Source organism: Schistocerca piceifrons, chromosome 11 (genome assembly GCF_021461385.2).
Source record: "Schistocerca piceifrons isolate TAMUIC-IGC-003096 chromosome 11, iqSchPice1.1, whole genome shotgun sequence".
Lineage (NCBI taxonomy): Eukaryota > Metazoa > Arthropoda > Insecta > Orthoptera > Acrididae > Schistocerca > Schistocerca piceifrons.
This window is the reverse complement of record NC_060148.1, coordinates 80,517,619-81,094,334: the sequence shown is the minus strand read 5'-3', so window position 1 is coordinate 81,094,334 and position 576,716 is coordinate 80,517,619. Positions and strand designations below refer to the sequence as shown.

The 576,716-nt window shown below is 45.4% G+C and overlaps 2 non-coding genes across 2 annotated transcripts; both read left to right on the top strand.

The window, feature by feature from the left end:
* Positions 1–320,427: 320,427 nt before the first annotated feature.
* On the top strand, positions 320,428–320,502 carry Trnas-cga. Its single transcript has one exon. It is a non-coding gene; the product is annotated as a tRNA-Ser (tRNA).
* Positions 320,503–523,287: 202,785 nt separating this feature from the next.
* On the top strand, positions 523,288–523,361 carry Trnas-cga. The gene has a single exon. It is a non-coding gene; the product is annotated as a tRNA-Ser (tRNA).
* The last annotated feature ends 53,355 nt before the right edge of the window (positions 523,362–576,716 follow it).

Here is a 576,716-nt window from a genome sequence, read left to right as displayed (position 1 = left end):
AGTAGGCATCGACCTGATATTTAACTTTTCAATGTGGTTTCGGGATGTAAATTTCCTTGGGTACCAGTACTTTGTCATCTCATGTCTGGTTCTTTGTTATGGCATTATGCCATACGTGCCATAAGATGAAAACGTACACTTGAAATGCAGTGAACAGTTGAAACTAGCCAATAGTTTGAAATTAAACCCTTTGTTTCAAATATATTGACTGCCTCAGCGGAAAAGATTAATAAAAGAAAATTTCTTCAGGAAACCGATAAAAACAACTTCTTTGTTCTGCATTGCAATTAATGCTTGACTGTCAGAAAGGTGGAAATAAAATAAAATCTGAAACTAATAAAGTATTTTAGCCTTCCGTAATTATGTGAATGTATTTTAATTCACATGATAGATCCCGGCCAAAGAAATCAATTTTGTTTTCATTTGACATGAGTGCAGTAGACAAAGCGGAAACAGCAAAATCACTAAATGTAAACACGGGTCACGTGGAGACTACCCGCTTCCCTATAATAACTCAGACTGCTCTGTGCATCAGACCCGTATCTACGATGTTTCCGAACCGGGGCAATAGTAGATAGTGGCGTCCCTCGAGCGTTTGAGAAAGGACGTCAAAAATTTAAAAAAAATCGAATTTTCCAAAATACGTTCATTTTGTAGCGAACATCTTTCTTAAGACTCTGATACATGAAACATACGCGTCAGAGGAATTGTAAGACATGTTATTTGATCTTAAGTGTGCCAAAGTACGGCGGCACGCATCTTCACACAGCATTCTTCTATCGCACGTCACTGTATCTGTTTCGTTCTTTGTAGTTTTTTAGTTTGATGCTTATTTCGTGAGATATTTGGCCCAGTCACTATTAATGGACCACCCTGTATATGAATGATAGGGTTTGTAATATGACAGGTGACCACAAAATATTTATGTTTGCTGATGACACTATCTTCATAGTCAAGGATTTTTAATACAACCTTGGGAATGTATGAAGTAGTTAAGTTTAACTCATAAGTTCGTGGCTTGCAGAGGAGAAATTCATGCTAAATCGCAGTAAGTCCTAGTTTTTAGAGAGTCTAATGCACAGTTAAACTAGAACTGACGTTTTTATTACACCGAATTGGCATATGATTGGTGCTTCTGAATAACTGAAATTCGTGGGTGTTCAGGTAGATGGTACGATGTAATGGGAAGCTCACGTTCAGGATCTTGTTCAACAGCTGAGTGCTGCTGTATTTACCATTAGAAGTGGTAGTTCAATATGATAATGTCCGCCCCGATAGCTGAATGGTCAGGTTGACATACTGCCGTCCTAAGAGGCCCGGGTTCGATTCCCGGCTGGGTCGTAGATTTTCCCCACTCAGGGACTGGGTGTTGTGTTGTCTTCATCATCATTTGATCCCCATCCGGCGCGCAGGTCGCCTAATGTGGCGTCTAATGTAGTAAGACCTGCACCAAGGCGGCCGGACCTGCCCCGTAAGGGGCCTCCCGGCCAATGACGCCAAACGCTCATTTCACAACATGATACTGTACTTCGTTTGTTGTTACTGTTTCCTTGGAAGTCGTTAGATAGGCAACCTACAGCTAGGACAGTGCACGCGAACCACGAACCCCGTCAGTCAATTACTGAACAGCCGAAGAAACTGGTTCAAATGGTTCATATGGCTCTGAGCACTATGCGACTTTAAGTTCTGAGGTCATCAGTCGCCTAGAACTTAGAATTAAACCTAACTAACCTAAGGACATCACACACATCCATGCCCGATGCAGGATTCGAACCTGCGACCGGAGCGGTCGCTCGGCTACAGATTGTAGCGCCTAGAACCGCACGGCCACTCCGGCCGGCTAAGAAACTGGTACATCTGCCTATGTTGTGTAGGGTACCCGCGAGCACGCAGAAGTGCCGCAACACGACGTGGCATGGACCCGACTAATGTCTGAAGGAGTGGAGGGAACTAACACCATGAATCCTGCACGGCTGTCCATAAATCCATAATAGCACGACGGCGTGGAGATCTCTTCTGAACAGCACATTGCAAGGCATCGCCGATATGCTCAATTATGTTCAGGTCTGGGGAGTTTGGTGGCCAGCGGAAGTGTTTAAACTGAGAACAGTGTTCCTGGAGCGACTCTGCAGCAATTATGGACGTGTGGGGTGTCGCATTGTCCTGCTGGAATTGGCCAAGTTCGTCGGAATGCACAGTGGGCACGAATGGATGCAGGTGATCAGACAGGGAGCTTACTTACGTGTCACCTGTCAGAGTCGTATTCAGACGAATCAGGAGTCCCATATCACTCCAACTGCACACGCCCCACATCATTACAGACGCTCCATCAGCTTGAACAGGCCCCTGCTGACATGCAAGGATTCACGAGGTTGTCTCCGCACCCGTACACATCCATCCACTTGATACAATTTGAAACGAGATTCGTCCGACCAGGCAACATGTTTCCAGTCATCAACAGTCCTATGTCGGTGTTGACGGGCCCAGGTGAGGCGTAAAGTTTTGTGTCGTGCAGTCATCAAGGGTACCCAGTGGGGCATCGGCTCCAAAAGCCCATCTCGATCATGTTTCGTTGAACGGTTCGTACGCTGACACTTGCTGACGGCCCAGCATTGTAATCCGCTGCAATTTGCGGAAGGGTTGCACTTGTGTCATCATCAACGATTCTCTTCAGTCGTCGTTGGTCCCGTTCTTACAGGATCTCTTTCTGGCCGCAGCGATGTCGGAGATGATGTTTCATCGGATTCCTGATATTCACGGTACACTCCTGAAATGGTCGTACGGGAAAATTCTAACTTCATCGTTACCTCTAAGATGCTGTGTCACATCGCTGGTGCGCCGTTTATAACAGCACGTTCAAACCGACTGATATCTTGATAACCAGCCAGTGTAGCAGCAGTAACCAATCTAACAACTGCGCCACAGACATTTGTTGTCTTATATATACATATGAAGATGGTATCTGTTCTTTCGGACATGTCCGAAACGACAGATATCATCGGTGACCATGCAGCTCGTTAGAATGAAATTACAATAACATGAATACCCCTAGCTGCATACAGGCGTTGATGTAAGTCAACGGGGACAGTTGGGAACGTGTGCCACGAGCGGGACTCGAACCCGGGAAATCCTGCTTACATGGCAGGCGCGCTATCCATCTGAGGACACAGGGGATAGTGCGACTAGAGGGACTTATCTCTGACACGCCTCCCGTGAGACCCACATTCCCGACTTATTGCCCCGCACTATATTCATAGTGCCCCCGCCCATTATACTCATTACTCGCGCCTTTTTTTGCACTCTTTGTGCATCCGCACAGAAGGAGATGGTCAACTTCAAAGGACCACCCAATATATATATATATATATATATATATATATATATATATATATATATATATATATATATATATAGGGTGGCCCTTTGATAGTGACCGTGCCAAATATCTCACGAAATAAGCATCAAACGAAAAAACTACAAAGAACGAAATTCGTCTAGCTTGAAGGGGGAAACCAGATGGCGCTATGGTTGGCCCGCTAGATGGCGCTGCCATAGGTCAAACGGATATCAACTGCGTTTTTTTAAACAGGAACCCCCATTTTTTATTACAGATTCGCGTAGTAAGTACAGAAATATGAATGTTTTGGACCACTTTCTTCGCTTTGTGATAGATGGCGGTGTAATAGTCACAAACGTATAAGTACGTGGTACCACGTAACATTCCGCCAGTGCGGACGGTATTTGCTTCGTGATACATTACGCGTGTTAAAGTGGACTGTTTACCAATTGCGAAAAAGGTCGATATCATGTTGATGTATGGTTATTGTGATCAAAACACCCAACGGGCGTGTGCTATCCATGCTGCTCGGTATCCTAGACGACATCATCCAAGTGTGCCGGACCGTTCGCCGATGATTTCCTACGTAATATTCTACCGATGTTACTACGCGATGTTTCACTGCATGACAGAATGGCGATGTACTTCCAAGATGATGGATGTCCGGCACATAGCTCGCGTGCGGTTGAAGCGGTATTGAATAGCATATTTCGTGACAGGTGGATTGGTCATCGAAGCACCATACCGTGGCCCGCACGTTCACCGGATCTGACGTCGCCGGATTTCTTTCTGTGGGGAAAGTTGAAGGATATTTGCTATCGAGATCCACCGACAACGCCTGACAACATGCGTCAGCGCATTGTCAATCCACGGGCGAACATTACGGAAGCCGAACTACTCGCTGTTGAGAGGAATGTCGTTACAGGTATTGCCAAATGCATTGAGATTGACGGACATCATTTTGAGCATTTATTGCATTAATGTGGTATTTACACGTAATCACGCTGTAACAGCCTGCGTTCTCAGAAATGATAAGTTCACAATGGTACATGTATCACATTGGAACAACCGAAATAAAATGTTCAAACGTACCTACATTCTGTATTTTAATTTTAAGTACCTGCCTGTTGCCAACAGTTCGTGTAAAATTGTGAGCCATATGCCTGCGACTATTACAGAGGCATGTATCACAAAGCGAAAAAAGTGGTCCAACTAAAACATTCATATTTCATTACATACTACACGAATATGTAATAAAATGGGGGTTCGTATTTAAAAAAACGCAGTTGATATCCGTTTGACCTATGGCAGCACCATATAGCGGGCCAACCATAGCGCCATCTGGTTTCCCCCTTCAAGCTAGACGAATTTCGTTCTTTGTAGGTTTTTCGTTTGACGCTTATTTCGTGAGATATTTGGCCCGGTCACGATCGATGGACCACCCTGTATATACCTGAAGATGGTATCTGTTGTTTCTGACATGTTCGAATGAGTATAATGGGCAGGGGCGCTATGAATATATTGTGGGACTATAAGTTAGGAATGTGGGTCCGACGGGAAGCGTGCCAGACATACGTCCCTGCAGTCGCACTATCCTCTGTGTCCTATATGGCTCAGATGGGAGTCGGCACGGTAGCTCAGAAGTGTTCGGTCAGAGAGCTGGTTGGCCTCTGTAATAAAAAAAGTGAAAACTGAGTGGAGAGATCAACAAACGAACTTGAACGGATGTCATGTGACGTCCGCAACAACCAAACCAGTGTGCGATTTGCAGGGGGATGGGTTGGATTTCCCCCCCCTCTGCATCAGACCATCCCCTCCTCTGGTTTTAGTTTATGCATCCCAACCTGGGATGTTTATTTCCCATGCACTTATCTGCCAGGATGTTTCATTCTTGTTATATTTTGGTATTTTTATTGGCCATACAATATAATAATTATAAAATGGCTGTAATTAAAGTATATCTGCTGTCATCATTTACAGGTAGTATTACCATATATGTACCCAAAAAGTAAAAATTAATTATTGCCATTTATAAATAACATCTGACCCATTTTAGTCGCTATGAGTCTGTTGCTCTTCTCAGTGCATGTTTGACCTGCTTTCGAATATATCCTTTTTCAGGGCATTGCTGTTGCTGTGATACATAACACTTTTACACCCAACTGATACAGAGTTCTCCACTGTAATTTCCTTGTTTCCCACCAGTTTAAGGGATCGCTGTTTCTAGGCAAATATCCCTTGTCCCTTGTCCAAGTTGACAATTGCTGCGCTTTCTGGGCCGTGACATGGTTGAAGGTGATCAATAGTCTCATCAGGACCTTGTTCAAAGACTTAATACTGCCAGTTTTACTATTCGAACGGTATCAAAAGTGAGTGATCATTCGATACGAAAATTAGTCTACTTCGGTTATTTCCATTCGCTTATGCTGCATGGTATAATATTTTGGGGTAACTCTTCCCATTCTAGAAGGATATTTTTGGCTCAGAAACGGGCGGTTCGGCCAATAAGTGGTGTGAGTTCACGAACCTCTTGTAGACCTCTGTTCACGAGTCTGGGTATTTTGACATTGGCCTCTCAGTATGTATACTCCTTATTGTCGTTTGTTGTTACCAATATTAGTTTATTCCCAAGAACTAGCAGCTTTCACTCGGTTAATACTCGGCAGAAATCAAACCTCCATTTGGATCGGACTTCCTTAACTCTTGTGCAAAAAGGTGTGCAGTATACTGCTGCGTCCATTTTTCAATAAGCTGCCACACGAATTCAAAAATCTTAGCAGTAATCCACGCGCTTTCAAATCGAAACTGAAGAGTTTCCTCATGGGTCACTCCCTCTACTCTGTCGAGGAGTTCCTTCAAAAATTAAGCTGATTCTCATTGTAATGCTGATAGCGTTTGCGTAAACTTATGGACTGATTTTCTTTCAGGTTCGTGAACATTTATTTTTATCTGTTACTACTTTTATGTTGTAAGTTCATGTACTGACACGTTCCATGACCTTGGAGATTAGCTCCTACGGAACTTGAGATGTAAACAAATAAATAAAGCCGGCCGCGGTGGCCGTGCGGTTCTAGGCGCTCCAGTCCGGAGCCGCGCTGCTGCTACGGTCACAGGTTCGAATCCTGCCTCGGGCATGGGTGTGTGTGATGTCCTTAGGTTAGTTAGGTCTAAGTAGTTCTAGGGGACTGATGACCACAGCAGTTGAGTCCCATAGTGCTCAGAGCCATTTGAACCATTTTTAAATAAATAAACACTGAAAGTTTTAATACAGTCTTACTATTAATATGTTTGCTTATTAATTTTGAAAAACTGTTATGTAGTAGGTAAGCATTTCAAAACATTTAGAAGTAAATGACAAGACGACGCACGCCACATTTCCGTAGCATGCCGCAGTGTTGGAAGACATCGTCCCGGCGTAAACGAGGCTTTAGAGCCAGGTCAGTATTGTATGGTGGATGTGATGTGTTGCGTACGAAACTAAAACCTGCCATCAGATCCAAACGTCGTGGAAAACTGTGAATAGGTGTCATCCTGCACCAAGATAACGCTGGCCCACATTCTGCCAAACGGACAGCCGACGCAATAAAGGAGTTGAGATTCGAGGTGCTGGAACATCCACCACACAGTACAGACCTGGCTCCAAGCGATTTTCACGTGTTTGGACCCTTAAGGGAAGCAATACAGGGGAGAAGATTTGAAAGTGATGAAGACGTCATTGCTGCGCTGCAAAATTGGTTACAGATGCAACCCAAAAACGTATTTTCTGATGAAATAAAAAAAAACTCGTAAAACGTCGGGAAAACTGCATTGAAGTCCAGGGAGGTTACGTAGAAAAATAACGCATGTATCAGTTTTCTGTCATCAGAATAAGTACAGCTTTTCACAAATATGTCTTTACTTTTTGAATTCCCCTCGTATACGTGAATGTAGATGATTTTGTAAATAAGCTTTACCTATAATGTACTTTTAAAGATATAACCAGGGATGGCTTTTCTAATAGTGCATACGCGTGAATAGTAAGTTTCGACACTAACATCTATTTATAACTAACTGTTTAACCATGTGTAACGCCATGGTCCAAGCTAGTAACATATATAGTTGTACTAACCCTCTAAGACATCCTCCCCCCCCCCCCCCCACTGCTAAAGCACAAATCGCACACTGGACCAAACACAACGAACAAAATGAAAAAAGAAAGATGGATAGGGCGTCTACCATGTAAGCAGGAGATCCTGGGTTCGAGTCCCGGTCAGGGCAACACATTTCCAACTGTCCCCGTTCACTTACATCAACGCCTGTATGCAGCTAGGGGTATTAATTTCACTGTAACTTGCCTTATTTAGGCGCTGCCGACCGCAGCGCCGTATTCTGGCTGTTTACATACCTCTGTATTTGAATACGCATGCCTATACCGGTTTCTGTGACACTTCTGCATCTACATTTATACTGCGCAAGCCACCCAACGGTGTGTGGCGGAGAGCACTTTACGTGCCACTGTCATTACCTCCCTTTTCTGTTCCAGTCGCGTATGGTTCGCGGGAAGAACGACTGTCTGAAAGCCTCCGTGCGCGCTCTAATCTCTCTAATTTTACATTCGTGATCTCCTCGGGAGGTATAAGTAGGGGGAAGCAATATATTAGCTACCTCATCCAGCAACGCACCCTCTCGAAACCTGGCGAGAAAGCTACACCGCGATGCAGAGCGCCTCTCTTGCAGAGTCTGCCACTTGAGTTTATTAAACATCTCCGCAACGCTATCACGCTTACCAAATAACCCTGTGACGAAACGCGCCGCTCTTCTTTGAATCTTCTCTATCTCCTCTGCAACCCCACCTGGTACGGATCCCACACTGATGAGCAATACTCAAGTGTAGGTCGAACGAGAGTTTTGTAAACCACCTCCTTTGTTGATGGACTACGTTTTCTAAGGACTCTCCCAATGAATCTGGCACCCGAATTACCAACAATTAATTTTATATGATCATTCCACTTCAGATCCTTCCGCACGCATACTCCCAGATATTTTACAGAAGTAACTGCTACCAGTGTTTTTTCCGCTATCATATAATCATACAATAAAGGATCCTTCTTTCTATGTATTCGCAATACATTACATTTGTCTATGTTAAGGGTCAGTTGCCACTCCCTGCACGCCGGCCGCGGTGGTCTAGCGGTTCTAGGCGCTCAGTCCGGAACCGCGCGACTGATACGGTCGCAGGTTCGAATCCTGCCTCGGGCATGGATGTGTGTGATGTCCTTAGGTTAGTTAGGTTTAAGTAGTTCTAAGTTCTAGGGGACTGATGACCACAGATGTTAAGTCCCATAGTGCTCAGAGCCATTTGAACTCACTGCAGCAAGTGCCTATCCGCTGCAGATCTTCCTGCATTTCGCTGCAATTTTCTAATGCTGCAACTTCTCTGTATACTACAGCACCATCCGCGAAAAGCCGCACGGAACTTCCGACACTATCTACTAGGTCATTTATATATATTGTGAAAAGCAATGGTCCCATAACACTCCCCTGTGGCACGCCAGAGGTTACTTTAACGTCTGCAGACGTCTCTCCATTGATAACAACATGCTGTGTTCTGTTTGCTAAAAGCTCTTCAATCCAGCCACACAGCTGGTCTGATATTCCGTAGGCTCGTACTTTATCAGGCGACAGTGCGGAACTGTATCGAACGCCTTCCGGAAGTCAAGGAAAATAGCATCTACCTGGGGGCCTGTATCTAATATTTTCTAGGTCTGATGAACAAATAAAGCGAGTTGGGTCTCACACGATACTGAACGCCTTCGGTGTAGTAACGCGCGAGATGTGTACTGCAGCACAGGGGTGCGCAGAGTGTGGGTGTACAGTGGACGGCGCCCCCGCAGTTGCAGGCAGGCAGGCAGGCTGCATCCATGGTGGCGCCTCCCGTTGCAGTTTTCTCTCTCTCTCTGCCTTTTTCTCCCACTTTTTATTGAGCTGCTGCGCGCCGTGGCTACCTTCCATTGCAGAGGCCCGGCTTTGTGGCCGCCCGCCCATTGTGCCGCGGGGCCTGAATAGCGCGGCCTACGTCACGGCCGCGTTATCTGCGGGCGCCTGCGTGTGAGTGCGACCTGACGGCATGAATGGGTCCCCCCAGCCGGTATCTGCCAGCGCCCCGCCTCGCAGCTGCTATCCCTGCTGCGTGTCACCTCTTCTGCGCCCGCCCTGTACACTGTCTCGTCTGATTCAAAAATTCCTACAGACCTGAGATATTACAATAGTTCAAATGGCTCTGAGCACTATGAGACTTAACTCCTGAGGTCATCAGTCCCCTAGAACTTAGAACTACTTAAAGCTAACTAACCTAAGGACATCACACACATCCATGCCCGAGGCAGCACTCGAACCCGCGACCGCAGCGGTCGCGCGGTTCCAGACTGAAGTGCCTAGAACCGCTCGGCCACCCCGGCCGGCATCCTCATTTGCAGATAAGCCCCGAAAATAACATCCAGCCGTAGCGAAATTGTCAACATTGCTTCAAATTGGGCCGTAAGTCTATTCAGTGTAGGCCATACAGCAATAATACACGTGCTAAATACCCCTCACATCAAAACTGGGAACCAAATACGCCGATTACGTGAGGACAGAGACACGAACGGGGGTGTGCTCAGCGACGCAAAGTGTTTTGAGGACGAAAATGGCGGCTCGGCTTATCAGGCCGATCCAAGTAGGAGAAAGCGGCCATCCACTAGCCGGGGAGATAGTTACTATTACGTACCTGGCATCGATGATATCCCGCAAGTTTAAATCTTTGTCCCTTTTTTGTATGATACATAGTTATCAAACTTTAAACGCGTTGTTCTCAAAACCATGTTTTTCGGCATGGTTATCATCGCCCACGATACAATTTTCATCCAATTTTAATGATTTTTGGTCTCCCTTCAAGCCAACTGAATTCTTTTCACTTCATCGTAGCCCGTTTTTTACGTTCATATTTACTACTGTTTTTCGGCCAAAAAAGAGGAGTCCAAAAATGGCGAATTTTTCTGATATCTTAAATTTCGACTCCTCCCCCCGCCCTCGTTTTCTTTTGTAAATCCCTACAATGAATTAAAATGAGACCTGTCAGAGTTACAGAGACAGCCGTCGATCTTCCAGAGCTGTCTCGAGAAAATCCCGATAACACACTGAGGATACAATTATTTTTCATCAAAAATATATCACTAAAATATATAAGATATAAGAAACTATCAGCCTCGATTGCGGTAGTACCTAGCTCTCAGCCCAATTAATTGACCGTACTTCAGAAGATATATCTGATTCTACAATATGTATACGAGGCCATGGTCTAGAAGTACAACTAAAACACCTGAATTGGCGTAGTCACATTTTAAAAATGCGGTACATAGGTAATAAGACACCACTAAGACTTAATCTCCGGCGAACGCCTAGTCTCCATGGACCCCATGCGGTGGGCCTCAGGAGGTCACGTGAAACTATTCAGGCTGTTTTACTTTTATTTCTAGACCATGTCCTCATAGACATATTATAGAATCAGGTATATCGTCTAAACAAGGCTCAATTACTTGGGCTGAAACCTAGGTAATGGTTGGTTTCATTAAATCCATCGAGGCTGATACTTTCTTTCATATTAGATTATCACGGGCTGCAATGTTGAAAGTACTAAAATCGCTAAAATATTCCATGTACCCTATGTGATCAAAAGTATCCGGACACCTGCCTGAAAATGGCTTACAAGTTCGTGGCGCCCTCCATCGGAAATGCTGGAATTCAAATGTTCAAATGTGTGTGAAGTCTTATGGGACTTAACTGCAAAGGTCATCAGTCCCTAAGCTTACACACTACTTAACCTAAATTATCCTAAGGGCAAACACACACACCCATGCCCGAGGGAGGACTCGAACCTCCGCCGGGACCAGCCGCACAGTCCATGACTGCAACGCCCAGACCGCTCGGCTAATCCCGCGCAGCATGCTGGAATTGAATATGGTGTTGGCCCACCCTTAGCCTTGATGACAGCTTCCACTCTCGCAGGCATACGTTCAATGAGGTGCTGGAAGGTTTCTTGGGGAATAACAGCCCATTCTTCTCGGAGTGCTGCACTGAGGAGAGGTATCGATGTCGGTCGGTGAGGCCTGGCACGAAGACGGCATTCCAAAACATCCCAAAGGTGTTCTCTAGGATTCAGGTCAGGACTCTGTGCAGACCAGTCCATTACACGGGTGTTATTGAAATGTAACCACTCCGCCACAGGCAGTGCATTATGAACAGGTGCTCGATCGTGTTGAAATGTGCAGTCGCCATCCCCAAATTCTGTGCAACAGTGGGAAACGAGAAGTTGCTTAAAACATGAATGTATGCCTGTGATAGTGCCACGCAAAACAACAAGGGGTGCAAACCCCCTGCATGAAAAACCCGACCAGACCGTAACACGACTGCCTCCGATTTTTTCTGTTGGCACTACACACGCTGGCAGATGACCTTCACAGAGCATTCGCCATACCCACGCCCTGCCATCGGATCGCCACATTGTTTACCGTGATTCGTCACTCTACACAACGTTTTTCCACTGTTCAATCGTCCAATATTTACGCTCCCTACACCAAGCGAGGCGTCGTTTGTCATTTACCGGCGTGATGTGTGGCTTTTGAGCAGCCGCTCGACCATGAAATCCATGTTTTCTCACCTCCCACCTAACTGTCACAGTACTTGCAGTGGATCATGATGCAATTTGTAATTCCTGTGTCACGGCCTGAATAGATGTCTGCCTGTTACGCATTACGACCCTCTTCAACTGTCGGCGGTCTCTGTCAGTCAACAGACGAGGTCGGCCTGTAAGCTTTTGTGGTGTACATGTCCCTTCACGTTTCCACTTCACTATGACATCGGAAACAGCGGACCTAGGGATGTTTGCGAGTGTGGAAATCTTGCGTACAGACGTATATGACACAAGTGACACCCAATCACCTCACCACGTTCGAAGTCCGTGAGGAGCGCCCCATTCTGGTCTCACACGATGTCTAATGATTATCGAGGTCGCTGATATGGCGTACGTGGCAGTAGGTGGAAGCACAATACACCGAATATGAAAAACGAATGTTTTTGGGAGTGTCCGGATACTTTTGATCACATAGTACAGTCAATCCCATCGGGTGGATGAACCGCGGTGAAAATTGCTGTTTTGAAGAGCGCGCCACAGCGGGTAGTGTGAAGTAGAGATGGGGGATCCGCTCCTGAACTGATTCATAGAGTTGAATCTTTCAAAGGAGTGAACAATCAGTGATTCAGAAAAAAAGAACGGTAGCTCCAAACGTTTCCCACAGCAGAGAGAGAGAGAGAGAGAGAGAAAGAGAGAGAGAGAGAGAGAGAGAGAGAGACGGAGCTGGGCCTCTGCTGGTTAGGGCACAGTGCACGCCACACAACACAGCCATCGCCGGCCTCTGCCCTGCTTCTGCCTTGGCTGCCTGCACTGTGCAGTGCCCCATTGGATTTTGTGTTTCACACATGCCGTGCCGTCTCTGTGCTTCCTCTGCCGCGTGCAGTGTCTGGCGCAGCTTAACTTAGCATAGCACTCCGTCGGCCATCGTTTCAGTCGCACGTCCTGCCCTCTGGGCAGTTGATGCGAGCAACAGGACAGAGAGCCTCCTAGCGGAGAACATAAGAACTACTTGCAACAACCTGCTCGCAAGAGAACGGACGATTTGTCTCGGAGCAGGTGACTGGTGGCCGTTCACCGCTCCCCCCACCCTCGGAACTCGCCCACTCAACGCTCACCCCACCGTTCTCGACTCTGCCAGAGCGTTGAGCAAAGCAACTCAGGTGTCACTCTGGTCTCTGCGGTCTTAGCTCACGCAGTAATACAGCTCGCGGCTCGACCTGCTTGACTCAGCGCCTCTGCATCGGAGTTCGTCTCTACTGGATATTGTTCTTCGTACTAATACCGATATGTATATTACATAATTATGTTATGTATACATCACTGTTTTTATTTTATTTTTATTTGTTTAAACTGATCAGATTAGGTTCCTGATGGCTCCTCTTACTATAGGATTTTTTATTATGGTCATTCGAATTTACACTTTAATTACGAGCGAACCGATAAACGTATAGCAAAAGTGATACACCAATTTTTCCTTGTTTTATTCTGCGGAAGGCTATATGCAGCACTTTGGTCTTACAGTCAAATTTATATATTTTTTTCCTATTGTAGTACGGATTTTGCGATTTTAGGCGTCTTTGGAAGGAAACGTTCACTTTAAAAATATTTGGCTTGCGATGTATTTGTACGAGGTTAATGAAAGTTTAATACATTATAGCCAAATATATTGTTAATATAAATCTCAAGTTACAACATTTTCCGATAACCCAAAAAACCATGATGGTGCAAACTTAATCAATAATCAAAAACTTTGTCACATCGTGGAAATTTCAATAAACAATACAAAATTCTTACTCATTATCTGTGTTACTTCAAAATAGGATCAAATAAGATCAAAATACAGGTATAGTACTGGAATAAACCAAGTTTAAAGGGCAATGTGCCTTCCATTTATTTTCTGTTGTGAATGAGTGGTGAGTCATGAAAAAGAGCTAGTTCATTTCAGGGAGTGAACAGTTCTGATCCGATCTCAGAAAAGGTTTTGCCCATCTCTAGTGTGAAGCAGTCGCCCTGCGTTCCTGCCGGTGGCGCCGCTGTGGCAATCGCAGCTTTGGTGTCTCCCTCTGGTGGGAAAGTGGAAAGGTTGGCTGTTCACGTGCATTTAAGGGGTGCTGTGAGCTCGCCCGGGGGTCAGTCTCTCCTTTCGAGCTTGCTATTCTGTCTCTCGTCCGCATTTGTTAGGCAGTTAGTGTCTGTCGTTCGGATCAACCTTTAAAACGGGCAAAATGAGAGTTTTTCCACTCCGGCAGTAAGAGAGCGAGAGGTCGCCCGGTCGGAGCTGAGTTCCTGCATCTGAGTTTGCGCGTTAAGTCGCCAGTCTGCTCGAGTTTGCTCAGGCTATGGTCATTGGCGGTTGGATCGATCGGTTGGTCGGTCGCGCACTGAGACACGAGATGCCTTGTCCGCCTGGAGCGTCGGTGCATGTGGGGTCGCCATGTGAGTCCAGTGGGCCGCGCCGTATAGCGAGGGGTAGTGGCTTCGCGGCCGACACGAGAGCAACAGGAGTCAACCCACGACGTCGGTCTGGCCGGCGCGAGCTGCGACGCCGTGAGACGGGAGATCGGCGCGCCTTCCTGCGTCCGCTGAAGCGGCTGGCAGCGGACGGTCCGGGAGAGCGTTTTGGGGGTGCTGGGCCAGGTCTTCACCGGAAATCGCAGTTTATTAGAAGTTAAGTGATTGGAGATATGTTGTTTCATTTACTTGTTAAATTCTACTTGTGTTCTTGGTGAGGTCACCAGCCGCTTTGTTTTGGGGTCGTCCCACCATTCTTCTCCGTTTGCCCACCCGCGGGAAAGTGGTTGTTTATGAATTAGGTGGTCCGTTTTTCCCTTGTGGAGTAGGGGCGGGTTAGAGGAACCTGCGGTTCGGGTTGTTCGGTAATCTCCCTGTCAATCTACCGTACGTTAGTAGCTGCCTCTGTCATGTTTGTCGGATTTCGTGTGTTAACGAATTTATTGCTTGGAGTGTAACGGCCTAATACCAGAAATATGTTTCGATCTTTGAAAACTTTGATATTATTGCCTATGATCTTGAGAGGCGGTATCTGTGTACTGTAGAGCATCTAAACTATTGTTTGGCCAACGTTGTAGAATTTTATATAAGATTGCATTTCATGGGCTTTTATTTAAATGATCAGTTTAGTATATAAAGTTGCCACCCTTTCACCGCAAGACTTTTCTTAGAAGTTAAAATCACGTTGCACCTTCGGTGGCAAGGTTAATATTTTAATTGTTAGTGTTTTGTACCATGTCCATCCCTCCTACGGGGGGTGCATAGTTTGTATGCTTGTGTACATTGTTAAGACTCTTAGTTTAAAGTTATCTGGTGTGTTGCAGATTTGCGCCAGTGTGTGGTCTTTCAGAGGTTGTTGTGAGCGGTCGTGACTACGGTCCTGTCATAAGGGAGGGGGAAGGTTCTCAGCCCGAAAGCTCATACGCTCAAAAATTTGTTTCTTTCTGTTGTTGTTGTTGTGGTCTTCAGTCCTGAGACTGGTTTGACGCAGCTCTCCATGCTACTCTATCTTGTGCAAGCTTCTTCATCTCCCAGTACCTACTGCAACCTACACCCTTCTGAATCTGCTTAGTGTATTCATCTCTTGGTCTCCCTCTACGATTATTACCCTCCACGCTGCCCTCCAATGCTAAACTGGTGATCCCTTGATGCCTCAGAACATGTCCTACCAACCGATCCCTTCTTCTGGTCAAGTTGTGCCACAAACTTCTCTTCTCCCCAATCCTATTCAATACCTCCTCATTAGTTATGTGATCTACCCATCTAATCTTCAGCATTCCTCTGTATCACCACATTTCGAAAGCTTCTATTCTCTTCTTGTCCAAACTATTTATCGTCCGTGTTTCACTTCCATACATGGCTACACTCCATACGAATACTTTCAGAAATGACTTCCTGACACTTAAATCAATACTGGATGTTAACAAATTTCTCTTCTTCAGAAACGCCTTCCTTGCCATTGCCAGTCTACATTTTATATCCTCTCTACTTCGACCATCATCAGTAGTTTTGCCCCCCAAATAGCAAAACTCCTTTACTACTTTAAGTGCCTCATTTCCTAATCTAATTCCCTCAGCATCACCCGACTTAATTCGACTACATTCCATTATCCTCGTTTTGCTTTTGTTGATGTTCATCTTATATCCTCCTTTAAAGACACTGTCCATTCCATTCAACTGCTCTTCCAAGTCCTTTGCTGTCTCTGACAGAATTACAATGTCATCGGCGAACCTCAAAGTTTTTATTTCTTCTCCATGAATTTTAATTTTAATTTTAATTTTCTTTCTGCCTCTGAATAAATTGTAACTTGACATTTAGAGGGTGCTTTCTGATTATAATTTTAAATCTGTTTCTTGTACAAAATGCTTTTAGGCACTATTAAAGTCAATAAAATTCCCATTTGTTAAAAGGAATTTGGTTATGATTTCGTTAGTTACTCCCTGGCAACTACTTCCACACTTACAGAGTGTGATTAAATGTGTTAATGTTCTTGATGAATCGCTACTAAATAAAATAAATTCTTAAGAATATTCTTTGAAAATAAATCACGGTTCACTGGGCACCTTTGGCACGTTAGTTGTCAGCAGAGAGTTCGCCAGCTCGGTCGTTGCGAAACCGGCGCGCGCCCCACTGCGTTGCCACACTGAGTTATGGGCGTGCCGCGTGGGCGTGGCGTGGCTTTGATTGACAGGTCGGGGGCCGTGAACCGCTCGGCATATGACGGGGCAGTAGTTGGGCACGGCACAGCTCCGTTTCGCGGACACCGCCGGCCGTTGCGCAACCGGGCGTGGGCTAGGTCCACAGCCTTGGTTCGCTTCGCGGAACGTCCGCACGCCAGCCACCACCTCGCCAGTCTCTGCCGGCGCACTCCAGAGATTTCGTCACGGCAAAAGAGAGAGAGAGAGAGAGAGAAACAGACAGGCGGCCCTTATCTTTGTAGGGCACGGCCGTAATCCGCTCGCCGTGCGCCTATGTTGCGGCAGTCCGCTGCTTCACGCTCGTAAAATGCGAAGATTTGCTGCGGCGGTACACACACACACTAGAATGGTACTCGTACAGTTTTAATTCTCACCTCGAAAATATCAGGCTGTGGCCGTGACGGAAGCCGTGCAGGAAACCAACCAGAAACTGCGAAAGAGAATTAAAGTTCAGCGAGAATAAAAGAGAAACTCCGAGGTTTGCCGGTGACGTTGCAGTTCTGTCAGGGGCAGCGAAAAACTTGGGAGAGCTACTGAATAGAGCAAAAAGGTGGGACTTTGAGGAGATGGGACCTGGAAAACTGAAAGAACCAGAGGTTGTAGAGAGAAGTTCAGGGAGAGCAATAGGGAACGATTGACGAGAATGGGGAAAGAAATACAGTAGAAGAAGAATGGGTACAAATGAAATAGTGAAGGTGGCAGAAGATCAAGAAGGTAAAAAGACGAGGGCTAATAGAAATCCTTGACTAACGGCAGAGATATTGAATTTAACTGATGAAAGGAGAAAGTATAAAAATGCAGTAAATGAAGCAGCAAAAACGCTGCAAGGTGAACGTCAAGAAAGTTAAAACACGGCTAGTGCAACGTAGTCGAGTCAAATCAGACGATACTTACGGTATAAGATTACGAAATGAAACGCTGAAAGTAGCAGATGAGATTAATTACTGGAGCAGCAAAATACTGATAATGGCCGAAGTAGTGATGATATAAAATGCAGAGTAGAAATACCATGAAAAGGATTTCTGAGAAAGAGGAATCTACTATCTAATACATGAGGGCGGGCGAGAAAAGTAATGCCTCCAAATTTTTTATGTGAAAACTCTCAGAGCTTTTTAAATAGAACAGACTTTATGACACAAGACATTTTTATTATTTTTCGACTGTGACTGTCTCAAGGTTTTTTTAAATTCCCGTTGCCCGTACCTCTGTCATAATCATCTGCATGCATGTCGGTTGCCTCTTCCCGGAATAGCTCCTTTACGCCTCACCTGGGTCCTTCAACACCGACGTTGGGCTGTTGATGACTGGAAACCTGTTTCCTTGTCGAACGAGTCTCGTTTCAAATACACTACTGGCCATTAAAATTGCTACACCAAGAAGAAATTCAGATGATAAACGGGTATTCATTGGACAAATATATTATACTAGAACTGAAATGTCCTTACATTTTCACGCAATTCGGGTGCATAGATCCTGAGAAATCAGTACCCAGAACAACCACCTCTGGCCGTAATAACGGCCTTGATACGCCTGGGCATTGAGTCAACAGAGCTCGAATGGCGTGTACAGGTACAGCTGCCCATGCAGCTTCAACACAATACCACAGTTCATCAAGAGTAGTGACTGGCGTGTTGTGACGAGCCAGTTGCTCGGCTACCATTGACCACACGGTTTCAGTTGGTGAGAGATCTGGAGAATGTGCTGGCCAGGGCAGCAGTCAAACATTTTCTGTATCCAGAAAGGCCCGTACAGGACCTGCAACATGCGGTCGTGCATTATCCTGCTGAAATGTAGGGTTTCACAGGGATCGAATGAAGGGTAGAGCCATGGGTCGTAACACATCTGAAATGTAACGTCCACTGTTCAAAGTGCCGTCAATGCGAACAAGAGGTGACCGAGACGTGTAACCAATGGCACCCCATACAATCACGCCGGGTGATACGCCAGTATGGCGATGACGAACACACGCTTCCGATGTGCGTTCACCGCGATGTCGCCAAACACGGATGCGACCATCGTGATGCTGTAAACAGAACCTGGATTCATCCGAAAAAATGACGTTTTGCCATTCGCGCACCCACGTTCTTCGTCGAGAACACCATCGTAGGCGCTCCTGTCTGTGATGCAGCGTCAAGGGTAACCGCAGCCATGGTCTCCGAGCTGATAGTCCATGCTGCTGCAAATGTCGTCGAACTGTTCGTGCAGATGGTTGTTGTCTTGCAAACGTCCCCATCTGTTGACTCAGGGATCGAGACGTGGCTGCACGATCCGCTACAGCCATGCGGATAAGATGCCTGTCATCTCGACTGCCAGTGATACGAGGCCGTTGGGATCCAGCACAGCGTTCCGTATTACCCTCCTCAACCCACCGATTCCATATTCTGCTAACAGTCATTGGACTTCTACCAACGCGAGCAGCAATGTCGCGATACGATAAACCGCAATAGCGATAGGCTACAATCCGACGTTTATCAAAGTCGGAAACGTGTTGGTACGCATTTCTCCTCTTTACACGAGGCATCACAACAACGTGTCACCAGGCGACGCCGGTCAACTGCTGTTTGTGTACGAGAAATCGGTTGGAAACTTTCCTCATGTCAGCACGCTGTAGGAGTCCCCACCGGCGCCAACCTTGTGTGAATGCTCTGAAAAGCTAGTCATTTGCATATCCTGTCAGTTAAATTCACGTCTGTAGCACGTCATCTTCGTGGTGTAGCAATGTTAATGGCCAGTAGTGTAGTATCGAGCGGATGGACGTGTACGGGTATGGAGACAACCTCATGAATCTATGGACCCTGCACGTCAGCAGGGGACTGTTCAAGCAGGTGAAGGTTCTGTAATGGTGTGGACCGTGTGCAGTTGGAGTGTTATGGGATCCCTGATACGTCTAGATACGACTCTGACAGGTGACACGTACGTAAGCATCCTGTCTGATCATCTGCATCTATTCGTGTCCATTGTCCATTCCGACGGACTTGGGCAATTTCAGCAAGGCAATTCGATACCTCACATGTCCAGAATTTCTACAGACTGGCTCCAAGAACACTCTTCTGAGTTTAAACACTTTCGCTGGCCACCAAACTCTCCATACGTGAACGTTATCGAGCATGTCTCCGGTGCCTTGTAACATGGTGTTCTCCACCCCTCGTACTCTTACTGATTTATGGACTGCCCTTGAGGAATGACGGTGTGAAATCCCTCCAGTACTACTTCTGACATTAGTCGAGTCCATGCGGCACTTCTGTGTGCTCGCGGGGGCCCCATACGATATTAGGCAAGAGTACCAGTTTCTTGGGCTCTTCAGTGTATAAGCTACGGTGACGTAATAAATTACTATACAGTATAGTAAGCTGTGTGACAATTTTAAGCCTCGAAAGACAACAACGTAGCACTGATGGGTTACTTTCGTTATCTTGCGTTGTCTTCCGTTCCCTTTTAGATTAAACGTGTACTTGTTCCATAGATCATGAATACGACACTTCGTAATGATGTGGAACGTGTCACGTTAATAAAAGGTGTCTATACAAGATATTACATTACACAAAACATTACATGACACTCAATATTTATAATTTTTTGTGGGGTTTGGGGAAATTACCCACTTACTATATTCAAAAATTCATCTAATGAGTAGGAGTTGCCATTAAGAAATTTTCTTAATTTCCTTTTAAATGCTATATGGCTATCTGTCAGACTTTTGATGCTACTAGGTAAGTGACCAAAGACTTTTGTGGCAGCATAATTTACCTCCCTTCTGAGCCAAATTTAGATTTAACCTTGAGTAGTGAAGATCATCCTTTCTCCTAGTATTGTAGCCGTGTACACTGCTATTACTTTTGAATTCGTTCGGATTGTTGATATTCATAAGTGAATACTGTATATATATTGTGAGGCTACAGTGAAGATCCCTAGCTCTTTAAATAAGTGTCTGCAGGATGATCTTGGATGAGCTCCAGCAATTATTCTGATTACACGCTTTTGTGCAATGAACACTATTTTAGTGAATGATGAGTTACCGCAGAATATGATGCCATACGAAAGCAGAGAATGAAAATAGGCGTGGTAAGCTAATTTACTCAGATGTATATTGCCAAAATTTGCAATGACCCTAGTAGCATAAGTAGCTGAACTGAAAAGTTTCAGCAGATCTTCAGTGTGTTTTTTCCAGTTCAACCCCTCATCAATGCATACACTTAGAAATTTTGAATATTCTACCTTAGCTACCAATCTCTGATCGAAGTCTATATTTGTTAATGGTGTTTACTGTGTGGAACTGTATATACTGTGTTTTGTCAAAGTTTAATGAAAGCCCATTTGCAGAGAACCGCTTAATGATTTTCTGAAAAACATTGTTTACAATTTCACCTGTTAATCCTTGTGTCTTGGGTGTGACAGCCACACTTGTATCATCGGCAAAAAGTACCAGCTTTGCATCTTCGTGAATATAGAATGGCACAGGTAGAAGCGAATTAGTGTGAACTCTGCAGAACAATGGGGGGCTATAAAGTACGAGGTCCCACAGGGTTCAGTCTTAGGTCCTTTACTGTTGTTGATATACATTAAAGACTTACCATTCCGCATTGATGAAGATGCAAAGTTAGTTCTTTTTGCTGATGATACAAGTATAGTAATAACATCCAAAAACCAAGAACTAAGTGATGTAATTGTAAATGATGTTTTTGTCAAAATTAATAAGTGGTTCCCAGCAAACGGACACTCTTTAAATTTTGATAAAACACAGTATATACAGTTCCGTACAGTAAATGGCACAACTCCAGTAATAAATGTAGACTTTGAACAGAAGTCTGTAGCTAAGATAGAATTTTCAAAATTTTTAGGTGTGTCCATTGATGAGAGGTTAAATTGGAAGCAACACATTGATGGTCTTGTGAAACGTCTGAGTTCAGCTACGTATGCTATTAGGGTTATTGCAAATTTTGGTGATAAGAATCGCAGTAAATTAGCTTACTATGCCTACTTTCATTCACTGCTTTCGTATGGCATCATATTCTGGGGTAATTCATCGTTGAGTAGAAAAGTATTCATTGCTCAAAAACGTGTAATCGGAATAATTGCTGGAGCCCACCCACGGTCATCCTGCAGACATCTATTTAAGGATCTAGGGATCCTCACAGTAACCTCTCACAGTATATATATTCAATTATGAAATTTGTTGTTAATAATCCAACCCAGTTCAAAAGTAATAGCAGTGTGCATAGCTATAACACCAGGAGAAAGGATGATCTTCACTATGCAGGGTTAAATCTGACTTTGGCACGGAAAGGGGTAAATTATGCTGCCACAAAAGTCTTTGGTCACCTACCAAACAGCATCAAAAGCCTGACAGATAGTCAATTAACATTTAAAAGAATTTCTAGATGACAACTCCTACTCATTGGGTGAATTTTTAGATATAAATTAAGGGAAAAAAAAACAACAACAACAACAACTTAAACATTAGTGTCATGCAATATTTTGTGTAATGTAATATCTTGTACAGACATCTTTTATTAACCTGACACGTTCCACATCATTACGAAGTGTCGTAATGATCTATGGAACAAGTATTAATCTAATCTAATCAATGTGCGGATGCTCGTTCGCTTGTGTTCGCTTGCCTTGGCCCCTATGTAAACCACGCCTTAGAGATATTTAACATCTGGAAATGCGTTTCAGGAACTTGTGGATTTGTTTGTGGGTCACGTAATGCCCTTGTGGGTGCGGTTGGTAGCTGTGCGGATAGCATTTGTTTTAAACGCGCAGGCTAGCCTCAACAGTCCATGCTTTTTTTTTTTTTTTTTTTTTTTTTTAAGACTAGTTCCACTCAGCAGGAAATTAGTTCCGCCGTGGGACTAATTGCAGCGCCAGCTCGGCGTATTCTCGCCATTTCCAACGGCAGCGCGAATTAGCAGGAGCTAATTATCGCACTGTAATTCACTTGGCAGCGCGGGTTTCCTCTGCAAACCAACCCCGCGGCTGTTGCTAGCGCACTACAAATCACTAGGATACACGGAAGCGGCCAACAGTCGCACACATCACACTCCGGCGTGGCTTACACCCTTCGGCGATAAGATCCATTTATCGGCGACTTTGGACATTACGTTCGCACACTAATAGAGGAGGGATACGAAACGAAATATCTATGCAAAGTCGCAACGAACTCGCACGGTTTTAACGGCACAAGGACCCGATACAGTTCCGTACTGTCGCCTGATAAACAAAGTAAGAGCCTACGGAATATCAGACCAGCTGTGTGGCTGGATTGAAGAGTTTTTAGCAAACAGAACACAGCATGTTGTTGTCAATGGAGAGACGTCTACAGACGTTAAAGTAACCTCTGGCGTGCCACAGGGGAGTGTTATGGGACCATTGCTTTTCACAGTATATATAAATGACCTAGTAGATAGTGTCGGAAGTTCCATGCGGCTTTTCGCGGATGATGCTGTAGTATACAGAGAAGTTGCAGCATTAGAAAATTGTAGTGAAATGCAGGAAGATCTGCAGCGGATAGGCACTTGGTGCAGGGAGTGGCAACTGACCCTTAACATAGACAGATGTAATGTATTCCGAATACATAGAAAGAAGCATCCTTCACCGTATGATTATATGATAGCGGAACAAACACTGGTAGCAGTTACTTCTGTAAAATATCTGAGAGTATGCGTGCGGAACGATCTGAAGTGGAATGATAATATAAAATTAATTGTTGGTAATTCGCGTGCCAGGTTGAGTTCCATAGGAAGAGTCCTTAGAAAATGTAGTCCATCAACAAAGGAGGTGGCTTACAAAACACTCGTTCGACCTATACTCGAGTATTGCTCATCAGTGTGGGATCCGTACCAAGTCGGGTTAACGGAGGAGATAGAGAAGATCCAAAGAAGAGCGGCGCGTTTCGTCACAGGGTTATTTGGTAACCGTGATAGCGTTACGGAGATGTTTAGCAAACTCAAGTGGCAGACTCTGCAAGAGAGGCGCTCTGCATCGCGGTGTAGCTTGCTCGCCAGGTTTCGAGAGGGTGCGTTTCTGGATGAGGTATCGAATATATTGCTTCCCCCTACTTATGCCTCTCGAGGAGATCACGAATGTAAAATTAGAGAGATTAGAGCGCGCACGGAGGCTTTCAGACAGTCGTTCTTCCCGCGAACCATACGCGACTGGAACAGAAAAGGGAGGTAATGAGAATGGCTCGTAAAGTGCCCTCCGCCACACACCGTTGGGTGGCTTGCGGAGTATAAATGTAAATGTAGATGTAGATGTAGATGTAGATGTACAAGAGCAACAGTGAGAGCTTTTCTCCTTCCTAGACACCAGAAGGGATACAGGTTTTAATGTGACTTAACACGCCTCAACTCAGCGAAGTGTGACATTTATGTACTTAACAAGTTATTACATTACAATGTTCTGTTATTTTATCGAGTCGACAGGAGATGGTAGCCGGGTAATATCTACGAGGCGCATTCAGCAAGTATTACAACACTTTTTTTCTGAAAGTAGTTTAGTTTTATTCATGACACCAGTGCAGTATTGAGCAGTGGATGGCTCTTGTTATGCTTTGCATTAAATCTTGGTTGCTATTCTGTGATTAGTTTCCCACGGTTATCGCGATTATGCTCTTGTCTCTCTCTCCGCGAGTGGCAGCAGCAGCAGCGTTTATCTATATTCGCACCCTTGTACTGTCTTTGGCCTGACGCTTAAACACTACTGGCCATTAAAATTGCTACACCACGAAGATGACGTGCTACAGACGCGAAATTTAACCGACAGGAAGAAGATGCTGTGATGTGCAAATGATTAGCTTTTCAGAGCATTCACACAAGGTTGGCGCCGGTGGCGACAGCTACAACGTGCTGACATGAGGAAAGTTTCCAACCGATTTCTCATACCCAAACAACAGTTGACCGGCGTTGCCTGGTCAAACATTGTTGTGATGCTTCGTGTAAGGTGGAGAAATGCGTACCATCACGTTTCCGACTTTGATAAAGGTCAGATTGCAGCTTATTGCGATTGTGGTTTATCGTATCGCGACATTGCTGCTCGCGTTGATCGAGATCCAATGACTGTTAGCAGAATATGGAATCGGTGGGTTCAGGAGGGTAATACGGAACGCCGTGCTGGATCCCAACGGCCTCGTATCACTAGCAGTCGACATGACAGGCGTTTTATCCGCATGGCTGTAACGGATCGTGCAGCCACGTCTCGATCCCTGAGTCAACAGATAGGTACGTTTGTGTTTACAGCATCATGATGGTCGCATCCGTGTTGGCGACATCGCGGTGAACGCACATTGGAAGCGTGTATTCGTCATCGCCATACTGGCGTATCACCCGGCGTGATGGTGTGGGGTGCCATTGGTTACACGTCTCGGTCACCTCTTGTTCGCATTGACGGCACTCTGAACAGTGGACGTTACATTTCAGATGTGCTACGACCCGTGATTCTACCCTTCATTCGATCCCTGCGAATCCCTACATTTCAGCAGGATAATGCACGACCGCATGTTGCAGGTCCTGTACGGGCCTTTCTGCATACAGAAAATGTTTGACTGCTGCCCTGGCCATCACATTCTCCAGATCTCTCACCAACTGGAAACGTCTGGTCAATGGTGGCCGAGCAACTGGCTCGTCACAATACACCAGTCACTACTCTTGATGAACTGTGGTATCGTGTTGAAGCTGCATGGGCAGCTGTACCTGTACACGCCATCCGAGCTCTGTTTGACTCAATGCCCAGGCGTATCGAGGCCGTTATTACGGCCAGAGGTGGTTGTTCTGGGTACTGATTTCTGAGGATCTATGCACCCAAATTGCGTGAAAATGTAATCACATGTCAGTTCTAGTATAATATATTTGTCCAATGAATACCCGTTTATCATTTGCATTTCTTCTTGGTGTAGCAATTTTAATGGCCAGTAGTGCATATACCGCCTGCTTCTGAACCTGTGCACAAGCCGTGCAGAGTGAACGCTCGTATTGCCTGCCGGCCATAGCGTTGTTGCTTCCAAATACTGCTGTGGGCCTTAATACTGTTCTCTAAAGTTAAGTGCAGTTTGGGAATCATTCTGAGTCGTTATGTCCGTTAGTTAAGTGAGGCCACTTTGTTAATATTAGCGTTTCTGTATGTTATTTTATTGGTTATCACTAGCCATTCTTACTGAACAATTATATGAATCATATGTGTATCTTTAATGAACGTGCGCCAGTTTTGCAACCTTGGTTGGCCCACTTTGCATTTTTAGTATAAGCATGTTTCACTGTGGACCTTTATGTGGGCAGTTCAGTTTTATTAAGCTTTAAGATCTTCGCTTTTTTTTTTTTTTTTTATCAAGTTGTGGTATTATGTGGCTGTGTAACTTTGGGTTGGAAATGTATAGTGTTAGTAGCGTTTTGAGATATGGTTAAACAAGAACGATTGTTTATCATTGATTATTCACCGTGCCTACTATCCAAGCTCTTGGTTGCGGATGCAAAATATGATTCTTATTCGTGTTTGTGTAACTGAATTAAAGCTAAAATTAGTATATTGCATCAGTAAGAGGGCAAATGTCCGAATTGAAGGTTATAATAAAGTCCGTTTTGAGTCAAATTGAAATTGTAAAACAATAACAAGCTCGTCCATCACCAGCGATCCCGGGCCCCTATTTTCTTTAAATAACTGTGGTGAGACTGTAATTTTGATTTTCTGAAGAACTGAGCAGTACCACGGTTCATCCTTCTTGGTATTGCGAGTTTTTTTCCGTCGACGTGTAACATTAGTTTGGTTTGTGCGGAACCTTAAGTGCGTGTGCGCTATTCGCAAGTGGCGTTGTTGTTGTTGTTGTTGTTCAAATGTTCATATGTGTGTCAAATCTGATGGGACTTAACTGCTAAGGTCATCAGTCCCTAAGCTTACACACTACTTAACCTAATTTATCCTAAGGACAAACACACACACCCATGCACGAGGGAGGACTCGAACCTCCGCCGTGATCAGCAGCACACTCCGTGACTGCAGCGCCCCGCTGCTACGGTCGCAGGTTCGAATCCTGCCTCGGGCATGGATGTGTGTGATGTCCTTAGGTTGGTTAGTTTTAAGTAGTTCTAAGTTCTAGGGGACTTATAACCACAGCAGTTGAGTCCGATAGTGCTCAGAGCCATTTTTTTGCAGCGCCCCAGACCGCTCGGCTAATCCCGCGCGGTTGTTGTTGTTGTTGTTCTTGTTCTCATCAGCCTCAAAACTGGTTTGACGCAGCTCTCCATTCTGCCCTATCCCGTGGGATCCTCTTCACCTCCAAATAACTACCGCAGCCTTCACCCTACTGAACGTGCTTACTGTATTGGTCTCCGTCTACAATTATTATCTCCAACATTTCTCGCCATTACAGAATTTCCGATTCCTTCGTGGCTCAGACATCGTCCTACCAACTGCCCCCTTCTTTTATTCAAGTTGTGGCAATTTTTTTCCCTCTCCGATTAGATTCAATATCACCTCATTGCCTGTCCAGTCTCCCCACATAACACGTTTCTTGTAGTGGCCATTTTCTCAGCAGCTGTCTATAAATTGCAGTTGTTTCGAAGAAAATGCCTTTTTTTTGCATGCTGCACATCGAAATTTTTATTTTTATTTATGCACCCAGACGCGTTTCGCCTTTTTTACAAGGCACCTTCAGTGGGTGTCCTGAAATATTGCATGATTTGTCTATTTTTACTCATAGGTTTTGGTTTCACACCTAGGTTATAGATTTAAAAACAGTTCCTTAACTTTTTTTATGAAATGGAAAGGTACTTACAGGTAACTTCTAATTCAATGCGTCTAAACAAAATGCTTTTTCTCATCTGGTAACCAGATGGACATCTTACTGTTCACTTTCAGTTCATTCTTTACGTTACACATCACTGTAACTGCCATCTTTTTCATACAGAGTTTCATTTATTTTTCTAAGTGTTGCCAACATTCTCAGTTTTCTGCATTCAATTGTTTTGGTAAATATGTGTGTGTGTGTTAGAGAGTGAGAGAGATTTTTTAATAAAATAAAAATTATTTACTTTATTTTCATTACTATTTTTATTCATTTATTTATTCTTAACAATAATAATTATTATTATTATTATATTTTCCTCTATATACTTATGAGAGGAATCAGTTGTGTAATCATTTGTTGGGATTTCTGTCTGTTATATGATCAGTGTAAACAGTGAGTTGTTTGTCATATTTACTTGGTCATTTAGTAGTTGTTTCTTTTCAGGCTTTGTTTTGTATATATGATAATTTTCCTGTAGTGTTAGGAGATATCTTTCATTATTTATTCTAATTATTTCCATATCATTATCTCTTGTAGTAGATTTGTGGTTATTTTCTCTCAAATGTTCTGCAAAACTTGAGTGGACCATTCCATATTTCCATGCTACCCACATAATTTTCAACATACACCTATAGGACCACGTTTCAGTGGCCTCCATTTTTTATCTCGACTGCTTAACGTCCTAGTTCCAATTCTGTACAGACAGTTACCTTCAGAAAAGACTTCCTGACGCTTAACAAATCTCTCTTTTTCAAAAAAGGCTGCAATTAATGTTCTCTCTACTTCAGCCGTCATCCGTTATTTTGCTGCCCAAATAGCAAAACTCATGTACTACTTTCAGTGGTCTCATTATGTTATCAAGTTCTCCCGGAATTGCCTGACTGATTTCGACTACATTGCGTAACACATGTTTCACTTTTGTGGATATTCATGTTACAATCTCTTTTCAAGACGCTGGTCACTCCGTTCAACTGCTCGTCCAAGGTCTTTGCCACACAATAGAGAGATTAGAGAAAGGAAAGCAGAGGTCGAGCTCCTTTGATTTGTATGAAATCAAGCAGCTGCTTACTACTACGGCTCGAAATGGACTTTCCGACGAAACGGAACTAATATAACTGAGTAAACGGAAACTTCTACGAAAGGTAACGGTAACGAAACAAGTTGTGATAAATCTTCAGTTAAAAACTTACGACTTAAGCTTTTAAATTTGTTACTGTTCACATGTGCAAAGTTCAGTGTTCACATGTTCAAAGTTCAGATGACAACGAAACTACATTCTTTTGTAAATATCGGTTTTGCCCTTGGAGCAATTTATTAAAACCCAGCTTATACAAATTTAATTAGACCCACACATGTTTCACTCTAACAATTATGTAATATGAATCATATTCGTTTAATAAATGACGATTTATAGTTGTCTGCAAAAATTGTTTTGCTCAAGCTTTGTCCCAAATATGAGCTGTTTTTCAGACTTTCCGTTATGTAACTGTTGGTGTGGAATATTTTTTTCATCATTTTCTTCCATCAGCGAGTAAGACAATAAAGTGTGATCACTAATTAGAGAAATGTGCGCCTGCTTGCACGAACTGTGAAGGACTGAGCTGCAAGCTTCTTGCACGTGGCGCCATAAGGCAGTGTGCCCCAATAAAATATCGAATTTTAACTTCTTTTTTCCATACGCCAGCCGCTGTGCCCAAGCGGTTTTACGTCCTTCAATCCGGAACCGTGCTGCTGCTACGGTCGCAGGTTTGAATCATCCTGCCTCGGGCATGGAAGTTTGTGATGTCCTTAGGTTAGTTAGGTTTAAGTAATTCTAAGTTCTAGGGGACTGATGACCTCAGAAGTCAAGTCCCATAGTGCTCAGAGCCATTTCAACCAATGCTTCCAACTTTAAAAACGATGTCGATATCTTAGCTGCGTTTACGCAGCAACGAATCAGTTACAATTAACCAAACGCAAAATAGTCAGTGACCACATTTTTTTTACTGCAAATCCTTGAAATTTTATGTTAAAGTGTATTTGGAAATTATGTATCAGAGTAACTATGAACTTTATCGAAAAAAAAAACAGACAGTTCATCATCGAACTGTGATATGAACTATAAGAAATTAATGAAATTAATTATTTGCGCCAATTAGTTTCCTCAGAACCGAATGAGAGGTATTGTATACAGTAGTGAAGGAAACGTGCAAATGTGAAATCAGCCGTTTTTAGTCTTCTAGTGGAAAACAAGAAACCCCTCCCAAAAAAAAAAAAAAATAGCTCCAGTGGTTGACACAGCTTTGCTTCATTTATATTCAGTAGTTTTTACGGTTTAAGGAGCTTTTATTGTTCACAGCAAGAAAATCGGAAAACTCATTTTTCTCACGTACATCTAACAGCCGCTCGCTACTTTCCTGCGTGGTCTTTTCTCTTATTGCTGCACATTGTATATTCCTAAATTTTACAGTACATCAAACAAGTTTACTTATAGGTATGCCAAGCAGCTAAAATGCGCAATTAACAAAATAAACAAAACCTATCCGTTGGCCTTGAGCTTCAGACACAGCTGTTGACTAGGTTACAATATGGCAGACTTCGCGCATGCGCACTAGATTTTGGCGCATGGATTGCAGCCTAGTTTCCGCTCTGTATATTCCCTGCTCCGTATGTTTGCCGCCTCTGACAGGGTGACGTCATTGATGAACCTCAAATTTTTATTTCTTCTATCTAAACTTCATATCCCCTTTCCAAACTTGTCCTTGCTTTCCTTCACAGTTTGCTCAAGGTACAGACTGAATAACATCTGCGGTGGGCCACAAACCTGTTTCCCTCCCTTCTCGACCACTGCTTTTCCCTCGTATCCTGCGACTCTTAAGGCCCCCGTAAACGATCAAACAATTTGTCAAATATTACTATATTTGCCAAATATTTGACCGTTTAAGGCGCTGTTAGACATGTTTGTCAAGCGCAGAGTTTGTTTGAAATGTTTGCTAAAATTCTTGATTGAAGGAAAATTTGACAAGATGGCGAGCGTTGTTGGCGTTGATGTTTCGCATTATGTTGTTGTTGTTGTGGTCTGTTGTTGTAGTCCTGAGTCTGGTTTGATGCAGCTCTCCACGCTACTCTATCCTGTTCAAGCTTCTTCGTCTCCCAGTACCTACTGCAACCTACATCCTTCTGAATCTGTTTTGTTTATTCATCTCTTTGCCTCCCTCTACGATTTTTACCCTCCACGCTGCCCTCCAATGCTAAATTGGTGATCCCTTGATGCCTCAGAACATGTCCTACCAACCGGTCCCTGCTTCTTGTCAAGTTGTGCCACAAACTCCTCTTCTCCCCAATCCTATTCAATACCTCCTCATTAGTTATGTGTTCTACCCATTTAATCTTCAGTATCCTTCTGTAGCACCACATTTCGAAAGCTTCTCTTCTCTTCTTGTCCAACCTATTTATCCTCCATGTTTCACTTCCATAGATGGCTACACTCCATACAAATACTTTCAGAAACGACTTCCTGACACTTAAATCTATACTCGATGTTAACAAATTTCTCTTCTTCAGAAACGCTTTTCTTGCCATTGCCAGTCTACTTTTTATATCCTCTCTACTTCGACCGTCATCAGTTATTTTGCTCCCCAAATAGCAAAACTCCTTTACTACTTTAACCGTCTCATTTCCTAATCTAATTCCCGCAGCATCACCCGATTTAATTAGACTACATTGCATTATCCTCATTTTGCTTTTGTTGATGTGTATCTTATATCTGTCCATTCTGTTCAGCTGCTCTTCCAGGTCCTTTGCTATCTCTGACAGAATTACAATGTCACCGGCCAACCTCAAAGTTTTTAATAGGCCTACTTCTCCATGGATTTTAATTCTAACTTCGAATTTTTCTTTTGTTTCCTTTACTGCTTACTCAGTATACAGATTGGATAACATCAGGGAGAGGCTACAACCCTGTCTCACTCCCTTCCCAACCACTGCTTCCCTTTCAAGGCCCCTCGACTCTTTATAACTGCTATCTCGTTTCAGTACAAATTGTAAATAGCCTTTCGCTCCCTGTATTTTACCCCTGCCACCTTCAGAATTTGAAAGAGAGTATTCCAGTCAACATTGTCAAAAGCTTTCTCTAAGTCTACAAATGCTAGAAACGTAGGTTTGCCTTTCCTTAATCTTTCTTCTAAGATAAGTCGTAAGGTTAGTATTGCCTCACGTGTTACAACATTTCTACGGAATCCAAACTGATCTTCCCCGAGGTCGGCTTCTACCAATTTTTCCATTCGTCTGTAAATAATTCGCGTTAGTATTTTGCAGCTGTGACTTATTAAACTGATAGTTGGGTAATTTTCGCATCTGTCAACACCTGCTTTCTTTGGGATTGGAATTATTATATTCTTCTCGAAGTCTGAGGGTATTTCGCCTGTCTCGTACATCTTGCTCACCAGATGGTAGTTTTGTCAGGACTGGCTCTCCCAAGGCCGTCAGTAGTTCTAATGGAATGTTGTCTACTCCCGGAGCCTTGTTTCGACTCAGGCTGGGGAAAATGCAACATCTTTCCACTCTAGTAATTGCCAGTGCCATCTCATTTCTTGAGTCGAAACAAGAAATAAGATAGCACTGGCAATTACTAGAGTGGAAAGATGTTGCATCTTTCCCAGCCATGTGTTACACTGGATCACGTTGAGACGAAAGGCAATATTCTACGCTCTACATACAAGCGCGAGAGCAAAATAAAATAACAAATTTAAAAAATAGAAATTGTCCGAGTCTTGCAAGGGTGTTCCAGACTACATGTTGTGTTATTTTAACCCTAGATTAATAAACTTGCATAAAATTTACGATTGCAGCATGGTACAAAACAGGTCATTTTGTACTTAGTTTGGTAAGTAACACACCACTCATTTAAATACTTGTAATTAACTAATGCATAACCTATAAATTATGACTTCTCTTGAATAAAATATGGTCTAATAGCAACGCGAGGCAACGAGCTTGTCACAGTGGATACACCGGTTCCCGTCAGATCACCGAAATTAAGCGCTGTCGGGCGTGGCCGGTACTTGGATGGGTGACCATCCGGGCCGCCATGCGCTGTTGCCATTTTTCGGGGTGCACTCAGCCTCTTGATGCCAACTGAGGGGCTACTGGACCGAATAGTAGCGGCTTCGGTCAAGAACACCAACATAACGACCGGGAGAGCGGTGTGCTGACCACACGGCCCTCCTATCCGCACCCTCAGCTCAGGATGACACGGCGGTCGGATGGTCCCGATGGGCAACTTGTGGCCTGCAGACGGAGTGCTTTAATAGCAACGCAACATTTCCTCCCCTTTACCGTTCTCCGGTTATCGAACTGTCATTAGAGGACCAAGTGGAAGAGAATAAATTTCACATACTTGTGTGCTCCTTTCGCAGCAGGTTGATGTAATCATCAAGTTCTGCTTTGTATCTGTAGCCATTTCCAACTGTTCAAAATACAGCATATACCAAAAGAGTCTGCCTCAAAAGTGAGGTTAGACTGACGAACGTCGTTGGTACGTGAACGGATGTGTTTGACAAATCCGTGACTATACCTCTAAGAGCGCGTTTGACAAATAAGCCGGATCGTTTACGAAGGCCTTTTATAACGTCACTCTGGCCTCTGTACAGGTTGAAACTTAACTTATCCCTCCTCTATTTCACTCTTTCCAATAACAGTATTTTAGAAAGATAAAAATAGATATTTTCGATGATTCGTCCCTCAGGAGCGCGTAAATTTAGGTAAATTACATATTCAACTTCAAGACCATTTGCCATATGACTCCTAAAGTTACAAATCTTTTCCATCTGTTTACTGGACTTTAAACAAACAAAATTTTTGTTTACCTTAAAGCAGCAAATAATTAACGATCAGGAAGCGAAGTCTCAGTATGGAAACCTGGATCGACGAACCATGTGACGGACGTTTAAAAAATCCCAAACGGGTGATGGTAATCGTAAATACACTTTAAAATATAACACTTGTGCCAAGATGCTGGTTTCAAGTTGTTATGCTCATACAGGCCTCCTAATCTGAATGTACTTCTGATTTTTGTTAAGTGTTACTGCGTACTGAAATGTGTATAGAAGATCGTTAGCACTGATACCTTATCTACAGTGATAGTGTAATTTAATAAGATAACGCTCTAGATCCACTCATCTGATCAGATACATCGTCAACACATTACAGACGCAGGCAGAAACACGTAGATAATAGGCAACCGTCAACGTGATAAAACGCGAGCCACTGCCCAGGTTCAGATACGGTTTTCGTCAATGTCGACAGGGGCAGACTCTTTGAAATACTTAACTTATGAGGAGTAAAATACAGTGAGCGAAAGGTTTTCTAAAACTAGTGCAGAAACAGACGGTAGTTATAAGAGTCGAACGGTAATAAAAAGAGAAGCAGTAGTTGAGAAGCTAGTGAGGCAGGTAATTAAGCTACCTCTCATCTGTACACTCAGCGAGAATTTGAAAAAAAGGTAGGGACGATGAGGAATTAGTACAAAGAATTAGAGTGTACGTAGAAGAAGAAAAAAACTGTGTGTGTCAGATGGTGAAAGAGTTTGAAGAACGGCTGAAAGAAAAGGAATGAAACTTTTTAAGATGAACATCAACAGAAGTAAGACAATGGTAATTGCAAATGGAAGGTATAGGATGTAAATGACGTATAATGAGGGAATTATAATAGGATAGATTAAAAGTAGTAAACAAGTTTTCTTATCCTTAACAAAATAACCGACGATGGGTGAAGCAGAGATGATGTAAGGTGAAGAATGGCGATTGTAAGATTAGTATTTCTGAAGAGGATAACTTCGTAAAGTTCGATACAATATGAATCAAAGTATCCGGACACCCCCAAAAACGTATGTTTTTCATATGAGGTGCATCGAGCTGCCACCTACTGCCAGTTACTCCATATCAGCGACCTCAGTAGTCATTAGAAATCGTGAGAGAACAGAATGGGGCGGCCCGCGGAACTCACGAACTTCGAACGTGGTCAGCTGATTGGGTGTCAATTGTGTCATACGTCTGTACGCGAGATTTCCACACTTCTAAACATCCCTAGGTCCACTGTGCCTGATGTGAAAGTGAAGTGGAAACGTGGAGGGACACGTACAGCACAAAAGCGTACAGGCCGACCTCGTCTGTTGACTGACAGGGACTGCCGACAGTTGAAGAGGATCGTAATGTGCGATAGGCAGACTTCTATCCAGACCATCACACAGGAATTCCAAACTGTATCAGGATCCACTACAATTACGAGGTGCATTCAAGTTCTAAGGCCTCCGATTTTTTTTCTCCGGACTGGAGAGAGTTAGAAACATGCGCATTGTTTTAAAATGAGGCCGCGTTCATTGTCAATACGTCACAGAGATGGCAGCACCGTACGACAGGTGGAATTTTACCGCCAGCGGCGAGAATGAGAACTCTTTTAATTACTTAAAACGGCGACGTTTTCCTTACTTGAACAGCGTGCAATCATTTGTTTTCTGAATTTGCGTGGTGTGAAACCAATTGAAATTCATCGACAGTTGAAGGAGACATGTGATGGAGTTGTGGATGTGTCGGTAGTGTGTTCGTGGGTGCGAAAGTTTAACGAAGGCAGAATATCGTGTGACGACAAACCGAAACAACCTCGGGCTCGCACAAGCTGGTCTGACGACACGATCGAGAAAGTGGAGAGAATTGTTTTGGGGGATCGCCGAATGACTGTTGAACAGATCGCCTCCAGAGTTGGCATTTCTGTGGGTTCTGTGCAGACAATCCTGCATGACGACCTGAAAATGCGAAAAGTGTCATCCAGCTGGGTGCCACGAATGCTGATGGACGACCACACGGCTGCCCGTGAGGCTTGTTGCCGAGCAATGTTGACGCGCAACGACAGCACGAATGGGACTTTCTTTTCGTCGGTTGTGACAATGGATGAGACGTGGATGCCATTTTTCAATCCAGAAACAAAGCGCCAGTTAACTGAATGGAAGCACACAGATTCACCGCCACCAAAAAAAGTTTCGGGTAACCGCCAGTGCTGAAAAAATGATGGTGGCCGTGTTCTGGGACAGCGAGGGCGTAATCCTTACCCATTGCGTTCCAAAGGGCACTACGGTAACAGGTGCATCCTACGAAAATGTTTTGAAGAACAAATTCCTTCCTGCACTGCAACAAAAACGTCCGGGAAGGGCTGCGCGTGTGCTGTTTCACCGAGACAACGCACCCGCACATCGAGCTAACGTTACGCAACAGTTTCTTCTTGATAACAACTTTGAAGTGATTCCTCGTGCTCCCTACTCACCTGACCTGGCTCCTAGTGACTTTTGGCTTTTTCCAACAATGAAAGACACTCTCCGTGGCCGCACATTCACCAGCCGTGCTGCTATTGCCTCAGCGATTTTCCAGTGGTCAAAACAGACTCCTAAAGAAGCCTTCGCCGCTGCCATGGAATCATGGTGTCAGCGTTGTGAAAAATGTGTATGTCTGCAGGGCGATTACGTCGAGAAGTAACGCCAGTTTCATCGATTTCGGGTGAGTAGTTAATTCGAAAAAAAATCGGAGGCCTTTGAAACTTGAATGCTCCTCGTACTATGACATAGGCGCGAGATGAGAAAACTTCGATTTCATGGTCGAGCGGCTGCTCGTAAGCCATACATCACGCCGGTAAATGCCAAACGACGCCTCGCTTGGTGTAAGAAGCGTAAACATAGGGCGACTGAACAGTGGAAAAACTTTGTGTGGAGCAACAAATCACGGTAAACAATGTGGCGATCCGAAGGCAGGGTATGGGTACGGCGAATCCCCGGTAAACTTCATCTGCCAGCGTGTGTAGTGCCAACAGTAAAAATCGGAGGCGGTGTTGTTACGGTGTGGTCGTGTTTTTCACGGAGGGAGCTTGCACCCTTTGTTGTTTTGCGTGGCACTACAATGATATTTTAAGCACATTGCTTGCCACTGTTGAACAGCAAGTCTGGGATGGAGATTGCATCTTTCAACACGATCGAGCACCTGTTCATAATACACGGCCTGTGGCGGAGTGGTTACACGGCAATAACATCCCTGTAACGGACTGGCCTGCACAGAGTCCTGACGTGAATCCTACTGAACACCTTTGGGATGTTTTGGAACGCCGACTTCGTTCCAGGCCTCACCGACCGACTTCGATACCTCTCCTCAGTGCAGCACTCCGTGAAGAATGGGCTGCCATTTGCCAAGAAACCTTCCAGCACCTGACTGAACGTATCCCTGCGAAAGTGGAAGCTGTCATCAAGGCTAAGTGTGGGCCAACACCATACTGAATTCAAGCATTACCGATGGAGGACGCCACGAACTTTTAAGTCATTTTCAGCCAGGTGTCCGGATACTTTTGATCACATAGTGTACCAGCCTTCGCTCCAGACGTTGTTCTGCGGACGATACCACAGAAAAACTGAATGAATAACAATGTATTTTACAAGATTCAATCTTGTAGTGTACCATTAAAACAATTCTTGCATATTTCAACACTAGTATGGATCAGTTTGGATATAAACATAATTATGACATTTTGTAGGTGGCTTATTTTGTATATTATAAGTAGGTAACGCGCCATCTGGACCAGTGCCACAAGTAAATATCTCCTTTTTCCTTTCAATAAAAATAAATCAATTTTGAAAGGAAAAGCAGACCACACCTTTAAGTACTGATATTCTCACACTAAATACGCACATCAGATAAGAACTATTTCAAACACTTTGTATAGTCTGAAGCTTTAAAATTACGAGAAATTTTCAAACGCGTTTCTTTTAGCAACAGCTGTTTCAGGAAATCTAGTTGTTGTACTAAGGTGACGATATGTTGTAAGACGTCAATAATATTGGCGGGTAATCCTGTGGATCACTTCTGCTGCCCTTGTAGGAGGGTGTGACCTGTACACACGCTCCTTCTGTTCCTGGAATCTAAGATTATAGTCGAAATCCCAGCCGCAAATTCGGTGTAGAATAGGGTAAGGATTCCATCAGGCCCTGGAGCATTGTTCCAGTCTTGGAGAGGAGGTCGCAACGTTGCGATCACGGGTTGACTTCAAACTTTGTACTCCCTTAGCAGTCATTAAAACAACGTAATATGCAAATAATAAGGTGCACTACTCAGGCAATGCTGAGAAAATCGCAAGAGTAGTTTCACGCGTCTATTATGTGACTGACATAATCTGTGCGCAGGGGCCGGACTTATACGAGGACGGTCTCGTAAGTACCCGGCCCGAGACATTTTTCAACATCGACTGACATCTATGAAGGATACGTTTAAAGTTTGAAGACGCCGCATTGTTTAGTATTTGTTTGGTAGCCATCAATAATGAATGTTGTGAGTGAACTTGCGAAAATGGAGTAAACTGGTCATCTTTATGTGACACAATATTTTATTTTTTTTTTTTTGAAAAGCCTCAGCGCTGGCTGAGCTAGATTCTACATTCGGAAAGCCTGTTCCTTCGTTGACAACAGTAAAATATTGGGTAGCTGAGTTTAAACGAGGCCGTACGAGCTGACAAGACGAGCATAGCAGTGGTAGACCAGATGAGGTGACGACTCCAGAAATAGTGAAGAAAATCCACAATGCGGTACTGGATGTTCGTCGACTGAAAGTACGCGAGTTAGCAGACATAGTAGGCATCTCAAAAATCTGAAAATCTGGACGTGAGCAAGGTTTGTGACGCATTTGCTCACACTCTAAGAAAAACAGTGTAGTGAAGGTGTTTCAATTGAGTGTTTAGCGAAGTTGCGCAATAACAAAGCTGAATTTTTGCGCCGTTTCATAACCATGGATAAAACATAGGACCACTACTTCACTCCCTAGACAAAGGAAGAATTAAAACAATGGACACAAACTGGAGAGCTTACTCCAAAGAAGGCGAAGACCGTTTCATCTGCAGGCAACGTCATGGCGTCGGTTTTTTCGAGATGCGCGTGAGATGATTTTCATTGACTACTTTGAAAAAGGAAAAACTATCAACGGCGAGTATTATGCCAACGTATTGCAACATTTGGGCGAAGAAACCAAGCAAAAACGCCCGCATTTCGCCACGAAGAAAGTGTTGTTTCTTCACGACAATGCACCAGTATCACAAGTCCGTTATGGCAATTTCCAAAATCAATGAATTAAAGTTTGATTTGCTACCGCATGCACCCTATTCGCCGCCAGATTTGGCCCCCTCGGATTATTTTGTGTTCCCAAACTTGAAAAAAATGGCTCGGTGGTCGAAGATTTTCAACAAATGAAGGCGTGAGTTCGGCAGTTAATGGCTATTTTGAGGAGTTACAGTTCTCATTGTGAAAAGGGTATCGAAGTTATTGAACATCGCTGGGAAAAGTGTATGGAGCTGAAAGGACATTGCGTTGAAAAATAAATACATTTTTACCAAAATTTTTGTGTTTTCTTTGTTGGGGCGGGTACTTACGGGACCACCCTCGTAAGAGTTCGTGGAGGTAAAGTGGTTTGTGTTCGAGCTACGTAAAATAAACGTGTAGGTGGCGACAGTTCGACTCTCGCTCGAACCTTCATTTTTGTGGTACAAGTGTAAATTCTGTAATATTAAAAACATTTTGCACGTACACTATTCGTTCGTGCTACATTATGAAATTGACTGCCAAATGGGGCCTGTCTCCGTGTAAGCAGCTCGAAGTGTAAATGTGCGTAGTAAGTTCCGGGTACCTTACGAGATTACACGTATAATGGGGGGTTTCGCAGATCTCTGCAGGTACGCATTTTCAGGAAAACTGTATGTGATTCTTCATTTACATGTCGACAGTTATAAATATGTTTTTTCTAACAAATAAATTTAATTAAAAATGGCAAGTGGTCAAGTAAAATGAAGTTCACTAAAACTTCAAGCATATGCACGTCGTTTTTTTTTTTTTTTTTTTAAATTATATAACTTGTCAAACGTCATCTAAATTGAATAATATGACCATTGATGAAAAAAGTAGATTAAAAATTAAGTATGAGCGGGAGTCGAACGGTCGCCTCATACACGTTTGTCTGCGATAGCATGAACACTAAGCACTTACTTGACCACATACGCATAGATACTAAACCAGTTACATAACAGACGCAAAAACTTCTATCGCGCGATTCTATCAGAATTGCCAGAATAGTACGCATTACTCTCTGCACATTGTGTTGTCTTAATGGCCCACTAAAGGTGTATAGAGTCTGACGTAAATCCGTGATCCCAACATCGCATCCTCCCATTGCTAGTGATTTGACGTGTTTCTGAATAGCAGTATTACCTGTCACTCATCTTTGCAGCGCTTCGAAGAATAACTTGGGGTGATTACACGACACCCGTATTTTCATTTGTAAAGGAATACGAGTGAAACGTCGCAAAACCAAAAGTTGGGGTAAATACACGACACCCGTATTTTCATTTGTAAAGCAATACGAGTGAAACGTCGCAAAAGCAAGAATGTTAATGAAAGTAAATTAAATAAAAAATAGTTGTGTGGTTGAGCGATGCCAACGGCTTGCTGCAGACTCTTCTTCGATGCGCGCGAAGTTCTCTCAGCACATCGTCAATTCAGAGCTCGTCTTCTCGAAGTTCTGCTTGCGCAGTGTTACCGATCAATTACTTGACCATTGTCACGGAATTTTCCGTCATCTGGGTTTGTTCTCCCGAAGGAAGCTTCATCTGGTTGCCGCGGTTTCCCGAGCGTGAGTTGCGTCTTCTGTAGCGCTGGGGTCGACGATTCGCCGAAGTTCTCTGCACAGCCATCTTTGGTAGAGTCCACAGGTCGACGAAGGCACCGCGGACGCTCCTGAGCTCACGAAGCGGCCGAACCTGCAGTTGTACCGCAGATCTCTCCCACACAACGGCCTCCCAGTAGCTTGGATTACAGGAGCGCGCCAACACTCCCAGCCGAGATGTGTGCGCTTCTGAGGGGATGACCTGACCTTGCCGCTTCTCCAAGCGTCCAGCACCCCTCTCTCCCTCGATGTTTTTCATGACGCTGATGTCATTTTAATCATTTTTAACCGCTCGGGATCCACTCAACAAGCCACTGTCACCAGGTAAAACTCGCATTGTTTTGAAGTTATCAAAATATAAAGCAAAATTTAAAAAAAAAATTATAAAGTGTACAAAACTAGGGCTGTCAACGTTTCATCGATCAGACAATATATTCATGTTGTAATCTACTACTCCACAGAAAGTACAAAACATGTTTCTCTCAGTACGTAATCCTCTTTCTGTTCCGTTTTGCTATTTCCGTTATTGCCAGGCAGCTACATAACACGGCGGGAGCAAGACGCGACGGTTGGGGCTTGCCGAGTTTACATTTTCGGCGGGCAGATGGCGCGCGCGTCGCCACGCCACTAACCGGAGCCCTTTTCGTTCGTTCACAAAAAAAGGCACTGTTGTTGGAACCTTCGGGAAGGCCTGCACACATTGCCATTTTCTCTTCAACTCTGCGCTAGCGCTTACATTTGCATGAACACAGGCACACACGCGTATTCATGCATGCTCAGCTTCTTCGAAATGGAGAACACGCTTCTTAACGCATTGCATCTCGGCTTAGGTGGGAATCTCTTGTCGCTGTTTCGCAGACGACATCCAGCTGGAGCTTACGTTTGTTTCGATGCGTGATGTGCTGAGGATAAATTTCAGTACGTTTTCAGTGCAGTAATGTCTATTAACTAGAAAGAAAGCACGCAAAAATTTATGGATGATTACAGAGAAAAGTCATATAGAATGCCGCTTCTAAAGATTAATTGAACAAAAATTTCAGATGTGGTGTGCTGAGCGTTAACTTTTCAGTGTCCGGTCATATTACTGAAAATAAAAAGGTAAGTGCTATTTTGTTGGTAACTGAAATTCTGATACCGTGTCTGTGTGCAAAATACAGGTCGATTCTTGCAGAGAAGGAAACAGCAAGTAGCCAGCTTTAATAAAGCCATTTATTCATACAAATAGCACCGTTACCGGTTTCAGACTGACAGGTTAATCGTCACACAGTTGTTCACGCTGAAATAACGTTCTGTTGTTGTTGTTGTTGTTGTTGTTGTTGTTTACATTAGGTTCCACTTTTCATTCCCTTTTGTGACGAAAATTCCTTGCCTTTCAACCAAAGCACGTCCTATTTATTTTTAAATGTACCTAATAACAATTGAAGACAATGTAAAACTGTTTCAATTTTAAGCTATTTACGTCGAAAATCCCGCGTTATTACGTTGAAATGTTGACTGCTTGTGTCCATGCAGCAGTGAAGAGTATATGAAGCACTTTTTCGATATACAGAGCCGGACAAAAGTATTCAGACACTGCGAGTAATCAGAGAAGTAAACCTTAAATATGTGTTTTTAGCTCAAAACATGTATTTTATTCTTTACAAATGTGTAATACCTATTTCAATCTGAAGCACGCCTTAAGAAAAAAAGAAGAAAAAAGAAAATCTAAATATACAATGGGCAAAAGTATTCAGACAGTCGGCAGTCAGTACTTGATAATGCGTCCCTTTCTCTGTGTTACAGCCCTTAGTCTTTGTGGCATGGAGTAAAGAACCTTTTTCGTAAATACGAACCGATGTTCACCCCCTCTTCTTCAATTAATGCACGCAAACGTGTCAAACTGCTCACATGCCGTTTGTGTAGTCTCGTTTTCAGGTCATTCCAGATGATTTCGATGGGGCTGAGGTCCGGAGACTGCGGTGGGGAAATGAGGTGATGAGGCGTGTTGTATGGGATACTCAGGTTGACAGTTTCCGCCGTACGCTTAGGATCATTGTCTTGTTGGAAATAAAATTCACCTCCAAGAGCCGGCCGGCGTGGGCGAGGAGTTCTAGGCGCTAGAGTCTGGAGCCGCGCTGCCGCTAAGGTGGCAGGTTCGAATCCTGCCTCGGGCATGGATGTGTGTGATGTCCTTAGGTTAGGTAGGTTTAAGTAGTTCTGAGTTCTAGGGGAGTGATGACCTCAACAGTTAAGCCCTATAGTGCTCAGAGCCATTTGAACCAATCACCTCCAAGATCCAGCTTCGCAACACTTATCGTCAGCTTTTCTTTGAATATATCGATACAAATTTGTCCATGGTGCCTTCAATAAATGGCTCGAAGCACTATGGGACTTAGCATATGAGGTCATCAGTCCGCTAGACTTAGAACTACTTAAACCTAACTAACCTAAGTGAAAGTGAAGAAGAATTAAATGATCTGCTGAACGGAATGAACAGTCTAATGAGTACACAGTATGGTTTGAGAGTAAATCGGAGGAAGACGAAGGTAATGAGAAGTAGTAGAAATGAGAACAGCGAGAAACTTAACATCAGGATTGATGGTCACGAAGTCAATGAAGTTAAGGAATTCCGCTACCTAGGCAGTAAAATAACCAATGACGGATGGAGCAAGGAGGACATCAAAAGCAGACTCGCTATGGCAAAAAAGGCATTTCTGGCCAAGAGAAGTCTACTAATATCAAATACCGGCCTTAATTTGAGGAAGAAATTTCTGAGGATGTACGTCTGGAGTACAGCATTGTATGGTAGTGAAACATGGACTATGGGAAAACCGGAACAGAAGAGAATCGAAGCATTTGAGATGTGGTGCTATAGACGAATGTTGAAAATTAGGTGGACTGATAAGGTAAGGACTGAGGTGGTTCTACGCAGAATCGGAGAGGAAAGGAATATGTGGAAAGCACTGATAAGGAGAAGGGACGGGATGATAGGGCATCTGATAAGACATGAGGGAATGACTTCCATGGTACTAGAGGGAGCTGTAGAGGGCAAAAACTGTAGAGGAAGACAGAGATTGGAATACGTCAAGCAAATAATTGAGGACGTAGGTTGCACTCCGTAGCAGCCGCGTGGTTTCGGACTGAAGCGCCTAGAGCCGCTCGGCCACAGCGGCCGGCTGCCTTCAATAAAGACAAGCTCGCCAACACCTCTGGAAGACAAGCATCCCCACACCACCACACTGCCGCCTCCATGTTTGATGGTTGTTTGCACGTTTTTGAACTCCCACTCTGAGTTGGCTTGACGCCACACTAAACTGCGGCCATCCACGTGGCTCAAAGTAAATTTGCGTTCATCACTCCACAGAATCTCATCCCGAAAGGCCACATCGTTGCCGACAAATTCTTCTGCAGAAGCCATCCGCTTTTTTGCGTTACACTTACTGACGAACGGTTAGCGCCTTGGCACTCTGGCATTGTACCCAGCCAGCACTGTTCAGGCATGTGAGCCCTATTCGAACACTAATAACTAAGTACCGACGCCTTCTGCCAGTTCTGCAGCTATAGCAGGGGGAGTTGCCGCGGGTCGTTTGTCACCAGCCGAACTATCTCCCTCTCGTGTCCGTTCGTGAGTTTCTGAGGACGCCCCTGTCGTGGACTACTGACGAAAGTTTTTCCTTCTTTCCATTTCTGGACAGTACTAAATGCAGTTTTTCGGTTTCGGTTGACCACCTTCCTTATTTCTGCCACATGATTTCCCTTACTACGCAGCCGCACATTAAGCCTTCGCTCTTGCACTGTCGTTTCCCTACCTTTACAGCGCGTGGCGCTGCGTTGGCCTCTTCTGACGCGACCTGTGCTTTCCTGCACCAACAGTAAGAGACGGCTGCCTTGCGTACTCTGCTTGCTGCCAACACCGACTCAAAAGAAGGCCTCGGTGCTTGTTGGTGACGTCACGTCAGCTAGGGACGGCGAACGCCAGGTCCGTTGCAGGCAGAAACGTAATGGTGGTGTCTCCCTCTCTGACACAGGAAAATGTGAAACTATTGGCGGTAGCTGACCAACACACATTGTTCTGAGAGATTTCTGCCATCAATTAATTGTGCAATTCATTACACTTCTTAACAAATAGTGTACTCCTGAACTTACATTTCCACCTGTTTTAAGGATTTACATACAAAAACAACTTCATGGTCCAGCAGCAACAGAATTCGTGCTTCTTTACCTTATTTGTAAATCTGAGGAAGTTACGTTTGTACTGGGTCGCTTTTACAAGAAACTGTGAACATATTGGAGCCCTTATTTAGGTATCTTGGTTGACTATGGGGTGAGGAGCACTGGATGTTAATGAAATATCTTCCAATTGTACAGGTTGGGGGAGGGGGTGGGGGACAGAAGAAGAGGCAAAAGAGATATACTTGTTTTATTAAATAAAATTTTTTTATCTTATAAAGTTTCTCCTTTCAGTTGCAAGAGGGGGAATATTTATCTTTTCTAATGTGCATGTTTAAAAAAGTTTAAGGTCAGCAGTATTTTCGATGTATGAAGCTATTTTGTTTCCTGTTTAGGATTCCTTTCGCTGAAAACTACTCTAATCTAATGACTGGCAACAGTTGGACATTTACACATGTAAATTAGTTCACATTTCCAGTGACGATGTCAAACGAAAATAAATAAATAAATAAAAGAAACGAGTTAATTGTAAGGGGGTTGGGGTAAGTTTCGATAACAAAACGGATCAAGTCAATATAGTTACTTGAATGTAAAATTTCCGAAGCTTGCAATGGGGCAAAGCGTCTTCTCATATTGATCTACGTTTGTTTCGACAGGATTCAGTAATAGAGAACTACGATCTTCATTTGTAGCTTTACGATAGTAAGAAAATCTTTTATCTAAATAAAACTGCAGAATCCAAAACAATACCAAACTGTTTGTCCCAAAATAAGAGATTCTATAGTGATAAGCAGGTCCAGGCGTTTCTGCCGTGCCTAGCTGACGAGACGTCACCAACAAGCGCCGAGGCCTTGCTTTGAGTCGGTGTTGTTGCTGTCGCCGAGTTGTGCCTTCAGACTGCGGTTACCTTGTCAAATGGGGCGGTGTCTGATTACTTTTGTCCCGCTTGGAACATACACACAGAGCTAATCGTTCCTGGTAAGGTTACGGTCACATTCGCATAGTCGACGTCTATCGAAAATATTCCCTGAATTATGACACACACGCAGTTACACATCCCGTCTATTCATCAGTCACAATTGACCGCGAGATACGCATGTGACCTGAGTATGAATACTTTTGTCCGCCTCTGTACACCTTCTGGGCTACTTCCTCATCTTTCGTCATTTACTTTCTTCAGCTGTTCGTTCGGAACGAATTTAATTTCTCCCGGTCACGACGAGAACTGGCGTGTATTGCTATGTTTCCCCCGTGCGCAGTACAATATAATGAACAAGAGTAGGTATTCTTAAAGTATCTTTCACTAAACTGCGCAAACCGTCAATACCTTTTCCAGACGGTGGATACTGTAGTGCAGTACTCAGTATTACGCAATAAATATTACACATACCACATTTTCACTGTACTATATATTGCACAATATATTGAACAAGTGTAAATATTCCTAAAGCGCAACAGTCTCATCCATTATATGGCGTAAACCGTCAACACCGATTTCCGACTGTCAATACTAACGTAAAGTACACAAACTGCGCAATAAATATTGAAAATGTGAGGGTGCCCTAAATGCGAAGAATGCGGCCTGACTGGTAAAATACGAAATCTTAGCTTCTTTTTACATACACACATTTATTTATGTTTTTTTTTCCTTCTGTAACGTGTAATTTTTCAATATTGAAACTAGAACAACATTTTCCTTCTTTCTATCGCCATGCAACTGTAACAATAATAGTTATGACTACGCCGGCCAGTGTGACCGTACGGTTCTAGGCGCCTCAGTCTCGAACTGCGTGACCGCTACGGTCGCAGGTTCGAATCCTGCCTCGGGCATGGATGTGTGTGATGTCCTTAGGTTAGTTAGGCTTAAGTAGTTCTGAGTTATAGGGGACTGATGACCACAGATGTTAAGTCCCATAGATAGTGCTCAGAGCCATTTGAACCATTTTTAGTTATGACTAGTAACAATAAGTTAGTTCCCTTACTTGAGCATTAGCTCTTTTACCGATTGTAGTCGTCGTTTAGTATATTCACAGAAGTAATTCATCAACGTAGCTCATACTCGACACCCTTCAGCTTGGTAGAATCGCCATGTTTGAGGCAATTGAGTAATGTTTTGTGGTAAACTCACGTCGTGGACAACTTCATAAAAAGGTCGTCCTCTTGTTCTAAATTGGCACGCCTGCGGAGATTCTTTAGACAGAATAGATGGGAAAAACTGTTCTTTCACAGATCAGATCACAACTGGTTCAAATGGCTCTGAGCACTATGGGACTTAACATCTGAGGTCATCAGTCCTCTAGAACTACTTAAACCTAACTAAGCTATGGCCATTACACACATCCATGCCCCAGGCAGGATTCGAACCTGCGACCGTAGCAGTCGCGCGGTTCCGGACTGAAGCGCCTAGACCCGCTCGGCCACCACGGCCGGCTCACAACTGGCCACTCACTGGTAGAACTAGTTCTTTTTCATGACTTACAACGCACTTATAAAATAAATAAAAGGAAGGCACATTGCATTTCAATTCATGTCACTAAACCTGTGTTTTTATTTGTTTGAGTCCTATTTTCAAACAACATATAAAGAGGAGTAATAATTTTGTGTTAGGTATTTTTGAGCTATAAAGGTTTAAACAAGGTCTGTTCCAAAATTATAAATATTGCAGGAAAATCGTAAATTTTTTTATCAAGTGCAAATATTTTAAGAATTAAAAATTATTCTTGTTATATTTTGGTATTTTTATTGGACATACAATACAATAATTATAAAATGGCTGTAATTAAAGTATATCTGCTGTCGTCATTTACAGGTAGTATTACCATATATGTACCCAAAAAGGAAAAATTAAACGGCATTGCCATTTATAAATAAAATCTGAACCATTTTAGTCGCTCTTCTCAGTGCATGTTTACCTGCTTTCGAATATATCCTTTCTCAGGGCATTGCTGTTGCTGTGATACATAACACTTTTACACCCAACTGATACAGAGTTGTCCACTGTAATTTCCTTGTTTCCCACCAGTTTAAGGGGTCGCTGTTTCTAGGCAAATATCCCTCCGCTAAGAATTTGTCCAAGTCGACAATTGCTGCGCTTTCTGGGCCGTGACTTGGTTGAAGGTGATCAATAGTCTCATCAGGATCTTTTTCAAAGACTTAATACTGCCATTTTTACTATTCGAACGGTATCAAAAGTGAGTGATACTTCGACACGTATATTAGTCTACTTTGCTTATTTTCATTCACTTATGTCGTACGGTATTATGTTTTGGGGTAACTCTTCCCATTCTAGAGGGATATTTTTGGCTCAGAAACGGCCGGTTCGGCCAATAAGTGGTGTGAGTTCACGAACCTCTTGTAGACCTCTGTTCACGAGTCTGGGTATTTTGGCATTCGCCTCTCAATATGTATATTCCTTATTGTCGTTTCTTGTTACCAATATTAGTTTATTCCCAAGAATAAGCAGCTTTCACTCGGTTAATACTCGGCAGAAATCAAACCTCCATTTGGATCGGACTTCCTTAACTCTTGTGCAGAAAGGTGTGCAGTATACTGCTGCATCCATTTTTCAATAAGCTGCCACTCGAATTCAAAAATCTTAGCAGTAATCCACGCGCTTTCAAATCGAAACTGAAGAATTTCCTCATGGGTCACTCCTATTCTGTCGAGGAGTTCCTTGAAAAAAATGAATGGTTCAAATGGCTCTGAGCACTATGGGACATAACATCTAAGGTCATCAGTCCCCTAGAACTTAGAACTACTTAAACCTAACTAACCTAAGGACATCACACACATCCATGCCCGAGGCAGGACTCGAACCTGCGACCGTAGCGGTCGCGCGGTTCCTGACTGTAGCGCCTAGAAACGATCGGCCACCTCGGCCGGCCCTTGAAAAATTAAGCTCATTCTTATTGTATTGCTGAGAGCGTTTACTTAAACTTATGGACTGGCTTTTTTTCGGGTTCATGAACATTTATTTTTATCTGTTATTACTTTTATGTTGTAAGTTCATGTACTGACACGTTCCATGACGTTGGAGATTTGATCCTCAATTTGGTCCTACGGAACTTGACGTGTAAATAAAATAAATAAAATAATCAGACTCCTCTCAGGTTCAAGAGGTCTAATGCGTGACAGTAGTAACTGGTTGAGAAATGAGCTGTGTTTTGTTCTTTTTGAACAATCAACACTGTGAGATCTGTGTAGCGTAGACCGAGGCCCACGCTTGGGTGAAAGATGACGGTTTGGTCGTGAACTGAAGACGCGGTATCGTAGGCTTCGATTAACCCTGTAGCGGCTAGTGACTGCTGGTCTCCGCACTGTCTTTTTTTCCCGCCCGCCAGCCAGGTGTCGCCAGCTCCGACTGCGCCACACCGCCGGAGACAGAAGCACCCACCACCACTCACCGGGCTCTTCCGCCCGCACCCACGCAACGTGTGTAATTCATTCTCTCAATTTCCTTACTCGCACTGTACCACGTCGTTTCCCCGCTCTGCCGCTGCGCGGCGCTGGTGCGCTCTCGCCCACGGCCGCTCGGCCGCTTCCGGCCCCGCTCGCCTATTTTCGGAATCCGAGCCCGTGACGTCACGCACTTCCCAGAAGCGCAGCTGCGGCGCGGCGCGCCATCTGGTGTGCCGGCCACGCTCGGATGCAGGGGCGCAATCTGCGCTGATAAAAGCCGCCGCCGCGCCTACACCTGCTCTTGATTTACGGGCCGCGCCTACACACTGAGACCGCCGATGGTACAGCCCTGGTACAGCCCACGCAGATTACGCCGGTCTATGCGCACTGACCAGTCTTCGTCCAAAGCGCCGAGCGAGTTCATTCGTTTGTTCGGAAGGGGAGGCTGGCAGTGTCTGAAACCTTTCGGCCGGTCGGCGATGACAGAATCGAAGCGCACGCCATGCAATTTTTAGCCCATCATTTCGCTAATGCCTTACTTATTGTGATATTGTTGGATGTGAGGTCCGCCAGTTATGCAATACGCCCTTCTTTCTCACTACCCAAACATGTTTCGGCAACACTGTACCATCATCAGTAGGTTTTCGTTTTTATTCATTCTTTACATTTGGTGTGCATGAATTTTCTGGATCACTTGTGTGTTAATTGCTACAGCTAGCTTGCCATATTCGTGTGGCAAGCACTTCCATTCTCCGCATCATGCTGAGGTGTTGTGATGCACACGTAACCATAACAAGTATTTTCCACAAATATCGTAGTGAAACAATGTTCACTTCACTAAAACACAGTGTGATTGTGGTTTGTTGTGTGTCCCAGCTGTCAGTGTTCATGAACATTGATTTTTGGTGCGCTCCGAAGTGACTTTCGACATTATAAAAGATGTCAGAAATCCGATATCTTGATATTTTAAACGTAGCGCTGTCGGCCATTGATATATCGAGAAAAAATATCCAAATATCGAAGGAAAATATATCGTCGTACCGGGCAATACCAACCTTACGACTTATCTTAGAAGAAAGGTTAAGAAAAGGCAAACCTACGTTTCTAGCATTTGTAGACTTAGAGAAAGCTTTTGACAACGTTAACTGGAATACTCTCTTTCAACTTCTGAAGGTGGCAGGGGTGAAATACAGGGAGCGAAAGGCTATTTACAATTTGTACAGAAACCAGATGGCAGTTATAAGAGTCGAGGGGCATGAAAGGGAAGCAGTGGTTGGGAAAGGAGTGAGACAGGGTTGTAGCCTCTCCCCGATGTTATTCAATCTGTATATTGAGCAAGCAGTAAAGAAAACAAAAGAAAAATTCGGAGTAGGTATTAAAATTCATGGAGAAGAACTAAAATCTTTGAGGTTCGCCGATGACATTGTAATTCTGTCAGAGACAGCAAAGGACCTGCAAGAGCGGTTGAACGGAATGGACAGTGTCTTGAAAGGAGGATATAAGATGAACATCAACAAAAGCAAAACGAGGATTATGGAATGTAGTCAAATTAAATCGGGTGATGCTGAGGGGATTAGATTAGGAAATGAGACACTTAAAGTAGTAAAGGAGTTTTGCTATTTAGGGAGTAAAATAACTGATGATGTTCGAAGTCGAGAGGATATAAAATGTAGACTGGCAATGGGAAGGAAATCGTTTCTGAAGAAGATAAATTTGTTAACATCGAGTATAGATTTAAGTGTCAGGAAGTCATTTCTGAAAGTATTTGAATGGAGTGTAGCCATGTATGGAAGTGAAACATGGACGATAACCAGTTTGGACAAGAAGAGAATAGAAGCTTTCGAAATGTGGTGCTACAGAAGAATGCTGAAAATAAGGTGGGTAGATCGAAGGGATCGGTTGGTAGGATATGTTTTGAGGCATCAAGGGATCACAAAGTTAGCATTGGACGGCAGCGTGGAGGGTAAAAATCGTAGAGGGAGACCAAGAGATCAATACACTAAGCAGATTCAGAAGGATGTAGGTTGCAGTAGGTACTGGGAGATGAAGAAGCTTGCACAGGATAGAGTAGCATGGAGAGCTGCATCAAACCAGTCTCAGGACTGAAGACCACAACAACAACAACAACAACAACAACAACAACCGGGCTATAAAAATATAAGCAGCATATGGTAAATATACTGCCGGTTTCAGAGCTATATTTAATGTTGAGTGGAACACTCTCTCTCAAATTTCTAGGGCAGCAGGGATCCAAAAAAGAGAAAGAAAAGCTATTTACAATTTGTACAGAAACCAGATGGCAGTTATAATAGTCGAGGGGTATGAAAAGGAAGCAGTGGTTGAGAAGTGAGTGAGACAGGGTTGTAGCTTATCCCCGATGCTATTCAATCTGTATATTGAGCAAGCAGTAAAGGAAAGAAAAGAAAATTAGAAAGAAATAAGAATTTTGAGGTTTGCCAATGACACGGTAATTCAGTTACAGACACCAAAGAATTTGCAAGAACGGTTGAACGGAATGAACAGTGTCTTGAAAGGAGGATATAAGATGAACATCAACGAAAGGAAAACGAGGATAATGGAATGTAGTTGAATTATATCAGGTGATGCTGAAGGAACTAGTTTAGGAAATGAGACACTTAAAGTAGTAGATGACTTTTGCTATTTGCGGAACAAAATAACTGATGGTCGAAGCAGAGAGGATATATAATGTAGACTGGCAATGGCAAGGAAAGCGTTTCTGAAGAAGAGAAATTTGTTAACATCGAGTATAGATTTAAGTGTCAGGAAATATTTTCTGAAAGTATTTGTATGGAGTGTAGCCAAGTATGTAAATGAAACGTGAATAATAAACCGTTAAGACAAGAAGAGAATAAAGCATTTGAAATGTAGTGCTGCAGAAGAATGCTGACGATTAGATGGGTAGATCACATAACTAATGAGGAGGTACTGATAAGAGTTGGGAGACAAGACATTAGTGGTCTTCGTTTTTCGGACGTTTCGAAATGGATGAATTTTATAGACGGACGAGGCACAATTTTACTCTGCACGGTCGCATGTGAGATTCTACTAAGAAAAATACTGTGCAGGAACATCCACTGCATACAGATTACGTGATTGTGTGGCCTGGTTTCACAAACTCTTCCATTCTACGCCCGATTTTCTCCAAGGAGATGACACTCAACGGGCCCGTTAGGTATACAGTGACATCCGGACGTTAGAAGAACCTCCTTGTGCAAACAGGTGATTCAAACTTGGCAAGAGCGCAAGAGCACTATTTCGATGCAAGATGTCATGTATAAGGTGAAAGATTTTCTTCGAGAAACCTTCAGCAAGGACGCCACCATTTCTACGCAGTTACAAGATGTGTGACTGTCCAGATCCACTGGCCTGACGTATCTGGAGTCTTCCTGATCTGAAGAATATCATATGACGACATGTCGCTACAGCTACAGCCGGATATGCTTCGAGAAACTGTCGACCGTGCCGTGTAACGGATGCAGGATCTTGCTGAGTCAGGAGACAATGTTGAACACATGTTGTAACTTGTGACCATATATGTGCGAGGACCACCATTATCATGTGTTTGGATCGTTCCTACACTTTTCCGGCGCCCACACCAGAGTCTGACTACTTACAGCGCCATATTTTCACCAGGTGGCAGACAGTGGAACTATTATTTTTTCCAGCATACTCCGCGAGCTTACCGATTTCTGAACATACCTACCATATTTCATCGCCTTGCGATGTATACAACCCGCACTGCAGCACTCACTCTATATCACAGTGCGAAACAAGCGACTGCCAACAACATTTGCTTGGCAACGGTTATACACTACTGGCCATTAAAATTACTACACCACCGACAAGAAGAAGATGCTGTGAAATGCAAATGATTAGCTTTTCAGAGGATTCACACAGGGTTGGCTTCGGTGGCGACACCTACAACATGAGGAAAGTTTCCACCCGATTTCTCATACACAAACAGCAGTTGACCGGTGTTGCCTGGTGAAACGTTGTTGTGATGCCTCGTGTAAGGAGGAGAAATGCGTACCATCGCGTTTCCAAATTTGATAAAGGTCGGATTGTAGCCTGTGGCGACTGCGGTTTATCGTATCGCGACATTGCTGCTCACGTTGGTCGACATCCAACGACTGTTAGCGGAACATGGAATCGGTGGGTTCAGGAGGATAATACGGAACGCCGTGCTGAATCCCAACGGCCTCGTATCACTAACAGTCGAGATGACAGCCATCTTATCCGCACGGCTGTAACGGATCTTGCAGCCACGTCTCGATCCCTGTGTCAAGAGATGGGGACGTTTGCAAGACGACAACCATCTGCACGAACATTTCGACGACGTTTACAGCAGCACGGACTATCAGCTTGGAGACCGTGGCTGCGGTTACCCTCGACGCTGCACCACAGACTGCGATCGTGTACTCGACGACGAACCTGGGTACACGAATGGCAAAACGTCATTTTTTTCGGATGAATCCAGGTTCTCTCTACAGCATCACGATGGTCGCATATGTGTTTGTCGATATCGCGGTGAACGCACACTGGAAGCGTGTATTCGTCATCGCCATACTGGCGTATCACCCGGCGTGATGGTATGGGGTGCCATTGGTTACACGTCTCGGTCACCTCCTGTTCGCATTGACGTTACATTTCGGATGTGTTACGACCGGTGGCTCTACCATTGATTCGATTCCTGCGAAACTCTACATTTCAGCAGGATAATGCACGACCGCATGTTGCAGGTCCTGTAGGGGCTTCGACTGCTGCCCTGGCCAGCACATTCTCCGGATCTCTCACCAATTGAAAACGTCTGGTCAATGGCGGCCGAGCAACTGGCTCGTCACAATACACCAGTCACTACTCTTGATGAACTGTGGTATCGTGTTGAAGATGCATGGGCAGCTGTACCTGTACACGCCATCCGTGCTCTGTCTGACTCAATGCCCAGGCGTATGAAGGCCGTTATTACGGCCAGAGGTGGTTGTTATGGGTAGTGATTTGTCCGGATCTATGCACCCAAATTGCGTGAAAATGTAATCACATGTCAGTTGTAGTATAATATATTTGTCCAATGAATACTCGTTTATCATCTGCATTTCTTCTTGGTGTAGCAATTTTAATGGCCAATAGTGTATGTGCAAGGACCACCATTATCATGTGTTTGGATCGTTCCTCCACTTTTCCTGCGCCCACACCAGAGTCTGACTGCTTACAGCGCCATATTTTCACCAGGTGGCAGACAGTGGAACTACTTTTTTTTTTCTGCATACTCTGCGAGCGCACCGATTTCTGAACATACCTACGATGTTTCATCGTCCTGCCATCGCACTGCAGCACTCGCGGAATAATGTCCGCCATTTACAATGCGAAACAAGCGACTGCCAACAACATTTACATGGGAATGCTTATAGGTGGAGCCGATATAACCAGCTGCACAGATGCAGTACCCTATCAGTCTAAATCAGGGCATCTAGCCTCACTTTGTATCCCTAGACAGCGTTAAACTTCTCGCTACTCTACAGATAAATATTATAGCCCTGTAGCAATACAGGTAAGTGCGACAATTATCGCACAATAGCTAATGCCAACGCATCCAAGTTACAGGATGTCAAATTAAACACATTTCCCCGTTAATTTTCAACCTTATTTTATTGGGGAACCAGTTTCAGGGTTAGTGTTAGATCTAACAGTAAGCAGGTGATGGATGAATTGGTCACTGTAAAAAATATCTACTACCACCAGTATTGCTGGCCCCTGTTTTGATTACAAGCGAGGTAGATTATTCCTAGATGTCTGTCAGCGGCCTGAAGGTGGCGTAGTAAAACGCTGAAACTGATTTACCAATAAAACGTTGAAAATTGACGTCTGAAAGGTGTTTAATTTGACATCTGCTGTCGAAGAGCCGAGTCGCGCAACCATCGCCAAAAAGATGGACATACAGAGACATCCAAGTTATTGTCAAGAGAAAACGCGTAAGAGTGGAAAAAAGTGGAGCATCTGCTGCACAAAGGTCGGTTTGTACTTTGAAAAGTTAAAAGACACCAGATAGGAATTTCTAACTTCGCGACTGATAATGGATGTAAGATTTCACAAAAATCGACACACGCTCACACCACTTTTAGATCTGGCAAAAGTGTTCCGCAGTGTAAAATGGACCAATATGTTGGAAACGCTCAGGAAATTAGGTGTAACCTATAGGAAATACGGGTAATACACCACACCAACAACGAAAAACGAAGTGGTCGGATTAAAAAGTCAGAGGTGTAGTGCTTCGCCCCTATTGTTGTATCTATACGCCGAAGAAGAATGGTGCAAATTAAACAAACGTTCAAGAGTGGGATTAAAAGTGAAGCTCATATCATTAACGTCGATATGGAACTAAATTTTGGAACATGTGTTCGAACATTATGAATTACCTCGAAGAGAACAGTCTATTGACACACAGTGTAAAAGGCGGATTTAGAAAACATCGTTCATATGAAACGCAACTAGCTCTTTACTAACACAATGTGTTGAGTGCTATTGATAGGGGCGTCAAATTGATTCCGCATTTCTAGGTTTCGAGAAGGCTTTTGATACTGTACAGAGGTCACAGTCCAAAGTAATTGACGGAAAGTCATCGAGTAAAACAGAAGTGATTTCTAGCGTTCCCCAAGGTACTGTTATAGGCCCTCTACTGTTCCTTATCTATATAAGCGATTTAGGAGACAATTTGATCAGCCCTCTTTGCTTGTTTGCAGACGATGCTGTCCTTTTAGATTTAGGAAAGGTATCAGTATGGTGTGAAAACTGGCAATTTATCCTAAATAACCAATAGTGTAAGATCATCCAATGAGTGCTAAAAGGAATCCGTTAAACTTCGGTTAAGTCAATCAAATCTAGAGCCCGTAAATTCAACTAAATACCTAGGAATTACAATTAAGAAGAAGTTAATTTGGAGAGAACACACAGAAAATGTTATGGGGAAGGCAAACCATAGCCTGGGTTTTATGGTAGAACGCTTAACAACTGTAACAGATCTACTAAACAGACAGCCTACACTACGCTTGTCCGTCCTCTTTTGGAGTACCGTCGCAAGGTGTGAGATCCTTACCGGATAGGATTAACGGAGAACATGGAGATAGTTCAAAGAAGGGCAGCACGTTTTGTATTGTCGCGAAATAGGGGGGAGAGTGTCACTGAAATGATACAGGATTTGGGGTGGACATCATGAAAACAAATGCAGAATGTTCTCACGAAATTTCAATCATTAACTTTCTCCTCGGAATGAGAAAACATTTTGTTGACACCGTACTATATTGGGTTGGTTGGTTGGTTGGTTGGTTGGTTTGGGGAAGGAGACCAGACAGCGAGGTCATCGGTCTCATCGGATTAGGGAAGGACGGGGAAGGAAGTCGGCCGTGCCCGTTGAAAAGAACCATCCCGGCATTTGCCTGGAGCGATTTAGGGAAATCACGGAAAACCTAAATCAGGATGGCCGGACGCGGGATTGAACCGTCGTCCTCCCGAATGCGAACTACATTGCGAGAAACGGTGATCATACAGGGTGTTTCAAAAATGACCGGTATATTTGAAACGGCATTAAAAACTAAACGAGCAGCGATAGAAATACACCGTTTGTTGCAATATGCTTGGGACAACAGTACATTTTCAGGCGGACAAACTTTCGAAATTACAGTAGTTACTATTTTCAACAACAGATGGCGCTGCAAGTGATGTGAAAGATATAGAAGACAACGCAGTCTGTGGGTGCGCCATTCTGTACGTCGTCTTTCTGCTGTAAGCGTGTGCTGTTCACAACGTGCAAGTGTGCTGTAGACAACATGGTTTATTCCTTAGAACAGAGGATTTTTCTGGTGTTGGAATTCCACCGCCTAGAACACAGTGTTGTTGCAACAAGACGAAGTTTTCAACGGAGGTTTAATGTAACCAAAGGACCGAAAAGCGATACAATAATGGATCTGAAAAATTTCAAAGGACTGGGAACGTGACGGATGAACTTGCTGGAAAGGTAGGGCGACCGCGTACGGCAACCACAGAGGGCAACGCGCAGCTAGTGCAGCAGGTGATCCGACAGCGGCCTCGGGTTTCCGTTCGCTGTGTTGCAGCTGCGGTCCAAATGACGCCAACGTCCACGTATCGTCTCGTGCGCCAGAGTTTACACCTCTATCCGTACAAAATTCAAACGCGGCAACCCCTCAGCGCCGCTACCGTTGCTGCACGAGAGACATTCGCTAACGATATAGTGCACAGGATTGATGACGGCGATATGCATGTGGGCAGCATTTGGTTTACTGACGAAGCTTATTTTTACCTGGACGGCTTCGTCAATAAACAGAACTGGCGCATATGGGGAACCGAAAAGCCCCATGTTGCAGTCCCATCGTCCCTGCATCCTCAAAAAGTACTGGTCTGGGCCGCCATTTCTTCCAAAGGAATCATTGGCCCATTTTTCAGATCCGAAACGATTACTGCATCACGGAATGCGGTCCCCAAAGTGCTCCTCCAGGACATCAAACACTCTCCTCCTTCGATGGGTCGAGCTCCGTCTTCCAACCACATCGAGTCGAGATGGGGGTCACTTCGAACAATGGGGACGACATCGTCTTCCAAAACCTTCGCCGGCCGGGGTAGCCGAGCGGTTCTAGGCGCTACAGTCTGGAACCGCGCGACCACTACGGTCGCAGGTTCGAATCCTGCCTCGGCCATGGATGTGTATGATGTCCTTAGGTTAGTTAGGTGTAAGTAATTCTAAGTTCTATGGGACTGATGACCTCAGAAGTTAAGTCCCATAGTGCTCAAAGCCATTTTTTGAACCAAAACCTTCACGTACCGTTCGGTAGTCACCGTGCCATTACGGAATGCCGCACCGATTATTCCGTGACTAGACATCGCATACCACGCAGTCACCCGTCGAGGATGAAGAGACTTCTCGATCGCGAAATGCGGATTCACAGCCCCCCAAAATGCGCCAATTTTGCTTCTTGAAGAACCCATCAAATTGAAAGTGGGCTTCGTCGCTAAACCGCACCACGTGATATGGATAGTAATTCTCATCCTGCCCCGCGGCCCACCGTGCATTTAGAACATTCTAACACAAACCGTTCAGAAGTTATCACGATTTCATTTCACGTTGTTGTTGTTGTGGTCTTCAGCCCTCAAATTGGTTTGATGCAGCTCTCCATGCTACTCTGTCCTGTGCAACCTTCTTCGTCTCCCAGTACCTACTGCAGCCTGCATCCTTCTGAATCTGCTTGGTGTATTCATCTCCTCCACGCTGCCCTCCAATACCAAATTGGTGATTCCTTTATGCCTCAGAACATGTCCTACCAACCGATCCCTTCTTCTAGTCAAGTTGTGCCACAAATTTCTCTTCTCTCCAATTCTACTCAATACCTCCTCCTTAGTTATGTGATCTACCCATCTAATCTTCAGCATCCTTCCGTAGCACCACATTTCGAAAGCTTCTATTCTCTTCTTGTGGAAATTATTTATTGTCCATGTTTCACGTCCATTCCTAGCTACACTGTATACAAATACTTTCAGAAAAGACTTCCTGACATTTAAATCTATACTCGATGTTAACAAATTTCTCTTCTTCAGAAATGCTTTCCTTGCCATTGCCAGTCTATATTTTACATCCTCTCTACTTCGACCATCAGTTATTTTGCTTCCTAAGTAGCAAAACTCCTTTACTACTTTAAGTGCCTCATTTCCTAATCTAATTCCCTCAGCATCACCCGACTTAATTCGACTACATTCCATTATCCTCGTTTTGCTTTCGTTGATGTTCATCTTATATCCTCCTTTCAAGACGCTGTCCATTCCGTTCAATAGCTCTTCTAAGTCCTTTGCTGTCTCTGACAGAATTACAATGTCATCGGCGAACCTCAAAGTTTTTATTTCTTCTCCATGGATTTTAATACCTACTCCGAATTTTTCTTTTGTTTCCTTCACTGCTTGGTCAATATACAGATTGAATAACATCGGGGACGGGCTACAACCCTGTCTCACCCTTAGCCTTGATGACAGCTTCCACTCTCGCAGGCATACATTCGATCAGATGGTGAATGATATGGTGAATGGTTTCTTGGGGAATGGCAGCCCATTCTTCACGGAGTGCTGCATTGAGAAGAGGTATCGATGTCTGTCGGTGAGGCCTGGCACGAAGTCGGCGTTCCAAAACATCCCAAAGATGTTCTATAGGATTAAGGCCAGGACTCTGTGCAGGCCAGTCCATTACAGGGATGTTATTGTCGTGTAACCACTGCGCCACATGCCGTGCATTATCAACAGGTGCTCGATCCTGTTGGAAGATGCAATCGCCATCCCCGAATTGCTCTTCAACAGTGGGAAGCAAGAAGGTGCTTAAAACATGAATGTAGACGTGTGCTGTTATAGTGTCACGCAAAACAAGGGGTGCAAGCCCCCTCCACGAAAAACACGACCACACCGTAACACCACAGCCTCCGAATTCACTGTTGGCACTACACACGCTGCCAGATGACGTTCACCGGGCAATCGCCATACCCACACCCTGCAGTCGGATCGCCACATTGTGTACCGTGATTCGTCACTCCACACAACGTTTTCCCACTGTTCAGTCGTCCAATGTTTACTCTCCTTACACCAAGTGAGGCGTCGTTTGGCAATTACCGGCGTGATGTGTGGCTTATGAGCAGCCGCTCGACAATCAAATTCAAGTTTTCTCACCTCTCGCCTGACTGTCATAGTACTTGCAGTGGATCCTGATGCAGTTTTGAATTGCTGTGTGATGGTCTGGATAGATGTCTTCCTTTTACACAGTACGACCCTCTTCAACTGTCGGCAGTCCCTTGTCAGACAACGGACGAGGTCGGCCTGTACGCTTTTGTGCTGTACGTGTCCCTTCACGTTTCCACTTCACTATCACATCGGAAGCAGTGGACGTAGGGATGTTTAGGAGTGTGGAAATCTCGCGTACAGACGTATGACACGAGTGACACCCAGTCAGCTGACCACGTCCGAAGTCCGTGAGTTCTCCGGAGCGCCCCATTCTGCTCTCTCACGATGTCTAATGACTACTGAGGTCGCTGATATGGAGTACCTGGCAGTAGGTGGCTGCATAATGCACCTAATACGAAAAACCCTCATTTTTGGGGGTGTCCGGATACTTTTGATCACATAGTGTAGGTGCTGTTCAAACGGCCTCTGAGCCGGACTAAAGTAAGGCTTAGATCCAATAGGAACCGAGCACCAAGACATCCTTCGCCTAAGCGCGTTTATGCACGCGGTCCTCAAACATATTTGCTACGGCTGTTCGTCGCAAGAGCGATTTGCTGACATTTAAGTATGAACAACCAATTGTAGTGCCCAAGACAGGAATGGTTCAAATGGCTCAAAGCCCTACGGAACTTAACATCTGAGGTCATCAGTCCCCTGGACTCAGAACTACTTAAACCTAACTAACCTATGGACATGACACACATCCATGCCCGAGGCAGGATTCGAACCCGCGACCGTGGCAGCAGCGCGGTTCCGGACTGAAGCGTTTAGGACCGCTCGGTCACAGCGGCCGCCCTCAAACAGGAGGAAAGTGTTTTGTCATATTCGATACATGGCCCAACTCAGTCATGAAGTATCTGATACGGAGTCTAATTTGTTACGAGCACGTCAGCGCTGCAATGGCGACTTGTGGTTGACTGGAGAATTTTGCTCGGTCCCACGTGCACCAACCCTGATCTCACGCTGTACTTCTCCACCCTGAACGTCTCTCCACACATATGCAGCGGTCACCCTCATCCCCCCCCCCCCCATTTCCTTGCACGCTGTGGTGTAGACGTGGGCAGTTATCGGCTGCGGTTAAAAGCCAATTTGTAAGTGGCCCGCCGAAGAAGCCGCCGCCCGCTGATTGTGGGGGAACGTCTCCAGCACCTGACGCGAACACCTGTTGCGCCGCCATTTTGCCCTCCACTCGTAGCCCCTCTGCTCGTTATGTCGCTTGGCTCACAAGACTGCCGGGGGGGCTTCGACTGATCAACAAGCCGGTCTTCCACGCAGCTTGCACGCTCTTCGACACGTCTCTCTTTCACCCATTCTTAATTTTTTTTTTATATATTTCGCGGTAGTCAGTCTTCCGAGTGATGCACGTGGCCCGCCGTCGACGCCTTCATCTCATAGTAGCAATTGCACCCTACACCTTCAACTATTTGCGCATGTGTTTCAATCTCTTATCTTCCCGTACAGTTTTTTTTTTTTTTTTTTTTTTTTTTTTTTTTTTTTTTTTTTTTTTTTTTTGCCGGCCGAAGTGGCCGTGCGGTTAAAGGCGCTGCAGTCTGGAACCGCAAGACCGCTACGGTCGCAGGTTCGAATCCTGCCTCGGGCATGGATGTTTGTGATGTCCTTAGGTTAGTTAGGTTTAACTAGTTCTAAGTTCTAGGGGGCTAATGACCTCAGCAGTTGAGTCCCATAGTGCTCAGAGCCATTTGAAACATTTTGAACCGTACAGTTTTTGGCTTCTACTGCTCCGTCTAGTATCGTGGAAGTTATTCCCTGTTGTCTTAACACATATCCTATAATCTTTTTATATACATACAGTCACCATAATATATATGTATATATATATATATATATATATATATATCTTATAATGTTTCCCTGAGACATTTAAGTCTCTTTATTATCTACGATTATAATCGAAGTAGACGAAGTGATTTAAAATTTGGGCTGTGGCCGAGACTCGAAACGGGGTCTTCTTGCTTGCTAGGAAAAAACACTAACCATTACACTAACGCAGCACGATGGTCATCATTGTTCTACGAAATACCTAAGGTGAGTGCCTTCCCCAACACAAACTTCAATTCATTTTCCCTTATATATTCTCACTGGTTGTATATATATATATATATATATATATATATATATATATATATAAAGGGAAGCAGTTAGATGAGGAATACACGCTTCCAATGTGCGTTCACCGCGATGTCGCCAAACACGGATGCGACCATCGTCATGCTGTAAACAGAACCTGAATTCATCCGAAAAAATGACGTTTTGCCATCATTCGTGCACCCAGGTTCGTCGTCCAGTACACCATCGGAGCCGCTCCTGCCTGTGATGCAGCGTGAAGGGTAACCGCAGCCACGGTCCCCGAGCTGCAAAGGTCGTCGAACTGTTCGTGCAGATGGTTGTTGTCTTGCAAACGTCCGCATCTGTTGACTCAAGGATCGAGATGTGGCTGCACGATCCGTTACAGCCGTGCGGATAAGATGCCTGTCATCTCGAGTGCTAGTGATACGAGGCCGTTGGGATCCAGCACGGCGTTCCGTATTACCCTCCTGAACCTACCGATTCCATATTCTTCTAACAGTCATTGGATCTCGACCAACGCGAGCAGCAATGTCGCGATACGATAAACCGCAATCGCGATAGGGTAGAATCCTACCTTTATCAAAGTCGGAAACGTGATGGTACGCATTTCTCCTCCTTACACGAGGCATCACAATGACGTTTCAACGGGTAACACCAGTCAACTGCTGTTTGTGTATGAGAATTCGGTTGGAAACTTTCCTCATGTAAGCACGTTGTAGGTGTGGCCACCTCTGCTCTGAATAGCTAATCATTTGCATATCACAGCACCTTCTTCCTGTCGGTTAAATTCACGTCTGTAGCACGTCATCTTCGTGGTGTAGCAATTTTAATGGCCAGTAGTGTATTTAATTGTTTGATGTAAGAGTGACTGAGCCTTTGTTGAAATATTGGATGGAGGTGCGTGTGTCTCAACTCCGTCGTTCAGGTAACTGTAAAATCAGTTCCACTCTCGCAAGAGATAAGGCGCACGGGACAGCTGTGAGCTAATGGCCTATGCTTTATGTAAGCGCCGGCCGCCTTGTGTCGTTTCAGTGGTGAATGTCGGACACATCTCATTTGCCTCAGAGCTGTTTACGTAAGGTGCCCTGTGACATGCTGTGTGTGTGTGTGTGTGTGTGTGTGTGTGTGTGCTTTTGAGCAGTGGCACGTTTGAACCTCCACCAGCCCAGCATGTTGTTCCGGCCCAGCGGTCAAACGAATGCCACTGTGCTCTCGGACGCGTCACAAATATTTCGCGGTTGTCCGTCCGATTCTGAAGCGCGATGTGTGGAACAGACGCACCTGTTAGATTTACCTCGTCAAAATGAAATGCCTCGGCGGTGTTGTCACCTCCGGAATTTTGACGAAGTGGTGCTCTTGTTGCTTGTCTGCCATAGAGCAAATACGCACAATATGTCCGTAAAAGTAGGAGATCAGGTATTTGTGTTTATGGCTCTGACATGTACACTCGTACTCATAAATTAAGGATAATTGTACAATGTGATGCCACAGAACGTGGCACTACACAAAACTGGCGCTAATAGCATAGCCACATAGGGAACACACACGACACAGATATATACGAGGGGCATGCAGAAAGTAAGCTCCGATCGGTCGCGAAATGGAAACGACTATGAAAATCCGATAAAGCTTTGCACAGATGTGTTGGGTAGTGTCTCTAGTATAACCCCAGTTACCATCACGTCGCTCTTCTCATTTCTGAGCTCGCAGTGAGTGCGTAAAGATGTCTAGAAAATTGTGTCTGCCGCCAAGTACGAGGGCCTGGTGAGAAATTTCGCCTGAAGCTATGCAGCTAACATTACATAACTGTCGTGCTGTTTCTTCTTCAAGGCAATTCTCAGCCGCATTCTGCAGGGGCAATGAAGATGCTCCTGCATCGTTTTCAAATGGAAATGTTAGATTACCCACAATACAGTCCGCAACTGTCTCCCCCTGAGTTTCATCTCTGGTCACATGAACCGCTGTCTTTGAAGACAACGTTTTGGCACAGCCAACGAGCTGTAGGCCAGCGTGGAGCATTGGCGGAAAGCACTGGCGGCTGCCTTCTATGACGAGGCTATTGAAAAGTTGGTACAACGCTATGACAAAAGTCTAAGTCAGAACGGCGACTACGTAGAGAAGTAGCTGAAAGGTGTAGCTAATTGTTACAAGTAAAACATTTCTGATGTTCACTGTGGTTTCAATTTGGCAATCAATCGGAGCTTACTTTCTGAACAGGCCTCATAAGTCCACGGTATTGGTGATGAGCTGAGAAAACCGTCCCGAAACACGTTTGCTACAAAACGCCACTGTTTCCTGCACATGTACTCCGACATCAATATGGGATATGATCACCGTGCACATGTACACAGGCTGCACAACGGGTAGGCATACTCTGGATCAGGTGGTCGAGCAGCTGCTGGGGTATAGCCTCCCATTCTTGCACCAGTGCCTGTCGGAGCTCCTGAAGCGTCGTAGGGGTTTGAAGACGTGCAGCGATACGTCGACCGAGAGCATCCCAGACGTGCTCGATGGGTTTCAGGTCTGGAAGGAAAAGTGGTCCAATTATGCGGTCTCCGAGCAGTCCTGCCCAGAGGCTGAAAGAATAACGCTGCTCATGTCGTGATACGTGTGTTGCATTACGGTTCACATGGGCCCAAATATGTTACGGTAGTTAAAAATGCCTTCACACGTAAATCAAGTCTCATCTGTGAACAGGATACTGCTTACAAACAGGGGATTCTGGCTACACTGCTGTTGCACCCATTGGAAGAAATTCTCTCTAGGAGGGAAGTCTACATCGCCGAGCCTCGCACTCGCTGGAGAGCTCAGCGAGAACGATTCGCACAATGAGGAAAAATTGTTTGAAGCAGGACAAAGGGCATTAGATACGTTTTTGAATGGGTTACAGGGTGAAGTCGGTCGTGCAGTCAGATTGGCACGCTGTGAGACATTTGAAGAAGCCATACAGACGGCAGTTCGATTTGTGGAAGAGCTACGGAGACCTCAAATGGACCGCAAACCAGATCGGCGTGTGTTCGAAGCTTATTCAGGAACCAGTTATCGTGGGAACGGGCAACGGGCGGCCAATACTCGTGGGAAGAAGATTCGGTTGTGGGGCGGCTGGTGGAATTTATGTTATTATATTTAAGTGTTTTGTGATGTAGAAAAGATGCAAAATTCCACCCGATGCACCAATTGAGGGGCGGCGGGTGGAATTTTATGTTGTTAAATTTATTGTAGTGTAGAGTGTTTTGTAATGTAGAAAAGATGCATTTCCCGGCCGATTAGCAACATATGTGGGGCGGCGGGTGAAATAATTGTTATTACAAATGTTCCTATTATTTATGCTGTCTCTTGCTGTTCTCAACACTGGCTCTCTAACTACAATATTGGCAACCAGAAAGTGATTAGCAAAACGTGAAGCCTGTAATTAGAATTCCTAGTGCCCACTTCATCTGAGAAATACACTTATAGCTACAGCTTATAGCTCTGAGGAATTAGGAGATTGTCTGGGATTCATAATCAAAAAACGATTCTCTATAAAATGTTCACTATATTCTGAAAGTCACAGACCAAAAAGAAACCAGACAATCCAACTACCAGAGCAGTTCAGAGTCTAATGCGCTGATGCCACTATAACTGTTCAAATTAAATGTTTAAGTGAATGCTGGCCATAATTTGGTGATAATGTTCATCAAACGCCACGCTAATAATGGTAGAATGTCTGTCCTGTGGCGACACGTGAAAATACGACATACGCAAACTAAAGATAGATCATTAACGTCATCCGAAAATTAACACTTCACTCGAAAACGATATCATGGTTACGCGTATCCCGAGTAACTTATTACGGTATCTGAGGCTGTTTGTAGCAATGATACCGACGCGACGCGACTCCCGGCACAGATGGTGTGCTATTCAGCGTCTGGAGAGAACTGGGGCCTTACTCTCTCGCGCAGCGTTCTGCATATAAAGCCGCGGTGCGGACGGCTAAGGGAACGCCTGATCAAATCGGCTCTCCCGACTAGCCGCTGGGCTAGTAATGCACCACTTTAAGTTATCGAATAAATCATTGCTTCCTTTGCTGATGGCCGATGAAGCTCTCAATTTAAATGTGCAATCAGCACACAGGTAAGTAATCATAATAAAAGTCTGACGTGGCTAAGTCAATTATTTTGGGCGAGAGAATTAATTTAATTACACCACACGCAGTAGACGAGCTCTGAACTTGCCCTTTGGAGATACGCTATCGCTATAGTTTTATAGTTATTCAATTGAACCTTCTCACATCTTTATGATTACAGCGGATCTCCCTTCCACTTAAATTTAAACGTCCTAGCTTTATTTATTCGCCTACTTAATCTATCTTGCTTCCATAATTTTTAAGACAAAAAGCAGAAAATCATGAATTTCAACTAAAATTTTAATTTGTGAGATCCAAAATACTGTTTCTACTAAATTATTATGAAAAAGGAATCTAAATATAAATTTTTAAGTTTCTAGCTCTTTTCTGTTGCGCCAATGATTTTTACAGAAAAACGTCCAAATTTCGAAAATGGTTAAAGTTATTGAACTGATATTCAATACATATTGATTTAGTATTACTCCTGACATGCTAGAACCGTTTCAGGTTTTTTACTTGATTTTTAAAGTATTGCGCAACATTTATGACGTCGGAGCTAGTTACAGCGGACTAGGCTGGCACACAATGGAAAGACTGATGAGATTTTTATAAGGCGTGAGTAGGCTGCTTCCCTACACGGTGTTTCGTTTGTGGAAGGGAAGGCCACATAGCGCGGAACTGTAGAGGAAGGAATGTAAGCAGTACGTTAAACGACAAGGGGGAAGGGAGGGCCACCACTACTTCCCCCCCCCCCCCCCCCCCCCCCAAAGAAGCAATAGCTACTGCGAGCTCCACGAATGACAGTTCTGAAGGCCTGCTTGTTAACGCAATTTACCGTGGACAGAATGTCCGTTTTCTAGTTGATACAGGGGCTCAAATTTCTCTAACGTGGTGCCATGCAGTTAAAGAGAGAAGCTGGAGGCAGCCGAGCTGTACCATTAAAGGGTTAAATGGCAACCAGGTGCACAATTACGGAGAAGTTGTGATTAACTTCGTGATAGGCCAAGATGAATATGAGGCAGGAATGCAAGTGATGAGAAGTAGAGAGAAACGCTGCGAAGGTATACTAGGCTTGGATTTCCTGTCAGCTAACCACGCTCAGATCTGTGTAGCAAAGAGAGAAATCCGATTCGGTCACAATGATTATGGATGCAATGAGAACTCTAAGAGTCAGACTCAAAAGAATGTTAGTGACGCTGAGGTAATGCGCAAACCCAGTAGCGGCACAACTATGCCGTTCCCAGTCGACGTACATTTGACTGAAAGTGAGTGCATCCCCCCTCCCCCTCCCCGGAACAGGAAAAACACTGTATATCGGCGTGAAGATACCGAGGTGCCGAGGAAGTAATTTGTTGTTAACAGAGCCATCAGTAAACGGTGATTTGCTAGACCAGAAGCATTGTTATGTAGCAAGAACTGTCAAGTGTTATTCAGGACGAACCAAATGGGAATTACCACGCGGAACTACTGTGGCGACAGTATCGAACCTAGATCCACAAGACGTGACTGAAATCCCTACCAAGGAGAAAGATGTACAAGTAGCAACTTATGTCTACATCTACATCTACATGACTACTCTGCAATTCACATTTAAGTGCTTGGCAGAGGGTTCGTCGAACCACAATCATACCATCTCTCTACCATTCCACTCCCGAACAGCGCGCGGGAAAGACGAACACCTAAACCTTTCTGTTCGAGCTCTGATTTCTCTTATTTCATTTTGATGATCATTCCTACCTATGTAGGTTGGGCTCAACAAAATATTTTCGCATTCGGAAGAGAAAGTTGGTGACTGAAATTTCGTAAGTAGATCTCGCCGCGACGAAAAACGTCGTTGCTTTAATGACTTCCATCCCAATTCGCGTATCATATCTGCCACACTCTCTCCCCTATTACGTGATAATACAAAACGAGCTGCCCTTTTTTGCACCCTTTCGATGTCCTCCGTCAATCCCACCTCTTAAGGATCCCACACCGCGCAGCAATATTCTAACAGAGGACGAACGAGTGTAGTGTAAGCTGTCTCTTTAGTGGACTTGTTGCATCTTCTAAGTGTCCTGCCAATGAAACGCAACCTTTGGCTCGCCTTCCCCACAATATTATCTATGTGGTCTTTCCAACTGAAATTGTTCGTAATTTTAACACTCAGGTACTTAGTTGAATTGACAGTCTTGAGAATTGTACTATTTATCGAGTAATCGAATTCCAACGTATTTCTTTTGGAACTCATGTGGATCACCTCACACTTTTCGTTATTTAGCGTCAACTGCCACCTGCCACACCATACAGCAATCTGTTCTAAATCGCTTTGCAACTGATACTGGTCTTCGGATGACCTTGCTAGATGGTAAATTACAGCATCATCTGCGAACAACCTAAGAGAACTGCTCAGATTGTCACCCAGGTCATTTACATAGATCAGGAACAGCAGAGGTCCCAGGACGCTTCCCTGGGGAACACCTGATATCACTTCAGTTTCACTCGATGATTTCCCGTCTATTACTAAGAACTGCGACCTTCCTGACAGGAAATCACGAATCCAGTCGCACAACTGAGACGATACCCCATAGGCCCGCAGCTTGATTAGAAGTCGCTTGTGAGGAATGGTGCCAAAAGCTTTCCGGAAATCTAGAAATACGGAATCAACCTGAGATCCCCTGTCGATAACGGCCATTACTTCGTGCGAATAAAGAGCTAGCTGCGTTGCACAAGAACGATGTTTTCTGAAACCATGCTGATTACGTATCAATAGATCGTTCCCTTCGAGGTGATTCATAATGTTTGAATACAGTATATGCTCCAAAACCCTACTGCAAACCGACGTCAATCACATAGGTCTGTAGTTCGATGGATTACTCCTACTACCCTTCTTAAACACTGGTGCGACCTGCGCAATTTTCCATTCTGTAGGTACAGATCTATCGGTGAGCGAGCGGTTGTATATGATTGCTAAGTAGGGAGCTATTGTATCAGCGTAATCTGAAAGGAACCTAATCGGTATACAATCTGGACCTGAAGACTTGCCCGTATGTCAATACAGGAGAGGCAACTGTCGAAGCACTTCGATCAATCGAACAAGAGCTGGTTACTAAATTAAAACATTTATCGCCGGAGGTTCGGGAAATAATTTTACCAGTGCTACTTAGCTACTCGGATCTCTTCCGTGAGCGGAATAATCGTCCAGCAACTCCATTAGTTCAACACAGAATACATACCGGAGGAGTAGCACCCATCGCTCAACGACCATACAGAATTCCTTATAGCCAACAAGCCTTAGTCGGCGAGATGGTTAATGAACAACTGGAAGCCGGGTTTATTGAACATAGAGCCGTCTGATCCAGCCTGGGCCTCCCCCATCGTGATCGTCAAAAGGAAATCGCCTACAGGAGAACAGAAGTACCGATTCTCTGTTGATTACCGGAAGCTGAATACTCTTCGCCACATACCGTCAGGTGGCTTGCGGAGTATGGATGTAGATGTAGATGATATGGAATAGAGTACTTGCCGATGTAAAATACGCCACACACCGCTACGATTCAGGATACGCTCTTAGGGAGCAATCCTCCTGGTTGTAGTACTGGGACGTTTGTGTACAATCTGTAACACGATTAACATCGGGTGTTACGGACCTGCTTCGACCTTCTCGTACACGGTGTGTGAAACTCCCGGTTTCTCTAAGACGCTGGCGTAGCCGGCCTGTCGGGCTGCCTGCGGAGAGGAATGGCTTCTTGATGCAATCGTGCAACCTCAAGGGCACTGCCATTCGCTTTGCCATACATGAAGTGCATGTCAGCGTGCACTTCAGTGGTGTAACCCCTGTCCGCGGTGCCCTCCGTTCGTGACTGATTACGAGGCCGATACGGCACCGTGCACGAAGGGGGGAAAGGAAGTAGTTGCGCATGCGCAGAGATGGATCGTCGATCCCAAACCAACGTAAATACCGCTGTATACAGGGTGAGTCACCTAACGTTACCGCTGGATGTATTTCGTAAAAAACATCAAATACTGACGAACCGATTCCACAGACCGAACGTGAGGAGAGGGGCTAGTGTAATTGGTTAATACCAACCATACAAAAATGCACGGAAGTATGTTTTTTAACACAAACCTACGTTTTTTTAAATGGAACCCCGTTAGTTTTGTTAGCACATCTGAACATGTAAACAAATACGTAATCAGTGCCGTTTGTTGCATTGTAAAATGTTAATTACATCCGGAGATATTGTAACCTAAAGTTGACGCTTGAGTACCACTCCTCCGCTGTGTATCGGAGAGCACTGCAACATACATCGCGTTTCTACAGAATGATCTGCCAACGTTGCTCGAAAATGTCCCACTGGAAATGCGCCGACGTATGTGGTATCAGCATGATGGTGCACCTGCACATTCCGCAGTTAACACTAGGCTGACCCTTGACAGGATGTTCGACGGGCGTTTCATAGGACGTGGAGGACGCATAAATTAGCCAGCCCGTTCTCCTGATCTTACACCTCTGGACTTCTTTCTGTGGGGTACGTTAAAGGAGAATGTGTACCGTGATGTGCCTACAACCACAGAGGATATGAAACAACGCATTGTGGCAGCCTGCGGCGACATTACACCAGATGTACTGCGGCGTGTAGGACATTCATTACGCCAGAGATTGCAATTGTGTGCAGCAAATGATGGCCACCACACTGAACACCTATTGGCCTGACATGTCGGGATACACTCTATTCCACTCCGTAATTGAAAACGGAAACCACGTGTGTACGTGTACCTCACCCCTCATGGTAATGTACATGTGCGTCAGTGAAAAAGACCAATAAAGAGGTGTTAGCATGTGGACGTAATGTGCTGTTCCAGTCTCTTCTGTACCTAAGGTCCATCACCGTTCCCTTTGGATCCCTACGTAATTCGGTGCTCTCCGATACACACGATCGAACAGCGGAGGAGTGGTACTCAAGCGTCAACTTTAGGTTACAATATTTCCGGATGTAATTAACATTTTACAATGCAACAAACGGCACTGATTACGTATTTGTTTATATGTTCAGATGTGCTATCAAAACTAACGTGGTTCCATTTAAAAAAACGTAGGTTTGTGTTAAAAAACATACTTCCGTGCATTTTTGTATGGTTGGTATTAAACAATTACACTAGCCCCTCTCCTCACGTTCGGTCTGTGGAATCGATTCGTCAGTATCTCATGTGGTTTACGAAATATATGGTTCCCGACTCGAATTAACGCGATACCTCGGCAACGGCTGATTAGTTGACTCATGTTCATTGGAGCTTTATCGCTACTTTTCGGCCGGCCCTGTGGCCCAGCGGTTCTAAGCGCTGCAGTCCGGAACCGCGGGACTGCTACGGTCGCAGGTTCGAATCCTACTTTGGGCATGTATGTGTGTGATGTCCTTAGGTTGGTTAGGTTTAAGTAGTTCTAAGTTCTAGGGGACTGATTACGTCAGATGTTGAGTCTCATAGTGCTCAGAGCCACTTGAACCATTTTTTGCTACTTTTGGCCTGTTCTTTACACGTGTGAATTATTGACAATCACCAAAGAAAGACGCTCTATAGACCGTGTCTGTGACACGGAGACGCTGAGCATGTAGGCTTAACTACAAAGAGACTGGCTAAAAGGATCTCGGATGTTGTGTGTTAAAAGAGAGCGAATATACAGAATGAGATTTTCACTCTGAAGCGGAGTGTGCGCTGATATGAAACTTCCTGGCAGATTAAAACTGTGTGCCGAATCGAGACTCGAACTCGGGACCTTTGCCTTTCGCGGGCAAATGCTCTACTAACTTTTTGCCGGCCGCGGTGGTCTAGCGGTTCTAGGCGCTCAGTCCGGAACCGCGCGACTGCTACGGTCGCAGGTTCGAATCCTGCCTCGGGCATGGATGTGTGTGATGTCCTTAGGTTAGTTAGGTTTAGGTAGTTCTAGGTTCTAGGGGACTGATGACCACAGATGTTAAGTCCCATAGTGCTCAGAGCCATTTGAACCATTTGAACTAACTTTTTTTTTCTTTTTTCTTTTTGCATTTTGTTCGTTATTGTTCGTTGTATTTTATCATAGCGGACCTCACATGGCATCCGTTGTAGTTCGTTTTTGATCCCTTCACTCAGTTTTTTTATTTCAGTCAGCTCTCAATCGAGCCACCCAAGCACGACTCACGCCCCGTCCTCACAGCTTTACTTCTGCCACTACCTCGTCTCCACACTATGGCTAAGCCATTTCTCCGAAATATTCTTTCCTCCAGGAGTGCTAGTTCTGCAAGGTTCGCAGGAGAGCTTGTGTCAAGTTTGGAAGGTAGGAGACGAGGTACTGGCAGAAGTAAAGCTGTGAGGACCGGGCGTGAGTCGTGCTTGGGTAGCTCAGATGGTAGAGCACTTTCCCGCCAAAGGCAAAGGTTCCGAGTTCGAGTCTCGGTCCAGCACACGGTTTTAATCTGCCAGGAAGTTTCGTGAGCGAATATGTTAGCACGCAAAAATTTTTGATGAAGAAGAGAACCACATTCGCCTTCTTGTACACCGACAGGAGGACCTTACTGCTGGTAATTGTAAAGGCATTTTGTACACGGAAGTGCGAAAGAAATTGGCATAGGCACGCGTATTCAAATGGAGAGATATGTAAACGGACAGATACGGCGCTGCGGTCGGCAACGATTATGTAAAACAACAAGTGTCTGGCGCAGTTGTTAGATCGGCTACTGCTCCTATAATGGCAGGTTATCAAGATTTAAGTGAGTTTGAACGTGATGTCATAGTCGGCTGCCGGCCGCGGTGGCCGTGCGGTTCTAGGCGCTGCAGTCCGGAACCGCGGGACTGCTACGGTCGCAGGTTCGAATCCTGCCTCGGGCATGGATGTGTGTGATGTCCTTAGGTTACTTAGGTTTAAGTAGTTCCAAGTCTAGGGGACTGATGACAGTGCTCAGAGCCATTTTTTCATAGTCGGCTGACGACGGATGGGACACAGCATCTCCGAGGTAGCGATGAAGTTGGCATTTTCCCATACGACCATATCACGAGTGTAACGTGAATATCAGAAATTCGGTGAAACATCAAACCTCGGACATCGCTGCGGCCGTTAAAAGATCCTGCAAGAACGGGACCAACGACGACTGAAGAGAATCGTTCAACGAGACAGAAGTGCAACCCTTCTGTAAATTGCTGCAGATTTCAATGCTGAGCCAAGAACAAGTGGCAGCGAGTAAACCATTCCACGATACGGGCTTCTGTAGCCGAAGGCCCATTCGTGTACCCTTGATGCCTGCACGACACAAAGCTTTCCGCCTCGCCTGGGTCCTTCAACACCGAGATTGGACTGTTGATTATTGGATACATGTTGCCTGGTCGGACGAGTCTAATTTCAATTGTATCGAATGGATGGACGTATACGGGTATGGACGCAGCCTTACGAATCCATGGAGCCCGCATGTGAGCGGGGTACTGTTCAAGCTGGTGGAAGCTGTGTAACGGTGTGGGGCGTGTGCAGTTGGAGTGATATGGGACCCCTGACACATCTAGATACGACTCTGACAGGTGTCACGTACGTTAGTCTGACCACCTGCATCTATTCGTGTCCACTGTGTATGGGGACGGCCTCATGAATCTGTGGAACCCGCATGTGAGCGGGGGACTGTTCAAGCTGGTGGAAGCTGTGTAATGGTGTGGGGCGTGTGCAGTTGGAGTGATATGGGACCCCTGACACATCTAGATACGACTCTGACAGGTGTCACGTACGTAAGTCTGACCACCTGCATCTATTCGTGTCCACTGTGTATGGGGACGGCCTCATGAATCTGTGGACCCCGCATGTGAGCGGGGGACTGTTCAAGCTGGTGGAAGCTGTGTAATGGTGTGGGGCGTGTGCAGTTGGAGTGATATGGGACCCCTGACACATCTAGATACGACTCTGACAGGTGTCACGTACGTAAGTCTGACCACCTGCATCTATTCGTGTCCACTGTGTATGGGGACGGCCTCATGAATCTGTGGACCCCGCATGTGAGCGGGGGACTGTTCAAGCTGGTGGAAGCTGTTTAATGGTGTGGGGCGTGTGCAGTTGGAGTGATATGGGACCCCTGACACATCTAGATACGACTCTGACAGGTGTCCCGTACGTAAGTCTGACCACCTGCATCTATTCGTGTCCACTGTGTATGGGGACGGCCTCATGAATCTGTGGACCCCGCATGTGAGCGGGGGACTGTTCAAGCTGGTGGAAGCTGTGTAATGGTGTGGGGCGTGTGCAGTTGGAGTGATATGGGACCGATGACACATCTAGATATGACTCTGACAGGTGTCACGTACGTAAGTCTGACCACCTGTATCTATTCGTGTCCACTGTGTATGGGGACGGCCTCATGAATCTGTGGACCCCGCATGTGAGCGGGGGACTGTTCAAGCTGGTGGAAGCTGTTTAATGGTGTGGGGCGTGTGCAGTTGGAGTGATATGGGACCCCTGACACATCTAGATACGACTCTGACAGGTGTCACGTACGTAAGTCTGACCACCTGCATCTATTCGTGTCCACTGTGTATGGGGACGGCCTCATGAATCTGTGGAACCCGCATGTGAGCGGGGGACTGTTCAAGCTGGTGGAAGCTGTGTAATGGTGTGGGGTGTGTGCAGTTGGAGTGATATGGGACCGATGACACATCTAGATACGACTCTGACAGGTGTCACGTACGTAAGTCTGACCACCTGTATCTATTCGTGTCCACTGTGTATGGGGACGGCCTCATGAATCTGTGGACCCCGCATGTGAGCGGGGGACTGTTCAAGCTGGTGGAAGCTGTTTAATGGTGTGGGGCGTGTGCAGTTGGAGTGATATGGGACCGATGACACATCTAGATACGACTCTGACAGGTGACACGTAAGCATCCTGTAAGATCACCTGCATCCATTGGTGGTGATTGTGCATTTCGGCGGAGTTGAGCAGTTCGAACAGGACAGGGTGACACCCCACACGTCCAGCAATGCTCCAGAGTGGCTCCAGGAACATTCTGAGATTAAACACTTCCTCTGACCACCAGACTCTCCAGACATGAACATTATTGAGTATATACGGGATGCCTTGCATCGTGCTGTTCAGAACAGATCTGTACCCCCTAGTATTCTTACGTATTTATGGAGAGCCCTGAAGTATTACCGAGCAGGCTGGCGCAGTGGTTAGCACACTGGACTCGCATCTGGGAGGAAGACGGTTCAAACCCGCGTCCGGCCACCCTGATTTAGACCTGAGTTTCTCCTGGTGTATACAACTTCAGCCAGGTAGCACTTACCAGCGACCGCCGGTATTTCGGAGGGAGAACACCCGGCCATTTTCAAGGCAAACTGCAACAGGCGACATACATGCAAATTTAAAATGTCGATTCTCGGACTGATACAGGAAAGATAACACACACACTGAACACTTGTGCCACCAAAAACGACCAGAGATATCGATAGTGAAACTACGAACACGCAGGTGAGGTAGCATTGACTCTGTACCTCTGTATACGAGTTCAAACAAAAACCTCTGCTCGCTAATTTAATCTCAACTGCCTCCTTAATTACACTGTCCCAATAGCTGGACGTGCATGCCAGTAGCTCGGTGTTATTACACTACTGGCCATTAAAATTGCTATACCACGGAGACGAAGAGCTACAGAACGAAGATGCTGTGGTATGCAAATGATTAGCTTTTCAGAGCATTCACACAAGGTTGGCGCCGATGGCGACACCTACAACGTGCTGACATGAGGAAAGTTTCCAACCGATTTCTCATACACAATCACTCAATAGAGGAAAGTCCACTGGACCTGACGGGATACCAATTCGATTCTACACAGAGTACGCGAAAGAACTTGCCCCCCTTCTAACAGCCGTGTACGGCAAGTCTCTAGAGGAACGGAGGGTTCCAAATGACTGGAAAAGAGCACAGGCAGTCCCAGTCTTCAAGAAGGGTCGTCGAGCAGATGCGCTAAACTATAGACCTATATCTCTGACGTCGATCTGTTGTAGAATTTTAGAACATGTTTTTTGCTCGAGTATCACGTCGTTTTTGGAAACCCAGAATCTACTATGTAGGAATCAACATGGATTCCGGAAACAGCGATCGTGTGAGACCCAACTCGCTTTATTTGTTCATGAGACCCAGAAAATATTAGATACAGGCTCCCAGGTAGATGCTATTTTTCTTGACTTCCGGAAGGCGTTCGATACAGTTCCGCACTGTCGCCTGATAAACAAAGTAAGAGCCTACGGAATATCAGACCAGCTGTGTGGCTGCATTGAAGAGTTTTTAGCAAACAGAACACAGCATGTTGTTCTCAATGGGGAGACGTCTACAGACGTTAAAGTAACCTCTGGCGTGCCACAGGGGAGTGTTATGGGACCACTGCTTTTCACAATATATATAAATGACCTAGTAGATAGTGTCGGAAGTTCCATGCGGCTTTTCGCGGATGATGCTGTAGCATACAGAGAAGTTGCAGCATTAGAAAACTGTAGCGAAATGCAGGAAGATCTGCAGCGGATAGGCACTTGGTGCAGGGAGTGGCAACTGACCCTTAACATAGACAAATGTAATGTATTACGAATACATAGAAAGAAGGATCCTTTATTGTATATTTATATGATAGCGGAACAAACACTGGTAGCAGTTACTTCTGTAAAATATCTGGGAGTATGGGTGCGGAACGATTTGAAGTGGAATGATCATATAAAATTAATTGTTGGTAAGGCGGGTACCAGGTTGAGATTCATTGGGAGAGTGCTTAGAAAATGTAGTCCATCAACAAAGGAGGTAGCTTACAAAACACTCGTTCGACCTATACTTGAGTATCGCTCATCAGTGTGGGATCCGTACCAGGTCGGGTTAACGGAGGAGATAGAGAAGATCCAAAGAAGAGCGGCGCGTTTCGTCACAGGGTTATTTGGTAACCGTGATAGCGTTACGGAGATGTTTAGCAAACTCGAGTGGCAGACTCTGCAAGAGAGGCGCTCTGCATCGCGGTGTAGCTTGCTCGCCAGGTTTCGAGAGGGTGCGTTTCTGGATGAGGTATCGAATATATTGCTTCCCCCTACTTATACCTCCCGAGGAGATCACGAATGTAAAATTAGAGAGACTGGAGTGCGCACGGAGGCTTTCAGACAGTCGTTCTTCCCGCGAACCATACGCGACCGGAACAGGAAGGGGAGGTAATGACAGTGGCAACGTCAAGTGCCCTCCGCCACACACCGTTGGGTGGCTTGCGGAGTATAAATGTAGATGTAAATGTAGATGTAGATGTAGACACAAACAGCAGCTGACCGGCGTTGCCTGGTGAAACGTTGTTGTGATGCCTCGTGTAATGAGGAGAAACGCGTACTGTCACGAAGCCGACTATGGTAAAGGTCGGATTGCAGCCTATCGCCGCTGCGTTTTATCCTATCGCGACACTGCTGCTCGCGTTGGTCGAGATCCAATGAATGTTAGCAGAATACGGAATCGGTGGATACAGGAAGGTAATACGGAACGCCGTGCTGGATCCCGACAGCCTCGTATCACTAGCAGTCGAGATGACAGGCATCTTATCCGCACGGCTGTAACGGATCGTGCAGCGATGTCTCGATCCCTGAGTCAACACATGGGGACGTTTGCAAGACGACAACCATCTGCACGAACAGTTCGACGACGTTTGCAGCAGCACGGATATCAGCTTGGAGACCATGGCTGCGGTTACCCTTGACACTGCATCACAGACAGGAGCGCCTGTGATGGTGTACTCGACGACGAACCTGGCTGCACATATGGCAAAACGTCATTTTTTCGGATGAATCCAGGTTCTGTTTACAGCATCACGATGGTCGCATCCGTGTTAGGCTTCGTCGCGGAGAACGCACATTGGTAGCGTGTATTCGTCATCGCCATACTGGCGTATCACCCGGCGTGATGGTATGGGGTGTAATCGGTTACACGTCTCGGTCACCTCTTGTTCGCATTGACTGCACTTTGAAACAGTGGACGTTACATTTCAGATGTGTTACGACCCGTGGCTCTACCCTTCATTCGATTCCTGCGAAACCCTACGTTTCAGCAGGATAATGCACGACCGCATATTGCAGGTCTTGTATGGGCTTTTCTGGATACAGAAAATGTTCGACTGCTGCCCTGGCCAGCACATTCTCCAGATCTCTCACCAATTAAAAACGTCTGGTCAATAGTGGCCGAGCAACTGTCTCGTCACAATACGCCAGTCACTACTCTTGATGAACTGTGGTATCGTGTTGAAGCTGCATGGGCCGCTGTACCTGTACACGCCATCCAAGCTCTGTTTGACTGAATGCCCAGGCGTATCATGGCCGTTATTACGGATAGATGTGGTTGTTCCGGGTACTGATTTCTCAGGATCTATGCACTCAAAATTGCGTGAAAATGTAATCACATGTCAGTTCTAGTATATTATATTTGTCCAATGAATACCCGTTTATCATCTGCATTTCTTCTTGGTGTAGCAATTATAACGGCCAGTTTCTTTGGCTCTTCAGTGTAAATCAGACACTATATAGGTGAGCTTAGAACCTGGGGCTGGTCAGGCTGTACGGGAACAGGATGGAGGCTGACGGCCAGCAGGCCGCTGTATGCTTTCTGTCGAGCTGAGCAAACTGAGCGAGAATTGGCGTCGCGAACTGCCAGGCCTGCGTCAGCCCCTATTCTTGCCAAGGGCGGCCGTCGCTCTGCGCATCATTAATCATCGTCTGAGGAGGGAAGGCGGGCGGCTGTCTGTCGACCGCGCCCAGGCCGGCCGGAGTAAGGCTGAAGGCTGGCTACAGACTGTGGCAACAGGTTCCAGCTGGGTGGGACCTCGCCCGGGCACACGCTATAAAGACCTGTCGTGGTAAACTCATGCAGACAAGCTCCACACACAGTGAGATAATCTATGGCCGATCTCCCACTAATATCTAACGATGCCGAATGTTCTAGGAATGCAGCGGATGCAGCAAACTCGGATACATCGCCATCGCCTGCCACGGTAATGATGCCCATACTAACAAACCAGCCGGCGGGCGTGGCCAAGCGGTTCTAGGCGCTTCAGTCTGGAACCGTTCGACCGATACAGTCGCAGGTTCGAATCCTGCTTCGGGCATGGATGTGTGTGACGTCCTTAGGTTAGTTAGGTTTAAGTAGTTCTAATTTCTAGGGGACCGATGACGTCAGATGTTAGGTCCCATTGTGCTCAGAGCCATTTGAACCATTTGAACTAACAAACCCAACCTCGCATTAACTATCGCAACTACACTACTGGCAATGAAAATTGCTACACCACGAAGAAATGCAGATGATAAACAGGTAATCAATGGACAAATATTTTATACTAGAACAGACATGTGATTACATTATCACGCACTTTGGGTGCATAGATCCTGAGAAATCAATACCAAGAACAACCATCTCAGGCCGTAATATCGGCCTTCATACGCCTGGACATTGAGTCAAACAGAGCGCGGATGGCGTGCACAGGTACAGCTGCCCATGCAGCTTCAACACGACACCACAGTTCATCAAGACTACTGACTGGCGTATTGTGACGAGCCAGTTGCTCGGCCACCATTGACCAGACGTTTTCTATTGGTGAGAGATCTGGAGAATGCGCTGGCCAGGGCAGCAGTCGAACGTTTTCTGTATCCAGAAAGGCCCGTACAGTACCTGCAACATGCGGTCGTGCATTATCCTGCTGAAATGTGGGGTTTCGCAGGGATCGAATAAAGGGAAGAGTCACGGGTCGTAATACACCTGCAATGTAACGTCCACTGTTCAAAGTGCCGTCAATGTGAACAAGAGGTGACCGAGACGTGTAACCAATGGCACCCAATACCATCACACCGGGTGATACGCCAGTATGGCGATGACGAATACACGCCCCAATGTGCGTTCACTGCGATGTCGCCAAACACGGATGCGACCATCACGATGCTGTAAACAGAACCTCGATGAATCCGAAAACATGACGTTTTGCCATTCGCGCACCCAGGTTCGCCGTCGAGTACACCATCGCAGGCGCTCCTGTCTGTGATGTAGCGTCAAGAGTAACCGCAGCCACGGTCTCCGAGCTGATAGTCCATGCTGCTGCAAACGTCGTCGAACTGTTCGTGCAGATGGTTGTTGTCTTGCAAACGTCCCCATCTGTCGACTCAGGGATCGAGACGTGGCTGCACGATCCGTTACAGCCGTGCGGATAAGATGCCTGTCATCTCGACTGCTAGTGATACGAGGCCGTTGGGATCCAGCACGGCGTTCCGTATTACCCTCCTCAACCCACCGATTCCATATTCTGCTAACAGTCATTGGATCTCGACCAACGCGAGCAGTAGTGTCGCGATACTATAAACCGCCAATTGCGATAGGCTACAATCCGACCTTTACGAAAGTCGGAAACATGATGGTACGCATTTCTCCTTACACGAGGCATCACAACAACGTTTCACCAGGCAACGTCGGTCAACTGCTGTTTGTGTATGAGAAATGGGGTGGAAACTTTCATGTCAGCACCTTGTAGGTGTCGTCACCGGCGCCAACCTTGTGTGAATGCTCTGAAATGCTAACCATTTGCATACCACACCATCTTCTTCCTGTCGGTTAAATGTCGCGTCTGTTGCACGCCATCTTCGTGGTGCAGCAATTTTAATGGCCAGTAGTGCAGTAAGCCGCTAGTGCCGTTACTACCCATCCCACTGTCGCAGAGGTTTTTTTTCCCACGGCACGAGCCTTGGCACTTATTTCACTCTGCTCTTCAAATTGCTACCCTCATTCGCCTTTCGTCCAGTATCTATCACCCGATGGACCGTGTTAATGCGTAGTCTTACCCAGACGCACAGGTAACATCACAGCCCAGCATCCTGTGATACACCTGTTAGATAACTAACATGTTGACGGAGGTGACAGTAGAAAAAAAAATGGCTCTGAGCACTATGGGACTTTATTTCTGATGTCATCAGTCCTGTAGATCTTAAAACTACTTAAACCTAACTAACCTAAGGACATCACACACATCCATGCCCGAGGCAGGATTCGAACCTGCGACCGCAGCGGTCGAGCGGTTCCAGACTGTAGCGCCTAGAACCGCTCGGCCGGTGACAGTAGAACTTTTGGTTTGGTCACCACGTTGGTGCGGTGTGTGCAGGGTCCCATCTCTCTCTCCGCGGATTGTAAAGCCCGGTCCACACACAACGATCTGTCTGCGCAGACATCGGCGCAGATGTCTGTACATGCAAAAGATCGCTGCAAATGTGGTGTGTTCACACGACACAAACCCCAATCTACTACTCGCCCGCCATCTGTCGGTGTAGAAAAGAAATATCAGTGGCAAGCGACTACGCTCTCCGTAAACGTCAAAAATTTAATTCAGTTATTTTGAAATGTAGAAATGGAGGAAGTTTTGTTGTGGTCTGTGTTCGCAACTTGTGTTGCAAAAAACATTCAGACCAACCACAGGAAACAGAGAAAGCGGTAAAAATGGTGTAGACAGTGGCTGCTAAAGCGAAAGCAGTTTTCTCACGTAAATTTACTGCGAGAGTTGCAGGGTGAACCTAACGACTGTCGAAATTATTGGCGGATGGATGTCGAAACTTATAATTATCTCTTAAAGCTTGTAACCCCTCATATCATGAGAAAAAAAATACTTCATGAAAATGGCAATTTCTCCTCATGAACGGCTGGCAGTAACGTTAAGATTTGTAGCAACAGGAAGGAGCTACAATGATTTGGAATTTTCAACGGCAATATCGAAACAAGCGTTGAGTGAAATAATACCCAACACATGTGAAGCTATTTACGCTGTCCTGTAGGATGAGTTCATGAAGGCGAGTCAAGTAAATTAAGTCTGCAAAGTTACAGATAATATTTTTAATGTTGTAGACGTGTTTGAAACACAGTAGGCTTATATTATTAGAGATTATATACCTACATGGCCAACGAGCTATGGTTTACTTTGTTTCTGAGTAGGCATTTTCAGTTCGCTACTGTGTAGAAGCAACCTGTTACAAACTTTTGTTACAGGATGCAAAACTCCACTTTGATTTCTAGACAGAGTTCGCAGCGAATTTTTTTATTACTGTTTCTCTGTTTGCCGTGGCGGCAACTGCCGGCAATTTTTCAATTACAGCATTGTATGCTGCTGTCTTTTTGTCTCCGTCACTATATTCTTTACTTTTAATCTTCCACAAACATGGGTGGTTTATATATATTTCAATGAATTCACTTACAAACTCTCGAGAACACTGACGAGTATCAGCCATTTTAACGCCCTGTGCGCACAAATACAAACACTAGACTGAGCAAACAGCTGTTTGGCGCCAGATTTGCGGCGGTCTGCTGTCCACACGCTCCAACTTGTCTGCGCAGATGTGGTTTGAACCCACAGATTTGAGAGGTTTCGCTCAAACCTCCAACTCCAACTTCCATGTTTGCACACACACCTTATGTTGGTGCAAAACTCCTGTCCACACGCAACGATCTGTCTGCGCAGATCTGATGTGCGCAGACATTTGCGGAGACAGGTCGTTGCGTGTGGACGGGCCTTTAAGACACCGGGCTGCCAGCCTGCGACACGGCTATTCTCGCGCTCTCGAGAGTGGCCACTGCGTGTGGCGACAGACGTCTCGAGGCCACGGGCGACAAACAAGTGTCCGACGGAAATACCGGCAGCAGCTCGGCACTAGACGTAAACTAAAAGTAAGACAGAGGGGTATTTCAGGGTGACTAGCTCGACCTACCGCTACCAGACACTGGTTCCGGCTCGCGACGCAACGACGTTGCGGTGTGCGGCGCAATACTGCGGGCAAACAGAGCACTGGAAATACGTATTTCGCCGCTACGGGGTCAGTCTTAAGTGTGCATACAAACAACGGCCGAGTTAAACATTACTCTTACACAGTATAATTACCTAATAAACGCGGAAGTTGATGAATGAGTGTGTGTGTGTGGGGGGGGGGGGGGGGGGGGGTGGCGGTCTTATTCCTTTACGCGCAAACGACTTGACACATTTCGATGAAATTTGGAATGGAAATAGCTTGTACTCTGAATTAACGCACAGGATACCTGGCATACACTATGTGATCCAAAGTATCCGGACATCTGGCTGAAAATGACTTACAAGTTCGTGCCGCCCTACATCCGTAATGGTGGAATTTAACATGGTGTTGGCCAATCCTTAGCCTTGATGACAGCTTTCACTCTCGCAGGCATACGTTCAATCACGTTCAAATGGTTGAAATGGCTCTGGGTTGGTTGGTTGGTTGTTTGGTTGTTTGGGGGAAGAGAAAATGGTTCAAATGGCTCTGAGCACTATGGGACTTAACATCTGAGGTCATCAGTCCCCTAGAACTTAGAACTGCTTAAACCTAACTAACCTAAGGACATCACACACATCATGTGTGTGTGTGTGTGTGAAATCTTATGGGACTTAACTGCTAAGGTCATCAGTCCCTAAGCTTACACACTACTTAACCTAATTTATCCTAAGGACAAACACACACACCCATGCCCGAGGGAGGACTCGAACCTCCGCCGGGACCAGCCGCACAGTCCATGACTGCAACGCCTTTGACCGCTCGGCTAATCCCGCGCGGCATCACACACATCCATCCCCGAGGCAGGATTCGAACCTGCGAACGTAGCGGTCGCGCGGTTCCAGACAGAAGCGCCTGGAACCGCTCGGCCACACCGGCCACCTGTTCAATCAGGTGCTGGAAGGTTTCTTGCGGAATGCCAGCCCATTCTTCACCGAGTGCTGCGCTGAAGAGAGGTATTGATGTCGCTCGGTTCGGCCCGGCATTAAGTCAACGTTCCAAAACATCTCAAAGGTTTTCTACAGGATAAAAGTCAGGACTCCCTTGAGGACAGTCCATTACAGGCATGTTATTGTCGGGCAACCACTCCGCCACAGGCCGTGCATTATGAACAGGTGCTCGATCGTGTTGAAAGGTACAACAGCCCGAATTGCTCTCCAAGAGTGGGAAGCAAGAAGGTCCTTAAAAGATGAATGTAGGCCTGTGCTGTGATAATGCCACGCAAAACAACAGTGGGTGCAGGCCCTCTCCATGAAAAACACGGCCACACCATAACATTACCGACTCGGAGTTTTAGTGTTGGCAGTACACACGATGGCAGATGACTTTCAGCGGGCATTCGAAACACCCACACCTTGCCATCGCATCGCAACATTGTGTACCGTGATTCGTCACTCCACACAACGTTTTTCCACTTTTCAATCGTCCAATGTTTACGCTTCTTACACCAAGTGAGGCGTGGTTTGGCATTTACCGGCGTGTTGGGTGGCTTATGAGCAGCCGCTCGACCATAAAATCCAAGTTTTCTCACCTCCCGCCTAACTGTCATAATACTTGCAGTGGAATGTGATGCAGTTTCGAATTGCTGTGTGATCGTCTCGATAGATGTCTGCCTATTACGATCCTCTGCAACTGTCAGTCAACAGACGAGGTCGGCCTGTACGCTTTTGTGCTGTACGTGCCCCTTCACGTTTCCACTTCACTATCACATAGGAAACAGTGGACCTAGCAGTGTGCAAATCTCGCCTACAGATGTATGACACAAGTGATACCCAATCACCTGAACACGTTCGAAGTCAGTGAGTTCTCCGGAGCGCCCCATTCTGCTGTCTCACGATGTCTAATGACTACTGATATGGAGTACCTGGCAGTAGGTACTCGATATCAGCGACTTCAGCCAGCCGCTTTGTCCGAGCGGTTCTAGGCGCTACATCTGGAACCGCGCGACCGCTACGGCCGCAGGTTCGAATCCTGCCTCGGGCATGGATGTGTGTGATGTCGTTAGGTTAGTTAGGTTTAAGTAGTTCTAAGTTGTAGGGGACTGATGACCTCAGAAGTTAAGTGCCATAGTGTTCAGAGCCATTGGAACCATTTGAACATCACACACATCCATGCCCGAGGCAGGATGCGAACCTGCGACCGTAGCAGCAGCGACGTTCTCGATGAAGCACCTAGAACCGCTCGACCACAGCGGCCGGCTCGTTCACTGGGACCCAAGTGGCTCACGCCGCTAGACTTCAGAGAGATAACTTCCGTGTTTGCGGTGGATAGGGAGTTTCGGATTTAATATTTTTTTTTTTATAAATTGCTGTTTGACAGAGGGTTAACACAGCGGGCTGCAGCTTGTCTCAGAAATAAGTAAAATAAATACCGAAAATCAAATTTTTTTCTGCCCTGCAAGCGTTAGATGGGCAACCAGCAGGTACCACTGTGCGCCGTTTTGGCGGCTTAGTAATACACATGTTCCAAGACAAACATTCTGAAGGAGTACGCCTGGTCTGTTTAAAAATAAGTTACGGCGTAGCGTAGTAATGCCCTGACAAACGCCTCCCTTGCAGCGTCTGCCATGTGAGTTGGGTGAGCATCTACGTTATGCTTTCGCGCTTACTGCATCAACATGTGAAGGAACGTCCGTGCGTATTCTCCACTTTCTCTGCCAATCCTACCCGCTAGGATTAGCAGTACTCTCCTCAATTATTTGCAAGTTGTATTCCAGTCGTTGTCTTCTTCTACAGTTTTTAGCCTCTACAGCTCCTTCCAGTATTAAAACCTGGTTCGTCGGTCCTCAGAGAGAGCACAGGATAAGGTTAGGATTGTGGATGGGGCCGTAGACAGTTACTGTGAGTTGCACTATCAAACACACAACTTAATTTTTCTCTAAAAACCACTTGTTTACACATTGCTTTAAAGGATCACAACTAGACAGTTCGACTGAAGGCATAGTTAAAGAAAACTTGAGATGCTTTCAGGGCTGAAGGCCCAAAACCACACCAAAAACTCCTGAAGGCCTGGGTTAGAAATCAAAAGCAATTAAAAATAGAAGGTAAAAAAAACATGCAACTGAAAACAATTAGCGGCTGAAGGCCTTCATTACGCGTCTAAAAGACAACTATAATTGAAACACATTAATAAACATTTTTTTCTAACCAAGAAATTTCTTGTTAAACTTACAACAGAACGTCCGGAAGCCCAATTAAAGAAATATTAACTTATTGCACGGCTGAAGGCCACAAACAAATTTGAAACAATGGCTGAGGGCCTGAACAACAACTCAGGCAAACAATTTAAAATAAACCCCGTCCTTCTTATAAAAAAAATTCCTTTAAAGAATGTACACGGCTGAAGGCCTTATTAAAAGGGATTCATGTAAATTCTCGGCTGAAGGCCACACATAAATAGAACAACTAACGGCTTAGGGCCTGGATTACAAACAATTTCAGATAGAACAAATTTTAAGGAAAATATTTTTTTTAAAATAAAATCAATCTTTAAAAATTTTAACGCGGCTGAAGGCCTTTGTGTAAAATTTAAAAGAGAACTGAATCAATACACGGCCGAACACCTCGCACAACACTTCAAACTAAAATGAAAATCACAATATAAAACAAACAGAACAAGTGGTACTCAGCAGTGTTCCAATGGTCGGCCTGAGAAGGTAGCTCAAACGTGAGGTGAGGTGAGGCAGGTGGCCCAGAGTTGAAGTTAAATCAGCGGATGGCAACCTAAACTAGGGACAGCCAAGGTTTAAAATGGTTCAAATGGCTCTGAGCATATGGGACTTAACTTCTGAGGTCATCAGTCCCCTAGAACTTAGAACTACTTAAACCTAACTAATCTAAGGACATCCACACACATCCATGGCCGAGGCAGGATTCAAACCTGCGACCGTAGCGGTCGCGCGGTTCCAGACTGTAGCACCTAAAACAACTCGGCCTCCCCGGCTGGCACGGCCCAAGGACCGACCAACAATTTGACCAATTCCCTTCCGTCCAACCAACAGCACAACGATGGAAGATATCGGCTGAGGACGAGGATACGAACAGCACTACATCTTCAGAAATTGGCGTCTAAAAACAGCCAAGGGAACAATAACCACTCTAACGAAAATACGAACCAAACAAAAGGCTGCCGAACTACACGCCATGCCGGACAGCATCAACACAACGAGGAAAGGCACACTCCCGGAAAACTACACTAACGACCAGGGCGGGTAACTGTGGCGTTAACGGCCACAGGGAAGAAAATACTGCTGGTGCACTTCACTGGCAAGTTACAGTCAATTTAATAATTAATCACAATACAAGAAGATGGCTGCAAGGTTTCGCCGACCCCAACACATCATACGATGTTGCTACCAGACGGCCGGTGTGGCCAAGCGGTTCTAGGAGCTTCAGTCTGGAACCACGCGACCGCTCCAGTCGCAGATTCGAATCGTGCCTCGGGCATGGATGTGTGTGATGTCCTTAGGTTAGTTACGTTTAAGTAGTTCTAAGTTCTAGGGGATTTATGACCTCAGCAGTTAAGTCTCATAGTGCTCAGAGCCATTTGAACCATTTGATGCTGCTAGCCCGAACAGCCCAGAGAGCAACAAAATGGCTCTGAGCGCTATGCGACTTAACTTCTGAGGTCATCAGTCGCCTAGTTAGGTTTAATTAGAACTAATTAAACCTAACTAACCTAAGGACATCACACACATCCATGCCCGAGGCAGAATTCGAACCTGCGACCGTAGCGGTCACTCGGCTCCAGACTGTAGCGCCTAGAACCGCACGGCCGCTCTGGCTGGCCAGGGGAGCAACAACCCGCAAATCGAAGAGATGTCATAATAGCTGAGGCTTCGTAACAGGTTACCTGATCACTCAACTTCAGTGACCAGGTTCGGTGAGGAACGAACTTTGTCGCTCTTGCAGCTAGCGCCTCGCAGTTCGTAGTAATAGACGGCAAATCATCGAGTAAAACTGAAGCGGTATCAGGTGTTCCCCAGGGAAGCGTCCTGGGACCTCTGCTGTTCCTGATCTATATAAATGACCTGGGTGACAATCTGAGCAGTTCTCTTAGGTTGTTCGCAGATGATGCTGTAATTTACCGTCTAGTAAGGTCATCCGAAGACCAGTGTCAGTTGCAAAGCCATTTAGAAAATATTGCTGTATGGTGTGGCAGGTGGCAGTTGACGCTAAATAACGAAAAGTGTGAGGTGATCCACATGAGTTCCAAAAGAAATACGTTGGAATTCGATTACTCGATAAATAGCACAATTCTCGAGGCTGTAAATTCAACTAAGTACCTGGGTGTTAAAATTACGAACAACTTCAGTTGGAAAGACCACATAGATAATACTGTGGGGAAGGCGAGCCAAAGGTTGCGTTTCATTGGCAGGACACTTAGAAGATGCAACAAGTCCACTAAAGAGACAGCTTACACTACACTCGTTCGTCCTCTGTTAGAATATTGCTGCGCGGTGTGGGATCCTTAAGAGGTGGGATTGACGGAGGACATCGAAAGGGTGCAAAAAAGGGCAGCTCGTTTTGTATTATCACGTAATAGGGGAGAGAGTGTGGCAGATATGATACGCGAATTGGGATGGAAGTCATTAAAGCAAAGACGTTTTTCGTCGCGGCGAGATCTACTTACGAAATTTCAGTCACCAACTTTCTCTTCCGAATGCGAAAATATTTTGTTGAGCCCAACCTACCTAGGTAGGAATGATCATCAAAATAAAATAAGAGAAATCAGAGCTCGAACAGAAAGGTTTAGGTGTTCGTTTTTCCCGCGCGCTGTTCGGGAGTGGAATGGTAGAGAGATAGTATGATTGTGGTTCGACGAACCCTCTGCCAAGCACTTAAATGTGAATTGCAGAGTAGTCATGTAGATGTAGATGTAGATCCGACAGCGTGTGCACACCACCAGCAGTCCCGGCCAGGCCCCGCACCGGGGAGACTTCATCGCTACCACAACCCAACTGACTTACCACCACACACACCACCACCGCCTCGAAATACTGGCGGTCACACCAAATATAGTACGACAGTACTAGTATCGATAAGCGCTGCTGCTGCCACTCAAGGAGGCAAGCCAGCAACTTTGTTATGCCAGGAAGAGAGGAAGATACAAGGCACCACTCGATGTCACAAAATGCCAAAGAACAAACGGCATGAACGTAAGCGGCACAGGCTCAAGTATCATGGAAGTCCTATCATGTCTTATCCGTATGTTACTCTCCTCATCGTTCTTGCAAGAATCTCATTTTTTATCTTATCAGTCCATTTTACTTTTCAACATCCTTCTATACCACACATCTGCAATGCTATTCTTTTCTGTTTCGGTTTTCTCACAATCCATGATTCACTGCCACACAATGCTCTACTCCGAGCTTACATTCTCAGAAATTTTTTCTTCAAATTAAGACGGATGTTTCATACTTGTAGAATTCTTTTGGGCAGCAATCCCCTTGCCGATTGTGCTACTCTGCTTCTCAAGTCCTCCTTGTTCCGACCGTCATTCTTTATTTTCCTTGATACATAGCTCAGTTCCTTCGTCTAATATGTGGGGTCCAGTTTCGATTTTAACTTCATCACTAATCTAATTTCTACAACTATTATTTCATTACCAGAATGAGATTTTCACTCTGCAGCGGAGTGTGCGCTGATATGAAACTTCCTGGCAGATTAAAACTGTGTGCCGGATCGAGACTCGAACTTTCATTACTTTCTACGGTTTACAGTCAATATTCTGTACTCACTCAACTTTTCGTTTCAACACGTCCTGTAATTCTCGTTCACTTTGACTTAGGATAACAATGTCATCAGTGATTTTTTTCGTTGATATTCTTACGCCCTGGCTTTTTAATCCGACTCTTGAACCTTTCTTTTATTTATATCGTAGTTTCTTCGACTTACAGACTGAACAGCAGTGGCGAAGACTACATTCCTGTCTTACACCCTTACCATTCCCTCTCTCCATATACCTCACATGTATACCTTTATGGATACAGAAAATGTTCGATCGCTGCCCTGGCCATCACATTCTCCAGATCTCTCACCAACTGAAAACGTCTGGTCAATGGTGGCCGAGCAACTGGCTCGTCACAATACGCCAGTCACTACTCCCGATGAACTGTGGTATCGTGTTGAAGCTGCACGGGCAGCTGTACCTGTCTGTACACGCCATCCAAGATCTGTTTGACTCAATGCCCAGGCGTATCAAGGCCGTTATTAAGGCCAGAGGTAGTTGTTCTGGGTACTAATTTCTCAGGAATTTGCACCCAAATTGCGTGAAAGTGTAATCACGTGTCAGTTCTAGTATATTTGTCCAATGAATACCCGTTTATCATCTGCATCATGGTGTAGCAATTTTAATGGCCAGTAGTGTAAAATATCGACATATCGATATACGTTCCAGAAAAATATGGATAAGTAGCGGCTATATTTTATCCTCGATATATTGATGTCAAAAGGGCACTATCGAGTGCCGATATTTTTATTTTATATTTTTTCACGATTTTTGATTAATATTTGAAGTAGAATGTATTCTTATAATATATTCTTGGTGTAGCAATTTCAATGGATATATATATATATATATATATATATATATATATATATATATATATTATTTGGAATTTTAACTACGTGTCTTCACTCTCTCGAATTTTATTTTGTTGATTTTTAAGATTTCTTGTTTGAAGAATTGGATTTTTAAACTCGCGGTTGTGAAGGTTCGGTTATGTACCGTTTTGGTTTAAATGTGTTATTAAATTACAATAAATAACAATTCTGAAGTGAAACTGACCGCCACCTTATTTGGCCCAGTCCACAATCCTAATCACCTGTTCTGCCCTGCGTTTCAATATGTATGATGTATGAGAAAGCCAGACGACTGTTTTTATGATTTTGAACTTTTAATTATGCGTAAGCATTTTGGCAACACATCATGATCAGCATGTAAGAAGTGATAAGACCTCGGAAGAAGGCCCATTTATATGACTACTACCCTCTGTAATTGGTGGCTGTTTTTATTCTATACAGGGTGGTACATTGATCGTGACGGGGCCAAATATCTCACGAAATAAGCACCAAACGAAAAAAAGTACAAAGAACGAAACTCGTCGAGTTTGAAGGGATATCCTGGACGACATCATCCAAGTGTCCGGACCGTTCGCCGGATAGTTACGTTATTTAAGGAAACAGGAAGTGTTCAGCCACGCATGAAACGTCAACCACGACCTGCAACACATGATGATGACCAAGTAGGTGTTTTGGCTCCTGTCGCGGCTAATCCGCACATCAGTAGCAGACAAATTGCGCGTGAATCGGGAATCTCAAAAACGTCGGTGTTGAGAATGCTACATCAACATTTTGCACCAGGAATTGTATGGCGACGACTTTGAACGTCGTGTACAGTTCTGCCACTGGGCACATGAGAAATTACGAGACGATGACATATTTTTTGCACGTGTTCTATTTACGACGAAGCGGAGCGTAAAGCGGCACAATACGCACTACTGGGTAACGGAAAATCCACGATGGCTGCGACAAGTGGAACATCAGCAACCTTGGTGGGTTAATGTATGGTGCGGCATTATGGGAGGAGGGATAATTGGCCCCCATTTTATCGATGGCAATCTAAATGGTGCAATGTATGCCGATTTCCTACATAATGTTCTACCGATGTTACTACGCGATGTTTCACTGCAAGACAGAATGGCGATGTACGTCCAACATGATGGATGTCCGGCACACAGCTCGCGTGCGGTTGAAGCGGTATTGAGTACCATATATCATGACAAGTGGATTGGTCGTCGAAGCACCATACCGTGGCCCGCACGTTCACCGGATCTGACGTCCCCGGGTTTCTTTCTTTGGGGAAAGTTGAAGGATATTTGCCATCGTGATCCACCGACAACGCCTGACAACATGCGTCAGCGCATTGTCAATGCATGTGCGAACATTACGGAAGGCGAACTACTCGCTGCTGAGAGGAATGTCGTTTACACGTATTGCCAAATGCACTGAGGTTGAGTGACATCATTTTGAGCATTTATTACATTAGTGTGGTATTTACATGTGATTAATCTGTAACAGCATGCGTTCTCAGAAACGATAAGTTCAGAAAGGTACATGTATCAAACAACCGAAATAAAATGTTCAAACGTACCTACGTTCTGTACTGTAATTTAAAAAGCTACCTGTTACCAACTGTTCGTCTAAAATTGTGAGCCATGTGTTTGTGACTATCACAAAGCGAAAAAAGTGGTCCAACAAAAACATTGATAGTTATCTACATACTACACGAATATGTAATAAAAAATGGGGATCCTAGTTTTAAAAAATCGCAGTTGATATCCGTTTGACCTATGGCAGCGCCATCTAGCGGGCCAACCATAGCGCCATCTGGTATCCCCCTTCAAGCTGCACAATTTTCGTTCTTTTTTTTTCCGTTTGACGCTTATTTTGTGTGATACTTGGCCCGATCACGATCAATGGACCACCCTGTATGTTTCACCAATTATTATCACAACCGAGTGTTTATCGTCAGGGAAAGTAGCTTATAGGCGGAGTGACAATTGAATCTTGATGTCTTTGCATCACACTTCGTCCTGTACGTCAGAGAGACGAACAGAGCGGTCACAGTACGGAATGCGGGCGTTCGCGGCACCGTCCCAATGCACACACTGCGGACGGCTGAGCCAGTTACGAGCGAGGTGCCCAGCGGACTGGCACAGGTCTCAAAGCGACGAGTTCATAGCGTAATGGCCTCCCGGACGCCTGACAGCCCAGACAGGAAAACCTCATTCCGCACGCAGAGCAAACACAAACACCGAAGCGCCGCTAATGAGAGAGCACGTCAGTTAATAACTAGCGAGCCGGCGTTGGCACTATCCCACACACACACACACACACACACACACACACACTGACACACACACACACACACACACACACACTACCGCTACCTTGCGTGTGCACCGCTAGCCGACCAATTAGCCTGCACGTAGTTCATTCAGCACATTTCTTCTCATGGCTGGCGTAATTAGCAGCATTAAGTAGCATCTAGCTACATCAGTCCTCGTTAGTTCTTTCAGTCTCACATTAAAAAGGCCACATCGTTTCTCCATCATGAAGTACATCACCCGGGCGTCTCAGTCATTCATCAGTTCTGCCGCCTTCTTCCACTATATGTTTACTACAAGACACATAAGGACCAAAGAACGTAACGCCGAGACGACTGCATTGTGAGATAAAATGTGAATGTCGTGTGGCTAGGGTCTCCCGTCGGGTAGACCGTTCGCCAGGTGCAAGTCTTTCTATTTGACGCCACTTCGGCGACTTGCGCGTCTATGTGGATGAAATGATGATGATTAGGACAACACAGCACCCAGTCCCTGAGTGGAGAAAATGTCTGACCCAGCCTGGAATCGAACCCGGGCCCTTGGGATTGACACTGTCCGGCCGACTTTTAACGTCGTGTACAGTTCTGCCACTGGGCACATGAGAAATTACGGGACGATGACAGATTTCTTGCACGTGTTCTATTTAGCGACGAGGCGTCATTCACCAACGGCGGTATCGTAAACCAGCATAATATGCGCTACTGGCCAAGAGAAAATCCACGATGGCTGCGACAAGTGGAACATCAGCTACCCGGGCCGGACTGTACTGTGAGACGATGATGATGTTTGGTTTGTGAGGCGCTCAACTCCCCGGTTATCAGCGCCCGTACAAAGTCCCGACCTTTGCTCAGTCCAATATCGCCACTTTCACGAATGATGACGACGAGGACAACACACACACACACAGCCAGTCATCTCGAGGCAGGTGAAAATCCCGGATCCAGCCGGGAATCGAACCCGGGGCCGCGTGCTCGGGAAGCGAGAACGCGACCGCGAGACCACGAGCTCCGGACCACTGTCAGAAGAGAGAACGTGTTCCAGGTCCCGTGCATACGCAGTTCTGCTGCGCTACGGATGACGGATGCATCACAGTGCGCGATAAAGCGCGGCAACTGCAAACGTACTCCACAGGCAGTACCGTTGTCGTGGACAGAACGTCTAAATTGCACACAGGTTGATCCCGAACCTCGAGCGACATACGAGGTGTGGCTAGAAAAAAAACCGGACTAGTACTGGTGAAACAATAAAACGAATGCAATAAGGCTGAAAGTCGCGTGGCCTGTCACGTGACTCTCGCTCCGCCTACTGCTCGAGTTTCATCTGCCTCCTGCACTCGGTCTGCCCGTGGCGTCTGTTTTAAGTAGTTGACGTTTTGTCTGTGCGTCGGAAAATGTTGAGTGTACAGAAAGAACAGCGTGTTAACATCAAATTTTGTTTCAAACTAGGAAAATCTGCAAGTGAAACGTTTGTAATGTTACAACAAGTGTACGGCGATGATTGTTTATCGCGAACACAAGTGTTTGAGTGGTTTAAACGATTTAAAGATGGCCGCGAAGACACCAGTGATGACACTCGCACTGGCAGACCATTGTCAGCAAAAACTGATGCAAAAATTGAAAAAAATCGGTAAACTTGTTCGACAAGATCGCCGTTTAACAATCAGAGCAGTGTCTGAGTTAACAGGAGTTGACAAGCAAAGTGTTAGGCAGATTCTTCATGAAAGTTTCAACATGAACAAAGTGTATTCAAAAATGGTTCCAAAGTGTCTCACAATTGAACAGAAGGAACGCCGAAGAATGATTTGTTCTGACATCCTGGAAAACATTGAAAGTGATCCCACCTTCTTACAAAATGTTATTACTTGCGATGAATCGTGGTTTTTTACTTACGATCCCGAAACTAAACGCCAATCGATGCATCGAAAAACTCCTGGTTCTCCACGACAAAAAAAAAAGCACGAATGTCAAAATCGAAATTCAAGGCAATGATGATTGTTTTTTTTTTTGACATCAAAGGGATTGTGCACATTGATTGGGTACCAGAGGGACAAACAGTGAATCAGCATTACTACATTAGCGTCCTGGCTACCCTACGTCAGCGAGTACGGAGAAAACGGAACGATTTGTGGAGAAAAAAGTCATGGATCCTTCACCAAGACAGTGCCCCAGCTCACAGTGCGTTGTCAGTGAAGACGTTTTTGGCAAAACAACATTCCCATCTTAGATCATCCACCCTACTCACCTGATTTGGCCCCCTGTGACTTTTTTCTTTTCCCTAAAGTCAAGTCAGCTTTGAAAGGAACTAGATTTGAGACTGTTGAAGCAGTAAAAGAAAAAGCGACGGAAGTAATGTATGGACTTAGCGAAAATGATCTGCAGCATTGCTATGAACAGTGGAAAATTCGTATGGAGCGGTGTAGAGACCGAGGAGGAGAGTACATTGAAGGAGATAACATGAAATTGTAAATAATTGTAAATAAATGTTTTTTCCAGCATCAGTCCGGTTTTTTTCTAGCCGCACCTCGTACACTGATCAGCAAGAAGATTATGACCAGCGATCTATTACCGACATAAACCCGTGCAGGGGATAGCAGTCCCACCAGGCTAGGAATGACTGCCAGTCAGATTCACGCACAGTTCATGTACACTGAAGCGCCAAAGAAATTGGTTTAGGCAAGCGTATTCTAATAGAGAGATATGTAAACACGCAGAATACGACGCCGCGGTCGGCAACGCCTATGTAAGATAACAAGAGTCTGACGCAGGTGTTAGATCGGTTTCTGCTGCACTGACAAGTCCTCAAGATTTAAGTGAGTGTTATAGTCGGCCCACGAGCGATGGGACACAGCATCTCCGAGGTAGCGACGTCGGGATTTCCCCGTACGACTACTTCACGAGTGTACCGTGAATATCGGGAATCCGGTAAAACACCAAATCTCCGACATCGCTGCGGCCCGAAGAAGATCCTGCAAGAGCGGGACCACCGACGACTGAAGAAAATCGTTCAACGTGACAAGTGCAAAACATCCGCAACTTGCTGCTGGACCATCCACAACTTTCAGCGTGCGAACCATTCAACATCATCGATACGGGCTTTAGGAGCCGAAGATCCACTCGTGTACCCTTGATAACAGCACGATACGAAGCTGTGAAAGGATATCAATGATACGATTCCTGATGACATTGCTATCCTGAGTGAAAGTGAAGAAGAATTAAATGATCTGCTGAACGGAATGAACAGTCTAATGAGTACACAGTATGGTTTGAGAGTAAATCGGAGAAAGACGAAGGTAATGAGAAGTAGTAGAAATGAGAACAGCGAGAAACTTAACATCAGGATTGATGGTCAAGAAGTCAATGAAGTTAAGGAATTCTGCTACCTAGGCAGTAAAATAACCAATGACGGACGGAGCAAGGAGGACATCAAAAGCAGACTCGCTATGGCAAAAAAGGCATTTCTGGCCAAGAGAAGTCTACTAATATCAAATACCGGCCTTAATTTGAGGAAGAAATTTCTGAGGATGTACGTCTGGAGTACAGCATTGTATGGTAGTGAAACATGGACTGTGGGAAAACCGGAACAGAAGAGAATCGAAGCATTTGAGATGTGGTGCTATAGACGAATGTTGAAAATTAGGTGGACTGATAAGGTAAGGAATGAGGAGGTTCTACGCAGAATCGGAGAGGAAAGGAATATGTGGAAAGCACTGATAAGGAGAAGGGACGGGATGATAGGACATCTGCTAAGACATGAGGGAATGACTTCCATGGTACTAGAGGGAGCTGTAGAGGGCAAAAACTGTAGAGGAAGACAGATATTGGAATACGTCAAGCAAATAATTGAGGACGTAGGTTGCAAGTGCTACTCTGAGATGAAGAGGTTAGCACAGGAAAGGAATTCGTGGCGGGCCGCATCAAACCAGTCAGTAAACTGATGACCAAAAAAAAAAAAAAAAAACGAAGCTTTACGCCTCGCATGGGCCCGTCAACACCGAAATTGGACTGTTGATGACTGGAAACACGTTGCCTGGTCAGATGAGTGTCCTTTCAAATTGTATGGCGCGGAGGGATGTGTACCGGTATGGACAAAACGTCACGAATCCATGGACCCTGCATGTCAGCAGGGGACTGCGCAAGCTGTTGGAGGCTCTGTAATGGTATGGGGCGTGCGCAGTGGAGTGATATGGGACCTTTGACGCGTCTAGATACGACTACGGCACGTGACAGGTACGTAAGCATCCTGTCTGATCACCTGGATCCATTCGTGTGCATTGTGCAATCCCGACGGACTTTGGCAGTTCCAGCAGGACAATGCGACACTGCACACGTCCGGAATTGCTGCAGAGTTACGCGCTCTATATAAACAGGACCCTCACAGCCTGTTGTAGACTCACCCCAGATGATGATGCCCGCAGCTGGTAACGAAACGTCAGGGAGAAGTATTTCTACTATTGGACCACGGCCTCTTAGCCCGGACGTTTTAATTACTGAAGACGCCGGCCGTGAAAGCCTGCTACACGCTATGATTATTGAGCATGTCTGGGATGCCTCGCAACGTTGTGTTCAGGAGACATCTCCACCCCCTCTTACGGATTTCTGGATAGCCCTGTAGGATTCAGGGTGACAATTCCCTCCAACACTACTCCATCCACCAGCCGAGTGAGACAGTAGACGAATCGTGTTGCGGCACTTCTGTCTGGTCGCGCGGGCCCTAGACGATATTTGGCAGCTGTATCAGCTCGTTTCGCTCTTTAGTGTAGTGTGAGTGAGTGTGCTGTCCGTGTGTAGAATGGATAAGGTGCGTGTTCTATCTGAGTTTGACAGAGGGCAAATTGTGATGGCCCAAAGGCCCGGCAATAGCATTTCGGAAACTGCGCGACCTGTCGGGTGTTGGAGGACTGCTGCCGCGAGTGTCTTCAACACGCGGCGAAACCGATCTGAAACCACTCCCAGATGGCGAGGATTTGGGTGGCCACCCTGAGCCGTAGTTGTGTCCGGCTCTTCGAAAAGCGCACCAGGCGGAGTGCTTTCGCTTCGCGTCCAGTGTTTCCGGTGGCGCTTTCGCTTTGGCGCCTTCGACCATAAATATAATGGACTGGCCCTGACATCATTTTCGCGGCTCCACCACCTCTGGGCTGAAGTCACGTGAATGTTGGCAAAACATGGTTGTTTCGTGTTGCGCTTATGGCTGTACTCAGCGTTTTGTCGGGGGGGAATGGCGTTACATTTCATGTGTGTTTCTATGATAGTGCAGATGCGTTTATTGAAATCTGCTGAAGTGACTTTTATATATTTTTTTTTTTTTGCACTTGAAATAGAGTATCACGTAAGTTGAAGTGCTGAAAGTGATGCCTGTAAAGTCAGACTCATATTACATTTTGGAAAGTATCTGTGATAATTCGGTTACAGAAGGAAGTATAACTGTTTCTCGTTCCTACTCATAGGTTCCCTAAGGATGAAAAAAACTGAAGGCAGCTTTGGATACAGGCCCTGAAACGGAAAAATCTTCAGTCTCACCTTTCATTTAAAATATTTTTTTAAAACTGATGGTTTAAACTTTTTTAAAAATAGTGGGAACTGAACCTTTGAAGTGCACCTAAAACTGATACTCTAAAATGGACCTGCTCCTAAAGTCGACAATTTTGGCACTTATAATTTTCATAATTCCCATATCCTATTTTCTTTTATAAGTGACTAGAGCTCAAAACGCGGCGAATCCAATGTTTAAAGTTTTGACACGAGCCCACTCTCACTGTTTACAAGAATTTTAACGACATTTTACTATAACTGATAGTTTATAGTAATTTCGTCCCGCTGCCCACCAGAGGGGCGTTCGATGTATTTGTTAGATTTTATAAATGGTACCGTGAACAAATGAAGGTCAGATGTAGTTCTGACGTAATTTTTCGCAAATAAAAAAGTAATTTTTGTTGGAAGCGTTTGGCAGTCAGTTGAGAAATGTGGAGAAAATACGATACAAACATAGGATTGCAGACCGCTGATTTGAAATCTCGCCACGTTTTTGCCAACAGTCCCGCGGTTTATGTTGGAGCCCTATAGCTTCTGCACAGCAAGGCCGGTCTACTAGTATCTATGGTCGAAGTTTGGCGCGCTGTTTGGATCGCTACCGCTCTCTGGAGGGAGGTGGAGCAAGTGTTCGGTCACGTGACGATCGGGTAACACGTGACCGAGAGAGGTGGTGGCGCGAGTGGGGCCCTGCTCTTGGGGGTCATCAAATGCTTTGGCCGGCCTCTTGGCTGTCAGGGGCTAAGTATGCCTCACCCGCACATACGTGACTTAACGAAGCTTACAAGGGAACCTCCCCATCGCACCCCCTTCAGATCTAGTTATAAGTTGGCACAGTGGATAGGCCTTGAAAAACTGAACACAGATCAATTGAGAAAACAGGAAGAAGTTGTGTAGAACTGTAAAAAAATAAACAAAATATACAAACTGAGTAGTTCAAGGGAAGATAAGCAACAACAAAAACGGCAGAAGCGCAGGAGCGCCGTGGTCTCGTGGTAACGTGAGCAGCTGCGGAATGAAAGGTCCTAGGTTCAAATCTTCCAACAAGTGTAAATTTTAATTTTTTATTTTCAGTTTATGTGACAAACTCTTATGTTTTCATCACTTTTTTGGGAGTGATTATCACATCCACAAGAAAACCTAAATCGGGCAAGGTAGAAGAATCTTTTTACCCATTCGCCAAGTGTATAAGTTAGGTGGGTCGACAACATATTCCTGTCATGTGAAGCACATGCCGTCACCAGTGTCGTATAGAATATATCAGATGTGTTTTCCTGTGGAGGAATCGGTTGACCTATGACCTTAAGATCAAATGTTTTCTGTTCCCATTGGAGAGGCACGTCCTTTCGTCTACTAATCGCACGGTTTTACAGTGCGGTCGCAAAACACAGACACTAAACTTATTACAGTGAACAGAGATGTCAATGAACGAACGGACAGATAATAATTATGCAAAAATAAAGAAAGTAAAATTTTCAGTCGAGGGAAGATTTGAACCAAGGACCTCTAATTCTGCAGCTGCTCACGCTACCACGGAACCACGGTGCTGCTAAGCTCACGTTGTCCATTATGTTTCTTATGTGGCCCATGGACTACTCAGTTTGTATGTTTTGCTTATTTTTTCACAGTTCCACACAACTTCTTCCTGTTTTCTCAATTGATCTGTGTTCAGTTTATCAAGGCCTATCCACTGTGCCAACTTATAACTAAATCTGTGGGGGGTGCGATGGGGAGGTTCCCTTGTTAGAAGCCGCGGTGCAGGAGATCAGCGCGTGGGACCGTATGTCTTCTTATCGGCCGTTGAAACCACTGACAGCGGTTGGCTCTGACGAGCATAAGCAAGTGCGACGTGTTCCCGGCGCTGTGGTGGAGTGTCAGAAGTTGAGTACTGTTTTTATGTAAGGGGTTTTTCAAGTTCTAGTTAAGTGTACGAGTTTCTTCACCAGTCGTTTTGTTGGGGTTGTCCCACCACAGATTTCGTTTGCCTGTCAGCGGGAATGTGGTAATTGCTTCTTGGTCGGGCCGTTTCTTTCACACCTCGAGTGGGTGATTTAGGGTCGGTGTCGCGTGTCCCTGTGGTTCGGAGTCTGTGCAGGCACCGCCCTCGCTACATCTCCTGGTTTTGGGTGACTCGGGGAGGCGGTGGCTTGTAATGCAAGTTTTGGGGCTGACTTGCTATGGCCCTGTAGACCACCAATAACTATTGTGATTTCGGCCCCTTTACACGTGTCACTCCCTCACCAAGGAAAATTTTTTTTAGCGAAATGCCTTTAATGTGAAGGTTTGTGTGCTGGCTTACTCACATTTTAACTTGTAACAAATGACACATGTAATATTTAACTGGCGAGAGACAACTATTTTAGCTGTAGTACAAACTACCTAATTAAAGGTGTTTTTTTTTAAGGAATTGTTCTCTTATAGATATAACAAGTTTAAAATCTTATTATCGGGAAGTTGTTAACGTCATACCTTCCAATATCCTTTACATAGAGAAAATTTGCCAGCTATTTAAATGAGTTTTTTTTTAACTGTTGTCTTAACACTACTGGCTAATAAAATTGCTACACCAAGAAGATATGCAGATGGTAAACGGGTATTCATTGGACAAATATATTATACTAGAACTGACATGTGATTACATTTTCACGCAATTTGGGTGCATAGATCCTGAGAAATCAGTACCCAGAACAACCACCTCTGGCCGTAATAACGGCCGTGATACGCCTGGGCATTGAGTCAAACAGAGCTTGGATGGCGTGTAAAGCTACAGCTGCCCATGCAGCTTCAACACGATACCGCAGCTCATCAAGAGAAGCGACTGGCGTATTGTGACGAGCCAGTAGCTCGGCCACCATTGACCAGACGTTTTCAATTGGTGAGAGATCTGGAGAATGTGTTGGCCAGGGCAGCAGTCGAACATTTTCTGTATCCAGAAAGGCCCGTACAGGACCTGCAACATGCGGTCGTGCATTATCCTGCTGAAATGTAGGGTTTCGGAGGCATCGAATGAAGGGTAGAGCCACGGGTCGTAACACATCTGAAATGTAACGTCCACTGTTCAAAGTGCCGTCAGTGCGAACAAGAGGTGACCCAGACGTGTAACCAATGGCACCCCATACTGTCGGGTGATACGCCAGTATGGCGATGACGAATACACGCTTCCTATGTGCGTCCACCGCGACGTCGCCAAACACGGATGCGACCACCATGATGCTGTAAACAGAACCTGGATTCATCCGAGAAAATGACGTTTTGCCGTTCGTGCACCCAGGTTCATGGTTGAGTATCGCAGGCGCTCCTGTCTGTGATGCAGCGTCAAGGGTAACCGCAGCCACGGTCTGCGAGCTGATAGTCCATGCTGCTGCAAATGTCGTCGAACTGTTCCTGCAGCTGGTTGTTGTCTTGCAAACGTCCCCATCTGTTGACTCAGGGATCGCGCGTTTCTGCACGATCCGTTACAGCCGTGCAGGTAAGATGCCTGTCATCTCGACTGCTAGTGATACGAGGCTTTTGGGATCCAGCACGGCGTTCCGTATTACCCTCCTGAACCCACCGATTCCATATTCTGCTAACAGTCATTGGATCTCGACCAACGCGAGCAGCAATGTCGCGATAGGATAAACCGTAATCGCGATAGGCTACAATCCGACCTTTATCAAAGTCCAAAACGTGATGGTACGCATTTCTCCTCCTTACACGAGACATCACAACAACATTTCACCAGGCAACGCCGGTCAACTCCTGTTTGTGTATGAGAAATCGGTTGGAAACTTTCCCCATGTCAGCACGTTGTAGGTGTCGCCACCGGCGCCAACCTTGTGTGAATGCTCTGAAAGGCTAATCATTTGCATATCACAGCATCTTCTTCCTGTCGGTTAAATTTCGCGTCTGTAGCACGTCATCTTCGTGGTGTAGCAATTTTAATGGCCAGTAGTGTAGATTATTGCAATCTTGCCCCATGTGAGAACTTGCATGCTGTGCTCTTTGTTCTTTCCCACGCCCCACGGCCTCTCTCTGACTCTGCCCGCCGACGTGTCTCTCTCTCTCTCTCTTCTCTCTCTCTCTCTCTCTCTCTCCCTCTCCCTCTCTCACCCCTCTGCTGCCTCGTGCCGCTGTATCGGTTTGGCAGCCTGCCTGACCCACTAACCTCGCCCCTGCCGAAAAACTCGACTCCCCGCTTTTGCATGCCGCACGCTACATCTCCATCCCAAAACCTGCCGCTCTATTTACATCTACAGCTCAGACTAAATAAAGAAAACCCACCGCGCTAACCATAAGTACAGCGGTGCGCACAGCTTAAGAACGAAAACAGCTTTCCCTCGATGTGTCACTGCGAGGTAGGATAGCTCGATTAACTTCTGAACGGTTTGCGATAGGACGTTCAAACTGCACGGATGGCCGTGGGGCATGATGGGAATTAGTATGTGCATGCGCACGCTCCTTGTAGTCGTCGGGCATTTACACGTGATACAGCGTGCCTGAGGGTATAGCCTTTGTAAACTCCTACTATGCGAACAATAACAGCCCAAACGTGACCCATACGAAATTTGCGACCGAGTTCAAACTGAAGATAAATGGCTCAAATGGCTCTGAGCACTATGGGGCTTAACTTCTGAGGTCATCAGTCCCCTAGAACTACTTAAACCTCAGGACACAACACACATGCATGCCCGAGGCAGGATTCGAACCTTCGACCAGTCGCGCGGTTCCAGACTGTAGCGCCTAGAACCGCTCGGCCACCCCGGCCGGCAAACTGAAGATAACCGGTCCAAGTTTGAGATAACGGGTAGTGTTCGTGGTTACAGTGTTGTCAATGTCGGTCTCCAAAAGGGGCGAAAACGCCTGAAAACGTTGGAAAGAAACGCGCTTCGTTTCAAAGTACTGCGACAAATTGTTGAACACCTAAACCTCCTCCGGTACAAAATTCAAACCCATCATCCATCAAGCCCCAGGGCCATGGAACAGCGCTAGTGCTTCGTCAAAATTATTGCCCACAGAACTGACGACTTTGATGTGAATGGTATGGTCTAGCGATAAAGCCCACTTTCATTTGGATGGGTTCGTGAATGAACAAAATTGGCGCATTTGGGGGACTGAGAACCCGCATTTCGCAAGCGAGAAGTCTCTTCAGCCGGCGGCTGTGGCCGAGCGGTTCTAGGCGCTTCAGTCCGGTTCGAATCCTACCTCGAGCATGGATGTATGTGATGTCCTTAGGTTAGTTAGGTTTACGTAGTTCTAAGTTGGGCCGCGGTAAAATTTGGTGTTTTGAAGAGCGCGCCGCAGCGCGTAGTGTGAAGCAGTGGCCCTCCGTTTCTGGCGGTGGCGCCGCTGTGGCAATCGCAGCTTTGGTGTCTCCCTCTGGTGGGAAAGGGGAAAGGTTGCCTGTTCACGTGCATTTAAGGGGCGCCATGAGCTCGCTACTTGCAGGCGATCATTGTAGGCAAAACCACCCCTTCCTTCCGCCTCCTTGATTTCTATCTCACCGTCTATGGCCGTCCCATCGCCCTCACTCCCACCCTTAAGTACCTTGGCGTCACCCTCGACCGTCGCCTCTCCTGGACTCCCCATCTCCAGACAATCCAAGCCAAGGCACGTTCCCGACTCCGTCTCCTCGAGCTCCTTTCCGGCCGTACGTGGGGTCTGGACCCCTCCAGCATCCTCCACACCTATAACTCCCTCATCCGCCCTATCCTTTGTTATGCCCATCCAGCATGGATCTCCGCTCCCCCTACCTTTTATAAATCCCTCCAAATCCTTGAACGCCATGCTCTCCGCCTCGCCTATCGCATCCGTCTCCCCTCCCCCACGCGGATCCTGTATGATCTCATCCCCTTCCCCCACCTCCTCCTTTTCCTTGAAAGGATACGGATCCTGTACACCTCCCGTAAACTCGATCCTCCTCACCCGCTCGTATCCTCGATCCTCTCCCACCCCCGCCCGCTGCCGCGCCTGTATTCCCATGTCCCGCCCGGTCTCCATCTCTCCACCCTCCTTACCCTCTCCTAAGGTGGCTTCCGCCAGCTCCCCCTCCCTGATGACGCCCTCCTCCCCTCCATCTACCCCTCCTACCAACTTTGATCCTCCCGCCCTCCTCTTGTGCTTGCTCCTCTGGGCACCCTCCCTCCCTTCTCTCCCTTTTTCCCTCCCTCCCCCTTTTCTCCCCCCTCCTCCCCTGGGCCTCCCCTCCGCTGTCCCTCTCCTCCTGCCCCCGTCTCCTCCACCATTGGCGTCCTTTTTCTCCCCTCTCCCCCACCTCACCCCTGTTTCCCCCCTTGGCAGGTCACCGGATTCGCACACGCTACGTGGACATTCGCGCGCCGGAGATCGCCGCCATCAGTGTTTCGTGTGTGCCGTCGTGTTTAGTGTTCAGTGTTCACCGCCCAACTCCCTCGTTCACCAGAGCCATTGTCATCTTCAGTGTTTGTGCGTCGTCTCATTAGTTAGCAGTGTGGATTATCGACGAGTGTGAACGGCTCCGTTTTGTATCTATGTGTCTCCTGTTTTATTGCCTACCGTTCTGTAACTTCTGTGTCTTCTCCTGTTTTTTGCTGCTTGTTTATTCTATGGCTGAAGAGCAGCGTAGTGTGCTGCTGACAGCCTGCCTATTGTACAGGCTTTAAAATAACAATAAAGTAAAAAAAAAAAAAATTCGCTACTTGCTCAGTCTGGGTCAGTCTCTCGTCCCCAGCTTGCTAGTCTGTCTCTCTTCCGCATTAGTGTCTGTCTGTCGTTCGGATCAACCTTTAAAGCCGGCAAAATGAGAGTCTTTCCATTCCGCCAGTAAGGGAACTCAGCGAGTGGTCGCCCTGTCGGGGCTTAGTTCCTGTATCTCAGTCTGCGCGTTAAGCCACCAGTCTGCTCGAGTTTGCTCAGGCTATGGTCATTGGCGGCTGGAAGGATCGGTTGGTCGGTCGCGCACTGAGACACGAGATGCCTTGTCCGCCTCGAGCGTCGGCGCATGTGAGGTCGCCATGTGAGTCCAGTGGACCGCGCCGTATAGCGAGGGGTAGTGGCTTCGCGGCCGACACGAGAGCAGCAGGAGTCAACCCACGACGTCGGTCTGGACGGCGCGAGCTGCGACGCCGTGAGACGGGAGATCGGCGCGCCTTCCTGCGTCCGCTGAAGCGGCTGGCAGCGGACGGTCCGGGAGAGCGTTTTGGGGGTGCTGCGCCAGGTCTTCGGCAGATATCGCAGTTTATTAGAAGTTAAGTGACTGGTGATATGCTGTTCATTTACTTGTTAAATTCTACTTGTTTTCTTGGTCAGTCTCTCGTCCCCAGCTTGCTCGTCTGTCTTCCGTTCGCATTTGTTATGCAGTTAGTGTCTGTTATGCAGTTAGTGTCTGTCTGTCGGTCTGCCTTACGTTAGTAGCTGCCTCTGTCATCTTTGTCGGATTCGGTGTTAACGAATTTATAGAATTAACGTAAATGCCGAATTCCTGAAATATGTTTTTTTCTTGCCTATCATCTTGCGAGGCGGTGTATGTGTAATGTAGAGCTTGTTGTACATTTTGTGTAAGTCTGAATTTCATGGGTTTTATTTAAATAATTTTTATGAAGTTGTCACTCCACCACCGTAAGAGCCCTTTTGAAGACAAATTGCACTTTCGGTGGCAAATAATTTCTTAGTGTGAGTGTTTGTGCCATTTCCATCCCTCTTACGGGGTGCATAGTTAATATCTTTGTGTGAGTTGTTAAAATTTTAAGTTTAAAGTAATCTGGTGTGTTGCAGATTTGCACCAGTGTAGTCTTTCAGAGGTCGTTGTGAGCGGCCGTGACTGTGGGGTACCCAGAGGCCACTGGCATGGGCCTTGGCCTGAAGCACTATGGGACTTGACATCTGAGGTCATCGGTCCCCTAGACTTAGAACTACGTAAACTAACCTAAGGACATCACACACATCCATGACCGAGGCAGGATTCGAACCTGCGACTGTAGCAGCACGGCGGTTCCGGAATGAAGCGCCTGGAACCAAAAAACACTTCTGAGCTGAAAACAAGTCATTCCGGAGGTCATCGACAGCATCTGCGTATCGACACTTCAGGGGGTCATGCAGAATTTCGGTATTCATTTGCGAGACATCACCGCCAATAATGGCAGGTATATCAAACAAGTCACAACCGAAATCCGAATATCTGTAGCGGCGTTTACATGTTGAATAAACTGTAGGCACGCCGCAGATTGTAACTAATCTACGTTTCTTTTTCATACAGTTCAGTAATTGTCACCCTATGTATACAGGATGGTCCATTGATCGTGACTGGGCCAAATATCTCACGAAATAAGCGTCAAACGAAAAACTACAAAGAACGAAACTTGTCTAGCTTGAACGGGGAAAGAAGGTGGCGCTATGGTTGGCCCGCTAGATGGCGCTGCCATAGATCAAACGGATATAAACTGCGTTTTTTTTAAATAGGAACCCCCATTTTTATTATATATTCGTGTAGTACGTAAAGAAATACGAATGTTTTAGTCGGACCACTTTTTTCGCTTTGTGATAGATGGCGCTGTAATAGTCACAAACGTATGGCTCAGAATTTTAGATGTATTCTTCGTAACAGGTTGGTTTTCTACATTAAAATATAGAAGTACATCTGAATATTTTATTTCGGTTGTTCCAATGTGATACATTTACCTTTGTGGACTTATCATTTCTGAGAACGCATGGTGTTACAGCGTGATTACCTGTAAATACCAAATTAATGCAATAAATGCTCAAAATGATGTCCGTCAACCTCAATGCATTTGGCAATACGTGTAAAGACATTCCTCTCGACAGCGAGTGGTTCGCCTTCCGTAATGTTCGCACATGCATTGACAATGCGCTGACGCATGTTGTCAGGCGTTGTCGGTGGATCACGATAGCAAATATCCTTCAACTTTCCCCACAGAGAGAAATCCGGGGACGTCAGATCCGGTGAACGTGCGGGCCACGGTATGGTGCTTCGACGACCAATCCACCTGCCATGAAATATGCTATTCAATACCGCTTCAACCGCACGCGAGCTGTGTGCCGGACATTCACCATGTTGGAAGTACATCGCCATTCTGTCATGCAGTGAAACATCTTGTAGTGAGATCGGTAGAACATTACGTAGGAAGTCAGTATACATTGCACCATTTAGATTGCCATCGATAAAATATTGGCCAATTATCCTTCCTCCCATAATGCCGCACCATACATTAACCCACCAAGGTCGCTGATGTTCCACTTGTCGCAGCCATCGTGGATTTTCCGTTGCCCAATAGTGCATATTATGCAGCTTTACGTTACCGCTGTTGGTGAATGACGCTTCGTCGCTAAATAGAACGCGTGCAAAAAAATCTGTCATCGTCCCGTAATTTCTCTTGTGCCCAGTGGCAGAACTGTACACGACGTTCAAAGTCGTTGCCATGCAATTCCTGGTGCACAGAAATATGGTACGGGTGCAGTCGATGTTGATGTAGCATTCTCAACACCGACGTTTTTGAGATTCCCTGTTCTCGCGCAATTTGTCTGCTACTGATGTGCGGATTAGCCGCGATAGCAAGTAAAACACGTACTTGGGCATCATCATTTGTTGCAGGTCGTGGTTGACGTTTCACATCTGGCTGAACACTTCCTGTTTCCTTAAATAACGTAACTATCCGGCGAACGGTCCGGACACTTGGATGATGTCGTCCAGGATACCGAGCAGCATACATAGCACACGCCTGTTGGGCATTTTGATCACAATAGCCATACATCTACACGATATCGACCTTTTCCGCAATTGGTAAATGGTACATTTTAACACGGGTAATGTATCACGAAGCAAATACCGTCCGCACTGGCGGAATGTTACGTGATACCACGTACTTATACGTTTGTGACTATTACAGCGTCATCTATCACAAAGCCAACAAAATGGTCCAACTAAAACATTCATATTTCTTTACGTACTACACGAATATGTAATAAAAACGGGGTTTCCTATTTAAAAAAACGCAGTTGATATCCATTTGACCTATGGCAGTGCCATTTAGCGGGCCAACCATAGCGCCATCTGGTTTCGCCCTTCAAGCTAGACAAGTTTCGTTCTTTGTTGTTTTTTCGTTTCACGCTTATTTCGTGAGATATTTGGTCCGGTCACTATCAGTGGACCACCCTATATACGCTTCGTGATGTTGCAGTTTTCATGGCCACTAGTTACCAGTGAATATAGGCCTAGTCCCGACAGAACCCAATACGTCTGCTACTGTGCTGTGCTGTGCTGTGCGGGGGAGTTATCGACGTGTTACCTGGCCGTGTGTGCTGCCGCCGAGCCAAACACGCATTAGCAAATGAGGGCTCGTGTACGCCGATCGATCCCCTCTCACACCACTGCACGCACGAACTATACGACAATCGCCTTTCAAACACCGCCGGCTCACTACTCTTTAAAAGAACAGAATGTGTCTGGGAAGACAAGCGCACGCTGTGACACGATTACTGTTATAAGACAAATGACAAGGAAAAAAGAGAAAGTTTAATACGGAAACGCGTTTTGGTTCTGTAGACTACTAGAAAGCTTTCGACAGGGTCGGACGCCATATTTTACGAACTCTTTTCCGACCATGAGAGTACCTGATACGAGTTATTGAAATCCTAATTGGAGAAACAACAACTATATTAAACACGGGTACAAACGAGACAGCAAACAGAACTGTTCACACAGGTGTGATAGCGGGGTGAAACTCATCAACCGCTCGATTTAACGCCGACCTCCGATTCTTTAAAGAACAAAACTTCCTCGCATAAAACGGCTTCAAACATCTGATATACGAGGGCTATCCACAAAGTACATTACGTTTTGGAATTAAAAATAAATAAAGTATTGGAATTTTTTTAAATTATATACAGATGAAAGCCACACTTAAATACTACTTTTCTACATAGTTGCCATTTAAATTAACGCACTTATCGTAGCGATGGCTGAACTTGGAAATTCCTTCGTCGTAAAATTCGGCCGCCTGCGCCTTCAACCACGTGGTTACCTCTTCTTTTGGGACAGAAAAGGTGTGATTTTTGTGGATTTCCTGGAAAGAGGCACAACAATAAACCCTCAAAGGTATTGCCAAACTCTGCACAACCTCAGAAGAGCAATACAAAACAAGCGCAGGGGAAAGTTGGGCTCAAAGATCTTGCCGATTCACGACAACGCCCGGGCCCACACGGCAAATGCCAGTCGTGAAGTTCTCGAATCTTTTAAGTGGGAGTTGTTTTCTCATCCGCCGTACAGTCCCGACCTGGCGACCGAGCGACTTCCACTTATTCCCAGCAATGAAGAAGTGGTTGGCTGTGCTGCGTTTTGATGACGACGCACAGCTTCAAGAAGAGGTAACCACGTGGTTGAAGGCGCAGGCGGCCGAATTTTACGACGAAGGAATTTCCGAGCTCGTCCATCGCTACAATAAGTGCGTTAATTTAAATGGCAACTATGTAGAAAAGTAGTATTTAAGTGTGGCTTTCATCTGTATATAATAAAAAAAATTCCAATACTTTATTTATTTTTAATTCCAAAACGTAATGTACTTTGTGGATAGCCCTCGTATATCACTGAATTGCTAAAACAGTTTAAAGTTCGTTGGAAGTCGCTAAGTTGTTTCATTTTCAAATACTGGACGAATATAGTCGACATCTACATCGATACCCTGCAAATCACACTTATGCGCCTGGCAGAGGGTTCATCGAACCACCTTCATAATAATTCTCTATTATTCCAATCTCGAACGAACACTCATATCCTTCCGTGGGAGTGGTGATTTTTCTTATTTTGTTATGATAATCGTTTGTCCCTATGTAAGTCAGCGGCAACAAAATATTTTCACGTTCGGAGGACAAACTTGGAAATTGAAATTTTTTGAGAAGATCCCGCCGCAATGAAAAACGCTTCTCTATGAATGATGTCCACGGCAAAGCCTGTATTATGTCAGCGACACACTCTCCCATATTTCGCGATAATACAAAACGTGCTGCCCTTCTTTGAACTTTTTCGATGTACTCCGTCAGTCCTATCTGGTAAGGATCCCACACCGCGCAGCAGTATTCTAAAAGAGGATGTACAAGCATGGTGTAGGCTGTTAGTGTAGGTCTGTTACATTTTCTAAGTGTCCTGCCAATAAAACGCAGTCTTTGGTTAGCCTTCTTCACACCATTTTCTATGTGCTCTTTGCAATTTAAGTTGTTCAAGAGCAAAGAAGCATAATTGTTGAAGCTGTAGCTTCAATAAACAAGGACTTCATGATGCTTGTGTGGAATGAAATGGACTACCGACTCCATCTTTCTCGAGCAACGCAAGGTGCCCATGTTGTATGTGTGATATTGTGTGTCTGCGAACATAAAATTTTGAATCTTCTTCTGTCCAATGACATTACGATGTGTTACTCTTTTTCACAATATATATATACACACACACACACACACAGATTATATATATATATATATATATATATATATATATATATATATATATATATATATATATATATATATATATATATATATATATATATATTACACCATGAATAGACGTTAGTTTTCAACATGTTGGCAACATGTAAGTAAACAAACCAAACGGGAGGAAACACACAGTGTACTCACAATATTTACGTCTTGAAATGCACACTTTTCGAACAAATATCTATAACTACACTACTGGCCAATAAAATTGCTACACCACGAAGATGACGTGCTACTGACCCGAAATTTAACCGACAGGAAGAAGGTGCTGTGATATGCAAATGATTAGCTTTTCAGACCATTCGCACAAGGTTGGCGCCGGTAGCGACACCTACAACGTGCTGACAGCACAATTTCTCACACACAAACAGCATCTAACCGGCGTTGCCTGCTGAAACGTTGTTGTGTTGCCTCGTGTAAGGAGGAGAAATGCGTACCATCACGTTTCCGACTTTGATAAAGGTCGGATTGTAGCCTATCGCGATTGCGGTTTATCGTATCGCGACATTGCTGCTCGCGTTGGTCGAGATCCAGTGACTGTTGGCAGAATAAGGAATCGGTGGGTTCTGGATGGTAATACGGAACGCCGTGCTGGATCCCAAGGGCCTCGTATCACTAGCAGTCGAGATGGCAGGCATCCTATCCGCACGGCTGTAACTGATCGTGCAGCCACGTCTCGATCCCTGATTCAACAGATGAGGACGTTTGCAAGACAACAACCACCTGCACGAACAGTTCGACGACGTTTGCAGCAGCATGGACTATCAGCTCGGAGTCCGTGGCTGCGGTTACCCTGGACGCTGCATCTCAGACAGGAGTGTCCGCGATTGTGTACTCGACGACGAACCTGTATGCACGAATGGCAAAACGTCATTTTTTTCGGATGAATCAAGGTTCTGTTTACAGCATCACGACGGTCGCATACGTGTTCGGTGCCGGCCGCGGTGGTCTCGCGGTTCTAGGCGCGCTGTCCGGAACCGTGCGACTGCTACGGTCGCAGGTTCGAATCCTGCCTCGGGCGTCGATGTGTGTGATGTCCTTAGGTTAGTTAGGTTTAAGTAGTTCTAAGTTCTAGGGGACTGATGACCACAGCAGTTGAGTCCCATAGTGCTCAGAGCCATCTTAACCATTTTGAACCGTGTTTGGCGACATCGCGGTGAACGCACATTGGAAGCGTGTATTTGTCATTGCCATGCTGGCGTACCACCCGGCGTGATGGTATGGGGTGCCATTGGTTACACGTCTCGGTCACCTCTTGTTCGCACTGACGGCACTTTGAACAGTGTACGTTACATTTCAGATGTGTTACGACCCGTGGCTCTACCCTTCATTCGATCCCTGCGAAACCCGACATTTCAGCAGGATAATGCACGACCGCATGTTGCAGGTCCTGTACGGGCCTTTCTGGATACAGAAAATGTTTGACTGCTGTCCTGGCCAGCACATTCTCCAGATCTCTCACCAACTGGAAACGTCTGGTGAATGGTGCCCGAGCAACTGGCTCGTCACAATACGCCAGTCGCTACTCTTGATGAACTGTGGTATCGTGTTGAAGCTGCATGGGCAGCTGTACCTGTACACGCCATCCGAGCTCTGTTTGACTCAATGCCCAGGCGTACCAAGGCCGTTATTACGGCGAGAGGTGGTTGTTCTGGGTACTGATTTCTCAGGATCTATGCACCTAAATTGCGTGAAAATGTAACCACATGTCAGTTCTAGTATAATAAATTTGTCCAATGAATACCCGTTTATCATCTGCATTTCTTCTCGGTGTAGCAATTTTAATGTCCAGTTGTGTAGTTCAAATGTATGTGAATTGCTAAGGGACCAAACTGCTTAGGTAACTTACACTAACGTTTGCTAAGAACAACACACACACACAGACACACACACACACACACACACACACACGCACACACACGCCAAAGGGAGGACTCGAAGCTCCGACGGGAGTGGTCGCGCAATCCGTGACATGGCACCTCAAACCCTGCGGCTATCAATAGTGGCAAAAGAATAATAGTGCACCAGAAAAATAAGAGTAAACATGGTTATCATGTGAAGGAAAGAGTTCGGAATATGATAATGTTCGTACGTTTCGGACATGAAGTGGTGGTGTGAGGTCCAGATCTGATGAGTGCAAACGCAGATGCCAACAAATTGCAAGTAATTACTTACTTATATATAAAACGCGACGTGAGCTGTTTCATAGTGTAAAAATCACACATATGAAAGAAAACAGTATTGTTCCAGATCCCACTGAAGATGCGTTAGAGTAAAAAAATGGCGAAAGGTATCTGGGAGAAGTAAATTATAGTTGCACAAGACAAGGTGGTTTTTATTTACAATCAGTGCTTTTTTTCTAAAAAAAAAAAGCAGTTTGAGGGTACTCCGACATTGGATATAATGCCGCGAAAATTACTTATAACTAACTGCTTTTAGACATGACATCATCATCATCACCATGGTAGCTGGACCCTAGAGACGTCTATCGGTGGCTCGGCGTTTGAGCGTACGCATATCAGTTTAGCACTACAATCGCCCACTGTTAGCGGGCGAGGGCACTACATGCTTGTCGAACTGCCTGCCAGCGATTCAGCTGTCGAGAACGGTTGCCGCAGCTTTGAAATGCTTGAAACAGTCAATGATATCGCTTTTCCCACCAAAAACTGCACTGGCATCGTTCGTATTGCAATTACCAACGCGAAAAAATGAAAAAAAAAATTTACGTTGGTGAAATAAATCTTTGGCAGTCTTCCAAGTTCTCAACATCGTAAAAAAATTACTCTGTCGACGAAAAAGTTTAGAGGTACGCATCCCCCAGCGTTCCCCCAGAAAAACAGCACTGTTCACAATATAAAAAAGTTTTGTGCCTGCTGCCAAGGATGGCCACGCAAACAAGCTTGGTAGTTAACTGCAGGCCGGCCGTCGTGACCGAGCGGTTCTAGGCGCTATAGTCTGGAACCGCGCAGGTTCGACTCCTGCCTCGGGCATGGATGTATGTGTGTCCTTAGGTTAGTTAGGTTTAAGTAATTCTAAGTTCTAGGGGACTGATGACCTCAGAAGTTAAGTCCCATAGTGCTCAGAGCCTCAGAACAATTTTTTTAGTTAACTACAAACACCACAGGGAGAGCGGGGTCTCCTAAGACGACCTATGAGGTGGCTAAGCTGAGATCGGAATAGGCAAGGTGTGTACTGGTTTACGCGAAGAAGTAGAGGTAGAGAGTGAAGGATTTTGTTGTTGTTGTTGTCTTCAGTCCTGAGACTGGTTTGATGCAGCTCTCCATGCTACTCTATCCTGTGCAAGCTTCTTCATCTCCCAGTACCTACTGCAACCTACATCCTTCTGACTCTGCTTAGTGTATTCATCTCTTGGTCTCCCTCTACGATTTTTACCCTCGACGCTGCCCTCCAGTAGTAAATTGGTCATCCCTAGATGCCTCAGAACATGTCCTACCAACCGATCCCTTCTTCTAGTCAAGTTGTGCCACAGACTCCTCTTCTCCCCAATTCTATTCAATACCTCCTCATTAGTTATGTCATCAACCCATGTAATCTTCAGCATTCTTCTGTAGCAACACATTTCGAATGCTTCTATTCTCTTCTTGTCCGAACTATTTATCGTCCACGTTTCACTTCCATACATGGCTACACCCCATACAAATAATTTCAGAAACGACTTCCCGACACTTAAATCAATACTTGATGTTAACAAATTTCTCTTCTTCAGAAACACTTTCCTTGCCATTGCCAGTCTACATTTTATATCCTCTCCGACCATCATCAGTTATTTTGCTCCCCAAATAGCAAAACTCCTTTACTACTTGAAGTGTCTCATTTCCTAATCTAATTCCCTCGGCATCACCCGATTTAATTCGACTACATTCCATTATCCTCGTTTTGCTTTTGTTGATGTTCATTTAATACCCTCCTTTGAAGACACTGGCAACGGCCTTGCCGCAGTGGATATAGAGGTTTCCGTGAGATCGCCGAAGTTAAGCAGTGCCGGGCGTGGCCGGCGCTTCGATGGGTGACCATCCAGCCGCCATGCGCTGTTGCCAATTTTCGGGGTGCACTCAGCCTCGTGATGCCAATTGAGGAGCTACTCAGCCGAATAGTAGCGGCTCCGGGCAAGAATACCATCATAACGATCGGGAGAGCGGTGTGCTGACCACACGCCCCTCCTATCCGCATCCTCACCTGAGGATGACACGGCGGTCGGATGGTCCCGATGGGCCACTTGTGGCCTGAAGACGGAGTGCCTTTTCAAGACACTTTCCATTCCGTTCAACTGCTCTCCCAAGTCCCTTGCTGTCTCTGACAGAATTACGATGTCATCGGCGAACCTCAAAGTTTTTATTTCTTCTCCATGGATTTTAATGCCTACTCCGAATTTTTCTTTTGCTTCCTTTACTGCTTGCCCAATATACAGATTGAATAGCATCGGGGAGAGGCTACAACCGTGTCTCACTCCCTTCCCAACCACTGCTTCCCTTTCATGTCCGTCGACTCTTAAGAGAAGGATAATCTACTGAAAGACGGCTGAAAACTGCGGTTTAAGAGGCAAGCGCCGCAGGGAGGTTGGCAGCGCGCGCCTTTCGGCGGCGCGCCGGCTGAGGTTGGCAGGCCTGGACAGCCCGCCACTGGCGAATGGCGCGCCGCGTATCGACCGGTGTCGCCACGCCCACGGCGCGTTCGATGAAAGAGCGCCGGTTGGCGGAGCCGGTGGGGGGGAGGGGAGGGGGGGGGAGTGTGTTTTGGCGCGCCACAGCCGCCGCCGCCGCCGTGTAGTACTACGCCGCTACTACGGCGCCGTGACGTCACGGCCGCGGCAGAGGTTGGATCAATACGCGACACAACATAACCCAGTTCTGGCGGCTGCCCGGGCCAAGGGGAAGTAACAGGGACGCGCTCTGCGGCCCGGCAGGAAGCAGCCGAGCCACGCACAGCTAACTCCTCCTACACTCACTCAGCAAGACGAGGCACGCTTTGTTCAGGACTGTTACTGACGGGCAGTAATACGTCATCATCAGTCACCGTATACACTGCCTAACAAAAATGAGTGAGCACACAGAAGGAGACGAGCAAACGAAACTTTACGGGTTCACAGTGTACGTGACCTGATGCTATTTCTGTGATTACAAAATCGAGTGAACAACTTTGTTGTTGTTGTTGTTGTTGTTGTTGTGGTCATCAGTCCGAAGACTGGTTTGATGCAGCTACTCTATCCTGCGCCCCCGAGTAACTACTGCAACACACATACCTCTGAATCTGCTTAGAGTATTCATCTCTTGGTCTCTTTCTACCTCTGTGGTTACCCCCACACGCTCCCCTCCAGAACTTATCATCCCTTGATGTCTCAGAATATGCCCTACCAACTCTTCATTTGCAAAGGTTGTACCACAAATTTATCTTTCCCCAATTTTATTGAGTACCTCCTAATTGTCTGCCCCTCGTGGTCTCGCGGTAGCGTTCTCGCTTCCCGAGCCTGGGGTCCTGGGTTCGATTCCCGGCGGGGTCAGGGATTTTTCCTGCCTCGAGATGACTGGGTGTTGTTGTGTCGTCTTCATAATCATCATTCATCCCCATTACGGTCGGAGGAAGGCAACGGCAAACCACCTCCATTAGGACCTTGCCTAGTAAGGCGGTGCCGGTCTCCCGCATCGTTCCCCTATGCTCTGTAAAGAAGCATGGGACTTCATTTCCATTTCATTTTTCCACCTCCTAATTACACTAATGGCCATTAAAATTGCTACACCAAGAAGAAATGCATTAGATAAATATATTATACTAGAAATGACATGTGATTGCATTTTCACGCAATTTGGGTGCATAGATCCTGAGGAAGCAGTACCCAGAACAACCACCTCTGGCCGTAATAACGGCCTTGAGACGCCTGAGCATTGAGTTGAGAGGCACCCACATGCCTTGCTCATACTGTGGCATCAAGCAGTCAGGCCTGCAAGATGAGTGGTCTGCCAAGCGAGTGGATTCATTCTTATTTATCGAGTAACATGAACTCTCGAACTCACAATTAAGTCACTAATCAACCTCCTGTATGAATAATACGCAACGGAAACGCACATCTGACTATCAGTAATTTATAGAACTCTGACTGTTCACTACGCACTGGCAATACCACATTTTCTTTTTTCTTTTATTTAACGGCTTTTATCAACACGTGGCCACCACACTGAACATGAATGGCGCACACATTCTAAATTCGGGACATCATGACAACATACAATTCGAAGGAAAAGTCCACAAATCTTTTTCTTTTCAATATCGTATTTATTCCGATAAATTCTATACCCTAAACACACAAATTCTATAACCTACAACAATAACACATGAGAAATTCCGCCCAGTGGACATGGATTTACATTGGTGATTCTCTATCCTGTGGTCTCGTAATTATTTAACGCTACAGTGCACTTTCTGGATAGGATGGTGGATCTTTTATTATATCTCACACTTCGACTCTCACAACCATCATCACGGAACTTTCCTCCAGACTGAGCAGTACAAAAGGAACACGCATAACCCACTACCTCTGTAACTACCTAGCTACTCTTCCATGCAAACCACACATACCCAAATTACATGACATACCCCACACTACAACAAGGAATACAGCACAATAAATAGTCACATCACTATCACTTTCAGCTTTCCCACTTCAATTAGTATTTATCCCAGTTTCACACGACACTCCCCCACTTTGTAATTCTTCTTTCCTACTATGAACTCTAGAGATATATGCACGTCTTCCTGTGCAATGCAAGCCAAGTGGCGTTGCTGGATAGACGGCTGACTCACCTTGCTTCTCTCTCAGAGTATTATAGTTTGAATCAAGCGTCACACGGAAACATAACATGCAAAGTAATATTAAGAACACATTCATCACACACGCGAGTCCTCAGCTGATACCATGGACGAGTACTTCTCTTTATCCTTTGTCTCATACACGGATAGAGACTCACACAGTACTCACCACGTGGAAGTACTCGCCTCTAATTTCAAATTCTGCACACGCTATTTCTTAAATATTTCAACTTATAGTACACACGCTAGTAATTCAGCTTAACTTAAGCACACGGAAGTATTTCAACTTATTGCTACACGTGGTTTCATTATGACCGTTGGTCACTTCCGAAGATTACTACGAGCCCATTAATATTACCTGCCTGACATTTAATTCTCCCCACAAAAGTTCCTGAAATAGAGAAATTATTATTTCAAACTACTCTTAAATATTCCACATGCATACCATGTCTCCACTCTTTTGTCTTTATGGAGCACACCTAAGACAGGTCTTACCAACACTAGATCCAGCGGCAGAGAGCTGAAACATGGCCGTTCTTCAGGTCCTCTCGCACCTCTGCTCAAGTGGGGGAGCACCTTGCTACCATATTGGTCAGCCAAATTTCAGGCGCTCAAAGCTCAGGTAAATTTCTTCTCTTTGGTCCCACTAAAGGTGGCCAAACGATCGTCTCAAAGATGATCATATATTCACATTCACTATCTGCGGTTAGCAGACGACCAACATTCATCCATTTCACAGATCTCACCAAACTGGATGTAGGGATTTATTTTGTGGGAGTGCACATGTGATCAATTAAATAAATAAATTGTCATTCTTTCCCACACTGGTATCCGGCTTCACTGTATTAATTAAAATTGAGTTATTATTAGAAAAAATATGTTGTTCTGACAAAAATAATGAAGTATGCTGTACCTATTTTCAATGGCGGGCGGTACTGTACCCTTTCAGAGTCAACCAGAGCTCGGATGGCGTGTACAGGTACAGCTGCCCATGCAGCTTCAACACGATACCACAGTTCATCAAGAGTAGTGACTGGCGTATTGTGACGAGCCACTTGCTCGGCCACCATTGACCAGACTTTTTCAATTGGTGAGAGATCTGGAGAATGTGCCGGCCAGGGCAGCAGTCGAACATTTTGTGTATCCACAAAGGCCCGTACAGGACCTGCAACATGCGGTCGTGCATTATCCTGCTGAAATGGAGGGTTTCGCAGGGATCGAATGAAGGGTAGAGCCACGGGTCGTAACACATCTGAAATGTAACGTCCACTGTTCACAGTGCCGTCAATGCGAACAAGAGGTGACCGAGACGTGTAACCAATGGCACCCCATACCATCACGCCGGGTGATACGCCAGTATGGCGATGACGAATACACGCCTCCAATGTGCGTTCACCGCGATGTCGCCAAACACGGATGCGACCATCGTGATGCTGTAAACAGAACCTGGATTCATCTGAAAAAAATGACGTTTTGCCATTCGTGCACCCAGGTTCGTCGTGGAGTACACCATCGCAGGCGCTCCTGTCTCTGTGATGCAGCGCCAAGCGTAACCGCAGCCACGGTCTCCGAGCTGATAGTCCGTGTTGCTGCAAACGTCGTCCAACTGTTGGTGCAGATGGTTGTTGTCTTGCAAACGTCCGCATCTGTTGCTCAGGGATTGAGACGTGGCTGCACGATCCGTTACAGCCATGCGGATAAAATGCCTGTCATGTCGACTGCTAGTGATACGAGGCCGTTGGGATCCAGCACGGCGTTCCGTATTACCCTTCTGAACCCACCGATTCCATATTCTGCTAACAGTCATTGGATCTCGACCAACGCGAGCAGCAATGTCGCGATACGATAAACCGCAATCGCGATAGGCTACAATCCGACCTTTATCAAAGTCGGAAACGTGATGGTACACATTTCTCCTCCATACAGGAGGCATCATAACAACGTGTCACCAGGCAACGCCGGTCAACTGCTGTTTGTGTATGAGAAATCGGTTGGAAACTTTCCTCATGTCAACACGTTGTGTGAATGTTCTGAAAAGCTAACCATTTGCATATCACAGCATCTTCTTCCTGTCGGTTGAATTTCGCGTCTGCAGCACGTCATCTTCGTGGTTTAGCAATTTTAATGGCCAGTAGTGTAGTTACGAGATCTGCCCATCTAATTTTCAGCATTCTTCTGTAGCACCACATTTCGGAAGCTTCTATTCTCTTCTTCTCTAAACTATTTATCGTCCATGTTCCACTTCCATACATGGCTACACTCCATTCAAATACTTTCAGAAAGGACTTCCCGACTCTTAAATCTATACTCAACGTTAACAAGTTTCTCTTCCTGTGGAACACTTTTCTTGCTATTGCCAGTCTATATTTTGTATCTTCCGTACTACGACCATCATCAGTTATTTTGCTTTCCAAATAGCAAAACTGATTTACTATTTTAAGTGTCTCATTTCCTAAACTAAAGCCCTCAGCATCGCCTTATTTAACTCGACATTCCATTATCCTCGTTTTCTTTTTGTTCATGTTCATCTTATACCCTGCTTTCAAGACACTATCCATTCCGTTCAACTGCTCTTCCAAGTCCTTTGATGCCTCTGCCAAAACTGCAATGCCATCGGCAAACCTCAAGCTTTTATTTCTTGTCTCTTGACTTTAATTCCAGCTCCAAAGTTTTCTTTTGTTTCCTTTACTGCTTGCTCAATATACAGATTGCATAACATCGAGGATAGGCTACAACCCCGTCTCACTCGCTTCCAAACCGCTGCTTCCCTTTCATGCCCCTCCACTCTTATAACTGTCCTCTGGTTTCTGTACAAATTGTAAATAGCCTTTTGCTCCCTGTATTTCACCACTGCCGCCTTTAGAATTTGAAAGACAGTATTCCAGTCAACATTGTCAAAACTTTCTCTAAGTCTACAAATATTATAAACGTAGGTTTGCCATTCCTTAATCTATCTTCGATGAGCTGTCGTAGGTACAGTATTGCCTCGCGCGTTCCTACATTTCTCCGGAATCTGAACTGATCTTCCCAGGAGTCGGCTTCTAACAGTTTTTCCGTTCTTCTGTAAATGATCCATGTTAGTATTTTGGAACCGTGACTTATTAAACTGATAGTTCCGTAATTTACATACCTGTCAGCACCTTCTTTCTTTGGAACTGTGCTTATTATATTCTTCTTGAAGTCTTGGGTATTTCGCCTGTCTCATACATCTTGTTCACCAGATGGCAAAGTTTTGTCATGTCTGGCTCCCCCAAGCCTTTCAGTAGTTCTAATGGAATGTTGTCTACTGCTGGTGCCATGTTTTGACTTCGGTCTTTCAGTGCTGTGTCAAACTCTTCACGCAGTATCATATCCTCCTCCTCATCTACCATTTCCATAATATTGCCCACAAATACATCGCCCTTGTATAGACCCTCTATATACTTCCACCTTTCTGCTTTCCCTTCTTTGCTTAGAACTGGGTTTCCATCTGAGCTCTTGATATTCATGCACGTGGTTCTCTTTTATCCAAAGGTCTCGTTAATTTTCCTGTAGGCAGAATCTATCTTGTCCCTAGATATCTGCGTCTACATCCTTACATTAGTCCTCTAGCCATTCCTGTTCAGCCATTTTGCACTTCCTGTCAATCTCATTTTTTAGACGTTTGCATTCCCTTTCGCCTGCTTCATTTATTATGTTTTTATATTTTCTCCTTTCATTGATTAAATTCAATATTTCTTGTGCTACACTAGGAACTCTACTAGCCCTCCTATTTTTACCTATATTTGATCCCCTTCTGCCTTCACTATTTCATCTCCCAAAGCTGCCCATTCTTATGTTGTACTTCTTTCCCCTGTTCTTTTCAATAGTTCCCTAATGCTCCGACAAACCCTCTACAACCTCTGGTAGTTCCAGTTTATCTAGGTCGCATCTCCTTAAATTCCTGCCTTTATTTATTATTGTATTATCCTGTTGAAAAATGCCATTACAATACTGTCGAGTGAGGTATAACTAACGAGGACGCAAGATGATCGTAAAACGCCGTTGGGGCAACAGAGTTCCCTACGTGACTACCAGCTGTGCACACCGGATGGGTCCCTACACCATGACGCCAAGACTTCAAAAATGGCTCTGAGCACTATGGGACTTAACTTCTGAGGTCATCAGTCCCCTAGAACTTAGAACTACTTAAAGCTAACTAACCTAAGGACATCACACACATCCATGCCCGAGGCAGGATTCGAACCTGCGACCGTAGCGGTCGCGCGGTTCCAGACTGTAGCGCCTAGAACCGCTCGGCCAAGACTAAAGGGGCGAAATAATGCTGCGCGAAGTCCGACGCCAAGAGCTGTATAATATTATTGCACAGTAGTTTATGACCGGTAGGCGTCAGTTACAATTCTACCTACGTAGCAAACATGGCATTGCTAAAAAAAAAAAAATTACGCAACAATGTACGAAAATGTGAGTTGCGGCTGTACTTACATGCTAACAGAGCCACACCCACACGACTACTGACATTTTTTGAGGAGGACGAGGAATTTTACAACGAACTGGCGAACTTCGTTACACGTTACACACTTTCCACAATGCTGGAAGGGGTCTATAAACCTGAGAACAGCAAGATGCATTACTGTAGAGGGTCAGTAGGCAGTACTGTTACGTCTTTTCGCAACAAATAATTCAAGCTTGCGAAACGAACAGAGAAGAAGATGCAGTGTTATTTCCCTGCACTTGAACATTTTGATCTTTCTACAGTTAATTGTTGAATAAGTATTAAATATGCTAGGCTGAATGCACTTCAATAGATGGTTCCCTTTCATCCGTGTTTCCTGATGTGTTCACATACATGTGGAGTTGCTCTATCAGTTCTTGATGCATTTTCGTTCTGTCCTTGCAACTACAGAAGATACGTGTTTTTTGTTTCACCCTACGCGTTTCGCTGTATTGAGGTACAGGTCGGCCGCTGTGGCCAAGCGTTTGTAGGCGCTTCAGTCAGGAACCGCGCCGCTGCTACGGTCGGAAGTTCGAATCCTGCGTGGGGCATGGATGTGTGTGATGTCCTTAGGTTAGTTAGGTTTAAGTAGTTCTACGTCTAGGGGACTGATGACATCAGATGTTAAGTCCCATAGTACTCAGAGCCATTTTTGACGTAAAGTGTTCTCGGTGGTCTGTACTTGAATGAAGGGAAAGGTGTCTGGTGCAATGACAAAGCGGATATACTCCCAAGAACTGTAAAATAACTACGGACAGTATGGCCACACAAATGAAGCAGTATCAACTATTTACGCGCGCCCCAAATCACGAAGTCCCGGCAGAGTTGCCGTGTATTGCGCAATATCACCCTAACACGGTGCAATATATTTCGCAACACAATAAGCGGACGTCAATATTTCTAAAACGCTGCACTCTACTTCAACATACTGCGCAAACCGTCAATAACGCTCTAAGAAAAAAATTCAAATGGCTCTGAGCACTATGGGACTTAACTGCTGAGGTCATCAGTCGCCTAGAACTTACAAGGGAACCTCCCCATCGCACCCCCCTCAGATTTAGTTATAAGTTGGCACAGTGGATAGGCCTTGAAAAACTGAACACAGATCGATCAAGAAAACAGGAAGAGGTTGTGTGGAACTATGAAAAAATAACCAAAATATACAAACTGAGTAGTCCATGTGCAAGATAGGCAATATCAAGGCACATCTGGACAGAGGAGCGCCGTGATCCCATGGTTTGCGTGAGCAGCTGCGGTACGAGAGGTCCTTGGTTCAAGCCTTCCCTCGGGTGAAAATTTTAACTTTTTATTTTCGGTTTACATGACGAACTCTTATGTTTTCATCACTTTTTTGGATGTGACTATCACATCCACAAGAAAACCTAAATCGGGCAAGGTAGAAGAACCTTTTTACCCATTCGCGAAGTGTATAAGTTAGGTGGGTCGACAACATATTCCTGTCATGTGACGCACATGCCGTCACCAGTGTCGTATAGAATATATCAGGCGTGTTTTCATGTGGAGGAATCGGTTGACCTATGACCTTGCGATCAAATGTTTTCGGTTCCCATTGGAGAGGCACGTCCTTTCGCCTACTAATCGCACGGTACTGCGGTGCGGTCGCAAAACACAGACACTAAACTTATTACAGTGAACAGAGACGTCAATGAACGAACGGACAGATCATAACTTTGCGAAAATAAAGAAAGTAAAATTTTCACTTGAGGGAAGACTTGAACCAAGGACCATTCGTTCTGCACCTGCTCACGCTACCCACTGGACCACGTCGCTCCTGATCATTTTGTACTAGATGTTGCATATCTTGCACATGGGCTATTCAGTTTGTATATTTTGCTTATTTTTTTCATAGTTCCACACAACTTCTTCCTGTTTTCTCGATTGATCTGTGTTCAGTTTTTCAAGGCCTATCCACTGTGCCATCTTATAACTAAATGTGAGGGGGGTGGGATGGGGAGGTTCCCTTGTTAGAAGTACGTAAACGTAACTAACCTAAGGACATCACACACATCCGTGCCCGAGGCAGGATTCTAACCTGCGACCGTAGCGGTTCAACGCTCTAAGACCACCAATATTGTTGTGCACTATTCACTACTGTGCAATAAATATTGACCTTGTGATGAGCCCTTAACACCGCTGTCTGCCTCGTGTCCTACTGAACAAGCGCTTATACTTCTTATGGGGCTGCATTTTAGAGCCCATGTTTGCTACAATTTGGTGCGACGATTGATCGTTCCTATCACATCCCTGAGTACTGTTGGCTGCTGGGAAACCTTGTATTTTGGGTTTACTTATACACTACGTGTATACTCAAAATGATTCGCAAGTTCGTGGCGCCCTCCATTCGTAATTATGGAATTCAGTATGGTGTTGGCCCAGTTTTATCCTTGATGACAGATTAGACTCCCGCAGGCATACGTTCAATGAGGTGCTGGAAGGTTTCTTGGGGAATGGCAGCCCATTCTCCACGGAGTGCTGCACTGAGGAGAAGGTATCGATGTCGGTCGGTGAGGCCTGGCACGAAGTCGGCGTTCCAAAACATTTCAAAGGTGTTAACGGCCGCTGTGGTCCAGCGGTTACAGGCGCTTCAGTCCAGAACCGCGCTGCTGCTACGGTCGCAGCTTCGAATCCAGCCTCGGTCATGGATGTGTGTGGTGTCCTTAGGTTGGTTAGGTTTCAGTAGTTGTATGTCTAGGGGACTGATGACCTCAGATGTTAAGTCCCATAGCGCTTAGAGTCATCTGAGCCATTTGAACCAAAGGTGTTCTATAGGATTCAGGTCAGGACTCTGTGCAGGCCAGTCCATTACAGGGATGTTATTGTCGTGTAACCACTCCGCCACAGGCCGTGCATTATGAACAGGTCCTCAATCGTATTGAAAGATGCAATCGCTATCCCCGAATTTCTCTTCAACAGTGGGAAGCAAGGAAGTGCTTAAAACATCAATGCAGGCCTGTGCTATGATAGTGCCACGCAAAGCAACATGGGGCGCAAACCCCCACCATTAAAAAACACGAGCAACCGTAACACCACCGCCTCCGCGTTTTACTATTGGCACTATACACGCTGGCAGATGACGTTCACCGGGCATTCACCATACCCACATCTGCCATCGAGTCGCCACATTGTGTACCGTGATTCGTCACTCCACACAACGTTTTTCCACTGTTCAATCGTCCAATGTTTACGCTCCTTGCACCGAGCGAGGCGTCGTTCGGCATTTAGCGGCGTGATGTGTGGCTTGTGAGCAGCCGCTCGACCGTGAAATCCAAGTTTTCTCACCTCCCACCTAACTGTCATAGTACTTGCAGTGGATCTTGATGTGCTCTGGAATTCGTGTGTGACGGTCTGGATAGATGTCTGCCTATTACACATTACGACCCTCTTCAACTGTCGGCAGTCTCTGTCAGTCAACAGACGACGTCGGCCAGTACGCTTTTGTGCTGTACGTGTCCCTTCACGTTTCCACTTCACTATCACATCGGAAACAGTGGACCTAGGGATGTTTAGGAGTGTGGAAATCTCGCGTACAGACGTATGACACAAGTGACACCCAATCAGCTGACCACGTTCGAAGTCCGTTGAGTTCCGTGGAACGCCCCATTCTGCTCTCTCACGGTGTCTAATGACTACTGACAAGGGAACCTCCCCATCGCACCTCCCTCAGATTTAGTTATAAGTTGGCACAGTGGATAGGCCTTGAAAAACTGAACACAGATCAATCGAGAAAACAGGAAGAAGTTGTGTGGAACTATCAAAAAATGAGCAAAATATACAGAATGAGTAGTCCATGCGCAGATAGGTGGCAACATCAAGGATACTCTGAATGTAAGAGCGCCGTGGTCCCGTGGTTAGCGTGTGCAGCTGCGAAACGAGAGGTCCTTGGTTCAAGTCTTACAGAAGAATCCTCAACACCATCCGTGCCTGTATACGTCAGCACAATCTCCGTACTCTTGATGAGATACAAAGAGTGGCTCTCGTCAACATCTATTTGTCCTCTAAATTAAATTACGTGGCTCAAGCCCTGCCAATGCCGAGGGAAGTGGCGAACAGGATTTTGGCTGCTTTTGGCCATTTCGTCAGCCGCGGCCACATCTTCAAAGTCAAGTACCAAACATTGACTCTACCGACTGGGAATGGTGGATTGAATCTCACAGACGTGTACAATAAAGCACAAGCATTGTACGTCTGTAAAACATATAAACTGTGGAAGCGGTCAGTCGACAGTGTCACCGCATTCTTGTTAAATGAAATAGCGCCGGTCAGCCAGGACGCCCCAATAGACGTTCACCACATCCCAAATGAACTTTACCACCTAAAACATTTCTTCGTAGAATATAGCTACATTGGACTGGGAACACCCGAGAAAGATGTCATCGAAGTCAAGAAAATATACCAAAACTTAATGAACTTTCAGACCAAGAACATCATAGAACAAAAATACGTCGGTCACTCTTGGCATGATATCTGGAGGAACATACACCACCCATATTTACCAACAAAAGTGCGGTCATTGTGGTACTACTTTGTGAATAGGAAATTTCCAACGAACTCCAGACTACATTCCATTCACCTGGCTGATTCCCCTTTGTGTACCATTTGCAACCTGATTGATACAGATGAACATCAATTTGTCTGTGGAAATGCGAATAATATATGGTTGTCAATCAGAAAAAAATTAGCAACTATGCAGAGAAAACCGCCGTATTTGATAACGCCAGCGTGCCTTTTATACCCGGAAGAGGAGTTATACCCCACCTGGAAGAAAAATGCCGTCAACTGGTTGAAGGGACACGCGGTATTTTACCTGCTGTCCAGTAAAGAAAGGAGCGAAGAAGATTTTTGGACGTACATTTCCGACCAGCATCACAAGCTACTACGCATGAATAATTATTATGATACATACGCCAACTTCCTCAGAAGAACAGTCATGTGAACTCCATTTTCGATGATGCGATTCAGAACATGAAGAAACGAGAGACAATTTGATCTTTGAAAAACAAATACGATCAAGTGACGAACATCACTATCTGGTTTAGACTTAGATTTTTTTCTAAAATGCCAAGGAACCTTTGTTTTATTACTTTTAAATGTCAGTTGAAAAGTATGTACTACTGTAGAATGTTATGACTAATAAAAAAAAAAAAAAAAAAAAAAAAAAAAACGAGAGGTCCTTGGTTCAAGTCTCCCCTCAAGTGAAAAATTTTTCTTTATTTTCCCAAAATTATGACCTGTCCATTCGTTCATTGACGTCTCTGTTCACTGTAATAAGTTTAGTGTCTGTGTTTTGCGACCGCACCGCAAAACAGTGCGATTAGTAGACGAAAGGACGTGCCTCTCCAATGGGAACCGAAAACTTTTGATCGCAAGGTCATAGGTCAACAGATTCCTACACAGGAAAACACGTCTGATATATTCTATACGACACTGGTGACGGCATGTGCGTGACATGACAGGAATATGTTGTCGACCCACCTAACTTGTACACTTGGCGAATGGGTAAAAAGATTCTTCTACCTTGCCCGATTTAGGTTTTCTTGTGGATGTTAGAATCACTCCCAAAAAAGTGATGAAAACATAAGAGTTTGTCACATAAACTGCAACAAATGAATCCAACAGTTTCACAGTCGCACAATTTTCCCTGTGCTCTGTCAAAACATGTTTTTAACGTTTTCAAATTTTTCCGTGTGTAGACCGTCAAATCCTGCATATGTCCAAGCAAATCTGAACATGCCCTGGAATTTTGGAGAGCGAATTTGATTATGTGTGAGTGCCTGAATTTTGATAATTGTCTGAAAATAAAAATAAAATTTTACGCTCGAAGGAAGACTTGAACCAAGGACCTCTCGTTCCGCAGCTGCACACGCTAACCACGGCGCTCCTGGCCTCACATAACCCTTAAGTTGCCTATCTTCGCATGGACTACTCAGTTTGTATATTTTGCTTTTTTTCATAGTTCCACACAACTTCTTCCTGTTTTCTCGATTGATCTGTGTTTAGTTTTTCAAGGCCTATCCACTGTGCCAACTTATAACTAAATCTGAGGGGGGTGCGATGGGGAGGTTCCCTTGTGACGTCGCTGCTATGGAGTACCTGGCAGTAGGTGGCAGCACAATGCACCTAATATGAAAAAGGTATTTTTTTTTGGGGGGGGGGGGTGTACGGATACTTTTCATCACATAGTGTACGTACGATTCCATAATTCTAAAATTTCAAACGGCTGCTTTTGAAACACATACCTCTAGAATTTCACGGCGAATCTGTGTGCAATTTAGACGTTGTGCCCAGAAGAATACTACCGCCCCACGTTCTTCGTCTTTGGAGTATGTTCCGAGCTATCGCACCGTTTGACTGAGACAGAGCCGCAATTACTCTCTCCCGACGATACATACGGCACTATTGTTGCGCGATGCTCTTAAGGGGCTCCGGAAAGGCTCAAAATCATGAAAAGTTCAATTTTTACTTTTTTGCGTTTTTGCGTTTTCTGAATCTGCAGACTATTACCTTTTAATAGATATATAATTTATTCAATTCCGAAGACTACAACTATTTTTAAATTTTTTTTGAAATGTGTTCTACATGGGCGTGACCCACTGTGGCGCTGTTAAACTGCTGTCAAATGGTGTTATTATTAACGTCCGTGTTCATCAGGTACATTTTAGTGATGTGAGATAAAGTATGTGTTGTGGCTAACCTGTGATGGTTCAATAGATATCGCTGGTGTGATTGTCGATTGTTTCATGTTTATTTACTCTGTCGTTATCTCGAAAATATTCGTAATTAATTCTGTTTCTTGAGTCTGTTTTGTTGAAATATAATAATGAGTAAAAGTAAAGTTATTAGAAATCCTCTGAAGGCTTTTAAGAAAAGGAGAAATGTTGGAAAGCCAATGGTATGTGTTATTACTGTAAACAATAAAGACGATAACCAAGTGAGTGAACCTAACCTCTCAAGTACACCTGCCCATAGCAGTCAAAGTGGGAAAGAAAATACTTCACAGAAGAAGCTTGGTTCAATGAGTGAAAACTATGAATGTTTTATGGGCGAATCGGATGTGAATGAAATATTTGATATGTCGGTTCTCAAAGGAATTTTTTCAAACTGCGTAAGATGTATTCGTTGTAGTGAAGTTGGCCTGGAACTCTCCATAATAAAGCACGTAGGACTTGCTAGTGAAATACAACTGAAATGTGATAAGTTTTCATACATGACCACCTTTTGGAACAGTGTTGCAGTAACTGCAACTGAAGAAAATGGTAGCAAAATCTACGAACACAACAACGAGCGATGCTTGCTTTAGACAAGGAACGCCTTCGGGCTGCAGACAGGGCTGTAAAGAGTCTAGAAATACAAGCAAGAGTAAACAGGAGGAGGAACAAGAGGAAGCTGGAGGAGGAGTTTGCAGAGGATGAAGATAATCCATCCTATGGACCTGGAATGCACCAAAAAGTTAATCCAATCTTTGTCGCTCGATTCCCAAAACTTTTATTTTCTCACACTAATTACATGTTTTCTAAGGATCTTCCAAACATATTTGTTTCAAACTTTCAGTAAATGTTACACAGTACCTTCTGCATAATTTAACACAGCCTTTTTCCAAAAAAAACTGTATATTTTTGAATATATAAATAAAAAATTGCAAAAAAATGTTGTGAATTTTCATTACAATTGAAAAAAAAATCATCTTTAATAACTGAACTAAAATTTTGTAAAATCCCTGTGTTAAGTTGTAGTCCATATTCCAATAAATAATCTGTAAAAAGTTCAACTTCCTACCTCAAATACTTTGTGAGGAAAGATGTAATTTATAAGCGTTATTTTAACATTGCAAGTATAGGGCGTTCCGGAGCCCCTTAAGCGTCGAGCAACACGTGTCTGACTTAACTTACCGCAGTCCCATCGTACAAGGCGGCGAGCGCTCCAGCGTTGCTTGTAAACACGTTGCACCGTCTGAGTAGATACCCCGAGAAATCGGACAACTTGGGTGCCCTTTTCTCAACTTGTCGGGCGGCGAATAAGTTGTAAAAATAAATTGCTGTATAAATGCTTGCATGTTGAATCAGTTTCAGGCTTTTAGAATGTTGTTAATGCTGTCTTTCGCCGTTCTCAACACTGGCTCTCTATTTACTTTTTAGCACCCAGAAAGTGATTCAACAAAACGTGAAGCCTGTAATTAGAGTTCCTAGTGCCCACTTCATCTGAGAATACCATTATAGCTGCAGCTTATAGCTCTGAGGAATTAGGAGATTGTCCCAGATTTCTAATCAAAAACGATTTTCCAAAATAGTTTAGTATATTCTGAAATTCACTGATAAAAAACACAAGTATCCCTACAACCTAACTAACAGAGCAGTTCAGAGTCTAATGCGCTGATGCAACTATAAATGTCCGAATTAAATGTTAAAAAGAATGCTCGCCATAATTTGATGAGAGTATTTCATCAAACGCCACGCTAAATAATTGGTAGAATGTCTGTCCCGCGACGGCACGTGAAAATACGACAATACGCAAACTGAAGCTAGATAATGAAAATCATCCCAGAATTAACCCTTCACTTGAAATGATTTCATGGTTCCGCGTATCTCTAGTAACTTAATACGGCACCCGAGGCTGTTTGTAGCATTGATACCGATGCGACGCGACTCCTGACACAGATGGCGTGTCATTCAGCGTCTGGAGAGAACTGGGGCCTTTCTTCCTCGCGCAGCGTTCTTATATATAAAGCCGCGGTGCGGACGGCTAAGGGAACGCCTGATCAAATCGGCTCTCCCGACTAGCCGCTGGGCTAGTAACGCACCACTTCAAGTTACATAATAATTTATAGCTTCTTTTGCTGATGGCCGATGAAGCTCTTAATTTAAACGTGCATTCAGCACGCAGGTAAGTATTGATAATAAAATTTTGACGTGGCTAAGTTAAATATTTTGGGCGAGAGAATTAATTTAATTACACTGCACGCAGTAGATGAGCTCTGAACTGGCCCTTTTGAGATCCGCTATCGCTATAATTATATAGGTATTCAAAAGAAACTTTTCACATCTTCATAGTCATAGCGGACCTCCAACCTATTTAAATCTAAACATCCTAGCCTTATTTATTAGCCTACTTAATCAATCTTGCTTCCTACAGTTTTGAGACGAAAACCAGAAAATCATGAATTTCCACTAAAATCTTAGTTTGTGAAATCCAAAGTACTGTTTTTATTAAATCATTATGAAAGATGAATCTAAATATAAATTTTGAAGTCTCTAGCTCTTTTCTGTTGCGCCAATGATTTTTTCAGAAAAACGTCCAAATTTCGAAAATTGCTAAAGTTATCGAATTGATATTTAACACACATTAATTTAGTATTATTCCTGACATGCTAGAAAAGTTTTAGGTCATTTGCTTGATTTTTAAGGTATTGCGCAACATTTATGACGTCAGAGCTAGTTACAGCAGACTGGCTGGCACACAATGGAAACTGATGTGAATTTACTACAGCGTGAGTAGGCTGCTTCCCTACAAACTGAGAGCTATGGACCAAGGGTGTAAGTAGGCTGTTTGGGTTTTTGTGTTGGTTACGCCACGTAGCGCTCTGTATGAATATCACTGGCTGTGCTGTGTGCAGTCTGTGGCTGGTTGGCATTGTTGGAATATTCGCTATTGTAGTGTTGGGCAGCTGGATGTGAACAACGCGTAGCGTTGACCAGTTCACTTTTGAAAACTATTAAGGTAAATACATTGTTTGTTCCTCATGAAAATCTTTCATTTGCTAACTATGCCAATCAGTAGTTAGTGCCTTCAGTAGTTAGAATCCTTTATTTAACTGGCAGTAGTGGTGCTCGCTGTATTGCAGTAGTTCGAGTAACGAAGATTTTTGTGAGGTAAGTGATTCATGAAAGGTATAGGTTATTGTTAAGGCCATTCTTTTGTAGGGATTACTGAAAGTCAGATTGCGTTAGGCTAACAAAAATATTGGGTGTCAGTTTAGTGTTGATCAGAGTAAGTAAAGAGAGAAATGTCTGAGTACGTTCAGTTTTCCTCATCTGTTTGAAAATCAAATAACGTAGAGGTTTTCCAGCACTGCCATTTATAATTTTCCAAAGGCGACGTTTCAAGGGCAGCAGGCAGATTCCATATTTCTAGATTTCCGGAAGGCATTTGACACGGCATCCCGTTACAGGCGCTTAAAGAAGGTACGAGCATATGGAACAGGTCGACAGATATGTGAGACTCTCGAAGACTTCTTAAGGGGATTAGGACGTCAAACGGGCCGAATTGGTGCAGGAGAGGCATACAGGAGATTTTAATTTCCACTGTCTATACTTTTACAAATAAAGTCATAAAAACTTTGTCAGCATGAGCATGAAGGATTTAGGATTCAGGCTCATACCAGTGAAAGCTCAAAAACATAGATGGTAGAGCACTTGCCCGCGAAAGGCAAAGGTCCCGAGTTCGAGTCTCGATGCGGCACACAGTTTTACTCTGCCAGGAAGTTTCATATCAGCGCACACTCCGCTGCAGAGTGAAAATCACATTCTGCAAACGTCCCCCAGGCTGTGGCTAAGCCATGTCTCCGCAGTATCCTTTCTTTCAGGAGTGCTAGTTCTGCAAGGTTCGGAGGAGAGCTTCTGTGAAGTTTGGAAGGTAGGATACGAGGTAATGGCAGAAGTAAAGCTGTGAGGACGGGGCGTGAGTTGTGCCTGGGTAGCTCACATGGTAGAGTACTTGCCCGCGGAAGGTAAATGTCCCGAGTTCGAGTCTCGGTCTGGCACACAGTTTTAATCTGCCAGGAAGTTTCATAACAAAATAAATTTTTTTACATGTGAAATTTCATCATTTTTTTTTTTCAAATTACTATTGGCTGCATTTGTTGCTATAGGTATACTTTTCTTCGTAAGTAAGAGAGATTCTTCGACGAATTTTGCACAACATACAAACCATAATTGCAGGTGTATGGAACTCTAGAATTTATTTAATTTATGAAAAAATGAATGAGCTGCTACATTTTAAACTTAATTTTATGAGAACTTATAACATTGCGGCGCGTCAGCAAACGTGAATAATTTAATGATTATAAAGAATCCGCCTCGATTGCAAATTGAAACCGGATGTTGACTTTAGCAAGTAACCCTGTAGACTGTGCTATACTCCATGTCTTCCAAGTCAAGATATTAGCATCAGGGAAAGCTTCAAGGCCACCATAGTCTACATGAGTCTCAGCACACGGCCCACCGAACGTTGGCTGGAGTGAGGAAGGACGCTTCTGACGTTTGAGCTGAGTACACACGTACCGTTTTATTTTACATTTCATGCGAGACTTTTGCCCTTTTGGGCGTTCTGTATTAACGTTGGACCATGCATCTTTAAGCAATTTGTAGTTTTAGTGTGTTTTGAAGAAGGCGTGGTTATCCGTGCCGAAACCTGGGTCAACATCCGGTTTCTATTTGCAATCGACGCGGGTGTCGGAGAGGTGGTCCAACGGGCTATTGACTTGCTCAATTTGTGAAGCTCTTTCTGTTGAGTAATTCACCCAATGTTTCTGAAATTGTAATCATTCGTTTGTCTGTACATTTACGCCACATCTACCGATTTCCGTCCCATTCTATCAGAACGTGGTGCGTCGTGTTTTTCTTTCCCCCTTGGATTTTTTTTTTCCACGGACTGCACAACACTTCAAAGCGGGCAGTGTGCTCTTTTTAGCGGGGGAGGTTGTAGGATGGGAGGAATATCCTGTCCAGCGGGCTTAATTATAATCAGTTAAGCGAGTGGGGAGCGACAGCATACATGCAAAAGGGTGTTAGAATTGTCTGCGTGGGCTTATTCGCAGGTAGGATCAGAGTGTTCACAGGCAGACACTGACGGACGAAAAAAAAAGGCAGTGTGTTCCACAAACATTTTTTGGCTCTACAATGAGGAGCACGATACGCGCTTACTAGAGTTTCGGTTTTTTCTTTTTTTCGCCTCCGGTAAGCTTCTGCTGTCCTATGCAGGAATTACACCGGATGATTAAAGCGCGCACTGGTCTTTGCCCGATAAACACAACAAAAACAACGACGGTGCGTGAAAGAGAGGAAGAGAGAGAGAGACACAGCGACGAGAGTAAAAAACGAAAGAGATAAAGAGGGAAGGGTTTCCCTTTCGACTTTCATTGTGGGTACGCGAGAGGCTAAGCGGACGTGTTTACAGCACAGTGCTGTCGCCGCGAATGCCGTATTCCGTTTCCGACAACAGCACCCTCTGCCGCGGAACGCCAGGGGCAAAGTAAAAAAAGCTGCCTGTTCGGCACAACGTATATCGCGTGGGGCACACAGTGCGGGAAATCCCCGCCAGTCAGCACCAGTTCGCGCTTCAAATTCTCTCTCTCTCTCTCTCTCTCTCTCTCTCTCTCTCTCTCTCTCACTCCTGATGACGTTACTTATGCTAATAAGGGAACCTCGCCATCGCACCCCCCTCAGATTTAGTTATAAGTTGGCACAGTGGATAGGCCTTGAAAAACTGAACACAGATCAATCCAGAAAGTAGGAAAAAGTTGTGTGGAACTATGAAAAAATGAGCAAAATATACAAACTGGGTCGTCCATGAGCAAGATATGCATATTAAGGGCAGTGTAAGACGAGGAGCGCCGTGGTCCCGTGGTTAGTGTGAACAGCTGCGGAACGAGAGGTCCTGAGTTCAAGTCTTCCCTCGACCAAAAATTTTAACTTTTTATTTTCAGTTTATGTGACAAACTCTTATGTTTTCATCAATTTTTTGGAGTGATTATCGCATCCACAAGAACACCTGAATCGGGCAAGGTAGAAGAAAGTTTTTACCCATTCGCCAAGTGTACAAGTTAGGTGAGTCGACAACATATTCCTGTCATGTGACGCACATGCCGTCGCCAGTGTCGTATAGAATATATCAGACGTGTTTTCCTGTGGAGGAATCGGTTGACCTATGACCTTGCGATCAAATGTTTTCGGTTCCCATTGGAGAGGCACGTCCTTTCGTCAACTAATCGCACGGTTTTGCGGTGCGGTCGCAAAACCCAGACACTAAACTTATTACAGTGAACAGAGACGTCAATGAACGAACGGACAGATCATAACTTTGCGAAAATATAGAAAGCAAAATTTTCAGTCGTGGGCAGATTTGAACTAAAGACCTCTCGATCCGCAGCTGTACACGCTAACCACGTGACAACGGCGCTCCTCGCCTCGCATTGCTCCTAATATTGCCTCTCTTTTACATGGACGACCCAGTTTGTATATTTTGCTTATTGTTTTATAGTTCCACACAACTTCTTCCTGTTTTCTCGATTGATCTGTGTTCAGTTTTTCAAGGCCTATCCACTGTGCAAACTTATAACTAAATCTGAGGGGGGTGCGATGGGGATGTTCCCTTGTAAGAACCAACAAATTTGCGTCTGTTCTTTCTCACTGCATCCCTCCTTGACCCAGAATGGACGCTGGGTTTATTTATTTATTTTTAAACACGTTGTATAATCTTCTTTCCAACATGTACGAGTAGGGTAAAATTCCAACAGACTGAGAAAAACATTATGATCCCCATTCCAAAGAAGACAAATGCTACAAGATGTGAAAATTATAGGACGCTCAGCCTAGTTACTCACGCCTCTAAAATAGTAACCTCAATTATCCTAAAACGCATAGAACAAAAAGCCGAAGCTACTTTCTCCGAAGACCAGTTTGGATTCCGGGGTTTGGAATCAGAGAAGCAATATTTGCTTTAAAACAAATAATAGAGAAACGACTATATAATAACCTGACAACATACATAGCTTTCGTAGATGTAGAGAAAGCCTTTGATAATGTTGAATGGGGTAAGACGTTTGAGGTACTCAAAAGAATAGACTATAAAGATAAAAAAATGATATGGAACCTGTACCAAAACGAGACAGCAGTTATCCGTGGACGGACAAAACAAGAAGATGTGAAGGTAGGGAAAGGTCTCCGACAAGGTTGCGCACTATCCCCTGTTATCTTTAACCTATACATTGAAGAGGCGCTGAAAGAAATAAGGGAAAATTCACAGACAGGTGTAGTAATTCATGGCCAACGAATAGATATGATAATATATGCCGATGAAAGTGAAGAAGATCTTGCAGTACTACTGAATAGAAAGGATAATGTTATGGGGGAAGAATACAATATGAGAATTAATAAAGCAAAAACAAAAGTAATGGGATGCGACAAAAAAGATCAGGTGAAAGTGCAAGTTCATGTAGGCAATGAACTGCTTGAACAAGTTGATAAATTTACTTATCTGGGCAGTAATATTACCAGGGATGGAAGGAGAAAGGCAGAAGTGAGAAGTAGAATTGCTCAAGCAAAGGCTACTTTTAACAAGAAGAATAACATCTTAACATCTAAGAGCATCAGCCTTGAAATGAGGAAAAGATTTTTGAAATAATATGTGTGGAGTGCGGCATGCTATTGGCATGAAACATGGACTTTCGGGATAGTGGAAGACCAGAAGCTAAATTCTTTTGAAATGTGGTGCTATAGATGCATCCTCAAAATAAAATGTATCGACAAGGTCACAAGCGTTAAGGTTCTGGAAAGAGCAGGTGTGAAGAGAAGCTTCTGGAGTTTCATTGTTGAAAGAAGAGTGCAATTTACAGGCCATCTATTAAGACATAAAGGACTCCTGAACACAATCAGAGGGATATGTCGAGGGAGAAAGACCAAGAGGAAAACGACGGCAGAGGTACTTGGATCAAATCGTGAAACATGTGGGATGTAACACATATAAAGAAATGAAGAGAAAAGCTGAAAGACGCACAGAATGGAGACAAGCTGCCATTGTAGCTGCTGCAAACCAATCCTTGGATTGACCACTACAGAAGAAGAAACACGTGAGAAATTACGAAAGCAGTCGCTGATACGAGGGGGTATCCAAAGGTTCCCGACGACGCTACTTGAGAAAAACAGTGCATCGCCTAGAAGGCGTGACCGACTATCGCTGTAACTTCGTACAAGTACTCACCATCAGCGGCTGGGTAAATGATTATAGAGTTGCAATTCCCACCAGAGTGCATTAGTGTTGCTACTGTTCAACGTTTTTCCCACACCTGGTAAGCTGTACAAATCTTAGATGGTGGGTGGGCAAGCACTTTTCCAATCCACTAAGCCTGCACTTGAAAATCTTCAGAATTCAGTGTACTTCATACTGCATGCATTATTTACAAACTGGCTTCTATGTAATGAGAAGAGAAGCGTAGTTTCTGACACTGGCTCCATTTCCCTTGCTAATGACGTTCAGCCACGTCACTGGCCTATGTACCGGGTGATCAAAAAGTCAGTATAAATTTGAAAACCACGGAATAATGTAGATAGAGAGGTAGAAATTGACACACATGCTTGGAATGACATGGGGTTTTATTAGAACAAAAAAAAAACAAAGTTCACAAAATGTCCGGCAGATGGCGCTGGACAGCAAAACGTCATTGACTGCGCATGACAATCGTGTATAAGAGGAGCTATAATGAGAGAGAGAATCAGGTTCGCCAGCAGTCGCAGCATGTTGACATTACCTGAAAAGGCGCCTTAGTGAAGTTGTATTATCAGAATGGGAAATCTGTTAGTTCAGCGTTACGATCCTATCGCCATAGGACGGGGATTCCAACGGGTAAAGGTCCGTTGACAAATGCAGCAGTGGCGAGAATGATTTCGAAGTTCGAAGCCACGGGTTGTTTAGGCGATAGACCCCGTAGTGGCCGACCGAGCACAAGGCGTAATGCTGCTGAGACAGTTCAGGAAGAAATGGAGACTGCAGTGGGTTCGTCTATGCACGGGGAAGTTAGCGCTCGTGCAGTCCCACGTCGCACTGGCATTCCATACACTACTGTTTGGTTGGCACTGATGTGTACCCTCCGATGCTATCCGTACAAAATCCATCGGCATCATGAACTGTTGCCTGGCGATTTAGTGAAGCCGAGGGCATTTGCGATGTGGGCGTTTCTAAAGATGGCGGAAGACGATGATTTTGAGTAACGTGTTGTGGACCGACGAAGCTCATTTCACGCTCCGAGGGCCTGTCAACGCTCACAACTGCAGAATTTGGCCTACCGAAAATCCTAGAACTGTCGTGGAAACTCCTTTGCACGACGAAAAAGTCACGGTATGGGTTGGATTCACCACATCTACCGTTATCGGGCCTTTTATCTTCGAGGAAATGCGTGATTCTGGTTTTGTAACTGCTACCGTGACGGGTGAGAGGTACGCCGATATGTTACAGAATCGCATCATCGCCAGCCTGGCTGATAAACACCTGCTGGAACGTACGATGTTTATGCAGGATGGCGCTCCACCCCATATTGTTAGACGCGTGAAAGATCTCTTGCGCACGTCGTTTGGTGATGATCGTGTGCTCAGCCGCCACTTTCGTCACGCTTGGCCTCCCAGGTCCCCAGACCTCAGTCCGTGCGATTATTGGCTTTGGGGTTACCTGAAGTCGCAAGTGTATCGTGATCGACCGACATCTCTAGGGATGCTGAAAGGCAACATCCGACGGCAATGCCTCACCATAACTCCGGACATGCTTTACAGTGCTGTTCACATTATTCCTCGACTCAGCTATTGTTGAGGAATGATGGTGGACATAATGGCCATTTCCTGTAGATAACATCACCTTTGCTTTGTCTTACTTTGTTATGCTAATTATTGCTATTCTGATCAGATGAAGCGCCATCTGTCGGACTATTTTTGAACTTTTGTATTTTTTTGGTTCTTCTAATAAAACCCCATGTCATTCCAAGCATGTGTGTCAATTTTACCTGTGTATCTACATTATTCCGTGATTTATTAAGTTTTCAAATTTACTCTGACTTTTTGATCACCCGGTACAGTACGTATTGTACCGGGGACTCAGAAACGACGGAGATGCTTCGTCCCGCCGTAGGCCTCAGTGGATCACAACCCCAGAGCAGTCCACCCACTGGTGACTGCTGACAGACGCATCACAGTGAACGAATTGTCACGCTACATTGGGATAGGGGAAGGAAGCGTTTGCAGACTATGAAAGTGTTGGCGTTAAAAAAGGTTTGTGCCAGGTGGGTTCCCAAGATGTTGACAGTGGCTCATAAAGAAACAAGGAAAACGATATGCGGCGAACTTTTGGAAAAATACGAGAATGGTGGAGATGAATTTCTTGGAAGAATTTTGACAGGTGATGAAATATGGCTCTATCATTTTTCACTAGAGACGCAAAGGCAATCAGTGGAGTGGCATCCTGCAAATACGCCCCAGAAAAAAACATTCAAAACCACTCCTTCTGCTGGAATAGTTATGGCTACAGTGTTTTTCGATTCCGAAGGACTCTTGCTGTGGACATCGTGCCAAGTGGAACCTCCGTAAATTCTGACGGATATGTGACGACACTGAAGAAACTTCAAGCTCGACTGAGTCGTGTTCGACCACATCTGCAAGAGCAGGATGTTTTGCTGTTGCACGACATTGCACGGCCACATGTCAGTCAAAAAACCGTGGAAGCGATCACAAAACTCGGATGGACAACACTGAAACACCCGCCTTACAGTCCTGACCTGGCTCCATGTGACTGTCACCTCTTTGGGAAACTGAAAGACTCTTCGTGGAACAAGGTTTGAAGATGACTCCCTTGTGCACGCTGCCAAACAGTGGCTGCAACAATTTTACCGTGCGGGTATATAGGTGCTGGTTCCAAAATGGCATAAGGCAGTTGAGAGGGATGGAAATTATGTGGAGAAATGAAAAAATTGTTCCGAAAGGATGTAGAATAAAAGATGGATTTAAAAAAAAATAGAGAGTGACCCTCGTATGTTGAACACATATGTGGAGACTGTTTGCGCAGCAATCGCCTCGGGAAGCAGCGCGTTTTTTTTTTTTAGTGCTTAGAGCCATGTGAACCATTTAAAATATCGTTTGTTGCTTTTGTCCTTGTTTCATACTAGGTTCCTCCATTAATTATACGAGGAATCAACGGTGCCAGTACTGGAATGAAAATGACAAAATTGCCACTCATGCTGCTGATATTTAGCATTCGCAGGCACTAACTATCGTTCCATCAGCACTGTATAGGCGGTCAGCGTATACTAAACAGAATATATGCAGAAGATTATGTAAATCAGAAAATTCGCTTAACTAAACTCTAACAGCCATTACAATGAAATGAACACCCTTAGCTGCTTACAGGCATTGACATACGTCAACGGGGACAGATGAAAATGTGTGCCCCAACCGGGACACGAACCCGAGATCTCCTGCTTACATGGCAGACGCTCTACCCATTTTTTTTTCGAACTCGGGACTTTTGCCTTTCGTGGGCAAGTGCTCAACCAACCATTTTTTTGTATTTTTCCGGGACCTTTGCCTTTCGTGGGCAAGTGCTCTTCCAACTTTTTTTCTTTTTTTTTTTAATGTCAGACTTACAACCTTTGCTGACATACATTTTGTTGTACTACCTCATAAATAGTGTCTACAATGTCCAAATGTTGACAAATAGTGGCTAATTAGAAAATTAAGTAAGGAAATGAATAAAACTGAAAATGCCCAAATTAAAGACATGAAAACATCGCGGATAGTACAAATACAAAAGAAACATGCTCCTCTAGCAATGAAATGAAATTCGTGTCGGGGGCGACACCTGCTCACGACCCGACGTTCGATAGAGGAAGAGATCCATCTATCGACGCGTTCTCCAGACGTTGGTGTAACACTGGGTCGTCTTCTCGAAATTAACTAAGGCTCCGTAAAGTGTGATCGATTTCTATCTCGGCTTCTTCGTCTATCTCATCTCCCACCCGTCACACCCCATCTGGCTGGCGGGTCGGTAAATGTAAGTCGCAAGTAATTAGCGAAGTCTTGCCTATATTTCTTATGCTGTTGCAGCTTCGTGTGTCCATCCACGAGAAAATGCCAAAAATCCAGTTTGTGAAACATCCTGGCAGATTAAAACTGTGTGCCGGATCCAGACTCGAACTCGGGACCTTTGCCATGCGCGGGCAAGTGCTCTACCAACTGAGTTACCCAAGCGCGACTCACGCCCGGTCCTCACAGCTTTACTTCCGCCAGTACCTCGTCTCCTACCTTGCAAACTTCACAGTAGTTCTTCTGTGAAGCTTGCACAACTAGCACCTCTGAAAGAAAGGATATTGCGGAGACATGGCTTAGCCACAACCTGGGGGATGTTTCCAGAATGAGATTTTCACTCTGCAACAGAGTGTGCGCTGATATGACACTTCTTGGCAAATTAAAACTGTGTGTCAGACCGAGACTCGAACTCGGGACCATTGCCTTTCGCGGGCAAGTGCTCTACCAACTGAGCTACCCAAGCACGCCTCACGCCCCCTCCTCATAGCTGTACTTCTGCCAGTACCTAGAGCGCTTGCCCGCAAAAGGCAAAGGTCCCGAGTTCGAGTCTCGGTCCGGCACACAGTTTTAATCTGCCAGAAAGTTTCATATCAGCGCACACTCCGCTGCAGAGTGAAAATCTCATTCTGGAAAAATCCATTTTGTCCTTTTCCGATTCGTTATAGACGTAGCGAACAACGATTCCCCGTACCCAAGTCACTGCATTGGTTTTTTTGGAACGGAAAATAAGATTCTTCGGGGGAAAAAAAGTGTGTCTGATAAAATTGTGTGAGGGGCGGAGCGTAACAGGAACGCCAATATCTGTCGTGCCAAGTGCCACACCAGAGCCGCCCCACTACATGCTAAACGATGCTCATCAGTGTGCACTGTTGCGCAGCCTAAACACAGTGGAGTGTCTGCCAAATGAACCGCGCGTCAGACCGCGCGGCTAGCCGGGCGGGTGCTTGCAGTTAGAGATGGGTAGCTCGCGAACGAATGGGTGCAAAGGAACGGTTCACCAAGATGAACGAAAGGACCGAGGAATGAATTCCAACGAACGATCGGTTCATAGTTCACTTCGGTCGTGGCGGTCTACTTATAGTTCCTGGGAATGAGGAACGATCAGTTCATAGTTCACTTCGGTCACGGCCGTCTACTTATAGTTCCTGGGAATGAGGAACGATCGGTTCATACTTCACTTCGGTCATGGCGGTCTACTTATAGTTCCCGGGAACAAGGAATGATCGGTTAATAGTTCACTTCAGTCGCGGTGGTCTACTTATAGTTCCCGGGAACGAGGAACGATCGGTTCATAGTTCACTTCGGTCGCGGCGGTCTACTTATAGTTTCCGGGAATGAGGAACGATCGGTTCATAGTTCACTTTGGTCGTGGTGGTCTACTTATAGTTCCCGGGAACGATGAATGATCGGTTCGTAGTTCACTTTGGTTGCGGCGGTCTACTTATAGTTCCCGGGAACGAGGAACGATCGGTTCATAGTTCACTTCGGTCACGGCGGTCTACTTATAGTTCCGAGAACGAGGAGTGATCGGTTCATAGTTCACTAGTTAACTTCGGTCGCGGCAGTCACTTCGGCAGTTCTCGTTCCAGCCTCGTTCACGTGCTCGTCTCAGTCTCGGTCTCCCTCGGCCGCTCTCGTCGTTCTTCGCATGACCACCTGTCTCAGTTCCACTGCCGACTGCCCCTAGTTAGTTCAGCATCCAGTTGTTCGTTTCGTTCACTGCGTTCGCCTATTTTACATGTGTTCCCAAGTGTTCTTCCACTTGGCTCTGGCTATTCAGCGTCCACAACCGGTAATCAAAAAGTATTTTATAGTTACGTAAATTACATAAAAATTACGTTGTATGTAATAGGTACGTCTTTTCAGGCAACAAAAGGGCATATCAGCTCACTTCACTATATTGATGAACAGCAGAAGACATACTTTTAAAAAGGCAAGTTTTTTTGTTATTCATATATTTTTTGGTTTTATCGACTTGATTTAGCAACTAACTTTCAATAATTTGCTTAATTTTTAGTGTAAGAAAATTCATATAAAACGATTTTCGCGTATCTTTCATATACAATACATTACATTTAGGAAGGCTCTTATTATTTTTATGTTCGGTTGTTTCCAATTTCCATTATCTGCTAGTTTAGTTTCCATGAAAAAAAAAGTGGGTTGTGGGTCATTTTGGCTCAGTAGGAAAAGCGGTGCCTCTCCATTTTAAAAGACAAAGATTGCCATAAAATCGTATTTACTTATCATCTCAAAAACATTTGTTCAGAAGCAGCTTTCAAACCAAAAACTTTATTACTGCGAACTTTATTATTATTATTATTATTATTGCTGCATTAACTTTAATAATGCAACATAAAAACCTAATTTTTACTAAGCATCTGACGCAAGTATGATGAGAAAACCACATTTTATTTTATGCTTCCATAAAGTCTCTACTTCGCCTACGAACTCAAGAGACAATGTGAAGTATATATAGGGTGTAATAGATTATTGTTTACAGCGTAGCATAGCTATGTACTGGAAGTCGAAACGAAGAATTTTATACAAGACACTTGTGGTCTATTAAGTTGGGAAACAGCCACCAACAGGTTTACAATACTACATGTGCTATAGCCCATGCGCGTCGCGTCAGATTTTGATGTTCTCTTCTCCAGCTCTCTACACATCGTCATCGATTGTTTCGCCATTGTTGCTTGCATTAGCTTGTTATTTCTTCACTGCCTAATTATTACATGTTTGTCTGTTTGTTGCATCTGCTCGTAACGGGCAACACATCGTCCGTAACTGGCGAGCAGGCTGTACTCGGGGCCGGTTTTCCGTGTGCCACCCCATGTTATTTTCCTGCGATCAGCCACACAAGTCTACGGCTGGCTAAACGAGACGTTCTGCAGAATTACAGAAATTACTTCTAAAAGTGTGTAAGAATTCTGTAATGAATAAAAACTCTATACTCCAGGGGGTAGGCAAGTGCCCCCTATTGGTGCCCTCCATCCTTCAGTCACCTACACTACTAGTTTTCAGTTTTTCATAAGAACTATATACCAAGCACAAATGAACGGTGAACGAGTAAAAATGAACGGTTCCCAAAAAAGAACGATCAGCAGTGAACTAGTTCCCAAGTATGAACGAGTTTGCCCCCTCTTGGTGCCCTCCATCATTCAGTCACCTACACTACTAGTTTTTAGTTTTTCTTAAGAACCATATACCAAGCACAAATGAACGGTGAATGAGTAAAAATGAACGGTTGCCAAAAAAGAACGATCAGCAGTGAACTAGTTCCCAAGGATGAACGAGTTTGCCCATCTCAGTAAGTATACTAAATGGTGGGTACTCACAGGTGGAGGCTCCGCTGGAACTGCCCTCGCTGCAGTTGCGCTGCCGCTGGTAGCCCGACGCCCCGAAGATGGGGAACCCGCACGTGATGTCCATGGCCGACATGGCTGCCACGGCAGGGACTTCCGCGGGCGGAGGTTGGCAGCGCTCACTGTCGTCGGCGGCCGCTGGCCTTCGAGGGTCCAGGGACTGGAGGCTCAACTTCACCCCCGTATTGGGGCCGAGGTTAGCACTTTGCGTCTACTTAAAGCCCACTGCCCCGGTACCTACTCACCCAGAAACACGCACTATCGCACTTACCGCCTCTCTGTACTTCGTTGAATTTGATGTCTATTGGATACACTGCACTCCGGTGATTCCCCTCGCAATGCTGCCAACTTTGAATCAATAAATAACCCTGAAGGTCCACCCAAACAGTGTTGCCAATTACGAAGCAACAAATTTCAACTATATTATTGCCCTACCAGTGCTACCAACTAAAAAGCAATAAATATTAGCCAGGTAATTGGCTCACCAATGCAGCCACCTTCGAAGCAATAAATATCAATTTTCACTCTCAATATCAACCAACTGTCAAGCAGTTCACCTTGACACTCTTCAGTTACACAGCAGCACACTTTTGAGTTTGCTATCGATCTGACGTCCACTGTGTCACCAGGCAAATTAATCGCAAACTACTCCTCCCCTCCGGTGATTCCCCTCGCAATGCTGCCTACTTTGAAACAATAAATAACCCTGAAGGTTCACCCTACCAGTGTTGCCAATTACGAAGCACCAAATTTAAACTATATTATCACCTAACCAGTGCTACCAACCACGAAGCAATAAATATTAGCCAGGTAATTGCCTGACCAATGCAGCCACCTTCGAAGCAATAAATATCAATTTTCACTTTCGATATCTACCAATTGCCAGGCAGTTCACCTTGACACTCTTAAGTCATAAGACAGCACACTGCACTCGTTTCAGTTCGCTATCGCTATCACGTCCACTGTGTCAACCGGCAAATTAGTCGCAAATAGCTCCTCCCCTCACCACAAAGACAAGCAATGTGGGACCGAAGCGACAGCTCATCTGGAGAGCCCGTCAGATGGTACAATGAACCTTGCCCACTGATGACTGCCGTGAGTAATAGTAATGCTAAGTTTAATTGGCCTAACTATTCGTAACGAAGAGACTACGACGACTGATATGAACTCGATGCGGAATAATATTGTTCTGTGCTAAATTTGTTAGTCCTAAGGCAGCCACAGTCGTCAACTGCAGAAAGCGAAAACCATTCCCGAGATCGCTGTCTTCAGTACCGTCGGGTCAGTCCTGGCTTCGGAGGTTCTGGAGGCAAAGTGCTTATTCCTTCCAGGCGCACTTATGATGCACACGGAGGCAAGTTCCGAGCTGATACCGGCTTCTCTCCAGGTTCTTTCTTCTCCCTGTAACAAAGGAAAGTCATGTCACGAGGCGAACAAACAGTGCAATAGCTACTACTAACAATCCAGATTGAAATTTTCACTCTGCAGCGGAGTGTGCGCTGATTTGAAAATTCCTGACAGATTAAAACTGTGTGCCGGACCGAGACTCAAACTCGGGACCTTGCCTTTCGCAGTTTGCTATGCCAACCTTTTTTTTTTGTTTTCGTAATTGTTCGTTGTATTTCGTCAGTTTAATTCCTTGGAAGTGAAACATGGACGATAACTAGTTTGGACAAGAAGAGAATAGAAGCTTTCGAAATGTGGTGCTACAGAAGAATGCTGAAGATAAGGTGGGTAGATCACGTAACTAATGAGGAGGTATTGAATAGGATTGGGGAGAAGAGAAGTTTGTGGCACAACTTGACTGGAAGAAGGGATCGGTTGGTAGGACATGTTTTGAGGCATCAAGGGATCACAAATTTAGCATTGGAGGGCAGCGTGGAGGGTAAAAATCGTAGAAGGAGACCAAGAGATGAATACACCAAGCAGATTCAGAAGGATGTAGGTTGCAGTAGGTACTGGGAGATGAAGAAGCTTGCACAGGATAGAGTAGCATGGAGAGCTGCATCAAACCAGTCTCAGGACTGAAGACCACAACAACAAAACAAAAACAAAAAAACAAATTCGTTGATGATCCCTGCACTCAGTGTTTGAGGTCAACTACCTCTCTGACCGATCACGCTGAGCTACCCGTGCCGACACCAACCGAGCTACGCAAGCACGACTCACGAACCGTCCACACAGCTTTCAGGAGTGCTAGTTCTGCAAATTTCGCAGGAGAGCTTCTGCGAAGTTTTGAAGGCACGAGACGAGGTACTGGCGGAAGTAAAGCTGTGAAGACGGGTCCGGAATCGTGCTTGGGTAGCTCAGTTGGTAGAGCCCACCGAACTGATCCATCCCAACATCACTTACTTCCCTCTTACTCGGCCGGCCGGGGTGGCCGAGCGGTTCTAGGAGCTACAGTCTGGAAACGCGCGACTGCTACGGTCGCAGGTTCGAATCCTGCCTCGGGCATGGATGTGTGTGATGTTCTTAGGTTAGTTAGGTTTAAGCAGTTCTAAGTTCTAGGGGACTGATGACCTCAGAAGGTAAGTCTCATAGTGCTCAGAGCCATTTGAACCATTTGAACCTGCTACTCGTCATCACGCCACGGTGTGAGTTAAAGGTATGACATACTTTTTTTAGTGAGAGCGTTACACGGGTGTTAGATTCTCGGCATTATTTAATGAGCAACTGCACGGTTTTACGCCGCAAAGCGTCGTATGGTTCGCTTTTTGCGAATGACTTGGAGTCGTTGTTTACACGTCTTCCAGACCATTGGGGTGTACTGGGTGTGAGAAGAGACTTAGATATAGCACATGATGGACTGATAAGAGACATAAACGGTAATTATGGGGTGCTTCACCCTCGCTGAACGAGAAGCTGTCTGGCGGCTGTGGACACCCGCGAAAGAAAATAAAAAATAAATGAATAAAAAAAGAATTACAAATCATAACATACCAAGAAAATTAAAAATAAATAAAATATAATGAAAGTATTATATTTTATTTTCTGTTAGTAAATGACTTGGAAGAGCAGTTGAACGTAATGGACGGTGTCTTGATAGGAGGATATAAGACGAACATCAACAAAAGCAAAACGAGGATAATGGAATATAGTTGAATTCTGTCAGGTGATGCTGAAGGAACTAGATTGGGAAATGAGATACTTTAAGTAGTAGATGAGTGTTACTATTTGGGGAACAAAATAACTGATGGTGGTGGAAGCAGAGAGGATATAAAATGTAGACTGGCAATGGCAAAGAAAGAGTTTCTGAAGAAGACGAATTGCTAACATCGAGCATAGATTTAAGTGTCAGGAAGTTTTTTCTGAAAGTGTTTGTATGCAGTGTAGCCATGCATGGAAGTGAAACGTGGACGATAAATAGTTCAGACAAAAAGAAAATAGAAGCTTTCGAAAAGTGGTAATACAGAAAGATGCTGAAGATTAGATGGGTAGATCACATAACTAATAAGGAGCTATTGAATAGAATTGGGGAGAAGAGGAGTTTGTGGCACAACTTGACAAGAAGAAGGGACCGGTTGGTAGTAAACGTTCCGAGATATCGAGGGATCACCAGTTTAGTATTGGAGGGCAGCGTGGAGGGTAAAAATCGTAGAGGGAGACCAAGAGATGAATACACTAAACAGTTTCAGAAGGATGTAGGCTGCAGTAAGTACTGGGAGATGAAGAAGCTTGCACAGGATAGAGTAGCATGGAGAGCTCCATCAAACCTGTCTCAGGACTGAAGCCCACAACAAAAAACAACATAATAAAAGTATTGTACCCTTTCCTTTATCTTTTTTCTTTTTTTAAAATAAAACGTTCAGAGGCGTATTTAACTTTTGTATGTGGTCGGAGCCTGAAGTGATGGCAAACAACCGTCCTAGTTAGCTTTTAGAGTGAAAGTGGCGGGAGCACTAGCTTTATTTTTGTTTTTAGATTAGACAGATTTGTGAGGGTAGTTTGAGTTATAGGGGCCAATGCCTGAAGTGTAAGAGGTCTTACGAATAGAAATATATAAATAAGTAAAAAACAACAAAAAAGAAAAAAAAGTTGTTAGAGCACTTGCCCGCGAGAGGCAAAGGTCCTGAGTTCGAGTCTCAGTCCGGCTCACAGTTTTAATCTACCAGGAAGTTTCACCACTATTACTGTTGATTCATTTTTGTCATTTTGAGGGTACTGAAGGGCGATCTGTTTTAACTGCTAAAAACCATTCAGCAGCCAAGATCACGTAAAATATTTCTTTGTTTAAGACATCTGGTTTCAACAGACTTCGCTGTCATCTTCGGGTCTTATAAATCTTTTTACTGTAAAATGTGCTCATTTTACGCTGAACCTCTATGTTTTTAAACGTTTTAGCGGCGACAAACCTTTTATGATGTGCTGATATCACACCCTAGCGCGAGGTTCAGCGTAAAATGAACACGTTTTACAACGAAAAGGTTTTTAAGACCCGAAGATGACAGCAAATTGTGTCGATACCGGTTGTCGTAGAAAAAGAAATATTTTATGCGATCTTGGGTGTTGAATGGTTTTTCGCACTATTGCTATTGTTATTTAAAGTAAACAACTTCACCAGATTTACATGGAATGTAGAACAGTTGTGAGGTAGACTAATGAATAGTGACTGTATATCGAGATATTTATGCAGGGTGATTCACGAAGATACGCAAATATTTCAATATGTTATTCTACAAGTAAAACCAAAGAAATTTTTTATATAAACATGGGTCCGAAGATGTTTAGTTACGTTAAAGAGTTACGGCTAATAAAATCTCGCAGGCCATGGGACAGGACCTCCCTTCTATACTGCCCACGTCGTGTTGTGCCGACTCCACTGTACCCTGAATGGATTTTTAAGTTTGTTTTATACACCCGACTTCTAATTTCACCACACAAGTCGCAAGGGTTGAGCAGTTATTGCCCCATGACGACACGCAATACAGTTTGTTAAAGCGGAGTTCGCCGTTATTAATTATGTTTTTAGATTTAATTTTATTACAATTTGTACAGAAACCAGATGGCAGTTATAAGAGTCGAGGGGCATGAAAGGGAAGCAGTGGTTGGGAAGGGAGTGAGACAGGGTTGTAGCCTCTCCCCGATGTTATTCAATCTGTATATTGAGCAAGCAGTGAAGGAAACGAAAGAAAAATTCGGAGTAGGTATTAAAATTCATGGAGAAGAAGTAAAAACTTCGAGGTTCGCCGATGACATTGTACTTCTGTCAGAGACAGCAAAGGACTTGGAAGAGCAGTTGAATGGAATGGACAGTGTCTTGAAAGGAGGATATAAGATGAACATCAACAACAGCAAAACGAGGATAATGGAATGTAGTCGAATTAAATCGGGTGATGCTGAGGGAATTAGATTAGGAAATGAGACACTTAAAGGAGTTTTGCTATTTGGGGAGCAAAATAACTGATGATGGTCGAAGTAGAGAGGATATAAAATGTAGACTGGCAATGGCAAGGAAAGCGTTTCTGAAGAAGAGAAATTTGTTAACATCGAGCATAGATTTAAGTATCAGGAAGTCGTTTCTGAAAGTATTTGTATGGAGTGTAGCCATGTATGGAAGTGAAACATGGACAATAAATAGTTTGGACAAGAAGAGAATAGAAACTTTCGAAATGTGGTGCTACAGAAGAATGTTGAAGATTAGGTGGGTAGATTACATTACTAATGAGGAGGTATTGAATAGGATTGGGGAGAAGAGAAGTTTGTGGCACAACTTGACTAGAAGAAGGGATCGGTTGGTAGGACATGTCCTGAGGCATCAAGGGATCACAAATTTAGCATTGGAGGGCAGCGTGGAGGGTAAAAATCGTAGAGGGAGACCAAGAGATGAATACACTAAGCAGATTCAGAAGGATGTAAGCTGCAGTAGGTAATGGGAGATGAAGAAGCTTGCACAGGATAGAGTAGCATGGAGAGCTGCATCAAACCAGTGTGAGGACTGAAGACCACAACAACAACAACAACAACAACAACTCGTACAGTACAGCGCGTCGTCAAAATAAGTATGAAATGCTAATGTCTTTGCAATACATAATTTTTTTTTTTTTTTGGGTAGGGTTTAAGGGCGCTCAACTGCTGAGGTCATTAGCGCCCAGTCACTGGTGTTAGAGCAGATGGAATCTGCTAAAACTCAAGGGGATGGGGGGACATCAGAAGGACCTGACAAAGATGCAGATAAAATAAGTAAAAAGGTTAAATGTCTTTGGACAAGCCAGTTAAAGTTATAAAACGCAGAATACGAGCAGCTGCTCGAGCGTCATCAGCTAAAACATCCAGTAAAGTAGATGGCAGGGACAGGATAACACGAAATTGACTAAAACGGGGACACGACAATAAAACATGGCGCACTGTTAATGCCTGACCACAAGGGCACTGCGGGGCTGGGTCACCGGAGAGCAGGTAGCGGTGGCTAAACCGGCAATGCCCAATCCGCAACCTGGTCAGAAGGACCTCCTCTCGCCGAGATGGTCGGGAGGAGGTTGTCCAAGCAGTTGGGAACGGTTTTACTGCCCGGAGCTTGTTTCCTTGGAGGGATGACCAAGCATCCCACCACAACGACACAAGCCTCTTACATACATCCCCACGAACGTCAGATGACGGGACACAATGGGAGGCTGGCCGAGGCAGGAGGACTGCAGCCTTGGCTGCAGCATCTGCAGCCTCATTCCCAGGCACTCCTACATGTCCGGGAACCCACAGAAAGCTGACAGAACCACCATTATCAGCGAAAGAATGGAGGGACTGCTGTACCCGTTGAATCAAGGGATGGACCGGATTGGGAGCTCCAAGGCTCTGAAGAGCACTGAGTGAGTCAGAGCAGAGTACATACGATGAATGGCGGTGGCGGCGGGCACACTGAACGGCCTGATGGAGAGCAAAAAGCTCGGCCGTAAAGCTCGAACATTGGTCGAGGAGCCGGTATTTAAAGGTGGCGGCCCCGACGACAAAGGCACAGCCGACACCGTCGTCAGTTTTGGAGCCATCGGTGTAAATAAAGGTGTGACCGGCAAGTCGAGCACGAAGTTCGACAAACCGTGAGCAATACACTGCAGCCGGAGTACCCTCCTTCGGGAGTGAGCTGAGGTCGAGATAAATAGGAACCGGAGCCTGGAGCCAAGGTGGTGTCGGGCTCTCACCCTCTCTGAAGGTGGTAGGGAGGGCAAAATCCAATTGTCGAAGCAGGCGACGGAAGCGGACTCCGGGGGGCAGCATGGCAGACACATACAAACCGTACTGACGGTCGAGAGAATCGGCGAAGAAGGACTCGTAAGTGGGGTGGTCGGGCATAGACAACAGCCGGCAGGCATACCGACACAGCAGTACGTCGCGCCGGTAGGTCAATGGTAACTCGGCAGCTTCAGCATAAAGACTCTCGACAGGACTAGTGTAGAAGGCTCCGGTCGCAAGACGTATCCCCCGATGGTGGATGGAGTTGAGCCGGCGTAAGAGGGATGGCCGAGCGGACGAGTAGACGAAGCTCCCATAATCCAGCTTCGATCGGACTATGGACCAATACAAGCGAAGCAGGACAGTGCGATCCGCTCCCCAAGATGAACCGCTAAGAACTCTGAGGACATTAAGGGAACGTGTACAACGGGCCGCCAAATAAGAGACATGTGGAGACCAACACAGTTTCCTGTCCAACGTGAGCCCTAGAAACTTAGTTGTGTCCACGAATGGGAGAACAACGGGACCGAGATGTAAGGATGGCGGAAGGAACGCTTTATATCGCCAAAAGTTAGTACAAACCGTCTTCTCTTCAGAGAACCGGAAGCCATTTGCCACGCTCCAAGAGTAGAGGCTGTCTAGACAACGCTGAAGGCAGCGCTCCAGGAGGCATGTTCTCTGGGCACTGCAGTAGATCGCGAAGTCATCGACAAAGAGAGAGCCTGAGACATTAGGTGGAATGCAATCCATAATTGGATTGATCGCGATGGCAAAAAGGGCTACGCTCAAGACGGAGCCCTGAGGCACTCCGTTCTCCTGGAGGAAGACGTCGGACAATACAGAACCCACACGTACCCTAAACTTTCGCTCCGTTAAAAAGGAATCAATAAAAAGGGGCAGGCGACCGCGTAGGCCCCACCTGTGCATAGTGCGGAGGATACCTCCTCTCCAACAGGTATCATAAGCCTTCTCCAAGTCGAAGAACACGGCTACCGTTTGGCGCCTTCGCAAAAAGTTGTTCATGATGAATGTCGACAAGGTCACAAGGTGGTCAACGGCGGAGCGGCGGCGACGAAAGCCGCATTGGACATTAGTAAGTAGTCGTCGAGATTCAAGAATCCAGACTAACCGAGCATTAATCATGCGCTCCATCACCTTACAGACACAGCTTGTAAGAGAAATGGGGCGGTAACTAGAAGGAAGGTGTCTATCCTTCCCGGGTTTGGGTATAGGAACAACAACGGCGTCACGCCAACGCATGGGGACTTGACCTTCGGTCCAGACGCGATTGTAGGTACGAAGAAGGAAGCTTTTGCCCGCCGGAGAAAGGTGTGCCAGCATCTGAACGTGAATGGCATCTGGCCCCGGAGCAGAGGACTGGGACAGTGCAAGCGCACGTTCGAGTTCCCACATAGTAAAGGGGGCATTATAAGTTTCCAGATTCAGCGAGTGGAAGGAAGGTCGCCGAGCCTCTTCTGCCTCTTTCCTGGGAAGGAAGGCAGGATGGTAATGGGCGGAGCTTGAAACCTCCGCGAAAAAGCGGCCAAAGGCGTTGGAGACAGCCACAGCATCAACAAGGACCTCATTACCTGACGTCAGGCCAGGTACTGAGGAGTGGGCCTTAATGCCCGACAGCCGGCGCAGGCTACCCCAAACGACGGAAGAGGGAGTAAAACTGTTAAAGGAGCTGGTGAAAGAGGCCCAACAAGCTTTTTTGCTGTCTTTGATGACTCTACGGCTTTGCGCTCGGAGTCGTTTGTATTCAATACAATTCGCCAACGTAGGATGGCGGCGAAAGGTGCGTAAAGCACGTCGTCGAGCACGGATAGCGTCCCTAGAAGCCTCGTTCCACCAGGGGACGGAAACGCGACGTGAAGAAGAAGTAGTACGAGGAATGGAACGTTCGGCAGCATTGATGATAACAGCCGTGAGGTATTCGACCTGACTGTCACAACTGAGAAAATTGTGGTCCGGAAAGGTCGCCAGGGAGGAGTAAAGTCCCCAGTCAGCTTTCAGTATGTTCCAGCTCGAAGGACGTGGGGATGGGATGTGGTGCAGGAGACGAACGACACAGGGGAAGTGGTCGCTCGAATAGGTGTCAGAAAGGACATACCACTCGAACCGACGGGCAAGAGTGGTAGAACAGATCGAGAGATCCAAGTGGGAGTAGGTATGAGTAGAGTCCGAGAGGAAAGTCGGTGCGCCAGTATTGAGGCAGACAAGATTGAGATGGTTGAAGACATCCGCCAAGAGTGAGCCTCTTGGACAGGATGCAGGAGAGCCCCAAAGGGGATGATGGGCATTGAAGTCGCCAAACAATAAGAACGGCGGGGGAAGCTGAACGAGCAGGTGCATCATGTCAGCCCGACTAACAGCAGATGACGGTGGAGTGTAGATGGTACAAACTGAAGAAGTAAAAGCAGAAAGAGTAATGCGGACAGCTATTGCTTGGAGTGGGGTGGTCGATGGGATGGGATGGTAATAAACATCGTCCCGAACGAGCAACATGACCCCACCATGAGCTGGGATACCGTCCACAGGGGTGAGGTCATACCGCTCCGAGGTATAGTGGGTAAAGGCAATACGGTCAGTCGGGCGCAACTTGGTTTCCTGGAGACCAAGGACGAGCGGACAGTGCAGGCGGAGGAGCAGTTGTAATTCCTCCCGATTAGATCGAATACCTCTTATGTTCCAATGAATCAACGCCATCGCTAGTCAAAAGGTTGGGGGAACGAGACGGGGGAAGAGCTGGTCACCTCGACGGCCGCGGAGGGCCAGGTTGCGAGGGAACAACGCTACAACCGACGGGTGGCGGATCCGGTTCCATCGACTCGTCGCCAGCCGCGGCCGCTGTCCCTGGTTGTGTAGGAGGGGCCGCATCATTTGCCGACGAAAGGCCGGCGGAGCGCCTGGCAGCAGAGCATCCCGGCGAAACTGAGGACGGCCGGGAGCAGCGACTCACGGATGGAGCGTCAGACGAAACGCGCCGGGGTGGAGAAGGGGATAGAGACTTCTTCTTGGAGGCCTTCTTGGAAGGCCGAGGAGGCACAGGGATGGTGGGCTGGACCCGAAGAAGGTCCTCACGCGCGGGGTCCGTTTTGGAACGCCGGACCTGGGAAGCTGGGGTCCGGAACGTTGCCCCGATGGACGCCTGAGAAGAGGATCGCTTCTCAGGTGGCGTGGGGGGAGGAGGAGGAGGAGGAGGAAGGGTGGCCCCTGGGGCAGAGGGGGTGGGGGCCACGGGGGAAGAGGATTTGGAAGGGAGGGATTTGGGAGGCGGAGGCAGAGCCCCCTGATGGGCGGAGGAGGCGGAGGGGGGACAGGATAGGGGTGAGGATACCGCGGAAGGAGTGGACACAACTGAGGCGAACCAAGTGGTCAATGACACGGGATGGAGGCGGTCGTACTTCTTCCGGGCCTCAGAATAAGAGAGCCGATCCAAAGTTTTGATTTCTTGTATCTTCTTCTCCTTCTGATATGCGGGGCAGTCTGAGGATCTAGGCGAGTGGACGCCAGGACAATTAACGCACCGAGGTGGCGGGGTGCATGTATGTTCCTCACGAAGAGGACGTCCACAATCGCCACAAAGGGGCTCAGCCTCACACCGTGATGACATGTGCCCAAAGCGCAAACACCTAAAACAGCGCATAGAAGGCGGGACGTAAGGTCGCACGTCACACCGGTAGCACATCACCTTTACCTTCTCCGGGAGAACGTCCCCCTCGAAGGCGAGGATAAAGGCCCCGGTGTCGATGCGACGGTCTTTGGGGCCGCGCTGGACTCGCCGGACGAAATGCACGCCTCGGCGCTCCAGGTTGGCCCTGAGCTCCTCATCAGATTGTAGCAGGAGGTCACGATGAAATATAACCCCCTGCGTCCTATTTAGTGCCAGATGTGGGACAATGGATACTGGGATGTCCCCTAGGCGGTCGCACGCCTGGAGCGCCGCCGACTGTGTGGTGGAGGTGGTCTTGAGAAGAACGGACCCCGAACGCATCTTGCTGAGAGCCTCGATTTCCCCGAAGACGTCCTCAATGTGCTGAACAAAGAACATGGGCTTGGAGGTGGCGAACGTCCCCCCATCGGTTCGAGAACAGACCAAATAGCGGGGGAAGTACTTCGCCCCAAGCCGGCGGGCCTGTCCCTCCTCCCATGGAGTGGCCAAGGGGGAAAGGGCAGGAGAACCAGAACTAGAAACGGTACCTTTTCTTTTGAAAGACTCGGCCGCAGAGCGACCTGATACATGTTGACGTTTCATCTGCGAAACGTCCGCCCCGATACCACCCACTCCGACCAGGGGCTCTCCCCACGGGCGCCACCCAGCCGCAGCAAGGGCCACCTGGCAGGATGACCATTGCCGGGAGTCCTGATGCCCCAAGGAGACGGGCATCTACTCCTTGGCCGACGTGGGGAGGGTGCAGCTCAGGTATCGGCAGTACGATCCCTGTGTTGTCAGGGGGCTACAACCTAGAGGGTACATCACGACCCCACCACAACGGGCTGGCTACCGTGCTGGATTTCTGGTGCCATGGAAAGTCCATCATGATCGCTGGTGCAGATGGAGATGCACTATGGGCGTAACTTGGACAACCCATCACGCGTTGAGGCCCAATTTGAGGAATAGTGGGTATGGTTACAACGCCAGTGCAATGCTGAGTGCCAAGGTCTTAGTGCACTTAGGACCAGTGGTACACCATGTAAGGTGTCCTTCCCCAAAAGGCTCGTACTCCTGTAGAATTTTGAAAAATGGAGGTCAAACCCCAAGGGGGACCATCACATAGAAGGCCGAAACGGTTGAAACTCCTTTTAGTCGCCTCTTACGACAGGCCGGAATACCTCGGGCCTATTCTTACCCCGGACCCGCAGGGGGGCAATACATAATGTCGACTATTGAGTTAAAGTTCGTACCAATTTTTCCATTTTAGAGAAAAGAAACCTTAAGCGCTCCTGGTTCTATAGTCTCAATATCAAATGTTCACTAATTTCAATTTACTTCCTATCTCAGTTCAGTATTTAACACAAATTATATATAAATGTCATTTCAGAGATATTACGTCGGTTCCACACTAACGGAATAATTGTCATTTAACATCACTTTAATTAATAATCCTTTTTCTTATGACGTAAATGCTAATGAATGATCACTATGTAGGAGGAAAGAGGGATTGACCCTAATCATCAGATAATAGCTTTTAATGAGCCCGCAATCTCTTAATTAAATAAAAAGTCACACTCGAGGATGACATGAGAACAACTTCCGTTACGTCCGTTTTCACGTATCTGTCAAAACTAATCCTGTCGCTCACAATTCAAATTAACACTGACGTCAACCCCTTTTGTCAGAACATCGGATCGTAACTATTATGTGAAAGTTTATTCTAGTCCCCGAATTAATTCCTTTCAGATACGTGCACGACCGAACAGCAGAACGGAACACAAACGACTCGTTTTAACAACCCAACAGCGCAATGACGTTACATTACGACAATGTCCGCCCAATGAACATCTCTTTGACTTTATCGTTTCTACTTTGCTCCCATCATCATCATCATTTAAGACTGATTATGCCTTTCAGCGTTCAGTCTGGAGCATAGCCCCCCTTATAAAATTCCTCCATGATCCCCTATTCAGTGCTAACATTGGTGCCTCTTCTGATGTTAAACCTATTACTTCAAAATCATTTTTAACCGAATCCAGGTACCTTCTCCTCGGTCTGCCCCAACTCCTCCTACCCTCTACTGCTGAATCCATGAGTCTCTTGGGTAACCTTGCTTCTCCCATGCGTGTAACATGACCCCACCATCTAAGCCTGTTCGCCCTGACTGCTACGTCTATAGAGTTCATTCCCAGTTTTTCTTTGATTTCCTCATTGTGGACACCCTCCTGCCATTGTTCCCATCTACTAGTACCTGCAATCATCCTAGCTACTTTCATATCCGTAACCTCAACCTTATTGATAAGGTAACCTGAATCCACCCAGCTTTCGCTCCCATACAACAAAGTTGGTCGAATGATTGAACGGTGCACAGATAACTTAGTCTCGGTACTGACTTCCTTCTTGCAGAAGAGAGTAGATCGTAGCTGAGCGCTCACTGCATTAGCTTTGCTACACCTCGCTTCCAGTTCTTTCACTATGTTGCCATCCTGTGAGAATATGCATCCTAAGTACTTGAAACCGTCCACCTGTTCTAACTTTGTTCCTCCTATTTGGCATTCAATCCGTTTATATTTCTTTCCCACTGACATTACTTTCGTTTTAGAGATGCTAATCTTCATATCATAGTCCTTACATTTCTGATCTAGCTCTGAAATATTACTCTGCAAACTCAATCGAATCTGCCATCACAACTAAGTCATCTGCATATGCGAGACTGCTTATTTTGTGTTCACATATCTTAATCTCACCCTCTACTTTGCTAAATTAAATTATTCCTATTTACAATTTATTCAGCTATTTAACGAAAACATCTAACAAAAAAAAAATTTATCCCAGCGTAAAAGATCCGTTATACCTCCCAATACCGTATCAGTACTGCTCCATCGTATCGTAGTGTACGTCTCTGAATAGCGCTGATTAACTAATGGGTCTGTCGTTGATTCATAGCACGTTCTGTCACGGAACAGTGTAAATACGATACAAAAGGGCCACCTTATGAATAAGCAAAGTAAACAAAACCTGAATCATGGTTCAAATAGCTCTGACAAGGGAACCTCCCCATCGCACTCCCCTCAGATTTAGTTATAAGTTGACACAGTGGATAGGCCTTGAAAAACTGAACACAGATCAGTCGAGAAAACAGGAAGAAGTTGTGTGGCACTATGAAAAAATAAGCAAAATATACAAACTGAGTAGAGCATGTGCAAGATATACAACATTAAGGATAGCGTGAGCTCAGCAGTGCCGTGGTCCCGTGGTTAGCGTGAGCAGCTGCGGAACGAGAGGTCCTTGTTACAAGTCCTCCCTCATGTGAAAATTTTAATTTCTTTATTTTCGCAAAGTTATGATCTGTCCGTTCGTTGATTGACGTCTCTATTCATTGCAATAAGGTTAGTGTCTGTGTTTTGCGACCGCACCGCAAAACCGTGCGATTAGTAGACGAAAGGACGTGCCTCTCCAATGGGAACCGGAAACATTTGATCGCAAGGTCATAAGTCAACAGATTCCTCCACAGGAAAACACGTCTGATGTATTCTATACGACACTGGTGACAGCATGTGGGTCACATGACAGGAATATGTTGTTGACCCAACTAACTTGTACACTTGGCGAATGGGTAAAAAGATTCTTCTACCTTGCCCGATTTAGGTTTTCTTGTGCATGTGATAATCACTCCCAAAAAGCGATGACAACGTAAGATTTTGTCACAGACTGAAAATAAAAAATTACAGTTTTCCGAAGTCTTGAACCAAGGACCTCTCGTTCCGCAGCTGCTCACGCTAACCACGGGACCACGGCGCTCCTGAGAGCGCGCCATCCTTGATGTTGCCTATCTTGCACATGGACTACTCAGTTTGTATATTTTGTTATTTTTTCATAGTCCCACACAACTTCTTCCTGTTTTCTCGATTCATATATGTTCAGTTTTTCTAGGCCTATCCACTGTGCCAACTTATAACTAAATCTGAGAGGGGTGCGATGGGGAGGTTCCCTTGTGAGCACTATGGGACTTAACATCTGAGGTCATCAGTCCCCTAGAACTTAGAACTACTTAAACCTAACTAACCTAACGACATCACACACATCTATGCCCGAGGCAGGATTCGAACCTGCGACCGTAGCAGCCGCGTGGCTCCGGACTGAAGCGCCTAGAAGCGTTCGGCCACAGCGGCCGCCAAATAAGGAATGCACATGTAAATAAACGGCACAGTACGTGTAAACTTGTACGCATGTTAGTTGTAAATAAGCTCGAAAACAGTAATGCTAGTCGAAGTTACTTCCATATTTCCCGACTCCACCTTTCTATGTCCCGAAACATTTTCGCACACTCTAACGGAAAAACCTATATACGGTGTGCATCATAATTAATGGGGCAAACGCATGTAGTTGAAAGTACACGATACTAGAAGCATAAAGGTCTGAGTCAACATAGGGTCGAAAATGCATACCTGAAGGGCTACGAGCAATTTTTCTTCGATACTGCGAAGCAAATCTCTTCTACCGCAAACTCTTTGCTTTCCATTTTTGGGAAGTGATAATATGAACCAAAACAAGAAAAAAATGTCCAGTAAACATGTGCTCTACAATGCATACCTCAAAAGTTATGAGCACTTGTTCACTAGAAGAGTTGTGTTCCAAAGTACCACAGATGAACAACTCCTCATACCTCTTAAGCTATACATTGTAGAGCACATGTCTATTGGACATCTTTTCTTGTTTTGGTCTATACTGCCACTTCCCAAAATATGGAAAGCAAAGAGCTAGCAGTGGAAGAGATTTGCTTCACAGTATCGAAAAAAAATTGCTCGTACCCCTTCAGGTATGCATTTTCGACCCTATGTTTACTGAGACTTTTTTGCTTCTAGTATCGTAGTATCGTGTACAAGAAAAGTTCTGTTTGTGCTCAGCTTATAGTGCACATCAAGTTAGAGTATCAATAAAATCAGAGAAACATCACACGCCAGAACGAAGGTGTTTATGTAAGTAATTTACCAAACATACATCTCACTGAAAGCCATATCAATAATCATAAATAAGTTTTTTTTAGTAATGTGTTTGTGGCCCTATACAAATATTAAGGGTTGCAAAGATTTCTTATTTCTTTTTATCCTATGTCAAAGTGCTGCTCTCTCTCTCTCTCTCTCTCTCTCTCTCAACCACCATTCTACGACAAGTTCTTGCTATATCATATATGGCACCTTCCTGATTTATATACATATATATAATCATATACCGGGTGATCAAAAAGTCAGTATAAATTTGAAAGCTGAATAAATCACGGAATAATGTAGATAGATAGGTACGAATTGACACACATTCTTGGAATGAGATGGGGTTTTATTAGAACCAAAAAAATACAAACGTTCGAAAAATGTCCGACACATGGCGCTTCATCTGGTCAGAATAGCAATAATTAGCATAACAAAGTAAGACAAAGCAAATATGATGTTCTTTACAGGAAATGCTCAATATGTCCACCATCATTCCTCAACAATAGCTGTAGTCGAGGAATAATGTGAACAGCACTGTAAAGCATGTTCGGAGTTATGGTGAGGCATTGCCGTCGGATGTTGCCTTTCAGCATCCCTAGAGATGTCGGTCGATCACGATACACTTGCGACTTCAGGTAACCCCAAAGCCAATAATCGCACGGACTGAGGTCTGGGGACCTGGGAGGCCAAGCATGACGAAAGTGGCGGCTGAGCAGACGATCATCACCAAACGACGCGCGCAAGAGATCTTTCACCCGTCTAGCAATATGGGGTGGAGCGCCATCCTGCATAAACATCGTACGTTCCAGCAGGTGTTTATCAGCCAGGCTGGGGATGATGCGACTCTGTAACATCGGCGTACCTCTCACCCGTCACGGTAGCAGTTACAAAACCAGAATCACGCATTTCCTCGAAGAGAAAAGGTCCGATAACGGTAGATGTGGTAAATCCAACCCCTACCGTGACTTTCTCGTCGTGCAATGGAGTTTCCACGACAGTTCTAGGATTTTCGGTAGCCCAAATTGCCGGACGATGTGGCCGTGCGGTTTTAGGCGCTTCAGTCTGGAACTGCGTAACCGCTACGGTCGCAGGTTCGATTCCTGCCTGGGGCATGGATGTGTGTGTTGTCCTTAGGTTAGTTAGGTTTAAGTAGTTCTAAGTTCTAGGGGACTGATGACCTCAAAAGTCCCATAGTGCTCAGAGCCATTTTTGAACATTTCACGATGCCGATTGATTTTGTACGGATAGCATCAGAGGGTACGCCCAAGTGCCAACCAAACAGTAGTGTATGGAATGCCGGTGCGACGTGCGACTGCACGAGCGCTGACTTCCCCGTGCATAGACGAACCCGCTACAGTCTCCATCTCTTCCTGAACTGTCTCAGCAGCCTTACGCCTTGTGCTCGGTCGGCCACTACGGGGTCTATCGTCTAAGTAACCCGTGGCTTCGAACTTCGAAATCATTCTCGCCACAGCTGCATTTGTCAACGGACCTTTACCCGTTCGAATCCCCTTCCTATGGCGATAGGATCATAACGCTGAACTAGCACATTCCCCATTCTGATAATACAGCTTCACTAAAAGCGTCTTTTCAGATAACGTCAGCATGCTGCGATTGCTGGCGCACCTGATTCTCTCTCTCATTACAGCTCCTTCTATACACGATTGTCATGCGCAATCACTGACGTTTTGCTGTACAGCGCCATCTGTCGGACATTTTGTGAACTTTTTTTTTTTTTTTTGTTCCAATAAAACCCTATGTCCAGAATGAGATTTTCACTCTGCAGCGGAGTGTGCGCTGATATGAAACTTCCTGGCAGATTAAAACTCTGTGCCCGACCGAGACTCGAACTCGGGACCTTTGCCTTTCGCGGGCAAGTGCTCTACCAACTGAGCTACCGAAGCACGACTCACGCCCGGTACCCACAGCTTAACTTCTGCCAGTATCTCGTCTCCTACCTTCCAAACTTTACAGAAGTTCTTCTGGTTCGCAGAAGAACTTCTGTAAAGTTTGGAAGGTAGGAGACGAGATACTGGCAGAAGTAAAGCTGTGGGTACCGGGCGTGAGTCGTGCTTCGGTAGCTCGGTGGTAGAGCACTTGCCCGCGAAAGGCAAAGGTCCCGAGTTCGAGTCTCGGTCGGGCACAGAGTTTTAATCTGCCAGGAAGTTTCATATCAGCGCACACTCCGCTGCAGAGTGAAAATCTCATTCTGGACATAGGGTTTTATTGGAACAAAAAAAAAAAAAAAAAAAAAGTTCACAAAATGTCCGACAGATGGCGCTGTACAGCAAAACGTCAGTGATTGCGCATGACAATCGTGTATAGAAGGAGCTGTAATGAGAGAGAGAATCGTATACTCCTGTATACGATGAATACCATTCCATCAGATGTAAACAGTCAACTGTAAACTTATAGAAGTATTTAATTTCATATTTTAAACATAGCTGCACAACAGCAACGCTTCCACGTAATAAAATTATAACCAGCCGACCAGTTGCAATGGATAAAGAAATTCTTTACCTAGGTTTCCGACAAATATAAATTTGACTTCTTCAGAAGGTAGCCTAAGGACAATGAAAATCATGGCTTAAATTAGAAAAGTATGAAACTTAAGCCAAGAATAAATTTTAACACAAATTAGAGAGCTCTTGCATTACAGAGATACGATAACGACGACTGGTACTTACAATTTTACATTAGTAAGGACTAATGTACCATCGCCGTTTTTACAATTGTCGGCATAGATCCATTTGTCAAAATTGAAATAGAACCCCAGAATTAGGGTTTGTCACGTAAATATAACATAGTTTGTAACCTCCCCAGAGAAATTTGAAAGACAATATTTAAATGTTAACGAGAATAGAACCTAGCGTAACCTCCCAGCAAATAAAATAATTTATTGACAATGACAATTAAATGACAACTAGCAATCTGAGCCATGTGTAAGCTCCCCACAAAAATGAAAGTCAATTCAATAAAAATGAAATCTCAGTGACAATGAAAACGCAAATAGACCGAAATGTCGATCTTAGGCCCTGTTCTTACCTCAGTAAAATTTCATCTGCTCTTATTTTTCGCCATAGCTTGGAGGAACTGCATCGCAAAAATTCTTTGAATTTAAATAAATTTTTTTTAAGGAAATGCATGGGAAACTTTCTTTCAATAAAATGTTTGTTTTGTTAAAATGCTTGGTTTGAAAAAAAAATTATTATTGGGGCGATTCTTGAACAAATTAATTACACTTAATTTTGTGGCGGCGTTCGTAGCGACAAACAATTCGCTGTAGAAACGGCTTACGAAGTCACCGCCACACTTTTAATGGCGGGCCGACCGGTCCGCTGGAACAGTGAACAGAAAGATGAAAACCCAAACACTCTGATTAAATAAAAGTCGGTACTTATCTTTATTAATGAAGATACATAAACACAGTAGTGAACTCCGTGTCTACAGAAATCTGTCTAGTTCGAGTCGGAGCGGCTAGGTCAGCGTCGGCTGACGACAGACAACAACTCCGCTGCGATGAACACACAACTGACTAGCAAGTACACAATTCGGTGGCGAGTATACAACTGAGCGGCGAATACAGAACTGTCCTAGCGCTCGCGACTCCAGCGCTTAAGAAACCAGAAGCCAGCGGTGGCGCGCGCAGACTTGCGGCGATTTCCTGTCTCGCTGGGGCTGCTTATGCGGACGGCGTCCGGACTTTGATGCTGCCAACCTTTTGGCAGCGGGCTCGGGTGGCATTGCTGGCTAGGATATAACACTTAAGATGCATTACATTATCAGATGAGCACAATGCTGCTTCATTACCTTATTTAAAAAATATACCTCGTCCTGAATCTTGACCAGAGTGCCATGTCGACGCCCGCCGACTCCTCACACACAACTGCGACTGTCTCTCGTGCGCGCTACGTACAACTGAACTCTCTCGCAACTCGACCGCAACTGCACCTGCCGACTCCCTACATGCAACTGAACGCTCGCGCGCTCAAGCGCAGACTAGCAACGATAAATAACTCACTGGTCAGAGATTCCGTCATGCCTCGCCATCGCTGTACTAAATACACTCCTGGAAATTGAAATAAGAACACCGTGATTTCATTGTCCCAGGAAGGGGAAACTTTATTGACACATTCCTGGGGTCAGATACATCACATGATCACACTGACAGAACCACAGGCACATAGACACAGGCAACAGAGCATGCACAATGTCGGCACTAGTACAGTGTATATCCACCTTTCGCAGCAATGCAGGCTGCTATTCTCCCATGGAGACGATCGTAGAGATGCTGGATGTAGTCCTGTGGAACGGCTTGCCATGCCATTTCCACCTGGCGCCTCAGTTGGACCAGCGTTCGTGCTGGACGTGCAGACCGCGTGAGACGACGCTTCATCCAGTCCCAAACATGCTCAATGCGGGACAGATCCGGAGATCTTGCTGGCCAGGGTAGTTGACTTACACCTTCTAGAGCACGTTGGGTGGCACGGGATACATGCGGACGTGCATTGTCCTATTGGAACAGCAAGTTCCCTTGCCGGTCTAGGAATGGTAGAACGATGGGTTCGATGACGGTTTGGATGTACCGTGCACTATTCAGTGTCCCCTCGACGATCACCAGTGGTGTACGGCCTGTGTAGGAGATCGCTCCCCACACCATGATGCCGGGTGTTGGCCCTGTGTGCCTCGGTCGTATGCAGTCCTGATTGTGGCGCTCACCTGCACGGCGCCAAACACGCATACGACCATCATTGGCACCAAGGCAGAAGCGACTCTCATCGCTGAAGACGACACGTCTCCATTCGTCCCTCCATTCACGCCTGTCGCGACACCACTGGAGGCGGGCTGCACGATGTTGGGGCGTGAGCGGAAGACGGCCTAACGGTGTGCGGGACCGTAGCCCAGCTTCATGGAGACGGTTGCGAATGGTCCTCGCCGATACCCCAGGAGCAACAGTGTCCCTAATTTGCTGGGAAGTGGCGGTGCGGTCCCCTACGGCACTGCGTAGGATCCTACGGTCTTGGCGTGCATCCGTGCGTCGCTGCGGTCCGGTCCCAGGTCGACGGGCACGTGCACCTTCCGCCGACCACTGGCGACAACATCGATGTACTGTGGAGACCTCACGCCCCACGTGTTGAGCAATTCGGCGGTACGTCCACCCGGCCTCCCGCATGCCCACTATACGCCCTCGCTCAAAGTCCGTCTACTGCACATACGGTTCACGTCCACGCTGTCGCGGCATGCTACCAGTGTTAAAGACTGCGATGGAGCTCCGTATGCCACGGCAAATTGGCTGACACTGACGGCGGCGGTGCACAAATGCTGCGCAGCTAGCGCCATTCGACGGCCAACACCGCGGTTCCTGGTGTGTCCGCTGTGCCGTGCGTGTGATCATTGCTTGTACAGCCCTCTCGCAGTGTCCGGAGCAAGTATGGTGGGTCTGACACACCGGTGTCAATGTGTTTTTTTTTCCATTTCCAGGAGTGTACATACGCGTTTCAAGTTCATGGATCTTGCAGAGCTCACAACCGACTGAGTGTAATCGGCGAGCGTGGTTACTCTGAGACCAGGGCGGGTGGCGCTCGTGCCGAGAAACATGTGCCAATTGGCGTACAAAGGCAACGTGTAGATTATCAGAATTAATAACGTCATTAGGTAAAGTACCATTAAAAACGAAGGAAATTAATACTCCCGTTATAACAGTATGGGAGCATTGGTACAAATAATGTAGTTTATCCATTGCAACTGGTCGGCTGGTTATAATTTAATTTTATATACAAATTTTTCTATTATGCCTTACAATCCCTTTTGGAAATTTATTTGTCGTCCCAAAAAATTCTTAGACTTTCTTTTGCTTATCTGTTATGAAAGTATTAATAAACACAATATACTGAACATTATTTCGGTTTGCATGCAGTGTAAGTAACGTAAAAATAGAAAATAAATAAGAGTTTCCGCGTACGGACTCGACCCCGCGACCCTTTGATTATTCTCCTGCTCTCCCTTCGCTTCGCCAACCGCTGCCTGCTAAACATAACTGGCTCATGGCTCCCTAGCGCTCTAGCGCTCCACACGTGAGTGGAACGGGAAAAAGCTCTGATAATTTGAAAAATTGGAAGCATCCTCTGCCATGCACTTTACTGCCAACATGAGTAACGTAGAAGTAAATATCCTCTGAGTAGTGAAGCAACTTAAATCACTTAATAAAAGCAAGTCTTCTGGTCCAGGCTGTATACCAATTAGGTTCCTTTCGGAGTATGCTGATGAAACATGTGCCAATTGGCGTACAAAGGCAACGTGTAGATTATCAGAATTAATAACGTCATTAGGTAAAGTACCAATAAAAAGGAAGGAAATTAATACTCCCGTTATAACAGTATGGGAGCATTGGTACAAATAATGTAGTTTATCCATTGCTACTGGTCGGCTGGTTATAATTTAATTTTATATACAAACTTTTCTAGTACGCCCTACAATCCCTTTTTGGAAATTTATTTGTCGTCCCAAAAAATTCTTAGACTTTCTTTTGCTTATCTGTTATGAAAGTATTAATAAACACAATATACTGAACATTATTTCGGTTTGTTTGCAGTGTAAGTAACGTAAAAATAGAAAATAAATAAGAGTTTCCGCGTACGGACTCGACCCCGCGACCCTTTGATTATTCTCCTGCTCTCCCTTCGCTTCGCCAACCGCTGCCTGCTAAACATAACTGGCTCATGGCTCCCTAGCGCTCCACACATGAGTGGAACGGGAAAAAGCTCTGATAATTTGAAAAATTGGAAGCATCCTCTGCCATGCACTTTGCTGCCAACATGAGTAACGTAGAAGTAAATATCCTCTGAGTAGTGAAGCAACTTAAATCACTTAATAAATATTCAAGAAAGGTAGTAGGAGTAATACACTAAATTACCGGCCCATATCGTTAACGTCGATATGCAGCAGGATTTTAGAATATATATTGTGTTCGAATATTATGATTTACCTCATAGAAAACTGTCTATTGACACACAGTCAACATGGGTTTAGAAAACATCGTTCCTGTGAAACACAACTAGCTCTTTATTCACATGAAGTGTTGTGTGCTATTGACAAGGGATTTCAGATCGATTCCGTATTTCTGGATTTCCGGAAGGCTTTTGACACGGTACCACACAAGTTGCTCGTAGTAAAATTGCGTGCTTATGGAATATCGTCTCAGTTGTGTGACCGGATTTGTGATTTCCTGTCAGAGAGGTCACAGTTCGTAGTAATTGACGGAAAGTCATAGAGTAAAACAGAAGTGATTTCTGGCGTTCCCCAAGGTAGTGCTATAGGCCCTTTGCTGTTCCTTATCTATATAAACGATTTGGGAGACAATCTGAGCAGCCGTCTTTGGTTGTTTGCATATGACGCTGTTGTTTATCGACTAATAAATTCATCAGAAGATCAAAACGATTTAGAAAAGATATCTGAATGGTGCGAAAAGTGACAGTTGACCCTGAATAACGAAAAGTATGAGGTCATCCACATGAGTGTTAAAAGGAACTGAAACTTCGGTTACACGATACACCAGTCTAATTTAAAAGCAGTAAATTCAGTTAAATACCTAGGTATTACAATTACGAACAACTTAAATTGGAAGGAACAGACAGAAAATGTTGTGGGGGAAGGCTAACCGGAGACTGCGTTTTATTGGTAGGATACTTAGAAAATGTAACAGACCTACTAAGGAGACTGCCTACACTACGCTTGTCCGTCCTCTTTTAGAATACTGCTGCGCAGTGTGGGATCCTTACCAGATAGGACTGACGGAGTACATCGAAAAAGTTCAAAGAAAGGCAGCACGTTCTGTATTCTCGCGAAATATGGGAGAGAGTGTCACAGAAATGATGCAGGATTTGGGCTGGAAATCGTTAAAAGAGAGGCCTTTTTCCTTGCGACGGAGTCTTCTCACGAAATTCCAATCACCAACTTTCTCCTCTGAATGCGAAAATATTTTGTTGACACCTACCTAGATAGGGAGGAACGATCACCACGATAAAATAAGGTAGATCGGAACTCGTACGGAAAGATATAGGTGTTCGATTCTCGGCTAGGTCGGAGATTTAATAGTGCGACACAAAATAATACCGTCACCCCACTGAGAAAAAGTGTAAATGATACAAGAAAAGTTCTGTTTGTGCTCAGCTTATAGTGCACATCAAGGTAGAGTATCAACAAAATCAGAGAAACATCACATGCCACAACGAAGGTGTTTATGTAAGTAATTTACCAAACATACATCTCACTGAAAGCCATATCAATAATCATAAATAAGTTTTCTTTCCGCGCGTTATACGAGATTGGCATAATAGGAAATTGTGAAGGTGGTTCGATGAACGCTCTGCCTGGCACTTAAATGTCATTTGCAGAGCATCCATGTGGATGTAGATGTACAGTGGTTTTCACAGCAAAGGCCGAGTTAGTCACCTTTGAAGCGATTTCTATGGCTATAAGCAGTTTAAATCTGTCTGTCGCTGGAGGTGGACGTAACATCACGTTACGCCACAGTAACTGGTTGGTTAGCTGACTTGGCCGACGGGAACCCAACAGCAAGGTCATGGTCCCATCGGCTTAAGGAAGGATTGGGGCCGGCCTGGATGTCCGAGCGGTTCTAGGCGCTAGTCTGGAATATGTGTGATGTCCTTAGGTTAGTTAGGTTTAAGTAGTTCTAGGCGACTGATGACCTTAGAAGTTGAGTCCCATAGTGCTCAGATCCATTTGAACCATTTGAAGGATTGGGGAAGGAAGTAAATCAGGATGATCGCACGCGGGTTTGAACCGTCGTCCTTCCGAATGAGAGCCCAGGGTGCTAACCACTGCACCATCTCGCTCGGCGCTACAGTAATTCTCGCAGTCTGTAGAACTGTGTCAAATGTTACCGAACCGAGTCATCTCGCGCGCGCCCGCAAACAGTGAACAGTAAATTTGCGGAGATAAGGCGGGGACTTTGCACCGCTGCCTTTGACAGATTTATACAGACCAGTAAATTAGTTTTTCGACTACACTAGCCTTGAGAACGCGAGTTAACATTGCGATACTCGGCGACGAAACAACGTACGACAGTAAGATGTATACCAGCACGCACGGAACGCACCCCAATTGTCGAACCTTGTTTCATAATCGAGTATCTACAGGGTGTATCAAAAACAATCTTCCGTTCTGGCACGCCTATATTTGTGAAACTAATAAACACACACTCTTGCTGATAAATTAAGGATAATGCCGATACACGGTGAAACAGCGCTCTGGTGGGCGGTTTTCGCACGGTGGCCCTGGCAGAAGTCCACAAACGCAGGGCTGTGTTGGTGCATGTCAGAGTACGGTGCAGCGAGTAAGTGTGCAGACGTTTTCAGACGTGCTAATGATGACTTTGTTGGAAAATGGCTCAAAGAACACATATTGATGACGTTATGAGGGGTAGAATACTAGGGCGACTGGAGGCTGGCCAAACACAGCAGGTCGTAGCACGGGCCCTCCGTGTGCCACAAAGTGTGAGCTCAAGATTATGGCAACGACTCCAGCAGACAGGAAACGTGTCCAGGCGCTACAGTACGGGACGTCCACAGTGTACAACACCACAAGAAGACCGATATCTCACCATCAGTGCCCGCAGACGGCCACGGAGTACTGCAGGTAGCCTCGCTCGGGACCTTACCGCAGCCACTGGAACAGTTGTCTCCAGACACACAGTCTACAGACGACTGCACAGACACGGTTTATGTGCCCGGAGACCTGCAAGGTGCATTCCACAGAGCCCGTAAAGCCTGGTATCAAGAACACAGTACATGGCCATTGGAACAGTGGTCCCAGGTTATGTTTTCGGACAAGTCCAGGTATAGTATGAACAGTGATTCTCGCCGGGTTTTCATCTGGCGTGAACCAGGAACCAGATGTTGTTGTTGTTGTGGTCTTCAGTCCTGAGACTGGTTTGATGCAGCTCTCCATGCTACTCTATCCCGTGCAAGCTTTTTCATCTCCCAGTACCTACTGCAACCTACATCCTTCTGAATCTGCTTAGTGTATTCATCTCTTGGTCTCCCTCTACGATTTTTACCCTCCACGCTACCCTCCAATACTAAATTGGTGATCCCTTGATGCCTCAGAACATGTCCTACCAACCGATCCCTTCTTCTGGTCAAGTTGTGCCACAAACTTCTCTTCTCCCCAATCCTATTCAATACTTCCTCATTAGTTATGTGATCTACCCATCTAATCTTCAGCATTCTTCTGTAGCACCACATTTCGAAAGCTTCTATTCTCTTCTTGTCCAAACTATTTATCGTCCATGTTTCACTTCCATACATGGCTACACTCCATACGAATACTTTCAGAAATGACTTCCTGACACTTAAATCAATACTGGATGTTAACAAATTTCTCTTCTTCAGAAACGCTTTCCTTGCCATTGCCAGCCTACATTTTATATCCTCTCTACTTCGACCATCATCAGTTATTTTGCTCCCCAAATAGCAAAACTCTTTTACTACTTTAAGTGCCTCATTTCCTAATTTAATTCCCTCAGCATCACCCGACTTAATTAGACTACATTCCATTATCCTTGTTTTGCTTTTGTTGATGTTCATCTTATATCCTCCTTTCAAGACACTGTCCATTCCATTCAACTGCTCTTCCAAGTCCTTTGCTGTCTCTGACAGAATTACAATGTCATCGGCGAACCTCAAAGTTTTTATTTCTTCTCCATGAATTTTAATACCTACTCCGAATTTTTCTTTTGTTTCCTTTACTGCTTGTTCAATATACAGATTGAACAACATCTGGGAGAGGCTACAACCCCGTCTTACTCCCTTCCCAACCACTGCTTCCCTTTCATGTCCCTCGACTCTTGTAACTGCCATCTGGTTTCTGTACAAATTGTAAATAGCCTTTCGCTCCCTGTATTTTACCCCTGCCACCTTTAGAATTTGAAAGAGAGTATTCCAGTCAACATTGTCAAAAGCTTTCTCTAAGTCTACAAATGCTAGAAACGTAGGTTTGCCTTTCCTTAATCTTTCTTCTAAGATAAGTCGTAAGGTCAGTATTGCCTCACGTGTTCCAGTGTTTCTACGGAATCCAAACTGATCTTCCCCGAGGTTGGCTTCTACTAGTTTTTCCATTCGTCTGTAAAGAATTCGTGTTAGTATTTTGCAGCTGTGACTTATTAAGCTGATAGTTCGGTAATTTTCACATCTGTCAACACCTGCTTTCTTTGGGATTGGAATTATTATATTCTTCTTGAAGTCTGAGGGTATTTCGCCTGTTTCATACATCTTGCTCACCAGATGGTAGAGTTTTGTCAGGACTGGCTCTCCCACGGCCGTCAGTAGTTCCAATGGAATATTGTCTACTCCGGGGGCCTTCTTTCGACTCAGGTCTTTCAGTGCTCTGTCAAACTCTTCACGCAGTATCATATCTTCCATTTCATCTTCATCTACATCCTCTTCCATTTCCATAATATTGTCCTCAAGTACATCGCCCTTGTATAGGCCCTCTATATACTCCTTCCACCTTTCTGCTTTTCCTTCTTTGCTTAGAACTAGGTTTCCATCTGAGCTCTTGGTATTCATACAAGTCGTTCTCTTATCTCCAAAGGTCTCTTTAATTTTCCTGTAGGCGGTATCTATCTTACCCCTAGTGAGATAGGCCTCTACATCCTTACATTTGTCCTCTAGCCATCCCTGCTTAGCCATTTTGCACTTCCTGTCGATCTCATTTTTGAGACGTTTGTATTCCTTTTTGCCTGTTTCACTTACTGCATTTTTATATTTTCTCCTTGAATCAATCAAATTCAATATTTCTTCTGTTACCCAAGGATTTCTACTAGCCCTCGTCTTTTTACCTACTTGATCCTCTGCTGCCTTCACTACTTCATCCCTCAAAGCTACCCATTCTTCTTCTACTGTATTTATTTCCCCCATTCCTGTCAATTGCTCCCTTATGCTCTCCCTGAATCTCTGTACAACCTCTCGTTCTTTTAGTTTATCCAGGTCCCATCTCCTTAAATTCCCACCTTTTTGCAGTTTCTTCAGTTTTAATCTACAGGTCATAACCAATAGATTGTGGTCAGAGTCCACATATGCCCCTGGAAATGTCTTACAATTTAAAACCTGGTTCCTAAATCTCTGTCTTACCATTATATAATCTATCTGATACCTTTTAGTATCTCCAGGGTTCTTCCATGTATACAACCTTCTTTCATGATTCTTAAACCAAGTGTTAGTTATGATTATGTTGTGCTCTGTGCAAAATTCTACCAGGCGGCTTCCTCTTTCATTTCTGTCCCCCAATCCATATTCACCTACTATGTTTCCTTCTCTCCCTTTTCCTACACTCGAATTCCAGTCACCCATGACTATTAAATTTTCGTCTCCCTTCACAATCTGAATAATTTCTTTTATTTCATCATACATTTCTTCAATTTCTTCGTCATCTGCAGAGCTAGTTGGCATATAAACTTGTACTACTGTAATATTGTTGAAAGGGACCTGGGACCTGTATGGTGGTCTTGGTTTGATGGTGTGGGGTGGGATTAAGATTGGTGCACGCACACCTCTTGACAGAGGAACTGAAACAGGTCAGGTGTATCGGGACGACATTTTGCAACAGTATGCCTGCCTTTTCAGGGGTGCAGTGGGTGGGTTTCCACCAGACCGTATCGTTTAGTTGGCACGGTTGCGTTGTTTGTCTTTTTCTCTTGACTGGCGCCACTCGGTTTCGTAAGCGCTGACTGTCCGCCAGTGGCAGCAGCGGCGCTTATCGATATGTAGTTCTGCTTTGGGGCGACCTCATGCTTCTTCCGTGTGGTGTGAGTGTGGAGTTCGGTTGGGGACGCAGGAGGAGCGAGGTCCGCGCCGGGACAGCTGGCGGCGTGCTGGACCGAAGGGCTGTGATCACGGGGCTGCACGGCCTCGTCGAAACCCGATCCTGCATGTCTGAGTGCAGTGCTATTCGGGTAGAGAAACCTCCACTATTGTGGAATCTCTCCAGTGCCTTGAGTTCGTGTTGCTGCTCGCAGAGCCGCCGAGGCGAAGAGCAGCGATTGGAGTACCTGGGGAAGGCGGATCTGATTAGCCTTCCTGAGCTTCTAATTACTATTTTCAGCTTCTTACATTGTTAATTTCAACCAGCGTTATTTTCCTGCCTGGTGGCCGCTAACGCCCCAGTTATCTGTCCTGGGGTTCGGTGTATGTAACGGCAGCGTACATCTCCTACCTTAGTGGTAGTCATTCCTTCTTGTTCCGGGCGCTCTAAGCACAGTATTCTCCGCGCGGAACCCAGACCGCCGGTTCCGGCTTTGGCTTAATTTTACATCTTGTGTTTGTTTTGCTGGATGTCACGTAGCCTCACCAAGTTATTATTTGTCGCTCGATAGACTGCCACTACTCTAAGTTACCATCTTGTGATCTGAATGCAACTCTTGGCTCCCTTTCTCTCTCCAGTGCCTTGAGTTCGTGTTGCTGCTCGCAGAGCCGCCGAGGCGAAAAGCAGCGATTGGAGTACCTAGGGAAGGCGGATCTGATTAGCCTTCCTGAGCTTCTAATTACTATTTTCAGCTTCTTACATTGTTAATTTCAACCAGCGTTATTTTCCTGCCTGGTGGCCGCTAACGCCCCAGTTATCTGTCCTGGGGTTCGGTGTATGTAACGGCAGCGTACATCTCCTACCTTAGTGGTAGTCATTCCTTCTTGTTCCGGGCGCTCTAAGCACAGTATTCTCCGCGCGGAACCCAGACCGCCGGTTCCGGCTTTGGCTTAATTTTACATCTTGTGTTTGTTTTGCTGGATGTCACGTAGCCTCACCAAGTTATTATTTGTCGCTCGATAGACTGCCACTACTCTAAGTTACCATCTTGTGATCTGAATGCAACTCTTGGCTCCCTTTCTCTCTCCAGTGCCTTGAGTTCGTGTTGCTGCTCGCAGAGCCGCCGAGGCGAAGAGCAGCGATTGGAGTACCTAGGGAAGGCGGATCTGATTAGCCTTCCTGAGCTTCTAATTACTATTTTCAGCTTCTTACATTGTTAATTTCAACCAGCGTTATTTTCCTGCCTGGTGGCCGCTAACGCCCCAGTTATCTGTCCTGGGGTTCGGTGTATGTAACGGCAGCGTACATCTCCTACCTTAGTGGTAGTCATTCCTTCTTGTTCCGGGCGCTCTAAGCACAGTATTCTCCGCGCGGAACCCAGACCGCCGGTTCCGGCTTTGGCTTAATTTTACATCTTGTGTTTGTTTTGCTGGATGTCACGTAGCCTCACCAAGTTATTATTTGTCGCTCGATAGACTGCCACTACTCTAAGTTACCATCTTGTGATCTGAATGCAACTCTTGGCTCCCTTTCTCTCTCCAGTGCCTTGAGTTCGTGTTGCTGCTCGCAGAGCCGCCGAGGCGAAAAGCAGCGATTGGAGTACCTAGGGAAGGCGGATCTGATTAGCCTTCCTGAGCTTCTAATTACTATTTTCAGCTTCTTACATTGTTAATTTCAACCAGCGTTATTTTCCTGCCTGGTGGCCGCTAACGCCCCAGTTATCTGCCCTGGGGTTCGGTGTATGTAACGGCAGCGTACATCTCCTACCTTAGTGGTAGTCATTCCTTCTTGTTCCGGGCGCTCTAAGCACAGTATTCTCCGCGCGGAACCCAGACCGCCGGTTCCGGCTTTGGCTTAATTTTACATCTTGTGTTTGTTTTGCTGGATGTCACGTAGCCTCACCAAGTTATTATTTGTCGCTCGATAGACTGCCACTACTCTAAGTTACCATCTTGTGATCTGAATGCAACTCTTGGCTCCCTTTCTCTCTCCAGTGCCTTGAGTTCGTGTTGCTGCTCGCAGAGCCGCCGAGGCGAAAAGCAGCGATTGGAGTACCTAGGGAAGGCGGATCTGATTAGCCTTCCTGAGCTTCTAATTACTATTTTCAGCTTCTTACATTGTTAATTTCAACCAGCGTTATTTTCCTGCCTGGTGGCCGCTAACGCCCCAGTTATCTGCCCTGGGGTTCGGTGTATGTAACGGCAGCGTACATCTCCTACCTTAGTGGTAGTCATTCCTTCTTGTTCCGGGCGCTCTAAGCACAGTATTCTCCGCGCGGAACCCAGACCGCCGGTTCCGGCTTTGGCTTAATTTTACATCTTGTGTTTGTTTTGCTGGATGTCACGTAGCCTCACCAAGTTATTATTTGTCGCTCGATAGACTGCCACTACTCTAAGTTACCATCTTGTGATCTGAATGCAACTCTTGGCTCCCTTTCTCTCTCCAGTGCCTTGAGTTCGTGTTGCTGCTCGCAGAGCCGCCGAGGCGAAAAGCAGCGATTGGAGTACCTAGGGAAGGCGGATCTGATTAGCCTTCCTGAGCTTCTAATTACTATTTTCAGCTTCTTACATTGTTAATTTCAACCAGCGTTATTTTCCTGCCTGGTGGCCGCTAACGCCCCAGTTATCTGCCCTGGGGTTCGGTGTATGTAACGGCAGCGTACATCTCCTACCTTAGTGGTAGTCATTCCTTCTTGTTCCGGGCGCTCTAAGCACAGTATTCTCCGCGCGGAACCCAGACCGCCGGTTCCGGCTTTGGCTTAATTTTACATCTTGTGTTTGTTTTGCTGGATGTCACGTAGCCTCACCAAGTTATTATTTGTCGCTCGATAGACTGCCACTACTCTAAGTTACCATCTTGTGATCTGAATGCAACTCTTGGCTCCCTTTCTCTCTCCAGTGCCTTGAGTTCGTGTTGCTGCTCGCAGAGCCGCCGAGGCGAAAAGCAGCGATTGGAGTACCTAGGGAAGGCGGATCTGATTAGCCTTCCTGAGCTTCTAATTACTATTTTCAGCTTCTTACATTGTTAATTTCAACCAGCGTTATTTTCCTGCCTGGTGGCCGCTAACGCCCCAGTTATCTGCCCTGGGGTTCGGTGTATGTAACGGCAGCGTACATCTCCTACCTTAGTGGTAGTCATTCCTTCTTGTTCCGGGCGCTCTAAGCACAGTATTCTCCGCGCGGAACCCAGACCGCCGGTTCCGGCTTTGGCTTAATTTTACATCTTGTGTTTGTTTTGCTGGATGTCACGTAGCCTCACCAAGTTATTATTTGTCGCTCGATAGACTGCCACTACTCTAAGTTACCATCTTGTGATCTGAATGCAACTCTTGGCTCCCTTTCTCTCTCCAGTGCCTTGAGTTCGTGTTGCTGCTCGCAGAGCCGCCGAGGCGAAAAGCAGCGATTGGAGTACCTAGGGAAGGCGGATCTGATTAGCCTTCCTGAGCTTCTAATTACTATTTTCAGCTTCTTACATTGTTAATTTCAACCAGCGTTATTTTCCTGCCTGGTGGCCGCTAACGCCCCAGTTATCTGCCCTGGGGTTCGGTGTATGTAACGGCAGCGTACATCTCCTACCTTAGTGGTAGTCATTCCTTCTTGTTCCGGGCGCTCTAAGCACAGTATTCTCCGCGCGGAACCCAGACCGCCGGTTCCGGCTTTGGCTTAATTTTACATCTTGTGTTTGTTTTGCTGGATGTCACGTAGCCTCACCAAGTTATTATTTGTCGCTCGATAGACTGCCACTACTCTAAGTTACCATCTTGTGATCTGAATGCAACTCTTGGCTCCCTTTCTCTCTCCAGTGCCTTGAGTTCGTGTTGCTGCTCGCAGAGCCGCCGAGGCGAAGAGCAGCGATTGGAGTACCTAGGGAAGGCGGATCTGATTAGCCTTCCTGAGCTTCTAATTACTATTTTCAGCTTCTTACATTGTTAATTTCAACCAGCGTTATTTTCCTGCCTGGTGGCCGCTAACGCCCCAGTTATCTGTCCTGGGGTTCGGTGTATGTAACGGCAGCGTACATCTCCTACCTTAGTGGTAGTCATTCCTTCTTGTTCCGGGCGCTCTAAGCACAGTATTCTCCGCGCGGAACCCAGACCGCCGGTTCCGGCTTTGGCTTAATTTTACATCTTGTGTTTGTTTTGCTGGATGTCACGTAGCCTCACCAAGTTATTATTTGTCGCTCGATAGACTGCCACTACTCTAAGTTACCATCTTGTGATCTGAATGCAACTCTTGGCTCCCTTTCTCTCTCCAGTGCCTTGAGTTCGTGTTGCTGCTCGCAGAGCCGCCGAGGCGAAGAGCAGCGATTGGAGTACCTAGGGAAGGCGGATCTGATTAGCCTTCCTGAGCTTCTAATTACTATTTTCAGCTTCTTACATTGTTAATTTCAACCAGCGTTATTTTCCTGCCTGGTGGCCGCTAACGCCCCAGTTATCTGTCCTGGGGTTCGGTGTATGTAACGGCAGCGTACATCTCCTACCTTAGTGGTAGTCATTCCTTCTTGTTCCGGGCGCTCTAAGCACAGTATTCTCCGCGCGGAACCCAGACCGCCGGTTCCGGCTTTGGCTTAATTTTACATCTTGTGTTTGTTTTGCTGGATGTCACGTAGCCTCACCAAGTTATTATTTGTCGCTCGATAGACTGCCACTACTCTAAGTTACCATCTTGTGATCTGAATGCAACTCTTGGCTCCCTTTCTCTCTCCAGTGCCTTGAGTTCGTGTTGCTGCTCGCAGAGCCGCCGAGGCGAAAAGCAGCGATTGGAGTACCTAGGGAAGGCGGATCTGATTAGCCTTCCTGAGCTTCTAATTACTATTTTCAGCTTCTTACATTGTTAATTTCAACCAGCGTTATTTTCCTGCCTGGTGGCCGCTAACGCCCCAGTTATCTGTCCTGGGGTTCGGTGTATGTAACGGCAGCGTACATCTCCTACCTTAGTGGTAGTCATTCCTTCTTGTTCCGGGCGCTCTAAGCACAGTATTCTCCGCGCGGAACCCAGACCGCCGGTTCCGGCTTTGGCTTAATTTTACATCTTGTGTTTGTTTTGCTGGATGTCACGTAGCCTCACCAAGTTATTATTTGTCGCTCGATAGACTGCCACTACTCTAAGTTACCATCTTGTGATCTGAATGCAACTCTTGGCTCCCTTTCTCTCTCCAGTGCCTTGAGTTCGTGTTGCTGCTCGCAGAGCCGCCGAGGCGAAGAGCAGCGATTGGAGTACCTAGGGAAGGCGGATCTGATTAGCCTTCCTGAGCTTCTAATTACTATTTTCAGCTTCTTACATTGTTAATTTCAACCAGCGTTATTTTCCTGCCTGGTGGCCGCTAACGCCCCAGTTATCTGTCCTGGGGTTCGGTGTATGTAACGGCAGCGTACATCTCCTACCTTAGTGGTAGTCATTCCTTCTTGTTCCGGGCGCTCTAAGCACAGTATTCTCCGCGCGGAACCCAGACCGCCGGTTCCGGCTTTGGCTTAATTTTACATCTTGTGTTTGTTTTGCTGGATGTCACGTAGCCTCACTAACTTATCATTTGTCGCTCGATAGACTGCCACTAGTCCAAGTTACCATCTTGTGATCTGAATGCAACTCTTGGCTCCCTTTCTCTTCGCTCGCGAAAGTGTATTTAGTGTGACCAACACAGCGGTCGGTTCCTGGAGCACCGTCTGTCACTGCCCCTTGTGTTTTATTTTACTATTGTACTATTTAGTTACCATCATTTGTCTCACCTCTTTGGTGATCTGTTGTTTGTTTTTTAAAATTAACTTTTGCTATGCCATTCGCCGTTTGACAGTACATTTGTTAAAATTTTTTAATAATTGCCATTTTGGCGTTAAAGGCCTTCAGCCGTGATTGTGGTAACTTGCTTTACAATTCTGATTGTGACCACATTGGTTTGTTTTAAAAACTTACACTACTGGCCATTAAAATTCCTACACCGCGCAGATGACGTGCTACAAACGCCAAATTTAACCGAGAGGAAGACGATGCTGTGATATGCAAATGATTAGCTTTTCAGACCATTCACACAAGGTTGGCGCCGGTGGCGACACCTACAACGTGCTGACATGAGCAAAGTTTCCAACCGATTTCTCATACACAAACAGCAGTTGACTGGCATTGCCTGGTGAAACGTTGTGATGCCCCGTATAAGGAAGAGAAATGCGTACCATCACGTTTCCGACTTTGATAAAGATCGGATTGTAGCCCATCGCGATTGCGGTTTATCGTATCGCGACATTGCTGCTCGCGTTGGTCGTCATCCAATGACTCTTAGCGGAATATGGAATCGGTGGGTTCAGGAGGGTAATACGGAACGCCGCGCTGGATCCCAACGGCCTCGTACCACTAGCAGTTGAGATGACAGGCATCTTATCCGCATGGCTGTAACGGATCGTGCAGCCACGTCTCGATCCCTGAGTCAACAGATGGGGACGTTTGCAAGACAACAACCATCCGCATGAACAGTTCGACACCGTTTGCAGCAGCATGGACTATCAGCTTGGAGACCGTGGCTGCGGTTACCCTTGACGCTGCATCACAGACAGGAGCGCCTGCGATGGTGTACTCGACGACGAACCTGGCTGCACGAATGACAAAACGTCATTTTTTCGGATGAATCCAGGTTCTCTTTACAGCATCACGATGGTCGCATCCGTGTTTGGCGACATCGCGGTGAACGCACATTGGAAGCGTGTATTCGCCATCGCCATACTGGCGTATCACCCGGCGTGATGGTATGGGGTGCCATTGGTTACACGTCTCGGTTACCTCTTGTTCGCATTGACGGCACTTTGATCAGTGGACGTTACATTTCAGATGTGTTACGAGCCGTGGCTCTATCCTTCATTCGATCCCTGCGAAACCCCACATTTCAGCAGGATAATGCACGACCGCATGTTGCAAGTCCTGTACGGGCCTTTCTGGATACAGAAAATGTTCGACTGCTGCCCTGGGCAGCACATTCTGCAGATCTCTCACCAACTGAAAACGTCTGGTCAATGGTGGCCGAGCAACTGGCTCGTCACAATACGCCAGTCACTACTCTTGGTGAACTGTGGTATCGTGTTGAAGATGCATGGGCAGCTGTACCTGTACACGCCATCCGAGCTCTGTTTGACTCAATTGCCAGGCGTACCAAGGCGATTATTACGGCCATATGTGGTTGTTCTGGGTACTGATTTCTCAGGATCTATGCACCAAAATTGCGTGAAAAATCTAGTATAATATATTTGTGCAATGAATACCCGTTTATCACCTGCATTTCTTCTTGGTGTAGCAATTTTAATGGCTAGTAGTGTATTTGTTGTCCCTATTTTATGTATTTGTTAACTTCTAAATAATTGCCATTTTTCACGTTAAAGGCCTTCAGCCGTGATTGTTTCCTTAATTACCAGGTTTCACACTCAGTGGCTATCCTATCTGTATTTGGACCTACCGCGCTAATCATTTACATTCCCACCAATGGCGTGCGTGTGTTCGAAGTCACATTGATATCCTACCGTGTCTCTTCTGTTCTTCACTTTTCATTATCAGGCAGTGAGACGCACCCTGAGGGGTGAATGCGGATCATTGTGGTTGAGCGCTGGATGCTGGCATAGGCGCAACAGTGGTGAGTAGCCAGTGGCCACTGGGCTGTCGAGATAGCGGCGCGGCGCAACACGAAACAGATGGACACAGTGCCAGGTCAGTAGCGGGAACTGTGCGCTAAAAAAACTCTTCCTGCTGTGCTGGAAGTCGGGCTTCTGCGTCGTGTCGGAACACCAGCCACGGAGCACTGCAAGCGGCAGCGAGGCCTCTCCGTTCTCCTCTGTCTGTTCACACTGGTAGCGCGTGCAGAGTGGGCAGAAAGAACAAAAGAAACACCTAACTACTACAGAGCGAGAGAGATAAGGGGGGGGGGGGGCAGAGAGAGGGAGTGAGAGAGGGGAGTGGGAGCGTGAATGAGGGGAGGGGGTTGAAATTAAAGAATAAAAGTTTAATTTCTTGCTTTCTGCTGAGGTCGTGGTGATGAGAGATGGAGAACAAGCTAGGATTGTGGAAGAGTACGGTAGAGGCAGAACTATAAGAAGCGAGGGAGACAGGATAGGTGGAAGATAAAGAGGATGAAGTGTGGAAGGGGGACAGGAAACGAACAATGGAGACAGAGAGTGTAGAATGAATGTAGAGAGACTGCATAGGGCTTCAAGGAGAAAGAAATGGGAGAAGGAGAGGGGGAAAAGGAGGGAAGCAAAGTGTGAGGGAAAAAGGAAGGAAGTAGGGGGGAAAGTAGGGAGGAAGGAGGAAACAGAGCTGAAATGAGAAAGAAAGAGGTGGATGGAGCAAAAGGAGGAGAGCAATGGAAAGTGAAAACACGGAAAAAGTGTGAAGGGAGGAAAGGTGGAGGGAAATGGAAATGAGGGAGATGAGGGTGGATGGAGAAACGGAGAGACAGAGGGTGGAGGAAGGGAGAAAAGGAAAGAGGGAGAAAGTAGGGAGCAAGGAAAGGAAGAAAAGAGGTTGAGAAGATGACAGGAGGAAAGGAGGGCGAAGATTGGAAGGAGGGAAATAAGCATGGATGGAGATAAGGAGGGAAGCACAAAGGAGAGATCGAGATAGAAAAGGACCCTTGGAGGACGGGCGAGAAAGAAGGACTGAGAAAAGTATTCAATTTTCAGGTAAGAAATATAAAAGAAAGATATAGAGGAACACAAGTAATATACAATATGAATAATAGCCAATAGGGAACAATAAACAGTGGAAGACTAAGAACAAAGTGCTCGGATTAAAACAGCGATCTAGTCTTTCCCCATTACTGTTCAATCTATACACTGAAGAAGCAATGACAGAGATAATAAGAAGGTTAAAGAGTGGGATTAAAATTCAAGGTGAAAGGGTATCAATGATAAGATTCGCTGATGACACTGCTATCCTGAGTGAAAGTGAAGAAGAATGACAGGATCTGATGAATGGAATGAATAATGAGAACGGAAAATGGAATGAGAGTAAGACAAAGAAAGACAAAAGTAATTATAACTAGCAGAAATGAGTACAGCGAGAAACTTAACGTCAGGATTGACAGTCAAAAAGTAGATGGAGTTAAGGAATTACGTCCTAGGCAGCACAATAATCAATGACGGACCGAGGAAGGAGGACATTAAAAGCAGACTGTTGATGTTTGTTGTTGTTGTGGTCTTCAGTCCATGAGACTGGTTTGATGCAGCTCTCCATGCTACTCTATCCTGTGCAAGCTTCTTCATCTCCCAGTACCTACTGCAGCCTACATCCTTCTGAATCTGCATAGTGTATTCATCTCTTAGTCTCCCTCTACGATTTTTACCCTCCACGCTGCCTTCCAATACTAAATTGGTGATCTCTTGATGCCTTAGAACATGTACTGCCAACCGATCCCTTCCTCTAGTCACGTTGCGCCACACATTCCTCTTTTCCCCAATTCTGTTTAGTACCTCCTCATTAGTTATGTAGTCTACCCATCTAACCTTCAGCATTCTTCTGTAGCACCACATTTCGAAAGCTTCTAATCTCTTCTTGTCTAATCTATTTATCGTCCACGTTCCACTTCCATACATGGCTACACTCCATACAAATACTTTCAGAAACGACTTCCTGACGCTTAAATCTATACTCGATGTTAACAAATTTCTCTCCTTCAGAAACGCTTTCCTTGCCATTGCCAGTCTACATTTTATATCCTCTCTACTTCGACCCTCATCAGTTATTTTGCTCCCCAAATAGCAAAACTCCTTTACTACTTTAAGTGTCTTATTTCCTAATGTAATTCCCTCAGCATCGCCCGATTTAATTCGTCTACATTCCTTTATCCTCGTCTTGCTTTAGTTGATGTTCATCTTATACCCTCCTTTGAAGACACTGTCCATTCTGTTCAACTGCTCTTACAGATCCTTTCCTGTCTCTGACAGAACTGCAATGTCATAGGCAAGCGACAATTTATTTCTTCTCCATGTATTTTAATTCCTACTTTAAGTAGACTACGGCCTTGCCGCAGTGAATACACCGGTTCCCGTGAGATTACAGAAGTTAAGCGCTGTCGAGCGTGGTCGGCACTTGGATGGCTGACCATCCAGGCCGCGATGCGCTGTTGCCATTTTTCGGGGTGCAATCCGCCTCGTAATGCAAATTGAGGAGCTACTCGACCGAATGGTAGAGGCTTCGGTCAAGAATACTTTTGTGGACTGGCAAGACAGCCAATCCACTAGGACGGGAGGCTGAAAGGCACGCGTTTAAGCTCACGCGGGCTGGCGTGAGGTCTGGAACAGGACACGGAAATGAACTAGCAAAAACAGGACGTAGCTGTGGAATACTTAACTTTAATCCATAATTTGTGAACATCGGCCTGACGGTACATGCATCACAAGATAAATAGCAAATGATAATGGCGCCTTGCTAGGTCGTAGCAAATGACGTAGCTGAAGGCTATGCTAACTATCGTCTCGGCAAATGAGAGCGTAATTTGTCAGTGAACCATTGCTAGCAAAGTCGGCTGTACAACTGGGGCGAGTGCTATGAAGTCTCTCTAGACCTGCCGTGTGGTGGCGCTCGGTCTGCAATCACTGACAGTGGCGACACGCGGGTCCGACGTATACTAACGGACCGCGGCCGATTTAAAGGCTACCACCTAGCAAGCGTGGTGTCTGGCGGTGACACCACAAATACCATCATAACGACCGGGAGAGCGGTGTGCTGACCCCACGCCCCTCCTTCCGCATCCTCCTCTGAGGATGACACGGCGGTCGGATGGTCCCGGTAGGCCACTCGTGGCCTCAAGACGGAGTGCTTTACTTTAAGCAGACTAGCACTGAAAAAAAGGGCATTCCTGGCCAAAAGAAGGCTACTCTCATCAAACATAGGCCTTTATTTCGGGAAGAAATTTGTGAGAATGTACGTCTGAAGCACAGCTTTGTATCGTAGTGAAACATGGAGTATGGGAAAACCAGATCAGAAGGCAATCGAAGCATTTGAGACGTGGTGCTAGAGACGAATGTTGAAAATTAGGTGGACTGATAAGGTAAGGAATGAGCAGGTTCTGCGTAGAACAGGAGAGGAAAGGAAGAAGGGACAGAATCTACATCTACATACATACTTCGCAATCCACCATACGGTGCGTGGCGGAGGGTACCTCGTACCACAACTAGCATCTTCTCCCCCTGTTCCACTCCCAAGCAGAATGAGGGAAAAATGACTGCCTATATGCCTCTGTACGAGCCCTAATCTCTCTTATCTTTGTGGTCTTTCCGCGAAATATAAGTTGGCGGCAGTAAAATTGTACTGCAGTCAGCCACAAATGCTGGTTCTCTAAATTTCCTCAGTAGCGATTCACGAAAAGAACGCCTCCTTTCCTCCAGAGATTCCCACCCGAGTTCCTGAAGCATTTCCGTAACACTCGCGTTATGATCAAACCTACCAGTAACAAATCTAGCAGCCGACCTCAGAATTGCTTCTATGTCCTCGCTCAATTCGACCTGATAGGGATCCCAAACGCTCGAGCAGTACTCAAGAATAGGTCGTATTAGTGTTTTATAAGCGGTCTCCTTTACAGATGAACCACATCTCCCCAAAATTCTACCAATTAACCGAAGACGACTATCCGCCTTCCCCACAATTGCCATTACATGCTTGTCCCACTTCATATCGCTCTGCAATGTTACGCCCAAATATTTAATCGACGTGACTGTGTCAAGCGCTACACTACTAATAGAGTATTCAAACATTACGGGATTTTTTTTTCCCTATTCATCTGCATTAATTTACATTTATCTATATTTAGAGTTAGCTGCCATTCTTTACACCAATCACAAATCCTGTCCACGTCATCTCGTATCCTCCTACAGTCACTCAACGACGACACCTTCCCGTACACCACAGCATCATCAGCAAACAGCCGCACATTGCTATCCACTCTATCCAAAAGATCATTTATGTAGATAGAAAACAACAGCGGACCTACCACACTTCCCTGGGGCACTCCAGATGATACCCTCACCTCCGATGATAGAACATTTGTTAATATATCTGGTAATGACTTCCATGGTACCAGAAGGAGCTGCAGAGGGCAAAAAGTGTAGAGGAGGACAGAGATTGGAATGTCTATTATAATTATCCGCGCTGTTACGCCGTGGTCGGTTGATGAATTCTGTGTCGATTCCCAACGTTTCGTCTCCGACTGCGGGAGGCATCTTCAAGGGGGTCCGTAGCTCAATGGAAGGTCCAACACACCCACTGGCTCGCTACTGACTGCCGCTAAATTCCGTGTCCGCGCGCCCCCGCGTGACGTCACGTGTTTTGAAAACGTCAGTGCAATTGGCCGCTGTCCGCTGCCGTCCATCGCCGTTGCCATCACCCAGTAGTGGACGAGTGGTACACATCTTCTTCAACACCGGCATCCATATACCGTTTAATTTGACGCCCTCCTCCTTTGGGTTGAAATTATTTGGGTGTTTAGCGATTTCGATTGCCTCCCTGTAGAGCCTTTCGTAATATCCGCTTGTGGCCGTTAGTATTTGCGTCTCCTCGAAACGAATATTGTCGTTCCCTGGCTGGAAAGCATGCTCCGCAACAGCTGATCGTTCCGTTTCTCCTCTTCTACAATTGCCCCTGTGCTCTTACAAACGTTTAGAAACCGTTCTTTTAGTGGTACCCACATAAACATCACCACAGTCGAATGGGATCCTATACACTCCAGCTTTCTCCAATGGTTTGCGAGCGTCCTTGGCAGGCTTAAGGTATTCCTGTATCTTCCTGGTGGGCTTGTAAATTACGGTAATATTCCGATTCGTCAAGATCCTCCCTATTCTTTGCGTTACATTTTTAACAAACGGCAGGAAAACCTTAGATTTTGCAGTAGCCTGTACGTCAGTATGATTTCTGCGTGGCTGTCTCAACGCACGTTTTATTTCGGCGGACGAATATCCGTTCTTCATTAGTGCATTGTGGAGATGTTCCATCTCTGCGTCGAGCAACTCAGGTTCACAAATGTTCCTAGCTCTGTCCGCTAACGTCTTGAGGAGGGCGTGAAATTAAACGGTATATGGATGCCGGTGTTGAAGAATATGCGTACCAGCCGTCCACTACTGGGTGATGGCAACGGCGATCGACGGCAGGGGACAGCGGCCAATTGCACTGACGTTTCCAAAACACGTGACGTCACGCCGCGGCGCGGGGGCGCGCGGACACGGAATTTAGCGGCAGTCAGTAGCGAGCCAGTGTGTGTGTTGGACCTTCCATCAAGCTACGGACCCCCTTGAAGATGTCTCCCGCAGTCGGAGACGAAACGTTGGGTATCGACACAGAATTCATCAACCGACCACGGCATAACAGCCCGGATAATTATAATCGACATGATATTTCCGGCCGTGAAAGTCTACATTTTAGTATTAGAGATTGGAATACACCCAGCAAATAACTGAGGACGTAGGTTGCAAGTGCTACTGTGAGATGAAGAGGTTGGCACGGGAGAGGAATTCGTGTCGGGCCGCATCAAACCAGTCAGAATACTGAAGACTCCAAATAAAGAAAGTTTATAATACTACGCTGTCACATATTAAACCCTACTGAATCGGATGGAGGAAGTCCTGGGTTAGGAATAGCAGGCTATTCTTGTCCAGCTGCGCATTTAACTGCATTCGCGACACATACGACGCAAAGTCAAAATTCCGAAATAAAAGAAGGTAAGACGAAAGAGAATAACGAAGAAGAACGACGGACGTAATAAAAAATGTGGTATAGCTCTTCACAGAAAAAGCAGCTCTCGAAGGGAAACCCTTCTGTGGACGGAACTCTCTGTAAACTGCGTTTCGTTGCATGTATGTTGGGCTGCGCAGTGATGCTGCATGCTAAAGCGCGCGTCATTTACGACGGCGGCCGAGTTTAGGTTCGTTCTGCGCACCTGACGTCACAAAACACAGTCAGCCAATGAACAGAGAACGACGTTGCCAGAGCTCGACTGCAGTGCAGAGCACGGACGACTGTCTTCAGTTTTAGAAACGTTCAGTCATAAATAAAGTAACTGAACAAAAGCAATGTCTTGATAGCAGACTTCCTTTTATAGAAAGTTTGGAAAAAGCATTCTTTATACCAATTGCTTCATATTCTATTAATTAATTAAACGAAACAAGCAATAAGCCTCCTAATTCAGGCGATAGCAAGGAAAGGTGTTTGTATCATTCTCACTAACCGCTTTTTCGCAATAAAGAACAGCGGTAATTGTTTATTTCCTATTGTACTTCGACGAAACGTGAATAATTCATAGTCATACCAACAGTGTTTGTCGGTATTTTGCGTGATATTTTAAAATCCTGCGGTAGATCCATTAGACAACGAGGTGCGTTAGCGTAATGGTTAAAGCATGTGACTGCTAAACGAAAGGTTTCGAGTTCAAACCTTGTTCAGTGCTTAATATTTTCTTTATTTAAAAACAATATCGAAATGTCTTACTTCACGAATTTTATTCGTTTGAATGTAATTTTTTGAAATTTCTAGTGGCAACTAAAATCGACCATACGGAAAGTATACGCTGTGGACTTTTACCTCTGCAAACTCTTCAAAATTTCGTGCAATGGTTTACTACATCTAATGCTGCACAATAACTGCGTTGAACATCTTGAAACAAAATTAAGTCATTTATGGGGGGGAAGGTATCAGTCAAGAAGACGTGTAAAAATCAATTTTTTTGGGCCAAATAGTTTTTGTGAAATCGAATGATAAGTGTGTCAAAGCAGTCGAAACACCATGTGTCTGCACAGGCGAGCAGTGAAGTGATGACGAAATCGCGCACAGCGCGGAATGCGGGGAGCACGTCTCTGTAGCAGCGAAAGGGTTAATGCGGCCGTGGTGACTTTACTTCATAAACTGCGCGCTCCCCCCTAAACGTAAGTTTGCGAACTATACTATACTATGGCGCTGCTTCTCTTGGTGCGTGCAACTGGCAACGCAGCAATCTCCCTCGTCTGGGCTGGCATGCGCGAGCCGCCAAGATAAAAGAATTCAACTATAGTCGCACATATTGGCAAGTGGGGGCGGCTCAGCTGGCTACTGCTACGAGGCCGGCGCGCCGTTCTCGGCCACTGTTAGCAATTTCGCCCGCTATTTACCCCGCGGAGCGTGCCAATTCTTCGCAACAGCGGCTGCGACGCCACTGCTCTAAATTCTTCAGCCGAGGGTCCGAGCAGCAACAGCCCGCAACACCCAGACGTAGCGGATCGGAAAACTATGTGATGGGGTGCTTCGATTACGCGGAAAAGCAATTCGCTTGAACGCAACATCCTGGTGGACTTTGCTACGTGCATCATCAGGGCAACTTCTGTAGTAGAACTATTGATATTTTTAAAAACATGCTCGGAGCTGCCACTATCCAGCACAACGCAACTCAGTACTGAACACCTTACAAAGGAACCTCCCCATCGCACCGCCCTCGGATTTAGTTATAAGTTGGCACAGTGGACAGGCCTAGAAAAACTGAACACAAATCAATCGAGATAACAGGAAGAAGTTGTATGGAACTATGAACAAAATTAGTAAAATATACAAACTGAGTAGTCCATGCGCAAGATAGGCAACATCAAGGATAATGTGAGCTCAGGAGCGCCGTGGTCCCGCGGTTAGCGTGAGCAGCTGCCGAACGAGAAGTCCTTGGTTCAAGTCTTCCCTCGACTGAAAATTTTATTTTCTTTACTTTCGCAAAGTTATGATCTGTCCGTTCGTTCATTGACGTCTCTGTTCACAGTAATAAGTTTAGTGTCTGTGTTTTGCGACCGCACCGCAAAACCGTGCGATTAGTAGACGAAAGGACGTGCCTCTCCAATGGGAACCGAAAACATTTGATCGCAACGTCATAGGTCAACCGATTCCTCCACAGGAAAACACGTCTGATATATTCTATACGACACTGGTGACGGCATGTGCGTCACGTGACACGAATATGTTGTTGACCCACCTAACTTGTACACTTGGCGAATTGGTATAAACGTTCATCTACCTTGCCCGATTTAGGTTTTCTTGTGGATGTGATAATCACTCCCAAAAAAGTGATGAAAACATAAGAGTTTGTCACATAATCTGCAGCAAACGAATGCAACAGTTTCACAATCGCACAGTTTTTCCTGTGCTCTGTCAAAACATATGTTTTTAACGTTTTCAAATTTTTCCGTCAATTCCTGCATACGTCCAAGCAATTCTGAACATGTCCTGGAATTTGTCACATAATCTGCAGCAAACGAATGCAACAGTTTCACAATCGCACAGTTTTTCCTGTGCTCTGTCAAAACATATGTTTTTAACGTTTTCAAATTTTTCCGTCAATTCCTGCATACGTCCAAGCAATTCTGAACATGTCCTGGAATTTTGGAGCGCGAAGATGACTATGTGTGAGTGCCTGAACTTTGATAATTGTCTGAAAACAAAAAAGTAAACTTTTGACTCGAGGGAAGATTTGAACCAAGGACCTCTCATTCCGCAAATACACACGCTAACCGCGGGACCACGGCGCTCCTGAGCTCACATTCTCCTTGAAGTTGCCGATCTTGCGAATGGACTACTCAGTTTGTATATTTTGCTTATTTTTTTTTTCATAGTTCCACACAACTTCTTCCTATTTTCTCGATTGATCTGTGTTCAGTTTTTCAAGGCCTATCCACTGTGCCAGCTTATAACTAATTCTGTGGGAGGTGCGATGGGGAGGTTCCCTTCTTAGAGCCAGGTCGATCTGTAACAGCGAGAGTTTGCCGCGTGAGTTAGCACATCTATGGATTTAAGGTGCTGCCATACACCGAGGATATCTACTGGGCGGTTATAATTAAACTTTCCCTATTTAACACGTTATAACATGCAAACAGCTACCGTGAGAATAACAAACATGGTAGCATTAATGTCCAGAGTATGGGGTGCATGGTTTCCATGCGTCACAGCGCCATCGTCCAGTTCCAACTATGGCCACCAGGTGCAGTGATCACTCGTCGTGATTTAGGATAGGCGCAAAGTGAGACGCGTATAGCACATGTGACGTGACACTGGACTACAGCGCGACACGCACGTGCCGCACGAGTTGCGGGTGTCCAGCGTATATTGCGATGCGTATACCACCACACTCCGCACGCGCCGGCTGGCGACGCTCTGCGCTGACTGAACCGAAGCGCGCGCAACCTCTTATCTTTCTCCAACGATTATACAGAAACTATTCACTGAAAATATTTGATTTTTGCCTTACTTGTAGCGTTATATGTCAGCTTCCTGGCGAAGTGCCCATCACCTCGCTAATGACCATTCTTATTGTGATGTACACATTTCAGTAAGACACTACGCAAAACTCAAAAAGTTTGCAACGAAAATTTGGGGTCGCTATGATTTTGCGTTTGTTGCGTATTACACCGTATGGTGCTGCGTATGAAATTTAGCTAACATGCAGAATTTTTGTTTAGTCTTGGGAGGAGGTCTCTATCTGCCTCCGATGTCGAGAAAATGGAACCCATGTAGCGCGCTCTCTTCCGATCCCACGCCCGCGAGAATGAAATACTCGCAACATTTCTCGTATCTCCTAAACCGCTCGAGACATCGAAACGAAAGTTTGGCGAATGATAGCACACAAGGAGGAGAGTGTTTTGCCAATTCTTAAACACACGGAACTTTCTTATCTATGGCGATATATCACTACTTATACTTGTTTTTTTATTTACTTCACTCCAGTGACTAATTTTTTAAGAGCTATCGACAGCTAGCGAAAAATGAGCTTACTAGTATGAAAATAAACATGAAATTTCTTCTTTTATGTTATTGCAAAGCGAGACTATGAGGTTTTTCCTAAGCTATTGAGCTCTGTGATTGACAATTACTTGTTTTATGAGGCACTCCGTTTCGGGATTCTCTCTCAATAGCTGTGAGATGAGTTTGGCAAGTTACATTGTGACAAAGCACGTACAATTAAACCAGTCACCAAGAGAAATGTGGCCGTTACTCATAAATGGTGATGCTTCTTCGAATGAGAAAAGGTTCACAACTCACACAAAAACAGATTGCCAATTCTATTGGAATTTTGGTGGAATCCCCGTAACCCATCGTATTTTTAACACTGAGCGACTGGAATGGAAACTTACCAAAGGATTTTATTCCTTCTCTTGATCTGAGCAGTATTAAAATAATGTCGAGCGTTCCTTCACGCGGAATGATAGGCACATGCCAGATACTGTTTACTCACCTAGGGCTTGCCAAACTGACAATGCGTGATCGCGAATAAAATAGTGTTTATTGAGAAACATGAACAATTGATCTGTCGCACAACACAATGGTGAGTCTATTGTCAGCAGCGGAGGATAATGCGCGCGACAGGGATGCACGAGCTAGCCATGTGTGCCTTGTGAGATGGAGTTCGAAAAACATTGTCATGAAAGTAGATCTGCCTTTGTCAGCAGCACATTTCAACAAATTAAATATATCTAATCATAACACTCTTTTAGGATATTCCTACTTTCGTAATAATACCGACCATTTTCTTCATTTCTGTAGCTTGTTGATGTATAATTAGTTTATTAATGCTGATAATGTCCATGCAACAATTGAAATGCTTTTTCTCATCACGGCGAACCAATTAAAACATTGTTATTTGTGACTGCTTTTCGACACTTTCTAGCTTGCAGTCGAAATGTAGTACAGTGTGTCGTATTAGATAATTACATCCATATCCAAGTAATCACAGGGAGACTTCTGTACTTCAGATCTCCGACGCTATTCACCAGGAGGACAAAGGGATCACACATGTGGAGATTATCACACATGTGCAGATTATCCCTTTCCAAATTTTTGTAACAGGTCGTACAGATACGCCAGCATACTAGGCGGCGAGAAGATAACCTTGTTTTACTTTCCTGCCTTGCTTCTTAATGACATGATGTTATAATATTCCTTGCTTCCTTATTGACTACCCTCTGTCCCTTGTTGAGATCTGAAAACATCGCTAAGGCATATGATACAATTCCAGAGGCCAGCAGTTACTGAAGTATGCATTTTTCTTGACAGAAGAAAAACAAAACAAAACTGTACAGATATAAATAACAGAAAAGTATAATGTACCTACGAAGAGAGCTGGAGCGCTTAAAATGCGAAAAACGAAACACTACCCAAAGGCAATAAAATTTAGTAGACAGTAACACAAAATTTATCGTACGGGCAGTACTACCACTGCTCATATGCGCCGTTCCGATGTGAGCATACTGCCGGGCTACTTTTCCGCTCCCCGCCTCAAATTTCCCACGGTGCTAGCGAGGCAAGAGCGGCGCGAGAAACTGTGCCGCAACCGCAACGCCGCGCGACCTGGCGCAGGCGCGTGTCGCGTCCCAGTCGCGTCGCGTCGCAGTTTGCGCCGCGGTCCCATTTGACCTGTGAAGCTACCAAAACGGGCGCTGCGCTGCGTCGCGCCACACGCGCTATACCCGTTTCACAAGGGGAGGCCGCCAATTGTGAAATTCAGATTCGATTCATACTGCGCATAATAAAAGCTCATGGCCAGAGGTGTAATGTGGCGAAGCACCAAGATGCACTTCTCACCCGTTGTCGAGAAAATCGACAGTTAAAGGAAACCGTTGCGGTGGAATACTCTCGACGAATAGTAATTTTCTACAGCGTCGTGGCGCAGCGGTAAGCGCGCGGGTTCGTAATCGGAAGGTCGCTGGATCGAATCTCGCGCCATGCAATTTTTTTTATTATTAGTTTTTTGTAATTCATATGTATATATATATATAAAGTATTAATGAATTGCTTATGAATGTTGGTGAAGGCGGATCGGTCTCCAATTGTACCGCCTACATTTTTCCGTTTTTTTTTAACAGGCTGTACCAAAGCTCTCCCGTCCGCACTGATTCTCGACAATGTTATAAGTTGTGCTAGGGACCGCATCTGCCTTCTTTCGAAGTTAGCAGGCAACTACGCTGTTATGCGGCGGCTCGTTTCGGCCCATTCAGCATCTGTCATTCAAGTGTAACGAGCGAGTAACGGAGTTTATATTTCATACCTGCCACAGCAAATTTGTGTTCGTGGTGTCTCTATTCTAATTCGAACGTTTGACTTACGCTATACGTATTCGTTTCGGAATATCGTTTCTACGTCTTCCGCTAACTATACGTGGTTAACATTATGAAGACAATAACATTTGTGAAATACAACTTTGTTTGCGGAAAACATAATGATGTTCGAAGTCGCCAGTTTTTCCACCACAAACGACTTCCAACAACTTATTATATGCGTAATTGTTGCAACTGATTGCCGGGAATTATATATATATATATATATATATATACTCCTGGAAATGGAAAAAAGAACACATTGACACCGGTGTGTCAGACCCACCATACTTGCTCCGGACACTGCGAGAGGGCTGTACAAGCAATGATCACACGCACGGCACAGCGGACACACCAGGAACCGCGGTGTTGGCCGTCGAATGGCGCTAGCTGCGCAGCATTTGTGCACCGCCGCCGTCAGTGTCAGCCAGTTTGCCGTGGCATACGGAGCTCCATCGCAGTCTTTAACACTGGTAGCATGCCGCGACAGCGTGGACGTGAACCGTATGTGCAGTTGACGGACTTTGAGCGAGGGCGTATAGTGGGCATGCGGGAGGCCGGGTGGACGTACCGCCGAATTGCTCAACACGTGGGGCGTGAGGTCTCCACAGTACATCGATGTTGTCGCCAGTGGTCGGCGGAAGGTGCACGTGCCCGTCGACCTGGGACCGGACCGCAGCGACGCACGGATGCACGCCAAGACCGTAGGATCCTACGCAGTGCCGTAGGGGACCGCACCGCCACTTCCCAGCAAATTAGGGACACTGTTGCTCCTGGGGTATCGGCGAGGACCATTCGCAACCGTCTCCATGAAGCTGGGCTACGGTCCCGCACACCGTTAGGCCGTCTTCCGCTCACGCCCCAATATCGTGCAGCCCGCCTCCAGTGGTGTCGCGACAGGCGTGAATGGAGGGACGAATGGAGACGTGTCGTCTTCAGCGATGAGAGTCGCTTCTGCCTTGGTGCCAATGATGGTCGTATGCGTGTTTGGCGCCGTGCAGGTGAGCGCCACAATCAGGACTGCATACGACCGAGGCACACAGGGCCAACACCCGGCATCATGGTGTGGGGAGCGATCTCCTACACTGGCCGTACACCACTGGTGATCGTCGAGGGGACACTGAATAGTGCACGGTACATCCAAACCGTCATCGAACCCATCGTTCTACCATTCCTAGACCGGCAAGGGAACTTGCTGTTCCAACAGGACATTGCACGTCCGCATGTATCCCGTGCCACCCAACGTGCTCTAGAAGGCGTAAGTCAACTACCCTGGCCAGCAAGATCTCCGGATCTGTCCCCCATTGAGCATGTTTGGGACTGGATGAAGCGTCGTCTCACGCGGTCTGCACGTCCAGCACGAACGCTGGTCCAACTGAGGCGCCAGGTGGAAATGGCATGGCTAGCCGTTCCACAGGACTACATCCAGCATCTCTACGATCGTCTCCATGGGAGAATAGCAGCCTGCATTGCTGCGAAAGGTGGATATACACTGTACTAGTGCCGACATTGTGCATGCTCTGTTGCCTGTGTCTATGTGCCTGTGGTTCTGTCAGTGTGATCATGTGATGTATCTGACCCCAGGAATGTGTCAATAAAGTTTCCCCTTCCTGGGACAATGAATTCGCGGTGTTCTTATTTCAATTTCCAGGAGTATATATATATATATATATATATATATATATATATATATATATATATATATATATATATTTGAATTATAGAAAACAAATACTAAAAAAAAAGGTTACATAGCGCGAGATTCTATCCGGCGACCTTCGGATTAGAACCCAAGCGCTTACAGCTGCGCCACGACGCTGTAGAGAATTATTAATCGTAGAGAGTATTTCACCGCAACGGTTTCTTTTAACTGTCGATTTTCTCGACAACGGCTGAGAAGTGCATCTTGGTGCTTTGCCACATTACACCTCTGTCCATGAGCTTTTATTATGCGCAGTATGAATCGAATCTGAATTTCACAATTGGCGGCCTCCTCTTGTCAGTTTGCGCCTAGCCTCGCCCACACACCTGTCCACTCGCAGTGCACTTGTCAACGTGTCAACATGAGCTTGGACAAAAGGAGAAGGCATTATTGGTGGCGCTCTGTTACCAAAACAACAGTAATGCTGCAGCTGCACTTCGAGAATATCGCCACGTGAAAGCATTACAGAAGGGTTCTCTGTCTCCACCTGCTGTGCGGAGCATGACGAAGAAGTTCGAATCAATTGGATAATTAGGCGTCGCTCCGCTTGGTTGCACCACAGGTGGTTGATTAAATCGCTGTTGCTGTGGCAGACAACACTGCTCGCCGTTCCTGTTCGTCAGGCAGTGCGCGTGCTGTGTCACGACAGTTGAACATCCCGTGGTCCACTGTACGGAAGGTGCTTCGAACCCTTCTCAAATGGTACATGTACAAGATCCACACCGTACAGCAGCTAGCACCACAGGACACACAACGACGTCTTGTCTTCCCTCTCCACTTTCTCGCAAGGACTGAAGTTGACGAGGGCTGGCCCTGGATCTTCCTATGGACAGACGAGGCTCATTTTTCTCTGACGGTTGAGGTGAACACTCTGAATTGTCGAGTGTGGGGATCTTCACCTCCAGTCACTGTACACAAACCTCCTCAGTGTGGTGAACAAGTCACCGCACGGTGTGACTTCACGGCTACATTCATCATTGACCCATTCATTTTTGGACAGTCTGGCGCTCAAGGGTCAAAGACGTGCAGTATCACTGGCGATATGTTTCGCCAGCACATCATACCTGCCGTACGGGAGAGAGGCACATTGAAGTCAAGAGTTTTCATGGAAGATGGGGCGCTACCATACATCGCTCGTGAAGTTCACCTACTTCTCCGGAACACATTTGGAAAGAATTATCAGCCGAGCATTTCCAAATGCTTGGCCGGCACGATCACCTCACCTGACTCCCTGTAGTTTCTGGTTGTGGGGCTACCTCAAGGACAGGGTTAACCAAATGGTTCAAATGCCTCTTAGCACTATGCGACTTAACTTCTGAGGTCATCAGTCGCCTAGAACTTAGAACTACTTAAACCTAACTAACCTAAGGACATCACAAACATCCATGCCCGAGGTGGATTCGAACCTGCGACCGTAGCGGTCGCTCGGTTCCAGACTGTAGCGCCTATAACCGCACGGCCACACCGGCCGCCTGGGTTTACCAGAGGAACACTAACACATGTGCTGCTCTGAAGCGCAGGATATCAAGGGAGGTACATCTACATCTACATGCATGGCGGAGGGTACCTCGTACCACAATTAGCATCTGCTCTCCCCGTTCCAATCCCAAACAGAACGAGGGAAAAATGACTGCCTATATGCCTCTGTACGAGCCCTAATCTCTCTTATCTTCTACATCTACATCCATACTCCGCAAGCCACCTGACGGTGTGTGGCGCAGGGTACCTTGAGTACCTCTATCGGTTCTCCCTTCTATTCCAGTCTCGTACTGTTCGTGGAAAGAAGGAATGTCGGTATGCTTCTGTGTGGGCTCTAATCTCTCTGATTTTATCCTCATGGTCTCTTCGCGAGATGTACGTAGGAGGGAGCAATATACTGCTTGACTCTTCGGTGAAGGTATGCTCTCGATACTTCACCAAAAGTCCGTACCGAGCTACTGAGCATCTCTTACACTGGAGTTTATCTATCATCTTCGTAACGCTTTCGCGGATGCTAAACGATCCTGTAACGAAGCGCGCCGCTCTCTGTTGAATCTTCTCTATCAACCCTATCTGGTATTCAAGCAGTGGGCGAACAAGCGTACTGTAACCTACTTCTGTTGTTTTCGGACTGCATTTCCTTAGGATTCTTCCAATGAATCTCAGTCTGCTGAGCAGTATTCAAGCAGTGGGCGAACAAGCGTACTGTAACCTACTTCTGTTGTTTTCGGACTGCATTTCCTTAGGATTCTTCCAATGAATCTCAGTCTGGCATCTGCTTTACCGACGATCAACTTTATATGATCATTCCATTTTAAATCAGTTCTAATGCGTACTTCCAGATAATTTATGGAATTAACTGATTCCAGTTGCTGACCCGCTACTTTGTAGCTAAGTGATAAGGGATCTATCTTTCTATGTATTCGCAGCACATTACACTTGTCTACATTGAGATTCAATTGCCATTCCCTGCACCATGCGTCAATTCGCTGCAGATCCTCCTGCATTTCAGTACAATATTCCATTGTTACAACCTCTCGAAACACCACAGCATCATCTGCAAAAAGCCTCAGTGAACTTCCGATGTCATCCACAAGGTCATCTATGTACATTGTGAATAGCAACGGTCCTATGACACTCCCATGCGGCACGCCTGAAATCACTCTTACTTCGGAGGATTCAAACATTACGGGGTTCTTTTTCCTATAAATATGCATTAATTTACATTTGTCTCCATTTAGAGTGGTCTTTCCGAGAAATATAAGTTGGCTGCAGTAAAATTGTACTCCAGTCAGCCTCAAATGCTGGTTCTCTAAATTTCCTCAGTAGCGATTCACGAAAAGAGCGCCTCGTTTCCTCCAGAGACTCCCAGAGTTCCTGAAGCATTTCCGTAACACTCGCGTGTTGATCAGACCTACCAGTAACAAATCTAGTAGCCCTCCTCTGAATTGTTTCTATGTCCTGCCTCAATTCGGCCAGATACGGATCCCAAACGCTCGAGCAGTACTCAAGAATAGGTCATATTAGTGTTTCATAAGCGGTCTCCTTTACAGATGAACCACATCTTCCCAAAATTCTACCAATTAACCGAAGACGACTATCCGCCTTCCCCACAATTGCCATTACATGCTTGTCCCACTTCATATCGCTCTGCAATGTTACGTCGAAATATTTAATCGACGTGACTGTGTCAAGCGCTACACTACTAATAGAATATTCAAACATTACGGGATTTTTTTCCCTATTCATCGGCATTAATTTACATTTATCTATATTTAGAGTTAGCTGCCATTCTTTATACCAATCACAAATCCTGTCCAAGTCATCTTGTATCCTCCTACAGTCACTCAACGACGACACCTTCCCGTACACCACAGCATCATCAGCAAACAGCCGCACATTGCCATCCACCCTATCCAAAAGATCATTTATGTAGATAGAAAACAACAGCGGACCTACCACACTTCCCTGGGGCACTCCAGATGATACCCTCACCTCCGATGAACACTCACCATCGAGGACAACGTACTGGGTTCTGTTACTTAAGAAGTCTTCGAGCCACTCACATACTTGGGAACCAATCCCATATGCTCGTACCTTAGTTACGAGTCTGCAGTGGGGCACCGAGTCAAACGCTTTCCGGAAGTCAAGGAATACGGCATCCGTCTGATACCCTTCATCCACGGTTCGCGAGATATCACGTGAAAAACGGGCGAGTTGCGTTTCGCAGGAGCGATGCTTTCTAAAGCCGTCCTGATGCATGGACAGCAACTTCTCTGTCTCAAGGAAATTGATACCTACAGAAGTGGTTCCTTCTGCTGTGCAGAAGGCAATGCTGCGCTTTCAGACGCTTCTGGACACTGATGGGCGCCATATCAAGCCCATTTTCTAGCAGTAATGGTACCGGCATGTAATGGTATGAAGTACCGTTGCAGCAGATTAAAACTGTTTCAATTGAGCTAATTCTGCATTATTTCTCCCCCTCCCCCCCCCCCCCCCCATCACCTTCACATTAATGCTAACAAGTTTAGTACTCGTACGGAGATTGGTTTCCTTTTATAACGTGTTAATAGGGAAAGTTTTATTATAACTACCCGGCATGTGGTGGCCGAGCAGTTCTAGGCGCTACAGTCTGGAACCGCGCGACCGTTACGGTTCGAATCCTGCCTCGGGCATGGATGTGTGTGATGTCCTTAGGTTAGTTAGGTTTAAGTAGTTCTAAGTTCTAGGGGACTGATGGCCTTAGAAGTAAAGTCCCATAGTGCTCCGAGCCATTGTTGTTGTTGTTGTTGTGGTCTTCAGTCCTGAGACTGGTTTGATGCAGCTCTCCATGCTAATCTATCCTCTACAAGCTTCTTCGTCTCCCAGTACCTACTGCAACCTACATCCTTCTGACTCTGCTCGCTGTATTCATCTCTAGGCCTCCCTCTACGATTTTTACCCTCCACGCTACCCTCCAGTGCTAAATTGGTGATCCCTTGATGCCTCAGAACATGTCCTACCAACCGATCCCTTCTTTTGGTCAAGTTGCGCCACAAACTTCTCTTCTCCCCAATCCTATTCAATACTTCCTCATTAGTTATGTGATCTACCCATCTAATCTTCAGCATTCTTCTGTAGCACCACATTTCGAAAGCTTCTATTCTCTTCTTGTCCAAACTATTTATCGTCCATGTTTCACTTCCATACATGGCTACACTCCATACAAATACTTTCAGAAATGACTTTCTGAGACTTAAATCTATACTCGATGTTAACAAATTTCTCTTCTTCAGAATCGCTTTCCTTGCCATTGCCAGTCTACATTTTATATCCTCTCTACTTCGACCATCATCAGTTATTTTGCTCCCCAAATAGCAAACCTCCTTTACTACTTTAAGTGTCTCATTTCCTAATCTAATTCCCTCAGCATCACCCGACTTAATTAGACTACATTCCATTATCCTTGTTTTGCTTTTGTTCATGTTCATCTTATACCCTCCTTTCAAGACACTGTCCATTCCATTCAACTGCTCTTCCAAGTCCTTTGCTGTCTTTGACAGAATTACAACGTCATCGGCGAACCTCAAAGTTTTTATTTCTTCTCCGTGAATTTTAATACCTACTCCGAATTTTTCTTTTGTTTCCTTTACTGCTTGCTCAATATACAGATTGAACAACATCTGGGAGAGGCTACAACCCTGTCTTACTCCCTTCCCAACCGCTGCTTCCCTTTCATGTCCCTCGACTCTTATAACTGCCATCTGGTTTCTGTACAAATTGTAAATAGCCTTTCGCTCCCTGTATTTTACCCCTGCCACCTTTAGAATTTGAAAGAGAGTATTCCAGTCAACATTGTCAAAAGCTTTCTCTAAGTCTACAAATGCTAGAAATGTACGTTTGCCTTTCCTTAATCTTTCTTCTAAGATAAGTCGTTTTTATTATAACTACCCGCTAGTTCTAAGTTCCTCGTGTTGGCAAGTTGTTCTAGATTCTAATTCTGGAATACCTACTTCGTCCTCTTTGTTGAACGAGTTCTGAATAACTGTGTTTAGTAACTCTGCCTTAGTGGCCTTTTCATCATGAGAGACATAACGTCATCGCGCAGTGATGCTATTGATTGCGCCTTGGTGCTGGTGTACTTCAGATATGACTAGAATGTCGTTGGGTTTTCTGCCAGATTTCGAGAAAGCGTTTCGTTGAGGGAACTATTAAAAGCATCCCGCTAGAAGTCCGAGCTATATTTACGACTGTCAGCTGTAAACTCGCCAGCGAAGATTGTTTTTCCGACACTTGTTCGCCTCCCGGGAGTTGCGCAGCGCGTGCACGTCGCGGCCGCTTCCACCGCCGGGCCGTATCGCGCCGGCTGCTGGCTCGGATGGGGGCAGGATGGAGCGCGTGACGTCACATGACGTGACGGAACACACGTAGCCAGGCTGGATGCAGCTGGCCGCCGACTTCCCGGAAAGCGGCGACACGGTGTCGCCGATTACGCCCACGCCTCTGCACTCCGCCCGCAACAGCGGCCAAGGTCGCCACCCACACACAAAAGACACCGCTGCTGCAGACTGCTGAGCGCACTTTGCAGGGTCGGTTATTCTGTAACCTGGGTCGTACCTGGGGACTGCTGACGAGAATAGGACGATGTAACATTATCTGATTGCCGTACCATTTTAAATGATTCTCTAACCGAGCAGTCGCTCGGCAACAGCTGCAGTTAGCAAATATCGTCATATGACGCGACATCTTTATTGTGGAAGCGCCGTCAGAGATAACATCTACATTTAAACTCCGCCAGCCACCCAACGGTGCGTGGCGGAGGGCACTTTACGTGCCACTGTCATTACCTCCCTTTCCTGTTCCAGTCGCGTATGGTTCGCGGGAAGAACGACTGTCTGAAAGCCTCCGTGCGCGCTCTAATCTCTCTAATTTTACATTCGTGATCTCCTCGTGAGGTGTAAGTAGGGGGAAGCAATATATTCGATACCTCATCCAGAAACGCACCCTCTCAAAATCTGGACAGCAAGCTACACCGTGATGCAGAGCGCCTCTCTTGCAGAGTCTGCCACTCGAGTTTGCCAAACGTCTCCGTAACGCTATCACGCTTACCAAGCAACCCTGTGACGAAACGCGCCGCTCTTCTTTGAATCTTCTCTATCTCCTATGTCAACCCGACCTGGTACGGATCCCACACTGATGAGCAATACTCAAGTATAGGTCGAACGAGTGTTTTGTAAGCCACCTCCTTTGTCCTTGAACTACATTTTCTAAGGACTCTCCCAATGAATCCTGGCACCCGCCTTCCCAACAATTAATTTTATATGATCATTCCACTTCAAATCGTTCCGTACGCATACTCTCAGATATTTTACAGAAGTAACTGCTACCAGTGTTTGTTCCGCTATCACATAATCGTAGAATAAAGGATCCTTCTTTCGATGTATTCGCAATACATTACATCTGTCTATGTTAAGGGTCAGTTGCCACTCCCTGCGCCAAGTGCCTATCCTCTGCAGATCTTCCTGCATTTCGCTGCAGATGAATTGACTTTGAAAGCCGCTGCGCGAAAGGTGGACAAAAGAAGAACATTTTGATGTACGAGATATTCTCGATGAACAGTTACTCATTCTTCTGTCTCTCGCAATGGTTGTCGGACACGCATGTCTTGCCACCTTATTGTTTAAAAAGTATTATTCTTGTGGAACGTGAAAAAGCCATACTGCATAGCAGTTGATTCACGTCAGAAGCTGTATTTTGCGACGTGTATCCGGAAATGTTAAAAGATGAAAGTTCGTTATACACTCCTGGAAATGGAAAAAAGAACACATTGACACCGGTGTGTCAGACCCACCATACTTGCTCCGGACACTGCGAGAGGGCTGTACAAGCAATGATCACACGCACGGCACAGCGGACACACCAGGAACCGCGGTGTTGGCCGTCGAATGGCGCTAGCTGCGCAGCATTTGTGCACCGCCGCCGTCAGTGTCAGCCAGTTTGCAGTGGCATACGGAGCTCCATCGCAGTCTTTAACACTGGTAGCATGCCGCGACAGCGTGGACGTGAACCGTATGTGCAGTTGACGGACTTTGAGCGAGGGCGTATAGTGCGCATGTGGGAGGCCGGGTGGACGTACCGCCGAATTGCTCAACACGTGGGGCGTGAGGTCTCCACAGTACATCGATGTTGTCGCCAGTGGTCGGCGGAAGGTGCACGTGCCCGTCGACCTGGGACCGGACCGCAGCGACGCACGGATGCACGCCAAGACCGTAGGATCCTACGCAGTGCCGTAGGGGACCGCACCGCCACTTCCCAGCAAATTAGGGACACTGTTGCTCCTGGGGTATCGGCGAGGACCATTCGCAACCGTCTCCATGAAGCTGGGCTACGGTCCCGCACACCGTTAGGCCGTCTTCCGCTCACGCCCCAACATCGTGCAGCCCGCCTCCAGTGGTGTCGCGACAGGGGTGAATGGAGGGACGAATGGAGACGTGTCGTCTTCAGCGATGAGAGTCGCTTCTGCCTTGGTGCCAATGATGGTCGTATGCGTGTTTGGCGCCGTGCAGGTGAGCGCCACAATCAGGACTGCATACGACCGAGGCACACAGGGCCAACACCCGGCATCATGGTGTGGGGAGCGATCTCCTACGCTGGCCGTACACCACTGGTGATCGCCGAGGGGACACTGAATAGTGCACGGTACATCCAAACCGTCATCGAACCCATCGTTCTACCATTCCTAGACCGGCAAGGGAACTTGCTGTTCCAACAGGACAATGCACGTCCGCATGTATCCCGTGCCACCCAACGTGCTCTAGAAGGTGTAAGTCAACTACCCTGGCCAGCGAGATCTCCGGATCTGTCCCCCATTGAGCATGTTTGGGACTGGATGAAGCGTCGTCTCACGCGGTCTGCACGTCCAGCACGAACGCTGGTCCAACTGAGGCGCCAGGTGGAAATGGCATGGCAAGCCGTTCCACAGGACTACATCCAGCATCTCTACGATCGTCTCCATGGGAGAATAGCAGCCTGCATTGCTGCGAAAGGTGGATATACACTGTACTAGTGCCGACATTGTGCATGCTCTGTTGCCTGTGTCTATGTGCCTGTGGTTCTGTCAGTGTGATCATGTGATGTATCTGACCCCAGGAATGTGTCAATAAAGTTTCCCCTTCCTGGGACAATGAATTCACGGTGTTCTTATTTCAATTTCCAGGAGTGTATATCGACTGCCATAAATTGAAAGTTAAATGGAACATGTGTATGGACTTCAAAAATGTTCAAATGTGTGTGAAATCTTATGGGACTTAACTGCGAAGGTCATCAGTCCCTAAGATTAGACACTACTTAACCTAAACTACCATAAGGACAAACACACACACACACCCATGCCCGAGGGAGGACTCGAACCTCCGCCGGGACCAGCCGCACAGTCTATGACTGCAGCGCCTAGACCGCTCGCCTAGTCCCGCGCCGCTAACCGAGCAGTGGCTCGGCAACAGCTACAGTTAGTAAATAACGTCCTGTGACGTGACGTGTTTATTGTGGAAGCGCCGTCAGAGATAGAGTGAGCTATCGACTTTGAAAGCCGCTGGACAAAAGAAGAACATTTTTACACATTCTTTTGATGCACGAGATATTCTCGATGAACAGTTACTCACTCTTCTGTCTCTCGCAATGGTTGTCGGACACGCATGTCTTGCCACCTTATTGTTTAAAAAGTATTATTCTAGTGGAACGTGAAAATGTCAGAGACAGCAAAGGACTTGGAAGGGCAATTGAAAGGAATGGACAGTTTCTTGAAAGGAGGATATGAGATAAACATCAACAAAAGCAAAACGAGGATAATGGAATGTAGTAAAATTAAGTCGTGTGATGCTGAGGGAATTAGATCAGGAAATAAGACACTTAAAGTAGTAAAGGAGTTTTGTTATTTGGGAGCAAAATAACTGATGATGGTCGAAGTACAGGGGATATAAAATGTAGACTGGCAATGGAAAGAAAGCGTTTCTGAAGAAGAGAAATTTGTTAACATCGAGTATAGATTTTAGTGTCTGGAAGTCGTTTCTGAAAGTATTTGTATGGAGTGTAGCCATGTGTGGAAGTGAAACATGGACGATAAATAGTTTGGACAAGAAGAGAATAGAAGCTTTCGAAATGTGGTGCTACAGTAGAACGCTGAAGATTAGATGGGTAAATCACATAACTAATGGGGAGGTATTGAACAGGATTGGGGAGGAGTTTGTGACACAACTTGACTAGAAGAAGGGACCGGTTGGTAGGACACGTTCTGAGGCATCAAGGGATCACAAAGTTAGCATTGGAGGGCACCGTGGAAGGTAAAAATCGTAGAGGGAGACCAAGAGATGAATATGCTAAGCAGATTCAGAAGGATGTAGTTTGCAGTAGGTACTGGGAGATGAAGAAGCTTGCACAGGATAGATTAGCATGGAGAGCTGCATCAAACCAGTCTCAGGACTGAAGACCACAACAACAACAACAACAACAACGTGAAAGTGCATAGCAGCAGATTCATGTGAGAAGCTATGTTGTGCGACGTGTATCTGGAAACGTTAAAAGATATAATTTCGTTATATATCGACTGACATAAATTCAAAGTTAAATGGAACTTGTGTATGGACCAATTATTTAGTATAGAACCTATGTCTCACTACTTCATGACCATACGTATTTAATTTTCTTTTATGTTCCTGCAAATTTTGACGGTTCACAGTCACAATTTGTTTCGTCGAGCCGGCCGGAGTGACCGAGCGGTTCTAGGCGCTAGAGTCTGGAACCGCGCGACCGCTACGTTCGCAGGTTCGAATCCTGCCTCGGGCACGGATGTGTGTGATGTCGTTAGGTTAGTTAGGTTTAAGTAGTTCTAAGTTCTAGGGGACTGATGACCTCAGATGTTAAGTCTCATAGGGCTCAGAGCCATCTGAACCACTTTTTTGTTTCGTCGAAATCGGACGGAAGTTGCATACGGCGAAATAGTTTCTCCGCACCTATTCTACTGGTAAATGCATGACAAACTTCGGTCCCTTAGGAAATTCATGTTGAGCTATCCAAAAACAATTATATTTCAATATAGTAAATGTATTCAAAACCACTACAATAACTAGTTATGTCTATTGGCCCAAAAACAATATACAGGGCTATTACAAATGATTGAAGCGATTTCATAAATTCACTGTAGCTCCATTCATTGACATATGGTCACGACACACTACAGATACGTAGAAAAACTCATAAGAGTTTTGTTCGGCTGAAGCCGCACTTCAGGTTTCTGCCGCCAGAGCGCTCGAGAGCGCAGCGAGAGAAAATGGCGACAGGAGCCGAGGAAGCGTATGTCGTGCTTGAAATGCACTCACATCAGTCAGCCATAACAGTGCAACGACACTTCAGGACGAAGTTAAACAAAGATCCACCAACTGCTAACTCCATTCGGCGATGGTATGCGCAGTTTAAAGCTTCTGGATGCCTCTGTAAGGGGAAATCAACGGGTCGGCCTGCAGTGAGCGAAGAAACGGTTGAACGCGTGCGGGCAAGTTTCACGCGTAGCCCGCGGAAGTCGACGAATAAAGCGAGCAGGGAGCTAAACGTACCACAGCCGACGGTCTGGAAAATCTTACGGAAAAGGCTAAAGCAGAAGCCTTGCCGTTTACAATTGCTACAAGCCCTGACACCCGATGACAAAGTCAAACGCTTTGAATTTTCGGCGCGGATGCAACAGCTCATGGAAGAGGATGCGTTCAGTGCGAAACTTGGTTTCAGTGATGAAGCAACATTTTATCTTATTGGTGAAGTGAACAGACACAATGTGCGAATCTGGGCGGTAGAGAATCCTCACGCATTCGTGCAGCCAATTCGCAATTCACCAAAAGTTAACGTGTTGTGTTCAATCTCACGGTTTAAAGTTTACGGCCCCTTTTTCTTCTGCTAAAAAAACGTTACAGGACACGTGTATCTGGACATGATGGAAAATTGGCTCGTGCCACAACTGGAGACCGACAGCGCCGACTTCATCTTTCAACAGGATGGTGCTCCACCACACTTCGATCATGATGTTCGGCATTTCTTAAATAGGAGATTGGAAAACCGATGGATCGGTCGTGGTGGAGATCACGATCAGCAATTCATGTCATGGCCTCCACACTCTCCCGACTTAACCCCATGCGATTTCTTTCTGTGGGGTTATGTGAAAGATTCAGTGTTTAAACCTCCTCTACCAAGAAACGTGCCAGAACTGCGAGCTCGCATCAACGATACTTTCGAACTCATTGATGGGCACATGCTGCGCCGAGTGTGGGAGGAACTTGATTATCGGCTTGATGTCTGCCGAATCACTAAAGGGACACATATCGAACATTTGTGAATGCCTAAAAAAACTTTTTGAGTTTTTGTATGTGTGTGGCAAAGCATTGTGAAAATATCTCAAATAATAAAGTTATTGTAGAGCTGTGAAATCGCTTCAATCATTTGTAATAACCCTGTATATCATTATGTGCTTTTTTCTGCACATACATTTCCATTGCAAATTATAGCTGTATGTTAACGCACAAATGTAAATATATTGGTATAACGACATGGGCGCTTAAAACTACAACGCCAGGGAGGACAGGAATTAATGTACGTAAACAGCATAGTAACAAGGCTACGTCATTAAAGTTGTGCGAGAATGATCTTGCACAGCTGAATGACGCAACATGAAGGAATTATCCGAATGCGACGGAGATCAGTAGATAATGATACCCACTCAAGCACCAATGAAACTGGTATAAGCATGCGTATTCAAATATAGAGATGTGGAAACAGGCAGAATACGGCGGTGAGGTCGGCAACGCCTATATAAGACAACAAGTGTGTGGCACAGTTGTTAGATCGGTTACTGCTGCTACAATGGCAGGTTATCAAGATTTAAGTGAGTTTGAACGTGGTGTTACAGTCGGCGCACGAGCGATGGGACACAGCATCTCCGAGGTAGTGATGAAGTGGGGATTTTCCAGTACGACCATTTCACGAGTGTACCGTGAATATCAGGAATACGGTAATAGCCGCGCGGGATTAGCCGAGCGGTCTCAGGCGCTGCAGTCATGGACTGTGCGGCTGGTCCCGGCGGAGGTTCGAGTCCTCCCTCGGGCATGGATGTGTATGTTTGTTTAGGTTAATTAGTGTGTAAGCTTAGGGACTGATGACCTTAGCAGTTAAGTCCCACAAGATTTCATACACATTTGAACATTTTGAGTCCGGTAATACACCAAATCGCTGTGGCCGGAAAAAAATCCTGCAAGAACGGCACCAACGAAGACTGAACAGAATGGTTCAACGTGAGAGGAGTGCAACCCTACCGCTAATTGCTGCAGGTTTCAATGCTTGGCCATCAACAAGGGTCAGCGTGCGAACCATTCGACGAAACATCATCGATATGGGCTTCCGGAGCCGAAGGCCCACTCGTGTACCGTCGATGACTGCACGACACAAAACGCGGTTGATGACTTGGAACATGTTGCCTGGTCGAGCGAGTCTCCTTTCAAATTATATCGACCGGATGGACGTGTACGGGTACGGAGACAACCTCATGAACCCATGGACCCTGCATGTCAACAGGGGACTGTTCAAGCTGCTGGAGGCCCTGTAATGGCGTGGGGCGTGTGCAGTTGGAGTGATAGGTCTAGAATCTGAGCAGCCCTTTCGGTTGTTCGCAGACGACACTGTTGTTTATCGACTAATAAAATCATCAGAAGATCAAAACAAACCGTAAAACGATTTCGAAAAGATATCTGAATGGTGCGAAAAGTGGCAGTTGACCCTAAATCACGAGAAGTGTGAGGTCATCCACATGAGTGCTAAAAGGAACTCGTTAAACTTCGGTTACACGACAAATCAGTCTAATCTAAAACACGTAGATTCAACTAAATACCTAGGTATTACAATTACGAACAAATTAAATTGGAAGGAACACATAGAAAATGTTGTGGGGAAGGCTAACCAAAGATTGCGTTTTACTGGCAGGACACCTAGGAAATGTAACAGTCCTACTAAGGAGACTGCCTACACTACGCTTGTCCGTCCTCTTTCAGAATACTGCTGCGCGGTGTGGGATCCTTACCAGGTAGGACTGGCGGAGTACATCGAAAAAGTTCAAAGAAAGGCAGGACGTTTTGTATTATCGCCCAATATGGGAGAGAGTGTCACAGAAATCATACAGGATTTTGGCTGGACATCATTAAAAGAAAGGCGTTTTTCGTTGCGACGGAATCTTCTCACGGAATTCCAATCACCAACCTTCTCCTCCGAATGCGAAAATATTTTGTTGTCACCGACCTACATAGGGCAGAACGATCACAAAGATAAAATAAGGGAAATCAGAGCTCGTGCGGACAGATTTAGGTGTTTATTCTTTCCGCGCGCTATACGAGATTGGAATAATAGAGAATTGTGAAGGTGGTTCGATGAACCCTCTGCTAGGCACTTAAATGTGATTTGCAGAATATCCATATAGCTGTAGATGTAGATACGATTCTCACAGATGACACGTACGTAAGCATCCTGTCTGATCAAGTGCATCCGTTCATGCCCATTGTTCATTTTGACGGACTTTGGCAGTTCTAGCAGGACAATGCGACAACCCACACTGTTGAATTGCTACAGAGTGGCTCCAGGAACACTCTTCTGAGTTTAAATACTTCCGCTGGCCACCAAACTTCCCAGACATGAACATTATTGAGCATATCTGGGATGCCTTGCAACGTCCTGTTGAGAAGGGTTTTCCACCTGCTCTTACGGATTTATGGACAGCCCTGCAAGATTCATGGTGTCAGTTCCCCGCAACTATACTTCAGACATTAGTCGAGTGCATGCCACGTCGTGTTGCAGCACTTCTGCGTTCTTGCAATGGGCCCTACACGAAATTAGGAAGGTGTACCAGTTTATTTGGCTCTTCAGTGCGGAGAAAAATAAGATCACAATTTCACAAAAATTGAATGATTTATTCAAAAGAAAGAGCTTCAGAAATTGAGCAAGAGTGTAGCGCGTTTGCCCATCTCTCGCCCTAAGCAAGCAGCTAGTCGGCTTGGCATTGACTGATATGGTCTGCGACATCGGGCCAAATTATGTCCAATTGGAGCGTTAGATCCTGAAAACTCCGAAATGGTTAGAGGGCCCGTCCATGATGCTACATTCTGAACTGGAGAGAGAGATCAGGCGACCTTGCTGGCCAAGGCATCGTTTGGCAAGCATGAAGACACGGACAAGATACTCTCCTCGTGTGGGGGCCGGCGTTATCTTGCTGAAATTTTAGCCCTAGATGGCTTTCCATGAAGGGCAACAAAACTGGGCGTAGAATATCGTCGACGTACCTCTGTGCTGCTAGAGTGCCGTGGATGACTTCCAGAGAGGTTCTGTTATGAAATGAAATGGTCCGTCGTTAGGTTTCGTCACATATCGGATTTGTCCGAAACACTTCACGTCGACTTCCCTTGTTTTCTTTCCCGAACACCAGAGACCTACCAGTTGTAGCGTCAAAATTGCGTGGAGAAGCTAAACGTTGCAGTTTCTGGTGGCAGCACCGAGCGCCGATTACCTCAGCATTTCCCCTCACACAGACCCATCCACCGCAAAGACCAATGTTGTCAGTCAAAAAAAAAAAAGGTTCAAATGTGTGTGAAATCTTACTGGGACTTAACTGCTAAGGTCATCAGTCCCTAAGCTTACACACAACTTAACCTAAATTATCCTAAGGACAAACACACACACCCATGCCCGAAGGAGGACTCGAACCTCTGCCGGGATCAGCCGCACAGTCCATGACTGCAGCGCCTCAGACCGCTCGGCGAATCCCGTGCGGCTCAGATTTTTCCTCGTCATTTTCAGCAACTCTTTTTGAAGAATACTGACGTGAAGAAACAGTAGTCGAGTTAAAAGCAATTTTTTAACCGAACTGGTGTGCTATTTCTTCACATCGGAAATATTGTTATTCCACTCACACCGATAACGCCCAGTTCTCCTTTCTGTCACCTATACTTGCTTCGCACAGTCAAAGACAAAGATTGGACGTGACGAAAACTTAAAGTGGGTAAGTTGTCAAACTTGGAGCAGGAGAGGCACCACAGGACATTTTTTATTTATTTATTTATTTATTTAACCTGGCAAGATGAGGGCCATCAGGCCCTCTCTTACATCTAACCAGGCATTCTACTTATTTTACATTCATACGTTTTAGTAGGCATGTTAAACTACATCTAGTACAAAAAGTGAAATAAACAATTAGAAAGGTACACCTGGAAAAATGCATACATATGGAGTTTATATTCGTAGATCATAAGTACTGTTATAATAAGACATTATTGAAGAGACAGATTTTAGATAGGAGTGCTGGCAGCAGGGAGTATGAGGGAGACTCATGGTGAAGGGAGGAGAAGAATAGAGAGACATGATGAAACATAATTAAGGAAATATAAAGGAAAAGTAGATTGCCTGGCTAATAGAGATATATGAAGGGAAAGGCATCTCAGGAGCAAGATAGGAGACACTAGCTTTGCTATTTGACAGATGAGAGGATTGGCCTGGTACATTAATTTTGTGGAGAACTTTAATTTGCACTGTCTATACTTTTACAAATAAATTCATGAAACTTTGTCAGCATGAGCAGAAATGATTCAGGATTCACACGCATATCAGTGAAAGTTCAAAAACATAAGAAAAAAGTTTTTACCATGTGAAATTTCGTCATTTTTTCACTTTGTATTGACTTTTTTATAGGTAAACTTTTCTTCGTAAGTAAGAGAAATTCTTAGATGAATTTTGCACAACATACAAACCATACTTAAGATGTATTTCTTGCCGGTCGCGGTGGCCTAGCGGTTCTAGGCGCTTCAGTCGGGAACCACGCTGCTGCTACGGTCGCAGGTTCGAATCCTGCCTCGGGCATAGCTGTGTGTGATATCCTTAGGTTAGTTAGGTTTAAGTAGTACTAAGTCTAGGGGACTGATGACCTCAGATGTTAAGTCCCATAGTGCTCAGAGCCATTTTTTAGTTATGTCTTGATGCAGTAATTTACCACAGCCGTATGTATTGTAGAAATTTATTTGATGAACTTCTTATGTGCTACCAGTTTAGGCATTACATTGATGCTATCTTCAGGCCCCACACGTCACAGTCGTAAAATCACTATACACGGAAGGAGCCATATAACTGGATCGGTGAATCAAATCGTGGCCAGGCCAGCAAGAACTGTTGCAAAACGATTTGATTCAAGGATCAAGTTACATGGCTCCTTTCGTGTATAGCGATTTTACGACTGTGACGTGTGGGGCCTGAAGATGGCATCAATGTAATGCCGAAACTCGTAGCACATAAGAAGTCCATAAAATAAATTCCTACAATACATACGGCTTTGGTAAATTATTGCATGCAGAAATACATGCCAGCCATTGTCCCATGGTCCGTAATGGATCAACGTAGATTAAAGATACTTAGTGGTGAATGAAACTCTAGAGTTTATTTAATTTATGAAAAAATGAACGAGCTGTTATATTTTAAATTTCATGTTTAGGAAAGAAACTCAAATTTTATAGTTAATTGTCTGTGTTTTTACCACAGTTTTTAATAGATATGGAAAACTCTAGAATTTTGCATCGAGGAGTTCGTGTTTAATAAGCAGCGCATCCGGAAAAAATATGAAATAAAACAAAAATGTCAGCATTCGACACTGCCTTTTCGAAATCGATGTATCGTCGGGACGTGTATCGCTGACGTACAGGGTGAAAAGTATTTAAACCGACAAACTCTGGGAGGTTGTAGGGGACATCGAAACAAATATTTTTCCCTAATGTCATTTTTTCCGATGAGGATTATTTAAACCGGTGGGGGCCGTATTACGCTCTTCAGTTGTAGGCAACTGCTGTCCACCAGTGTATCAGTGGATTGTCTCTGTTTACTAATGGAGCGATACACCTGGAGTGAGTACACTGATATGGTTCGTGCTGTACTACGTAGCGCACCACAACGGACGAGCTGCACAGCGGGTTTGTCAACAACAATATCCTAATCGACGTATCCCGCATCGTACGACCTCTGCTGTTGTGTACCAACGTCTGCGTGAGACCGGGTCATTTAGCGGATTACCTGGACAGGGACGCCGTCGCACGGTAAGAACGCTGCAGTTTGAGGAAGCTGTCTTGCAGCATGTGGAGCGGGATCCTTCAATCAGCATTCGTGCAATTGCACGTAACATGGGGACGAATCAGACGAATGTAAGAACAGTCCTTCGAGAGCAGTTGTTACTTCCATTTCACTTACAACGTGGATTGGCAGAGGTGGTCTTGTATCATGGCCTGCTCGATCCCCAGATATGTCCCCTCTGGACTTTCTTGTGTGGGGACAGATGAGCAACCTTGTTTACGCAACTCCTGTTGCATCAGAAGAGCATCTGGTTGCCCGGATAGTAGCAGCGGCAGGAACAATTCAGGATACTCCTGGGCTTTTTGCCCGTGTCAGACAGAACATGATCCGACAGTGTAACCTTTGTTTACGTGTCAATGGAGGCATTTTTGAAAATCTACTGTAATTGAAATTGGGTTGTGTTAATGTGTTGTCTCTTGGTCATAAAAAAAATGGAAAAGTGTTTGTCGGTTTAATTAATTTGCCGCGAAAGCAATATTCCTCTACCGCTTTGAATACTCCTCATAGGAAATAATGACATTAGGGAAAAATATTTGTTTTGATGTCCCCTACAACCTCCCAGAGTTTGTAGGTTTAAATACCTGTATATCGATAACACTTCGAAGAAATATAGATGTTGTTGTTGTTGTTGTTGTGGTCTTCAGTCCTGAGACTGGTTTGATGCAGCTCTCCATGCTACTCTATCCTGTGCTAGCTTCTTCATCTCCCAGTACCTACTGCAGGCTACATCCTTCTGAATCTGCTTAGTGTATTCATCTCTTGGTCTCCCTCTACGATTTTTACCGTCCACGCTGCCCCCCAATACTAAATTGGTGATCCCTTGATGCCTCAGAACAAGTCCTACCTACCGATCCCGTCTTCTGGTCAAGTTGTGCCACAAACTTCTCTTCGCCCCAATCCTGTTCAATACTTCCTCATTAGTTATGTGATCTACCCATCTAATCTTCAGCATTCTTCTGTAGCACCACATTTCGAAAGCTTCTATTGTCTTCTTGTCCAAACTATTTATCGTCCATGTTTCACTGCCATACATGGCTACACTCCATTAAAATACTTTCAGAAATGACTTCCTGACACTTAAATCTATACTCGATGTTAACAAATTTCTCTTCTTCAGAAAAGCTTTCCTTGCCATTGCCAATCTACATTTTATATCCTCTCTACTTCGACCATCATCAGTTATTTTGCTCCCCAAATAGCAAAATTCCTTTACTACTTTAAGTGTCTCATTTCCTGATCTAATTCCCTCAGCATCACCCGACTTAATTCGACTACATTCCATTATCCTCGTTTTGCTTTTGTTGATGTTCATCTTATATCCTCCTTTCAAGACACTGTCCATTCCTTTGAACTGCTCTTCCAAGTCCTTTGCTGTCTCTGACAGAATTACAATGTCATCGGCGAACCTCAAAGTTTTTATTTCTTCTCCATGGATTTTAATGCCTACTCCGAATTTTTCTTTTGTTTCCTTTACTCCTTGCTCAATATACAGATTGAACAACATCGGGGAGAGGCTACAGCCCTGTCTTACTCCCTTCCCAACCACTGCTTCCCTTTCATGTCCCTCGACTCTTATAACTGCCATCTGGTTTCTGTACAAATTGTAAATAGCCTTTCGCTCCCTGTATTTTACCCCTGCCACCTTTAGAATTTGAAAGAGAGTATTCCAGTCAACATTGTTAAAAGCTTTCTCTAAGTCTACAAATGCTAGAAACGTAGGTTTGCCTTTGCTTAATCTTTCTTCTAAGATAAGTCGTAAGGTCAGTATTGCCTCACGTGTTGCAGTGTTTTTACGGAATCCAAACTGATCTTCCCCGAGGTTGGCTTCTACTAGTTTTTCCATTCGTCTGTAAAGAATTCGTGTTAGTATTTTGCAGCTGTGACTTATTAAACTGATAGTTCGGTAATTTTCACATCTGTCAACACCTGCTTTCTTTGGGATTGGAATTATTATATTCTTCTTGAAGTCTGAGGGTATTTCGCCTGTTTGATACATCTTGCTCACCAGATGGTAGAGTTTGGTCAGGACTGGCTCTCGCAAGGCCGTCAGTAGTTCCAATGGAATGTTGTCTACTCCAGGGGCCTTGTTTCGACTGAGGTCTTTCAGTGCTCTGTCAAACTCTTCACGCAGTATCGTATCTCCCATTTCATCTTCATCTACATCCTCTTCCATTTCCATAATATTGTCCTCAAGCACATCGCCCTTGTATAGACCCTCTATATACTCCTTCCACTTTTCTGGTTTCCCTTCTTTGCTTAGAACTGGGTTTGCTTCTGAGCTCTTGATATTCATATAGAAATATAGATATGTCGATAATTTATCAACAGCCCTAAGGGTAGAAAGGATGATGGTATTGATATTAGTGACAAATATAATGAGGAGTAAGACACGGAGGAAGTGCTGCAGCTGGATAACACGTGGAATAGCGAGGGCCTACACGTCTGACTAGACATGATTTGCTTAACCGCAGCGCGGTGGTTGGGGGGTAGGGGGTGGGGGGGGGGGGGGAGAGGTGACGAGCAGCCGCGAAGCTTCGCTGCACCACAGGTTATTTACTCGGAGAGGCTGTGTTCTACGGTGTGGGGCGATAATCCACGGAAGATGGCAGGTGTTTCCCACGGCCGAGGCCGGGACGTCGCTCGTTTATTATTGATCGACAGGTCGCGAGCTGCCTCTACCTAGCAGCTGTGCCTGACCGGTAAGGCGACTACGCAGCGGACTGGGCTCACACCTGCTCGCAGACCCACCTACCGCGCAGTCCCCCATGTTCCTGTACAGCAGGCTGTTCCAGCTTGGGCTCCGTTGTGAGCTGCGGAGCGCTCCCTGCTCCAGGGAGCCGTGTCGCTCGCTGTGACCATTCCAGTGGGCCGGCACGTGGCGTGGCTGGCTGAGGCAGGCCGCAAGGCAAGCGTTTTGACGTGCCAGCTGCGTCTTACAAGATCGACAAGCTCACACTCTTAGCTGCTAAGACGTGGTGACGTGCTACACCAGGAAATACGATCTTCAGGAAATAAATAAGAAACAAATGTTCTACAAGAAATTGCATACTAAATTTATTGGGCCTCTGTAGCTTCACATTTTCTTTTCATTGCAAGATCGGAAATATCAGGCGTCAAAGTGTTCGCAGCGTTAATGCGGAGGATGTCCTTCATTGTTGCATCCTGAAGAAGCGATCGTTCCTTACTTTATAACCGTTTTCATTGCTCAGAAAAGCTGCTCACATCAAAACGTAGATCCGAACATGCGCATGATCTGAGCGGCATTGTTGTGAAGTTTGGGAAATGTTTTTTTCTGTAATGAACACTACCATCGTGACAAATACAACGTGTTGTAGTACCTCTCTTTCAACAAAGTTGAATTTTGCAAATCAGTAATCTCCAATTGAAGCGACGATGACAAGTCATCGGTGGAAACTGAAAAAGGAGTGCTGAACACCTTAAGTTCCATTTCCAAACTAGTCAGGTCTCGGAATCGTGTTTCAAACGACGTGATGAGCGGCTTTAACTTTGCTCGGTAATCGCCGAAAGTAGTACCTTCAGGTAGTTTTAAAGAAGCAAGACGATTGAAGAACGTTAAGATGTCCATTACTCGTCTGCCTCTCAAATAAACGTAACTTTTCCATGAACACTTTGATCTGGTCGTGCATGTCAACGATTAGGTGCCCTTTGCCCTGCAATGACAGATTTAAATTATTGAGATGCATAGTTATGTCAGCTAGGAACGCCAGGTCTGATATCCATTTTATATCTTTCAGACAACGCATTTCTTCCCCTTTCATTTCGAGAAAATGGGTATTTCCTCACTACTGGCAAAGAAAACACCAAGAACTTTTCCACGACTCAGCCAACTAACTGTACTGTGGTAAGATATATCCCCATACTCCGCTTCCGCATCTTTCAGGAATCCTTTGACGCCGCACAAAATTCACACACTTCACGACATCTTTCATTACGCCACCTAGCTCTACTGTTTCAGCACACAGTGCCTCTTGGTGCATTACAGAACACGAACTATGTTGCATGTTTTGATACCCTCCGTATTACGAATCCGTTTTTAAACATACGTCTACTGGTATGTCGTTCTTAAGCCCGGCTACCAGTTCTCTGCGTGTAACGCCTTCTACCTGACTGTATTTAATTCTGTATATTGTACCTCTTCGCAGAATTAAATACTTTATGACATACGAGACACTGCGGACGACCATGCCTCTCAATGAATAGAAAGGTATCCTCCAGTAGAGGTACAGGGCTGCCGCGGCTAGTCATAGCTGTCATTGAGCACGGATTATTACGGCTGCATGCGGCCAGGGGGCAGTGGGTTCGCTTTCCCCCACCACGCGGGCTCCGAGCTGCCGCAGTGAGCGCTCCGGAGCGCTCCGGCTCCCTGGAGCTCGGTTGGAACAGCCAGCCGTACAGCCTCTCAGTCCCTGCACAGTTCTCGCATTGCGCTGCCACACAGCACGTATCCTTGGTTAATCTCCGTCTTTCCACCTACGTTTTACGATCCAGTCGCATGGACTGCGATCCGAGACGCTGTCAGTTCAGCGTAGCCCGAACGATTTAATAATCATCACGACCAAAAGCACAGTCTAATATAACAGTCGCGACACTCACTGCTGTAAAAATTGTTGCCGTTTGACAGGTGGAGCGACACTAGCGCTCCAAGCGGCAGGTAAGGTGAACGTCAGATGCGGCGTAAGCATAATGTTTGTTTGCATCCATTTCCTACGGTATTTCCGAATTATTCGAGTTAGTTTCTTGCCTCCAAGAGTTTGTGTAGTATCAGAAGGCATATATGTTTCTAAAAATGATTGTAAAATAAGCGCAAGTATGGACAAAAACCATGAATATAGTGGCAAGCTACAACACATTCGTGAAGAAACACTTGTGACATTGGACAGAATTGCAGCTTACCACGTCGATATCAAAAGAATATAAACACACAGAATCACACGTAAGAAGCACAGACATGTACCTCTACATGCAAAAGCGATGGACAGCTCGTTTATCGTTCTGTAGGCCTACTGTGTGTGTGTCACTGTCGCCTGTTGCCACAAGTACGACCTTAATCTTTACATTATTCTAAGTGGGACAAGCAACTAACAAATAGTGGGAGAAATATGCTGAAAACATTATAATGAGCTGATTATATTACATTTCACGTAAAACCAAATATTTGAATAATTTTCAAACAATCTGTCTGTAGGCACTTTCCTTGTCCCATAGTTTCGCTCGAAGTCTAGCGATCTGCACATTCTGACACTACACACGCTTTTGTAAGACACGAACAGCTGCACTTAATCTAACCACTTCATCGTCAAAGCACGTCTGTGTTGATGATTCTCACGAATCTGGCACTAATACATGGAGAGTTGAACTGGCTGCTTCTGTGTCATAGGACTGTTTTACAGCTTTAGATCGACTGTCTAACCTTTGTGGCAGTTTCCTCTTCATCGTCAGTTGAGGTGGCTTATTTGGAATGTCAAACAGTGTGAGTACTGCATTCCACACGAGTTTGTTATTGTCTGCGTTCATGAACTGGTTTTGTTCGAAATGTAGCGAACAAAACCTAATATTATTATACAAGTAAACCGGGTCTTTTTTCATAAGGTCTTCTCGTCTGCTATTAACTAGCCATTTTTTGCTCCTAAAACGAAACATTCATCATTTATACACATACAGTTTGCAAGTGAATCCTGACGATACACTTTAGTAACATGATGGTATATACCTCTCAGGAGCCTTAGGAAACCTGAAAAAGACAGCTGTGGTGTCTTCTTCCTATTGCTGCTGCAATTTATTGCGCTTCAAACGCTGCCGATGGTAAAAACCATTGTGTAAATCAAAATAAACAGTCACTATTCGATTTCACGATCGCGCCGAACTCACAGTTCAACCTACCGGCCGCTTGGGGCGCTGCTGGCGCTGAAGGCAACAAAATCCAGGCGAAGTGTCGCGACTGTTATGTTAGACTGTGACCAAAAGTAAAGTTGCGTAATTCGTACTTAATCTGTTTGTACGTACGTGGCTGCGGTCCTGATACACAGTTAAAGTTCTCTGCGCCACATTACGGTAGCAGCCCGCTACAGGTGCCAAAACAAAATGACGCAATCCACTGATCGTCCATTTTTAACGCGATTTTTTATTCTGAAACCAGGTTGGTTTTATTCAGAATTCCGATACACCATATTATTCCCTACTCTTCTGGCTGCAGAACCCTATTTCTCAGCATAATCTCCGTTCAATGCGACGGACTTACATAACCTTCCCGGGGTCGGGTCTCTATATCCACACGGTTCTACAAGGTGTTACAAAAAGGTACGGCCAGACTTTCAGGAAACATTCCTCACGCACAAATAAAGAAAATAAGTTATGTGGACATGTGTCCGGAAACGCTTACTTTCCATGTTAGAGCTCATTTTATTACTTCTCTTCCAATCACATTAATGATGGAATGGAAACACACAGCAACAGGACGTACCAGCGTGACTTCAAACACTTTGTTACAGGAAATGTTCAAAATGTCCTCCGTTAGCGAGGATACGTGCATCCACCCTCCGTCGCATGGAATCCCTGATGCGCTGATGCAGCCCTGGAGAATGGCGTATTGTATCACAGCCGTCCACAATACGAGCACGAAGAGTCTCTACATTTGGTACCGCGGTTGCGTAGACGAGAGCTTTCAAATGCCCCCGTAAATGAAAGTCAAGAGGGTTGAGGTCAGGAGAGCGTGGAGGCCATGGAATTGGTCCACCTCTACCAATCCATCGGTCACCGAATCTGTTGTTGAGAAGCGTACGAATACTTCGACTGAAATGTGCAGGAGCTCCATCGTGCATGAACCACATGTTGTGTCGTACTTGTAAAGGTACGTCTTCTAGCAGCACAGGTAGAGTATCCCGTATGAAATCGTGATAACGTGCTCCATTGAGCGTAGGTGGAAGAACGTGGGGCCCAATCGAGACATCACCAACAATGCCTGCCCAAACGTTCACAGAAAATCTGTGTTGATGACGTGATTGCACAATTGCGTGCGGATTCTCGTCAGCCCACACATGTTGATTGTGGAAATTTACAATTTGATCACGTTGGAATGAAGCCTCATCCGTAAAGAGAAAATTTGCACTGAAATGAGGATTGACACATTGTCGGATAAACCATTCGCAGAAGTGTACCCGTGGAGGCCAATCAGCTGCTGATAGTGCCTGCACACGCTGTACACGGTACGGAAACAACTGGTTCTCCCGTAGCACTCTCCATACAGTGACGTGGTCAACGTTACCTTGTACAGCACCAACTTCTCTGACGCTGGCATTAGGGTTATCGTCAACTGCACAAAGAATTGCCTCGTCCATTGCAGGTGTCCTCGTCGTTCTAGGTCTTCCCCAGTCGCGAGTCACAGGCTGGAATGTTCCGTGCTCCCTAAGACGCCGATCAATTGCTTCGAACGTCTTCCTGTCGGGACACCTTCGTTCTGGAAATCTGTCTCGATACAAACGTACCGCGCCACGGCTATTGCCCCGTGCTAATCCGTACATCAATCGGGCATCCGCCAACTCCGCATTTGTAAACATTGCACTGACTGCAAAACCACGTTCGTGATGAACACTAACCTGTTGATGCTACGTACTGATGTGCTTGATGCTAGTACTGTGGAGCAATGAGTCGCATGTCAACACACGCAACGAAGTCAACATTACCTTCCTTCAATTGGGCCAACTGGCGGTGAATCGAGGAAGTACAGTACATACTGACGAAACTAAAATGAGCTCTAACATGTAAATTAAGCGTTTCCGGACACATGTTCACATAACATCTTTTCTTTATTTGCATGTGAGGAATGTTTCCTGAAAGTTTGGCCGTATCTTTTTGTAACACCTTGTATATAAGTGTAGAGCGCTTCCATTTGTTCCTCAAGTGTAAACACATTGCCGGCCGGAGTGGCCGAGTGGTTCTAGACGCTACAGTCTGGAACCTTGCGACCGCTACGGTCGCAGGCTCGAATCCTGCCTCGGGCATGAAAGTGTGTGATGTCCTTAGGTTAGTTAGGTTTACGTAGTCCTAAGTTCTAGGGGACTGATGACCTCAGAAGTTAAGTCCCACAGTGCTCAGAGCCATTTTTTGTAAACACATAACTCATCGTAAGCGTAGGCTTCCGCGGCCGTTGTCTTCTTCAATAAAATTCTTCAGGGTATCAGACCGCATCGTCATAATTTAAAATGCGCCAACGTTTCGGCCAGCGTTGCAGCTAGCCTTCATCAGGGCCTTACGTTATCTGCTAAATGAACACACTTGATTCCTTAAATAGCTGGATGAGAAAACCGTGTCGTTACTTGATTGGCTGTAAAAGGAGGAGGAGGAGGGGTGAAAGGTATGCTTTATTGGTGTTTCCTTTATTATCTGTTATTGGCTGAAATAGCTGTTTTCTATTGGTCTTTATATTAATCCACCCCATTGGAGGAGACGGACGAATAGCGAACAGGTGATGGCTGTGACGTCACACTGTTTCCATGCTGTCCAGAAGCCGGCTGCGGCGTGCCATCGCTTTGTGTGCTCGCGACCACTACTGCGGCTCTCCGCGTGTCTGCTATTGCAGGCAGCCAAGACCTCGGAAGCTTGTACCCGTCCTCACCCCTATCGCCTATCGCAGCAGAAATTTTCATGGAGGCATTTGAGGAAACAGCCCTCCAGTCCGCACCATTACGCCCAAATTGTTGGCTTCGCTATGTCGATGATACTTTCGTCATCTGGCCCCACGGAGAAGAGGAGTTACAGAACTTCCACAAGCACCTTAACCAACAGCATAGGAAAATTCAGTTTACAATGGAAACAGAGAAGAATGGGGTGCTGCCTTTTCTCGACGTGGAAGTTTATCGAAAACCTGATGGTAAACTTGGCCACAAAGTGTACAGGAAACCAACCAATACGGACAGATACCTTTACGCCTCTTCCCACCATCACCCCACGCAGAAGAAGTCCGCCCTGCACACGCTAACGAAGAGAGCGTACAGGATAAGCGACGAAGAACATCTGAAGACAGAACTTGAACGCCTCAGGTCCATCTTCGGAACTAATGGCTATGGGAAGCAGATGATAGACAGCACCATGTCGACAAGGGAGAAGACTAATGGGGAAGAGGAGAAGGAGGCACAGAGCATTGCTGTGTTACCATATGTACAAGGGGTCACCGAACGTATTGGCAAAATTCTACGAAAAGCCGACATCAAACCAATTTTCCGAAGCAGAAACAAAATATCAGACATGCTCGGTTCTACCAAGGATGCAGTTGACAAACTACACACAGCTGGCGTGTATGAAATTGGTTGTGCGTGTGGATTAGTCTACATAGGTGAGACGGGACGTCCGATTAGCACAAGGCTCTCGGAACATGAAAGATATATCCGCCTGAAACAACACACTAAGTCAGCAGTGGCGGAACACCGAGACGAGTGCGGGAAACCAATATTTTTTCAAGAAGCCCGCGTCCTGGCGAAACAGCCTCTCACTTTCAAAAGAAAGATTAGAGAGGCGATAGAAATAGCCAAAAGACCCGCCAACATGAATAGAGAGGACGGGTACAAGCTTCCGAGGTCTTGGCTGCCTGCAATAGCAGACACGCGGAGAGCCGCAGTAGTGGTCGCGAGCACACAAAGCAATGGCACGCCGCAGCCGGCTTCTGGACAGCATGGAAACAGTGTGACGTCACAGCCATCACCTGTTCGCTATTCGTCCGTCTCCTCCAATGGGGTGGATTAATATAAAGACCAATAGAAAACAGCTATTTCAGCCAATGACAGATAATAAAGGAAACACCAATAAAGCATACCTTTCACCCCTCCTCCTCCTCCTTTTACAGCCAATCAAGTAACGACACGGTTTTCTCGTGCAGCTATGTAAGGAATCAAGTGTGTTCATTTAGCAGTTAACGTAAGGCCCTGATGAAGGCTAGCTGCAACGCTGGCCGAAACGTTGGCGCATTTTAAATTATGACGATGCGGTCTGATACCCTGAAGAATTTCATTGAAGACATTGCTCATTGGTGTCATTACTGTGCCATCATCTACACTACTGGCCATTAAAATTGCTTCCTCACGAAGACGACGTGCTACAGACGTGAAATTTAACCGACAGGAAGAAGATGCTGTGATATGCAAATGATTAGCTTTTCAGAGCATTCACACAAGGTTGGCGCCGGTGGCGACACCTACAACGTGCTGACATGAGGAATGTTTCCAAGCGATTTCTCATACGCAAACAGCAGCTGACCGGTGATGCCTGGTGAAACGTTGTTGTGATATCTCGTGTAAGGAGGAAGAATGCGTACCGTCACGTTTCCGGCTTTGATAAAGGTCGGATTGTAGCCTATCGCGATTGCGGTTTATCCTATCGCGACATTGCTGCTCGCGTTGGTCGAGATCCAATGACTGCTAGCAGAATATGGGATCAATGGGTTCAGGAGGGTAATACGGAACGCCGTGTTGGATCCCAACGGCCACGTATCACTAGCAGTCGAGATGACAGCCATCTTATCCGCATGGCTGTAACGGATCGTGCAGCCACGTGTCGATCCCCGAGTCAAGAGATGGGGACGTTTGCAAGACGACAACCATCTGCACGAACAGTTCGACGACTTTTGCAGCAGCACGGACTATCAGCTCGGAGACCGTGGCTGCGGTTACCCTTGACGCTGCATCACAGACAGGAGCGCCTGCGATGGTGTACTCGACGACGAACCTGCGTGCACGAATGGCAAAACGTCGTTTTTTTCCGATTAATCCAGGTTCTGTTTACGGCATCGTGATGGTCGCATCCGTGTTTGGCGACGTAGTGGTGAACGCACATTGGAAGCGTGTATTCGTCGTAACATTCTGGCGTATCACCCGGCGTGATGGTATGGGGTGCCATTTGGTACACCTCTCGGTCACCTCTTGTTCGCATTGACGGCACTTTGAACAGTGGACGTTACATTTCAGATGTGTTACGACCCGTGGCTCTACCCTTCATTCGATTCCTGCGAAACCTTACATTTCAGCAGGACAATGCACGACCGCAGGATAATGCATGTTGCAGGTCCTGTACGGGCCTTTCTGGATACAGAAAATGTTCGACTGCTGCCCTGGCCAGCACTTTCTCCAGATCTCTCACCAACTGAAAACGTCTGGTCAATGGTGGCCGAGCAACTGGCTCGTCACAACACGCCAGTCACTACTCTTGATGAACTGTGGTATCGTGTTGAAGCTGAATGGGCAGCTGTACCTGCACACGCCATCCGAGCTCTGTTTGTCTCAATGTCCAGGCGTATGAAGGCCGTTATTACGACCAGAGGTGGTTGTTCTGGGCACTGATTTCTCTGGATCTATGCACCCAAACTGCATGAAAATGTAATCACATGTCAGTTCTAGTATAATATATTTGTCCCACGAATACCCGTTTATCATCTGCATTTCTTGTTGGTGTAGCAATTTTAATGGCCAGTGATGTATTTTGGGGCGATGAACACGCTTAGGTTGTTTCTTCCTTCAGTTTGCTACGGCTAACACAATACATTTAAGAGTTCGTCGTTGCACCACAAACAGGAGTACACAAAGTCCGTCGCCATGACTTTACTGCTAAGTGTGCGGCTCTGAATTTTTTCTTCGTAGCAGAGGCGGTGTAACAACTCTCCTTGAATGGCCGTTCTGTTTCCGGTGATGAAATCATGTTTCATGGCCTGTGACGAAGTTCCACAAAAAACTGTCTCACGGCCAGCCTCGTAATGCGCAAGGAATTCCGCACAAATGGTCTTTATGGTCTTCCGTCAGGCGGCGAGAAACACAGAGGGCACAAACCTTTGAGTAGCCCAACTGCAGCACTACCAACAGAGAGGTCCAGCTGAGCAGCGAGGTCCGTCCATCACCTCGAGTGAGAGTGTCCACACGTCTCAACACTGCAGGAGCCATAGCCGTGTGCGGCGGCCGTCACCCCGTAAATCGGACAGGTTCACGCGGCCTTGCGACAATGGGAGACGCCTCGCACAACGAGTCTGCGTGCTTTTGTTCATTGCCACGTTTCCGTAAGCACTGTGCAAGCGCCTGCAAATACCTGTTACTACAAGCGACTCCGAACATCTGTGATGCTCTGGTTTTCCGCTAAAAGAAAGTCAATGACAGCTCTGTGCTTGGAACAGGTCTCAGTCACAGAAGCCATTTGAAGGCTACGTAAAGCGCCGCCACCTATCGCAAATTCGTAAAACTATAGAGGCTGAAGCGGCAATATTACGCAACAAACTGCCCATTCTTTCAGTTGGCCAAAAACAAATAAAAGTATTGCGTTACATATTGAACGCCCCTCCCAGTTTCACACTAACCTAACTGAAAATGGTAAGTAAAGGATGTGTACTTGTCAAACACACTTGTGGACTGCTATTGCGATTCGTCGTAGCCGCATCGAGTATTGCGAAAGTAAGGTGTGCGAAGGCGGGAATACGAAGTTTGTGGGCTTGGGAGTGTCGTTTATTTTTATCAAGTGATCGGTACATATAGGCTGAGACAAGTCGCATTTTTCAATAACGTTTACACAGCAGCTGATGGCCTGTATGTAGAGATGTGATTCATCCCACATATTAGAGGCATGGGGCAGCACCTTCCAAAATTATTTCGTACCTCCGAGACTTGTTCGAAACATCCTGCTGCATATCAAATGGGTCAAATGGCTCTGACCACTATGGGACTTAACATCTGAGGTTATCAGTCCCCTAGAACTTAGAACTACTTAAACCTAACTAACCTAAGGAGATCACACACATCCATTACCGAGGCAGGATTCGAACCTGCGATCGTAGCGGTCGCGCAGTTCCAGACTATAGCGCCTAGAGCTGCTCGGCCACTTCGGCCAGCTGCTGCATATCGACGTTAATGATATGGGTCTGTAATTTAGTGGATTGCTCCTACTACCATTCTTGAATACTTGTGTGACCTCTGCAACTTTCCAGTCTTTGGGTACGGATCTTTAGTAGAGCGAACGGTTATACATACATGAGAAAAAGTTTTGCATGACCACGGTTCCGAGAGTTCCGGAACCTATACAGAAAATTGGAATGGAGATCAACATAAACATCATTTCCGCCCTTTTTATTGTTCATGAAAACCACACATTGCATGTTGTACCACCATACAGAGAATCGTTCAGAAGTGGTGGTCCAGATTGCTGTACACACCGGTACCTCTCACCCCCACTAGCACGTCCTCTTGCATTGATAGATGCCTGTATTCGCCGTGGCATACTATCCACAAGTTCATCAAGGCAGGCACTGTTGGTCCAGATTAACCCACTCCTCAACGGCGATTCGGTGTACATCCCTGTGGTTGGTGTGTCACATCGATCCCAAACAGCCCTTTTCGACCTATCGCAGGCGTGTCAAATGGTTCAAATGGCTATGAGCACTATGAGACTTAACATCTATGGTCTTCAGTCCCCTAGAACTTAGAACTACTTAAACCTAACTAACCTAATGACATCACACACATCCAAGCCTGAGGCAGGATTCGAACCTGAGATCGTAGCGGTCGCGCGGTTCCAGACTGAAGCGGCTAGAACCGCTCGGCCAGTCCGGCCGGCGTGGGCGGATTTAGTGACATCTCTGGTCATCTGGAGTAGAGGAACTTTGTCTGTGATACAATATCCACAGTTGAATATCTTCAGGAGTTGTGGGAACCGGGGTGATGCAAAACTTTTTTTGGTGTGTTTAATCATCAAGTGCTCAAAGACGGCCCACATAGGCTGAAACAAGTCAATAATGTTTAAACGGCAGCTGATGGTGTGTATGTAGACATATGATTCAATAAACATATTAGAGGTACATAGCACCACCTTCCAAAACTTTTTTTAACATCAAGAAATAAATAAACACTTCACTCGCTGGGCGTATACCCGAAGTTACGTATACATCTTATGAAGTTTTAGGTTGGACTGCAGTACCAAATGTTACACTGAAAACGAACCCTGTCCTTTCCTTTTGTGTTATCCCACTATGTGTTTGTGTACCCTTGAGTATTTGTTTTCTTCCTGTCTCTGTGTAGTTTCATAGAATTTTTTCTTCTTTTAATATTAAGCTACATTCACTATGATGAGGAATACTGTTATCCTCGAATATAATTGGCATTAATAATATGTTATTTACTTTGTAAAGATGTTTAGACATTATTTACTCTGTTTTGTGTTAATGCTAATGTGTGAAGTTGATGTTTCAAAAGTTATTGTGATCTTTTATGTATGTACTCATGTCATAATTCCTGTAACACTGATGTATATGTTTATTTCCATTCTTTTGTAACGCCTGTTTTACTACAAATGTTATCTGTATTGTTATGTTCTTTAATGATGTATTTTGTACCTTTGTTATTGTATTCTTCTGTTATAAAATTGTAATTGTCACCAGTTCATGATATTATTAACTTGTAAGTTCCATTTCACTGCACACGTTTCTGTTGGTCATAGTATATGGACAATATGTGAGAAGTAGGGACTGATAGTGTTTGCACGTGTGTTGGTAATTCAGCAAGGGACTGGATAACAGCATTGCTGGTTCTAAGGACAATTAAAAGAAAAACTTTCTGAGTGCACAAGTGGTGGTTTATGGACTTGCTATATTCTCTGCAAGAATCTTCGATGGTGATTGTGCACCTGCACAGTCGCAACGGATGGCTGCTGGCCGTCTCTACCAGGACTACAGTGGGTCTGCACCTCTGGTGGCCCACCAATACCATTATCTCTACAAGGACTACAGTGGGTCTGCATCTATGATGACCTACCAACGCCATTATTTCTACAAGGACTGCAGTGGGTCTGCACCTCTGGTGGCCCACCAATACCACAATCTCTACCAGGACTCCAGTGGGTCTGCTCTGTGATGACCTACCTACCAATATTCTTCCAAACTTCGAATGACTCTGCTGTGGGTTTGCTCTGTTGTGGCCCATTACCTGTCTGCATGTCGAGAGTCAGCACTGTCTTTCCGTTGGAAGGTCAACACTACTTCTTCAAGACTGCATGGAAATCCACTACTTCTATGTGCATTTTCTTTTACTGCTTGGACTTTGAGAAAACCTCTGCATTTTTACTGTGATGAACAATGTGGACTGTCTTTATGGACTGTGAGAAATTTTGATCTTTTGACCAACATAATATTAATAAGTGTGTGCATTTTATATCTTTGTTACTGTAATTGTGAAAAATTTTTGTCAAATCTGTATTGGCCAGTGCCCAACACCATTTGTAAAAATTTTTGTGGGGAGCATGGGGGCTATGTAAGTAGGCTGTTTATGTTTTCTCTATGTAAGTAGGCTGTTTATGTTTTCTTATTGGCAATGTTACGTAGCGCTCAATATGAAAATCACTGGCTGTGCTGTGGGCAGTCTGTGTCTGCTTTGCATTGTTGTAATACTCGCCATTGTAGTGTTAGGCAGCTGGCTGTGAACAGCGCGTAGCGTTGCGCAGTTGGAGGTGAGCCGCCAGCAGTGGTGGATGTGGGGAGAGAGATGGCGGAGTTTTGTAATTTGTCATGAACTGCTATATTTATATATGATGATATCAAGGTAAATACATTGTTTGTTCTCTATTAATATCTTTCATTTGCTAACTATCCCTATCAGTAGTTAGTGCCTTTAGTAGTTTGAATCTTTTATTTAGCTGGCAGTAGTGGCGCTTGCTGTATTGCAGTAGCTTGAGCAGCGAAGATTTTTGTGAGGTAAGTGATTTGTGAAAGGTATAGTTTAATGTTAGTCAGGGCCATTCTTTTGTAGGGAATTTTGAAAGTCAGATTGCGTTGCGCTAACAAAGTATTGTGTGTCAGGTTAAGCACAGTCCTATATAAATTGTTCAAAGGGGATGTTTCAATCTGACAGTTTCATGTCAGTGAGAAGCCCGAAATGGAAACTTCCTGGTAACAACTCGAGTTCAGTTCTTCGCGTAGTATTCAAGGAAGAGATAGGTCCCAGCTAGTTATAACGCCTCGTAAGCACGACGACGGGAAGAAGAGAAAAAGTTAGGCTCGCATATGGAGGAGGACGACGACGTACACGCAGCTCTGCATTTACAGACGTGACCGCCTCCACGGCTGACGCAGTTCCTGCTGTGACTCGTCCGTCCGCCGCCGCCCCCCCCCCCCCCCCCCCCCACACACACACAGACTTCCCAGCTTACTAAATACGCGACGTAACGATACCAACTGGCCAGTCACGCGGATTTCCTGCGATGTGTGCATCACTCAACAGTTCGCGAGAATTGCAACACTGAAGAGGTTGGCAAGGACGAATATCGTCCACAACGTGACCTGCGCAAAACCGTCCAAACATTAGCTGGCCACACACGCGAGCGTGCTCCGGCACATTCCTACGCACCCAGCCGACACACTACAACGAGACGACCAACCCTCCGACAAGAAGACAAGAAGAAGCAGTCAATGGCCACATGGTAACTGCTGCATTACCCCCATCGCCGGACACTGAAGGCGCGAGCGTGCTCTGCGGACAATCTCACACGGCAGTCGCTTGGCTCCGTAATAACGTGCAGGCCCCGCCCGTCGGCTTCAGACTCCGAGATCTCCACCAGCGGACGCGTCCCTGCCTTTGTGGCGCAAGTACACTCCTGGAAATTGAAATAAGAACACCGTGAATTCATTGTCCCAGGAAGGGGAAACTTTATTGACACATTCCTGGGGTCAGATACATCACATGATCACACTGACAGAACCACAGGCACATAGACACAGGCAACAGAGCATGCACAATGTCGGCACTAGTACAGTGTATATCCACCTTTCGCAGCAATGCAGGCTGCTATTCTCCCATGGAGACGATCGTAGAGATGCTGGATGTAGTCCTGTGGAACGGCTAGCCATTCCATTTCCACCTGGCGCCTCAGTTGGACCAGCGTTCGTGCTGGACGTGCAGACCGCGTGAGACGACGCTTCATCCAGTCCCAAACATGCTCAATGGGGGACAGATCCGGAGATCTTGCTGGCCAGGGTAGTTGACTTACACCTTCTAGAGCACGTTGGGTGGCACGGGATACATGCGGACGTGCATTGTCCTGTTGGAACAGCAAGTTCCCTTGCCGGTCTAGGAATGGTAGAACGATGGGTTCGATGACGGTTTGGATGTACCGTGCACTATTCAGTGTCCCCTCGACGATCACCAGTGGTGTACGGCCAGTGTAGGAGATCGCTCCCCACACCATGATGCCGGGTGTTGGCCCTGTGTGCCTCGGTCGTATGCAGTCCTGATTGTGGCGCTCACCTGCACGGCGCCAAACACGCATACGACCATCATTGGCACCAAGGCAGAAGCGACTCTCATCGCTGAAGACGACACGTCTCCATTCGTCCCTCCATTCACGCCTGTCGCGACACCACTGGAGGCGGGCTGCACGATGTTGGGGCGTGAGCGGAAGACGGCCTAACGGTGTGCGGGACCGTAGCCCAGCTTCATGGAGACGGTTGCGAATGGTCCTCGCCGATACCCCAGGAGCAACAGTGTCCCTAATTTGCTGGGAAGTGGCGGTGCGGTCCCCTACGGCACTGCGTAGGATCCTACGGTCTTGGCGTGCATCCGTGCGTCGCTGCGGTCCGGTCCCAGGTCGACGGGCACGTGCACCTTCCGCCGACCACTGGCGACAACATCGATGTACTGTGGAGACCTCACGCCCCACGTGTTGAGCAATTCGGCGTTACGTCCACCCGGCCTCCCGCATGCCCACTATACGCCCTCGCTCAAAGTCCGTCAACTGCACATACGGTTCACGTCCACGCTGTCGCGGCATGCTACCAGTGTTAAAGTCTGCGATGGAGCTCCGTATGCCACGGCAAACTGGCTGACACTGACGGCGGCGGTGCACAAATGCTGCGCAGCTAGCGCCATTCGACGGCCAACACCGCGGTTCCTGGTGTGTCCGCTGTGCCGTGCGTGTGATCATTGCTTGTACAGCCCTCTCGCAGTGTCCGGAGCAAGTATGGTGGGTCTGACACACCGGTGTCAATGTGTTCTTTTTTCCATTTCCAGGAGTGTAAATCGGCAGACTCCCGCGATTTATCCGTGGATCCAGAACTACGCTGCGTGTCCGAGAGCGGCGGTTTTCAGGAACTGCGACCACACTTTGCCGAAACCACGTAGAACAGTGCGGCGTTTTTAAGACAATTTTTATTGAAGAGGTCGAAAAAAAAAACCCAGGAAGAACTTATCCAACAAGGAGCGTATCCCTCCTAAAGTTGGAGATGGCACGCTTGGTTCGGCATTCGCTGAACACTTGGTGCAAACGGCTCACGCACTCAACCCTCCGAATAATACTCAGCTCTTGCATTCCCAAGTGAAGGGTGCGAGGTTGGATATTTTGGAAGAAATGCAAATTTTTAAAATTTACTATATGACAAAAATAACCTTCTTAACGACCAGCTGCAGCAGCGAAAGAAAAACTTTTTTGAAGGTTTTCAACCGTTATTCCATGCGCCATAACTTTAGGAAGTAATCACTATACACTTGACAACATGTTTTTAGCACTCCCGTTCGCTGAATAGCTGGGATTATCTGCTATTTCAAACCCATAGTTATCTTCATGCGGTCAAGTACGATAATTAGCCCAAATATGCTAGGTTGGCTTAAAATACACTACTGTCCATTGCAATTGCTACACCCAGAAGAGATGCAGATGATAAACGAATATTCATTGGACAAACATATTATACCAGAACTGACATGTGATTAGATTTTCGCGCAATTTCGGTGCATAGATCCTGGGAAATCAGTACCCAGAACAACCATCTCTGGCCGCAATAATGGCCTTCATACGCCTGGGCATTCAGTCAAACAGAGCTCGGATGCCGGCTACAGGTACAGCTGCCCGTGCAGCTTCAACACGATACCACAGTTCATCAAGAGTAGTGACTGGCGTATTGTGACGAGCCAGTTGGTCGGCCACCAGTGACCAGACGTTTTCAGTTGGTGAGAGATCTGGAGAATGTGCTGGCCAGGGCACCAGTCGAACATTTTCTGTATCCAGAAAGACCCATACAGGACCTGCAACATGCGGTCGTGCATTATCCTGCTGAAATGTAGGGTTTCGCAGGGATCGAATGAAGGGTACAGCCACGGCTCGTAACACATCTGAAATGTAACGCCCACTGTTCAAACTGCCGTCAATGCGAACAAGAGGTGACCGAGATGTGTAACCAATGGCACCCCATACCATCACGCCGGGTGATATGCCGGTATAGCGATGACGAATACACGCTTTCAATGTGCGTTCACCGCGATGTCGCCAAACACGGATGCGACCATCGTCATGCTGTCAACAGAACCTGTATTCATCCCAAAAAATGACGTTTTGCCATTCGTGCACCCAGGTTCGTCGTCGAGTGCACCATCGCAGGCGCTCCCGTCTGTGATGCAGCGTCAAGCGTAACCGCAGCCACGGTATCAGAGCTGATAGTCCGTGCTGCTACAAACGTCGTCGAACTGTTCGCGCAGATGGTTGACGTCTTATAAACGTCCGCATCTGTCGACTCAGGGATCGAGACGTGGCTGCACGATCCGTTACAGCCTTGCGGATAAGATGCGTGTCATCTCGACTGCTAGTGATACGAGGCCGTTGGGATCCGGCACGGCGTTCCGTATTACCCTCCTGAACCCACCGATTCCACATTCTGCTAACGGTCATCGGATATCAACCAACGCGAGCAGCGATGTCGCGATACAATAAACCGCAATCGCGATAGGCTACAATCCGACCTTTATCAAAGTCGGAAACGTGATGGTACGCATTTCTCCTCCTTACACGAGGCATCACAACAACGTTTCACCAGGCAACGCCGTTCAACTGCTGTTTGTGTATGAGAAATCGGTTGTAAACTTTCCTCATGTCAGCACGTTGTAGGTGTCGCCACCGGCGCCAACCTTGTGTGAATGCCCTGAAAAGCTAATGGTTTGCATATCGCAGAATCTTCTTCCTGTCGGTTAATTTTCGCGTCTGTAGCACGTCATCTTCGTGGTGTAACTATTTTAATGGCCAGTAGTGTAGTAAACGCATTGCTCCCTTCACTTTTCACGTCTAACAAATTATTAGAAATGTTAAGACAGTCGATACAGCTTCGTTGCTTACAGGATAACGCATAGGTCAATTTCGTTAGCCGCACATGGTTATTCATAAAGTTTTAAGTTTAGGAGAACATGTTGGTACCAGTGTTAACAAGTACGCATGACACACTATCACGCATGCGCTCTCGAGGCTGTGGACAGTACCAGTACAACGTCCGTTGCTGCCGTACTGCGGTCGCGAAGTGGGACCGTGGCTGTTTCCCAGTTATTGCAACGTGACAATGTATTTCTGTACTATAGTTTTTAGTTTTTGACGTTGTCCATTATGGAGAAATCGTAGTTCCTTATAATCTGAAGAAGGTTGAAGTATCCCAACTGAAAGCCAGGTAAATCTAGGTAAACATTGCCGGCTGGTCCCGGCGGAGGTTCGAGTCCTCCCTCGGCATGGGTCTGTGTGTTCGTCCTTAGGATAATTTAGGTTATGTAGTGTGTAAGCTTAGGGGCTGATGACCTTAGCAGTCCCATAAGATTTCACACACATTTGAACATTTTTTGTAAGCATTGCAACTGTGGCTGTTGTTGATTTAAAATTAATGTTTATGTTTATCTCTATTCCAATTTTCTGTACAGATTCCGGAACTCTCGCAACCGAGGTGATGCAAAACTTTTTTTGGTGTGTGTAATAAGGCATTTTTATAAATATAGAAACCTACGTCAAGGGTTAAGTAAACCTTTGGTTTGCAGCTCGTTGGCTTATTTTCTCCAACCTGTCCAAATTTATACAGTTGCTGAATCGCAGCCAAGTTTGCGATTTTGACATTTGTTATTGTGGCAAACGTCTGTGTTTTGAAACTTCCTTGTATCGTCAAGATGAAGTTAGTACGGACGATAGTAGGAAGAAAACTGTGGCAAACGCGAGGGGTCTGTGCGCTATGGAGTCACATATTGCTCGAAAGGCCACTTTCCGGCCGTATGGGTCTTATGCATAATCACGGCCACTCCTGTGAAAATCGTGACAGTTCGATGTTCTAGGAAGACAATCCTGTGTAAAACACAGTAACTGACAGCAAAGTGCCCAATCTATCACAAAGCGAAAAAAGTGGTCCAACTAAAACATTCATATTTTTTTATGTACAACACGAATATGTAATAAAAATGGGGGGTTCGTATTTACAAGGGAACCTCCCCATCGCACTCCCCTCAGATTTAGTTAGAAGTTGGCAAGGTGGATAGGCCTTGAAAAACTGAACACAGATCAATCGAGAAAACAGGAAGAAGTTGTGTGGAGCTATGAAAAAAATAAGCAAAATATACAAACTGAGTAGTCCATGTGGCAACATAGGCAATATCAAGGACTTCTGAGATCAGGAGCGCCGTGGTCCCGTGGTTAGCGTGAGTAGCTGCGGACCGAGAGGTCCTTGGTTCGAGACTACCTTCTAGTGAAGAGTTTAATTTTTTATTTTCAGACAATTATTATGTGTCCGTCCGTCCGTCCGTCCGATGTGAGGTAACTGCGCCGTAGTATGGGGACGCTACACCTAAACCGAAAAATTTGAAAACTTTAAAAACATATGTTTTGACCGAGCACCGGGAAAACTGTGCGACTGTGAAACTGTTGCATTCATTTGTTGCAGTTTATGTGACAAACTCTTTATGTTTTCATCACTTTTTTTGGGAGTGATTATGACATCCACAAGAAAACCTAAATCGGGCAAGGTAGAAGAATCTTTTAACCCATTCGTCAAGTGTACACGTTAGGTGGGTCGACAACATATTCCTGTCATGTGACGCACATGCCGTCACCAATGTCGTATAGAATATATCAGACGTGTTTTCCTGTGGAGGAATCGGTTGACCTATGACCTTGCGATCAAATGTTTTCGGTTCCCATTGTAGAGGCACGTCCTTTCCTCTACTAATCGCACGGTTTTGCGGTGCGGTCACAAAACACATACACAAACTTATTGCTATGAACAGAGACGTCAATGAACGAACGGACAGATCATAACTTTGCGAAAATAAAGAAAGTAAAATTTTCACTCGAGGGAAGACTTGAACCGAGGACCTCTCGTTCCGCAGCTGCTCACGCTAACCACGCGACCACGGCGCTCCTTGATGTTGCATATCTTGCGCATGGACTACTCAGTTTGTATATTTTATTAATTTTTTTCACGGTTCCACACAACTTCTTCCTGTTTTCTCGATTGATCTGTGTTCAGTTTTTCAAGGCCTATCCACTGTGCCAACTAAATCTGAGGGGGGTGCGATGGGGAGGTTCCCTTGTCAGTGAACGAATTGTCACGCTAGGTGGGGTATAGGGGAAGGAAGTGTTTGCAGAATACTGAAAGTGTTGGCGTTAAAAAGGTGTGTGCCAGGTGGTTTCCCAGGATGTTGACCGAGCGAGGTGGCGCAGTGGTTAGCACACCGGACTCGCATTCGGTAGGACGACGGTTCAATCCCACGTCCGGCCATCCTGATTTAGGCTTTCTGTCATTTCTCTAGATCACTCCAGGCGAATGCCGGGATGGTTCCTTTCAAAGGGCACGGCCGCCTTCCTTCCCCATCCTTCCCTAATCCGAGCTTGTGCTCCGTCTCTAATGACCTCGTTGTCGACGGGACGTTAAACACTAATATCCTCCTCCTCCCAGGATGTTGACAGTGGCTCACAAAGAAACAAGGAAAACGGTGTGCAGCGAACTTTTGGAACAGTACGAGAATGGTGGAGATGAATTTCTTGGAAGAATTGTGACAGGTGATGAAACGTGGCTCCATCATTTTTCACCAGAGACGAAGAGGCAATCAATGGAATGGCATCGTGCAAATACACACAAGGAAAAAAAAAAATAATCAAAACCACACCTTCTGGTCGAAAAGTTATGGCTACGGTGTGTTTCGATTCTGGAGGACTCTTGCTTGTGGACAGCATGCCAAGTGGAACCATCATAAATTCTGACGCATATGTGACGACACTGAAGAAACTTCAAGCACGACTTCGTCGTGTTCGACCACATCGGCAAAAGTAGGATGTTTTGCTGTTGCGCGACAATGCACGGCTACATGTCAGTCAAAAAACCGTGGAAGCGATCACAAAACTCGGATGGACAACACTGAAACACCCGCCTTACAGTCTTGACCTGGCTCCATGTGACTATCATCTCTTTGGGAAACTGAAAGACTCTCTTCGTGGAACAAGGTTTGAAGGTGATGACTGCCTTGTGCACGCTGCATCTGTAGTTCAGTTGCAGTGCAAAGTAGAGTTCATTTCTATGCCATTTCCTGTCATTTTCAACTTGTGCTGTTAACTGTGGCTACATCGTACACCGCGTACTTTACCGCTTCTGTAATGTTGGGAAGTTCCGTCGGCGGAGTTGTGGTCCGCCGTGTTATCACAGGCAGCGTACGTGAGGCGGGGCACGCCCACGCCCCACGGCCCAGTATCGACGCCTGGCTGCCGCCTGTTTGGACACGGCGACCCGGACACCCCCCGCGTGTTTACCAACAAAGGGCGGGGCGGCCGCTGCGTCGCTTCTGCCGCCTGGCTCCGACGCGGGCCGCCCGTTTCAAGCCTAGTTCACTCCGGAAAGAAAGAAAGCGAACAGAAGCAAATGCGGATCCACACACAGTTCGCCCGCGCTAACTGGCTGGTTCAAATGGCTCTGAGCACTATGGGACTCAACTGCTGAGGTCATTAGTCCCCTACAACTTAGAACTAGTTAAACCTAACTAACCTAAGGACATCACAAACATCCATGCCCGAGGCAGGATTCGAACCTGCGACCGTAGCGGTCTTGCGGTTCCAGACTGCAGCGCCTTTAACTGCACGGCCACTTCGGCCGGCGGCGCTAACTCTATTCGTTTGTATCAAGACCGTTCAATATGTACTGCGAAACTATTTTTATTTTCTTTTGTGAACGTAGGTCGGTTTCATTCAGGATACCAACACACCATATCATTCCCCACTCTTCTGGCTACAAAACCCTGCTTTTCAACATCATATCTGTTCAATGCGACGGCCTTACGGCACCTTACTGAGACGACGAGTATGCACAGATGGTACCATTCCCTAGATTGTCTGATGATGCCTAGAACAGCCGAAATGCGTCACATTTGAAAATTAAAAATCCTGTCTTGTGCAACCAGAACTGTTCTTTTTTTCTCTATCCTAATAAATTTTTTTTAGCACTGAAAGAGCTGACAAGAAACAAGGCCCCGGAAGTAGACAACAGCCGGCCGCGGTGGTCTCGCAGTTCTAGGCGCTCAGTCCGGAACCGCGCGGCTGCTACGGTCGCAGGTTCGAATCCTGCCTCGGGCATGGATGTGTGTGATGTCCTTAGGTTAGTTGGGTTTAAGTAGTTCTAAGTTCTAGGGGACTGATGACCAAAGATGTTAAGTCCCATAGTGCTCAGAGTCATTTTTTGAGTAGACAACATTCCATCAGAACTACTGACGGCCTTGGGAGAGCCAGTCATGACAAAACTATACCATCTGGTGAGCAAGATGTATGACACACGCGAAATACCCTCAGACTTCAAGAAGAATATAATAATCCCAATCCCAAAGAAAGCAGGTGTTGACAGATGTGAAAATTACCGAACTATCAGTTTAATAAGTCACAGCTGCAAAACACTAACGCAATTTCTTTACAGACGAATGGAAAAACTGGTAGAAGCCGACGACGGGGAAGATCAGTTTGGATTCGTAGAAATGTTGGGACACGTGAGGCAATACTGGCCTTACGACTTATCTTAGAAGAAAGATTAACGAAAGACAAACCTACGTTTCTAGCATTTGTAGACTTAGAGAAAGCTTTTGACAAAGTTGACTGGAATACTCTCTTTCAAATTCTGAAGGTGGCAGGGGTAAAATACGGGGAGCGAAATGCTATTTACAATTTGTACAGAAACCAGATGGCAGTTATAAGAGTCGAGGGACACGAAAGCGAAGCAGTGGTTGGGAAGGGAGTGAGACAGGGTTGTAACCTCTCCTCAATGCTATTCAATCTGTATATTCAGCAAGCAGTAAAGCAAACAAAAGAAAAATTCGGAGTAGGTATTAAAATCTATGGAGAAGACATAAAAACTTTGAGGTTTGCCGATGAAATTGTAATTCTGTCAGAGATAGCAAAGGATCTGCAAGAGCAGCCGAACGGAATGGACAATATATTGAAACGAGGATATAAGATAAACATCAACAAAAGCAAAACGAGGATAATGGAATGTAGTCGAATTAAGTCGGGTGATGCTGAGGGACTTAGATTAGGAAATGAGAGACTTAAAGTAGTAAAGGAGTTTTGCTATTAGGGAAGCAAAATAACTGATGATGGTCGAAGTAGAGAGGATATACAGTAAAATGTAGACTGGCAATGGCAAGGATACAGTTTCTGAAGAAGAGAAATTTGTTAACATAGAGTATTGATTTTGCAAAAACAGACATAATGTCTTATGGGATAACAGCAATCAGTGATTTTGTAATGTTACTTTAAATCCGTCTTGATTGCAATTTTTTTTTTTTTTATTATTCATATGACCGGTTTCGGTTCATTCAGAACCATCTTCAGATCTGATATTTAAGTTACAGGAGTAACCCGTCCAATTCAGCAACTTTCACATGCTACGTCACATGTGACGTAGCATGTGAAAGTTGCTGAATTGGACGGGTTACTCCTGTAACTTAAATATCAGATCTGAAGATGGTTCTGAATGAACCGAAACCGGTCATATGAATAATAAAAAAAAAAAATTGCAATCAAGACGGATTTAAAGTAACATTATAGAGTATTGATTTAAGTGTCAGGAAGTCGTTTCTGAAAATATTTGTATCGAGTGTAGCCAGGTACGGAAGTGAAATGTGGACGATAAATAGTTTGGACAAGAAGAGAATAGAAGCTTTCGAAATGTGGTGCTACAGAAGAATGCTGATGATCAGATGGGTAGATCATATAACTAATGAGGAGGTATTGAATAGAATTGGGGAGAAGAGGAGTTTGTGGCACAACTTGACGAGAAGAAGGGACCGGTTGGTAGGACATGTTCTGAGGCATCAAGGGATCACCAATTTAGTATTGGAGGGAAACGCGGAGGGTAAAAATCGTAGAGGGAGACCAAGAGATGAATACACTAAGCAAATTCAGAAGGATGTAGGTTGCAGTAAGTACTGGGAGATGAAGAAGCTTGCACAGGATAGAGTAGCATGGAGAGCTGCATCAAACCAGTCTCAGGACTGAAGACCACAACAACAACAACTGAAAAATTTTGAGAAAAATGTGAAAGAGGTTTTTCTGTGGTTACGTAAATTTCATATCAAAAGTAATAATAGAGACACATATCAAATTTTTAAAAGGTAATTAGTATTGTCATAATGTCGTAAAAAACCATGTTATTAGCAGTATTTTCGTGGCACTTATTCACTTGCCGCGAAAAACAAGTTTTCCAACGCAACGCAGTCTGGGAAATCCTGCACTAGAGGGAGGGGAAAAAGAGACACGAGATAACGACCACACCCTACGATCGCTGCGTTATTGAGGATACAACACTATAGAGTTGGAGCCGTGACGGAAAACTCTGGCATTCAGACAGGGACTATTTTGCATCTCCTGCACGCTCGTTACGCCGAAGTAAGCAAAATTGCGTATGAAATGAAAAACATCATTCGTAGGTAAGGGGAGAACGCGAGGCCGTAGTGCACGTAACAATGAAGTGCAGCTCCAGCTTTTCACAGCATTGTTCCAAAATTTTGCACGTACACTATGTGATCAAAAGTATTCGGACACCTGGCTGAAAATGGCGCCCTCCATCGGTAATGCTGGAATTCAGTATGGTGTTGGCCCACCCTTAGCCTTGATGACAGCTTCCAGTCCCGCAGGCATACGTTCAGTCAAGTGTTGGAAGGTTTTTTGGGGAATGGCAGCCCATTCTACATGGGGTGCTGCACTGAAGAGAGGTATCGATGTCCGTCGGTGGAGGCCTGGCAAAAAGTCGACGTTCCAAAACATTCCAAAGCTGTTCTGTAGGATTCAGGTCTGAACTCTGTGCAGGCCAGTCCATTACAGGGATGTTATTGTCGTGTAACCACTCCGCCACAGGCCGTGCATTATGAACAGGTACCCGATCATGTTCAAAGATGTAATCGCCATCCCCGAATTGCTCTCCAACAGTGGGAAGCAATTAAGTGCTTAAAATATGAATGTAGGCCTGTGCTGTGATAGTGCCACACCAAACAACAAGGGGTGGAAGCCCTCTTCATGAAAAACACAACCACACCATAACATCACCGACTCGGAGTTATAGTGTTGGCACTACACACGCTGGTAGATGACGTTCACCGGGCATTCGCCATACCCACATCCTGCCATTGGATCGCCACATTGCGTACCGTGATTCTTCACTCGACACAACGTTTTTCCACTGTTCAGTCATCCAATGTTTACGCTCATCACCAAGCGAGGCGTCGTTTGGCATTTGCCGGCGCAATGTGTGTCTTATGAGCAGCTGCTCGACCTTGTAATCCAAGTTGTATCATCTCCCGCCTACCTCTCACAGTACTTGGAGTGGATGCTGATGCAGTTTGGAATTCCTGTGTGATGGTCTGTATAGATATCTGCGTATTACACGTTACGACGCTCTTCAACTGTCGGCGGTCTCTGTCAATCAGACGAGGTCGGCCTCTATGCTTTTGTGCTGTACCCGTCCCTTTACATTTCCACTTCACTGTCACATCGGAAGCAGTGGACCTAGGGATGTTTAGGAGTGTGAAAATATCGCGTACAGACGTATGACACAAGTGACACCCAATCACCATACCACATTCCAAGTCCGTGTGTTTCGCGGAGCGCCCCAGTCTGCTCTCTGAGGATGTCTAATGGCTACTGACGTCACTGATATGGAGTACCTGGCAGTAGGTGGCAGCACAATGCACGTAACATGAAAAACGTATGTTTTTGAGAGTGTCCGGATACTTTTCATCAGATAGTGTATGTTGGTTGGCGCTTTTCGCTAGATTCTCATCACGACTGAAGAGGAAATTTGAAAGATGAACACTAATTACCGACGACCAACATAATGTGAAGAAAGGCTGCAATTCTACTGGTTTCCAGAATGAGATTTTCACTCTGCAGCGGAGTGTGCGCTGCTATGAAACTTCCTGGCAGATTAAAACTGTGTGCCGGACCGAGACTCGAACTCGGGACTTTTGCCTTTCGCGGGCAAGTGCTCTACCATCTGAGCCACCCAAGCACGACTCACGCCCCGTCCTCACAGCTTTACTTCCGCCAGAGACGAGGTACTGGCGGAAGTAAAGCTGTGATGTCGTGCATGGGTGCTCAGATGGTAGATCACTTGCCCGCGAAAGGCAAAAGTCCCGACTTGAAGCCTTGGTCCGGCACACAGTTTTTGTAGTGTCTAGACAAGACAGCCTAGACACAATGAGAGGAAGCCGAAAGGCACGCGCCAAGCTCACGCAGAATAGAGATAGGTCTGCAACAGGATACGTAATGAATGCTATAAAGAAAAGTACGTAGGTCCTGCAATACTTAACTTTAATCCATCCTTTTGGTACATCGCTCTTGACGATACAAGTGAGACTCCATAGATACATGCAATGTTAGTAATGGCGCCTTGCTAGGTCGTAGCCATTGACTTAGCTGAAGGCTATTCTATCTGCTCTGCAAATGAGCGAGGCTTCGTCAGTGTGCATCGCTAGCTACGTCGTCCGTACAACTGGGGCTAGTGCCAGTACGTCTCTCTAGACCTGCCGTGTGGTGGCGCTCGGTCTGCGATCACTGACAGTGGCGACACGCGGGTCCGACATGTACTAATGGACCGCGGCCGATTTAAAGCTACCACCTAGCAGGTGTGGTGTCTGGCGGTGACACCACAGTTTTAATCTGCCTGGAAGTTTCATTCACAACTGGTGTTAGTTTCGCATTCCAGTAAGTGATGTATATGAGGTAGGTCCTGCAGTGCCATATGCGAAGCACACGAAGGATTTCAGTTAAGTAGGTGTAAGGAAGCTAAAGTCAATAAAATACGGTTAGTGAAATGTAAAATAAACACACCGGCGCGTGACACAGGCTACTTGATAAAATAAGCCGTATAGTTTGTTAGAGAGCAGACGGCGTGGTCCTGGATGGACCATTTTTATTTATCATCAAAAATCTCTAACTATACAGTAATGCACAGCTATGTACAAAGGTGTGCTGAAAAGTAAAGCCTCTGAGTTTTTTTATGTGATAACTCTTAAAGCTTTGTAAGTCAAACGAACATAAGTAACATTGTAAATCTTTATTCTTCATGTGTAGATACATGCAGCTTTCTGCCGCTACAGGGCTCCGGATTGCAGCGTGCAACGTTACGGTGTGTAAGGTAACTACGTCGGTGCGTGAGAAACAGCATGCTGTAATAGAGTTTCGAATTCAAACAATTTTTGCCGGCCGCTGTGGCCGTGCGGTTCTAGGCGCTACAGTCCGGAGCCGCGCTGCTGCTACGGTCGCATGTTCGATTCCTGCCTCGGGCATGGATGTGTGTGATGTCCTTAGGTTGGTTAGGTTTAAGTAGTTCTAAGTTCTAGGGGCCTGATTACCATAGATGTTAAGTCCCATAGTGCTCAGAGCCATTTGAACGACTTTTTCAAACAATTTTTCCCCTCAAAGAACACCCTCTCTTTCAACATGACAACGCTACACGGAAGCTGCGACATCTGCAGCAATCCAACACATCGGTTTTATCCTCCATACTGTCCCGACATGACTCCATTCGATTTCCGTCTGTTCCAAAAACTTTGATGGTGACGAAGCGGTGCAGGCACAGGCGAGGTTGTGGCTCCGTCAACAAAATTAAACAGGCCACAGTGTTGTGAGAAATGCTCAAAATGGTTCAAATGGCTCTGAGCACTATGGGACTTAACTTCTGAGGTCATCAGTCCCCTAGAACTTAGAACTACTTAAACCTAACTAACCTAAGGACGACACACACATCCATGCCTGCTCTGCCACCTCGGCCGGCTGAGAAATGCGTTCGTTGCCAGGGTGACTGTGCTGAGAAATAAAAATTTACACTTGAAGAAAAAAGATGTAGAGTGTTAATTGCGTTTGTTTCATTTACAAAGCTTTGAGAGATTTTGTTACCGCGTTAAGTCAAGCGCCGGCACGTCAGCAGGAACGATAGAGCATAGAGGTCAAGAGGTCAGCCAATCGCATGCTGACCGACCCCTTTCTAGGACGACAACGCGATAGCTGCTGGCTCTATGTGACGAGCTGCGCCCAACTAGTCGCTAACCCTCCCACTCCCCCCCCCCCCCCAAATTCTATAAGTCCCTCCAGATCCTTGAGCGCCATGCACTTCGCTCTGCCTTCCGTATACTCCTCTCATCCCCCACGCGGGTCCTCTATGACCTCATTCCTTTCCCTCATCTGCTCCTATTCCTCGAACATATCCGCATCCTCTACACCTCCCGCCGCCTCGATCCCCCTCACCCCCTGGTTGCTCCTCTCCTCTCCCATCCCCGCCCCCTGCCACGCCTTCACTGTTGTGTCCCCCCTACCCTCCATCTCTACACCCTACATCTCCTTTTCCAAGGTGGCTTCCGTCAACTCCACCTCCCGGATGATGCCCTCTCTCCCTCCATTTATCCCTCCTATCAACTCTGATCCTCACCTCCCCTTCCCTTCCTCTGTCCTTTTCCTGGGCTCCCTCTCCCCCCCTTCCATCCTGTTTTTTCCCCAGCTACCCTCTCTCTCCCTTCTCTCCCCTGCGTCCTTTTGCATTCCCCTCATCTGCCTTCCCCCACTCCCTCTCGCTGCCCTGCCTCCCCTTCTAAGTCCTCTCCCTCCGTCACTTCTCCCCACCCCACTTCGTTTATCCTCTCCTCCCCCCTTATTTTCCCCTCATCTGTCCAGGTCCCCCCCCCATCTGCCCTTGCCTGTGGTGTCTCATCTTCGTGGCAACTTTTTAGTGCAGTGTTCTAAGCGAGTGATAAGTGTTGTGTGTGTTTTCCGAAGTTTGCGAACAGAAACCAGACTGTCGCCGCGCTTTTTAATTGTCTGTCTACTATTTTACCTGTCTGCTTCCTGTGTATTTTATTAGCATCACCAACCCTTTGTTTTGTATTTTAACTTCCACAATTTTGCGCCATTTACAATTTAAGTCACCGTTTTTATTGCCTGCTTTTATTATTTATTATCTTCTTTCTGTTTTAAAAATTCTGTAGCCTGCAGATTGGCATACTAAGCTGCTGCCAGCCCGCCCCCTTCAGGGGGGAATCGAAACTCAATAAAGGAAAAAAAATTGTTTGTCTAACGATCTGACCAAGCAGGTTTCCTAGACACCCAAATTTGACAACTAGGCAGGGGTTAACAGTTTTCACATAGATAATTCGAAGGCATCAGTTTTCAGCACGCCCTTGTAATTGCAAATACCATGAACGTAAGCGATGACAATGATCAAATCTTCCGTACATTTTCAATTTTGATCAGCATAATAGATAAATACGGGCACTTGTTTATTTTTTACGATATTTATTGTGCTTTGGTTTTTTAATAAAAAGAATTACGAAGCTTGTGCTTATTCACTCTTTCCGCGCCGGCCGGAGTGGCCGAGCGGTTCTAGGCGCTACAGTCTGGAATCGCGCGATCGCAACGGTCGCAGGTTCAAATCCTGCTTCGGGCATGGATGTGTGTGATGTGCTTAGGTTGATTAGGTATAAGTAGTTCTAAGTTCTAGGGGACTGATGACCTCAGCAGTTAAGTCCCATAGTGCTCAGAGCCATTTGAACCATTTTTAACTCTTTCCGCACCTGTCGGATGCATCTAATGAATTTATCATCCTTTCGGCGATTTTCTGCCAACCATAACATTTCCTACGGCATTTTTTCTGTGTATCTCTTTCACGGCAGAAGCACGTATTGTATCTACTGTCTTCTACCAGGAACACTATATTCCCTTCACACAGGTACTTCGTTCATCCAACTGATGTCAACAACAGAAGCAGACAACACCAACATACGACAGATTTCCGTGCTGATAGCGCCGAAGTGCATACGATTCGACCTTCCTTCGTCGCTTCGCTATAAGATCGACAACCAGTGAAACACGAACGAACACAGGCGAATGCGAACCGAACACGACCGAAAAGCTTTTGTTCACGCACGCTCCTAGCGTTCACACCAGACAGAATTCGCGTTCGCTTGTGTTCGCTTCGGTGGAAAGGGGGCTTCAGATGCTAATGAACATCGATACCCCTGTCTTTGGAACGTGTCTGAAATCCGAGCTATTTGGCTATCAAATTGATAACACCCAATTCGTAAACAATAAACGCAGGTGAGTGCATTACAAAAAGAACGAAAAGAGATCGGTATTTGTACCTACTGGAAACTGCATTTCTATTTCACACACTCGTTTCGTTTCGTTTACTTAACTCATCGCTACTGGTAGCATCTTTTGTTTCATTTTCCGTTACACCTGTAAGTTTAAGAAACATTCATCTGTAAGTGAAAACCAGACGAAACATGCAACCAAAGTTGACGATTTAACTGAATGAAACGAAACGCGTGTGTAAAATAAATATGTAGCTTTTAGTAGTTGAAATGACGGATTTTAAATACTTTAAATAATTGCAAAGAAACTACGGACACTGGCCGCACAAATGATGAATAAATAAATTTATTTTCCTCCGCAAAGTTCTTATGAGTTGATGAATCTATCATCTTCCACCACCATGGAAGTCGCAATGTGAGTAGCGGCTGGTAATTTCAGCAAGGGCAGTAGTAAAGTAACAATTTGCAGAATCAGAACGAAAGACATGCAAACAGTTAAGTAGTATCCAGAACGAGATTTACACTCTACAGCGGAGTGTGCGCTGATATGAAACCTCCTGGCAGATTTAAAACTGTGTGCCGGACCGAGACTCGAACTCGTGACTTTTGCCATTCGCGGGCAAGTGCTCTACCAACTGAGCTACCCAAATCTGCCAGGAAGTTTCATATCAGCGCACACTCCGCTGCAGAGTGAAAATCTCATTCTGGATACATCCCCTAGGCTGTGGCTAAGCCATGTCTCCTCGATATCCTTTCTTTCAGGAGTGCTAGTTCTGCAAGGTTCGCAGGAGAGCTTCTGTTAAGTTTGGAATGTAGGAGACGAGGTACTGGCAGAAGTGAAGCTGTGAGGACGGGGCGTGAGTCGTGCTTGGGTAGCTCAGTTGGTAGAGCACTTGCCCGCGAAAGGCAAAGGTCCCAAGTTCGAGTCTCGGTCCGGCACACAGTTTTAATCTGCCAGGAAGTTTCAGTTAAGTAGTAGTAAGAATGGACGACCGAGAGAAACTTGGAATTGTAATGGGTGCAAGATAGGCTTGTGGTATTTCTCCCTGAACTGTTCAACCCGTACACCGATCAGCCTATGACGGAAACACAAGAAAGTTTCAGGAGTGATATTAGATTTCCGGCAGAAAGAATAACAACAATAATATTCGCAGACCACATTACTATTCGCAGAGAATAAGAGCGAGAAATGTAGGTTGTACTGAATGGAATGAACGGTGTCATGATCACAGAATACGGATTTAGAGCAAACCGAAGAAAGATGGAAGTAATGACGAATAGTGGAAATGAGATTAACGATTAATTTAAAATCCGAAATGGGATAGACGAAGTAATAGAATCCTGCTTACCTTGGAAGCAAAGCAATACCTGCGGGACATGAAACAAGGAGAAAATAAGAACTCGAATATCACAGACAAAGAGGGCATTTCTGGCCGTTACAGGTCTGCTAGTATCAAACGATGGCCTCAAATTGAGGAAGACGTTTCTGAGAATGTACGTTTGGATGGAGCACAGCATGAACTTTAGGAAAAAAAGGAAGAGAAGAGAATGAAGCGTTTGAGATGCGATTTATACAAGGAATTTTGAACATTTGATGGATTGGTAGAAGATTCTTTGCAGAATCGGCGAGCAGAGGAAGACATGGAAAGAATGACAAGACTCAAATGTCTCGAGGAAATTTTGATTATAACAGATCTATAGATTACCCACGCTGAGGTACAGGCAGGATTTCCCCATTACGTCCAATGCTGGGGTGCTATTTTGATACAAGAGAACCTTGGCAATAGTGACGATGTAAGGAGGGGAAAATAAGTTAAGATTTACTAAAGACAGCCTTCCGAAATGCCTTCACAAAAGAAGACGAAGTAAATATTCCAGAAATCGAATCGAAAACAGCTGCCAACATGAGTAACGTAGGAGTAAAGATCCTCGGAGTAGTGAAGCAACTCAAATCACACAATAAAAGTGAGTCTTCTGGTCCAGGCTGTATACCAATTCGGTTCCTTTCGGAGTATGCTGATGCATTCGCTCCATACTTAACAATCATATACAACCGTTCGCTCGACGAAAGATCCGTACCCAAAGACTGGAAAGTTGCACAGGTCACACCAATATTCAAGAAACGTAGTAGGAGTAATCCACTAAATTACAGGCCCATTTCGTTAACGTCGATATGCAGCAGGATTTTAGAACATATATTGTGTTCGAACATTATGAATTACCTCGAAGGAAACGGTCTATTGACACACAATCAACATAGGTTTAGAAAACATCGTTCCTGTGAAACACAACTAGCTCTTTATTCACATGAAGTGTTGAGTGCTATTAACAACGGATTTCAAATCGATTCCGTATTTCTGGATTTCGGGAAGGTTTTTGACACTCTACCACACAAGCGGCTCGTAGGAAAATTGCGTGCCTATGGATATCGTCTCAGTTATGTGACTGGATTTGCGATTTCCTGTCAGAGACGTCACAGTTCGTAGTAATTGACGGAAAGTCATCGAGTAAAACAAGTGATTGCAGGCGTTCCCCAAGGTTGTGTTATAGGCCCTTTCCTGTTCCTTATCTACATAAACGATTTGGGAGACAATCTGAGCAGCCGTCTTCGGTTGTTTGCAGATGACGCTGTCGTTTATCGACTAATAAAGTCAGCAGAAGATCAAAAGAAACTGCAAAACGATTTAGAAAAAATATCTGAATGGTGTGAAAAATGGCAGTTGACCCTAAATAACGGAAAGTGTGACGTCATCCACATGTGTGCGAAAAGGAACTCGTTAAACTTCGGTTACACGATAAATCAGTCTAATCTAAAACACGTAGATTCAACTAAATACCTAGGTATTACAATTACGTACAACTTAAATTATAAAGAACACATAGAAAATGTTGTGGGGAAGGCTAATCAAAGACTGCGTTTTATTGGCAGGACACTTAGAAAATGTAACAGACCTACCAAGGAGACTGCCTACACTACGCTTGTCCGTCCTCTTTTAGAATACTGCTGCGCGGTGTGGAATCCTTACCAGGTAGGACTGATGGAATACATCGAAAAAGTTCAAAGAAAGGCAGCACGTTTTGTATTATTGCGAAATATGGTAGAGAATGTCACAGAAATGATACAGGATTTGGGCTGGAAATCATTAAAGAAAAGGCGTTTTTCTTTGCGACGGAATCTTCTCACGAAATTCCAATCACCAACTTTCTCCTCCGAATGCGAAAATATTTTGTTGACACCGACCTACATAGAGAGGAACGATCACCAAGATAAAATAAGGGAAATCAGTGTTCGTACGGAAAGATATAGGTGTTCATTCTTTCCGCGTGCTATACAAGGTTGGAATAACAGAGAATTGTGAAGGTGGTTCGATGAACCCTCTGCCAGGCACTTAAATGTGATTTACAGAGTGTCCATGTAGATGTAGATGAAGTTTGTGTTATGGAGGGCATTGCACTATGGCAGGCTGTGCAGGAACGTAAACTATAGTGTTGTGGTGGTGTAATTGTTAGCATTCCTCCCTAGAAAGCAAGAAGTCATCGGTTCGAGTCCTGGTCATGGCAAAAACTTTAATTCATTTCTTCAGCTTCCAGCATTATCGTAGATAACGATGAGACTCAATGTCTCGTGGAAAATTTAATTAAATCACATCTATTGATCAGATCTATTGACAAGAAGGAAAGGCATAACAGGACATGTGTTACGACGTCAGAAAATAGCTTTCAAGGTACTAGAGGGAGCTGTAGACGGTAAGGACTGTAGAGGAAGACACAGATTGGGATACATCCAGCAGATAATTGAGGAGGTGGGAGACAAGTGCTACTCTGAGATAAAGAAGTTGGCTTTGGCGGGCTACATACAAAAGAAGCAGATACTTACGAAAGGGTAGCTCAGAAATAGCCACGACCCCTCCCACTAATCAAAGGTCAGGCTTCCGGTACGAATATTTATCGAGGACACGAACTCTGAGTAAAGGCCGCCAAACAAAAGGAATAATTTATGAGCAGGCGGTATCGCGACAGCACGAACGGCTATTTGCGTCAACGGGAACGGCCATGGCTGGAAGTGCAGATGTCGGGGCAAATTAGAGTCGCCGATGCTATCAGTATTGCCCGCTAACGGTGACAGGTGTGAGCATTACCGAAACATCACTTTAGCACGTCATGGCAGCACAATACTGACACGAATTATTAAGAGATACGTAGAAATCCTACTGTAGGAGGGATTAATGCCGCTTTCGGAGCAATGTAGGATTACGTGAGACAACACTGACCCCTGTGGTGATAACAGGGCCTAAAACACATCACCAAGGCCTTATCCGCATAAACTACACAGACCTATTGCACAGTATGTTACGAATATTCTTGGTTTATTAGTGTACAACTGTTGTTGTTGTTGTGGTCTTCAGTCCAGGGACTGGTGTGATGCAGCTCTCCATGCTACTCTATCCTGTGCAAGCTTCTTCATCTCCCAGTACCTACTGCAACCTACATACCTCTGAAACTACTTAGTGTATTCATATCTAGGTCTCCCTCTACCATTTTTACCCTCCACGCTGCCCTCCAATACTAAATTGGTGATCCCTTGATGCCCCTGAGCATGTCCTACTAGCCGATCCCTTCTTCTGGTCAAGTTGTGCCACAATTTTCTCTTCTCCATAATTCTATTCAATACCTCCTCATTAGTTATGGAATCTACTCATCTAATCTTCAGCATTCTTCTGTAGCACCACATTTCGAAAGTTTCTATTCTCTTCTTGTCCAAACCATTTATCGTCCATCTTTCTCTTCCATACATGGCTACACTCCATATAAATGCTTTCAGAAACGACTTCCTAAGACCTAAATCTATACTCGATGTTAGCAAATTTCTCTTCTTCAGAAACGCTTTCCTTGTCATTGCCAGTCTACATTTTATATCCTTTCTACGTCGACCATCATCAGTTATTTTGCTCCCAAATAGCAAAACTCATTTACTATTTTAAGCGTCTCATTTCCTAATATAATTCCCGCAGCATCACCCGATTTAATTCGAACTACATTCCATTATCCTCGTTATGCTTTTCTTGATGTTCATCTTATATCCTCAAGAAACTGTCCATTCCGTTCAGCTGCTCTTCCAGGTCCTTTTGTGTCTCTGACAGAATTACAACGTGATTGGCGAACGTCAAAGTTTTTACTTCTTCTCCATGAATTTTAATACCTACTCCGAATTTTTCTTTTGCTTCCTTTACATCGGGGAGAGGCTACAACCCTGTCTCACTCCTTTCCCAACCACTGCTTCCCTTTCATGCCCCTCGACTCTTATAACTGCCATCTGGTTTCTGTACAAATTGTAAATAGCCTTTCGCTGCCTGTATTTTACCCCTGCCACCTTCAGAATTTGAAAGAGAGTATTCCAGTCAACGTCGTCAAAAGCTTTCTCTAAGTCTACAAATGCTAGAAACGTAAGTTTGCCTTCCCTTAATCTGTTTTCTAAGATAAGTCGTAGGATCAGTATTGCCTCACGTGTTCCAACATTTCTACGGAATCCAAACTGATCTTCCCCAAGGTCAGCTTCTACCGGTTTTTCCATTCGTCGGTAAAGAATCCGAGTTAGTATTTTGCGACCGTGGCTTATTAAACTGATACTTCGGTAATTTTCACATCTGTCAACCCCTGCTTTCTTTGGGATTGGAATTATTATATTCTTCTTGAAGTCTGAAGGTATTTCGTCTGTCTCATACATCTTGCTCACCAGATGGTAGAGTTTTGTCAGGATTGGCTCTCCCAAGGCCGTCAGTAGTTCTAATGGAATGTTGTCTACTCCCGGGGCCTTGTTTCGACTTCGGTCTTTCAGTGCTCTGTCAAACTCTTCACGCAGTATCATATCTCCTATTTCATCATAATCTACATTCTCTTCCATTTCTATAACGTTGTCCTCAAGAACATCATCCTTGTACAGACCCTCTATATACTCCTTCCACCTTTCTGCTTTCGGGAGCTTTCCCTTCTTTGCTTAGAACTGGGTTTCCATCTGAGCTCTTGATATTCATGCACGTGGTTCTCTTTTCTCCAAAGGTCTCTTTAATTTTCCTGTAGGCAGTATCTATCTTACCCCTAGCGATATGCGCCTCTACATGCTTACATTTGTTCTCTAGCCATCCCTGCTTAGCCATTTTGCACTTCCTGTAGATCTCATTTTTGAGATTTGTTTAATATCTACCAGTAACTCCCCACCCTCCACTCTTCAAAGAGTCATGTGTACTGCCGGCACAATATGTTGCCAGTACATTTGGTAGGAAACAAGAAATTAAAACGCCATGGCTGATGCTCAAGTCTACTGCATGAACAGCGAAACTGTAGTAAAAGATAAAATTTCTTTTTTCATTTTTTTGTGTGGGGAGTGATATGTGTTTCTAGTGACAGTAAGTTTCGTAAAGGTTTGAAATTATATGTAAAGTTTGTTGGAAGCAACCAAGCGTTCTCATTCCCAAACCGTCGGCGAATAAAGTCTGGGTAAATTGCGCGTCGTGGCCTACGCTGCCTTAAGACATGTACATGGTTTATAACTACAGGGCTATTACAAATGATAGAAGCGATTTCATAAATTCACTGTAGCTCCATTCATTGACATATGGTCACGACACACTACAGATACGTAGAAAAACTCATAAAGTTTTGTTCGGCTGAAGCCGCACTTCAGGTTTCTGCCGCCAGAGCGCTCGAGAGCGCAGCGAGAGAAAATGGCGACAGGAGCCGAGGAAGCGTATGTCGTGCTTGAAATGCACTCACATCAGTCAGTCATAACAGTGCAACGACACTTCAGGACGAAGTTCAACAAAGATCCACCAACTGCTAACTCCATTCGGCGATGGTATGCGCAGTTTAAAGCTTCTGGATGCCTCTGTAAGGGGAAATCAACGGGTCGGCCTGCAGTGAGCGAAGAAAAGGTTGAACGCGTGCGGGCAAGTTTCACGCGTAGCCCGCGGAAGTCGACGAATAAAGCAAGCAGGGAGCTAAACGTACCACAGCAGACGGTTTGGAATATCTTACGGAAAAGGCTAAAGCAGAAGCCTTACCGTTTACAATTGCTACAAGCCCTGACACCCGATGGCAAAGTCAAACGCTTTGAATTTTCGGCGCGATTGCAACAACTCATGGAAGAAGATGCGTTCAGTGCGAAACTTGTTTTCAGTGATGAAGCAACATTTTTTCTTAATGGTGAAGTGAACAGACACAATGTGCGAATCTGGGCGGTAGAGAATCCACACGCATTCGTGCAGCAAATTCGCAATTCACCAAAAGTTAACGTGTTTTGTGCAATCTCACGGCTTAAAGTTTACGTCCCCTTTTTCTTCTGCGAAAAAAACGTTACAGGACACGTGTATCTGGACATGCTGGAAAATTGGCTCGTGCCACAACTGGAGACCGACAGCGCCGACTTCATCTTTCAACAGGATGGTGCTCCACCGCACTTCCCTCATGATGTTCGGCATTTCTTAAACAGGAGATTGGAAAACCGATGGATCGGTCGTGGTGGAGATCACGATCAGCAATTCATGTCATGGCCTCCACGCTCTCCCGACTTAACCCCATGCGATTTCTTTCTGTGGGGTTATGTGAAAGATTTAGTGTTTAAACCTCCTCTACCAAGAAACGTGCCAGAACTGCGAGCTCGCATCAACGATGCCTTCGAACTCATTGATGGGGACATGCTGCGCCGAGTGTGGGAGGAACTTGATTATCGGCTTGATGTCTGCCGAATCACTAAAGGGGCACAAATCGAACATTTGTGAATGCCTAAAAAAACTTTTTGAGTTTTTGTATGTGTGTGCAAAGCATTGTGAAAATATCTCAAATAATAAAGTTATTGTAGAGCTGTGAAATCGCTTCAATCATTTGTAATAACCCTGTACATGCTGGCCGTTGTGGCCGAGCGGTTCTAGGCGCTACAGTCTGGAACCACGCGACCGCTACGGTCGCTGGTTCGAATCCTGCCTCGGGCGTGGATGTGTGTGATGTCTTTAGGTTAGTTAGGTTTAAGTAGTTCTAAGTTCTAGGGGACTGATGACCACAGAAGTAAAGTCCCATAGTGCTAAAAGCCATTTAGAATTACATACAAGCGTCATACAGTAATTAACGAGACAAATATGTCTGGGTGGAAAACTGTTAGTAGGGCAAGTTCGGTACTTTTATGGGTTCAAGTTGGCATCACTGGCATGAGCCTTGATCAGCTGATGTATCAACATTGTTTTCTTTATAACCTCAAAAATACGTTTCAAGATGGGGAGTTCGCTTGAAACGTCCACATCAGTTATTCCTTTTTTACTTGCTGAAGGCGAGAAACCAGTGAATATATACTGCAGAGTGTCTGAAGTTTATGATGCAGGTTGTATGAATAGCGCAAATTTTTACAAATAGGTAGAGTGACAAATGATCACGACTCAGCGACTGACGAACACCGTTCTGGCCGACCAGTTGCAGTTTCAACTTCCTTATTTGAAAGCCAAATTGATGACGTTATTCGTGCCGACCACCGTGTGACTGTGGAAATGATAGTTGACAAGTTAGTACTGGTACAGCTCATACCATTATCTGTAGCAAACTGAGTACCGCAAAAACATGTGCAAGATGGGTCCCAAAGGAGTTGACGCAGCTACACAAGGTTCAAATGAGGTTATCAGTCCCCTAGAACTTAGAACTACTTAAACCTAACTAACCTAAGGACATCACACACATCCATGCCCGAGGCAGGATTCGAACCTGCGACCGTAGCGGTCACGCGGTTCCAGGCTGAAGCGCCTAGAACCGCACGGCCACACCGGCCGGCAGCTACACAAGGAAATAAGGTTGAGAGTGTGCACAGAGCTAAAGGAACGATATGAAAGAGAAGGTGAGCACTTCCTCAACATAATTTTAACTTGTGATGAAACTTGGGTCCACTATTATGTGCCAGAAACTAGAAGACAAAGCATGGAACACCAACTCACCTGTCAAGAAAAAATTCAAAACCCAAGCCTCAGCAGGAAAACTAATGTTGACAGTGTTTTGGGATGCTGAAGGCCCATTTTTTTGTGATTATTTCGAAGAGCACCGTACAGTGAACAGCCAGTACTACTAGGATGTGATTTCAAACAAGGTGAAGCCAGCCATGAGAGACAGACGTCGTGGATCTCAGAGGAGAGGTGTGATTCTCCAGCAAGACAACGCACGTCCGCATATTGCTCAACCAACCCGTGAAACAGTCGACAAAGTGGGCTGGGAAGTACTGCCTCGTCCCCCTTACAGTCCTGATTCAGCACCTAGTGATTTCCATTTGTTTGGTGCACTGAAGGAGGCATTATGTGGGAAGAGCTTCCGGGACAACGAGGACGTGGAAAAGATTGTGGGAAATTGGTTCAAACATCAAGATAAAGAATTCTTTGCACCCGGAACAAAAAAGTTTGTAGCCCATTGGAACAAGTGGATAAATATTCAAGGGGATTACGTTAAAAAGAAGAATAAGTACTGTTTCGTACGCTTTTTCCTCCAGTCCAATTTGTCTCTTTAATTATAGAATGACCCTCGTATAATACTTGACTCATTGGGTCAATCTTTAACGTAAATGTATACCTCCTAATGAGTGGATTATTACATTATCAGTTTTTTTAAAATCGTTCGTTAATTCTACTAGCGGAAGAATGCTACCATCGGAGTACAAAAAAAGCTATCTAAAAGACACTAACCGAAAAGTGGTTTATTCCCAAACATTTCGGCATGCGAACATACGAGGTGTGGCTAGAAAAAAACCGGACTAGTACTGATGAAACAATAAAACGAATGCAATAGGGCTGAAAGTCGCGTGGCCTGTCACGTGACTCTCGCTCCGCCTACTGCTCGAGTTTCATCTGCCTCCTGCACTCAGTCTGCCCGTGGCGTCTGTTTTAAGTAGTTGACGTTTTGTCTGTGCGTCGGAAAATGTTGAGTGTACAGAAAGAACAGCGTGTTAACATCAAATTTTGTTTCAAACTAGGAAAATCTGCAAGTGAAACGTTTGTAATGTTACAACAAGTGTACGGCGATGACTGTTTATCGCGAACACAAGTGTTTGAGTGGTTTAAACGATTTAAAGATGGCCGCGAAGACACCAGTGATGACACTCGCACTGGCAGACCATTGTCAGCAAAAACTGATGCAGACATTGAAAAAATCGGTAAACTTGTTCGACAAGATCGCCGTTTAACAATCAGAGCAGTGTCTGAGTTAACAGGAGTTTCCAGGATGTCAGAACAAATCATTCTTCGGCGTTCGTTCTGTTCAATTGTGAGACACTTTGGAACCATTTTTGAACACACTTTGTTCATGTTGAAACTTTCATGAAGAATCTGCCTAACACTTTCCTTGTCAACTCCTGTTAACTCAGACACTGCTCTGATTGTTAAACGGCGATCTTGTCGAACAAGTTTACCGATTTTTTCAATGTTTGCATCAGTTTTTGCTGACAATGGTCTGCCAGTGCGAGTGTCATCACTGGTGTCTTCGCGGCCATCTTTAAATCGTTTAAACCAATCAAACACTTGTGTTCGCGATAAACAATCATCGCCGTACACTTGTTGTAACATTACAAACGTTTCACTTGCAGATTTTCCTAGTTTGAAACAAAATTTGATGTTAACACGCTGTTCTTTCTGTACACTCAACATTTTCCGACGCACAGACAAAACGTCAACTACTTAAAACAGACGCCACGGGCAGACTGAGTGCAGGAGGCAGATGAAACTCGAGCAGTAGGCGGAGCGAGAGTCACGTGACAGGCCACGCGACTTTCAGCCTTATTGCATTCGTTTTATTGTTTCATCAGTACTAGTCCGGTTTTTTTCTAGCCACACCTCGTATTCCCATTCTTTTTAACATGCAACTCACCTCTCAATCCCACAAGCTCTCCTAATTCCGTCACACTCACCAGTCCACCGCTATAAGTCGCTCATACCAGCCCTGGACGAATCCCGCCTCCAATGACCTCGCCTTCAACGGGTCGCACACCTATAATCTTCCTTTAGATCACATGACTCATGCTGGAATTTTACTGCTTGTTTAGCGAAAACGTAGCAAGCAATAAGCTGTTCTCCTCTCTAATTTGCTGGGTGCATCAACTACGAATAAACGTTTAGAGTTTGTTGGAAGTCTCCAAGCGCCCTAATTCTCAAATACGAGGTCTGCTCAAAAACTCCGGAACTTTGTCCACAATATTTTCCTACGCTTACCTATTAGTTACTGTGCATGGTCTCCGAAATGTTCTCCTCTGCAACTGATACACCGCTTCCAACGCCCTTTCTATTCCGGAAGCGCCGGCCGCTGCGACCGAGCGGTTCTAGGCGCTTCAGTCCGGAACCGCGCTGCTACTACGGTCGCGTGTTCGACTCCTGCCTCGGGCATGGATGTGAGTGATGTCCTTAGGTTAGTTAGGTTTTAGTAGTTCTAAGTTCGACGGGACTGATGACCTCAGATGTTAAGTCCCATAGTGCTCAGAGCCATTTGGACCATCTATTCCGTTAGCAGTCTGGGTACGCCTCTTTCTGCATCACGCGAAGCGCCGTCTGCGAATTTTCTTTTATCTCGTCTATTCTCGCAACTGCGACCTTTCAACGGGGTTTTCAGCTTCGGAAAAAAAACCGGTGAGGCAAGGTGGTCTTGACAGTACGCAGGATGAGAAAGCACAGTGATTTCCTTTTTTGCGCAATAACAAATATCGTGTGACTAGGGTCTCCCGTCGGGTAGACCGTTTAGCCGGGTGGAAGTCTTTCGATGTGACGCCACTTCGGCGACTTGCGCGTCGATGGGGATAAAATGATGATGATTAGGAATGATAATGATACAGGGAGCGAAAGGCTATTTACAATTTGTTCAGAAACTCGATGGCAGTTATAAGAGTCAAGGGCATGAAAGGGAAGAAGTGACTGGGAAGGGAGTGAGACAGGGTTGTAGCCTCTCACCGATGTTATTCAATCTGTATATTGAGCAAGCAGTAAAGGAAACGAAAGAAAAATTTGGAGTAGGTATTAAAATCCACGGAGAAGAAATAAAAACTTTGAGGTTCACCGATGACATTGTAATTCTGTCAGAGACAGCAAAGGACTTGGAAGAGCAGTGGAATGGAATGGACGGTGTCTTGAAAGGAGGATATAAGATGAATATCAGCAAAAGCAAAACGAGGATAATGTAGTCGAAATAAGTCGGGTGATGCTGAGGGAATTAGACTAGGAAATGAGACACTTAAGGTAGTAAAGGAGATTTACTATTTGGGCAGAAAAATAACAGATGATGGTCGAAGTAGAGAGGATATCAAATGTAGACTGGCAAGGGCAAGGAACGCGTTTCTGAAGAAGAGAAATTTGTTAACATCGAATATAGATTTAAGTGTCAGGAAGTCGTTTCTTGAAAGTATTTGTATGGAGTGTAAAATGGTTCATATGGCTCTGAGCACTATGGGACTTAACATCTGTGGTAATCGGTCCCCTAGAACTTAGAACTACGTAAACCTAACTAACCGAAGGACATCACACACATCCATGCCCGAGGCAGGATTCGAACCTGCGACCGTAGCAGTCGTGCGGTCCCGGACTGAGCGCTTAGAACCGCTAGACCACCGCGGCCGGCGTATGGAGTGTAGCCATGTATGGAAGTGAAACATGGACAATAAATAGTCTGGACAAGAAGAGAATAGAACCTTTCGAAATGTGGTGCTACAGAAGGATGTTGAAGATTAGGTGGGTAAATCACGTAAGTAATGAGGAGGTACTGAATAGGATTGGGGAGAAGAGTAGCTCGTGGCATAACTTGAGAAGAAGAAGGGATCGGTTGGTAGGACGTGTTCTGAGGCATCAAGGGATCACCAATTTAGCATTGGTGGGCAGCGTGGAGGGTACAAATCGTAGAGGGAGACCAAGAGATGAATACACTAAGCAGATGCAGAAGGATGTACGCTGCAGTAGATACTGGGAGATGAAGAAGCTTGCACAGGATAGAGTAGCATGGAGAGCTGCATCAAACCAGTCTCAGGACTGAAGACCACAACAACAGGATAACACAACACCCAGTCCCTGAGCGGAGAAAAGCTCCGAACAAGCCCGGAATCGAACCCGGGCCCTTAGGATTGACGTTCCGTCTCGCTGACCACTCAGCTACCGGGGACGGACTTTTGTGCGATAGTCACGCAGCAACAGGGATGAACGTGCGGATGCATTATTGTGATGCAAGAGCCAGGAGTTGTACCGCCACATTTCAGGCCGTTTCCTTCCCACATTTTGTCGCAGGCGTCGCAAAACGTTCCGATAGTACGGTTGATTAATAGGTGGCCCTGTGTGGCAGGAATTCATGATGAACTGATCCTTCAAAGAAAACTATCAGCGTGGCTTTGAGATGTGGCCTGACTTGACGAGCTTTTTTTGGTCTAGGAGTACTTTTCCCGTTGTGAAGATTGAACTTCGGTCAGAACATCGTAACTGTAGACGCACGTCTCATCACCAGTTACGGTTCTCTTAAGGAACATCTTGTTATCATCTGCGCGATCCAAAAGCGAGGCGGTCTTTCTGGTCCTGACTCACGAACCGTGGGACGAACTTCGCGGCAATACGATGCATTCGAAGATGCTGTCTCAGGATTTCATGACATGATCCAACTGCAATGTAACATTCTGCTGCAATCTCTCGGACCGTCAGATTGCCAAACACAATGTCGTTGACGTTTCTGACAAAAACGTCTGTAGGCACGAGGGTCATCCTTAAGGTCGGACCGGCCATTTTTAAGTGAATGTCAATGTCAGTGGGGTTGGGGTTGGGTTGTTTGGGGAAGGAGACCAGACAGCAAGGTCATCGGTCTCATCGGATTAGGGTAGGACGGGGGTAGTAAGCCGGCCGTGCCCTTTCAAAGGAACCATCCCGGCATTCGCCTGGAGTGATTTAGGGAACTAACGGAAAACCTAAATCAGGATGGCCGGACGAGGGATTGAACCGTCGTCCTCACGAATGCGAGTCCAGTGTGCTAACCACTGCGCCACCTCGCTCGGTCATTTTGAAGTACGAGTACGGTTTAAGCTCTGCGTCATTTGGCGTGTGTCTGTAAAGGTTTTCTTGAGTTTCGCGCAAAATACAGACACGTCGCTCCTCTAACACTGTCATCTAGGAAATTCGGAAACTGTGCGACACAACGTTCTACTCAATACAGCACTGAACAATAAATAACAGACATACGGCAATGAAAGTTCCGGCAGTTACACACTGAACACAGGCGTGTGCAGGGATGCCAACTGCTATCTACTTCGACCATCGTCAGTTAATTTGCTCCCCAAATAGCAAAACTAATTTTCTACTCTAAGTGTCTCATTTCCTAATCTAATTCCCTCAGCATCACCCGACTTAATTCGACTACATTCCATTATCCTCGTTTTGCTTTTGTTGATGTTCATATTATACCCTCCTTTCAAGACGCTGTCCATTCCGTCCAACTGCTCTTCCAAGTCCTTTGCTGTATCTGACAGAATTATAATGTCATCGGCGAACCTCAATGTTTTTATTTCTTCTCCGTGGATTTTAATACCTACTCCGAACATTTTTGTTTCCTTCACTGCTTGCTCAACATACAGATTCAATAACATCGGGGACAGGCTACAACCCTGTCTCACTCCCTTCCCAACCACTGCTTCCCTTTCATGCCCCTCGACTCTTATAACTGCCATCTAGTTTCTGTACAAACTGTAAATAGCCTTTCGCTCCCTGTATTTTATTCCTGCTACCTTCAGAATTTGAAAGAGAGTATTCCAGTCAACATTGTCAAAAGGTTTCTCTAAGTCTACAAATGCCAGAAACGTAGGTTTGCCTTTTCTTAATCTTTCTTCTAAGATAAGTCGTAGGGTCAGTATTGCCTCATGTGTTCCAACATTTCTACGGAATCCATATAGTTCAATAATTGTTACCCTGTTCGTCTCTGTTGACAACAACGCGCTCTTGTCTGTTCGCAGTTCCTTGAGGTGTGAAAGTTTCCCAGCGGCTTTCATCTGAGGTGCGACAGCGTGCCGTAAGCTGGTGCGCAAGTTTTCCTCCCGGGAGACGTTAACGAACGGCAACAAACTGGTTAGGAGCGGCGAGTACAAAGGGAATCAGCTAGCGCCAGCTCTCCGGTTGCATGCGGCAGCATCTGTGCGATACGAACACACACACACTGACTGTGCCATCCGCAAACACGTCAGCTTCAGAGCGCAGGCAATGTATTGCGAAAGTATGGAACGTATTAGCGCTCGCCGTGTTATTATGGGGCACGTATAATTACGAAACACAAAACAACAGTTCAAATAAAAGAATTTCTTTGTGTCAGGCTGTAATGGTACTTGAATTACGTAACCATTACGGCACCTCAACCCTAACCTCTCGATACCGTCATATTCTACTGTGTTTTTGTAAACTAGTAGACATATTTCTGAGACAAGTTCAGATTTGATTTCTTTAATGTAGAGATACTTTGATACATCGATATGTTTATGTTGCAATGATATTATTCTTATGTGAATTCTTTCTTTTGTCACTATCATCTTTGTCGTAATTGTAACTCTGTGATTTTTGGGCGCGTAAGCGATTATAAGTTAGTTAGTTGTTAGAGAGTCGGACCTTGAGAAAGTCGAGTCTTGGACGTCATGTTGGAAAGACGCGTATTGTAGTCAGCTTAGGCCGGCCGTGGTGGCCGAGCGGTTCTAGGCGCTGCAGTCTGGAACCGCGCGACCGCTACGGTCGCAGGTTCGAATCCTGCCTCGGGCATGGATGTGTGTGATGTCCTTAGGTTAGTTACGTTTGAGTAGTTCTAAGTTCTAGGGGACTGATGACCTTAGAAGTTAAGTCCCATAGTGCTCAGAGCCATTTGAACAATTTTTTGTAGTCAGCTTATAAAATGTGAACTGCAACAGTGAGGAAGATGTTTTCAAGTATGTTTTGTATTGTGAAGTGATGTTTTGTGTGTTACGCGATATTTCAACAAAAGCAATAAAAAAGAAGTGTAACTTAAATTCGGAGTGCTGATTACTTTTTTACATCACCATTGTCCTGCAAAAGTGTAATCTTCAAGAATGGTTTGTGAAGCGCATCAACAAATTTTTGAATATAGCAGAATAAAACCTAGGCCTCTTTGCATCCGAGCTTGGAATCATCACCACCTAGATTTTCGACGACTGAGCCACGAGTTCACAACGAGACCAGCGTGCGTAACACGAAAAGATGGGTGCCTAGTTTATTCATTATTATATGAAATGACTTTATTAACTGTGCTCTAATGAACCTGCCACATAATTACTTTGTTGTTGCCCGAAAATGCAGTGTATAGCAGCGTGAGCAACACCACAAACATTAAATTTTGAGCCGGCCGCATTGGGCGAGCGGTTAAAGGCGCTACAGTCTGGAACCGCACGACCGCTACGGTCGCAGGTTCGAATCCTGCCTCGGGCATGGATGTGTGTGATGTCCTTAGGTTAGTTAGGTTTAAGTAGTTCTAAGTTCTAGGGGACTTATGACCACAGCAGTTGAGTCCCATAGTGCTCAGAGCCATTTGAACCATTAAATTTTGACCTTTGTTGTGGTAGGGTTGTTAGAAGGCACTTTTGATTTTCTTCCACAGCGCGTTTCGAGAGTTTATATTCCCACATCTTCAGGTGGAAAACAGCAAATATCTTGTTACATTTGTACCAGCTGGATGCAGATAGTTGTTCGTTTTCGTTTCATTTTGCAACAAAAACAGGCATTTGTTACCGTCATATGGCACTACGATTGTACATTTGAAATGGTGGAGTTACCTACAAGCTGTTTCAATGTACATAACCCAGTAGTTCGTCATAAACAAATATTTTCTTTTACTTGATATTTCACACAGAAACGTGAACCATTAATATAAATACACCATACGTTTGTAGCGATGTAAAGATAAGGTACACTATGTGATCAATGGCAATGGCAAGGAAAGCGTTTCTGAAGAAGAGAAATTTGTTAACATCGAGTATAGATTTAAATGGCAGGAAGTCGTTTCTGAAAGTATTTGTATGGAGTGTAGCCATGTGTGGAAGTGAAACGTGGACGATAAATAGTTTGGACAAGAAGAGAATAGAAGCTTTCGAAATGTGGTGCTACAGAAGAATGCTGAAGATTAGATGAGTAGATTGCATAACTAATGAGGAGGTACTGAATAGAATTATGGAGAAGAGAAAATTGTGGCACACTTTGACCAGAAGAAGGGATCGGTTGGTAGGACACGTTCTGAGGCATCAAGGGATCACCAATTTAGTACTGGAAGGCAGCGTGGAGGGTAAAAACCGTAGAGGGAGACGAAGAGATGAATACACTAAGCAGATTCAGAAGGATGTAGGTTGCAGTAGGTACTGCGAGATGAAGAAGCTTGCACAGGATAGAGTAGCATGGAGAGCTGCATCAAACCAGTCTCAGGACTGAAGACCACAACAACAACATATGATCAAAAGTATCCGGACACCCCCAGAAACGTATCTTTTTCATATTAGGTGCACTGTGCTGCCACCTACTGCCATTTATTTGATATCAGCGACCTCAGTAGTCATTAGACATCCTGAGAGAGCAGAATGGGGCGTTCCACAGAACTCACGGAATGTAGTCTGGTGATTGGGTGTCACTTGTGTCATACGTCTGTACTCTTAAACATCCCTAGGTCCACTGTTTTCGATGTGATAGCGAAGCGAAAACGTGTAGGGACACGCACAGGACGAAAGTGTACATGCCGACCTCGTCTGTTGACTGACACAGACCGCCGACAGTTGAAGAGGGTCGTAATGTGTAACAGACAGACATCTATCCAGACCGTCACACAGGAATTCCAAACTGCATCAGGAGCCACTGCAAGTACTATGACAGTTAGGCGGGAGGTGAGGAAACTTGGATTTCATGGTCGAGCGGCTGCTCGTAAGCCACACTTCACGCCGGTAAATGCTAAACCACGCCGCGCTCGGTGTAAACAGCGCAAACGTTGGACGAATGAACAGTGGAAAAACGCTGTGTGGAGCGACGAATCACGGTACACAATGTGGCGATGCGATGGCAGGGTGTGGCTATGGCGAATGCTCTGTGAAGGTCATCTGCCAGCGTGTGTAGTGCCAACAGTAAAATTCGGAGGCGGTGGTGTTAGGGTGTGGCCGTGTTTTTCATGGAGGGGGCTTGCATCCCATGTTGTTTTGCGTGGCACTACCACAGCACAGGCCTACATTGATGTTTTAAGCACCTCCTTGCTTCCCAATGCTGAAGAGCAATTCGGGGATGGCAAGCACCTGTTCATAATGCATGGCGTGTGGCTACACGACAATAACATCCCTGTAATGGACTGGCGTGCACAGAGTCCTGACATGAATCCTACAGAACACCTTTGGGATGTTTTGGAACGCCGACTTGGTGCCAGGCCTCACCGACCGACATCGATGCCTCTCCTCAGTGCAGCACTCCGTGAAGAATGGGCTGCCATTCCCCAAGAAACCTTCCAGCACCTGACTGAACGTATGCCTGCGAAAGTGGAAGCTGTCACCAACGCTAAGGGTGATGCAACACGAACTTGTAATACATTTTCAGCCAGGTGACCGGGTACTTTTAATCACATAGCTGGTTTACATTGTGGATCCGAGTTACATATAGTGCCGCGACACATATAGTCCAACACAGAGTCTAACATAAAGAGTTGCGACACTGCGTCTCCTTTTTGTTACCCACAGCTACGGCAGCGCCCCAAGCAGCCAGCAACTACCACTTCTGAATGCATCATTTGAGTGCGAATACTAATCTTTATATTGATTTGTATCATAGCTTTTGCAATAGGGAGTCTATGTCGTGCCATAAAAATCGACAATAACTATAAAATGACACCGCGTTTGTCTTTCTTTAGTTTTCTAAGTACGATGGAAGGTACAAAAGAGTACATTGCAGGCCAGTTTATGTACAGTTCTTTCGCAACGTACGAATAATGTAGTTTTCCTTTAATAACATAAAAGCTAGTAAACACCGGAACACCTGACCTTTTCCACAAAAGTGTTGTATATCTACCCAACAAAGCGGAGTTCCACTCGCTACATTTTCTGACAAATCAGTGAATTTGGAATGTATAAAAGCTACACTACCGGCCATTAAAATTGCTGCACCAAGAAGAAATGCAGATGATAAACGAGTATTCATTGGACAAATATATTATACTAGAACTGACATGTGATTACATTTTCACGCAATTTGGGTGCACAGATCCTGAGAAATCAGTACCGAGAACCACTACCCCTGGCCGTAATAACGGCCTTGATACGCCTGGGCATTGAGTCAAACAGAGCTCGTATGGCGTGTACAGGTACAGCTGCCCATGCAGGTTCAACACGGTACCACAGTTCATCAAGAGTAGTGACTGGCGTATTGTGACGAGCCAGTTGCTCGGCCACCATTGACCAGACGTTTTCAATTGGTGAGAGATCTGGAGAATGTGCTGGCCAGGGCAGCAGTCGAACATTTTCTGTAACCAGAAAGGCCTGTAAAGGACCTGCAACATGCGCTCGTGCATTATCCTGCTGAAATGTAGGGTTTCGCTGGGATCGAATGAAGGGTAGAGCCACGGGTCGTAACACATCTGAAATGTAACGTCCACTGTTCAAAGTGCCGTCAATGCGAACAAGAGGTGACGGAGACGTGTAACCGATGGCACCCCATACCATCACGCCGGGTGATACGCCAGTATGGCGATGACGAATACACTCTTCCAATGTGCGTTCACCGCGATGTGGCCAAACACGGATGCGACCATCGTGATGCTGTAAACAGAACCTGGATTCATCCGAAAAAATGGCGTTTTGCCATTTGTGCACCCAGGTTCGTCGTTGAGTACACCATAGCGGGCGCTCCTGTCTGTGATGCAGCGTCAAGGGTAACCGCAACCACGGTCTCCGAGCTGATATTCCGAGCTGCTGCAGACGTCGTCGAACTGTTCGTGCAGATGGTTGTTGTCTTGCAAACGTCCCCATCTGTTGACGTGGCTGCACGATCCGTTACAGCCGTGCGGATAAGATGCCTGCCATCTCGACTGCTAGTGATACAAGGCTGTTGGGATCCAGCACGGCCTTCCGTATTACCCTCCTGAACCCACCGATTCCATATTCTGCTAACAGTTATTGGATCTCGACCAACGCGAGCAGCAATGTCGCGATACGGTAAACCGCAATCGCGATAGGCTACAATCCGCCCTTTATCAAAGTCGGAAACATGATGGTACGCATTTCTCCTCCTTACACGAGGCATCACAACAACGTTTCACCAGGCAACGCCGGTCAACTGCTGTTTGTGTATGATAAGTCGGGTGGAAAGTTTCCTCATGTCAGAACGTTGTAGGTGTCGCCACCGGCACCTACCTTGTGTGAATGCTCTGAAAAGCTAATCATTTGCATATCAAAGCATCTTCTTCGTGTCGGTTAAATTTCGCGTCTGTAGCACGTCATCTTCGTGGTGTAGCAATTTTAATGGCCAGTAGTGTAAATGTAGTGTGACTAGGGCCTCCCGTCGGGTAGACCGTTCGCCTGGTGCAGGTCTTTCGATTTGACGGCACTTCGGCGACTTGCGCGTCGATGGGGATGAATTGATGATGATTAGGACAGCACAACAGCCAGTCCCTGAGCGGAGAAAATCTCCGACCCAGCCGGGAATCGAACCCAGGCCCTTTGAATTGACGTTCTGTCACGCTGACCACTCAGCTACCGGGGGTGGACCGTGGTATGTGGGATGGTTATTAGAAATAATGCTGAGGATTTGTTGAAAATGAAGCAGGCAGTACCGGCTACCTTCTTCTACAGACTGTCAACTGATGAAAAACCAGTACACCACCTTTGCCCTGCTGGACCTCATCCATGGTGCAATTACCCAATGCCCAGTACTCAAACAGTTCATACGGCCATAAACATTGCATCCCAGCAGCAGTCATGGATATCATAAAACCTATTTACAGAGACTTGGCAAATCCTGAATTACTGAAGAAGTGTCTGCATGGTCAGACTCAAAATCGCAATCAGTCGTTCAGTAATCTTATATGGACTCGCTTACCAAAAAATGTTTTTGGTGGAATGAAGACGCTAAAGTGGAGGGTCAGTGACGCTGTTATTGATTTTAATGATGGCAACATTGGTAGGCTGGTTCAAATTGCTCTGAGCACTATGGCATTTAATTTCTGAGGTCATCAGTCCCCTAGAACTTAGAACTACTTAAACCTAACTAACCGAAGGACATCACACACATCCATGCCCGAGGCAGGATTCGAACCTGCGACCGGTGCGGTCGCGCGGCTCCAGACTGAAGCGCCTAGAACCGCACGGCCTCAATGGCCGGCTATGAAGGAGCAAGTGGTGGTATGGAAGCCTCTGCAGTTACTGAAATTTCGATCTGTGAACGAAAGGGGAGTGTGTTACAAGAGTTCTTAGGTGAAGGGGACTCAAAAGCATATAACAGAGCAGTTGCCGCTCAGCCTTATGGTGAGAATATTATCACAAAACTGGAATGTGTTGGGTCATATCCAGATGAGGATGGGCACCAGGCTGAGGAAGCTGAGACAAAGTTTGAGAGACACGATACTTTCTGATGGTAAAACCGCCGGCCGGGGTGACCGAGCGGTTCAAGGCGCTTCTGGAACCACGCGATCGCAACGATCGCAGGCTCGAATTCTGCCTCGGGCATGGATGTGTGTGATGTCCTTAGGTTAGTTAGGTTTAAGTAGTTCTCAGTTCTAGGGGACTGATGACCTCAGAAGTTAAGTCCTATAGTGCTCAGAGCCATTTGAAATATGGTAAAACCATAAGAGGCAGGCGGACAGACAAAATGATTGATAAACTGCAGCAGTATTATGGGATGGCCACTAGAAATAATACTGAGGATTTGTTGAAAATGAAGCAGGCAGTATGGGTTACTTTGTTCCACAGACTGTCAACTGATGAAAAACCAGTACATTACCTCTGCCCTGCTGGACCTCATCCATGGTGCAATTACCCAATGCCCAGTACTCAAACAGTTCATACGGCCATAAACATTCCACCCCAACAGCAGTCATGGATATCATAAAACCTATTTACTGAGACTTGGCAAATCCTGAATTACTGAAGAAGTGTCTGCATGGTCAGACTCAAAATCGCAATCAGTCGTTCAATAATCTTATATGGACTCACTTACCAAAAAATGTTTTTGGTGGAATGAAGACACTAAAGTGGAGTGTCAGTGACGCTGTTATTGCTTTTAATGGTGGCAACATTGGTAGGGTAAAAGTGCTACAGCATATTCGGGAATTAGCACTCCGTCTTCAGGCCACAAGTGGCCCATCGGGACCATCCGACCGCCGTGTCATCCTCAGTGGAGGATGCGGATAGGAGGGGCGTGTGGTCAGCACACCGCTCTCCCAGTCGTTATGATTATTTTCTTTGAACGGAGCCGCTACTGTTCGGTCGAGTAGCTCCTCAATTGGCATCACGAGGCTGAGTGCACCCCGAAAAATGACAATAGAGCGTGGCGGCTGGATGGTCACCCATCCAAGTACCGGCCACGCCCGACAGCGCTTAACCTCGGTGTATCCACTGCGGCAAGGCCGTTGCCTATATATGGGAATTAATCCTGGAGTAAACGGATGGACAAGGTTCGCACTGATAAAGCAGAGTATGCAGCACAGTTGGCCACTAAGGAGTCCTGAAAGAAGAAAACACTTGCAAAAAGATCAAGAGGATGATATACTGTATGGTGTAGGGTGCTTATCAGTGACTAAAAATAAAAAAAATTAGGCGTATATTAAGTGAGTTACAGTCTTTCGAAAATATAGAAGCCGTTCCTGAAAATTTACATTTTCTGTTGCATTTTTCCCTAAATCTTACAAACCACTTCGAGTAGAGTATTCCGATTTTCAGGGAGTAATAACATACATATTCAGAGTCTACTGAACTAAAAGAAGAACATAATTTTATGGATAATTAAAATTATTTAGGATAACGTACAACAGAAGTATACAAAGTTTTAACTGTGTAATTAAAATGTTTTACTTCCGAAAGCAGTGACTGATCGTACGGATTTACTGCAAACTTGGTACACTCGTAGTGCTCCACTAGGACAACAAAATGTGTAAGCAGTAGCGCGTACTTCTCAAGAGTTACTGTCAAAATCGTAAGATAATTTCGGTCGTCGAATATTTTCCTGTGCGTGGCCATTTTTACCACGAAGCGGCGGAGCCGAGTGGTTGACGTTCAAGCCCCGTAATCACTGGATCGAATCCCGTTTGTCTGTTTTTTTTCTTTATTTTCAACACCGTTATTTTCTTTATTATTACAATTGATATAATGGGGAAAATACGTGTAATCGGATGAACTTTTATTAAATTTACAATGTTATTTGGCAGTCTACTAATTTTTATTATCACAAATAGTCTAATATTCATAACTATCGACTAGTAAACGACCAAACGCATATAGTGATACAGAAAATGTATGCTTGTCCGTGTCTTCAAAACTGTTCGTATTTAGTCGAAAGAGAACCAGAAATTGCTTCTCGGAAGACCCTATTAAAATACACTCGATAGTGCATAAGCAATTATCAGCGCCGATTTTTAAGGAAATACTGCGTTATGCGTGGTTTGCTTCCGGATTATCGTCTGAAAGAGAGGTTTTTGAAAATGTTAACGAGCTTTGTTTTTTCCACGAAAAACTTCAAAAGACCTTGCGTATGCGGAAACGTAGCAGCTGGTGCCGTTTAATTTCATGTTTTCCATGTTTTTACGAAAAATAGCATCCTGCAACTTGTACTCGTAATGTCGAAAGCGACGATTAATTGTACATCTTGTCTGTGCCGGTCAAAACTTGAAGGTAAAAAGTCGTTTCGGCCTCCTTCCAGGTATAAGAGATGTCTCAAATCACGGACAAGCAAACATTTTCAGTATCACTATATGCGTTTCGTCGTTTACTAGTCGACAGTTATGAATATTTACATTATTTGTGATAATAAAAATTAGTAGACTGCCAAATAACATTGTAAATTTAATAAACGTTCACCCGATTACACGTATTTTCCCCATTATATCAGTTGTAATATAAATAGTAAAGAAAATGACTGTGTTGAAAATAAAAAAAAAATACTGACCAACGAAACTCGATCCGGCGATCCAGCAGCTTGAACGGCAACCCGATTTTTTTAAAAAAAAAAAAAAAAAACAGTTTGTTCTATATTGTCCGTTGAATTTGTTCAGGGCGGACGTCCTATGACACCCGTTCTGATCGTCCGCTGATCCATCGCTCAGTTATTTTTGTTTCAAAGGGTAACGAACGCTATGACTGGACACGCTGAGCTACCCTGCCGGCACCAATCGGCTGCAGCCGCTTCTCGGTAAAAATGGCCACACACAGATTTACATATTTGACGACCGAAATTACCTTGCGATTTTCTCAGTAACGCTTGAGAAGTACGCGCTACTGCTTACGCATTTTGTTGTCCTCATGGAGTACTACGAGTGTGCCAAGTTTGCAGTAAATTCGTACCAAGTTTACCGTAAATTCGCGTTCCAAACGTCGTGGCCGCCCCTTATGAGAACACACAGTTTAATGTCCTGTACAAGTTTCATGTCAATGGACGCAGTGGTCCCTGAAATACAGGGAAGCCAAGCTACTAAATTTAACATTGTCGGAATAGGGCGTTCCAACTCGCTTTAATGACAAGTTCTTGTCCGCCGTCTTGAAATTTGACGAGAAATACAACGACGGTGTAATACCTCTTTTTAGCGAGGAATTAGACGAATATTTGATCACACTTCTCGGCCAAAAAAATGTGATAGTGTAATACCGCTGTTGCTATTCCGAACGTAAAGACACACGACTAAAGCAAGCCAGAATGACATTCCAACGGACCGACACATGACACGAAGCTCAATGAAGCGGTGCATTTTTAAACTCTGCTGAAGCGTCCAGCGCAGTCCATAACATTAACTCTGGATATGGCGGAAGCGACTGGCTGTCACAGCAGCTGCACAATGAAAGCGCCCCACCACGATACGCAGCGCTCAATTGGAAGCCGGGTTACTCGCTGAAAATGCCAGCAGCCACTTTTTTGCACATCGTCTGCAGTGACGTAGTCGAAAGCATCTCTTAACAATCCACTGGTCTGCGTGTATATTTCCGTCTTTCACCAATATTTGTCAATGGCGAATAGAATGGAGCCGACGTCAGTATGTGTAGAAAAATGACGACTACGTGTGTGTGTGTGTGTGTGTGTGTGTGTGTGTGTGTGTGTGTGTGTAGACACGTCTGCAGATTTATTCCATTAGCAAATTCATTTCAACGCACTTTTCATGAAGGGGACGATATTTATTCACTATTACAGCGATGAAAAAAAATGGTTCAAATAGCTCTGAGCACTATGGGACTCAACTGCTGTGGTCATAAGTCCCCTAGAACTTAGAACTACTTAAACCTAACTAACCTAAGGACATCACACACATCCATGCCCGAGGCAGGATTCGAACCTGCGACCGTAGCGGTCGAGCGGTTCCAGACTGTAGCGCCTTTAACCGCTCCGCCACTCCGGTCGGCACAGCGATGAAAATTCCTAACCTAAACACAGAGTAAATTTTCCGGGCGAGTATGGCCTACGTTTCTAGCATTTGTAGACTTACAGAAAGCTTTTGACAATGTTGACTGGAATACTCACTTTCATATTCTGAAGGTGGGTGGAGTAAAATACAGGGAGCGAAAGGCTATTTACAATTTGTACAGAAACCAGATGGCAGTTATAAGGGTGGAGGGACATGAAAGGGAAGCAGTGGTTGGGAAGGGAGTGAGACAGGGCTGTAGCCTATCCCCGATGTTATTCAATCTGTATATTGAGCAAGCAGTAAAGGAAACAAAAGATAAATTCGGAGTAGGTATTAAAATCCATGGGGAAGAAATAAAAACTTTTGAGTTTCGCCGATGACATTGTAATTCTGTCAGAGACAGCAAAGGACTTGGAAGAGCAGTTGAACGGAATGGACAGTGTCTTGAAAGGAGGGTATAAGATGAACATCAACAAAACGAGGATAATGGAATGTAGTCGAATTAAATCAGGTGATGCTAAGGGAATTAGATTAGGAAATGAGACACTTAAAGTAGTAAAGGAGTTTTGCTATTAGGGGAGCAACATAACTTATGATGGTCGAAGTAGAGAGGATATAAAGTGTAGACTGGCAGTGGCAAGGAAAGCGTTTGTGAAGAAGAGAAATTTGTTAACATCGAGTATAGATTTAAGTGTCAGGAAGTCGTTTCTGAAAGTATTTGTATGGAGTGTAGCCATGTATGGAAGTGAAATATGGACGATAAATAGTTTGGACAAGAAGAGAATAGAAGCTTTCGAAATGTGGTGCAACAGAAGAATGCTGAAGATTAGATGGGTAGATCACATAACTAATGAAGGAGGTGTTGAATAGAATTGGGGAGAAGAGGAGTTTGTGGCACAACTTGACTAGAAGAAGGGATCGGTTGGTAGGAAATGTTCTGAGGTATCAATTTAGTATTGGAGGGCAGCGTGGAGAGTAAAAATCGTAGAGGGAGACCAAGAGATGAATACACTAAGCAGATTCAGAAGGATGTAGCCTGCAGTAGGTACTGGGAGATGAAGAAGCTTGCACAGGATAGAGTAGCATGGAGAGATGCATCAAACCAGTCTCAGGACTGAAGACCGCAAGAATATCTAAGTATTGATTTACTATTAGATATTCTGTACATCAACAAGGTGGCAGCGCGCTTATCCCCCTTAGAGCAAGAATTGAAATGAAAACGATACGCGTTCACGCTTTGCGATATCGGCACTCGAAATTGCCCTTTTGATATCGAAATATCGAGGATGAAATATAGCCGCTATCTATCCATACTTCTTGTGGAAAGTACAGGGTGATTCAAAAAGAATACCACAACTTTAGGAATTTAAAACTCTGCAACGACAAAACGCAGAGCTAAGCACTATCTGTCGGCGAATTAAGGGAGCTATAAAGTTTCATTTAGTTGTACATTTGTTCGCTTGAGGCGCTATTGACTACGCGTCAGCGTCAGTTGATGCTAAGATGGCGACCGCTCAACAGAAAGCTTTTTGTGTTATTGAGTACGGCAGAAGTGAATCGACGACAGTTGTTCAGCGTGCATTTCGAACGAAGTATGGTGTTAAACGTCCTGATAGGTGGTGTATTAAACGTTGGTATAAACAGTTTACAGATAATGGGTGTTTCTGCAAAGGGAAAAGGCAGCCCGTGACAGAGCACTTCATCACTGGCCTCCAAGAAGCCCTGATCTTACCCCCTGCGATTTTTTCTTATGGCGGTATGTTAAGGATATGGTGTTTCGGCCACCTCTCCCAGCCACCATTGATGATTTGAAACGAGAAATAACAGCAGCTATCCGAACTGTTACGCCTGATATGCTACAGAGAGTGTGGAACGAGTAGGAGTATCGGGTTGATATTGCTCGAGTGTCTGGAGGGGGCCATATTGAACATCTCTGAACTTGTTTCTGAGTGAAAAAAAACCTTTTTAAATACTCTTTGTAATGATGTATAACAGAAGGTTATATTATGTTTCTTTCATTAAATACACATTTTTAAAGTTGTGGTATTCTTTTTGAATCACCCTGTATATCGATATTTTATGAACAGCCCTAGTGTCGAGTGTGGCAAGCACGGTGAAGCGGTCTTCCCTTGTAGCAGGCTACAGGAGTCGTAACTGTTCTAGCGGTTCCGGCAGGTTTCTGGGCTGCGGGCCCAAGCACTTCAGCGATCGTGCTAGCTGTGGGCTGTGCGAGGACGCGGCCCTGCTATCAGAGGGGGCAGTTTTATGGCCCGTGGGGCGTGTTTGCCGGCGGAAACAAACAGCGCGACGTAGCCCGGCCGTCGAGCACTGGAGAGGAGGGGAGAGGCCAGCCAGAGCCAGGTCTGCTTAGCCGTCCGCGCATCGCCGCCAAACCAGCCCTATATACCACCAGCACCTACACTTCCGGCCAGTAAAATTGCAACGCCGTGTCTCATCGCCACAAAAATGGTTCAAATGGCTCTGAGCACTATGCGACTTAACTTCTGAGGTCATCAGTCGCCTAGAACTTAGAACTAATTAAACCTAACTAACCTAAGGACATCACACACACCCATGCCCGAGGCAGGATTCGAACCTGCGTCCGTAGCAGTCCCGCGGTTCCGGACTGCGCGCCTAGAACCACTAGACCATCGCGGCCGGCTCATCACCACAAGATGGTACTAACGTAGCAACTGCACCCTAAAATTCTCTACCCATGCGCCAGGATTTTCAAAAAACTACTTAAACCTAACTAACCTACAGACATCACATACATCCGTGCCCGAGGCAGGATTCGAACCTGCGACCGTAGCGGTCGCGCGGTTCTAGACTGTAGAGCCTAGAACCGCACGGCCACTCCGGCCGGCACTCCTGGTACACAATACTTTTTCTTTTTTATAAATAACTTATCAAATAATGTAATGCCATACTGTTCACTCAGTCATTGCACACACTATACACGCCGGCCGAAGTGGCCGTGCGGTTAAAGGCGCTGCAGTCTGGAACCGCAAGACCGCTACGGTCGCAGGTTCGCATCCTGCCTCGGGCATGGGTGTGTGTGATGTCCTTAGTTTAGTTAGGTTTAAGTAGTTCTAAGTTCTAGGGGACTGATGACCACAGCTGTTAAGTCCCATAGTGCTCAGAGCCATTTGAACCATTTGAATATAGTTCTCTTATAGGAAAACAGCGATCTGTAATTATTATAAATAAACTGGAAGCAGTCTTGATCGAATAACGTTTTTTTAATGTGGTGACCGGTTTCGATCTTTTTATAATATCATCTTCAGACCACGAATGTCTGCCGGAGGCGGTGGCGCATGGCAACCATCTTGCTTGTGGCTGGTAGTGTATGATGTGAAGATACAAAATGATCGAAACCGGTGACCACATTAAAAACGTTATGCGATCAAGACTGCTTCCAGTTTATTTACACTACTGGCCATTAACATTGCTACACCACGAAGATGACGTGCTACAGACGCCAGATTTAACCGACAGGAAGAAGATGCTGTGATACGCACATGATTAGCTTTTCAGAGCATTCACACAAGGTTGGCGCCGGTGGCGACACTTACAACGTGCTGACTTGAGGAAACTTTCCGACAGATTTCTCATACACGAACAGCAGTTGACAGTCGTTGCCTGGTGAAACGTTGTTGTGGTACCTCGTGTAAGGAGGAGAAATGCGTACCATCACGTTTCCGACTTTAATAAAGGTCGGATTGCAGCCTATCACGACATTGCTGCTCGCGTTGGTCGAGATACAATGACTGTTAGCAGAATATGGAATCGATGGGTTCAGGAGGGTAATACGGAGCGCCGTGCTGGATCCCAACGGCCTCGTATCACTAGCAGTCGAGATGACAGGCATCTTATCCGCACGGCTGTAACGGATCGTGCAGCCACGTCTCGATCCCTGAGTCAACAGATGGGGACGTTTGCAAGACGACAACCATCTGCACGAACAGTTCGACGACGTTTGCAACAGCGTGGACAATCAGCTCGGAGACCGTGGCTGCGGTTACCCTTGACGCTGCATCACAGACAGGAGCGCCTGCGATGGTGTACTCGACGACGAATCTGGGTGCACGAATGCCAAAACCTCATTTTTTCGGATGAATCTGGGCTCTGTTTACAGCACCACTATGGTCGCATCCGTGTTTGGAGACATCGCAGTGAACGCACATTGGAAGCCGGCCGGAGTGGCCAAGCGGTTAAAGGCGCTTCAGTCTGAAACCGCGTGACTGCTACGGTCGCAGGTTCGAATCCTGCCTCGGGCATGGATATGTGTGATGTCCTTAGGTTAGTTAGGTTTAAGTAGTTCTAAGTTCTAGGGGACTCTGACCATAGCTGTTTAGTGCTCAGAGCCATTTTTTGAGGTCCCAAAATCTCGTCGCGATACCTGACAGCAGTTAAACGTTGACGAATCAACCGTACAGTTTCATGACGAAAGGTTCGAGTGGCCAACATAATCCGTGCCCACACCATTAGTTATCCTCCTCGACCTCGGGCTCTTCCCACAATGTTAGAGAAATCGTGTTCCATGTTCCCTCCAGATGTTAATCTATCAACAATCACTCTCCAGATTAAATCGGGACTCATCTGTGGAGAGAACATTGGCTCACTGTTCGACCGCCCAGGTGGCACCACTCTAGACATTCCTTTCCGTGAAGACGCACCAGAGATACACATACTCTAAAGTCACTCTGCCGAAGCCTGAAGGATTTACTACCTTCAGATAAAGTCCGTTTTTGCCCTATGTGGGTGGTCTTTCCTCGAGAAACACTGTGTTAGGGTGCTCTTTCGGCCTCCCAAAGAAGATTGCAGCTTTACTCGGCTCTGTAAAGGACGATTTATTACTTCGTAAGGCGGATGGGTATCAGATTCCTTGCGGAAATTGTGAGAAGTCATACACAGGTCAAACAGCAAGCACCATTCATATGAGATGTGCGGAACGTCGAAGACAAACACATTTATCATAGCCAGATAAGTCAGCTGTGTTCGAACATTGTCTTGATACAGGGCTTTCCATGAACTACAGTGATGTCAACTTTTCAGCCTCCACCTCTTCCTTTTGGGATTATGTCTTCAACGAAGCTAGAGAGACTAGATTAGCTAATAATTTAATAAATAGAGATGATCGTTGATCTGGTCTTCAGTCCTGAGACTGGTTTGGTGCAGCTCTCCATGCTACTCAATCCTGTGCAAGCTTCTTCATCTCCCAGTACTTACTGCAACCTACATCCTTCTGAATCTGCTTAGTGTATTCATCTCTTGGTCTACCTCTACGATTTTTACCCTCCACGCTGCCCTCCAGTACTAAATTTGTGATCCCTTGATGCCTCAGAACATGTCCTACCAGCCGATCCCTTCTTCTAGTCAAGTTGTGCCACCAGCTCCTCTTCTCCCCAATTCTATTCAATACCTCCTCATTATTTATGTGAACTATCCATGTAATCTTTAGCATTTTTCTGTAGCACCAGATTTCGAAAGCTTCTATTCTCTTCTTGTCTACACTGTTTATCGTCCACGTTTCACTTCCATACATGGCTATACTCCATACAAATACTTTCAGAAACGACTTCCTGACACTTCAATCTATACTCGATGTTAACAAATTTCTCATCTACAGAAAAGCTTTCCTTGCCATTGCCAGTCTACATTTTATATCCTCTCTACTTGCTCCCCAAATCGCAAAACTCCTTTACTACTTTAAGTGTCTCATTTCCTAATCTAATTCCCTCAGCAACGCCCGACTTAATTCGACTAAATTCCATTAACCTCGTTTTGCTTTTGTTGATGTTCATCTTATATCCTCCTTTCACGACACTGTCCATTCCGTTCAACTGCTCTTCACAAGTCCTTTGCAGTCGCTGACAGAATTACAATGTCATCGGCGAACCTCAAAGTTTTTATTTCTTCTCCATGGATTTTAATACCTACTCCGAATTTTTCTTTTGTTTCCTTTACTGCTTGCTCAATGTACCGATTGAATAACATCGGGGAGAGGCTACAACCCTGTCTCTCTCTATCTCTCTCCCCAACCACTGCTTCCCCTTCAAGCCACTCGACTCTTATAACTGCCTTCTGGTTTCTGAACAAATTGTAAATAGCCTTTATCTCCCTGTATTTTATCCCTGCCACCTTCACAATTTTAAAGAGAGTATTCCAGTCAACATTGCCAAAAGTTTTCTCTGAGTCTACAAAACGTAGGTTTGAATGGTTTTAATTTGGACAAAGCATGGAACAGGCTCTCGCAGTAATTAAACTGCAGAGAAGTCATCATAGTGTCACCGACGCCGAACATATCTCGATAAGGGAATCGAATGTCTGTCCGCATTCGCCACAGGTGGCGCGTGTGTAAGAGAATTTCTTTGCCGCCGACCAGCATCTGTGACCCGCATGCGCAGTACCGCCGCGGTGGAACATACAAGGCCGCGCTTGGCATCTTGTCGTCAGTCTTGTGACTCACTCTGAGAATGGCCGGACGATACGCGGCCGAAATATCAGTGGAAGAAATTTTATTTGCGCGGCTACATGCCTGAAATTTAATGAACTATTCATTACGCCGCGGATAATTTATAAACAGTCAGCATTACTGTTAATAAACTATGTGATCAAAAGTACCCGCACACATGACTGAAAATGACTTACAACTTCGTGGCGCCCTCCGTCGGTAATGCTGGAATTCAATATGGTGTTGGCCCACCCTTAGCCTTGATGACAGCTTCCACTCTCGCGGGCATACGTTCAATCAGGTGCTGGAAGGTTTCTTGGGGAATGGCAGCCCATTCTTCACGGAGTGCTGCACGGAGGAGAGCTATCGATGTCGGTCGGTGAGGCCTGGCACGAAGTCGGCGTTTCAAAACATCCCAAAGATGTTCTATAGGATTCAGTTCAGGACTCTGTGCAGGCCAGTCTATTATAGGGATGTTATTGTCGTGTAACCACTCCGCCACAGGCCGTGCATTATGAAAAGGTGCTCGATCGTATTGAAAGATGCAGTCGCCATCCCCGAATTGCTCTTAAACAGTGCCATAGAAGAAGGTGCTTAAAACGTCAATGTAGGCCTGTGCTGTGGTAGTGCCACGCAAAACATCAAGGGGTGCTAGTCCCATCCATGAAAAACATGACCACACCATAACACCAACGCGTCCGAATTTTACTGTTGGCACTACACACACTGCAGATGACGTTCACCGGGCATTCGCCGTACCCACACCCTGCCATCGCATCGTCACATTGTGCACCGAGATTTGTCACTACATACAACGTTTTTCCACTGTTCAATCGTCCAATGTTTACACTTCTTATACCAAGCGAGGCGTCGTTTGGCATTTACCGGCGTGATGTGTGGCTTATGAGCAGCTGCTGAAGAATGAAATCCGAGTTTTCTCACCTCGCGCCTATCTGTCACAGTACTTGCAGTGGATCCTGATGCAGTTTGGAATTCCTGTGTGATGTTCCGGATAGATGTCTGCCTATTATACGTTACGACCCTCTTCAACTGTCGGCGATGTCTGTCAGTCAACAGACGAGGTCGGCCTGTACGCTTTTGTGCTGTACGTGTCCCTTCAGGTTTCCACTTCACTATCGCATCGGAAACAGTGGACCTAGGGATGTTTAGGAGTGTGGAAATCTCGCGTACAGACGTATGACACAAGTGACACCCAATCACCTGACCACGTTCAAAGTCCGTGAGTTCCGCGGAGCGCCCCATTCTGCTCTCTCACGATGTCTAATGACTACTGAGGTCGCTGATATGGAGTAACTGGCAGTAGGTGGCAGCACGATGCACCTAGTATGAAAAACGTATGATATTGGGGGTGCCCGAATACTTTTGATCACATAGTACCTGAAATGTGGTATTGTCAGCGCACTCTTGAGACTGTGGAACTCGAAATATCGAATCCCCTGACGATATCTGGATTGGTGTGTGCCATGGGTCTAGCTAGCCTCGCTTTGGAGCTTACTGCAGCCATTGGAACGGTTGTCTCCAGACACTCAGATTCGAAATGGTTCAAATGGCTCTGAGCACTACGGGACTTTACTGCTGTGGTCATCAGTCCCCTAGAAATTAGGACTACTTAAACCTAACTAACCTAAGGACATCACACACATCCATGCCCGAGGCAGGATTCGAACCTGCGACCGTAGCGGTCACGCGGTTCCAGACTGTAGGGCCTAGAACCGCACGGCCAGACTGGCCGGCCCAGACACACAGTCTACAGACGACTGAACTGACACGGTTTATTCGGCCGGACACCTGCAAGGAGCATTCCACTGACCCCTGGTCACAGTAGAGCCCGTAAAGCCTGGTGTCAAGAACACAGTACACGGTCATTGGAACAGTGGTCCCAGGTTATGTTCACGGACGGGTCCAGGTATAGTCAGAACAGTGATTCTCGCCGGGTTTTCATCTGGGGTGAAACAGGATCCACATACCAACCCCTTTATGTCCTTGAAAGGGACCTGTATGGAGGTCGTAGTTTGCTGTGTGGGTTGGGATCGTGATTGGTGCACGTACATCCCTGCATGTCTTTGACAGAGGAATGTAACAGGTCAGGTGTATCGGGACGTCATTTTGCACCTGTATGTCCGCCTTTTCAGTGGTGCAGTGGGCCCCACCTTCCTCCTAATGGATGATGACGCACGGCCCCACCGAGCTGCCATCATGGAGGAGTACCTTGAAACAGAAGATGTCAGGCGAAAGGAGTGGCCTGCCTGTTCTCCAGACCTAAACCCCATCGAGCACGTCTGGGATGCTCTCGGTCGACGTATCGCTGCACGTCTTCAAACTCCTACGAGACTTCAGGAGCTCCGACGGGCACTGGTGCGAGAATGGGAGGCTATACCCCAGCAGCTGCTCGACCACCTGATCCAGAGTATGCCAACCCGTTGTGCGGCCTGTGTACGTGTGCGTGGTGATCACATCCCATCTTGATGTCGGGGTACATGCGCAGGAAACAGTGGCGTTTTGTAGCACACGTGTTTCGGGACAGTTTTCTCAACTTATCACCAATACCGTGGACTTACCGATGTGTGTCGTGTGTGTCCCCTATGTACCTATGCTATCAGCACCGGTTTTGTCTACTGCCATCTTGTGTGGCCCCACATTCTGGAAGTATCCTTAATCTATGAGCATGAGTGTACATGACTGAGCCATGCACACAAATACACTACGGCCCCTGGAGCAGAGCTGTGCGGCCAGAGGTGGTGCTCCTCGAGAGAGCAGGGCGTGTGGCGTGACGCAGCAGCCGGCATCCTCCCACGCCTCGCCTTGTCGCGGCTGCCGCTGATTGGCGGACAATAAGACGGCTCGAGCTGCAGTCTGCTGCGAGCGCTGTGTCGAGGGCCGTGGCGGAAGGCGGGGGACGAAGGCCGGCAGACATTCAGCAGGTGGCGTAGCATCTCCAATACCCGCGTGCAACTCTCCTCACGCATCTACACTGTCGCACGGAAGATTTTGACCATCAGTCATTTTGAGGAAAAAATGCAAACTCGAACCAGAAATGTTGCAAATACACTACTGGCCATTAAAATTGCTACACCACGAAGGTGGCGTGCTACAGACGCGAAATTTAACCGACAGGAAGATGATGCTGTGATATGCAAATGATTAGCTTTTCAGAGCATTCACACAAGGTTGGCGCCGGTGGCGACACCTACAACGTGCTGACACGAGGAAAGTTTCCAACGGTATTCTCATACACAAACAGCAGTTGACCGGCGTTGCCTGGTGAAACATTGTTGTGATACCTCGTGTAAGGAGGAGAAATGCGTACCATCACGTTTCCGACTTTGATAAAGGTCGGATTGTAGCCTATCGCGATTGCGATTTATCGTATCGCGACATTGCTGCTCGCGTTGGTCGAGGTCCAATGAATGTTAGCAGAATATGGAATCTGTGGGTTCAGGAGGGCAATACGGAACGCCGTGCTGGATCCCAACGGCCTCGTACCACTAGCAGTCGAGATGACAGCCATCTTATCCGCATGGCTGTAACGGATCGTGCAGCCACGTCTCGATTCCCGAGTCAACAGATGGGGACGTTTGCAAGACAACAACCATATGCACGAACAGTTTGACGACGTTTGCAGCAGCGCGGACTATCAGCTCGGAGACCGTGGCTGCGGTTACCCTTGACGCTGCATCACAGACAGGAGCGCCTGCGATGGTGCACTCGACGACGAACCTGGGTGCACGAATGCCAAAACCTCATTTTGTTTTCGGATGAATCCAGGTTCTGTTTACAGCATCACGATGGTCGCATCCGCGTTTGGCGACATAGTGGTAAACGCCCATTTGAAGCGTGTATTCGTCATCGCCATACTGGCGTATCACCCGGCGTCATGGTATGGAGTGCCATTGGTTACACGTTCTCGGTCATCTCTTGTACGCATTGGCGGCACTTTGAACAGTGGACGTTACATTTGAGATGTGTTACGACCTGTGGCTCTACCCCTCATTCGATCCCTGCGAAACCCTACATTTCAGCAGGATAATGCACGACCGCATGCTGCAGGTCCTGTACGGGCCTTTCTGGATACAGAAAATTTTCGACTGCTGCCCTGGCCAGCACATTCTCCAGATCTCTCACCAATTGAAAACGTCTGGTCAATGGTGGCCGAGCAACTGGCTCGTCACAATACGCCAGTCACTACTCTTGATGAACTGTGGTATCGTGTTGAAGCTGCATGGGCAGCTGTACCTGTACACGCCATTGAGCTCTGTATGACTCATTGCCCAGGCGTATCAAGGCCGTTATTACGGCGTGAGGTGATTGTTGTGGGTACCGATTTCTCAGGATCTATGCACCCAAATTGCGTGAACATGTAATCACATGTCAGTTCTAGTATAATATATTTGTTCAATGAAAACCCGTTTATCATCTGCATTTCTTCTTGGTGTAGCAATTTTAATGGTCAGTAGTGTATCTGTCAAGTTCCACTGCTGCGCTACTTTACGATCGTGTATTCGAATCATTATCGTATCAACTCCAGTGCCTTGTTGGCGATGTCCTTGAATCGATTTCAATATGTCATCTCCTACTTTTGGCCATATTGTATTCAAATAATACAAAACCAACATCCCTTATTTAGGTTTCATTTTTAGCCTACCAGTTTCGCCTATACTCGAAACTGGTAGCCTAAAAATAAAAAATTTCGACTTTACTCGAAACTGGTAGCCTAAAAATAAAACCTAAATAAAGGCTATTGGTTTTGTATTATTGGAAATTGACCAGTCGTAGTGCCACAGTCCTGACAGAATATTGAGCTACATTCATTTTGCATTCAGTCCTCTAGTTGCAAAATCAGTCTTCTGCATTTCTTCTGTTCTTCTTCACTACCCCTTAAATCGCGAATGGTGTTTTTATATTGCTGGAAGGCCGAAATGCCGCTCAACTGCTATGTTTCCAAGTTCTTCTGCGTATTCTGTTACTTTCAGTTTACAGCCCGGATGATATGAATTCCTTTCTTCCGCTATGAAACCAGCTACAAAGAAGCCGGCCGGCGTGGCCGATCGGTTCTAGGCACTCCAGTCCGGAACCGCGCTACTGCTACAGTCGCAGGTTCGAATCCTGCCTCGAGCATAGATGTGTGTGATGTTCTTAGGTTAGCTAGGTTTAAGTAGTTCTAAGTCTAGGGGACTAATGACCTCATATGTTAAGTCCCATAGTGCTTACAGCCATCTGAACCAGTTTTGAATCAGCTACTAACAAAAATATTGGAGTGTTACCGTTTGCGCAGATCACTTTCATTTGAAGTTCACTCGCACCATAGACTGCAGGCTAGACATTATGTTCTTGGTCTGTGACGGCGGGACGGGGGGGGGGGGGGAGTGGGGGGGAGTGCTAGCAAGCTTGTGAATCCCCGCAACTCAGTAGTTTCGTCGCTTTGGCGCACTGCTGCCAGTACAATCCAATGTTGCCAAACAGAGGTTTCCCGCGGCATCCTCTGTATGGCTATTTTTAAGAAGGAGGGAATTTTAAACCAAACGCTAGACATTTTCATATTAACTTCGAGTATAAGACCCACCCTAATTTTAGTGGATATTTTTCGAAGAAAAGTGTCTGTCTTATAGTCCGCAAAATACGGTAGTCACCATCAGGAAATTAAAAAAAAGGATACCTCTCAGCGCGACCTACGAGGGAGCTACAACCATCGACTTCAATTGCAAAATGATTTAGACACAATCTGTTGAGCAAGATCTATGAGGCAGGCGATATACCCTTAGGCTTCAAGAAAAATATAATAATTCCAATCCCAAAGAAAGCAGGTGTTGACAGATGTGAAAATTACCGAACTATTAGTTTAACAAGCCACGGCTGAAAATACCAACACGGATTCTTTACAGACGAATGGAAAAACTAGTAGAAGCCAACCTCGGGGAAGATCAGTTTGGATTCCGTACAAATGTTGGAACACGTGAGGCAATACTGACCCTACGACCTTTCTTAGAAAATATATTAAGCAAAGCCAGACCTACGTTTCTAGCATTTGTAGACTTGGAGAAAGCTTTTGACAATGTTGACTGGAATACTCTCTTTCAAATTATGAACGTGGCAGGGGTAAAATACAGGGAGCGAAAGGCTATTCACAATTTGTACAGAAACCTGATAGCAGTTAAAAGAGTCAAGGGGCATGAAAGGGAAGCAGTGGTTGGGAAGCGAGTGATACAGTTATTCAATCTGTATATTGAGCAAGCAGTAAAGGAAACAAAAGAAAAATTTGGAGTAGGAATTAAAATCCATGGAGAAGAAATAAAAACTTTGGGCTTTGCCGATGACATTGTAATTCTATCAGAGACAGCAAAGGACCTAGAAGGACAGCTGAACGGAGTGGACAGTGTCTTGAAAGGAGGATATAAGATAAACATCAACAAAAGCAAAACGAGGGTAATGGAATGTAGTCGAATTAAGTCGGGTGATGCTGAGGGAATTAGATTAGGAAATGAGACAATTAAAGTAGTAAAGGAGTTTTGCTATTTGGGGAGCAAACTAACTGGTGATGGTCGAAGTAGAGAGGATATAAAATGTAGACTGCCAATGTCAAGGAAAGCGTTTCTGAAGAAGAGAAATTTGTTAACATCGAGTATTGTCGTTTCTGAAAGTATTTGTATGGAGTGTGGCCATGTATGGAAGTGAAACGTGGGCGATAAGTAGTGTAGACAAGAAGAGAATAGAAGCTTTCGAAATGTGGTGCTACAGAAGAATGCTGACGATTAGATGGGTAGATCGCATAGGTTATGAGGAGGTATTGAATAGAATTGGGGAGGAGTTTGTGGCACAACTTGACTAGAACAAGAGATCGGTTGGTAGGACATATTCTAAGACATTAAGGGATCACCAATTTAGTATTGGAGGGCAGCGTGGAGGGTAAAAATCGTAGAGGGAGACCAAGAGATGAATACACTAAGCAGATTCAGAAGGATGTAGGTTGCAGTAAGTACTGAGAGATGAAAAAGATTGCACAGGATAGAGTAGCATGGAGAGCTGTATCACACCAGTCTCTGGACTGAAGACCACAACAACGACAACAACAACATCTTTACGGTGTGAAAAGTGGCAATTCACTGTAAATACTGAAAAGTGTGACGTCATCTACACTAATACTAAAAGGAATCCGTTATATCTCGGTTGTGGAAAATCACACAAATCTATAGGCTGTTAATTGAACTACATACCTAGGAATTACGTTTACGAACAAAATTAAGTGGAAGGATCATACAGATAATGTGGTGGGGAAGGCGAAACAAAGACTGAGTTTGACTGGCAGAACGCTTAGAAGACACCATGCGTCTATCAGATATTGCCTCACCACACACCATCGTCCTCTGCTAGAGAACTGCTGTGCTGTATGGAATCCTTACCAGGTAGGACGACAGAGGGCATCAAAAAAGTTCAAAGAAGTTCAGCTCGTTTAGGCCGCGCGGCGTAGCCGCGTGGCCTACGGCGCCTTGCACGGTCCGCGCGGCTGTCCTCGTCGGAGGTTCGAGTCCTCCCTCAGGCATGGGTGTGTGTGTGTGTGTCCCTAGCGTAAGTTAGTTTAAGTTAGATTAAATAGTGTGTAAGTTTAGAGACCGATGACCTCAGCAGTTTGGTCCCATAAGCCCTTACCACAAATTTCCATTTTTTTTAGCTTGTTTTGTATTATCGCGAAATAGTGGAAAGAGAATGAAGGACATGACAAGCGAGTTGGGATGGCATTCATTAAAACAAAGGCGTTCTTCGTTGCGGCGAGATTTTTTGACGAAATTTCAATCTCCGACGTTCTCCTAAGAAAGCGAAGATATTTTTTGACACCTATCTACAATGGGAGAAATGATCATCGTAATACAAGCAGACAAACCAGAGCTCGCATGGAATGACTGAAGTGTTCGTTTTTCCTGCGCGTTGTCTTAGAATAGAACAGTAGAGAAACCGAGTTGAAAGTGATTGGATGGACCATCTGTCAGGCAATTAATTATGAGATGCAGAGTGGTCACGTGAATGCAAATGACGTCGTCAACACGTTTAGCACTGATCTTAGATATTATAGGGTTATCTATCCTTGTTATGGGTCATTATACCACATTCATCACAGATAAAAAGAGCTGCATTTGAGTATATCAAGAACAGGAATCTCTTAAAACTTATGGTGCATTCTTCTCTTCTGTCTGTAATAAAGCAGGAATTTTCTTATACAATGCCGCTCTTACAAAAAGAATTCCTAATTTTGCGAGCGCACATTTATGAGGCAGGCTAAAAGGAATACAAATGTCTCAAAAATGAGGCGGACAGGAAGTGCAAAATGGGTAACCAAGGACGGCTAGAGAACAAATGTAAAAATGTGGAGACATATATCTCTAGGGCTAAGGTAGAAACTGCCTACAGGAAAATTAAAGAGACCTTTGGAAAAAAGAGAACCTTCTGTATGAATATCAAGAGCCCAGGTGGAGAACCAGTCCTAAGCAAAGAAGGGAAAGCAGAAAGGTGGAAGGAGTATATAGACCGTCTATACAAGGGCGATGTACTTGAGGGCAATATTATGGAAATGGAGGAGGACGCAGATGAAGAAGAAATGGGAGATATGATACTGCCTGAAGAATTTGACAGAGCACTGAAAGACAGAAAAACGCGCCCCGGGAGTAGACAACATTCCATTACAACTACTGATAGCCTTGAGAGAGACAGTCATGACAAAACTCTTCCATCTGGTGAGCAAGATGTACGAGACAGGCGAAAATCCTCAGATTTTAACAAGAATATAAGAATTCCAATCCCAAAGAAAGGAGGTGTCGACATGTGTGAAAATGATGGAACTATCAGTTTAAAAAGTCGTGGCTGCAAAATACTAACATGAATTTTTTACAGACGAATGTAAAAACTAGTAGAAGGTCACTTTCGATTCTGCAGAAATGTTGGAACACACGAGGCAACACTGACCCTAAGACTTATCTTAGAAGATAGATAAGGAAAGGCAAACCTATGTTTCTAGCATTTCTGGTCTTAGAAAAAGGTTTTGACAATGTTGACTGGAATACTCTCTTTCAAATTCTGAAGGTGGCACAAGTAAAATACAGGGAGCGAAAGGCTATTTACAATTTGTACAGAAACCAGATGGCAGTTATAAGAGTCGAGGGACATGAAAGGGAAGCAGAGGTTGGGAAGGGAGTGAGACAGGGTTGTAGCCTCTCCCCAATGTTATTCAATCTGTATATTGAGCAAGCAGTAAAGGAAACAAAAGAAAAATTCGGAGTAGGTATTAAAATCCACGGAGAAGAAATAAAAACTTTGAGGTTCGACGATGACATTGTAATTCTGTCAGAGATAGCAAAGGACTTGGAAGAGCAGTTGAACAGAATGGACAGTGTCTTGAGAGGAGGATATAAGATGAACATCAACAAAAGCAAAACGAGGATAATGGAATGTAGTAGAATTAAGTCGGGTGATGCTGAGGGAATCAGATTAGGAAATGACACACTTAAAGTAGTAAAGGAGTTTTGCTATTTGGGGAGCGAAATAAGTGATGATGGTCGAAGTAGAGAGGATATAAAATGTAGACTGGCAATGGCAAGGAAAGCGTTTCTAAAGAGAAATTTATTAACATCGAGTATGGATTTAAGTGTCAGGAAGTCGTTTGTGAAAGCATTTTTGTGGAGTGTAGCCATGTATGGAAGTGAAACATCGACGATAAATAGTTTGGACAGGAAAAGGCTAGAAGCCTTCGAAATGTGGTGCTACAGAAGAATGGTGAAGATTAGACGGCTAGATCACGTAACTAATGAGGAGGTACTGAACAGAATTGGGGAGAAGAGGACTTTGTAGCACAACCTACGAGAAGGGATCGTTTTGTAGGACACGTTCTGAGGCACCAAGGGATCACCAGTGTAGTACTAGAAGGAAGCGCGGCGGGTAAAAATCGTACTGAGAGATCAAGAGATGAATACATTTAGCAGATGTAGAAGGATGTAGGTTTCAGTAGGTACTGGGAGATGAAGTTTGCACAGGATAGAGTAGCATGGACATGGAGAGCTGCATCGAACCAGTCTCTGGACTAAAGACCACAACAACAACAACGTTTATGAGATGCAGCAATGTTTGGGGAAACTGTTTTGGACGCTAGATAATTCATGCTGAGCAGCAATTCGGACGTCGTTTCTAACTTAAGCTTATCAGATAAAGTGGGGCCCTGAGACAAGCCATGCCTACACACTGTAAACACTTGTCAATACATCCCGCATACTGCCCGGGCTATCATGACGCACAAGTCTTATTCCAAACACACTTTCTGACCGTGTTAGAATAACACGAAGAGTTTGCGCGCTGTGCTGACGTGAGTTTACATCGCTGGAATGAGGAAAAGAGCTTCGCTATTAGCAAAACAAGCACACTTTTAGCGCGACGTCTATACGCAGTTTTAAATGAATTCTTAGAACTGGCGTGTTCCGCTTGCATCATGTAGGGTGTTTGGATCGTCAGATTTCTGTGTGGATGAAGATAAAAATTAAAAAATGTTACACCCACATCTACAGTTACACTCCGTAAGCCTGTTGCTGAGTAGTCCTGGTTTTCCTTACCCCCCATTCGCCAATAGTGCGTGTGAAAAATTAAAGAGTAAATGTGGCATGCCGAAAGTGCCAATAAATTGACATTTTCGTTTTTTTAAGTTAATCGCTGAATGTGCCGTGGCTAGTAACTTGTACTTCAAAATACCTCAACTAGATTTAGTAGTGTGTAAGCTCATTTGTTCGTGGCATGAGCAATGCTAATCGCGTCGTAAATATGTGATCATCTGTTCCTCGACCGCTGTCCGAAGCAATAGTACATCGTATTCAATTTCAGTTATTTTTCGGTGTGAACCTTTTGAAGCCAGTGCTTTGTGATGGGAGGAAAAGGTAAAATTATAGTCGTAAAAAAGACAGAATTTGTATTTGTTGCGATGAATGTCAGGTTGTTCTAAATTTGGAAAAATGAAAATTATTGCAGATGAGCCGGAAAAACAGTCATGTAATTTTCTTGATGCTTGGGCCTGCAGGACATTGTAAGTAAGTTTCCAGTATCCCTCCTCAAAACATTTATTGATTATCACGACAGATGTTTTGGAAGATTTTCGTTTCCAAGTACGTCTACGTTGTCCAGACGTACAGATACCATCTGGTGTGACTATATCTGATGATGGTTCAAATGGTTCAAATGGCTCTGAGCACTATGGGACTTAACATCTGAGGTCATCAGTCCCCTAGAACTTAGAACTACTTAAACCTAACTAACCTAAGGGCATCACACACATCCATGCCCGAGGCAGGATTCGAACCTGCGACCGTAGCGGTCGCGCGGTTCCAGACTGAAGCGCCTAGAACCGCTCGGCCACAGTGGCCGGCTATCTGCTGGCTGTCGTTATATTTCACGTGAAATTTACAATATTCAGACCATACGTGTCAAAAATTACACTTACAAGGGAACCTCCCCATCGCACCCCCCTCAGATTTAGTTATAAGTTGGCACAGTGGATAGGCCTTGAAAAACTGAACAAAGATCAATCGAGAAAACAGGAAGAAGTTGTGTGGAACTATGAAAAAATGAGTAAAATATATAAACTGATTAGTCTATGTGGAAGATAGGCAACATCAAGGACAATCTAATGACAGGAGCATCGTGGTCCCCGTGGTTAGTGTGAGCGGCTGCGGAACGAGAGGTCCTTGGTTCAAGTCTTCCCTCGAGCGAGAAGTTTAATTTTTTTTATTTTCAGTTTATGTGACAAACTATTATGTTTTCATCAGTTTTTTGCGAGTGATTATCACATCCGCAAGAAAACCTAAATCGGGCAAGGTAGAAGAATGTTTTTACCCATGTGCCAAGTGTACGAGTTAGGTGGGTCGGCAACAAATTCCTGTCATGTGACGCACATGCCGTCACCAGTGTCGTATAGAATATATCAGACGTGTTTTCCTGTGGAGGAATCGTTTGACCTTTGTTTTCGGTTCCCATTGGAGAGGCACGTCCTTTCGTCTATTAATCGCACGGTTTTGCGGTGCGGTCGCAAAACACAGACACTAAACTTATTGCAGTGAACAGAGACGTCAATGAACGAACGGACAGATCATAACTTTGCGAAAATAAACAAAGTAAATTTTTCACTCGAGGGAAGTCTTGAACCTAGGACCTCTCGCTCCGTAGCAGCTCACTGACTGTGACAAGAGAGCGGTGTTAATTGCTTTATTTTGCATTCTCTTGTCTTAAAAAATCGATACATATAATCTAAGTTAACTAAATTAAATATTGTCTGTGCTCTAGTGCAAATGGTTCCTTAAAGTGCCCCCCAAATTGCGAAGGCAAAGATGTACCACCTGCAGCTGAGCAATTTGTTGACGTATTTTCTTTATGTGCCATGTCATGAATCATAAGTTATTACGTATCATGTTTCACAGATTCAACATACATAAAATGTCATAAATATATACAAATACCTAAATAATATTTACATACAAGTTAAATGAAAGTGAAAAGAAAAAATAAAAACGTTTGGTTCCCCGAGGAATTGAACCCGCAAACGTCGGTTTCAAAGTCTAGTACGCTAGGACGTAGCTATACACTCTCGAGTCAATGAAATGTACCATAATACATATAGATTGAGTATAACATTCATTTCACAGTTCGTATTCACTTGTGCTTAGTCACTTAGTAAAAAATTGTTGGGCATATAGTCCATTGTTCTCTTTCATTTCAAAATGTTATTACACATGTTCATTCAATAAATAAGATTAATTAATGTTTTTGTGCATATTCAGAGATATGTGAACGTATTCTGTGTAGAATGTCACTTGTTAGAAATTGTTTATACTGTGCTAAGGTCTTTGCACTTTAAAATAAATATCACGTGTCACACGTTTTGTTTACGATGAGACGAAAGTTCTTGAAGAAAAAAGTAGTTCAATAATCCCGCAATGAAGCGTGCTTTGGAAGACGTAGTTAAAATGTGGTTTCGTCTTGGTAGGAATACATGGTGTCAGTGGTTCCATACTGACCAGTCCGTGTTACATCTACTCAATAACCTCCATATTTCGTCTTCCGAAAGGCGTATGTCGTCTCCTGGATATTGTGTCGCCGTTTCGTCGAAAAGTGTGCCGTGGTTTTGCGACTCACGTCACCTATAGTGTCCCATCATGAGCGCAGTGAACCGTTTTTTAAAAATTTGCACAGAACTTGTTCATACATTGTTCGTTGCAAAACAAAATGTTCGTTCACAACAGAGAGCACAAAACATAACAAATATCACTTCACATTGAGTACAGTTTTCTGTTACATATTTACATAGATATAAAAAATTTTCTGTGAATCATGAATCTATACATTTACATTACATTGTTTGGTAATACATACACATATTTTACATTTTCCAATTGCATTAAACTAGATATTTACAAATACATATGGGTCAGACGTAGAAAAAATTATCTTACAGGTTCAGTGTTTTTTAAGTAAAATTTTCCTTTTAAGTATATTTTCCTTTTCATCAGTACTACACAATAAGTGTTCTTCCTCATTAAATGTTTCCTGCAACATAAACTGTCATAGTAGGTTAAAAACATCGTGGAGATGATCTGTCCTGAAAAGTCATGATTACAATAAGACACGACACGTCACATCCACAATTAATTCCAAATTAGCACATGCAAATCAAGTGTCTTTCATGCTAATTAATATGTCAGGTTCAGGTCAGAAATTGTCTCCTATCATTTAGTCTGTCAGCTTGTCTGCAGGGTATTAATAAATATAATCAGTAGCTGTGCTTTGCATGAAAATTGTTAGTTCTTCCTGTGTCTTATCTTCTTGCTGCTGCTGTTATTGCTGGTGCTGTAAAATGTAGATACTTAAGATTATAGTTTATATCTTCTTCTTCTTCCAGCTTGAAGTACCAGATGTGACTTACCTTGTTTTTGTATCAGCATACTCTGCTAAGGGCTAAAAGTGCTAGGTAATGTATCCAGTTTGTGTGCTGTGTTGAGGTATAAGTTCTCATGAATCTATTTAATTCTCTAAAAATTCTCTCACAAGGGTTGGCTGATGCACGAAACTTTGGAATAAAGATACTCTTAATGTTATTGTCCTTTAGAAATTTTCTCCAGGTGAATCCTGCATAATACGTGGCATTATCAGATAGAATGGCTTTAGGTTTTCCACAGTACGGCATGTAATCAACTGTGAATCTTCTGATGGTGTTTGCTGTGGCTGACTTAATGGCAAAAGTTTGATGTGCTTAGAAAATATGTCATAAAATGGTAGAATGTATTTACAACCACCGATGCTAGTTGGATGAGGTCCGCTAACATCTGTACAAAGTATCTCTCTAGGTCCAGTAGGTAAGATAGAGTGCAAATCTGTTTTGGTGCATTGATTTTGTGGCTTGGATTTTTGACATATGACGGGACCGCGGCGCTACTGCGCTTCCGCTCTCCTTGATGTTGCACATGGACTACTCAGTTTATATATTTTTCTTATTTTTTCATAGTTCCACACAACTTCTTCCTGTTTTCTCGACTGATCTTTGTTCAGTTTTTCAAGGCCTATCCACTGAGCCAACTTATAACTAAATCTGAGGGGGGGGGTGCGATGGGGAGGTTCCCTTGTTAGTATCTACAATATTATATCAAAACATTGCGCTACACTGTATAAACAGCACAAAATCAACGTGAAATCGATATTTCAGAATTTAACGTGAAATATAACGAGAACAGTAGCACACACAGTCACACCAGATGTTATATATACACTCCTGGAAATGGAAAAAAGAACACATTGACACCGGTGTGTCAGACCCACCATACTTGCTCCGGACACTGCGAGAGGGCTGTACAAGCAATGATCACACGCACGGCACAGCGGACACACCAGGAACCGCGGTGTTGGCCGTCGAATGGCGCTAGCTGCGCAGCATTTGTGCACCGCCGCCGTCAGTGTCTGCCAGTTTGCCGTGGCATACGGAGCTCCATCGCAGTCTTTAACACTGGTAGCATGCCGCGACAGCGTGGACGTGAACCGTATGTGCAGTTGACGGACTTTGAGCGAGGGCGTATAGTGGGCATGCGGGAGGCCGGGTGGACGTACCGCCGAATTGCTCAACACGTGGGGCGTGAGGTCTCCACAGTACATCGATGTTGTCGCCAGTGGTCGGCGGAAGGTGCACGTGCCCGTCGACCTGGGACCGGACCGCAGCGACGCACGGATGCACGCCAAGACCGTAGGATCCTACGCAGTGCCGTAGGGGACCGCACCGCCACTTCCCAGCAAATTAGGGACACTGTTGCTCCTGGGGTATCGGCGAGGACCATTCGCAACCGTCTCCATGAAGCTGGGCTACGGTCCCGCACACCGTTAGGCCGTCTTCCGCTCACGCCCCAACATCGTGCAGCCCGCCTCCAGTGGTGTCGCGACAGGCGTGAATGGAGGGACGAATGGAGACGTGTCGTCTTCAGCGATGAGAGTCGCTTCTGCCTTGGTGCCAATGATGGTCGTATGCGTGTTTGGCGCCGTGCAGGTGAGCGCCACAATCAGGACTGCATACGACCGAGGCACACAGGGCCAACACCCGGCATCATGGTGTGGGGAGCGATCTCCTACACTGGCCGTACACCACTGGTGATCGTCGAGGGGACACTGAATAGTGCACGGTACATCCAAACCGTCATCGAACCCATCGTTCTACCATTCCTAGACCGGCAAGGGAACTTGCTGTTCCAACAGGACAATGCACGTCCGCATGTATCCCGTGCCACCCAACGTGCTCTAGAAGGTGTAAGTCAACTACCCTGGCCAGCAAGATCTCCGGATCTGTCCCCCATTGAGCATGTTTGGGACTGGATGAAGCGTCGTCTCACGCGGTCTGCACGTCCAGCACGAACGCTGGTCCAACTGAGGCGCCAGGTGGAAATGGCATGGCAAGCCGTTCCACAGGACTACATCCAGCATCTCTACGATCGTCTCCATGGGAGAATAGCAGCCTGCATTGCTGCGAAAGGTGGATATACACTGTACTAGTGCCGACATTGTGCATGCTCTGTTGCCTGTGTCTATGTGCCTGTGGCTCTGTCAGTGTGATCATGTGATGCATCTGACCCCAGGAATGTGTCAATAAAGTTTCCCCTTCCTGCGACAATGAATTCACGGTGTTCTTATTTCAATTTCCAGGAGTGTATGTCAGGACAACGTAAACAGGCAGAATAGGGCGCTGCGGTCGGCAACGCCTATGTAAGACAACAAGTGTCTGGTGCAGTTGTTAGATCGGTTACTGCTGCTACACTGGCAGGTTGTCAAGAGTTACGTGAGTTTGAACGTGGTGTTATAGTCGGCGCTCGAGCGATGGAACACAGCGTCTCTGACATAGCGATGAAGTGGGGATTTTCCCGTACGACCATTTCACGAGTGGAGCGTGAATATAGGGTACCCGGTAAAACGTCAAATATCCGACATTGCTGAGGCCTGGTAAATGACCCTGGAAGAAGGGACCAACGACGGCTGAAGAGAATCGTTCAAAGTCACAGAAGTGCAACTCTCCCGCAAATTGCTGTAGATATCAATGCTGGGCCATCAACAAGTGTCGGCCTGCGAACCATTCAAACGAAACATCGTCGATATGGGCTTTCGGAGCCGAAGGCACACTCTTGCGCCCTCGATGACTGCACGACACAAAGCTTTACGCCTCGCGTGGGCCCGTCAACACCAGCATTGGACTGTTGATGGCTGGAAACGTGTTGCCTGGTCGGACGAGTCCAACACCGACTCAAAGGAAGGCCTCGGCACTTGTTGGTGACGTCACGTCAGCTAGGCACGGCGAACGCCAGGTCTCTTGCAGGCAGAAACGTAATGGTGGTTGTCTCCCTCTCTGACACAGGAAAATGCGAAACTATTGGCGGTAGTTGACCAACCCACACATTGTTCTGAGAGATTTCTGCAATCAATTAATTGTGCAATTCATTACACTTCTTAACAAATAGTGTACTCCTGAACTTAAATTGCCACCTGTTTTAAGGATTGACATACAAACACAACTTCATGGTGCAGCAGCAACAGAATTCGTGCTTCTTTACCTTATTTGTAAATCTGAGGAAGTTACGTTTGTACTGGGTTGCTTTTGCAAGAAACTGTGAACATATTGGTGCTCCTCTTTAGGTATCTCGGTTGACTATGGGGTGAGGAGCACTGAATGTTAATGAAATATCTTAAGATTGTACACGTTGGGGGACGGGGTGGGGGACAGAAGAAGAGGCAAAAGAGAGATACTTGTTTTATCAAATGAATTTTTTATATCTTTATGTTTCTCCTTTCAGTTGCAAGAGCGGAATATTTATCTTTTCTAATGTGCATGTTTAAAAAAGTTTAAGCTCAGCAGTATTTTCGATGTATGAAGCTATTTTGTTTCCTGTTTAGAACTCCTTTCGTTGAAAATGACTGTAATCTAATGACTGGCAACAGTTGGACATTTACACATGTAAATTAGTTCACATTTCCAGTGCCGATGTCAAACGAAAATAAATAAATATAAATAAATAACAGGGGGTTGGGGTAAGTGTCGATAGCAAAATGGATCAAGTAAATATAGTTACTCGAATGTAAAATTTCCGAAGCTTGCAATGGGGCAAAGCACCTTCTCATATTGATTTACGTTTGTTTCGACAGGATTCAGTAATACAAAAGTATGATCTTCATTTGTAGCTTTACGATAGTAAGAAAATCTTTCATCTAAATAAAACTGCGGAATCCAAAACAATACCAAACATCTTGTCCAGAGATAAGAGATTTATAGTGATAAGCACGCCCAGGCGTTTCTGCCTCCAACAGACCTGGCGTTCGCCGTGCCTAGCTGATGTGACGTCACCAACAAACGGCGACGCCTAGCTTTGAGTCGGTGTTGACGAGTCTCGTTTCAAATTGTATCAGTGTGTACGGGTTTGGAGATAACCTCACGAATCCATGGACGCTGCATGTCAGCAGGGGGCTGTTCAAGCTGTTGGAGGCTCTGTAATGGCGTGGGGCGTGTGCAGTTGGAGTGATATGGGACCCCTGATATGTCTAGATACGACTCTTGACATGTGACACGTACGTAAGCATCCTGTCTGATCACCTGCATCCATTCATGTCCATTGTGCCTTCCGACAGACTCGGCAATTCCAGCAGCACAATGAAATACTCCACACGCCCAGAATTACTACAGAGTGGCTCTTCCGAGTTTAAACACTTTCGCTGGCCACCAAACTCCCCAGACATTAACATTATTGAACATATCTGGGATGCCTTGGGACATGCTGTTCAGAAGAGATCTCCACCCCCTCGTACTCTTACAGATTAATGGACAGATCTGCAGGATTCGTGGTGTTAGTTGCCTCCAGCACTACTTCAGACATTAGTCGAGTCCATGCCACGTCGTGTTGCGGCACTTCTGCGTGCTCGCGACGGCACTACACGATATTAGGCAGGTGTACCAGTTTCTTTGGCCCTTCATCCTATTTTTCTCGGCATGGATAAATTTCTGATTACTCCTTTATATACAGCGAAGCACATCAAGATGCAAATTTAAGATGCGAAACCTGTCGTGTTCTCCAATAAAGAACTGTAACAGTCGCAGCGGTCGTATTTGCTCGAGAGAAAGGGTGCTGCAGCTTGTGTTTAATCCCGTACGGCTCCTTAGTCTAGCTTCGCAGAAGTCTGGTTCCCTTGAAATGTCAGCCATTGCCCGCACGTGTGGGCACTAAAAGCGCCTGACGCCATTCCGTCCTGGGAGTAGTAAATCCGACCCGTGCGGTAGCGCCGTAAAGGAGCGCTTGCTCAATTGTCTGGCTCCCGAATATTGCGAAAAGCGCCGACCGCCCACATTCCCCGCCACAGAATTCAAAGTTAGCGACTCATCCTCTCTACACTCACTGCGCTCAACAAAAGTCAGCACTCGTCCTTCAGTTTCCTTATAGCCCGATCAAGGAAAAGGCGTATCAGTCCGGAACCGCGCTGCTGCTACGGTCGCAGGTTCGAATCCTGACTCGGGCATGGATGTGTGTGATGTCCTTAGGTTACTTAGGTTTAAGTACTACGTTCTAGGGGACTGATGAAAATGGCTCTGAGCAGTATGGGACTTAACTGCTGACTTAACTTCTGAGGTCATCAGTCCCCTAGAACTTAGAACTACTTTAACCTAACTAACCTAACGACATCACATACATCCATGCCCGAGGCAGGATTCGAACCTGCGACTGTACCAGTCGCGCGGTTCCAAACTGTAGCGCCTACAGCCGCTCGGCCGCTCAGGCCGGTGGGACTGATGACCTCAGATATTAAGTCCCATAGTGTTTAGAGCTATTTCAACGACTTGAGTGTCCGCCCCGGTAGCTGAGTGGTCAGCGTGACAGACTGTCAATCCAAAGGGCCCGGGTCCGATTCCCGGCTGGGTCGGAGATTTTCTCCGCTCAGGGACTGGGTGTTGTGTTGTCCTAATCATCATCATTTCATCCCCATCGACGCGCAGGTCGCCGAAGTGGCGTCAAATCGAAAGACCTGCACCAGGCGAACGGTCTACCCGACGGGAGGCCCTAGCCACACGACATTTCATTTCATTTCAACGACTTGAGTCACTCCTAGCCTTGATCACAGCTTCCACTCTCGCAGACATACATTCAGTCAGGTGCTGGAAGGTTTCTTGGGGGATGGCAGCCCATTCTTCACGGAGTGCTGCACTGAGGAGAGGTATCGATGTCGGTCGGTGATGCCTGGCACGAAGTCTGCGTTCCGAAACATCCCAAAGGTGTTGTATAGGTTTCAGATCAGGACTCTGTGCACGCCAATGCGTTACGGGGATGTTATTGTCGTGTAACCACTCCGGCACAGGACGTGCACTATGAACAGGTTGAAACACTCGCCATCCTCCAATTCCTCTTCAACAGTCTGAAGCAAGAAGGTGCTTAAAACATCAATGTAGGCCTGTGCTGTGATAGTGCCACGTAAAACAACAAGGGGTGCAAGCCCCCTCCATGAAAAACACGACCACACCATAACACCACCGCGTCCGAATTTTACTGTTGGCGCTACACACGCCGGCAGATGACGTTCAACGGGCATTCGCCATACCTCTCACCCTGCCATCGGGTCGCCACATTGTGTACCGTGATTCGTCACTCCACACAACGTTTCTCGACTGTTCAGTAGTCCAATGTTTACGCTGCTTACATCGAGCGTGGCGTCGTTTGGCATTTACTGGCCTGATGTGTGGCTTATGAGCAGCCGCTTGACCGTGAAATCCAGGTTTTCTCGCCTAACTGTGGCAGTATTGCCGTGGATCGTGATGCAGTTTGGAATTCCCGTGTGGTGGTTTGGATAGATGTCTGCCTATTACACATTACGACCCTCTTCAACTGTCGGTGGTCTCTGTCAGTCAACAGACGAGGTTGGCCTGTACGCTTTTGTGCTGTACGTGTCGCTTCACGTTTCCACTTCACTATCACATCGGAAACAGTGGAGATAGGGATGTTTATGAGTATGGAAATCTCTCGTACTGACGTGCGACACAAGTGACACCCAATCACCTGACCACGTTCGAAGTCCGTGAGTTCCACGGAGCGCCCCATTCTGCTCTCTCACGATGTCTAATGACTGCTGAGGTCGCTGATATGGAGTACCTGGCAGTAGGTGGCAGCACGATGCACCTAATACGAAAAACGTATGTTTTTGAGGGTGTCCGGATACTTTTCATCAGATAGTGTCCGTCACTAGGGTACGCAGTTCAGGAGATGCGTAAAAAGCTGCCTTTTTCAGGTTACCTTCCATTCAGAAGGCTGTTCCACTCAGCGGCTGTTATATTGACTTGTATGATAGTGTATTGAGAATTGCTAGTTTCTAGTTGAAATTTAGATCTGCCAATAAAATTTAAAACGGACGACTGATAGCTGAACTCTATTATTTACAAGCTGCCTTTTCTTGGAATGGAGTGCAAGTTGCGCAGACTGTACTGATTTATGTGAGTTCCAATTTGGTACTGGAGGGCAGCGTGAAGGGTAAAAATCGTAGAGGGAGACCAAGAGATGAATACACTAAGCAGATTCAGAAGGATGTAGGCTGCAGTAGGTACTGGGAGATGAAGAAGCTTGTACAGGATAGAGTAGCATGGAGAGCTGCAGCAAACCAGTCTCTGGACTGAAGGCCACAACAACAACAACAACGATTCCTTTAAAAAAAAAAAATAGTCCGTGGTGGGTTTACCGGTTGAATTCTAAAGAGAGTTTATGCGAAAGCTCATCTACTGTGGACCCACAACAAGGTATGCACTTACTGTACGTACGGCTGATTCACGCTACCAGCAGCTGCGAGCCGTACTGTCGCCTGCCTGCTCTTTGCAGGCGGCGAGGAAAGGGAAACGGCGACAATGTGCGCCGTATGTTTTGTGTGGCAACCGTGACCTGTATACACGTACACCGGCCGCTGGTACAATTTCCGACCGTGTGAGAGCGACACAACAATAGCCTTACATACATGGCGCCACTGTCACTTTCACTGACTGCAAACCTTGTCTGTTGACTGTAGCGCTAGGACCGCTAGGCCACTCCGGCCAGCACACTATGCGATTGTAGAGATGTAAAGATAAGGTACACTATGTGATGAAAAGTATCCTGACACCGCCAAGAACATACACTCCTGGAAATTGAAATAAGAACACCGTGAATTCATTGTCCCAGGAAGGGGAAACTTTATTGACACATTCCTGGGGTCAGATACATCACATGATCACACTGACAGAACCACAGGCACATAGACACAGGCAACAGAGCATGCACAATGTCGGCACTAGTACAGTGTATATCCACCTTTAGCAGCAATGCAGGCTGCTATTCTCCCATGGAGACGATCGTAGAGATGCTGGATGTAGTCCTGTGGAACGGCTTGCCATGCCATTTCCACCTGGCGCCTCAGTTGGACCAGCGTTCGTGCTGGACGTGCAGACCGCGTGAGACGACGCTTCATCCAGTCCCAAACATGCTCAATGGGGGACAGATCCGGAGATCTTGCTGGCCAGGGTAGTTGACTTACACCTTCTAGAGCACGTTGGGTGGCACGGGATACATGCGGACGTGCATTGTCCTGTTGGAACAGCAAGTTCCCTTGGCGGTCTAGGAATGGTAGAACGATGGGTTCGATGACGGTTTGGATGTACCGTGCACTATTCAGTGTCCCCTCGACGATCACCAGTGGTGTACGGCCAGTGTAGGAGATCGCTCCCCACACCACGATGCCGGGTGTTGGCCCTGTGTGCCTCGGTCGTATGCAGTCCTGATTGTGGCGCTCACCTGCACGGCGCCAAACACGCATACGACCATCATTGGCACCAAGGCAGAAGCGACTCTCATCGCTGAAGACGACACGTCTCCATTCGTCCCTCTATTCACGCCTGTCGCGACACCACTGGAGGCGGGCTGCACGATGTTGGGGCGTGAGCGGAAGACGGCCTAACGGTGTGCGGGACCGTAGCCCAGCTTCATGGAGACGGTTGCGAATGGTCCTCGCCGATACCCCAGGAGCAACAGTGTCCCTAATTTGCTGGGAAGTGGCGGTGCGGTCCCCTACGGCACTGCGTAGGATCCTACGGTCTTGGCGTGCATCCGTGCGTCGCTGCGGTCCGGTCCCAGGTCGACGGGCACGTGCACCTTCCGCCGACCACTGGCGACAACATCGATGTACTGTGGAGACCTCACGCCCCACGTGTTGAGCAATTCGGCGGTACGTCCACCCGGCCTCCCGCATGCCCACTATACGCCCTCGCTCAAAGTCCGTCAACTGCACATACGGTTCACGTCCACGCTGTCGCGGCATGCTACCCGTGTTAAAGACTGCGATGGAGCTCCGTATGCCACGGCAAACTGGCTGACACTGACGGCGGCGGTGCACAAATGCTGCGCAGCTAGCGCCATTCGACGGCCAACACCGCGGTTCCTGGTGTGTCCACTGTGCCATGCGTGTGATCATTGCTTGTACAGCCCTCTCGCAGTGTCCGGAGCAAGTATGGTGGGTCTGACACACCGGTGTCAATGTGTTCTTTTTTCCATTTCCAGGAGTGTATCTTTTTCATATCAGGTGCATTGTGCTGCCACCTACTGCCAGGTACTCCATATCAGCGACCTCAGTAGTCATTAGACATCGTGAGAGAGCAGAATGGGGCGTTCCGCAGAACTCATGGACTTCGAATGTAGTCAGGTGATTGGGTGTCACTTGTGTCATACGTCTGTAAGTGAGATGTCGTAGTGAAGTGGAAACGTGAAGGGACACGTACAGTGCAAAAGCGTACAGGCCGACCTCGTCTGTTGACTGACGGAGACCGCCGACAGTTGGAGAGGGTCGTAATGTGTAACAGACAGACATCTATCCAGACCGTCACACAGGAATTCCAAACTGCATCAGTATCCACTGCAAGTACTATGACAGTTCGGCGCGAGGTGATAAAACTTGGATTTCACGGTCAAGCGGCTGCTCGTAAGCCACACATCATGCCGGTAAATGCCAAACAACGCCTCCTCTAGTGTAAGAAGCGTAAACATTGGACTATTGAACAGTGGAAAAACGTTGTATGGAGTGACGAATCACGGTACACAATGTGACGATCCGACGGCAGTGTGTGGGTATGGCGAATGCCCGGTGAACGTCATCTGCAGTGTGTGTACTGCCAACAGTAAAATTCGGACGCGGTGGTGTTATGGTGTGGTCGTGTTTTTCATGGAGGGGGCTTGCACCCCTTGTTGTTTTGCGTAGCACTATCACAGCACAGGTCTACAGTGACGTTTTAAGCACCTTCTTCCTTGCCACTGTTTAAGAGCAATTCGGGGATGGCGACTGCATCTTTAAACACGATCGAGCACCTGTTCATAATGGACGGCCTGTGGCTGAGTGGTTACACGTCAATAACATACACGTTATGGACTGGCCTGGACAGAGTCCTGACCTGAATCTCATAGGACGCCTTTGGTATGTTTCGCAACGGCGACTTCGTGCCAGGCCTCACCGACCGACATCGATACCTCTGGTCAGTGAAGAATGGGCTGCCATTCCCCAGCAGCTGATTAAACGTATGCCTGCGAGAGTGGAACCTGTCATCAAGGCTAAGGGTGGGCCAAGACCATATTGAATTCCAGCATTACCGACGGAGGGCGCCACGAACTTTCAGCCAGGTGTCCGGATACTTTTGATCACGTAGTGTATATGCTCCACCACGGCGGTACTGCGCATGCGGGTCACAGACGCTGGTCGGCTACACACGCGCTGCCTGTGGCGGAGGCTTGAGACATTGGATTCGCTTATCGATGCATATTCGGCGGCGGTGACACCATGACAACTTCTCTGCACTTTAGCCGGCCGAAGTGGCCGTGCGGTTAAAGGCGCTGCAGTCTGGAACCGCAGGACCGCTACGGTCGCAGGTTCGAATCCTGCCTCGGGCATGGATGTTTGTGATGTCCTTAGGTTAGTTAGGTTTAACTAGTTCTAAGTTCTAGCGGACTAATGACCTCAGCAGTTGAGTCCCATAGTGCTCAGAGCCATTTGAACCATTTTTTTCTCTGCACTTTAATTACACCAAGAGCCGGGTTCCACGCTTTGTCCGAATTAATACCATTATCTCTATTTAGCTAATCTAATCTCTCTAGCTTCCTTGAAGACACAATCCGAAAAGGAAGAGGTGGATTTGAAATCTTCACATCACTGCAGTTCATGGAAAGCCCTGTATCAAGACAACGTTCTAACACAGCTGACATATCTGGCTGTGATAAACGTGTATGCTTCGATATTCCAGGCCTCTCTCATGAACGGTGCGTGTTGTTTAACCTGTGTATGACTTCTCACAATTTCCGCAAGGAGTCTGAGACACACCCGCCTCACGAAGCAATAAACCATTCTTTACAGAGCCGAGCAAAGCTCCAATCTTCAGGAAGATCAGTTGAACACTATGCGCTTCAGTCTGGAACCGCGCGACCGCTACGGTCGCAGGTTCGAATCCTGCCTCGGGCATGGGTGTGTGTGATGTCCTTAGGTTAGTTAGGTTTAACTAGTTCTAAGTTCTAGCGGACTAATGACCTCAGCAGTTGAGTCCCATAGTGCTCAGAGCCATTTGAACCATTTTTTTCTCTGCACTTTAATTACACCAAGAGCCGGGTTCCACGCTTTGTCCGAATTAATACCATTATCTCTATTTAGCTAATCTAATCTCTCTAGCTTCCTTGAAGACACAATCCGAAAAGGAAGAGGTGGATTTGAAATCTTCACATCACTGCAGTTCATGGAAAGCCCTGTATCAAGACAACGTTCTAACACAGCTGACATATCTGGCTGTGATAAACGTGTATGCTTCGATATTCCAGGCCTCTCTCATGAACGGTGCGTGTTGTTTAACCTGTGTATGACTTCTCACAATTTCCGCAAGGAGTCTGAGACACACCCGCCTCACGAAGCAATAAACCATTCTTTACAGAGCCGAGCAAAGCTCCAATCTTCAGGAAGATCAGTTGAACACTATGCGCTTCAGTCTGGAACCGCGCGACCGCTACGGTCGCAGGTTCGAATCCTGCCTCGGGCATGGGTGTGTGTGATGTCCTTAGGTTAGTTAGGTTTAACTAGTTCTAAGTTCTAGCGGACTAATGACCTCAGCAGTTGAGTCCCATAGTGCTCAGAGCCATTTGAACCATTTTTTTCTCTGCACTTTAATTACACCAAGAGCCGGGTTCCACGCTTTGTCCGAATTAATACCATTATCTCTATTTAGCTAATCTAATCTCTCTAGCTTCCTTGAAGACACAATCCGAAAAGGAAGAGGTGGATTTGAAATCTTCACATCACTGCAGTTCATGGAAAGCCCTGTATCAAGACAACGTTCTAACACAGCTGACATATCTGGCTGTGATAAACGTGTATGCTTCGATATTCCAGGCCTCTCTCATGAACGGTGCGTGTTGTTTAACCTGTGTATGACTTCTCACAATTTCCGCAAGGAGTCTGAGACACACCCGCCTCACGAAGCAATAAACCATTCTTTACAGAGCCGAGCAAAGCTCCAATCTTCAGGAAGATCAGTTGAACACTATGCGCTTCAGTCTGGAACCGCGCGACCGCTACGGTCGCAGGTTCGAATCCTGCCTCGGGCATGGATGTGTGTGCTATCCTTAGGTTAGTTAGGTTTAAGTAGTTCTAAGTTCTATGGGGCTGATGACCTCAGATGTTAAGTCCCATACTGCTCAGAGCCATTTGAACCATTTGAACGCTGTGTTTGTCGAGGCAAAATCGCACACATAGGGCAAATACGGACTTTATCAGAAGGTAGTAGTAATTTCTTCTGGCTCCGGCTGAGTGACTTTTACTATATGTGTACCTCTGGCGCGTCTTCACAGAAGAGAACGTCTAGAGTGGCAACGAACTTGTCAGTCCATTTTCAGCCAGGTGTCCGGATACTTTTGATCACATGCTGTAGACCAGGGATTCCGAGAGTGGTCGATATCGACCCCTTGGGGTCGATATCGGTTTCCTAGGGGTCGACATAAACGAAAACTGATTTTGGGGGTCGACGAGGTCTAAAAATCGACCCCTATTAAATTAACACAAGTTCTTATTTAAAACTTTCAAGATAGGTAGGTACTGTATTGAAACTTCCTGACAGATTAAAACTGTGTGCCCGACCGAGACTCGAACTCGGGACCTTTGCCTTTCGCGGGCAAGTGCTCTACCAACTGAGCTACCGAAGCACGACTCACGCCCGGTACTCACAGCTTTACTTCTGCCAGTACATCGTCTCCTACCTTCCAAACTTTACAGAAGCTCTCCTGCGAACCTTGCAGAACTAGCACTCCTGAAAGAAAGGATATTGCGGAGACATGGCTTAGCCACAGCCTGGGGGATGTTTCCAGAATGAGATTTTCACTCTGCAGCGGAATGTGCGCTGATATGAAACTTCCTGGCAGATTAAAACTGTGTGCCCGACCGAGACTCGAACTCGGGACCTTTGCCTTTCGCGGGCAAGTGCTCTACTGGCAGAAGTAAAGCTGTGAGTACCGGGCGTGAGTCGTGCTTCGGTAGCTCAGTTGGTAGAGCACTTGCCCGCGAAAGGCAAAGGTCCCGAGTTCGAGTCTCGGTCGGGCACACAGTTTTAATCTGCCAGGAAGTTTCATATCAGCGCACACTCCGCTGCAGAGTGAAAATGTCATTCAGGTACTGTATTGTTTATGTTGTGTTACGTGTACTAAGAATAATTAATATTTTTGTAGGAAATAGCATTGTTGTAGTAATGTAAAGTCTTAAGTTCCTACAAGATGAGAAACTCGGCAAGTCTGTGTGGACAAGTTTGTGCAAGATAATGAGTTCGAGCGTACGTCTTGCAGGCGCGTTTTGACTTGCTCTCTATTTGACGCTTACGCGATTTAACACGAACGAATTCATGATCAAGTCCAAACATGTTGCTGATATTTTACTATTCAACGAGCTTGCACTTAGGTTGAAAGTTCATTTGCGTTTTGAAATTCGTTGGAGCTTGAACGATAATAACTCATTATGAATAAGGGGGTTGATCTTAAATGTAAGTAATTTCCCGAACATTGGACCACAGCTATCATCCACCCATTACACAAAAAGGGAGATAAGAGCAACCCAGACAACTACAGAGGAATCTCTCTCCTAGATTGCACATATAAAATTCTATCCAAGATCCTATATGAAACAATCAAGGAGCAATTAGAACAGGAGTTAGGGGAATATCAGGGAGGTTTCAGACCATGGAGAAGCTGTGCAGAGCAGATAATTAGTTTAAAATTGACTATGGCATACTACAAGAAACGGAACAAACCTCTGGCCATAACATTTGTAGATTTTAAGAAGGCATACGACTGTCTCCACAGACCTTCAGTATTAAAAATTTTAAGAAATCTAGGACTCCATCCAAAACTAATTAAAAAATACAACTCACTCTAACCAACACCAAATCAAAAGTGAAGTTTAGACGAGAAATTTCGGAACCATTCCTCATAAAAACAGGCTCAAGACAAGGTGACTGCCTATCACCATTACTTTTCAACTGTGCACTGGAATACAGAATGAGAGAATGGTACAAGGACAATCCAAAGAGGATACGAATTGGAGGTGCAAAAGATGATATTAGCTTAAACTGCTTGGGATTCGCTGATGATCTTGCTCTCCTAGCCAACACCGTTCAAGAAGCCAGGCAACAAGTGAAATCACTACAAGAAATAGCAGAGAAAGTAGGCCTTAGAATATCATTTGAAAAAATGGAGATTATGCTAACTGATCCACCACTAGCAAACAAAATTACAATAGGAGAACAGGAAATCAAAACTGTTGATAAATTTAAATATTTAGGCGAAATACACTCCTGGAAATGGAAAAAAGAACACATTGACACCGGTGTGTCAGACCCACCATACTTGCTCCGGACACTGCGAGAGGGCTGTACAAGCAATGATCACACGCACGGCACAGCGGACACACCAGGAACCGCGGTGTTGGCCGTCGAATGGCGCTAGCTGCGCAGCATTTGTGCACCGCCGCCGTCAGTGTCAGCCAGTTTGCCGTGGCATACGGAGCTCCATCGCAGTCTTTAACACTGGTAGCATGCCGCGACAGCGTGGACGTGAACCGTATGTGCAGTTGACGGACTTTGAGCGAGGGCGTATAGTGGGCATGCGGGAGGCCGGGTGGACGTACCGCCGAATTGCTCAACACGTGGGGCGTGAGGTCTCCACAGTACATCGATGTTGTCGCCAGTGGTCGGCGGAAGGTGCACGTGCCCGTCGACCTGGGACCGGACCGCAGCGACGCACGGATGCACGCCGAGACCGTAGGATCCTACGCAGTGCCGTAGGGGACCGCACCGCCACTTCCCAGCAAATTAGGGACACTGTTGCTCCTGGGGTATCGGCGAGGACCATTCGCAACCGTCTCCATGAAGCTGGGCTACGGTCCCGCACACCGTTAGGCCGTCTTCCGCTCACGCCCCAACATCGTGCAGCCCGCCTCCAGTGGTGTCGCGACAGGCGTGAATGGAGGGACGAATGGAGACGTGTCGTCTTCAGCGATGAGAGTCGCTTCTGCCTTGGTGCCAATGATGGTCGTATGCGTGTTTGGCGCCGTGCAGGTGAGCGCCACAATCAGGACCGCATACGACCGAGGCACACAGGGCCAACATCCGGCATCGTGGTGTGGGGAGCGATCTCCTACACTGGCCGTACACCACTGGTGATCGTCGAGGGGACACTGAATAGTGCACGGTACATCCAAACCGTCATCGAACCCATCGTTCAACCATTCCTAGACCGGCAAGGGAACTTGCTGTTCCAACAGGACAATGCACGTCCGCATGTATCCCGTGCCACCCAACGTGCTCTAGAAGGTGTAAGTCAACTACCCTGGCCAGCAAGATCTCCGGATCTGTCCCCCATTGAGCATGTTTGGGACTGGATGAAGCGTCGTCTCACGCGGTCTGCACGTCCAGCACGAACGCTGGTCCAACTGAGGCGCCAGGTGGAAATGGCATGGCAAGCCGTTCCACAGGACTACATCCAGCATCTCTACGATCGTCTCCATGGGAGAATAGCAGCCTGCATTGCTGCGAAAGGTGGATATACACTGTACTAGTGCCGACATTGTGCATGCTCTGTTGCCTCTGTCTATGTGCCTGTGGTTCTGTCAGTGTGATCATGTGATGTATCTGACCCCAGGAATGTGTCAATAAAGTTTCCCCTTCCTGGGACAATGAATTCACGGTGTTCTTATTTCAATTTCCAGGAGTGTAATAACATAGAATCTAAATGAGAAGCCATCATGGCAAAATAGAATAAAGACACTGAACTATGCAAATTACATTACCAAAACTACATACAACAAAAAAAGCCTATCTATAGATGCAAAATTAAAACACTATAAAACAGTTACACAACCAGAAATAACATATGCAGCTGAAACTATCTTCAAAACAACTAATACAGCAGAAATTGACAGAATACTAAAAATAGAAAGAAGAATAATTAGGACATGTATAAATAAACAGTATAAAATAAATGGACATTGGAGAATAGCATCAAATGAAACAGTATATAAGAAAATAGAACCAGTCATGAGCACAATCAGGAAGAAACGCATCTCATTCTTTGGACATCTGATGAGAACTCCAGAAAACAGAATTAGTAAAAAAATAATACAAAAATTGTGGAATAGCAAGAGCGACATTAAATGGATCACAGAAATTAAGGAAGATATAAAAGAACTTCAAATTACAATAGGTGACCTAAAAAACAAGACAGAGAAAACCAGAATACGGCAAGACCCGCAAACCAGACTACAAATGAAAATCAATAAAAGGAGTACAGGAAGAGTGGTCTCAAATGAAGAAAGAAAGAAAATATCTGAAAGAATGAAGAAATATTGGGCAGACAGAAGAGCAAAACATCTTTCATATAAGAATAGCCTCTAATAATTATATTACCTAAATATATTAAGTTATTGTCGAACCAAATTGTATCCATGTGTAACAACTTGTTTAGAACTTTGTATATTTGACTACAGTGGTCCAATGAAGGCCATAAAATAAATAATAATAATTTGGCCATGGGGGTGTGAGGTAACAATTCATTTAGGAAAAGGGGTCACTTGTCCAAAATAGTTTGGGGATCCCTGCTGTAGACAGGGACTGCAGCAAGACAAAGGCGTATGAACGTATGAAACTGGAAATCGAGTTCGCTAGCGCTGGATGAAGGTCTCGAAAGCGGTAGAGGACTTTCTGTCTCTGCCAGTGTGACCGGTGCGTAGGCGGCTCACAGACGGAGCAGGCTGAGCCGCAGGGGGGGGGGGGGGGCGGGAGGGGGGCGCAGTGGCGTGCGTGGGTGACTGGCGGCTCTTCCGCGCGCCTCGTGAATATTTCATGCGGCCGACTGCCTTTTATCGCCCGTTTCTCCTCCCGCGGCAGCAGCTAGTGCGGCCCTAGCCAGTCAGAGTGGGAGCAGCGGGCCGTCTCTCTGGCGTCCACCTGCCAGTGTGTCCTGCACCAGTGCACTGGCCGAAGAGAAAAGTGAAGCCGAACCACCCAGGCGACACGGCCGCATGTCAGAACCCGCACACACAGTACACACACACACCAAAGTATGTTTTGCATCACCCCGGTTCCCAGAACTCCTGAAGATACACGTCGACTGTGGATGTTCTATCATAGACGCACTCCCTTTGATTGTTCAGCGATGTCAGTAAACCCGCCCAAAGACATAGACAACCATGCATCAGCAGCGGCTGTTAGACGGAGGCGGTCTGACAGCCGACCAGTTCGAGTCATTCCACCAGGAAGGAGGTACACGGCTCGTGTTGTCTGTAGTTCAACCGTGCCTAGACGGTCAATACCGCGGTTCGATTGCATCCGCACTGTGCCACGAAGGGTTCTCAACAACAGAAGTGGCCGGGCGTCTCGGAGTGAACCAAAGCGATGTTGTTCGTTTTGTGACGGCTCCAAAACCCAAGGTCCTCGGCGGTACTTTTGGGGCAGCCACCACAAATTGTATAAAGCGTGGGTAGCGACCAGGATGTAGCTATCTCTGTTGCCCGAAAAATAAGTAATGACAAGAATGAAGAGATAACTTATATTTATTTCTGACGAAACGTGCCCCAGCAATACAAGTCCAAGTAATATCCGAGAGTGCAATTTTATAATATGATGACATGTTGGAGACCGTGGCTGTTTCTGAAGACAAATGTTGATTGTTTTAGGACAGCAACCAGCCACAAATTTTCTTTGAGTTCCTTTATTCAAAGGAAACCGTTACCGGTTTCGAATCGTTGTGATTCATCATCAGACGGTTTACACGCTTTCTTTCTTACATTTGGTGTGTTTTTATAGATTAACTGTCTTAAAATATAAATCAAACATAATTATAAACACGCCACACACAGATGGTTGCGTTACAGATTTTCGTTGCATCTGACTTACGTGAAACGTCGGTTTCGAGTCATTGTTTTCATAACGTTCGTCCAATCGATGTGAATGCATTCCCACTGCATCCTCGGTGTTGCACACGTAATAGTTCTCACTGTACACTTTAGATTTGTCGCTGAGATCGTTTCAACCACGCACCACATGTTTTGATACATACAAAGAGCTTACAAAAATATGAGTGTCACAGATGCTATGATATATCGTAACATTTGACGATGATGTCCTATGTTTGGAAAGGATCATATATTCTTTTACAAAACTGTAATGCCGTTTCCATTAGTACAGAGAGATTGAATTTTTTTAAATCTGATATTGCTAATTTAATTATAAAGTTTTTTATATATATTTAGAACTGTATAGGTAAAATTGTGTATCAAATGGTTCAAATGGCTCTGAGCACTATGGGACTCAACTGCTGAGGTCATTAGTCCCGTAGAACTTAGAACTAGTTAAACCTAACTAACTTAAGGACATCACAAACATCCATGCCCGAGGCAGGATTCGAACCTGCGACCGTAGCGGTCTTGCGGTTCCAGACCGCAGCGCCTTTAACCGCACGGCCACTTCGGCCGGCCAATAGCGTATCATTACCCACCTTGTCCACCAAATCATTTATGTATACAGAGATCAACAGCGGTCCTACCACACTTCCCTGGGGCAGTCCTGATGATACCTCTGTCTCTGATGAACACTCGCCGTCGGGGACAACATACTGGTTTCTGTTATTCAAGAAGTCTTCGAGCCACTCACATATCTCTGAACTTATTCCATATGCTCGTACCTTCGTTTAACACCCTGCAATGGGGCAGCGTGTGGAACATTTTCCGAAAATCTAGAAATATGGGATATGTCAGATGATCTTCACCTATAGTTCTCAGTATATCATGTGAGACAACGGCAAGGTGAGCATTCTCAAACTATGTTGATTCGTGGACATAAGCGTCTCAAGAAAGTTTATTACACTACTGGCCATTAAAATTGCTACACCACGGAGATGACGTGCTACAGACGCGAAATTTAACCGACAGGAAGAAGATGCTGTTATATGGAAATGATTAGCTTTTCAGAGCATTCACACAAGGTTGGCACCGGTGGCGACACCTACAACGTGCTGACATGAGGAAAGTTTCCAAACGATTTTTCATACACAAACAGCAGTTGACCGGCGTTGCCTGGTGACACGTTGTTGTGATGCCTCGTGTAAGGAGGAGAAATGCGTACCATCACGTTTCCGACTTTGATAAAGGTCGGATTGTAGCCTATCGCGATTGCGGTTTATCGTATTGCGACATTGCTGCTCGCGTTGGTCCAGATCCAATCACTGTTAGCAGAGTCTGGAATTGGTGGGTTCAGGAGGGTAATACGGAACGCCGCGCTGGATCCCAACGGCGTCGTATCACTAGCAGTCGAGATGACAGGCATCTTATCCGCACGGCTGTAACGGATCGTGCAGCCACGTCTCGATCCCTGAGTCAACAGATGGGGACGTCTGCACGAACAGTTCGACGACGTTTGCAGCAGCACGGACTATCAGCTCGGAGACCGTGGCTGCGGTTACCCTTGACGTTGCATCACAGACAGGAGCGCCTGCGATGGTGTACTCGACGACGAACCTGGGTGCACGAAAGGCAGAACGTTCGGATGAATCCAAGTTCTGTTTACAGCATCATGATGGTCGCATCAACGTTTGGCGACGTAGCGGTGAACGCACATTAGAAGCGTGTATACGTCATCGCCATACTGGCGTATCACCCGGCGTGATGGTATGAGGTGCCATCGGTTACACGTCTCGGTCATCTCTTGTTTGCATTGACGGCACTTTGAACAGTGGACGTTACATTTCAGATGTGTTACGACCCGTGGCTCTACCCTTCATTCGATCCCTGCGAAACCCTACAATTCAGCAGGATAATGCACGACCGCATGTTCATGTTCTGTACAGGCCTTTCTGGATACAGAAAATGTTCGACTGCTGCCCTGGCCAGCACATTCTCCAGATCTCTCGCCAATTGAAAACGTCTGGTCAATGGTGGCCGAGCAACTGGCTCGTCACAATACGCCAGTCTCTACTCTCGATGAACTGTGGTATCATGTTGAAGCTGCATGGGCAGCTGTACCTGTACACGCCGTCCGAGCTCTGTTTGACTCAATGCCCAGGCGTATCAAGGCCGTTATTACGACCAGAGGTGGTTGTTCTGGGTACTGATTTCTCAGGATCTATGCACCCAAATTGCGTGAAAATGTAATCACATGTCAGTTCTAGTATAATATATTTGTCCAATGAATACCCGTTTATCATCTGCATGTCTTGTGTAGCAATTTGAATGGCCAGTAGTGTACATTCGAACTGGGAATATGTTTGAGGATTCTTCACCAAACTGAAGTTGGGGATGAAGCGTAATCGTATGAGACAGCGTTATCAGCACCTCTTCCAACTACATAAAGTTTTTAGAGATATATGCAATGCATCGTGCATGGTACAGAGAACTTTCTCAGACAGGTGAAAATCGGAAATTCTTAAACCACATCATAAGAAATGTGACAAGACGGAAATAAAATATCTCCTTCCTTATACCTTTTTTTCAAAATATTCGAAAAAGTAATGAAATCATGAGTAGTCGTACACTTCAGTGGGAATAGTTTATTTAGCACATCACAGTTTGGATTCAAGAAAGGCTGCTAGAGTGAGAATGCTGTTTACGCATTCACTCATCAAACAGTACGAGCCTTAAGAAGTAAAATTGCCAGTTGGTATTTTCTGTGATATCTGCATGGACTCCAATTGCGTAGATCATGTTCGTCTCTTACTAAAACTCAAGTTTTATGGAACTGATGGCTTTAGACACAACTTATTTGAATTATACTTAATAAACAGAATGCAAAAGGTTGTGCTGAATAATTCTATATCAGAAAGGAAATTTTAGTAACTGGGGGAAATCAGAAATGCAGTCCCACAGGGTTCAATTTTGGGTCCACTCCTATTCCTTATACATTTGAATGAGTTTTCATTTAACAGGCAACAAGCAAAATTGGTACTTTTTGAACACGAAACTAGTGCTATAATAAAACCCATTAGAGAGACAACAGAAGAAGAGCGGGTATATTATATTTTCCAAAGAATTATTAAATCGATTTTTTGGGCAAAATAATCTTTGGTATTGGGATGCGTCACAATGAACTATTATGAACTATCAAAACAACTGAATTGCAGACATTTCTAACAACTTGCTGCGATCCTCTTCAGGATCGTTCACTTACGAATTTGTCTGAAAATGGGCTGTTCCTAAATTTTGTAAACACACACACACACACACACACACACACACACACACTGGATTCAGTTGTGTACAACAAACAGAGTCATACCAACAATTGATGTAGCATACGAGCAGGATCAATAAAAACGGTAGAATGCTCCAAATTTTTGGATGAGCATACTGATGAAAACTGTTACTGGAAGAAGCAAGTTACTGAGCTTCTCAAACAGTTAGGTTCAGCTACATTTGCTATTCGTATAATTGCTAATATTGAAAACAAACAAATCAATCTCCTGACATATTTTCCATATTCCCAGTCAGTAATGTCTTACGGAATAATTTTGTGGTGTAACTCACCTCTCAGAAAGAAACGATTCGTTACACAGTACGTCATGTACGTAAACTCCTCAACAGGATAGCCAATTTAACTGCGCCTTCACAATACATACAGTATATTCGCTAACAAATACGCCATAACTAATCCATCATAATTTGAGACCAGCAGTGATGTCCATACCTACAACACTAGAGGGAAAGGTGACATTCATTACCCATTGTTACAGCTGTCAGTAGCTCAGAGACGAGGTCAATAAGCAGCAAGAAAAATTTTTGATCATTTGCCCAATAACAGACAGGTAGCGAAGCAAATTTTAAATAGGTATACTTGAAAAGAGAGACAGCATTGGTCGTATATTTTTGTTTATTATCGCAAAATCGATTTTGTCACTGAGTGACCATCTTCAGCCGTAAGCTTATTGACACCAGTGCTTACTAATTTAAGTTATATAATACAGCACTGAAGATGGTCACTCAGTGACAGAAAATCGATTTTGCGATAATAAACAAAAATATACGACCAATGCTGTCTCTCTTTTCAAGTATACCGATTATCTGGTCGTAGTGCACAGGACACTATGGAGTCGCCAATCAACAAATTTTAAATGTAATTGAAAATTATTTCTCTTGGACAATTCCTGTATTCCATTGACGAATTTGTATTTTGCGTAATTTAGTCATATGACGGTTGGCAGCCATGGTCTTTAATGTTTGTCATCTGCGCTCCTTCCCATTAGTAGCCTGATAGCTTTTGTGTGGTGAGCTTTCTTGTTCATTTTCGTAATGGAGCGGATGACATCTGAGCAAAGTGTCCAAGAGATGAAAAGTTATTACAAAAACAGTGAACGTCCCACGGCAATAGTTCGTCAGTTGCGTGTGACTCTCGGACGTAATGCTGCGCCAACCGAATCATCAGTTCGGAAGTTGATCCGAAAGTCTGTGACCACGGGTTCTGTTTCAAACGTTAAGAAGACAGGACGACCGCGTTCTGTTCGAACACAAGAAAACATTGCTGTTATGGGTGACAATATGACCGCGAGCCACAGAAAATCGATTCCTTGACGAGCACAACAATTGAATGTATCACCAAGTTCACTGCATCAAATCCTTTTAAAAGGTCTGAAAACGCATGCGTACAAGATTCAACTTGCACAAGAACTGAAGCCTGCAGGTCGTGCAAAGAGACATCGACTTGCTCAGTGGGTCTTTGGTTCGACAAGCGGGGATGGTTTCAACAAGATGTCACAGACCCCTTCTCTGTTGGTCCATCATGGACAGGGGACATCAGCTGGTTAAGTAATTATTCATATCAATGATGTTCTCCAACAGCCGTGTACCTAAGATGTTATTTCATTTTATTTTGACGACAAGCAGTCTGCGCATTCCTCTATGCCGTCATGAGGTCCCATATGCATCTCACACAAATAAACGATAATGCCATAAGTGGCATGTATCCCTGGATTTCGTGAATTCAAACCGCTTCGCAGGTGCTTCACTCGAAGACTTGGTAGTAACATGTTTGTATGTCCTACAGCATTTCAATATTCGTCCATACTTCCCGGTCACCCTCAAGTAAATAGGTTAAAAAAACTGTAGTTGCATGAGTGGGTACTAAAAATAATGTGTTCGTTAATGTTAACACTAATCATGGAAAGATGGTCTGTAAACTGACTCGTTCCACATCATTTCGATTAAAGAATCACTCAACTGATCTATGCAGCATGTAGCTGACTACCTAAATAACGAGACAGGTCCAAACAAATTAGAATTATCTTCAGCTGCTGACGGGCGTTGATATACAGAGTGCTCCATTTATCGTGACCGGGCCAAATATCTCACGAAATAAGCGTAGAACGAAAAAACTACAAAGAACGAAACTTGTCTAGCTTGAAGGGGCAAACCAGATGGCGCTATGGTTGGCCCCCTAGATGGCGCTGCCATAGGTCAAACGGATATCAACTGCGTTTTTTAAAATAGGAACCCCCATTTTTTATTACATGTTCGTGTAGTACGTAAAGAAACATGAATGTTTTACTTGGACCACTTTTTTCGCTTTGTGATAGATGGCGCTGTAATAGTCACGAACATATGGCTCACAATTTTAGACGAACAGCTGGTAACAGGTAGGTTTTTTAAATTAAAATATAGAACGTAGGTACGTTTGAACATTTTATTTCAGTTGTTCCAATGTGATACATGTACCTCTGTGAACTTATTATTTCTGAGAACGCATGCTGTTACAGCGTGATTACCTGTAAATACCACATTATTGTAATAAATGCTCAAAATGATGTCAACCTCAATGCATTTGGCAATAGGTGTAACGACATTCCTCTCAACAGCGAGTAGTTGGCCTTCCGTAATGTTCGCACATGCATTGACAATGCACTGACGCATGTTGTCAGGCGTTGTCGCTGGATCACGATAGCAAATATCCTTCAACTTTCCCCACAGAAAGAAATCCGGGGACGTCAAATCCGGTGAACGTGCGGGCCACGGTATGGTGCTTCGACGACCAATCCACCTGTCATGAAATATGCTATTCAATACCGCTTCAACCGCACGCGAGCTATGTGCCGGACATCCATCATGTTGGAAGTACATCGCCATTCTGTCATGCAGTGAAACATCTTGTAGTAACATCGGTAGAACATGACGTAGGAAATCGGCATACATTGCACCATTTAGATTGCCATCGATAAAATGGGGGCCAATTATCCTTCCTCCCATAATGCCGCACCATACATTAACATGCCAATGTCGCTGATGTTCAACTTGTCGTAGCGATCTTGGATTTTCCGTTGCCCAGTGGTGCATATTATGCCGGTTTACGTTACCGCTGTTGGTAAGTGACGCTTCGTCGCTAAATAGAACGCGTGCAAATAATCTGTCATCGCTCCGTAATTTCTCTTGTGCCTAGTGGCAGAACTGTACACGACGTTCAAAGTCGTCGCCATGCAATTCCTGGTGCATAGAAACATGGTACGGGTGCAATCGATGTTGATGTAGCATTCTCGCGACATTTGTCCGCTACTGGTGCGCGGATTAGCCGCGACAGCAGCTAAATGACCTACTCGGGCATCATCATTTGTTGCAGGTCGTGATTGACGTTTCACATGTGGCTGAACACTTCCTATTTTCTTAAATAACGTAACTATCCGGTGAACGATCCGGACACTTGGATGGTGTCGTTCAGGATACCGAGCAGCATACATAGTACACGCCCGTTAGGCATTTTCATCACAATAGCCATACATCAATACGATGTCGACCTTTTCCGCAATTGGTAAAAGGTCCATTTTAACACGGGTAATGTATCACGAAGCAAATACGGTCCGCACTGGCGGAATGTTACGTGATACCACGTACTTATACGTTTGTGACTATTACAGCGTCATCTGTGACAAAGCGAAAAAAGTGGTCCAACTAAGACATTCATTTTTCTTTACGTACTACACGTATATGTAATAAAAAATTGGGGTTCCTATTTAAAAAAAAAAAAAAAACACAGTTGACGTCCGTTAGACCTATGGCAGCGCCATCCAGCCGGCCAACCATAGCGCCATCTGGTTTTCCCCTTCAAGCTAGACGAGTTTCGTTCTTTGTAGTTTTTTCGTTTGACGCTTATTTCGTGAGATATTTGGCCTGGTCACTATCAATGGACCACCCTGTATGGATATGGTGTCTGTTCTTTTGGACATGGCCCTGCAAGTATAGGTTGCAATGGGGCCCGGCTGGTCGAAGCGTGCGATGTCTAGATTTCGCGATGCCTGCGGGCAGCGAGCTAGACCCGTACTGTCTCCACGAGACGGATCGATTGTCATCAATTCTGCACGTTGCCGCCGGTGCCCGTCCAGGTGACGCTGCGAAGAGCCGATGCGGTGTTAGCCGCGGTCTCGTCGCGGTAGGGCCGGCACGAAACCGGGCGGTTAAAACCGATACCGGTATTTTAGTTCTGAAGAACCGGTGGTTTACGGTATTTCTTTGGTTTCTGTTGTAACAGGTTTTTCCATTTCATACCAACAACCAAGTAAACAACCGGCAATGTGCCTTGCCATAGCAGCAATGCTAATTTTTTTGGTTTTTAAATAAAATTTTTTTTTTTTTTTTGAAGGCGGGTAATGTTTATTCGTAAAATTTCCATTGCTCCCAAATACTGAATTATTATAGAAAATTAGAAAGGAGATTAGTGATTTTTTTTAATACTGACGCTGAGAGTAAGAAATGAGCAACAAATGTATGGCATAAGAATTGGTACAGCACTATCCTGATACTTCACGAGGGGGTGCCCAAAGAACCGGAATTATTTTTTAAAAGCTGTTGTTGTTGTTGTGTTCTTCAGTCCTGAAACTGGTTTGATGCAGCTCTCCACGCTACTCTATCCTGTGCAAGCTTCTTCATCTCCCAGTACCTACTGCAGCCTACATCCTTCTGAATCTGCTTAGTGTATTCATCTCTTGGTCTCCCTCTACGATGTGTGTCAATTTCTACCTCTCTATCTACATTATTCCACGGTTTATTAAGTTTTCAAATTTATACTGACTTTTTGATCACACGGTAGATATTGGCCACTGATGCCTCATGTAGGCTATAGGAATAGTGTTAACCCCTCAGCATCTGCTAAGGCCTGAATATGACGCACTGAGGTATCGAAACAGATAACCATACAATAAATCACAGGGTCGGCTGTAAGTGTTTCATAGTCTTACGTAAGTGAACGAGCCAAGTCCCTCAGACCTCCAATCAAGAGAATGGATATACAAAAACTTCAGATACATAAATGTCGTGCGGCTTGCAGTGACAAGATGTGGGATGTGATGGCACTGCGGCGGCTTACGTGTCAGATAAAGCCTCCTTGTCCACCAGAAAGATTTCCACATTGGAGCTTGTCATTGGCAGTGTAGGATAGGGTGTGTATGTGTTTGAGTGAACCGGGGGGCGGGGGAGTAGGAGTAGGTTTCTTTTTGGCCGCACGACAGCAAGCTCTTCAGCGCCCGCTCAGTAACAGATTGAGACGGGTGTCAAGAAAATACTCAGAACAGTAAGATAAAACAGAACGTAAAACACAGGTAGCAAGGTTCGCAGGAGAGCCTCTGCAAAGTTTGGAAGGTAGGAGGCGAGGTACTGGCAGAAGTAAAGCTGTGAGGACCGGGCGTGAGTCGTGCTTGGGTAGCTCAGTTGGTAGAGCACTTGCCCGCGAAAGACAAAGGTCCCGAGTTCGAGTATCGGTCCGGAACACAGTTTTAATCTGCCAGGAAGATTCATATCAGCGCACACTCCGCTGCAGAGTGAAAATCTCATTCTGGATACATCCCCCAGGGGTGGCTAAGCCATGTCTCCGCAATATCCTTTCTTTCGGGAGTTCTGCAATTCTGCAAGGTTCGCAGGAGAGCTTCTGTAAATTTTGGAAGGTTGGAGACGAGGTACTGGCAGAATGAAACTTATGAGGACGGGGCGTGAGTCGTGCTTGGGTAGCTCAGTTGGTAGAGCACTTGCCCGCGAAAGGCAAACGTCCCGAGTTCGAGTCTCGGTCCGGCACACAGTTTTAATCTGCCAGGAAGTTTCATATCAGCGCACACTCCGCTGCAGAGTGAAAATCTCATTCTGGATACATCCCCCAGGCTGTGGCTAAGCCATGTCTCCGCAATATGCTTTCTTTCGGGAGTTCTGCAATTCTGCAAGGTTCCCAGGAGAGCTTCTGTAAAGTTTGGAAGGTTGGAGACGAGGTACTGACAGAATGAAAGTTATGAGGACGGGGCGTGAGTCGTGCTTGGGTAGCTCAGTTGGTAGAGCACTTGCCCGCGAAAGGCAAACGTCCCGAGTTCGAGTCTCGGTCCGGAACACAGTTTTAATCTGCCAGGAAGTTTCATATCAGCGCACACTCCGCTGCAGAGTGAAAATCTCATTCTGGAAACATCCCCGAGGCTGTGGCTAAGCCATGTCTCCGCAATATCCTTTCTTTCGGGAGTTCTGCAATTCTGCAAGGTTCGCAGGAGAGCTTCTGTAAAGTTTGGAAGGTTGGAGACGAGGTACTGGCAGAATGAAAGTTATGAGGACGGGGCGTGAGTCGTGCTTGGGTAGCTCAGTTGGTAGAGCACTTGCCCGCGAAAGGCAAACGTCCCGAGTTCGAGTCTCGGTCCGGAACACAGTTTTAATCTGCCAGGAAGTTTCATATCAGCGCAAACTCCGCTGCAGAGTGAAAATCTCATTCTGGAAACATCCCCCAGGCTGTGGCTAAGCCATGTCTCCGCAATATCCTTTCTTTCGGGAGTTCTGCAATTCTGCAAGGTTCGCAGGAGAGCTTCTGTAAAGTTTGGAAGGTTGGAGACGAGGTACTGACAGAATGAAAGTTATGAGGACGGGGCGTGAGTCGTGCTTGGGTAGCTCAGTTGGTAGAGCACTTGCCCGCGAAAGGCAAACGTCCCGAGTTCGAGTCTCGGTCCGGAACACAGTTTTAATCTGCCAGGAAGTTTCATATCAGCGCACACTCCGCTGCAGAGTGAAAATCTCATTCTGGAAACATCCCCGAGGCTGTGGCTAAGCCATGTCTCCGCAATATCCTTTCTTTCGGGAGTTCTGCAATTCTGCAAGGTTCCCAGGAGAGCTTCTGTAAAGTTTGGAAGGTTGGAGACGAGGTACTGACAGAATGAAAGTTATGAGGACGGGGCGTGAGTCGTGCTTGGGTAGCTCAGTTGGTAGAGCACTTGCCCGCGAAAGGCAAACGTCCCGAGTTCGAGTCTCGGTCCGGAACACAGTTTTAATCTGCCAGGAAGTTTCATATCAGCGCAAACTCCGCTGCAGAGTGAAAATCTCACTCTGGAAACATCCCCCAGGCTGTGGCTAAGCCATGTCTCCGCAATATCCTTTCTTTCGGGAGTTCTGCAATTCTGCAAGGTTCGCAGGAGAGCTTCTGTAAAGTTTGGAAGGTTGGAGACGAGGTACTGGCAGAAGTAAAGCTGTGAGGACGGGGCGTGAGTCGTGCTTGGGTATCTCAGATGGTAGAGCACTTGCCCGCGAAAGGCAAAGGTGCCGAGTTCGAGTCTCGGTCCGGCACACAGTTTTAATCTGCCAGGAAGTTTCATATCAGCGCACACTCCGCTGCAGAGTGAAAATCTCATTCTGGATACATCCCCCAGGCTGTGGCTAAGCCATGTCTCCGCCATATCCTTTCTTTCGGGAGTTCTGCAATTCTGCAAGGTTCGCAGGAGAGCTTCTGTAAAGTTTGGAAGGTTGGAGACGAGGTACTGGCAGAATGAAATTTATGAGGACGGGGCGTGAGTCGTGCTTGGGTAGCTCAATTGGTAGAGCACTTGCCCGCGAAAGGCAAAGGTCCCGAGTTCGAGTCTCGGTCCGGCACACAGTTTTAATCTGCCAGGAAGTTTCATATCAGCGCACACTCCGCTGCAGAGTGAAAATCTCATTCTGGATACATCCCCCAGGCTGTGGCTAAGCCATGTCTCCGCCATATCCTTTCTTTCGGGAGTTCTGCAATTCTGCAAGGTTCGCAGGAGAGCTTCTGTAGAGTTTGGAAGGTTGGAGACGAGGTACTGGCAGAATGAAAGTTATGAGGACGGGGCGTGAGTCGTGCTTGGGTAGCTCAGTTGGTAGAGCACTTTCCCGCGAAAGGCAAAGGTCCCGAGTTCGAGTCTCGGTCCGGCACACAGTTTTAATCTGCCAGGAAGTTTCATATCAGCGCACACTCCGCTGCAGAGTGAAAATCTCACTCTGGAAACATCCCCCAGGCTGTGGCTAAGCCATGTCTCCGCAATATCCTTTCTTTCGGGAGTTCTGCAATTCTGCAAGGTTCGCAGGAGAGCTTCTGTAAAGTTTGGAAGGTTGGAGACGAGGTACTGGCAGAATGAAATTTATGAGGACGGGGCGTGAGTCGTGCTTGGGTAGCTCAGTTGGTAGAGCACTTTCCCGCGAAAGGCAAAGGTCCCGAGTTCGAGTCTCGGTCCGGCACACAGTTTTAATCTGCCAGGAAGTTTCATATCAGCGCACACTCCGCTGCAGAGTGAAAATCTCATTCTGGATACATCCCCCAGGCTGTGGCTAAGCCATGTCTCCGCCATATCCTTTCTTTCGGGAGTTCTGCAATTCTGCAAGGTTCGCAGGAGAGCTTCTGTAAAGTTTGGAAGGTTGGAGACGAGGTACTGGCAGAATGAAAGTTATGAGGACGGGGCGTGAGTCGTGCTTGGGTAGCTCAGTTGGTAGAGCACTTTCCCGCGAAAGGCAAAGGTCCCGAGTTCGAGTCTCGGTCCGGCACACAGTTTTAATCTGCCAGGAAGTTTCATATCAGCGCACACTCCGCTGCAGAGTGAAAATCTCATTCTGGATACATCCCCCAGGCTGTGGCTAAGCCATGTCTCCGCCATATCCTTTCTTTCGGGAGTTCTGCAATTCTGCAAGGTTCGCAGGAGAGCTTCTGTAAAGTTTGGAAGGTTGGAGACGAGGTACTGGCAGAATGAAAGTTATGAGGACGGGGCGTGAGTCGTGCTTGGGTAGCTCAGTTGGTAGAGCACTTGCCCGCGAAAGGCAAAGGTCCCGAGTTCGAGTCTCGGTCCGGAACACAGTTTTAATCTGCCAGGAAGTTTCACAGGTAACAAGGTTTGAAAAACATGTGCCTACCCACACCGAAGCGTGGGACGAAGCACACAGGAAGAAAGTGTTAGAGGGAGCTAAAACAATGTAGCAGATGGAAGTGGCTGGCTGGCCGCAAGGAAAAAATGGAGGAGCCAGCCACTCTGCAATACACTGAAACCTCCAGCCTAGAAGTTTGGGCCAGACTCCAGACACATTACAAAACTATGAAACCCTAGACACACAGGTCTCATCATTAGCTAAAACACAGGGCAGATCCCCATCAGCTTGTGCTTCTGCCCTCACATCACGGTATAAAATGCAGCCTGTTAAAATGTGCCGGACTGAGATGTGCACAGCACAGAACGGGGGATCCAGCCGCAGTAATAGAAACCTTATGTGTGAGAAGACGCGTGAGGGAACCCCACGGCCGAGTTGTTGACTTCGCCAACCGCAGTTTGTTGGCCGTCACCGCCAGCCATTCTCCCTCCCACAAACTCCGTGCACTTTCTGTGGAGCGCAGAAATGACAGACTGCAAGGGAATAGGACAACGAACCACATCCTGCTCTCTGCGGGCCTCCTTGGCAGCCCGATCGGCCTGATCATTGCCCCACATTCCTACATGACCAGCCACCCAGCAGAAGTAATTGTGTAAAATCCGCCTCGATTGCACAAACTACCTGGTGTTTACCTAGGTTTCAGCGTGGGTAACCACGCCTTCTTCAGAATAAATACGAGGGCTAACCACAAAGTACATTACGTTTTGGAATTAAAAACAAATAAAGTATTGGAATTTTTTTTATTATCTACAGATGAAAGCCACACTTAAATACTACTTTTCTACATAGTTGCTATTTAAACTAAGGCACTTACCGTAGCGATGAACGAGCTTGGAAATTCCTTCGTCGTAAAATTCGGCCGCCTGTGCTTTCAACCACGTGGTTACCTCTTCTTTTGGGACAGAAAAGGTGTGATTTTTGTGGATTTCCTGGAAAGAGGCACTACAATAAACTCTCAAAGGTATTGCCAAACTCTGCACAACCTCAGAAGAGCAATACAAAACAAGCGCAGGGGAAAGTTGGGTTCAAAGATCTTGCCGATTCACGACAACGGCCGGGCCCACACGGCAAATGCCACTCGTGAAGTTCTCGAATCTTTTAAGTGGGAGTTGTTTCCTCATCCGCCGTACAGTCCCGACCTGGCACCGAGCGACTTCCACTTATTCCCAGCAATGAAGAAGTGGTTGGCTGTGCAGCGTTTTGATGACGACGCACAGCTTCAAGAAGAGGTAACCACTTGGTTGAAGGCGCACGCGGCCGAATTTTACGACGAAGGAATTTCCGAGCTCGTCCATCGCTACGATACGTGCCTTAGCTTAAATGGCAACTATGTAGAAAAGTAGTATTTAAGTATGGCTTTCATCTGTAGATAATAAAAAAAATTTCCAGTACTTCATTTATTTTTAATTCCAAAACGTAATGTACTTTGTGGATAGCCCTCGTATAAAACATCTTGCCTAAATAGGCATAGCCAAAGGCTAAAATCAGCGCCTACACCGGCAAGAACCCATAATTTTTTTTTTGCAAATGAACTGTACATATGTACCAAGTCAATAATGTTACTTATCTCAACCGTGTGTGTGCTGCCTCGCCCCAGCCAACGTACGATGGTCACAGGCTCTCCACCGAACTCTGGGGTCTTGCCGCTGCAGGTGCTGATTTTAGCCTCTGACTATGCCTATTTAGGCAAGCTGTTTTAATTTGGCCGGCCGAGGTGGCCGAGCGGTTCTAGGCGCTACAGTGTAGAACCGCGTGACCGGTACGGTCGCAGGTTCGAATCCTGCCTCGGGTATGGATGTGTGTGATGTCCTTAGGTTAATTAGGTTTAAATAGTTCTAAGTTCCAGGGGACTGATGACCTAAGAAGTTAAGTCCCATAGTGCTCAGAGCCATTTTTTTTTTATATTTGTTCTGAAGAAGGCGTGGTTACCCACGCTGAAACCTAGGTAAACACCATGTAGTTTCTGCAATCGAGGCGGATTTTTCATAATTATTTCGATACTTACGCGCTGCAATGCTGAAAGTACCCAGCAGAAGGACAGCTCCTTACTCCGCCGGTGGAGCAGGTAGAGTTGATCAACGCCTCAGTTGGGTACAGATTCTGCAGTGATTGTAAGGCACTAAGAGAATCGGAGCAGTGGAGAAATGGATTGCCTCGAACACGATTCATCAACTCCAGACCTTCAGGATCGCGTGGAGCTCCGCTGCGAATACGGTATATTCATCAGGGAGGCGAATCCGGGTAACATGATCAGGGAACACTACAGAACAGCCAAGGAAATTCTCCTGTTTGGAGCCATCAGTGTAAACGACGGTAAAACCGTGATGCGCATCTAAAATGTTAAAAAACTGAGATTGGAATGTAAAATCTGGTGTACTATCTTTCTTAAAAGTTGTTGTTGTGGTCTTCAGTCCAGAGACTGGTTTGATGCAGCTCTCCATGCCACTCTATCCTGTGCAAGTTTCTTCATCTCCCAGTACCTACTACAACCTACATCCTTCTGAATCTGCTTAGTGTATTCATCTCTTGGTCTCCCTTTACGATTTTTACCCTCCACGCTGTCTTCCAATACTAAATTGGTGATCCCTTGATGCCTCAGAACATGTCCTACTAACCGATCCCTTCTTCTTGTCAAGTTGTGCCACAAACTCCTCTTCTTCCCAATTCTATTCAACACCTCCTCATTAGTTATGTGATCTACCCATCTAATCCTCAGTATTCTTCTCTAGCACCACATTTCTAAAGCTTCTATTCTGTTCTTGTCCAAACTATTTATCGTCCACGTTTCACTTCTATACATGGCTACCTCCCATACAAATACTTTCAGAAACGACTTCCTGACACTTAAATCTATACTCGATGTTAACAAATTTTTCTTCTTCATAAACGATTTCCTTGCCATTGCCAGTCTACATTTTATATCCTCTCTACTTCGACCATCATCAGTTATTTTACTCCCTAAATAGCAAAACTCCTTTACTACTTTAAGTGTCTCATTTCGTAATCTAATTCCCTCAGCATCACCCGAATTAATTTGACTACATTCCATTATCCTTGTTTTGCTTTTGTTGATGTTCATCTTACATCCTCCTTTCAAGACACTGTCCATTCCGTTCAACAGCTCTTCCAAGTCCTTTGCTGTCTTTGACAGAATTACAATGTCATCGGCGAATCTCAAAGTTTTTACTTCTTCTCCATGAATTTTAATACCTACTCCGAATTTTTTTTTTTCCTTTACTGCTTGCTCAATATACAGATTGAATAACATCGGGGAGGGGCTACAAACCTGTCTCACTCCCTTTCCAATCACTGCTTCCCCTTCATGCCCCTCGACTCTTATAACTGCCATCTGGTTTCTGTACAAATTGTAAATAGCCTTTCGCTCCCTGCATTTTACCCCTGCCACCTTTAGAATTTGAAAGAGAGTATTCCAGTCAACATTGTCAAAAGCTTTCTCTAAGTATACAAATGCCAGAAACGTAGGTTTGCCTTTCTTTAATCTTTCTTCTAAGATAAGGCGTAAGGTCTGTATTGCCTCACGTGTTCCAACACTTCTACGGAATGCAAACTGATCTTCCCCGAGGTCGACTTCTAGTCAAATCTATAATAAGTCAGGGTCTGCGGAGGAGCCAAGGTGGAGATATGCTCCAACTGCGACGTAAAACATGAAGATCAGCCATATCCATCGCAGAGAGGCAATCCTGTGCGCGAATCCCATAGGGCCGCGTCGCACGTTGCCGGTTATGAAATAGCCTTGCCGGAGGAAGCTGAGCAACGGTATGGGGGGAGGAGGGGGGGGGCGGGTGATAAGACTCAAGGACTGTCTTGTTGGAGAGATAAATCACTCCCGTGTCACGCTACCCGCTCAAGTACGCCCCAGCTATTAGCGCTCCTTTGCGCACAAGATGACCGCCCCGCCAACTCAACCCACTTCGAGTCACGCTGATAAGCGAGCCGCTCGCACAGTGCCTGACGTACTAAAAATACACGCGCGCCACAGATATCTGGCCTTGCGTCACACATCTGGCAGCACGGGGGTCGAGCCCCGTGTGTAATTAACAACCGCTCTTGCAGGACTGCGGGTCAAGCAGGGCCCAGTCGCACATCGGCGGTGGGTGCGGTGCCAACGCGAACGGAAGTGGCGGGACAACACTGAAAAACTTGCCAGTTCCACACTCTCACACGTACCAATAATACGGAGAGAGGATCGGACAGAAAACTGAAGACCTCTCATATAACGACCACTTTGGCTTCAGTCTTTGTTGATCCATTATGGACCATTGCACAACGGCTGGCATGTACACTACTGGCCATTAAAATTTCTACATCAAGACGAAATGCAGATGATAAACTGGTATTCATTGGACAAATATATTATACTAGAACTGACATGTGATTACATTTCCACTCAATTTGGGTGCATAGATCCTGAGAAATCAGTACCCAGAACAACCACCTCTGGCCGTAATAACAGCCTCGATAGGCCTGGGACTTGAGTCAAACAGACCTTGGATAGCGTGTACAGGTACAGCTGCCCGTGCAGCTTCAACACGATACCACAGTTCATCAAGAGTAGTGACTGGCGTATCGTGACGAGCCAGTTGCTCGGCCACCATTGACCAGACGTTTTCAGTTGGTGAGAGATCTGGAGATCTGGCCAGGGCAGCAGTCGAACATTTTCTGTATCCAGAAAGGCCCGTACAGGACCTGCAACATGCGGTCGTGCATTATCCTACTGAAATGTAGGGTTTCGCAGGGATCAAATGGAGGGTACAGCCACGGGTTGCAACACATCTGAAATGTAACGTCCACTGTTCAAAGTGCCGTCAATGCCAACAAGAGGCGACCGAGACGTGTAATCATTGGCACCCCATACCATCACGCCGGGTGATACGCCAGTATGGCGATGACGAATACACGCTTACAATGTCCGTTCACCGCGATGTCGCCAAACACAGATGCGACCATCATGATGCTGTAAACAGAAACTAGATTCATCCGAAAAAATGACGTTTTGCCATTCGTGCAGCCAGGTTCGTCGTCGAGTACACCATCGCAGGCGCTCCTGTCTGTGATGGAGCGTCAAGGGTAACCGCAGCCACGGTCTCCGAACTGATAGTCCGTGCTGCTGCAAACGTCGTCGAACTGTTCGTGCAGATGGTTGTTGTCTTGCAAACGTCCCCATCTGTGGACTCACGAATCGAGACGTGGCTGCACGATCCGTTACAGCCATGCGGATAAGATGCCTGTCATCTCGACTGCTAGTGATGCGAGGCCTTTGGGATCCAACACGGCGTTCCGTATTACCCTCCTGAACCCACCGATTCCATATTCTGCTAACAGTCATTGGATCTCGACCAACGCGAGCAGCAATGTCGCGATACGATAAACCGCAGTCGCGATAGGTCACAATCCGACCTTTATCAAAGTCGGAAACGTGATGGTACGCATTTCTCCTCCTTACAGGAGACATCACAACAACGTTTCAACAGGCAACGCCGGTCAACTGCTGTTTGTGTATGAGAAATCGGTTGGAAACTTTCGTCATGTCAGCATGTTGTAGGTGTCGCCACCGGCGCCAACCTTGTGTGAATGCTCTGAAAAGCTAATCATTTGCATATCACAGCATCTTCTTCCTGTCGGTTAAATTTCGCGTGTGTAGCACGTCATGTTCGTGGTGTAGCAATTTTAATGGACAGTAGACCTCCATTAGGACCTTGCCTAGTAAAGCGGTGCGGGTCTCCCGCATCGTTCCCCTACGGTCTGTATAGAAGCATGGGACTTCATTTCCATTTTTTTCAGTGTATTTATTATGTAGAATAAGGAACATGTGTTACCAGCCACTGAAGGTAAAAGAAGCGGCAACTGCCTTTCATATAATTGAATACACGGAACACACCTTCCGGATACAGTTTCTGGCTTCGCGTTTGCTGCGGTCAACATCGGTCACTGGCTGGATGTTGGCCGTTGATGGGAGCGGTCCCAGTCGGGCGCCTCCCCATTGTGGATGCGAGTGTGCCGCACGCAACTCGCGTGTTCTGTAGCGTTCCCCGCAGGAAGAGGCCGCCCTGCCGCGGGTTGCGTCAGCGCACAGTGGAACAGCCGCTGGCGAAGCTTCGTTACCTGCCACGGGCGGGCGCACGTTTCGCTTATGTAATGGGATTCGAATGCCGGACATCTGCCACGCTTGCCCCTTCGCCAGGTAGCTTGGGCAGCGACCCCTCAGGTAAGGGACGCCCTTCCTCGTACTACTTCTGTCCGCTTTCAAACCGCCGCCTTCACATCTTACTCGGTACAACCAGTAAGTAAGGGACCTTCTTGGGGAAATACAGAGCTTCTTCTCCGAAATCGAAACATTTATAACTTTTGGGAAACGAAAGCAATACCGACGATTGTTTCAGCCATATTAGTCTATTTCTTTGTGCTTGCCATTCGTGTGAATCAAGGAAGTCGAGTGAGTGTCAAAAATGGACGAAAAAGAATTTCGTGTGGTGATCAAACATTACTTTATGAAAGGCAAAACGCCTCACGAGACTAAAGAGAAGCTTGATAAACATTACGGCGACCCTACACCTTCGAACAGAACAGTTTATCAGTGGTTTCAAAATTTTCGGAGTGGCCATATGGCCACAAGTGATGCTGAAATTTCTGGACGCAATGTGGAGGTTACGACTCCAGAAATCATTGATAAAATCCATGATATGGTGATGGATGACAGAAGAGTGAACGTGCGTGAGATTGATAGTGCTGTGGGCATCTCCAACGAACGGGTACATAATATTTTGCAGAAACATTTGGACACAAGAAAGCTATCAGCAAGATGGGTTCCGCGATTGCTCACGCTTGACCAAAAACGGAATCAAGTGAAGTGTTGCAAGGAAGGTTTGCAGTTGTTCAGGAAGAATTCTCAGGACTTTAAGCGTCATTTCGTCACTGTGGATGAAACATGGATACATTACTACACTCCTGAGACCAAACAACAATCTAAACAATGGGTTACCGAGGGAGAATCTGCACAAAAAAAAAAGGCGCCGATTAATGGAAATAGGATTTCAACTCGTTTCACTTCCCATCCCCCCCTATTCTCCAGACTTGGCTCCCTCGGACTACTATTTGTTCCCCAATTTGAAGAAATGGTTGGCGGGACAAAGATTTTATTCACACGAGGAGGTGATTGCAGCAACCAATAGCTATTTTGCAGCTTGGACAATTCCTATTATTCGGATAGGATCAACAATTTAGAACAGCGTTGGACGAAGTGTATACGTCTAAAAGGAGACTACGTCGAAAGATAAAAAAGGTTTACCCCATTCACGTGAGTAGTTATTATTTTTGCACGCAGTTTTCAAACGCCCCTCGTAAACATAGGTCCGCAAATGTTTACTTTCGTAGTTATGGCAAGTAAAAGATTTTGCCTGAACTTTCGCAGCTTCGCTAATATGAAGCGACCGCACAATTGTACGAAATTAAAGTAAAGCACGATTTCCATTTAGTTTGTTGATATTGGTCTGGTGAATCTAATAAAACATGTCCAAGACGTGTATCTGCAGTAGTTTTCCAGAACATCCAGAGAAGCAAAGATTATAATACAAGTAAATTTGTTTAGTTTCCGTTATGAAGGTAGAAACGTTTATCTCATTTTTGGCGACTGTTAGTGAGTTGTTTCAGTCGTTTCCTTACCTTGAAAGGAGTTAGTTTTCCCCGTGACGAAACGCGCCGCTCTTCGTTGGATCTCCTCTATCAGTTCTAGCTGATAGAGATCCCACATAGGTGAACAATACTCAAGAATCGGGCGAATAATCGCCTTATAAGCCAGTTCTTTCGTGAATGAGTTACGTTTCCTAAAGATTCTTCCGACGAATCTGAGTCTGGTGTCTGCTCTTCCCACTATCTGTTTTATACGGTCATTCCACTTGATATCGCTCTGGATAGTTACGCCTTCATATTTTACGGCAGACGCTGTTTCCAGGTGTTTGTCATCAACAGTGTAGCTGTACAGTAGTGGATTTCTTTTGGTATGTATGCGCAATATGTTACATTTATTTATGTTCAGGGTCAACTGCTAGAGCCTGCACCAATCATCAAAACTCTGCAGGTCGTTCTGCAAATTCTTACTATCTTCTGGTATTGCTACTATGCTATACACAACACCATCATCTGCGAAGAGCCTTAAAGAGCATCCGACGCTTTCTACTACATCATTTATGCAGGGTGTTACAAAAAGGTACGGCCAAACTTTCAGGAAACATTCCTCACACACAAATAAAGAAAATATGTTATGTGGACATGTGTCCGAAAACGCTTAATTTCCATGTTAGAGCTCATTTTAGTTTCGTCAATATGTACTGTACTTCCTCGATTCACCGCCAGTCGGCCCAATTGAAGGAAGGTAATGTTGACGTTGGTGCTTGTGTTGACATGCGACTCATTGCTCTACAGTACTAGCATCAAGCACATCAGTACGTAGCATCAACGGATTAGTGTTCATCACGAACGTGGTTTTGCAGTCAGTGCAATGTTTACAAATGCGGAGTTGGCAGATGCCCATTTGATGTGTGGATTAGCACGGGGCAATAGCCGTGGCGCGGTAAGTTTTTATCGAGACAAATTTCCAGAACGAAGGTGTCCCGACAGGAAGACCTTCTAAGCAATTGATCGGCGTCTTAGGGAGCACGGAACATTCCAGCCTTTGACTCGCGACTGGGGAAGACCTAGAACGACGAGGACACCTGCAATGGACGAGGCAATTCTTCGTGCAGTTGACGACAACCCTAATGTCAGCGTCAGAGAAGTTGCTGCTGCACAAGGTAACGTTGACCACGTCACTGTACGGAGAGTGCTACGGGAGAACCAGTTGTTTCCGTACCGTGTACAGCGTGTGCAGGCACTATCAGCAGCTGATTGGCCTCCAGGGGTACACTTCTGCGAATGGTTGATCCGACAATGTGTCAATCCTCATTTCAGTGCAAATATTCTCTTTACGGATGAAGCTTCATGGCAACGTGATCAAATTGCAAATTTTCACAATCAGCGTGTGTGGGCTGACGAGAATCCGCACGAAATTGTGCAAGCACATCATCAACACATTTTCTGTGAACGTTTGGGCAGGCATTGTTGGTGATGTCTCGATTAGGCCCCATGTTCTTCCACCTACGTTCAATGGAGCACGTTATCACGATTTCATACGGGATACTCTACCTGTTCTCCTAGAGCATGCGCCTTTACAAGTACGACACAACATGTGGTTCATGCACGATGGAGCTCCTGCACATTTCAGTCGAAGTGTTCGTACGCTTCTCAACAACAGATTCGGTGACCGATGGATTGGTAGAGGCCGACCAATTCCGTGGCCTCCACGCTCTCCTGACCTCAACCCTCTTGACTTTCATTTGTGGGGGCATTTGAAAGCTCTTGTCTACGCAACCCCGGTACCAAATGTAGAGACTCTTCGTGCTCGTATTGTGGACGGCTGTGATACAATACGCCATTCTCCAGGGCTGCATCAGCGCATCAGGGACTCCGTGCGACGGAGGGTGGATGCATGTATCCTCGCTAGCGAGGACATTTTGAACATTTCCTGTAACAAAGTGTTTGAAGTCACGCTGGTACGTTCTGTTGCTGTGTGTTTCCATTCCATGATTAATGTGATTTGAAGAGAAGTAATAAAATGATCTCTAACATGGAAAGTAAGCGTTTCCGGACAGATGTCCACATAACATATTTTCTTTCTTTGTGTGTGAGGAATGTTTCCTGAAAGTTTGGCCGCACCTTTTTGTAACACCCTGTATATATTGTGAACAGGAACGGTCCTACACACTTCCCTGTGGTACTCCGTATATTAACTTCACATCTGTCGATTTTGTTCTGTTAAGAGCGAGGTGTTGAGTTCTATCTGCAAGAAAGCCGCGAATCCAATCGCAGGTCTGCTCCGATACTCCGTAAGCTCGTATTTTTTTCGTTAAACGGCACTGCGGGACGGCGTCAAGTGCCTTACTGAAATCAAGGAACACGGCATCTACCTGAGTGCCGTTGTCCACTGGTCCTGCGGATCTCATGGAGGAACTGAGCGAGCTGAGTTTCGCAGGGTCTCTGTTTGCGAAATCCGCGTTGACTTTTATAGAGGAGATGTCGATTTTTCCAAAAACGTCATAATTCTTGAGAATAAAACATGTTCCATAATTCTACAACAGATTGATGTCAACGATGTGTGTCTATAATTTTGTGCATCTGTCTTAGGGCCTTTCTTAAAAACGGGAAAGACCTGCGCTTTTCTCCAGTCGTTAAGTACCTTTCATTTCTCAAGTGATCTAAGATTAATTACTGCTAGAAGGGAGCAAGTTCTTTCGCACAAAAAATGGTTCAAATGGCTCTGAGCACTATGGGACTTAACATCTGAGGTCATCAGTCCCCTAGAACTTAGAACTACTTAAACCTAACTAACCTAATGACATCACACACATCCATGCCCGAGGCAGGATTCGAACCTGCGACCGTAGCGGTCGCGCGGTTCCGGACTGAAGCGCCTAGAACCGCTCGATCACAGCGGCCGGCTCTTTCGCACAGTCTTTATAGAATCTTACAGTTATCTCATCTGGCCCTTGTGGTGTCACCGCCAGACACCACACTTGCTAGGTGGTAGCCTTTAAATCGGCCGCGGTCCGTTAGTATACGCCGGATCCGCGTGTCGCCACTGTCAGTGATTGCAGACCGAGCGCCACCACACGGCAGGTCTAGAGAGACGTACTGGCACTCGCCCCAGTTGTACGGACGACTTTGCAAGGAACGGTTCACTGACAACTACGCTCTCATTTGCCCAGACGATAGTTAGCATAGCCTTCAGCTACATTTGCTACGACCTAGCAAGGCGCCGTATTCAATTGATATTGAGATTCTATTAATGTATCATCAAGAGCGATGTTCTACAAATGTGGATTAAAGTTAAGTATTCCAGAAGCTACGTACTTTTCTTTATAGCATTCATTACGTATCCTGTTTCAGACCTCACGCCAGCCTGCGTGAGTTTAAGCGCGTGCCTTTCGGCTTCCTCTCATTGTGTCTAGGCTGCCTTGTCTAGACACAACAGCCCTGAAGCCTTTCCGCTACTAAGCGATTGCAGCTGATTATCCGCGATTGGTTATCTCAATATCTGCCATTTCGACGTTCGTACGACGATTGAAAAGAGGGACAGTATTACGATCTTCCGCGGTGAAACAACTTCGGAAGACCGAATTCAGTATTTCGGCCTTCTCTCTGTCACCTTCTGTTTCGGTGGCGGTCTGGTCGCTGAGGGAATGAATAGATGATTTTGACCCACTTGCTGATTTTTACATACGACCAAACCCTCTTGGGTTTTTTTAAAAATGGTTCAAATGGCTCTCAGCACTATGGGACTTAACATCTATGGTCATCAGTCCCCTAGAACTTAGAACTACTTAAACCTAACTAACCTAAGGACAGCACACAACACCCAGCCATCACGAGGCAGAGAAAATCCCTGACCCCGCCGGGAATCGAACCCGGGAACCCGGGCGTGGGAAGCGAGAACGCTACCGCACGACCACGAGATGCGGGCTGGGTTTTTTTTACTCAGGCCGGTTGACAACGTGTTACTTTCAAAATCATTGCACGCTTCTCTCATTGCTCTCATTACGCTCATTTTCGCTTCGTTCAGCTTGTGTTACTATGTTACATTTTGTCACGTTTTTATCTTTTTTTCAGATTGGAAACATCTTTTGTAGCACAAATTTCGTGGTGTTAAATTATCGTTTGGAGTTACGATTTTGAAAGTTGGTAGCCCATACGAGTGGTCATGGGGAAATGTTCATTCGGTCGCCATGCTCCATCTGGCCGATATCTGGTGTTATTCCACACACATTTACTGCAACACGCCACTTGCACTATTCATTTTGCATCAACATGCGGTGTTTAGAGAGTGAAGTGATGCCAACTGTCACTGTGTCTTTACCTTTCGTGTTTTGTTTGTGTTGCGCCTATGGATGGTATTTTTCATTTGTTTTGTGTGTGTGTGTGTGCGTGTGTGTGTGAGCGCGTGTTATAGACATATACAGGGTGTTACAAAAAGGTACGGTCAAACTTTCAGGAAACATTCCTCACACACAAAGAAAGAAAATATGTTATGTGGATATGTGTCCGGAAACACTTACATTCCATGTTAGAGCTCATTTTATTACTTCTCTTCAAATCACATTAATCATGGAATGGAAACACACAGCAACAGAACGTACCAGCGTGACTTCAAACACTTTGTGACAGGAAATGTTCAAAATGTCCTCCGTTAGCGAGGATACATGCATCCACCCTCCGTCGCATGGAATCCCTGACGCGCTGATGCAGCCCTGGAGAATGGCGTATTGTATCACAGCCGCCCACAATACGAGCACGAAGAGTCTCTACATTTGGTACCGAGGTTGCGTAGACAAGAGCTTTCAAATGCCCCTATAAATGAAAGTCAAGAGGGTTGAGGTCAGGAGAGCGTGGAGGCCACGGAATTGGTCCGCCTCTACCAATCCATCGGTCACCGAATCTGTTGAGAAGCGTACGAACACTTCGACTGAACTCTGCAGGAGCTCCATCGTGCACGAACCACATGTTGTGTCGTACTTGTAAAGGCACATGTTCTAGCAGCACAGGTAGACTATCACGTATGAAATCATGATAACGTGCTCCATTGAGCGTAGGTGGAAGAACATGGGGCCCAATCAAGACATCACCAACAATGCCTGCCCAAACGTTCACGTTGATGCTACGTACTGGTGTGCTCGATGCTAGTACTGTACAGCAATGAGTCGCATGTCAACACAAGCACCGAAGTCAACATTACCTTCCTTCAATTGGGCCAACTGGCGGTGAATCGAGGAAGTACAGTACATACTGACGAAACTAAAATGAGCTCTAACACACACACACACACACACACACACATATATATATATATATATATGGAACGATTTGAAGTGGAATGATCATATAGAACTAATTGTTTGTAAGGCGGGTGAAAGGTTGAGATTCATTGGGAGAGTCCTTAGAGAATGTAGTCCATCAACAAAGGAGGTGGCTTACAAAACACTCGTTCGACCTATACTTGAGTATCGCTCATCAGTGTGGGATCTGTACCAGGTCGGGTTGACGGAGGAGACAGAGAAGATCCAAAGAAGAGCGGCGCGTTTCGTCACAGGGTTATTTGGTAACCGTGATAGCGTTACGGAGATGTTTAATAAACTCGAGTGGCAGACTCTGCAAGAGAGGCGCTCTGCATCGCGGTGTAGCTTGCTGTCCAGGTTTCGAGAGGGTGCGTTTCAGTATGAGATATCGGATATATTGCTTCCCCCTACTTATACCTCCAGAGGAGATCACGAATGTAAAATTAGAGAGATTAGAGCGCGCACGGAGGCTTTCAGACAGTCGTTCTTCCCGCGAACCCTATATATATATATATATATATATATATATATATGTTGGTTGATTCGGGGGAGGGGACCAAATGGCGAGGTCGTAGTCCCATCGGATTAGGGAAGGATAGGGAAGGAGGTCGGCGTGCCCTTTCAAAGGAAACATTCCAGCACTTAATTGAAGCGATTTAGGGAAATCGTGGGAAACCTAAATCATGATGGCCGGACGCGGGTTTGAGCTGTCGTCATCCCGAATGCGAGTCCAGTGTGCTAACTACTGCGCCACATCGCTCGGTAAGAAATCAGTGGACATTTGTGTGTAATTATGACTACTCCGCAACAGAAAGCGCAGTGTGTTATTTGGCCTGTGAAAACTGAGTCAGTTATAACAGTGCAACGTAATTTTAAGCGTCAGTATGGTGGTGAACTACCTATTGCAAAAACTATCCGTTACTGCCTAAAATCTTTCAAGGGAACTGCTTTCCACGAAACTGGATGGGCAGAGCTGGCCCAATACATTGGACACCACGAAGCCCAGACTTAAACCCAACCCACTAGACTTTTTCTTTTGGCGCCACATAAAAGAGGTTGTGTACAGTGAAAAGATCAGAGACATCAATCATTTACGGGAAAGAATCGTCGCAGCGGTAGGGACGGTAACACCTGAAATGTCGGTGAATACGTGCCGAGAAGTGAAATATTGTCTCGACGTGTACACGGCAACAAATGGATCCCACGTTGAAGTCTACTAACATTAAACAACACTTGAAGGAATTCTCTTTCATGGTATGTACTCATTGATGTAATTTTTCATTAATTTCCCCATTTAATTTATACTAGTTCTTTTTCAAACAATATATATATACACTCCTGGAAATGGAAAAAAGAACACATTGACACCGGTGTGTCAGACCCACCATACTTGCTCCGGACACTGCGAGAGGGCTGTACAAGCAATGATCACACGCACGGCACAGCGGACACACCAGGAACCGCGGTGTTGGCCGTCGAATGGCGCTAGCTGCGCAGCATTTGTGCACCGCCACCGTCAGTGTCAGCCAGTTTGCCGTGGCATACGGAGCTCCATCGCAGTCTTTAACACTGGTAGCATGCCGCGACAGCGTGGACGTGAACCGTATGTGCAGTTGACGGACTTTGAGCGAGGGCGTATAGTGGGAATGCGGGAGGCCGGGTGGACGTACCGCCGAATTGCTCAACACGTGGGGCGTGAGGTCTCCACAGTACATCGATGTTGTCGCCAGTGGTCGGCGGAAGGTGCACGTGCCCGTCGACCTGGGACCGGACCGCAGCGACGCACGGATGCACGCCAAGACCGTAGGATCCTACGCAGTGCCGTAGGGGACCGCACCGCCACTTCCCAGCAAATTAGGGACACTGTTGCTCCTGGGGTATCGGCGAGGACCATTCGCAACCGTCTCCATGAAGCTGGGCTACGGTCCCGCACACCGTTAGGCCGTCTTCCGCTCACGCCCCAACATCGTGCAGCCCGCCTCCAGTGGTGTCGCGACAGGCGCGAATGGAGGGACGAATGGAGACGTGTCGTCTTCAGCGATGAGAGTCGCTTCTGCCTTGGTGCCAATGACGGTCGTATGCGTGTTTGGCGCCGTGCAGGTGAGCGCCACAATCAGGACTGCATACGACCGAGGCACACAGGGCCAACACCCGGCATCATGGTGTGGGGAGCGATCTCCTACACTGGCCGTACACCACTGGTGATCGTCGAGGGGACACTGAATAGTGCACGGTACATCCAAACCGTCATCGAACCCATCGTTCTACCATTCCTAGACCGGCAAGGGAACTTGCTGTTCCAACAGGACAATGCACGTCCGCATGTATCCCGTGCCACCCAACGTGCTCTAGAAGGTGTAAGTCAACTACCCTGGCCAGCAAGATCTCCGGATCTGTCCCCCATTGAGCATGTTTGGGACTGGATGAAGCGTCGTCTCACGCGGTCTGCACGTCCAGCACGAACGCTGGTCCAACTGAGGCGCCAGGTGGAAATGGCATGGCAAGCCGTTCCACAGGACTACATCCAGCATCTCTACGATCGTCTCCATGGGAGAATAGCAGCCTGCATTGCTGCGAAAGGTGGATATACACTGTACTAGTGCCGACATTGTGCATGCTCTGTTGCCTGTGTCTATGTGCCTGTGGTTCTGTCAGTGTGATCATGTGATGTATCTGACCCCAGGAATGTGTCAATAAAGTTTCCCCTTCCTGGGACAATGAATTCACGGTGTTCTTATTTCAGTTTCCAGGAGTGTATATACTAGTGGCCATTAAAACTGCTACACCACGAAGATGACGTGCTACAGACGCGAAATTTAACCGACAGGAAGAAGATGCTGTGATATGCAAATGATTAGCTTTTCAGAGTATTCACACAAGGTTGGCGCTGGCGGCGGTGGCGACATCTACAACGAGCGGACATGAGGAAATTTTCCAACTGATTTCTCATACACAAACAGCAGTTGACCGGCGTTGCCTGGTGAAACGTTGTTGTGATGTCTCCTGTAAGGAGGAGGAATGCGTACCATCAAGTTTCCGACTTTGATAAAGGTCGGATTGTAGGCTATCGCGATTGCGGTTTATCGTATCGCGACATTGCCGCTCGCGTTATTCGAGATCTACATCTACATTTATACTCCGCAAGCCACCCAACGGTGTGTGGCGGAGGGCACTTTACGTGCCACTGTCATTACCTCCCTTTCCTGTTCCAGTCGCGTATGGTTCGCGGGAAGAACGACTGTCTGAAAGCCTCCGTGCGCGCTCGAATCTCTCTAATTTTACATTCGTGATCTCCTCGGGAGGTATAAGTAGGGGGAAGCAATATATTCGATACCTCATCCAGAAACGCACCCTCTCGAAACCTGGACAGCAAGCTACACCGCGATGCAGAGCGCCTCTCTTGCAGAGTCTGCCACTTGAGTTTGCTAAACATCTCCGTAACGCTATCACGCTTACCAAATAACCCTGTGACGAAACGCGCTGCTCTTCTTTGGATCTTCTCTATCTCCTCCGTCAGACCGATCTGGTACGGATCCCACACTGATGAGCAATACTCAAGTATAGGTCAAACGAGCGTTTTGTAAGCCACCTCCTTTGTTGATGGACTACATTTTCTAAGCACTCTCCCAATGAATCTCAACCTGATACCCGCCTTACCAACAATTAATTTTATATGATCATTCCACTTCAAATCGTTCCGCACGCATACTCCCAGATATTTTGCAGAAGTAACTGCTACTAGTGTTTGTTCCGCTATCATATAATCATACAATAAAGGATGCTTCTTTCTATGTATTCGCAATACATTACATTTGTCTATGTTAAGGGTCAGTTGCCACTCCCTGCACCATGTGCCTATCCGCTGCAGATCTTCCTGCATTTCGCTACAATTTTCTAATGCTGCAACTTCTCTGTATACTACAGCATCATCCACGAAAAGCCGCATGGAACTTCCGACACTATCTACTAGGTCATTTATATATATTGTGAAAAGCAATGGTCCCATAACACTCCCCTGTGGCACGCCAGAGGTTACTTTAACGTCTGTAGACGTCTCTCCATTGATAACAACATGCTGTGTTCTGTTTGCTAAACACTCTTCAATCCAGCCACACAGCTGTTCTGATATTCCGTAGGCTCTTACTTTGTTTATCAGGCGACAGTGCGGAACTGTATCGAACGCCTTCCGGAAGTCAAGAAAAATAGCATCTACCTGGGAGCCTGTATCTAATATTTTCTGGGTCTGATGAACAAATAAAGCGAGTTGGGTCTCACACGATCGCTGTTTCTGGAATCCATGTTGATTCCTACATAGTAGATTCTGGGTTTCCAAAAACGACATGATACGCGAGCAAAAAACATTTTCTAAAATTCTACAACAAATCGACGTCAGAGATATAGGTCTATAGTTTTGCGCATCTGCTCGACGACCCTTCTTGAAGATTGGGACTACCTGTGCTCTTTTCCAATCATTTGGAACCCTCCGTTCCTCTAGAGACTTGCGGTACACGACTGTTAGAAGGGGGTCAAGCTCTTTCGCGCACTCTGTGTAGAATCGAATTGGTATCCCATCAGGTCCAGTGGACTTTCCTCTATTGAGTGATTCCAGTTGCTTTTCTATTCCTTGGACACTTATTTCGATGTTAGCCATTTTTTCGTTTGTGCGAGGATTTAGAGAAGGAACTGCAGTGCGGTCTCCCTCTGTGAAACAGCTTTGGAAAAAGGTGTTTAGTATTTCAGCTTTACGCGTGTCATCCTCTGTTTCAATGCCATCATCATCCCGGAGTGTCTGGATATGCTGTTTCGAGCCACTTACTGATTTAACGTAAGACCAGAACTTCCTAGGGTTTTCTGTCAAGTCGGTACATAGAATTTTACTTTCGAATTCACTGAACGCTTCACGCATAGCCCCCCTTACGCTAACTTTGACATCGTTTAGCTTCTGTTTGTCTGAGAGGTTTTGGCTGCGTTTAAACTTGGAGTGAAGCTCTCTTTGCTTTCGCAGTAGTTTCCGAACTTTGTTGTTGTACCACGGTGGGTTTTTCCCGTCCCTCACAGTTTTACTCGGCACGTACCTGTCTAAAACGCATTTTACGATTGCCTTGAACTTTTTCCATAAACACTCAACATTGTCAGTGTCGGAACAGAAATTTTCGTTTTGATCTGTTAGGTAGTCTGAAATCTGCCTTCTATTACTGTTGCTAAACAGATAAACCTTCCTCCCTGTTTTTTATATTCCTATTAACTTCCATATTCAGGGATGCTGCAACGGCCTTATGATCACTGATTCCCTGTTCTGCACATACAGAGTCGAAAAGTTCGGGTCTGTTTGTTATCAGTAGGTCCAAGATGGTTATCTCCACGAGTAAGCGAGTGTAAGCAGAATATGGAATCCGTGGGCTCAGATGGGTAATACGGAACGCCATGCTGGATCCCAACGGCCTTGTATCACTAGCAGTCGAGATGACGGGCATCTTATCCGCATGGCTGTAACGGATCGTGCAGTCACGTCTCGATCCCTGAGGCAACAGATGGGGACGTTTGCAAGACCACAACCATCTCCAAGGACAGTTCACCGACGTTTGCAGCAGCATGGACTATCAGCTCGGAAACCATGGCTGTGGTTACCCTTGACGCTGCATCACAGACACATAACGACGAACCTAGGTGCACAAATGGCAAAACGTCATTTTTTGGATGAATCCAGGTTCTGTTTACAGCATCATGATGGTCGCATCCGTGTTTGGCGATATTCGTCATCGCCATACTGGCGTATCATCCGGCGTGATGGTATGGGGTGCCATTGGTTACACGTCTCGGTCATCTCTTGTTCGCATTGACGGCACTCTGAACAGTGGACGTTACATTTCAGATGTGTTACGACCCGTGGCTCTACCCTTCATTCGATCCCTGCGAAACACTACATTTCAGCAGGATAATGCACGACCGCATGTTGCAGGCCCTGTACGGGCCTTTCTGGATACAGAAAATGTTCGACCGCTGCCCTGGCCATCACATTGTCCAGATCTCTCACCAATTGAAAACGTCTGTCGATGGTGGCCGAGCAACTGGCTCGTCACAATACGCCAGTCACTACTCCTGATGAACTGTGGTATCGTGTTGAAGCTGCATGGTGAGTTGTACCTGTACACGCCATCCGAGCTCTGTTTGACTCAATGGCCAGGCGCGTCAAGGCCGTTATTACGGCCAGAGGTGGTTGTTCTGGGTACTGATTTCTCAGGATCTATGCACCGAAATTGCGTGAAAATGTAATCACATGTTCTAGTATAATATATTTGTCCAATGAATCCCCCTTTATCATCTGCATTTCTTCTTGGTATAGCAATTTTAATGGCCAGCAATATATATATATATATATATATATATATATATATATATATATATATATATAGAGAGAGAGAGAGAGAGAGAGAGAGAGAGAGAGAGAGAGAGAGAGAGAAAGAGAGGGGGGGGAAGAGAGAAAGATTCGTTAATTATTTACTCTGGTTATATTTAAGATTTCAGCTTGTTATTGTTTTCGTGGCTAACATGATAAGGGAGTTATTGCTTGTACTGATTTGGTCATTGATTGCTTTCTTTTTCATTGCAAGCGGTCTTTGTATGTCAAAGTTTTCTCGTAATGGCAGGAGTTTTTTTGTTGTGATTGTTGACTCTAATATTTTCTATGACTTGTTCCATGTTGGATGGTTCACGTCCATGTTTTATCAGGTGTTCGGCAGAGGCAAAATGACTTCCAGCTTTTTACAAGTTCTTTACACCTAGTTTTGAAGCAACTGAGGTAGGACGACGGAAAACGAAAATCAGAGAAAAAATTGACTGACTGACGTAAGAGCGCGCAGACAATGAGTTATGAAAGTCGTTTCCTGGAAGCGGCGTTACGAAACTACACTGCCTTAAAGGGAAAAAAAGAGACCTCAGTCACCTAGACGACACAGTCGGTCGTCAATGTAATTCTATACACGTGCACATCATCAGCACGTGTGTAAATGATTACAGCTGCAATTTTCTGTGACAGGTAGGATGGCCAATGGAATGCATTAGTGCTGTCCCTGTTAAAATAGTATTGTAACCAGGTTCATTCGGGTATATTAGGGGCGTGAACAAGCGTCAGATGTCGAATGATTACGGAGATGTCGCGTACTCGTGTGAGACAGCGGTATCAGCAACTGGCAGAGTTTGAAAGGGAACTCATTGGGGGTGTCCATTTGGCCGGCTGCTCGAATCTTCCAATATCCACGTTTGTGGAGCATTGAGATGTGACAGTGGTCCCATGCTTGGAAACGTGGGGACAAGCGTAAAGCTGTCGGCACACGGACCGTGCATCGGAACGTTGAGCGTTGAGCGTGTCGAGTATCTGACGTCATAGCGTGGAATAGCACGTTCGGGAGTCTTTCCGAACGTGCAGAGCGATATCTGGCGTGTCAGATATTGTGAGCGTGCGTCTGAGCGTTGACCAATGAGATGGCTGAACGTCACCTACGTCACACGCACGCCGTCTCCCTTTAGCACAGAGTTGTGAGGCGCCATATTTGCATTCATTTCAAGCTTATATGCATACATGCCGTTTCTGAGCACCAGCAAATTGAGAATCACTGCAAAACCCGTTGTTAACTGCGTGATTCGTTCCAATAAAGTAATGAGAAACATCATATTCATAGCGAAAGGATTATTGTAACTTGCGTATTATGAGAGTAGGCTATTTGAAGGCAGCGACACACTGAAGATCCACCCAAAACGCTTTGTTCTTGGTACACTTGGTTATAACAAAATTTCAATTAGTAACATATCTACGATAAGGTTTTTTGCAAGGGGTAACATACTATGATTACGGCACGGTAGCTCAGCGTGTTCAGTCAGAGGGTTACGTGCCCTCTGTAATAAAAAAAACTGAGTCCAAGGATCAACAAACGAACTTTACCGGATGTCATGTGACGTCCGCAACGACCAAACACAACGATCAACAACGAATAAACTGAAAAAAAAAAAGTTCCGTCACTGGCTTGTGTTGAGTTGTTTGTAGGGGTGTACGTTCGCGTCTTGACACCCTAAATTTTATTTCCTAGCATTCGCATTTCTTTTAGGTTCTGATACTTTGTTATTAGCCTAGTTCAATATATGGTTCAAATGGCTCTGAGCACTATGCGACTTAACTTCTGAGGTCATCAGTCCCCTAGAGGTTAGAACTACTTAAACCTAACTAACCTAAGGACATCACACACATCCATGCCCGAGGCAGGATTCGAACCGGCGACCGTAGCGGTCACGCGGTTCCAGACTGAAGCGCCTAGAACCGCACGGCCACGCCGGCCGGCGAACGCACAGAGTTGCGAGGCGCCATATTGGCATCCATTTCAAACCTGTATGTATACACGCCGTTTCTGAGCACCAGCAAATTGAGAATCACTGGAAAACCCGTTGTTAACTGTGTGACTCGTTCCAATAAAGTAATGAGAAACATCATATTCGTGACAAAAGAATTATTGTAACTTGCGCATTATGAGAGCAGGCTATTTGAAGGCAGCGACACACTGAAGATCCACCCAAAACGCATTGTTCTTGGTACAATTTGTTATAATTAAATTTCAGTTAGTAACATAAATATCTACGATTAACGTTTTTAGAAGGGGTAAAACAATGTGATTAAGTACGCGGAGCCTGTTGTTGGTTTAGCGTAATGAGTCTATATTGGGGCGGTGGTTCGCGTCTTACACTTCCAATTTTTTTCCCCTAACAATCGCGTTTTTATTACGTTCTGATACTTTATTACTAGTTTAATATAAGTATATGCTATAATATTTGATGTTATGTAAATATAAGTTCACCTTTTTCTGAGGGGTGGCTTTGTTCGATTGGCTTAATTTACAGGACAGCTTGCGCTACTTGTATAAAGATATTTTGCTCATTTTTCTTTTACGCTTCGTAATCCACATATTGCGAAGATTCTGCTACTGGGTAGGAACAGTGATCAAGTAAGACTGACCTTGAGGTTTTACTAAAATGTGGGAATGATGAAATAATGTTTGTCTTATGCGGAGAAGTATTCCAAATTTGCACCGCACTGTTTGTAATGGAACTTTTATAAGCCTGTGTCATCATTGATTGGATACGGTACTTTCCTTTTCGTGGACGATGGAGCAAATGTACGTTTTAATAGAGCTAACGTGGGAATTTTGCGCGCGCCCGTTGAGTAAACAGTGTGATTTAAGAACTAGAAACATCCCTCAACTGCCGCTGGAGTGCGTTGCGATCGCGTATACCACGTTGGGTCCCACGTACCGTGTGCACGAGTCGCATCGTTCCTGAGCGTTCAGCAGCACGTCGAACCTGCCACGCTCAGCGTTAACGTTCGACAGCGCGGTCCGTGTGACGACGGCTTGAGTCATCATTATTGCGTTCCACCACATCATAACAGCACAACCGCAGCGTAACACACAGTCTGGAGAGAAGGGATGACACACAAACTACTAAAAACAATCCCATACCGAACAACTGTAACTCTCATCAATACCATGATAAATAATAGACATATCCGCGTTTAGTTGGGAGAAAATGTGAGCGAGGAGGGGGTAATTAAGTAATGGTGTGCCACAGGGTTCCGTCTTAGCCCTCCTATTATTCCGCCAATATACCTCAGACCTCTCCAATAACAGGTCAACAAAATTCTAGTACACGGACGATATTGCTCTCGCATGCACAACCGAAGATCTCGGAGAAGCGAAGACAATTGTCACAGAAGATCTAGCTGCTATGAGCTCATATTTCACAAAGTGGCGACTTAAAACCAATAGAAGTACAACTGAACTGTGTCAATTCCATCTGAACATGCTAACACGGAGCTCAGGATCAAACTTAACGTGAACACTCCTTGCCATAACAAGTACTCAAAGTACCTTGGTGTCACCCCCGACGGCATCCTTTCATATAAAGAGCATCTTGAAAATACCGCTGCCAAGATAATGGTTCAAATGGTTCTAACAAGGGAACCTCCCCATCGCACCCCCCTCAGATTTAGTTATAAGTTGGCATAGTGGATAGGCCTTGAAAAACTGAATACAGATCAATCGAGAAAACAGGAAGAAGTTGTGTGAAACTATGAAAAAAATAAGCAAAATATACAAACTGAGTAGTCCATGCGCAACATCAGGGAGAATGTGAGCTCAGGAGCGCCGTGGTCCCGTGGTTAGCGTGAGCACCTGCGGAACGGCAGGTCCTTGGTTCAAATCTTCCCTCGAGTGAAAAGATTATTTTCTTTATTTTCGCAAAGTTACGATCTGTCCGTTCGTTCATTGACGTCTCTGTTCACTGCAATAAGTTTAGTGTCTGTGTTTTGCGACCGTGCGATTAGTAGACGAAAGGACGTGCCTCTCCAATGGGAACCGAAAACATTTAATCGCAAGTTCATAGGTCAACCGATTCTTCCACCAGGAAAACACGTCTGATATATTCTATACGACACTATTGACGACATGTGCGTCACATGACAGGAATATGTTGTCGACTCACCTAATTTGTACGCTTGGCGAATGGGTAAAAAGATTCTTCTACCTTGCCCGATTTTGGTTTTCTTGTGGATGTGATAATCATTCCCAAAAAAGTGATGAAAACATAAGAGTTTGTCACATAAACTGCAACAAATGAATGCAACAGTTTCACAGTCGCACAGTTTTCCCTGTGCTCTGTCAAAACATACGTTTTTAACGTTTTCAATTTTTTCCGTGTGTAGACCGTCAAATACTGCATATGTCCAAGCAAATCTGAACATGTCCTGGAATTTTGGAGAGCGAAGTTGATTATGTGTGAGTGCCTCAACTGTTATAATTGACACACGATCACGTAAACAATACTGCTCTGTGTACCTGTGCAAAATCATAGAAACTTTTCACGAAGTATTTCACTTGCCGAAAACCAAACACATCTAACGGTTGCACAAGAGGTGTACAACCTGGAGGAATGGTAATCACGTCTACTCCCACACTAAAAATGTACAATGCCTGATCCTTATGTCCAGTATAGCTGTCAAGGAGATAATAATTGTCAGAAAATAAAAAAAATTAAACTTTTCACCAGAGGGAAAACTTGAACCAAGGACTTCTCCTTCCGCAGCTGCTCACGCTAACCACGGGCCCACGGCGGTCTTGAGCTCATTCTATACTGAATCTTGCATACCTAGCGCCTGGACTACTCAGTTTGTATATTTTGCTTATTTTTTCATAGTTCCACACAACTTCTTCGTGTTTTCTCGATTGATCTGTGTTTTTTCAAGGCCTATCCACTGTGCCAACTTATAACTAAATCTGAGGCGGGTGCGATGGGGAGGTTCCCTTGTAAGCACTATGGGACTTAACATCTGAGGTCATCAGTCCCCTAGAACGTAGAACTACTTAAACCTAACTAACCTAAGGACATCACACACACCCATGGTCGAAGCAGGATTCGAACCTGCGACCGTAGCAGTCGCGCGGTTCCAGACTGAAGCGCCTAGAACTGCTCGGCCACCGCGGCCTGCTGAATGCAGTCAGATGCCGATTCTAGGGCCCCGGTTATGATTTTTTCTCTGTGGCAACTTGAATTTTCCAGCCGCTTTTTATTTTAGGCAACTTATCGCGGTGGTTCCCCCGAGACAAACTGTAAGAACTAAAATTATTAATAAGATTTCGCGTTTTGTGTTGAAGAAGAATCTGTGTAACTTTTAAATAAATGCAGGACTGTTTAGTTAAAAGCGTGGCGACACGAAATCAATCCATCAAGAAGAGTAGGGGCCGACTGCTTAAAGCACTTGACCTTAGATTAACACAAAAAATCACTTCAGATCAAGCTTAAATCGGAAGACAAGCTCGTATAATCGTTAATCCCAGATTATACCGCCGTGAAGTAAGATCTACTTTGCCCGGCGAAAATTCACAGGTCAGAGTCGGCTTCAAATGCAATCGCCGGTTTACAACGTAGTGACACAACAAAACAACACTTCTGTTTTATGCCAATACAAACTGAAATAATAAAAAAAGTTGTTATTGACATTTAAATATCAGACTGCTCCACTCTAACAACTGCTGAAGCTCGGAATATTTTTCGATCTGTAAGGTTAGGTTCAAGATATTATCAGTAGACCCTATGCACACTATGTCATCAACAGTATCCGGACACACCCAAAAATATAATTTTTTTCATATTAGGTGCACTGTGCTGCCATCTACTGCCAGCGACATAGTCATTAGACATCGTGAGGGAGCAGAATGGGGCGCTCCGCGAAACTCGTGGACTTCAAATGTGGTCAGGTGATTGGGTGTCACTTGTGTCATACGTCTGTACGCGAGATTTCCACACTCCTAAACATCCCTAGGTCCACTGTTTCCGATGTGATAGTGAAGTGGAAACGTGGAGGGACACGTACAGCACAAAAGCGTACTGGCCGACGTCGCCTGTTGACTGACAGAGACCGCCGACAGTTGAACAGGGTCGTAATGTGCAATAGGCAGACATCTATCCAGACCGTCACACAGGTCCAAAAATGGTTCAAATGGCTCTCAGCACTATGGGACTTCTTTGGTTATCAGTCCCCTAGAACTTGGAACTACTTAAACCTACCTAACCTGAGGACGTCACATACATCCATGCCCGAGGCAGGATTGGAACCTGCGACCGTAGCCGTCGCGCGGTTCCAGACTGTAGCGCCTAGAACCGCTCGGCCACCACGGCCGGTCATCACACAGGAATTCCAAACTTCATCAGGATCCACTGCAAGTACTATGACAGTTAGGAGGGGTGGTGAGAAAACTTGGATTTGATGGTCGAGCGGCTGCTCATAAGCCACACATCACGCCGGTAAATGCCAAACGACGCCTCGCTTGGTGTAAGGAGCGTAAACATTGGACGACTGAACAGTGGCAGGGTGTGGGTAGCCCGATGAACGTCATCTGCCAATGTGTGGAGGGCGAACAGTAAAATTTGGAAGCGGTGTTGTAATGGTGTAGTCGTGTTTTTCATAGAGAGGGCTTGCACACCTTGTTGTTTTGCGTGGCACTATTACATCACAGCCCTACACTGATGTTGTAAGCACCTTCATTCTTGCCACTGTTGAAAAGCAATTCGGGGATGGCGATTGCATCTTTCATAACGACCCAGCAGCATCTGTTCATAATGCACGGCCTGTGGCGGAGTGGTTACACGACAATGTAATCCTATAGAACATCTTTGGGATGTTTTGGAACGCCGACCTCGTGCCAGGCCTCACCGACCGACATCGATACCTCTCCTCAGTGCAGCACTCGGTGAGGAATGGGCTGCCATTCCCCAAGAAACCTTCCAGCACCTGACTGAACGTTTGCCTGCGAGAGTGGAAGCTGTCATCAAGGCAAAGAGTAGGCCAACACCATATTGAATTCCAGCATTACCGATGGAGGAGGGGGGGCAGGGGCGCAACGAACTTGTAAGTCATTTTCAGCCTGGTGTCCGGATATTTTTGACCACACAGTGTAATGGATGCAGATAATAACTGATCTCACGGAGAGACGTCCCGTAACTCATGTAATTAGCTTAAAGAGAGGCCCAAAGAAACTGGTATAGGCATGCGTTTTGAGGTAAGGAGATACGTAAACAGGCAGAATACGGCGCTGCGGTAGGCAACGCCTGTATGAGACAACAGGTTTCTGGTGCAGTACTTAGATCAGTTACTGCTGCTATAACAGCAAGTTATCAAGATTTAAGTGACTTTGAACATGGTGTTAAAGTCGGCGCACAAGCGGTGGGGCACGGCATCTCCGGGGTAGCGATCAAGTGGGGTATTTTCCCGTACAACCATTTCACGAGTATACGAGGTGCATTCAAGTTCTAAGGCCTCCGATTTTTTTTTCTAATTAACTACTCACCCGAAATCGATGAAGCTGGCATAACTTCTCGACGTAATCGCCCTGCAGACGTACACATTTTTCACAACGCTGACGCCATGATTCCGTGCCAGCGGCGAAGGCTTCTTTAGGAGTCTGTTTTGACCACTGGAAAATCGCTGAGGCAATAGCAGCACGGCTGGTGAATGTGCGGCCACGGAGAGTGTCTTTCCTTGTTGGAAAAAGCCAAAAGTCACTAGGAGCCAGGTCAGGTGAGTAGGGAGCACGAGGAATCACTTCAAAGTTGTTATCACGAAGAAACTGTTGCGTAATGTTAGCTCGATGTGCGGGTGCGTTGTCTCGGTGAAACAGCACACGCGCAGCCCTTCCCGGACGTTTTCGTTGCAGTGCAGGAAGGAATTTGTTCTTCAAAACAGTTTTGTAGGATGCACCTGTTACCATAGTGACCTTTGGAACGCAATGGGTAAGGATTACGCCCTCGCAGTCCCAGAACATGAACACCATCATTTTTTCAGCACTGGCGGTTACTCGAAATTTTTTTGGTGGTGGTGAATCTGTGTGCTTCCATTGAGCTGACTGGCGCTTTGTTTCTGGATTGAAAAATGGCATACACGTCTCATCCATTGTCACAACCGACGAAAAGAAAGTCCCATTCGTGCTGTCATTGCGCGTCAACATTGCTCGGCAACGTGCCACACGGGCAGCCGTGTGGTCGTCCGTCAGCATTCATGGCACCCACCTGGATGACACTTTTCGCATTTTCAGGTCGTCGTGCAGGATTGTGTGCACAGAACCCACACAAATGCCAACTCTGGAGGCGGTCTGTTCGACAGTCATTCGGTGATCCCCCAAAACAATTATCTCCACTTTCTCGATCGTGTTGTCAGACCGGCTTGTTCGAGCCTGAGGTTGTTTCGGTTTGTTGTCACACGATGTTCCGCCTTCATTAAACTGTCGCACCCACGAATGCACTTTCGACACATCCTTAACTCCGTCACCACATGTCTCCTTCAACTGTCGATGAATTTCAATTGGTTTCACACCACGCAAATTCAGAAAACGAATGATTGCACGCTGTTCAAGTAAGGAAAACGTCGCCATTTTAAGTATTTAAAACAGTTCTCATTCTTGCCGCTGGCGGTAAAATTCCATCTGCCATACGGTGCTGCCATATCTGGGACGTATTGACAATGAACGCGGCCTCATTTTAAAACAATGCGCATGTTACTATCTCTTTCCAGTCCGGAGAAAAAAAATCGGAGGCCTTAGAACTTGAATGCACCTCGTACGTTGAATATCAGAATTCCGGTAAAACAGCAAAGCTCCGACATCGTTGCGGCCGGAAAAAGACCCTGCAAGGACGGGACCAATGACCAATTTGAGAAAATTGCTGCAGATATCAATGCTGGGCCATCGACAAGTGTCAGTGTGCAAACCATTGAAGGAAACATTATAGACATGGGTTTTTAGAGCCGAGACACCACTCGTGTAGCCTTGATAATTGCACAACACAAAGCTTTATCCTCCCCAGGGCCCGTAAATACCGACATTGGACTGTTGATGACTGGAATCATGTTGCCTGGTCGGACGAGTCTCGTTTCAAATTGTATCGAGCGGATGGACGTGTACGGGTACGGAGACAACCTCGTGAATCCTTGTATGTCAGCAGGGTCCTGTTCAAGCTGATGGAGCGTCTGTAATGATGTGGGGCGTGTGCAGTTGGAGTGATACGGGGCCCCTGATATGTCTAGATACGACTCTGGCAGTTGACACGTACATAAGCATCCTGTCTGATCACCTGCATCCATTCATGTCTATTGTTCATTCCGACGGACTTGCGAAATTCGAGCAGGACAATTCGACATCACAAACGTCCAGAATTACTACAGAGTGGTTCTGGGAACACTCTTCTGAGTTTAAACGCTTCGGATGGCCACCAAACTCCCCAACATAAACATTATTGCAACGTCCTGTTGAGAAGAGACCTTGACCGCTTCGCACTCCTACAGATCTGTGGACAGCCCTGCAGCATTCATGGTGTGAGCTCCCTCCAGCACTTCTTCAGACATTAGTCGAGTCCATGCGGCGTCGTGTTGCGGCACTTGTGCGTGCTCGCGGGGGCCCTACACGATAGTAGGCAGGTGTACCAGTTTCTTTGGCTCTTCATTGTAAGTGTAGTGTGATGCCCTCACATTAGCGAAGCGTGACATGGCCTCGGTATTGTTAACGTGAGACCTAGGGCCATGGCACTCTACACCTACACTGTGCTCGGATTGTGAGAAAGCTAGGATATTAGTTTTACTGGAATGTTGACACCAAGTTCGCAGTTACTTCGAGACGTCCGCCGTCGACGCACCTCACCCCATATTTAATGGGCTACAGTTTGGAAAACGCTTCATCACGACGTGGTATCGTCTCGTCAACGACAAATATACTATTTGACAAAAACTGCACCGCATCGCTCTAGTGAGCTCACCCTCAAGTGGAATGTCCGTTTTACACCCTTGGGACAGCAGCTTAAGTTTGGACCTTTGTGCGGCTTTCTACCTCCGAGTACCCCCACACCACATCTCCCCTACCATGCTATCAGCCGGGCACTGTGGCCGAGCAGTTCTAGGCATTTCAGTCCAGAACCGCGCTGCTGCTACGGTCCCAGGTTCAAATGGTTCAAATGGCTCTGAGCACTATGGGACTTAACTTCTGAGGTCATCAGTCCCCTAGAACTTACAAGTACTTAAACGCAACTAACCTAAGGACATCACACACATCCATGCTCGAGGCAGGATTCGAACCTGCGACCGCAGCGGCCGCGCGGTTCCAGACTGTAGCGCCGAGAACCGCTCGGCCACACCGGCCGGCGTCCCAGGTTTGAGTCCTGCCTCAGGCATGGATGTGTGCGATGTCCTTAGGTTTAAGTAGTTCTACGTCTAGGGGACTCATGACTTCACATGTTAAGTCCCCTAGTGTTGAGAGCCATTTTTGAACCATGCTATTATATGCTGGGGCAACTTACTTTCCACTGTCAAAAGTGGCACGGTATACATGGATCAGTGGCATGGCTGTCAAGTACCTCTTCTGGGACGACATCGTCGATGCAGCAGATTCCTGGATACGTCACCAAGTTCAACACCACACCCTGAGCCGACATCGACACTATCGCGAGCTATTTACAGAATATGTTTGCCTAGCAGTCCCAGGGTGTATACGCGGACAAACAAACAAAAATTCCCGGATTTCTCCTGGATTTCCCGATTAAAAATACATTTTCTCCTGGGTGAAAACATAGTTTTTCCCTGTTAACTGACAGTACATTTTCTCTCGGAACTGTATAACTTATCCATCCTTTGAATGGTTATGAATTTATACACGTGCATAGAATTTCCCGGCGCTTTGGAAAACAAAACACAGGGGGAAAAAAACGTTTTGGAAAGATCTTTGATGTGCAGTAACATGTACGCTGCATATTTTCGTATTACGAAAGTATAAATCCGAATTCCATCAAACAGTGCATGTTACTTTCCGAAGCATTGAAATCGAGATTGCGATTCACTTTTGTAAGCCAGTCATAGCTCATGTCACGTGATTTTCACCAGACGATGATAGCAGGTATTCAGAGCTTATGACACGTGATGAAGTCAGCCAATAGCAACATCACTGTTAAGCAGTGCGAACACATGAACAGAGAAAGTTAATGGTTTAAATTAATGTACATACTCCTGCTACAAGTAAAGTAAAGCTTTCATTTATAATATTGTCTATAACAGGGCTGCCCAACCTGTGGCTCTTTCTAGGGGGTCCGCGGTCACCTTTCACCAAACCGTGTAAAATAATGAGTAAAATTATTGAATAAAAATGTGAAAATCAAATTCATCACTATTTTTTTTTCGTGTGAAAAACATGTGTACTTTCACTTTAGGTCGTGTCCCCAAGCAGCCTTTGCGGTTCCTAAGTGAGATCGTATACACAGTTTAGTGCCGGAGAATGCGGCTTCTCTGATCGACTGTTTAGCATAATTAAATGTTAAACTTGCCTTGTCAGTGCACTACCTGTTTCATAAGTCGATTTTCGACCGGTTTATTACTTCTAACATGGATCGGTGGCTGAAATCAGGATCATTGAAGAAGGCTGCAGTTTCTCCATCGCCTTCACAACAAGGGAAATTTCCAGTTGAAATGAATGGACGACCAAAGGAAGACTTTACATATATTTGAACATTTCACGAAAAACCACACACACACACACACACATGACTGTTACGAAATATACATGCTCCTTACATAACAGTAGCCAAACAGTGGAAGTGAACAGACCATAAGCGACAGCATGTCAACAGCGAACAGTTTGGACGTGACGTTGATTGCTCTTGGAGGAAGGAAGTTCCATCGCGTGAAATTTCAATAATAATTTTAATCAGGCTATAGTGTGTTGAACAAAGGGAGTAAATCCACTAGTAAGTGTCTGGAGACTGGATACAGTGGGAATTCAAATTGTTTTCATTCATCTCTAAACCAAAGCCTATTGATACTTCGGGGAGGGAGGGGGGGGGGGGGGAGGTCATTGTGAACATGACACCTGCCGGCCGGTGTGGCCGTGCGGTTCTAGGCGCTTCAGTCTGGAACCGCGTGACCGCTACGGTCGCAGGTTCGAATCCTGCCTCGGGCTTGGATGTGTGTGATGTCCTTAGGTTAGTTAGGTTTAATTAGTTCTAAGTTCTAGGCGACTGATGACCTCAGAAGTTAAGTCGCATAGTGCTCAGAGCCATTTTTTGAACATGACCATTAAGAAGCTTTCAGTTCCCACGGGTTTCGCTTTGAAATTTGAAGTTACTGTACTCTTGACTGGCTTGGGGTCCGCCATGGATTTTCGACTGAAGAAGAGGTCCGCCAGCTGAAAAGGTTGGGAAGCCCTGGTCTATAAGATTAATACGCTGGAAGAGAAGCTAAGCTTTCACATATAATGTTGGTCTTTTACGTGTGTATTACGATATATCACACAAATGTGCCATTAAAATTTTCAATAACGATATAAATGTCTGTTCTTCTGGGCTCGAAATTCGTCTAAATGGCTCGTCATTGAAGAGTTTATTTTTAAATGAGAGTCAAACGCTATTTGATTTACGAAATTCATCGTACATTCTAGCACATAGTTCAACTTGGGTAAAAGGAAATTTACTTTGAAAGTAACGCTTTTCAAATTACCATTCGCAATATTTTCCCGCGACCTGTTAGAAATAGGTTCGTTTCTGCATTTGGCAGAGAGCGCCAGATTACAGGCGTCACCGCGCATGCGCAGCTACGATGTCGTAGCGAGCCTTATGTTAGTAAGTGTAAAACATTAAAAGGTCATAAAAGAAACAAGACATTCGAACCTGCGGCTGCTTACACAGCCAACAGTCACATTTCTGTAGCCAGAAGCGGGAGAAGGTACTACTCAACTGCGCATGCGCACGATTCCGCTTGTAACTACTAAAACAAATCTAATGTAAAAAGTTGTGACGTCACGCTCATCGGAGGCAATTTGTTGTTACGAATCATTGCATATTCTTCCTAAAGCCTTTGACAAATTTTGCTGTGGCAGCCCCTTTATGAGCACTTTGTTTTGTTGATGTATATGCCACATTTACTTTGCAGTTTAAGTTTTATTTTCGTTTTTCACTCGTTCATGTTTTATTGCTGAAGTATTATTCTGCAGTAGCGGCATACAGTAATATTCTTTGTTAGAGAATCGGTTCTTACCAGTCAAAAATACAAAAATTTAACTGAAAACAATGGACAATTCCCAGAATTCTAAAATATTCCCGGGTTTTTCCCAGTTTTGTCCCGGATGAAAAAGTTCCCGGATCTCCCGGTTCGCATACACCCTGAGTCCAGGAGCTGCAATGTACGAGGTGCATTAAAGTTCTAAGGCCTCCGATTTTTTTTCTCCGGACTGGAAAGAGACAGAAACATGAGCATTGTTTCAAAATGAGGCCGCATTCATTGTCAATACGTCCCAGATATGGCAGCACCGTACGGCAGATGGAATTTTACCGCCAGCGGTGAGAATGAGAACTGTTTAAATACTTAAAATGGCGACGTTTTCCTTACTTGAACAACGTGCAATCATTCGTTTTCTGAATTTGCGTGGTGTGAAACCAATTGAAATTCATCGACAGTTGAAGGAGACATGTGGTGATGGAGTTATGGATGTGTCGGAAGTGCGTTCGTGGGTGCGACAGTTTAATGAAGGCAGAACATCGTGTGACAACAAACCGAAACGACCTCGGGCTCGCACAAGTCTGTCTGACGACACGATCGAGAAAGTGGAGAGAATTGTTTTGGGGGATCGCCGAATGACTGTCGAACAGATCGCCTCCAGAGTTGGCATTTCTGTGGGTTCTGTGCACACAATCCTGCACGACGACCTGAAAATGCGAAAAGTGTCATCCAGGTGGGTGCCACGAATGCTGACGGACGACCACACGGCTACCCGTGTGGCATGTTGCCGAGCAATGTTGACGCGCAACGACAGCACGAATGGGACTTTCTTTTCGTCGGTTGTGACAATGGATGAGACGTGTATGCCATTTTTCAATCCAGAAACAAAGCGCCAGTCAGCTCAATGGAAGCACACAGATTCACCACCACCAAAAAAATTTCGGGTAACCGCCAGTGCTGAAAAAATGATGGTGTTCTGGGACAGCGAGGGCGTAATCCTTACCCATTGCGTTCCAAAGGGCACTACGGCACCAGGTGCATCCTACGAAAATGTTTTGAAGAACAAATTCCTTCCTGCACTGCAACAAAAACGTCCGGGAGGGCTGCGCGTGTGCTGTTTCACCGAGACAACGCACCCGCACATCGAGCTAACATTACGCAACAGTTTCTTCGTGATAACAACTTTGAAGTGATTCCTCGTGCTTGCTACTCACCTGACCTGGCTCCTAGTGACTTTTGGCTTTTTCCAACAATGAAAGACACTCTCCGTGGCCGCACATTCACCAGCCGTGCTGCTATTGCCTCAGCGATTTTCCAGTGGTCAAAACAGACTCCTAAAGAAGCCTTCGCCGCAGCCACGGAATCATGGCGTCAGCGTTGTGAAAAATGTGTACGTCTGCAGGGCGATTACGTCGAGAAGTAACGCCAGTTTCATCGATTTCGTGTGAGTAGTTAATTAGAAAAAAATCGGAGGCGTTAGAACTTGAATGCACCTCAGTCAGGCATAAACAGTACAGTGTCCGACGAGGTACGTCCGCTTCACAGAACTCCACTCTCATCTAGAAAGGGTGTCGTGTGGATTGCCAACCTTTAGACTTAATTATAGTGCGTCGCTGTTTAGAACACAGTCGCTCGCTAATAGCTGTAGATAAAGACGAGCATTTTTCTACGGGAATTATCCAGATAGCGTTGTCGAAATCTTCAGGCTGTACGATTCGCCGCTTATCGGCTGCAGATAAAACGCTGGCACATCGTAAAATGAAAACGGTAGTGGGCACACGTCGTTAGGAAAGCAACTGCTATTGCGATGTCAGATAATTACGGCCGTGGCGCAAAACCTGATAAGTAGCTGGTGAACAGTATTCAGCTACACTGTAGACAAGGGCTAGTGCTGAAGTTCTCAAAGTGCTCGCTCCACATCCCCATGTTGTTCCAGCCAGTCTCGAAAGGATAGCATTGCGGGATTTTAGTTTTTACTTTGTGTCTATCCTTTCGAAACTGGCTGGAACAACATGGGGATGTGGAGCGAGCACTTTGAGAACTTCACCACTAGCCCTTGTCTACAGTGTAGCTGAATACTGTTCACCAGTCTGGAGGAGAAGTGCACACGTATCTAAAGTGGATGTCCAGCTGAGGGAGACAATGCGAATAGTCTCGGGAACACTCAGGGCCACCCCCTGTGCATGGCTTCCTCTACTAGCGAACATAGAGCCTCCAGAAATCAGGCGATCACAGCTAGCCCTAAAAACCTACAGGAAAATTATAGACAACCCGGACCTCCCTGACACCGACAAACAGGCTTAAATCCAGATCACCTTTTTTGGAAAATCGTTGAAGAACTACAAACCTTTGAGCCGAGAACGGCCTGGAACGAAGTATGGTCGGCAAGTGAATTTAAGAACAAAAATTTAGTACACGATCCGAACAAGAAGATTGATGGCTTCAACCTACCAAGAAGAGTGTGGACAGCTCTAAACCGGGTCAGAACGAGTGTTGGGAGATGTAAAGACCTGATGAACAAGTGGGGCCTGGCAGACAGCGCTGTATGTGAGTGCGGTGAAATACAGGCAATGGACCATCTACTCGTGTGCAAAGTGTATGGCTGTGGTGGTGAACTCATGGACATACACAGACTCAGTGACTCAGCCATAGAGTGGCTCAAAAACATATCTAATATAGTGTAGAATTATATTGTTTTCTTTTTTAGTATATAGTGATAAGACATGCTAGGGTTGGGTTGTTTGGGGGAGCAGACCAGACAGCGAGGTCATCGGTCTCATCGGATTAGGAAAGGATGGGGAAGGAAGTCGGCCGTGCCCTTTCAAAGGAACCATCCCGGCATTTGCCTGGAGCGATTTAGGGAAATCACGGAAAAACTAAATCAGAATGGCCGGACGCGGGATTGGACCGTCGTCCTCCCGAATGCGAGTCCAGTGTGCTAGCCACTGCGCCACCTCGCTCGGTAGTGATAAGAATATTGTAAATTATGCCTCTGTGATGCCGAACGAGTAATAATAATAATGGTAAGTAGCCGTTCCCGCATCGCTCGGTGCTCCTCGGCTGACGCGCGCAGCCGGTCCTAGGGCCAGTTCTGTGCAATGACAGAACATTATGGCCACCTACGTAACAGCCGCCATGTCCGCCTTCAGTGCGGATAACAGCAGCGATCCGAGTGGCATGGAAGCAATGAGTCTTTGGTAGTTCGCTGTAGCGAGTGCGCACCACTTCTGCACACGCAAGGCACCTGTTGTTGTTGATCTTGTGGTCTTCAGTCCTCACACTGGTTTGATGCAGCTCTCCATGCTACTCTATCCTGTGCAAGCGTCTTCATCTCCCAGTACCTACTGCAGCCTACATCCTTCTGAATCTGCTTAGTGTATTCATCTCTTGGTCTCCCTCTACGATTTTTACCCTCCACGCTGCCCTCCAGTACTAAATTTGTGATCCCTTGATGCCTCGGAACATGTCCTACCAACCGATCCCTTCTTCTAGTCAAGTTGTGCCACAAACTCCACTTCTCCCCAATCCTATTCAACACCTCCTCGTTAGTTACGTGATCTACCCATCTAATCTTCAGCATTCTTCTGTAGCACCACATTTCGAAAGCCTCTATTCTCTTCTTGTCCAAACTATTTATCGTCCACGTTTCACTTCCATACATGGCTACACTCCATACAAATACTTTCAGCAACCACTTCCTGACACTTAAATCTATACTCGATGTCAACAAATTTCTTCAAAAACGCTTTACTTGCCATTGCCAGTACATTTTATAGCCTCTCTACTTCGAGCATCATCAGTTATTTTGCTCCCCAAATAGCAAAACTCCTTCACTACTTTAAGTGTCTCATTTCCTAATCTAATTCCCTCAGCACCGCCCGACTTAATTCGACTACATTTCATTATCCTCGTTTTGCTTTTGTTGATGTTTATCTTATATCCTCGTTTCAAGATTGCGTAGTATCGAGGATAGGCTACAACCTTGTCTGACTCCCTTCCCAACCACTGCTTCCCTTTCATGCCCCTTGACTCTTATAACTGCCATCTGGATTCTGTACAAATTGTAAATAGCCTTTCTCTCCCTGTATTGTACCCCCGCCACCTTTAGAATTTGAAAGAGAGTATTCCAGTCAACATTGGCCATCTGCAGGAACAGTTCGACGACATTTGCACCAGCACGGACTACCAGCTCGGAGACCGTGGCTGCGGTTACCCTTGACGCTGCATCAGAGACAGGAGCGCCTGCGATGGTGTACTCGACGACGCACCTGCGCGCACGAATAGCAAAACGTCGTTTTTTCCGATGAATCCAGGTTCTGTTTACAGCATCACGATGGTCGCATCCGTATTTGGCGACATCGCGGTGAACGCACATTCGAAGCGTGTATTCGTCGTCCCATTCTGGCGTATCACCCAGCGTGATGGTATGGGGTGCCATTTGCTACACCTCTCGGTCACCTCTTAATCTCATTGACGGCACTTTGAACAGTGGACGTTACATTTCAGATGTGTTACGACCCGTGGCTTTAGGCTTCATTCGATCCCAGCGAAACCCTACATTTCAGCAGGATAATGGGCGACCGCATCTTGCAGGTCCTGTACGGGCCTTTCTGGATACAGAAAATGTTCTACTGCTGCCCTGGCCAGCACATTCTCCAGATCTCTCGCCAATTGAAAACGTCGGTCAATGGTGGCCGTGCAACTGGCTCGTCACAATACGCCAGTCACTACTCTCCATGAACTGTGGTATCGTGTTGAAGCTGTATGGGCAGCTGTACCTGTACACGCCATCCGAGCTCTGTTTGACTCAATGCCGAGCCGTATCAAGGCCGTTATTACGGCCATATGTGGTTGTTCTGGGTACTCATTTCTCAGGATCTATGCACCCAAATTGCGTGAAAATGTAAACACATGCAGTTCTAGTGTAATATATTTGTCCAATGAATACCCGTTTATCATCTGCATTTCTTCTTGGTGTAGCAATTTTAATGGCCAGTAGTGTACTTATAAAAAAATAAGAGACCTTCCTTTTGGGATTATTCTCGTAGATTCCACCTCTCCGTGAAACGCTGCATGGAGGCGATCATCAGAATAGCGTTAAGCTCTGTTCATGGGCATTAAGACAGTACATTTCACAAGGGAACCTCGCCATCGCACCCCCCTCAGATTTAGTTATAAGTTGGCACAGTGGATAGGCCTTGAAAAACGGAACACAGATCAATCGAGAAAACAGGAAGAAGTTGTGTGGAACTATGAAAAAGTAAGCAAAATGTACAAACTGAGTAGTCCATGCGAAGATAGGCAACATCAAGGATAATCTAAACTCAGGAGCGCCGTGGTCCCGTGGTTAGCGTGCGCAGCTGCAGGACGAGAGGTTCTTGGTTCAAGTCTCCCCTCAAGTGAAAAGTTTTTCTTTATTTTCGCAAAGTTATGATCTGTACATTCGTTCATTGACGTTTCTATTCACTGTAATAAGATTAGTGTCTGTGTTTTGCGACCGCACCGCAAAACCGTGCGAATAGTAGACGAAAGGACGTGCCTTTCCAACGGGAACCGAAAACATTTGATCGCAAGGTCATAGGTCAACCGATTCCTCCACAGGAAAACACGTCTGATATATTCTATACGACACTGGTGACGGCATGTGCGTCACATGACAACAATATGTTGTCGACCCACCTAACTTGCGCACTTGGCGAATTGGTATAAACGTTCATCTACCTTGTCCGATTTAGGTTTTCTTGCGGATTTGAGAATTACTCCCAAAAAAGGGATGAAAACATAAGAGTTTGTCATATAAACTGCAACAAATGAATCCAACAGTTTCACAGTCGGCACACTTCTCCCTGTGCTCTGTCAAAACATATGTTTTTAACGTTTTCAAATTTTTCGCTTTAGGTGCAGCGTCCCCATACTACGGCGCAGTTACCTCACGTCGGACGGACGGACAGACGGTCAGATAATAATTGTCAGAAAATAAAAAATTAAACTTTTCACTAGAAGGTAGTCTTGAACCAAGGACCTCTCGTTCCGCAGCTACTCACGCTAACCACGGCGCTCCTTCAAATAGATGGAACTTGATATTGCATATCATGCACATGGACTACTCAGTTTGTATATTTTGCTTATTTTTTTCATAGTTCCACACAACTTCTTGCTGTTTTCTCGATTGATCTGTGTTCAGTTTTTCAAGGCCTATCCACTGTGCCAACTTATAACTAAATCTGAGGGGGGCGCGATAGGGATGTTCCCTTGTCAGATCTACCAAGCATCTTGTTTAGTGATGAACCCACATTCACTGAATTATGGGCACGCAGACCGCCGAAAGATGTCCTATTGGTATGTCAGCCATCCCCATTCGGTTCGTCACGTGGAACGTCAGCGTCTTTGCAGTGCAAACGTGTGTTGTGGGACAGTGAACCATCAGTTCATAGGTCCGTGTCCCACAGATGGAACACCGATTGCGCACAAGTACCGCAGCCTCATAACAGACTACCTGTCCGCCCCCGGTAGCTGAGTGGTCAGCGCGTCAGAATGTCAATTCCCGGCTGGGTCGGAGATTTTCTCCGCTCAGGGACTGGGTGCTGTGTTGTCATAATGAACATCATTTCATCCCCATCGGCGCGCAAATCGCCGAAGTGCGTAAAATGGAATGCTCTGTAGGAATCAGCACCGGTTTCGAAAAAGACGATCGTGTGAATCCCAGCTCGCGCTATTCGTCCACGAGGGCAATAGACACGGGTTCCCAGGTAGATCCCGTGTTTCTTGACTTCCGCAAGGCGTTCGATACAGTTCCTTACAGTCGTTTAATGAACAAAGTAAGAGCATATGGACTATCAGACCAATTGTGTGATTGGATTGAAGAGTTCCTAGATAACAGGACGCAGCATGTCATTCTCAATGGGGAGAAGTCTTCCGAAGTAAGAGTGATTTCAGGTGTGCCGCAGGGGAGTGTCGTAGGACCGTTGCTATTCACAATATACATAAATGACCTTGTGGATGACATCGGAAGTTCACTGAGGCTTTTTGCGGATGATGCTGTGGTATATCGAGAGGTTGTAACAATGGAAAACTGTACTGAAATGCAGGAGGATCTGCAACGAATTGACGCATGGTGCAGGGAATGGCAACTGAATCTCAATGTAGACAAGTGTAATGTGCTGCGAATACACAGAAAGAAAGATCCTTTATCATTTAGCTACAATGCAGCAGGCCAGCAACTGGAAGCAGTTAATTCCATAAATCATATGGGAGTAGCCATTAGGAGTGATTTAAAATGGAATGATCATATAAAGTTGATCGTCGGTAAAGCAGATGCCAGACTGAGATTCATTGGAAGAATCCTAAGGAAATGCAGTCCGAAAACAAAGGAAGTAGGTTACAGTACGCTTGTTCGCCCACTGCTTGAAAACTGCTCAGCAGTGTGGGATCCGTACCAGATAGGGTTGATAGAAGAGATAGAGAAGATCCAACGGAGAGCAGCGCGCTTCGTTACAGTATCATTTAGTAATCGCGAAAGCATTACGGAGATGACAGATAAACTCCAGTGGAAGACTCTGCAGGAGAGACGCTCAGTAGCTCGGTACGGGCTTTTGTTGAAGTTTCGAGAACATACCTTCATCGAGGAGACAAGCAGTGTATTGCTCCCTCCTACGTATATCTCGCGAAGAGACGATGAGGATAAAATCAGAGAGATTAGAGCCCACACAGAGGCATACGGACAATCTTCCATTCCAAGAACAGTACGAGACTGGACTAGTAGGGAAAACCGATAGAGGTACTCAAAGTACCCTCCACCACACACCGTCAGGTGGCTTATGGAGTATGGATGTAGATGTAGACTTGCACCTGGCGAACGGCCTACCCGACGAGGTGTATTGTGCTGCCACCTACTGCAGGTACTCCATACCAGCGACCTCAGTAGTCATTAGACATCGTGAGAGAGCAGAATGGGGCGCTCCGCAGAACTCACTGACTTCGAACGTGTTCAGGTGATTGGATGTCGCTTGTGTCATCCGCCTGTACGCGAGATTTCCACACTCCTAAACATCCCTAGGTCCACTGTTTCCGATGTGATAGTGAAGTGGAAACGTGAAGGGACACGTACAGCACAAAAGCGTACAGGCCGACCTCGTCTGTTGACTCACAGAGATAAAAATGGTTCAAATGGATCTGAGCACTATGGGACTTAACATCTGTGGTCATCAGTCCCCTAGAACTTAGAACTACTTAAACCTAACTAACCTAAGGACATCACACACATCCATGCTGCTAGCACATGTGGAGCAGTCGTTCCATATCTGACTGGATGCGTGTATTGACGCTGCCGGTTGTCATTATGAACACAACCTGTGATGGTCAATTGTCTCGCAACTGGTCAGAATCCATAGAGCTAGTGTATGCATTTGCATTGTTCTTTAGTGTGTGCTAGCGTAACTACTGTGTGCCGCTGTGGGAACTTTTCAAAATACGATACATCGTAAACGACGCAGTACTAGCTAGAATCGTGCAACAAACATCACTGACATTCTAATTTACCCTAAAGTATTATTACAATCTATTTACTGGCTAACAATACCAGCCCCTGAATGCCAACTCATTCTGTGAAAACCGCACATCAATAGCACTTTCCATTTCCGCAATATTTGCGGTGCATGTTTTAGGTGATTCGCCCTGCATATACAGGGTGGTCCATTGATAGTGACCGGACCAAATAACTCACGAAATAGGCGTCAAACGAAAAAACTCCAAAGAACGAAACTCGTCTAGCTTGAAGGGGGAAACCAGATGGCGCTATGGTTGGCCCGTTAGATGGCGCTGCCATAGGTCAAACGGATATCAACTGCGTTTTTTAAAAATAGGAACCCCATTTTTTATTATATATTCGTGTTGTACGTAACGAAATATGAATGTTTTAGTTGGACCACTTTTTTCGCTTTGTGACAGATGACGCTGTAATAGTCACAAACGTATAAGCACGTGGTATCACGTAACATTCCGCCAGTTCGGTCGGTATTTGCTTCGTGATACATTACCCTTGTTAAAATGGACCGTTTACCAATTGCGGAAAAAGTCGATATCGTGTTGATGTATGGCTTGTGTGATCCAAATGCCCAACGGGCGTGTGCTATGTATGCTGCTCGGTATCCTGGACGACATCATCCAAGTGTCTGGACCGTTCGCCGGATAGTTACGTCATTTAAGGAAACAGGAAGTGTTCAGCCACATGCGAAACGTCAACCACGACCTGCAACAAATGATGATGCCCAAGTACGTGTTTTAGCTGCTGCCGCGGCTAATCAGCACGTCAGTAGCAGACAAATTGCGCGAGAATCGGGAATCTCAAAAACGTCGGTGTTGAGAATGCTACATCAACATCGATTGGACGCGTACCTTATCGCTATGCGCCAAGAATTGCATGGTGACGACTTTGAACGTCGTGTAGCCACTGGGCACAAGAGAAATTACGGGACGATGACAGATTTTTTGCACGCTTTCTATTTAGCTACGAAGCGTCATTCACCAACAGCGGTAACTTAAACCGGCATAACATGCACTTTTTGGTAACGGAAAATCCACGATAGCTGCGACAAGTGCAACATCAGCGACCTTGGCGCGGCATTATGGGAGGAAGGATGTTATGTTTGTGACTATTACAGCGCCATCTATCACAAAGCAAAAAAGGTGGTCCAACTAAAACATCCATATTTCTTTTCATACTACACGAATATGTTTTTAAAAAATGGGGTTCCTATTAAAAAAAAAAAAACTCAGTTGATATCCGTTTGACCTATGGCAGCGCCATCTAGTCGGCCAACCATAGCGCCATCTGGTTTCCCCCTTCAAGCTAGACGAGTTTCGTTCTTTGTAGTTTTTTCGTTTGATGCTTATTTCGTGAGATATTTGACCGGTCACGATCAATAGACCACCCTGTATATTTTGATGACATTACAATACAGCCTCGAAAGAAATTGTAAGTATGCAGTTTTGTGCGTGTTCACAATCAGTTATCGACAATCGCAACGACGAAAGCCCATTTATAAACACGCCGGCCGATAAGATCCTGAATCCTTATCTGCCGACTCCAACCTTGTCGCGTTGCTTGCCATCATCATTAGCCACGATGATAAGCGGACAAATTATTACCGCGTGGCACTTGGGGAAGAACTTGGCTGGCGTGACTGACTTCCAGTTGAAACTAACAGATACGACCAGGTCTCGCACACGGTGCTTAAGACATGAAGACACAGTTCTGCTCCGGTACGGAGACAGCACAGCAAAGGACTTCGAAGAGCAGTTGAACGAAATGGACAGTGTCTTGAAAGGAGGATATAAGATGAACATCAACAAAACCAAAACGAGGATAATCGAATGTAGTCGAATTAAGTCTGGTGATGCTGCGGGAATTAGATTAGGAAATGAGACACTTAAAGTAGTAAAGGAGTTTTCCTATTTGGGGAGCCAAATAACTGATGATGGTCGAAGCAGAGAGGATATAAAATGTAGAACGGCAATGGCAAGGAAAGCGTTTCTGAAGAAGCGAAATTTGTTAACATCGAGTATAGATTTAGGTGTCAGGAAGTCGTTTCTGAAAGTATTTATATGGAGTGTAACCACATATGGAAATGAAACGTGGACGATAAATAGTTTGGACAAGAAGAGAATAGAAGCTTTCGAAGTGTGGTGCTACTGAAGAATGCTGAAGATTAGATGGGTAGATCACATAACTAATGAGGAGGTATTGAATAGAATTGGGGAGGAGTTTGTGGCACAACTTGACAAGAAGAAGGGACCGGTTGGTAGGACATGTTCTGAGGCATCAAGGGATCACAAAGTTAGCATTGGAGGGAAGCGTGGAGGGTAAAAATCGTAGATGGAGACCAAGAGATGAATACACTAAGCAGATTCAGAAGGATGTAGGCTGCAGTAGGTACTGGGAGATGAAGAAGCTTGCACAGGATAGAGTAGCACGGAGAGCTGCATCAAACCAGTCTCAGGACTCAAGACCACAACAACAACAACACGAACAACACACTCATCACGGTGTGCGAGGGAAATGAGACGGCAACTGGAAACGTACTCCGAAATTGATGAAAGGGTGACCGTGCGATTCTTGTGGGCAAAACGATCATACTGACCACAGATTCACTGTGAAATTCTGGCGGTAACCGAACTAGGGTTTTGATAAAATATCGATATTATGTCCGAAACGTATCGGTGTAGTAGGCGATATCGAGTGCTGATTTTTTTATTTTGCGAGGGTCTTTCAATAACTAAAGAGACAAATTGGTCTGGAAAAAAAGCGTTTATTTTTACAAAACAATACTTTTTCTACTTTTCAACACAATCCCCTTTTAACATTTATGCATTTGTTCCAATGGGCTACAAGGAACTCTTTATCTTGATGTTTGAACCAACTCCCCACAAACTTTATCACGTCCTCGATGTGCTTCAACCTCTTCCCACGTAATGCCTCCTTCAGTGCACCAAACAAATGGAAATCACTAGGGGCTAAATCAGGACTGTAAGAGGGATGAGGCAGTACTTCCCAGCCCATTCTGTCGACGGTTTCACGGGTTAGTTGAGCAATATGCGGACGTGCGTTGTCTTGCTGGAGAATCACACCTCTCCTCTGAGATCCACGACATCTCTCTCTCATGGCTGGCTTCACCTTGTTTAAAAGCAAATCCGAGTAATATTGGCTGTTCATTGTACGATGCTCTTCCAGATAATCACAAAAAACTGGACCTTCAGCATCCCAAAACATCGTCAACAAGACTTTTCCTGCTGAGACGTGGGTTTTGAATTTTTTTCTTGACAGGTGAGTTGGTGTGCTTGCACTCCATGCTTTGTCTTCTAGTTTCTGGCTCATCACAGTGAACCCGAGTTTCATCATCAAGTTAAAATTTAGTAGAGGAAGTGCCCACCTTGTCTTTCATAAGGTTCCTTTAGCACTGTGCACACTCTCAACCTTATTTGCTTGTGTAGCTGCCGGCCGGTGTGGCCGTGCGGTTCTAGGCGTTTCAGCCTGGAACCGCGTGACCGCTACGGTCGCAGGTTCGAATCCTGCCTCGGGCATGGATGTGTGTGATGTCCTTAGGTTAGTTAGGTTTAAGTAGTTCTTCTAAGTTCTAGGGGACTGATAACCTCATTTGAACCTTGTGTAGCTGCGTCAACTCCTTTGGGACCCATCTTGCACATGTTTTGCGGTACTTCCGCTTGTTAGAGATAATGTTATGAACTGTACCAGTACTAACTTGTACCTTATCAACTATCATTTCCACAGTCATCAATTTGAATTGTGTCATCAATTTGACTTTCAAGTGAGGGAGATGAAAATGCAATCGGTCGGCCAGAACGGTGTTCGTCAGACACTGAGTCGCGACCATTTTTGAACTGCTCTACCCATTTGTAAAAATTTGCGCGATTCATACAACCTTCACCATAAACTTAAGACATTCTACTGTGTATATTCACTGGTTTCTCGCCTTCAGCAAGTAAAAAACGAATAACAGAACGATGTTGACCTTACGTGGACGTATCAAGCGGACCCGCCATCTTGAAATGTATTTTTCAATTTATAAACAAAAAAATATTGATACATCAGCTGATCAGGGCTCGTCCTAGTGATGCCACAGTAAAGTCATAGACGTACCAAACTTGCCTTACTAACAGTTATTTCCCCCAGACCAATCTGTCTCTTTAATTATTGAATGACCCTCGTACATAATATTTCTTTCGCAATTTTCGGTCAATATTTCTTCTCTTGATATTGTTATACAACATTGTTTTACTTTCACTAATAATTTTTTTGAGCTTTCATCACGTCACATTCTTTCTCTTTGACTGTGTCAAGTAAGTGCAGGTTGCACAAAGAAGAAGTCTGATTGCACTTGTGTGTGTGGGGGGGGGGGGGGGGGGGGGAAGGAAAGTACCGTGTCCAATCAATAAGGACACAGGCTTATAAAAGTTCCATTGCAAACTGTGCGGTACAAATTTGGGATACTTCTCCGCATAAGACAAACATTATTTCATCATTCCCACATTTTAGTAAAACCTCAAGGTCAGTCTTAGTTCATCACTGTTCCTACCCAGTAGCAGAATCTTCGCCATATGTGGATTACGAAGCGTAAAAGAAAAATGAGCAAAATATCTTTATACAAGTAGCGCAAGCTGTCCTGTAAATTAAGCCAATCGAACAAAGCCACCCCTCAGAAAAAGGTGAACTTATATTTACATAACATCAAATATTATAGCATATACTTATATTAAACTAGTAATAAAGTATCAGAACGTAATAAAAACGCGATTGTTAGCGGAAAAAAAATTGGAAGTGTTAAGACGCGAACCACCGCCCCAATATAGACTCATTACGCTAAACCAACAACAGGCTCCGCGTACTTAATAGCATTGTTTTACCCCTTCTAAAAACGTTAATCGTAGATATTTATGTTACTAACTGAAATTTAATTATAACAAATTGTACCAAGAACAATGCGTTTTGGGTGGATCTTCAGTGTGTCACTGCCATCAAACAGCCTACTCTCGTAATACGCAAGTTACAATAATTCTTTTGTCACGGATATGATGTTTCTCATTACTTTATTGGAACGAGTCACACAGTTAACAACGGGTTTTCCAGTGATTCTCAATTTGCTGGTGCTCGGAAACGGCGTGTATACATACAGGTTTGAAATGGATGCCAATATGGCGCCTCACAACTCTGTGCTGAAGGGAGACGGCGTGCGCCGGCCGCTGTGGCCGTGCGGTTCTAGGCGCTTCAGTCTCGAACCGCGTGACCGCTACGGTCGCCGGTTCGAATCCTGCCTCGGGCATGGATGTGTGTGATGTCCTTAGGTTAGTTAGGTTTAAGTAGTTCTAACAAGGGAACCTCGCCATCGCACCCCCCTCAGATTTAGTTATAAGTTGGCACAGTGGATAGGCCTTGAAAAACTGAACACAGTTCAATCGAGAACTACTCAGTTTGTATATTTTTGCTTATTTTTTCATAGTTCCACACAACTTCTTCCTGTTTTCTCAATTGACCTGTGTTCAGTTTTTCAAGGCCTATCCACTGTGCCAACTTATAACTAAATTTGAGGGGGGTGCGATGGGGAGGCTCCCTTGTAACTTCTAGGGGACTGATGACCACAGACGTTAAGCCCCATAGTGCTCAGAGCCATTTGAACCATTTGAGACGGCGTGCGTGTGACGCAGGTGGCATTGTGCCATCTCATTGGTCGCGCCCAGACGCTGAAATCGGTGTTTTTTTTTAAATATCCACACATCGCTTTCCCGATATTTTGAAAAATATCAACAGTCTTACGCTCAAGGCGAAAAATGGTGGTAAACGCCTTTTTTGAGTACGCTCAGGGCCGCCCACGAACTAAATTATGTCTCCACAATCCCCGTAAGGGATATCGTTAACCACAACTAACGCAAAAGAAGCCAACCGATTTCCTCTAACTGCCTAAGCAGGACGAAGTGTGTTGTATTCAGACTTTGACCCTGTACAGTAGGATATATTTATAGGCCCGTATGTCGATATAGGCCCGTATGTCGATATTTTTCCTGACATTAGTCAGGAAGAATCAATACGCAAAGAAGTGGGATACGGAAGTACTAAGGAATGACGAGATACGTTTGAAGTTCTCTAACGCTATAGATACAGCAATAAGGAATAGCGCAGTAGGCAGTACAGTTGAAGAGGAATGGGCATCTCTAAAAAGGGCCATCACAGAAGTTGGGAAGGAAAACATAGGTACAAAGAAGGTAGCTGCGAAGAAACCATGGGTAACAGAAGAAATACTTCAGTTGATTGGTGAAAGGAGGAAGTACAAACATGTTCCGGGAAAATCAGGAATACAGAAGTACAAGTCGCTGAGGAATGAAATAAATAGGAAGTGCAGGGAAGCTAAGACAAAATGGCTGCAGAAAAAATGTGAAGACATCGAAAAAGATATGATTGTCGGAAGGACAGACTCAGCATACAGGAAAGTCAAAACAACCTTTGGTGACATTAAAAGCAACGGTGGTAACATTAAGAGTTCAACGGGAATTCCACTGTTAAATGCAGAGGAGAGAGTAGATAGGTGGAAAGAATACATTGAAAGCCTCTATGAGGGTGAAGATTTGTCTGATGTGATAGAAGAAGAAACAGAAGAAGATTTAGAAGAGATAGGGGATCCAGTATTAGAATCGGAATTTAAAAGAGCTTTGGAGGACTTACGGTCAAATAAGGCAGAAGGGACAGATAATATTCCATCAGAATTTCTAAAATCATTGGGGGAAGTGGCAACAAAACGACTATTCACGTTGGTGTGTAGAATATATGAGTCTGGCGACATACCATCCGAGTTTCGGAAAAGCATCATCCACACAATTCCGAAGACAGCAAGAGCTGACAAGTGGGAGAATTATGCATCGAAGCTGCTTACAAGAATAATACACAGAAGAATGGAAAAGAAAATTGAGAATGCGCTAGGTGACGATCAGTTTGGCTTTAGGAAAAGTAAAGGGGCGAGAGAGGCAATTCTGACGTTACGGCTAATAATGGAAGCAAGGCTAAAGAAAAATCAAGACACTTTCATAGGATTTGTCGACCTGGAAAAAGCGTTCGACAATATAAAATGGTGCAAGGTGTTCGAGATTCCGAAAAAAGTAGGGCTAAGCTATAGGGAGAGACGGGTCATATACAATATGTACAACAACCAAGAGGGAATAATAAGAGTGGACGATCAAGAACGAAGTGCTCGTATTAAGAAGGGTGTAAGACAAGGCTGTAGCCTTTCGCCCCTACTCTTCAATCCGTACATCGAGGAAGCAGTGATGGAAATAAAAGAAAGGTTCAGGACTGGAATTAAAATACAAGGTGAAAGGATATCAATGATACGATTCGCTGATGACATTGCTATCCTGAGTGAAAGTGAAGAAGAATTAAATGATCTGCTGAACGGAATGAACAGTCTAATGAGTACACAGCATGGTTTGAGAGGAAATCGGAGAAAGACGAATGTAATGAGAAGTAGTAGAAATGAGAACAGCGAGAAACTTAACATCAGGATTGATGGTCACGAAGTCAATGAAGTTAAGGAACTAGTCAGTAAAATAACCAATGACGGATGGAGCAAGGAGGACATCAAAAGCAGACTCGCCATGGCAAAAAAGGCATTTCTGGCCAAGAGAAGTCTACTAATATCAAATACTCGCCTTAATTTGAGGAAGAAATTTCTGAGGATGTACGTCTGGAGTACAGTATTGTATGTTAGTGAAACATGGACTGTGGGAAAACCGGAACAGAAGAGAATCGAAGCATTTGAGATGTGGTGCTATAGACGAATGTTGAAAATTAGGTGGACTGATAAGGTAAGGAATGAGGAAGTTCTACGCAGAATCGGAGAGGAAAGGAATATGTGGAAAACACTGATAAGGAGAAGGGACAGGATGGTAGGACATCTGCTAAGACACGAGGGAATGACTTCCATGGTACTAGAGGGAGCTGTAGAGGGAAAAACTGTAGAGGAAGACAGAGATTGGAATACGTCAAGCAAATAATTGAGGACGTAGGTTGCAAGTGCAACTCTGAGATGAAGAGGTTAGCACAGGAAAGGAATTCGTGGCGGCCGCATCAAACCAGTCAGGAGACTGATGGAGAAAAAAAAAAAAAAAAAAAAAGAAAGAAAAAGAAAAAGAATGTCGATATTTTTCCCGTCGGTATATGGTTAGTCCTTTTCGATATATCGACGGCCTATGACGATATATCCTTTAAATATAGATATATCGGATTCCCGATAATTTTTAAAATATCAACAGTCCTAACGCGGCCCACATGCAGGTTCGCGTCCAGCCGTAGTAAAATGGTGGCAACACTCTGGCCAAGGCAGCACAGACGAGGGTGACAGCAGATCTGCAAGGAAGGCCATCGACATCGCTGACAGAGAAATATATCGAGGTCACCGTGGACTTGATTCACAGCGATTGATAAATGGCCAAGGAGCGGATTTCTAATGTCGAGGAATTGAACACAACGCTGCGACCGTCTCTTATAGAGGACTTGGTGACAGATGAAATGCAGTGTCATGTATTTATCCGTGTCACTTTGTAGAGCAGCATACAATAAAAGTTACTGGAGCTGCCATATTGATGAGTAACTTACTTCTTGAAGACCCCTCTTACATTGCTCCTATAATAAGGCTAATGAATGCGACTGGTCACATCTACTGAGTACTTCTATTGATAATCAAAAGGAGCTGTTTCAGTTACAGAATACCTCAGTTTCATGTTCAGTTGAATCCGACGTGGGCGCGAATTCTTGGATGACGTTGTCATTAATCGAAAGATTACAAGTACTTTCATTCCAATTAATCCGTAGCGAGGAGGTCCTCTGGGATATAAAATATGTCAGAAATACAATAATACATGACAAATTTTTACAACTAAAACAAATAAGCTACTCTAATTTCCACAGGTCTACATCTACATCTACATTTATACTCCACAAGCCACCCAACGGTGTGTGGCGGAGGGCACTTTACGTGCTACTGTCATTACCTCCCTTTCCTGTTCCAGTCGCGTATGGTTCGCGGGAAGAACGACTGTCTGAAAGCCTCCGTGCGCGCTCTAATCTCTCTAATTTTACATTCGTCATCTCCTCGGGAGGTATAAGTAGGGTGAAGCAATATATTAGATACCTCATCCAGAAACGCACCCTCTCGAAACCTGGACAGCAAACTACACCACGATGCAGAGCGCCTCTCTTGCAGAGTCTGCCACTCGAGTTTGCTAAACATCTCCGTAACGCTATCACGCTTACCGAATAACCCTGTGACGAAACGCGCCGCTCTTCTTTGGATCTTCTCTATCTCCTCTGCCAACCCAACCTGGTACGGATCCCACACTGATAAGCAATACTCAAGTATAGGCCGAACGATTGTCTTGTAAGCCACCTCCTTTGTTGATGGACTACATTTTCTAAGGACTCTTCCAATGAATCTCAACCTGGTACCCGCCTCACCAACAATTAATTTTATATGACCATTCCACTTCAAATCGTTCCGCACGCACACTCCCAGATACTTTACAGAAGTAACTGCTACCAGTGTTTGTTCCGCTATCGTATAATCCCAAGTGGAGTTTTTATTTATTTATTTTTAATGAACACTGTATGAAAGGATCATTTTACAACACTCATTCACTTAGATCAAATTAATGCACTGAATTTAAAATTAAAAGAACGTTTTTTTTATTTATAAGGTAATAAACATACGTATAATAGAACTACTACAATACCTATTTACAATGAACACATTACTGCACTGAAATGGTGCAGAAGTTAGATTTCAGTTGATTCTACTGAGAAATTTATCAACGGAGTAGGACTTCGCCATCAATAAATCCTTCAAGCTTTTCTTAAACTGAATTTCATTGGTTGTTAACCTTTTATGCCTGCTGGCAAGTTATTGAAAATGTGTGTTCCTGAATAATACACACCTTTTTGTACAAGAGTAAATGACTTTAAATCTTGTGAAGATTATTCTTATTTCTAGTATTGATTCCATGAATTGAGCTATTGGTTTGAAAAAGTGATATATTTTTAATGACAATTAAGGAAGCAGTAGTTAGTATCCCTAGTTCCCTAAACAGGCTTCTGCAGGATGTTCTTGAGTTCACACCACATATAAATCTTTGTGCACGTTTCCGTGCCCAGAAAACTTTAGCTTGGCTTGATGAATTACCCCAAAAAATAATCCCATATGACGTTATGGAATGAAAGTAAGCATAGTATGCGAGCTTTTTCATTTTTATATCCCCTATGTCTGACACAATTCGCATTGCAAATAGATATTTGTTTAGACGCTTCAGCAGTTCTATGGTGTGCTCCTCCGAGTTGAATTTATTATCAAGTTGTAATCCCAACAATTTAACACCGTCTACTTCTTCTATGTGCTTGTCATCGTATGTTAGGCATATACTCGTGGGACACCCCTTATAACTTCTGGACTGCATGTAATGTTGGCTAGGAAGCAGTGATTAATGTCCATAAATATTTTATCAGCCGATCTTTCTAAGACTACACTATCATCGGCAAACAAAACAAACTTGGCATCTGATAATGTTACTGATGAGAGGGCCCTAAGAGGGTAATGGCGTTCAGTTTAAGTAAAGGCGATCAGTCTGAATATGGGAAGAAATTTATTACGGACTAAGATAATTTTTGCGTGACGAATATTGCTACGCCTTTTCTGTGTCTCTTATCTTTGTTCGCTGAATAATATTGTCCCTCCCCGAACCTCACACGTTCCAGGATGTGGCCATCATATCTCTGCTAGTCCTATAGTGTCTGCCTTCAGGTACTGTTAGCTAAATTCCCAGCCTCATGGAACCTGTGTGCGTTCCAAGTACCAATCCTTACTTTGTTTCGGAGATTCATCTTCCTTAGCATCATTTAACGGAGTTCCCTTCTCAGATCCGATTGAGGAACAATTTATTTTGTCAAGCGCTGAAATTCGATGCTGACAGTAAAAACTATGAACAAGTTGTAGGCATTAAAGATGCGGTTACATCGAACAATCATTAAAATCCCATTGACGGCAAGGAAAATAAATGAAGATATCTCTAGAATAGTAAAAAGAGACCGGAAATTCCTAAGCACAATGAAACGTAAGAAAACAGCTTACTTAGGTCAAGTGATCCGAAATGAAAGGTTTCATTTTCTTCAATTGAGAACCGAGGGGGAGACTGAAGGCAAGTTGGACAGTAATATGCGGTTGTTTGCTGATGATGCCGTGGTGTACGGTAAGGCGTCGAAGTAGAGTGAGTGTAGGAAGATACAAGCCGACTTCACAAAATTTCCAGTTGGTGTGATGAATGGCAGCTAGCCCAAAATCTGGAAAAACGTACGTTAATGAGGATTAGTAGGAACGACAAACCGCTGATGTTTGGTTACAGTATTACTAACGTCCTGTTAGACGCAGTCGTTTAAATATCTGGACACAACGTTTGCAAAGCGATATGAAATGGAAAAGTTAGATGTGTGTTAGGGATGGCGAATGGTCGACTTTGGTATATTGGGAGAATTTTAGGAAAGAGTGGTTCACCTGTGAAGGAGACTGCATATAGGATACTGGCGCGACCTATTCTTGAGTACTGCTCGAGTGTTTGGGATCCGTATCAGGTCGGATTGAAGGAAGACATCGAAGAAATTCAGAGACAGGTGCTAAATTTGTTTCGGAAAACATGTAAGTGTTACGGAGTTGGTTCGGGAACTCAAATGGGAATCCCTGCAGGCAAGGCGGTATTCTTTTCGAGAAACACTGCCGAGAAAATTTAGAGAACCGGCATTTGCAGCTGACTGCCGAAGGATTCTACTGCCGTCAACATACAGGGTGATAGTAACCGGACCAAATACCTCACGAAATAAGCATCAAACGAAAAAACTACAAAGAACGAAACTCGTCTAGCTTGAAGGGGGAAACCAGATGGCGCTATGGTTGGCCCGCTAGATGGCGCTGCCATAGGTCAAACGGATATCAACTGCGTTTTTTAAATAGGCACCCCTATTTTTTATTCCATATTCGTGTAGTACGCAAAGAAATATGAAAGTTTTACTTGGACCACTTTTTTCGCTTTCCGATAGATGGCGCTGTAATAGTCACAAACGTATAAGTACGTGGTATCAAGTAAAATTCCGCCAGTGCGAACGGTATTTACTTCGTGATACATTACCCGTGTTAAAATGGACCGTTTACCAACTGCGGAAAAGGTCGATATCGTGTTGATGTATGGCTATTGTGATCAAAATGCTCAACGGGCGTGTGCTATGTATGCTGCTCGGTATTCTGGACGACATCATCCAAGTGTCCGGACCGTTCGCCGGATAGTTACGTTATTTAAGGAAAGAGGAAGTGTTGAGCTACATGTGAAACGTCAACCACGACCTGCAACAAATGATGATGCCCAAGTAGGTGTTTTAGCTACTGTCGCGGCTAATCCGCACATCAGTAGCAGACAAACTGCACGAGAATAGGGAACATCAGCGACCTTGGCGGGTTAATGTATGGTGCGGCATTATGGGAGGAAGAATAATTGGCTCCCATTTTATCGATGGAAATCTAAATTGTGCAATGTATGCCGATTTCCTACGTAATGTTCTACCGATGTTACTACAAGATGTTTCACTGCATGACAGAATGGCGATGTACTGCCAACTTGATGGATGTCCGGCACATAGCTCGCGTGCGGTTGAAGCGGTATTGAATAGCATATCTCATGACAGGTGGATTGGTCATCGAAGCACCATACCATGGCCCGCACGTTCACCGGATCTGACGTCCCTCGATTTCTTTCTGTGGGGAAAGTTGAAGGATATTTGCTATCGTGATCCACCGACAACGCCTGACAACATACGTCAGCGCATTTTCAATGCATGTGCGAACATTACGGAAGGCGAACTACTCGCTGTTGAGAGGAATGTCGTTATACGTATTGCCAAATGCATTGAGATTGACGGACATAATTTTGAGCATTTATTGCAATAATGTGGTATTTACAGGTAATCACACTGTAACAGCATGCGTTCTCAGAAATGATAAGTTCACAAAGGTACACGTATCACATTGCATTGGAACAATCGAAATAAAATGTTCAAACGTACCTACGTTTTGTATTTTAATTTAGAGAACCTACCTGTTAGGAGCTATACGTCTAAAATTGTGAGCCATATGTTTGTGACTATTACAGCGCCATCTATCACAAAGCGAAAAAAGTGGTCCAACTAAAACATTCATATTACTTTGCCTACTACACGAATATGTATTAAAAAGTGGGGGTCCCTATTTAAAAAAACACAGTTGATATTCGTTTGACCTATGGCAGCGCCATATAGCGGGCCAACCATAGCGCCATCTGGTTTCCCCCCTTAAAGCTAGATTAGTTTCGCTCTTTGTAGTTTTTCGTTTCACGCTTATTTCGTGAGATATTTGGCCCGGTCACGATCAATGGACCACCCTGTACATTGGGCGCAAGGAGACGGAGATAAGATTCGATGAATTAGCCATACAGACAGTCGTTTTTCGCTCGCTCTATTTGTGAGTGGAAGAGAAAGGGAAATGTCTAGTAGTGTTACAGGGCATCCACTGCCCCGTACCGTACGGTGGCTTGCAGAGTATCTATGTACACGTGGATGTAGAGGAATTGATAGGAGGAAATGCCAAGGCTTCGCAACGTCAGATAGTGGACAGGAATAACAAGTGCAGGGGACGTCATCCATACCGGAAGAGATAGAGAAGACTGACCAAATGTGACCGCAAACATGAAGAAGCAGCAGAGGAAGAAGATTGATTACCGCGACAAGGCCGGCCGCTGTGGCCGAGTGGTTCTAGGCTCTTCAGTGCGGAACCGCTCTGCTGCTACGGTCACAGGTTCGAATCCTGCCTCGGGCATGCATGTGTCTGATGGCCTTATGTTAGTTAGGTTTAAGTAGTTCTAAGTCTAGGGGACTGATGACCTCAGAAGTTAAGTCTCACAGTGCTTAGAGCCATTATTTTTATTTTTTATTTTTTTTTACCGTGACAATAAAAATGGTTCAAATGGCACTGAGCACTATGGGACTTAACTTCTGAGGTCATCAGTCCCCTAGAACTACTTAAACCTAACTAACCTAAGGAAATCACACACCTCCATGCCTGAGGCAGGATTCGAACCTGCGACCGTAGCGGTCGCGCGATTCCAGACTGTAGTGCCTAGAACCGCTCGGCCACCCGGGCCGGCTTACCGTGACAAGCACGGATAAGACCTAGCGTAAAACGTCCGAAATCTGTCCGCGGGAAGTAAAACCAACGAATGCGATCCATATACATATTATCGGTATTGCTGGCTCCATATATCGCTTCCGATGTGATCTAACGTCGGCGGAGGACGCCTTCAGCACAGTAGCTTATCTCTCTTCTGGGCGACAGCTGCTAGGGTCGAGCAAGGACAGATACGCGACTGCGTCAGCCGAGAGTTATCACAACATTTTCCACTCCCTCGTCTTCTCCTATCTGATCGGGTTGCACCAGCCCCTCTTACAACGGCCGCATTACGAACACCGGTCCCCTAATTACGTTCACACCGCACTACGTGTGTCATACACTGAAGAGCCGAAGTTACACACCTGCCTAATATCGTGAAGGACCTCCGCTAGCACGCTGAAGTTCCGCAACACGACGTGGCTTGGACTCGAGTAATGTCTGAAGTAGTGCTGGAGGGAATTGGCACCATGAATCCTGCAGAGCTATCCATAAATCAATTGAAGTACGAGGGGGTGGAGATCTCTTCTGAACAGCACGTCGCAAGGCATCCCAGATATGCTCAGTAATGTCCATGTCTGGGGAGTTTAGTGATCAATGGAAGTTTTTAACCTCAGACGATTGTTCCTGGAGCCACCATGTAGCAAATCTCGACGTGTGGGGTGTCGCATTGTCCTGTTGGAATTACGCGAGTCTGTCGGAATGCACAATGGACATGAATGGATGCAGGTGATCCGACAGGATGCTTACATACGTGTCACCTGTCAGAGTCGTATCTAGATGTATCAGGAGTCCCATATCACTCCAACTGCAAACGCCCCACACCAGTTTGAACAGTCCCCTGCTGACATGCAGGGTCCACAGATTCATGAGATCGTCCCCATAGCGGGTGTGTGTGTGTGTGTATTGAAACGGATACCTAGTAACGACGGAGAGGCTTTGTAACCCTCAATGGTTCACAACCCCACGCCACAGCAGTCCACCCACCCCACCGCCGCTTCACACCGAACTGAGGGTTACTGTGGGATTCTGCCCCAGTGCATACCCCCCCCCCCCCTGGGGGACGTTTCATACCAGACGAGTGTAGCCCCATATGTTTACATGGTAGAGTAATTATGGTGTAGATGTACATAGAGACAGTGTTTGCGCAGCAAATCCTGCAGATGTCAATGCTGGGCCACCAAAAAGTGTCATCCTGCGAACCACTCAAAGAAACATTATCGATATGGGCGTACAGAGATGAAGGTCTACTAGTGTACCCTTGATGACTGCATGACACAAAGCTTTATCCTCGCCTAGGCCCGTCAACACCGACAATTGTCTGTTGATGACTGGAAACTTAATGCATGCTCGGACGAGTCTCATTTCAAATTGCATTGAGCGGATGGACGTGTACGGAGATAACCTCATGAATCCATGCCATGGACCATGCATGTCAGCAGGGGACTGTCCAAGATGGTGGAGGCTCTGTAATGGTGTGGGGCGTGTGCAGTTGGAGTGATACGGGACACCTGATACGTCTAGATACGACTCTGACAGGTGTCACGTACGTAAGCAACCTGTCCGATCACCTGTATCCATTCATGTCCATTGTGCATTCCGAAGGATTTGGGCAGTTCCAGCAGGATAATGTAACACGCCACTCGTCCCAAAACTGATTCAGAGTGTCTTTGGGAACACTTTTCCGAGTTTAATTACTTCCGCTGGCCACCAAACTCCCCAGACAACGTTATTGAACATATCTGGGATGCCTTGGGACATGCTGTTCAGAGGAGATCTCCAGACATAGGTTCAAATTGCTCTGAGCACCCTGTGACTTAACTTCTGAGGTCATCAGTCGCCTAGAACTTAGAACTAATTAAACCTAACTAACCTAAGGACATCACACACATCCACGCCCGCGGCAGGATTCGAACCTGCGACCGTAGCGGTCGCTCGGCTCCAGACTGTAGCGCCTACAACCACACGGCCACTCCGGCCGGCCCTTCTGAAATTAATCGAGCCCATGCCACGTCGTGTTGCGGCAATTCTGCGTGCTCGCGAGTGTCTTACATGATATTTGGCAGGTGTACTAATTTCTTTGGCTCTTCATTGCAGAATGGGTGTGGTCTTCCAGCTGTAGTACAATAACTCTGCCGTGTAAAACTGAATGGAGAACGAGCGAGCTATCACGTTTTTTTTTTTTCACAGACAAATGGTAAACTACTGTTGCGATTCCGTCATGCATCAGGGGAGGGGGCATCCTTCTGGGAATTGGGGACACGTGACTGGTAAGTACACTGCTTCCATGTTGGCGTTGGGGATAAAAAAAATAATAAAAATAAAAAAAAAGGTTCAAATGGTTCTGAGCACTATGCGACTTATACTTCTGAGGTCATCAGTCGCCTAGAACTTAGAACTAATTAAACCTAACTAACCTAAGGACATCACACACATCCATGCCCGAGGCAGGATTCGAACCTGCGACCGTAGCGGTCGCGCGGTGCTATGTCCTTAGGTTCGTTAGGTTTAAGTAGTTCTAAGTCTACGGGACTGATGACCTCAGATGTTAAGTCCCATAGTGCTTAGAGCCATTTGAAGAGTACGAGAAAGATGGAAGGCATTATTTTGGCACTGTAGAGTAAATCCTTCCGGTCAAAGAAAACCATCATAACGACCGGGAGAGCGGTGTGCTGACCACACGCCCCTCCTATCCTCATCCTCAAATGAGGATGACACGGCAGTCGGATGGTCCCGATGGGCCACTTGTGGCCTGCACAGGGAGTGTAGAGTAAAACTTGATATCCATCTTGACTGCATATCAGAGCCGAAACCGCAGCTGCACCAACGAATCAAATAATTTCGCGTGAACAGACTGATTACGAAGTGAACCTGTGGCATGTAATGATTGCTAAAGCTGTAGTATTTCTCGTCTCGGTCGCCAGTATTAAATCTGCAGGTTACTGGACTGCTAGAGATTTGAAAGCATTATGTAATGAATAAAAACGTCGGAGGAGAAATATCTGAGCCATTTACGATTAAAACAGGGTTAAGACAGAGAGAGGGTTTATCGCAATTAGATTCCAACTGTGCTCTGGAGTACATGATGAGGGAATGGTACGAGGAAAATCCTAACATACAAGAACTGGAACCAAGGAAGAACAAATAAATTCAAATCGCTTGGGATTCGTAGATGATTTAAGAAGTCAGAAATCAAATAACAAGCCTACAAAATATAGCATAAAATACAAGACTCTAGAAATCATTCGAAAAGACTGAGATAACAGTAACAGGTACACTAGTAATTGACCACATAACCGTGAATAACAGAAACTTAAAAACAAAAGATTTAAAAATCAAAGAGAAATTATAACACAAAACTTGGACGAGAAACCTTCATGTCAAGAAAAAGCTCAAAAATTAACATGGTCTACATATAATAAAAACTTTACAACAAAAAAACTAAAGTAACATATTTCACAATAGTGCTTCAGCCAGAGGTGACACACGGAAGTGAAACTTATTTTAAAAGTCATCCAGAAAAAAAACTGACAATATCTTATAATTAGAACATGCATACATTAGAAAAACCACAAAGGTGAACAATGGTGGATGGTGCCAAATAGCTGTGGGCGAACTGGGACCCATTACAGATACCATACGGAAAAAATGGATTTCTTTTTTGTATAACATTATGAGGACACCAGAAACCAGATTACCAAGAAAAAATACGGAGAAAGTTTGGAACATGCAAGTGGGATGGATAAAGGAAATATGGGAGGATACGAAACAGTTAGAATTAACCCTGGGCGATTTACACAACAAAACAGAAATTTTAAAGAAACTGGAAAACGTAAAAATAAGATTTACACAAAGAATAGACAAACGATAAATAAAAAAAGGGTAGCCCTTTGGGTACACTGACTAAATGATTCTTCTAATAAATACCAAATTAAGGTATTTGCTCATTCAATAGGTTATCTGTTTATACTTTCAGTAGGTGATCTGTTTATACATGCTTATAGGTTATCCAAGTCGGCGATCGCGATTCTTAAATTGATGTATTTGTTCTCTATTTTCTATGTAGATAACCTGAAGATGCCTAAATAAGGCGAAACGCGTCGTTGATAAATAAAAAAAAAACTAAAATTGCAACCAAGACTGTTTTTAACCTATACTGTTAAGCACTGTATGCCACATATGGATTGGAAGAAAAAAGGAAGTTACAGAGGAGGAACGACAGGAAACATGAGGACGAATGACAAGACTGGCTAATTCGGAAAGGAAAGCTACCGAAGAAGACGACCAGAAAATGATCGACTGGAGTGGTCGAATGACGCCGTAAAACAGAATAAGAATAAGAAAAGCCTATACCCAGGTACCAAGAGGGGGCGAGTGCCCTGTCTTGCCCTGCACGCGGCGCCAGATACGCAAAGAATCCGAAATGTGAATGGCGGCAGCGGCGTACTCACACTTCGTGAACATCTGCGCCGATTGCACGGAGTCAGCCCGGCGAAGAGGACGAACGAGCCGCAAGAGTCACGCACCGCTGGCGGACCGTTAACAACGGCGCAACAATCGCGCTTCCACTGTTTTGCTTCTGCCGTCCGCGCCCTTCCTGTCTCTCTTCCTCTCCTCCTCCTCTTCTTCTTCCTCCTCCTCCACTTCCGCCGGCTAGGCGAAATCTGCCCTCCTCCTCCACTGACGGACGTCACGAGGGCGAACGAACTTTCCCGACGCCGCTAGCACCCGCAGTATCTGCGCATCAGACTAAGAGCCACACTACACTCGGGGGCGAACAGGTGCAAAAGGGTACACCCACAGCCTGTACATCCGCTGTCAACAAAGTGCCACTACTTCAGAATGTAAACGCGTAGGAAATCCGTTACACAGATTCTCTTACACACACACGGACGTGCAGTTGCAACAATCCAACACACGCACTTTTCTCAAATACCTTACTGCAACTGGATGACAGATCACTCCCTGGTTGACGTCTCGAAAAAAATAACGAGAGAGCACACACCGCGCAAAAACGACCTCACCGAACTGCGAAAGTCGTTGTGACGCGAGCGACACCGGCAGCGTAAACGCAGTACTACAGCAGCCACGCGTCGGTTTGGCCACGCAACATCCCGGCAAGATGACGTCGGCAAAACGGAGAACGCACAAACTGCCGCGCCACGCTCAGCGGTTACCCGACGCGAACGCCACGCCGTCCCGTGACAGACTGAAAGCGGCGCGCAGTTCCGTGACCCAGCTCGCCGGCGCGCCATTGGCTGCCGCGGGCAGTGACGTCAGGCCGTGACGTCCCCTCCCGCCTGCGCTCTACGGCGCTGCGCGTTTGTCAACTTTGCGCACTCCGGCCGTTGGCTCTTCCTACCGCGCGTGGCTTTTGTTTTTTTCCCCTCTGTCATGACTGTTACGTGACGCAGCGCACGGGCGCACTCCTGCCAACTGATTATTAGCCGCGCGATCAATATCTATCAAATATACATTTCAGGAGAGCTCCGAGACGACGCTACTACGGCGCAACGCAATAATAATAATTCCGAAGCTACCGCAATCCAAACGCTTCATGCAACGTTCTCGGCGCACGAATGTACAATCAGAAACTTCGAGAATTAATTGCACTCGAAGTCTAATTTTTACTTCGGTATTGAGCCATACACGGAGGAGAGAACGACAGAGTGCACCAATGTTTATATCCCACGAATCATACTAAAGTGAGTGGCAGAGGGTGCTTAAAAATATCCCGTGTCTTAACTACTTCTCCTAGCCTATTTCACGAACCCCCCCCCATAAACCATGAACCTTCTGTTGGTGGGGAGGGTTGCGTGCCTCAGCGATACAGATAGCCGTACCGTAGGTGCAACCACAACGGAGAGATATCTGTTGAGAGGCCGGACAAACGTGTGGTTCTAATACGAATTCTTTACAGACGAATGGAAAAACTGGTAGAAGCCGACCACGAGGAAGATCAGTTTGGATTCCGTAGAAATGTTGCAACACGTGAGGCAATACTGACCTTACGACGTATCTTAGAAGAAAGATTAAGGAAAGGCAAACCTACGTTTCTAGCATTTGTAGACTTAGAGAAAGCTTTTGACAATGTTGACTGGAATACTCTCTTTCAAATTCTAAAGGTGGCAGGGGTAAAATACAGGGAGCGAAAGGCTATTTACAATTTGTACAGAAACCAGATGGCAGTTATAAGAGTCGAGGGGCATGAAAGGGAAGCAGTGGTTGGGAAGGGAGTGAGACAGGGTTGTAGCCTCTCCCCGATGCTATTCAATCTTTTCAATGCTGAAGATCAGATGGGTAGATCACATAACTAATGAGGAGGTATTGAATATAACTGGGGAGGATTTTGTGGCACAACTTGACTTGAAGGGATCGGTTGGTAGGACCTGTTCTGAGGCATCAAGAGATCACCAGTTTAGTATTGGAGGGCAGCGTGGAGGGTAAAAATCGTAGAGTGGACCAAGGGATGAATACACTAAGCAGATTCAGAAGGATGTAGGTTGCAGTAGGTACTGGGAGATGAAGAAGTTTGCACAGAATAGAGTAGCATGGAGAGCTGCATCAAACCAGTCTCAGGACTGAAGACCACAACAACAACAACAACATTTCACGAAAGGGGCATGGAGCGATTATTCAAAGAAATGTAAATATCAAGCGGCCCATAGTTAATGTCATTGGACACAGTTTCCGTTCGCGAAATAAAACTGGACATGTACAGATCAGAGGTTATACGGAAAGGCAGCACAGTCGTACTGAGGTGAATATAAAATTTTAAAATATTCGGCGCAGTGTTAGTAAACCAACGGTCAATAACAAGGGAAAAAAAACTATTTTTCCGTCTGTAGCCGTAATTGCGCAATGTTTCGTCAGTTCGTCACGAGATACGGTGAGCTCGTTTGTCACATTTATTGTTGCAGAGGATGAAGATACCGGTTCAGTTGTTTATTTATAACACGACCGATTTCGGGCTCTTATATTCCCATCGTCATGTGTTGTACCGAAACCAGAGAAGAGCTCGGAGCTAAAACTATCGGGTGATTTGAAAACTTAATAAACCGCGGAATAATGTAGATAGAGAGGTAAAAATTGACACACATGCTTGGAATGACATGGGGTTTTATTAAAACAAAAAAGAAAAAAGTTCACAGAATGTCCGACAGATGGCGCTGGACAGCAAAACGTCAGTGACTGCGCATGACAATCGTGTATAGGAGGAGCTGTAATGAGAGAGAGAATCTGATGCGTCAGCAGTCGCAGCATGTTGACGTTATCTGAAAACACGCTTTTAGTGAAGCTGTATTATCAGAATGGGGATGTGGTAGTTCAGCGTTACGATCCTATCGCCATAGGAAGGGGATTCGAACGGGTAAAGGTCCGTTGACAAATGCAGCTGTGGCGAGAATGATTTAGAAGTTCGAAGCCACGGGTTGTTTAGACGATAGACCCTGTACTGGCCGACCGAGCACAAGGCGTAATGCTGCTGAGACAGTTCAGGAAGAAATGGAGACTGTAGCGGGTTCGTCGATGCACGGGGAAGTCAGCGCTCGTGCAGTCGCACGTCGCACCGGCATTCCATACACTACTGTTTGGTTGGCACTGAGGCGTACCCTGCGATGCTGTCCTTACAAAACCCATCGGCATCATGAACTGTTACCTGGCGATTTAGTGAAGTGGAAGGCATTTGCGGTGTGGGCGTCTCAAAAGATGGCTGGAGATGACGATTGGTTGAGTAACGTGTTGTGGACCGACGAAGCTCATTTCACGCTCCGAGGGTCTGTCGACGCCCACAACTACAGAATTTGGGCTGTCGAAAATCCTAGAACTGTCGTGGAAACTCCACTGCACGACGCGAAAGTCACGTTATGGGTTGGATTTACCACATCTACCGTTATCGGGCCTTTTTTCTTCGAGGAAATGCGTGATTCTGGTTTTCTACCTGCTACCGTGACGGGTGAGAGGTACGCCGATATGTCACAGAATCGCATCATCCCCAGCCTGGCTGATAAACACCTGCTGGAACGTACGATGTTTATGCAGACGGCGCTCCACCCCATATTGCTAGACGCGTGAAAGATCTCTTGCGCGCGTCGTTTGGTGATGATCGTGTGCTCAGCCGCCAGTTTCGTCACGCTTGGCCTCCCAGGTCCCCAGTCCTCAGTCCGTGCGATTATTTGCTTTGGGGTTACTTGAAGTCGCAAGTGTATCGTGATCGACCGACATCTCTAGGGATGCTGAAAGGCAACATCCGACGGCAATGCGTCACCATAACTCCCGACATGCTGTACAGTGCTGTTCGCAACATTATTCCTCGACTACAGGTATTGTTGAGGAATGAGGGTGGACATATTGAGCATTTCCGGTAAAGAACATCATCTTTGCTTTGTCTTACTTTGTTATGCTAATTATTGCTGTTCTGATCAGATGAAGCGCCATCTGTCGGACATTTTTTGAACTTTTGTATTTTTTTTGTTCTAATAAAACCCCATGTCTTTCCAAGCATGTGTGTCAATGTGTACCTCTCTACCTACATTATTCCGTGTTTTATTGAGTTTTCAAATTTAACTGACTTTTTGATCACCCGGTAGGTTTTACACTCTTCGTGCAGATGAAAAAGAAAAAAGAAGGTGCATATAACATTTTAGAAACCGGCGGTCGGGCCAGGTGCTGTAAAACATAAGACAATGACAAATTGACTCCAGACAATACTACGGACGCTGCCTTTGTTCTGTGACCTCGAGCGCCGCGGTGGACGAGCGCAGAGCACGGAGTAGCGTATAGGAAGGGGGAAACAAACTAGCGAACCAGAGTGGGCAAGGTTGTGGGATCTGTTGACAGGAAGAAGAACGCGGGACGAGCCATCCATAATTTGAATTAGTGATGTTACTTTCAAAATGAAAAAAAAACACTACACAAAAAGTTACATGAAAGACATTAAAAGAACATTATGAATGGTAAAGGAACATTTTGAACAGCAGCGGTACAGAACTGTAGTAAAACTATCGGGAAGCCGGCGACATAAAATTTATGTACAAACAGTAAAACACAAAGAAAATTTTGCCCTTTCCACGAGTGGCACGAAAGTTTTTAATTTAGTGGCTATATATATATGGCGACTTGGAACTATGCGCCACAGTCATGAGTTAAAAGAACATTCACATTATCATATTACTGGTATTTTAAAAAAAGTAATGTATTATACTTACCATTTTTGCTGGTGGCAAAGCTTCTGAAATGGTAAAATATGCATAGAAAATTTTTGCTTGTGGATAATGAAATTATACAGGGTGGTACATTGATAGTGAATGGGCCAAATATCTCACGAAATAAGCATCAAACGAAAAAACTACAAAGAACGACACTCGTCTAGCTTGAAGGGGGAAACCAGATGGCGCTATGACTGGTCCGCTAGATGGCGCTGCCATAGGTAACACGGATATCAACTGCGTTTTTTAAAATAGGAACCCTCATTCTTTATTACATATTCGTGTAGTACGTAAAGAAATATGAATGTTTTAGTTGGACCACTTTTTTCGCTTTGTGATACATGGCGCTGTAATAGTCACAGACATATGGCTAACAATTTTAGACGAACAGCTGCTAACAGGTAGGTTTTTTAAATTAAAATACAGAACGTAGGTACGTTTCAACATTTTATTTCGGTTTATTCCAATGTGATAGATGTACCTTTGTGAACTTATCATTTCTGAGAACGCATGCTGTTACAGCGTGATTGCCTGTAAATACTACATTAATGCAATAAATCCTCGATATGATGACTGTCAACCCCAATGCATTTGGCAATACGTGTAACGACATTCCTCTCAACAGCGAGTAGTTCGCCTTCCGTAATGTTCGCACACGCATTGACAAAGCGCTGAGGCATGTTGTCGGGCGTTGTCGGTGGATCACGATAGCAAATATCCTTCAACTTTCCCCACAGAAAGAAATCCGGGGACGTCAGATCCGGTGAACGTGCGGGCCACGGTATGGTGCTTCGACGACCAATCCACCTGTCATGAAATATGCTATTCAATACCGCTTCAACCGCATGCGAGCTATGTGCCGGACATCCATCATGTTCGAAGTACATTGCCATTCTGTCATGCAGTGAAACATCTTGTAGTAACATCGGTAGAACATTACATAGGAAATCGGCATACATTGCACCATTTAGATTGCCATCGATAAAATGGGGGCCAATTATCCTTCCCCCCCATTATGCCGCACCATACATTAACCCGCCAAGGACGCTGATGCTGCACTTGTCGCAGCCAACGTGTATTTTCCGTTGCCCAATAGTGCATATTATGCCGGTTTACGTTACCACTGCTGGTGAATGACGCTTCGTCGCTAAATAGAACGCGTGCAAAAAATCTGTCATCTTCCCATAATTTCTCTTGTGCCCAGTGGCAGAACTGTACACGTCGTTGAATGTCGTCGCCATGCAATTCCTGATGCATACAAATATGGTACGGATGCAATCGATGTTGATGTAGCATTCTCAACACCGACGTTTTCGAGATTCCCGATTCTCGCGCAGTTTGTCTGCTACTGACGTGCTGATTAGCCGCGACAGCAGCTAAAACACGTACTTGGGCATCATCATTTGTTGCAGGTCGTGGTTGACGTTTCACATGTGGCTGAAAACTTCCTGTTTCCTTAAATAACGTAACTATGAGGCGAACGGTCCAGACACTTGGATGATGTCGTCCAGGATACCGAGCAGCATACATAGCACACGCCCGTTGGGCATTTTGATCACAATAGCCATACATCAACAGGATGTCGACCTTTCCCGCAGTTAGTAAACGGTCTATTTTAACACGGGCAATGTATCACGAAGCAAATACCGTCCGCACTGGCGGAATGTTACGTGATAGCACGTAGTTATACTTTTGTGACTATTACAGCGCCATCTATCACAAAGCGAAAAAAGTGGTCCAAGTAAAACACTCGTATTTCTTTACGTACTACACGAATATGTAATAAAAATGGTGGTTACTATTAAAAAAAAACGCAGTTGATATCCGTTTGAGCTATGGCAACACCATCTAGAGGACCAACCATAGCGCCATCTGGTTTCCCCCTTCAAGCTAGACGAGTTTCGTTCTTTGTAGTTTTTTCGTTTGACGCTTATTTCGTGAGATATTTGGTCCGGTCACTATCAATGGACCACCCTGTATGTGGCAACTTGGAACTGTGCGCCACAGTCATGAGTTAAAAGAACATATAGGGGAAGGCGTGGCAAGAAGGGGTGGTGGGGTAAGGCGGGGAAGGGCTATAAGCTACAGTTAGAGTGCTGCCATCTGTGGATAGCTACGTCAACATCATCAATACACAGGTCCCAGTGTGTTGACATTGGTGAAAGTTTCGCGGCGATTTCTGCGAGCTTTGCAAGGTAAGTACAATTGTTACACTGATTTGCAATGTTTCACCCCTTTCGAGGTCCTAAGACATGTGTTTCGTGAACATTTAGCCAGACTGTATATATAGCACTGAATAGTACGTCTTATTAACAGTAAACTGCTGTGTCAGTAGTCATTGTTCACTAGTGTTCATGTAGGCGTAACATAGCCTGACAGCATGGTAGGGGTCAAGACGGGGTAGGGCAAGATGGGGAGCTTCCCCGTGTGGCCCCTACTATTTGTCCAACCATTACGTTCTTACCGTCTCATGTGTTTACCACACTGCGGGTTTTGAACACGTACGTTATACGTTGAATACAGTTATAAATAGAATGGTATCCGTTATTCCAACGTTTCCTAATTCATTACAAAGTATGCCTTAGGCTATATGGTTTATTTATTTATTTACATGTCAAGTTCCGTAGGACCAAATTGAGGAGAAAATCTCCAAGGTCATGGAACGTGTCATTACATGAACTTAGAACATAAAAGCAATAACAGATAAAAATAAATGTTCATGAACCTGAAAGAAAATCAGCCCATAAGTTTAAGCAAACGCTGTCAGCATTACAATGAGAATCAGCTTAATTTTTGAAGGAACTCCTCGACAGAGTAGAGGGAGTGACCCGTGAGGAAACTCTTCAGTTTCGATTTGAAAGCGCGTGGATTACTGCTAAGATTTTTGAATTCGAGTGGCAGCTTATTGGAAATGGATGCAGCAGTATACTGCACACCTTTCTGCACAAGAGTTAACGAAGTCCGATCCAAATGGAGGTTTGATTTCTGCCGAGTATTGACCGAGTGAAAGCTGCTTACTGTTGAAAATAAACTAATATTGGTAACAAGAAACGACGATAAGGAATATACATATTGAGAGGCCAATGTCAAAATACCCAGACTCGTGAACAGATGTCGATAAGAGGTTCGTGAACTTACACTACTTATTGCCCGAACCGGCCGTTTCTGAGCCAAAAATATGGTGAATAAAAATACATAAAACGTGCGAAGTCAGCATTCTTGCTATGCTTTAACGACTGACTATTGGAAATACGGTATTTACTCTATAACATAGATTACCAGGAATGATCTGACTCAATAGTACGTTCCACGTGTTTTATTTCAGATGGTTCGCAAGTATCAGCGATAAACGTCTAGGCAAGATTGGTCATTGGAGTCAATGGAAGGTGCTGTAAATGCTGTTATTGAAGGTCATATGGGTTCTTTCAGGGTTGGTCGACAGTTCAACGTGCCACAGACAACGATTGAACGACATGTGGCAAAGAAACGTGCTAATCCTGGCTATACAGTTGTGAAACGCTTAGGACCAATCACTAGTGTGTTTACCCCAGAACAAGAGGCAGAACTTAAAGACTACTTAGCACAGATGGAAGGACAGTATTTTGGCCTAACACTTGAAGAACTTTGTGAACTTGCTTTTTCAGCTAGCTGAACGAAACAACATCAAACATACATTTAATACTGCAGCCAAATCTGCTGGAAGAGATTGGTTAAATGGGTTTCTTGCACGAAATCCTACCTTAACAATACGAAAACCAGAGGCCACATCAATCGCACGTGCAATGGGGTTTAATCGAGTTGCTGTAGATAGGTTTTTCGATCCGTTAGAAAGTCAATTAGAAACATTCAAGTTTACGGGAGACAGAATTTTCAATTGCGATGAGACTGGTTTAACAGTCATTCCAAAGGTCACACAAAGGAGGTTGCTTTGAAAGGGCGCAAACAGGTGGGAGCAGTTACTTCAGCAGAAAGAGGCCAGACTGTGCCTGCAGGAATCTGTGTTTCAGCGTCGGGGTGCTACGTACCACCTATGTTAATTTATCCTCGAAAACGATTGGAACAAGCGTCTGAGACCGGCCTGCCCCCTGGTGCCTCGGCAGAAGTCCAAGAAACTGGTTGGATGACGAAAGAACTTCAAAAAAATGGTTCAAATGGTTCTGAGCACTATGGGACTTAACATCTGTGGTCATCAGTCCCCTAGAACTTAGAACTACTTAAACCTAACTAACCTAAGGACATCACACACATCCATGCCCGAGGCAGGATTCGAACCTGCGACCGTAGCAGTCGCGCGGCTCCGGACTCCGCGCCTAGAACCGCTAAACCACCGCGGCCGGCGAAGAAAGAACTATTTTTTGACTTGGTTTAAGAAGTTTACTACATTTCCTGGAGCGTCAAAGTAAAGACCAATACTTCTCATATTGGGCGGCCACAAAACGCACACCAAGAATTTAGAACTGATAGATGTGACCCGCGAAAATGGGGTTGTCTTCCTGTGTTTGCCACCACACTGCTCACACCGTCTTTAACCATTGGACGTGGCATTTAAGAAACCTCTCAGTAAATTTTACGAAGACGAGGTAAGATCGTGCTTCGCACCCATCCTGGAAAAGTTGTTACGCTGCATCAGATCGCAAGTTTATTCGGCAAAGCCTTCATTCATTCAGCTAAAATGTCCACAGCAGTGAACGGGTTTCGGAAAACAGGCATTTGGCCTGTAAACACGATTTTCAAGAAAGTGATTACCTTCCCTGTTCAACTACAGACATTCATCAAGCTCACACGTCTGAAGTTACAGAAACGGAAGACCAAATACCAGAAATGTTGTCTAGACGTAAAACACCTGAACAATTAACAACTGACGATCAAGCATCTGATTCGTCTTTCAGGTTACCAGCCTTGAAATGGTGTTAGCTATTCCAAAGGTGGATAAAAATAAAAAAAACGAAACCATATAACTGGCGTGGAAAACCCGTTGTTTTAACTGAATCTCCTTATAGGAGTGAACTATCTGAAGAAATTAAACGAAAAGGAGTCTCCAAACGTGCTGCATGTAAACGAAAACTCTTCTCAAAGACGTTTAATAAGCCTGGGATACCACCAAAAGGACATAATGACAACGAAAAGGTGACGAACATTACTGACTTCTTAACCAGTCCTTCTTGCTCAAGGGATAATAAACTGAGGTCGAATGACAACGAGGAAGAGAGTTAAGAATGTTTATACCGCTATGACTTCTCTGAAGGAGGCTGGATACGGTGTATTAACTGCGGGCGCTGGGCCCACGACACTTGGGCAGGGACAGAAAGTGATGATGACGAGGCTATCCACACTTGTGTACTATGTGAAAGTAAGAGGCCTAAATAAAACGTAATACCTGAGTCTACAATTCGCAGAACCATGTTTCGAAACCTTATCGTCACATGATTTCGTTATTCCAGTCCTTATTTAAGCTTTAGAGATGAATTCATGCTAGTTCCCCATCTTATCCCGCATATGGGGCAAGACGGGGAATTGGTAGTTTATATTTCAAATCGAGATATTTCTAACTACACTCCTGGAAATTGAAATAAGAACACCGTGAATTCATTGTCCCAGGAAGGGGAAACTTTATTGACACATTACTGGGGTCAGATACATCACATGATCACACTGACAGAACCACAGGCACATAGACACAGGCAACAGAGCATGCACAATGTCGGCACTAGTACAGTGTATATCCACCTTTCGCAGCAATGCAGGCTGCTATTCTCTCATGGAGACGATCGTAGAGATGCTGGATGTAGCCCTGTGGAACGGCTTGCCATGCCATTTCCACCTGGCGCCTCAGTTGGACCAGCGTTCGTGCTGGACGTGCAGACCGCGTGAGACGACGCTTCATCCAGTCCCAAACATGCTCAATGGCGGACACATCCGGAGATCTTGCTGGCCAGGGTAGTTGACTTACACCTTCTAGAGCACGTTGGGTGGCACGGGATACATGCGGACGTGCATTGTCCTGTTGGAACAGCAAGTTCCCTTGCCGGTCTAGGAATGGTAGAACGATGGGTTCGATGACGGTTTGGATGTACCGTGCACTATTCAGTGTCACCTCGACGATCACCAGTGGTGTACGGCCAGTGTAGGAGATCGCTCCCCACACCATGATGCCGGGTGTTGGCCCTGTGTGCCTCGGTCGTATGCAGTCCTGATTGTGGCGCTCACCTGCACGGCGCCAAACACGCATACGACCATCATTGGCACCAAGGCAGAAGCGACTCTCATCGCTGAAGACGACACGTCTCCATTCGTCCCTCCATTCACGCCTGTCGCGACACCACTGGAGGCGGGCTGCACGATGTTGGGGCGTGAGCGGAAGACGGCCTAACGGTGTGCGGGACCGTAGCCCAGCTTCGTGGAGACGGTTGCGAATGGTCCTCGCCGATACCCCAGGAGCAACAGTGTCCCTAATTTGCTGGGAAGTGGCGGTGCGGTCCCCTACGGCACTGCGTAGGAGCCTACGGTCTTGGCGTGCATCCGTGCGTCGCTGCGGTCCGGTCCCAGGTCGACGGGCACGTGCACCTTCCGCCGACCACTGGCGACAACATCGATGTACTGTGGAGACCTCACGCCCCACGTGTTGAGCAATTCGGCGGTACGTCCACCCGGCCTCCCACATGCGCACTATACGCCCTCGCTCAAAGTCCGTCAACTGCACATACGGTTCACGTCCACGCTGTCGCGGCATGCTACCAGTGTTAAAGACTGCGATGGAGCTCCGTATGCCACGGCAAACTGGCTGACACTGACGGCGGCGGTGCACAAATGCTGCGCAGCTAGCGCCATTCGACGGCCAACACCGCGGTTCCTGGTGTGTCCGCTGTGCCGTGCGTGTGATCATTGCTTGTACAGCCCTCTCGCAGTGTCCGGAGCAAGTATGGTGGGTCTGACACACCGGTGTCAATGTGTTCTTTTTTCCATTTCCAGGAGTGTATATGTAATGTGGATGCCTTGGGCAGATGGAGGGAATATTTTGAAGAGTTGCTCAATGTAGGTGAGAATACGATCAGTAATGTTTCAGATTTCGACGTAGAATGGGATAGGAATGATGATGGAAATAGGATCACATTTGAGGAAGTGGAGAAAATGGTCAATAGATTGCAGTGCAATAAAGCAGCTGGGGTGGATGAAATTAAGTCGGAACTCATCAAATACAGCGGAATGTCAGGTCTGAAATGGCTACACAGGATAATTGAAATGGCCTGGGAGTCGGGACAGGTTCCATCAGACTGGACAAAAGCAGTAATCACAACAATCTTTAAACATGGAAACAGAAAAGATTGTATCAACTACAGAGGTATCTCTTTAATCAGCGTTGTGGGTAAAATCTTCTCACGTATTGTTGAAAGGAAAGTGCGAGTATTAGTTGAGGACCAATTGGATGAAAATCAGTGTGGGTTTAGGCCTCTTAGAGGTTGTCAGGACCAGATCTTTAGCTTACGACAAATAATGGAGAAGTGTTATGAGTGGAACGGGGAATTGTATCTATGGTTTATAGATCTAGAAAAGTCATGTGACCGGGTTCCTAGGAGGAAGTTTTTGTCTGTTATACGAGATTATGGAATAGGAGGCAAACTTTTTCAAGCAATTAAAGGTCTTTACATGGATAGTGAGGCAGCAGTTAGAGTTGACGGTAAATTGAGTTCATGGTTCAGAGTAGTTTCAGGGGTAACACAAGGCTGCAACCTGTCTCCACTGTTGTTCATATTATTTCTGGATCATATGTTGAAAACGATAGACTGGCTGGGTGAGATTAAGATGTGTGAACACAAAATAAGCAGTCTTGCATATGCGGATGACTTAGTTGTGATGGCAGATTCGATTGAAAGTTTGCAAAGTAATACTTCAGAGCGAGATCAGAAATGTAAACACTGTGGTACGAAGATTAGCGTCTCCAAAACGAAAGTAATGTCTGTGGGAAGGAAATATAAACGGATTGAGTGCCAAATAGGAGGAACAAAGTTAGAACAGGTGGACGGTTTCAAGTACTTAGGATGCATATTCTCACAGGATGGCAACATAGTGAAAGAACTGGAAGCGAGGTGTAGCAAAGCTAATGCAGTGAGCGCTCAGCTACGATCTACTCTCTTCTGCGAGCAGGAAGTCAGTACCAAGACTAAGTTATCTGTGCACCGTTCAATCTGTCGACCAACGTTGTTGTATGGGAGCGAAAGCTGGGTGGATTCAGGTTACCTTATCAATAAGGTTGAGGTTACGGATATGAAAGTAGCTAGGATGATTGCAGGTACTAGTAGATGGGAACAATGGCAGGAGGGTGTCCACAATGAGGAAATCAAAGAAAAACTGGGAATGAACTCTATAGATGTAGCAGTCAGGGCGAACAGGCTTAGATGGTGTGGTCATGTTAGACGCATGGGAGAAGCGAGGTTACCCAAGAGACTCATGGGTTCAGCAGTAGAGGGTAGGAGGAGTCGGGGCAGACAGAGGAGAAGGTACCTGGATTCGGTTAAGAATGATTTTGAAGTAATAGGTTTAACATCAGAAGAGGCACCAATGTTAGCACTGAATAGGGGATCGTGGAGGAATTTTATAAGGGGGGCTATGCTCCAGACTGAACGCTGAAAGGCATAATCAGTCTTAAATGATGATGATGATGATGATGTAACAAGTTTGCAGGTTTCTTTGGATGCTAATGGGTAAGTAAACAAATGATAATCAAACCTACCTGAATTTGTTTATTTTTGTCCCTTTTGTAAGGGTTTAAAGTTAGCTTCCCCATCTTGCCCCGCCTTCCCCTACATTATAATATTTCTGGTATTTAAAAAAAAAGTAATGTAATATTATACTTACCACCTTTGCTGGTGGCAAAGCATCGGAAGTGGTAAAATGATGCATAGAACTTTTACTTGTGGGTAATGAAATTATATAGTCCGCCAACCAGCATCAGGTTCCCATCAGATTGACGATAACGTTGACCGACAGCTGATGGAAAAAGCCGGTAAAAGAGATCTCAGGAACGCTGAAATAAACGCTTGGTAAAGTAATAGCCAATTGAACACTAGAAGCGTTTAGTTGTGGCCACCAAACAATTCGTCGGAAACTCTCCTCCGCTGCAGCCCGAAAAAGTTCTAAAATGCAGCGTAATAATTTGAGGTGTGGAATTAATGGAAAAGGAAAGTAGGTTCTTAATTGAAACACGGCTATTTTACTTAAATTAGTGTAATTATTTAACCAGAAGTTATAGATACGAGTCATCACCATCATCTTGGACAGTTTCCAGCCACTGGCTGGGTCTGTCGGGAACACAAGCCTCTCCATCGTGTTCTGTCTTTCCACCATTCCCCCTCTTCCACCTTCGTCCAGTTCTCTCCTCTTCTCGTCACACATTCCTTCACTCCCTTCACCCATCTATCTCTTGGTCTTCCCCTGGGCCTCTTCCCCTCCGGTTGCAGATCAAACATCCTCTTTGGAATTCTTCCCTCATCCATTCTCTTCATGTGTCCATACCACTGCAGTCTTGATTTTTCTATCCTGTCCTGTACTGGTTCCTCCTTTAGTCTTTCCCTCACATACACATTTCGCAATCTGTCTCGTCTTGTTACACTCAACCTGCTCCTCTGGAACTTCATTTCACTAGCCTGTATTCTACTTTTGTCGCTTTTGTGCATTACCCATGTCTCACTTCCGTATGCCAATATGGGGACAAAGTAGGTTCGGTATATAATTCCCTTGGACTTCTGTGGCACCTCCTTGCTCCAAATAAGCCCCCTAATGCATTTGAAGAACTGCCCTGCTTTTCTGCACCTTTCATTTATTTCCATTGCGTTTCCCCCCTTACTTTCAATCATGCTTCCCAGGTACTTGAAGTTCTCTACCACTTGTAGTTTTTCCCCTCCACAAGATATATCCACATTTGGCCTATTCTTCTTCCTTGTTGTGACAATTATTTCACTTTTCTTTGCAGAGAAATGCATTCCATATTGTGCTGCCGTTGCCTCCCATACATCTAACTGCTCTTGCACCTCCTTCTCGCAATTTCCCCATAACATCAGGTCATCGGCAAAAAGTACTGCTTTCATTTTATGATCTCCAATTGCATCTGATACTTGCTGTAGGATTTCATCCATAACAATAATAAACAATAAAGGCGAAAGTGCACTTCCCTAACGGGGCTCTGGTGAAGCTGCGATAGGCCTAGCAAGCCAGTAGTGGATAAATCAACTGCTTTCAAAAAGGGCACATAGATACGAGTGCGACTCTTAAATTCTGTGAAACAGCCGTCGATAACAAAGGAGAGAGAGAGAGAGAGAGAGAGAGAGTGTGAGCTCACAGCTGCTGCTTTTATATAATCCAAAAACATATTACAGCGTCTGCCTTCAGCTTGCTTTACAGTTGCGATACATAAGAACTTCTCTGGAACATTCCTTATTGGAACAGCAAAAAAATACATTCCTAACATTAAACTGTGACCTTTTCAGCTTACTTTAAGAGTTATTTACACAGAGAAAATTAATTCTTAATGTATTTTAATCTTAATTAAAAGATTGGGGCATATTCTATCAATTATTCAAAAAAAGCAACATTTCAAACATGTGCCACTCCTATTTAAAACCATCTGGCTGCTGAACAAAATGGAAGGCATCAAAACCTTACACTACACACTGCCAAAAACTACTTCGCCAATTAACAGCTAGTAGCAATAACACTAAAGGGACTAAAGGGATCAATTTAAAACATACTAACCAAATGTAATATTATACTTACCACTTTTGCTGTTGGCAAAGCATCTGAAACGGTAAAATGGTGCATAGAAAATTTTTACTTGTTCATGATGAAATTATATCGTCCGCCAATCAGCAACCAGCATTTCATTTATTTCGCAGTATTGACGCTCGCTGTATTGCAGTAGTTTGCGTAATGTAGATTTTTGTGAGGTAAGTGCTTAATGACCTGCAACAAATTTTAGATCATGAAAGACAGGTACATTTTAAATTATTGAGGACACAGATAATGACACACGTAGTCATAGGATAAAAAATTAAAAAGTACACAAAATTCTATTAAAAGAGGGTATTTTGAGGCTGTGAAAAATAAAGTGGGTGGACGTTGCAGACTTCACTATAGGAGACGGGCATATGTCATACATTCGCTAAACCTAATTAAGGGTCAACAAAATACGAGGTGCATTCAAGTTCTAAGGCCTCCGATTTTTTTTCTCCGGACTGGAAAGAGATAGAAACATGCACATTGTTTTAAAATGAGGCCGCGTTCATTGTCAATACGTCCCAGAGATGGCAGCACCGTACGGCAGATGGAATTTAACCGCCAGCGGTGAGAATGAGAAATGTTTTAAATACTTAAAATGGCGACGTTTTCCTTACTTGAACAGCGTGCAATCATTCGTTTTCTGAATTTGCGTGGTGTGAAACCAATTGAAATTCATCGACAGTCGAAGGACACATGTGGTGACGGAGTTACGGATGTGTCGAAATTGCGTTCGTGAGTGGCCTTAGAACTTGAATGCACCTCGTAATGGCGAGAAAAACTGACCCATTTAAGAAGTATACATGTGTAACGTACAATAATCGGAAAGGAGAAAGAGAAGGAAATGAGGGTGGACGCTGCTTAGAAGAAGAAAAGTTATAGGGCAGTTTGCTCATTCAAAATGCCCCACGGATCATCTAATTTCTGTTTCTTCTAAAATGTTTAAAACTGAACCCTTACATTGAATATGTAAAATGCTGCAGTTCATGTTTATATCTGAAGTGGAATGATTATGATCCTTTCGTTGGTTAGTGAGAGCGGATTTAGAACTGCTGAGGTCCAGATGCTCTGTGAACGGTGTGTCAAAGGAGCGGCCAGTTTGGCCTATGTAGGCAGATGGACGCTCACTACACTGGATGCGATACACACCCGATTGTGCGTAGCGATTGTCTTCTCTGGTTTCGTTGTGGTTCAATAGGTTCTCGACGTTATTGGGGGTGTAGAAAACGCCACTGTTTGCTGCGCATGTACCCGACATCAGTATGGGATATGATCACCGTGCACACGTACACAGGCCGCACAACGGGTTGGTATACTCTGGATCAGGTGGGCGAGCAGCTGCTGGGGTATAGCGTCCCATTGTTGCACCAGTGCCTGTCGGAGCTCCTGAAGTGTCGTAGGGGTTTGAAGACGTGCAGCGATACGTCGACCGAGAGCATCCCAGATGTGCTCGGTGGGGTTTAAGTCTGGAGAACAGGCAGGCCAGTCCATTCTCCTGATATCTTCTGTTTCTAGGTACTCCTCCACAATGGCAGCTCGGTGGGGCCGTGCGTTATCATCCATCAGGAGGAAGGTGGGACCCACTGCACCCCTGAAAAGGCGGAAATACTGGTGCAAAATGACGCCCCGTTACACCTGACCTGTTACAGTTCCTCTGTCAAAGTCATGCATGGGTGTACGTACACCAATCATAATCACACCCCGCAACATCAAACCACGACCTCCATACAGGTCCCTTTCAAGGACATTAAGCGGGTTGTATCTGGTTCCTGGTTCACGCCAGATGAAAACCCAGGGAGAATCACTGTTCAGACTATACCTGGAGTCGTCCGTGAACATAACCTGGGACCACTGTTCCAATGTGCTGTGTTCTTGACACCAGGCTTTACAGGTTCTCCTGTGACCAGGGGTCAGTGGAATGCACCTTGCAGGTCTCCGGGCGAATAAACCGCGTCTTTTGAGTCGACTGTGTGTCTGGAGAGAACTGTTCCAGTGGCTGCGGTAAGGTCCCGAGCGAGGCTGCCTGCAGCACTCCGTGGCCGTCTGCGGGCACTGATGGTGAGATATCGGTCTTCTTGTGGTGTCGTACACTGTGGACGTCCCGTACTGTAGCGCCTGGACACGTTTCCTGTCTGCTGGAGTCGTTGCCATAGTCGTGAGATCACACTTTGTGGCACACAGAGGGCCCATGCTACGACCTGCTGTGTTTGACCAGCCTCCAGTCGCCCCAGTATACTACACCTCATAGCCTCATCAATGTATGTTCTTTGAGCCATTTTCAACACACAGTCACCATTAGCACGTCTGGAAACGTCTGCACACTTACTCGCTGCACCGTACTCTGACATGCACCAACACACCTCTGCGTATGTGGACTGCTGCCAGCCCCACCGTGCGACGACCGCAGGTCAAATGCACCGCACGGTCATACCCCGAGGTGATTTAAACCCGCAAACCGCCCACCAGAGTGTAGTTTCACCATGTATCAGCATTATCCTTCATTTATGAGCATGAGTGTAGTGGTAGATATAGTAGTCGGGTACTGATTGTCAGAAGCGGCTTTAGACTGCATTTGCTGGTGAAGAACATCACCAACATTGGCTGGTATCCATGAGAATGTGGCATAAATTTAATACACTGAAGCGCCAGACAAACTGGTGCAGGGAACCATAAACAGGCAGAATACGGCGCTGCAATCGGCAACGTCTATATAAGACGACCAGTGTCTGGCGCAGTTGTTAGATCGCTTACTGCTGCTACAACGACAGGTTCTCAACATATAAGTGAGTTTGAACGTGGTGTTACAGTTGGCGCACGAGCGTTGGGACACAGCATCTCCGAGGAGCAATGAAGTGGGGATTTTCCCATACGACCAATTCACCGGTGTATCGTGAATACCAGGAATCCGGTAAAACGTCAACTCTCCGACATCACTGCGGTCGGAAAACGATCCTGCAAGAACGGGACCAATGACGAATGAAGAGAATCGTTCAACGTGACAGAAGTGCAATCCTTCCGCAAGTTGCTGCAGATTTCATTGCTAGGCCATCAACAAGTATAAGCGTGCGAACTATTCAACGAAACATCACCGATATCGACTTTCAGAGCCTCAGGCCCTCTTGTTTACCCTTGATGACTGCACGACACACAACCTTGCGCTTCGCCTGGGCCCGTCAACACCGACATTGGACTGTCGATCACTAGAAACATGTTGCCTGGTCGGACGAGTGTCGTTTCAAATTGGATCTAGCGGATGGACGTGTAGGGGTATGGAGACAAACTCGTGAATCCATTGACATCTGCATGTCATCAGGGGACTGTTCAAGCTGGTGAAAGCTCTGTAATGGTGTGTGACTTGTGCACCTGGAGTGCTATGGGACCCCTGATACGGCTAGATACGACTCTGACAGATGACACGTACGTAAATGTCATGTCTGATCACCCGCATCCATTCTTGTCTATTGTGCATCCCGACGGACTTGGGCAATTCCAGCAGGAGAATGCACTATCCCACACGCCCAGCATTGCTACAGAGTGGTTCCAGGAACGCTCTTTTGTGTTTAATCACTTCTTTTGGCCACCAAACTCCCCAGGCTTGAAGATTGGCTTGGCTTGGGACGTGCTGTTCAGAAGAGATGTCCACCCCCTCGTCCTGTTACGGATTTATCGGATTTATGGACAGCCCTGCAGGATTCATGGTGTCGGTTCCCTCCAGCACTACTTCAGACAATAGTCGAGTACATGCCACGTCGTGTTGCGGCACTTGTGCGTGTTCGCGGGGGCCCTACACGACATTGTGCTGGTGTACCAGTTTCTTTGGCCGTCCAATGTAATATCCAACACACGCTGGTGGTTTTGTTGTGAAACAGGAACTCTAGTCGCGCGTCAGAGCATCGCATGAAAAGCAGCCATTTTTTGCTTCTTTGGATGAACTGAAGAGCAATGAATAATAGAATTAGTCGTGGTTGGTTTTCTAAATACACTCCTGGAAATGGGAAAAAGAACACATTGACACCGGTGTGTCAGACCCACCATACTTGCTCCTGACACTGCGAGAGGGCTGTACATGCAATGATGACACGCACGGCACAGCGGACACACCAGGAACCGCGGTGTTGGCCGTCGAATGGCGCTAGCTGCGCAGCATTTGTGCACCGCCGCCGTCAGTGTCAGCCAGTTTGGCGTGGCATACGGAGCTCCATCGCAGTCTTTAACACTGGTAGCATGCCGCGACAGCGTGGACGTGAACCGTATGTGCAGTTGACGGACTTTGAGCGAGGGCGTATAGTGGGCATGCGGGAGGCCGGGTGGACGTACCGCCGAATTGCTCAACACGTGGGGCGTGAGGTCTCCACAGTACATCGATGTTGTCGCCAGTGGTCGGCGGAAGGTGCACGTGCCCGTCGACCTGGGACCGGACCGCAGCGACGCACGGATGCACGCCAAGACCGTAGGATCCTACGCAGTGCCGTAGGGGACCGCACCGCCACTTCCCAGCAAATTAGGGACACTGTTGCTCCTGGGGTATCGGCGAGGACCATTCGCAACCGTCTCCATGAAGCTGGGATACGGTCCCGCACACCGTTAGGCCGTCTTCCGCTCACGCCCCAACATCGTGCAGCCCGCCTCCAGTGGTGTCGCGACAGGCGTGAATGGAGGGACGAATGGAGACGTGTCGTCTTCAGCGATGAGAGTCGCTTCTGCCTTGGTGCCCATGATGGTCGTATGCGTGTTTGGCGCCGTGCAGGTGAGCGCCACAATCAGGACTGCATACGACCGAGGCACACAGGGCCAACACCCGGCATCATGGTGTGGGGAGCGATCTCCTACACTGGCCGTACACCACTGGTGATCGTCGAGGGGACACTGAATAGTGCGCGGTACATCCAAACCGTCATCGAACCCATCGTTCTACCATTCCTAGACCGGCAAGGGAACTTGCTGTTCCAACAGGACAATGCACGTCCGCATGTATCCCGTGCCACCCAACGTGCTCTAGAAGGTGTAAGTCAACTACCCTGGCCAGCAAGATCTCCGGATCTGTCCCCCATTGAGCATGTTTGGGACTGGATGAAGCGTCGTCTCACGCGGTCTGCACGTCCAGCACGAACACTGGTCCAACTGAGGCGCCAGGTGGAAATGGCATGGCAAGCCGTTCCACAGGACTACATCCAGCATCTCTACGATCGTCTCCATGGGAGAATAGCAGCCTGCATTGCTGCGAAAGGTGGATATACACTGTACTAGTGCCGACATTGTGCATGCTCTGTTGCCTGTGTCTATGTGCCTGTGGTTCTGTCAGTGTGATCATGTGATGTATCTGACCCCAGGAATGTGTCAATAAAGTTTCCCCTCCCTGGGACAATGAATTCACGGTGTTCTTATTTCAATTTCCAGGAGTGTATATTAAAGTGAACTCTAATGTACTGTCGAAATTGGAGTGTAAAGCCAGCGTGGTATTCTATCGTACTCTGAATCTTGACATGCTATCTATATCCGGATCCCGCTCCAGCTACTGCGGGATCTGGGTGCTGACGAGTCCTCTCCATTTGGTCCTCCCACCACTTTTCTTCCTCCACTTACTGCCAGGTCACACCTCTCCTTTCCACAGATATTCTCACTCCCATTTTCCACCGTGTTCTTGAGCGCCCTCTAGGTCTTTTTCCATCCATCTTTAGTTCTTCCATAATTTTGGGGAGTCTCTGTCCATGCATCCTCTTAACATGCCCATACCATCTTAATCTCTTTTTTCCAATTTCTTCTCTCATACTTTCTTGTTTAAGGTCCTTTCTGATCTCTACATTCCTTACTCTGTCCATTCTAGTTTTTCCCTTAACTCCTCTGAGAAATTTCATTTCTTCTGCTTGCAGTCTGCTCCAGTCCCTTTCTGTCATTTTCCATGTTCCTCCACCATAGGTGACAATAGGGAAGTAATAATTCTTATATATAAGGAGTTTTGCTTTTTCTGAAACTTCCTTATTCCAAATCAGATGTTTTCTTGTTTGGTAGAAATTGCCTCCCTTCTGTAACCTATTAATTTCGTTGGTTATTCTTCCATCCCTAGATGTTGCACTCCCTAAATAAGTGGAACTATCTCCTACTTTGAGGGATTCTCCATTCAAGGTAATATTTCCGTTGATCCCTTTCTCTCTTCCAAACACCATTACTTCACTCTTATCTTTATTTTTAATCCATACCTTTTCATTATTTTCTTCCACGCATCAAGTTCTGTAGTTAAAACCTCTTCTAATTTAATTGATTGTACCGTACATTTTCCGGATGTTGTTATTTTGATGACATTCATGAATAGATTTGTTCTAGGAATTATTTCTTTTTCTTCCGCTTAATCTTGTTTGCCAGCGTTTGAGCCTTCCGATAAGCAATTCTATTTCAGGATTCTTATTTGTTTGCAGCCCCCCATGAACCATGGACCTTGCCGTTGGTGGGGAGGCTTGCGTGCCTCAGCGATACAGATTGCCGTACCGTAGGTGCAACCACAACGGAGGGGTATCTGTTGAGAGGCCAGACAAACGTCTGGTTCCTGAAGAGGGGCAGCAGCCTTTTCAGTAGTTGCAAGGGCAACAGTCTGGATGATTGACTGATCTGGTCTTGTAACAATAACCAAAACGGCCTTGCTGTGCTGGTACTGCGAACGGCTGAAAGCAAGGGGAAACTACAGCCGTAATTTTTCCCGAGGACATGCAGCTTTACTGTATGATTACATGATGATGGCGTCCTCTTGGGTAAAATATTCCGGAGGTAAAATAGTCCCCCATTCGGATCTCCGGGCGGGGACTACTCAAGAGGATGTCGTTATCAGGAGAAAGAAAACTGGCGTTCTACGGATCGGAGCGTGGAATGTCAGATCCCTTAATCGGGCAGGTAGGTTAGAAAATTTAAAAAGGGAAATGGATAGGTTGAAGTTAGATATAGTGGGAATTAGTGAAGTTCGGTGGCAGGAGGAACAAGACTTTTGGTCAGGTGAATACAGGGTTATAAACACAAAATCAAATAGGGGTAATGCAGGAGTAGGTTTAATAATGAATAGGAAAATAGGAATGCGGGTAAGCTACTACAAACAGCATAGTGAACGCATTATTGTGGCCAAGATAGATACGAAGCCCACACCTACTACAGTAGTACAAGTTTATATGCCAACTAGCTCTGCAGATGACGAAGAAATTGAAGAAATGTATGATGAAATAAAAGAAATTATTCAGATTGTGAAGGGAGACGAAAATTTAATAGTCATGGGTGACTGGAATTCGAGTGTAGGAAAAGGGAGAGAAGGAAACATAGTAGGTGAATATGGATTGGGGGACAGAAATGAAAGAGGAAGCCGCCTGGTAGAATTTTGCACAGAGCACAACATAATCATAACTAACACTTGGTTTAAGAATCATGAAAGAAGGTTGTATACATGGAAGAAGCCTGGAGATACTAAAAGGTATCAGATAGATTATATAATGGTAAGACAGAGATTTAGGAACCAGGTTTTAAATTGTAAGACATTTCCAGGGGCAGATGTGGACTCTGACCACAATCTATTGGTTATGACCTGTAGATTAAAACTGAAGAAACTGCAAAAAGGTGGGAATTTAAGGAGATGGGACCTGGATAAACTAAAAGAACCAGAGGTTGTACAGAGATTCAGGGAGAGCATAAGGGAGCAATTGACAAGAATGGGGGAAATAAATACAGTAGAAGAAGAATGGGTAGCTTTGAGGGATGAAGTAGTGAAGGCAGCAGAGGATCAAGTAGGTAAAAAGACGAGGGCTAGTAGAAATCCTTGGGTAACAGAAGAAATATTGAATTTGATTGATGCAAGGAGAAAATATAAAAATGCAGTAAGTGAAACAGGCAAAAAGGAATACAAACGTCTCAAAAATGAGATCGACAGGAAGTGCAAAATGGCTAAGCAGGGATGGCTAGAGGACAAATGTAAGGATGTAGAGGCCTATCTCACTAGGGGTAAGATAGATACCGCCTACAGGAAAATTAAAGAGACCTTTGGAGAAAGGAGGAACACTTGCATGAATATCAAGAGCTCAGATGGAAACCCAGTTCTAAGCAAAGAAGGGAAAGCAGAAAGGTGGAAGGAGTACATAGAGGGTCTATACAAGGGCGATGTACTTGAGGACAATATTATGGAAATGGAAGAGGATGTAGATGAAGACGAAATGGGAGATACGATACTGCGTGAAGAGTTTGACAGAGCACTGAAAGACCTGAGTCGAAACAAGGCCCCCGGAGTAGACAATATTCCATTGGAACTACTGACGGCCGTGGGAGAGCCAGTCCTGACAAAACTCTACCATCTGGTGAGCAAGATGTATGAAACAGGCGAAATACCCTCAGACTTCAAGAAGAATATAATAATTCCAATCCCAAAGAAAGCAGGTGTTGACAGATGTGAAAATTACCGAACTATCAGCTTAATAAGTCACAGCTGCAAAATACTAACACGAATTCTTTACAGACGAATGGAAAAACTAGTAGAAGCCAACCTCGGGGAAGATCAGTTTGGATTCCGTAGAAACACTGGAACACGTGAGGCAATACTGACCTTACGACTTATCTTAGAAGAAAGATAAAGGAAAGGCAAACCTACGTTTCTAGCATTTGGAGACTTAGAGAAAGCTTTTGACAATGTTGACTGGAATACTCTCTCTCAAATTCTAAAGGTGGCAGGGGTAAAATACAGGGGGCGAAAGGCTATTTACAATTTGTACAGAAACCAGATGGCAGTTATAAGAGTCGAGGGGCATGAAAGGGAAGCAGTAGTTGGGAAGGGAGTAAGACGGGGTTGTAGCCTCTCCCCGATGTTGTTCAATCTGTATATTGAGAAAGCAGTAAAGGAAACAAAAGAAAAATTCGGAGTAGGTATTAAAATTCATGGAGAAGAAATAAAAACTTTGAGGTTCGCCGATGACATTGTAATTCTGTCAGAGACAGCAAAGGACTTGGAAGAGCAGTTGAATGGAATGGACAGTGTCTTGAAAGGAGGATATAAGATGAACATCAACAAAAGCAAAACAAGGATAATGGAATGTAGTCTAATTAAGTCGGATGATGCTGAGGGAATTAGATTAGGAAATGAGGCACTTAAAGTAGTAAAGGAGTTTTGCTATTTGGGGAGCAAAATAACTGATGATGGTCGAAGTAGAGAGGATATAAAATGTAGGCTGGCAATGGCAAGGAAAGCGTTTCTGAAGAAGAGAAATTTGTTAACATCCAGTATTGATTTAAGTGTCAGGAAGTCGTTTCTGAAAGTATTCGTATGGAGTGTAGCCATGTATGGAAGTGAAACATGGACGATAAATAGTTTGGACAAGAAGAGAATAGAAGCTTTCGAAATGTGGTGCTACAGAAGAATGCTGAAGATAAGGTGGGTAGATCACGTAACTAATGAGGAGGTATTGAATAGGATTGGGGAGAAGAGAAGTTTGTGGCACAACTTGACTAGAAGAAGGGATCGGTTGGTAGGGCATGTTTTGAGGCATCAAGGGATCACAAATTTAGCATTGGAGGGCAGCATGGAGGGTAAAAATCGTAGAGGGAGACCAAGAGATGAATACACTAAGCAGATTCAGAAGGATGTAGGTTGCAGTAGGTACTGGGAGATGAAGAAGCTTGCACAGGATAGAGTAGCATGGAGAGCTGCATCAAACCAGTCTCAGGACTGAAGACCACAACAACAACAATATATATTGACGAAAAGCACTCTGATCATTACAATATCTCCATTAGAACAACATCTGCTGTCTATCCCATCAAACAACTGCATAAAACATGGAACAAGCACTCTCCACTACGACTTCTCGACAAGAACTTTTCACTACAACATCTCAGCAAGCACTGACTACTACAAGTTCTCGACAAGCACTGCCCACCGCAACTTCTTAATAATCACTGCCAGTGGAGGCGGCGGAACAATACTCTCTAGCGCGATCTCTGGCGCTGTGGCTCAGTGTAGCCACCTTTCAGTACATATGGCACTTTCGATGTCCATCGCAAGAAATCGCATCCAACGATCGCACGAAACAAAACTCGGAGTTACCGTGCAGCCCTGTTCTGCATCGCTCTGCTCAGCCCGCAGTCTAAACGGGCACCTCGCTATGCTACTGTTCTCATACTTAAAAGGGTTAATTGAAAGCAGATTTTCACTGGTTTACTGTTTTATTTAATAAGTAATGCTGCATGTTTTCTCGGATTGTACACGTGCATTCTTGTATTTAAAATGTTTATTAAAAGCAGTTTTTCACTGGTTTACTGTTTTATTTAATAAGAAGTGCTGTATGTTGTCTCGAGTCTAGTATGACTAGTATGACCCCCCCCCCCCCCCCCCCTCCCTCAGTTCAGATCCTGGGAACGCCCTTGGGCGTTACTGAAAAGGGAACCTCCCCATCACACCTCCCTCAGATTTAATTATAAGTTGGCATAGTGGATGGGCCTTGAAAAACTCAACACAGATCAATAGACAAAACAGGAAGAAGTTGTGTGGAACTATGAAAAAAACAAGCAAAATATACAAATTGAGTAGTCCATGCGCAAGATAGGCAACATCAAGGAGAGTATTAGCTCAGGAGCACCGTGGTCCCGTGGTTAGCGTGAGGAGCTTCAGACCGAAAGGTCCTTGATTCAAGCTTTCCCTCGAGGGAATAGTTTTAAGTTCTTCATTTTCGCAAAGTTATGGTCTGTTGATTGACGTCTGTGTTCACTGTAATAAGTTTAGTGTCTGTGTTTTGCGACCGCACCGCAAAACCGTGTGATTAGTAGACGAAAGGACGTGCCTCTCCAGTGGGAACCGAAAACACTTTACCGCAAGGTCATAGGTCAACCGATTCCTCCGCAGGAAAACACGTCTAATATGTTCTATACAACACTGGTGATGGCATGTGCGTCACATGACAGGAATGACAGGAATATGTTGTCGACCTAATTTGTACAACTTGGCGAATGGGTAAAAAGATTCTTCTGCCTTGCCCGATTTAGGTTTTCTTGTGGATGTGATAATCACTCCCAAAAAAGTGATGAAAACATAAGAGTTTGTAACATAAACTGTAACAAATGAATGCAACAGTTTCACAGTCGCACAGTTTTCCCCGTGGTTTGTCAAAACATATGTTTTTAACGGCCGGCCGCAGTGGCCGTGCGGTTCTAGGCGCTGCAGTCTGTAACCGCGAGACCGCTTCGGTCGTAGGTTCGAATCCTGCCTCGGGCAATGTCCTTAGGTTAGTTAGTTTTAACTAACTCTAAGTTCTAGGGGACTAACGACTTCAGAAGTTGAGTCCCATAGTGCTCAGAGCCATTTGAACCATTTTTTTTGTTTTTAACGTTTTCAAATTTTTCCGTGTGTAGACCGTCAAATCCTTCATATGTCCAAGCAAATCTGAACATGTCCTGGAATTTTGGAGAGCGAAGTTGATTATGTGTGAATGTCCGAACTTTGATAATTGTCTGAAAATAAAAAATCAAACATTTCACTCGAGGGCAGACTTGAACCAAGGACCTCTCGTGCCGCAGCTGCTCACGCTAACCACGTGACCACGGCGCTCCTGAGCTCAGACTTTCATTGATGTTGATCTTGCGCATGGGCTACTCAGCTTGTATATTTTGCTTATTTTTTCTTAGTTCCACACAACTTCTTCCTGTTTTCTCGAGCGATCTGTGTTCAGTTTTTCAAGGCCTATCCACTGTGCCAACTTGTAACTAAATCTGAGGGGGGTGCGATGGGGAGGTTCCCTTGTGAGTCGCTATTTTTCCCGACCATCATCGGCGCTAGTTGCGCGTATCCATATATCCCCTCTGGTAGGATCCTAGCTCGGCGCCGGCCGAAGTGGCCGTGCGGTTAAAGGCGCTGCAGTCTGGAACCGCAAGACCGCTACTGTCGCAGGTTCGAATCCTGCCTCGGGCATGGATGTTTGTGATGTCCTTAGGTTAGTCAGGTTTAACTAGTTCTACGTTCTAGGGGACTAATGACCTCAGCAGTTGAGTCCCATAGTGCTCAGAGCCATTTTGAACCTAGCTCGGCTACTATTACTTCCCGGTTGCCATCTGTCGTGGAGTTAGTCGGAACGTGCGAGGGGGAGAGTTGACGGCGGCAGTTCGGATGGTTGAGTTGGGCGCTGGCAGTCAGTTGCATCGCGTCTGGAGCCAACACCGACTCAAAGGAAGGCCTCGGCGCTTGTTGGTGACGTCACGTCAGCTAGGCACGGCCAACGCCAGGTCTGTTGCAGGCATACTCGTAATGGTGGTGTCTCCCTCTCTGACACGGGAAAATGTGGGTACTATTGGCGGTAGTTGACCAACACACATTGTTCCGAGAGATTTCTGCAATCAATTAATTGTGCAATTCATTACACTTCTTAACAAAGAGTGTACTCCTGAACTTAAATTTCCACCTGTTTTAAGGATTGACATACAAACACAACTTCATGGTGCAGCACCAACAGAATTCGTGCTTCTTTACCTTATTTGTAAATCTGAGGAAGTTACGTTTGTACTGGGTTGCTTTTACAAGAAACTGTGAACATATTGGTGCTCTTCTTTAGGTATCTTGATTGACTATGGGGTGAGGAGCACTGAATGTTAATGAAATATCTTGCGATTGTACACGCTGGAGGAGGGGGTGGGGGACAGAAGAGGAGGCAAAAGAGAAATACTTGTTTTATCAAATAAAATTTTTTTATCTTATAAAGTTTCTCCTTTCAGTAGCAAGAGGGGAATATTTATCTTTTCTAATGTGCATGTTTAAAAAAGTTTAAGCTCAGCAGTATTTTTTATGTGTGAAGCTATTTTGTTTCCTGTTTAGAATCCCTTTCGTTGAAAACGACTGTAATCTAATGAGTGGCAACTGTTGGACATTTACACATGTACGTTAGTTCACATTTCCAGTGACGATATCAAACGAAAATAAATGGTTCAAATGGCTCTGAGCACTATGGGACTCAACTGCTGAGGTCATTAGTCCCCTAGAACTTAGAACTAGTTAAACCTAACTAACCTAAGGACATCACAAACATCCATGCCCGAGGCAGGATTCGAACCTGCGACCGTAGCGGTCTTGCGGTTCCAGGCTGCAGCGCCTTTAACCGCACGGCCACTTCGCGAAAATAAATAAAAGAAACGAGTTCATCGTAAGGGGGTTGGGGTAAGTTTCGATAGCAAAATGCATCAAGTAAATATAGTTACTTGAATGTAAAATTTCGGAAGCTCGCAATGGGGCAAAGCATCTTCTCATATTGATCTACGTTCGTTTCGACAGGATTCAGTAATACAGAAGTATGATCTTCATTTGTAGCTTTACGATAGTAAGAAAATCTTTCATCTAAATAAAACTGCAGAATCCAAAACAATAGCAAACATTTTGTCCAGAGATAAGGGATATATAGTGATAAGCACGCCCCGGCGTTTCTGCCTGCAACAAACCTGGCGTTCGCCGTGCCTAGCCGACGTGACGTCACCAACAAGCGCCGCGGCCTTCCTTTGAGTCGGTGTTGGTCTGGAGCGCAGCCCGGGCCAGCCAGTCGCCGGCTTGCAGCAGCTGTGTGCCGGCACCCTCGGGATAACAAGGCCGCCCAGTAGTGTTAGTGACGTCACACTAAGCGTCCCATAGCCGAGGCAGCAGTCTACGGACACCTCCTTACAGACGTGCCTGGTGCTAACGATCTTGCGTCCGTCATACAGAAAGGAGCGAATTCGAACCAAAGACCAAATTATATATATTCTTGTAAACAGCATAAAGGTTCATAACGAAATACCGATTACATGTACGGGCAGGAATAGGTTTAATCGATTGAGGAACTTTGCCACTATTTTATTATTGTCAGAACACTATTTAGCTTTAAAACTCGCGTACAGGTGGTGACAAATGCCAAAGCAGGACTTGACATTTTCAAGCTATTACACTGAAAGTAAATTATCTTAAACACTGTCATACATAGCAAAACCCTCACACCTTTCGTTTACAATAAGGTAACAAGAGTTCGCTTTATCTCATAAAACACATGACTATTGTGAATTTACCCGTATGTTCATGGTGACAGCTCTTTTCAAGAATTTTTACAAGTGTATCCCCAGTAATAAAGAATGGAAACAAAAGATAGGTATCAAATATTCTCCTTTTAACATAGACATCACTGAACACAAGATTCTGTCTTGCACTGTGATACTAAGGGACTGCTCTTTCCTTTAAGAAAAGCCTGGCAATTTGAAGCTCACTCTGCTATTGAAGATACACTTCTTGAAACAAGCCGGCCGCGGTGGCCGTGCGGTTCTGGGGCTGCAGTCCGGAACCGCGGGACTGCTACGGTCGCAGGTTCGAATCCTGCCTCGGGCATGGGTGTGTGTGATGTCCTTAGGTTAGTTAGGTTTAAGTAGTTCTAAGTTCTAGGGGACTTATGACCTAAGATGTTGAGTCCCATAGTGCTCAGAGCCATTTGAACCATTTTTTTCTTGAAACAATATTAAAAATATTATGAAAGGTAAGGAAATGAAAAACAACCAAGTGCATTACATGTAAGAAAGTGAGCAAAAGGCTGAGATTCTCTTTACTTACCATTATCAATCTCCCTACAGCTTATTTCCTTTTCCACGTAAAAATCACCAACTGCAAGTCTCATTATTGCTGTCTGTTACTAACAAAGTGCTTTTCTATTTAGAAAACCTGACAATTTGATGTTCATTCTGGCACTGAAGATAAACACTTTTCAGAGGAGTTCTAGAACCTATTCCTGCCCGTATATGTAATCGGTATTTCGTTATGAACCTTTATGCTGTTTACAAGAATATACACTCCTGGAAATTGAAATAAGAACACCGTGAATTCATTGTCCCAGGAAGGGGAAACTTTATTGACACATTCCTGGGGTCAGATACATCACATGATCACACTGACAGAACCACAGGCACATAGACACAGGCAACAGAGCATGCACAATGTCGGCACTAGTACAGTGTATATTCACCTTTCGCAGCAATGCAGGCTGCTATTCTCCCATGGAGACGATCGTAGAGATGCTGGATGTAGTCCTGTGGAACGGCTTGCCATGCCATTTCCACCTGGCGCCTCAGTTGGACCAGCGTTCGTGCTGGACGTGCAGACCGCGTGAGACGACGCTTCATCCAGTCCCAAACATGCTCAATGGGGGACAGATCTGGAGATCTTGCTGGCCAGGGTAGTTGACTTACACCTTCTAGAGCACGTTGGGTGGCACGGGATACATGCGGACGTGCATTGTCCTGTTGGAACAGCAAGTTCCCTTGCCGGTCTAGGAATGGTAGAACGATGGGTTCGATGACGGTTTGGATGTACCGTGCACTATTCAGTGTCCCCTCGACGATCACCAGTGGTGTACGGCCAGTGTAGGAGATCGCTCCCCACACCATGATGCCGGGTGTTGGCCCTGTGTGCCTCGGTCGTATGCAGACCTGATTGTGGCGCTCACCTGCACGGCGCCAAACACGCATACGACCATCATTGGCACCAAGGCAGAAGCGACTCTCATCGCTGAAGACGACACGTCTCCATTCGTCCCTCCATTCACGCCTGTCGCGACACCACTGGAGGCGGACTGCACGATGTTGGGGCGTGAGCAGAAGACGGCCTAACGGTGTGCGGGACCGTAGCCCAGCTTCATGGAGACGGTTGCGAATGGTCCTCGCCGATACCCCAGGAGCAACAGTGTCCCTAATTTGCTGGGAAGTGGCGGTGCGGTCCCCTACGGCACTGCGTAGGATCCTACGGTCTTGGCGTGCATCCGTGCGTCGCTGCGGTCCGGTCCCAGGTCGACGGGCACGTGCACCTTCCGCCGACCACTGGCGACAACATCGATGTACTGTGGAGACCTCACGCCCCACGTGTTGAGCAATTCGGCGGTACGTCCACCCGGCCTCCCACATGCGCACTATACGCCCTCGCTCAAAGTCCGTCAACTGCACATACGGTTCACGTCCACGCTGTCGCGGCATGCTACCAGTGTTAAAGACTGCGATGGAGCTCCGTATGCCACGGCAAACTGGCTGACACTGACGGCGGCGGTGCACAAATGCTGCGCAGCTAGCGACATTCGACGGCCAACACCGCGGTTCCTGGTGTGTCCGCTGTGCCGTGCGTGTTATCATTGCTTGTACAGCCCTCTCGCAGTGTCCGGAGCAAGTATGGTGGGTCTGACACACCGGTGTCAATGTGTTCTTTTTTCCATTTCCAGGAGTGTATATAATTTGGTCTTTGGTTCGAATTATAGTTGGCTCCTCTCTGTATGACGGACAGAAGATGGTTAGCACCAGGCGCGTCTGTACGGAGGTGTCCGTGGACTGCTGCCTCGGCTATGGGCCGCTTAGTGTGACGTCACTAACACTGCTGGGCGGCCTTGTTATCCCGGGGGTGTCGAGTGAACCCTGCGTGGACATCGCCCGCCCGACCGTTGCCGCCACGCATCACTCAAGCCGGGCCTGACTTTGGTGGATTGTTGGTCGGTCGGTCGGTTCGTCCGAGGACATCTCCGTGTAGGGTAGTCGACTGGGCAGCTGACGGTCTGTGCGCAGTGCCGGAGTGTGTCTGCAGCTGTCCGATCGCTACGAGTACGTCGCTCGGCGACCCGGGACGTGAAGGTTGAGTGGTTTTGAGCATTACGTCGTTGCTTCCGGCGTTCCTGTTGTGATGATTTCCTGTGAGCGACAACGAGTGAAGGGTTCGAGAGAGCCGCTCTCAGGTGGAAGTGATCAAATTAATTTATCCACCAGTGGAATTTTCTGCCTTGTGGCCGTTAGTGATCTGGTTACCTGCCCTGGCCGCTAACGTAGTTTTTAAGCAGTGTCTTTTCCTCACCTGCTGTTACTGCCCAACATGGTGTGTAGTTTTGGCAGCTCAGTTCACATACGCGTTTGTTTGGGGATGTTGTTGTGGTCTTCAGTCCTGAGACAATGTATTTAGCAGATTTTTCCTTAATCAGGTGACATCCAGTTCCAAAAATTATTGGTTTGATGCAGCTCTCCCTTCTGCTCTATCCTGTGCAAGCTTCTTCATCTCCCACTACTTACTGCAACCTACATCCATCTGAATCTGCGTAGTGTATTCATCTCTTGGTCTCCCTCTACGATTTTTACTCTCCACGCTGCCCTCCAACAGTAAATTGGTGATCCATTGATGCCTCAGAACATGTCCTACCAACCGATCCCTTCTTTTAGTCAAGTTGTGCCATAAATTCCTCTTCTCTCCAATTCTATTCAATACCCCCTCACTAGTTATGTGATCTACCCTTCTAATCTTCAACATTCTTCTGTAGCATTACATTGCGAAGGCTTCTATTCTCTTCTTTTCTAAACTATTTATCGTCCATGTTTTACTTTCATGCATGGCTACACTCCATACAAATACTTTCAGAAACGACTTCCTGACACTTAAATCTATACTCGATGTTAACAAATTTCTCTTCTTCAGAAACACTTTCCTTGCCATTGCCAGTCTACATTTTATATCCTCTCTACTTCTACCATCAGAAAGTTATTTTGCTCCCCAAATAGCAAAACTCCTTTACTACTTTAAGCGTCTCATTTCCTAAGCTAATTCTCGCATCATCACCCGGCTTAATTAGACTACATTCCATTATCCTTGTTTTGCTTCTGTTGATGTTCATCTTATATCCTCCTTTCAAGACACTGTCCATTCCATTCAACTGCTCTTCCAAGCCCTTTGCTGTCTCTGACAGAATTACAATGTCATCGGCGAACCTCAAAGTTTTTATTTCTTCTCCATGAATTTTAATACCTACTCCGAATTTTTCTTTTGTTTCCTTTACTGCTTGCTCAATACACAGATTGAATAACATCGGGGAGAGGCTACAACCCTGTCTCACTCCTTTCCCAACCACTGCTTCCCTTTCATGCCCCTCGACTCTTTTAACTGCCATCTGATTTCTGTACAAATTGTAAAAAGCCTTTCGCTTCCTGTATTTGACCCCTGCCACCTTCAGAATTTGAAAGAGAGTATTCCAGTCAACATTGTCAAAAGCTTTCTCTAAGTCTACAAATGCTAGGAATGTAGGTGTGTCTTTCCTTAATCTTTCTTCTAAGATAAGTCGTAAGGTCAGTATTGCCTCACGTGTTCCAGTGTTTCTACAGAATCCAAACTGATCTTCCCCGAGGTCGGCTTCTACCAGTTTTTCAATTGGTCTCTAAAGAATTCGCGTTAATATTTTGCACCTGTGACTTATTAAACTGATAGGTCGGTAATTTTCACATCTGTTAACACCTGCTTTCTTTGGGATTGGAATTATTATATTCTTCTTGAAGTCTGAGGGTATTTCGCCTGTCTCACACATCTTGCTCACCAGATGGTAGAGTTTTGTTCTCCCAAGGCTGTCAGTAGTTCTAATGGAATGTTGTCTACTCCTTGGGCCTTTTTTTTTACTTAGGTCTTTCAGTGCTCTGTCAAACTCTTCACGCAGTATCATATCTCCCATTTCATCTTCATCTACATTCTCTTCCATTTCCATAATATTGTCCTGAAGAACATCGCCCTTGTATAGACCCTCTATATACTCCTTCCACCTTTCTTCTTTCCCTTCTTTGCTTAGAACTGGGCTTCCAACCATATAATCGTCAATAATTCCACCAGTTCCAAAAATTATATAATCAGATGGTTCAGATGCCTCTGACCACTATGGGACTTAAAATCTGAGGCTATCAGTCCCCTAGAACTTAGAACTACTTGAAGACCGATGACCTCGTAGTCTGGTCACTGCTCCCGCCTTTAAACCAACCAACCAACTACTTAAACCTTACTAACCTAACGACATCACACACATCCATGCCCAATGCAGGATTCGAACCTGCGACCGCAGCAATCGCGCGGTTGCAGACTGAAGCGCCTAGAACCGCTCGGCCACTACGGCCGGCATTATATATCGTCTGTAAGTCCACTAGTCAAGCATTAGCAAATACATCCATCATCATTTACAGTGTATGTCCTACCTACCAGTACCAAGTCTCCATGACGGACACACGTCCAAACCGTTCGCTCGCTAATCGCCGACTGCTACCTGCTAGCTAGCTGCAAGTCCGTCCAACCACAGATTCTCTTACCGAGGGAGCAGAGCGCAGTCAGTGATATTTACACAGACCGTAGCGCTGCCAACACACAAACATATAAACGGGCTACTTACAGAACTTCTGACAGTCTTGGGAGAGCCAGCCACGACAAAACTCTACCATATGGTGAGCAGTATGTGTGAGACAGGTGAAGTACCATCAGATTTCAAGAGGAATATAATAATTCCAATCCCAAAGAAACCAGGTGTTGACAGGTGTGAAAATCACCGAACTATCAGTTTAATATGTCATGGTTGCAAAATACTGGATGATGAAAAAGTCAGTATAAATTTGAAAACTTAACAAACCACGGAATAATGCAGATACACAGGTAAAAATTGACACACATGCTTGGAATGACTTGGGGTTTTATTAGAACAAAGAAAACAAAGTTCACAAAATGTCCGAGAGATGGCGCTGGACAGTAAAACGTCAGTGACTGCGCATGGCAATCGTGTATAAATGGAGCTGTAATAAGAGAGAGAATCAGGTTCGCCAGCAGTCGCAGCATGTTGACATTACGTGAAAAGGCGCTTTTAGAGAAGCTGTGTTATCAGAATGGGGATGTGCTAGTTCAACGTGACGATCTATCGCCATAGGAAGGGGATTCGAACGGGTAAAGGTCCCGAAGACTTCCGGCATAAGAAGTCAGCCTCATTCTGCCAACGGCCTTGTCAAAGAGGGCGGAGGAGCGGATAGAGGTTCAGGGCACTCTCTTGTCCTAGGGGTGGGAAATTGCCCCTAAAGGCGGAAGAATCAGCAATGATCAACGACATGAGGATGCAGAAGGCAATGGAAACCACTGCATTAAAGACACGTAACGTGTATCCACAGGACATGTGGCCTGTAATTGCAGAAGTGTCATGATGATCTCTCCAGTGGCAAAAGATTCCGGTATAGTCCCCCATTCGGATCTCCGGGAGGGGACTGCCGAGGGGGAGGTTACCATGAGAAAAAGATTGAATAATCAACGAAAGGATAACGTTCTACGAGTCGGGGCGTGGAATGTCCGAAGCTTGAACGTGGTAGGGAAACTAGAAAATCCGAAAAGGGAAATGCAAGGGCTCAATCTAGATATAGTAGGGGTCAGTGAAGTGAAGTGGAAGGAAGACAAGGATTTCTGGTCAGATGAGTATCGGGTAATATCAACAGCAGCAGAAAATGGTATAACAGGTGTAGGATTCGTTATGAATAGGAAGGTAGGGCAGAGGGTGTGTTACTGTGAACAGTTCAGTGACCGGGTTGTTCTAATCAGAATCGACAGCAGACCAACACCGACAACGATAGTTCAGGTATACATGCCGACGTCCTAAGCTGAAGATGAACAGATAGAGAAAGTGTATGAGGATATTGAAAGGGTAATGCAGTATGTAAAGGGGGACGAAAATCTAATAGTCATGGGCGACTGGAATGCAGTTGTAGGGGAAGGAGTAGAAGAAAAGGTTACAGGAGAATATGGGCTTGGGACAAGGAATGAAAGAGGAGAAAGACTAATTGAGTTCTATAACAAGTTTCAGCTAGTAATAGCGAATACCCTGTTCAAGAATCACAAGAGGAGGAGGTATACTTGGAAAAGGCCGGGAGATACGGGAAGATTTCAATTAGATTACATCGTGGTCAGACAGAGATTCCGAAATCAGATACTGGATTGTAAGGCGTACCCAGGAGCAGATATAGACTCAGGTCACAATATAGTTGTGATGAAGAGTAGGCTGAAGTTCAAGACATCAGTCAGGAAGAATCAATACGCAGAGAGGTGGGATACGGAAGTACTAAGGAATGACGAGATACGTTTGAAGTTCTCTAACGCTATAGATACAGCAATAAGGAATAGCGCAGTAGGCAGTACAGTTGAAGAGGAATGACATCTCTAAAAAGGGCCATCACAGAAGTTGGGAAGGAAAACATAGGTACAAAGAAGGTAGCTGCGAAGAAACCATGGGTAACAGAAGAAATACTTCAGTTGATTAATGAAAGGAGGAAGTACAAACATGTTCCGGGAAAATCAGGAATACAGAAATACAAGTCGCTGAGGAATGAAATAAATACGAAGTGCAGGGAAGCTAAGACGAAATGGCTGCAGGAAAAATGTAAAGACATCGAAAAAGATATGATTGTCGGAAGGACAGACTCAGCATACAGGAAAGTCAAAACAACCTTTGGTGACATTAAAAGCAACGGTGGTAACATTAAGAGAGCAACGGGAATTCCACTGTTAAATGCAGAGGAGAAAGAAGATAGGTGGAAAGAATACATTGAAAGCCTCTATGAGGGTGAAGATTTGTCTGATAGAAGAAGAAACAGGAGTCGATTTAGAAGAGATAGGGGATCCAGTATTAGAATCGGAATTTAAAAGAGCTTTGGAGGACTTAGGTGAAATAAGCAGAAGGGATAGATAACATTCCATCAGAATTTCTAAAATCATTGGGGGAAGTGGCAACAAAACGACTATTCACGTTGGTGTGTAGAATATATGAGTCTGGCGATATACCATCAGACTTTCGGAAAAGCATCATCCACACAATTCCGAAGACGGCAAGAGCTGACAAGTGGGAGAATTATCGCACAATTAGCTTAACAGCTCATGCATCGAAGCTGCTTACAAGAATAATATACAGAAGAATGGAAAAGAAATTGAGAATGCGCTAGGTGACGATCAGTTTGGCTTTAGGAAAAGTAAAGGGACGAGAGAGGCAATTCTGACGTTACGGCTAATAATGGAAGCAAGGCTAAAGAAAAATCAAGACACTTTCATAGGATTTGTCGACCTGGAAAAAGCGTTCGACAATATAAAATGTTGCAAGCTGTTCGAGATTCTGAAAAAAGTAGGGGTAAGCTATAGGGAGAGACGGGTCATATACAATATGTACAACAACCAAGAGGGAATAATAAGAGTGGACGATCAAGAACGAAGTGCTCGTATTAAGAAGGGTGTAAGACAAGGCTGTAGCCTTTCGCCCCTACTCTTCAATCTGTACATCGAGGAAGTAATGATGGAAAAAAAAGGTTCAGGAGTGGAATTAAAATACAAGGTGAAAGGATATCAATGATACGATTCGCTGATGACATTGCTATCCTGAGTGAAAGTGAAGAAGAATTAAATGATCTGCTGAACGGAATGAACAGTCTAATGACTACACAGTATGGTTTGAGAGTAAATCAGAGTAAGACGAAGGTAATGAGAAGTAGTAGAAATGAGAACAGCGAGAAACTTAACATCAGGATTGATGGTCACGAAGTCAGTGAAGTTAAGGAATTCTGCTACCTAGGCAGTAAAATAACCAATGACGGACGGAGCAAGGAGGTCATCAAAAGCAGACTCGCTATGGCAAAAAAGGCATTTCTGGCCAAGAGAAGTCTACTAATATCAAATACCGGCCTTAATTTGAGGAAGAAATTTCTGAGGATGTACGTCTGGAGTACAACATTGTATGGTAGTGAAACATGGACTGTGGGAAAACCGGAAAAGAAGAAAATCGAAGCATTTGAGATGTGGTGCTATAGACGAATGTTGAAAATTAGGTGGACTGATAAGGTAAGGAATGAGGAGGTTCTACGCAGAATCGGAGAGGAAAGGAATATGTGGAAAACACTGATAAGGAGAAGGGACAGGATGATAGGACATCTGCTAAGACATGAGGGAATGACTTCCATGGTACTAGAGGGAGCTGTAGAGGGAAAAAACTGTAGAGGAAGACAGAGATTGGAATACGTCAAGCAAATAATTGAGGACGTAGGTTGCAAGTGCTACTCTGAGATGAAGAGGTTAGCACAGGAAAGGAATTCGTGGCGGTCCGCATCAAACCAGTCAGTAGACTGATGACAAAAAAAAGGTCGATATTTTTCCCGTCGGTATATGGTTAGTCCTTTTCGATATATCGACGGCCTATGGTCCGTTGACAAGTGCAGCTGTGGCGAGAATGATTTCGAAGTTCGAAGCCACGGGTTGTTTAGACGATAGACCCCGTAGTGGCCGACCGAGCACAAGGCGTAATGCTGCTGAGACAGTTCAGGAAGAAATGGAGTCTGCAGCGGGTTCGTCTTTGCACGGGGAAGTCAGCGCTCGCACCGGCATTCCATACACTACTGTTTGGTTGGCACTTAGGCGTACAATCCGATGCTGTCCTTACAAAATCCATCGGCATCGTGAACTGTTACCTGGCGATTTAGTGAAGCGGAGGGCATTTGCGGTGTGGGCGTTTCAAAAGATGGCGGAAGATGACGATTGGTTGAGTAACGTGTTGTGGACCGACGAAGCTCATTACACGCTCCGAGGGTCTGTCAACGCCCACAACTGCAGAATTTGGGCTACCCAAAACCCTAGAACTGTCGTGGAAACTCCACTGCACGACAAGAAAGTCACGGTATGGGTTGGATTTACCACGTCTACCGTTATCGGGCCTTTCTTCTTCGAGGAAATGCGTGATTCTGGTTTTGTAACCGCTACCGTGACGGGTGAGAGGTACGCCGATATGTTACAGGATCACATCATCCCCAGCCTGGCTGATAAACACCTGCTGGAACGTACGACGTTTATGCAGGACGGCGCTCCACCCAATATTGCTAGACGCTTGAAAGATCTCTTGCGCGCGTCGTCTGGTGATGATCGTGTGCTCAGCCCTCACTTTCGTCATGCTTGGCCTCCCAGGTCCCCAGACCTCAGTCCGTGCGATTATTGGCTTTGGGGTTACCTGAAGTCGCAAGTGTATCGTGATTGACCGTCATCTCTAGGGAGGCTCAAAGACAACATCCGACGGCAATGCGTCACCATAACTCCGGACATGCTTTACAGTGCTGTTCGCAACATTATTCCTCGACCACAGCTATCGTCGAGAAATGATGGTGGACGTATTGAGCATTTCCTGAAAAGAACATCATCTTGGATTTGACTTACTTTGTTATGCTAATTATTGCTATTCTGATGAGATGAAGCACCATCTGTCGGACATTTTTTGAACTTTTGTATTTTTTTCGTTCTAATAAACCCCATGCCATTCCAAGCATGTGTGTCAAATTGTACCTGTCTATCTACATTATTCCGTGATTTATTCAGTTTTCAAATTTATACTGACTTTTTGAACACCCGGTACTAATACGAATGCTTACAGATGAATGGAGAAACTGCTAGAAGCCGTCCTCGGGGAAGATTGGTTAGGATTCCATAGAAATGTTGGAACACTTGAAGCAATATTGATCCTACTACTTATCTTAGATGATAGATTAAGGAAAATCAAACTATGTTTCTAGCATTTGTTGACTTAGAGAAGGCTTTTGACAATCTTGGCTGGAATACTCTCTTTCAAATTCTAAAGGTGGCAGGGGTAAAATACAGGGAGCGAAAGGCTATTTACAGTTTGTACAGAAACCAGATGGCAGTTATAAGAGTTGGGGGGCACGAAAGGGAAGCAGTGATTGAAAAGGGAGTGAGTCAGGGCTGTAGTCTATCCCCGTTGTTATTAAATCTGTAGATTGGGCAAGCAGTAAAGGAAATAAGAACAAATTCGGAGTAGGAATTAAAATCCGTGGAGAAGAAATAAAAACTTCGAGGTCTGCCGATGACATTGTAATTCTGGCAGGGACAGTAAAGGACTTGGAAGAGCAGTTGAACGGAATGGACAGTGTCTTGAAAGAAGGATATAAGGTGAACATTAACAAAAGCAAAACGAGGGTAATGGAATGTAGACGAATTAAATTTGGTAATGCTGAGGGAATTAAATCAGGAAATAAGACACTTAAGGTAGTAGATGAGTTCTCCTATTTGGGGAGCAAAATAACTGATCATGGTTGAAGTAGAGAGAATATGAAATGTAGACTGGCAGTGCCAAGGAAAGTGATTCTGAAGAAGAGAAATTTGTTAACATCGAGCGTAGATTTAGGTGTCAGGAAGTCTCTTCTGAAAGTATTTCTGTGGAGTGTAGCCATGTATGGAATTGAAACATGGACGATAAATACTTTCCATGAGAAGAAAATAGAAGCTTTCGAAATGTGGTGCTGCAGAAGAATGCTGAAGATTAGATGGATAGATCACATAACTAATGAGGAGGTATTGAATATAACTGGGGAGAAGAGGAGTTTGTGGCACAACTTGACAAGAAGAAGGGATCGGTTGGTAGGGCATGTTCTGAGGCATCAAGGGATGACCAATTTAGTATTGCAGGGCAGCGTGGAGGGTAAAAATCGTAGAGGGAGACCAAAAGATGACTACACTAAGCAGATTCAGAAGGATGTAGGTTGCAGTAAGGACTGGGAGATGAAGAAGCTTGCACAGGATAGAGTAGCATGGAGTGCTGCATCAAACCAGTCTCAGGACTGAAGACCACAACAACAATAACACACATTTATGTCTCCGGCTTCCAGTTAGTTTTACCACAGATCTGTACTGCCTCTGTTCAGTATGTTCCTTTACCAACCATAATGTACTTTTAACGTTTTTCATGTAGCGTCCTGCGTAATGTATTTTTTATTTTATTTTGAACAACCGCGGTGCTAGGTGACGCAGCACAAAGTGTAAGTTTCCCAGTGTGGACTGCATTTTTCTTTACACGGGCAATCGTGCCTAGTCTGGCGTCACTTTGCCATTGACTTACGTTTTATAGCTCCTAACCCGTTTCTAAAATGTTGTACGAAATTTCTTATTTTTTTGCTTTTTTATTTGGACTACTGCGTGTAAAAAGTATTATTATATCCAGTCTCTTGTCTGTTTTCTTTATGACACCTGATGACGGGCATATAATATCCCGAAACCGATCGTGTTTTAAGTAAAAAGAACCTTACAACTGAAGCGGTATTTTCAGCCGCTGTTGTAATGCTCAGTTGCGGATGTTCCTCCGACAAGACTGTGTGTATATTTACTATCGCTATTTTGGTCCGCCTGCTTAGTTGGGTGGTAACGTCCTTGCCTTCCATGCACCGGGCCCGGGTTCAGTTCCCGGCCGTGTTGGAAATTTTTGTCCGCTCGTGGGCAGGGTGTTATGTTGTCGTCAAAGTCATCACCGGCACGCATGTTGCCATACGGTCCTTTCCATCGTTATTTTGTTGATTCGACGATGAGAGAAAAAATAAAAGGAATGAATATTCATTGTAGAATATCCCAGAACTGTGTACGAATTTGCCAGCTGTGTGATTTGTCAAAGAGAGTGAGTATAAAAAGTCAGGAGAAAAATAACAGAAGTGAAGTAACAGTAATCAAAGACTCAAGGTTCAAATGGTTCAAATGGCTCTGAGCACTGCGGGACTTAACTTCTGAGGTCATCAGTCCCCTAGAACTTAGAACTACTTAAACCTAACTAACCTAAGGACATCCCACACATCCATTTCCGAGGCAGCATTCGAACCTGCGACCGTAGTGGTCGCGCTGTTCCAGACTGTAGCGCCTAGAACCGCTCCGCCACAGCGGCCGGGCCTCTTCGTTAGTACATTATACTTTTCTGTTCTTTATATCAATATAGTTCTGTTTTGAACACTATTAACGTAAATGCATTGTTTGTTCTCTATTAAAATCTTTCATTTGCTAACTATGCCTATCAGTAGTTAGTGCCTTGAGTAGATAGAATCTTTTATTTAGCTGGCAGTATTGGCGCTCGCTGTATTGCAGTAGTTCGAGTAACGAAGATTTTTGTGAGGTAAGTGATTCATGAATGGTATAGGTTATTTATTGTTAATCAGGGCTTTTGTTTTGTAGTGATTGTTGAAAGTCAGATTGAGTTGTGCTAAAAATATTTAGTGTCAGTTTAGTGTTGATCAGAATAAGTAAAGAGAGAAATGTCTGAGTACGTTCAGTTTTGCTCAGCTGTTTCAGTATCAAATAACGTAAGAGATTTACCAGCACTGTCGTTGTTAATATTTCTAAGGGGACATTTCAATGTCAACCCTCAAAAAACGAAAACAATGATAATCAGTAAAAACAGTGTCCTTGCATGCCATATTAAGATAGGCCAAAATCACATAGGGCAAGTACATAATACACGTACGTTAGCACTACAATAAATGACCTGTGGGATCTTTCAGATGAGGTGAGAACTCGAACTGGAAAAGCCAGGGCTGTCTTCAGTAAGATGAGTAACGTTTTCAAGAGTCATGGCTCAGCAAAGACGACGAAGATCAGCCTTCTACGCTGCTACGTATTTTCCACCCTCTTCTATGGCATTGAAACATGGACTCTTGACATAATCGTCGGGTAAGCGGCTGCAGGCTTTTGAGATGTGTCTGTACAGGAGAATGTTGAGAATACTGTAGACAGCGGATGTCACAAATGTCGAGGTTCTACGAAGAATGAAGAAAGAGGAAGAAGTACTGGAAGATCCAGTACCTGCCACACATCATGCGGAACAACGATACCATCTCCTCCAGATCATCCTGCAAGGAAAAATACCAGGGAAGAGAAGCGATGGTTGGAGGAGAATATCCTGGCTTAAGGACATCAGAACGTGGACCTCTAAAACATCTACAGAGCTATTCAGAGCTGCAAGTGACAGGAAAAGCTGTGCCAAGGTGGCTGCCAACATCCCCAAGAATGGCTAAGTTTCACGGAAGCTCTAAATTTAATGCGGACGTCAATGCGAGATGCTTTTCATAGTTTTCACAATGAAAAATTGTCTTAAAATATGGTAAAAAACCCAAAGAGATTCTGGTCGTTTGTAAAGTAGACCAGTGGCAAAAACCAGTCAATACCGTCACTGCGCGATAGCGATGGAAATGTTACCGATTGTGGTGCCACTGAAGCGGAGTTACTAAATACAACTTGCCGGCCGCGGCGGCCAAGCGGTTCTAGGCGCTACAGTCTGGAACCGCGCGACTGCTACGGTCGCAGGTTCGAATCCTGCCTCGGGCATGGATGTGTGTGATGTCCTTAGGTTAGTTAGGTTTAAGTAGTTGTAAGTTCTAGGGGACTGATGACCTCAGATGTTAAGTCCCATAGGACTCAGAGCCATTTAAACTAAATACAGCTTCCCGTAATTCCTTCACGAAAGAAGACGAAGTAAATATTCCAGAATTCGAAACCAGCACAGCTGTTAGCATGAGTGGCATAAAAGTAGATATCTTAGGTGTTACAAAATAACTCACATCACTTAAGAAAGGCAAGTCTTCCGGTCCAGACGGTATACCAATCAGGTTCCTTTCAGAGTACGCAGACACAATAGCGCCTTCCTAAGCAATCACATACAACAGCTCACTTGACGAAGGGTCTGTTCCTAAAGACTGGAAAGTAGCACAGGTCACAGTGATGTTCAAGAAAGCAAATAGGAGTAACCCATTGAATTACAGACCCATATCACTGGCCTCAAGTTGCAGTAGGATTTTGGAGCATATACTGTACTCGAACATCATGAATCACCTTGAAGAAAATGACTTATTGATACATAACCAACACGGATTCTGAAAATATCGTTCTTGTGCAACGCAGCTAGCTCTTTATTCCCATGTAGTAATGAGTGCTGTCGATAAGGGATATAAGATCGATTCCATATTCCTAGATTTCCAGAAGGGTTTTGATTCCGTTCCTCACAAGCGACTATTAATCAAATTGCGTGCATATGGAGTACCGTCTCAGTTGCGTGACTGGATTCGCGATTTCCTCTCAGAAAGGTCACAGTTCGTAGTGATAGACAGTAAATAATCGAATAGAACAGAAGTAATATCTGGCGTTCGGCAAGGTAGTTTCATAGGCCCTCTGCTGTTCCTGATTTATATAAATGATCTAGGTGATAATCTGAGCAGACCTCTTAGATTGTTTGCAGATGACGCTGTAATTTAGCGTCTAGTAAAATCATCAGACGACCAATTCCAATTACAAAATGATCTACAGAGAATTTCTGTATGGTGCGAGAAGTGGCAGTTGGCACTAAACAAATAAAAGTACAAGCTCATCCACATGGGTACTAAAAGAAATCCGATAAATTTTGGGTATACGATAAATCTTACAAATCTAAGGGCTGTCAAATCTACTGAATGCCTAGGAATTACAGTTACGAGCAGCTTAAATTGGAAAGACCACATAGATATTATGTTGGGGAAGGCGAAACAATGACTGCGCTTTGGTGACAGAACACTTAGAAGATGCGACAAACCCACCAGAGAGACAGCCTACATTACACTTACTTGTCCGTCCTCTGTTGGAATATTGCAGCGCGGTATGGGATCCTTACCAGGTAGGATTGACGGAGGACATCGATGAAGTGCAAAGGAGGTCAGCTCGTTGCGTGTTATCGCGCAATAGGGGTGAGAGTGTCACTGATATGATACGCGAGTTGGAGTGGCAGTCACAGAAACAAAGGCAGTTTTCTTTGCGGCGAGATCTGTTTACGAAATTTCAATCCCCAACTTTCTCTTGCGAAAGCGAAAATGTTCTGTTGACACCAACCTATGTAGGGAGAAATGATCATCGTAATAAAGTAAGAGAAATCAGAGCTCGAACAGAAAGATTTAGATATTCCTTTTTCCCAAGCGCCATTCGAGAGTGGAATGGTAGAAAAGTAGTATGAAAATGAAATGATAATAAAATGGACATCCTGGAAATGGAAAAAAGAACACATTGACACCGGTGTGTCAGACCCACCATACTTGCTCCGGACACTGCGAGAGGGCTGTACAAGCAATGATCACACGCACGGCACAGCGGACACACCAGGAACCGCGGTGTTGGCCGTCGAATGGCGCTAGCTGTGCAGCATTTGTGCACCGCCGCCGTCAGTGTCAGTCAGTTTGCCGTGGCATACGGAGCTCCATCGCAGTCTTTAACACTGGTAGCATGCCGCGACAGCGTGGACGTGAACCGTATGTGCAGTTGACGGACTTTGAGCGAGGGCGTATAGTGGGCATGCGGGAGGCCGGGTGGACGTACCGCCGAATTGCTCAACACGTGGGGCGTGAGGTCTCCACAGTACATCGATGTTGTCGCCAGTGGTCGGCGGAAGGTGCACGTGCCCGTCGACCTGGGACCGGACCGCGGCGACGCACGGATGCACGCCAAGACCGTAGGATCCTACGCAGTGCCGTAGGGGACCGCACCGCCACTTCCCAGCAAATTAGGGACACTGTTGCTCCTGGGGTATCGGCGAGGACCATTCGCAACCGTCTCCATGAAGCTGGGCTACGGTCCCGCACACCGTTAGGCCGTCTTCCGCTCACGCCCCAACATCGTGCGGCCCGCCTCCAGTGGTGTCGCGACAGGCGTGAATGGAGAGACGAATGGAGACGTGTCGTCTTCAGCGATGAGAGTCGCTTCTGCCTTGGTGCCAATGATGGTCGTATACGTGTTTGGCGCCGTGCAGGTGAGCGCCACAATCAGGACTGCATACGACCGAGGCATACAGGGCCAACACCCGGCATCATGGTGTGGGGAGCGATCTCCTACAATGGCCGTACACCACTGGTGATCGTCGAGGGGACACTGAATAGTGCACGGTACATCCAAACCGTCATCGAACCCATCGTTCTACCATTCCTAGACCGGCAAGGGAACTTGCTGTTCCAACAGGACAATGCACGTCCGCATGTATCCCGTGCCACCCAACGTGCTCTAGAAGGTGTAAGTCAACTACCCTGGCCAGCAAGATCTCCGGATCTGTCCCCCATTGAGCATGTTTGGGATTGGATGAAGCGTCGTCTCACGCGGTCTGCACGTCCAGCACGAACGCTGGTCCAACTGAGGCGCCAGGTGGAAATGGCATGGCAAGCCGTTCCACAGGACTACATCCAGCATCTCTACGATCGTCTCCATGGGAGAATAGCAGCCTGCATTGCTGCGAAAGGTGGATATACACTGTACTAGTGCCGACATTGTGCATGCTCTGTTGCCTGTGTCTATGTGCCTGTGGTTCTGTCAGTGTGATCATGTGATGTATCTGACCCCAGGAATGTGTCAATAAAGTTTCCCCTTCCTGGGACAATGAATTCACGGTGTTCTTATTTCAATTTCCAGGAGTGTACTTCATTGGGGACACGTTGAAAATGTCTGCCCCGACCGGGACTCGAACCCGAGACCTCCTGCTTACGTGGCAGACGCTCTATCTACCTTTTTTTTTTTTTTTTTTAAAAAAAAATCTCATTTTGTTCGTTTTCGTTAGTTGCATCTGGTCAGGGCGGACGTCGTAAGGCATCCGTTTCAAGTTTGTCGTTGATCCATTAACTCAGTTTTTTTTATTACGGAGGGCAGGTCACCCTCAGATCGAACATCTACCTGATCCACCGAGGACACAGAGGATAGCGCGCCTGCAGGGACTTATCCCTTGCACGCTCCCCGTGAGACCCACATTCCCAACGTGTCCACACCACTACATTCGTAGTGCGCCTAATAGATGTTTGCCCATCATACTCATTACTCGTGGCAGATTAATCTACCAAGTCCCGTACGAGTTTGGGCATAGCGTGTGCGTTCGCACAAGAAGGTCAATGGCCAGGAAGCCATATTTCAACTATATATCACGGTAGTATCTGTTCCCGAAAGAATAGCTACCGTTGATGACCGTGCAGCTTTGCTAGAATGAAATGAGTCCAGGTCGGGGCACACATTTTCAACATGACCCCAGTGAAGTATATCAACGCCTGTTTGCAGCTAGGGTGTCCATTTAATTATCATTTCATTTCTAGCAAAGCTGCATGGTCATCAACGGTAACTGTTCTTTCGGGAACAGATACTACCGTCATATATAGTACGAAAATGGTTCGATGAACCCTCTTCCAAGCACGTAAGTGCGAATTTGAGAATAACCACGAAAATGTAGATGTTGATCCGGAACTGGACACAATGGGAAGGACCAGGCCCCTTTGTTTTTTTTTCTTTTATCACTCTTTTATTACATCAGAGAAATACACCTTTTAAGACAAAATTTAACTACATGAAATATTGCTCACAGTAAAGGTAAACATAAACAGTGACAAAACGTAGTTCTCTTAAGGGTTTCTGCTAGCAAAAAATTTTAAGGAGGCAATGTAAGGTTTATTACAGTTCAGCTCAAACACGTAGCTAGTGATTGATTCACTACACAGACGCTTCAGCAATTTCGGTAACAAATCAATAGCTGAATTTGTACTCACAGTAACCAACTAATCGACAGCCTTGCCATTGAATAAGTAGTAGGCCATTTGGAACGCATTAGCAACACCCCGCAACTGCGGCAGTTAATACCAACAGTCTTTAAATGACTTGCTCCCCATTATATAAACACAGTAATTAGATGAATAACAAATCAAACACACTACGCTCCACTCAAACTCTTCAGTGGAAGCCGAGCCAAAATGAAAATTCCATTAACTGACTGGCACTGAAGTCACACTAAAGCTCTTCTCTGTGTTCCCAGACACACATGGGGCAAACTTATACAAGACAAGATTTTGAAGGGAGCACATGAGTAAAACCGGTAGTGGAGCTAACTCGTAACTCGTGCCACTGAAAACTAACAAGGGAACATCCCCATCGCACCCCCCCCCCCCCCTCCCGCCCCAGATTTAGTTATAAGTTGGCACAGTGGATAGGCCTTGAAAAACTGAACACAGATCGATGGAGAAAACAGGAAGAAGTTGTGTGGAACTATGATAAAAATTAGCAAAATATACAAACTGAGTAGTCTACACATCGCATAGGCAACATCAAGGATAGTGTGAGCTAAGGAGCGTCGTGGTCCCGTGCCGAGGAACCTTTGCTTTATTACTTTTAAATGTCAGTTGAAAAATATGTACTACTGTGGAATGTTATCACCAATAAAAAAAAAAAAAGTGGTAGCGTGAGCAGGTGCCGAACGAAAGGTCCTTGGTTCAAGTCTTCCCTTGATTGAAAATTTTATTTTCTTTATTTTTGCATAGTTATTATAACACCGCCGCAAGCCGGTCCCAAGCCCGGGCCCATCTAAAAACAAGAGGATGGGGAAGTGTGGAGGGGGAGGAGTAACAACCTCGTAAAAAAACCAGGGTCCGTCCGGCTCCAGATGGTAGCACCCTGTCATAGGGCCCCTGCCTAGGGTTACTAGGTGAAACCCAGCCAACGGTCTCAATGGCGGAAGAGGAACAATTTCCCAACGGCAGAGAGAGCGGAAGAGCTAACTCCAGGGCTTACTACCTTGGTTTTAATTTCGGATTCGGGGCAACCCGATCCCCCAATTCATTATCCAACAATTACTGCAAAGCATGATGGGAACGTCGTCAAAGATAGACACTACTCCAAGAGGTAGACCGAATGGCAAATCCTCCGTTGTTCGTAGAAACAATGCAAAGGGGTCAAAGGATTTTGGAGGACCCCAACCAACATGTATGCAGCCCTCAACACTGAAATTTAAGAAAGCAACTATGTTTGCAACCCTAAATGTAAACTCTCTAATTAAAGTAGGAAAACTGAAATTATTGATTGAAAAGCTGAACCAGAAAGAAATTTTAATATGTGCATTACAAGAAACAAGGTTTATAGATGAAACTGCTTTAGATTTTGAAAACTATCGTTTATTTAAAGGAAAACCAGGTAAAATCTTAATGAAACAAATGCCATACCTGGGAACAGCATTTCTGGTACATCACTCAATTTTAGATTCAGTTACTAACTTCTACTCGAGTTCTGAGATACTATCCATTCTTGAGATTAAATGTAAAAACAAAGGATACTCTATAATCAACTGTCATGCACCCATAAACCAGGACAACAAAAATAACCCGGAGAAAGTTGAAGAATTTTGGGAGATACTTGAAATGGAACTGGATAGATGCTCAAAGAAGAACATAAAAATGTTAGTAGGCGATTTTAACGCACAAATAGGAAGGGAGAAAAAATACCATGGAACAGTAGGCCTCTTCCCAGGTCACAAAAGAACTTCAAAAAATGGAGAATGGCTTATAGAGGTATGTAGGCATTTCAACTTGAAAATAATGACAACACATTTCAAAAAGCTGAGCCGAAAAACTAAAACATGGAGATCACCAAATCCACTTCTCGGAGAATTCCAAATTGACCATGTGGCTATCTCACTTCATTGTCAAGAAGAAATTCAAAACACTAAAGTGCTGAAAAGCCTTGATGTTGATTCAGACCACTATTTGACTACGATTAAATTCAGACCACTCCCATTTCGAAAAGAGAAGAAAACCTTTTACAAAATTCCAAAATATAACACAGAAACTTTAAAAATGAAGAAATTAAACAACGGTTTCAAAGAGCATTGCACAAAGATAGCGATGGCATATCCACAATAAATAAGGAAGCGGGATGGGAGGAGATCAAAAACGAAATAGTTGAAATAGCAAAAGAAAATTGTCTCGTGAAAAGAGTAAGAAGACATCCATGGTGGGACAATGAATGTGATGAGAACCTGGAGAAGAGACAGAAATTGTGGCAGAAATGGAACTCCACAAAAGATCCTCAAGATCTTGACAATTTTAAAATCCAGAGAAGAGAAACAGCTAAGCTTTTCCGTAATAAAAAAAGAAGACAATTTCAGGATAACCTAGAACAGATTGAGGAAGACTTTAAAAGAAATAATTCTAGAGATTTCTACAAAACTTTTAGAAAACAGCTAACCAAATACCAATCCCCAAATTTATGTTTTAAAGATGAAGAGAACAAGCTAGGTTTGACAAACAAGACTAATTGTGAAATATTAGCAAAATATTTCGAGAATCTACTAAATTGTGAACCACCCAAAGATAAAATGAGTTTTGAAAACCACCGAAATACTAATACCGAGTCAAAACCTCCAGACGCTGAAGAAATAAAACACATAATACACAGTCTAAAAAACAATAAAGCCCCAGGTGAAGACTCCATAGTACCAGAAATCCTAAAAATAATGGATACCAACCTCCCACAAGTTTTGGAACATATGTTTAAGAAGATCTGGGACGAAGAAAGAATTCCTGAAGACTGGCAGTGTGCCCTGATACACCCACTACACAAAAAGGGGGATAAGATGAATGTTAATAATTATAGAGGGATCTCGCTACTACCAGTAGGATACAAAATTTTGTCAAGGAAATTACTTCAAATCGTGGAGCCAGTTCTGGATAATAAAATAGGTGAATATCAAGCAGGTTTTAGACAAGGTAGATCCTGTGTTGAACAAATATTTAACCTGAAAACACTAATTCGTTACAGAATCTCAAGAGGCCAGAGATTTGCAATAGTATTTGTAGATTTCAAAAAAGCATACGACTCGGTAGATAGAGAAACATTACTGAAAGTATTGGAAGAATTTGGGGTCGATAAGAAAACAATTCAAATTATCAAACAGACGCTAACAAACAGTAAGGCCAAAGTTAAATTTATGGGTGAAATTTCAAGGAAGTTCGAAATTAAAACAGGTGTTAGACAAGGTGATGGTTTATCCCCAATCCTCTTCAACTGCGTACTGGAAAAGATATTGAGAATATGGAAAGAAGAACTCAAAGGCACCAAGAATGACATCAGAATTGGAACAAAAAAAGAAAAAATAGAAGTGGACTGTTTAGCTTTTGCAGACGATCTGGCAATAGTTACAGAAAACGAAGAAATAGCTCAGAACTACCTGGAGAAACTACAAGAAGTTTCGGCCAGAGCTGGACTGCAGATTTCATTTGAAAAAACCGTGTATATGTCTAATCATAGAAATAACAAGAAAAATCTTATTACTAAATACGGCAATATTAAGAGAGTAGAAAAATTTAAGTATTTAGGTGAAATAATTCAAGTGAATGGTTTAGACAAGAGTGCAAACCAGGCGAGAGCAAGGAAAATGGAATTTGCTTTTCAAAAAACCAAAGACATATATAACAAAAAAAACATTTCGATTCAAGCTAAATTAAGACATTATAAAACTGTCATTAGACCAGAATGCCTGTATGCATCGGAGTGCCTAACTCTTAACAAAAAGGGGGAAATAGAAAACATGGAAAAGAAAGAAAGGAAAATTTTGAGAAAAATATTAGGACCGAGAAAGATTGGAGAAGAGTACAAGCTAAAGAGTAATAAGGAAATATACAAAACTATTGAGAAAGTGAGTGAGGCAATGCGTAAACGCAGACTAACGTTTTATGGTCACCTGTCGAGGATGGATGGAAACAGACTAACAAGAAAAGTGTTTGAACATAGTAACAGGAACGAAAAAACCAACAATAAATGGATACAGATGGTGAAAAAGGATTTGGCTTATTTTAATGTCACCCGTGAGTCAATCAGGGACAGGGAAAAGTTTAGACAAATAGTGAACGAAATTAAGTGTTTTCCAGAAGAAACGAAACTAAAGAATAATAACAGGAAATGGTCGGAAGAGCGGAGGAGGAACCACTCGAAAATGATGAGGAAGTATTGGGAAGAGAGAAAAAAAGATCAAAAAGCCGGGCAAGTGAATTGTTGAACGTGGTCCAAAGATGGCCGAAATCGAAAGAAGAAGAAGAAGAAGAAGCATAGTTATTATCTGTCCGTTCGTTAATTGACGTTTCTGTTCACTGTAATAAGTTTAGTGTCTGTGTTTTGCGACCGCATCGCAAAACCGTGCGATTAGTAGACGAAAGGACGTGCCTCTCCAATGGGAACCGAAAACATTTGATCGCAAGGTCATAGGTCAACCGATTCCTCCACAGGAAAACACATCTGATATATTCTATACGACACTGGTGACGGCATGTGCGTCACATGACAGGAATATGTTGTCGACCCACCTAACTTCTACACTTGGCGAATGGGTAAAAAGATTCTTCTACCTTGCCCGATTTAGGTTTGCTTGTGGATGTGATAATCACTCCCAAAAAAGTGATGAAAACATAAGGTTTGTCACATAAACTGAAAATAAAAACTTAAACTTTTCACTCGATGTAAGATTTGAACCAAGGACCTTTCGTTCCGCAGCTGCTCACGTTACCACGAGACCACGCCGCTCCTACAGTTCTACTGTCCTTGACGTTGCCTATCTTCTCATGAACTACTCAGTTTGTATATTTTGCTTATTTTTTCACAGTTCCACACAACTTCTTCCTGTTTTCTCAATTGGTCTGTTTTCAGTTTTTCAAGGCCTATTCACTGTGCCAACTTATAACTAAATCTGAGGGGGGTGCGATGGGGAGGTTCCCCTGTAAGGTACTAGACCGGGGCACAAGGTGGTATACAGTGAGGTTGCCTTTGTGCTATACTGCGCTCCAAAATATTAATTCAATTGGCCAATTCAAAATCAAGTACACATAAACCAGCATTAATTAACGAGGAGTGACATCAGGTCGCTCGAAGGGATGACAACACTTAAGTGAAAAGACGAGTGCCGGAGGCGGCAGTAACATCAAACAGCTTCTCCGAGTTGTAACCAGGAGTCACTTCCCGCTATACAAGTAAACACTTAACCGAGCTCAAGGAAGGGACCTCAAAGAGAAAATTCAAATAAAACCCCCAAAGGATTATAAAGGACAGGGAAGCCCAACTATTTAAATTTAAAGGAATTAACTCTCCCCAAAGGCAGTGTAAACGCTAAGGCCACACTTAAGAGGCCACCAAAATTGGTTACAAACGGTCTTACACATTTGCTCCTTTTCTTTAAAAGAAAGACAAGGCTGCTTAACTTCTGCTGGACGTCCGGTATGGCTCGTGTAGGATACACCAGGCAGCAACTCAAGCTAGGCGGTCGCAAGGCACGGCGAGCAAAATCAGGAGAGCAGACAGGCAGGCAGCCAACACACATCCTCCATCCTGAACCGGCAGACCGCGTACAACCCACTCCACATATACGTGGTTGCTTCCCATACTCGTACCTCGCGGCGTCTCAGCAGGCAGCCCGAGCAAACGTCAACTGCCCCTCGCCCCGCGAATGCGGAGAACAACAAGGCAAGCAAAGATAAGAAACATCGCAGGACCGATAATGGACATCCAAGAGACTGGGCCGGCCGCGGTGGTCTAGCGGTTCTAGGCGCGCAGTCCGGAACCGCGCGACCGCTACGGTCGCAGGTTCGAATCCTGCCTCGGGCATGGATGTGTGTGATGTCCTTAGGTTAGTTAGGTTTAAGTAGTTCTAAGTTCTAGGGGACTGATGACCACAGTAGTTAAGTCCCATAGTGCTCAGAGCCATTTGAACCAAGAGACTGGCGCGCCAGTAACGAGCGCCACGGCTCAAGCATGGCTCTGTATTTTTCGCTATCCACCGCCATCGTTAATTGAAGTTTCCACTATTTGCTGGAAGAATGGTGTAAGGCTCCCTTGAAAACCATACAGGACCCGAGTTTATCCATTGCGAGACGAGTAGAAGCTGTTTTGAATGCCGCCGGTTTCCTACATCGTATTACGAACGGGAAAGTGCTGTGTTTTTCGTGCTTCCATATTTTTGTCCACCGCCTGTACGTCTCTGCTGGACCCACTCGCCACGAATGCAGCCGGGTGGCTTCTGCGGTTTCGTTTGGAAACCTTTACCTGTTTACAGGAGGCGAGGGACGAGTTGACCCTGCCGTAAGCAAGGCCCCCTCTGCTGTACACACACATCCCTAATGGCCTATTAATCGCCTCGTAATGGCACTAATGGCACCCCAGACGCGTCCAACCAACAAATTACACCTTACACTCGCTGTAAGATATCGCTATATGTAAACAATGGCGTATTCCGTTTCATGCTGGACGCGTAAGTACACAATCGCCGCCTCCGGAGCGGGAAGGTAGTTCTGCCGTATGCTCACTTCGGTAGAGCGCAAATGGGCAGCGGAAGTATAGCCCATCCGAAAAATCAGCCTTACGGTATAATGAGTTTTATTGTCACCGACTGGCGTTTCGTTTTTCGCCGTTTAAGGGGGGAGGGGGAGGGGGGTAGGACGTCAAACTGGCCGACTTCGAGCAGGAGAGGCATCACAGGATATTTTAATTTCCAGTGTCTATACTTTTACAAATGAATTCATAGAAATTTGTCAGCCGGCCGAAGTGGCCGTGCGGTTAAAGGCGCTGCAGTCTGGAACCGCAAGACCGCTACGGTCGCAGGTTCGAATCCTCCCTCGGGCATGGATGTTTGTGATGTCCATAGGTTAGTTAGGTTTAACTAGTTCTAAGTTCTAGGGGACTAATGACCTCAGCAGTTGAGTCCCATAGTGCTCAGAGCCATTTGAACCATTTTGAAAACTTTGTCAGCATCACCAGGAAGGATTCAGGATTCACACTCATTGCAGTGGAAGATCGAAAACATAACAAAATAATTTTTTTTACGTGCGAAATTACGTCATTCTTTCACTTACTAATGGCTGCATTTGTTGCTATAGGTACACTTTTCTTCATAAGTTAGAGAGATTCTTCGATGAATTTTGCACGGCATACAAACCATACTTGCAGGTGTAGGAAACTCTAGAATTTATTTAATTTATGAAAAAACGAATGAGCTGTTATATTTTAAACTTCATGTTTAGAAAAAACACAAATTTTCTAGTTAATTACCTCGATTTTTACCATAGTTTTTAATAGATTTGCAAAATTGTAGAGTTTCATACACCTTTGACTATGGTTTCTATGCTGTGAAAAATTCATCGAAGAATATCTCTTAGTTATGAAGAAAAGTGTACCTATAACAATAAATGCTGCCATTAGTAAGTGAAAAAAAATGATGAAATTTCACATGTAAAAAACATTTATTTTGTTACAAACTTCCAGCCGGCCGGGGTGGCCGTGCGGTTCTAGGCGCTACAGTCTGGAACCGCGTGACCGCTACGGTCGCAGGTTCGAATTCTGCCTCGGGCATGGATGTGTGTGATGTCCTTAGGTTAGTTAGGTTTAAGTAGTTCTAAGTTCTAGGGGACTGATGACCGCAGAAGTTAAGTCCCATAGTGCTCAGAGCCTTTTGAACTTGTTACAAACTTCCATTGCTGTGAGTGTAAGTTCTGAAACCTTTCTGGTCATGCTGACAAAGTTTTATGAATTTATTTGTAAAAGTATAGACAGTGGAAATTAAAATGTCCTGTGATGCCTCTCTTGCTCAATGTCAACCCGTTTGACGTCCTACCCCCCTTAAGCCCTCCATATCTTTTCGTTAGCTCATAGTACTTTTCAGTTAAATGTATCTGTATACTTTTTTTGTTTCGTTTATTCTTTGTCAAAAGCAATGCACAGTTCAATAACCGGTGAACCATTAGCTACTGGAAATATATCTTCTACCTTAACATTGCTTTCAGATCGTAAGAAGGTACAGACATCGCGAGCGTAGTGAATAAGGAAGTATGGAATACACTACTGGCCATTAAAATTGCTACACCACGAAGATGACGTGTTCAGAAGCGAAATTTAACCGACAGGAAGAAGATGCTGTGATATGCAAATGATTAGCTTTTCAGAGCATTCACACGAGGCTGGCGCCGGTGGCGACACCTACAACGTGCTGACATGAGGAAAGTTTCCAACCGATTTCTCATAACAAACAGCAGCTGACCGGCGTTGCCTGGTGAAACGTTGTTGTCATGCCTCGTGTAAGGAGGAGGAATGCGTACCATCACGTTTCCGACATTGATAAATGTCGGATTGTAGCCTATCGCGATTGCGGTTTATCGTATCGCGACATTGCTGCTCGCGTTGGTCTAGATCCAATGACTGTTAGCAGAATATGGAATCGGTGGGTTCAGGAGGGTAATACGGAACGCTGTGCTGGATCCCAACGGCCTCGTATCACTAGCAGTCGAGATGACAGGCATTTTATCCTCGTGGCTGTAACGGATCGTGCAGCCACGTCTCGATCCCTGAGTCAACAGATGGGGACGTTTGCAAGTCAACAACCATCTACACGAACATCTCGACGACGTTTGCAGCAGCACGGACTATCAGCTCGGAGACCGTGGCTGCGGTTACCCTTGACGCTACATCACAGACAGGAGCGCCTGCGATGGTGTACTCGACGATGAACCTGGGTGCATGAACGGCAAAACGTCATTTTTTCGGATAAATCCAGGTTCTGTTTACAGCATCACGATGGTCGCATCCGTGTTTGGCGACATCGCGGTGAACGCACATTTGAAGCGTGTATTCATTCGCATTGACGGCACTTTGAACAGTGGACGTTACATTTCAGATGTGTTACGACCCGTGGCTCTACTCTTCATTCGATCCCTGCAAAACCCTACACTTCAGCAGGATAATGCACGACCGCATGTTGCAGGTCCTGTAAGGGCCTTTCTGGATACAGAAAATATTCGATTGCTGCCCTGGCCAGTACATTCTCCAGACATCTCAGCAATTGAAAATGTCGGGTACATGGTGGCCGAGCAACTGGCTCGTCGCAATACGCCAGTAACTACTCTTGATGAACTGTGGTATCGTATTGATGCTGCATGGGCAGCTGTACCTGTACACGCCATCCGAGCTCTGTTTGACTCAATGCCCAGGCGTATGCAAGCCGTTATTACGGCCTGAGGTGGTTTTTCTGGGTACTGATATCTCAGGATCTATGCACCCAAATTACGTGAAAATGTAGTCACATGTCTGTTCTAGTGTAATATATTTGTCCAATGAATACCCGTTTATCATCTGCATTTCTTCTTGGTGTAGCAATTATAATGGCCAGTAGTGTATTATAAAATCATGTGATCTAGAAGCGAGGCTGGAAAGTATAACAAGGTAATCTATTTGCTGCTTGTTGCGCTGACGTGTCTCTACGATCTGTTACAAAAAGTCGGAAAGGAGTAGTTTGTGCAGGTATGACCCCTTTGTGCTTCTGGTAAAAAAGCGTCCGAGATATTTAGTACATAAGTTTCACTATCGTTATGTGGATGTGCGTCTAATAAGAGACATTACAGGGTAGTACAAAAAGGTACGGCCAAACTTTCAGGAAACATTCCTCACACACAAATAAAGAAAAGATGTTATGTGGACATGTGTCCGGAAACGCTTAATTTACATGTTAGAGCTCATTTTAGTTTCGTCAGTATGTACTGTACGTCCTCGATTCACCGCCAGTTGGCCCAACTGAAGGAAGGTAATGTTGACTTCGGTGCTTGTGTTGACATGCGACTCATTGCTCTACAGTACTAGCATCAAGCACATCAGTACGTAGCATCGACAGGTTAGTGTTCATCACGAACGTGGTTTTGCAGTCAGTGCAATGTTTACAAATGCGGAGTTGGCAGATGCCCATTTGATGTATGGATTAGCACGGGGCAATAGCCGTGGCGCGGTACGTTTGTATCGAGACAGATTTCCAGAACGAAGGTGTCCCGACAGGAAGACGTTCGAAGCAATTGATCGGCGTCTTAGGGAGCACGGAACATTCCAGCCTATGACTCGCGACTGGGGAAGACCTAGAACGACGAGGACACCTGCAACGGATGAGGCAATTCTTTGTGCAGTTGACGATAACCCTAATGTCAGCGTCAGAGAAGTTGCTAACGGAGGACATTTTGAACATTTGCTGTAACAAAGTGTTTGAAGTCACGCTGGTACGTTCTGTTGCTGTGTGTTTCCATTCCATGATTAATGTGATTTGAAGAGAAGTAATAAAATGAGCTCTAACATGGAAAGTAAGCGTTTCCGGACACATGTCCACATAACATATTATCTTTCTTTGTGTGTGAGGAATGTTTCCTGAAAGTTTGGCCGTACCTTTTTGTAACACCCTGTATGAACGATTTGGGAGACAATCTGAGCAGCTGCCTTCGATTACTTGCAGATCACGCTGTTTATCGACTAATAAAGTCATCAGAAGATCAAAACAAACTGCAAAACGATTTAGAAAAGATATCTGACTGGTTCGAAAATTGGCAATTGACCTTAAATAACGAAAAGTATGAGGTCATCCACATGAGTGCTGAAAGGAGCCCTTTATACTTCGGTTACACGATAAATCAGTCAAATCGAAAGGCTTTAAATTTAGCTAAATACCTAGGAATTACAATTACGAACAACTTAAATTGGAAGGAACACATATAAAATGATGTGGGTAAGGTTAACCAAAGACTGCGTTTTATTTGCAGGACACCTGGAAAATGTAACAGGACTACTAAGGAGACTGCCTACACTACGCTTGCCCGTCCTCTTTTAGAATACTGCTGCGCGGTGTGGGATCCTTACCAGGTAGGACTGACGGAGTACATCGAAAAAGTTCAAAGAGGGGTAGCACGTTTTGTATAATCGCGAAATATGGGAGAGAGTGTCACTGAAATGATGCAGGATTTGGGCTGGACATCATTGAAAGAAAGGCGTTCTTCGTTGCGATGGAATTTTCTCACGAAATTCCAATCACCATCTTTCTCCTCCGAATGCGTAAATATTTTGTTGACACCGACATACATGGGAGAAACGATCACCACGATAAAATAAGGCAAATCAGAGCTCGTACGGAAAGATATAGGCGTTTGTTCTTTCCGCGCACTATACGAGATTGGAATAATGGAGAATTGTGAAGGTGGTTCCATGAACCCTCTGCCAGGCCTTAAATGTGATTTGCAGAGTATCCATGCAGAACTGTAGAAGTACTTCTTCGTGAAGTTGTGATAAAAATCCTCCCTTTCAAACTGCTTGTCTCTGTTAAAGCTGCGAGGCAGTATAAATTTTTGTGAAATCGTAAGCCAACTTTTTAAAATCAACCTTAACATTGCAATTCTATCAGAGACAGCAAAGGACTTCGAAGAGCAGTTGAATGGAATGGACAGTGTCTTGAAAGGAGGGTATAAGATGAACATCAACAAAAGCAAAACGAGGATAATGGAATGTAGTCGAATTAAGTCGGGTGATGCTGAGGGAATTAGAATAGGAAATGAGACACTTAATAAGGAATAGGAGTTTGTTCAATCCCTTGGAACTACTGACGGCCTTGGGAGAGCCAGTCCTGACGAAACTCTACCATCTGGTGAGCAAGATGTATGAGACAGGTGGAATATCCTCGGACTTAAAGAAGAATACAATAATTCCAATCCCAAAGAAAGCAGGTGTTGACAGATGTGAAAATTACCGAACTATCAGTTTAATAAGTCACTGCTGAAAAATACTAACGCGAAATCTTTACAGACGAATGGAAAAACTGGTAGAAGCCGACCTCGGCGAAGATCAGTTTGGATTCCGTAGAAATGTTGGAACACGTGAGGCAATACTGACCCTACGACTTATCTTAGAAAATAGATTAAGGAAAGGCAAACCTACATTTCTAGTATTTGTAGACTTAGAGAAAGCTTTTGACAATGTTGACTGGAATACTCTCTTTCAAATTCTAAAGGTCGCAGGGGTAAAATACAAGGAGCGAAAGGCTATTTACAATTTATACAGAAACCAGATGGCAGTTGTAAGAGTCGAGGGACATGAAAGGGAAGCAGTGGTTGGGAAGGGAGTGAGACAGGGTTGTAGCCTCTCCCCGATGTTATTCAATCTGTATACTAAGTAAGCAATAAAGGAAACAAAAGAAAAATTCGGAGTAGGTATTAAAATCCATGGAGAAGAAATAAAAACTTTGAGGTTTGCTGATGACATTGCAATTCTGTCAGAGACAGCAAAGGACTTCGAAGAGCAGTTGAACGGAATGGACAGTGTCTTGAAAGGAGGGTATAAGATGAACATCAACAAAAGCAAAACGAGGATAATGGAATGTAGTCGAATTAAGTCGGGTGATGCTGAGGGAATTAGAATAGGAAATGAGACACTTAAAGTAGTAAAGGAATTTTGCTATTTGGGGAGCAAAATAACTGATGATGGTCGAAGTAGGGAGCATATAAAATGTAGACTGGCAGTGGGAAGGAAAGCGTTTCTGAAGAAGGGATATGCTGAAGATTAGGTGGGTAGATCACATAACTAATGAGGAGGTATTGAATAGAATTGGGGAGAAGAGGAGTTTGTGGCACAACTTGACAAGAAGAAGGGACCGGTTGGTAGGACATGTTCTGAGGCATCAGGGGATCACCAATTTAGCGTCGGAGGACAGCGTGGAGGGTAAAAATTGTAGAGGGAGACCAAGAGATGAATACACTAAGAAGATTCAGAAGGATGTAGGTTGCAGTAGTTACTGGGAGATGAAGAAGCTTGCACAGGTTAGAGTAGCATGGAGAGCTGCATCAAACCAGTCTCAGGACTGAAGACAACAACAACAGGAGTTTGTCATGTGTGCTACATACATTTCTTCGTAACTTTTTGCAAATGTTTGTTTGAAAAAAATCTGAGATGTAGATGCCTACTGATCCCATACAGTGCTTTTAATCTCCTTTGAAGACAAAGTCTTCAAAGCTGGATTCTGTCAGTTAACCTATAGTTCATGACAATCTGTCTACATACGCCTCAGAACCTCAGAAAGTGACAGTGAACACTCCACTTCGGTAGATCGCCTCGTACAAGCAAACCACGACACAAACAACATTGAGGCTGATCAGAAGATGCTCAGAGAAATCAACAGTCTCTGTCAGAGACTCACAATAGAGTAGATCTGTCACATATAGAACGTAACGATAAAAGGAAAGAAAGTCTTGAATGAAAGTATTACACTGTGCATAAACACTGTTTGAGACACCCAATCAACTATACAAAGCAACCTGCCACATAATACATAATAATCGAGCATTCTAAAACATCCAAAAACATCCGTTTTCTCACCCCTCTCCCACTCCCACCTCCTTTCCAGTTCTTCCACTCCCTCCCTCCCTCTCTCTCCCCTTCTCATTTCACACACACACACACACACACACACACACACACACACACCACAGCATGTAACATCACATCCCCTCCCCCCCCCCCCCCCCCCCGTAGACACACCGCTTTAATTCTCAAGAAACATTCAAAATTAGCAACATGTTAAACAAAAAAATGGTTCAAATGACTCTGAGCTCTATGGGACTTAACTTCTAAGGTCATCAGTCCCCTAGAACTTAGAACTACTTAAACCTAACTAACCGAAGGACAACACACACGTCCATGCCCGAGGTGGGATTCGAACCTTCGACCGTAGCGGTCGCGAAGTTGCAAACTGTAGCGCCTAGCACCGCTCGGCCACCCTGGCCGGCCACGTTTAGCATAAGGCATACAATGAACAAGTGAGTAGCGACATCATAGCACCTCTCAATGAGCTTGGGGACAGAACTGTACGCTTATATCACATTTTGTGGAAAATATATGTGAAGTTGTGAGCGAACTTTTATAAGTAACAGCGTGGAGCAAGCGTACTCAGCAACAGTTGAAGGAAATATCCACCACCGGCCAGAGTGGCAAAGCGGTTCTTGGTGCTTCAGCCTGGAACCGCGCGACCGCTACGGTCGCAGATTCGAATCGTGCCTCGGGCATGGATGTGTGTGATGGCGTTAGGTTAGTTAGGTTTAAGTAGTTCTAAGTTCCAGGGGACTGATGACCTCAGAAGTTAAGTCCCATAGTGCTCAGAGCCATTTGAACCATTTTAGATATCCACCAGAGGTACAAAACAGGACGGAAAATGCAAATACAGTGAACTCACGTAATCACTACCCACGGAATAGTACTTCAGAAACGCACAAAGAATTTTCCTCATGACTAGTTTCTAGATGACATGCAGTAAAAAACGACAAAAATGGGCATAAAAACCCATCTATAATAACGCAGTTTCACTAGCAATGCAATTTTCAGGTGAGCAATCGAAACAGGCCAAACAAAATGCACGTGTTATAATTTTAGACCAACAATGGATAAATAATTACAAACTTTATATTATACTTTACAGAAATAAAATTTGACGCGCGGAAGATGACACACAGGTCTCGAAACATGGCTCAAATGGCTCTAAGCTCTATGAGACTTAACATATGAGGTCATCAGTACCCTAGAGTTAGAACTACTTAAACCTGACTAACCTAAGGACGTCACACGCATCCATGCCCGAGGCAGGAATCGAACCTGCGACCGTAGCAGCAGCCCGGTTCCGGACCGAAGCGCCTGAAACCGCTCCACCGGCCTCGAAGCATGTCTGGGTAAATAATAAGAACTAAATACTGCCTGCATAAGGCGCTTTTTCAAAACAACCCAAAATTTTAAATCACAGACACGGAAAAGAGTTCAGAGGAGCTCCAAACCTGAGCAAGATTATTCCTTTGCAGTGTTGTTTTAGAAACAGTTGAACAATCGTCAGGAGCACTTTCCGTCGTTTCGCGTTCCAACATTTTTGAAACTACTAGGTTCATTTGAGTCATAGACTACTCCGCTCAAACCTTATGGACAGGCTTATTCTTCAACCTTGGCATCGTAGCTTAAAAACAAAACAAAAAACACCTTAATGGCGCTTAACATCCGACTTTGATATTACCCTAACTACCCAACTCTCACTGCACATTAAAACAAGGCAAAAATAGAATTACAAAGGAGTTTATGACAGACAACTTAAATATTAATATTGGTAAGATATTATTTCTTCTTACCTTTAAATGTGACCAGATGAATGTACTTTCGTCCAGCCACAACTGTGGCTTCTTTGATTGTTCTGGGAGAATGCTCATAAAACTAGAACACGTGAAATGTTAAATCACTTTGTTGCGTAAGTGAATAAAAGATGTACTTAACTTTGACACCCTTCTTTGCCACAGCACTGCTTGATACCAGAATCTTAAACAGAAACTGTAAATCTGAAGAGCTTGAAAAAATCAGCCAACCAGTTTTAAAACAAAGGTTTATTAGCCCTTGACATACGTTTGATATTTCTAAAAATATCTTACATCACATGCTGGTACATTAGATTAGCGGAAGCCAAGTGGCTCTTGTTATACAGGGTGTCCCAGCTATCTTGCCCACCCAAAATATCTCTGGAACAATAACAGCTATTGGAAAACGACTTTCACCGGTATCAATGTAGGGGTGGGGCTCATGAATGTACATATTTGGAAACATTCTAAAACGAAAGCATATGTGTTTTTTAACACAAACTTATGTTTTTTTTAAATGGACCTCCTATATTTTTTCTTGAGCAATCCATAGCATGGCAAAGCACATACACAATGGCGTTGATTGCACCGCAATATTCCCATTACATCCCGAGATACTGAGACGCGAAGTTGACGCTTGAAACACCCGACATGCGCTGCTAGCGCATGTCCTGAGGCTCAGGCGTGAACCCCATGCTGCCCGTAATCGCGATGTGATTGACATGCGTAATCACACCTCCATACTTATCAAGAGGTCCGAAACGAATAATACGGTCTGCTACCATCCTGTATTATCGCCGTACATTCCAGCAGGTATTTACCCCATAGGCTAGGGGTGATGCAGTTCTGTAACATATCTGTGTACCGCAACGTTAGTCACAAAGTTAACTTCGCTTATCGTTAATCCGTTACTAAAAAGGTAATGCCGTTCCACGTTAAAACTTTACTTCACTGTAGATCTACCGCAAGTGACAGTTAATCATTCACTCGTAATAGTAAAATTCATGTTGATGGTTTTAGTGAAACGAGCAAGTGGACTAAAAGTTTTACCGTTGTTTAGGTAAAAATGTTTTGATTTGGGAAGTTCAGGTAGGACATACAAGATGAATATAAACATGTTTATCCAATTAGTTTTATTATCACATAATTATCAATGTTATGTTTATCTAATGCGTTAAATGACAAATTGTTGCAAACAAATGTTTCTTAACATCACTGGGTAAAATGGCCCTTTGTAGAAACTTCCACTGTGATACGAGCACTACATACTAAACATAGCGTTCACATCTCATGCTCAAAGTGATGCCCATTGGCTTGCATACATAGGGTCACTCTGCGGATGAAGGATGCCCTACTTCTTGCTACTATTTCCTCTTTGATGGCTGTACAAGCATCAATAGTGCGTTGCTTCATGTCCTCTGGTGTTGTTGGTTCGTGTTGGTAAACAGCATCCTTTACTGCTCCCCAAAGAAAATAATCCAGCGGCGTAAGATCCGGAGATCGGGCAGGCCATCTAACTGGGCCACCTCGTCCAATCCACCTACCAGGGAACTTACGGTTCAGAAGCCGTTGTGCTCGTAAGGCGTTATGTGCAGGGCGTCCGTCATGCTGATACCACATGACCATTCTCCGGTTCAGAGGTACGGTGTCCAAGAGAACAGGAAGATTGTGTCGTATAAATCTGGAGTATTGTCTGCCATTTTGGATGCCATTTATAAAGAAAGGTCCGATAATGGTATCTCCAATAATCCCACACCAAACATTAACTTTCCACGGACGTTGATGCTCTACCTGACGGAGCCATTTTGGATTGTCTGCGGACCAATAATGCATATTCCTCATATTGACAATTCCTTTGTTGGAGAATGATGCCCCGTCGGTAAAGAGAACATCTGCAAAAAAATTTGGATTTTTCAGAAGTTTTTGCTGAGCCCACCGACAAAATGTTATTGCGGAAGTCATTTCCATGAAGATCCTGGTGTAAATGAACATGGTAAGGATGAAATTTATGACGTTTAAGAATACGCTGTGCACTTGATTTCGACGCACCAACTTCAAGTTCAATTTGACTTGTGCTAATTTGAGGATTCACAGCTATGGTAGCGAGCACAGCAACTTCAGCACGTTCATCTGTGCGTGTTCCAGGACGATGTCGAGGTCTTGGATTTAAGCTTCCCGTTTCACGTAGACGAGATGTGAGATGACCAAACATCCGGCGCGAAGGCGATGGCTTGTCAGGGAATCGTCGTCTGTACAGTCGTTCTGCGTGAACAGCATTTCGTCCACCTACAACAGGGTACAGTACAGGTATGTAGAGTAGGGTCTACCCTACAGACATATTAACTTAATAATCATAATGTTTGGTAACAGTACTATCAACAAACAAGCAATCTCATAACGTATTTCCCGTCAACGTACATTCTCCATAGATCAGCAGCATTCCTACCTTATCATCATGTGTGTACATTATACTGTACAGTATAAATTCCGCAACACAACGTTTATTCACAATGTGTACTACCTCCGTGCCGTCACTAGATTACTCTGAAGCACGACTACACTGGCAAGCGGTGTACTGCACGCCAAAACAACAACAAATGGGATGCTCGGTGGGTGGTGGAGTACAGGAGTTTGCATGAGTCGCAAATCATAAACAGGGCGAAGTGGTAACTGTGGCAGTAGTGGGAACTACGTTGGACACTTGACTAGGTAGAGCCAGACCCTGCGCGACAGCCACAATGGGTCATATAACGCATTAGATAAACCTTATTTTGGGTGTGCAGGATAAATAAGACAACCTGACGGGTGTACACCGATCGGTACCGGTTCATATTGTGTACGCAGATACGTGAAACGTGCAGGAGGGAAACCATTATGTGCTTATGAGAGTTGATGGCAGCAGACCGTATTATTCGTTTCGGACCTATTGATAAGTATGGAGGTGTGATTACACATGTCGATCACATCGCGATTACGGGCAGCATGGGGTTCACGCCTGAGCCTCAGGACGTGCGCTAGCAGCGCATGTCGGGTGTTTCAAGCGTCAACTTCGCGTCTCAATATCTCGGGATGTAATGGGAATATTGCGATGCAATCAACGCCATTGTGTATGTGCTTTGTCATGTTATGGATTGCTGAAGAAAAAAAATAGGAGGTCCATTTAAAAAAAAACATAAGTTTGTGTTAAAAAACATATGCTTTCGATTTAGAATGTTTCCAAATATGTGCATTCATGGGCCCCAGCCCTACATTGATACCGGTGGAAGTCGTTTTCCAATAGCTGTTATTGTTCCAGAGATATTTTGGGTGGACAAGATAGCTGGGACACCCTGTATATAAAATTGACAAAACAAGAACTATCCCAACCCATGGATTTAGATAGCCAGATTCCATTTAGCGTGCTTCAGAGTGAATGCTGACTAGTAAATGGCCATATGTAGAGGCTCTTGTCAACATAAAATTGTAACAGATTCCAATTGTAACGAGTTCCATTTATCGTACCTCAGAGTGAATTCTCATTAGCAGATGGCCACATGTAGAGCCTCCACCTGTGGCCATTTACTAGTGAGAATTCACTCTGAAGTACGCTAAATGGAATCTGGCTATCTAAAGCCATGCCTTCGGATAATTCTTGTTTTGTCAGTTTTACATATGACAAGAACCGCCTGGCTTCAACCAATCTAATGTACCAACACGTGATGTTGCAAGGCCAACTCCTTCTCAAGATGATATTTTTAGAAATATCGAAACGTAGGTCAAGGGCTGACAAACCTTAGTTTTGCAACTGATTGGCTTATCTTTTCAACCTGTACTGCTTGATACTTTAAACTATCACTATGTAAGCATCAGTTGAGTCGCAGTTTAACAAGCTGACCTGTTGCAGTACAATGTTCGACATTTACACCAGTAAAAGTTCATCTGAAACTTTTAACTGTTGTGTAAAACTTTGTACAAAAAGGTAAGGAGAGCTGACCTACGGAGTGGTGTGGCAACTGTTGTCGTAGTAAAACTGGATGGGAGTTGAAAATGTTATGTTATGTTAACAGAGGACCTAGAAACGACAGAGAGGTTCCGTCCCTGCCGCAGCCGCAGTGGTCCACAACCCCACGATGACTACCGCAGTCCACTTCACCCCTCCGCCGCCCCACACCGAACCCAGCGTTATTGTGCGGTTCGGCCCCAGTGGATCCCCAGGCAACGCCTCACACCAGACGAGTGTAACCCCTGTGTTTGCGTGGTAGAGTAATGGCAGTGTTCGCGTACGTGGAGAACTTGTTTCTGCAGCAATCGCCGACATAGTGTAACTGAGACATAATAAGGGGAACCAGCCGACATTCGCTGAGGCAGATGGAAAACCGCCTAAAAACCAACCACAGACTGGCCGGCTCACCGGACCTCAACAGAAATCCGCAGGGTGGATTCGTGCCGGGGACCAGGCGCTCCCTTCCCGCCCAGAAAGCCGTGCGTTAGACCGCATGGCCAACCGGGTAGGCACTGAAAAGGTTAGTGAACGACTAGGACAGCAAATGGAAGACATTTTTAGCTTGTCTTTCTGCAAGCTTCTTAAGACTTATGGAGCAAGAAGTAAGTTCGGCTGTGAATGTCAACACAGAAAAGACTCTCTGTACCGAGCATGTACGACAGTGACGGAGTTGTGACTAGGAGGTACCACTGTAGCATTCTGTAGTGAAGAGGTTCCGAGTGCGAGTCGGTTGTCCGGTTGTCCTGGATTGAGGTAGCAGGTGGCACGCATTGTACAGGGCCACTGGGGGCGTGGCTCAGTGGTCGCCCACCATTGGAACTGCCAGATCCTATACGACCGCTATCGATGTCTGGCAAAAACCTGCAAGCCCACTGCCAACTTGACAACGCTGGTAGGATAACATTGGTATGTGATACCACATTAACAACTAGTCTAGTCTACACTTTGAAATAGACAGCTGTAGCTGAGGTCTAAAAACGTGGGCTGAGCTCTTGCGCTCTCGACACTATATTGACTTTGGTGTGAGGGCGCTGGTGTTGCTGAGAGCTGGAGTCTGCCGGATCCTGCACGACTGCAATCGGTATCTTGCCAAAACCTGCAAGTCTGCTGCCAGCTGGGAGACACTGGTAGGGTAACATTGGTATGTTATATCGCATTAGCAAATAGCCGATTCTACACTGTCGCATGGACAACTGTAGCTGAGGTCTACAATAGGGTGCTGAGCTCTCGTGCACTCGACATTGTATTGACCTCAGTATGAGGGCGCTGCTGTTGCTGAGAGCCGGGCTCTGGAGGATCCTGCATGACTGCTATCGGTATCTTGCTAAAACCTGCAAGTCTGCTGCCAGCTGGGAGACACTGGTAGGTTAACGCTGGTATGTTATACCGCATTAGCAACTAGCCGATTCTGCACTGTCGCATGGACAGCTGTAGCTGAGGTCTACAATAGGGTGCTGAGCTCTTGTGCACTCGACATTGTATTGACCTCAGTATGAGGGCGCTGCTGTTGCTGAGAGCCGGGGTCTGGCGGATCCTGCATGACTGCTATCGGTATCTTGCTAAAACCTGCAAGTCTGCTGCCAGCTGGAAGAAACTGGTAGGGTAACGCTGGTATGTTATACCGCATTAGAAACTAGCCAATTCTACACTGTCGCATGGACAGCTGTAGCTGTAGCTGAGGTCTACAATAGGGTGCCGAGCTCTCGTGCACTCGACATTGTATTGACCTCAGTATGAGGGCGCTGCTGTTGCTGAGAGCCGGGGTCTGGCGGATCCTGCATGACTGCTATCGGTATCTAGCTAAAACCTGCAAGTCTGCTGCCAGCTGGGAGACACTGGTAGGATAACACTGGTATGTTATACCGCATTAACAACTAGTCAATTCTACACTGTCGCATGGACAGCTGTAGCTGAGGTCTACAATAGGGTACCGAGCTCTCGTGCACTGGACATTGTATTGACCTCAGTATGAGGGCGCTGCTGTTGCTGAGAGCCGGGGTCTGGCGGATCCTGCATGTCTGCTATCGGTATCTTGCTAAAACCTGCAAGTCTGCTGCCAGCTGGGAGACACTGGTAGGGTAACGCTGGTATGTTATACCGCATTAGCAACTAGCGGATTCTACATTGTCGCATGGACAGCTGTAGCTGAGGTCTACAATGGGGTGCTGAGCTCTCGTGCACTCGACATTGTATTGACCTCAGTATGAGGGCGCTGCTGTTGCTGAGAGCCGGGCTCTGGAGGATCCTGCATGACTGCTATCGGTATCTTGCTAAAACCTGCAAGTCTGCTGCCAGCTGGGAGACACTGGTAGGGTAACGCTGGTATGTTATACCACATTAACAACTAGTCAAATCTACACTGTCGCATGGACAGCTGTAGCTGAGGTCTACAATAGGGTACCGAGCTTTCGTGCACTCGACATTGTATTGACGTCAGTATGAGGGCGCTGCTGTTGCTGAGAACCGGGGTCTGGCGGATCCTGCATGACTGCTATCGATATCTTGCTAAAACCTGCAAGTCTGCTGCCAGCTCGGAGACACTGGCAGGGTAACGCTGGTATGTTATACCGTATTAGCAACTAGCCGATTCTACACTGTCGCATGGACAGCTGTAGCTGAGGTCTACAATAGGGTACTGAGCTCTCGTGCACTCGACATTGTATTGACCTCAGTATGAGGGAGCTGCTGTTGCTGAGAGCCGGGGTCTGGCGGATCCTGCATGTCTGCCATCGGTATCTTGCTAAAACCTGCAAGTCTGCTGCCAGCTGGGAGACACTGGTAGGGTAACATTGGTATGTTATACCACTTAGCAACTAGCCGATTCTACACTGTCGCATGGACAGCTGTAGCTGAGGTCTACAATAGGGTGCTGAGCTCTTGTGCACTCGACATTGTATTGACCTCAGTATGAGGGCGCTGCTGTTGCTGAGAGCCGGGGTCTGGCGGATCCTGCATGACAGCTATCAGTATCTTGCTAAAACCTGCAAGTCTGCTGCCAGCTGGGAGACACTGGTAGGGTAATACTGGTATGTCATACCGCATTAACAACTAGTCAATTCTACACTGTCGCATGGACAGCTGTAGTTGAGGTCTACAATAGGGTGCTGAGCTCTCGTGCACTCGACATTGTATTGACCTCAGTATGAGGGCGCTGCTGTTGCTGAGAGCCGGGGTCTGGCGGATCCTGCATGTCTGCTATCGGTATCTTGCTAAAACCTGCAAGTCTGCTGCCAGCTGGGAGACACTGGTAGGGTAACGCTGGTATGTTATACCGCATTAGCAACTAGCGGATTCTACATTGTCGCATGGACAGCTGTAGCTGAGGTCTACAATGGGGTGCTGAGCTCTCGTGCACTCGACATTGTATTGGCCTCAGTATGAGGGCGCTGCTGTTGCTGAGAGCCGGGCTCTGGAGGATCCTGCATGACTGCTATCGGTATCTTGCTAAAACCTGCAAGTCTGCTGCCAGCTGGGAGACACTGGTAGGGTAACGCTGGTATGTTATACCACATTAACAACTAGTCAAATCTACACTGTCGCATGGACAGCTGTAGCTGAGGTCTACAATAGGGTGCCGAGCTTTCGTGCACTCGACATTGTATTGACGTCAGTATGAGGGCGCTGCTGTTGCTGAGAACCGGGGTCTGGCGGATCCTGCATGACTGCTATCGATATCTTGCTAAAACCTGCAAGTCTGCTGCCAGCTCGGAGACACTGGCAGGGTAACGCTGGTATGTTATACCGTATTAGCAACTAGCCGATTCTACACTGTCGCATGGACAGCTGTAGCTGAGGTCTACAATAGGGTACTGAGCTCTCGTGCACTCGACATTGTATTGACCTCAGTATGAGGGAGCTGCTGTTGCTGAGAGCCGGGGTCTGGCGGATCCTGCATGTCTGCCATCGGTATCTTGCTAAAACCTGCAAGTCTGCTGCCAGCTGGGAGACACTGGTAGGGTAACATTGGTATGTTATACCACTTAGCAACTAGCCGATTCTACACTGTCGCATGGACAGCTGTAGCTGAGGTCTACAATAGGGTGCTGAGCTCTTGTGCACTCGACATTGTATTGACCTCAGTATGAGGGCGCTGCTGTTGCTGAGAGCCGGGGTCTGGCGGATCCTGCATGACAGCTATCAGTATCTTGCTAAAACCTGCAAGTCTGCTGCCAGCTGGGAGACACTGGTAGGGTAATACTGGTATGTCATACCGCATTAACAACTAGTCAATTCTACACTGTCGCATGGACAGCTGTAGTTGAGGTCTACAATAGGGTGCTGAGCTCTCGTGCACTCGACATTATATTGACCTCAGCATGAGGGCGCTGCTGTTGCTGAGAGCCAGGGTCTGGCGGATCCTGCATGACTGCTATCGGTATTTTGCTAAAACCTGCAAGTCTGCTGCCAGCTGGGAGACACTGGTAGGGTAACGCTGGTATGTTATACCGCATTAGCAACTAGCGGATTCTACATTGTCGCATGGACAGCTGTAGCTGAGGTCTATAATGGGGTGCTGAGCTCTCGTGCACTCGACATTGTATTGACCTCAGTATGAGGGCGCTGCTGTTGCTGAGAACCGGGCTCTGGAGGATCCTGCATGACTGCTATCGGTATCTTGCTAAAACCTGCAAGTCTGCTGCCAGCTGGGAGACACTGGTAGGGTAACGCTGGTATGTTATACCACATTAACAACTAGTCAAATCTACACTGTCGCATGGACAGCTGTCGCTGAGGTCTACAATAGGGTGCCGAGCTTTTGTGCACTCGACATTGTATTGACGTCAGTATGAGGGCGCTGCTGTTGCTGAGAGCCGGGGTCTGGCGGATCCTGCATGACTGCTATCGATATCTTGCTAAAACCTGCAAGTCTGCTGCCAGCTGGGAGACACTGGTAGGGTAACGCTGGTATGTTATACCGCATTAGCAACTAGCGGATTCTACATTGTCGCATGGACAGCTGTAGCTGAGGTCTACAATGGGGTGCTGAGCTCTCATGCACTCGACATTGTATTGACCTCAGTATGAGGGCGCTGCTGTTGCTGAGAGCCGGGGTCTGGCGGATCCTGCATGACTGCTATCGGTATCTTGCTAAAACCTGCAAGTCTGCTGCCAGCTGGGAGACACTGGTAGGGTAACATTGGTATGTTATACCACTTAGCAACTAGCCGATTCTACACTGTCGCATGGACAGCTGTAGCTGAGGTCTCCAATAGGGTGCTGAGCTCTTGTGCACTCGACATTGTATTGACCTCAGTATGAGGGCGCTGCTGTTGCTGAGAGCCGGGGTCTGGCGGATCCTGCATGACAGCTATCAGTATCTTGCTAAAACCTGCAAGTCTGCTGCCAGCTGGGAGACACTGGTAGGGTAATACTGGTATGTCATACCGCATTAACAACTAGTCAATTCTACACTGTCGCATGGACAGCTGTAGTTGAGGTCTACAATAGGGTGCTGAGGTCATGTGCACTCGACATTGTATTGACCTCAGTATGAGGGCGCTGCTGTTGCTGAGAGCCAGGGTCTGGCGGATCCTGCATGACTGCTATCGGTATCTTGCTAAAACCTGCAAGTCTGCTGCCAGTTGGGAGCGCTGGTAGGGTAACACTGGTATGTTATACCGCATTAGCAACTAGCCGATTCTACACTGTCGCATGGACAACTGTAGCTGAGGTCTACAATAGGGTGCTGAGCTCTCGTGCACTCGACATTGTATTGACCTCAGTATGAGGGCACTGCTGTTGCTGAGAGCCGGGGTCTGGCGGATCCTGCATGACCGCTATCGGTATCTTGCTAAAACCTGCAAGTCTGCTGCTAGCTGGGAGACACTGGTAGGGTAACGCTGGTATGTTATACCACATTAACAACTAGTCAAATCTACACTGTCGCATGGACAGCTGTAGCTGAGGTCTACAATAGGGTGCTGAGCTCTCGTGCACTCGACATTGTATTGACCTCAGTATGAGGGCGCTGCTGTTGCTGAGAGCCGGGGTCTGGCGGATCCTGCATGACTGCTATCGGTATCTTGCTAAAACCTGCAAGTCTGCTGCCAGCTGGGAGACACTGGTAGGGTAACGCTGGTAAGTTATACCGCATTAGCAACTAGCTGACTCTACGCTGTCGGATGGACAGCTGTAGCTGAGGTCTACAGTAGGGTGCCGAGCTCTCGTGTACTCGACATTGTATTGACCTCAGTATGAGGGCGCTGCTGTTGCAGAGTGCCGGGGTCTGGCGGATCCTGCATGACTGCTATCGGTATCTTGCTAAAACCTGCAAGTCTGCTGCCAGCTGGGAGATACTGGGAGGGTAACGCTGGTATGTTATACCGCATTAGGAACTAGCCGATTCTACACTGTCACATGGACAGCTGTAGCTGAGGTCTACAATAGGGTGCTGAGCTCTCGTGCACTCGACATTGTATTGACCTCAGTATGGGGGCGCTGCTGTTGCTGAGAGCCGGCGTCTGGCGGATCCTGCATGACTGCTATCGGTATCTTGCTAAAACCTGCAAGTCTGCTGCCAGCTGGGAGACACTGGTAGGGTAACGCTGGTATGTTATACCACATTAACAACTAGTCAAATCTACACTGTCGCATGGACAGCTGTAGCTGAGGTCTACAATAGGGTGCCGAGCTTTCGTGCACTCGACATTGTATTGACGTCAGTATGAGGGCGCTGCTGTTGCTGAGAACCGGGGTCTGGCGGATCCTGCATGACTGCTATCGATATCTTGCTAAAACCTGCAAGTCTGCTGCCAGCTCGGAGACACTGGCAGGGTAACGCTGGTATGTTATACCGCATTAGCAACTAGCCGATTCTACACTGTCGCATGGACAGCTGTAGCTGAGGTCTACAATAGGGTACCGAGCTCTCGTGCACTGGACATTGTATTGACCTCAGTATGAGGGCGCTGCTGTTGCTGAGAGCCGGGGTCTGGCGGATCCTGCATGTCTGCTATCGGTATCTTGCTGAAACCTGCAAGTCTGCTGCCAGCTGGGAGACACTGGTAGGGTAACGCTGGTATGTTATACCGCATTAGCAACTAGCGGATTCTACATTGTCGCATGGACAGCTGTAGCTGAGGTCTACAATCGGGTGCTGAGCTCTCGTGCACTCGACATTGTATTGACCTCAGTATGAGGGCGCTGCTGTTGCTGAGAGCCGGGCTCTGGAGGATCCTGCATGACTGCTATTGGTATCTTGCTAAAACCTGCAAGTCTGCTGCCAGCTGGGAGACACTGGTAGGGTAACGCTGGTATGTTATACCACATTAACAACTAGTCAAATCTACACTGTCGCATGGACAGCTGTAGCTGAGGTCTACAATAGGGTGCCGAGCTTTCGTGCACTCGACATTGTATTGACGTCAGTATGAGGGCGCTGCTGTTGCTGAGAACCGGGGTCTGGCGGATCCTGCATGACTGCTATCGATATCTTGCTAAAACCTGCAAGTCTGCTGCCAGCTCGGAGACACTGGCAGGGTAACGCTGGTATGTTATACCGTATTAGCAACTAGCCGATTTTACACTGTCGCATGGACAGCTGTAGCTGAGGTCTACAATAGGGTACCGAGCTCTCGTGCACTCGACATTGTATTGACGTCAGTATGAGGGCGCTGCTGTTGCTGAGAACCGGGGTCTGGCGGATCCTGCATGACTGCTATCGATATCTTGCTAAAACCTGCAAGTCTGCTGCCAGCTCGGAGACACTGGCAGGGTAACGCTGGTATGTTATACCGTATTAGCAACTAGCCGATTCTACACTGTCGCATGGACAGCTGTAGCTGAGGTCTACAATAGGGTGCTGAGCTCTCGTGCACTCGACATTGTATTGACCTCAGTATGAGGACGCTGCTGTTGCTGAGAGCCGGGCTCTGGAGGATCCTGCATGACTGCTATTGGTATCTTGCTAAAACCTGCAAGTCTGCTGCCAGCTGGGAGACACTGGTAGGGTAACGCTGGTATGTTATACCACATTAACAACTAGTCAAATCTACACTGTCGCATGGACAGCTGTAGCTGAGGTCTACAATAGGGTGCCGAGCTTTCGTGCACTCGACATTGTATTGACGTCAGTATGAGGGCGCTGCTGTTGCTGAGAACCGGGGTCTGGCGGATCCTGCATGACTGCTATCGATATCTTGCTAAAACCTGCAAGTCTGCTGCCAGCTCGGAGACACTGGCAGGGTAACGCTGGTATGTTATACCGTATTAGCAACTAGCCGATTCTACACTGTCGCATGGACAGCTGTAGCTGAGGTCTACAATAGGGTGCTGAGCTCTCGTGCACTCGACATTGTATTGACCCAGTATGAGGGCGCTGCTGTTGCTGAGAGCCGGGCTCTGGAGGATCCTGCATGACTGCTATTGGTATCTTGCTAAAACCTGCAAGTCTGCTGCCAGCTGGGAGACACTGGTAGGGTAACGCTGGTATGTTATACCACATTAACAACTAGTCAAATCTACACTGTCGCATGGACAGCTGTAGCTGAAGTCTACAATAGGGTGCTGAGCTCTCGTGCACTCGACATTGTATTGACCTCAGTATGAGGGCGCTGCTGTTGCTGAGAGCCGGGGTCTGGCGCATCCTGCATGTCTGCTATCGGTATCTTGCTAAAACCTGCAAGTCTGCTGCCAGCTGGGAGACACTGGTAGGGTAACATTGGTATGTTATACCACTTAGCAACTAGCCGATTCTACACTGTCGCATGGACAGCTGTAGCTGAGGTCTACAATAGGGTGCTGAGCTCTTGTGCACTCGGCATTGTATTGACCTCAGTATGAGGGCGCTGCTGTTGCTGAGAGCCGGGGTCTGGCGGATCCTGCATGACAGCTATCAGTATCTTGCTAAAACCTGCAAGTCTGCTGCCAGCTGGGAGACACTGGTAGGGTAATACTGGTATGTCATACCGCATTAACAACTAGTCAATTCTACACTGTCGCATGGACAGCTGTAGTTGAGGTCTACAATAGGGTGCTGAGGGCTCGTGCACTCGACATTGTATTGACCTCAGTATGAGGGCGCTGCTGTTGCTGAGAGCAAGGGTCTGGCGGATCCTGGATGACTGCTATCGGTATCTTGCTAAAACCTGCAAGTCTGCTGCCAGTTGGGAGCGCTGGTAGGGTAACACTGGTATGTTATACCGCATTAGCAACTAGCCGATTCTACACTGTCGCATGGACAACTGTAGCTGAGGTCTACAATAGGGTGCTGAGCTCTCGTGCACTCGACATTGTATTGACCTCAGTATGAGGGCACTGCTGTTGCTGAGAGCCGTGGTCTGGCGGATCCTGCATGACTGCTATCGGTATCTTGCTAAAACCTGCAAGTCTGCTGCCAGCTGGGAGACACTGGTAGGGTAACGCTGGTAAGTTATACCGCATTAGCAACTAGCTGATTCTACGCTGTCGGATGGACAGCTGTAGCTGAGGTCTACAATAGGGTGCCGAGCTCTCGTGTACTCGACATTGTATTGACCTCAGTATGAGGGCGCTGCTGTTGCAGAGAGCCGGGGTCGGGCGGATCCTGCATGACTGCTATCGGTATCTTGCTAAAACCTGCAAGTCTGCTGCCAGCTGGGAGATACTGGGAGGGTAACGCTGGTATGTTATACCGCATTAGCAACTAGCCGATTCTACACTGTCGCATGGACAGCTGTAGCTGAGGTCTACAATAGGGTGCTGAGCTCTCGTGCACTCGACATTGTATTGACCTCAGTATGAGGGCGCTGCTGTTGCTGAGAGCCGGGGTCTGGCGGATCCTGCATGACTGCTATCGGTATCTAGCTAAAACCTGCAAGTCTGCTGCCAGCTGGGAGACACTGGTAGGATAACACTGGTATGTTATACCGCATTAACAACTAGTCAATTCTACACTGTCGCATGGACAGCTGTAGCTGAGGTCTACAATAGGGTACCGAGCTCTCGTGCACTGGACATTGTATTTACCTCAGTATGAGGGCGCTGCTGTTGCTGAGAGCCGGGGTCTGGCGGATCCTGCATGACTGCTATCGGTATCTAGCTAAAACCTGCAAGTCTGCTGCCAGGTGGGAGACACTGGTAGGGTAATGCTGGTATGTTATACCGCATTAGCAACTAGCCGATTCTACACTGTCGCATGGACAGCTGTAGCTGAGGTCTACAATAGGGTGCTGAGCTCTCGTGCACTCGACATTATATTGACCTCAGTATGAGGGCGCTGCTGTTGCTGAGAGCCGGGGTCTGGCGGATCCTGCATGACTGCTATCGGTATCTAGCTAAAACCTGCAAGTCTGCTGCCAGCTGGGAGACACTGGTAGGATAACACTGGTATGTTATACCGCATTAACAACTAGTCAATTCTACACTGTCGCATGGACAGCTGTAGCTGAGGTCTACAATAGGGTACCGAGCTCTCGTGCACTGGACATTGTATTGACCTCAGTATGAGGGCGCTGCTGTTGCTGAGAGCCGGGGTCTGGCGGATCCTGCATGACTGCTATCGGTATCTAGCTAAAACCTGCAAGTCTGCTGCCAGGTGGGAGACACTGGTAGGGTAATGCTGGTATGTTATACCGCATTAGCAACTAGCCGATTCTACACTGTCGCATGGACAGCTGTAGCTGAGGTCTACAATAGGGTGCTGAGCTCTCGTGCACTCGACATTATATTGACCTCAGTATGAGGGCGCTGCTGTTGCTGAGAGCCAGGGTCTGGCGGATCCTGCATGACTGCTATCGGTATCTTGCTAAAACCTGCAAGTCTGCTGCCAGCTGGGAGACACTGGTAGGGTAACACTGGTATGTCATACCACATTAACAACTAGTCAATTCTACACTGTCGCATGGACAGCTGTAGCTGAGGTCTACAATAGGGTGCTGAGCTCTCGTGCACTCGACATTGTATTGACCTCAGTATGAGGGCGCTGCAGTTGCTGAGAGCCAGGGTCTGGCGGATCCTGCATGACTGCTATCGGTATCTTGCTAAAACCTGCAAGTTTGCTGCCAGCTGGGAGCACTGGTATGGTAACACTGGTATGTTATACAGTATTAGCAACTAGCCAATTCTACACTGTCTCATGGACAGCTGTAGCTGAGGTCTACAATAGGGTGCCGAGCTCTCGTGCACTCGACATTGTATTGACCTCAGTATGAGGGCGCTGCTGTTGCTGAGAGCTGGGGTCTGGCGGATCCTGCATAACTGCTATCGGTATCTTGCTAAAACCTGCAAGTCTGCTGCCAGCTGGGAGACACTGGTAGGGTAACATTGGTATGTTATACCGCATTAGCAACTAGCCGATTCTACACTGTCGCATGGACAGCTGTAGCTGAGGTCTACAATAGGGTGCTGAGCTCTCGCGCACTCGACATTGTATTGACCTCAGTATGAGGGAGCTGCTGTTCCTGAGAGCCGGGGTCTGGCGGATCCTGCATGGCTGCTATCGGTATCTTGCTAAAACCTGCAAGTCTGCTGCCAGCTGGGAGACACTGGTAGGGTAACATTGGTATGTTATACCGCATTAGCAACTAGCCGATTCTACACTGTCGCATGGACAGCTGTAGCTGAGGTCTACAATAGGGTGCTGAGCTCTCGCGCACTCGACATTGTATTGACCTCAGTATGAGGGCGCTGCTGTTCCTGAGAGCCGGGGTCTGGCGGATCCTGCATGACTGCTATCGGTATCTTGCTAAAACCTGCAAGTCTGCTGCCAGCTGGGAGAAACTGGTAGGGTAACGCTGGTATTTTATACCGCATTAGAAACTAGCCAATTCTACAATGTCGCATGGACAGCTGTAGCTGTAGCTGAGGTCTACAATAGGGTGCCGAGCTCTCGTGCACTCGACATTGTATTGACCTCAGTGTGAGGGCGCTGCAGTTGCTGAGAGCCAGGGTCTGGCGGATCCTGCATGACTGCTATCGGTATCTTGCTAAAACCTGCAAGTTTGCTGCCAGCTGGGAGCACTGGTATGGTAACACTGGTATGTTATACAGTATTAGCAACTAGCCGATTCTACACTGTCGCATGGACAGCTGTAGCTGAGGTCTACAATAGGGTGCCGAGCTCTCGTGCACTCGACATTGTATCGACCTCAGTATGAGGGCGCTGCTGTTGCTGAGAGCTGGGGTCTGGCGGATCCTGCATAACTGCTATCGGTATCTTGCTAAAACCTGCAAGTCTGCTGCCAGCTGGGAGACACTGGTAGGGTAACATTGGTATGTTATACCGCATTAGCAACTAGCCGATTCTACACTGTCGCATGGACAGCTGTAGCTGAGGTCTACAATAGGGTGCTGAGCTCTCGCGCACTCGACATTGTATTGACCTCAGTATGAGGGCGCTGCTGTTCCTGAGAGCCGGGGTCTGGCGGATCCTGCATGACTGCTATCGGTATCTTGCTAAAACCTGCAAGTCTGCTGCCAGCTGGGAGAAACTGGTAGGGTAACGCTGGTATGTTATACCGCATTAGAAACTAGCCAATTCTACACTGTCGCATGGACAGCTGTAGCTGTAGCTGAGGTCTACAATAGGGTGCCGAGCTCTCGTGCTCTCGACATTGTATTGACCTCAGTATGAGGGCGCTGCTGTTGCTGAGAGCCGGGGTCTGGCGGATCCTGCATAACTGCTATCGGTATCTTGCTAAAACCTGCAAGTCTGCTGCCAGCTGGGAGAAACTGGTAGGGTAACGCTGGTATGTTATACCGCATTAGAAACTAGCCACTTCTACCCTGTCGCATGGACAGCTGTAGCTGTAGCTGAGGTCTACAATAGGGTGCCGAGCTCTCGTGCACTCGACATTGTATTGACCTCAGTATGAGGGCGCTGCTGTTGCTGAGAGCCGGGGTCTGGCGGATCCTGCATGACTGCTATCGGTATCTTGCTAAAACCTGCAAGTCTGCTGCCAGCTGGGAGAAATTGGTAGGGTAACGCTGGTATGTTATACCGCATTAGAAACTAGCCAATTCTACACTGTCGCATGGACAGCTGTAGCTGTAGCTGAGGTCTACAATAGGGTGCCGAGCTCTCGTGCACTCGACATTGTATTGACCTCAGTATGAGGGCGCTGCTGTTGCTGAGAGCTGGGGTCTGGCGGATCCTGCATGACTGCTATTGGTATCTTGCTAAAACCTGCAAGTCTGCTGCCAGCTGGGAGACACTGGTAGGGTAACATTGGTATGTTATACCGCATTAGCAACTACCCGATTCTACACTGTCGCATGGACAGCTGTAGCTGAGGTCTACAATAGGGTGCTGAGCTCTCGCGCACTCGACATTGTATTGACCTCAGTATGAGGGCGCTGCTGTTCCTGAGAGCCGGGGTCTGGCGGATCCTGCATGACTGCTATCGGTATCTTGCTAAAACCTGCAAGTCTGCTGCCAGCTGGGAGAAACTGGTAGGGTAACGCTGGTATGTTATACCGCATTAGAAACTAGCCAATTCTACACTGTCGCATGGACAGCTGTAGCTGTAGCTGAGGTCTACAATAGGGTGCCGAGCTCTCGTGCACTCGACATTGTATTGACCTCAGTATGAGGGCGCTGCTGTTGCTGAGAGCCGGGGTCTGGCGGATCCTGCATGACTGCTATCGGTATCTAGCTAAAACCTGCAAGTCTGCTGCCAGCTGGGAGAAACTGGTAGGGTAACGCTGGTATGTTATACCGCATTAGAAACTAGCCAATTCTACACTGTCGCATGGACAGCTGTAGCTGTAGCTGAGGTCTACAATAGGGTGCCGAGCTCTCGTGCACTCGACATTGTATTGACCTCAGTATGAGGGCGCTGCTGTTGCTGAGAGCCGGGGTCTGGCGGATCCTGCATGACTGCTATCGGTATCTTGCTAAAACCTGCAAGTCTGCTGCCAGCTGGGAGATACTGGGAGGGTAACGCTGGTATGTTATACCGCATTAAGAACTAGCCGATTCTACACTGTCGCATGGACAGCTGTAGCTGAGGTCTACAATAGGGTGCTGAGCTCTCGTGCACTCGACATTGTATTGACCTCAGTATGAGGGCGCTGCTGTTGCTGAGAGCCGGGGTCTGGCGGATCCTGCATGACTGCTATCGGTATCTAGCTAAAACCTGCAAGTCTGCTGCCAGCTGGGAGACACTGGTAGGATAACCCTGGTATGTTATACCACATTAACAACTAGTCAATTCTACACTGTCGCATGGACAGCTGTAGCTGAGGTCTACAATAGGGTACCGAGCTCTCGTGCACTGGACATTGTATTGACCTCAGTATGAGGGCGCTGCTGTTGCTGAGCGCCGGGGTCTGGCGGATCCTGCATGTCTGCTATCGGTATCTTGCTAAAACCTGCAAGTCTGCTGCCAGCTGGGAGACACTGGTAGGGTAACGCTGGTATGTTATACCGCATTAGCAACTAGCGGATTCTACATTGTCGCATGGACAGCTGTAGCTGAGGTCTACAATGGGGTGCTGAGCTCTCGTGCACTCGACATTGTATTGACCTCAGTATGAGGGCGCTGCTGTTGCTGAGAGCTGGGGTTTGGCGGATCCTGCATGTCTGCTATCGGTATCTTGCTAAAACCTGCAAGTCTGCTGCCAGCTGGGAGACACTGGTAGGGTAACGCTGGTATGTTATACCGCATTAGCAACTAGCGGATTCTACATTGTCGCATGGACAGCTGTAGCTGAGGTCTACAATGGGGTGCTGAGCTCTCGTGCACTCGACATTGTATTGACCTCAGTATGAGGGCGCTGCTGTTGCTGAGAGCCGGGCTCTGCCGGATCCTGCATGACTGCTATCGGTATCTTGCTAAAACCTGCAAGTCTGCTGCCAGCTGGGAGACACTGGTAGGGTAACGCTGGTATGTTATACCACATTAACAACTAGTCAAATCTACACTGTCGCATGGACAGCTGTAGCTGAGGTCTACAATAGGGTGCCGAGCTTTCGTGCACTCGACATTGTATTGACGTCAGTATGAGGGCGCTGCTGTTGCTGAGAACCGGGGTCTGGCGGATCCTGCATGACTGCTATCGATATCTTGCTAAAACCTGCAAGTCTGCTGCCAGCTCGGAGACACTGGCAGGGTAACGCTGGTATGTTATACCGTATTAGCAACTAGCCGATTCTACACTGTCGCATGGACAGCTGTAGCTGAGGTCTACAATAGGGTGCTGAGCTCTCGTGCACTCGACATTGTATTGACCTCAGTATGAGGGCGCTGCTGTTGCTGAGAGCCGGGGTCTGGCGGATCCTGCATGTCTGCTATCGGTATCTTGCTAAAACCTGCAAGTCTGCTGCCAGGTGGGAGACACTGGTAGGGTAACATTGGTATGTTATACCACTTATTAACTAGCCGATTCTACACTGTCGCATGGACAGCTGTAGCTGAGGTCTACAATAGGGTGCTGAGCTCTTGTGCACTCGACATTGTATTGACCTCAGTATGAGGGCGCTGCTGTTGCTGAGAGCCGGGGTCTGGCGGATCCTGCATGTCTGCTATCGGTATCTTGCTAAAACCTGAAGTCTGCTGCCAGCTGGGAGACACTGGTAGGGTAACATTGGTATGTTATACCACTTAGCAACTAGCCGATTCTACACTGTCGCATGGACAGCTGTAGCTGAGGTCTACAATAGGGTACCGAGCTCTCGTGCACTGGACATTGTATTGACCTCAGTATGAGGGCGCTGCTGTTGCTGAGAGCCGGGGTCTGGCGGATCCTGCATGTCTGCTATCGGTATCTTGCTAAAACCTGCAAGTCTGCTGCCAGGTGGGAGACACTGGTAGGGTAACATTGGTATGTTATACCACTTAGCAACTAGCCGATTCTACACTGTCGCATGGACAACTGTAGCTGAGGTCTACAATAGGGTGCTGAGCTCTTGTGCACTCGACATTGTATTGACCTCAGTATGAGGGCGCTGCTGTTGCTGAGAGCCGGGGTCTGGCGGATCCTGCATGACAGCTATCAGTATCTTGCTAAAACCTGCAAGTCTGCTGCCAGCTGGGAGACACTGGTAGGGTAATACTGGTATGTCATACCGCATTAACAACTAGTCAATTCTACAATGTCGCATGGACAGCTGTAGTTGAGGTCTACAATAGGGTGCTGAGCTCTCGTGCACTCGACATTATATTGACCTCAGCATGAGGGCGCTGCTGTTGCTGAGAGCCAGGGTCTGGCGGATCCTGCATGACTGCTATCGGTATTTTGCTAAAACCTGCAAGTCTGCTGCCAGCTGGGAGACACTGGTAGGGTAACGCTGGTATGTTATACCGCATTAGCAACTAGCGGATTCTACATTGTCGCATGGACAGCTGTAGCTGAGGTCTATAATGGGGTGCTGAGCTCTCGTGCACTCGACATTGTATTGACCTCAGTATGAGGGCGCTGCTGTTGCTGAGAACCGGGCTCTGGAGGATCCTGCATGACTGCTATCGGTATCTTGCTAAAACCTGCAAGTCTGCTGCCAGCTGGGAGACACTGGTAGGGTAACGCTGGTATGTTATACCACATTAACAACTAGTCAAATCTACACTGTCGCATGGACAGCTGTCGCTGAGGTCTACAATAGGGTGCCGAGCTTTTGTGCACTCGACATTGTATTGACGTCAGTATGAGGGCGCTGCTGTTGCTGAGAGCCGGGGTCTGGCGGATCCTGCATGACTGCTATCGATATCTTGCTAAAACCTGCAAGTCTGCTGCCAGCTGGGAGACACTGGTAGGGTAACGCTGGTATGTTATACCGCATTAGCAACTAGCGGATTCTACATTGTCGCATGGACAGCTGTAGCTGAGGTCTACAATGGGGTGCTGAGCTCTCATGCATTTGACATTGTATTGACCTCAGTATGAGGGCGCTGCTGTTGCTGAGAGCCGGGGTCTGGCGGATCCTGCATGACTGCTATCGGTATCTTGCTAAAACCTGCAAGTCTGCTGCCAGCTGGGAGACACTGGTAGGGTAACATTGGTATGTTATACCACTTAGCAACTAGCCGATTCTACACTGTCGCATGGACAGCTGTAGCTGAGGTCTCCAATAGGGTGCTGAGCTCTTGTGCACTCGACATTGTATTGACCTCAGTATGAGGGCGCTGCTGTTGCTGAGAGCCGGGGTCTGGCGGATCCTGCATGACAGCTATCAGTATCTTGCTAAAACCTGCAAGTCTGCTGCCAGCTGGGAGACACTGGTAGGGTAATACTGGTATGTCATACCGCATTAACAACTAGTCAATTCTACACTGTCGCATGGACAGCTGTAGTTGAGGTCTACAATAGGGTGCTGAGGTCATGTGCACTCGACATTGTATTGACCTCAGTATGAGGGCGCTGCTGTTGCTGAGAGCCAGGGTCTGGCGGATCCTGCATGACTGCTATCGGTATCTTGCTAAAACCTGCAAGTCTGCTGCCAGTTGGGAGCGCTGGTAGGGTAACACTGGTATGTTATACCGCATTAGCAACTAGCCGATTCTACACTGTCGCATGGACAACTGTAGCTGAGGTCTACAATAGGGTGCTGAGCTCTCGTGCACTCGACATTGTATTGACCTCAGTATGAGGGCACTGCTGTTGCTGAGAGCCGGGGTCTGGCGGATCCTGCATGACCGCTATCGGTATCTTGCTAAAACCTGCAAGTCTGCTGCTAGCTGGGAGACACTGGTAGGGTAACGCTGGTATGTTATACCACATTAACAACTAGTCAAATCTACACTGTCGCATGGACAGCTGTAGCTGAGGTCTACAATACGGTGCTGAGCTCTCGTGCACTCGACATTGTATTGACCTCAGTATGAGGGCGCTGCTGTTGCTGAGAGCCGGGGTCTGGCGGATCCTGCATGACTGCTATCGGTATCTTGCTAAAACCTGCAAGTCTGCTGCCAGCTGGGAGACACTGGTAGGGTAACGCTGGTAAGTTATACCGCATTAGCAACTAGCTGACTCTACGCTGTCGGATGGACAGCTGTAGCTGAGGTCTACAGTAGGGTGCCGAGCTCTCGTGTACTCGACATTGTATTGACCTCAGTATGAGGGCGCTGCTGTTGCAGAGTGCCGGGGTCTGGCGGATCCTGCATGACTGCTATCGGTATCTTGCTAAAACCTGCAAGTCTGCTGCCAGCTGGGAGATACTGGGAGGGTAACGCTGGTATGTTATACCGCATTAGGAACTAGCCGATTCTACACTGTCACATGGACAGCTGTAGCTGAGGTCTACAATAGGGTGCTGAGCTCTCGTGCACTCGACATTGTATTGACCTCAGTATGGGGGCGCTGCTGTTGCTGAGAGCCGGCGTCTGGCGGATCCTGCATGACTGCTATCGGTATCTTGCTAAAACCTGCAAGTCTGCTGCCAGCTGGGAGACACTGGTAGGGTAACGCTGGTATGTTATACCACATTAACAACTAGTCAAATCTACACTGTCGCATGGACAGCTGTAGCTGAGGTCTACAATAGGGTGCCGAGCTTTCGTGCACTCGACATTGTATTGACGTCAGTATGAGGGCGCTGCTGTTGCTGAGAACCGGGGTCTGGCGGATCCTGCATGACTGCTATCGATATCTTGCTAAAACCTGCAAGTCTGCTGCCAGCTCGGAGACACTGGCAGGGTAACGCTGGTATGTTATACCGCATTAGCAACTAGCCGATTCTACACTGTCGCATGGACAGCTGTAGCTGAGGTCTACAATAGGGTACCGAGCTCTCGTGCACTGGACATTGTATTGACCTCAGTATGAGGGCGCTGCTGTTGCTGAGAGCCGGGGTCTGGCGGATCCTGCATGTCTGCTATCGGTATCTTGCTGAAACCTGCAAGTCTGCTGCCAGCTGGGAGACACTGGTAGGGTAACGCTGGTATGTTATACCGCATTAGCAACTAGCGGATTCTACATTGTCGCATGGACAGCTGTAGCTGAGGTCTACAATCGGGTGCTGAGCTCTCGTGCACTCGACATTGTATTGACCTCAGTATGAGGGCGCTGCTGTTGCTGAGAGCCGGGCTCTGGAGGATCCTGCATGACTGCTATTGGTATCTTGCTAAAACCTGCAAGTCTGCTGCCAGCTGGGAGACACTGGTAGGGTAACGCTGGTATGTTATACCACATTAACAACTAGTCAAATCTACACTGTCGCATGGACAGCTGTAGCTGAGGTCTACAATAGGGTGCCGAGCTTTCGTGCACTCGACATTGTATTGACGTCAGTATGAGGGCGCTGCTGTTGCTGAGAACCGGGGTCTGGCGGATCCTGCATGACTGCTATCGATATCTTGCTAAAACCTGCAAGTCTGCTGCCAGCTCGGAGACACTGGCAGGGTAACGCTGGTATGTTATACCACATTAACAACTAGTCAAATCTACACTGTCGCATGGACAGCTGTAGCTGAGGTCTACAATAGGGTGCCGAGCTTTCGTGCACTCGACATTGTATTGACGTCAGTATGAGGGCGCTGCTGTTGCTGAGAACCGGGGTCTGGCGGATCCTGCATGACTGCTATCGATATCTTGCTAAAACCTGCAAGTCTGCTGCCAGCTCGGAGACACTGGCAGGGTAACGCTGGTATGTTATACCGTATTAGCAACTAGCCGATTCTACACTGTCGCATGGACAGCTGTAGCTGAGGTCTACAATAGGGTGCTGAGCTCTCGTGCACTCGACATTGTATTGACCCAGTATGAGGGCGCTGCTGTTGCTGAGAGCCGGGCTCTGGCGGATCCTGCATGACTGCTATTGGTATCTTGCTAAAACCTGCAAGTCTGCTGCCAGCTGGGAGACACTGGTAGGGTAACGCTGGTATGTTATACCACATTAACAACTAGTCAAATCTACACTGTCGCATGGACAGCTGTAGCTGAGGTCTACAATAGGGTGCTGAGCTCTCGTGCACTCGACATTGTATTGACCTCAGTATGAGGGCGCTGCTGTTGCTGAGAGCCGGGGTCTGGCGGATCCTGCATGTCTGCTATCGGTATCTTGCTAAAACCTGCAAGTCTGCTGCCAGCTGGGAGACACTGGTAGGGTAACATTGGTATGTTATACCACTTAGCAACTAGCCGATTCTACACTGTCGCATGGACAGCTGTAGCTGAGGTCTACAATAGGGTGCTGAGCTCTTGTGCACTTGGCATTGTATTGACCTCAGTATGAGGGCGCTGCTGTTGCTGAGAGCCGGGGTCTGGCGGATCCTGCATGACAGCTATCAGTATCTTGCTAAAACCTGCAAGTCTGCTGCCAGCTGGGAGACACTGGTAGGGTAATACTGGTATGTCATACCGCATTAACAACTAGTCAATTCTACACTGTCGCATGGACAGCTGTAGTTGAGGTCTACAATAGGGTGCTGAGGGCTCGTGCACTCGACATTGTATTGACCTCAGTATGAGGGCGCTGCTGTTGCTGAGAGCAAGGGTCTGGCGGATCCTGGATGACTGCTATCGGTATCTTGCTAAAACCTGCAAGTCTGCTGCCAGTTGGGAGCGCTGGTAGGGTAACACTGGTATGTTATACCGCATTAGCAACTAGCCGATTCTACACTGTCGCATGGACAACTGTAGCTGAGGTCTACAATAGGGTGCTGAGCTCTCGTGCACTCGACATTGTATTGACCTCAGTATGAGGGCACTGCTGTTGCTGAGAGCCGTGGTCTGGCGGATCCTGCATGACTGCTATCGGTATCTTGCTAAAACCTGCAAGTCTGCTGCCAGCTGGGAGACACTGGTAGGGTAACGCTGGTAAGTTATACCGCATTAGCAACTAGCTGATTCTACGCTGTCGGATGGACAGCTGTAGCTGAGGTCTACAATAGGGTGCCGAGCTCTCGTGTACTCGACATTGTATTGACCTCAGTATGAGGGCGCTGCTGTTGCAGAGAGCCGGGGTCGGGCGGATCCTGCATGACTGCTATCGGTATCTTGCTAAAACCTGCAAGTCTGCTGCCAGCTGGGAGATACTGGGAGGGTAACGCTGGTATGTTATACCGCATTAGCAACTAGCCGATTCTACACTGTCGCATGGACAGCTGTAGCTGAGGTCTACAATAGGGTGCTGAGCTCTCGTGCACTCGACATTGTATTGACCTCAGTATGAGGGCGCTGCTGTTGCTGAGAGCCGGGGTCTGGCGGATCCTGCATGACTGCTATCGGTATCTAGCTAAAACCTGCAAGTCTGCTGCCAGCTGGGAGACACTGGTAGGATAACACTGGTATGTTATACCGCATTAACAACTAGTCAATTCTACACTGTCGCATGGACAGCTGTAGCTGAGGTCTACAATAGGGTACCGAGCTCTCGTGCACTGGACATTGTATTTACCTCAGTATGAGGGCGCTGCTGTTGCTGAGAGCCGGGGTCTGGCGGATCCTGCATGACTGCTATCGGTATCTAGCTAAAACCTGCAAGTCTGCTGCCAGGTGGGAGACACTGGTAGGGTAATGCTGGTATGTTATACCGCATTAGCAACTAGCCGATTCTACACTGTCGCATGGACAGCTGTAGCTGAGGTCTACAATAGGGTGCTGAGCTCTCGTGCACTCGACATTATATTGACCTCAGTATGAGGGCGCTGCTGTTGCTGAGAGCCGGGGTCTGGCGGATCCTGCATGACTGCTATCGGTATCTAGCTAAAACCTGCAAGTCTGCTGCCAGCTGGGAGACACTGGTAGGATAACACTGGTATGTTATACCGCATTAACAACTAGTCAATTCTACACTGTCGCATGGACAGCTGTAGCTGAGGTCTACAATAGGGTATCGAGCTCTCGTGCACTGGACATTGTATTGACCTCAGTATGAGGGCGCTGCTGTTGCTGAGAGCCGGGGTCTGGCGGATCCTGCATGACTGCTATCGGTATCTAGCTAAAACCTGCAAGTCTGCTGCCAGGTGGGAGACACTGGTAGGGTAATGCTGGTATGTTATACCGCATTAGCAACTAGCCGATTCTACACTGTCGCATGGACAGCTGTAGCTGAGGTCTACAATAGGGTGCTGAGCTCTCGTGCACTCGACATTATATTGACCTCAGTATGAGGGCGCTGCTGTTGCTGAGAGCCAGGGTCTGGCGGATCCTGCATGACTGCTATCGGTATCTTGCTAAAACCTGCAAGTCTGCTGCCAGCTGGGAGACACTGGTAGGGTAACACTGGTATGTCATACCACATTAACAACTAGTCAATTCTACACTGTCGCATGGACAGCTGTAGCTGAGGTCTACAATAGGGTGCTGAGCTCTCGTGCACTCGACATTGTATTGACCTCAGTATGAGGGCGCTGCAGTTGCTGAGAGCCAGGGTCTGGCGGATCCTGCATGACTGCTATCGGTATCTTGCTAAAACCTGCAAGTTTGCTGCCAGCTGGGAGCACTGGTATGGTAACACTGTTATGTTATACAGTATTAGCAACTAGCCAATTCTACACTGTCTCATGGACAGCTGTAGCTGAGGTCTACAATAGGGTGCCGTGCTCTCGTGCACTCGACATTGTATTGACCTCAGTATGAGGGCGCTGCTGTTGCTGAGAGCTGGGGTCTGGCGGATCCTGCATAACTGCTATCGGTATCTTGCTAAAACCTGCAAGTCTGCTGCCAGCTGGGAGACACTGGTAGGGTAACATTGGTATGTTATACCGCATTAGCAACTAGCCGATTCTACACTGTCGCATGGACAGCTGTAGCTGAGGTCTACAATAGGGTGCTGAGCTCTCGCGCACTCGACATTGTATTGACCTCAGTATGAGGGCGCTGCTGTTCCTGAGAGCCGGGGTCTGGCGGATCCTGCATGGCTGCTATCGGTATCTTGCTAAAACCTGCAAGTCTGCTGCCAGCTGGGAGACACTGGTAGGGTAACATTGGTATGTTATACCGCATTAGCAACTAGCCGATTCTACACTGTCGCATGGACAGCTGTAGCTGAGGTCTACAATAGGGTGCTGAGCTCTCGCGCACTCGACATTGTATTGACCTCAGTATGAGGGCGCTGCTGTTCCTGAGAGCCGGGGTCTGGCGGATCCTGCATGACTGCTATCGGTATCTTGCTAAAACCTGCAAGTCTGCTGCCAGCTGGGAGAAACTGGTAGGGTAACGCTGGTATTTTATACCGCATTAGAAACTAGCCAATTCTACAATGTCGCATGGACAGCTGTAGCTGTAGCTGAGGTCTACAATAGGGTGCCGAGCTCTCGTGCACTCGACATTGTATTGACCTCAGTGTGAGGGCGCTGCAGTTGCTGAGAGCCAGGGTCTGGCGGATCCTGCATGACTGCTATCGGTATCTTGCTAAAACCTGCAAGTTTGCTGCCAGCTGGGAGCACTGGTATGGTAACACTGGTATGTTATACAGTATTAGCAACTAGCCGATTCTACACTGTCGCATGGACAGCTGTAGCTGAGGTCTACAATATGGTGCCGAGCTCTCGTGCACTCGACATTGTATTGACCTCAGTATGAGGGCGCTGCTGTTGCTGAGAGCTGGGGTCTGGCGGATCCTGCATAACTGCTATCGGTATCTTGCTAAAACCTGCAAGTCTGCTGCCAGCTGGGAGACACTGGTAGGGTAACATTGGTATGTTATACCGCATTAGCAACTAGCCGATTCTACACTGTCGCATGGACAGCTGTAGCTGAGGTCTACAATAGGGTGCTGAGCTCTCGCGCACTCGACATTGTATTGACCTCAGTATGAGGGCGCTGCTGTTCCTGAGAGCCGGGGTCTGGCGGATCCTGCATGACTGCTATCGGTATCTTGCTAAAACCTGCAAGTCTGCTGCCAGCTGGGAGAAACTGGTAGGGTAACGCTGGTATGTTATACCGCATTAGAAACTAGCCAATTCTACACTGTCGCATGGACAGCTGTAGCTGTAGCTGAGGTCTACAATAGGGTGCCGAGCTCTCGTGCTCTCGACATTGTATTGACCTCAGTATGAGGGCGCTGCTGTTGCTGAGAGCCGGGGTCTGGCGGATCCTGCATAACTGCTATCGGTATCTTGCTAAAACCTGCAAGTCTGCTGCCAGCTGGGAGAAACTGGTAGGGTAACGCTGGTATGTTATACCGCATTAGAAACTAGCCACTTCTACCCTGTCGCATGGACAGCTGTAGCTGTAGCTGAGGTCTACAATAGGGTGCCGAGCTCTCGTGCACTCGACATTGTATTGACCTCAGTATGAGGGCGCTGCTGTTGCTGAGAGCCGGGGTCTGGCGGATCCTGCATGACTGCTATCGGTATCTTGCTAAAACCTGCAAGTCTGCTGCCAGCTGGGAGAAACTGGTAGGGTAACGCTGGTATGTTATACCGCATTAGAAACTAGCCAATTCTACACTGTCGCATGGACAGCTGTAGCTGTAGCTGAGGTCTACAATAGGGTGCCGAGCTCTCGTGCACTCGACATTGTATTGACCTCAGTATGAGGGCGCTGCTGTTGCTGAGAGCTGGGGTCTGGCGGATCCTGCATGACTGCTATCGGTATCTTGCTAAAACCTGCAAGTCTGCTGCCAGCTGGGAGACACTGGTAGGGTAACATTGGTATGTTATACCGCATTAGCAACTAGCCGATTCTACACTGTCGCATGGACAGCTGTAGCTGAGGTCTACAATAGGGTGCTGAGCTCTCGCGCACTCGACATTGTATTGACCTCAGTATGAGGGCGCTGCTGTTCCTGAGAGCCGGGGTCTGGCGGATCCTGCATGACTGCTATCGGTATCTTGCTAAAACCTGCAAGTCTGCTGCCAGCTGGGAGAAACTGGTAGGGTAACGCTGGTATGTTATACCGCATTAGAAACTAGCCAATTCTACACTGTCGCATGGACAGCTGTAGCTGTAGCTGAGGTCTACAATAGGGTGCCGAGCTCTCGTGCACTCGACATTGTATTGACCTCAGTATGAGGGCGCTGCTGTTGCTGAGAGCCGGGGTCTGGCGGATCCTGCATGACTGCTATCGGTATCTAGCTAAAACCTGCAAGTCTGCTGCCAGCTGGGAGAAACTGGTAGGGTAACGCTGGTATGTTATACCGCATTAGAAACTAGCCAATTCTACACTGTCGCATGGACAGCTGTAGCTGTAGCTGAGGTCTACAATAGGGTGCCGAGCTCTCGTGCACTCGACATTGTATTGACCTCAGTATGAGGGCGCTGCTGTTGCTGAGAGCCGGGGTCTGGCGGATCCTGCATGACTGCTATCGGTATCTTGCTAAAACCTGCAAGTCTGCTGCCAGCTGGGAGATACTGGGAGGGTAACGCTGGTATGTTATACCGCATTAAGAACTAGCCGATTCTACACTGTCGCATGGACAGCTGTAGCTGAGGTCTACAATAGGGTGCTGAGCTCTCGTGCACTCGACATTGTATTGACCTCAGTATGAGGGCGCTGCTGTTGCTGAGAGCCGGGGTCTGGCGGATCCTGCATGACTGCTATCGGTATCTAGCTAAAACCTGCAAGTCTGCTGCCAGCTGGGAGACACTGGTAGGATAACCCTGGTATGTTATACCACATTAACAACTAGTCAATTCTACACTGTCGCATGGACAGCTGTAGCTGAGGTCTACAATAGGGTACCGAGCTCTCGTGCACTGGACATTGTATTGACCTCAGTATGAGGGCGCTGCTGTTGCTGAGCGCCGGGGTCTGGCGGATCCTGCATGTCTGCTATCGGTATCTTGCTAAAACCTGCAAGTCTGCTGCCAGCTGGGAGACACTGGTAGGGTAACGCTGGTATGTTATACCGCATTAGCAACTAGCGGATTCTACATTGTCGCATGGACAGCTGTAGCTGAGGTCTACAATGGGGTGCTGAGCTCTCGTGCACTCGACATTGTATTGACCTCAGTATGAGGGCGCTGCTGTTGCTGAGAGCTGGGGTTTGGCGGATCCTGCATGTCTGCTATCGGTATCTTGCTAAAACCTGCAAGTCTGCTGCCAGCTGGGAGACACTGGTAGGGTAACGCTGGTATGTTATACCGCATTAGCAACTAGCGGATTCTACATTGTCGCATGGACAGCTGTAGCTGAGGTCTACAATGGGGTGCTGAGCTCTCGTGCACTCGACATTGTATTGACCTCAGTATGAGGGCGCTGCTGTTGCTGAGAGCCAGGCTCTGCCGGATCCTGCATGACTGCTATCGGTATCTTGCTAAAACCTGCAAGTCTGCTGCCAGCTGGGAGACACTGGTAGGGTAACGCTGGTATGTTATACCACATTAACAACTAGTCAAATCTACACTGTCGCATGGACAGCTGTAGCTGAGGTCTACAATAGGGTGCCGAGCTTTCGTGCACTCGACATTGTATTGACGTCAGTATGAGGGCGCTGCTGTTGCTGTGAACCGGGGTCTGGCGGATCCTGCATGACTGCTATCGATATCTTGCTAAAACCTGCAAGTCTGCTGCCAGCTCGGAGACACTGGCAGGGTAACGCTGGTATGTTATACCGTATTAGCAACTAGCCGATTCTACACTGTCGCATGGACAGCTGTAGCTGAGGTCTACAATAGGGTGCTGAGCTCTCGCGCACTCGACATTGTATTGACCTCAGTATGAGGGCGCTGCTGTTCCTGAGAGCCGGGGTCTGGCGGATCCTGCATGGCTGCTATCGGTATCTTGCTAAAACCTGCAAGTCTGCTGCCAGCTGGGAGAGACTGGTAGGGTAACATTGGTATGTTATACCGCATTAGCAACTAGCCGATTCTACACTGTCGCATGGACAGCTGTAGCTGAGGTCTACAATAGGGTGCTGAGCTCTCGCGCACTCGACATTGTATTGACCTCAGTATGAGGGCGCTGCTGTTCCTGAGAGCCGGGGTCTGGCGGATCCTGCATGGCTGCTATCGGTATCTTGCTAAAACCTGCAAGTCTGCTGCCAGCTGGGAGACACTGGTAGGGTAACATTGGTATGTTATACCGCATTAGCAACTAGCCGATTCTACACTGTCGCATGGACAGCTGTAGCTGAGGTCTACAATAGGGTGCTGAGCTCTCGCGCACTCGACATTGTATTGACCTCAGTATGAGGGCGCTGCTGTTCCTGAGAGCCGGGGTCTGGCGGATCCTGCATGACTGCTATCGGTATCTTGCTAAAACCTGCAAGTCTGCTGCCAGCTGGGAGAAACTGGTAGGGTAACGCTGGTATTTTATACCGCATTAGAAACTAGCCAATTCTTCAATGTCGCATGGACAGCTGTAGCTGTAGCTGAGGTCTACAATAGGGTGCCGAGCTCTCGTGCACTCGACATTGTATTGACCTCAGTGTGAGGGCGCTGCAGTTGCTGAGAGCCAGGGTCTGGCGGATCCTGCATGACTGCTATCGGTATCTTGCTAAAACCTGCAAGTTTGCTGCCAGCTGGGAGCACTGGTATGGTAACACTGGTATGTTATACAGTATTAGCAACTAGCCGATTCTACACTGTCGCATGGACAGCTGTAGCTGAGGTCTACAATATGGTGCCGAGCTCTCGTGCACTCGACATTGTATTGACCTCAGTATGAGGGCGCTGCTGTTGCTGAGAGCTGGGGTCTGGCGGATCCTGCATAACTGCTATCGGTATCTTGCTAAAACCTGCAAGTCTGCTGCCAGCTGGGAGACTCTGGTAGGGTAACATTGGTATGTTATACCGCATTAGCAACTAGCCGATTCTACACTGTCGCATGGACAGCTGTAGCTGAGGTCTACAATAGGGTGCTGAGCTCTCGCGCACTCGACATTGTATTGACCTCAGTATGAGGGCGCTGCTGTTCCTGAGAGCCGGGGTCTGGCGGATCCTGCATGACTGCTATCGGTATCTTGCTAAAACCTGCAAGTCTGCTGCCAGCTGGGAGAAACTGGTAGGGTAACGCTGGTATGTTATACCGCATTAGAAACTAGCCAATTCTACACTGTCGCATGGACAGCTGTAGCTGTAGCTGAGGTCTACAATAGGGTGCCGAGCTCTCGTGCTCTCGACATTGTATTGACCTCAGTATGAGGGCGCTGCTGTTGCTGAGAGCCGGGGTCTGGCGGATCCTGCATAACTGCTATCGGTATCTTGCTAAAACCTGCAAGTCTGCTGCCAGCTGGGAGAAACTGGTAGGGTAACGCTGGTATGTTATACCGCATTAGAAACTAGCCACTTCTACCCTGTCGCATGGACAGCTGTAGCTGTAGCTGAGGTCTACAATAGGGTGCCGAGCTCTCGTGCACTCGACATTGTATTGACCTCAGTATGAGGGCGCTACTGTTGCTGAGAGCCGGGGTCTGGCGGATCCTGCATGACTGCTATCGGTATCTTGCTAAAACCTGCAAGTCTGCTGCCAGCTGGGAGAAACTGGTAGGGTAACGCTGGTATGTTATACCGCATTAGAAACTAGCCAATTCTACACTGTCGCATGGACAGCTGTAGCTGTAGCTGAGGTCTACAATAGGGTGCCGAGCTCTCGTGCACTCGACATTGTATTGACCTCAGTATGAGGGCGCTGCTGTTGCTGAGAGCTGGGGTCTGGCGGATCCTGCATGACTGCTATCGGTATCTTGCTAAAACCTGCAAGTCTGCTGCCAGCTGGGAGACACTGGTAGGGTAACATTGGTATGTTATACCGCATTAGCAACTAGCCGATTCTACACTGTCGCATGGACAGCTGTAGCTGAGGTCTACAATAGGGTGCTGAGCTCTCGCGCACTCGACATTGTATTGACCTCAGTATGAGGGCGCTGCTGTTCCTGAGAGCCGGGGTCTGGCGGATCCTGCATGACTGCTATCGGTATCTTGCTAAAACCTGCAAGTCTGCTGCCAGCTGGGAGAAACTGGTAGGGTAACGCTGGTATGTTATACCGCATTAGAAACTAGCCAATTCTACACTGTCGCATGGACAGCTGTAGCTGTAGCTGAGGTCTACAATAGGGTGCCGAGCTCTCGTGCACTCGACATTGTATTGACCTCAGTATGAGGGCGCTGCTGTTGCTGAGAGCCGGGGTCTGGCGGATCCTGCATGACTGCTATCGGTATGTAGCTAAAACCTGCAAGTCTGCTGCCAGCTGGGAGAAACTGGTAGGGTAACGCTGGTATGTTATACCGCATTAGAAACTAGCCAATTCTACACTGTCGCATGGACAGCTGTAGCTGTAGCTGAGGTCTACAATAGGGTGCCGAGCTCTCGTGCACTCGACATTGTATTGACCTCAGTATGAGGGCGCTGCTGTTGCTGAGAGCCGGGGTCTGGCGGATCCTGCATGACTGCTATCGGTATCTTGCTAAAACCTGCAAGTCTGCTGCCAGCTGGGAGATACTGGGAGGGTAACGCTGGTATGTTATACCGCATTAAGAACTAGCCGATTCTACACTGTCGCATGGACAGCTGTAGCTGAGGTCTACAATAGGGTGCTGAGCTCTCGTGCACTCGACATTGTATTGACCTCAGTATGAGGGCGCTGCTGTTGCTGAGAGCCGGGGTCTGGCGGATCCTGCATGACTGCTATCGGTATCTAGCTAAAACCTGCAAGTCTGCTGCCAGCTGGGAGACACTGGTAGGATAACCCTGGTATGTTATACCACATTAACAACTAGTCAATTCTACACTGTCGCATGGACAGCTGTAGCTGAGGTCTACAATAGGGTACCGAGCTCTCGTGCACTGGACATTGTATTGACCTCAGTATGAGGGCGCTGCTGTTGCTGAGCGCCGGGGTCTGGCGGATCCTGCATGTCTGCTATCGGTATCTTGCTAAAACCTGCAAGTCTGCTGCCAGCTGGGAGACACTGGTAGGGTAACGCTGGTATGTTATACCGCATTAGCAACTAGCGGATTCTACATTGTCGCATGGACAGCTGTAGCTGAGGTCTACAATGGGGTGCTGAGCTCTCGTGCACTCGACATTGTATTGACCTCAGTATGAGGGCGCTGCTGTTGCTGAGAGCTGGGGTTTGGCGGATCCTGCATGTCTGCTATCGGTATCTTGCTAAAACCTGCAAGTCTGCTGCCAGCTGGGAGACACTGGTAGGGTAACGCTGGTATGTTATACCGCATTAGCAACTAGCGGATTCTACATTGTCGCATGGACAGCTGTAGCTGAGGTCTACAATGGGGTGCTGAGCTCTCGTGCACTCGACATTGTATTGACCTCAGTATGAGGGCGCTGCTGTTGCTGAGAGCCAGGCTCTGCCGGATCCTGCATGACTGCTATCGGTATCTTGCTAAAACCTGCAAGTCTGCTGCCAGCTGGGAGACACTGGTAGGGTAACGCTGGTATGTTATACCACATTAACAACTAGTCAAATCTACACTGTCGCATGGACAGCTGTAGCTGAGGTCTACAATAGGGTGCCGAGCTTTCGTGCACTCGACATTGTATTGACGTCAGTATGAGGGCGCTGCTGTTGCTGAGAACCGGGGTCTGGCGGATCCTGCATGACTGCTATCGATATCTTGCTAAAACCTGCAAGTCTGCTGCCAGCTCGGAGACACTGGCAGGGTAACGCTGGTATGTTATACCGTATTAGCAACTAGCCGATTCTACACTGTCGCATGGACAGCTGTAGCTGAGGTCTACAATAGGGTGCTGAGCTCTCGTGCACTCGACATTGTATTGACCTCAGTATGAGGGCGCTGCTGTTGCTGAGAGCCGGGGTCTGGCGGATCCTGCATGTCTGCTATCGGTATCTTGCTAAAACCTGCAAGTCTGCTGCCAGGTGGGAGACACTGGTAGGGTAACATTGGTATGTTATACCACTTATTAACTAGCCGATTCTACACTGTCGCATGGACAGCTGTAGCTGAGGTCTACAATAGGGTGCTGAGCTCTTGTGCACTCGACATTGTATTGACCTCAGTATGAGGGCGCTGCTGTTGCTGAGAGCCGGGGTCTGGCGGATCCTGCATGTCTGCTATCGGTATCTTGCTAAAACCTGAAGTCTGCTGCCAGCTGGGAGACACTGGTAGGGTAACATTGGTATGTTATACCACTTAGCAACTAGCCGATTCTACACTGTCGCATGGACAGCTGTAGCTGAGGTCTACAATAGGGTACCGAGCTCTCGTGCACTGGACATTGTATTGACCTCAGTATGAGGGCGCTGCTGTTGCTGAGAGCCGGGGTCTGGCGGATCCTGCATGTCTGCTATCGGTATCTTGCTAAAACCTGCAAGTCTGCTGCCAGGTGGGAGACACTGGTAGGGTAACATTGGTATGTTATACCACTTAGCAACTAGCCGATTCTACACTGTCGCATGGACAACTGTAGCTGAGGTCTACAATAGGGTGCTGAGCTCTTGTGCACTCGACATTGTATTGACCTCAGTATGAGGGCGCTGCTGTTGCTGAGAGCCGGGGTCTGGCGGATCCTGCATGTCTGCTATCGGTATCTTGCTAAAACCTGCAAGTCTGCTGCCAGCTGGGAGACACTGGTAGGGTAACATTGGTATGTTATACCACTTAGCAACTAGCCGATTCTACACTGTCGCATGGACAGCTGTAGCTGAGGTCTACAATAGGGTACCGAGCTCTCGTGCACTGGACATTGTATTGACCTCAGTATGAGGGCGCTGCTGTTGCTGAGAGCCGGGGTCTGGCGGATCCTGCATGTCTGCTATCGGTATCTTGCTAAAACCTGCAAGTCTGCTGCCAGCTGGGAGACACTGGTAGGGTTACATTGGTATGTTATACCACTTAGCAACTAGCCGATTCTACACTGTCGCATGGACAGCTGTAGCTGAGGTCTACAATAGGGTGCTGAGCTCTTGTGCACTCGACATTGTATTGACCTCAGTATGAGGGCGCTGCTGTTGCTGAGAGCCGGGGTCTGGCGGATCCTGCATGTCTGCTATCGGTATCTTGCTAAAACCTGCAAGTCTGCTGCCAGCTGGGAGACACTGGTAGGGTAACATTGGTATGTTATACCACTTAGCAACTAGCCGATTCTACACTGTCGCATGGACAGCTGTAGCTGAGGTCTACAATAGGGTACCGAGCTCTCGTGCATTGGACATTGTATTGACCTCAGTATGAGGGCGCTGTTGTTGGTGAGAGCCGGGGTCTGGCGGATCCTGCATGTCTGCTATCGGTATCTTGCTAAAACCTGCAAGTCTGCTGCCAGCTGGGAGACACTGGTAGGGTAACATTGGTATGTTATACCACTTAGCAACTAGCCGATTCTACACTGTCGCATGGACAGCTGTAGCTGAGGTCTACAATAGGGTGCTGAGCTCTTGTGCACTCGACATTGTATTGACCTCAGTATGAGGGCGCTGCTGTTGCTGAGAGCCGGGGTCTGGCGGATCCTGCATGTCTGCTATCGGTATCTTGCTAAAACCTGCAAGTCTGCTGCCAGCTGGGAGACACTGGTAGGGTAACATCAGTATGTTATACCGCATTAACGACTAGTCAATTCTACCCTGTCATACGGACAGCTGTAGCTGAGTTCTAAAAACGGGTGCTGAGCTCTTGCGCGCTCAACGCTATATTGACCTCAGTCTGAGAGCGCTGCTGTTGCTGAGAGTGTGGCGAGGTCTTCCGGACGCTTCCCACACGTCATTGTGGTTTGCAGTGAGCCCGCGACATGTTCTGTGGTATCGGTTCACGCTGGCGACTTTGGTGAGGCACTGCGATCTCTGGACAATAGCACAATATCTGTGCTTTATCGCATCAACTGCATGTGTCCACTGTCTCCTAGAAAACACAAGAAACTCCAAGTGTCCCATACTACTTGCCAGCCCATACTAAATGCTATTTCCCTATACTATGTCAAACCTGACATCTGATACAGTTGAGTTCCATGTCCGAATGAAGGAATGAAGTGAATTGCCAACGTTCCAGAACTTCACATGAACAGAACATGGCGTGAGAAATGGTGGTTATTTTTTCATTGAACACACTGCCATTTAATTACGATTCAGTTTTCGGCATTTTATGGTATTTTCCAGCGATTGCTCAAAGTAAAAACTGTGTATAGCAACACCATGTAACATTTCAAAATATCTAAAATTTCTTACAAAATGAATGTAATTTAGTCTATAATTACAAAATATGAACTTACAGTTCATGTTACTGACATATATTGCAGGGCATCAAGCTCAAAATTGGCCATAAATTAAGAAAAATATTCGCTACCCACGAAATGCCAGAAGTAAAATCATTTTGTAAAAAGATCAATAAATAATAACGGGAACACGTCACAATGAATAAAAACAGGTTTACTTTAGTATATGGAAGACGAACACATGCCCCAGAGTCGTAATGATAGTAGCCTAAAATCAAAGAGTATGACTATTAGAACTACTGAAAATGTTATGTACTCACTACCCTCTACATGTCCCAGTAGTTTGTAACGGAAATTTCCCACCACCCTGTATAGAAAGAACGCGATAAGATGGCTTCTGACCTTTAGTCCTAATCGTTGGAAGTCGGCACTATTCGGAACAGTTCGTGTCGACTGTCTTCTGTTGACATTGCTGCCAACCTCAGCGACCCCAAAGTTGTGACACAGTAGTTGTCTGAAGAAATGGTGTTTAGTTGTCTGTGTGAGGGGATGATTGACAGACTAATAACAATTATTTCACTGTTATGTTACTGCACTTGACTGCATTACAGACAAACGTCATAAGCTTTGTATCACTTTTTTCAATTATTTGAAAATACTGGATGGAAAGCAGGAATTACCTATCACAAGAGATGCTGAAACATTTTGCATCTATAGTTACTGAGAGTTAGGGAAAGTGAAGATGTACAGTAATTATGCGCTATTAGAGTAAGATTTCGGTTTTATTCCTAGGACAAATTTCATCGTCATTCACGTTAACTTTAGACTAGTCTTACAAAAATGTAGTATTTTTCCTGTGTTTAATGCTCTGGGTAAATTTATAACTGTCAGAAGAAAATGAGGCGTTAATAATAAGTAAAAATAATGTATATTCCAGTATTGCAGGTTTACTTTGAAATAACAAATAATGTTATTGTTCAATTTCAATGACTGTCTTCAGAAGCTGTTTTCACAATCAACGCAACTAAAGGGCAACGACAAGCCTAAGACCTTCTGCGAAGGTGGAAAGACAAAATACTAACTGGAAATCACAGACGTAGTAAAGCTGTTACTTTCGGTCGGTACAAAATAACGTAAGTGGAACACCGGCCATTTGGAACATAAGTAGTAAGCTGTGCAAATATACCCTGACTGGCAAAGTGTTTTCCTGACTGAATGCATGCAGTGTGAGACACGATCAACAATGCTTACTAAATATTTTGTATGACATGTTTTTCTTGCTCGCTACATTGTGTTACAACAGCCTTAATTAATTTAATGTTCCTTGGTACAAGATAACCGTCTGTATAATGAGCATTCCCGTTTGAAATTTATACCGTAGCAGCCGATCGCTACGAGTCAAGCACGCCCGTGAGTTGTCAGAAGCGGAAGACAAACAATAAAACATTCGGATTAATTCTAATAGTCGATTCCACTCGCAGGCTTTGAACAATGATGTCATACCTGAAGCAAAGACGCTACGTTTACGCAGTCTGTGAAAGCAGCGGATCATACTCGTAAACATAGGTATATAGCATGCGATAAAATTACAATCACGTTTCAGGCAGTTACTTACTTAGTCATGAACTGTATCGAACCGAGTTGGCGATAACGAAAATAACCAAGAACAAGAATTTAAAAAAATCCCGTCTGATGAGAATTAGTCTCATAATTTAGGAGAGTAGAAAAGCACAGAGAACCTTTAAACTGCATTACAGTAAAGCGCATGGTGGAGTCACACTATTGTAAAATAAGGTTAATTATTGAATCTAACAGGAGAAGAGTAGGAAAGGTAGGGTTTTGGGCGAGAAGAAACTACAAAGTAAAAGAAAAATGGGAAAATGAAATGAATAACACATACGAAACGCTAGCATGAAATGTGGAGAAACCGACACACTAAATTCTGAAACAAAAGTATACAATTAACGAAAATCCACAAAAAATAACGAATATTGGAAAAGATAACCGAAACGTAATAGCATTTCAACGTTCGTAAATACTCTCTAACACTACTGCGGTGAAATAACAAAAACTGGAATCGGTAACTAGAATAGACGTGCTGTATAGTATCAGCAGCTTTTTTTGCAGTTGTTTATAAGCACTTACAAGTTCAGAAGTTCTATTAGCCTACATTTTAGCGCACACATCCGCTGAAAAAACGATCTAATTAATGAACCTTTGAATGTTTGGATCGCTAACTGGAATTGACCTCTATAGGACATCAATTTTAGTTACCGATTCCAACTATTCGATGGTTCATTATTTCGGACAGTGTTGCAGTAAATCTGTGGACTATGTATTTTGTAGGATTTCTAGATTTCTTAGTGTTTTCAGAACTACCACGTACAACTCCCAAATTTTTGACTTTTTCGTAGTGGTGAAGAGAGTAATACCAAATGTAGAAATCCTGAAACACTTTAGTGCACATACTTGTTGTTAAAACGGTCCAAATAAAGAACAGTAGAATGACTTGGATCGGTAACTAGAATTAATTTATATAGGTTCCAATATTAGTCATTTTTCCGCAGAAGTTCAGAGAACAACAACAAATTCAGAAATACTATTTAATTTCAATGCACACATCTGCTGGAAAAAGGAGCTAAATTGTGTAAGATGGAATGGTTGGAATCAGTAATTGACCTGTATATCTTAATACCAGTTACCGATTCCGGTGTTTGTTAGACCGTATTTTTGTGAGTTTTCGTTACTTGTGTACTTGTCCCGTTTGAGTTAATAATTTTTATTAAAAAATAACTTTATCTCGCAATATTATGACTTCACCCCAAGGTAGTGTTATAGGCCCTTTGCTGTTCCTTATCTCTATAAACGATTTTGGAGACAATCTGAGCAGCCGTCTTCGGTTGTTTGCAGATGACGCTGTCGTTTATCGACTAATAAAATCATCAGAAGATCAAAACAAACTGCAAAACGATTTAGAAAAGATATCTGAATGGTGCAAAAGTGGCAATTGACCCTAAATAACGAAAAGTGTGAGGTCATCAACATGAGTGCTAAAACGAACTCGTTAAACTTCGGTTACACGATAAATCAGTCTAATGTAAAAACCGTACATTCAACTAAATACCTAGGTATTGCAATTACGAACAACTTTAACTGGAAGGAACACATATAAAATGATGTGGGTAAGGCTAACCAAAGACTGCGTTTTACTGGCAGGACACTTGGAAAATGTAACAGACCTACTAAGGAGACTGCCTACACTACGCTTGGCCGTCCGCTTTTAGAATACTGCTGCGCAGTGTGGGATCCTTACCAGATACGACTGACGGAGTACATTGAAAAAGTTCAAGGAAAGGCAGCACGTTTTGTATCATCGCGAAATATGGGAGAGAGAGTGTCACAGAAATGATACAGGATTAGGGCTGTACATCATTAATAGAAAGGTGTTTTTCGTTGCGACGGAATCTTCTCGCGAAATTCCAGTCACCAGTTGTCTCCTCCGAATGCGAAAATATTTTGTTGACACCGACCTACATAGGGAGGAACGATCACCACGGGAAAATAAGGGAAATCACAGCTCGTACGGAAAGACATAGGTGTTCGTTCTTTCCGCGTGCTACACGAGATTAGAAGAATAGAGAATTTTGAAGGTGGTTCGATGAACCCTCTACCAGGCACTTGAATGTGATTTGCAGAGTATACGTGTAGATGTAGATCATGTGCTATACTGTAAAGGATTTAAAGATTCTCTGTGCTTTTCTTACTCGTGTAAATCACGATAATAATTTATTTCAGACGTGTATACTTCTCTTTTCCTGTTCTTATTTGTTTTTGTTACATTCATTTCTTTTCGACATAAACTACGGCTAAGTAATTACTCACGTGAACTGTGGTTGTAATTTTGTCGTATGCTACATTCATTTGTTTACGAATACGATCGGCTTTCAAAGATTGCCTCTATGCATCGTCTCTGCCTTCATGGAGGTAAGATAGAGGGAGACGCCGTGACGTCACAGCTGTGAAGCTATGTGAAGCCGAGGGTAGCCATCTCAATCCGACCAAAACATTGCTGCTGTAAGCTTGTGTACATAGGCTTGTCGCTCGCTTTTGGAAGGACTTTGCGCTATTATGGTGACTTGTGTGGTGTTCGGATGTACGAATCGTTCTGATTGTGATGCGAAATCGAAGGGAATAACATTTCATGTGTAAGTTGTCTCGTTAAGTGTGATTTTACAACTTCATTGTGAATGAACGTGTGCTACATCGGTACTTGTACTATACCGTGTTTTTCTCCTGTATTATTTTAGATTTCCTAAAAATGAAAGTCGGAAAGCTCTGTGGGAGAATGCCGTGAGGAAGAAGAATTGGCGTGCGTCTAAATGGAGCACTATATGTTCTCAGCATTTCCGAGAAAAGGACATAGACCGAACTTCCCTTTCGACAGTAAGGCCCCGAGAAAATGCTGTACCATCAGTTTTCCCTACACACCCAAAACATTGCAAAAGGTATGTTAATTCAAAGAATTAAATTCTTAGTTTTCAAGTTCACGTTTCAGTATAAAACGTACGTAACGTCGATAATCGAAGTGTTGAGTAACTCACTTTGTCTTCATCATGTACCAAATTAAAAGCTAACACTACATTAACTGGTGTAAAGTATAGGCCTAAAAAGGACACTGTGTAGATTTGCCATTCTATGTACCGTATTTCAGTAAATATTGGTGGTAATGAAAAGTGTTTCCCAGTAGTGTAACGTAACTGAAATGTCCCAGTACGTATTACAAACAAGATGTGTTTATGGGGCTTCGGAGGGAGGGTATAGCTAACTTAGTTTTGGGTTTCTATTATTTAGTTTGTGATACACGTTTATTACTGAATTAACAAAATTGTATCGTTTACATTGAAGGCTAGCTATTCGTAATATTACATTAAAAACTATTTTTAATCGGAAGAAACGCGAAATTTCGCCTTTACGAGATTTTGTTTTAAACAAAAACTTTGAAACAACCAATCTGATGACGTTACATGCGTAGATGGTGCAATTAGCGACTGTAATACACGCAGCGCTATAGCACACTGGCAATGTTTTGGTCAGAGTGTCATGGCAGCGAGCCACGCCCCCATGGCTTCAAAACGTAGCACGGCTGAGATACGTAGCGCCATCTCCCCTTATTCTTACCTCCATGTCTCCCTTAGTGTGACGTCATTGCTCAGAGCGGACGAGTTCAGTCAACACCAACTCAAAGGAAGGCCGCGGCGCTTGCTGGTGACGTCACGTCAGCTAGGCACGGCGAACGCCAAGTCTGTTGCAGGCAGGAACACCTGGGCGTGCTTATCACTATAGATCTCTTATTTTTGGACAAAATGTTTGGTATTGGTTTGGATTCTGCAGTTTTATTTAGATGAAAGATTTTCTTACTGTCGTAAAGCTATAAATGAAGATCATAGTTCTGTATTACTGAATTCTCTTTTTGGAAAATGTAGTTCACATACCTGAAAATAATTTCGAAAGTAATGACTTACGTTGAACACTAATTCGATTTATTAGAGCTCATAACTTCGAATTTACATATCGTACTATTATTTTCACTGTAAATCTTTGCTAAAACCTGACTTGTCACAACACAGCTAACTGTATAAACTTTACTCTGAAAAGCAGTCTTTGCCTACATGCAGGTCAAATAAATCGTGCCTTCAAGTAAATAAAAAATAATGTAGAAAACGCGATGTCGTTTATTCAAGTGTGAATACTATTTGCTGAACTGACCGGTCAAAATTCGTTTACTACGTAAGACTGACGACACAAAACCAGTAGTGGTGCCTGGGTGCGATATCGTACAGGTCTTCAAAAGGTATAAATAAAGAATAAACAACTACAAAATCTGAAAACATGGAACACTATCGGATTTACTTACGTTGGAATATTTGGTTGGTGAAAATGCATCCACTTGCGACGAAGGTCGGGTCAATTCTAGTGTCCGATACCACCCGTCGGCTTTGACCAACGACGTAATATGTGCTGTTATTTTGTTTGTGTCGCATAGTGCTGTCGATGAACGTTAAATAATTTCTCTGGATTTCTTCGTTTAGCGCGAATATTAAAAATTCGATGTAGATTGGTTTGTTTTCATCTCGTAATTTGTTTTCGGCATCCTTTGTTAATGAAAGTAGTCGTGATTTATAAGTAGTTGTGCTTTACAAGGTTTTGATTTCTCACGCTGTTCGTTATGGATGAGTCAGTTGATTTTACTGCGAAAATTCTGCTTCAGAAAATGAGTGACCGTAAATCAACTATAAAATTTTTGCAATCACTGGGCGTCATTGCGGGGAAAGAGAAGGGTTTCAGTGTTGCAAGGCCATTCAGATGAATACTGTTAGAGGAAGAGTATTCCTAAAGGTTATTGATTATTTTTTGCTTTAGGAAAGTAGTCAGCAAAGGTACAGGCCTCATTTTGTTAGGTGTTGGTGGCTCTGATACTTTTTTCTTGTTTTACGTTGCGTTTTTTTTTATGTTACTGTATTGTGCGAGTGCTGCTTTTTTGGTTTCTCAGGAGGGAGGTTTTTCTGTCGCTTTAATATTTTCTGGTTACAATGGTGGGCCGAGGGGTATTGCTGTGTCTTTTAAAACTTTGCGTCTGATTGAGGGCGGGAAGAACTGATTTGAGTGGTACCTCATTCGTGCCTGGAGTTTGTTTCTTATTATTTTTTCTTTAGTTATTCTGGATTTTGGTTCTTTCATTACAGTTTGACCTTCTAACATTATTATTTCTTGTTATGTCCTTATTTCGTTCTGTCATCCTCGATCTTTGACTCTTTCGGAAGTTCGTATGCGGCAAGTTTATATTTATGTAGCCACTTTTATTTTTTCCTTTTCGATGTTTTTGTTACAATTGTCTCATTTTTACTGTCACTCCTGGTGTATCTACTTTATTGAGTGTTATTTCGACCTTCTGCAGCTGGTGTGACTTTCGTGTAGTATAGTTATCGGTTGCAAGGTTTGGTCTTTTTTCCGTTTCATTTCTTTGTGTGTGCAGTAATGTGTGCAAAAATTTTCATTTTCTGAAAGTCTAGTCGTATTCTGTAGTTCACAAACAAGATCATTTTTACGGACGTTTCTGATATAAGATTTTTGCACAACAAACGTAATATGAGAGCTGCATCAAACGAGTCTCAGGACTGAAGACCACAACAACAACAAACGTAATATTGGAATCGGTAACTAGAAATGATCTACATAGGTTGCTTCTAGTTACCGATTCCAACTATTCGACGGTTCATTATTTAGATCGTTTTTGCAGTACGTGTGGAAAATATGATAGAACAGGCTCTGCTAACGGTATACTACGCCTTCCACATCGCTGGCAACAGGTTCTACGCAACGCTGTTCTATTAAATTATATACACTCGTAATTGCTCTCGTGTTCTTCTTTATTTCAGTCATCTTCAATTCGTTTAAATGAAATTCGCGCGTAAATAGTAGTCGCGTTAAATGTATTATTTTACGGCATGCTACATTCGTTTGTTAAAGAGGATAATCCGTCCCATTCATGGATTGTCCATTGCAGCATCTTTGCCTTACGTATGACGTCATTGGTGAAAGCCGACCGGTGCTATCGGACACTAGAATTTATCCCGAAGGTCTTCGTCGCTAGGAAACGAAAACACTTGGACCTTACGTCCATTTGGACAATTCCCGTTACAGCGAGGAACACAACATTTGTACACCATGGTGAAAACTCTCACCATAACTGCTGTATTCGAAAAAACACAATAAGTAACACAAAAGGAACGGCACTGCACAACCAACACTCACGATCATACGCCATGTGACATGCCTAGGCGTTGTGACGTCACTAACGACGTAGCGCCAGGGCCTTCTATAGAGTCGGTGTTGGTTCAGTCGGACGCTGGAATTGAGCCGAGATCCCCCTGTCCCGCTCTCTAATCCTGCAATGGCCACAATGAAAGCGGCAGGCCGTACGAACACTCGGTCTGGGCGGCAAGCGGCCTGTGGTCCATAGTTTCACCATCATCGGCCTTAACTAATTACCAATCAACTGTTTCTGATGTTGCTGAGCAACAGTGATAGAATAATTCTTAAATGAACACACCACCATTTGACTGTATTGTTGTTTACTTAATTACGACCCAGATCTCGGCCTTTTATGCCATTTTCAAGCGACTGCTAAAATTTAAAGTTGTATAAGACCACGTAAAAGTCCAAAAGATGTAAAATGAATGTAAATTAGCGTATAATTACGAAATATGTACTTACAGTTTATGTCGTTAACACAGTAAGTAGGCTGTCTAGGTTTTTATATTGGTAACGCCACGTAGCGCTCTGTATGAAAATCTCTGGCTGTACTGTGTGCAGTCTGTGGCTCATTTGCATTGTTGGAATATTTGCTATTGTAGTGTGGACGTGAACAGCGCGTAGCGTTGAGCAGTTGGGGCTCATCCGCGAGCAGTGGTGGTGTATGTGGGGGGAGAGATGACAGAGTTTTGAGCGGACGATCTGGACGTGTGTCCGTCAGAAAAAAAGGAAAAAATATATAAATATTATCGACCGTCTCTCAGACCGCTACTAATTTTTGTGTCGAGATATTTCTCACACCCCTGCAAAGCCAAATGGACTCTTCCATGTACCTTCCTATTGGCTGTCAACCTACACATGGCAGCATTCTTGCATTGTTGCTGCTCTTTGTTTCGTAATTATTAGCCTTGAGAGGTCTCACAGACGTGCCATAATGTTTGCGTGCCACGTTTTTATTGCATGCTACTGTTTCTCCAGGGCGGGGAAAGTTGGGCCTTCTGTGCAACGTGTGTTATGTGAGGCAGATGTCTGCACTCAGACACCGAAAGAAGAATTCGAAAATTGAAAAACGTGCACCTTTTGCGCTCCTCGTCTGAAGAGGAAAACAAGGTATCCATGTCAACAGAGTGGTGTTCCGATTTGTTTGGAGTGTTCCAGGAAGGTCTGCGTGAAGTGTTTGCAGGCGGAAGTTGACTAAAGTATGATTCAGTGGCACACGAGAACAAGTATTTAGTTTTTACTTGTAATTTTAGAAGTAAAATGGTGGCAAAGTTTCTCCATTCATAGACTTATGGACTGAAATATTCGCTCTACATTGCAAAGTGAGTCGTAAACTCAAAGCTGACGTCGCACACAATTTATCGTAAGTCATGTCGGATTTTTCCACCTAGTTATGTTGCCAATTTGTAATATAATACTTCTGATGAGAATCTATGTGTGAGTAGAGAGCTAACTATTTGCTGTAATTTTCGTAACCCATAAAATAAAAATATACTCCAGATTTCGCTTTGTGTTAATTGTCGAAGTGTTTAAAATACCGCAGTGTTTAAAAAAAATCTAATTTCTACAAAAGCCACCTCTAAGAAGTGTAATGAATGACTGGAAGTCAAGAAACTATATATATTCAGCAAAATTCTGGTTTGATATATAAATTGGAAAAATGCGGTCTGTGAGACCCCTCCATAGTAATTGTGTTCCTGTAAATGACCATGGTAGTTAAGGGACATATATATAATGACTTTTGAACACTATTAAGGTAAATACATTGTTTGTTCTCTATCAAAATCTTTCATTTGCTGACTAGGCCTATCAGTAGTCAGTGCCTTCCTTTCATTGAGCTGGCAGTAGTGGCGCTCGCTGTATTGCAGTAGTTCGAGTAACGAAGATTTTTGTGAGGTAAGTGATTCGTGAAAGGTGCAGGTTATTGTTAGTCAGGGCCATTCTTTTGTAGGGATCATAGAAAGTCAGATTGCGTTACGCTAAAAATATTGTGTAACAGTTTACTGTTGATCAGAATAAGTAAAGAGAGAAATGTGTTGAGTACGTTCAGTTTTGCTCAGCTGTTTGAAAATCAAATAACATAAGAGGTTTACCAGCACAGTCATTCATAATTTTCCATATATAACGTCCCGTTAGAAAAACTACTGATAGGCATAGTTAGCAAATGAAAGATTTTGATAGAGAGCATACAATTTACCTTAATAATGGTCAAAAGTCATCATATATATATCAGTTCATGACACCCAGTCTTACAGATTTCGTTTTTCTGACGGACACACGTCCATATCGTCCACTCATAGTAACCTCTCAAAACTCCGCCATTTCTCTCCCCACATCCACCACTGCTGGCAGCTCTCCTCCAACTGCGCAACGCTACGCGCTGTTCACATCCAACTGCCCAACACTCCAATAGCAAATATTCCAACAATGCAAATCAGCCAAAGACTTCACACAGCACTGTCAGTGATTTTCATACAGAGCGCTACGTGGCGTTACCAACATAAAAACCTAAACAGCCTACTTACAACACATATGCAGGATATCAAGCTCAAAATTGGCCATAAATTAACAAAATTATTCGCTGCCCATGATGTAAAATAATTATCTTGTAAACAGATCAATAAATAATAGTGGGAGCATTTCAAAAATTAGTAAAAACTGGTTTAGTTTGGTGTATAAAAGATTAACACATGTCCTTAAGTCGTAAAGATACTCAAATCAAAGAGTATGGATAATAGCCTCCAAGTCAGGTTAAGGTTATCTGCATGTGGTGGAAATTCTGTCCTTCGTTAACATCCTTGTAATAAATAAGATCTCTATCTATTGTGATTACGATACACTGCACCCATACATGAATCTATTTGCGGTGTCTAACACTGAAGTAGCTTTCACTGCGAGATTTTTCTACTAAGGGGCAATTACTCCGTTTTATGCAAATGTTCGTTCCCCTACGCTCTGTAAAGAAGCATGGAACTTCATTTCCATTTCCAGTGGATTTTTACATTTTCATGACCATATTATGATTGCTATATATTTTCCTACTTACATTACACTGAAGCGCTAAATAAATTGGTATAGGCATGCGTATTCAAATACAGAGAGATGTAAACAGGCAGAATACGGCGCGCTGCGCCGGCCGAAGTGGCCGAGCGGTTCTAAGCGCTACAGTCTGGAACCGCGCGACCGCTACGGTCGCAGGTTCGAATCCTGCCTCAGGCATTTATGTGTGTGATGTCCTTAGGTTAATTAGGTTAAAGTAGTTCTAAGTTCCAGGGGACTGATGAACTCAGAAGTCCCATAGTGCTCAGAACCATTTGAATCATTTTGAACTGCGCGCTGCGATCGATAATGCCTATGTAAGACAACAAGTGTCTGGCGCAGTTGTTACATTGGTTACTGCTGCTACAATGGTAGGTTGTCAAGATTAAAGTGAATTTGAATGGGACACAGAATCTCTGAGGTAACGATAAAGTGGGGATTTTCCCGTACGACCGTTTCAGGAGTGTACCGTGAATATCGAGAATCCGGTAAAACATCAAATCTCCGATATCGCTGCGGCCTGAAAAAGATACTGCAAGAACGGGACCAACGACGACTGAAGAGAATCTTTCAGCGTGACAGATCTGCGATCCTTCCGCAAACTGCTGCAGATTTCAATGATGGGCCATCAATAAGTGTCAGCTTGCGAACCATTCGACGAAACATCATCGATATGGGCTTTGTACCCTCGATGACCGCACGACACAAAGGCGAAACCTGAATCGTAATTAAATAAACAACAATACAGTCAAATGGCAGTGTGTTCAATCAAAAAATAACCACCATTTCTCACGTAATGTTCTGTTCATGTGAAGTTTTGGAATGTTGGCAATTCACTTCATTCCTTCATTCGGACAAGGAACTGAACTGTATTTAATCTATTGGAGGCTCATAACTAGGGTGACCAGATCCAATTGTTTAAAAAGGAGGACAAGCAACTTCAAAAAGGAGGACAAAGGAAGAAAAAAGAGGACACATCAAACGGGTCAACTGCAGATGGGGATAACACCCGTCAGCTTTGGACGAGTCACGTGACTGCCGGGAATTGCCGGTAAAACTGGTAGTTAATTGTTACTGGTGGTCAGGTGATGATTCCCAGAGCAATATTTTTTTTTAATTTTAAATTAAAAAAAATTGATTGTGGTGACAGTCTGGGATCAATTGTTTTCATATTTATGCGTAGTTTTAAGATTTAACAATCTACATCTACGTTTATACTCCGCAAGCCACCCAACGGTGTGTGGCGGCGGGCAGTTTACGTGCCACTGTCATTACGTCCCTTTTCTGTTCCAGTCGCGTATGGTTCGCGGGAAGAACGACTGCCGGAAAGCCTCCGTGCGTGCTCGAATCTCTCTAATTTTACATTCGTGAACTCCTCTGGAGGTATAAGTAGGGGGAAGCAATATATTCGATACCTCATCCAGAAACGCACCCTCTCGAAACCTGGCGAGCAAGCTACACCGCGATGCAGAGCGCCTCTCTTGCAGAGTCTGCCACTTGAGTTTATTAAACGTCTCCGTAACGCTATCACGCTTACCAAATAACCCTGTGACGAAACGCGCCGCTCTTCTTTGGATCTTCTCTATCTCCTCCGTCAGACCGATCTGGTACGGATCCCACACTGATGAGCAATACTCAAGTATAGGTCGAACGAGTGTTTTGTAAGCCACCTCCTTTGTTGATGGACTACATTTTCTAAGCACTCTCCCAATGAATCTCAACCTGGTGCCCGCCTTACCAACAATTAATTTTATATGATCATTCCACTTCAAGTAGTTCCGGACGCATACTCCCAGATATTTTACAGAAGTAACTGCTAACTGTGTTTGTTCCGCTATCATATAATCATACAATAAAGGATCCTTCTTTCTATGTATTCGCAATACATTACATTTGCCTAAACGCCACTCCTGATTGGCTACTGTCATGTGACTTGTCCAAAGTTGACAGGTGGTATCCTCATCTGCAATATTGCCCATCAAACATACGTTCAATTTTAATAAATGAGTTTATTATTTATGGACATAACATACATACATTCCTTAACAATTATTGATACTTCTCGGAGGAACCAATTTTTTGCAGAAGTTTAGGATTACTTAACAGATAATTGTAAATTGACACACATGAAAATTCTTCTAAATTATGTTGGACCATCAACAGACCTTTCACTGACTCAAGGTTTAATCTATTCCTCTCAAAAAATGGTTCAAATGTCTCTGAGCACTACGGGACTTAACATCTGAGGTCATCAGTCCCCTACAACTTAGAACTACTTAAACCTAACTAACCTAAGGACATCGCACACATCCATGCCCGATGCAGGATTCGAACCTGCGACCGTAGCGGTCGCGCGTTTCCAGACTGTAGCGCTTAGAACCGCTCGGCCACCCCGGCCGGCTCTATTCCTTTCATCAGCCCACTGTGTGGTAATTAGAGAAAATATTCTTTCGGCATTAGCATTATGCCCTGAAATACTGAAAAGTATTAAGCAACTCTGAGTGACAGTCAACCCAACTTTTACTACAAGATAAAGTCCTAAATTCTGGATTATCATTATTCCTTTTTAGAAATTGCCTGTAATTGCAGAACTGATCAAAACATTTTGCATCTTCAATTTCAAAGGCTTTACATTTCTACTGCTTTTCTCCTGTTATGTCAACAACACGAAATTGTTTACAAAGCGAAAAACGTAAGACCATTCACCTCCCTTCATTTGACGCACCGCTACCAACATCTACAATTCAAGCAGCAGCTGACGACATGTTAACTACACTTTAACCTTCCGAATACAAATAAATTGAATGACTATGAAACGATGAAATAAAACCGTGACAGTTAATCTGTCGAGTTATTTCTTACCTTTATTGGCCGCTGAGACGTACGTTCCAGCTCAACATACCTTACATTCCGCTTCAAATTCATTTCTGCCTTTCTTGAAAGCCGCATATTTGCAGGAAAGGATATTAGAAAATGTACACTTTGGTTTAGGCATAGCCAAATATTTTACGTAACTGACAAATCACACGTGCACTACAGGAAGCCAAGCGAAGATACGAAACGAAAATTTTAAATAATCGATATTTGCACTCGCTTATAGGTCGATCAACGATAACATCGACGATTCTGGTGCCACCTACTAACACCGACTTCGCGTGTGTTTATCACGAAGGCTGTGCCAATAGTTAAAGTACTTAAGAAAAGAGCAATAGAACGGGACAAATTGTAAATTTAACTGTTTTACACTCAACTTCGCGAACAAGCCGGACACTGTAAAAATCCGCCCGGACCCCGCACAAAGAGCTAAAAAGGAGGACATGTCCGGATTAATCCGGACGTCTGGTCACCCTACTCATGACATATTAATTTACGTGGGTTGCCGATTAATAACAACATCGGTACATATGCGACCCGAGAAGCCACCCCACAATATCAGTATTCGCTGTGCAGCAAACAAGTTTGACGAGCACTAGTTTAGAATGAAAGAAATGTGACGCGACCTAACAAGAAAGCTCCGCGACATTTCGCTGTTCCCAGAGAGAATTAAGGGACATAGGGACATTTTTTTAAAACTGGGACCATCCCGTAAAAATTGGGATAATGGGAACGCCAACCTTTCTCAAATGGTTCAAATGGCTCTGAGCACTATGGGACTTAACAGCTGTGGTCATCAGTCCCCTAGAACTTAGAACAACTTAAACCTAACTAACCTAAGGACATCACACACATCCATGCCCGAGGCGGGATTCGAACCTGCGACCGTAGCAGTCGCGCGGTTCCGGACTGCGCGCCTAGAACCGCGAGACCAGCGCGGCCGGCGGCAACCTTTCTCCTTCGATGTTAAAGTGCTGGGCTGTAAGAACGCCAATTGACAAGCCACCGCATGAGATGTATGTGCACTCAGACCGAAATCCACTGGCGAAACTTCAGAGGTTGTTCACAGACATTTTCTGAACGTTTTGGTACAGTCAAACTGTTGTCTCTGCTAAGAAATAGTAATAGCAGTCACCATTATCCGGCCGCGATGGCCGTGCGGTTCTAGGCGCTCTAGTCCGCAGCCGCGCTGCTGCTGCGGTCGCAGGTTCGAATCCTGCCTCGGGCATGGGTGTGTGTGATGTCCTTAGGTTAGTGAGGTTTAAGTAGTTCTAAGTTCTAGGGGACTGATGACCACAGCAGTTGAGTCCCATAGTGCTCAGAGCCATTTGAGCCATTTGAACCATTTGAAAGCAGTCACCATTGGATAGTACACTGAAGCGCCAAAGAAACTGGTATACTCAAGCGTATTCAAGTACAGAGATATGTAAACAGGCAGCTTACGGCACGACAGTCGGCAAACGCCTATAAGACAACATGTGTGTGGCACGGTTGTTACATCGGTTACTGCTGTTACAATGGCAGCTTATCAAGATTTCAGTAGGTTTGAACGTGGTGTTACAGTTGGCGCACAAGCGATGGGACACAGCATCTACGAGGTAGCGATGAAGTGGGGATTTTGCCGTACGACGATTTCACGAATACGGCCATTTCAGGAATTCTGTAAAACGTCAAATCTTCGACATCGCTGCAGCCGGAAAAAAATCCTGCAAGATTGGGACCGACGACGACTAAAAGAATAGTTCAACGTGACAGAAGTGCAACCCTTCCGCAAACTGCTGCAGATTTCAGTGCTGGGCCATCAACAAGTGTCAGCGTGCGAACCATTCAGCAAAACATCATCGATATGGACTTTCAGAGCCGAAGGCCCACTCGTGTACCCTTGATGACTGCACGACACGAAGCTTTACGCCTCGTCTTGGCCCGTCAACACAGGCACTGCACTGTTGATGACTGGAAACATTGTGCCTGATCGGACGAGTCTCGTTTCAAATATTGTACCGAGTGCATGGACGTGTACGGGTATGGGGACAACCTCATGAATCCATGGACCCTGCATGTAAGTAGGAGACAGTTCAAGCTGGTGGAGGCTCTGCAATGATGTGGGGTGAGTGCAATTTGAGTGATATGAGACCCCTGATACGTCTAGATACGACTCTGACAGGTGACACGTACGTATGCATCCTGTCTGATCACCTGCATCCATTCGTGTCCACTGTGTATTCCAACTGACTTGGACAACTGCAGCTGGACAGTGCGACACCCCAAACGTCCAGAATTGTTACAGAGTTTAAATACTTCTACAAAATTGTTAAGGCCACTTGTTGACAAACTGCCTATTGGCTTCTGTCTCGGGTTCTTCGGCCGACGTTCATCTAATGATTCTTCTGACGTTTCGCCAGCACGAGTGGCTGGCATTGTCAAAGCTTCACCCTCCATTGCCGGTGGTGAACTGGAGCCGAGCTCGCGGCCGCAGACTATATGCTCTGCCACGGCACGCACTGAATGAGACCGGCCACGTAATAAAATTCGCCGACACGGAAGTTCTGGCTGTAGAGAAGCACTATCACACGCGCTTGTTCAGAGAAGCTGTAGAAATACAAAAACATGCGAACAGTTTGAACAAGAAAGAGGAAAGCCTTAAGGTAAACGGATCCTGGCTTCCCGTACTGCAGCGAGCGACCGTCGGAGGTAGCAAGAGGACATCTGCACCGGAAATGACCGCGGAGAAGCCCTCGGACGTTGTCGCGCCAGGTACATATAGTCTGCGGCCGCGAGCTCGGCTCCAGTTCACCACCGGCAATGGAGGGTGAAGCTTTGACAATGCCAGCCACGTGTGCTGGTGAAACGTCAGAAAAATCATTAGATGAACGTCGGCCGAAGAACCCGAGACAGAAGCCAATAGGCAGTTGGTTAAACACTTCTGCTGGCCACCAAAATCCCCAGACATGAACATTATTGAGCATATTTGGGATGTCTCGCAACGTACTGTTTAGAAGAGATCTCCACCCCCTCGTAGTCTTACGGATTTAAGGACAGCCCTGCGGGATTCATGGTGTCAGTTCCCTCTAGCATTACTTCAGACACTAGTCGAGTCCATGCCACGTCGTGTTGCGGCACTTCCGCTCTCTAAGTGCGACCTGAACCAACCGCCCGACTGCGAGTTACTACTACCACTAATGCTGCCGACACTGCTCTCTGGTCTGCCATTCTACTCTAGCTCACATATCGCAGGCAGCGCGTGAGCAATACATCGAAGTTACATCTGCTGGAGTGCGCTAGCAATAAATTCCTTACAAGGGAACCTCCCCATCGCAGCCCCCTCAGATTTAGTTATAAGTTGGCACAGTCTACAGGCCTTGAAAAACGGAACACAGATCAATCGAGAAAACAGGAAGAAGTTGTGTGGAACCATGAAAAAATAAGAAAAATATACAAACTGAGTAGTCCATGCGTAAGATATGCAACATCTAGGAGAGTGTGGGCCAAGGGTCGCTGTGGTCCCGTTGTTAGCGTGAGCGGCTGCGGAATGAGAGGTCCTTGGTTCAAGTCTTCCCTCGAGTGAAAAGTTTAATTTTTTATTTTCAGACTATTATTATCTGTCCGTCCGTTATGTTTTCATCACTTTTTTGGGAGTGATCATGACATCCACAAGAAAACCTAAATCGGGCAAGGTAGAAGAATCTTTTAACCCATTCGTCAAGTGTACAAGTTAGGTGGGTCGACAACATATTCCTGTCATGTGACGCACATGCCGTCACCAGTGTCGTATAGAATATATCAGACGTATTTTCCTGTGGAGGGATCGGTTGACCTATGACCTTGCGATCAGATGTTTTCGGTTCCCATTGGAGAGGCACGTCCTTTCGTCTATTAATCGCACGGTTTTGCGGTGCGGTCGCAAAACACACACTAAACTTATTACAGTGAATAGAGACGTCAATGAACGGACAGATCATAACTTTGCGAAGATAAAAAAAGTAAAGTTGTCACTAGAGGACGACTTGAACCAAGGACCTTCCGTTCCGCAGCCGCTCAGGCTAACCACGGGACCACGGCGCTCCTTAGCTCACACTTTCCTTGGTGTTGCATATCTTGCGCATAGACTGCTCAGTTTGTATATTTTTCTTATTTTTTTCATAGTTCCACACAACTTCTTCCTGTTTTCTCGATTGATCTGTGTTCAGTGTTTCAAGGCCTATCCACTGTGCCAACTTATAACTAAATCTGAGGGGAGTGCGATGGGGAGGTTCCCTTGTTAGTCGTCGATCTCTTACAGTCATCACGAAAACTACCCACTGCGTATCAAATTGTTGCGCGTTAGCACACTTGGACCGGCTTGAACTCGATCGCAAACATCCTTGGAGCTCCAGTTGGACTGTTAATGATCGCATAGTAGGCCTTCACAAACGCGGTACGCTCAGGCACGCAGGCTGTACCGTGACATTTTCACGTGTATATGGCCGACAAAAACAATGCGCGTGCGCATGCGCATACTAATTCCCATCATGCCTCGCGGCCAACGGTGCAGTTTGAACATCCTATCGCAAACCGATTTTATTTCATATGCACTACTGGCCATTAAAATTGCTACACCAAGAACAAATGCAGATGATAAACAGGTATTCATTGGACAAATACATTATACTAGAACTGACGTGTGATTACAAAAAAAAAAATGGCTCTGAGCACTATGGGACTCAACTGCTGAGGTCATTACTCCCCTAGAACTTAGAACTGGTTAAACCTAACTAACCTAAGGACATCACAAAGATCCATGCCCGAGGCAGGATTCGAACCTGCGACCGTAGCGGTCGTGCGGTTCCAGACTGAAGCGCCTTTAACCGCACGGCCACTTCGGCCGGCTGACGTGTGATTACATTTTCAGGCAATTCGGGTGCATAGATCCTGAGAAATCAGTACCCAGAACAACCACCTCTGGCCGTAATAACGGCCTTGATACGCCTGGGCATTGAGTCAAACAGAGCTGGGATGGCGTGTACAGGTACAGTTGCCCGTGTAGCTTCAACACGATACCACAGTTCATCGAGAGTAGTGACTGGCGTATTGCGACGAGTCAGTTGCTCGGCCACCATTGACGAGACGTTTTCAATTGGTGAGAGATCTGGAGAACGTGGTGGCCATGGCAGCAGTCGAACATTTTCTGTATCCAGAAAGGCCCGCACAGGACCTGCAACATGCGGTCGTGCATTATCCTGCTGAGATGTAGGGTTTTGCAGGGATCGAATGAAGGGTAGAGCCACGGGTCGTAACACATCTGAAATGTAACGTCCACTGTTCAAAGTGCCGTCAATGCGAACGAGAGGTGACCGAGACGTCTAACCAATGACATCCCATACCATCACGCCGGGTGATACGCCAGTATGGCGATCACGAATACACGCTTCCGATGTGCGTTCACCGCGATGACGCCAAACACGGATGCGACCACCATGATGCTGTAAACAGAACCTGGATTCATCCGAAAAAATGACGTTTTGCCATTCGTGTACCCTGGTTAGTCGTAGAGTACACCATCGCAGGCGCTCCTGTGTGTGATACAGCGTCAAGGCTAACCGCAGCCACGGTCTCCGAGCTGGAAGTCCGTGCTGCTGCAAACGTCGTCGGACTGTTCGTGCAGATGGTTGTTGTGTTGCAAACGTCCCCTCCTGTTCACTCAGGGATCGAGACGTGGCTGCACGATCCGTTACAGCCGTGCGGATAAGATGCCTCTCATCTCGACTGCTAGTGATACGAGGCCGTCGGGATCCAGCACGGCGTTCCGTATTACCCTCCTGAACCCACCGATTCCATATTCTGCTAACAGTCATTGGATGTCGACCAATGCGAGCAGTAATGTCGCGATACGATAAACCGCAATCGCGATAGGCTACAATCCGACCTTTATCAAAGTCGGAAACGTGACGATACGCATTTCTCCCCCTTACACGCGGCATCACAACAACGTTTCACCAGGCAACGCTGGTCAATTGCTGTTTGTGTATGAGTAATCGGTTGGAAACTTTCCTCGTGTCAGCACGTTGTAGGTGTCGCCACCGGCGCCAACCTTGTGTGAATACTCTGGAATGCTATTCATTTATATATCACAGCATCTTCTTCCTGTCGGTTAAATTTGGCATCTGTAGCACGTCATATTGGTGGTGTAGCAATTTTAATGGCCAGTAGTGTAGTTCAGTAATTGTCACCCGGTTAGTGTGACGTTTTCGGCCGTGGAACTTGACCGAAGTGTTACGGCACCAGTGGTCGTTGCTGCTGCCAGAAGGTCCCCGCATTGACTGCCCTCAGCTCGCCGCCAGCACGGCAGGCTCTCTCCCCCCCCCCCCCCCCCCCCCAACAACCACCACCACCACCACCGCAGCTCTTTTGGTTGCCGGAATCTTTTGTGATGCCGTGCCGTAAACAGAGAGGCTTTGTGGCTTTAATCAGCGACTCCGGACCCGTAAACAATGCAGTTTCATTTTCACTTGCGCGGCAGCAGCAGCAAAATGTGAGCACGTGCCTACAGACGAAGCTGAGTCTGGCACACCTGCTTGCAGAGGCTGGGATACACGTGGGAGTTTTTTTTTTTTCTCTCTCTGAGTCTTTAGTACTGGCAGAACTGTTTATACAGACAAAGCGAAAAAATGTAGACACTCTTTGATACGAGGGTCACTCCAAAAGAAATGCACACATTTCTTTTTTTTTTTAATCCATCTTTTATTCTACATGTTTGGAAGTTTTACAGTTTGTAGATCCATCCTTTAGGAACAATATCTTCGTTCCTCCCTATAATTTCCATCCCCCTCAAGTCCCTTACGCCATCTTGGAACCAGCGCCTGTGTACCCGCACGGTAAAATTGTGGACCAACCTGTTGGAGCTACTGTTTGGCAGCGTCATCATCTTCAAACCTTGTTCCACGAAGAGTCTTTCAGTTTCCCAAAGAGATGATAGTCACATGGAGCCAGGTCAGGACTGTAAGGCGAGTGTTTCAGTGTTGTCCATCCGAGTTTTGTGATCGCTTCCACGGTTTTTTGACCGACATGTAGCCGTGCATTGTCGTGCAACAGCAAAACATCCTGCTTTTGCCGATGTGGTCGAACACGACTCAGTCGAGCCAGAAGTTTCTTCAGTGTCGTCACATGTGCATCAGAATTTCTGGAGGTTCCACTTGGCACGATGTCCAAAAGCAAGAGTCCTTCGGAATCGGAAAACACCGTAGCCATAACTTTTCCAGCAGATGGTGTGGTTTCGATTTTTTTTTCCTTGGGTGAATTTGCATGATGCCATTCCATTGATTGCCTCTTCGTCTCTGATGAAAAACGATGGAGGCATGTTGCATCACCTGTCAGAATTCTTCCACGAAATTCATCTCAGCCATTCTCGTACTGTTCGAAAAGTTCGGTGCATACCGTTGTTCTTGTTTCTTTGTGAGCCACTGTCAACATCCTGGGAACCCACCTGGCTCAAACCTTTTTTGACGCCAACACTTTCAGTATTCTGCAAACACTTCCTTCCCCTATCCCAACGCAGCGTGACAATTCGTTCACTGTGATGCGTCTGCCAGCAGTCACCAATTCGTTCTCTCTGCACATTGTCTGGAGTGTGTGCAGTACGAGGCCTGCCGCTGCGAGGACAATCCTCAATATTGCCGGGCCAGCTTTCATCACGTAACCTGCTCGCCCACCGACTAACTGTACTGCGATCTACAGCAGCATCTCCGTACACCTTTTTCAACCTCTTGTGGATGTTTCCCACTGTCTCGTTTTCACAGCACAGGAATTCTATGACAGCACGTTGCTTCTGACGACCGTCAAGGGTAGCAGCCGTCTTGAAGACACGCTGTGACGGCGCCACTCACGGGAACAGGTTGAACTAAGTTTGAAAACAAGCGGGAAGGATGTATCTACACACTGTAAAACTTTCACACATGCAAAATGAAAACTGTATTTTTACAAAAATAGTGTGCATTTCTTTTGGAGTGGCCCTCGTGGTCAATACTAATGGAACAAAATGGCATACCGTTACAGGTCACGCAGGGGGCTAAGGTTGTTATGTGTTGCGTGGTTGGTTTGGGGGAAAGGAACATGCAGCGAGGTCATCGGTCCCATCGGACGAAGGAAGGATGGGAAAGGGAATCAGTCGCGCCCTTTCAAAGCAACCATCCCGGCATTTGCCTCTAGCGATTTAGGGGAATCACGGGAAACCTAAATCAGGATGGCTGGATGCTGGTGTGAACCGTCGCCCTCCCGAAAGAGAATCCACAGTGCAAAGCACTGTGCCATCTCAGTCGGTGCTTTTGTGTGTTCAAAGTGAGCCGGCCGCTGTGACCGAGCGGTTCTAGGCGCTGCTGCTACGGTCACAGGTTCGAATCCTGCCTCGGGCATGGATGTGTGTGGTGTCCTTAGGTTAGTTAGGTTTAAGTAGTTCTAAGTTCTAGGGGACTGATGACATCAGATGTTAAGTCCAGTAGTGCTGAGAGACGTTTGAAGCATTTTTTGTTCAAAGTAGCCCCACTAGTAGCCAGACAACGTAATGCCGCCGAACTGTTGACCGTGTGATAGCCGCACCTCAATAGTTTTGTTAGGTGGCTATAATTTCACACCTTACAAGCACTCATCTACATACTTTGCCGTGATTTACAACCACATTAGGTATCATTCGATAGATTGTACATCGTATGTATGAATACACTACTGGCCATTAAAATTGCTACACCACGAAGATGACGTGCTACAGACGCGAAATTTAACCGACAGGAAGAAGATGCTGTGATATATAAATGATTAGCTTTCCAGAGCATTCACACAAGGTTGACACCGGTGGCGACACTTACAACGTGCTGACATGAGGAAAGTTTCCAACCGATTTCTCATACACAAACAGCAGTTGACCGGCGTTGCCTGGTGAAACGTTGTTGTGATGCCACGTGTAAGGAGGAGAGATGCGTACCATCACTTTTTGGACTTTGATAAACGTCGGATTGTAGCCTATAGCGATTGCGGTTTATCGTATCGCGACATTGCTGCTCGCGTTGGTCGAGATCCAATGACTGTTAGCAGAATATGGAATCGGTGGGTTCAGGAGGGTAATACGGAACGCAGTGCTGGATCCCAACGGCCCCGTATCACTAGTAGTCGAGATGACAGGCATTTTATCCGCATGGCTGTAACGGATCGTGCAGCCACGTCTCGATCCCTGAATCAACACATGGGGACGTTTGCAAGACAACCACCATCTGCACGAACAGTTCGACGACGTTTGCAGCAGCATGGACTATCAGCTCGGAGACCGTGGCTGCGGTTACCCTTAACGCTGCATCACAGACAGGAGCGCCTGCTATGGTCTACTCGACGACGAACCTGGGTGCACGAATGCACGGATGAATCCAGGTTCTTTTTACAGCATCGTGATGGTCGCATCCGTGTTTGGCGACATCGCGGTGAACGCACATTGGAAGCGTGTATTGGTCATCGCTATACCGGCGTGATGGTATGGGGTGCCATTGGTTACACGTCTCGGTCACCTCTTGTTCGCATTGACGGCACTTTGAACAGTGGACGTTGCATTTCAGATGTGTTACGACCGTGGCTCTACCCTTCATTCGATTCCTGCGAAGCCCTACATTTCAGCAGGATAATGCACGACCGAATGTCGCAGGTCCTGCACCGGCCTTTCTGGATAGAGAAAATGTTCGACTGCTGCCCCAGCCAGCACATTCTGCAGATCTCTCACCATTTGAAAACGTCTGGTCAATGGTGGGGAAGCAACTGGCTCGTCACAATACGCCAGTCACTACTCTTGATAAACTGTGGTATCGTGTTGAAGCTGTATGGGCAGCTGTACCTGTAGACGCCATCCGAGCTCTGTTTGACTCAATGCCCAGGCGTATCAAGGCCGTCATTACGACGGGAGGTGGTTGTTCTGGGTACTGATTTCTCAGGATCTATGCACACAAACTGCGTGAAAACATAATCACATGTCAGTTCTAGTATAATATATTTGTCCAATAAATACCCATTTATGATCTGCATTTCTTCTTTATGTAGCAATTTTAATGGCCAGTAGTGTATTTAAAGAAGATGGACTTTGTCACGGACACCTTGTAAATAGTTGTTAACGCTCATTGGGATGAAAGGTGACGTAGTGTCCTTATTATCGAAACGGCGTAATGAATGATTGCGTATACTACACTCATGCTCATAAATTAAGGATAATTGCAGAATGTGGTGCCACACAACGTGGCACTACACAAAACTCGCGCTAATAGCATAGGCACATAGGGAACACACACGACGGACATCTGTAGGTCCACGGTATTGGTAATAAGTTGAGAAAGACGTGGTACAAAACGCCACTGTTTCCTGCTCATGTACCCCGACATCAGTATGAGATATGGTCACCGTGCACAGGTACACAGGCCGCACAACGGGTTGCCATAATCTTGAGGTCACACTTTCTACATCTACATCTACATTGATACTCCGCAAGCCACCCAACGGTGTGTGGCGGAGGGCACTTTACGTGCCACTGTCATTACCTCCCTTTCCTGTTCCAGTCGCGTATGGTTCGCGGGAAGAACGACTGTCTGAAAGCCTCCGTGCGCGCTCTAATCTCTCTAATTTTACATTCGTGATCTCCTCGGGAGGTATAAGTAGGGGGAAGCAATATATTCGATACCTCATCCAGAAACGCACCCTCTCGAAACCTGGCGAGCAAGCTACACCGCGATGCAGAGCGCCTCTCTTGCAGAGTCTGCCACTTGAGTTTATTAAACATCTCCGTAACGCTATCACGGTTACCAAATAACCCAGTGACGAAACGCGCCGCTCTTCTTTGGATCTTCTCTATCTCCTCCGTCAACCCGACCTGGTACGGATCCCACACTGATGAGCAATACTCAAGTATAGGTCGAACGAGTGTTTTGTAAGCCACCTCCTTTGTTGATGGACTACATTTTCTAAGCACTCTCCCAATGAATCTCAACCTGGTACCCGCCTTACCAACAATTAGTTTGGCACACGGAGGGCCCATGCTACGACCTGCTGTGTTTGACCAGCCTCCAGTCGCCCTAGTATTCTACCCCTCATAACGTCATTAATATGTGTTCTTTGAGGCATTTTCAACCCACCGTCACCATTAGCACGTCTGAAAACGTCTGCACAGTTACTCGCTCCACCGTACTCTGACATGCACCAACACACTTCTGTGTATGTGGACTGCTGCCAGCACCACCGTGCGACGACCGCAGGTCAAATGCACCGCACGGTCATACCCCGAGGTGATTTAAACCCACAAACCGCCCACCAGAGCGTTGTTTCACCATGTATCAGCATTATCCTTAATTTATGAGCATGTGTGTGGTGGAGGTTGGAATGCCAGTGGAAATGAAACGGCAGGCGTAACTCAAGCCGCGGGTTGAAAAGCCCACACAGGTGTGTTGGTCCTGTTTGACACAGGAAGTAGCCAAGACTGACGGACGGGGCACCTGAGCGCTGAAGCACAATTGAGTGGCGGCCGGGCGGTGTTGTACCGGGACCGGAATGAATAACCGAAGAATACTTCGGAAACTCTGAAAATCCTGGACGCAGCAGAGAGGAACGAGGAAGCGTTACCTCGGAAATTACTCAGGTTGGGTTATTTCCAAGGACGTTTAGTCTGAGAGGCGTACCATTGTATGAATTCCTAATTAACGGGGATAGGTATTTCATTGCAAACTTTCAGCGCTGGACGACAAAAGACTAAAATATGTTTGGTCAGCGTTGGGAAGAATCTGTAGAGAGTGAGAATATTCCGTGGTTTAGAGAATATGATTCGCCTTCAGCAGTTACGAGGGAGGGGAGTCGAGTTCTGCTGGGAAACCAGCTGTGAAGCGAATGAGGTCTTTCGTTTTGAGCGCCCATGTCTGACAATCGCTCATTATCAGGTTCTGATGGTACCGACGGACTTGCTGTCTTTGCTCTCAGGAGATTTTATAGTTAGAACGGTTAGGCACTGTATTGTCGCGAAGTTGTACGATTCTGGACTTCACCTCCGGGTAGGGAGTCGTTATTGAGTACGCAGCGTTCAGTGATTGAGAATACTTCTTGTGCCTATACTCACGTTCAGATGTGATATGAACTCACTCCTTGTGGGTGGGAGTTCGCGTTTCTCGTCTGTAGAACACAGAGAGGAGAACACAGTATTATAGTAGTCATAGGACCGTCTTCTGCCGTCCTGGTATTTGAATGAGCTTTTTATTTTGTGGCTGAAGTTCGTCCACCGTCGCAGACGTGTACGAGAACCATCACTCCGACACACCAGACGTAATACATACGCTGATTTTTCTAATTGCTTCGGCTTGTTAGGGCTATAAAGCTAAACAGTTGTGATCACATTAGTTTATTGCCACTGAGGTTGCACACCACTGTAGATAATCTTTGAAAGTATTGTCTTCTAGTGCTTGGTACGTAGGTGACGTCAGTCACCCCGCGTTATTCATATTAGATCGCGTAGCCATAAAAAGGGGCAGATTTGGCAATTGATCAATAGTATTAGTTAGGAAATCCATTTTAACTCTTTATGTCCATTGGACATCGATATACAGGGTGAAAAGTATTTAGACCGACAAACTCTGGCAGGTTGTAGGGGACATCAAAACAAATATTTTTCATAATGTCATTTTTTCCTATGAGCAGTATTTAAACCGATGGAGGCCGTATTACGCTCTTCTACATCTACATCTACATCTACATCTATATTCCGCAAGCCACCCAACGGTGTGTGGCGGAGGGCACTTTACGTGCCACTGTCATTACCTCTCTTTTCTGTTCCAGTCGCGTATGGTTCGCGGGAAGAACGACTGTCTGAAAGCCTTCGTGCGCGCTCGAATCTCTCTAATTTTACATTCGTGATCTCCTCGGGAGGTATAAGTAGGGGGAAGCAATATATTCGATACCTCATCCAGAAACGCACCCTCTCGAAACCTGGCGAGCAAGCTACACCGCGATGCAGAGCGCCTCTCTTGCAGAGTCTGCCACTTCAGTTTGCTAAACATATCCGTAACGCTATCACGGTTACCAAATAACCCTGTGACGAAACGCGCCGCTCTTCTTCGGATCTTGTTGTTAGAGGCCGTATTACTATCTTCAGCTGTTAGAGGCCGTATACGCTCTTCAGTTATAGGCAACTGCTGTCCGCCAGTGTAGCAGTGCACTGTCTTTGTTTACTAATGGAGCGATACACCTGGAGTGAGTACACTGATATGGTTGGTGCTGTACTACGTAGCGCACCACAACGGACGAGCTGCACAGCGGGTTTATCAACAACAATATCCTAATCGACGTATCCCGCATCGTACGACCTTTGCTGCTGTGTACCGACGTCTGCGTGAGACCGGGTCATTTAGCAGATTACCTGGACAGGGATGCCGTCGCACGGTAAGAACGCTGCAATTTGAGGAAGCTGTCTTGCAGCATGTGGAGCGGGATTCTTCAATCAGCACTCGTGCAACTGCACGTCACATGGGGACGAATCAGACGAATGTAAGAACAGTCCTTCGAGAGCAGTTGTTACGTCCATTTCACTTACAGCGTGTCCACAACCTGGAACCAGTTGATTATCCACGCAGAGCACAGTTTTCGCAGTGGTACCTGGAACAGTGTGAAATGCATCCTACATTTTCATCCTCTGTGTTGTTTACCGATGAAGCAACGCTCGGGTGTGACGGAGTCTTCAACATGCACAATTCGCATGTTTGGAGTGAGGATAACCCACATGCCACAGGTACTAGCGCTCGTCAACTGCGGTTCTTCGTTAATGTGTGGGTCGGTGTTGTTGGAGACTGTTTGATTGGGCCGTATCTGCTACCTAGGCCATTAAATGGCAGGCACTGTTACAGTTTTCTCGCCAGAGCATTACCAGAATTGGTGGAAGACGTCCCGCTCCCTAGAAGACAACGCATGTGGTTCCAACATGACGGGGCACCGGCACATTTCAGTCGTGTGCATTGACTCCTGGACCGACGGTTGCCAGAAACGTGGATTGGCAGAGGTGGTCCTGTACCACGGCCTGCTCGATCCCCAGCTGTGTCCCCTCGGGACGTTTTTGTGTGGGGAGAGATGCGCAACCTTGTTTACGCAACTCCTGTTGCGTCAGAAGAGGATCTGGTTGCCCGGATAGTAGCAGTAGCAGGAACAATTCAGGATACTCCTGGGGTTTTAGTCCGTGTCATACAGAACATGATCCTACAGTGTAACCTTTGTTTACGTGTCAATGGAGGCATTTTTTGAAAATCTACTGTAACTGAAGTTGGGTTGTGTTAACGTGTTGTCTCTTGGTCATAAAAAAACGGAAAAATGTTTTTTGTGTTAATTAATTTGGTGCCAGAGAAGTCTTCCTCTACTGGTTTAAATACTCCTCATAGGAAAAAATGACATTAGGGAAAAATATTTGTTTTGATGTCCTCTACAACTTCCCAGAGTTTGTCGGTTTAAATACTTTTCACCCTGTATGAACATTTGTAATACATAAAGGGGTTTTAATCCACAATGAATGTATAAGCAGGAAGAGAATTTATCATTTGTAGTTACTAGTTCCTTTAATTATTCATTTATGTTGATGTAATTTATATGTTAAAGAGTAAGAGGGAGGAGACAATATCACCATTAGGAGATCCTAAGATCTGCTTCAGGGCTTAGTCAGACAGGGCCAAACCTTCATTTACGCGTTCAGTTTCCATTGCGCACATTAATTTTACACCTGCTTGGAGTAGCATCTGGGAGTTTCTCGTAGCTCTCTCTGTGTAGCTGGCTTCTATTGATAAAATTCATTTTCCAAGGTCCACCACGGGTAGAAGTCAAGAGACGTAAGGTCAGGAGACCGTGGCGCGTAGTCAACAGTCCCTTTTCGAACTATCCGTTGTCTAGGTAGATTTTCATCCAAGTAGACTCTGACATTTCTGTTGGTAGCGAGGCACAGCACCATATAGAATACACGAAGGAACTTTCCCGCCTCCTTGCAGCGGTGTACCGTAGGTCTCTAAAAGAGCGTAGCGTTCCAAAAGATTGGAAAAGGACACAGGTCATCCCCGTTTTCGAGAAGGGACGTCGAACAGATGTGCAGAACTATAGACCTGTATGTCTAACGTCGATCAGTTGTAGAATTTTGGAACACGAATTATGTTCGCGTAGAATGACTTATCTGGAAACTAGAAATCTACTCTAGGAATCAGCATGCGTTTCAAAAAAGACGATCGTGTGAAACGCAGCACGCGCTATTCGTCCACGTGACCGAAAGGGCCATAGACACGGGTTCCCAGGTAGATGCCGTGTTTCTTGACTTCCGCAAGGCGTTTGATACAGTTCCCCACATCCGTTTAATGAGTAAAGTAAGAACATACGGGCTATTAGACCAATTGTGTGATTGGATGGAAGAGTTCCTAGATAACAGAACGCAGCATGTCATTCTCAATGGAGAGGAGAATTCCGAAGTAAGAGTGATTTCAGGTGTGCCGCAGGGGAGTGTCGTAGGACCATTGCTATTCACAATATACATAAATCACCTGGTGGATGACATCGGAAGTTCACTGAGGCTTTTTGCGGATGATGCTGTGGTATATCGAGAGGTTGTAACAATGGAAAATTGTACTGAAATGCAGGAGGATCTGCAACTAATTGACGCATGGTGCAGGGAATAGCAATTGAATCTCAATGTAGACAACTGTAATGTGTTGCGAACACATAGAAAGAAAGATCAAAAAAATGGCTCTGAGCACTATGCGACTTAACTTCTGAGGTCATCAGTCGCCTAGAACTTAGAACTAATTAAACCTAACTAACCTAAGGACATCACACACATCCATGCCCGAGGCAGGATTCGAACCTGCGACCGTAGCGGTCACGCGGTTCCAGACTGAAGCGCCTTTAACCGCACGGCCACACCGGCCGGCAAAGAAAGATCCTTTATCATTTAGCTACAATGTAGCAGGTCAGCAACTGGAAGCAGTTAATGCTATAAATTATCTGGGAGTAATCATTAGGAATGATTTGAAGTGGAATGAGCATATAAAATTAATCGTCAGTAAAGCAGATGCCAGACTGAGATTCATCGAAAGAATCCTAAGGAAATGCAGTCCGAAAACAAAGGAAGTAGGTTACAGTACACTTGTTCGCCCACTGCTCCAATACTGCTCAGCAGTGTGGGATCCGTACCAGATAGGGTCGATAGAAGAGATAGAGAAGATCCAACGGAGAGCAGCGCGCTTCGTTACAGGATCATTTAGCAATCGCGAAAGTGTTACGGAGATGATAGATACACTCCAGTGGAAGACTCTGCGGGAGAGACGCTCAGTAGCTCGGTACGGGCTGTTGTTGAAGTTTCGAGAACATACCTTCACCGAGGAGTCAAGCAGTATATTGCTCCCTCCTGCGTATATCTCGCGAAGAGACCGTGAGGATAAAGTCAGAGAGATTAGAGCCCACATAGAGGCATACCGACAATCTTTCTTTCCACGAACAATACGAGACTGGAATAGACGGGAGAACTGATAGAGGTTCTCAAGGTACCCTCCGCCACACACCGTCAGGTGGCTTGCGGAGTATGGATGTAGATGCAGAGATCGTTGTAGGTGAAATCTTTCATTTCCAAAACATCTCCCGGATGGCAGATAAAATCGATGAAGGTACACCTCACCTTCAAAAAAAGAATGGGCCATGACAGACCTCACCGCACTTTAACACCCAGTAGATTAACATCATTGGTCACGTGAACGCGAGAACTTTCAGGAGCCTAGTACAAGCAGTTGTGGTGGTTTACAGTACCGTTCAGTTTGAACTGTGTCTCGTCAGACCAGTTGACCATTCCTTCAAACCGTTCATCCTCGCGAAGCGTGTCTTCAAACTACTCGCAGTACTCCATCCTTCGATCCGAGTCGTCCTCGCTCATAGCGCGCGTTGACCTTGAAACGCACACTTGCCACTTTGCAGCCTTCAGAATTCGTCACACCCTCGATCGGATTACCCCGCTCTCACGCGCACACTGCTTCACAGATTTCTGAGGTGACCTGGCAAAATGTTGCAATGTAGCAGCGCTGGAAGCTGGATGAGGCGTAGTAAAAATTGTTGTTTTGAAAAGTTTTAGTGGTAAGCAGTGGCCCTTCGTTTCTGGCGGTGGCGCCGCTGTGGCAGTCGCAGCTTTGGTGTCTCCCTCTGGTGGGAAAGGGAAAAGGTTGGCTGTTCACGGGCATTTAAGGGGCGCTGTGAGCTCGCCAGTGGGTCAGTCTCGGTGTGCCTGGAGTCAGTGTAGGGTCAGTATCTCGTCCCCAGCTTGCTAGCCTGTCTCTCGTCCGCATTTGTGGCGCAGTGAGAGAACTCAACGAGTGGTCGCCCGGTCGGGGCTTAGTTCCTGCGTCTGAGTTTGCGCGTTAGGCCGCCAGTCTGCTCGAGTTTCCTCAGGCAGTGGTCATTGGCGGTTGGATCGATCGGTTGGTCGGTCGCGCACTGAGACACGAGATGACTTGTCCGCCTGGAGCGTCGGCGCATGTGATGTCGCCACGTGAGTCCAGTGGGCCGCGCCGTATAGCGAGGGGTAGTGGCTTCGCGGCCGACACGAGAGCAACAGGAGTCAACCCACGACGTCGGTCTGGCCGGCGCGAGCTGCGACGCCGTGAGACGGGAGGTCGGCGCGCCTTCCTGCGTCCGTTGAAGCGGCTGGCAGCGGACGGTCCGGGAGAGCGATTTGGTGGTGCTGCGCCAGGTCTTCTCGAAAAATTGCAGTTTATTAGAAGTTAAGTGATTGGAGATTTGTTGTTTCATTTACTTGTTAAATTCTACTTGTTTTCTTGGTGAGGTCACCAGCCGCTTTGTTTTGGGGTCGTCCCACCATTCTTCTCCGTTTTCCCACCAGCGGGAAGGTGGTTATTGTGAATTGGGTGGTCCGTTTTTCCCTTGTGGAGTTGGGGAGGTTTAAAGCAAGCTACGGTTCGGGTTGTTTAGTAACCCTCCCCCCCCCCCCCCCCCCCCTCAATCTGCCATACGTTAATAGCTGCCTCTGTCACGGTTGCCAGATGCGGTGTTGACGAATTTATTGCTTAAAGGCCGAATTCTTGAAATATGTTTCTATCTTGCTTATAATCTTGCGAGGTGGTATATGTGTAATGTAGAGCATGTTGTACATTTTATGTAAGTCTGCATTTTATGAGTTTTATTTAAATAGTTATTTTAGGTTATAAGCTTGCCACCCTTCCACCGTAAGAGTCCTTAAAAAAAAAATTGCGCTTTCGGTGGCAAATAATTTGAGGGTTGTACCATTTCTATTCCTCTTACGGGGTGCATAGTTTACATGTTTGTGTACGTTGTTAAAAACTTTTGTTTAAAGTAATCTGGTGTGTTGCAGATTTGCACCCGTGTACTCTTTCAGAGGTTGTGAGCGGTCATGACTACGGCCCTGTTGAGAGGGAGCAGGCTAGCTTCTCAGCCCGAAGGCTCCTACTGTCAATATTGTTCTTTGCCTCTAAATAAAACTGTAACTTGATATTTCGAGTGTGCTTTTCTGCTTATAATTTTAAATCTGTTTTGAAAAGGCTTTTAGGAATAAATTCACATTTGTTAAAAGTAGTTTTCCATCAGTTACTTCCTGGCAACTACTTTCACGTTTACCTAGTGTGATTAAATGTGTCAATGTTCTTGATGAATCGCTTAAACATAGTAAATTCTAAAAAAAAAAAATTTGAAAGTAAATTCACGGTTCACTGGACTTGTTGATGTTCTTGGTCGGCCAGAGCTTTCCTTACGCTCATCCTGAACAGTACAATGGCTTCAAATTTATGCCGAATAGAATAAATTGTTGTACAAGTTCGTGACTTGAGTTCCGTACACATTACGCCATTGCCGTTTTGCCTCCATCGCGTTTTCGTACTTCCAGTACCACTTCAGTGCGGTCTTTGCGTTGCTCAAATGGCAGTCTTACTTTATTCGATGCTGCCCTGTCAGGAAAAAGCGCTCCAAGATCTGTTGATAAACATTAGACCACGCTAACGAGCAAAATCGCAATATGTCATTTTGTTCCAAAGATATTAACTATCAAACAGTGTCTACATTTTTATGGACCCCTGTGTGCTAAGGGCGAATTTTGCCTGATAGTACTTTCTGTAAGCATTCTTCAGTCTTGTCAGAGCAAATGTCAGAAGCGTGTTTACGCGCATCACGCTGAGAGATCACACTCAGAAAGATTTTTCAGTTCTGCAGGGTTCGCAGGAGAGCTTCTGTGAAGTTTGAAGGTAGGAGACGAGGTACTGGCGGAAGTAAAGCTGTGAGGACGGGGCGTGAGTCATGCTCGGGTAGCTCAGATGTAGAGCACTTGCCCGCGAAAGGTCAAGGTCCCTAGTTCGAGTCTCGGTCCGGCACACAGTTTTAACCTGCCAGAAAGTTTCAAATGTAATTCTAGCTGTAGAAATGCTCTTTGTCTACAAGACTAAAATCCCATCGTTCGAGTTCGCCAACACTTTGTTAAAGAATATTGTTGACAGGAGGGAAAGGCTACACAAATCAAGAAGCTACATTCTTTATTCAATATTCATCTATTTTAAACGTCGCACAGTGCTCCCCATTCGCATATGTTTGAATTTTGAAATATTGCCACTGTACAGATGTCTTCAAGAGAGTGGTTTGCAAACCATTCTCTTCTTAATGCGGCCTGCTTCGAATAATTACTGCTGTTAATGTTAATAATTATTACTGTTAATAATTAGTGGCGTTAATGCAAAAGCGTCATCACCAACTACAACCGCATCTTATAGCACGCTGAGTGTTCTCGATTGTAATGCAAGCAATGTCATATGTAATTTCAGTTCTGGCGATAGTGCTTCATGCATTACAATATCTTCATTTCTTATCCCATAATTAACTCTATTTAGAAGGAATGTTTGAGAGGTGGCATGCCTTTACGATGCACACAGTGACTTGCCGCCTGCCATATTTATGTCTTACTCTAATTCGATTTGGGTAAGTATGACCGAGTATTGTCATTACAAGGCTAGCATTGAGAGCTCACAAAATATGAATATTTTCCTCTCTAATTGCATGCGGTGAAAAGTTGCTATTACTTCACACGCGGACTTCCCACGCAGCATCTCTCGTCACCCAGGTGGTCCAGTGACAGGCGGGTTATGTTGATCTTTAGAGGGTTAAGCCGAAGTGTGTGAGGGAGTCGAGTCGATTCTGTCCAGACGCCGACATTGTCATAAGAGCGGCGGCGACAAGCCCACTGGGGCCTGAAGGAGGGGCTGGGCTAGAGATTCCGTTACTTCGCAGAAAATTAGAGAAAACTCTTTCTGCCGGGCTACCAGCGAGGCGTGGGAGTGACTTGTGTTCCCAGGCAGTCTCGGCGGGAAATTCCCGCGTTTTCTGCAAAATCATAACTGTGATTGGCTTGCTCAGGGCATAGCTCCGTGACGTAGCAAAATCAGCGCAGAAATTGGCGCCAGGTATCTCCATTGGTGGAATAGTAGTGCTTTGGCAATAGAGTGGATTATTCCACCGGTTTTCGAGTTGCTGACTGAAACGTTTAACCACGGCCACTGTCGTGGGGGCGGGAATGTTCTGTGTTCGGTTTGTATGGGTGCTCTTGTGGGGGTCGGCTCTCGCCTTTCGGTCGGAGTAGGTTACAAGACTGAGCTCTCGCTGCTTTGGACAGCCTGCCTTCTGTTGGTTGTCTAATATACTTTTATTTGATTGTAGTTGTTTAACGAAGTTGCTGAAGTTTCGACTTCAACGTAACTTTCCGAGTACAGTTGGCAATTGAGCGTTCAGCATACAAGCGGCCTATGTTGTCTGTCTCGGGCAGTTTTGGCTAAAGTTGACTGTATCGGAGTTACTGTGTGACTTCGCTTGTTAAAATCAATCACTGTACCGTCAGTGATTGTGTGGCGAGGCTTGTTCGTCTCTCTGAGGCGTATTTGTGTTGCTAGGAAGTCTTTAGTTTGGAACAACCAGACCAGGACAATTTGTTTCGGGCTATACTCGCGACATTATCATCACCACGACGGGGCGTCGAAGCAACCAGCCATCGCCTCCGGTACGCCAGATCGTGTCCTTGCAGTTAAGAAGACAGCTTGGTAATGTATGTCCGCAGCACCGGCAGATTAGGGAATTTTGCTAGGTGATAATCAGAGCTCTGCAGAGCGCGCCTGTTCGCCTTTTCTAACGTGGTTCTGTCTTGGGTGTTCATTGTCTGTATTCTCACTACTGTAGCAGCAATTAATGTTGGGTTGGCTGGGTGTTTCTCTTAAGATTTGAGTTGCAAGGAACTGGCTCCACATACCTCTTGGTCATAAACGTCACAAGCTGGTTTACGGACAACTTCATCTTCACAGCATTTATTTAAGTATCCAATTTGACGTATTGTAAATGTTTCATGTGTTTCGTTTATTATTTTGAGTTTAGTCATAATAAATCAAATTGTTATTTTGGACAGAACTTTCATTCTGTAGATCGGTAGAGCAACCCTTTCATTTCTCACTATGTTAATGGAAATGGAAATGTCGTGTGGCTAGGGCCTCCCGTCGGGTAGACCGTTCGCCTGGTGCAGGTCTTTCGATTTGACGCCACTTCGGCGACCTGCGTGTCGATGGGGATGAAATGATGATGATTAGGACAACACAACACCCAGTCCCTGAGCGGAGAAAATTTCCGACCCAGCCGGGAATCGAACCCGGGCCCTTAGGATTGACAGTCTGTCACGCTGACCACTCAGCTACCGGGGCGGACACTATGTTAATGAAACTTTCCTTTATCAAATTAATTTCTATCAAGTTAAATTATTGCAGGTGCCAAACTCTTTTCTACTCCACTTGCAGGGTCTATTACAGTCAGTTCGCGTTTCTTCTTAATCCATATGCAACAGAAAAAGTCGGAGTTAGAAAAAGGGGGGGGGGCCCTTAGAGCATCATTTCCATATGAAGATTCTAGAAGAATTTAGTGTTAAATACACTGCTAGCCCCGGCACCTCGCACGTTAACAGTTCTGGTGACATTCTAAGATAATTAAAATAACTTCTTGGGCCTTCCATTACAAATTATTTCAGCAAGGCTGCTGAGCAACCGAGCTGACCTCTTCTCTTCATCCAGTCACGAATCGAAACACGTTTCTTATTTTTATCTTAAGCAGCGATTCCGCGCAACAAGCTTCATCACAACTCGTGCGACGTGCAGCTGCCAGAACTTTCATTTCAGACACGACTCAGGGACCCACAAAACTACGAAACTGAAGCGTATACTGGTTTCGGCGTGTCTACAGTCAAATACGAAACCACTTGCGTGCAACTAATTCCACGCAACGAGTGGCGCAACCCAATGTCGTTGCGTAAAGGTGGAACTCCTATGGCGCATTTGACACAAGAGGCAGACGTTGTGCGTCTGACGTAGTATGGCTGACGCATAGCTGGCGAGTCCTATAGAGCGGCGGCCGCACAGTGTTTAGTTGGTCTGACGCGTCGGTGCCGAAAGGGTGAGTGAGCGCGATTTGTTGTTTTATCTAATGTTATAGTTCAATTCTTTTATCTTGGCGGTTCGCGCATGCCCACCCAGACGCGGGAGATTGCTGTGTTGCCAGTTGTACCCGCCAAGAGAAGCAGCGCCATAGTATAGTATAGTATAGTTCGCAGACTTACGTTTACGGGGGGGAGGGGGGCGCAGTTTATGAAGTAAAGCCACCACGGCCGCATTAACCCTTTCGCTGCTACAGAGACGTGCTACCTGCATTCCACGCTGTGCGCGATTTCGTCATCACTGCACTGCTCGCCTGTGCAGACACATGGTGTTCCGACTGCTTTGACACACTTTATCATTCGATTTCACAAAAACTATTTGGCCCAAAAATTTGATTTTTACACATCTTCTTGACTGATACCTTCCCCCCATAAATAACTTAATTTTGTTTCGATGTTCAACGCAGTTATTGTGCAGCATTAGATGTAGTAAACCATTGCACTAAATTTTGAAGAGATTGCACAGGTCAAAGTCCATAGCGTATACTTTCCGTATGGTCGATTTTAGTTGCCGCTAGAAATTTCAAAAAATTACATTCAAACGAATAAAATTCATGACGTAAGACACTTCGATATTGTTTTTAAAATAAAGAAAATATTAAGAACCGAGCAAGGTTTGATCCCAGAACCTTTCACTTAGCAGGCATATACTGTAACCATTACGCTAACGCAGCTCATCATACAATACGCCTCCCTCATGCAAAATACCGACAAACACTGTTGGTATGACTATGAATTACTCACGTTTCGTCGAAGTACAATAGGAAATAAAAAATTACCGCTGTTCTTTATTGCGAAAAAGCGGTTAGTGAGATTGAAACAAACACCTTTCCTTGCTATCGCCTGAATTAGGAGTCTTATTACTTGTTTGGTTTAATTAATTAATAGAGTATGAAGCAGTTGGTATAAAGAATGCTTTTTCCAAACTTTCTATAAAAGAAAGTCTGCTATCAAGACATTGCTCTTGTTCTATTACTTTATTTATGACTGAACGTTTCTAAAACTGAAGACACTCGTCCGTGCTCTGCACTGCAGTCGAGCTCTGGCAACGTCGTTCTCTGTTCATTGGCTAACTGTGTTTTCTGACGTCAGATGCGCAGCAGAAAGAACCTAAACTCGGCCGGAAGAAATTCCGCCTCAGCTATGTGAGGGAAACGCTGAAACACATCCGATTTACGTCAAAAGAACGGAGGAAAGCTGTTTTGAACAACTCATCAATCGGCACTTGTTAAAAAATGACCAGAAATTTAGAGAGTATTTCAGGTTGAACATAGCGCAGTTGAACTACGTTCTCGATCTCGTCAAAGAAGATATCAGGAAGGATTCATTTCCCAGATATCCATACCCTACAACAACAGATGAAAAACTAGCTTTCACATTGAGGCATGTACAATCAAATTTGTTAATGTGTTATTGCTTTATTAATGCACACAGTGTAAAAAATTAAAATAGCACAATGCAAAAGTATGAAACTGACACTTACCGTTTCGGTCTCCGTGTTGTCAGATGGTGTGATGGCAGTGTTATCCACACTTGATTTCGTTGGAGTTGTTGAGTACGAGAAGGTACTCGGAAATGAATGAGGCACGGAAGAGTAGTATTCAGATGAACTACGATTCTCCAAATCAATAAGCATCTGCAAGGATCTAAATTTGGCTTCATTGATCAAATTATGATTGAATTTTTTTACGCTGCGGGCGATAGTTTTCTTCAGCCAGTGTTTTTTATTAAGGTTTCTCTCTCGGCCCGCCAAGAATTCAGCAGCTCCATGATTTTTTCATTTTGTCGTCGTCTGACCGACGCGATGTCTTCCACGTCTTCGGAAAAAAAAAATTCTGACAAAGTTGGCAATGTCTGGCACACCTCGTTGTTACTCGGTTCACAGAACTCGGTAGGTTTTAAGCTCCCTAGCGTTAGTGTATAACCTTTAAAAATTTGTATACACATTATAATAAATTCAACTTTTATAACATACATCAGGTTTTGGTATTCACTTTGCGTACACTTCATTATTATAATAATTGAATATTATGAGGGACGAAGCTACTTATTCTTGTTTACTAAAATATGCATTATTTGCCTGACAACTAAGTAATAAAATATGGTTGAAAAAGGCTCTGAGCGCTATGGGACTTAACATCTGAGGTCATCAGTACCCTAGAACTTAGAACTACTGAAACCTAGCTAACCTAACACATCACACATACCCAGGCTCGAGGCGGGATTCGAACCTGCGACAGTACCAGTAGAGCGGTACCAGACTGTAGCGCCTAAAGCCGCTCGGCTACCCCGGCCGGCTAAGTAATAAACATTAAGAATAAACTGAAAATACACTACTGGCCTTCAAACGCGAACATGTTTAGGTTAGGCTTTACCGTGACTGTTACTGACATTAATTGAAACAACAAGGTCACTGTTACCAGTCACCGTTTTATTTATTTCCACGACGCGTTTCGAAGGTTTAAACCTCCATCATCGGGTGGATGATGATGGAGGTTTAAACCTTCGAAACGCGTCGTGGAAATAAATAAAACGGTGACTGGTAACAATGAACTTGTTGTTTCATTTAATGACACTACTGGCCATTAAAACTGCTAAACCTCGAAGATGACGTGCTACAGACGCGAAATTTAACCGACAGGAAGAAGATGCTGTGATATGCAAATGATTAGCTTTTCGTAGCATTCACACAAGGTTGCCGCCGGTGGCGACACCTACAACGTGCTGGCATGAGGAAAGTTTCCAATCAATTTCTCATACACAAACAGCAGCTGACCGAAGTTGCCTGGTGAAACGTTGTTGTGATGCCTCGTGTGAGGAGAAGAAATCCGTACCATCACGTTTCCGACTTTGATAAACGTCGAATTGTAGCCTATCGCGATTGCGGTTTATCGTATCGCGACATTGCTGCTCGTGTTGGTCGAGATCCAATGACAGTTAGCAGAATATGGAATCGGTGGGTTCAGGAGGGTAATACGGAACGTCGTGCTGAATCCCGACGGCCTCGTATCACTAGCAGTCGAGATGACAGGCATCGTATTCGCATTTCTGTAATGGATCGTGCAGCCACGTCTCGATCCCTGAATCAGCAGATGGGGACGTTTGAAAGACATCAACCGTCTGCACGAACAGTTCGACGACGTTTGCAGCAGCACGGACTATCAGCTCGGAGACCGTGGCTACGGTTACCCATGACGCTGCATCACAGACAGGAGCGCCTGCGATGGTGAACTCAACGACGAACCTGGGTGCACGTATGGCAAAACGTCATTTTTTCGGATGAATCCATGTTCTGTTTACAGCACCACGATGGTTGCATCCGTGTTTGGCGACATCGCGGTGAACGCACATAAGAAGCGTGTATTCGTCATCGCCATACTGGCGTATCACCTCGCGTGATGGTATGGGGTGCCATGGGTTACACGTCTCGGTCACCTCTTGTTCGCACTGACGGCACTTTGAACAGTGGACGTTACATTTCAGATGTGTTACGACCAGTGGCTCTACCCTCCATTCGATCCCTGCAAAACCTTACATTTCAGAAGGATAATTCACGACCGCATGTTGCAGGTCCTGTACGGGCCTTTCTGGATACAGAAAATGTTCGATTGCTGCCCTGGCCAGCACTTTCTCCAGATCTCTCGTCAATTGAAAACGTCTGGTCAATGGTGGCCGAGCAACTGCCTCGTCAGAAAACGCCAGTCACTACTATTGATGAACAGTGGTACCATGTTGAAGCTGCACGGGCAGCTGTACCTGTACACGCCATCCGAGCTCTGTTTGAGTCAATGCCCAGACGTATCGAGGCTGTTATTACGGCAAGAAGTGGTTGTTCTGGGTACTGATTTCTCAAGATCTATGCACCCAAATTGCGTGCAAACGTAATCACATGTCGGTTCTAGTATAATATACTTGTCCAATGTATACCCGTTTATCATCTGCATTTCTTTTTGGTGTAGCAATTTTACTGGCCAGTAGTGTATATAGTACTTTCGTACTTGGTCTTTCCTCGAATTACGCTATCTCTCTCCAAGCATTATACTTCACAGTATTGCCCTTGTATACTGGTGACGATACGTCGTAGATACAAGGAAGTTTAGAAACCATTTATACTAGTTTCTCATCTTCTAACCACTGTGAACAGTAGTTTTCCCTCGGACGTGCTGTCGTGTTCTCCTTTGCAGGTGCGTCTAGACTGCCCTCAGACCGGCTGGGCCGCAGTCGCATGCGGCCGTAACGCCAGCCGCATGCAGCTGACACAACATGGAACACAGTCCCGTTTAACAAAAAATGTTCAAATGTGTGTGAAGTCCTATGGGACTAAACTGCTGAGGTCATCGGTCCCTAGTCTTACACACTACTTAAACTAAATTAAACTACCTTATGCTAAGAACAACACATACACCCATGCCCGCGGGAGGACTCGAACCTCCGGCGGGAGGGGCAGCGCAGTCCGTGACATAGCGCCTCAAACCGCTCGGCCACTCCGCGCGGCCCCGTTTAAGGGGCTGCGGAAAGGCTCAAAATCATGAAAAGTCCAATTTTTTACTTTTTTGCGTTTTCTGAATCTGCAGACTATTACCTTTTAATGGATATATAATTTATTCAATTCCGAAGACTACAACTATTTTTAATTTTTTTTAAAATGTGTTCTACATGGGCGTGACCCACTGTGGCGCTGTTAAACTGCTGTCAAATGGTTTTATTATTAACGTCCGTGTTCATCAGGTACATTTTAGTGATGTGAGATAAAGTATGTGTTGTGGCTAACCTGTGATGGTTCAATATATATCGCTCGTGTGATTGTCGATTGTTTCATGTTTATTTACTCTGTCGTTATCTCGAAAATATTCGTAATTAATTCTGTTTCTTGAGTCTCTGTTTTGTTGAAGTATAATAATGAGTAAAAGTAAAGTTATTAGAAATCCTCTGAAGGCTTTTAAGAAAAGGGGAAATGTTGGAAAGCCAATGGTATGTGTTATTACTGTAAACAATAAAGACGATAACCAAGTGAGTGAACCTAACCTCTCAAGTACACCTGCCCATAGCAGTCAAAGTGGGAAAGAAAATACTTCACAGAAGAAGCTTGGTTCAATGAGTGAAAGCTATGAATGTTTTATGGGCGAATCGGATGTGAATGAAATATTTGATATGTCGGTTCTCAAAGGAATTTTTTCAAACTGTGTAAGATGTATTCATTGTAGTGAAGTTGGTCTGGAACTCTCCATAATAAAGCACGTAGGACTTGCTAGTGAAATACAACTGAAATGTGGTAAGTGTTCATACATGACCACCTTTTGGAACAGTGTTGCGGTAACTGCAACTGAAGAAAATGGTAGCAAAATCTATGATCGCAACAACGAGCGATGCTTGCTTTAGACAAGGAACGCCTTTGGGCTGCAGACAGGGCTGTAAAGAGTCTAGAAATACAAGCAAGAGTAAACAGGAGGAGGAACAAGAGGAAGCTGGAGGAGGAGTTTGCAGAGGATGAAGATAATCCATCCTATGGACCTGGAATGCACTAAAAAGTTAATCTAATCTTTGTCGCTCGATTCCCAAAACTTTTATTTTCTCATACTAATTACATGTTTTCTAAGGATCTTCCAAACATATTTGTTTCAAACTTTCAGTAAATGTTACACAGTACCTTCTGCATAATTTAACACAGCCTTTTTCCAAAAAAACTGTATATTTTTCAATATATAAATAAAAATTGCAAAAAAATGTGAATTTTCATTACAAATGAAAAACAATCATCTTTAATAACTGAACTAAAATTTTGTAAAATCCCTGTGTTAAGTTGTAGTCCATATTCCAATAAATAATCTGTAAAAAGTTCAACTTCCTACCTCAAATACTTTGTGAGGAAAGATGTAATTTATAAGCGTTATTTTAACATTGCAAGTATAGGGCGTTCCGGAGCCCCTTAAAACCTTCTGTAGCAGCACAGTGCGTCAGACGCACAACGGCGGCCGAATGCGACAGAAGCTGCATAGGAATCCGACCTGAAACTAGGCTTTAATTTTTTAGCGCGCTGTGCGTAAGGTCGCTGTGACGCAGAAACGGGTGCGTAACGTCTATTTCCTCTCGCTTGCCAGTGACCCCAGCTGGACACATCGATAGCGGCGTGTACATCGATAGTAGGTCGCAGTGTTCGCCTCATTAGACTGCGCTGCCCCTGCGGACGCTGCCTGCCCGCCCTACAGCTCAGCAGCTGCAATTATTCACGTGACCCGGACCCGAGGCACGGCCAGACGCATTGGCTTCGCCGCTTATTACGCCAGAGTTGTCCGGCGTGACAAGTACACGTATGGCGCGCTCTTTCTCCTCTACGCAGTCGCACAGTCGGGATCACATCTATGGCCCGTGTGTCAAGGAAATAATGATGAAATATTCGTCAAATTTAACGAGTTTGTTTGTGTGGCTATCCTCCGAAGCAAGCATATAAATACTTCAAACTCCCTGGCAGATTAAAACTGTGTGCCGGACCGAGACCCGAACTCGGGGCCTTTGCCTTTCGCGGGCAAGTGCTCTACCATCTGAGCTACCGAAGCACGACTCACGCCCGGTCCTCACAGCTTTACTTCTGTCGGTGTCTCGTCTCCTACCTTGAAAAATATGGTTCAAATGGCTCTGAGCACTATGGGACTCAACTGCTGTGGTCATCAGTCCCCTAGAACGTAGAACTACTTAAACCTATCTAACCTAAGGACATCACATACACCCATGCCCGAGGCAGGATTCGAACCTGCGACCGTAGCAACAGCGCGGCTCCGGACTGGAGCGCCTAGAACCGCACGGCCACCGCGGCCGGCTCTCCTACCTTCCAAACTTTACAGAAGCTCTCCTGCGAACCTTGCAGAACTAGCACTCCCCCAGGCTGTGGCTAAGCCATGTCTCCGCAGTATGCTTTCTTTCAGGAGTGCTAGTTCGGCAAGCTTCGCAGAAGAGCTTCTGTAAAGTTTGGAAGGTAGGAGACGAGGTACTGGCAGAAGTGAAGCTGTGAGGACCGGGCGTGAGTCGTGCTCGGGTAGCTCAGTGGTAGAGCACTTGCCCGCGAAAGGCAAAGGTCCCGAGTTCGAGTCTCGGTCCGGCACACAGTTTTAATCTGCCAGGAAGTTTCATATCAGCCCACACTCCGCTGCAGAGTGAAAAATCTCATTCTGGAAATATAAATACTTGTTTTGCAAATCAAACTGCCTTACCTTGCTGCTAGTTATTTTATTTATCCTATACGCGTTTCGCCTTCTCCTGTTCTAAGTGGGATCCATAATACAGTTTTGTTAGTTACACATTATCGAACAGTTCACTTTGCGACTTTTGGTAGAAACGTAATTACTTACGATTTGCTGATCTCCGTTTCCTGACATCTGGTCTGGAGATCGCACTATCACTTTCATCACTGTTCTATATTCACATCTTCGTGTTTTCGCCATCCACACACTGTTCACCATGTTTCTCACTCTTTTTTGTGGTGGACTATCGTTCTTCTGTCACTCTATACAACTATTTCGTCGTACTCTTCTTTTCACAGCGTAAATATTGCGACTCCATTACGTGTTTCATCGTCTTGGTATGTTTACCTATTTGTTGCCAACCCAACGAAGTATATGTTCGTCACTAACTTCTGTTTATACCGTGTGTGTGCGTATGAGTGAGACAGTGGGGGGGGGGGGGGGGGGGGGATGAGCAGAATTTGTTTTTCAATATTCTGGGGAGGGGTCATGGATGAGTGAGTATATAGATGTTGGGTTCTATTATTTTTACATTGGACAGAATTATTATATTTATCCTTTTTGCAAACATCATTCTATTATTTCTGACAAAAAACAGAGAAATATACCAGAAAGCAGGTACATACCAGTTACAGAGTAACGCTTGTGAAGGCACATACCTGGGGCAAACAGGGAGAACATTTGATGTCAGATACAAGGAACACATGAGAGCATGGAAATATGGGACAAACCGCTCCACATTTGCATAACACGTAAGAGAAATTGACCACAAGCCAACCACTAGAGAAGATGACATGAGAATAATTAGAATCGACAATAAAACGTACCTTCTGACCATGCAATAAAATTACCACATACATAAAACCAAAGCAGAGGGGAAAATCCTGTTGACTGACCAAGTACACATGCCAAACAATTCATTATTTACACTAATAGATAAAATAATAGAATAATGTTTGCAAAAAGGATAAATATAGTAATTATGTCCAGTGTAATAATAATAGAACCCAAAATATTTATACTCACTCATCCATGACCTCTCCCCAGAATATTGAAGAAAAAAAAAAAAAAAAAATCGGCCATATCTCGCCCCCCCCCCCCCTCTCTGTCTCACTCATACGCGCACACACGGTATAAACATCATAAATAGAAGTTAGTAACGAACACATACTTCGTTGAGTTGGCAACAAATAGGTAAACATACCAAAGACGATGAAATACGTAATGGAGTCGCAATATTTACGCTGTGAAGAGAAGTGTACGACGAAATAGTTGTATAGAGTGACAGAAGAACGATAGTCGATCACAAAAAAGTGTGAGGAACATGGTGAACAGTGTGTGGATGGCTAAAACACGAAGATGTGAATATAGAACAGTGATAAAAGTGATAGTGCGACCTCCACACCAGATGTGAGGAAACGCAGATCAGCATATCGTAAGTAATTACGTTTTTACCAAAAATCGCGAAGTGAACTGTTTGATAATCTGTAACCAACAAAACTCTATCATTATAGATCCCACTTAGAACAGGAGAAGGCGAAACGCGTATGGGATAAATAAAATAACTAGCAGCAAGAAAAGACAGTTTGATTTGCAAAACAAGTATTCGTCAAATTTATTTGACAAAGGCCTGTGACGTGGCGCTAAAAAGGGGTACTACGCTGTCAGCAAATTTTTCGTCAAATTTCAAGATGGCGGACAACAACAATTTGTTACTATGCGCTGCAGTTGCTTGCACCACAATTCATTTGTGTGTGCATTTGGAGGAGAAGTGGCGGAAAAAAAGGGAACATACGGTAAAGTGGGATAAATCCGACCGGGTGGGTAAACCCGACCGCCCTCTATTTGTGAGAAACGGCAAAGTGGAGCGATTTAGCATTAGTGTCTCGCGTCCGTTGGCCGTCGTAATTTAATATATTATTTATTGGTAATGTTGATTGTTGCCGACTTACGTGGTGGGCCTTAATAAAAATATTTCATTCAATTTTGATTTACAATTAAATGCTTTTGTGAAGTTCTCCTTTTTCACGATATTGATCTTAAATTATTTGTTACGTTAATGAATGTTAGACTCGCTGAATCTTAAAACATGAGCATATAAATTGAACAATGGAATAAACTTTTCACATTAATTTCCTCGGCTAGTCAGCTCACTTAAAAGCAAAAACATCTTTAGTTATTAATTACAACTGCGGCCCACACACGCGCCAGAGTATTTCTTCTTACCTCCGTTAACCACTGCATTGTACTCGGAGTCCTGGCTCTGGCTCTCGGCTGTTGTACTGAAAATAAGAACCTTAAAGCTACGTATTTTCTGCAACGTCGTGCGGCTGTGGAGATAAATGTACATTATGTTAATAGCGGGCGAGTTTCTCGCTTCCGCTAATTTTTTGTAAGTTAATATCGCCACGTAATGGCGCCGTTGGCTGCATCGGCAGCTGCGATTGTTGAACTGTTAATTACTCGAATGTAGGTTAATTCAAAGGAAGGCGGACATGAAATCGGGATCACCTCTTACAAATTAAAGGTGCACAATAATATTAAATCAATATATTATTTGCTTAATTAGTACAAACATGCTTGCATTTGCCAGCACTCGCAAGATGTCCGTCTACACGCAATTGAGACAAGAAGTGAAGACGACTAAAAAATTAACAAAAGAGCTTATCTTGTCGTCTCTTTACATCATTTTGTTATCTTTCTTTGCCCTCGAAACTTACACAGAGAAATTATTATAACACGGAGAAAAATGTTTCTTCGCCTGAGCGGCTGGTGTCCACTTATTATTCAAATTTTAAATGTCTCTTCTTTAAAAATACAGTTTTTTAAGTCTTTTCTTATTATTTCACTGGGGACGCTACAAGTGTTACCATGTAGACCATTCGACATACCGAAAATGCCACCTTGACAGCTTTGCCGCATTTGACATTTAGACACGCAAAAGACAAGTGTGTTTTCGATTGTTTCAATGTAATTTTTGTGCAAATTGCATCACTAGATTCACCTTATTAAATAAAATGATCGTAAAACAAACGGTAGGTGTTTTTTGTAGTGCATTTAGTGACCTGTTCAGCGTATGCATCGTTTTTGTTGGGAACTTAGGGTAAGTTGTTTCTATGTGTGTTATATGAAAACTGGCATGGTGGGGTATATCCAACTGCTAAATCGTGGAGTAAATGCGGCAGCATATTTTTTATCGTTTATGTGTATGGAATTATTTATTTATGTAAACAAAGTGATTTTTTGTTTATTTTTAGGAAAATAGTACGAAATTACAAACGAAAAACGACATCAAAGGGATATTCGCCGAGCAGTTACTGCAATGCAAATGGGAATGTCTTATACGAGATGTCGCTCGTGATATTAACATTACGAGATCGACATTGCTGCTGCACCGCCGTGCAATGAAATCATCGTTTTTCAATTGAAATTTACATTCATTTACCTTTAAGTATATTTAGTGCTCTAAACATTTTTACTTTTTTGAATACTTTTTGTTCATATGTATAAAAAATATAATTGCTTATAATTATTTCCCAAAAAAACGTTCATTTAGAACTATTTCTGTGCAAAATGAGCCAAACAAAAAGGGGGTCACATTTACCCCACCATTTTTTGCAAACGGCAAAAATAGACGTTTCTTAAAATACGTATATCTCAAAAACTGTTGATGGTATAACAAAAATATTTTGCAAACAGTTGCTCCTTTATATTACCTATAATTTAACGTATATAACGTTAAGATCCGACCTCGGATAAGCGTTTTATAGCCACAAGAAATTACTAGGTCTAGGTCGGATTTACCCTACCTTCAGTGAAGCCGTGGGTTTTACGTCGAGACAATGAAAACATTCGGCAATTTATTTTTACGAGAGCTGCAAGTGGAGGAAGTCAAGAGTTATATATAAATTACTTACGAATGGATGACAGTGCATTTCAGTACTTGGTCACTAAAGTAGCTCCCCATATTACAAAACAAAATCCTCAGTTCCGATATGGTATATGTGCACCACACAGGTTCACCATAACGCTGCGATTTCTTGCTACAGGAGAAAGCAATTCTAGCTTCAATACAGCACTCGCATACCACAGACCGCATTAATCAAAATAATGCAAGAAATGTGTGAAGCGATTTATAAAGCGATGAAGGAGGAATATCTGAAGGTAAATAAATCTTTATCATATACAATTCGGGCCATAAGAACTACTTTTCCTTTTGAATAATTTAATGAATTGAATTAGTGTTCCAACAACTACAAACTTAATGAAAAGTGCGAAACAGGTGACGCACTTTTTAACTTTTGCCGTCCAGAGTTCAAAAATAGACAAAGTAGAAAGGACAGCTAAGAATTTATTTTCCAGACTTTTCTCCTCTTTGTTACGGCCTGCTGAAACGCTGCCTGGATGCTTTCGGATGTACGGGGTGAAAAGTATTTAAACCGACAAACTCTGGGAGGTTGTAGGGGACATCAAAACAAATATTTTTCCCTAATGTCATTTTTTCCTATGAGGAGTATTTAAACCGGTAGAGGAAGATTTCTCTGGTCGCAAATTAATTAAAGCAACAAACACTTTTCCATTTTTTTATGACCAAGAGACAACACATTAACACAACCCAGTTTCAATTACATTAGGTTTTCAAAAATGCCTCCATTGACACGTAAACAAAGGTTACACTGTAGGATCATCTTCTGTCTGACACGGGCAAAAACCCCAGGAGTATCCTAAATTGTTCCTGCTACTGCTACTATCCGGGCAACCAGATCCTCTTCTGACGCAACAGGAGTTGCGTAAACAAGGTTGCGCATCTCTCCCCACACAAATAAGTCCCGAGGGGACATATCTGGGGATCGAGCAGGCCGTGGTACAGGACCACCTCTGCCAATCCACGTTTCTGGGAACCGTCGGTCCAGGAGTCAATGCACACGACTGAAATGTGCCGGTGCCCCGTCATGTTGGAACCACATGCGTTGTCTTGTAGGGAGCGGGACGCCTTCCAGCAATTCTGGCAATGCTCTGGCGAGAAAATTGTAATAGTGCCTGCCATTTAATGGCCTAGGTAGCAGATAGGGCCCAATTAAACAGTCCCCAACAACACCGACCCACACATTAACGAAAAACCGCACTGACTGAAGAATCCTGCTCCACATGCTGCAAGACAGCTTCCTCAAATTGCAGCGTTCTTACCGTGCGACGGCGTCCATGTCCAGGTAATCTGCTAAATGACCCGGTCTCACGCAGACGTCGGTACACAGCAGCAAAGGTCGTACGATGCGGGATACGTCGATTAGGATATTGTTGTTGATAAACCCGCTGTGCAGCTCGTCCGTTGTGGTGCGCTACGTAGTACGCACGAACCATATCAGTGTACTCACTCCAGGTGTATCGCTCCATTAGTAAACAGAGACAATGCACTGCTACACTGGTGGACAGCAGTTGTCTATACAAGTGAAGAGCGTAATACGGCCTCCACCGGTTTAAATAATCCTCATAGGAAAAAATGACATCAGGGAAAAATATTTGTTTTGATGTCCCCTACAACCTCCCAGAGTTTGTCGGTTTAAATACTTTTCACCCTGTAGAGGTGGATGGCTGTAGCTCTGATGGTGGACATGAAGTCGCCTGCAGCATATCCCACCTGCCCATCAGCACACAATTAATAGCGTTCCTTCTACCCATTGCTCATCTCACTCTAATCAAATAAAGGCTACTGAGAAGACTAGGAGCACACCAAGTAAACTTCACAGTCCATGTTTACAAACACACTAGAGACGTCAAGTAGCTGTAGCGATGCCAGTGCTACAAACAGTTACATTTCAGATTCCAGTGAACAGAATACGAACAACTTGTATGATCAAATCTACGGCATTGCCCTAGATTTGATCACTTTCTTTGGCGAAAGGCGAGATTGACAAAGTTGGGTATTTCACTATCGGTTCAATCAGGTGCTGAAAGAAACTTCCTGGCAGATTAAAACTGTGTGCCCGACCGAGACAAGAACTCGGGACCTTGAGTACCGGGCGTGAGTCGTGCTTCGGTACCTCAGTTGGTAGAGCACTTGCTCGCGAAAGGCAAAGGTCCCGAGTTCGAGTCTCGGTCGGGCACACAGTTTTAATCTGCCAGGAAGTTTCATATCAGCGCACACTCCGCTGCAGAGTGAAAATCTCATTCAGGTGCTGGAAGGTTTCTTGGGGAATGGCAGCCCATTCTTCACTGAGTGCTGCACTGAGGAGAGGTATCGATGTCGGTCGGTGAGGCCTGGCACGAAGTCGGCGTTTAAAAACATCCCAAAGGTGTTCTATAGGATTCACGTCAGGACTCTGTGCAGGCCAGTCCATTACAGGGATGTTTTTGTCGTGTAACCACTCCGCCACAGACCGTGCATTATGAACAGGTGCTCGATCGTGTTGAAAGATTCAATTGCCAACCACGAATTGCTCTTCAACAGTGGGAAGAAAGAAGGTGGTTAAAACATCAATGTAGGCCTGTGCTGTGATCGTGCCACGCAAAACAAGGGGTGCAAGCGCCCTCCACGAAAAACACGACCACCATACAACAGCACCGCCTCCGTATTTTACTGTTGGCTGGCACATTTTGTTCATCGGGCATTCACCATACCCACACCCTGCCATCGGATCGTCAAATTATGTACTGTGATTCGTCACTCCACACAACGTTTTTCCACTGTTGAATCGTCCAATGTTTACGCTCCTGAGGCGTCATTTGGCATTTACCGGCGTGATGTGTGGCTTATGGGCAGCCGCTCGACCATGAAATCCAAGTTTTCTCACCTCCCACCCAACTGTCATAGTACTTGCAGTGAATCCTGATACAGTTTGCGATACCTGTGTGATGGGCTGGATAGATGCCTGCCTATTACACATTACGACCCTCTTCAACTGTCGGCAGTCTTTGTCAATCAACAGACGAGGTTGGCCTGTACACTTTTGTGCTGTACGTGTCCCTTCACGTTTTCACTTCACTATGACATCGGAAACAGTGGACCTAGAGATATTTAGGAGTGTGGAAATCTAGCGTACAGACGTATGACACAAATGACACCCAATCACCTGACCACGCTCGAGGTCCGTGAGTTCCGCGGAGCGCCCCATTCTGCAGTCTCGCGATGTCTAATGACTACTGAGGTTGCTAACATGGAGTACCTTGCAGTAGGTGGCAGCACAGGGTGTCCGGATACTTCTGATCACATAGTCTATCAACTTTGACAAACAAATATGGCACTGTAACACCCTTCTAAGTCTTTGATTTCATTCATCATGTATATGAGATCGTGGTTGTAAGAATCACTAGAATTTACGTGTTCCGAAGTGTATTGGTTACGATGAATCGTGGCAGCCTCTTGATGGGCTCCACTGAGCCACTCCAAAGAAGAATGAATATGTGTTATAATTTTTTTTAAGATATTATATGAACTCATGTACTGAAAATATTTGCTCTGTAATTGTTTCGTGATCCACAACCGAGTTCGGCAAGGTGTTCCCGTGCTGTTGTGTAGAGTGCAATGGCCGAAGCGAAGACGCCGGCACTTTAGCCCAGCGTGTACGCTCAGAAGATTAACTGCCCTCTATAATAAAATAATTGAACGAAAGGATCAACGATGAACCGGAACGGGTGTCATGGGGCGTCTGCCCCGAACAAGTAAAATGAGATGTAAAGAAAAAGCCGGCCGGGATGGCCGAGCGGTTCTAGGCGCTACGGTCTGGAACCGCGTGACCGCTACGGCCGCAGGTTCGAATCCTGCCTCTGGCATGGATGGGTGTGATGTCCTTAGGTTAGTTTGGTTTAAGTAGTTCTAAGTTCTAGCGGACTGATGACCACAGATGTTAAGTCCCATAGTGCTCAGAGCCATTTGATTTTTGTAAAGAAAAAAGCAGAGAATGCCAGCGAATGGCAGGCAACCTGGAAGGCATTGTCGGGACTGAGTCTAATATTAAAAACCGTCTTGCTAATGAATGAAATGGGAAGCTCTATTCATTATTACACCTGTTGTGTGACTGTTAACTTTAAAATTTACACTATGTGATCAGAAGTATCCGGACGCCCCCAAAAACATACGTTTTTCATATTAGCATCATTGTACTGCCACCTATTGGCACGTACTCCGTATCAGCGACCTCAGTAGTCATTAGACATCGAGTGAGAGAGCAGAATGGGGCGCTCTGCAGAACTCGGACTTCGAACGTGGTCAGGTGATTGGGTGTCACTTGTGTCATACGTCTGTACGCTAGATTTCCACACTCTTAAACATCCCTAGGTCCACTGTTTCCGATGTGATAGTGAAGTGGAAACGTGAAGGGCCACGTACAGCACAACAGAGTACAGGCCGACCTCGTCTGTTGACTGAGACAGATCGCCGACAGCTGAAGAGGATCGTAATGTGTAATAGGCAGACATCTACCCAGGCCATCACACAGGAATCCAAAACTGCATCAGGATCCACTGCAAATGCTATGACAGTTAGGCGGGAGGTGAGAAAACTTGGATTTCATGGTTGAGTGGCTGCTCATAAGCCACACATCACGCCGGTAAATGACAAACGACGCCTCGCTCGGTGTAAGGAGCGTAAACATTGGACGATTGAACAGTGGAAAAACGTTGTGTGGAGTGATGAATCACACGGTACGCAATGTGGCGATCCGATGGCAGGGTGTGGGTATGGCGAACGCCCTGCGAACGCCATCTGCCAGCGTGTGTAGTGCCAACAGTAAAATTCGCATGCGGTGGTGTTATGATGTGGTCGTGTTTTTCATGGAGGGAGCTTGCTCCCCTAGTTGTTTTGTGTGGCACCATCACAGCACAGGCCTACATTGATGTTTTGTTCAAATGGTTCAAATGGCTCTGAGCACTATGGGACTTAAAATCTGAGGTCATCAGTCCGCTAGAACTTAGAACTACTTAAACCTAACTAACCTAAGGACATCACACACATCCATGCCCGAGGCAGGATTCGAACCTGTGACCGTAGCAGTCGCGCGGTTCCCAACTGAAGCGCCTAGAACCGTTCGGCCACGCCCACATTGATGTTTTAAGCACCTTCCTGCTTCCCACTGTTGAAGAGCAATTCGGGGATGGCGATTGCATCGTTCAACACGATCGAGCACCTGTTCATAATGCACGGACTGTGGCGGAGTGGTTACACGACAATAACATCCCTGCAATGGACTGGCCTGCACAGAGACCTGACCTGAATCCTATAGAACACCTTTGGGATGTTTTGGAACGCAGACTTCGTGCCAGGCCTCACCGACCGACATCGATACCTCTCCTCAGTGCAGCACTGCGTGAAGAATGGGCTGCCATTCCCCAAGAAACCTTCCAGCACCTGACTGAACGTACGGCTGCGAGAGTGGAAGCTGTCATCAAGGCTAAGGGTGGGCCAACTCCATACTGAATTCCAGCATTACCGATGGAGGGCGCCAGCAATTTGTAAGCCATTTTCAGCCAAGTGTCCGGACAGTTTTGATCGCGTAGCGTATGTTCTATCAGATAAGTGTCTGTTGGTGACTCTTTGTGCGTAGGAACTACTCAGAAGTCAGAGGATGTTTCTAAAATGCCGTAGTTGTGAGAATTACTTAACATGGCAATTTTTACGAGCTTGCAGCATTCTGCAAGTGAAAAATAGGACCGCAACCAGCTTTACAGTTGACAAAATCGTTGTAGACCATCATAACATGCATTGAGAAGTACCTCTTTTTATTTCTTGATGGTGACTAGCTTCGGATTCCTGTGTCCATTTTCAAACCATCCGTCTATGTGACAAATACAGCCGATAGTCCTTGTACAAAAACTGCCCCTGCAGTGATCAAAGCGGTACTATGACCGACTCAGCAACAGTAAAATACACCACATGGAACGGAAATTAGATGCCCACATAGGAGAGTACTGTAATGTCAGTCCTGTGTGATGTATTTTTCTGTTGTCAGTCGGCCACAGCACCGCTTTGATCATTGCAGGGGCAGCTTTTGTACAAGGACTATCGACTGTATTTGTCAGACTTACGGCACGGATAGTTTGAAAACGAACACAGCTATTCGAAACAAGTCACGGTTAAAAAATAAAAAGAAATACTTCTCAATGCAACTTATGACAGAGCTACTACGATTTTCTTAGTGATCATTTTTAATTTGAGACTTCCGAGTTGAAGGAAGATTAGCCAAGTGCGGTAACTTGTAACTCAGAGGAAGAATGTTGTTGTTGTTGTGGTGGTCTTCAGTCCTGAGACTGGTTTGATGCAGCTCTCCATGCTACTCTATCCTGTGCAAGCTTCTTCATCTCCCAGTTCCTACTTCAACCTACATCCTTCTGAATCTGCTTAGTGTATTCATCTCTTGGTCTCCCTCTACGATTTTTATCCTCCACGCTGCCCTCCAGTACTAAATTGGTGACCCCTTGATGCCTCAGAACATGTCCTACCAACCCATCCCTTCTTCTAGGCAATTTGAGTCATAAACTCCTCTTCTCTCCAATTCTATTCAATACCTCCTCATTAGTTATGTGATCTATCCATTTAATCTTCAGCATTCTTCTGTAGCACCACATTTCGAAAGCCTCTATTCTCTTCTTGTCCAAACTATTTATCGTCCACGTTTCACTTCCATACATGGCTACACTCCATACAAATACACTCCTGGAAATTGAAATAAGAACACCGTGAATTCATTGTCCCAGGGAGGGGAAACTTTATTGACACATTCCTGGGGTCAGATACATCACATGATCACACTGACAGAACCACAGGCACATAGACACAGGCAACAGAGCATGCACAATGTCGGCACTAGTACAGTGTATATACACCTTTCGCAGCAATGCAGGCTGCTATTCTCCCACGGAGACGATCGTAGAGATGCTGGATGTAGTCCTGTGGAACGGCTTGCCATGCCATTTCCACCTGGCGCCTCAGTTGGACCAGCGTTCGTGCTGGACGTGCAGACCGCGTGAGACGACGCTTCATCCAGTCCCAAACATGCTCAATGGGGGACAGATCCGGAGATCTTGCTGGCCAGGGTAGTTGACTTACACCTTGTAGAGCACGTTGGGTGGCACGGGATACATGCGGACGTGCATTGTCCTGTTGGAACAGCAAGTTCCCTTGCCGGTCTAGGAATGGTAGAACGATGGGTTCGATGACGGTTTGGATGTACCGTGCACTATTCAGTGTCCCCTCGACGATCACCAGTGGTGTACGGCCAGTGTAGGAGATCGCTCCCCACACCATGATGCCGGGTGTTGGCCCTGTGTGCCTCGGTCGTATGCAGTCCTGATTGCGGCGCTCACCTGCACGGCGCCAAACACGCATACGACCATCATTGGCACCAAGGCAGAAGCGACTCTCATCGCTGAAGACGACACGTCTCCATTCGTCCCTCCATTCACGCCTGTCGCGACACCACTGGAGGCGGGCTGCACGATGTTGGGGCGTGAGCGGAAGACGGCCTAACGGTGTGTGGGACCGTAGCCCAGCTTCATGGAGACGGTTGCGAATGGTCCTCGCCGATACCCCAGGAGCAACAGTGTCCCTAATTTGCTGGGAAGTGGCGGTGCGGTCCCCTACGGTACTGCGTAGGATCCTACGGTCTTGGCGTGCATCCGTGCGTCGCTGCGGTCCGGTCCCAGGTCGACGGGCACGTGCACCTTCCGCCGACCACTGGCGACAACATCGATGTACTGTGGAGACCTCACGCCCCACGTGTTGAGCAATTCGGCGGTACGTCCACCCGGCCTCCCGCATGCCCACTATACGCCCTCGCTCAAAGTCCGTCAACTGCACATAGGGTTGACGTCCACGCTGTCGCGGCATGCTACCAGTGTTAAAGACTGCGATGGAGCTCCGTATGCCACGGCAAACTGGCTGACCCTGACGGCGGCGGTGCACAAATGCTGCGCAGCTAGCGCCATTCGACGGCCAACACCGCGGTTCCTGGTGTGTCCGCTGTGCCGTGCGTGTGATCATTGCTTGTACAGCCCTCTCGCAGTGTCCGGAGCAAGTATGGTGGGTCTGACACACCGGTGTCAATGTGTTCTTTTTTCCATTTCCAGGAGTGTACTTTCAGAAACGATTTCCTGACACTTAAATCTATGCTCGATGTTCACAAATTCCTCTTCTGCAGGAACGATTTCCTCGCCATTGCCAGTCTACATTTTATATCCTCTCTTCTTCGACCATAATCAGTTATGTGGCTCCCCAAATAGCAAAACTCCTTTAATACTTTAAGTGTCTCATTTCCTAATCTAATTCCCTCAGCATCACCCGACTTAATTAGACTACATTCCAAAATCCTCGTTTTGCTTTTGTTCATCTCATATCCTCCTTTCAAGACACTGTCCATTCCGTTCAACTGCTCTTCCAGGTCCTTAGCTGTCTCAGACAGAATTACAATGTCATCGGCGAACCTCAAAGTTATAATTTCTTCTCCACGGATTTTAATGCCTACTCCGAATTTTTCTTTTGAAAATTGAATAACATCGGGGATACGCTACAACCCTGTCTCACTCCCTTCCCAACCACTGCTTCCCTTTCAAGGCCCTCGACTCTTATCACTGCCATCTGGTTTCTGTACAAATTGTAAATAGCCTTTCGCTCCCTGTATTTTACCCCTGTCACCTTCATTATTTGAAAGAGAGTATTCCAGTCAACATTGTCAAAAGCTTTCTCTAAGTATACAAATGCTAGAAACGTAGGTTTGCCTTTCCTTAATCTATGTTCTAAGATAAGTCAAAGGTTCAGTATTGCCTCACGTGTTCCAACATTTCTACAGAATCCAAACTGATCTTCCCCGAGGTCAGCTTCTACCAGTTTTTCCATTCGTGTGTAAAGAATTCGCGGTAGTATTTTGCAACCGTGACTTATTAAACTGATAGTTCGATAATTTTCACATCAGTCAACACCTGCTTTCTTAGGGATTGGAATTATTATATTCTTCTTGAAATCTGAGGGTATTTCACCGGTCTCATACATCTTGGTCACGAGATGGTAGAATTTTGTCAGGACTGGCTCTCCCAAGGCTGTCAGTAGTTCTAATGGAATGTTCTCTACACCTGGGGCCTTGTTTAAACTTAGGTCGTTCAGTGCTCTTTCAAACTCTTCACGCAGTATCATATCTCCCATTTCATCTTCATCTACATCCTCTTCGATTTCCATAATATTGTCCTCAACTACATCGCCCTTGTATAGACCCTCTGTATACTCCTTCCACATTTCTGCCTTCCGTTCTTTGCTTAGGATTGGTTTTCCATCTGAGCTCTAAATATTCATACAAGAGGTACTCTTTTCTCCAAAAGTCTCTTTTAATTTTCCTGTAGGCAGTATCTATCTTACCCTTAGTGAGATAAGCCTCTGCATCCTTACATTTGTCCTCTAGCCATCCGTGCTTAGTCATTTTGCACTTCCTGTCGATCTCATTTTTGAGACGTTTGTATTCCTTTTTCCCTGCTTCATTTACTGGATTTTTATATTTTCTCCTTTCATCAATTAAATTCAATATTTCATCTGTTGCCCAAGGATTTCTACTAGCCCTCGTCTTTTTGCCTACTTGATCCTCTGCTGCCTTCACTACTTCATCCCTCAAAGCTACCCATTCTACTATATTTCTTTCCCCCATTCCTGTCAATTGTTCCCTTATGCTCTCCCTGAAACTCTGTACAACCTCTTGTTGTTTCAGTTTATCCAGGTCCCATCTCCTTAAATTCTCACTTTTTTGCAGTTTCTTCAGCTTTAATCGACAGTTCATAGCCCATAGGTTGTGGTCAGAGATCACATCTGCCCCTGGAAATGTCTTACAATTTAAAACCTGGTTCCTAAATCTCTGTCTTACCATTATATAATCTATCTGATGTCTTCTAGTATCTCCAGGGTTCTTCCATGTATACAACCTTCTTTCATGATTCTTGAACCAAGTGTTAGCTATGATTAAGTTATGCTCTGTGCAAAATTCTACAAGGCAGCTTCCTCTTTCATTCTTTACCCACAATCCATATTCACCTACTACGTTTCCTTCCCTTTCTTTTCCTACTATCGAATTCCAGTAACCCACGACTATTAAATTTTCGTTTCCCTTCACTATCTGAATGATTTATTTTATCTCATCATGCATTTCTTCAGTTTCTTCATCTGCAGAGCTAGTTGGCATATAAACTTGTACTACTGTAGTAGGCGTGGGCTTCGTGGCTATCTTGGCCACAACAATGCGTTCAGTACGCAGTTTGTAGTAGCTTACCCGCACTCCTATTTTTTATTCATTATTAAACCTACTCTTGCATTACCCCTATTTGATTTTGAATTTATTACCCTGTATTCACCTGAGCAGCAATCTTGTTCCTGCTGCCACCGAACTTCACTAATTCCCACTATATCTAACTTTAACCAATCCATTTCCCTTTTTAAATTTTCTAACCTACCTGCTCGAATAAGGGTTCTGGCATTCCACGCTCCGATCCGTAGAATGCCAGTTTTCTTTCTCCTGATAATGACGTCCTCTTGAGTAGTCCCCGCCTGGAGATACGAATGGGGATCTATTTTACCTCCGGAATATTTTACCCAAGAGGACGGCATCATCATTTAACCATACAATAAAGCTTCATGCCCTCAGGAAAAATTACGGCTGTAGTTTCCCTTTGCTTTCAGCCGTTCGCAGTACCAGCACGGCCGTTTTGGTTAGTGTAACAAGGCCAGATCAGTCAATCATCCAGACTGTTGCCCCTGCAACTACTGAAAAGGCTGCTGCCCCTCTTCAGGAACCACACGTTTGTCTGGCCTCTCAACAGATACCCCTCCGTTGTGGTTGCACCTACGGTACGGCCATCTGTATCGCTGAGGCACGCAAGCCTCCCAACCAACTGCAAGGTCCATGGTTCAGGGGGGGGGGGGGGGGGAGGGGGGAGGGAAGAATATTAACAGAAGAAAAAAATCACAGCACCAAGAAGGAGCAGTGCGACATAAGCGAAACCTGGTGTGCCTGTTTCTATATGTGGAACATGATGTCTAAACAAATTTCTCGCCAGTCGCACAAGAGCGGCGCTAGCAGCCCCCCCCCCCCCCCCCTCCTATGAGGATGCAAATGAGGTTTTCTTTAAATACACGCCGTAACGGACATCAGCGTTAATTACATTTGAGATTGGACGTGGTGAGATGACGTTACTCGAAAAGCCTTGAACACAACAAAAGACGCCATTATCAACACCTCACTGAGTGAGTTTCAACGGGGCTGTGTAATAGGGCTACGAGAAGCTGGATATTCCTTTTCCGATATTGCATAAACACTTGTCAGTTATGTAGCCACTGTACATGATCGTTGGCAGCGGTGGTCGCCTGAACGTACTCTGGATGGCCATGTAGTGCTGCCGACAATGGAAACTCCCCGATGCAACCCCCTCAGATTTACTGGTAAGATGGTGCAGTGGATAGCCCGTCGGAAACTGAACAAGCACGAAAACAGGACGAAGGTGTACTGAACTGTGACAAAAAGCAAAACAGAAACAGTGAATGGTGCAAGCTTAACAAGTGCAGTATTAAGAAGCGCACATTCAGAGGCGCGGCGTCGTGTGTGTGTGTGTGTGTGTGTGTGTGTGTGTGTGTGTGTGTGTGTGTGTGTGTGTGTGTGTGTGTGTGTGTGTGTGTGTTAACAAGGGAACCTCCCCATCGCACCCCCCTCAGATTTAGTTATAAGTTGGCACAGTGGACAGGCCTTGAAAAACTGAACACAGATCAATCGAGAAAACAGGAAGAAGTTGTGTGGAACTATGGAAAAAATAAGTAAAATATACAAACTGAGTAGTCCATGTGCAAGATAAGCAACATAAAGCATACTGTCAATTCAGGAGCGCTGTGGTCCCGTGGTTAGCGTGAACAACTGCGGAACGAGAGGTCCCTCGTTCAGGTCTTCCCTCGGGTGAAAATTTTACATTATTTATTTTCGCAACGTTATGATCTGTCAGTTCATTCAATGACGTCTCTGTTCACTGTAATAAGTTTAGTGTCTGTGTTTCGCGACCGCACCGCAAAACCGTGCGATTAGTAGACGAAAGGACCTGCCTCTCCAATGGGAACAGAAAACATTTGATCGCAAGGTCATAGGTCAACCGATTCCTCCACAGGAAAACACGTCTGATATATTCTATACGACACTGGTGACGGCATGTGCGTCACATGACAGGAATATGTTGTCGACTCACCTAACTTGTACACTTGGCGAATTGGTAAAAAGATTCTTCTACATTCCCCGATTTAGGTTTTCTTGTGGATGTGATAATCACTCCCAAACAAGTGATGAAAACATAAGAGTTTGTCACATAAACTGCAACAAATGAATGCAACAGTTTCACAGTCACACAGTTTTCCCCGTGCTCTGTCAAAACATATGTTTTTAACGTTTTCCAATTTTTTCCGTGTGTAGACCGTCAAATCCTGCATATTTCCAAGCAAATCTGAACGTGTCCTGGAATTTTCGAGAGCGAAGTTGATTGTGTGAGTGCCTGAACTTTGATAATTGACACACGTCAATTGCTAGAAAATAAAAAAGTTAGAATTTTTACTCGAGGGAATACTTGAACCGAGGTCCTCTCGTACCGCAGTTGCTTACGCTAACCAAGAGACCACGGCGCTCCTCAGGTCACATTGTCCTTGACGTGACTTATGTTACACATCGACTACTCAATTTGTAAATTTTTTTCATAGTTCGACAAAACTTCTTCCGGTTTTCTCGATTGATCTGTGTTCAGTTTTTCAAGGCCTATCCACTGTGCCAACTTATAACTAAATCTGAGGTGGGTGCGATGGGGAGGTTCCCTTGTAAGAACCACACACACACACACACACACACACACACACACACACACACACACACACACACACACATGCACAAGGGAGGACTCGAACCTCCGTCAGGAAGGGCGACGTAATCCGTGACATGGCGCCTTAAACCACGCGGCCACTCCGCGCAATGCCGTGTCGTGGCTAAGTAATAAAAAACTGAGAGAATGGATCAACGATGAACTTGAACAAGCGTCATGGGACGGCCAACACGAACAAATACGAGGGTCACTCCAAAAGAAATGCACACATTTTTTTTTAAATCCCTCATTTATTCTATATATTCGAAAGTTTTACAGTGTGTAGATACATCCTTTAGGAACACTATTTCATTTCTCCACATAATTTCCATCCCTCTCAACTGCCTTACGCCATCTTGAAACCAGCGCCTGTATACCAGCATGGTAAAATTCTGGACCAACCTGTTGGAGCCGCTGTTTGGCAGCGTGCACAAGGGAGTCATCATCTTCAAACCTTGTTCCACGAAGAGAGTCTCTCAGTTTCCCAAAGAGATGGCAGTTACACGGAGCCAGGTCAGGACTGTAAGGCGGGTGCTTGACTGTTGTCCATCCGAATTTTGTGATCGCTTCAATGGTTTTCTGACTAACATGTGGTCCTGCATTGCTGTGCAACAGCAAAACATCCTGCTTTTGCCGATGTGGTCGAACACGGCTCAGTCTAGCTAGAAGTTTCTTCAGTGTCGTCACATATGCTTCAGAATTTATGATGGTTCCACTTGGCATGATGTCCACAAGCAAGAGACCTTCAGAATCGAAAAACATCGTAGCCATAACTTTTACAGCAAAAGGTGTGGTTTCGATTTTTTTTTCTCAGGTGAATTTGCATGATGCCACTCCACTGATTGCCGCTTCGTCTCTGGTGAAAAATGATGGAGCCATGTTTCATCACCTGTCACAATTCTTCCAAGAAATTCATCTCTACCATTCTCGTACTGTTCCAAAAGTTCGCTGCATACGGTTTTTCTTGTTTCTTTGTGAGCCACTGTCATCATCCTGGGAACCCACCTGGCACAAACCTTTTTTAAGGCCAACACTTTCAGTATTCTGCAAACACTTCCTTCCCTTATCCCAACGTAGCGTGACAATTCGTCCACTGTGATGTGTCTGTCAGCAGTCACCAATTCGTTAACACTCTGCACATTGTCTGGAGTGTGCGCAGTACGAGGCCTGCCGCTGCGAGGACAATCCTCAATATTGCCGTGCCCGCTTTCATCACGTAACCTGCTCGCCCACCGACTAACTGTACTGCGACCGACAGCGGCATCTCCGTACACCTTTTTCAACCTCTTGTGGATGCTTCCCACTGTCTCGTTTTCACAGCACAGGAATTCTATGACAGCACGTTGCTTCTGACGACCGTCAAGGGTAGCAGCCATCTTGAAGACATGCTGTGATGGCGCCACTCACGGGAACAGGTTGAACTAAGTTTGAAAACAAGCGGGAAGGATGTATCTACACACTGTAAAACTTTCACAGCTTCAGAATGACAACTGTATTTCTACAAAAATAGTGTGCATTTCTTTTGCAGTGACCCTCATACAACGACCAATAACGAACAAAATGAGATTTAAAAGAAAGTGGCGTGGTGTTGTACTCTGAAGCCAACAAGCCGTTTTCAAAATCTCTCATGCCATTTGTTTTTGTTTATTTTGTTTATCACAACATTATCAACTTCCCGTCCGGTCATTGAAATGTTTGGTCTCTTTATGTAGTCTTGGCAGTTGTCATACTATATATTGATGAAGGACGCGAGTAGAAGCAGGAAAAGGTGAAGTACTTCGGTCCTGAAACTAAAGTTAAACCATTTTCGCCGGCCAGTGTGGCCGAGCGGTTCTAGGCGCTTCTGTCTGGAACCGCGCGACCGCTATGCAACGCAACATCAAAAACATTAAAAACAAATCATTTGACAGAGCACGGAGACACTGTGTGATTGTGAAACGGTTGCGTTCATTTTTTGCATCTTATGTGTGAGAATTTAAGGAGATGGGACCTGGATAAACTGACTAAATCTGAGGTTGTACAGTTTCAGGAACAATTGACAGGAACGGGGGAAGGAAATACAGTAGAAAAAGACTGGGTAGCTCTGAGGGATGAAGTAGTGAAGGCAGCAGAGGATCAAGTAGGTAAGAAGATGACGGCTAGTAGAAATCCTTGGGTAACAGAAGAAATATTGAATTTAATTGATGAAAGGAGAAAATATAAAAATGCAGTCAATGCAGCAGGCAAAAAGGAATACAAACGTCTCAAAAATGAGATCGACAGGAAGTGCAAAATGGCTAAGCAGGGATGGCTAGAGGAAAAATGTAAGGACGTAGAGGCTTATCTCACTAGGGGAAAGATAGATACTGCCTACAGGAAAATGAAAGAGACCTTTGGAGAAAAGAGAACCACTTGTATGAATACCAAGAGCTCAGATGGAAACCCAGTTTTAAGCAAAGAAGGGAAAGCAGAAAGGTGGAAGGAATATATAGAGAGTCTATCCATGGGCGATGTTCTTGAGGAAAATATTACGGAAATGGAAGAGGATGTAGATGAAGATGAAATGGGAGATACGATACTGCGTGAAGAGTTTGACAGCGCACTGAAAGACCTAAGTCGAAACAAGGCCCCGGGAGTAGACAACATTCCATTAGAACTACTGACGGCCTTGGGAGAGCCAGCTCTGACAAAACTCTACTATATGGTGAGCAAGATGTATGAGACAGGTGGAATATCCTCGGACTTAAAGAAGAATACAATAATTCCAATCCCAAGGAAAGCAGGAGTTGACAGATGTGAAAATTACCGAACAATCAGTTTAATAAGCCACAGCTGCAAAATACTAACACGAATTCTTTACAGACGAATGGAAAAACTGGTAGAAGACCGAGCGAGGTTTCGCAGTGGCTAGCACACTGGACTCGCATTCGGGAGGACGACGGTTCAATCCCGCGTCCGGCCATCCTGATTTAGGTTTTCCGTGATTTCCCTAAATCACTCCAGGCAAATGCCGGGATGGTTCCTTTGACAGGGCACGGCCGACTTCCTTCTCCATCCTTCCCTAATCCAATGAGACCGATGACCTCGCTGTTTGGTCTCTTCCCCCAAACCAACCAACTGGTAGAAGCCGACCTCGGGGAAGATCAGTTTGGATTCCGTAGAAATGTAGGAACACACGAGGCAATACTGACCCTACGACTTATCTTAGAAGATAGATTAAGGAAAGGCAAACCTACGTTTCTAGCATTTGTAGACTTAGAGAAAGCTTTTGACAATGTAGACTGGAATACTCTCTTTCAAATTCTAAAGGTGGCAGGGGTAAAATACAGGGAGCGAATGGCTATTTACAGTTTGTACAGAAACCAGATGGCAGTTATAAGAGTCGAGGGACATGAAAGGGAAGCAGTGGTTGGGAAGGGAGTAAGACAGGGTTGTAGCCTCTCCCCGATGTTGTTCAATCTGTGTATTGAGCAAGTAGTAAAGGAAACAAAAGAAAAATTCGGAGATTAGGAAATGAGACACTTAAAGTAGTAAATGAGTTTTGAACAACAGTGTGACAAACTATTATGTTTTCATCATTTCCTTGGTAGTGATGACGTTCAAATCCTTACGAACACCTAAATTGGGAAAGGAATATCACACTCACTCACCAGTTAGGTCCGTCGATAAGAGATTCCTATCACATGACGCACGTCGTGTTTACCAGTGGATGATTCGGATCATTTTTGTCGCCTTGACATCAAACATTCGAAAGCCACTTTCTTTCGACTGCTAATAAAGTAGTTGTGCAGAATGAACTGTCATCATAGGTCCCTTTCTTACACCTCGATTTCCAAACGGACGTTACACCACGATACAGACACAAATTTGAATAGAGTAAATTTTAAAAAAATTGTAAAAAATTGATACGAGGGAGGCATGGCATACAGGAATTTTAAAACACGATACAAAGAACATATCTGGTGTTGGAAGTACGAAACAAACCATTCCACATCTGCAGAACATTTAGAACACCATAACCACCATCCTACAAACATGGAACAAGAAATGAAAATAATGAGATTAAGAACCATGAGAAACATCTTACACAAACGCAGGAAAACTTCCACATTCAGAAAGCCAACGCAGAAAACAGACATGAGATAAACGAACACACACACATCAGCACAGGCTCCTTACTACACTTAATAAAAGAAATGGTAAGATAATAAAAAAAACTCTTACCCCTTCGCCTTCTGGACACACACACACACACACACACACACACACACACACACACACACACACAGCTCACAAAAAAAAATCAAACACCAAAACACACACACGCGCGCGCGCACAACACACAATTGCATACGCGAATAGATCACAGATACTTCAATAATTAAATCGAAAGTTTGGCAATAACATTCGATCGTGGCAAAAACGTCTGAAAGTCGGCAACAGAAACCAAAACATTGCATCAAAACAAGTGTTGAGTTCATAGTGGTGTGAAATGTGGGGAAAAACCGAAAATCGGCATTTATAAGAAGCAGAACAACACCAAGAATGCAACAGGAGCGCTATTTGTAGGAAATCGCCCACGCAATCTGTAAGTACAGTTACAAAAATTACTACTTAATAGGAAATATCAACCAGCAGAGCCGGCCGGGGTGGCCAAGCGGTTAAAGGCGCTACAGTCTGGAACCGCGCGACCGCTACGGTCGCAGGTTCGAATCCTGCTTCGGGCATGGATGTGTGTGATGTCGTTAGGTTAGTTAGGTTAGTTAGGTTTAAGTAGTTCTAAGTTCTAGGGGACTGATGACCTTAGAAGTTAAGTCCCATAGTGCTCAGAACCATTCAACCAGCAGAACTGTTAATAACCTATAGGTACAGTGACCAAAATGTAAATTAAATAGAAAACATACACTACTGGACATTAAAACCACGAAGATGACGTGCTACAGACGGGAAATTTAACCGACAGGAAGAAGATGCTGTGATATGCAAATGATTAGCTTTTCAGAGCATTCACACAAGGTTGGCGCCGGTGGCGACACCTACAACGTGCTGACATGAGAAAAGTTTCCAACCGATTTCTCATACACAAACAGCAGTTGACCGGCGTTGCCTGGTGAAACGTTGTTGTGATGCCTCGTGTAAGGAGGAGAGATGCGTACCATCGCGTTTCCGACTTTGATAAAGGTCGGATTTTGGCCTATCGCGATTGCTGCTTATCGTATCACAACATTGCTGCTTGTGTTGGTCGATATCCAATGACTTTTAGCAGAATATGGGATCGATGGGTTCAGGAGGGTAATACGGAACTCCGTGCTGGCTCCCAACGGCATCATATCACTAGAAGCCATCTTATCCGCATGGCTGTAACGGATCGTGCAGCCACGTCTCGATCCCTGAGTCAACAGATGGGGACGTTTGCAGGATAACAACCATCTGCACGAACAGTTCGACGACGTTTGCAGCAGCACGGACTATCAGCTCGGAGGCCGTGGCTGCGGTTACCCTTGACGCTGCATCACAGACAGGAGCGCCTGCGATGGTGTACTCGACGTCGAACCTGGGTGCACGAATGGCGAAACGTCATTTTTTCGGATGAATACAGTTTCTGTTTACTGTATCAGGATGGCCATCAAAATTGATACACCAAGAAGAAATGCAGATGACAAATAGGTATTCATTGGGAAATTATTATACTACAACTGACATGTGATTACATTTTCACGCAATTTGGGTGCATAGATCCTGAGAAATCAGTACCCAGAACAACCACCTCTGGCCGTAATAATGGCCTTGATACGCCTGGGCATTGAGTCAAACAGAGCTGGGATGGCGTGTACAGGTACAGCTGCCCATGCAGCTTCAACAAGATACCACAGTTCATCGAGAGTAGTGACTGGCGTATTGTGACGAGCCAGTTGCGCGGACACCATTGACCAGACGTTTTCATTTGGTGAGAGATCTGGAGAATGTGCTGGCCAGGGCAGCAGTCGAACATTTTCTGTGTCCAGAAAGACCCGCACAGGACCTGCAACATGCGGTCGTGCATTATCCTGCTGAAATGTGGGGTTTCGCAGGGATCGAATGAAGGGTAGAGCTATAGGTTGTAACACATCTGAAATGTAACGACCACTGTTCAAAGTGCCGTCAATGTGAACAAGAGGTGACCGAGACGTGTAACCAATGGCACCCCATACCATCACGCCGGGTGATACGCCAGTATGGCGATGACGAATACGCGCTTCCAGTGTGCGCTCACCGGGATGTCGCCAAACACGGATGTGACCATCGTGATGCTGTAAACAGAACCTGGATTCATCCGAAAAAATGACGTTTTGCCATTCGTGCATCCAGGTTCGTCGTCGAGTACAACAAAGTAGGCGCTCCCTTCTGTGATGCAGCGTCAAGGGTAACCGCAACCACGGTCTCCGAGCTGATAGTCCGTGCTGCTGCAAACGACGTCGAACTGTTGGTGCAGATGGTTGTTGTCTTGCAAACGTCCCCATCTGTTGACTCAGGGATCGAGACGTGGCTGCACGATCCGTTACAGCCATGTGGATAAGATGCCTATCATCTCGACTGCTAGTGATATGAGGCCGTTGGGATCCAGCACGGCGTTCCGTATTACCCTCCTGAACCCACTGATTCCATATTCTGCTAAAAGTCATTGGATCTCGATCAACACAAGCAGCAATGTTGTGATACGATAAACCGCAATCGCAATAGGCAACAATCCGACCTTTATCAAAGTCGGAAACGTGATGATACGCGTTTCTCCTCCTTACACGAGGCATCGCAACAACGTTTTGTAAGTAGGCTGTTTATGTTTTCTTATTGGCAACGTTACATAGCGCTCTGAAAATCACTGGCTGTGTTGTGTGCAGTCTGTGGCTAGTTTGCATTGCTGTCTGCCATTGTAGTGTTGGGCAGCGGCAGCTGGATTTTAACAGCGCGTAGCATTGCGCAGTTGGAGGTGAGCCGCCAGCAGTGGTGGATGTGGGGAGAGAAATGGCGGAGTTTTGAAATTTGCAAGACTGGATGTCATGAACTGCTATGTATATTATGATTTTTCAACACTGTTAAGGTAAATACATTGTTTGTTCTCTATTAAAATCTTTCATTTGCTAACTATGCCTATCAGTAGTTAGTGCCTTCCGTAGTTTGAATCTTTTATTTAGCTGGCAGTAGTGGCGCTCGCTGTATTGCAGTAGTTCGAGTAACAAAGATTTTGTGAGGTAAGTGATTTGTGAAAGGTATAGGTTAATGTTACTCAGGGCCACTCATTCGTAGGGATTTTTTGAAAGTCAGATTGGGTTGCGCTAAAAATATTGTGTGTCAGTTTAAGCACAGTCGTGTATAATTTTTCAAAGTGGACGTTTCATATGGCGACCCTGTACATTCTTGCTTGTTAGTTGCACGATTACGTAACAACAATCAGGCTCACATACTTAGAACATATACCGGCACTGCTAATGAGATTTTCATGCAACATTTTGGTTTACTTGAAAAGACATTCTTTATTTGAAGTACTTTCTGTGGGATTAAAGATGACTTAGCACTTGGTTTCTTTGACAGCTACACAATTATATCACGATACTACTAATGTGTGACACAATTTACATTGTTGCTTTTGTGCTGTATCTGCTTTATATCTGCACAGTTTTTCTGAATTCTTCTGGAAAGTAAAACATGTTTAATTGTGACTTTGTGGTATAGCTACAATAAGACAGCCTTATTTTTATTAGCACAACAATACATTACAGTGTAGTACTTTCTTGATCACGGTACTGTACGTAATAACTAAGATATCTATACGCAAAGCATTTCACTTTTGTTTATCATGAGCTAAGTACATTGGCTTCTGCAGAACTTAGCTTTCAGAGGAAAATAACTACGACACTTCCACAGAGATTATCTTACAGCAAGACGCACATTTAGCGCTACAGTACACGTATTTGAGTGATTAATTTTGTACTTAAATCATTTATTTTTAAAGATATTTTAAGTACAATGATACAGAGGTTTTCCGTGATACATTTCATTCCATTGCTGTAATCTGTAACAGCTGAGGGTATAATTACATTAATCCTCAGGGGGTATACGCTTACTTTGTGTACCATGTGTTTGGCAAGCACAAGGAGCCCTAGCTAATATGGTATTTCCATATACAACTTTACACATCGGTACCATATTTCTCTAACACACAAATTACGCAGCTATCTGATCATTTAACTGAGAGATAAACATTTTTTTACTACATCAGTGACACATGTTTACGCAGTTACACAGTTGGGTAACTTCACACTTATGAAATTGTGTTTTGTCTGTACTTTGTGAACTGGTCATATTTTTTCGGAACCATTGTGATACTATGAGAGCTTTGAATGATGTATTTGGTAAGGGAGCATGATTTTAAAGTACGTTTGAGGTAGATGACACTATTGAAATGAGTAGAGAATTTTTTTTAAGTTTTGAAATTATTGCAGAAAGCTACAACGTTTTTGAGATTTGACTGGGGTGTTATGACATTATTACGACGACGATGTGTATTATGCTGCTGAGGTATGTTCATGATTAATAAGCTGATGCTATATGAGGAATTTGATTATGCTATGTATTTATTATGATGAAATATTGCAGAAGTGTCGATGAATATGTATATGTGTAATAAGGTAAGGAATAATGAGTAGTGGTTAGGGACTCTGACTTGTGAAAAAGTATGTTGTAAACCAAGAATCGTACTTTAAGAGTTATGAAATGTGTGTAAATGCGTGAATGTATCACAATGCCGACGAATATTTTTTGGACACTGTTATATTTATAGGATTTTGTTTCTACAGATTTGCAATGCAAATCCTTGAACTGTGAAATTTTTATATGAGACCGTCACTGTAGTGCAAACTGATGTCGTAAATATTTCGGTAAGAAAGTTAGGTGACCACCTGCACGTAATGCGTCGTGGGCACCCAGCTGCGCGACAATCGCCTGGAAAAAAGCATTTGTGTGTGCCTTTCAGAGGCACAGGTGGAGAAAAAAAGAGGCCATTATCCTCGCTATGAACATTCCTTTGTAGAAAGTATCGCAAATACGACACACTCAAACTTGAAAACATATGATTACATTGTGGAGCTCTTAATTTATGATATTTACTGAAATGAAATGATGAGAAACATTTTATGTCTATTGTCTTGCTAGTTGAAAGATAGTTTACTGCATTATGAAATGCCATATGGCTAGTGAATGACGTTTGATGCCTTGCTTTGCCCATTTTGTTTAATATCTAGTTTCTAGCGGCACTGCAGCATTGGTTACAATAAAATTTTATAGATGTACTAATATAAATATTTTCTGTCTACAGATCGAGTAAATAATAATTTTTTCAAAAAAATGAGGGAGCACAAAAAGACATTTACCTTCACAGGAACTGCATTCATAATTTTCTTTTCAAGTACTTGGTAATTTTTTGGTAGAATAACTTCTTGTGGTGCACCACTTTAATTACTTAGACATTAAGATGTGATTATACATTTCCCTTATCTGCATTGTTGTCTTTAGTGTACTACTTTTTATGCTTGAGCTATGTCATGTTTAGGTATAAGTTATTTCATTTTCTGCTGCTGTTTGCCAGGCATAGTGTTACTGAATTTTAATTTGTGTTCCTCTGCTAAGCCAGATCAATTTTTCTTGTTTGCTGCACATTGCCTTATATTAGTTGTAATATTGCAATTGCTTTGCTAATTTCTGTAATGCTGCTTCCTTTGCAAATCTGCATTTTTTTGTCATTGCTGTTTGTGTTAATTGTTTTATGCTGCTGCATTGCCTCGTCCCTTAGTTTAGCATCTGAGCTCAGTAGATTTAAATTAGCTTAAGAGGGGGTAGACTAAATAAGAGAATGAGTTGCGATGAATTGGAAGAAACGCATTGAGAAGTTATACGAAAAAGTACAGAAAGCAGGTATAGATAGGACCTTTTGGGAATAATGAAGAACGAAGGGAGATCTCCGAGAAGTAAAGAAAGTGTTTGTGGACCCTTGTGTATTTATGTTCTTCCTGTCTTAACATGTTTATCTGATAAGACTTATGTTGTAGAATGTTTCTAATACTCAGCTACATGAACTATGATGAGGAATACTGTTATCCTCAAATATAATTTGCATTAATAATATGTTATTTACTTTGTAAAGATGTTAGACATTATTAATTCTGTTCTGTTTTAATGCTCATGTGTGAAGTCCATGTTTCAATAATTATTCTGATCTTTTATGTATGTACTTATGTCATAATTCCTGTAACACTGATGTATATGTTATTTCGATTCTTTTGTAAAGCCCATATTACTACAAATGTTATCTGTATTATTATGTTTTTAATGGTGTATTTTGTACCTTTGTTATTGTATTTTTATGTTGTAAAATTGTAATTGACACCAGTTCATCAAATTTCTGATGGTCATAGTATATGCAAAATATGTGAGAAGTAGGGACTGTTAGTGTTTGCACGTGTGTTAATAATTCAGCAAGCGACTGGATAACAGCATTGCTGGTTCTAAGGACAATTCCAAAAACTTTTTGAGTGCACAAGTGGTGGTTATGGACTTGCTATATTGTCCGCAAGACTCTTCGATGGTGATTGTGCACCTGCACATTTGCAACAGATGGCTGCTGGCCGTCTCTACAAGGACTACAGTGGGTCTGCGTCTTTGCTGATTCACCAGTACCATTATTTCTACAAGGACTGCAGTGGGTCTGCGCCTCTGGTGGCCCACCAATACCGTAATCTCTAACAAGACTACAGTGGCCTGTTCTGTGATGACCTACCTACCAATATTCTTCAAAACTTCGAATGACTCTGCTGTGGGTTTCCTCTGTTGTGACCCATTACTTGTCTGCGTGTCGAGAGTCAGCACTGTCTTTCCTTTGGAAGGACAACACTACTTCTTCAAGACTGCATAGAAATCCACTACTTCCGTGTGCATTTTCTTCTACTGCTCAGACTTCGAGAAAAACACTGCAATTTTACTGTGATGAATGATCAGGACTGTGAGAAAATTTTAGCTTTTGACCAACATTGTATCAGTAAGTGTGTGCATTTGATATCTTTGTTATTGTAATTATGAAAAATTTTATCAAATCATTATTGGCCACTGCCCAAAACAATTTGTAAAATTTTTTGTGGGGAGCATGGGGGCTATGTAAGTAGGCTGTTTATGTTTTCTTATTGGCAACGTTACGTAGCGCTCTGTATGAAAATCACTGGTTGTGCTGTGTGCAGTCTGTGGCTAGTTTGCATTGTTGTCTGCCATTGTAGTGTTGGGCAGTTGGATGTGAACAGCGCGTAGCGTTGCGCAGTTGGAGGTGAGCCGCCAGCAGTGGTGGATGTGGGGAGAGAAATGGCGGAGTTTTGAAATTTGCAAGACTGGATGTCATGAACTGCTATGTATATTATGATTTTTCAACACTGTTAAGGTAAATACATTGTTTGTTCTCTATTAAAATCTTTCATTTGCTAACTATGCCTATCAGTAGTTAGTGCCTTCCGTAGTTTGAATCTTTTATTTAGCTGGCAGTAGTGGCGCTCGCTGTATTGCAGTAGTTCGAGTAACAGAGATTTTGTGAGGTAAGTGATTTGTGAAAGGTATAGGTTAATGTTACTCAGGGCCACTCTTTCGTAGGGATTTTTTGAAAGTCAGATTGCGTTGCGCTAAAAATATTATGTGTCAGTTTAAGCACAGTCGTGTATAATTTTTCAAAGGGGACGTTTCAGTTTCACCAGGCAACGCCGGTCAACTGCTGTTCGTGTATGAGAAATCGGTTGGAAATTTTCCTCATGTCAGCACGTTGTAGGTGTCGCCACCGGCGGCAACCTTGTGTGAATGCTCTGAAAAGGTAATCATTTGCATATCACAGCATCTTCTTCCTGTTGGTTAAATTTGGCGTCTGTAGCACGTCATCTTCGCGGCGTAGCAATACAGGGTGCGTCAAAAAAATGTATACACACTTTGAAGTGTCATAGAAAATTTATTTTCCGTTCTACAGTGTGAAATTTCTGGAAATGAAAAGCATAAATTCCAATTGGAAAAATTAATGTACTCCGCAAATGTGATTAATGTTGAAACTGGTGGCCTTCAGCAGCAATACATTTATGAGTACTAGTCACCACTGATTCCGTACATCGTACCAAAGTGTCCAATCAGATTTTTGCGCACGCCGCCTGAATCTTATTCCAAAATGTGTCCAGGTTACGTGGTTTACGTTTGTACACAACTCATCTTTTACTGTGCCCCATAAAAAGAAATCCAGCGGCGTGAGGTCTGGAGAGTGTGCATGAAGCTGGATTGGTCCCCTGCATCCTATCCACTGGCCCGGCACATTGTGATCCAGGTATGCTCGTACGTCCCTATGATAGTGCGGCGGGGCGCCATCTTGCTGGAAATGAAACTCATCATCACCGTATAATGGACGAATGGCAGGTAATATGGAGTCAGCAAGCATTGTTAAGTACGTTTCTCCAGTAACAGTACCTTCAAAGCGGAAAGGCCCAATGAGTCCCCTTGCAGACAAACCACACCACACATTTACACCAGGCAAATTCACAGCCTTTTCAACTGTAATGTGAGGATTATCTTCATCCCAGTACACACAATTGTGCCTGTTGACAGTTCCAATGAGTTTGAATTTGGCTTCATCTGACAAAATTGTGCTACCCATAAATCCCGGTTCACGTCTCACCATCTCCTGAACCCATTCACAAAATTGTAACCTTCGATATGGATCGTCGTCACTTAGCTGTTGCACCAGCGTCGGAATGTACACACGAAACTTGCCTTTCTTCAGAATGTGTAGCACACTACTATCACTTACATTACTCTCACGTCCCGCTTGCCTTGAAGATTTTTGAGGCGAACGCTGAAACAGTTCCGAGACCGCAGTTGTGGAATCGTCACTTGTAGCTGTACGAGGTCGCCCGATCGACCTTTATGCACATCACACACTGTTTCACGAATTTCGAATTCGTCTCGTAGACGTGTAATTGTTAACCTTGAAGGTGGTTCTGTACCATACTCACTTCTCCACTGTCTTCGAACCGCAGCTACATTCTCAAACTTCCAGTACCACTTAATTATCTGCTTCCGCGCTTCAAAGCTCAAACGCATGTCCGCCTTGTTGCAGTTACTTCCTTGCCACTGCTGCCACCTGTTGAAGAAACATAACATTAATTTCTCGAAGATATTTAACCTTGTAGAACGGGAGATAAATTGTCTGTGACAGTTCTAAGTGTGTACACATTTTTTGACGCGCCCTATATGTATAGTTGAGGTGGATGCACTAACATCTTCTTGAACTCAAAAATGGAGTCGTATACCTGTGGTCTCGACCAAAGTTCAATTTGAATGCATGGTGGAAAAGATGACAGAGTCACTACCCCAGGCACCGGTCGATAGACTGGATTCACATGATCATCGGACTCTGGGCGATCCGGGACACATGCGGAGAAGAATCCGAGCTACTCAAAGACGTCTCACACTCTCAAAACGAAACGTAAAAACTTTATTGGCACAATTAATGTGAACACCTTCACTAAAACAGGTAAATTAAAGTAACTCACCAACTCAGTGGGAAAATTTGACCTGAAAATCACTGCACTGCAAGACAAGATTCATGGATGAAGGACGCTTTAACACAGAAAATTACAGGATCTACAAGGGCAAACCTGCCATAAAAGTAAGAGACGAACTACCGCTTTTCGGAACTGGATTCGCCGTACACACTTCCATATTCACGCAGTGCTAAGAAGGGCAGCTCGTTTCGTGTTATTACGCAATAGGGGTGAGAGTGTCACCGATATGATACGCTAGTTGGGGTGGCAGTCACTGAAACGAAGGCGGTTTTCTTTGCGGCGAGATCTATAGGGCTATTACAAATGATTGAAGCGATTTCATAAATTCACTGTAGCTCCATTCATTGACATATGGTCACGACACACTACAGATACGTAGAAAAACTCATAAAGTTTTGTTCGGCTGAAGCCGCACTTCAGGTTTCTGCCGCCAGAGCGCTAGAGAGCGCAGTGAGATAAAATGGCGACAGGAGCCGAGAAAGCGTATGTCGTGCTTGAAATGCACTCACATCAGTCAGTCATAAAAGTGCAACGACACTTCAGGACGAAGTTCAACAAAGATCCACCAACTGCTAATTCCATTCGGCGATGGTATGCGCAGTTTAAAGCTTCTGGATGCCTCTGTAAGGGGAAATCAACGGGTCGGCCTGCAGTGAGCGAAGAAACGGTTGAACGCGTGCGGGCAAGTTTCACGCGTAGCCCGCGGAAGACGACGAATAAAGCAAGCAGTGAGCTAAACGTACCACAGCCGACGGTTTGGAAAATCTTACGGAAAAGGCTAAAGCAGAAGTCTTACCGTTTACAATTGCTACAAGCACTGACACCCGATGACAAAGTCAAACGCTTTGAATTTTCGGCGCGGTGGAAGAGGATGCGTTCAGTGCGAAACTTGTTTTCAGTGATGAAGCAACATTTTTTCTTAATGGTGAAGTGAACAGACACAATGTGCGAATCTGGGCGGTAGAGAATCCTCACGCATTCGTGCAGCAAACTCGCAATTCACCAAAAGTTAATGTGTTTTGTGCAATCTCACGGTTTAAAGTTTACGGCCCCTTTTTCTTCTGCGAAAAAAACGTTACAGGACACGTGTATCTGGACATGCTGGAAAATTGGCTCATGCCACAACTGGAGACCGGCAGCGCCGACTTTATCTTTCAACAGGATGGTGCTCCACCGCACTTCCATCACGATGTTTGGCATTTCTTACACAGGAGATTGGAAAACCGATGGATCGGTCGTGGTGGAGATCATGATCAGCAATTCGTGTCATAGCCTCCACGCTCTCCCGCCTTAACCCCATGCAATTTCTTTCTGTGGGGTTATGTGAAAGATTCAGTGTTTAAACCTCCTCTACCAAGAAACGTGCCAGAACTGCGAGCTCGCATCAACGATGCTTTCGAACTCATTGATGGGGACATGCTGTGCCGAGTGTGGGATGAACTTGATTATCGGCTTGATGTCTGCCGAATCACTAAAGGGGCACATATCGAACATTTGTGAATGCCTAAAAAAACTTTTTGAGATTTTGTATGTGTGTGCAAAGCATTGTGAAAATATCTCAAATAATAAAGTTATTGTAGAGCTGTGAAATCGCTTCAATCATTTGTAATAACCCTGTATTTACGAAATTTCAATCACCAACTTTCTCTCCCGAATGTGAAAATTTTATGTTGACACCCACCTACGTAGGGAGAAATGATCATCATAACAAAATAAGAGAAATCAGAGCTGGAACGGAAAGATTTAGGTGTTCCTTTTTCCCACGCGCCATTCGAGAGTGAAGTGGTAGAGTAGTAGTATGAAAATGGTTCGATGAACCCTCTACCAGGCACTTAAGTGTGAATTGCAGAGTAACCATGTAGATGTAGATGTATTCCCGAAATTACATTGCTCCACATTAAATATTTTTTTGTGTTGCAATTTTTTTCCCCTGAGTATAAATGGAAGTTTAAATGACAATAAATATGTTTACACATTGTATACAACAGGAAGTGTAGCAGGATCTCTGACAGTTAAAACTGCGAAAATTTAAAAATGGTTGAAATGGCTCTGAGCACTATGGGGCTTAACTTCTGAGGTCATCAGTCCACTAGAACCTGGAACTACTTAAACCTAACTAACCTAAGGACATCACACACATCCACGTCCGAGACAGGATTCGAACCTGCGACCGTAGCGGTCGCACGGTTCCAGACTGTAGCGCCTAGAACCGCTCGGCCACCTCGGCCGGCCGCGATAATTTAGACATATTATTTTACACTTCACTGATCAGTGCAAGAAGAAGCTTCGCGAAATGCAACGCTTGTTTAAGCAGCATCATAATGATGGATAATTAAATAGAAATCAACCAATAATATTACGATAGTCGTGGATTCGGTGCATGTGAGGTACGCCGAGTGAGCTGAATAGAACTAGTAACGGCACTTACGCTTTGTTGAAGGTCCCACTCGACCTAATTGTTATTTTTGAAGGTCAGTGGTGCCTTGCAAGCCACTTATAATTAATATCGGGGTGATATTCTGGCACGCCTCATTCCGATCATCAGTAAGCGTGTTATCTCTGACTGCGATTCATATCGGACGTGAACACTAACATTTAGACGCTAATAACGAGATGCAGCCGATAATATCAGTTGAAGTGAGTTGTTAAAACGCTTACGTACTCAAGAAAATGCTTATCGTCAAATACAGGGTGATTCAAAAAGATTACCACAACTTTAGGAATTTAAAACTCTGCAACGACAAAAGGCAGAGCTAAGCACTATCTGTCGGCGAATTAAGGGAGCTATAAAGTTTCATTTAGTTGTACATTTGTTCGCCATTTCAGCCAATAAAGTTTTTGGTCCCTTTTTCTTCGAAGGTGCTACTGTAATTGGACTACAGTATCTGGAGATGTTAGAGAATTGGCTGTTCCCTCAGCTCGAACAAGAAGCACAACAATTCATATTTCAGCAGGATGGAGCGCCACCACATTGGCACTTATCTGTCCGTAACTACCTGAACGTCAACTACCCGAGGCGATGGATCGGCCGCCAGGCAGCCCGTGACAGAGCACTTCATCACTGGCCTCCAAGAAGCCCTGATCTTACCCCCTGCGATTTTTTCTTATGGGGGTATGTTAAGGATATGGTGTTTCGGCCACCTCTCCCAGCCACCACTGATGATTTGAAACGAGAAATAACAGCAGCTATCCAAACTGTTACGCCTGATATGCTACAGAGAGTGTGGAACGAGTTGGAGTATCGGGTTGATATTGCTCGTGTGTCTGGAGGGGGCCATATTGAACATCTCTGAACTTGTTTTTGAGTGAAAAAAAACCTTTTTAAATACTCTTTGTAATGATTTATAACAGAAGGTTATATTGTGTTTCTTTCATTAAATACACATTTTTAAAGTTGTGGTATTCTTTTTGAATCACCCTGTACTTCCATTATAAAAGTATTTAAAAGCGGACATTAAGACCAGAGATAATCGTGTTTTTGGAACTATTGTTGGAACATGGATGTGTGGACTCGACCTTTGTTTCGTCATATTGCAAACTTTTCCCACGAACGTAATTCAACATTCAACGTCCACATTATCCATGAATCTAGTCCTTGCTAGGAAAAAGGGTCTGCTATTGAAGACTCATGTTTAAATACAGGAAGATTTGACTTACATGAACATTATTGCGGTTTCGTATGAGTCCTGTTTGAATTACGATTTGTACCTGTGGCGTGGCACAACACGGTCACACCAGCAGTTATAAATGATATAAAAGTCATTATACAACAATCAATTCCTCGCAAAGGCGAAAAAGAGCGACACACATAAAATTTGTATCCTATACTTTAGTTCATCTATTTTTTTTTTCTGCTTCGATAGTAATAGTAGAGTGAAAAATATCATTGTAGTACCAGCAACGGCGGAAAAAGCGACAGCAATAAAATGTGTGTCCCGTACTTCAGTTGACCTATACATTGATAGTGACCGGGCCAAATATATCACGAAATAAGCATCAAATGAAAAAACTACAAAGAACGAAACTCGTCTAGCTTGAAGGGGGAAACCAGATGGCGCTATGGTTGGCCCGCTAGATGGCGCTGCCATAGGTCAAACGGATATCAAATGCGTTTTTTTTAAATAGGAACCTCCATTTTTTATTACATATTCGTGTAGTACGTAAAGAAATATGAAAGTTATAGTTGGACCACTTTTTTCGCTTTGTGATAGATGGCGCTGTAATAGTCACAAACGTATAAGTACGAGGTATCACGTAACAATACGCCAGTGCGGACGGTATTTGCTTCGTGATACATTACCCGTGTTAAAATGGACCCTTTACCAATTGCGGAAAAGGTCGATGTCGTGTTGATGTATGGCTATTGTGATCAAAATGCTCAACGGGCGTGTGCTATGTATGCTGCTCGGTATCCTGGACGACATCATCCAAGTGTCCGGACCGTTCGCCGGATAGTTACGTTATTTAAGGAAACAGGAAGTGTTCAGCCTCATGTGAAACGTCAACCACGACCTGAAACAAATGATGATGCCCAAGTACGTGTTTTAGCTACTGTCGCGGCTAATCCGCACATCAGTAGCAGACAAATTGCGCGAGAATCGGGAATCTCATAAATGTCGGTGTTGAGAATGCTACATCAACATCCATTGCACCCGTACCATATCTCTATGCACCAGGAATTGCATGCCGACGACTTTGATCGTCGTGTACAATTCTGCCACTGGGCACAAGAGAAATTAGGGGACGATGACAGATTTATTGCACGCGTTCTATTTAGCCAAAAAGCGTCATTCACCAACAGCGGTAACGCAAACCGGCATAATATGCACTATTGGGCAACAGAAAATCCACAATGGCTGCGACAAGTGGAACATCAGTGACCTTGGCGGGTTAACTTATGAGGCGGAATTATGGGAGGATGGATAATTGGCCCCCATTTTATCGATGGCAATCTAAATGGTGCAATGTATGCTGATTTCCTACGTAATGTTCTACTCATGTTACTACAAGATGTTTCACTGCATGACAGAATGGCGATGTACTTCCAACATGATTGATGTCCGGCACATAGCTCGCGTGTGGTTGAAGCGGTATTGAATAGCATATTTCATGACAGGTGGATTGGTCGTCGAAGCACCATACCGTGGCCCGCACGTTAACCGGATCTGACGTCCCCGGATTTCTTTCTGTGGGGTAAGTTGAAGGATATTTGCTATCGTGATCCACCGACAAAGCCTGACAACATGCGTCAACGCATTGTCAATGCGTGTGCGAACATTACGGAAGGTCAACTACTCGCTGTTGTGAGGAATGTCGTTACACGTATTGCCAAATGCGCTGAGGTTGCATTTCTTGCATTAATGTGGTATTTACAGGTAATCACGTTGTTCAAATGGCTCTGAGCACTATGGAACTTAACATCTGTGGTCATCAGTCCCCTAGAACTTAGAACTACTTAAACCTAACTAACCTAAGGACATCACACACATCCATGCCCGAGGCAGGATTCGAACCTGCGACCGTAGCAGTCGCGCGGTTCCGGACTGAGCGCCTAGAACTAATCACTTTGTAACAGCATGCGTTCTCAGAAATGATAAGTTCACAAAGGTACATGTATCACATTGGAACAACCCAAATAAAATGTTGAAACGTACCTACGTTCTGTATTTTAGTTTAAAAATCCTACCTGTCACCAACTGTTCGTCAAAAATTGTGAGCCGTATGTTTGTGACTATTACAGCGCCATCTATCACAAAGCGAAAAAAGTTGTGCAACTAAAACATTCATATTTCTTTACGTACTACACGAATATGTAATAAAAATGGGGGTTCCTATTAAAAAAAAAACGCAGTTGATATCCGTTTGACCTATGGCAGCGCCATCTAGCGGGCCAACGATAGCGCCATCTGGTTTCCTCCTTCAAGCTAGACGAGTTTTGTTCTTCGTAGTTTTTTTCGTTTGACTCTTATTTCGTGAGATATTTGGCCCGGTCACGATCAATGGACCACCCTGTATAGACCAACTAAAGAATAGGATACTACTGCTAGCGAAGACGAAAAAACCAGCATCTCAACTGAAGAACAGGATACTAGCGCTAGCGAAGTCGAAAAAAAGCGATATTCCAAAAATTTGTGTCCTACATAACATTTGTATCCCGTACATTAGTTGACCTATATAGGTCAACTGAAGAACAGTAGTTCAGCTGAGGTACAGGATGCCCATGTTACGTATGTCGCTTTTTTCGCTTTTGCTGGCACTAGTATCCTATCTTCAGTTGAACTATACAGATCAGCTGAAGTACGCGATACAAATTTTTCGTATGTCTGACTCTTCGCCTTAGATAGTACTAGTATCGACTGAAAAATATCGTAGGAATACTAGTACTAGCGAAGGCAAAAAAAAAGCGACAACTGTAAAATTTGTATCCCGTACTGCATTTAAGATGGATGAGACCAAACCTACAAACGAAAATCAAAAAGTAAAAATTGTCCAGAATGAAAAGCAGTTCTTCCAAAAATCTCAAACTCACAAAGAATGAAAATAAGTACCGAATGAATTGGAACGAACAAATGATTGAAATGAATACAAGCGACAAAAATCGTACACAACGTCTAGCCCTGCCTTTTAAAAACACATTCATTTGTTTCAGTTTAGGATGATGACGCTTCACCACAGAAGACAACCGATTTATTACCTATGACTCGTAAATAAAGACATTATGAGCAAACTCTGAATTCATTGGTCAAAGCTGATGTCTTGTATCCCATTCTTCATTCTACCTGAATAACTGTACAACAAACTCTAAAGTGGCTACTATAAAACATAAACGAGAACAACAAAAATAATAGTAAAATTAATTAAATTCTTAAAAAATTGAGAAAGAAACAAAATTTGTTAATTGTTATTGACTTATATTAACAACATACCTTTTAAAGAAGTGTTGATGTGTAACTAGGGTCCAGAACATGAAAATATCGTTAAGCACACTTTTATCGACACCAACGCACTTTCGGTAACGCCTACTAAAAAGGTGGAAGAGCCGGTCGGTTTGTCCGAGCGGTTCTAGGCGCTTCAATCTGGAACCGCGCGACCGCTACGGTCGCAGGTTCGAGTCCTGCCTCGGGCATGGATGTGTGTGATGTCCTTAGGTTAGTTAGGTTTAAGTAGTTCTAAGTTCTAGGGGACTGATGACCACAGATGTTAAGTTCCATAATGCTCAGAGCCATTTGAACCATTTTTGAAACGTGGAAGGGTTTACTTTGTGACCAACGCAAAAAAATAAAAAAAAAAATTCGTTAATTATTGTTGACTCTTATTTAGAACATACTTTTTAAGGAGGTACTGCAATGCAAGTAGCGTCCTGAACGAGAAACTAAGGAATATGACATTCATTGTAAAAAGAAACATATACTACTGAGATTTAAATTATGGAATAAGTTTAACTGAAAAAAATTAAAAGATTTATGTGATCTGGTAGAACACATACTTTGTCAAAATTTTAAAATATAACCATCTCTACTGAAACACTGTCTCCGTGCCCTTTGCTTCTTCATGCCTCGAACAACCTGACGTATCTGATGTCATTATTTTCGGTATTAACTGTTTTTAGCTCATCGCTCGAACCACCCAAACAACCAAACGAATGTTTGTGTGAATGCACAATTTTGTATCTATTTCCTACGGCACTGCTACTTCGCTGTCGTACATCTGTATTTATGCTCCGAAAGCCACCTTGCGGTGTGTGGTGGAGGGTACTTTGTTCACCATTGTCAGTTCCTCATATTCCTGTTCAGTTGCGAATAGTTCGCGAGGAGAATGATTGCCGGTAAGCCTCCGTGTGGTCTCGAATATCTCTAATTTTACCTTCGTGATCTTTTCGCGAGATATGCAGGGTAAGAATTATTGAACTATATGAAAAAACCGTATATTAGTTAAAAACTACCGTCTGCAAACACTTTATTCAACATGAAAACGTCACTACAGATATTAGGTTATGACATGTGCGATATGCCTGCAATCATTGACGATGATGTGGAGCAGACGAATTGCGAAATTCTGCATGATGCAGTGCAGTGTCGGAACATCGATGCTGTCGATGACCTCCTGAACAGTTGTTTTCAACTCATCAATGGTTTTGAGGTTATTGCTGTACGACTTGTCTTTAATATAGCCACACAAGAAGGAGTTGCATGTGTTCAGATCCGGAAAATACGGCGGGCAATCGAGGCCCATGCCAGTGGCCTCTGTGTACCTCAGAGCCAGAATGTGGTCCCCCAAAGTGCTTCTTCAGAACGACAAACACTGACCTGCTACGATGGGGTCGAGCTCCGATCTTGCATGAACCACATCTCGCCGAAATCACGGTCACTTTGGACAATAGGGATAAAATTATCTTCCAGAACCTTCACGTAACGTTCGGTAGTCACCGTGCCATCGAGGAATATCGCACCGATTATTCTGCGACTGGACACTGCACACTTCACAGTCACCCGCTGAGAGTGAAGAGACTTCTCGGTGGCGAAATGCAGATTCTGAGTCCCCAAATGCGCTAATTTTGCTTGTTGATGAACCTATCCAAATGAAAGCAGTTTCACCTGCGCATAGTAATTTCCATCATACTGTAGCGGCACCAGTTTAAGATAGGGAAGTTAGATTTGGTGCAGTATTTCGGAGTGCACAAGTTACAGCTGGGTGCTGTCTGGATTGCAGTAAGTTACGCTGACCAGCGGTTATGAAGTGGAATGGAGGCCACAGGGGCCATCGAACTGCTGTGAAGCGTAAACACAGCGGTTCGCATGTCGAAGCTATAGGATGAAGGGGCCCATTGGCGCAACTGTGGTGCGAGGCGTACGTGACTCGGAGCGATACATTGCGAAACAGAGCCGCGAAGCCGAGTATAAATAGGTGTGATTTTCTAACAAGATTGATTTCAAGTGTGGCAGCTCTCCTGGACGGTGGGGTGTGTCACACTACTGGCGACACACGGCAGCAGATGGGGCGACAGCATGCCAGTCCACGGCGGGTCGTCGGTTCGACCCTCTGAGGCTGACGCGGGGTCCGCAGCCAACCAGGGCGGGCCAGTCTTCGTCTCGCTACTGCGGACAGTCGTCTTAGTTCACGACACGCGCCGGAGACTGACAAGGCGAGGGCCGCAGGTTCGGACGCCGGAACGGGAGCGGTCATTGCCGCCACATTCCCAATTATGTCAGCCGAGGAAGAAGCAGCAGCGCGGCCGGCCTACGGCTCCCGGCGGAGCAGTGCGGAGTCAACGGGGACGGTGGCCGCTGAGTCGGCTGCTAGCGCAGCCATCCTGACGCAGTTGGAACTCTGCAGCTGGCGTACAAGGCCGGCTGTTGCACAGGACGCTGGGATGCTACCTCAGCACTGCGGGGCCTGTGACGCGGACCGAGATCAATGAAGCTCTGTAGTGGAAAAAATAAATTATTTGAAAAGCTCGGACGAGTTTTAATACGGCACCTCCTGGCACCCATCTACTACAATACCCTGAGGCCAACCATGCAATTTGTACGTCCTAATGCAAACCGTTCACAAGTTATGACGATATTATGTCATACAGTTCAATAATTGTCTCCCTGTACTCTTCTAGGACTGTACGCTCTCGGAACTTTAACAGTAGACAATACCATGATGGAAAACGCCTCTAAGCACTATGGGACTTAACATCTGAGGTCATCAGTCCCCTAGACTTAGAACTACTTAAACCTAACTAACCTAAGGACATCACACATATTCTTGCCCGACGCAGGATATGAACCTGCGACCGCAGCAGCAGCGCGGTTCCGGACTGAAGCGCCTAGAACCGCTCGGCCACAGCGGCCGGCGAGAACGCCTCTCTTGCAGTGTCTGCCACTGGAGTTGGCAGAGTATGTCCATGATCCCTTCGCGCTCACTAAATAAATCTGCAGCGAAACGTGCAGCTCTTCTTTGGATCGTCTCTATTTCGTCTGTCAGTCCCATCTGATATGGATCCCACACTCACGAGAATATTCAAGTATTGGTCAAAGGATTGTTTTGTAAGCTACTTCCTTTGATGATGGATTACATTCCCTGAGCATTCTTCAGTGAATCTGTCTGTCATCTGACTTGCTCACGATTAATTTTAAGTGACCGTTCCACTTCATATTTTATGGAAATAACTGCTTCCAATCATTGTTCTGCAATTTTGCATCATACAGTAAAGGGGCGTGCTGTATTTTTTTCGCAATATTTAAATTTATTATTATTATTTTAATTATTCATGGTTATGTTTTATATCAGTCATGTTAGAGGATTCTTGAGCAACGGCCTTGCTGCAGTGGATACACCGGTTCCTGTGAGATCACCGAAGTTAAGTGCTGTCGGGTGCGGCCGGCATTTGGATGGGTGACCATCCAGGCCGCCATGCGCTGTGGCCATTTTTAGGGTTGCACTCAGCCTCGTGATGCCAATTGAGGAGCTACTCGACCGAATAGTAGCGGCTCCGGTCAAGAATACCATCATAACGACCGGGAGAGCGGTGTGCTGACCACACGTCCCTCCTATCCACATTCTCACCTCAGGATGACACGGCAGTCGGATGGTCCCGATGGGCCACTTGTGGCCTGAAGACGGAGTGCTTTAGAGGATTCTTGTACGGTTATCATCAGAGTAAAGGCTTGATCTCTGAAATGTAAATTCTCTTGTTTTTTACACTGTAAATAGGTGATTGATCCTGTTTCTTGACACAGATGTAAGTCGCTCCTTGTTGCCCCAGTTTTTTTACAGCTGTGTCCGAAAAGTAACGGCAATTTTGCAACTTCGCTGTTGTATTAGTCCCCTTCGCGCGGCGTTTCGTTGTTATGTTGGTAAACGAAGACGACTAGTGCCCCGGAGGCACAATCCACCGACGAAATTCCTGAAAAAGGTGAAAGAAATTATTCTGAATGTTGGTCTAGTTACAATAACTCGGTGATCATGTTGGCATATCAGTTGGCTCGTGGTATTTAACTGTGGATATGTTTTGGGTTCGAAACGACGTGCCAGTAAAAATTGTATCGAATTGTTGAATTTCGAACAAAAACAGCCGCAAATGCAAGTTTCTGAGGAGCAATTACACGAACAATGATGAAGAACTACTGAAACACTTTAAATCAGGTGATGGAACATGAGTTTACGGATATGTCGTCGAAACGAAAGCTCGGTTGTCTCCGTAGATTCTCGATGGTCAATACAAGAAATCTCGGTAAGTGCGCTCAAATGTAAGGGTTACATACGCTGGCCTCTTCGATTTTAACGCCTTAGTGAAGCAGGATATCGTCCCACAAGGTCGAACTGTCGGTAGAAAGTACTGCTACGTAAACCTTGAAGAACCGTCGTTTAACAAGCACAGATGAAGTTTTTTATAAAAGAAGAATTGGGCAGGATTTGTGATTGGTGTAAAGAATGGCAGCTAACTCTAGACATAGATAAATGTAAATTCATGCAGATGAATAGGAAAAAGAATCCCGTAATGTTTGAATACTCCATTAGTAGTGTAGCGCTTGACACAGTCACGTCGATTAAATATTTGGGCGTAACACTGCAGAGCGATATGAAGTGGGACAAGCATGTAATGGCAGTTGTGGGGAAGGCGGACAGTCGTCTTCGGTTCATTGGTAGAATTTTCGGAAGATGTGGTTCATATGTAAAGGAGACCGCTTATAAAACACTAATACGACCTATTCTTGAGTACTGCTCGAGCGTTTGGGATACCCATCAGGTCGGATTGAAGGAGGACATAGAAGCAATTCAGAGGCGGGTTGCTAGATTTTTTACTGGTAGGTTTGATCATCACGCGAGTGTTACGGAAATGCTTCAGGAACTCGGGTGAGAGTCTCTGGAGGAAAAGAGGCGTTCTTTTCGTGAATTGCTACTGAGGAAATTCAGAGTACCAGCATTTTACTGCCGCCAACTTATATTTCGCGGAAAGACCACAAAGATAAGATAAGAAAGATTAGGGCTCGTACAGAGGCGGTCAATTTTCCCTCGTTCTGTTTGGGAGTGGAACAGGGAGAGAAGATGCTAGTTGTGGTACGAGGTATCCTCCACCACACCGTATGGTGGATTGCGGAGTATGTATGTAGATGTAGCTGAGAGAATTAAAAGCTGTACGAAAGATCCAGCTTCAGAATTGTTTCTGGGATAGGGAAAAGCACTGGCAAAAGAGTATAAGGTTTAAGGGGACTATTTGGAAGAGGAAAAAATAAAATTATTTCCAAAAAAGAGTAATTACCATGCTTAAATGTCTCGTATTTTATGACCTTTCATAGCAGTCGATAATACAGATAACAGCTCCCTAATTGGTCGAAACAGCGAAAACAAAAGTGCAGAGACTATGGAGGCAATAACACGGTCTAAGACATTAAGCCATCCTTCTGCTCAGTAGAAGTCACAACGATATTTCCAATTCACCATTCTTTTTCATAAATACATGCAGCATCTTGTTTCAGTATATTTTCGTCACTATTGTCATTATTGTGATCTTAGCCATGCCTTCAATTGTGTGGAGCATATTTCACTCCTCAACAAACTAGTTTGTTACGGAATCATAAACAGTGAAGTTGACAACATTTTCGAATCTTACCTCAACAACCGTAAACAAACTGTATTGGTAAACAGAGATCACAGCTAGCTGAAGTTAAGTGCGGTGTGCCACAAGGCTCAGTATTAGGACCTCTGCTATTTATCCAATGACAGACAATCTACCAGCTTACATAAATACTCACTCCATTCTCTATGCGGATGATACCACTTTTTTCAGTATCAGCTCAGACATGGATATGCTCCAAACTGTGGCAAATAACACAATATCACAAGCATCAGTCTGGTTTCGAGCTAACGGGTTCCTGCTTAATGAGAGTAAAACTCAAAGATTGTATTTAGTTTAAGAGATCTGCCAACACAGTCTAAGACATTAAGCCATCCTTCTGCTCAGTAGAAGTCACAGTGATATTTCCAATTCGCCATTCTTGTTTCAGTATATTTCCTTCACTATTGTCATCATTGTGATCTTAGCAAAGCCTTCAATTGTGTGGAGCATATTTCACTCCTCAACAAACTTGGGAGCCACATATTAAATACATTAGTGCAAGGCTGTCTAGAGTGGTGTATTTGTGAAGGAATTAAAAAAGCAATGTACCTGCGGCCTATGTAAGATCAGCCTACTTTGCTTTTTTCAAAGGATTATATAATATGGGCTTTTAATATGGGGCAATAGCTCACACCTTTAGGACATTTTAGTACTTCAGAAGAAAGTAATTCGAATTATCACAAACAGTGATAAACTGGCCCATTGCAAACCACTGCTTATAAACTTAAAAATATTAACTGTTATAAACATGTATATTTACACTGCCCTACTGCATATAAAGAGCAACTTATCAGAATACCAGCCTAGAAGAGATGTACACTCTCATAGAACCAGAAATAGTAGCCATCTTGACATACCTTACTACAGATTATCCAAGTCACTGAACAGCTACAAAGTGGTGGGTATGAAGATGTTTAACAAACTGCCACTAGAATGGGCAGAAGCTCCATTTGATTTATTTAAAGGCAAATTATTCAGTCGGTTAGCTGCAAATCCTTGCTACGCTCTGCAGGAATTTTATGACTGTAAAATATCGTAGTGGTACTGGTTTGGAGAGTACAACATAAATTCTTTAAGTGAGTAATTTATGGTGCAATGTTTTCATATTATTTGATTTTAAATATTGTATTTTATGGAAAACCAATAGTGACATATTGATCTTCAACCCATTTATATATGCTGTATAACTTGTATATATGTAACTTGATTTTGTCAATTGCTGTAATAGCTAAACGACAATAAAATTTAATTCAGTTCAATTAATTTTGGTGAGAAGAGATGAGGCATCATGTGAAACTCTGCTGACCTGAAATTGCTTCCGCTAAGCAGGATGCTTTAATAAGTTTTATGCATCTTCATACAGCAGATTCATTTTATTGGCCATCAAGGAGTGACAAGTGCTGCGTTCTTATTTGAGCATCATCAAAGACATCGTCTGGCCGGCAGTAATGTTTTCCTCGTGATGTTCAACATCAGATTAATGAAACAGGCAAAAAATTCAAGTGCCTTGAAGTAAACATAAGCTTAGGAACCTAAAAGTGACCCCTTCTAGCTTTGGCCTCTTGCTGTAGTAAAGAAACCCACCTGTGGCTACTGCTGCATAGCAGTCAGGTGTGGCCCCTATCACGATGGGGAAGCCGGTTTTCTCACTTTAAAAGAAATCAACACTGGTTAGGTTCCACTGGACCATAGTCTCACTTGTACAATTTTTCATCAGTGTAGTAATGTTCCATGTAAACTAAAAAATTATGTGTTTATGTGAACACAAAATATGCTATACATTAAATTGGAATTAAACTACCACATCAGTAGCATTGCACAATAAAACATATGTATTGAAAGTTCTCTATAAAAATGAATCCTTTCCAAAACATTTCAGGCAGACTGCTATGAGTTTCACCAAAATTTATACAATGTGACAATGGTGTAAAACGTGAAGGCAGTTTACATGACGTGTGTTGCAGCTATTTTGCAACTATTTTGCTATCATGATCTCCACTGCCTTCGTAATGCACAGTTAGATTTTCCGCATCAAAATTGTCCAACAGATGTTTTTCTATTGTTTCAATTAAGAGAGTGCAAAAAGTTGTACAACAAGGCCTAGTTTTGTTCCTTTAAGGTGGGTAGGATGTCCAACAGGCCAACTTGGAGCAGGAGAGGCACCACAGGACATTTTATTTTCTACTGTCTATACTTTTACATATAAATTCATAAAACTTTGTCAGCATGACCAAGAAGGATTCAGGATTCACACTCATAGCAGTGGAGGTGCAAAAACATAACAAAATAGATTTTTTTAGATATGAAATTTCATCATTTTTCACTTACTGTTGGCTGCATTTGTTGCTATAGGTACATTTTTCTTCACAAGTAAGAGAGATTCTTTGATGAATTTTGCACAGCATACAAACCATACTTACATGTGTATGAAACTAGAATTTTCCAAATCTATTAAAAACTGTGGTAAAAATTGAGATAATTAACTACAAAATTTGATTTTTTTCGAAACATAAAGTTTAAAACATAACAGCTCATTCATTTTTTCATAAATTAATAGATTCTAGAGTTTCAGACACCTGTAAGTATGGTTTGTATGCTGTGCAAAATTCATCGAACAGTCTCTCTTACTTATGAAGAAAAGTGTACCTATCGCAACAAATGCAGCCAATAGTAAGTGAAAAAAACAATGAAATTTTACATGTAAAAAAAATTATTTTGTTATGTTTTTGAGCTTCCGCTGCTACAAGTGTGAATCCTGAATCTTTTCTGGTCATGCTGACAAAGTTTTATGAATTTACTTGTAAAAGTATAGACAGTGGAAATTAAAATGTCCTGTGGTGCCTCTCCAAGTCGGCCCGTTTGATGTCCTACCCCCCTTAAGAAAAAATAGTTCCAGAGATATTTTATCTCAAAGTTGTCAAAAACACAGGGAGTGCACTGTTGATTGCTGTGGTATGGGATCAAGCATTATATTGACGAAAGTAAAACTGTACAGATGTTCAATGGGGACACGTGTGAATGTTCCATGCAAAATTTTAGGAAAATCTGTGACGGTCATGCGTAAATTTGTCACTCGATATGACATTACCGAGATAATTGACACCTTTCACACATTTGACCTTCTCTCCTTCCAGTATGGTCTTCCAAGGTATGGGTGTCCTGCTCATCTTCATTGCCACTGTCCTGTTAGTCTTAACTCTCAATTTGAATCCTCCAATTTTTTTTTATTCCAGTAATGCAGTCTTCTCCAAACCTTCATTTCTGTCTCACCTCAGATGACAATGTGATCATCAAAAGCAAAAGCATTGAGATCTTAATTTTCTATTTCCTTGATTTCTTTCACAAATGCTTCCATAAGTGTTACGGAGATAACAGGGAAAGCGAACTGTCTTGCTGAACAACTCTCTTCATCTTAAACCATTTTGATCTTCCACCTCATACTGGTGCACTGCTTTCACAACCTTTATATAGTATCTCAGCTTTTTAAATTAATGAATCAGGGACATTATGTTTCCTCCAGCATTCCCATATTTTACACCTTTGGTACACTATTGTACACTTTGTCCAAACCGAGGAACACTATTTCAGATCCTTTTCATTTTTTAAATCCATCGTCATTAAACAACAGAGGGAAAAAATGAAGTCTATCATTCCCATGTTACTTCTGAATGGATGCTGCTCATCCACAAACTGATGTTCTAGGATTTCCCTCAGTCTCTTTTCTATGATCTTTTCCATTATCTTAAAGTAGTTTCATTCCTTTGTAGTTGGTGCACTTCATTTTACTTCTTTCTTAAACAATGCTATTATAATTCCCTTTTTCCAGTCATCTGCCACTTCATTCTCTTTCCTTATTATCCCCAGTATCCGATGTAAACATTGTATGTGATGGATTCCAGCTGCCTTAATCATATCTGCTGTCACCTCATCTAATCCTGCTGTGTTCCTACCTCTGATATGTTTCATGGCAGTGCAAAGTTATTGTCAAGAATTTAAACAATACAAAGAGATGAGGCAGTTTTAGTGTGACACATTGAAAAAAATTAATGAAGTGCAACAGAAGCATGGGGAACTAGTGAAATGCTTAGTGCATCACAGGCAGGGGACTCATCAAAATTAAAGGCTTGTTTATTTATTTATATCCCATAAATCCAATACTGTGAGGCATTCGCATGGATGTAGGACGTGTCAGAATTATTACAAACAATACAAAAGGAATACATAAAAGTAGCTCTTGCAAGACAAAATACATGGTATAAATGGTATAAGACAAAATACACATTAATAGGTATAGAAAAAATTACGTTAAAAATATGGTAGATCTTAAAAGCTAAAGGAAAGACACAGTAATATTAACAGTGATTGTGATTATTGTAATGCACAATAGCACATCAAATTAGTAAATGAAAAAATCAATTACAGTTAACTCTACTGAAATAGTCTTCTACCAAATAGAAGGAATTATCTAATAAATACTGTTTGAGCTGTTGTTTAAATTTGGGAAGCTCGTGGATAAGTAATTTCAGTGATGGTGGGAGAGCACTGAACACCTTGCAGCTCATGTAATGGACTCCTTTTTGTACAATAGTAAGGTTTTTTGATTCATAATGGAGGTCCATCTTCCTCCTGGTATTGTGGGTATGGTATGAATCATTGGTTTTGTACGATTGTCCATTTTTACCAATGAAACATAACAGGGAGTAGATATATTGGCATGCAGTTGTCAGTATCACTATCATCACAACGTACATACATAAACAATAATTGAGATGAATTAAAGGTAGTACTGTAGGAATATAAACCAAACATTCTAGCAGTCAGATCATTTCCTAAAAGAATATCATATGGAGGTCTACTACTTGAAAAATTATGAAAATATAACAACATTGCATAAACGTGGTGGGGTTGCCACTTTCTCTAGCTCCAAATCAACTAAAGCCATCCAAACTACCACAAGATATACTACAGAAGTGATCTTTAAAGCTAAAGCAGTGGAAATAAAAACTGCAGGGAAGCTGTGCTGTGTATTAGGCCTTTACTGAAATAAAAGACCTTCTTTGCACAGTAGAAGATACAATATAAGAATTTCCAAAAATATGTTTATTTAATAATTATTGGGGGATTTGTCACGGACACCAGAAAATATACAGAAAACTCCAAGGCACTAATGGACTTACTGTGTACTTTCAACCTACAAATAAAGAAGATAAATCCACAATGACAACTAAGCGTAGTGAAACAACTATTGAGCAAATAATAACAAAAATTCTTTCATACTACTCTGACACGCAGATAATAAACTCCACACTAGCATACCATTTTTGCCATCTTGATGTACATTAACATACAGACTGCTGGACGTGAGCAGGAGATATGAGAGCAAATAAAGGCAGACAAACTCATAAACTCACTAAACTTGATTCCATTAAAAAAGATATTAACAGCCGAAAAATGGGAAGCAGTGCATGCAGACAATGATGTAAATACTAAATGGGACCAGTTTCTATTTTTATTTAATTGCTATTATAATCTTACATATCCATACATATAATCTTACATATCCATTACAAAAGGCTGGCAAACAAGTGCGAGGCGTGTTTTTTAAGTAAGTACTGTTTTGAAATGGAAAAATGACGTGCTAAGATATCTCAATAGTTTTATTTTTACATGAAAGCCTGTTCCTTAATCTACGCACTCCCACCATTACAGTCTGATTCTTCCTTGTTAACGTTATGTACTGAGTGTTCAAGATGCCTCCAATAATTGTGAGTCCCGCCGACTGTGAAGTACGGGCTGTTGCAAGGTTTCTTAGTGCTAAAGGCCTAAAAGTGATCAATATTCATAGTGAGATCTGTGCAGTTTACGGAGAAAACACTATGAGCAATGGAATGGTAAGAAAGTGGGTGAGAGCATTTAAAGATCGCTGCACAAATGTGTATGATGAACAACGGAGTGGGAGTCCAGTCGTTAATGAAAGTTTGGTGCAGAAAGTGGACAATAAGGTGAGAGATAACAGATGCTTTACAATTTCTTCCATGTGGGATGACTTTCCTAATGTTTCTCGTAGTGTTTTGTATGGCATTGTGACCGAGCAATTGAATTACCAAAAACTGTGCGCACGTTGGGTACCGAAAATGTTGACGGATGTGCACAAAACCAAACGTTTAGACAGTGCATTGAATTTCCTTGAGCGGCACCACAACGACGGGGATGATTTCTTTAAGTCAAATTGTTATGGGCGATGAAACATGGGTGGCCTACGTCACACCAGAATCAAAGCCACAGTCCATGGAAGTTGAGCACGGGCATCGTTTTGCTGCAAGACAATGCCCGTCCGCACGTGGCGAATCAGACCAAAGATCTCATCACATCTTTTCGAGGGGAAACTCTAGACCATCCTCCGTACAGCCTGATCTTGCACCCAGTGACTACCATCTGTTCCTGCACTTGAAGAAACATCTGGGCGGTCAGCGTCTTCAAGACGATGACGAAGTCAAAACAGCGGTGACGCAGTGGTTAACAAGTCAGGTGGCAGACTTCTACAAGGAGAGTATTCAAAACCTGGTACAACATTGTGACAAGTGCCTCAATATTGACAGAAATTATATAGAAAAGTAAATTAAGGTACAGGCTTTCATGTAAAAATAAAATTATTTAGATATCTTAGCACATCTTTTTTTAATTTCAAAATGGTACTTACTTAAAAAACATGCCTCATACAAAAAAGAGAAAAGCTGGGTGGCTGAAGAGGTTCCCCATAACCTCAAAGTGTATTATGACATTACAAAAATAAATAATACAATAAAATAAAAAATATTGAGGCATATAATACACTCCTGGAAATTGAAATAAGAACACCGTAAATTCATTGTCCCAGGAAGGGGAAACTTTATTGACACATTCCTGGGGTCAGATACATCACATGATCACACTGACAGAACCACAGGCACATAGACACAGGCAACAGAGCATGCACAATGTCGGCACTAGTACAGTGTATATCCACCTTTCGCAGCAATGCAGGCTGCTATTCTCCCATGGAGACGATCGTAGAGATGCTGGATGTAGTCCTGTGGAACGGCTTGCCATGCCATTTCCACCTGGCGCCTCAGTTGGACCAGCGTTCGTGCTGTAGTTGACTTACACCTTCTAGAGCACGTTGGGTGGTACGGGATACATGCGGACGTGCATTGTCCTGTTGGAACAGCAAGTTCCCTTGCCGGTCTAGGAATGGTAGAATGATGGGTTCGATGACGGTTTGGATGTACCGTGCACTATTCAGTGTTCCCTCGACGATCACCAGTGGTGTACGGCCAGTGTAGGAGATCGCTCCCCACACCATGATGCCGGGTGTTGGCCCTGTGTGCCTCGGTCGTATGCAGTCCTGATTGTGGCGCTCACCTGCACGGCGCCAAACACGCATACGACCATCATTGGCACCAAGGCAGAAGCGACTCTCATCGCTGAAAACGACACGTCTCCATTCGTCCCTCCATTCACGCCTGTCGCGACACCACTGGAGGCGGGCTGCACGATGTTGGGGCGTGAGCGGAAGACGGCCTAACGGTGTGCGGGACCGTAGCCCAGCTTCATGGAGACGGTTGCGAATGGTCCTCGCCGATACCCCAGGAGCAACAGTGTCCCTAATTTGCTGGGAAGTGGCGGTGCGGTCCCCTACGGCACTGCGTAGGATCCTACGGTCTTGGCGTGCATCCGTGCGTCGCTGCGGTCCGGTCCCAGGTCGACGGGCACGTGCACCTTCCGCCGACCACTGGCGACAACATCGATGTACTGTGGAGACCTCACGCCCCACGTGTTGAGCAATTCGGCGGTACGTCCACCCGGCCTCCCGCATGCCCACTATACGCCCTCGCTCAAAGTCCGTCAACTGCACATACGGTTCACGTCCACGCTGTCGCGGCATGCTACCAGTGTTAAAGACTGTGATGGAGCTCCGTATGCCACGGCAAACTGGCTGACACTGACGGCGGCGGTGCACAAATGCTGCGCAGCTAGCGCCATTCGACGGCCAACACCGCAGTTCCTGGTGTGTCCGCTGTGCCGTGCGTGTGATCATTGCTTGTACAGCCCTCTCGCAGTGTCCGGAGCAAGTATGGTGGGTCTGACACACCGGTGTCAATGTGTTCTTTTTTCCATTTCCAGGAGTGTACTTTGTACAAAATAAAAAAGAAAGAGTACTTCACTTTCATCAGAGAAACAAAGCCATTGTTCATTAAGGCAGCTGTAGATAAAGGAGAGACTTACTCAAAAGTCTTATTGTTCTTCATAAATGAAGAGAGAGGAAAACTAACAAAATCGACAGAGGACATCTGTTCAATGAAAGATGGCAAAAGTGATGCAGGTCCTCTAGAAATAACAAACACATTTAAGAGATACTATGAGTGTTGACTGAAAAGTAATGCCTCCACCTCTGTAACTCTTCAACAGTTGGCAGCATTGGTATGCGGCAGGTACTGGCTTGTTCCGTAGCCTCTTCTCTACAGCTCCAGTTGGCGGGAAGCCTTAGCATTGATCGGTTGTAAAGTATGGAAACTTGTGCAGATGGTTGGTCAATGCCATTTAAGCAACGTGTGGTCATTGAATTCTTGACAGCAGAATGTGTCACCCAAAAGAAGATCCATTAGAGAATGAAATCAATTTATGGTGATTGTGTTGGTGTGAGTACTGTGCGTCGTTGGGTGAGTATGATTAAAGATGTTGAGGTGGGAATATCTGACCTGCATGACAAACAAAGAGTTAGACGTCCTGTGACAGCAACCACTGAGTTTCACAAGAAAAACGTTGACAGATTGATTCAGGACGATTGTTGTGTCACTCAGAGAGAAACTGCAAGCACAATCAGCATTTCACAAGAACGTGTGGGTCACATTATTGCTTTGCTTGGCTATCGGAAGATCTGTGCGCGATGGGTACCCCGGGTGCTGACTCCTGAAATGAAAGCGCACAGACCTGAAATTTGCCAGGGACTCCTTTCATGTTCCGAGAATGAAGGTGATGACTTTCTCCACTCAGTAGTGACATGAGACAAAACATTGGTACACCATTACAAGTCAGAGATGAAGCGTCAGTCTATGGAATATCGATACAAAGACTCGTTACATTAGAATGCTGCGAACTGTGTAATGATGGCTAACAAGGGTCCGAAAGGAAAAGGGAAATGTTTTCCTGCAGCATGACAATGCCAAATCACACACTTCATGTGCCACCACAGCAGAACTTCAGAGATTGAATCTCACCACCGTATGGCATCCTCCATACAGTGCAGATATAGCACTGTCTGACAACCATCTGTTCCCGATAATGAAAGATGATCTGCGGGGACATCATTATGCTTCTGATGCAGATGTTGAGAGAACTGTGAGACTGTGGTTGCGGAAATGAAGTGCCAACTTCTTCTGTGACGGCTTCAGAAAACTTGGTCATCATTGGAAGAAGTGTATCCCATTGGCTGGTGATTATAAGGAAAAGTGAATGTTGGAAATTAAATATCATATCCTAAGGATTACTTCTGTGTTTGATTTATCAAAATATTCCAATCCAAATCCAATTAACGAAGGTGGAGGCATTACTTTTCATTCAACCCTTGTACATAACTGCAGCAAATGTTGTTGTTGTTGTGGTCTTCAGTCCTGAGACTGGTTTGATGCAGCTCTCTATGCTAATCTATCCTGTGCAAGCCTCTTCATCTCCCAGTACCTACTGCAGCCTACATCCTTCTGAATCTGCTTAGTGTATTCATCTCTTGGTCTCCCTCTACGATTTTTACCCTCCACGTTGCCCTTCAGTACTAAATTGGTATCCCTTGATGCCTCAGATCATGTCCTACCAACCGATCCCTTCTTCTAGTCAAGTTGTGACACAAACTCCTCCTCTCCCCAATTCTATTCAATACCTCGTCATTAGTTATGTGATCTACCCACCTAATCTTCAACATTCTTCTGTAGCACCACATTTCGAAAGCTTCTATTCTCTTCTTGTCCAAACTATTTATTGTCCATGTTTCACTTCCATACATGGCTACACTCCATACAAATACTTTCAGGAATGACTTCCTGACATTTAAATCTATACTAGACATTAATAAATTTCTCTTTGGGGTTGGAATTATTATATTCTTCTTGAAATCTGAGGGTATTTTGCTGTCTCATACAG